At 46.8% G+C, this 517,371-nt stretch overlaps 155 protein-coding genes and 6 non-coding genes across 161 annotated transcripts; 78 read left to right on the top strand and 83 right to left on the bottom strand.

Annotated features, from left to right (window-relative positions):
• The first annotated feature begins 38,248 nt into the window (after window positions 1-38,248).
• On the top strand, window positions 38,249-41,703 carry B0J16DRAFT_308958 (fungal-specific transcription factor domain-containing protein). Its single transcript, XM_046124892.1, has 3 exons — window positions 38,249-38,645; window positions 38,703-39,571; window positions 39,628-41,703. Exons 1-3 carry the CDS (start codon window positions 38,395-38,397, stop codon window positions 41,373-41,375), a joined length of 2,868 nt encoding a protein of 955 aa, XP_045980346.1. The 5' UTR covers window positions 38,249-38,394; the 3' UTR covers window positions 41,376-41,703.
• Window positions 41,704-43,138: 1,435 nt separating this feature from the next.
• On the bottom strand, window positions 43,139-43,474 carry B0J16DRAFT_323242 (uncharacterized protein; the record flags this gene model as incomplete). Its single annotated transcript, XM_046125766.1, has 1 exon — window positions 43,139-43,474. The coding sequence occupies one exon, from the start codon at window positions 43,472-43,474 to the stop codon at window positions 43,139-43,141; it is 336 nt and encodes a 111-aa protein (XP_045980345.1).
• Window positions 43,475-45,429: 1,955 nt separating this feature from the next.
• Window positions 45,430-45,540, bottom strand: B0J16DRAFT_t244. Its single transcript has one exon. It is a non-coding gene; the product is annotated as a tRNA-Leu (tRNA).
• Window positions 45,541-45,625: 85 nt separating this feature from the next.
• Window positions 45,626-45,736, bottom strand: B0J16DRAFT_t243. Its single transcript has one exon. It is a non-coding gene; the product is annotated as a tRNA-Leu (tRNA).
• A 2,175-nt stretch (window positions 45,737-47,911) lies between these two features.
• Window positions 47,912-48,248, bottom strand: B0J16DRAFT_387592 (uncharacterized protein; the record flags this gene model as incomplete). Its single annotated transcript, XM_046131692.1, has 2 exons — window positions 47,912-47,981; window positions 48,049-48,248. The coding sequence occupies 2 exons, from the start codon at window positions 48,246-48,248 to the stop codon at window positions 47,912-47,914; spliced, it is 270 nt and encodes an 89-aa protein (XP_045980344.1).
• An 804-nt stretch (window positions 48,249-49,052) lies between these two features.
• Window positions 49,053-51,511, top strand: B0J16DRAFT_347646 (transmembrane amino acid transporter protein-domain-containing protein). The gene has a single exon (XM_046128595.1). It carries the CDS (start codon window positions 49,353-49,355, stop codon window positions 51,156-51,158), a length of 1,806 nt encoding a protein of 601 aa, XP_045980343.1. The 5' UTR covers window positions 49,053-49,352; the 3' UTR covers window positions 51,159-51,511.
• A 1,934-nt stretch (window positions 51,512-53,445) lies between these two features.
• B0J16DRAFT_347645 (WD40-repeat-containing domain protein) lies at window positions 53,446-55,273 on the bottom strand. Its single transcript, XM_046128594.1, has one exon. The coding sequence runs from the start codon at window positions 55,144-55,146 to the stop codon at window positions 53,560-53,562; it is 1,587 nt and encodes a 528-aa protein (XP_045980342.1). The 5' UTR covers window positions 55,147-55,273; the 3' UTR covers window positions 53,446-53,559.
• An 853-nt stretch (window positions 55,274-56,126) lies between these two features.
• B0J16DRAFT_387589 (cornichon) lies at window positions 56,127-56,752 on the bottom strand (the record flags this gene model as incomplete). The annotated part of the gene is made up of 4 exons (XM_046131691.1): window positions 56,127-56,219; window positions 56,269-56,335; window positions 56,384-56,539; window positions 56,649-56,752. The coding sequence occupies 4 exons, from the start codon at window positions 56,750-56,752 to the stop codon at window positions 56,127-56,129; spliced, it is 420 nt and encodes a 139-aa protein (XP_045980341.1).
• Window positions 56,753-57,555: 803 nt separating this feature from the next.
• B0J16DRAFT_347641 (peptidase M24, structural domain-containing protein) lies at window positions 57,556-59,449 on the bottom strand. The gene is made up of 4 exons (XM_046128593.1): window positions 59,052-59,449; window positions 58,598-58,996; window positions 57,977-58,523; window positions 57,556-57,924 (listed from the first exon to the last, which is right to left on the bottom strand). Exons 1-4 carry the CDS (start codon window positions 59,190-59,192, stop codon window positions 57,809-57,811), a joined length of 1,203 nt encoding a protein of 400 aa, XP_045980340.1. The 5' UTR covers window positions 59,193-59,449; the 3' UTR covers window positions 57,556-57,808.
• Window positions 59,450-60,231: 782 nt separating this feature from the next.
• Window positions 60,232-62,276, top strand: B0J16DRAFT_347636 (uncharacterized protein). Its single transcript, XM_046128592.1, has 4 exons — window positions 60,232-60,442; window positions 60,593-60,810; window positions 60,874-61,296; window positions 61,350-62,276. The coding sequence occupies exons 1-4, from the start codon at window positions 60,331-60,333 to the stop codon at window positions 62,106-62,108; spliced, it is 1,512 nt and encodes a 503-aa protein (XP_045980339.1). The 5' UTR covers window positions 60,232-60,330; the 3' UTR covers window positions 62,109-62,276.
• Window positions 62,277-62,569: 293 nt separating this feature from the next.
• Window positions 62,570-63,612, top strand: B0J16DRAFT_176873 (ribosomal protein S8). Its single transcript, XM_046122516.1, has 2 exons — window positions 62,570-62,757; window positions 62,843-63,612. Exon 2 carries the CDS (start codon window positions 62,924-62,926, stop codon window positions 63,422-63,424), a length of 501 nt encoding a protein of 166 aa, XP_045980338.1. The 5' UTR covers window positions 62,570-62,757; window positions 62,843-62,923; the 3' UTR covers window positions 63,425-63,612.
• Window positions 63,613-63,799: 187 nt separating this feature from the next.
• Window positions 63,800-66,225, bottom strand: B0J16DRAFT_323235 (uncharacterized protein; the record flags this gene model as incomplete). The annotated part of the gene is made up of 2 exons (XM_046125765.1): window positions 63,800-65,856; window positions 66,126-66,225. The coding sequence occupies 2 exons, from the start codon at window positions 66,223-66,225 to the stop codon at window positions 63,800-63,802; spliced, it is 2,157 nt and encodes a 718-aa protein (XP_045980337.1).
• Window positions 66,226-68,111: 1,886 nt separating this feature from the next.
• B0J16DRAFT_291227 (uncharacterized protein) lies at window positions 68,112-69,503 on the top strand. The gene is made up of 2 exons (XM_046124278.1): window positions 68,112-68,242; window positions 68,309-69,503. The coding sequence occupies exons 1-2, from the start codon at window positions 68,218-68,220 to the stop codon at window positions 69,352-69,354; spliced, it is 1,071 nt and encodes a 356-aa protein (XP_045980336.1). The 5' UTR covers window positions 68,112-68,217; the 3' UTR covers window positions 69,355-69,503.
• B0J16DRAFT_291224 (P-loop containing nucleoside triphosphate hydrolase protein) lies at window positions 69,504-72,395 on the bottom strand. Its single transcript, XM_046124277.1, has 4 exons — window positions 72,106-72,395; window positions 71,936-72,047; window positions 69,856-71,882; window positions 69,504-69,805 (listed from the first exon to the last, which is right to left on the bottom strand). Exons 1-4 carry the CDS (start codon window positions 72,270-72,272, stop codon window positions 69,751-69,753), a joined length of 2,361 nt encoding a protein of 786 aa, XP_045980335.1. The 5' UTR covers window positions 72,273-72,395; the 3' UTR covers window positions 69,504-69,750.
• Window positions 72,396-72,560: 165 nt separating this feature from the next.
• Window positions 72,561-74,657, bottom strand: B0J16DRAFT_176859 (aspartic peptidase domain-containing protein). The gene is made up of 2 exons (XM_046122515.1): window positions 74,071-74,657; window positions 72,561-74,015 (listed from the first exon to the last, which is right to left on the bottom strand). The coding sequence occupies exons 1-2, from the start codon at window positions 74,378-74,380 to the stop codon at window positions 72,850-72,852; spliced, it is 1,476 nt and encodes a 491-aa protein (XP_045980334.1). The 5' UTR covers window positions 74,381-74,657; the 3' UTR covers window positions 72,561-72,849.
• Window positions 74,658-75,845: 1,188 nt separating this feature from the next.
• On the bottom strand, window positions 75,846-77,500 carry B0J16DRAFT_176821 (pyridoxal phosphate-dependent transferase). Its single transcript, XM_046122514.1, has 3 exons — window positions 77,000-77,500; window positions 76,761-76,929; window positions 75,846-76,710 (listed from the first exon to the last, which is right to left on the bottom strand). Exons 1-3 carry the CDS (start codon window positions 77,260-77,262, stop codon window positions 75,982-75,984), a joined length of 1,161 nt encoding a protein of 386 aa, XP_045980333.1. The 5' UTR covers window positions 77,263-77,500; the 3' UTR covers window positions 75,846-75,981.
• A 1,289-nt stretch (window positions 77,501-78,789) lies between these two features.
• On the top strand, window positions 78,790-82,567 carry B0J16DRAFT_176816 (uncharacterized protein). The gene is made up of 4 exons (XM_046122513.1): window positions 78,790-79,151; window positions 79,210-79,322; window positions 79,381-79,671; window positions 79,729-82,567. Exons 1-4 carry the CDS (start codon window positions 79,000-79,002, stop codon window positions 82,401-82,403), a joined length of 3,231 nt encoding a protein of 1,076 aa, XP_045980332.1. The 5' UTR covers window positions 78,790-78,999; the 3' UTR covers window positions 82,404-82,567.
• Window positions 82,568-82,627: 60 nt separating this feature from the next.
• Window positions 82,628-83,898, bottom strand: B0J16DRAFT_347625 (uncharacterized protein). Its single transcript, XM_046128591.1, has one exon. It carries the CDS (start codon window positions 83,638-83,640, stop codon window positions 82,732-82,734), a length of 909 nt encoding a protein of 302 aa, XP_045980331.1. The 5' UTR covers window positions 83,641-83,898; the 3' UTR covers window positions 82,628-82,731.
• Window positions 83,899-83,918: 20 nt separating this feature from the next.
• Window positions 83,919-86,733, top strand: B0J16DRAFT_347623 (NUC091 domain-containing protein). The gene is made up of 3 exons (XM_046128590.1): window positions 83,919-84,076; window positions 84,129-84,876; window positions 85,222-86,733. Exons 1-3 carry the CDS (start codon window positions 83,979-83,981, stop codon window positions 86,233-86,235), a joined length of 1,860 nt encoding a protein of 619 aa, XP_045980330.1. The 5' UTR covers window positions 83,919-83,978; the 3' UTR covers window positions 86,236-86,733.
• A 154-nt stretch (window positions 86,734-86,887) lies between these two features.
• Window positions 86,888-86,959, bottom strand: B0J16DRAFT_t242. Its single transcript has one exon. It is a non-coding gene; the product is annotated as a tRNA-Thr (tRNA).
• A 480-nt stretch (window positions 86,960-87,439) lies between these two features.
• Window positions 87,440-87,511, bottom strand: B0J16DRAFT_t241. The gene has a single exon. It is a non-coding gene; the product is annotated as a tRNA-Thr (tRNA).
• An 840-nt stretch (window positions 87,512-88,351) lies between these two features.
• On the top strand, window positions 88,352-89,804 carry B0J16DRAFT_176800 (uncharacterized protein). The gene has a single exon (XM_046122512.1). The coding sequence runs from the start codon at window positions 88,532-88,534 to the stop codon at window positions 89,513-89,515; it is 984 nt and encodes a 327-aa protein (XP_045980329.1). The 5' UTR covers window positions 88,352-88,531; the 3' UTR covers window positions 89,516-89,804.
• Window positions 89,805-89,905: 101 nt separating this feature from the next.
• B0J16DRAFT_176796 (uncharacterized protein) lies at window positions 89,906-90,775 on the top strand. The gene is made up of 2 exons (XM_046122511.1): window positions 89,906-90,156; window positions 90,213-90,775. Exons 1-2 carry the CDS (start codon window positions 90,000-90,002, stop codon window positions 90,623-90,625), a joined length of 570 nt encoding a protein of 189 aa, XP_045980328.1. The 5' UTR covers window positions 89,906-89,999; the 3' UTR covers window positions 90,626-90,775.
• On the bottom strand, window positions 90,776-92,171 carry B0J16DRAFT_403064 (uncharacterized protein; the record flags this gene model as incomplete). The annotated part of the gene is made up of 4 exons (XM_046132697.1): window positions 90,776-91,217; window positions 91,278-91,691; window positions 91,747-91,964; window positions 92,016-92,171. 4 exons carry the CDS (start codon window positions 92,169-92,171, stop codon window positions 90,926-90,928), a joined length of 1,080 nt encoding a protein of 359 aa, XP_045980327.1. The 3' UTR covers window positions 90,776-90,925.
• A 976-nt stretch (window positions 92,172-93,147) lies between these two features.
• Window positions 93,148-93,960, bottom strand: B0J16DRAFT_323225 (uncharacterized protein; the record flags this gene model as incomplete). Its single annotated transcript, XM_046125764.1, has 2 exons — window positions 93,148-93,214; window positions 93,251-93,960. The coding sequence occupies 2 exons, from the start codon at window positions 93,958-93,960 to the stop codon at window positions 93,148-93,150; spliced, it is 777 nt and encodes a 258-aa protein (XP_045980326.1).
• A 2,448-nt stretch (window positions 93,961-96,408) lies between these two features.
• B0J16DRAFT_347616 (uncharacterized protein) lies at window positions 96,409-98,003 on the top strand. The gene is made up of 2 exons (XM_046128589.1): window positions 96,409-96,696; window positions 96,752-98,003. The coding sequence occupies exons 1-2, from the start codon at window positions 96,616-96,618 to the stop codon at window positions 97,604-97,606; spliced, it is 936 nt and encodes a 311-aa protein (XP_045980325.1). The 5' UTR covers window positions 96,409-96,615; the 3' UTR covers window positions 97,607-98,003.
• A 97-nt stretch (window positions 98,004-98,100) lies between these two features.
• Window positions 98,101-99,479, top strand: B0J16DRAFT_403062 (uncharacterized protein). Its single transcript, XM_046132696.1, has 3 exons — window positions 98,101-98,355; window positions 98,408-98,666; window positions 98,867-99,479. Exons 1-3 carry the CDS (start codon window positions 98,108-98,110, stop codon window positions 99,164-99,166), a joined length of 807 nt encoding a protein of 268 aa, XP_045980324.1. The 5' UTR covers window positions 98,101-98,107; the 3' UTR covers window positions 99,167-99,479.
• A 30-nt stretch (window positions 99,480-99,509) lies between these two features.
• Window positions 99,510-100,778, bottom strand: B0J16DRAFT_347613 (flavoprotein-like protein). Its single transcript, XM_046128588.1, has 2 exons — window positions 100,554-100,778; window positions 99,510-100,331 (listed from the first exon to the last, which is right to left on the bottom strand). The coding sequence occupies exons 1-2, from the start codon at window positions 100,578-100,580 to the stop codon at window positions 99,744-99,746; spliced, it is 615 nt and encodes a 204-aa protein (XP_045980323.1). The 5' UTR covers window positions 100,581-100,778; the 3' UTR covers window positions 99,510-99,743.
• Window positions 100,779-101,961: 1,183 nt separating this feature from the next.
• On the bottom strand, window positions 101,962-103,656 carry B0J16DRAFT_176740 (uncharacterized protein). The gene is made up of 2 exons (XM_046122510.1): window positions 103,448-103,656; window positions 101,962-103,388 (listed from the first exon to the last, which is right to left on the bottom strand). Exons 1-2 carry the CDS (start codon window positions 103,547-103,549, stop codon window positions 102,108-102,110), a joined length of 1,383 nt encoding a protein of 460 aa, XP_045980322.1. The 5' UTR covers window positions 103,550-103,656; the 3' UTR covers window positions 101,962-102,107.
• A 1,776-nt stretch (window positions 103,657-105,432) lies between these two features.
• Window positions 105,433-107,152, bottom strand: B0J16DRAFT_176716 (uncharacterized protein). Its single transcript, XM_046122509.1, has 3 exons — window positions 106,964-107,152; window positions 106,725-106,891; window positions 105,433-106,663 (listed from the first exon to the last, which is right to left on the bottom strand). Exons 1-3 carry the CDS (start codon window positions 106,999-107,001, stop codon window positions 105,600-105,602), a joined length of 1,269 nt encoding a protein of 422 aa, XP_045980321.1. The 5' UTR covers window positions 107,002-107,152; the 3' UTR covers window positions 105,433-105,599.
• Window positions 107,153-107,465: 313 nt separating this feature from the next.
• Window positions 107,466-109,545, top strand: B0J16DRAFT_308924 (uncharacterized protein). Its single transcript, XM_046124891.1, has 2 exons — window positions 107,466-107,767; window positions 107,817-109,545. Exons 1-2 carry the CDS (start codon window positions 107,570-107,572, stop codon window positions 109,539-109,541), a joined length of 1,923 nt encoding a protein of 640 aa, XP_045980320.1. The 5' UTR covers window positions 107,466-107,569; the 3' UTR covers window positions 109,542-109,545.
• Window positions 109,546-112,429, bottom strand: B0J16DRAFT_347608 (cation transport protein-domain-containing protein). The gene is made up of 2 exons (XM_046128587.1): window positions 110,512-112,429; window positions 109,546-110,459 (listed from the first exon to the last, which is right to left on the bottom strand). The coding sequence occupies exons 1-2, from the start codon at window positions 112,037-112,039 to the stop codon at window positions 109,705-109,707; spliced, it is 2,283 nt and encodes a 760-aa protein (XP_045980319.1). The 5' UTR covers window positions 112,040-112,429; the 3' UTR covers window positions 109,546-109,704.
• A 2,262-nt stretch (window positions 112,430-114,691) lies between these two features.
• Window positions 114,692-115,685, bottom strand: B0J16DRAFT_176467 (FK506-binding protein 2). Its single transcript, XM_046122508.1, has 5 exons — window positions 115,359-115,685; window positions 115,237-115,294; window positions 115,135-115,176; window positions 115,002-115,075; window positions 114,692-114,939 (listed from the first exon to the last, which is right to left on the bottom strand). The coding sequence occupies exons 1-5, from the start codon at window positions 115,534-115,536 to the stop codon at window positions 114,704-114,706; spliced, it is 588 nt and encodes a 195-aa protein (XP_045980318.1). The 5' UTR covers window positions 115,537-115,685; the 3' UTR covers window positions 114,692-114,703.
• A 2,515-nt stretch (window positions 115,686-118,200) lies between these two features.
• Window positions 118,201-118,539, top strand: B0J16DRAFT_387567 (uncharacterized protein; the record flags this gene model as incomplete). Its single annotated transcript, XM_046131690.1, has 2 exons — window positions 118,201-118,351; window positions 118,421-118,539. The coding sequence occupies 2 exons, from the start codon at window positions 118,201-118,203 to the stop codon at window positions 118,537-118,539; spliced, it is 270 nt and encodes an 89-aa protein (XP_045980317.1).
• Window positions 118,540-119,714: 1,175 nt separating this feature from the next.
• On the bottom strand, window positions 119,715-120,202 carry B0J16DRAFT_387566 (uncharacterized protein; the record flags this gene model as incomplete). Its single annotated transcript, XM_046131689.1, has 3 exons — window positions 119,715-119,897; window positions 119,958-120,013; window positions 120,079-120,202. The coding sequence occupies 3 exons, from the start codon at window positions 120,200-120,202 to the stop codon at window positions 119,715-119,717; spliced, it is 363 nt and encodes a 120-aa protein (XP_045980316.1).
• Window positions 120,203-121,570: 1,368 nt separating this feature from the next.
• On the top strand, window positions 121,571-121,932 carry B0J16DRAFT_291207 (uncharacterized protein; the record flags this gene model as incomplete). Its single annotated transcript, XM_046124276.1, has 1 exon — window positions 121,571-121,932. A coding segment is annotated over one exon (226 nt), but the record flags the coding sequence as incomplete, so codon positions are not given.
• On the top strand, window positions 121,571-126,010 carry B0J16DRAFT_347600 (P-loop containing nucleoside triphosphate hydrolase protein). Its single transcript, XM_046128586.1, has 3 exons — window positions 121,571-121,905; window positions 121,968-125,283; window positions 125,339-126,010. Exons 1-3 carry the CDS (start codon window positions 121,903-121,905, stop codon window positions 125,668-125,670), a joined length of 3,651 nt encoding a protein of 1,216 aa, XP_045980314.1. The 5' UTR covers window positions 121,571-121,902; the 3' UTR covers window positions 125,671-126,010.
• B0J16DRAFT_347599 (Palmitoyltransferase PFA4) lies at window positions 126,011-127,447 on the bottom strand. The gene has a single exon (XM_046128585.1). The coding sequence runs from the start codon at window positions 127,347-127,349 to the stop codon at window positions 126,060-126,062; it is 1,290 nt and encodes a 429-aa protein (XP_045980313.1). The 5' UTR covers window positions 127,350-127,447; the 3' UTR covers window positions 126,011-126,059.
• A 175-nt stretch (window positions 127,448-127,622) lies between these two features.
• Window positions 127,623-131,120, top strand: B0J16DRAFT_176442 (uncharacterized protein). Its single transcript, XM_046122507.1, has 4 exons — window positions 127,623-127,869; window positions 127,934-127,989; window positions 128,055-128,344; window positions 128,401-131,120. Exons 1-4 carry the CDS (start codon window positions 127,832-127,834, stop codon window positions 130,963-130,965), a joined length of 2,949 nt encoding a protein of 982 aa, XP_045980312.1. The 5' UTR covers window positions 127,623-127,831; the 3' UTR covers window positions 130,966-131,120.
• Window positions 131,121-137,284: 6,164 nt separating this feature from the next.
• B0J16DRAFT_357513 (uncharacterized protein) lies at window positions 137,285-138,557 on the top strand (the record flags this gene model as incomplete). The annotated part of the gene is made up of 2 exons (XM_046129544.1): window positions 137,285-137,913; window positions 137,963-138,557. The coding sequence occupies 2 exons, from the start codon at window positions 137,285-137,287 to the stop codon at window positions 138,555-138,557; spliced, it is 1,224 nt and encodes a 407-aa protein (XP_045980311.1).
• Window positions 138,558-140,256: 1,699 nt separating this feature from the next.
• Window positions 140,257-143,078, top strand: B0J16DRAFT_417377 (uncharacterized protein). The gene is made up of 2 exons (XM_046133667.1): window positions 140,257-142,069; window positions 142,121-143,078. The coding sequence occupies exons 1-2, from the start codon at window positions 140,504-140,506 to the stop codon at window positions 142,793-142,795; spliced, it is 2,241 nt and encodes a 746-aa protein (XP_045980310.1). The 5' UTR covers window positions 140,257-140,503; the 3' UTR covers window positions 142,796-143,078.
• Window positions 143,079-143,200: 122 nt separating this feature from the next.
• Window positions 143,201-144,410, top strand: B0J16DRAFT_417376 (uncharacterized protein). The gene is made up of 3 exons (XM_046133666.1): window positions 143,201-143,883; window positions 143,943-144,035; window positions 144,094-144,410. Exons 1-3 carry the CDS (start codon window positions 143,436-143,438, stop codon window positions 144,291-144,293), a joined length of 741 nt encoding a protein of 246 aa, XP_045980309.1. The 5' UTR covers window positions 143,201-143,435; the 3' UTR covers window positions 144,294-144,410.
• Window positions 144,411-144,638: 228 nt separating this feature from the next.
• Window positions 144,639-146,009, bottom strand: B0J16DRAFT_347583 (uncharacterized protein). Its single transcript, XM_046128584.1, has 2 exons — window positions 145,598-146,009; window positions 144,639-145,541 (listed from the first exon to the last, which is right to left on the bottom strand). Exons 1-2 carry the CDS (start codon window positions 145,693-145,695, stop codon window positions 144,674-144,676), a joined length of 966 nt encoding a protein of 321 aa, XP_045980308.1. The 5' UTR covers window positions 145,696-146,009; the 3' UTR covers window positions 144,639-144,673.
• Window positions 146,010-146,675: 666 nt separating this feature from the next.
• B0J16DRAFT_364299 (bacterial low temperature requirement A protein-domain-containing protein) lies at window positions 146,676-148,366 on the bottom strand. Its single transcript, XM_046129931.1, has 2 exons — window positions 148,053-148,366; window positions 146,676-147,998 (listed from the first exon to the last, which is right to left on the bottom strand). Exons 1-2 carry the CDS (start codon window positions 148,204-148,206, stop codon window positions 146,818-146,820), a joined length of 1,335 nt encoding a protein of 444 aa, XP_045980307.1. The 5' UTR covers window positions 148,207-148,366; the 3' UTR covers window positions 146,676-146,817.
• Window positions 148,367-148,768: 402 nt separating this feature from the next.
• On the bottom strand, window positions 148,769-150,358 carry B0J16DRAFT_403048 (uncharacterized protein). Its single transcript, XM_046132695.1, has one exon. The coding sequence runs from the start codon at window positions 150,337-150,339 to the stop codon at window positions 148,837-148,839; it is 1,503 nt and encodes a 500-aa protein (XP_045980306.1). The 5' UTR covers window positions 150,340-150,358; the 3' UTR covers window positions 148,769-148,836.
• A 1,436-nt stretch (window positions 150,359-151,794) lies between these two features.
• B0J16DRAFT_176261 (Cys/Met metabolism PLP-dependent enzyme-domain-containing protein) lies at window positions 151,795-153,909 on the bottom strand. Its single transcript, XM_046122506.1, has 6 exons — window positions 153,508-153,909; window positions 153,317-153,371; window positions 153,178-153,261; window positions 152,762-153,121; window positions 152,047-152,706; window positions 151,795-151,997 (listed from the first exon to the last, which is right to left on the bottom strand). The coding sequence occupies exons 1-6, from the start codon at window positions 153,555-153,557 to the stop codon at window positions 151,842-151,844; spliced, it is 1,365 nt and encodes a 454-aa protein (XP_045980305.1). The 5' UTR covers window positions 153,558-153,909; the 3' UTR covers window positions 151,795-151,841.
• Window positions 153,910-154,804: 895 nt separating this feature from the next.
• B0J16DRAFT_176259 (uncharacterized protein) lies at window positions 154,805-155,743 on the bottom strand. The gene is made up of 2 exons (XM_046122505.1): window positions 155,497-155,743; window positions 154,805-155,436 (listed from the first exon to the last, which is right to left on the bottom strand). Exons 1-2 carry the CDS (start codon window positions 155,573-155,575, stop codon window positions 155,042-155,044), a joined length of 474 nt encoding a protein of 157 aa, XP_045980304.1. The 5' UTR covers window positions 155,576-155,743; the 3' UTR covers window positions 154,805-155,041.
• A 2,156-nt stretch (window positions 155,744-157,899) lies between these two features.
• Window positions 157,900-160,690, top strand: B0J16DRAFT_176247 (uncharacterized protein). Its single transcript, XM_046122504.1, has 3 exons — window positions 157,900-158,557; window positions 158,683-160,270; window positions 160,346-160,690. The coding sequence occupies exons 1-3, from the start codon at window positions 158,125-158,127 to the stop codon at window positions 160,449-160,451; spliced, it is 2,127 nt and encodes a 708-aa protein (XP_045980303.1). The 5' UTR covers window positions 157,900-158,124; the 3' UTR covers window positions 160,452-160,690.
• Window positions 160,691-161,134: 444 nt separating this feature from the next.
• B0J16DRAFT_347575 (uncharacterized protein) lies at window positions 161,135-164,668 on the top strand. Its single transcript, XM_046128583.1, has 4 exons — window positions 161,135-161,153; window positions 161,269-161,479; window positions 161,541-161,675; window positions 161,732-164,668. The coding sequence occupies exons 1-4, from the start codon at window positions 161,149-161,151 to the stop codon at window positions 164,519-164,521; spliced, it is 3,141 nt and encodes a 1,046-aa protein (XP_045980302.1). The 5' UTR covers window positions 161,135-161,148; the 3' UTR covers window positions 164,522-164,668.
• A 397-nt stretch (window positions 164,669-165,065) lies between these two features.
• B0J16DRAFT_176175 (mitochondrial carrier domain-containing protein) lies at window positions 165,066-166,807 on the bottom strand. Its single transcript, XM_046122503.1, has 4 exons — window positions 166,392-166,807; window positions 166,241-166,337; window positions 165,510-166,182; window positions 165,066-165,455 (listed from the first exon to the last, which is right to left on the bottom strand). The coding sequence occupies exons 1-4, from the start codon at window positions 166,518-166,520 to the stop codon at window positions 165,401-165,403; spliced, it is 954 nt and encodes a 317-aa protein (XP_045980301.1). The 5' UTR covers window positions 166,521-166,807; the 3' UTR covers window positions 165,066-165,400.
• A 1,535-nt stretch (window positions 166,808-168,342) lies between these two features.
• Window positions 168,343-170,632, bottom strand: B0J16DRAFT_176167 (citrate synthase-like protein). Its single transcript, XM_046122502.1, has 4 exons — window positions 170,199-170,632; window positions 169,989-170,053; window positions 169,669-169,862; window positions 168,343-169,612 (listed from the first exon to the last, which is right to left on the bottom strand). Exons 1-4 carry the CDS (start codon window positions 170,307-170,309, stop codon window positions 168,570-168,572), a joined length of 1,413 nt encoding a protein of 470 aa, XP_045980300.1. The 5' UTR covers window positions 170,310-170,632; the 3' UTR covers window positions 168,343-168,569.
• Window positions 170,633-174,114: 3,482 nt separating this feature from the next.
• On the top strand, window positions 174,115-176,534 carry B0J16DRAFT_387550 (uncharacterized protein; the record flags this gene model as incomplete). The annotated part of the gene is made up of 6 exons (XM_046131688.1): window positions 174,115-174,234; window positions 174,295-174,540; window positions 174,664-174,763; window positions 174,835-175,795; window positions 175,849-176,017; window positions 176,070-176,534. 6 exons carry the CDS (start codon window positions 174,115-174,117, stop codon window positions 176,532-176,534), a joined length of 2,061 nt encoding a protein of 686 aa, XP_045980299.1.
• Window positions 176,535-184,545: 8,011 nt separating this feature from the next.
• B0J16DRAFT_374727 (uncharacterized protein) lies at window positions 184,546-185,707 on the bottom strand (the record flags this gene model as incomplete). The annotated part of the gene is made up of 3 exons (XM_046130621.1): window positions 184,546-184,589; window positions 184,706-184,979; window positions 185,582-185,707. 3 exons carry the CDS (start codon window positions 185,705-185,707, stop codon window positions 184,546-184,548), a joined length of 444 nt encoding a protein of 147 aa, XP_045980298.1.
• Window positions 185,708-189,416: 3,709 nt separating this feature from the next.
• Window positions 189,417-193,276, top strand: B0J16DRAFT_347554 (plasma membrane ATPase). The gene is made up of 6 exons (XM_046128582.1): window positions 189,417-190,225; window positions 190,494-190,600; window positions 190,653-191,062; window positions 191,134-191,721; window positions 191,772-192,342; window positions 192,392-193,276. Exons 1-6 carry the CDS (start codon window positions 189,833-189,835, stop codon window positions 193,092-193,094), a joined length of 2,772 nt encoding a protein of 923 aa, XP_045980297.1. The 5' UTR covers window positions 189,417-189,832; the 3' UTR covers window positions 193,095-193,276.
• Window positions 193,277-193,431: 155 nt separating this feature from the next.
• Window positions 193,432-195,391, top strand: B0J16DRAFT_347553 (uncharacterized protein). Its single transcript, XM_046128581.1, has 5 exons — window positions 193,432-193,586; window positions 193,649-194,056; window positions 194,117-194,171; window positions 194,223-194,446; window positions 194,496-195,391. The coding sequence occupies exons 1-5, from the start codon at window positions 193,556-193,558 to the stop codon at window positions 195,233-195,235; spliced, it is 1,458 nt and encodes a 485-aa protein (XP_045980296.1). The 5' UTR covers window positions 193,432-193,555; the 3' UTR covers window positions 195,236-195,391.
• Window positions 195,392-196,239: 848 nt separating this feature from the next.
• Window positions 196,240-199,663, bottom strand: B0J16DRAFT_323195 (uncharacterized protein; the record flags this gene model as incomplete). The annotated part of the gene is made up of 5 exons (XM_046125763.1): window positions 196,240-196,726; window positions 196,806-197,554; window positions 197,614-197,768; window positions 197,839-199,158; window positions 199,219-199,663. The coding sequence occupies 5 exons, from the start codon at window positions 199,661-199,663 to the stop codon at window positions 196,240-196,242; spliced, it is 3,156 nt and encodes a 1,051-aa protein (XP_045980295.1).
• Window positions 199,664-202,831: 3,168 nt separating this feature from the next.
• On the bottom strand, window positions 202,832-205,071 carry B0J16DRAFT_403036 (uncharacterized protein; the record flags this gene model as incomplete). Its single annotated transcript, XM_046132694.1, has 3 exons — window positions 202,832-204,320; window positions 204,372-204,650; window positions 204,825-205,071. The coding sequence occupies 3 exons, from the start codon at window positions 205,069-205,071 to the stop codon at window positions 202,948-202,950; spliced, it is 1,899 nt and encodes a 632-aa protein (XP_045980294.1). The 3' UTR covers window positions 202,832-202,947.
• An 897-nt stretch (window positions 205,072-205,968) lies between these two features.
• Window positions 205,969-210,076, bottom strand: B0J16DRAFT_308891 (Nup93/Nic96-domain-containing protein). The gene is made up of 2 exons (XM_046124890.1): window positions 206,716-210,076; window positions 205,969-206,662 (listed from the first exon to the last, which is right to left on the bottom strand). Exons 1-2 carry the CDS (start codon window positions 209,917-209,919, stop codon window positions 206,342-206,344), a joined length of 3,525 nt encoding a protein of 1,174 aa, XP_045980293.1. The 5' UTR covers window positions 209,920-210,076; the 3' UTR covers window positions 205,969-206,341.
• Window positions 210,077-210,291: 215 nt separating this feature from the next.
• B0J16DRAFT_308889 (uncharacterized protein) lies at window positions 210,292-212,983 on the bottom strand. Its single transcript, XM_046124889.1, has 5 exons — window positions 212,577-212,983; window positions 212,486-212,501; window positions 212,266-212,391; window positions 211,644-212,213; window positions 210,292-211,564 (listed from the first exon to the last, which is right to left on the bottom strand). The coding sequence occupies exons 1-5, from the start codon at window positions 212,609-212,611 to the stop codon at window positions 210,467-210,469; spliced, it is 1,845 nt and encodes a 614-aa protein (XP_045980292.1). The 5' UTR covers window positions 212,612-212,983; the 3' UTR covers window positions 210,292-210,466.
• A 1,802-nt stretch (window positions 212,984-214,785) lies between these two features.
• B0J16DRAFT_175833 (uncharacterized protein) lies at window positions 214,786-218,014 on the bottom strand. The gene is made up of 5 exons (XM_046122501.1): window positions 217,653-218,014; window positions 216,284-217,445; window positions 216,048-216,229; window positions 215,058-215,992; window positions 214,786-215,002 (listed from the first exon to the last, which is right to left on the bottom strand). The coding sequence occupies exons 1-5, from the start codon at window positions 217,731-217,733 to the stop codon at window positions 214,915-214,917; spliced, it is 2,448 nt and encodes an 815-aa protein (XP_045980291.1). The 5' UTR covers window positions 217,734-218,014; the 3' UTR covers window positions 214,786-214,914.
• Window positions 218,015-218,515: 501 nt separating this feature from the next.
• On the bottom strand, window positions 218,516-221,526 carry B0J16DRAFT_347537 (VTC domain-containing protein). Its single transcript, XM_046128580.1, has 3 exons — window positions 220,476-221,526; window positions 218,837-220,413; window positions 218,516-218,784 (listed from the first exon to the last, which is right to left on the bottom strand). Exons 1-3 carry the CDS (start codon window positions 221,128-221,130, stop codon window positions 218,710-218,712), a joined length of 2,307 nt encoding a protein of 768 aa, XP_045980290.1. The 5' UTR covers window positions 221,131-221,526; the 3' UTR covers window positions 218,516-218,709.
• A 2,656-nt stretch (window positions 221,527-224,182) lies between these two features.
• Window positions 224,183-224,818, top strand: B0J16DRAFT_291173 (uncharacterized protein; the record flags this gene model as incomplete). Its single annotated transcript, XM_046124275.1, has 1 exon — window positions 224,183-224,818. A coding segment is annotated over one exon (635 nt), but the record flags the coding sequence as incomplete, so codon positions are not given.
• Window positions 224,819-225,480: 662 nt separating this feature from the next.
• B0J16DRAFT_387539 (uncharacterized protein) lies at window positions 225,481-231,940 on the bottom strand (the record flags this gene model as incomplete). Its single annotated transcript, XM_046131687.1, has 3 exons — window positions 225,481-225,616; window positions 225,674-231,700; window positions 231,762-231,940. 3 exons carry the CDS (start codon window positions 231,938-231,940, stop codon window positions 225,481-225,483), a joined length of 6,342 nt encoding a protein of 2,113 aa, XP_045980288.1.
• Window positions 231,941-240,103: 8,163 nt separating this feature from the next.
• Window positions 240,104-241,133, bottom strand: B0J16DRAFT_175729 (uncharacterized protein). The gene is made up of 3 exons (XM_046122499.1): window positions 240,779-241,133; window positions 240,378-240,684; window positions 240,104-240,318 (listed from the first exon to the last, which is right to left on the bottom strand). The coding sequence occupies exons 1-3, from the start codon at window positions 240,787-240,789 to the stop codon at window positions 240,112-240,114; spliced, it is 525 nt and encodes a 174-aa protein (XP_045980287.1). The 5' UTR covers window positions 240,790-241,133; the 3' UTR covers window positions 240,104-240,111.
• Window positions 241,134-241,195: 62 nt separating this feature from the next.
• B0J16DRAFT_347525 (uncharacterized protein) lies at window positions 241,196-242,173 on the bottom strand. The gene is made up of 3 exons (XM_046128579.1): window positions 241,877-242,173; window positions 241,803-241,815; window positions 241,196-241,744 (listed from the first exon to the last, which is right to left on the bottom strand). The coding sequence occupies exons 1-3, from the start codon at window positions 242,036-242,038 to the stop codon at window positions 241,569-241,571; spliced, it is 351 nt and encodes a 116-aa protein (XP_045980286.1). The 5' UTR covers window positions 242,039-242,173; the 3' UTR covers window positions 241,196-241,568.
• Window positions 242,174-242,955: 782 nt separating this feature from the next.
• B0J16DRAFT_387535 (uncharacterized protein) lies at window positions 242,956-243,584 on the bottom strand (the record flags this gene model as incomplete). Its single annotated transcript, XM_046131686.1, has 2 exons — window positions 242,956-243,013; window positions 243,073-243,584. 2 exons carry the CDS (start codon window positions 243,582-243,584, stop codon window positions 242,956-242,958), a joined length of 570 nt encoding a protein of 189 aa, XP_045980285.1.
• A 578-nt stretch (window positions 243,585-244,162) lies between these two features.
• On the bottom strand, window positions 244,163-245,284 carry B0J16DRAFT_323182 (cyclin-domain-containing protein; the record flags this gene model as incomplete). Its single annotated transcript, XM_046125762.1, has 2 exons — window positions 244,163-244,622; window positions 244,677-245,284. The coding sequence occupies 2 exons, from the start codon at window positions 245,282-245,284 to the stop codon at window positions 244,163-244,165; spliced, it is 1,068 nt and encodes a 355-aa protein (XP_045980284.1).
• Window positions 245,285-248,055: 2,771 nt separating this feature from the next.
• B0J16DRAFT_272793 (armadillo-type protein) lies at window positions 248,056-251,167 on the top strand (the record flags this gene model as incomplete). Its single annotated transcript, XM_046123612.1, has 3 exons — window positions 248,056-248,350; window positions 248,409-250,147; window positions 250,199-251,167. 3 exons carry the CDS (start codon window positions 248,056-248,058, stop codon window positions 251,165-251,167), a joined length of 3,003 nt encoding a protein of 1,000 aa, XP_045980283.1.
• Window positions 251,168-251,589: 422 nt separating this feature from the next.
• On the bottom strand, window positions 251,590-252,287 carry B0J16DRAFT_347519 (uncharacterized protein). The gene has a single exon (XM_046128578.1). The coding sequence runs from the start codon at window positions 251,936-251,938 to the stop codon at window positions 251,669-251,671; it is 270 nt and encodes an 89-aa protein (XP_045980282.1). The 5' UTR covers window positions 251,939-252,287; the 3' UTR covers window positions 251,590-251,668.
• On the top strand, window positions 252,288-252,741 carry B0J16DRAFT_347517 (uncharacterized protein; the record flags this gene model as incomplete). Its single annotated transcript, XM_046128577.1, has 1 exon — window positions 252,288-252,741. A coding segment is annotated over one exon (258 nt), but the record flags the coding sequence as incomplete, so codon positions are not given.
• Window positions 252,712-254,018, top strand: B0J16DRAFT_175602 (uncharacterized protein). Its single transcript, XM_046122496.1, has 3 exons — window positions 252,712-252,958; window positions 253,012-253,304; window positions 253,358-254,018. The coding sequence occupies exons 1-3, from the start codon at window positions 252,836-252,838 to the stop codon at window positions 253,827-253,829; spliced, it is 888 nt and encodes a 295-aa protein (XP_045980280.1). The 5' UTR covers window positions 252,712-252,835; the 3' UTR covers window positions 253,830-254,018.
• A 1,946-nt stretch (window positions 254,019-255,964) lies between these two features.
• On the top strand, window positions 255,965-258,039 carry B0J16DRAFT_175613 (velvet factor-domain-containing protein). The gene has a single exon (XM_046122498.1). The coding sequence runs from the start codon at window positions 256,430-256,432 to the stop codon at window positions 257,936-257,938; it is 1,509 nt and encodes a 502-aa protein (XP_045980279.1). The 5' UTR covers window positions 255,965-256,429; the 3' UTR covers window positions 257,939-258,039.
• B0J16DRAFT_175612 (uncharacterized protein) lies at window positions 258,040-258,484 on the top strand. The gene has a single exon (XM_046122497.1). The coding sequence runs from the start codon at window positions 258,142-258,144 to the stop codon at window positions 258,394-258,396; it is 255 nt and encodes an 84-aa protein (XP_045980278.1). The 5' UTR covers window positions 258,040-258,141; the 3' UTR covers window positions 258,397-258,484.
• Window positions 258,485-259,254: 770 nt separating this feature from the next.
• On the top strand, window positions 259,255-260,999 carry B0J16DRAFT_175587 (uncharacterized protein). The gene has a single exon (XM_046122495.1). The coding sequence runs from the start codon at window positions 259,430-259,432 to the stop codon at window positions 260,885-260,887; it is 1,458 nt and encodes a 485-aa protein (XP_045980277.1). The 5' UTR covers window positions 259,255-259,429; the 3' UTR covers window positions 260,888-260,999.
• Window positions 261,000-262,015: 1,016 nt separating this feature from the next.
• On the bottom strand, window positions 262,016-266,303 carry B0J16DRAFT_387529 (uncharacterized protein; the record flags this gene model as incomplete). The annotated part of the gene is made up of 3 exons (XM_046131685.1): window positions 262,016-262,186; window positions 262,242-265,625; window positions 265,683-266,303. 3 exons carry the CDS (start codon window positions 266,301-266,303, stop codon window positions 262,016-262,018), a joined length of 4,176 nt encoding a protein of 1,391 aa, XP_045980276.1.
• A 5,604-nt stretch (window positions 266,304-271,907) lies between these two features.
• Window positions 271,908-272,366, bottom strand: B0J16DRAFT_273092 (ribonuclease H-like domain-containing protein; the record flags this gene model as incomplete). Its single annotated transcript, XM_046123624.1, has 1 exon — window positions 271,908-272,366. The coding sequence occupies one exon, from the start codon at window positions 272,364-272,366 to the stop codon at window positions 271,908-271,910; it is 459 nt and encodes a 152-aa protein (XP_045980275.1).
• Window positions 272,367-273,969: 1,603 nt separating this feature from the next.
• B0J16DRAFT_175513 (cytidine deaminase-like protein) lies at window positions 273,970-275,754 on the bottom strand. Its single transcript, XM_046122494.1, has 2 exons — window positions 275,163-275,754; window positions 273,970-275,097 (listed from the first exon to the last, which is right to left on the bottom strand). The coding sequence occupies exons 1-2, from the start codon at window positions 275,411-275,413 to the stop codon at window positions 274,062-274,064; spliced, it is 1,287 nt and encodes a 428-aa protein (XP_045980274.1). The 5' UTR covers window positions 275,414-275,754; the 3' UTR covers window positions 273,970-274,061.
• Window positions 275,755-279,257: 3,503 nt separating this feature from the next.
• On the top strand, window positions 279,258-280,391 carry B0J16DRAFT_323174 (uncharacterized protein; the record flags this gene model as incomplete). Its single annotated transcript, XM_046125761.1, has 5 exons — window positions 279,258-279,432; window positions 279,466-279,595; window positions 279,797-279,824; window positions 280,018-280,153; window positions 280,237-280,391. The coding sequence occupies 5 exons, from the start codon at window positions 279,258-279,260 to the stop codon at window positions 280,389-280,391; spliced, it is 624 nt and encodes a 207-aa protein (XP_045980273.1).
• An 854-nt stretch (window positions 280,392-281,245) lies between these two features.
• On the top strand, window positions 281,246-284,056 carry B0J16DRAFT_175434 (6-phosphofructo-2-kinase 1). Its single transcript, XM_046122492.1, has 3 exons — window positions 281,246-281,890; window positions 282,019-282,853; window positions 282,905-284,056. Exons 1-3 carry the CDS (start codon window positions 281,562-281,564, stop codon window positions 283,775-283,777), a joined length of 2,037 nt encoding a protein of 678 aa, XP_045980272.1. The 5' UTR covers window positions 281,246-281,561; the 3' UTR covers window positions 283,778-284,056.
• Window positions 284,057-284,459: 403 nt separating this feature from the next.
• B0J16DRAFT_347500 (WD40-repeat-containing domain protein) lies at window positions 284,460-286,009 on the bottom strand. Its single transcript, XM_046128576.1, has one exon. It carries the CDS (start codon window positions 285,957-285,959, stop codon window positions 284,622-284,624), a length of 1,338 nt encoding a protein of 445 aa, XP_045980271.1. The 5' UTR covers window positions 285,960-286,009; the 3' UTR covers window positions 284,460-284,621.
• Window positions 286,010-286,164: 155 nt separating this feature from the next.
• On the top strand, window positions 286,165-287,625 carry B0J16DRAFT_291151 (DNA-directed RNA polymerase). Its single transcript, XM_046124274.1, has 3 exons — window positions 286,165-286,422; window positions 286,482-287,050; window positions 287,103-287,625. Exons 1-3 carry the CDS (start codon window positions 286,351-286,353, stop codon window positions 287,482-287,484), a joined length of 1,023 nt encoding a protein of 340 aa, XP_045980270.1. The 5' UTR covers window positions 286,165-286,350; the 3' UTR covers window positions 287,485-287,625.
• Window positions 287,623-289,191, bottom strand: B0J16DRAFT_347498 (mitochondrial carrier domain-containing protein). The gene is made up of 3 exons (XM_046128575.1): window positions 288,818-289,191; window positions 287,987-288,695; window positions 287,623-287,938 (listed from the first exon to the last, which is right to left on the bottom strand). Exons 1-3 carry the CDS (start codon window positions 288,969-288,971, stop codon window positions 287,857-287,859), a joined length of 945 nt encoding a protein of 314 aa, XP_045980269.1. The 5' UTR covers window positions 288,972-289,191; the 3' UTR covers window positions 287,623-287,856.
• Window positions 289,192-289,440: 249 nt separating this feature from the next.
• B0J16DRAFT_175383 (uncharacterized protein) lies at window positions 289,441-291,380 on the top strand. The gene is made up of 2 exons (XM_046122490.1): window positions 289,441-289,840; window positions 289,905-291,380. Exons 1-2 carry the CDS (start codon window positions 289,723-289,725, stop codon window positions 291,239-291,241), a joined length of 1,455 nt encoding a protein of 484 aa, XP_045980268.1. The 5' UTR covers window positions 289,441-289,722; the 3' UTR covers window positions 291,242-291,380.
• A 2,541-nt stretch (window positions 291,381-293,921) lies between these two features.
• B0J16DRAFT_347494 (Calcipressin-domain-containing protein) lies at window positions 293,922-295,313 on the top strand. Its single transcript, XM_046128574.1, has one exon. It carries the CDS (start codon window positions 294,216-294,218, stop codon window positions 294,981-294,983), a length of 768 nt encoding a protein of 255 aa, XP_045980267.1. The 5' UTR covers window positions 293,922-294,215; the 3' UTR covers window positions 294,984-295,313.
• B0J16DRAFT_403013 (uncharacterized protein) lies at window positions 295,181-296,991 on the bottom strand (the record flags this gene model as incomplete). Its single annotated transcript, XM_046132693.1, has 3 exons — window positions 295,181-295,702; window positions 295,810-296,568; window positions 296,620-296,991. The coding sequence occupies 3 exons, from the start codon at window positions 296,989-296,991 to the stop codon at window positions 295,379-295,381; spliced, it is 1,455 nt and encodes a 484-aa protein (XP_045980266.1). The 3' UTR covers window positions 295,181-295,378.
• Window positions 296,992-298,589: 1,598 nt separating this feature from the next.
• B0J16DRAFT_387519 (uncharacterized protein) lies at window positions 298,590-299,666 on the top strand (the record flags this gene model as incomplete). The annotated part of the gene is made up of 1 exon (XM_046131684.1): window positions 298,590-299,666. One exon carries the CDS (start codon window positions 298,590-298,592, stop codon window positions 299,664-299,666), a length of 1,077 nt encoding a protein of 358 aa, XP_045980265.1.
• Window positions 299,667-300,087: 421 nt separating this feature from the next.
• On the top strand, window positions 300,088-301,785 carry B0J16DRAFT_347490 (uncharacterized protein). The gene is made up of 2 exons (XM_046128573.1): window positions 300,088-300,698; window positions 300,751-301,785. Exons 1-2 carry the CDS (start codon window positions 300,228-300,230, stop codon window positions 301,339-301,341), a joined length of 1,062 nt encoding a protein of 353 aa, XP_045980264.1. The 5' UTR covers window positions 300,088-300,227; the 3' UTR covers window positions 301,342-301,785.
• A 1,570-nt stretch (window positions 301,786-303,355) lies between these two features.
• B0J16DRAFT_175341 (uncharacterized protein) lies at window positions 303,356-305,912 on the top strand. Its single transcript, XM_046122489.1, has one exon. The coding sequence runs from the start codon at window positions 303,705-303,707 to the stop codon at window positions 305,517-305,519; it is 1,815 nt and encodes a 604-aa protein (XP_045980263.1). The 5' UTR covers window positions 303,356-303,704; the 3' UTR covers window positions 305,520-305,912.
• Window positions 305,913-308,153: 2,241 nt separating this feature from the next.
• B0J16DRAFT_175203 (uncharacterized protein) lies at window positions 308,154-308,946 on the top strand. The gene is made up of 2 exons (XM_046122488.1): window positions 308,154-308,478; window positions 308,534-308,946. The coding sequence occupies exons 1-2, from the start codon at window positions 308,370-308,372 to the stop codon at window positions 308,878-308,880; spliced, it is 456 nt and encodes a 151-aa protein (XP_045980262.1). The 5' UTR covers window positions 308,154-308,369; the 3' UTR covers window positions 308,881-308,946.
• B0J16DRAFT_403010 (uncharacterized protein) lies at window positions 308,878-310,245 on the bottom strand (the record flags this gene model as incomplete). Its single annotated transcript, XM_046132692.1, has 4 exons — window positions 308,878-309,370; window positions 309,498-309,828; window positions 309,886-310,026; window positions 310,063-310,245. 4 exons carry the CDS (start codon window positions 310,243-310,245, stop codon window positions 309,321-309,323), a joined length of 705 nt encoding a protein of 234 aa, XP_045980261.1. The 3' UTR covers window positions 308,878-309,320.
• Window positions 310,246-312,283: 2,038 nt separating this feature from the next.
• Window positions 312,284-315,804, top strand: B0J16DRAFT_374691 (telomere repeat binding factor-domain-containing protein). Its single transcript, XM_046130620.1, has 5 exons — window positions 312,284-312,474; window positions 312,563-312,975; window positions 313,026-313,575; window positions 313,629-314,153; window positions 314,206-315,804. The coding sequence occupies exons 1-5, from the start codon at window positions 312,423-312,425 to the stop codon at window positions 315,411-315,413; spliced, it is 2,748 nt and encodes a 915-aa protein (XP_045980260.1). The 5' UTR covers window positions 312,284-312,422; the 3' UTR covers window positions 315,414-315,804.
• A 467-nt stretch (window positions 315,805-316,271) lies between these two features.
• B0J16DRAFT_323160 (uncharacterized protein) lies at window positions 316,272-317,021 on the top strand (the record flags this gene model as incomplete). The annotated part of the gene is made up of 3 exons (XM_046125760.1): window positions 316,272-316,445; window positions 316,498-316,590; window positions 316,641-317,021. The coding sequence occupies 3 exons, from the start codon at window positions 316,272-316,274 to the stop codon at window positions 317,019-317,021; spliced, it is 648 nt and encodes a 215-aa protein (XP_045980259.1).
• A 114-nt stretch (window positions 317,022-317,135) lies between these two features.
• On the top strand, window positions 317,136-317,771 carry B0J16DRAFT_387513 (uncharacterized protein; the record flags this gene model as incomplete). Its single annotated transcript, XM_046131683.1, has 2 exons — window positions 317,136-317,255; window positions 317,319-317,771. The coding sequence occupies 2 exons, from the start codon at window positions 317,136-317,138 to the stop codon at window positions 317,769-317,771; spliced, it is 573 nt and encodes a 190-aa protein (XP_045980258.1).
• A 1,662-nt stretch (window positions 317,772-319,433) lies between these two features.
• B0J16DRAFT_323158 (uncharacterized protein) lies at window positions 319,434-320,117 on the top strand (the record flags this gene model as incomplete). The annotated part of the gene is made up of 1 exon (XM_046125759.1): window positions 319,434-320,117. The coding sequence occupies one exon, from the start codon at window positions 319,434-319,436 to the stop codon at window positions 320,115-320,117; it is 684 nt and encodes a 227-aa protein (XP_045980257.1).
• Window positions 320,118-325,262: 5,145 nt separating this feature from the next.
• B0J16DRAFT_387511 (uncharacterized protein) lies at window positions 325,263-326,600 on the top strand (the record flags this gene model as incomplete). The annotated part of the gene is made up of 2 exons (XM_046131682.1): window positions 325,263-325,392; window positions 325,459-326,600. 2 exons carry the CDS (start codon window positions 325,263-325,265, stop codon window positions 326,598-326,600), a joined length of 1,272 nt encoding a protein of 423 aa, XP_045980256.1.
• Window positions 326,601-326,816: 216 nt separating this feature from the next.
• Window positions 326,817-328,220, top strand: B0J16DRAFT_175066 (uncharacterized protein). The gene is made up of 2 exons (XM_046122487.1): window positions 326,817-326,964; window positions 327,031-328,220. Exon 2 carries the CDS (start codon window positions 327,099-327,101, stop codon window positions 327,906-327,908), a length of 810 nt encoding a protein of 269 aa, XP_045980255.1. The 5' UTR covers window positions 326,817-326,964; window positions 327,031-327,098; the 3' UTR covers window positions 327,909-328,220.
• Window positions 328,221-328,925: 705 nt separating this feature from the next.
• On the bottom strand, window positions 328,926-331,095 carry B0J16DRAFT_323156 (Smg-4/UPF3 family-domain-containing protein; the record flags this gene model as incomplete). The annotated part of the gene is made up of 4 exons (XM_046125758.1): window positions 328,926-330,576; window positions 330,627-330,817; window positions 330,867-330,947; window positions 331,009-331,095. 4 exons carry the CDS (start codon window positions 331,093-331,095, stop codon window positions 328,926-328,928), a joined length of 2,010 nt encoding a protein of 669 aa, XP_045980254.1.
• A 276-nt stretch (window positions 331,096-331,371) lies between these two features.
• Window positions 331,372-333,277, top strand: B0J16DRAFT_347472 (Metallo-dependent phosphatase-like protein). Its single transcript, XM_046128572.1, has 4 exons — window positions 331,372-331,882; window positions 331,946-332,378; window positions 332,430-332,859; window positions 332,910-333,277. Exons 1-4 carry the CDS (start codon window positions 331,732-331,734, stop codon window positions 333,099-333,101), a joined length of 1,206 nt encoding a protein of 401 aa, XP_045980253.1. The 5' UTR covers window positions 331,372-331,731; the 3' UTR covers window positions 333,102-333,277.
• A 243-nt stretch (window positions 333,278-333,520) lies between these two features.
• Window positions 333,521-334,740, top strand: B0J16DRAFT_174971 (S-adenosyl-L-methionine-dependent methyltransferase). Its single transcript, XM_046122485.1, has one exon. The coding sequence runs from the start codon at window positions 333,525-333,527 to the stop codon at window positions 334,674-334,676; it is 1,152 nt and encodes a 383-aa protein (XP_045980252.1). The 5' UTR covers window positions 333,521-333,524; the 3' UTR covers window positions 334,677-334,740.
• On the bottom strand, window positions 334,741-335,553 carry B0J16DRAFT_174970 (uncharacterized protein). Its single transcript, XM_046122484.1, has 2 exons — window positions 335,344-335,553; window positions 334,741-335,287 (listed from the first exon to the last, which is right to left on the bottom strand). Exons 1-2 carry the CDS (start codon window positions 335,450-335,452, stop codon window positions 334,806-334,808), a joined length of 591 nt encoding a protein of 196 aa, XP_045980251.1. The 5' UTR covers window positions 335,453-335,553; the 3' UTR covers window positions 334,741-334,805.
• A 469-nt stretch (window positions 335,554-336,022) lies between these two features.
• On the top strand, window positions 336,023-337,390 carry B0J16DRAFT_174975 (origin recognition complex, subunit 6). Its single transcript, XM_046122486.1, has 2 exons — window positions 336,023-336,308; window positions 336,362-337,390. The coding sequence occupies exons 1-2, from the start codon at window positions 336,127-336,129 to the stop codon at window positions 337,326-337,328; spliced, it is 1,149 nt and encodes a 382-aa protein (XP_045980250.1). The 5' UTR covers window positions 336,023-336,126; the 3' UTR covers window positions 337,329-337,390.
• On the bottom strand, window positions 337,391-339,525 carry B0J16DRAFT_174967 (uncharacterized protein). The gene has a single exon (XM_046122483.1). It carries the CDS (start codon window positions 339,052-339,054, stop codon window positions 337,453-337,455), a length of 1,602 nt encoding a protein of 533 aa, XP_045980249.1. The 5' UTR covers window positions 339,055-339,525; the 3' UTR covers window positions 337,391-337,452.
• A 1,360-nt stretch (window positions 339,526-340,885) lies between these two features.
• Window positions 340,886-343,434, bottom strand: B0J16DRAFT_357490 (uncharacterized protein; the record flags this gene model as incomplete). The annotated part of the gene is made up of 7 exons (XM_046129543.1): window positions 340,886-341,342; window positions 341,400-341,730; window positions 341,828-341,897; window positions 342,388-342,554; window positions 342,590-342,668; window positions 342,715-342,979; window positions 343,061-343,434. 7 exons carry the CDS (start codon window positions 343,432-343,434, stop codon window positions 340,886-340,888), a joined length of 1,743 nt encoding a protein of 580 aa, XP_045980248.1.
• A 1,144-nt stretch (window positions 343,435-344,578) lies between these two features.
• Window positions 344,579-346,317, bottom strand: B0J16DRAFT_174923 (ZPR1 zinc-finger domain-containing protein). The gene is made up of 2 exons (XM_046122481.1): window positions 346,009-346,317; window positions 344,579-345,950 (listed from the first exon to the last, which is right to left on the bottom strand). Exons 1-2 carry the CDS (start codon window positions 346,168-346,170, stop codon window positions 344,670-344,672), a joined length of 1,443 nt encoding a protein of 480 aa, XP_045980247.1. The 5' UTR covers window positions 346,171-346,317; the 3' UTR covers window positions 344,579-344,669.
• Window positions 346,205-347,282, bottom strand: B0J16DRAFT_174937 (RNAse P Rpr2/Rpp21/SNM1 subunit domain-containing protein). Its single transcript, XM_046122482.1, has 2 exons — window positions 346,443-347,282; window positions 346,205-346,379 (listed from the first exon to the last, which is right to left on the bottom strand). The coding sequence occupies exon 1, from the start codon at window positions 347,093-347,095 to the stop codon at window positions 346,529-346,531; it is 567 nt and encodes a 188-aa protein (XP_045980246.1). The 5' UTR covers window positions 347,096-347,282; the 3' UTR covers window positions 346,205-346,379; window positions 346,443-346,528.
• A 28-nt stretch (window positions 347,283-347,310) lies between these two features.
• B0J16DRAFT_347460 (uncharacterized protein) lies at window positions 347,311-348,291 on the bottom strand. The gene is made up of 5 exons (XM_046128571.1): window positions 348,134-348,291; window positions 347,952-348,066; window positions 347,834-347,899; window positions 347,661-347,783; window positions 347,311-347,613 (listed from the first exon to the last, which is right to left on the bottom strand). The coding sequence occupies exons 1-5, from the start codon at window positions 348,166-348,168 to the stop codon at window positions 347,470-347,472; spliced, it is 483 nt and encodes a 160-aa protein (XP_045980245.1). The 5' UTR covers window positions 348,169-348,291; the 3' UTR covers window positions 347,311-347,469.
• A 26-nt stretch (window positions 348,292-348,317) lies between these two features.
• B0J16DRAFT_347457 (uncharacterized protein) lies at window positions 348,318-350,849 on the top strand. The gene has a single exon (XM_046128570.1). The coding sequence runs from the start codon at window positions 348,496-348,498 to the stop codon at window positions 350,665-350,667; it is 2,172 nt and encodes a 723-aa protein (XP_045980244.1). The 5' UTR covers window positions 348,318-348,495; the 3' UTR covers window positions 350,668-350,849.
• A 1,127-nt stretch (window positions 350,850-351,976) lies between these two features.
• B0J16DRAFT_174861 (Glycerophosphoryl diester phosphodiesterase family-domain-containing protein) lies at window positions 351,977-356,002 on the top strand. The gene is made up of 4 exons (XM_046122480.1): window positions 351,977-352,129; window positions 352,181-352,299; window positions 352,363-355,559; window positions 355,615-356,002. Exons 1-4 carry the CDS (start codon window positions 352,113-352,115, stop codon window positions 355,801-355,803), a joined length of 3,522 nt encoding a protein of 1,173 aa, XP_045980243.1. The 5' UTR covers window positions 351,977-352,112; the 3' UTR covers window positions 355,804-356,002.
• Window positions 356,003-369,266: 13,264 nt separating this feature from the next.
• On the top strand, window positions 369,267-371,087 carry B0J16DRAFT_174784 (uncharacterized protein). The gene is made up of 4 exons (XM_046122479.1): window positions 369,267-369,678; window positions 369,733-369,924; window positions 369,977-370,056; window positions 370,108-371,087. The coding sequence occupies exons 1-4, from the start codon at window positions 369,604-369,606 to the stop codon at window positions 371,009-371,011; spliced, it is 1,251 nt and encodes a 416-aa protein (XP_045980242.1). The 5' UTR covers window positions 369,267-369,603; the 3' UTR covers window positions 371,012-371,087.
• A 1,357-nt stretch (window positions 371,088-372,444) lies between these two features.
• B0J16DRAFT_272077 (P-loop containing nucleoside triphosphate hydrolase protein) lies at window positions 372,445-374,930 on the top strand (the record flags this gene model as incomplete). The annotated part of the gene is made up of 3 exons (XM_046123596.1): window positions 372,445-372,528; window positions 372,579-374,438; window positions 374,493-374,930. 3 exons carry the CDS (start codon window positions 372,445-372,447, stop codon window positions 374,928-374,930), a joined length of 2,382 nt encoding a protein of 793 aa, XP_045980241.1.
• Window positions 374,931-375,373: 443 nt separating this feature from the next.
• B0J16DRAFT_174758 (uncharacterized protein) lies at window positions 375,374-377,102 on the top strand. The gene is made up of 4 exons (XM_046122478.1): window positions 375,374-375,837; window positions 375,892-375,912; window positions 375,977-376,207; window positions 376,264-377,102. The coding sequence occupies exons 1-4, from the start codon at window positions 375,816-375,818 to the stop codon at window positions 377,016-377,018; spliced, it is 1,029 nt and encodes a 342-aa protein (XP_045980240.1). The 5' UTR covers window positions 375,374-375,815; the 3' UTR covers window positions 377,019-377,102.
• Window positions 377,103-377,222: 120 nt separating this feature from the next.
• B0J16DRAFT_417310 (uncharacterized protein) lies at window positions 377,223-378,638 on the bottom strand. The gene is made up of 3 exons (XM_046133665.1): window positions 378,370-378,638; window positions 378,278-378,311; window positions 377,223-378,228 (listed from the first exon to the last, which is right to left on the bottom strand). The coding sequence occupies exons 1-3, from the start codon at window positions 378,614-378,616 to the stop codon at window positions 377,238-377,240; spliced, it is 1,272 nt and encodes a 423-aa protein (XP_045980239.1). The 5' UTR covers window positions 378,617-378,638; the 3' UTR covers window positions 377,223-377,237.
• Window positions 378,639-380,713: 2,075 nt separating this feature from the next.
• B0J16DRAFT_t240 lies at window positions 380,714-380,795 on the bottom strand. Its single transcript has one exon. It is a non-coding gene; the product is annotated as a tRNA-His (tRNA).
• An 800-nt stretch (window positions 380,796-381,595) lies between these two features.
• On the bottom strand, window positions 381,596-385,079 carry B0J16DRAFT_271653 (uncharacterized protein; the record flags this gene model as incomplete). Its single annotated transcript, XM_046123585.1, has 2 exons — window positions 381,596-383,582; window positions 384,727-385,079. 2 exons carry the CDS (start codon window positions 385,077-385,079, stop codon window positions 381,596-381,598), a joined length of 2,340 nt encoding a protein of 779 aa, XP_045980238.1.
• Window positions 385,080-389,575: 4,496 nt separating this feature from the next.
• On the bottom strand, window positions 389,576-391,128 carry B0J16DRAFT_347426 (uncharacterized protein). Its single transcript, XM_046128569.1, has one exon. The coding sequence runs from the start codon at window positions 390,992-390,994 to the stop codon at window positions 389,636-389,638; it is 1,359 nt and encodes a 452-aa protein (XP_045980237.1). The 5' UTR covers window positions 390,995-391,128; the 3' UTR covers window positions 389,576-389,635.
• Window positions 391,129-391,234: 106 nt separating this feature from the next.
• B0J16DRAFT_t252 lies at window positions 391,235-391,332 on the top strand. Its single transcript has one exon. It is a non-coding gene; the product is annotated as a tRNA-Leu (tRNA).
• Window positions 391,333-391,906: 574 nt separating this feature from the next.
• On the bottom strand, window positions 391,907-393,468 carry B0J16DRAFT_174651 (uncharacterized protein). Its single transcript, XM_046122477.1, has 3 exons — window positions 393,220-393,468; window positions 392,247-393,131; window positions 391,907-392,199 (listed from the first exon to the last, which is right to left on the bottom strand). Exons 1-3 carry the CDS (start codon window positions 393,301-393,303, stop codon window positions 391,957-391,959), a joined length of 1,212 nt encoding a protein of 403 aa, XP_045980236.1. The 5' UTR covers window positions 393,304-393,468; the 3' UTR covers window positions 391,907-391,956.
• A 1,906-nt stretch (window positions 393,469-395,374) lies between these two features.
• Window positions 395,375-397,881, bottom strand: B0J16DRAFT_374666 (uncharacterized protein; the record flags this gene model as incomplete). The annotated part of the gene is made up of 2 exons (XM_046130619.1): window positions 396,824-397,881; window positions 395,375-396,773 (listed from the first exon to the last, which is right to left on the bottom strand). Exons 1-2 carry the CDS (start codon window positions 397,399-397,401, stop codon window positions 395,375-395,377), a joined length of 1,977 nt encoding a protein of 658 aa, XP_045980235.1. The 5' UTR covers window positions 397,402-397,881.
• A 133-nt stretch (window positions 397,882-398,014) lies between these two features.
• On the top strand, window positions 398,015-402,455 carry B0J16DRAFT_323135 (uncharacterized protein; the record flags this gene model as incomplete). Its single annotated transcript, XM_046125757.1, has 5 exons — window positions 398,015-398,120; window positions 398,173-398,409; window positions 398,457-398,585; window positions 398,640-401,831; window positions 401,881-402,455. 5 exons carry the CDS (start codon window positions 398,015-398,017, stop codon window positions 402,453-402,455), a joined length of 4,239 nt encoding a protein of 1,412 aa, XP_045980234.1.
• A 354-nt stretch (window positions 402,456-402,809) lies between these two features.
• Window positions 402,810-403,786, bottom strand: B0J16DRAFT_271676 (ribosomal protein S5, N-terminal domain-containing protein; the record flags this gene model as incomplete). Its single annotated transcript, XM_046123586.1, has 3 exons — window positions 402,810-403,067; window positions 403,136-403,393; window positions 403,529-403,786. 3 exons carry the CDS (start codon window positions 403,784-403,786, stop codon window positions 402,810-402,812), a joined length of 774 nt encoding a protein of 257 aa, XP_045980233.1.
• A 352-nt stretch (window positions 403,787-404,138) lies between these two features.
• Window positions 404,139-405,873, bottom strand: B0J16DRAFT_291106 (Rhodanese-like domain-containing protein). Its single transcript, XM_046124272.1, has 2 exons — window positions 404,542-405,873; window positions 404,139-404,486 (listed from the first exon to the last, which is right to left on the bottom strand). The coding sequence occupies exons 1-2, from the start codon at window positions 405,495-405,497 to the stop codon at window positions 404,426-404,428; spliced, it is 1,017 nt and encodes a 338-aa protein (XP_045980232.1). The 5' UTR covers window positions 405,498-405,873; the 3' UTR covers window positions 404,139-404,425.
• A 360-nt stretch (window positions 405,874-406,233) lies between these two features.
• Window positions 406,234-406,607, top strand: B0J16DRAFT_249338 (anaphase-promoting complex subunit 11; the record flags this gene model as incomplete). Its single annotated transcript, XM_046123088.1, has 3 exons — window positions 406,234-406,375; window positions 406,444-406,475; window positions 406,545-406,607. Coding segments are annotated over 3 exons (237 nt in total), but the record flags the coding sequence as incomplete, so codon positions are not given.
• An 874-nt stretch (window positions 406,608-407,481) lies between these two features.
• B0J16DRAFT_364269 (uncharacterized protein) lies at window positions 407,482-409,654 on the top strand. The gene is made up of 3 exons (XM_046129930.1): window positions 407,482-408,713; window positions 408,762-409,048; window positions 409,104-409,654. The coding sequence occupies exons 1-3, from the start codon at window positions 407,704-407,706 to the stop codon at window positions 409,493-409,495; spliced, it is 1,689 nt and encodes a 562-aa protein (XP_045980230.1). The 5' UTR covers window positions 407,482-407,703; the 3' UTR covers window positions 409,496-409,654.
• Window positions 409,655-409,669: 15 nt separating this feature from the next.
• Window positions 409,670-411,780, bottom strand: B0J16DRAFT_174553 (kinase-like domain-containing protein). Its single transcript, XM_046122476.1, has 3 exons — window positions 411,673-411,780; window positions 411,410-411,486; window positions 409,670-411,350 (listed from the first exon to the last, which is right to left on the bottom strand). Exons 1-3 carry the CDS (start codon window positions 411,673-411,675, stop codon window positions 409,844-409,846), a joined length of 1,587 nt encoding a protein of 528 aa, XP_045980229.1. The 5' UTR covers window positions 411,676-411,780; the 3' UTR covers window positions 409,670-409,843.
• A 137-nt stretch (window positions 411,781-411,917) lies between these two features.
• B0J16DRAFT_174513 (ubiquitin-conjugating enzyme/RWD-like protein) lies at window positions 411,918-413,286 on the top strand. The gene is made up of 3 exons (XM_046122475.1): window positions 411,918-412,514; window positions 412,569-412,901; window positions 412,954-413,286. Exons 1-3 carry the CDS (start codon window positions 412,408-412,410, stop codon window positions 413,054-413,056), a joined length of 543 nt encoding a protein of 180 aa, XP_045980228.1. The 5' UTR covers window positions 411,918-412,407; the 3' UTR covers window positions 413,057-413,286.
• Window positions 413,287-413,383: 97 nt separating this feature from the next.
• On the bottom strand, window positions 413,384-414,243 carry B0J16DRAFT_174490 (ribosomal protein L31e-domain-containing protein). Its single transcript, XM_046122473.1, has 3 exons — window positions 413,944-414,243; window positions 413,793-413,867; window positions 413,384-413,694 (listed from the first exon to the last, which is right to left on the bottom strand). Exons 1-3 carry the CDS (start codon window positions 414,034-414,036, stop codon window positions 413,491-413,493), a joined length of 372 nt encoding a protein of 123 aa, XP_045980227.1. The 5' UTR covers window positions 414,037-414,243; the 3' UTR covers window positions 413,384-413,490.
• A 170-nt stretch (window positions 414,244-414,413) lies between these two features.
• B0J16DRAFT_174473 (RGS domain-containing protein) lies at window positions 414,414-416,060 on the top strand. The gene is made up of 3 exons (XM_046122472.1): window positions 414,414-414,909; window positions 414,962-415,634; window positions 415,686-416,060. The coding sequence occupies exons 1-3, from the start codon at window positions 414,728-414,730 to the stop codon at window positions 415,920-415,922; spliced, it is 1,092 nt and encodes a 363-aa protein (XP_045980226.1). The 5' UTR covers window positions 414,414-414,727; the 3' UTR covers window positions 415,923-416,060.
• Window positions 416,061-416,323: 263 nt separating this feature from the next.
• B0J16DRAFT_374659 (uncharacterized protein) lies at window positions 416,324-417,537 on the bottom strand. The gene is made up of 2 exons (XM_046130618.1): window positions 417,269-417,537; window positions 416,324-417,216 (listed from the first exon to the last, which is right to left on the bottom strand). The coding sequence occupies exons 1-2, from the start codon at window positions 417,299-417,301 to the stop codon at window positions 416,416-416,418; spliced, it is 834 nt and encodes a 277-aa protein (XP_045980225.1). The 5' UTR covers window positions 417,302-417,537; the 3' UTR covers window positions 416,324-416,415.
• A 2,108-nt stretch (window positions 417,538-419,645) lies between these two features.
• B0J16DRAFT_174464 (uncharacterized protein) lies at window positions 419,646-423,566 on the top strand. The gene is made up of 2 exons (XM_046122471.1): window positions 419,646-419,913; window positions 420,061-423,566. Exons 1-2 carry the CDS (start codon window positions 419,792-419,794, stop codon window positions 423,434-423,436), a joined length of 3,498 nt encoding a protein of 1,165 aa, XP_045980224.1. The 5' UTR covers window positions 419,646-419,791; the 3' UTR covers window positions 423,437-423,566.
• A 3,232-nt stretch (window positions 423,567-426,798) lies between these two features.
• B0J16DRAFT_174440 (triose-phosphate transporter family-domain-containing protein) lies at window positions 426,799-428,499 on the top strand. The gene is made up of 3 exons (XM_046122469.1): window positions 426,799-427,273; window positions 427,338-427,736; window positions 427,788-428,499. Exons 1-3 carry the CDS (start codon window positions 427,037-427,039, stop codon window positions 428,259-428,261), a joined length of 1,110 nt encoding a protein of 369 aa, XP_045980223.1. The 5' UTR covers window positions 426,799-427,036; the 3' UTR covers window positions 428,262-428,499.
• A 111-nt stretch (window positions 428,500-428,610) lies between these two features.
• Window positions 428,611-431,127, bottom strand: B0J16DRAFT_174443 (uncharacterized protein). The gene is made up of 3 exons (XM_046122470.1): window positions 430,859-431,127; window positions 429,437-430,805; window positions 428,611-429,387 (listed from the first exon to the last, which is right to left on the bottom strand). Exons 1-3 carry the CDS (start codon window positions 430,886-430,888, stop codon window positions 428,903-428,905), a joined length of 1,884 nt encoding a protein of 627 aa, XP_045980222.1. The 5' UTR covers window positions 430,889-431,127; the 3' UTR covers window positions 428,611-428,902.
• Window positions 431,128-432,513: 1,386 nt separating this feature from the next.
• Window positions 432,514-437,863, top strand: B0J16DRAFT_387476 (uncharacterized protein; the record flags this gene model as incomplete). Its single annotated transcript, XM_046131681.1, has 2 exons — window positions 432,514-437,426; window positions 437,479-437,863. The coding sequence occupies 2 exons, from the start codon at window positions 432,514-432,516 to the stop codon at window positions 437,861-437,863; spliced, it is 5,298 nt and encodes a 1,765-aa protein (XP_045980221.1).
• A 5,000-nt stretch (window positions 437,864-442,863) lies between these two features.
• On the top strand, window positions 442,864-445,044 carry B0J16DRAFT_174417 (alkaline-phosphatase-like protein). The gene is made up of 2 exons (XM_046122467.1): window positions 442,864-444,606; window positions 444,712-445,044. The coding sequence occupies exons 1-2, from the start codon at window positions 443,054-443,056 to the stop codon at window positions 444,821-444,823; spliced, it is 1,665 nt and encodes a 554-aa protein (XP_045980220.1). The 5' UTR covers window positions 442,864-443,053; the 3' UTR covers window positions 444,824-445,044.
• Window positions 445,045-445,884: 840 nt separating this feature from the next.
• On the top strand, window positions 445,885-447,233 carry B0J16DRAFT_347386 (mediator of RNA polymerase II transcription complex subunit 8-domain-containing protein). The gene is made up of 2 exons (XM_046128568.1): window positions 445,885-446,176; window positions 446,237-447,233. The coding sequence occupies exons 1-2, from the start codon at window positions 446,046-446,048 to the stop codon at window positions 446,907-446,909; spliced, it is 804 nt and encodes a 267-aa protein (XP_045980219.1). The 5' UTR covers window positions 445,885-446,045; the 3' UTR covers window positions 446,910-447,233.
• Window positions 447,234-447,705: 472 nt separating this feature from the next.
• B0J16DRAFT_347385 (uncharacterized protein) lies at window positions 447,706-448,954 on the top strand. Its single transcript, XM_046128567.1, has one exon. It carries the CDS (start codon window positions 447,754-447,756, stop codon window positions 448,780-448,782), a length of 1,029 nt encoding a protein of 342 aa, XP_045980218.1. The 5' UTR covers window positions 447,706-447,753; the 3' UTR covers window positions 448,783-448,954.
• A 483-nt stretch (window positions 448,955-449,437) lies between these two features.
• On the top strand, window positions 449,438-450,723 carry B0J16DRAFT_174399 (Mss4-like protein). The gene is made up of 4 exons (XM_046122466.1): window positions 449,438-449,901; window positions 449,962-449,994; window positions 450,052-450,097; window positions 450,155-450,723. Exons 1-4 carry the CDS (start codon window positions 449,726-449,728, stop codon window positions 450,416-450,418), a joined length of 519 nt encoding a protein of 172 aa, XP_045980217.1. The 5' UTR covers window positions 449,438-449,725; the 3' UTR covers window positions 450,419-450,723.
• Window positions 450,724-451,903: 1,180 nt separating this feature from the next.
• Window positions 451,904-453,991, top strand: B0J16DRAFT_174379 (uncharacterized protein). The gene is made up of 6 exons (XM_046122464.1): window positions 451,904-452,362; window positions 452,422-452,507; window positions 452,567-452,834; window positions 452,888-452,989; window positions 453,043-453,114; window positions 453,166-453,991. The coding sequence occupies exons 1-6, from the start codon at window positions 452,321-452,323 to the stop codon at window positions 453,838-453,840; spliced, it is 1,245 nt and encodes a 414-aa protein (XP_045980216.1). The 5' UTR covers window positions 451,904-452,320; the 3' UTR covers window positions 453,841-453,991.
• A 1-nt stretch (window position 453,992) lies between these two features.
• On the bottom strand, window positions 453,993-455,187 carry B0J16DRAFT_174380 (RNase P subunit p30-domain-containing protein). The gene has a single exon (XM_046122465.1). It carries the CDS (start codon window positions 455,004-455,006, stop codon window positions 454,089-454,091), a length of 918 nt encoding a protein of 305 aa, XP_045980215.1. The 5' UTR covers window positions 455,007-455,187; the 3' UTR covers window positions 453,993-454,088.
• A 780-nt stretch (window positions 455,188-455,967) lies between these two features.
• On the top strand, window positions 455,968-456,348 carry B0J16DRAFT_387469 (uncharacterized protein; the record flags this gene model as incomplete). Its single annotated transcript, XM_046131680.1, has 2 exons — window positions 455,968-456,111; window positions 456,166-456,348. 2 exons carry the CDS (start codon window positions 455,968-455,970, stop codon window positions 456,346-456,348), a joined length of 327 nt encoding a protein of 108 aa, XP_045980214.1.
• A 1,151-nt stretch (window positions 456,349-457,499) lies between these two features.
• B0J16DRAFT_323115 (uncharacterized protein) lies at window positions 457,500-460,997 on the top strand (the record flags this gene model as incomplete). The annotated part of the gene is made up of 2 exons (XM_046125756.1): window positions 457,500-460,375; window positions 460,427-460,997. The coding sequence occupies 2 exons, from the start codon at window positions 457,500-457,502 to the stop codon at window positions 460,995-460,997; spliced, it is 3,447 nt and encodes a 1,148-aa protein (XP_045980213.1).
• Window positions 460,998-461,228: 231 nt separating this feature from the next.
• On the bottom strand, window positions 461,229-461,933 carry B0J16DRAFT_174350 (uncharacterized protein). The gene has a single exon (XM_046122463.1). It carries the CDS (start codon window positions 461,781-461,783, stop codon window positions 461,460-461,462), a length of 324 nt encoding a protein of 107 aa, XP_045980212.1. The 5' UTR covers window positions 461,784-461,933; the 3' UTR covers window positions 461,229-461,459.
• Window positions 461,934-462,357: 424 nt separating this feature from the next.
• Window positions 462,358-464,182, top strand: B0J16DRAFT_347376 (DAHP synthetase). The gene has a single exon (XM_046128566.1). The coding sequence runs from the start codon at window positions 462,575-462,577 to the stop codon at window positions 463,982-463,984; it is 1,410 nt and encodes a 469-aa protein (XP_045980211.1). The 5' UTR covers window positions 462,358-462,574; the 3' UTR covers window positions 463,985-464,182.
• Window positions 464,183-465,893, bottom strand: B0J16DRAFT_417284 (galactose mutarotase-like domain-containing protein). The gene is made up of 3 exons (XM_046133664.1): window positions 465,158-465,893; window positions 464,795-465,103; window positions 464,183-464,743 (listed from the first exon to the last, which is right to left on the bottom strand). The coding sequence occupies exons 1-3, from the start codon at window positions 465,413-465,415 to the stop codon at window positions 464,369-464,371; spliced, it is 942 nt and encodes a 313-aa protein (XP_045980210.1). The 5' UTR covers window positions 465,416-465,893; the 3' UTR covers window positions 464,183-464,368.
• Window positions 465,894-466,241: 348 nt separating this feature from the next.
• B0J16DRAFT_323111 (general substrate transporter) lies at window positions 466,242-468,024 on the bottom strand (the record flags this gene model as incomplete). Its single annotated transcript, XM_046125755.1, has 3 exons — window positions 466,242-467,021; window positions 467,075-467,850; window positions 467,934-468,024. The coding sequence occupies 3 exons, from the start codon at window positions 468,022-468,024 to the stop codon at window positions 466,242-466,244; spliced, it is 1,647 nt and encodes a 548-aa protein (XP_045980209.1).
• A 2,894-nt stretch (window positions 468,025-470,918) lies between these two features.
• On the bottom strand, window positions 470,919-476,640 carry B0J16DRAFT_174324 (Rap1-interacting factor 1 N terminal-domain-containing protein). Its single transcript, XM_046122462.1, has 2 exons — window positions 473,500-476,640; window positions 470,919-473,452 (listed from the first exon to the last, which is right to left on the bottom strand). The coding sequence occupies exons 1-2, from the start codon at window positions 476,542-476,544 to the stop codon at window positions 471,167-471,169; spliced, it is 5,331 nt and encodes a 1,776-aa protein (XP_045980208.1). The 5' UTR covers window positions 476,545-476,640; the 3' UTR covers window positions 470,919-471,166.
• A 470-nt stretch (window positions 476,641-477,110) lies between these two features.
• Window positions 477,111-479,144, top strand: B0J16DRAFT_374642 (guanine nucleotide exchange factor). The gene is made up of 4 exons (XM_046130617.1): window positions 477,111-477,514; window positions 477,563-477,639; window positions 477,710-478,806; window positions 478,860-479,144. The coding sequence occupies exons 1-4, from the start codon at window positions 477,400-477,402 to the stop codon at window positions 478,963-478,965; spliced, it is 1,395 nt and encodes a 464-aa protein (XP_045980207.1). The 5' UTR covers window positions 477,111-477,399; the 3' UTR covers window positions 478,966-479,144.
• Window positions 479,145-480,643: 1,499 nt separating this feature from the next.
• B0J16DRAFT_347369 (uncharacterized protein) lies at window positions 480,644-481,366 on the bottom strand. Its single transcript, XM_046128564.1, has 2 exons — window positions 481,207-481,366; window positions 480,644-481,154 (listed from the first exon to the last, which is right to left on the bottom strand). Exons 1-2 carry the CDS (start codon window positions 481,277-481,279, stop codon window positions 480,739-480,741), a joined length of 489 nt encoding a protein of 162 aa, XP_045980206.1. The 5' UTR covers window positions 481,280-481,366; the 3' UTR covers window positions 480,644-480,738.
• On the bottom strand, window positions 481,367-482,601 carry B0J16DRAFT_347368 (GNAT domain-containing protein). Its single transcript, XM_046128563.1, has one exon. It carries the CDS (start codon window positions 482,331-482,333, stop codon window positions 481,647-481,649), a length of 687 nt encoding a protein of 228 aa, XP_045980205.1. The 5' UTR covers window positions 482,334-482,601; the 3' UTR covers window positions 481,367-481,646.
• A 27-nt stretch (window positions 482,602-482,628) lies between these two features.
• Window positions 482,629-485,173, top strand: B0J16DRAFT_347367 (uncharacterized protein). Its single transcript, XM_046128562.1, has one exon. The coding sequence runs from the start codon at window positions 483,039-483,041 to the stop codon at window positions 485,157-485,159; it is 2,121 nt and encodes a 706-aa protein (XP_045980204.1). The 5' UTR covers window positions 482,629-483,038; the 3' UTR covers window positions 485,160-485,173.
• B0J16DRAFT_347365 (ribosomal L18ae/LX protein domain-containing protein) lies at window positions 485,174-486,477 on the bottom strand. The gene is made up of 3 exons (XM_046128561.1): window positions 485,805-486,477; window positions 485,569-485,745; window positions 485,174-485,506 (listed from the first exon to the last, which is right to left on the bottom strand). Exons 1-3 carry the CDS (start codon window positions 485,997-485,999, stop codon window positions 485,348-485,350), a joined length of 531 nt encoding a protein of 176 aa, XP_045980203.1. The 5' UTR covers window positions 486,000-486,477; the 3' UTR covers window positions 485,174-485,347.
• A 172-nt stretch (window positions 486,478-486,649) lies between these two features.
• Window positions 486,650-489,177, top strand: B0J16DRAFT_347361 (uncharacterized protein). The gene is made up of 7 exons (XM_046128560.1): window positions 486,650-487,171; window positions 487,219-487,511; window positions 487,562-487,793; window positions 487,842-487,903; window positions 487,953-488,364; window positions 488,608-489,022; window positions 489,084-489,177. Exons 1-6 carry the CDS (start codon window positions 486,887-486,889, stop codon window positions 488,689-488,691), a joined length of 1,368 nt encoding a protein of 455 aa, XP_045980202.1. The 5' UTR covers window positions 486,650-486,886; the 3' UTR covers window positions 488,692-489,022; window positions 489,084-489,177.
• Window positions 489,178-489,420: 243 nt separating this feature from the next.
• On the bottom strand, window positions 489,421-491,129 carry B0J16DRAFT_347359 (uncharacterized protein). The gene is made up of 4 exons (XM_046128559.1): window positions 490,676-491,129; window positions 490,211-490,623; window positions 489,927-490,158; window positions 489,421-489,875 (listed from the first exon to the last, which is right to left on the bottom strand). Exons 1-4 carry the CDS (start codon window positions 490,861-490,863, stop codon window positions 489,842-489,844), a joined length of 867 nt encoding a protein of 288 aa, XP_045980201.1. The 5' UTR covers window positions 490,864-491,129; the 3' UTR covers window positions 489,421-489,841.
• Window positions 491,130-492,128: 999 nt separating this feature from the next.
• Window positions 492,129-493,815, bottom strand: B0J16DRAFT_174233 (Alpha/Beta hydrolase protein). Its single transcript, XM_046122460.1, has 2 exons — window positions 493,103-493,815; window positions 492,129-493,049 (listed from the first exon to the last, which is right to left on the bottom strand). Exons 1-2 carry the CDS (start codon window positions 493,536-493,538, stop codon window positions 492,301-492,303), a joined length of 1,185 nt encoding a protein of 394 aa, XP_045980200.1. The 5' UTR covers window positions 493,539-493,815; the 3' UTR covers window positions 492,129-492,300.
• Window positions 493,816-494,058: 243 nt separating this feature from the next.
• B0J16DRAFT_174239 (uncharacterized protein) lies at window positions 494,059-495,749 on the top strand. Its single transcript, XM_046122461.1, has 3 exons — window positions 494,059-494,570; window positions 494,624-495,502; window positions 495,557-495,749. Exons 1-3 carry the CDS (start codon window positions 494,330-494,332, stop codon window positions 495,571-495,573), a joined length of 1,137 nt encoding a protein of 378 aa, XP_045980199.1. The 5' UTR covers window positions 494,059-494,329; the 3' UTR covers window positions 495,574-495,749.
• Window positions 495,750-495,824: 75 nt separating this feature from the next.
• Window positions 495,825-497,435, bottom strand: B0J16DRAFT_347354 (NADP-dependent oxidoreductase domain-containing protein). The gene is made up of 3 exons (XM_046128558.1): window positions 497,170-497,435; window positions 496,069-496,862; window positions 495,825-496,014 (listed from the first exon to the last, which is right to left on the bottom strand). Exons 1-3 carry the CDS (start codon window positions 497,312-497,314, stop codon window positions 495,979-495,981), a joined length of 975 nt encoding a protein of 324 aa, XP_045980198.1. The 5' UTR covers window positions 497,315-497,435; the 3' UTR covers window positions 495,825-495,978.
• A 2,041-nt stretch (window positions 497,436-499,476) lies between these two features.
• B0J16DRAFT_174206 (uncharacterized protein) lies at window positions 499,477-502,966 on the top strand. The gene is made up of 6 exons (XM_046122459.1): window positions 499,477-500,441; window positions 500,494-500,667; window positions 500,715-500,761; window positions 500,813-500,923; window positions 500,978-501,127; window positions 501,180-502,966. Exons 1-6 carry the CDS (start codon window positions 499,706-499,708, stop codon window positions 502,647-502,649), a joined length of 2,688 nt encoding a protein of 895 aa, XP_045980197.1. The 5' UTR covers window positions 499,477-499,705; the 3' UTR covers window positions 502,650-502,966.
• B0J16DRAFT_174181 (uncharacterized protein) lies at window positions 502,806-504,230 on the bottom strand. The gene is made up of 2 exons (XM_046122458.1): window positions 503,611-504,230; window positions 502,806-503,553 (listed from the first exon to the last, which is right to left on the bottom strand). The coding sequence occupies exons 1-2, from the start codon at window positions 504,054-504,056 to the stop codon at window positions 502,962-502,964; spliced, it is 1,038 nt and encodes a 345-aa protein (XP_045980196.1). The 5' UTR covers window positions 504,057-504,230; the 3' UTR covers window positions 502,806-502,961.
• Window positions 504,231-504,801: 571 nt separating this feature from the next.
• B0J16DRAFT_347346 (ABC transporter transmembrane region 2-domain-containing protein) lies at window positions 504,802-508,032 on the bottom strand. The gene is made up of 4 exons (XM_046128557.1): window positions 507,020-508,032; window positions 505,916-506,971; window positions 505,414-505,867; window positions 504,802-505,361 (listed from the first exon to the last, which is right to left on the bottom strand). The coding sequence occupies exons 1-4, from the start codon at window positions 507,647-507,649 to the stop codon at window positions 505,069-505,071; spliced, it is 2,433 nt and encodes an 810-aa protein (XP_045980195.1). The 5' UTR covers window positions 507,650-508,032; the 3' UTR covers window positions 504,802-505,068.
• Window positions 508,033-511,265: 3,233 nt separating this feature from the next.
• Window positions 511,266-513,176, top strand: B0J16DRAFT_174141 (HAD-like domain-containing protein). The gene is made up of 3 exons (XM_046122457.1): window positions 511,266-512,536; window positions 512,590-512,739; window positions 512,793-513,176. Exons 1-3 carry the CDS (start codon window positions 511,529-511,531, stop codon window positions 513,102-513,104), a joined length of 1,470 nt encoding a protein of 489 aa, XP_045980194.1. The 5' UTR covers window positions 511,266-511,528; the 3' UTR covers window positions 513,105-513,176.
• Window positions 513,177-514,230: 1,054 nt separating this feature from the next.
• B0J16DRAFT_347339 (Sec61beta family-domain-containing protein) lies at window positions 514,231-515,483 on the top strand. Its single transcript, XM_046128556.1, has 4 exons — window positions 514,231-514,393; window positions 514,535-514,742; window positions 514,800-514,895; window positions 514,954-515,483. Exons 1-4 carry the CDS (start codon window positions 514,391-514,393, stop codon window positions 514,986-514,988), a joined length of 342 nt encoding a protein of 113 aa, XP_045980193.1. The 5' UTR covers window positions 514,231-514,390; the 3' UTR covers window positions 514,989-515,483.
• Window positions 515,484-515,617: 134 nt separating this feature from the next.
• Window positions 515,618-516,917, bottom strand: B0J16DRAFT_374630 (uncharacterized protein; the record flags this gene model as incomplete). Its single annotated transcript, XM_046130616.1, has 6 exons — window positions 516,745-516,917; window positions 516,435-516,681; window positions 516,321-516,379; window positions 516,195-516,266; window positions 515,734-516,131; window positions 515,618-515,693 (listed from the first exon to the last, which is right to left on the bottom strand). Exons 1-6 carry the CDS (start codon window positions 516,784-516,786, stop codon window positions 515,618-515,620), a joined length of 894 nt encoding a protein of 297 aa, XP_045980192.1. The 5' UTR covers window positions 516,787-516,917.
• Between the last annotated feature and the right edge of the window lie 454 nt (window positions 516,918-517,371).

The following is a 517,371-nucleotide window of genomic DNA, read 5'->3' as shown; positions in this document are numbered from 1 at the left end:
TAGTTATTACTTAATAAAGTTATAAGCCTAATATATATTAATAGAAGGTATATTATAGTTAGTAAATAGGGAATTAGCTATTTCTTCTATAAAATATAGTTATAAGGGAAATTCTTATAAATCTAAGTTAAGGATAAATTAAACTATTATATTTTCTTTTTAATTAAATAGTTTTTATAAATTTAGTATTAAATTATATTTTAATTAAATATTATATTAATAGTAATATAGCTTTATTTACTTAATTTAATAGATTATTATAGTCTACTAGGTACTTAGTTTTAAATTACTTTTAATAGCTTAAAGGGTAAGAAGTATTCTAGCTTCTTCTAAAGGCTATAATATTTATAGTAGTTAAGATTTAATTAATCTAATAGTATTAATATAAGGTAAGGGATTTATATTATACTTGCTTATCTGTTATACTTGCTTATTAAATACGTTAGGCCTTTTTAGCTAATTTAGTAAAATATAAGTATAAATTATATTTTAATTTTAATTACTAAATTAATAATATTAAAAAAGCTAGCTAAAAAGTAACCTTTAAATAAAATATTTAATAAGTATAAAAAGAAATTCCTTAAAATAATTTACTTAAGCTATTAAATTAACTATTATATATAGTTTATTATACTAGGAAATTAAGTAAAGATAATAATTAACTATATAAATAATTAATAATAGATATTATAGTTTAAAACTATAAGAATATAATAAAATTAATATATAGTATTTTAAGGAAAATTAGTATTCTTAGGGATTAAAAATTTAAGTATTTAAGGTTTTTAGAAAAAGAATATATTTATATTCTATATATTAATAAAAGGTTAAAGTTAAGCTTACCTTAGCTATAGTCTTAATTAATCTAGCTATAAGACTAAAGTTATATAACCTTTTTAGCCTTAACTATAGCTATAGCTAGCATAAAGTAATATAGTATTTTAATAATAACTTAGTTTCTTATAAATAAAGTATATTATTACTAAAGCTTTTACTATTAATAATACTATTAATAATACTTAGTTATATATATTAGCTAAGGTAGTAGTAAAGGTTAAGAAAGGTAAATAACTTATTATATAACCTAGATTAAATAAACTACTAAAAAGCTAGTTATTATTTTTAACTTTAAGTAACCTTAACTTTAACTTTTACTAATAAATATAATATAAATAATATATAAATATATTCCCTTTTTAAAACCTTATATACTTAAATTTTTAATTTCCCTTAAAATACTATATACTACTAAATATTATAGCTATATTATATTAAGCTAAAGGGCTTTCTTAATACTAAAGTAATTAATTAAATAGTTTACTTACTAAGCTAAGTTAAAAAACTAGTAATTATAGTATTTATTATTAGCCTTATTAAGAAATTACTATTTAATACTATTTAAATTAATATTTAAGTTTAATTTTATAGTTAATTTATTTAATATTACTATTTTAATTAAGAAAGTTTATATTTCTATAATAAGGTAAATAAAAAGGAAAAGTAAGTAACTAAAAGCTACTAAGGTTACCTTTTTATTAGTATTTTTCCTTAAATCTTTTACTATTTAATACTTAAGGTATTTAAATAAATATAGTTTAAAAGCTACTTTAATACTTAGCTTATTAAGGTTTTTATTATTAAAAGTATAGTACTAAGTACTTATTAAGGTAATACTATAGTATTTATTTAGTATTACTATAAATTAAGTTAGTAATATAAAATTAAAGGAATTAAAGGTTAACTAACTTACTGCTTAAGTAGTAGTATAAAAGCTTTAGTTAAGAATCTAGCTTCTTTAACTTCTAAGTTAACCCCTTAGGTAGGTTAAATTGCAGGCTTAATCTAATTAGTATTACCTATAGCTACTAAACTCTAACTATTACTAATATATTAACCTATATATATATAAGGCTACTATACCTTATATAATAGCCTTTTCTCTTTTCCTTTTTCCTATAATAACCTTAGTCTACTAAGAGATAGTAAGTTAGCTAACCCCTATTACTTTATATTACTAACCTATTTTATAGCTATAGAAATCCTAGCTAAGTATTATAGTATTATACCTATAGAAAGCTATTACTATAATAATAATATATACCTAAAAACTATAAAGATTAAAATAACTTTAAAGCTATTAAACTAACCCTTAGATATATTATAGGTTACCTTAAACTTAGTTTTTAATTTTACTTTTAACTTCTTTATATATAAAATTAATTTAGCTACCTTTAGCTATAAGCTTCTTTAGTTAATTTAGTAAGATATAAATATAAACTATACTTTATTTTTAATTACTAAATTAATAATATTTAAAAAGTTAACTAAGAAAATAGCTATAAAAGAAAACCTTAATAAAAATAAAAATAAGTTCCTTAAGATAATTAACGTATATTATTAAATTAATTACTATATATAGTTTATTAAACTAAAAAAGTAAGTAAAAATAATAATTACCTATATAAATAAGCTATAATTAATATTATAGTCTAAGACTATAAGTATATAATAAAATTAAAGTATAGTATTCTAAGGGAACTAAAAATTTAAGTATTTAAGGTTTCTTAAAAAAAGATATATTTATATTCTATATATTAGCAAAAAGTTAAAGTTAAGCTTACCTTAGCTATAGTCTTAATTAATCTAGCTATAAGACTAAAGTTATATAACCTTCTTAGCCTTAACTATAGCTATAGCTAGTGTAAAGTAATATAGTGTTTTAATAATAAATAAAAGCTTTAGGTATAGGTATAGAAAGAAGAAAGGAAGCTAGGCTACTATACCTTATATAGTAGCCTTTTATATATATAAGTTAACGCTTTATTAGTAATAGTTAGAGTTTAGTTGATATAGGTAACTTTAATAGAAATAAGCCTATGCTTTAACCTACCCTAGATAGGTTAACCTTAAATTATTACTAAAGCTTTTATACTTTAGCTAATATTTTATTAATAGCTTCTTACTAATATAAGTATATTACTATACTTTTATAAATTAAATTTAAAGTATAGAAAGTACCTTATAGAAGATTAGCTTTATTCTTAGAAGTTAAAGCTTTTCTTATTTCCTTTTTATAGAAATAATAATATATACTTTTAGTTACTAAAGTAAGTAGTTTCTTTCTATAGTAATATATTATTAATCTATTACTAGATATATTTTACTTCTTATATAATAATTCTTAGCTATTTTAATTAGACTTTTTCTTACTTTAGCTTTTTCTTTACTCTTAGTAATAGCTTATACTAATATTAGTATATAAGGTTTATATTAAACTTAAAGTTTAAGGTAATAAAGCTTTTATATAGTACCTTTTATTTTATAAAAAACTATATAAGTAACTCTTTATAAAGCTATTATATCTCTATAAGCTAATTCCTTACTTATTTATCTTAAAGGATAAGGTTAATATATAGCCTTTTAATAAATATAATAAATTAATTCTATTTAAATATATTTAACTTTAATTTAGTTCTAAGGGCTTACTATTTTATTTAAAACTTAAAAGAAAACTTTAATATAGCTTACTAAATTTACTATTTACTTAAATAAGTTTTATATTTTTCTTTAGAATCTTATAGTTATAAATGTAAAGTTATTTATACTTCTTTTAGTAGTTTTATTTTAGTTAACTAAGAAATAAGGTATACCTTTCCTTTAAGTTTAAATTATTTTATTTACTATAAGGTATTCTTTATTAATAGTTAGCTATACCTTTTATTTAATTATTATTTATAAGTAGCTATTACTATTTTCTTAGGATTAGTATAAAGCTATTCTAGCTTAGGTTATTTATATTATATTAACTATCTTAATTATACTAACTTTTATAAGGTAAAAGTTAAAGAATTATAAGTAGTTAAGTATAATTAAGGTAATTTAAAATAATAGGTAAGTTGTAATTATTATTATTACTTTAACTTATTAAGTTTTCTAAGGGGCTTAACTAAGATTTCTAATCTAAGGGTTTAGCTAGATTAACTTTCCTCTAGTATATTGCTAGTTTAAGCCTAATATCCTTATATATTATAAGTAAACTATAGGTTTATTATAAGTAAATAACGTCTATTTTAGCTTATTATACTTAATAGTAATAGCTTAGTTTTTTATTACTTAGTAATAATATATTATATTATTTATATTATATTCTTATAGCTATACTTATACTTATTATTATAAATTATAAAAGCTACTATATATTAAATTGCTATTGCCTTTATACTATTAGGTACTATAAATAAGATCTTCTTTTTTCTTAGCTTTGTTTTTTTTCTTTCTTTCTTATATTAATATAAATCTTCTTTACTATAATATCTTTATTTCTTTTTATTTTCTTTAACTATCTTTTAGTTTTACCTTTTACCTTTAATTTATTTCTTTTTAATTACTATTATTATTATATTAAGTATAAATTAAAGTAGTAATTAAGGCTTTAGTAATAAAAGTAAGTAATAGGTTAATAAAATACTTAGTAACCTTATTTAATATTAGCTTTCTAAGCTTTTAACTGTATAATTAAAATATTATTTTTATATTAATTACCTTTATTATTTTTATAATACCTTTAATAATAGTTTTATTACTTTAACTAATAAAAACTATATAAATAACTTCAGCTTACTTTTATATACCTTTAGTAACTCTAGTATATCTTACTATAATTAATATACTTTTAATAAAAGTAACTTTTATTAGCTAATATATACTTTATAATTTAAGGTTAACTCCTTTAGGGTTAATTAAAGCATAGGCTTATTTTTATTAAAGTTATATATACTAACTAAGCTTTAACTTTAACTATTACTAATAAAGCAATATATATAAAAGGCTACTATAGTTAAGGTTATAAAAGGTATATAATTTTAGTTATATAACTTAGATTAATTAAAGTAGGCTAAGTTTTTTAACTTTAGGTAACTAAACTCTATTAATCTTTAATATAATAATAAAATATAAATATATCTTTCTTTTAGAAACCTTATTTATCTAAATTTTTAGTTACCTAAAATACTATATATTAATATTATTATAGACTTATAGCCTTAGGCTATAACTAGCTTAGTTTATCTAAGGCCTTTAGTTAACTTAGTTAAAGTACTTAAAGGTTAGCCTTTATTACTTTCTTAGCTTATTAAACTAAGGTAACTTTTCTATATTATTTATAAAGTTAATATTATTATTACCTATTTTAAGCTTCTTTAGAAATCCCTTTTTATTAGATATTTAATTCTTTATATTACTATTTAGCTTATAAGTAAGTTCCTTTAGTACCTTTAGCTTTATCTTTAATAATATTTTATATTTATCTTTTTAAAGTAATAAAAGGATTTTATAGTTAAAGGTAATAAGCTTAACCCTTTAGTAAGTATTAAATAGAAAACCTTACTTTAAAGTATTAGCTATTTATATAATATTTACATTTTATATTAATAGCTAAAGTACTAATTTAATATATTTAAGTTATAAATAGTTAAGGTATAAAATATTCTCTTAATAGTAGTTCTTAAGAGGTATAATACTATAGTAATTAAACTATATTACTATAAAATAGGTTAATAAGAGATATAGTATAATAAAACTAAGGGTTAATTAACTTACTAAGATATTTTATTAGTTAAGGTAGTTATAAAAGAAAGAAAGAGATAAAAGGCTACTATATCTTATATAGTAGCTTTATATATATATATATATATATATATAAGTTACTATATTACTATTAATAATAGTAAAGTTTAGTAGCTATAGTTAGTACAAATAAATTAAGCTATAAGTTAACCTACTAGATAGGCTATCTTAATATTACTAAATATATAAAATAAATAAAAGGCTACTATATAAGGTATAGTAGCCTAGCTTTCTTCCTTTCTTTTATATTTATACCTCTTATACTATTATAAAAATAATAAGTTAATTAATCTTTAATTTTTACCTTTAGTCTTATATTACTAACCTAATCTATAGTAATACTTAATAAATACTATAGTATTACCTTAATAAGTACTTAGTACTATACCTTTAATAGTAAAAACCTTAATTAGCTAAGTATTAAGGTAGCTCTTAAACTATATTTATTTAAGTACTTAAAGTACTAAGTAGTAAGAAATTAAAGAAATAATACTAATAAAAAGGTAACCTTAGTAGCCTTAAATTACTTACTTCTTTTTCTTATTTATCTTACTATAGAAATATAAGCCCTTTTAATTAAAATAATAGTATTAAATAAACTAGCTATAAAGCTAGACTTAAATATTATTTTAAAAAGTAATAAATAGTAGTTTCTTAATAAAGCTAATAATAGGTACTATAATTACTAGTTCCTTAACCTAGTTTAGTAAGTAAACTATATAATTAACTACTTTAGTATTAAAATAGCTCTTTAGCTTAATATAATATAGTAGCCTTATTATAGCCTAAGACTATAAGTTAATAACTATTAAGTATATAGTATTTTAAGGGAAATTAAAAATTTAAGTATATAAGGTTTTAAAAAGGGAATATATTTATATATTATTTATATTATATCTATTAGTAAAAGTTAAAGTTAAGGTTACCTAAAGTTAAAAATAATAACTAGCTTTTTAGTAGTTTAATTAATCTAGGTTATATAATAAGTTATATACCCTCCTTAATCTTTACTATTACCTTAGCTAATATATATAACTAAGTATTATTAATAGTACTATTAATAGTACTAAAAATACTATACCTAGGTAATAGTAAATATAAGTTATAGTATTTATTATTATCTTTAATTATTTTTAATTTATTTTATAATTATATTTTACTTTATTTACTATATATTAAGACTTACTTTACTAAGTAATATTATTTTTATTATTATATAAAAGATATTTCCCTTAGTTAGCTTTCTATATATAGTACCTTAAATTACTATTATATAGCTATTATAAAGGATATAATAAATAGGTTATAAGTTAGGTAGGTTTAATAAATATATTAGTATTAAAGCTTAAAGAGTTTAAAAAGAAAGTTATAGGTAATTTAAGGTAATATTCCTTACAAAGGCCCTATAAGCTAAGGTTTACTTAGATTAGCTAATAAAGCTAATAAAGCTAATAAAGCAATAAGGGTATTTATAGGTTATTTATAATAATTATCTTTTCCTTCTAAGGAAATTAATCTTAGCTTTATATATGTCTTTTTAACTATTAATCCTTTAACCTAAGACTTTATATAGATATTAACTATCATTCAATCTTATATTATTTATAGTTTATAGCTTATTATAAAATTATATACTTAAGTTATTTTCTTATTTCTTAATATTAACTTTATATATATTATAGCTAACTTAATTATTAATAATTAACTTAACATTTTATATAAGTACTTAGTTCTTAATTAGTATTATATTATTTATATTTTATAACCTTTAATAAAGTTATACTTACTTTACTTTTTATATTACCTTATAGTACTTTTATTATAGCTTTATAACTATAAATAAAATAACTTATACTAAGTATAATATTAATAACCTAAAGATATAAGCTAGAGTAAGTTATTTCTTTAATACTTTATAAATTATAGCTAACTTTCTTATATTTTTAAGCTTAATATATTAACTATCTTTATTTAACTTTCTTTTATTAATAGCTTATAAGATATTAAATGTTAACTTTATTTCTATTATTATAATTATTTTATTAACTTTTTATTTTTATTAAAATTATAATATTTAATATAAAGCTTAATACTTTACTTTTTAAGAATCTAGCTTCCTTAACTTCTAAGTTAATTACTTAGGTAAGTTAAATTATAGGCTTAATTTAATTAATATTATTTATAGCTACTAAACTCTAACTATTACTAATATACCTATAACCTATATATATATAAGGCTACTATACCTTATAAAATAGCTTTTCTTTTCTTCTTTTCTTTTCTTCTTTTCTTTTATAATAACCTTAATCTATTAAAAGATAATAAGTTAAGTAACCTTTAATTTCTATTACTTTATATTACTAACTTATTTTATAGCTATAGAAATTCTAACTAAGTATTATAGTATTATACCTATAAAAAGCTATTACTATAATAAGAATATATACTTAAGAACTATAGAGATTAAAGTAGTCCTAAAGTTACTATATTAAGCTTTAGATATATTATTAGTTACTTTAAATTTAGTTTATAATTTTACTTTTAATTTCTTTATATATAAAGTTTATTTAACTACCTTTAGCTATATACTTTTTTAGCTAACTTAATAAAATATAAATATAAATTATATTAAATTCTTAATTATTAAATTAATAATATTAAAAAAGCTAGTTAAAAAATAACTTTTAAGTAAAGATTTTAATAAATATAAAAAATAGTTTTTTAAAATAATTAACTTAAGCTATTAAACTACTATTATATATAGTTTATTATACTAGGAAATTAAGTAAAAATAATAATTAACTATATAAATAGGTAATAATAAAATTAATATATAGTATTTTAAAGAAATTTAATATTCTTAAGAACTAAAAACTTAAGTATTTAAGGTTTTTAAAAAGAAAATATATTTACATTCTATATATTAGTAAAAAGTTAAAGTTAAGCTTATCTTAGCTATAGGATTAATTAATCTAGCTATAAGACTAAAGCAATATAACTATCTTAGCTTTAACTATACCTATAGCTAGCACTATTGCACTACTAAGTTACACTATAGCAGTAGCTAGGTTATAAAGGCTATATAATTTTAGTTATATAACTTAGATTAATTAAGAGCTATAAGGTCTTTTAACTTTAGGTAATTAAACTCTACTAATCTCTAATATAATAGAATATAAATATATCTCTCTTCTAGAAATCTTATTAGTTAAAATTCTTTACCTAAAATACTATATACTAATATTACTAGGGCCTCTAGTTAACTTAGTTAAAGTATTTAAATATTATATTTACTTACTTCCTTAGCTCTTTAAACTAAAAGATATTATCCTTAATACTATTACCTATTTTAAGCTTTAGTAAAAATCCCTTCTTATTATAACTTAGGTTTTAATTTATAGCTAGCTTATAGGCTAAGTTCTTTAATACCTTTAGCTTTATATCTAGGTTTACCTACTACTCTTAGTTTTCCTAAAGTAATAGTAAAACCCTATAGCTAAAAGTAATTAGCTTAACCCTTTAATAGTTAATATTAAATTATAGATCTAGCCTTAGGGTATTAGGTACCTTTATAATATCTAAGTATCTTAGTAATAGTTAAAGGGTTAATTTAATATATTTAATCTATAAATAGTTAAAGTATAGATTATCCTTTTAGTAGTATACCTTAATAGGTATAATACTATAGTAATTAAACCTAGAAGGTATTACTATAAAATAGGTTAATAAGTAATATAGTGTAATAGGACTAGAGGTTAATTAACTTACTAGGATATCTTCTTAGTTAAAGTAGTTATAGGAAGAAGAAAGGGGGGAAAGGCTATTATATCTTATATAGTAGCTTTATATATATATAAGTTATAGCTATATTACTATTAATAATAGTAGAGTTTAGTAGCTATAGTTAGTACTAATACATTAAGCTATAAGTTAATCTGCTAGATAGGCTATCTTAATGTTAATAAATATATAAATAAAATACCTATAGCTAGTATAAAGTAATATAGTATTTTTATAATAAGTACTTTACTTTTAGCTACTGAGATATAATTAAAATAGCTTAATATACTAATTATATATCTTTTAATATTACTATTAAGATTATAATTAATAAATTTAATTGAAATTAATAATTTATTTTTAAGTAATAGCCTTTTATAGCTATTTTACCTTTAGGTAACCTTTACTAGTACTTTAACTTTACTATAAGTATTTATATTAATAATAATTAAGATATTAATATAACTTTAATATTAATAATAGTAATACTTTAAGTATTTTTTATTTTTCTATAAAGTATAATATCTTAGCTTCTTTTTACTTAGCTTTTATTTAAAGGCTTAATAATATTTCTATAACTTTTATATTTAAGCCTATAACCTTTATTACTATAAAGCCTAAAGCTTATACTCTTAAAATTTTAAAAGTTTATTTTACTTTTATATTTTCCTTAGTTTTCTTTACTTTTACTAAATTTAATACTTTATAAATTACTTTACTTATAGATTATAGTATTTTAGCTTTTATACTAAAGCTAAAGTAAAAGGGTATTTCTATTATAACTTATTAATAGCTTTTAGTTATATTTAAAAATACTATTTAATTATTTCTTATTATCTTTAGTAAAAGCTTTAATTTAAAAATAATTATTAAAAATAAGTTACCTATTAAGTACTATTTCTATTATACTTTACCTATTAAGTATTATTATCTTAAGCTTAAGTTTAGTAGCTTAAATAAACTTTAAGAATATAATAATAATAACTTTATTTATAAAGTAATAGTTTTTTTAACTTTTACTCTTAATAAAGCTATTATATTTAAGTTAAGTATTATAATAAAGTAAATAGTTTGTAAGGATAGGCTTTAAATAGCAATAGAGCCCTTAGTTAAGTTATTATTAAAACACTATATTACTTTACACTAGCTATAGCTATAGTTAAGGCTAAAAAGGTTATATAACTTTAGTCTTATAGCTAGATTAATTAAGATTATACCTAAGGTAAGCTTAACTTTAACCTTTTACAATTCAGGGTTAACCCCTCTAGGGTAGGTCAAAGCGTAGGCTTATTTCCATTGGAGTTGCCTACATTAATAAAACTCTAACTATTGCCAATAAAGCTTTAACCTACACGTAAAAAAAGGCTACTATGTAAGGTATAGTAGCCTAGCCCCCTTCCTTCCTCCTACACTTATACCTCCTATACTATTACAAAAGCAGTAAGTTAGTTAACCCCTAATCCCCTTAGTCCTATATTACTAACCTAATCTATAGTAATACTAAATAAATACTATAATATTACCTTAATAAGTACTTAGTACTATACTTTTAATAATAAAGACCTTAATAAGCTAAGTATTAAAGTAGCTCTTAAACTATACTTATTTAAATACTTAGAATACTAAGTAGTAAAAAATCTAAGGAAAAATATTAATAAAAAGGTAACCTTAGTAGCCTTTAGCTATATACTTTTTCTTTTTATTTACCTTACTATAGAAATATAAGCCCTTTTTATTAAGATAGTAATATTAAATAAACTAGCTATAAAGCTAAAGTTTAATACTAATTTAAATTATAATAAAGAGTAGTTTCTTAATAAGGCTAGTAATAAGTACTATAATTACTAGTTCTTTAATTTAGCCTAGTAAGTAAACTATATAATTAATTACTTTAGTACTTAGAAATACCTATAGCTTAATATAATATAACTATAATAGCCTTATTATAGTCTAAGACTATAACTTAATAACTATTAAGTATATAGTAATTTAGTAATATATAGTATTCTAAGGGAGAAAAAATTTAGGTATATAAGGTTTTAAAAAGGGATTATATTTATATATTATTTATACTATATCTATTAGTAAAAGTTAAAGTTAAGGTTACCTAAAGTTAAAAATAATAACTAGCTTATTAGTAGTTTAATTAATTCTAGTTATATAATAAGTTATATACTCTCTTTAACCTTTACTACTACCTTAGCTAATATATATAACTAAGTATTATTAATAGTATTATTAATAGTATTTAACCTTTTACTAATATAGCATAGAATATAAATATATTTTCTTTCTAGAAACCTTAAATACCTAAGTCTTTCCCTAAGAATACTAGTTTCCCTTAGAATACTATATACTAATTCTATTATATACTTATAGTCTTAAACTATAATACCTATTATTACCTATTTATATAGTTAATTATTATTTTTACTTAATTTCCTAATATAATAAACTATATATAGTAATTAGTTTAGTAGCTTAAGTTAATTATTTTAAGAAATCTCTTTTTATATTTATTAAGATTTTTACCTAAAGGTTACTTTTTAGCTAGCTTTTTTAATATTATTAATATAGCAATTAAAAATAAAATATAGTTTATATTTATATTTTACTAAATTAGCTTAAAAAGCCTATAACTAAAGGTAACTAAATTAAGTTTATATATAAAAAGGTTAAAAGTAAAATTAAAAATTAAGTTTAAGGTAACTTATAATATATCTAAGGCTTAATATAATAGCTTTAAAGCTACTTTATTTTCTATAATTTTTAAGTATATATTATTATTATAGTAATAGCCCTTTATAAATATAATACTATAATACTTAGTTAAGATTTCTATAGCTATAAAATAAGTTAGTAATATAAAGTAATAGGTAAAGATTAAGGGTTAGCTAACTTACTATCTTTTAGTAAACTAGGGTTATTATAAAAGAAAGAAGGAAAAGAAAGGCTACTATATAAGGTATAGTAGCCTTATATATATATAGGTATATTAGTAATAGTTAAAGTTTAGTAGCTATAAGTAATATTAATTAAATTAAGCCTATAGTTTAACTTACTTAAGGGGTTAACTTAGAAGTTAAGAAAGCTAGATTTTTAATAATAAAGTAAACTTATCTTTATATAGTAATAAACTTATTTATATAATTAATATTTTTATAAAAATAATTATTCTATTAACTATTTTAGCTAATTTATTAATCTTTAACTATATTATTTATAGCTAAAGAAGTCTTATCTTTATTAGCTTACTTATCTTTCTTATATTTATAACTTCTTTATTTTTTAAATATTTACTTTTTATTTTAGCTTTTTCCTAATCTTATATCTTTATAACTTTTAAGGTCTTTACTATACTTTTAGTAATAATCTATTAGTTATATTTTAATAGCTAACTTATTTATTTAACTAAGTAATAATATTTCTACTTAACTATCTATTTATCTTTAATATATTTAATATTCTATTTCTTTTCTTAATCTTTTAAGTTAAGTGTTAATAAAAGATTATTTATATCTTAGCTATAGCTTTTATATTCTTTAAGTAAGTGTATTAAAAATATATTATATAGTTAAGTATATTATTTAGGTAATAATAGCTAATAAGCTTATATATTAATCTTGTTTAAAACTAAAAATAAACTAATATATTTTCCCTTTTATTTCTTTTTTTATCCCCTTTAAGGTTTAGACTTTTTACTACTAATATTATAAGTTATTTCCTTATAAAGGTTTATTTTTTATAATTAATGTTATAGTACTTTATTTAGTAAGTATTTATAGTTTATTAATATTTAGCTATTGTTTGTTAAGTAACTTTAAGTTATAATACTTTTACTTATACCTTTAGTATTTCTTTCTTAAGGTTAATATCTTTTATATTTACTTAAAAGCTTAAGTAATACTCTATTAAAGTATATAATAAAGTTTTATTTATAATTATATCTAATATACTATTATATATATACTATGCTTTTTTTAATAAGCTTACCTATATTTTTTAGTTATCTTTAATAAAGTAATAACTTAGTATTTAGTTTATTCTCTTTATTTATTTATTTATTTAAAAATACTAAGCTATTAATAGCTTTTATTTTACTTATAATATATAATAAAGATTAACTTATACTATTAATAATACTATTAATAATACTTAGTTATATATATTAGCTAAGGTAGTAGTAAAGATTAAGGAAAGTATATAATTTATTATATAACCTAGATTAATTAAAATATTAAAAAGCTAGTTATTATTTTTAACTTTAAATAACCTTAACTTTAACTTTTATTAATATATAAATAATATATAAATATATTTTCTTTTTAAAACCTTATATACTTAAATATTTAGTTTTCCTTAAAATACTATATACTACTAAATATTATTAACTTATAATCTTAGGCTATAATAAAGCTATTATAGCTATATTATATTAAGCTAAGGGGCTTTCTTAATACTAAAGTAATTAATTATATAGTTTACTTACTAAGCTTAGTAAGCTAGGTTAAAGAACTAGTAGTTATAATACTTATTATTAGCCTTATTAAAGAACTACTATTTATTACTATTTAAATTAGTATTTAAATTAATATTTAAGTCTAGCTTTATAGTTAATCTATTTAATATTACTATATTAATTAAAAAAGCTTATATTTCTATAATAAGATAAATAAAAAGAAAAAGTAAGTAGCTAAAGGCTACTAAAGTTACCTTTTTATTAATACTTTCCCTTAGATTCTTTATTACTTAATACTTTAGGTACTTAAATAAGTATAGTTTAAGGGTTACCTTAATTCTTAGCTTATTAAGGTTTTTATTATTAAAAGTATAGTACTAAGTACTTATTAAGGTAATACTATAGTATTTATCTAGTATTACTATAGATTAGGTTAGTAATATAGAACTAAGGGTAAGGGTTAACTAACTTACTGCTTAAGTAGTAGTATAAGAGCTTTAGGTATAGGTATAGGAAGAAGGAAGAGGGCTAGGCTACTATGCCTTGTATAGTAGCCTTTTATATACCTTTGTTAGCAATAGTTAGCTAAAGTTTAGTTAATATAGGTAACTTTAATAGAAATAAGCCTATACTTTAACCTACCCTAGATAGGCTAACCCTAAATTATAAAGATTAACTTAAATGCTATTAGTAAATATACTTTATTTATTTATAATTATTTCCCTTAGTATATTAAAATCTATAAATATATTCTTATATAATACTTATATTAGCCTAAATACTATAATTAAGGTAAATATAAATATAAATTAATAGTATTTTATAAACTAATTTATAATAATAAAAATAGTATTAACTTCCTTTCCTTTTTAATATATAAATAATAGTTTAATAATAAAGTCTATAGATAATCTTTACTATAATTAGTTTAAAATTAGTAGGTTTTTAAGACTTTTATAGGGTTTATACTTTTTAATAACTATTTATTAGTAAATTTAATATATTAAAACTTAACCTATAATATTTTATTTTATTTTATCTTAATAAATATATCTTTCTATAAGTATTTAAGCTTTAAAGTACGTAAAATAATCTATTAGTTTATTATTATAAAAGTTTTATATAATTTCCTATTATAGCTTCTTATCTTATAAAATATAAAGCTTACTTTTAAAAAGTAAAAGGTTATTTTATACTTTCTATAAATAAGTATTTTATTTACCTTTAGTTTACTCTTATAATTTCTATCTTTATACTTTTTCCTTTTAGTACTCTACTTCTTTATTATTTTATTATACTTTTATAATTATATTATATAAACTTAAAAGTATTTCTATAATAATAAGATTTTAATTTTTAATATTCTTATATATTATTTATATATTTATTATATTAAGTAACTTTACGTAATCTTTTATTTATATCTTTAAATTTAATAGTAAATTTAATAAAATAATAAAATATCTAAATAGTATATATTAATTTAGTAGTATATTAAAAGTAATTATAAAGTATTACTTTTTAAATTAGATTTTATAATAAGATTTTAGTAAAGCTTAAAGTATAGTAAACTTATAGAATAATATTTAAGTTAATAAATCTTTATTAATATCTTATAGCTATACTATAAAGGAATTTATAGTTAAAAATATAATAACTTTAATTACTTTTATAAACTACTAGAACTTAGAAAGTTAAAATATAAACTTAGAAAAAGTATTTAATACTATATTAATTTAATATAAATATAATAGGCTTTATATCTCCTATATAATTAACTATAAAAATTAAACTTAATATAAATAATAAGTAAGCTATGTAAAGGAATATCTAATAAAAAGAAGATATAAAGTATATTATAATTAGTAAATCTTTTAAAATAAACTAAAAGCTTACTTATAATTAATAGAAATTAAAAGGTAGTAGCTATAAATAATTTAAAAGTAATAAAATAGTAATAAAGTTAATTTTTATAAAAGTTCTATTATTATTAAAATACTATATTACTCTACACTACCTATAGCTATAGTTAAAGCTAAGAAGGTTATATAACTTTAGTCTTATAGCTAGATTTATTAAGACTATAGCTAAGGTAAGCTTAACTTTAACTTTTTACTAATATATAAAATATAAATATATTTCCTTTTAAAAAACCTTAAATACTTAAATTTTTAGTTCCCTTAGAATACTATACTTTAATTTTATTATATACTTATAGTCTTAGACTATAATATTAATTATAGCTTATTTATATAGGTAATTATTATTTTTACTTACTTTTTTAGTTTAATAAACTATATATAGTAATTAATTTAGTAATATAAGTTAATTATCTTAAGGAATTTATCTTTATTTTTATTAAGGTTTTCTTTTATAATTATCTTTTTAATTAGCTTTTTTAATACTATTAATTTAGTAATTAAAAATAAAATATAATTTATATTTATATTTTATTAAATTAACTAAAAAAGCTTATAGCTAAAAGTAATTAAATTAATTTATTATATAAAGAAGTTAAAAGTAAAATTAAAGATTAAGTCTAAGGTAGCCTATAATATATCTAAGGCTTAGTTTAATAGCTTTAGAATTACTTTAATTTCTATAGTTTCTAAGTATATACTATTATTATAGTAATAGTTCTCTATAGGTATAATACTATAATACTTAGCTAGGATTTCTATAGCTATAAAATAGATTAGTAATATAGAGTAATAGGGGTTAGCTAACTTACTATCTCTTAGTAAACTAAGGTTATTATAGAAAGAAGGGAAAGAAAGAAAGCTACTGTATAAGGTATAGTAGCCTTATATATATATAGTAGGTATATTAGTAATAGTTAGAGTTTAGTAGCTATAGGTAATATTAATTAAATTAAGCCTATAATTTAACCTATCTAAGGGGTTAACTTAGAAGTTAAGGAAGCTAGATTCTTAATAAAAGTTCTATATATACCTTTTTTTATTAGAAATTTAATATTAACTTAAAATAATAAGAAAATAAATACTATACTTTCTTATAAAGTTAATATTAATATTTTAAAATAAAATTAATATATTAAATAATATTTTAAAAACTTAAAAAGTAATAGTATTTAAAGCTTAAATCTTTTATAATATTAATAAGTAAAACTATAAAAAGTATTCCTAAAATAATAGTAATTTACTAAATATAAAATATAATAAACTTACTATTAAATTTAGAAAATATTTAAAGAAATTAAGTAACTTATAGCTAAGTTAAAGTTTATTTATATTTATTAAAGAATAAAACCTTATTAATTTTAAAAAAAAGCTAGATTTAAGGTAAAAATAAGAAAATACTATAACTATAATAAAGTTAAGTATATTAGTAAAAACTATTTTAAAGTATAAAAAGAATATAAACTATAAGTAAATTAAATTAATTTTAAAATAAGTAATAGCTAAGAATAATACCTAATACTTAGGTAAATAGAAACTAAACTTAATAAAAGATATTATAAGGACTACTAAGTATTTATATAATAAAGCTATAATATAGGGTTAAAAGAATACTAAGGTATAAGTATATTTAAATATAAGGGCTAAAATAAAGGTAGTTTATAATATATTTAATATATAATATAGTTTAAAGAGGTAAAACCTAAAGAGTTTTAAAGTAAAATATATAAAGCTATAGCTAGTAATATAAAAGTTAAACTAAAAGGTTATACTAACTATAATATATAGTTAAAAGAAGTAATAAATCTTTACTTATATATTAGTTAATATAAATAAAGGAAAAAGGAAAAGAAAAAGTATTTATTACATTAAGTATAATACTACTAATAAACCTTTAGATTATAATTAATTACCTTATAAGATAATAGTAGTATAAGTATAATGTACTTAATAAGCAAGTAACCTAGATAAGCAAGTAACCTAAAAATCCCTTACCCTATAATATTTCTATTTAATTAAATACTTCTTAATAGCTAAGTATACCTTAATTATTAAATAAAGCTAGAATCCTTCTTACCCTTTAAGCCCTTTAAAATAACCTAAGATTAAGTACTTAATAGGTAGTAACTATCTATAATATTTACTATTATACTTTATAATACTATTATAATAGTATTTAATTATAATATAATTTTATCTTAAACTTATAAAAACTATTTAATCTAGAAGAGTAGATAATAGTTTATTGAGAATCTAGCTTCCTCGACTTCCAAGTTGACCCCTCGGGCAGGTCAAATCGCGGGCTCAATCCAATTGGTGTCGCCCACAGCCACTGAACTCTAAATATCGCCAACACACCTATGACCCACGCGCACATAAGGCTGCTGTGCCTTGCGCAGCAGCCTTCCCTCCCTCCCTTCCTCCTACAACGACCCCGGTCTGCCAAGAGACAGTAAGTCAGCCAACCCCTGATCCCTGTTTCGTAGCCATGGAAATCCCGGCCAAGCGTTGCAGCATTATGCCCATAGAGGACTACTACCGTGACGATGGTATACGCCTGGAAACCACAGAGATCGAAGCAGCCCTGGAGCCGCTGAACTGGGCCTCAGACATATCACAGGCCGCCTTGGACTTGGTCCTCAATCCCGCTTCTGACCTCCTCACACACAGGGTCAATCTAGCTGCCTTCGGCTGCAAGCTTCTTCGGCTGATCTGGCAAGACGCAGACGCAGACCGCGCCTTGTTCCTGATCACCGAATTGATGGCATTGGAAGAGCTAGCTAGGAAGATGGCCGCGAAAGAAGACCTCGATGAGAACGAGGACAAGTTCCTCGAGATGATCAACCCGCGCCGCTGGACTGACCGCCATATGTGGTTCGTCAAACTGGAAGAGCAGGTGAGGACGACGGTCGCCTACATGAACAGGCCATGAACGAACCCGGCGTCATGGTCTGAGACCACGAGTGTACGATGAAATCGGAGTACGGCGTTCTGGGGGGAAAAATTCGGGCGTTTAAGGTTTCTGGAAAGGAGACGTGTTCGCGTTCTGTGTGTTAGAGAAAAGTTAAAGTCAAGGTCGCCTCAGCCATAGTCTCAATTGATCCAGCCACAAGACCGAAGTCACATGACCTTCTCAGCCTCAACCACAGCCACAGCTGGCGTAAAGCAACGCAGTGTTTCAACAATGAGATAATAGTTTAATTTATCTTTAACTTAGATTTATAAGGATTTCCTTTATAACTATATTTTATTAAAGAAATAGCTAATTCTTTACTTATTAACTATAATATATAACCTATTAGTAAGTACTAAGCTTATAATTTTATTAAGTAATAACTAAAGTTAAAGATATATATCCTTTAAAGATATAACTATTAAAGAGCTAAATATAAAGATTTAAATATTATTTATAGCTAGTTTAAGCTTATATAGAATATAATTATAAAGTATAATATTAAATTAAATAATATCTAGAACTTTAATAAAACTAGCTTTATAATAGGCCTTATATAATCTAGGATATTAATTATAGGCTTAGAAAGGTAAGAAAGGTTAAAATTAGTATAGCTAGGAAAATATAAATAGATTACTATAATTCTAGTAATAAATACTAAAGGTTAATTAATCTTACTATTTATTATTAGTTTAAGCTAATATTATTTTATAAATTAATACTAAGAAAGTAACTTCCTTAGTAACTAGGCTATTATAATAAGCTAAAATAAATAGATAAATAATAAGCTAAGTCTTAAGCAGCTAAAATACTTTATTAAGAATCTAGCTTCCTTAACTTCTAAGTTAACCCCTTAGGTAGGTTAAATTGCAGGCTTAATCTAATTAGTATTACTTATAGCTACTAAACTCTAACTATTACTAATATACTAACCTATACATATATAAGGCTACTATAACTTATATAGTAGCCTTTCTTCTCTTTCTTCTTCCTATAACTACCTTAATTCCTATATATAGTAAGTTAATAAACCCTTAAACTCTATTAACTTATATTACTAACCTATTCTATAGATATAGAAATTCTAGCTAAGTATTATAGTATTATACCTATAGAGAATAACTATTACTACTATAATAATATATACCTAAAGTTTATAGAAATTAAGGTAGCCCTAAGGCTATTAAACTAAGAGATTAATATATTATAAGCTACTAAGGACTTAGTTATAAAACCTAATTTTAATTTTATTATATAGAAAGTTAAGCTAGCTACCTTTAGCTATAGGCTTCTTTATTTATTCTAGTAAAATATAAATTATACCTTATTTCTAGATAGTAAATTAATAGTATTAAAAAAGCTAGCTAGAAAGCTAGCTATAAAGGATAATTTATATTAAAATAAAAAGAAGTTCCTTAAGATAATTAACCTATAGTACTAGACTAACTATTATATATAGTTTATTAAACTAAAAGAGTAAGTAAAAATAATAGTTACCTATATAAATAGGCTATAACTAGTATTATAGTCTAAGACTATAAGTATATAATAAAATTAAAGTATAGTATTTTAAGGGGAGAAAAGTTTAGGTATTTAAGGTTTCTAGAAAGGAAATATAGTTATATTTTATATATTAGTAAAAGGTTAAAGTTAAGCTTCCCTTAGCTATAGTCTTAATTAACCTAGCTATAAGACTAAAGTTATATAGCCTTTTTAGCCTTAACTATAGCTATAGCTAGCGTAAAGAAATATAGTATTTTAATAATAAGTCTTATTATACTATATTACTTATTAACCTATTTTATAGTAATATAGTTCTATTACTATAGTATTATACTAATTAAGGTATACTACTAAAAAGATAATCTATACCTTAGCTATTTATAAGTTAAATATATTAAATTAGCTTTTTAGCTAATACTAAGTAACTTAAAGATTATAGCTATAGCTAATACCTTAAGGCTATATCTTTTAATTAATCTTAACTATAATAAAGTTAAGCTAATTACTTTTAGCTATAAGATCTTACTATTGCTTTAGGAAAATAAAAAGTAATAAAAAAACCTAAAAAGAAAGCTAAAAATATTAAAGATACTAGTTTATAGGCTAAATATAAAATAAAAACTAAGTTATAATAAAAATAAATTTCTAATAGTAATATAAATAAGCTACTTTATTAAAAATAATATCTTTTAGTGTAAAAAGCTAAAGAAATAACTATATATAATAATTAATTACTTTAAATTAACTAAGTAAGCTAAAAGCCCTAATAGGCTAATTATAGCTTAAGGCTATAAGGCTATAATAATATTAGTATATTATATTTTAAGTAAAAAATTTAAATAAATAAGATTTTTAAAAGAAAAATATATTTATATTTTATTACTACATTAAAGATTAGTAAAGTTTAGTTACCTAAAGTTAAAAAACTTTATAACTCTTAATTAATCTAAGCTATATTACTAAGTTTATATAGCCTTTATAACCTAGCTAATATAATATATATACTTAACTTATTGAGATTTAACTTTACTAGAAAAGGTTACTATTAATTATAATATTAAAGATAAACTTAACCTAGAACTTATAGATTAAAGAGAATAATAAATAAACTAAGTATATTTTATTATAATTAATATACTTTTAGTAAAAGTAAATGAATTTACTTTTTATATATTATTTTTTATAATACTTTACTAACTTTTTACTATCTTAACTTTTAGTATTTTAAGTTTTATAGAAAGTAACTTTTATAAGCTAATATATACTTTTTACTTAGTAATTAAGGTTATTAATTCCTTAAACTTAGTAAATAATAATATCTTTACTTTATTATTTTAAGTTTATAAAGAACTTAGCTTTACTTTATATTACCTTATAAATATATTTATTACTATTAATATTATATATTAGTTTAATTATTATTTAAATAAAAAGAAATTAAATACTTTTATTAGTCTTAGCTTTATTAGTTACTTTTTACTAAGCTAATATTACCTTAGGTTTAGTAAACTTACTATAACTTACTTATTACTTAGTATATAGCTTATATTACTTAAGTATTTTTCTTTTTCTTATATAAATCTATAAGTATATATTTTTCCTTATAAGTATTATTTCTTAATAAGATTTATAATAATAAAAGAAATAAAGTTAATTAATTAAGTATATCTTATATATATTATAGTATTAAAAATATAGGTAATATAGCTTAGTTAATTATAATTTTATTTTTATTAAATCTATTAAAAAGGTTATTATTTATAATAATAATGTAAAGAAAAAGCTTTTTAACTTAATTAATACTTTATTTAATTATTTTATAGTTTTATATTTTTTCTTTATATCTTTTACTATTAACTTTTCCTTTGAATTTCTTTTTAATTAAAGTTAATAAGATTAATTAGGTTAAAGTATTAGTAACTTATGTAATTTTAATTTATTTATCTTTTAAATACTTAGTAATTAAAGCTATAATTATAGTTATTTACTTAGTTTTAATTATAAAACTTAAATCTTACTTTAATTATAGTTTTTAATTTAAGGTAATAATAATAGTTAATTAATAATTAATTAAACTTTTTAATATATATATAGATTATTATCTTAATTATATAAAGAGTTATAAAAGTAAATAATAAATCTATTTACTCTATAGTATAATAATATATAATTAATATATAAAGTTAGTAATAAGGCTATAAGGTAAGTAAAACTTTAAATTATTAAAAATAAAAAGCTTATTAAAAATAGCTTATATTATCCCTATTTTATCTATTTAATTAAAAGCAATATTTAAGCTATTAATTAAAACTAACTTATAAGTAAGTATATTTTATACCTAATAAATAATATATTAAGCTAACTTAATTATAAATAAAATATTAATAACCTACTAACTAAGCTTATAAGCATATACTAAAAGCCTTAAGTTTAAAGATAAAAAGATTAATATTATACTAAACTAAAGTATAACCTAATATAAAAAGGTTTAAGCTTTAATTCTCAGTAATTAAAGCTAAAAGAGATTAAAGTATTTCTAGCTTAAAGATATATACTAAATAAACTAAGTTTATATTAAAGTAGCTATATTTAGCTATATAAGCTTATACCTTATTACCTTTAATAAGTAAATCTTAAAGATAAAAGCTAAGTAATAACTTCTTAAGGCTTTATTATTTAAGCTTAACTAAGATATATTTAATTATATAATAAAGAAAAATATATTCTTTAATAAAGTAGCTAAAGATAAAGAATATAAAATTTAGTATATAAAGGTAAAATTAACTATTAAATAAGTTAAAAACTATATTATAGTATAATAAGCTTTTATAACTTTTATTTCCTATAGCTTAATAAATTAAGCTATTAAGAATCTAGCTTCCTTAACTTCTAAGTTAACCCCTTAGGTAGGTTAAATTATAGGCTTAATTTAATTAGTATTACCTATAGCTACTAAACTTTAACTATTGCTAATATACCTATATATATATAAGGCTACTATACCTTACGCAGTAGCCTTCTCTCTTTCCCTTCCTTCTATAATAACCTTAATCTACTAAGAGATAGTAAGTTAGCTAACCCCTAATTCCTAGTACTTTATATTACTAACCTATTTTATAGCTATAAAAATCCTAGCTAAGTATTATAGTATTATACTTATAGAGGATTACTACTATAATAATAGTATATACTTAGAAACTATAGAAATTAAAGTAACTCTAAAGCTACTAAACTAGGCCTTAGATATATTATAAACTACCTTAGACTTAGTCTTTAATTTTACTATTAACCTTTTTATATATAAGGTTAATTTAACTACCTTTAGCTATAAGCTTCTTTAGTTAATTTAGTAAGATATAGATATAAACTATACTTTATTTTTAATTACTAAATTAATAGTATTAAAAGAGCTAGCTAAAAAGATAGCTATAAAAGAAAACCTTAATAAAAATAAAGATAAGTTCCTTAAAATAATTAACTTATACTACTAAACTAACTACTATATATAGTTTATTAAACTAAAAGAGTAAGTAAAAATAATAGTTACTTATATAAATAGGCTATAATAAAATTAAAGTATAGTATTTTAAGGGAACTAAAAACTTAGGTATTTAAGGTTTCTTAAAAGGAAATATATTTATACTTTATATATTAGTAAAAAGTTAAAGTTAAGCTTACTTTAGCTATAGTTTTAATTAATCTAGCTATAAGATTAAAGTTATATAACTTTTTTAGCCTTAACTATAGCTATAGCTAGCATAAAGTAATATAGTATTTTAATAATAATAAATTAAGCTATAGTATTTTAATAATAAAGAAACTTTATTAAAAAAGTTAAAAAGTAAAAGTTACTTATATAATTATATAGGGTTTTCTTAGTTAATAATTACTATTAATTAATAAGGTTATATAACTAATTCCCTATACCTATAATTATATCTATAAGTAACTAATAATAGAATTAATAATACTTTAATAAAAGTTAAATATTTTAATAGTTATATTTATAGTTAATAAACTTTTACTTAGCTTACTTTTTTTCTTAAAGTTTTATTACTTTATTACTTAATATACTTTTCTATTAGCTTACTATTTTATTTATTTGATTAAATAGTAAAGTTATTTTTTTATTACTCTTTTAGCTTTAATATATTTTACTTTTTATTTATTTTCTTAGTTTTTTAAGTTTAGTATTAATAAAGGTTTATTTCTATTTTAATATTTACCTTTATATTTTTCTAAGAAGTTAATAGGAAGTATATTATATAATTATTTATATTATTTTAATAACCTTAATTAATAAGCTTATATATTTACTTTTTCTAAGATTTAAAAAGGTTTAATATATTTAGCTTTTAATTTCTTTTTTCTTTTACCTTTAAGGTTTAAACGTTTTATTAAAAGTATTATAAGTTAGCTTTAAGTATATTTCTTTTCTTTAATATTACACTATAGGGTAAATAGATATATTATCTACTCTTGCTACTCTTTATATAATTAAGATAATAACCTATATATATATATATATATATATCTTTTTATTATATTTAGTATTATAGTAATACTCTTATTACTTATTTATAGCCTTTAAATACTTTAGTATTCCTTTTTATATATTATAAAGTTATTAAATTCTTGTATATACTTTAAGTATATATCTTTAGTAGTTTACTATCTTAGTATCAATTAATATTATTAAGTAATAGCCTATTAGTATAAAGAATAGGCTTTTATTTATAGTTATATTTAGTATATTATTATATATATACTAAATATTATAAAGTAAATTAAACTATATTCTTAATTACTTATAAGTTTAAGAGTAATAAGTAATAAAATACTATTATTTTACTTTTAAAATATAGTAAACCTTAGCTTAAAATCTACTTATAAATATACTTCTTTAATTTATTATTATTCCTTTTAGTACTTTAAAGTCTAAAAAGATATATTTATATAAAATCTTAGCTGGTTTTACTGTAATAATTATAAATAATACTAAGATAAATTAGCTATACTTTATAAATCTATTAATTATAATTAAAATTATATTTACTTTCTTATTCTTATACTATACTAAGGGTAATTTAGTTATAAAGTTTATAAAGATTTCTTATTAAGGTTACTTTAATATTAAGAGATTTTTTAGCTTTTTATATAGCTTATATCTTTTTAATATTATTATTTAGTAAATCTAGTTATTACTTATTTACTTTTTAATATTCTATTACTTATATTCTTAGTAAGATTTTCTTTAAATTTATATTTATACTTATAAATATTTAATATATTTTTTTAACCTATTATTATTACTATTTTATTTATATATTTATTAATATTAAGATAGCCTATCTAGTAAGTTAACTTATAGCTTAATTTATTAGTACTAACTATAGCTACTAAACTTTACTATTATTAATAGTAATATAGCTATAACTTATATATATATAAAGCTACTATATAAGATATAGTAGCTTTTCTTCCCTTTCTTCTTCCTATAATTACCTTACCTAATAAAATATCCTAGTAAGTTAATTAACCCCTAATCCCTTTATACTATATTACTTATTAACCTATTTTATAGTAATATAATTCTATTACTATAGTATTATATTAATTAAGGTATACTACTAAAAAGATAATTTATACCTTAACTATTTATAAATTAAATATATTAAATTAAATTCTTAGCTATTACTAAGAGATTTAAAGATTATAACTATAGCTAATACCTTAGGGCTAGATTCTTTAATTAATATTAACTATAATAAGATTAAGTTAATTACTTTAAGTTATAGAATTTTATTATTACTTTAAGAAAATAAAAAGTAATAAGAAAACCTAAAGATAAAGCTAAATATATTAAAGAACTAAGCTTATAAGCTAGCTATAAATTAAAACCTAAGTTATAATAAAAAAAGATTTTTACTAAAGCTTAAAATAGAAAATATTATTAAAAATAATATCTTTTAATTTAAAAAGCTAAGAAAGTAAATAAATATAATATTTAAATACTTTAACTAAGTTAACTATAAGCTTTAAATAAACTAAGCTAATTCTAGCTTAAGGCTATAAATTTATAATAATATTAATATATAGTATTTTAAGAAACTTAAAATTTAAATAAATAAAGTTTTTAAAAGAAAAATATACTTATATTTTATTACTATATCAAAGATTAATAAAGTTTAATTACTTAAAGTTAAAAGTTCTTATAGCTCTTAATTAATCTAAGTTATATAATAAAATTATATAGCCTTTATAACCTAGCTATTACTATAGTATAACTTAGTTATTAGTAAAAGCTTTACTTAGCTTTATAGGGTTATAAAAAAACTTATTATAGTAAGTATAAGCTATAGAGCTAAGGTTATTTAAATATAAAATTAAATCAAAGAAGATAATTAATAGTAATATTATATTTATATTTTAAGTTAACTTAAAATATTAAATTTTAAGTATAAAATATACTTACTTATAAGTTAATTACTATTATTACTATAATAATTTACTTTTTTATATATATTAAAGAAAAACTATAAAGACTATATAACCTTTTATTATAAACTTTTTATTTTAGTATAAGGTTTTTAATTTTATTTATTATTCTCTTTAAACTATAAGTCTTAGGTTAAATCTATCTTTAATATTATAATTAATAGTAACCTCTTTTAGTAAAGTTAAATCTTAATAAGTTAGGTATATATATTATATTAGCTACTAAACTCTAATAACAGTAAATATATATTTTACAATAGCTACTAAGCTATATATAAGGTAATAGAAAGTTAATATTAATAAAAGAAATATATATTTAAAAGTTAAATATAATAGTTAGGTTTTCTAAGGGATAAACTAATCTATTCTAAGTTTATATTAGTAAAGTTATAGGGTATTATACTAAGTAATTAGCAAAGTATTATATTTCTTAATAGTAAATAAAGTAAGTTAAGTATATTTAAGTAAAGATATCTTATTAATAGCTATTAAGCTAAGTATACTAACTAATACTAAATAATATATATATACTAAGAGTAATTATACTATAGTATTAGAACTACTTAGTAATTTTAATAGTTACTAGTAATTCTAGAGAATTACTAGTAATTATTTTTCCTTAGTAGTAATCTAATTTTAATATTTATTAGTTAAATTATATAGTATATAAGGATTCTATTTAATTAGTAAAAAATATAAGGAGTATATAAGGTAATAACTAGAATTATAATATAATCTTTCTTTTCTTTAGGTCTTATCCTTAAGGCCTTATTTATTTACTATTATTAGTTTTTATTATATATATATACTAACTTAAACCTATAATTATTCTACTATACTAACTATATCCTTTATAGTTTTCTAATATTATACTACTAAAGCTAAAATTATTACTTTTAAAGATTATAAAATTATACCTTATACTATTTATACTAAAAATTATCTTTAATATATAATAAAAGAAAAATAGAAAAATTATATAAAGTATACTTATTATAGTTATACTTATAATAGTAATAGTATTTCCTTATTTAAAGGTAGGTATTTCTTAAATATTTTCTTTAGTAATTTCTTTACTAACTTATATAGTAAATTATTTAATTTAAGTAAAAAATTATATTAAGGCTAATAAAGAGGTTACTAAGGAAAAGCTTATTTAGTTATAGTATTAATTAAATAACTATTTATTAAAATTAATATATCTTTATTATTAAAAATAATAGATTTAAAATAAAAGTCTAAGGTTATTAGATAAAGATATTATATAAATAACTAAGTAAAATAAAGTAAATAACTTTATTTCTCCTAAGTTTAATATAATAATAGAGTTTATTAAGGTAAGTATAGTAAACTTAATTAACTAAAATTCTATTTTTATTAGTACTTCTTTTAAGTAAGTTAATTTTATTATTAGTAAAAGTTCTTTAGAAGTTATTAGGTATTAATAAGGTATTTTAGTAATTCCTATATATTTTCCTTTTCTAAATATCCTTTCTATTTTACTAAATATATTATTTACCTATTAGTCTTTTATATATCTTTAATTTCTTTTACTTTATAAAGTTTAGGTTTATTAATTTCTTTAGGTTTATTACTTATTTTAACTTATATTATATTAATAGCTAACTTAAGGTATAAAATATAGTAAACTAGGTATAATTTAATCTTAAGTAATAGATTTAATTTATAAATATTTTTCTTACTTTAATTTTTAATTTTATATAGTTTAATATACTTATAGTTAAGCTTATATAATAGTTATTTTATTTTAATATTTCTTATAGATAAGTAAACTATATCTTTTTCTCTAAAGATTAATCTCTTAATTATTCTCTTATTATAGTATTAATATATTTTATTTTTTATTTCCTTAAGTTCTTTTTTTATTTCTTTATATAGGTTCTTAAGGTTATTTAACTTAAGTATAGTAGTAAGGTTAATACTTTATAGTTCTTATTTATTATAGTAAATATTAAAGGTAAATTTAAAATTAGTATAAACTAAGGTTATTTTTATACTTTTATTATATACTATATTATAAGTAAACTAAGTAATAGGTAACTTTTTAACTTAGTTATTTTATTTATAGTTAATATAATAGTATAAGTATTATTTTAAGACTTAATTTATCCTTTTAGTTTATTTATTTATTTAAGGTTAAAATACTATTAATAGTTAGTAGTTTAGTTTAATAAGTACTATAAATACTTATTAAAATTTACTAGTAAATATAGGTTTTCTATTTATAAAGATTTCTATTAGTATTTTATAGTCTTAGAATATTCTATTATAGAGAATATAAGCTATTTAATTTATATTAGTTACTTTCTAATAAGGGATATAATAGTAAAATCTAATTAATTAATTAACTATAACTAATATACTATTATAAAAGATTTTAATTAAAGGTTCTTTAAATAGTAGTAGTTTAGTAATAAAATCTATTATAATTAAATCCTAAGGTTATTAGGCTATTAGTAATAGCTATAGTTCTTTATAAGGCTTATATTATTATACCTTAGTTTTTATATATATATTATATTTCTTAATTACTTTTTCTATAGTCTTTTTACTTCTTTCTTAATTAAAGTATTCTATAATTTATTTTTAGATTTTTATAATATTTTAATAGCTATATAGGGAATATTTATATATATCTTATACTAAGTTATATCTATTATTTATATAACATTAGTTATAAGTTTTCTATTAAATAAGGGAATAGAATAGTTATATAACCTTATTAATTAACTATAGGCTAACTATGTTTAAACCTTATACTACCTTCTCTTTATTTACATAAGTAACCTTCTACCTAGAACTTTAATACTAATAAATAAGATTTTTCTCTATACTTTAAAATATAATTACCTATTTATTTAGGTAATATTACTAAATATCCTAGGAAATATATTAGTTATTATAATAAATCCTATAAGTAGTAATTATATAAACTATTACTTATAGGTATATTAACTATTTACTATACTTATTCTATAAAACTCTAAAGAACTATTTCTTACTTAAGAAAAGGTTTTCCTTTTTTTTCTTTTTCTCTTCTTTATTATCCTTTAACTTATAAAATAAGTCCTAAAGCTTTTACTCTTTTATTTATATCTATTAATAATTATAGTTAAACTATAGCTTAAGAAGATATAAGACTATATAGCTAAATAAGGCTAACTTTACTAATTCCTTTTAACCTATAGGCCTATAGCTTAGTTACTTATTATTTAATTCCTAGTCTTTTATAAACTATTATAGCTACTTAGCTATAGCTTAATTATTAGTAAGGGTTTTACTTAGCTTTATAGGGTTATAGAGAGGCTTATTATAGTAAGTATAAGCTATAAGGCTAAGGTTATTTAGATATAGGGTTAAATAAAAGAAAATAATTAATAGTAATATTATATTTATATTTTAAGTTAACTTAAAATATTAAATATTAAGTATAAAATATACTTACTTATAAGTTAATTACTATTATTACTATAATAGTTTTTTTTATATATTAAAGAAAAACTATAAAAACTATATAATTTCTTATTATAAACCTTTTATTTTAGTATCAGGTTTTTAGTTCTATTAATAGGCTAGTCTTATAGCCTTACTAAAACTTAAATATTATTTATTTTACTATTCTTTTACTAGTTCTTTTACTTATAATTACCTCTTATAGACTTACCTTTATAGTAATATAATTAGTATAATATATACTAAGTTATATTATTTATCCTTTAGTATATATATTTTTCTATTATATCTTTTTATTTTAGTTTTATAGCTAATTAAGTCCTATAAGCTATATTTAATTATATTATCTTAGATATTTTTTCTTTATTTTTTACTTTAATTTATTTTCTTCTTTTATTACTTTATAATAAGTTTTAGTACTTAGGCTTATTATATAAGCTTAAAATATCTTTTATTATTTATTTTAAAAAGTTATTCTTTTACTTTAATTATTTCTATATTAAAGTTTAGTTATTAATTAATTATATTAGCTCTTTTATTATTAAATCTTTTATAATAAATAATAATAAAATTAAACTTATATAAATACTTTAATATATTTAGTTTATCTTTAATTAAGTTTATATATAGTAATAAAATAAATAATATTCTTATAGTTTATATATACCTTAACCTAATATTTACTTTCTATAAGGTAATATTTAAATTTCTTAAAGTAATTAAAAATTACTAAGAACTCCTTATTATATATAAGGTAATTAAGTTTTACTTTATATAACTTATATAAGTAAAATATAATAAAATATAACTTTCTATTATTATTTTATTATTTAATTTATTCTTTTAATATAAAGTTAAATATATTAATTTTTAATTTAATTTCTTATTTTAAATTAAATATTACTAATACTAGTTTACTAAAAATAGATTTTTTAATTTATTTAAAAGCTTCTTAAGCCTTATTATTTTAATTAAAAGGTTAATTCTTTTTAGTTAACTCTATAAGTAAGTTAATAATCTTACTAAAGTTTTTAATAAATTATTAATAGTAGTTAATAAAACCTAAAAAGGCTTATATTTCCTTATTATTATTAAAAGTCTTTTATTTTACTATTAAAGAAACTTTATTCTTTTATATATAGATTTTTCCTAATATAATTATATATCTTAAAAAGTTTACTTTTATAATATAAAAGTAATATTTCTTTAGTTTTACTAATAGCTTAGTATTTTATAGTATTTATAAAATCTTATAAATATATTCCTTATATTTTTTTTATTATCTAAGAAAATTAAAATATTATTAAAATAATATATTATAAAGATATTTAAGTATTATTAAAGTATATTATTAATGATTTATTAAAATATTATTAGTATATTTATAAAACTAAAAGATATTACTATATTTATTTAAATAATTTAAATTTAATTTAAAATACTATTTTTTATTTATTTCTTTCTTTAATATATATTAAGTTATATACTCCTTTTAAATTTAATACTATAAAGATCTTTTTTCCTTATAATTAATTCTTAAGTTCTATTATAAGTAAAAGTAAAGTTTAGTTTTTTATTATATATATATTTAGTAGTTAATAATTAATAACTAGCTTATCTTTTTTATTCTTTTTAAGTATAAAGAATATAAATAAAGCTACTACTAAGTTAAATTCTTTAATATATTTTCTCTTAAGTATCTTTTTAATATATTCTTTCTATACTTATAGTTTTCTTTAATTTAGTAAATAAAGTTTTTATATAAGTAGGTTTTTATTTATTAAATTAATTTTATAATTCTATTAATTATATTTTAAGATTTCTATTTTAAGTTTTTTTTAAAAAGTTTATTATATTTTTAGTATTCTTTTAAGATATTCTTAAGTTAATTTTAGCTTAACTCTTTATTAGTCTTTTTTTTTAACTAATATTATTTACTAAAAATACCTAAGACTTATATTTTAGTTTTTATACCTTTCTTATACTTATATTATATTCCTTTTAAAGATAGTAAATATTTCTTTCTATATATACTTATATTATTCTTTTTAATTAAAGTTAAAGATCTTTTATTATTTATTATAATTATTTATATATAACTATCTAAGTTATATAGTAATATAACTTAGCTATTTATTTAGTTTATATATAGGTTTATTTTTTTAAGCTATAATATCTTTAAGATAATATTTACTAATTTTCCTAATAGAATAATATTAAAATATTCCCTTTAGATCTTTCCTTAGGTATATATATAAAGATAATTAGTTTTTTAATTTACTATTTTATTATTATATTTAAAAAGGTATTTTTCTATATTAATAAGTAAATATAATAGATATTTCTTTTTCTATAGTAATATTAGCTTTATAACTATTTTTAAATCTATAAAGTTTTATTTTACTTTACTATTAACCTATATATTTAGCTATTTCCCTTTAATTTAAACTTATAGTACTAAGTAATTAAGCTTACTATCTTATATAGCTTTTAAAGTATTTAGTAGTTTATATTATTAACCTTATATATTACTTATCTATAGCTCTATTATAAATAGTATTTATCTTCTTTTAATTCTTTATTATTATAAATATTAGCTAAGTAAAGTTTATTTACTTTTTATATATATTTTAGTTTATTAATATCTTTTAATTCTTTAGGTATATTATTTCTTTTTATTAAGTATTTATATTTTCCCTATATAAGTTCTTTAAACTCTTAATTAACTTCTTTAATTATTTTTAATTACTACTAAATATTTTTTAAAGTCTTTTATTATTTAATTTCTTATTAGTAGTAAGCTAAATTAAATTATAGTTTTATTACTTTAAGGTTATTATACTAAGTATATATTAAGTACTTTATTATTTCTTTAAGTATATAAGGTTTATTATTTAGTATTTTTAAAATTATTACTAAGAAATAGTTATTTTTTTTCTTAGCTTTTAAATAATCCTTATACTAGTAATATTTATATAATACCTATAAGATTTTATTATATCCTTTATTTATAGGTAATATTTAAATATTATCCTTAGTATTAAACTTTAGTTTTTAATATAAAAGGTTTATTACTTTAGCTATATAATATATTTAAATATATAATCTTTTTATTATTAAGGTATTATAGTATTTTCTTAAGGATTAAATATATATATCCTTTAAGCTATAATAATTTAGGGTTAACCCCTCTAGGGTAGGTTAAAGTATAGGCTTATTTCTATTAGAGTTACCTATATTAATAAAACTCTAACTATTGCTAATAAAGCTATACGTAAAAAAGGCTACTATGTAAGATATAATAGCCTAGCCTTCTTTCTTCCTCCTATACCTATACCTCCTATACTATTACAAAAGTAGTAAGTTAGTTAACCCTTACCCTTAGTCCTATATTACTAACCTAATCTATAGTAATACTAAATAAATACTATAGTATTACCTTAATAAGTACTTAGTACTATACTTTTAATAATAAAGACCTTAATAAGCTAAGTATTAAAGTAGCCTTTAAACTATACCTATTTAAGTACTTAGAATACTAAGTAGTAAAAAACCTAAGAAAAGATATTAATAAAAAGGTAATCTTAGTAGCCTTTAGCTATATATTTTTCCTTTTTATTTACCTTACTATAGAAATATAGGCTTTTTCTATTAAGATAATAGTATTAAATAAACTAGCTATAAAGCTAAAGTCTAATACTAATTTAGATTATAATAAAAAGTTATTTCTTAATAAGGCTAGTAATAAATACTATAATTACTAATTTCTTAATTTAGCTTAGTAAGTAAACTATATAATTAATTACTTTAGTACTTAGAAATACCTATAGCTTAATATAATATAACTATAATAGCCTTATTATAGCCTAAGACTATAACTTAATAACTATTAAGTATATAGTAATTTAGTAGTATAGTATTTTAAGGAAGAACTAAAAATTTAAGTATATAAGGTTTTAAAAAGGAATTATATTTATATATTATTTATACTATATTATTAGTAAAAGTTAAAGTTAAAGTTACCTAAAGTTAAAAATAATAACTAACTTATTAGTAGTTTAATTAATCCTAGTTATATAATAAGTTATATACTCTTTTTAACCTTTATTACTACCTTAGCTAATATATATAACTAAGTATTATTAATAGTATTATTAATAGTAATCCTTTAAGCTATAATATATTTTTAATCTTTATTTATTATAAGTAAGTTAGTAAGATTTCTTTTATTTATTTTTAGTTACTTTATTTTATTTATAGAGATTTCTTACTATTACTTATATAGCTTTTCCTTTATATTCTATACCTTAGATATACTATTATTACTAAAGTTAACTTTAGTATACTATATTTTATTTTACTAATATTAATTTTTTCTTTTATTATAGCTTAGTTTATATAGAAATATTATTAATCTCTTATATAGCTTTTATAATTACTATTAATAATACTATTAATAATACTTAGTTATATATATTAGCTAAAGTAGTAGTAAAGGTTAAGGAAAGTATATAACTTATTATATAACTAGGATTAATTAAACTACTAATAAGCTAGTTATTATTTTTAACTTTAGGTAACTTTAACTTTAACTTTTACTAATATATAAATAATATATAAATATAATCTCTTTTTAAAACCTTATATACCTAAATATTTCCCCCCTTAAAATACTATACTATTAAATTATTATTAAGTTATAGTCTTAGGCTATAATAAGGCTATTATAGTTATATTATATTAAGCTATAGGTATTTCTAAGTACTAAAGTAATTAATTATATAGTTTACTTACTAAGCTAAATTAAAAAACTGGTAATTATAATACCTATTATTAGCCTTATTAAGAAACTACTTTTTATTATAATTTAAATTAATATTAGATTTTAACTTTATAGTTAGTTTATTTAATATTACTATTTTAATAAAGAAAGCTTATATTTCTATAGTAAGGTAAATAAAAAGAAAAAGTATATAGCTAAAGGCTATTAAAGTTACTTTTTTATTAGTATTTTTCCTTAGATTCTTTATTACTTAGTATTCTAAGTACTTAAATAAATATAGTTAAAGGGCTATCTTAATACTTAGCTTATTAAGGTCTTTATTATTAAAAGTATAATACTAAGTACTTATTAAGGTAATATTATAGTATTTATTTAGTATTACTATAGATTAAGTTAGTAATATAAAACTAAGGGAATTAAGGGTTAATTAACTTATTACTTTTGTAATAGTATAAGAGGTATAGGTATAAGAGAAAGGAAAAAGGCTAGGCTACTATACCTTATATAGTAGCCTTTTTTATATATAGAAGCTTTATTAGTAATAGTTAGAGTTTTATTAATATAGGTAACTTTAATAGAAATAAGCCTACGCTTTAACCTACCCTAGAGGGGTTAACCCTAAATTATAGCTTTTATAATAGATTTTTATACTAATAGTTATAGTAGTTAAATAGGGGCTTTTAATAAAAGTTATTCTATAGTTATATTATATTTCCTTAATATCTCTTTATAAATAATAACTCTTTATTTCTCTTTATTTTCAAGGTTTTCTTTTAAATTATAGTATTTATTATAAATTAATATTAGTTTTATATCTATAGGGGTTTTAAGTATTTATATTATACTTAATATTTAAGGTTCCCTAAGCTTTTTATTTTTTATTTAATATTTAACTTTTTTATTTTTTCTTTATAATATTTCCTTACTATATTTAATATTCTTATATTTCTTATAATATTTTTACTAATACTTTTATTTTTCTTTATTTATAAAAGGTTCTTTTTCTTAAGTATAGTATTTAAGGATTTCTTTTCTTAACTTAAATAGGTTATTTAATTACTTATAAAAGCTTACTAAGTATATAGGCTATATTATCTTAAGTTTCTTTTCTATTAGTATAATCTTATTAGCTATATTATATCTATTATAATATATTCCTAATACCTAGGTATATTTTACTAGGTAAAGGCTAAATCTATTAGTAATTTTAAGTATTTAAAGCTTACTATAATTTAGGTCTTATAGCTTCCTTAGCTATAGGTATTACCTTACTATATATTTAAATTAGTTATAATTATAGTACTTATATTTAAATATATCTCTTAGCTTTTAGTTTATAAATATATAGTTATTAGATATTAATCTTAGTTAATTTATTTTAGGTTAAGTAACTTCTAGTACTATAGGTTTTAATTAAGTTTTATATAAAGTATTATTTTATAGTTCTTATTATTACTATAGTTATTATAAAAAGCTATTATATTAGTTACTATAATTATTATTATTATAGTAATATTAATTAAAGTAATATAAATTAAACTAGCTTTTCTTTTTAATAGTATTTTCTTTTTCTTTTTTATATTTATATTATTATTTATTAATCTTAATAGCTATAGTAATATATTTTATAAAGTTTTTAAGTTTATTTATCTTAAAGAGTTTATCTTTAACTTTTTCTTTTAAGCTTTAGTAGTATAGTTCTATAAGTATATTATTATTTTATTAAATATTAGCTATAAGCTATTAAAACTTAGTTAAGTATACTATATAAAATTTAGTTTATTTTAAGAATAGGATTTTTAATATTACTTATTATTCTTTATTAATAATTCTAAAATTATCTTTAAGTAATACCTTAAAATTTATTTAATTTAAGAATATATTCTAGGTTTTTTAATCTTAAATATTTTCTTTATTTTCTAAGTAATCCTTTTAAATAGATTTAAACTAATCTTTAATATTTCCTTAGATAAAAGGTATTATAGTTAATATTTTCTTTTTTACTATATTTAGTTTATTAGAAAATAAGTAAAAGTATTTTTTTATTTAAGTTAAAAATAGTAAGATATTTATAAATTACTTATAAAAGGGTATAAATAAAGGTAACTTAATAACTTTACTAAGGTTATAGTAATTATTAGTAAGTTTAACTATAGCTATAAGTATTATAGGTTATTTATTTATTTATTCTTATAAGGTATATATAGTACTTTTAAGCTACTAAAGCTTAGCTATTATTTTAGCTATACTAAGTAATACTTTAATATAAGAAAGTATAAGTTTATTATTAGTAGTATTATTAATTATCTTAATAGTATATTATTACTTAGTTATAATATAGTATAGTTTAAATAAAAGCTATTAATATATAATAGTTAGATTTTCTAAAGAATAAACTAATTTATTTTAAGTTTATATTAGTAAAGTTATAAGGTATTATACTAAGTAATTAATAAAGTATTATATTTCTTAATAGTAAATAAAGTAAGTTAAGTATATTTAAGTAAAGATATTTTATTAATAGCTATTAAGCTAAGTATATTAACTAATACTAAATAAATATATATATACTAAGAGTAATTATACTATAGTATTAGGATTACTTAGTAATTTTAATAGTTACTAGTAATTTTAAAGAATTACTAGTAATTATTCTTCCTTAGTAGTAATCTAATCTTAATATTTATTAGTTAAATTATATAGTATATAAGGATTCTATTTAATTAGTAAAAAATATAGGGGGTATATAAGGTAATAACTAGGATTATAATATTAGAGTTAAGGTAGGCTAAAGTTAAAGGCTTTAGCTAGTACGTTAATTAAATAAGATTATATAACCTCTTAATTGTACCTATAGTAATATAACCTAATAATATTATTAATAAGTTTTTAATTTTATTAATAAGCTAATTTTATAGCTTTACTAAAACTTAAATATTATTTATTTTACTATTTCTTTACTAGTTCTCTTACTTATAATTACCTCTTATAGACTTACCTTTATAATAATATAATTAGTATAATATAAATTAATATATTACTAATAAATATTAAGTAATTAAAAGTTTTAAGTAAATTATACTATAGAGTTAAAGTATTATTTATAAGTTATCTTTATGTAATCTATAGTTCTTAGACCCTTCCTTTACTAGCTTTATACTAGTAATGTGGGGGAAGGTCCAAGCTCCCTCGCGTACCAGGTCGAGACGCAGGCAGGGACAGACAGCTCCCAATTTGCATCTCCGCTTCCTCCTGGGGCTAAAATCTTCCCCTTTAATCAATCACTTGCCCAGATTGTTGCGCCGCCAAATCCGGTTATCCGAGACCCATATCCCTCGTGAAACGTGAGCCGTCGCTGGGAGGGACCAACTCCCCTCACTTTTGTGCCGCCTGTCTCGCCATGGCTCTTTCGGCCAATTCGAAAGATGCCCCAAGCCTGGAAGCGAGTGAGAAGGACGTCTCACCTAAACCAAAAGCTCAGTCAGCCCGCCAGACAAGCAAGCAGCAAGTGCGGCATCGTGCTTCCGTTGCTTGCGCATCATGTCGCGATCGAAGAATTCGATGTGTTGTTCCTAAGAATCAAAATGAATGTATTGCTTGTGCAAAGTCCGGCGCAGAATGCATCATAAAGAATGACGATGAGCGCAGAAGGTATGCGCCCTGGTTTCCCCTTGTCCACGTCGTTCCAGTCTGATAGAATCATCTCAGACCTATTTCTAAAGCATATATGTCGTCATTGTCAGATCGAATCTCCCTGCTTGAAGGTCTCCTCTTAGAAAAAGGCGTCGTACCACCACCCGCAACTCATCCTCCAAAAACAAGACACGATTTTCAAGATGGCGTAGCTGCTGGATCGAGCAATCCGGATCCATCACCACAGTCTGATTCAAAGTCCCCTGGAAGCGAGGGCCGTTCGCCACCTGACTCGCACGTTGAAGATCTTGCGGCAAACGAGAATGAGAGCCAAAGTGAGAATCAACAAATGAATCCCACATCTGACGAAAGCTCGCCTTTTCGAATCTTTGATCCAAAGCAAGGGGATATCATTCATCGACTGCTTTCCACCAAAGGCAACCTGTCATTCGACCAGATCTCAGGGCACCTGCGGTTCTTTGGTCCCACCGCCAACAGCCATGTGTACGCCGAGTCGACCAGTTTATCGGATAATCATGAGCCTCCGGAACAAATTCGCAGAGCCGTGAAAACTATCCGATCCCTGAGTCAGGAAACTCACGACTATCTCATTGAAAGCTTTTTCCATTATTACAATTCTGTTATTCAAATTATCGACCGATCCGCTTTCGAGGCTGACCGGAGTTCCAATTCCTCCAAGTTTTACTCCCATTTTCTTCATGTATCAATCTTAGCCATGGGGTATCGTGTCGCAGATATGGACAGGGAGGATATGCGGAAGATCACACTTAACCCGCGAGAAAGCACGCTCCATCGAGAGGCCAAGCATATGCTAGATATCGAACTTGAACGCCCAGGTGGAATCCCTAGCGTTCAGGCTTTACTACTGCTTGGTGATCTTGAATGTGGTGTCGGTAGGGATAACACAGGGTGGATGTATTCTGGTGAGTTTTGAATTCCAAGATCCGTTTATAGTTGACGCCAAGTTAATCGGATTTAGGAATGGCCAATCGTCTTGCCTTTGATATTGGGCTACATCTCGACTGTGCCAGCACCGTATCCGAGCAGGATACCAAGATTCGAAATATGGTAATGCAAGCATGTGTTATTTATGACAGATACTGGGGGCTATTCTTGGGCCGCCCACTGGCTATCAAGAGCCAAGACGTCGATCTTCTCTCGAACAGGTTTTCACAACTGGCAGCTTTTGGATTTGATACCGTCAAAACAGATCTGACAACAGAAATTTACGAACAACTCATTGAGTTGATGGAATTAGCAGGTCGTATTGTCGAGATACGAGACCTGACAAGCTCTAACAAGGCTATGGAACAGTCTGGCACATTTGCCGCAGCAGAGTCCGAAGAAAACAGATATCTTCAGGTAATAAACCTTGACAGGCAGCTTCAAAACTGGTACAGGCGATTACCAGATCGGATGGCGTGGAAACCGAGCAACGTCAAAACTGCACCGTTCAGCTTTTTCCTGCTGCATCAGCAATACCACGTTACTATGATTTTATTACACCGGCCATGGGCGAAGTATGGTTCCATCACCGGTGACAATTCCAAGCCTGGATCTTCATCCGGTGTTGAAAACGAGGGAATGTCAAAACCCGAGACCATTGGGCAATCACTTGGCCACAACCCAGAAGGATCCTCGGTATCTACAGATGATCGTCAACGTGTAGTTCATGGCAGTCGTACATCTTTAGCACGCAGTATCTGCACGCAGCAGGCAATACGAGTCGCTCGGATCTTCTGGCAACACCGCCAACGGTTTGACGGCCGTAAGATCTTTATAACTGGGATTCAACATGCCGGTACTGCTTCCATAGCATTAATCGCCGCTCTTGCATATCAACGCAATGAGCCGAATCGCCAGACTTACACCGGCTACCTCGAGATCCTTTCCGATGCTGTGGGTGACATGAGTGCTACCTATCACCCGGCCATGAGGATGGATGATCTGCTCAAGGCTGTCCTCGATCAGATTAGGGGCACCATGACCGATGCACCACGGTCCCGCAGTGGCAGCACGGGTCATGTCGTTAACGTGGGTGTGGGCAATGCAAAAGGTGTTTTCACTTTTGAAGGCAATTCGTCGACTCCCATAGTTCCAGTCAGAAGAGAAGCGGACGCGGAGTTCAGCCAGCCTGTGAAGAAAAGACGACCTTCTGTTCACCGGCAAACGTCAGATTATGCTTCATCAAAACCATCCTTCATCGGAATGCCGACGCAACCTGCGCCTACGCTTACCGATAAAGCTTATACGTTGCCATACGGCGAGCATAGTCAGCCACCGCTCGACTCTATCATGTTCCCAATGAACGTGCATAGCCAGCCAGATCAGCTTGGCCTTAACCTAGCCGGTGGTAATGCCGTCAATGTTCATCACGCTGAGATTACTTCGGCACATATGGTTGGAGCGATGAGCACTCAGAACCTCCCTACTCCTCTGCCCGATAACTGGGGACTATCCAACATGCAGCCCCCTTACCCGCAGGGTCACTTTCATGGTGCTATTGACTGGACATCTGGAACTGCTGGCCTCAGTGCAAGCTCAGTTCTGAATCAGAGTGCTGCCATGTCAACTGGCATAATGTCGGGGATGACCACCTTCAACCCAACGAAAGAGCCGGAAAGTATTGATGCATATGGCCCTGGAGGAGGGAAGCCTATGCCTGGAAACAACGACAACGGCGGTGAACAGCGAACCTATCCGCTTGATTTCTTTCATTTTGCTTAGTTTGGCGCAAGTGGCTGGTTTTGTGTCTTGTGCAAGGTGTTCAAGGTTGCCCAGGCTTGTTCTGATTTATTTCTGCATTTTGAAATTGTTGGCTCGATCTGAACGTCTTTACTTTTCTGGATAGGAGAAGTGTGTAAAGCTACGAAGCTCTATACTGGAGAGCACAATCTATAATGTGGAATATGATATAAGCAGTATATGAGGCCATATGAAAATCAGTATTGAAGAATTGTGCTGCTTGTCGTTTCTTTCTCTTGGGCATCAGGTCCCAATGGCCCCTCTATGTTTTACTGCAAATGGTGAATATTACCGAGAAAAAGTATTTAACTCATGTTTACGTTTAATTACTTACCACTTGCTCAAGTTGATAATCGGTTGAATAACCTGTTTTGTAGATGGAATCTTGTTACTGGCGCTGCCTTGATCATGTATCGAACCAGTCATGCAACGCCACGATCTGACGCCAGAAGTCCATCATCATGAAATATCGGCTCCAAGTAGCTGCTACCAGATAGACCGCATTTCACAAACTGGAGGTACAGTTCCTAGTGGTTGGTCACAAAGGGTCTTACTACGTTCCATACTGATCACACCCGAATTTGGCTGTAGTCGAGACCAAATCAATAATACATACAACCCCAAGACTTATCCGCAGCTACTCGGGGACTGATGGTTCATATTAACGAAGCCAACTGTTGTCTCTAAAGATTCTCGGTCATGTCGATAAGTGTAAGCGGGTCTTGACCTTCTGGTGATACAAGCAAAGCTGATCAATTGGGCAAAGGCAATGCCTGTCTGTTGATCATTTGTCAGAGTGAGATCAGCGGTCCGATACCTATAAGAGACAAGCACAGAAACAGGTAAAGTAACTTCGAGTCCGTTTCGGCGCTGGCGCGAAGCGAAGTGCGGGGTGGTTCGGTTGACAAATCGCGGGGCTTGCCGGCACTGCGCCAGTGACCCACGAAGCCAGTCTGTGTCATTTTGGAGAGATGAGATGGGCCAGGCGCAAAGACGTCGGTGACGAGGACTGACTCGAGATGGTAAATAGTTCGGGCGCAGGGAGAGTATGTTTACAGCCAACTGTCTACTCCTTAGAATAGGCCGTGAGGAACAAACCTCCACTGATCCTGAATGCACACTTGCGATGACATTGATGGTCCAGTGATGCCAACAGCTGCCGGGTATCCGTACTAAGGGCTCAGTCTCCAGTTGTCAGTCTCCACAAAGCCTCCTAGGTTGAAGCTATCGAGCCAGGATGTGTCGCAGCCGGGGTTCCACTCATCACTACATCCCTTGAGCCTCAAGGATATTGTGTATCAAGACCCCAAGCCTAGTATGAGCCGTGGTGATAGGATGGTAGGGCATTTCTGCAGTAGGGCAGCTCGAGACCTGTTAAGTACGAAGATGTCAACTGAATGTCCGTAAGTAAGACCAGATGCTCGTAGAAGCACTCGGCCTCCAACACAAAGCACTGACTAGAGAGAGAAATAATAGGAATATTTCGTGCAAGACAAATTCACATCTAAGGGATAGTAATAAGATCAAGAGATAATGTGTTCAATTTAACATCATAAAGTTTGAGTGACGGAAGAGTAAAATTTAATTCATTTCATTCGTGTATGGGCCGATAAGAGCAATATGTCATCTATCCGTACCCGGGGTATGCTATGGTAAAATACAAAGAGAAGACGGCCGCCTAGCGGTAAGCTGCAGGCATGATCAAGGCCGAAACCAGAGTGTTATAGACAGAGAGAGAGATGTTCTTAGGGTTTGTTCTCGCCATTGAATCGAGCAATACCGCTTCGGATGCCCTTGTCAACGGACTTGGCCATCTTCTCCAAAGGAAGACGGTCCTCGACACGCTGGACCATCTTGGATACGGGAGGTTCGATGCGCTGGACGCCCTTCTCCATAGGAGGGATGAAGTAGCTGACATTTCTCTCCCATCGTGGAGCCCACTTGTTGGTCTGGTTGGAGAGACGTTCCTCGGCTCCTGGCATGACAAGGTACAGAGGTGTCAAGACGCCAACACCGGCCGCACCCATGCAGAAGATCTCTGAGGGCTTGGCAGCAGGAAGTCTGGGGACGCGAACGGGCATGATGATATGGGTATTGAGAAGTGGTAGTTGGTTCTGCAAGCGCAGAGATGTTAGCAGTGTGTGAAATAGGAAGAGACAGATGAAGCATCACTCACTGTTAATGATCTAGTCAGCGATATGACTAGAGTAGATCAAGGCAAATGTTGTTTATTGCAAGGGCTCTCTGTAGTTGGGAGGACGGAATTCGGTGTGTGGAAATGCGAGTTAGGTGAATTGGGATGGATGATTATGATTTGATTGGGATGAAAGAATAAGGAATCAATTCAGTAACGAAAGGGGCACCTCCTTCTGTTATATATGTGCAGCCACATCTGTATCCTTGGGCAAGATCGAGCGGGGTAAGAGCGTACGCAGCGCTTGGATGATCATCTTGGGCAAGAGCAGGAGGCAAAGGAGACGATGAGAATTGATTGGACTGAGCTGAAGAGGACCTCCTCTGCCAAAATGTTTGTGACTTTGTGTATACTTGAGCATGTAAGCGTGCATCAGCGCAAACAGCGGTACATAGTAAGGCGAATACTGTGTGGTCGACAAGGTTACACTTGAGCAGCGGATGGCTTGCAGTCTCCCCCCAACCTCAAACTCTCCCGCAGGCCGAGACAGGTGGTGATTCGCCGTTGGTTAGGTCAATGCCCTCCATTACGTCGAGTCTGGACCTCGTGACCTGATCGCTCACTGTTCGCGGTTGGTTAAAATCGTTCTGAAAACAGTGCATCACAGCATTCAAAGCATTAAAGGAGTGTGCCGTCCCATGTGGAGGTTGATGTGAAGGTTGCCACGTTAGCGACGCCTCAGAGTCATCATCGTCTGAGTAGGGTGAAAGCGAGGGAGAGACGCAGCCGACAAGAGTGCGTATCTTTGGGGCTGCTGTTTAGGAGATGCAGCTGCTCGAAGCGAAATGGTGGCGTAGGTTTGGCTTGCACAGTACGGTCTTGTTCCTGTTCCGGATACGATGAGGGTGGGCGAATGCTCACTGCAAATCATGAAACTAACTGAAATTCACTGTTGATATTACTCTCACAGCTGGATTGGATCATTGGTCTTGGTAAGAGCTTTAAATGCCTGTTATGTTGAATATTCGTTGCGTGCGCAGTAATGGGACATGATCAAATGAAATGCTGAGCAAGGGAGGAAATGCAGCAGACAAACTGTACAGCCTGTAGGTAATCTTAACCCCGCTTGTATATACAAGCAGTGACCTAGCAAATTAAGTAGCACCTAGCACCCTTACCTGGCTCTGATTTGATTAATCGTTCGATAACTTGACCGTTGTTTGAGGCGGATGAAACAGTAAAATGCAAGTGTCAGCCCAGCTTGAGGAGTCAATTGACGACAGGGCGACACTCTGATGTTGAACCCTTTTCGATTGTTGTGCGTGTAGCCAAATGTTGAAAAAAGTCTCTCAATCAAAGGTTATTTCAGCGGCTCACAGAGGGAACAACAGTGTGCGGCACAGGCCTGCTGAACCAGAAGTTACAGCGGAGGAGGAGGTGCAGGAAGGGCTGTGAGATCTGGGGCGGAAACGTGTTCCCAGTGGTACTCGCCTGCTTGCATCGACTTTGCAGTGACATTCCACCCAAGTACTTTTGTCAGAACCTGAAGAGCTCCGTGTCCTGCTACGACTCACAGCGTCTCACTGCCATTTTACAAGTCGCGTGCTGTCCAGATTTCACTGCCACTAGCATGCGGAGGGTCTTTAGGGCCCCTGGAGCGTATCCACTGAGTCCGCTAAAGGACCCGCTTACCCCAGATTCACGGCATTTAAAACGGCGGGTCCCAGTACTGGATTTATCCGTTCCCCGCTCTTAATGGCCACATGTTAATGGACAGGTCCTTACCCCATTTCTTCGGCGCTGAATTGTGTTTGTCTTTTCAGCTGCACACGAAGTACGAACAAAGCAGTAAGATTGATGACAGTGCACGTGGCACTACGAAGGAAGCAAAAAAAGAATGATTGTCAAGATTGGGATTCGAACCCAAGAATCTTTCGATACTGCAAGATACCCAGGTAACTAGGTAAGACCTTGTCTTGAGTGCAGCGCCTTAGACCACTCGGCCATCTTGACTATAAGAAATGGACGTTGATTGACTCCAGGATCTGGAATATACAATGTGCAAAAGGTTTATGCTGAAGTGCAAAGAAAAAAGTAATGTCAAGATTGGGATTCGAACCCAAGAATCTTTCGATACTGCAAAGCACCCAGGTAACCGGGCAAGATAAAATCTTGAGTGCAGCGCCTTAGACCACTCGGCCATCTTGACAATTTTCATCTGTTGAAAAAGGGCTTCACATTTGAAACTATGAATCTGAAGCTTCACCTCCATTAAACGATCAAGTCTCTTCAATTTATCAGTTTCCAAACAAAGTCCACCCCTGCTATGTAAGTGCTAATGCGCCGGCTATATTAATGGCAATGCCTACCTAGGTAGTATATGGCTGTGCAGATAAATGGTGGTACGACCGCAACCACTCTTCAATAAGCTCGCATCCATTTTTAGTTGCTTCAAAAGGTCTTTGCAACCAACAAGAACTTTACACAAGACTTAATCCTTGGCGTATATAGAACTAGAGTGTATTCTCTCAAAGATGGCCAACTCTGGTTGGTATAACTTATGCTAAGCAATGCATAGTCTTTTTCCTTGGCCTTCTAGCCGGTTTGAACCATAGATATAGTAGATGACATATAAAGCCACCATACTTCGAAGTAGAATAGACGATTAATTGTGATATACATCCCTTGGTCAGGAATAGGTTATTTCCTTATACACCACAAAACATGGTCCCTGATGTGATAGGTCTGTTCAACAAATGGCAGGGCTTTGCCTGAGAAGAGGTTTAGAAGGAAACAGGCAAGGGTAGAGCATTTGGGCCAAGAGCCAATCTCTCTTACAAGCGGATGTCCGTTTGCTCTTTATTCTCTGGACCTGCCCCTAAATAGTATCATGGATGTGTATCAGATCTTTCCGGTGAATGGGCCCTATAAAGAGCGTATTTCAACTTACATGGCTTCACCTGACACCCGGAATGAATGAATATCTACAATGTCCGCATCAGGCCCTCTGAATACTTGATCATAACCATGACCTAAAATGATCACATTCAGACTCTAGCCTTAATTAAACTTGTCTTACATGTATCAAAACTGGAGGTGCAATATCGTTAGGCTACTTGAATTTTATACCTGCCAAAGAAGTGGCCAGGATCGGCATATCGATTCACCGTGATCAGTGAATGCAAGGACGATACCGCAAAGGTTGTGGTGCGATTACTTAATAGTGCACAAATTTCAAGTGTTTTTATCTGTTTTGCAGCGGGCATTGCATATTCGTATCAAAGGTGTTCCGCTAGATTATATCTCAGTATGAATTTCTTGTCCGCAGAGTATGCTATCTAGATCTTTGACAATAGCACATCCCTAGACATTCGCAAAGACATACTCAACAAAATAACACTTTTGATACACGGCTACTGGCTTTGAGGCCTATGTTAACAAAGGTTCAGGCTAAATTTGTATCGTGAGTCATACGAAATTGACACAAGATTGATACCATGAACGCTGTTCTTCCTCCAGGCTGTTCCCAAAAGCATGCGTCTTGATGCTTCTCCCTTTACATTGGGAATTTGAAATTCCGTTGTATAGATGTCCAGGGTCCATCACGACATCCAATGCCGAAGAGCCTGGATGTCCGTAGTATGTTCTAAGGTTTTTTACGGCTTATCCCAGTTTAGACAACTTGAGATTTTATCAATGCTGTGATCGTGCCGCAGAAGATGCCACAAATATCGTTATTAGCACTTGCTGTTGGAGCATGCTCTTTACTAACCGATCCATTTACGATGTTGACTGGTAGGTCAGGGAGTTGCGAGTGAGGAGGTTTTCGTACCCAGTAGAAGCTCCATATCGAGATGGCTTCCTAGGCCAATTCGCTGCATCCGATGACACCTAGAGCTGCGAGCACTTGGATTTTGTGATTTTGAGTTTTACCAGTGATATGGCTCAAGTCTCTTATCAGTGTCAGCCCTCAGGACTAAATGTGCGCGAAAATCCAATTTGAGACGGACCTAGACTCTCAACCAAGAACAATAACACGAGGGCGAGGGCAAGTTGATGCGATCCAGAAATTGAAATAAGAATTAAACTCCAGCAGTCCTGCCTTTCTATTTGGCTGCTTGGGCCGTCCACCTGGAATTCATATCTAAATTTTGAACAAAGTCGACAAGTGCGGTGTTGCAGCAAAGCGTGCGTGTGTGCGTGAGTACATGAAATCAAATCAGCCTCAGGCGTAGTTTTGGTGGTGGTCGAAAAAAGCGGTGTCGCGTCAGGTCAGTGTCAAGACCCAGAGCCAGACCAGAATAAGTCTGCGTAATTTGAGAGCGCCGTATCCCCCTCTCTATCCTTCAGATCAGATTTTCTCATCCATAGCCGTCCTAGCAGATTAACCAGTCATGGCAGCATCCGCGTCGCTTCCTCCATCTGCTGCGCGCACCCACAGTACGTTATTGCATCTATCAAGCCAGCCCAGTTAGTATCAAATATCTTTGCTTGCATTGTGTGCTTGATGGGGGGTCATACCGGATCAATACTTGTCCCAAGGAGCCAGTGGGCTTATCGGCGATGTATTCCTCGGTGCCAGAAAGCTGAATGTTCATGTAGCTGTCGATGGAGACTAGAGTTCCCTTGTACTCGACCTCACCCCATTTTAGGCGAACAAGAACCTGCTTGCTGACGAGGTTCTCGAGCATAGGGCGAGGGTTGATTGGTGCGAAGCTCATCTTGATTGGTGTGATGAGATAAAGTGGGATGAGTGAGGTTGATGAGATGAGTGAGCTTTCTGATGGTGATGGCTGCGAAAGGACAGGCGCGTCAAACCAAACGTATTGGGTTTAGTTTCTCGCCGCGTGCCTGAGGAGAAAATTTGCCCAACCCAGACGGCTTTTCTCCGGCTAATCATTCGATCAGTGAAGAGTGGGGAAGAGTGTTTGCTCTCACCCGATTAAACCAAGAGGAACGAACATTTTTGTTGACCAGAACTTATTGTCTATTGGATTGTTACACTTTAAGTTGTTGCACGAATGCGCAATGTAGTCTATTAGTTCACCTGATTTCCAGTTGACACTGTAACGATGCTGCTTTTCCTGCTGTTGCAAGCTGGCGAGTACTCCAGTCAGCATGCGTTTGGTACTCTTTAAACGAAAATGGAAGGTCACAGTGGTATCATTTGATCTACTTGCATATGGTCCTGTTTGTTTCTCTAGAAGTTTCGATTTGATCAAATGAGGAAGGATGAATGCTGGTTGTGGTGTTCATCTGGTTGCATCACATCAACCTGTCCTGCACAGTTCATGGACTGGCGCTGTACCATTACCGAACCCAGAGTGAGCAGGTCAGTAGTGGGTACCTTGTTGACCCTCTTATATCCAGTCTTAACCGCCCGTCGTCTGAGGCTCATGAGGTATCGAGTACCTTCTATAGGTCTTGAGGTGCTGCACGTGGGCTCTAGTCTCCACTGTTCCAAACCTCAAAGCGTTAGCTTTCTCGACCGGGAGAGACATTCACCGACCCGGGCTTGTACAGTACAACAAGAGACCCAGACCCAAGCAAGCTTAGGATTTGCCGTTCGCAGGCCTTGGATGTTTACCTTTCTTTTCTTTTAAATCCATTGTTGCTCTTTTTCCTGCTGTCGCCAGATAGTAGTTGACGCTTGCAGTGACGGCTAACGCAGCTTATGACCACCCATTACCGACTTGTGATTCTAAGCATTGTTTAAACATCCATTCACTGTACTATTTCCTTGAGCTTCATTTCCATTCCACCGCCACTACTGAACTGCACACTACGTCACCGTCAAACTCTTCTGTGAACCCCCTCCCTCCGCAATGGCCGAATTTGCCAATTTCGACGGGACTCCCAGCAGTCTGGGCAGCGAGACGAGCAAGAGAAAAGCTGCAATCCTTGACAGACATCTTCCAGATGGATTCTCGGCCGAGCCTGATGTTGCTTTTGGGCCTGCCAACCCTTCAGCGTCGGCATCAGCTTCAGCCTCAGCTACAAACGTCAACGATGACTCCCAAGCAGAACCTGTCGAGTCTTCGCTCCTTCTACAAGGTGGTGACATGCACCGCGACATGTTCAAGATCAAGGCCCGCGCCAATTCCCTCCGTCGCGCCGCCACCTTCTCCCATCATTCCACTCCTCGCCTTGCAGCCGAAGACGAACTGAGTCACTCCGAGCAGCGCGAGCCGGGAGGCTTTCGACGATATCACATTCAGCGACGTGCCCGACAAAGACGCATGAGCGGCTATACAGTTGTGGCCAAGAACTTTGTCGATTTCCTTGACCTGTACGGAAGCTTTGCTGGTGAAGATCTCGAAGATGCCGACAGTGAGGACGAGTCTGCCATTGACGATCGGGAGGACGGCGACGTCGAGGAACCACCTGAGCTGCGACCTCTACTCGGACGGAGACGAAGCTCTAAGAGACTGCGAAAGACTGGCGACGCTACAACTACAAAGACTTTCTTCACTCTGATCAAAGCCTTCATTGGAACCGGAATCATGTTCCTGCCCAAGGCCTTTCGCAATGGTGGAATTTTGTTCTCCTCAATCACGCTGATTGTGCTTTCTTTGGTCAATTGCGGATGTTTCAGACTTCTATTGGACTGTCGCCAAATCTACGGAGGTGGTTACGGAGAGCTCGGTGAAGCAATCATTGGTCCGCGGTTCAGAAATCTGGTTCTTGCATCAATTGCAATCTCCCAGCTTGGATTCGTCTGTGCCGGTCTCATCTTCACGGCAGAGAACCTCTATGCCTTCCTTGATGCCGTGACCGCCAACCACCGCGAGTTGATGTTCAGTGTGCCCAGTCTGATCGCTCTCCAGTTGGTCGCCCTTGTTCCTCTTGCCCTGATCCGAAATATCTCCAAGCTTGGGCCCGCCGCTCTCCTCGCTGATGTCTTTATTCTGATTGGCATTGTTTATATCTGGTATTATGATATTGCAGCACTCTCCCAGCACGGCATGGACTCGACTGTGAAGCTGTTCAACCCCAAGGATTTCACCTTGACTGTCGGATCAGGCATCTTCACTTTTGAAGGCATAGGCCTCATCTTGCCCATTCAGTCAAGTATGAAGAAGCCTGAGCATTTTCCGGGCCTTCTCTACCTGGTTATGTTCATCATTACCATCATTTTCACATCAGTGGGAGCGCTCTGTTACGCGACGTTCGGTGAGGACACCAAGATCCAAGTCATTTCCAACTTTCCTCAGGACTCGCCTCTTGTCAACGCTGTCCAGTTTCTCTATTCCCTGGCGGTCCTTGCTGGAGATCCCGTCCAGCTGTTCCCAGCTGCCCGTATCATCGAGACATCAATCTTTGGAGAGCGAGCAACTGGAAAGAAGAGCAGCGCGATCAAGTGGAAGAAGAACGCTTTGAGAACTTTTATTGCGGGCGTGTGCGTAGGCGTCAGCATTCTCGGTGCTAGTGACTTGGACAAGTTTGTGGCATTGATCGGCAGCTTTGCTTGCGTTCCTCTGGTATACATCTACCCTGCGTTGCTGCATTATTACGGGGCAGCTCAAACCACCAGGGCCAAGATCATCGACCTCGTCGTTATGGTGGTTGGCTTCATCGCGATGGTATACACCACCCTTGTCACTGTTTACCAATGGATTGACAGTGCCTAAATACCTTCCTGCCGAGGTGGGTACAAGCTGTATTTGCGGTGGAAGCGATATACGAAGTAACAAGACTGGGAGAAAAGGCAACTTTTAAAAGGGGAGATGCTGGACTGGGGATTATGCCTGTGTCTAGGGCATATGTCGTAATTGTGTTGTGTTTGTGTTATCATTATGTTGTTGACTGTTGTTGGCGAAAAGCTCCGTTCAGGTTTTTTGCACAGCGATGCAGGTAACCAAGGCAAGCGAAGCAATCATAATCATGCGTAACGTTTACAGGTTTGGTAGAAGGCGTTGATGTATAGTATTCTAAGTATTATCAGATTGTTTCTAGTTTTGCCCCAATCCAACTGGATACTAAACACTTGTGAAGCTGAACTATCTGTGTCCCCTTAATGAATGGGCTGTCTCTCGTATGAACTACCCTGATAGAAGATATTCTGGCCAGGAAGAGATTCTAGTACTGGTAGCGTTTACTCATCTATTGGGTACAGCATTCTCTAACCAGTCAATGCAGCTAGCTTTCTTGGCCAAGCTCGCCGAACGTCTGTAAATACACCCGTCACAATGCTCAATGCCATGCTCATCAGGTAGCACCTTGGTACTACTATCAGCATGTACTGTACATACTGCAGCTGCTATGTTCTGCGTCATTGTACAGCTCCTGCCTGCAAAGTCAACCCGAAGTGCTGCAATGTGCAACGAATCTTAACTTCTCAGCAAGTTAAGCATTATGATGATAGGTACGTACGACAAGGTCAAGATCAATGCCAAAATCTTGCCGTCAGTTCGTGGAAGCGTTTAGGCAGAACAATCTCCTCTTGGCCTTTGAAGCTCGAGCACTTAAGATCCACCCTCTCTGAAGCTGGAAGGACAACACCCTTAAAAACACAAGGCGGGGTTGATTATGGCTGACGTCGATCATATCCTTAGCTTAAGCATGCATATGTAGTATGTAGGACCTGAGTTAACTCTTTCAGGAAACCTGCATGTCGTCTTGCAGCCGGATCCTAACTGGACTACTGTACTGCACCTGCAAGACTGCGGCACTGTTACTGTTGCCATAATGCATTGCACTGTCGTTAAATTGACCGGGTTCTACTGTGGTCAGTCTATTATATTCTCTTGCTTCGAATTACGTCCAGTGCATGTTGGATCCATGAGGGAGCTCAAGTTCACAACTGGCTCATGTAGATTTGCCATTATGCCATACAGAGAGACTTTGGGTCGCTGTTCTCCATAATACCACGGCGAACTGGCTTTGAATCTAAGATAGGATGTCAATTCAGAATGAAGTGTCAAGTGCGGTCCGTCACTTTTCCAATGAACAAAGTATCCGCCAGTATTTGGGGCGCTGATGTCCCGAACTTTCCCAAGATAATGGGTGCTTCCGGGGACGTTTGGATATATCATCGTATCCGAACATGCATTCCACCAAACTCATCTTGTTTGGTACAATATTGCTCCCAGCAAGCCTCGTCCTTTCGACGTGGTTCAGCCTCAAAACGTGGTCTATCAGGATACCAGGGGACCATGTCTATTCCGGATGATGTCCCTTCTCGAGCTGTTCTTCAGGAATAAACAAAGAAGGCACCAGTGATCTGACGGTCGAGTATCATTTTATTTACACTATAGAACGCCATGCCATCCAGATTGTCGACGCCGGCCCAAGAACCTCCCTGATTCAGACTCTCCAGGGTAGCGAAACGAAGACATTAAGCACTACCAGCACTTACACTCATAACCTGCAGCCCCTTCAACAAAGAAAGTCTGGGGATGAAAACAGGTGCGCCCTATTACACCCATGGGCTAATAGATGGTCTGTACGAAATCTGTGGTCGATCGCTATGATGGCGGATTCGTCCAAGTCAAAAGAGGGTGGTTTGGAAAACCATCTTTTAAGTCTGATGAGTGATTCAGAGCTTGGGACTCTAGTGCAAACTCGGAATGTACAAGGATTTAACAAGATACGAGAGGATATTAATATATTTTAAAAGCTTGAAAGGACAAAGTTTGTGGATCTCTGTCGGTCGTGACATCCATACTTGCTAAGACGATTCTCTATGAGGCATTCTTTAATTTCGAAGTATTCTGCAATCCGTCAAAAACGACGGTGAGTGGTAGGATGACACTTATTGGTGGTCAAATTCGTAGAAGACTAAGCCTGCTGGATTGCAGGATGGAGACAAGACGTACTCACGAAAATCAGGATCTGGCCGTCGAGGACAGGAGGCTTTCGCAGAGTGATATCAGCATGCCGCTTGTGAATGTCACCGGCATAGGCGGTAGAAAAATAGTCTCATGATAAGAGATACCATGTACCAAGTAACATGTTAGCATATTATATTTATTTCATCTAATATCCCAAACGCCGTGCCATGCAACCCACGTCCATTAATCCCAATATCTTCTAATCCCAATATCGAATTTCGCCGTCCATACCGGCCGTGACTACCTTGCTTGTCTCTTGAGGATGCCACTTGACGCTGGTGATGGCCTGGTTGCCAGCCTTGAGCTTGTGGTACATCTTGCACGTCTTCCAGTCCCAGAAGCACACATAACCGCCAGAGTCACCTGAAGCGAGGAACTGGCCGTCGGGACTGCAGTCGAGGTCGATACCCAGACCAGCGTTGTTGTGACCTCGGTAGCTCTTCTTTCTGTTCTGTCGGAATTTGTCGTTCGCGCCATACACCAGGATCTGGTTGTCGGAACTTTGGTATGCCACGTATTTACCGCTTGGGTGAGGCGCTGCCCGGGTCATCGGGTACATGTCTGGCTCAGCGATGTACTTGATTGGGACGGGGATGTTGTAGTCCCAAGCTCGGAGGGACTTGTCATCGGAAGTTGTCATAAAGCGTCGATTGTCATCGACAAAGGTGATGGTGTTGATAGCCGCCAAGTGGTGGTCGTATTCTTGTACAACTTCCTTGGTTCGGATATCGAACTGGACAATCTTCTTATCCGACATACCAGCCAGGAACTCATTCGCATGCTCGGGGTCAGGGTTGAACTTGATAACGTGAGGAGTTTTGCCAGTTGTGAATTTGTTGACACAGACACCTGTCTCCGTATCCCAAAGCTTGATCATGCGATCGTACGAGGAAGACAAGAATTGAGTGCCTGATGTGTTGAAGCAGATATCCGACAGAGCCTTGGAATGGCCGTGATACGATCGTAGTAATTCTCGGTCGTGATAAACGTCGAAGATCTTAACGGTTGAATCGGCACTTGCTGAAAGAAGCAAGTGACCTGAGGTAGGGAAGAAACGCAATGCAGTAATTGCCGCCTTAGAGTGCTTCCAGGAGCCGCACTGCTTCTTGGGAATGTAGTTGGTGACACTGCCAACTTCTTTCCGAAGGTCGATATTGAGATCCTGAGGAACATGCATATAAGTCCTTCCCTGGTAGTCGGTTTCGGAGGACCCATGAAATTCGGTTCTCTCCTCTCCCATCGTTTCGGCCTCCTTTCGTTGCTCGAGCGCCTTTGTCGGTGCCTTGAGAACTGTTCCACTCTCGACGACCTCTTCCTCCTCTTCCACAATCTCGTATTCTTCATCGCTCGCTAGCTCCTCATCTTCCGCCACAATCTCGTACTCGGGCTTCTTATATCGAGCCCAGGGTCCAACATAAGAGCCAGGACCTTCCGCAATAGTTGCGCTGCCCTTGTCTTCACGTCCGGCCCGTATCCTCGCGGCCTCTGCCTTTATTTCTGCGGTCGTCTGGTACTCTCGCTCAGGGCCTCCTCGTCGCTCGATAGCGCGGTGTTTGCTTCGGAATGTGTGTTCGCTCAAGTATGTCTCCTCGGCGTGTCCGGTCGGGACGCTCTTGCGCTTCAAAACGCTGCTCTCGTCCTTGAAAGGGTTCAGTGGGCCAGCCTTTGGACGCGACAAGTCTTCAGCTGTGTAAGGCACCACGGCATGGTCAGGCTCAGCTTGTTCTCGGACAATGAGCGCGTCCTGGGGCGCCATATTCGGCGGATACTCCCCAAAGTCTGCCATGATGAAATAGGTTTTGGTGTGTTTTTGATGAATGCGCAATGCGGAGCCAGAGCTTCATCTACGCGCGACAGACTCAACGTCGCCAAATTATTTCAAGGTCACGTGACTATGATCGCATCACGCATGAGCGACCTCGCAGGTTTGAGAGAGTACTGGGTAACAGAAGAATTGTCCTCCAAGGCTATAACTTTTATAGTCTGGTACAGCAGCCTTTTGTGCAAGTGAGTCACAGCTGTATTGGCGAGAGTTGGAGTTCAGTTGCTGTGGACGACTTCTCTTGCGATAAGCCCAAACTTTGACCTCCAGCTGCCTTGCCTGGAGAGGTCAACCTTAAAAAACACCGGGATCTCGTCTATGGATCTGCTATCGCAAAAGCTTAGATGACCGGTCTTTAATACTGATGACGCTAAAATAAAATAGCCCAAATGCTGGTCTAAGCCAGCACAAAGTGACCAAATTATTTCGTCTATTATCCTTTAAGCGGCTGATTCTTTTGAGGGCTTTCAGATGTCGAATAGTCAAATTTTATATCATCATGACTTCATAGCATGATTACACACCGTCTGCACGGCGGATTTATAGTACAAAATCTGGATGTTTTATTCGATCATTAATCAATTATACTGGCTGTATGCTGAGGGACGATGCATGAGATCACCGGATTACGATGCCTCATTCCCAGCATAACATGCCACGCACCGCCTTCATGAAGTAATCAACCAGAGCGCCAGCTGGCATGATACCAGGATATATACGCCAAGCCCGCCTCTTTAAAGCCCGTCATCAATCTATACCATCTTCCACTCGTTATGTGCTGCCGTGGCAGGTTCATATCTTCTCGTCGCGTAGCTGATCGACCCGGCCCTGGGTGTCAGCCGAGTTCGAACAGCTGGATGAATAATGCAATCCGTTCTATCTCACGTAGGTGTCTCCTAACGTCGTGGATATTCGGATCGCCGCTCATTCACAAGCGCAGCCATTTAGGAGGACTCGTCTCGGATAAGAGCAACGATCATGCTGTAGAGGTAGAAGAAGAACATGATCAAGTGGAAACCCAGCTTGAAGAAAGATTCCTACTCCGGGTTAATGATGTGTCTGCAGGACTGGAGCTCTGTTTCATACCTTCTTGTGGACATTAAGCTTGCGGAAGATCTCAGTCGCATCGAGGAGGTGAGTGTTGTCAACAATCCTATTCCTGATTAATTCTTGTCCCGATCTTCAAGCTTGGATAACTTACTTCTTGACGTTCCAGCCAAGTAGAGGCAAGTTGAGAATAAGAGGCACCCAGTATCCGTTGATGAGGAAGAGGAAGGTCAAGAAACCGTGCACAGCAGCCTCGGGGATGATGTAGGTGTTAAGTCGGTTGCAGAGATCAATGGGGTTAATGTAGTCACTGTGAATAGGCGATTAGCTTTCATCCCAGGTGGCATTTCAAATACGCGCTTCCGAGGCGCAAAGTTTGACACCCGAAGCAACGTGGAACAGGGCCGCGGCAAGCATACCATTCCAAATCACTGTACATGATAGTAAAGAAGACCTGTAGGAAGAGGTTGACGGCGTTGATAAGCACCGACAACAGGAACAACCAAGCTTCTCCGGACATCATTTTGGGCTAAAGTGTGCGGGCGACGTTGCGAGTGGTCGAAAGGTTGGGATGACGATGTTAATCGAGGACGAGGACGAGGACGAGGACAGCTAGCTATTTGTCAAGCAAGCTCTAGCACAAGCTGAGTCTGGCGAAGCGGCGGAGTGAAGAAGGGATGATAAGCCTTCGTGGGATGGTTAAGTCGCAAATGGACAGCTTAAACAAGTCAACAGTGCCTTGCAGAGAAGGGTTCAGATGTGCAGAACGTGAGGGGAATACTGTAGTAGACAGAAAGTAGTGAGGAGGAGAAATCTTGGTGGCGGGCAATGGATGGGGATTATGGTAGTGTAGTGGCAGCGGTGGTGACTTCTGGTGGAGATGGTGGAGGTGGAGAGGGACCTGGAGAGGTTAGGACGTTAGGTATTGTAGGCAAGTAGCCAGATTAAAGCTAGCGGCAATGATGGAAGCGGCGACAGGCTCACAGGGCACAAAAAAATCTCCAAATCCCCTGGAGATAAATCCTGGCAGGTCCGGCCCTACCTATCTGATCCCTTGCACTGGAAACGCCCAATGCATGGGTTGGACGGCGTATGGCGTGGCCGATGGACGCCCGCCTGCCTGCCTGCATGTGGCTGAGTGTCATCTATTCAACAGCGACTCAGGGCTCCCTCGAAACTCGAAACTTGACAGCGAGTCCGGGTGCCATTTGCGTCATTCTACGGATACAGCCCAACCCAATAATTTTACATCCGGGGGGGGGGGGGGGGTAGTTGGACCGTGACCTGAGATGATGTAACTGTGGTAGGTCTAGCAAACAAACAAGGCTGATCGATAGCAATATCCACATGAATGTCATGGCTTCACATGCTTTTAGCACGTGGAACTAATAATTCATATGCAACCTTGCGATGCATATATCAAACATATCAATTCTGATCTCATGTCTCACTGCTCGTCCTAACAATGCACCACTAACATTGTCATCACCATCAACCCGCTCATCACCCCCAAACTCCTGTAGCTATGTGATAATGTCAAAACTCATGTTCTTTCTTGTTACAACTTTTATATAGCAATCTAGGCTTTCGCATCGCCGTTCTCGGCACTGGGCATTGGTAGAGCGCCACCGGGAGAATTCTCCTGTCGCGCTGTCAGAATCTCGACACCATCCTCGGTAACCAGAAGAGTATGCTCTGCAATCCATGTTAGCGCGTGTCGCTGCAACACATCTAAAGCTCAACTTACCAAACTGAGCAGTCATCTTGCCGTCAATGGTGGTGCTTGTCCAGTTATCGGGCCAGGTGATATCTCGGTACTTTCCTAGAGCAATCATGGGCTCGATTGTAAATGTCATGCCAGGCTTGCACTCGCCGACGGTCTTGTTCTTAGCGTAGTGGGGGACGTTGGGAGGGCAGTGGAAAAGCTTGCCGACTCCATGGCCACAGTAAGTTCGAATGACACTGCAGTTGTGCTTCTTGGCGTGCTTCTCGATAATGTTACCGAATTCTCGGATCAAGGTGCCAGGCTTCACAGCCTTGATGGACTCGTCCAGGCATTGTCGCGCGGTCTCAACCACACGAACAGTATCAGGATCGGCCTTGGCCTTGTCACCAATGTAGTAGGTCTCGTTCAAGTCGGCGTGGTATCCCTCGTGATACAGGGAAACATCGATGTTGAGAATATCGCCGTCCAGCAGAACACGTTGATCAGGGATACCGTGGCAGATGACTTCGTTAACAGATGTACAGCAAGACTTGGGGAAGTTGTTGTAGTTCAGAGGAGAAGGGTAAGACTATTCCATGGTCAATATTTATGCGACGGCAATAGCAGCCCAGGCCATCTTCTCAGAGATCTCATAATACATACGTTTCGCTCAATGCAGGCCTTGTGGACGAGCTCGTCGATGTAATCGGTCGTAACACCAGGTTTGGCGGCGGCGGCGGCGATGTCGAGAACCTCTCGCGCCAGTCTGCAGCTCTTTCGCATGGCATCCTGGCCGGCCTTGTCGAGAATTTCGATCTTATTACGGTTGGTGAGAGAGCGGCTGTACCTGGGGTTGCCGTCTTGCCACCACACGGGGTGAGGAATCGACTGGGGGAGAGTTCGGTGCGGCGACAGAGGATAGACGGGTCGCAAGGAGCCAGAGTAGGGAAAGTTGGGGAACGGGTTGTAGTAACCGGTAGCTGGATCTGGTGAGATTGCTTTCGGGGCTTTCAAGTGGTGGAGGATATTACTTTGCGATTTGTGCATTGTCTTATGGATGCCCTACAATATTATTAGCTGACGTTACTGGTGCATACAGTTGAGCTGTACAACATACCCAGTTACGCTTGAAGCATTCCTGAGAACAGAAGAAGCTGTCCTTGATTCCAAGCTTCAGGCAAGTCGGGCACTGTAGCGATCCGGCATCGTTCGAGCAGTCGGCGCCCATGCACTGCTTGGCGGGGGCATCAGCAGCCATTGTGTTGGTGTTGATACTCGTGCGGAGGTATGTGGTGGGAAAATGGTGTATCGATCAAACAAAATGTGAACAAGAAAGCAGTTAATTATGCGATCACGAAACGCCAAGTAAAAAGTGCCTTAGGTGCAGTTTCGGAAGAGTCTCTCTCGAGGTGTAACTTTCAGAGGGGAGCAAAAGATCGACTCGGCCCCATTTGCGGCGACTTGATAAGCCTCGATAAGGGTCGTCACTATCTACAGTAACAGTGAACAAGCGACCCTGAGCGCCAGACGGAGCTCGTTTAACGGAGGAGGGACCGCAGTAATTTTATGCATTTTATGCGGGCGCAGCGCTAACAGTGGACACTAGTGAGGCTCTTCGAAACGGTACTGTTTTAGGAAAGTGGGGGATCGTGCCAAAACGGAGGTGAGCTCAGTTGACGGTGGACTAACAGAAGTCAATGCATAAATGTGAAGAGTACAAAATTCAGAGCCGACACTAAGCCCGGCCAGGGTGTGATATTACATGGATTCCATACCATAAATTTTATAGCACTTCTGGAAAGCTGGAACACGGGACAAATCTCTCGTTGACTATGATTGAACTCCGACAGATGTTACGCAAAGTACTAAATAAGGCACAAGCATAGCACATAAACAGAGTCATACAGCAAGACAAGGCGATGCAAAGCAGATAGTCTCCAATAATGAATGATTAATAATAGAGAGAAAGCAATAGTTGCCAAGTAATTACCTACTGCCATTGCATTATAGCACGTATTAGATATTGAGTTCCGTGAAATCCAAGTTGGAGGCTACAATTGTAGCAATTCCATTCGATAAAATTATAGACCTCTAGACCCTTCCTTCCTTCTGTCTCCAATGCTTGCGGCAATTACTCAGAACAACACCGAATGCCGGGGTTGGTAAGTGGTCTTGTGGGTTATTCTTGCCTCTTGGCTTTTCTCTCTGATGGATAAAGTGGACCCCCGCTTCCGGCCGGCCGCTATCGCTTTGATGCAACATGAGCAGCCGGTCCTATCGGGGCTTAAATCGGTTTCTAGGTACTGTATTAGTATGACGACCTCAATGTCTCGCCAGTTCGAGACTTGAACTTTTTTTCTCTTCTGTTTCCGTTCGTCCTTATCAACATCTCAAAGATGGAGAAGCCTCAGAAGATCGTTGTTGTTGGTGCCGGTCCCGTTGGCTCTCTGGCTGCTTTATATGCTGCTCAACGAGGACATGAGGTTGAAGTTTATGAGTTGCGACCTGGTAAGTGACATCGACTTGAATCAACTTCCGGACAGCCGAGACAACTTTTCAGAAATGATCTTTGTTTTGCGAATTTCTTCTTGGACCCTTTTTCGGCGACATCTTTCTCGTCCTATAAATTCTCGGAGGCGCATTCACTGACTGGTCTAGACCTCCGGGATCCCAGTACTATCCCGCTCAACTTCACCAAGTCCATTAACCTTGCCATCTCTGAGCGCGGAATCAATGCTATGCGCCATGCTGGTCAGCCAGGGCTCCTCGACAATGTCATGTCAACAACAATTCCCATGAAAGGGCGCATGATTCATGGGAGGAGCCCGACCGGATCTCTTTTCGAGCAATCCCAAGACTACGATGTCAAAGGAAGGGTATGCAAAATTGCCTCAATTTTTCTATGTGTTTGCATGTGAAAACTGACGCTTTAATGACAGGCGATCCATGCCATTGATCGAGCAGGCCTGAACAAGCGGCTGCTCGATACTCTGGATAACATGCCCAACGTCAAACTGTTCTTCAACCACAAGCTCACAGGTGCGGACTATCGCACTTGCAAAGCCTGGTTCGAGGTCACCGATGGAAAGTCTTCCAAAGAGTCTCGTTACAGAGAGATTGATATCTCATTCGATCTCATGATTGGCGCTGATGGCGCCCATTCTGCTGTCCGCTACCACCTTATGAAGTTTACCCGGATGAACTACCAACAAGAGTACATTGATACTCTGTGGTGCGAGTTCCATCTTAAGCCTGTTCAAACAGACAGCACAGCCGATCCAATGGCCAAGTTCCGGATATCGCCTAATCACTTGCATATTTGGCCTGGCAAGGATTTCATGTTTATTGCTATTCCCAGTGATGTACGTCTTTCTCGTTCTGTCCCTTTCTCCACATTTGATTAACACTCAGCTAGGACGGCTCTTTCACATGCACACTCTTCATGCCAAGCAAGGATTTCTCAGACCTCGAGAAGAATCCAGCCAGCGTGCCATCTTTTTTCGATAGCCACTTTCCCGGCGTCACAGATTTAATACCGGGCGATGAGCTGATTGAATCCTTCAACACAAACCCTCATCTACCGCTCATTAGTCTCAAGTGCAAGCCCTATCACTATGGTTCTTCTTGTGTCATCGTTGGCGACGCCGCTCACGCCATGGTGCCTTTCTATGGCCAGGGCATGAACGCTGGCATGGAGGATGTCCGGATTCTCTTTTCCATCTTGGACAAGCATAGCCATATTGACGAATCCAATGATCCTTCTAGCGACTCGTCCTCCGCATCAGGACCCGCCTTCCAGCGATCACTTGCATTAGCAGAATACTCAGCCGTCCGCCCACCTGATGCCCATGCCATCAACGATCTCGCTTTGCAGAACTATGTCGAGATGCGATCCTCTGTCCTATCTAAGCGCTATAGGTTGCGGAAGTATCTCGAGGAGTGGATGAGCGTGTACTTTCCTCGACTAGGTTGGCAGACGAAGTATTCCCGGGTGAGTTTCAGCAATGAGGGCTACTTGAATGTCATCAATAAGAGTGACACGCAAGGCAAGATATTAGTGCAAGGATTCTTGGGTTTGATTGCTAGCCCTTTCCTTGTTTCGACGGCATTGTTTTGCTACCGGTATCGACGGTCAATATCCGCCATGTTCAAGGCAATTCGGCAATTACCCTAGATCCGAGAAGCTGCGCCAATTTTAGTTACTCTCGGACCATCCCATTCACTTTGTTCATAGAAATTGTGTAGCTGTGCAGCAGTTGCAAAAAGATCTTGGCTGTCGAAAGCCAGGCTGTATTATATAGACAGAAATCGTAATCAACAGTACGTGAAGTGCTCTGCCATATTTAACTTTTAATCGGTCCCATCTATCAGTCAAAACTAGTCCAAATTTCGATCGTCCAAAGGGGTGTTCAAACTGCGTTCTCTTATGGTGTTGTGTTGGTTGGGAGTTGATAGTGGCCTGCTTAGCAGGGATCGCGAAACTCCAAGCAGTGCAATTCATAAGCATCAAAAAGGCCATCCTGGATAAAAAGGAATTCTACAATTCCATCGATGTGTTCATCGGGCTATTCACTGATGCCGACTGTTGCTTGATTATTGTCAATGCATAAACCGGAGTGTATGCACATAGCGAGTGTTTAGCTTAGTCATCGAGCGCATCTTCGAATTTTTGGTCCGATCTTGAACGTTAGGTACGGGACTTCAGGAAGAGGCCGATATACCGTCGCTTCAAGCACACGACTACCAGCGGCGAGAGCTTTGAGGAGTTGATCAATTGGTCTCCCTATTAAAAGTAGTTTGGTCTCGTCTGCGGTTGTGCAGAGGTGAGTTCAAAATGCTCCAACCCAGCAACCTCCGTGATAGGACCCCTCGAAGAACGACATGTTAACAAGGATCGTCCACAATTAGATTTAGAAGACCGAACCGACGACTGTCACCGAATCCATCCTCGATCGAATCACAGCCGCACATCCGGCCGGACCGCCCATCATGCCCTCCATCACCAACATCGCGAACATGTGTTCGCATCTCCAGAACGCCTCCAAAGCTCGTCTTGGAATAACATCCGTCAAGAACTGCAAATACAACCTGCAACTCGCCCTTGCTATGCACCGATCAGGTTTCTTCTCTACCGTCTACCGCGCTGGCCCTCATCCTCCTACACTGGAAGAGATGGTTACCAAGCAGCCCGAGCCTGTCACAAGTAAAAACGTCGCCACGATGCGCCTGTGGTTGGGTCTCAAGTACTGGGATGGTCAGCCTGTCCTCGGCAAAGCCAATGCCATCAGCACACCGAAGCGTCTTATGACGGCCAACATCCAGGAGCTCGCCAGACTTTCAAGAGGATTTCCAACAAAGGTATCTGGTGGTGTTGTGCCGGGTCTAAATCTTGGAGAATGTCTATTTGTGTCAACGTCTCAGGGTGTTTTGGAGGTTCGAGAGGCTCTTGCGAAGAAGCAAGGAGGTGTGTTGGTGTGCAGGGTGTCATGAGTGTGAGCGCTGAAAAGGGATCTGTTTGAGTGGTTGAAGAAGCCTACGTGCTTTCATGATACGATAAATAAGGAAGCCTCTATTGTACAACTAGATTAAATGTCCTAGCAAGGACGGTTTGTGTATCAAAAATCAATCTTAGTAAGGGCGACTGTTTGCCGCTTTACATGTATTTTGTTATTCCCCAGTCTTGTTTTTTTGTTGAGTATCTCCTTTACAGTATGCGGTAAAATCACCATTCGCCTTCGCTTAAAACAGGTATCTATACAGCAACTCAAAAATACAAAGTCTTCTCCTCAATGGCTAAATCAGCAATCTTGTATCCTCCGCCATCCATGTCTGGGCTTGGTTCGCTTCCGCGACACGTTCCGGTTCTTATTTCTTCTCTTCCTCGGTCTGCTCTCCAGTGGTATCCTTCTCTTCGGCGGCAGTAATGGTGTTGACATTAACCTTTACATTACTCTGGGTGGTAACTTCGGTCTCAGCGTCTTGCTTCTCGATAGTCTCTGACTCAGGGGCAGGCTCGGGGTCCTTCTCCATTAGAGGTAACACCTCTTGGTCGATCTCTGGCTCTGACTTATTGGGTGAAGTCTCATTCGTCTCCTCTACAACAACGGGGGGTTGAGAAGAGCTCTCCTCTACTAAGGGAACAATATCAGCATTCTCAGTAGGTTTCTCAGAGTTGACATCAGAAGCTTCGGGCTCATCGAGGAGAGACTCCTGGTGCGAAGGATCCTTTTGTTCGGATGCAGTAGTCTCAGGAACTTCGACAGGCTTCTGCTCGTTGGTAGGCTCCGGGGTGGCAGGTTGGATCGCCTCCTGCTCTTCATCCTCGGTTGGTTTCGCTGGAATATCTTGGTCTTGGCTTTCTTGCTGGGCGGGCTCCACGGCTTCCTTAGAAGCGCCCTCGATAGCGATAGGCTCTGGTTCGGACTTGTTCGAGTCCTGAGGTGCGTCTTTTGCCTTGGTCTCCTGGATGCTGGAAGGCGCCTCAGTGCTCTCTGTCTTGGTAGGCTCAGATGTCTGCTCTACCGAGGCGATCTCGATTGATGGGGTATCTGAAGTTACTGAGCCAGCGGAGCGCTTCGGTTCAGCCGCCTTTCTGACTGGTTTCCTAGCACTTCCTGGGGTCTTAAGGGTGTGTTCACGACGCGTGGGGTCGGTTCCTGCGGACGAAGGTCGTTTCGCAGTCTTCTTTGGTGGTGTGGTGGGCACCTTCTCAGCGGTTTTTGACGAGGAAGCCTGTGTTGGTCGCATCATACGAGCCAGAAAGCTCTCATCAACAGGGGCTTCCTTCTTGACTTGAGCTGGATCCGAGGGCTTCTTAGGAGGAGGGCCCAGGCTTGGTCGCGGGCGACCAACGTTTGAGGGCTGACGCTTGACAGTCTTGCCGGTGCTGTTGCTGGTTCCTGTCGCGCTGGCCCGGCTAGCGGGGCGGGCAGGAACACTAAGATTCTGTGAGCTTGCTGAAGGCCGAGCCTGACGGCCGGTCTTGGCTCCAGATGCTGCCGTTGGTGCCATTAGAGACGCGGGGAGATGCACAGGCTTCGTGGGGGATTTTGGCTTAGGCTTCACGAAGCTGGTATCGCTGGTAGTGGGCTTCAACGGCTGGGGCTTCTTGGCTGCCGTGGTCGTGGTAGGCCGAGTCGCTGTGGAGGCGGCTGTTGGAGCTTGTCTGGGTTCCTTCTTCGCCGCAGGTGCAGTCTTCGCTGTCGGCTTGGGCTCGGACTTGTGAGTGGTGCTAGTAGGAGGCTTTGCAGTAGATGGAGATTTCGCTGGAGGCTTGGTATTGGAAACCTTGGTCGAGACAGCACTGGGTCGAGTCGTGGTGGCCTTCTTTGGAGCTGCAGCCTTTACAATAGCTGCAGGAGCTAGTTCCTTAGCAGCGCTGGTCTTGGGCTTGCCATTGGCAACTGTGGAAGCTGCTTCGGGCGTCTTTTCCTTGTTCTCCTTCTTTGGCGACGCGGAAGCTGGTTCTAGTGAAGCTGGTTCTGCAACCGGTTCTGCAGCTGGCTCTGCAACTGGCTCTGCCATTGCGGGTTCTTCTACAGCAGGTTCTGCTGGCAGCAATGAAGGCGATGGTTCTTCCTTGTCAACTTGCTTGTCTGGGTTGACACTGGGCTCATCGGTAACAGCTCCAATTTGCTCCGTGGGTGTCTTTGGGGGGTCAATTGGGTGACGAGGCGATTCGGGAATATCCTCCTGAAAGAAAGGCTTGTTTCCTCTTGGTGCATCTTCCAGAGATGCAGAGGGTCTGTCGGGAACGGTCGAAACGGATTCTGCGTCGGAGCCCATGCTTAGTCGACGGCGGGAAACACTGGATTCGTGACTGGGATCTCTTCGGAGGCCTATCCTTCCGTCTTTCTCAATGGCAACAAAGTTGGTTCTCACTTTGGAGAGTGGTCGAGGCGATTCAGAAACGACACTGGTGCCTGTAGAGAAAGAAAACAAGTTTTGGTTAGCAAGGGGTCGAAGGGAGAGAAGGAAAGAATGGAAGGACACGGTAGGTAAGAATGACGCTGGGAGCTAGTGTGTACAATTCCAGGGCAGGTAGAACCAAGGGCAGGTACAAGTAGAGCAAGCTTAAGCTGTTTAACTTTAAAAGCGGCGCGGCGCAGCAGCTCTAAATGTTTATTCTGCAGCGAGGATATACCCTCCATACACGCTCATTATGCACCACGCGCGTGGGTATAGGTCGTACCTTGGACGGGAGTAGAGGCGCCTGACGATCGGCCTCTGTCGGGAGGGCTCGTGTCGCCTTTGTTCTCAAACATGGCGCGGAGGTTCTTAACCTGACTCATGATTGCAGAGGACTCTCAAAGCGAGAGAAGACGAGTGCGGTTCTGGTCGAGAGACCTCGAGGTCTTTTGGGATGGGAGATTCGAGCTGTTCGGCAGGTTGTAGTTGGACGTGTGCAGGTTGCGATAGGGAAACGAAGGACTAGATTAGATGGGATGAGATGAGGTGTCGTCGGGCTGGTTATGAACGGCGTCGCACAAGGAGACAGGGTACCTTGGGTTGCTCCCTGAGGTACATCAGACAGACGGACTCGTTCAGGCCAGGCACAGGCCGTTAGTGGATTGAGGGGCGAGCCGTCAAACAGGCCCCAAGCCAGGGGTACCTACTGGAGCTGGCTTAGTGAGGTACTGCAGGAGGCGTTTCAGCGCTCGCTGGATACTCGCCTGGCAGTGGAGTACCTTAGTGGAGGGCTCTGAATGCGCACCTTATTAGAGCCCGCGTCAGGTCAGGTCGGTTCTAATGGGCTGGAGTGTTGCAGATAATAGGGGCAAGATCACAGGATGGTCATGATCATTGAGAAGAATGAATGACTAGAGTACATATGCATGCATGCATACAAAATCGATGACAGAAGCGATATTAGGTACTGACTGACTTGTGTTACCAGGCAACCTAACCTAACTCGATAAGCTCAGCAACCATCCGATGCATTCCACGTGAGTAACGAGGATGATGGCTCGGCAACAAGACGTTGATGATCTCGAGTACGAGGACCCATGAGACAGACGCTTTCGTCCAACAATGGATGTCTACGTTGGCCTAATAAAAGTTCTAGCTATTGAGTTGCTAGGTGACTTGGGATTGGGCCAGTGAGTGGAAATTTAATGAATGGTATGGGATGGAGTCTGGACAAGGATCCAGTCGAAATGAGGCATCGAATGGATCTCGTTCTATTCAGGCTTAGCCAGGGACCAAGTAAATTACCATCATAAAGGAAGGTTTCCAATTCCCACCCATCACGGTTCAGAGTAGCCAGCCGCTTTGACAATTGAACTTGAAACAAAAAGGAGCTACGGTACGACTTTGACTGGTTTTTATTAGTTTCTTTCCCGAGACTGACACGTTTTGAGTGCGATTGAGAAATTGTTGTGCGGCATTGATTCAACTAAGAGAGTGACTGTTAATAGAGAAGAAGAGATGGGAGTGTGATACGACAATTCAATAAAATGACACAAGATCGACCTCGACATGGGACGGGTATTATTACTTAGCAGTCCAAGTCCAGACTCCAGACTCCAGATTCATACTACGAATACGTATCCGGATAATTACCCCTATTCCATCCAATATCTCCCAAGACGAGAGCTTCGGCGTGTTCCTGGGTACCTCGGCTCTGTAACTTACTGCACGGCATTGTTTGCCCAAGGCAGGGCAGGGCAGGGCAGCTTAAACATTGTTCCATTCAAACGTCTAGAAGCTTTCCTATGAATTCTGAGCTTTGATTTTGACGTGGGATCGCATGAGCTTGTGTGGGGATATCTCCGTCCGTCTCATATTGCTCTCCCCACATCCAGCGATCAAGCTCTCGTCCCAGATTGATTGTCATCGGTGGACCATTCGCATCCAAGGACTTTATTTTGGAATCATTTATGCCGCTAATGTAGACAAAGTTTTACCGTGTTGCTCAAGTATTTTACTAATAGACTCCTGTCCAATATGAGCCTGCATCAAGAGGGCCGATGATCGGCTTAAAATGGTTGATATATCAAGAGCTTCACTAACGACAGAGCATTGAAATGCCTCGTCCAATATATCCAATTGCTTATTATGTTAGTTTAGAACCATAGTTTACTACACCAGAATCATTCTGGCTATGGGTATCACTGGAGCGTTGAAGTGATCAACTCAAACCTTGTCCCCTCTTGGCGCCGTTCGGCAGCCAGACAGACCACTTTTTACCCGATACTGCAAATCCAACGATTGATTTTCTTTGCCCTCTCCGGTCGTCGGACGACAAGAACTTGACTTTGTTCTCAACTCCAATTGCGCCCATCATGTCTTTCCGCACTCTCAGAATCGGTACGACATAACATCCCTGACTAAATACAATCCTCCCCAGGTAGCTAATTGTCTCCTCGATTGCAGGTCTCATTCCTGGTGACGGTATCGGCAAGGAAGTCATCCCTGCTGGTCGCCGCATCCTCGAAGCCCTGCCCTCCTCTCTCGGCCTCAAGTTCGACTTTGTCGACCTCAAGGCCGGCTTCGAGACCTTTGAGCAGACCGGCGCTGCCCTCCCCGACAAGACTGTCGAGGTCCTCAAGAATGAGTGCGATGGTGCTCTCTTTGGAGCTGTGAGCTCTCCTACCCAGGCCGTCAAGGGCTACTCGTCACCTATCGTCGCTCTGCGCAAGAAGCTCGACCTCTACGCCAACGTTCGACCTGTCAAGACCGTCATGACTGCTGCTAAGCCCATTGACATGGTCATTGTTCGTGAGAACACCGAGGATCTCTATGTCAAGCAGGAGCAGACCCACGATACCCCCGAGGGCAAGGTCGCCGAGGCTATTAAGCGCATTTCCGAGAAGGCTTCCTTCCGAATTGCTGCCATGGCTGGTGACATTGCTCTGCGCCGACAGAAGATCCGCGATGCTGGTGCCTCCAGCATTCACAAGTCTCCCCTTGTGACCATCACCCACAAGTCCAACGTCTTGTCCCAGACCGATGGCCTTTTCCGTGCTACATCCAAGAAGGCTCTTGCCGACCCCAAGTTCTCCTCCATCGCCATTGAGGAGCAGATCGTCGACTCCATGGTCTACAAGCTCTTCCGTCAGCCCGAGGACTACGACGTCATCGTCGCCCCTAACCTGTACGGTGACATTCTTTCCGACGGTGCTGCTGCTCTTGTCGGTAGCTTGGGTCTCGTCCCTAGCGCCAACGTTGGTGAGGGCTTCGCCATTGGTGAGCCCTGCCACGGCAGCGCTCCTGATATTCAGGGCCAGAACATCGCTAACCCCATTGCTACTCTCCGATCTACCGCACTGATGCTCGAGTTCCTTAACGAGGAGGAGGCTGCTGCCAAGATCTACGCTGCTGTTGATGGCAACCTTGAGGATGGCAAGCTGCTCAGCCCTGATCTGGGTGGTAAGGCCACCACTGAGGAGGTTGTTGCTGACATCCTCCGACGTCTGTAAGAAAATGAGAGCAAAGGAGACCCCCTCAAAAATCGGTAGATAGCCCAGATATTTTGTGCTAGACAAACGTGCAACTATGTGGCCAGGGTTTGGAAAAAGCCCCAAGTTTCACATTAAAATAAACAAACATGCGAAGATCTAGAGAGGATTGTATATTTCATCCGTTTTGTTTATCCATCTTTCCCATACCTTCTATGACCAAGGTACTCTTTCCAACTTCTACTACTCATCTATCTGTCGTAGACTTCTAAACTCCTTGTGAGAAGTTGTCATGTTATGACATTATATTACAAGATCATAGACCCATTCGGTTGTGTTATACATTGGCACATTGACCGTGCCTGGGCCAAAACATCACTGATGTATGGCCACTTCCCTTCAAGCCCGGGGGATCGTTTATTTGGTTCGCTTAGCCTCAAGCTCAGCCTGGTGCTTGGCGACCAATTCCTTCCTATAAAGCTGTTAGTGATTATAACTCGTTGTGTTGGGGGTTCAACATACTGGAGATGAGGAGGAGCAGGGGCGTAATGGCTGAATTCCATGCTGAACTCGCCCTTGCCCTGAGTAGCAGCACGGAGCTGAGAGCTGAAGCCAAACATAGCGTTCAAACTGCAGTCGCAGATGAGAGTGAAATCCTCACTGCCAATATCGGTATCGTGGATGGTGGCGTTGCGCTTGTTCATGAGCATAAGAATGTTACCCTGGAACTCGTTGGGAGCGGTGATAGTGGTCTTCATGAGAGGCTCAAGAACCTGACCACCAGCTTCGGGGAAAGACTTCTTGAAGGCCATCTGCGTAGCCAAGTTGAAAGCGTGATCGGAAGAATCAGTAACGTGAGTGGCACCATCGTTAACAACCATCTTTGCGCCAATAACCTTGTGGCCCAGGAGAGGACCCTTTTCGCAAACAGCCTCGAAACCCTTGGCACAAGCAGACAGGAACTTGTCGGGAATGTTGCCACCGACGACCTGGCTCTCATAGTGGTTCTCATCGGGCTTATCATTGGGCTCGATCCATCCAGCAACACGGGCAAAGTCACCAGGACCACCACTCTGTCGCTTGAAGAGGAAATCATAATCGGCTCGGCGGGCAATAGTCTCACGGTAGGCAACACGAGGCTGGCCAGTGACACAGTCGGTCTTGTACTCACGTCGGAGACGCTCGACGTAGACTTCAAGATGCAATTCACCCATGCCAGAGATGATGGTCTCCTCACTCTCAGGGTCGACGTGGACACGGAAAGTAGGATCCTCACGCTGGAATCGGTTCATAGCCTTACTGAAGTTGTCGGCATCGCCAGTTCGCTTGGGCTTGATAGACAGAGACATGACAGCATCGGGGACGAACATGGAAGACATGGTGTAGGGGAGACCACCGTCAGTGAAGGTGTCACCAGAAGCACAGTCGACACCAAAGACGGCGCAGATCTCACCGGCACCAACCTCAGAGACGTCCTCCATCTCGTTGGAGTGCATGCGGACAATTCGGGGAATTCGAACCTTCTTATCAGTTCGGGAGTTGAAGAGGTAGGTACCCTTGCTCAGCTTGCCCTGGTAGACTCGAATGTAGGTGAGCTGGCCATAGTTGTTCTCCTCGAGCTTGAAAGCAAGGCCAACAAAGGGAAGAGAGTCGTAGGGAACCAGCTTGACAGTCTTCTCATCCTGGGATTTGTCCAGACCAGTGTTTTCAATCTCAGAGGGGTTAGGCAGGTAATCACAGACGGCATCGAGCATGGGCTGAACACCCTTGTCGGCAAGAGCAGATCCCATCATGACAGGAGTGAAGGCTCGGGCAATGGTGGCACGGCGGATAGCAGCCTTGATCTGAGCGTTGGAAGGCTCCTGCTCTTCAAGGAACAATTCGGCAATTTCGTCGTCGACGTCGGCGAGCTTCTCGACCAGAGCCTGTCGCTTCTCCTTGGCAAATTCCTGGAGAGGACCGGGAATCTGATCGGTGACGCGAACCTTGGTACCACGAGGACCCTCAAAGTACATAGCCTGCATGTTGATCAAGTCGACAACGCCAAGGAACTCGTCCTCAGCACCAATAGGAATCTGAATAGCGGCGGCGGGAATCTTAAGCTTAGTGTTGATCTGTTCGACGGCCTTCCAGGGGTTGGCGCCCATTCGATCCATCTTGTTGACGAAAGAGAGACGGGGAACATTGTAACGCTTCATTTGACGGTCGACGGTGATAGTCTGAGACTGTACGCCAGAAACAGCGCATAGAATCATGACAGCACCGTCGAGGACTCGTAGAGCTCGCTCGACTTCGATGGTGAAATCAATGTGACCGGGTGTATCAATCAGGTTGAAGTGGTAGGTTTCCTCTTTGCCGTTTTCCGTTTTCTTCCAATCAGCGAACGTAGCCGCAGACTGGATGGTGATGCCTTTTTCCCTTTCGAGTTCCATAGAGTCCATCTTAGCGCCGACGGAGTCTTTGCCTCGAACCTCGTGGATCGAGTTGATTCGGCCGGTGTAGAACAGGACTCGTTCACTGACGGTTGTCTTTCCACTGTCGATATGCGCCTGTCGATCTTGTTAGCGAACAGGGAGACTTGACGGTGGTGTCATGATCATACAGCAATACCAATGTTACGGACTCGAGACAAGCGCTTGGCCTCCTCGGCGGACATATTTGCGGCGACATATTCAGGTGTTAGACTAGCAGCGTCCTCTTGAGCTTTCTTGAGACTGTTTTACTGTATGAGCAAGGTCTCTGGGATCGTAATGGGGTATCAATTGAACTCACGCTTCTTGCGCAACATTGCAGACACGCTTGGTCTGGCTAAAAGCTCGTCGACTCTCCCATACAGGAGCAGCAGCGGATATAGTAAAAGAATGGCTGCCGCAGCTTGACTGCTGGGCGCCCAGTAGCAGATGGCTATTAAGCCATCTGGCAGCCCTTGTTGCCCTCATTGTGCAATCTTGGACTTCAGTGAAGAAGTTGAGGAGAGGGTTGCCAATGATCGACGGACCATTGGATAGGAAACTTTTTTTCTTGACGTCGGGATTAGCAGGATGGAGGCGTTGCGCCTCATGAATCCACGTCTCTGATTCGTTCAGCGCTCAAGTGCTGCCCGAAACAGTCCTGCACCTCCCTGTAAGTTAAGTGAGACTGGGGCCTCTCAAGTCTCAACTGAAACTACAATAATTAACAGTTGTGGGTGGTTGTAAACTCCATGACGACCCGACAGGATTCAACATTTCCAGAAACTAGGGTTCTTCATTACAATTCACCTTATGGTGAATTTCGTCTAGGCTCATTTACGCCACTCTTATACTGGTATCATTTGTGGTATCCATCCCATCGCCCGTTGCGCCCTTTTATCTTCATAACCTGCGGCTCCATCCGGCCGTAAAAAACGCCAAAATCAGCTCATGTCCACGTTAACAAAACCTTTAGAACGCCAGCATCATGAATCCGTGGCCTCCAAAAGTAGACAGCTCTATGCTATGCAAATGCAATGCAGCCAAAACTCCCCAGACGTTGTCATCAAAAACTGTGCAAGATCCCTCCACCTAAAAGTACAAACCCCATTGTGGCAACAGTCATCGCCAACGGCGCTCTAGAGGGTGTCAGGGGTGAGGCTGCGTTGTCCTCGTCGTCCTTATCCCAATCTGACTTTTGAAATCCATCCGCGGCAGAATAGTTATGGCCCACAACGTCAGGATTCTCCGTCGCTTTGTGTTGGTTGGCCACTGCCGTCGCAGACGGGATGCTGGCTCCGTAGCTCTTGAACGCAACTCGTTTGGTCGCAGTAGAATTGAAGTCGGTGGCAGCAATTCCAACCTCGTTGTTTACCAGGTCGTAGACGACATAAGCAGATCGAAGAAAGGTGTTTCCAAGTAGGTACAGTTCACTGGTGTCGTTCTGTATGCCGAAGGAGCACATCGTCTGACCTTTGTACGGGCCTGATTCAAAAACAGGCATGCTGTCCCTATCGCTGGTCATGGTGAGAACAAGCTCATCCATGCCTACACTGATGCTAGGGCCATCTGGGCCAGCAAAACCAAAGGTGAAATTGCCTTCATTTTCGCCGAAAGCGCAGGGAAGAACTGCAACTCCATAGTAAGATGACCAGATGGCACCGACCTCCTTCCAAATCTCGGTCGTTAGGTTGTGGGGCAAATAGCTAAGTGTCGTTCCAGAGTCGAGAACTGTCTTGATTGGGAAGCCATCCGATGTAAGGACATCGCTGCCGCTTGAGCTAGTAGCGACGAGCGAAGTCAGTACAACGATGAAGTGGTAGTAATGACCATCCAGCTGTTGGATGTCGATTCGATGCATGTCACCGACATATTTCGATGTGTCTACACCCCCGAAGAGAACGGTGCCGGCTTTGGCGTCCAAATCGTTGAGCCAGACGCTGTAAGCAATTGTGTTGACATAGCCTGATTCATACATGGCGACAGGAAGGTTTGGATAGATAACATCTGTAGTGCTGCTTGAAGCCTCATTCTTGGCGTATCCAACACCAATGAGTCCATAGGAGATGTTTGTTTTGATAGCTAGGCCCATGGTCAAGTTGTTGATGACTGCGCCGTCCAATTCAAAGTGATCTTCAAAATAATCGCCCTTGACGTAGCTGTCATCCACAAAGGTGAGGCCGAACATGCCGGGTGCAACATGTTTGAATGACTTGGACTTGTCTGGATCAACTGGTGCAGATTATCAGTAACAGAACGAGTTTATGCTAGCAGTGGGTGATCTTACAGCTTCCTAGAGGGCATCCTTTCTTGTCGTCATCCTCTGTGCATACGTCTGCACAATTCCAAGGGACCCAGACATCGCTACTCCCTGTATCAAGCTGAAGGGTGATCTTTTGGGGCGGGTTTCCAATTGTGACTTCCGTAAAGTAGCCTCCCTCGGTTCTGTCGTTACGGATGACTTCCTCATATGTTGTTTTGCTGCGACGAGCCAAATGTGGTTGAGGATGGCGGCCTTCAATGTTCCACTGGATAGTTTGAGCGTACACGAGGCCCCATGAAGAAACCAGCGAAGCACCCCAGAGCCACGACTTCATTGCAGCCACCACGGAAGAGCTGTTGAGGGCCGGAGAGAAATGAGTTCATGAATGGCGTCGAAACGGGGTAACGCCACCCTCCTCCATAGGGTGAATGGGCGCGAGGCCAACCAGCCAGCCGGTAGCGATATGCAATAGAAACAATGACTTGTCCTGATGCTTTTGAGTAAGATAGATAGAATGTATCAGGATAAATGAGAAAAGAAAAATAAGAATTGTAGGGTAATAGGTTGAGCGACGTGTGGTGCAGTTAAGTGAGTTGCACTAAAGTCTATGAACCTCAAAGAGGCGTCTGCTGCAGACTAGAGGCGAGGCAGAGGCAGGGTACTAAAGAGGTACAGTACCAAAGATAGGATTGGGACGGGGGATGTGGAGTATTTGACAATTGCAATGAGGGGAATTCTGGAGAATATGAAAGGACAAGGATGAGAAATGGAACGAAAGACGAATCAGGATGAGGAACTGATTGATTAGAAGGTATCGATTGACAGGAGAAGACAGAAAATGAATGGTTGAAGTGGAAGAAACGGCAGTGGCACGGGGGGGGCCACGCAATCAACCAAGCAAGCTGTGAGAGTCGAGAGTCGGGACTTTCCTTGTTGAACGAAAGACTATTACCAACTCGTACCCGATTAGACTAGCAAGTAAGGTACTGGTACTGTAAACGTACCTGACCTAACCTCCTAATAACGCCAAGATGGATGTCTTGTTGACCCTTGCCTTGGCGACTTGGTTGGTTTTGCCCTGCACTAAAAAGACCTAGAGAGGGAGAGAGAAAGAGAGAGATTCGTCACCCAAACAGAGTACGGATACGTAAGGTAAGTACGGATACCTATGGACAAAACATTATAGCCGGGCCGACAGGTACTGACAGCCGTTTATGTCTCGTGCTTTCTGTCAGTCAATCCATTTAATTTAGTAGGTAGGTCCTAAGGAGGTAAGGTAGGTGCTGTACCAGGTAGGACCAAGGTAAGATGGGTGGGTACTGCAGATGGGTTTAGTCTGGTCGGGTCGTTTGAGGCTTACGAAGCCCGGTGCTAACGCTAACTGTTTCGTCTGGGCCGAGTCCAGAAACACGATCGGAAGTTAAGAGTAAAGGGAACTCCGTGAGTGCCGACAATCAGTTGCTTTTTTGTTGAGATGTTTAGTTTGGTTAAAGAGACAAATATCTAGACTATACTATTTCTTGGGATTGATCTTATCTCAGTTTCTTATTCTGCAATCCAGAATACGAGACACTGTACTGTATCTATACAGTACATTACAGTGAGTGGTGCTGTAAAGTGGTTCGTAAACTCTGATGAGACCGCCAAGAATTGATCATCAGCGCCATCGAATTAAAGCGCAGCCCTAAACACGGTACCTGGCAGATCAATTGAGTTTCCCAAAACAAATGGATGATCCAACAGTAACTCGAAAGCATTGCATTCGACCCTTGTCTCTTCCGTCATGTTGTGTAGCAATTAATTGGCACTTGCATTCTGTTCTCCCACTTTCCGTGCAGCCGTGCGAGCGTTGGATATTAACAGCTGACGACGACACCTTAAGCCAAGTCCAGCTGCAATGCCGTTGTTCCGTGCAGCGCTTGGAACTGGACTACACTACAACAAGTTTGACTCGATACAAGCCCCCAATCGCTTTAGTCCCTCCACCAGAACCTCTGTCTCGCAGACATAACCCATTCTCACATAGCCTTTGAAGTCCTCGTCGCTACCAAAACATTTTGAACCCGCCACCAGCAACACGTTGTGCTTGCGCAACAGATCCAAGCAAAAGTCGACGTCGTTGACAGGCTTACCATCTTTACTGAACCGAACAAACGCGGTTGTACCGGCTGTAGGCTCCACCCATGAGCATACCGACTTGTAGCGAGCGATAAACTCCTTGACCAGACACGAATTGGTTCTTGCCAAGTTCAAGTTACGATCGACAAGAAATGGCAGCACTGCTGGTGACAGCGCATATCTCGCGACTTGGTCGTCTATCTGTGAGACGCTGATGGTGGTATAGTCTCGTGCCGCCATCACCGCCGAGATAATCGATTTATCCTTGCTGGCAATCCATCCAACTCGGATGCCAGCCAGAGCATATCCTTTTGACATGGATCCTTTTGACATGGATCCTGTCACAATGGACTTGTTGTAGCCCAAGGTCGTTGCTGGTTGCGGTACTTCCATCTCACCAGAAGCTCCCCCGTGGAATAGCGGCCGGTAAACCTCATCTGAGAAGAGGATTATGTCTTTTTCCTGTGCGATTTGGGCAATGCGTTTTAGCACACTGTTCGGGATAGGTACTCCCGTGGGGTTGTTGGGGTTGTTGATTATGATCATCTAGCACACCATGTGAGTCGCAGTTTTCTCAACAATTCCTTCATCCTCACCTTTGTATTATTCTGGATCATGCCTGCCAGGTCGTCTGTGTTGGGCACGAAGTTTTCTTCTTCTTTCAGCTTCCACAACGTGACTTCTGCGCCAATGCTGCGAGGAACGTCATATAGTTGTTGATATGTTGGATATACGCAGACAACATGGTCCCTAGGTCCCAGGAGGCTAGATAGACATCAGAAGGGTGTTCAAGGTACAGTACAGGTGGTTGGAGTATGTTTTCTTGCCTACCTACCTATATAGAGCCAAGAAATTGGCACCAATTGCACCTTGGGTAACGACAACATCCTCAGCGGCAAACCGAGTGCCTTTGTTGCTGCAATTGGCAGCAATTCGTTCTCGCAAAAGAGGCGAGCCGGGAATAGCACCATAAGTGAGTTTGATGTTTGTATCAATAGGACCTGGCGTCTTTGTGTCTGTACACATGCCCACCAAGTCGTCTATGGAAATCGAAGCAGCGCATGTCTCTGCAACGTTGTCTCGTACTCGTCCATCCATTGTTCGACAGCGAAAGGGACAATCCGGACCATGTTTTCGCTTGCCAAGGTTTGTTGTTCTGTGTGTAGAAACTTTCGATTTGCAGCTGAATACTCCTAAGATGAGCGGGCGTCTGTAACAGCTTTATAAGTTTGTCCATAACCATGAAACTTCTATACTGAGGCACGTAGGCACGAAAGAGGTGGGCCAGCCCGACCCACCCTTCACGCCCTTCTTAACACCTTCGAACGCCCTCTACTAGACGATGAAGGAGGGGACAATCTAATGTGTTATCTGCTGAGACGGGATTAGATGTCTGGTTGCCCTGAATGCATTGGGGTTACCATAAGAGCTTAATTATCGGAAGTCAGTAACTAACTGTCCTACCATATCTTGACTCTACTCTGATGGATGAATGATTTGTTTGAGCTTCCCCACAAAGCTTGATCGAATTAGCTAGGCCGATTGACAGGGGTAAAATCTGGGGGAGAAGACACCTAGCCAGCGGCTGTCGTCCATTCCATCGACAATCGATGCTGGAAGTATGGACACCGAGAGCTTGATTGAACATTGGTTATTGGTATCATGACACCTGCCATTTCTAGGTTGCAAATCTGGCAAGCACTCTTGGTACTACTCAGGTGATCTTCAGATTTGACAGCATGTAGCACATGCAACTCAGTCTTAGTAATAGGACAATCCAAATCCATTAGTTAATTGAGACCTGGACCTCTGTAAGTGGCAGCTCATGTTGCCTTCATAACTGCAACCAAGCTACTTTGCATCATGAGCGGTATAGATATTGCATAATCTGGTTCTCATACCATAGCCTGACCACTAGCGCTCTCTCTGCGATCAACACTGAATAGTCCAGAAAGAACCACGACACGAGACGGGTAGAATCCAGCGCTACATATGGAAAAGCAGTTATGCTCTAAAGCGTCCTATAAACTGTACTCACAGCCTAAGTGAAAGGCGAAGAGAGGGGAAAAGTAAGTATCATATGAGCCAAGTTTAGGGTAGTGTTGCTAGAGGCAAATAAACGAGAAACTAGGACTGATTGAGTTTGCCGAAACGATGATAGCTCTAGAATCGGGATGGCGATAACATTTGCATGCGTGATTTTAATGTGGCCATTCGTAGTGAATCATGAAATGCTGAGTGTCGTGGTCATGATAAGTCCCTCTGCAAGATAAAGACCATGTGAAGTTATCTGATCCATAAAAGACGGGGAAAACGCGCCGAGGTTAATGACGTCAGTCCTCTATGAAACATGATCGCGTGTCAGCGCGCATGTTCTCCTTGTAACAAAGGCATTGTCTGATTAACAGAAGATACTCGCCATCAACTCAAGATGATTTGATACGTGGGTAAACGGCGGTTATCATTGGCCTGTGCAGGCTTTAGAGGTGAAGCTGTCATAGTTTCATGGTGCTGGTTGCGAAGTATGAAGCATACGCTGGTCCAGATCGAGTCATGGGACCCATAGTTAGCGGCTGTGCCAACCAACCATAACTTAGCTTTCGGCCATCCCCAGCTACAATGCACCTTCCGTACCTGCCTCCGGTGCCTAAATGGAACGCGGGGCGCCACTCCTCGGCCAAACAGCTTATCCCGGGCGGTCGCGCTGATACCGTACAGTGCAGTACCTAGGTCGCTTAGCCGCTCATCGCTCAACGACCGACCAGGTTTCACCACCTGCCATCAACATCCAATTGTTCCATCACCAAACTGCATCATATTCGTATTGCTGCAGTTATGGCTCCTGCGTTGAGGAGCCTCTTGTTAGGTGCTGTGGCCTTCTGGCCTAGCATCGTGATGGCCTCACAGAACGCAACCTATTCGCAGGCTGATCAACTACGCGCACAGTTAGCTTTGATGGGTGACCGCCCAGATGGTTGTCCTCCATGGTACGTCGATACTGACTGCTATCAACACAAGCGCATTACTTTGCTGACTCACATACAGCTTCAACTGTCTCCTCCCAGCTCACACATGTGCTCAATACGCCGGCTGTAACGAGTTTAATGGAAAATGCGACTGTCCTGAGGGATTTGGCGGTGACGACTGCCTCGAACCACGTGCGACCGCTCCCCATTACCTCGACGTACATCGAATATAGACTAACAATCTTGCTAGTTTGCGGTTCACTTCCTAAGGGAAAGGATCGCCCAATGCGCTCGGGTTCGACATGCAAATGCGACGAGGGTTGGACGGGCATTAACTGCAATGTCTGTACAGACAACAAAGCCTGCAATGCTCTAATGGAGAAGGGAGAAGGTGGTGTGTGTTATCAGAACGGAGAAGTCGTGAATCATAACTATCAGATCTGCGATGTTACAAACCAGAAGATCACATCTCTGCTTGGCAAGCAGCGCCCAGAGGTGACCTTTACATGCACGCAAGAGGACCAGACTTGCGACTTTCAATGTCAGTTAACAACTGCGCTTTGCTTCTTCCGCATGAATTGCTAACACAGTTCTATAGTTTGGGTCGATGCTGTCGAGTCTTTCTACTGTCACCTTTCCGAGTGCGATTCGACCGCCGATTGGCAGGAGACTAAGAACACCACTTCCTACAAATGTAACAAGATCAGTTGCAGCTGCATTCCTGATAGGATGCTCTGTGGCAAGGATGGATCTATTGACCTTACGGATTTCCTTGACCAATCGATTCAAGGCCCTGGACGATTTGAGTGTACCCAGAAGCACGGCGGCACTCACGACTGCGCTTTCAAGGAACCTGAAATGGATGCATTGATTCTTGCATTGATTGGTGATTCAAGCATCTTCCTCGACTGTCACGCCGGCGAATGTCTTTACGAGACAGAGGTACCGGGTTGGAAGCGACCTGTGAAGAAGATAAACACGCCTCTTATCGCAAGCGTCATTGCAGGTTGCTCACTGTTTCTGGTTGCCGTTATCATCTTGACATGGTATTTGTCGAGGCGGAAGCTGAACTATGGCGCTATCCGCCTGGAGGATTCTGACGATGAGAGCACCAAATTAATGGCTGATCATAAGCCTGCATCTCTCTACTTCGATGACGTTGCTTATAGTCTGAACGGAAAACAAATCCTTACAGGAATTCGTGGTATTTGCAAGCCGGGAGAAGTCACTGCCATCATGGGTGCTTCTGGAGCAGGAAAGACGACCTTCCTTGATATACTCGCCCGGAAGAACAAGCGCGGCCAAGTCAATGGCAGCTTCTATGTCAACGGCGAAAAGGTTAACGACAACGACTACAAAAATGTCGTCGGATTTGTGGATCAAGAGGATACTATGCTCCCTACTCTCACCGTTCATGAGACGATTCTTACCAGTGCTCTCCTTCGACTCCCACGCGACATGGGTCGTGCGGCTAAGGAGCAACGAGTTTTGGAAGTTGAGAAGGAACTCGGTATTCATCATATTCGTGATTCCTTGATCGGTTCTGAAGAAGGCAAGGGGCGTGGCATCTCAGGTGGTGAGAAGCGACGTGTTGGAATCGCCTGCGAACTGGTCACCAGCCCCTCGATCCTGTTTCTCGACGAACCCACCAGTGGTCTCGATGCATACAATGCATACAATGTTATTGAGTGCCTCGTAACTCTTGCGAAGACATACAAGCGAACCGTCATCTTCACAATCCACCAACCTCGCTCTAATATTGTGGCTCTTTTCGACAGGCTGGTGCTGCTGGCGCAGGGAAGGACCGTCTATTCCGGCCCTTTCAACCAGTGCCAAAGCTACTTCGACGAAATTGGTTACGAATGCCCCCCTGGATTCAATATCGCGGACTACCTTGTTGATCTCACTATGCACGCCGGCAGTACTCAGTCGATTGATGATGGAACTGTTGGTCTCGACAATAGCAGTGTTGGTCCTAGCAGCACTCGTGCGATTAAGTCTGTTGCGAGCATCTCGGGTACCACTTCTGGGGACGATGATGCCGGCTCAAGCAGACCTAAGAACCATCGTAGAGACTCTGTTAAAATTCGCCAAGATCGTCAGTTGTTCACGCGCAGAAAGGCAGTTGATACCGCGGCCTCCTCGGATGCTGGAGGCGAGGACAATGGGGCTTACCGACTTCACCAGAACCCTGTGGACACTCTCACCACCCCTCTTCTGGAGGACCCTCACGACTTGCCTCCATCAGCGGCCACCGGAACCGATCTCGATATAATGACGCAGTCATTTATTCATTCAGAGATCGCCCGCTCGACCTACGATGAAATCCAACAAGCCATAAACACTGCAGAGAACGCCAACGGCACCAATTCAAACGGATACACCGCCGATGGACCGAATATCCATGTCAGTGCTGTTGGAAAAGGATATGCTCGCGTTGGATACCTGCGCCAATTCGTCATTCTATCGCAGAGGACATGGAAGAACCTGTACAGAAACCCGATGCTCATGCTCACCCACTACGCTATTGCTATTGTCCTGGCTGTTTTCTCGGGTTATCTCTTTTATGGCCTCACCGACGACATCCCCGGCTTCCAAAACCGACTTGGCCTCTTCTTCTTCCTTCTCGCACTCTTTGGCTTCAGCACCCTTACAAGTCTCAACGTTTTCGCTACCGAACGTCTCCTTTTCGTTCGAGAGCGTGCCAACGGTTACTACGCACCTGCTACATACTTTGCGGCCAAGGTGCTTTTCGACATCATTCCGTTGAGAATCATCCCCCCGATCCTCATGGGCTCCATCATTTATCCCATGACTGGACTGGTAGCTGATTCGACACATTTCTTCAACTTCATCTTGGTGCTCGTGCTATTCAATATGGCTGCAGCCGCTGTGTGCTTGTTTATTGGAATTGTTTGCAAGGACGGTAGCGTGGCAAACCTGATCGGCAGTCTAGTCATGCTTTTCAGTCTTCTGTTTGCTGGTTTCCTCCTTAACCACAAAGCGACTCCAAAGGGGGCGCTTTGGCTTCAGACACTGTCCATCTTCCACTACGGTTTCGAATCGCTGATTGTAAACGAGGTTCTTCAACTTACCCTTGTGGATAGCAAGTACGGCCTCGACATCACCGTTCCCGGTGCAGCAATCCTCAGTTCATTCGGGTTTAACAATGACGCCATGTGGCCTGATATCAGGAACCTGGGCATCTTCGCTGCGGTGTTCATTGTCTTATCTTATGCTGCTATGCACATTCTGCTTGTTGAGAGGCGATAGACCGATATAAATTGGGTTTGGAATGGCATGGAGGATATTAGATCTGAAGGGGAAAGGGGTAGCAGTGTCAAATATGATGATAGCGCCGATGGGGAAATATTGAGTTGGACATTCTTGGCGTTGGAACTGGTTCTTTCTTTCTTTATGGCCAGGTAATTAATTGTCGTATCGATTTTCATTTTGGATAGCCCAAACGCGCAGAAGCAAATACATAGTTTTACAGACTTGGCATTCATTCATATCGTGGGGTTCGCTTTCAAGATGCGAGGTCTGGCATAGTTACAGTAATACATGAAATACAGAATATTGTACAAGCCAATAGAATAGCTTACTCCATCTTTCCACCGGTAAACTCCTCAGCAATTCTCTTCTGTCGCTTCACAGAGCGATCGTACTCAGTCTCATAAAAGTCCATGATCTTTGTAGAGACTCCAGTTGTGCTCTCCAACATGTCGCTGATAGATGTTGGCTTGCCCCAAACGTCCCAGGTGTTCTCGGCTGCGCCATATTTACCGGCATCGAATCCTTGCTTGTGGAAAAAGTCCTCGGCGAAAATAGTGTCAATCTCAGCTTTCAGTTCATTTTCGCTGACAATGAAGTTGGATGCATTGATATATAGTTCCATCAATGCATCTCGGCGAGACTCGCGCTTTTTTGATATCATTCCTTGGTTTTTGGCACGTCTCATCTTTGCTTCATGAAAGCGATTGCCATAAGGATATGTCTTGGTGTCGAAAACATTTGACATTATGGTGCTCCTGGTGACCCAATCATCCGCTCGCTCGGGTGCCTTGACGGCCTGGTGGTGTTCCTTGAACTTGCGGCTCACACGCTCATTCTGAGCGGCATCGCGACGGTTTCGTCGCACCCAAAGCTCCTTTAGACCCGTCTCGAGATTCTGTCGGCGGGAATCGGCCATCTTTTGCTTCCATACTTGACTTTCGTTCTTGGGACTTTGCTTGTGGGCTGGCTTAGGAACAGTCTGTTTGATGTAGTCGGCTTTGACCTTGCGGTTGCCCTCGGGGCGGGGAAAGATTTCTCGAGGCACAGGAAGGTGACCTCTTACACGAGGGAGCTTCTTTTCGTCGGACTGGGGTGGTGTAGGTAGACGGATATAGGATGGAGACTCTGGAGGGACTTGCTCCAGAGTAGCAGCCGAAGTCGAAAACGCTCTCGAGGTTGCGAGGAGCTGGCGGGCAGCCATCCTCGAGCAGGAAGTCGTGAGGCTGAAAGACATTTTGGGGAGAGCCAGCGCCTAGTGCAGCACTGAATTGCTCAATTTGAAATCACAATTGAGGTCGTAACCCTGTCGTCGAAACCGCTTCTCGACTCACTCAACGACCAACAAGAGAAAATCGAAGTGCAGTGCATTCGGATCAATTTTTCCGGATTATCTCGATCCGATGCAAGAGACCCCTGACAATGCGCCCCGCCGCCAACCACCGCGGGAAGTTAGTGGGGCTCATTTTCTGCTGCTAAGAAAAAAAGTTCTGGAGGAATAAATTTCTCGATCGCCCATCTTTTCTTTTCATTTGCCTACCTTTGTCGCCAGTATCCTCGACCATTTTTTTCACCATGGGTACTGGAAAGAAGGAGGCCACCCGGCGCGATCGTCAGGGTAAAGGTGGTGATGGTCTCAACAATGTTCGCACCAAGGGCGAAAACTTCTATCGGTAAGTCATTGGATTGCGGTCGCTGGCCAAGCAAGGCTAACCACTATCATAGCGATGCGAAGAAGGTCAAGCACCTTAACATGTACAAGGAGGGCAAGGCGCAAAGAAACGCCGAAGGCAAGATCACCAAGGCTGCCTCGTTCCAGTCGCGCGACGTTCCCAACGCTCGTATTGAGCCGAACCGCAAGTGGTTTACCAACACTCGAGTCGTCTCCCAGGATACCCTCAACGCCTTCCGTGAGGCCATGGATGAGAAGGCTCGTGACCCATACCAGGTTCTGCTCAAGTCAAACAAACTTCCTATGAGCCTGATTCGGGATGGGAAAGAGAAAGACACTGAGAATGGGATCAAGCAGCACAAGGCCAAGATGACTGTCGAGACGTCGCCCTTTTCTGAAGTCTTCGGCCCCAAGGCGCAACGCAAGCGAGTCAAGCTTGGTGTCAGCAGTCTCGACGATCTGGTCGGCGACACTGAGAAGAGCATGGACACATACCGTGACCGTCTGGAACAGCAGAAGCTTCTCAGTGGTGCCTCCGGTGATCCTGAGACTCTTGGCGACGCCGATAAGCCACTCACCATGTCGATCGAGCCTGTATTCGATAAGGGTCAATCCAAGCGTATCTGGAACGAACTGTACAAGGTCATCGATTCATCAGATGTCGTTATCCACGTTCTGGATGCTCGAGATCCTGTTGGAACCCGCTGCCTGAGTGTCGAAAAGTATCTGAAGGAGGAGGCGCCTCACAAGCACTTGATCTTTGTCCTGAACAAGTGTGACTTAGTTCCTACCAGTGTAGCAGTAAGTTTACATTCTCTCTTACCTCCCTTTACAACTACCCCTTTTATACCCCAATGTTCTTTGTCAGGATTTGTTCCCTTATGTACCATGGAACCTGTCTGTTATAACGTTGGGAGATTAACCGCCAGTCTCGACTGTCGTCAACGTTTTGTTGTTCGGCTGATGTGTGCCGTTTTGGTTACCATCATGAGACAGGCCAAGTGTCCGATTGAGTTGAAGTCTGCCTATGCCATTAACCAATTACGGGGCATTGATTGCATACTTCTTAGTGATGACACAAACATATCATACTTCTGAATACTTGTTTTTACATATATCACGAGTTCAAAAGCTAATTCGACATAGGCTGGCTGGGTCCGTAGTCTCTCCAAAGAGTATCCTACTCTTGCTTTCCACGCTTCCATCAACCACTCATTCGGAAAGGGTTCACTCATCCAACTACTCCGACAATTCTCCTCCCTACACGCTGATAGAAAACAAATCTCTGTCGGACTGATTGGTGGTCCCAACACCGGAAAGTCCTCTATCATCAACACCCTCCTCAAGAAGAAGGTCTGCAATGTCGCACCTATCCCTGGCGAGACCAAAGTATGGCAATACGTCAGTTTGATGAAGCGCATTTACTTGATTGATTGTCCTGGAATTGTTCCACCATCATCCAGCGACTCCCCAACTGACCTGGTCTTGCGTGGAGTCGTTCGTGTTGAGAAGGTTGAGCATCCCGAGCAGTACATCCAGCCCCTCCTCAACCGGGTAAAGCAACATCACATGGAAAAGACCTATGAGCTGAAGGGATGGACAAACTCCACAGAGCTCTTGGAGCTTCTCGCCCGAAAGGCTGGTCGTCTTCTCCGTGGAGGCGAGCCTGATTTGGACGGTGTGGCCAAGATGATCCTCAACGATTTCATGCGAGGCAAGATCCCTTGGTTCACTCCCGCGCCAAAGGCTGAAGGTGAAGCTGAAGGCAAGGTTGGAAACCGTGAGGGCAGACTCGGAGAGATGCCTCGGAAGCGAAAGCCAGAAGAGCCAGTAGATGATGAAGACGCTGAAGCCGAGGCACAGCTTCAACAAGAAGCCGAAGCTGCTCTTGAGAAGGCCGATGGTGCCGATGAAGAGTCAGAATTCGAGGGGTTCGGTAGCGATACAGAGGAAGCGCGATCAAGAAAGCCGTCCTTTGGAGCCACGTTAGATGCTGAGAGTGAGGGCGAGAGTGCTGAGGATGAAGTGATATCCATAGGCGGCTCTGACGAGGTAGAAGAGGAAGAGGAGGTGGAGGAAGAACAAGCGCCTGCACCTGCGGCTAAAAGTAAAGGAAAGAAGACGAAGGGCGGTCCGCCTAGCAAAAAAAGGAGGACATAATTGGCCTGGAGTCGGCAAATCTCTATATTCATTCGAGGCAACTGCTTGCGCATCCTCAACAACTTAATGATACCCACGTTAATGCTTCCACCATCTTGAACCTGTCTCTTGGCGTAATATCACCCCCTCGGTCCTGATATGATGAGTGCCGCTATCATAAGAATTCGCTCGTCTGTCTTGAGATTCAGGCTGATGAAGTGTGAGCAAGACACCACACCAATGCATATAGGGTAGGATAGTCTTGAATTATCTTCGGGCTGCACATCGGTTGGAAACTGGAAGTTGCTGGTTGAACTAGAATTGCATTTAGTTGGCAAGTGTTCGCTGGCAGCTGTATTTATTTCTAAATGTTCTAAGATGTCAATGCAAATGTCAAGGCAGGTATTCTAGTTGTGATGAGGATACAGAGAGCGGTCTCAATTGTGTTATATAGCATGCCTATCCTAGGAACGATTATAACAGCTTAGACTAGTTGCATATTCTGTTCTACTCCTAGGTATGTAGATACTAGTTAAATGTTAGCTAATTGGTCCGATAACAACGCGTTGCAACCAATACTCAGTCACTTTATAAAGCAAAAAGGATCGTAGACCTAATGAATGCGCAAGCCAAAAAGGTTAAGACAACTGCAATTAGAGCAAAAGAAAAGGAATGCCTCCACACTGGATTGAACAATGGACCTTTGCATTACAAGTGCAACGCTCTACCACTGAGCTATAAAGGCATTTTATTGGAAGATACTTCTGAAAATTAAATATATATACCATTTAGCTTATGCACAACTAGCTGCCAACACACTAGAGGTTGAATAACCTCACCCCTTCCAGGCAGCCTAGGTTTCTCGCTATTGCCCCTTTCGTATCTAAATAAGTTAAGAATTCTAGTTGCTTATCAATTGTAACCAGAAGATACCTCTATAATACTTTATAATAGTACGCTATTTTCTTCCTCTCTTGTCAATCCGTACCAATAACCAATGCTTGACCTTTATGGCGATGTCTTTTTATATGTACTCTTATGTGGGATATCCATTGAATGGGCTACTCTGTAAGGATAAAGCTAGGGAAAGACATGTATGTGACTCATGCATATACTAGACATCATATCAACTTATACCTCCTCGATTGAGTGATGCAGTATAGGAGAGGGAAAAAAGAAAAGCAAATGCTGAACGTTATGCAAATGCCAAAAAGTTAAGCTGTAATGCCCCCGCACTGGATTGAACAATGGACCTTTGCATTACAAGTGCAACGCTCTACCACTGAGCTACAAGGGCGCTTGTTGATAAGAGCCACTTCATTTACGTCTATATACCCCGCACCTCAATATCAGTACTACGCCTCTTGTCATTAAGACGCAAATGCTTCATGCTTCCAATACTAAGGAGTTTAGCCAACACGTTACGTTGTTTTAATTTCCCGGGCATTCAAGAATTATAGATACGCTGATCCTCTTCTACCTATCCATTAGAAATTTGAACAACAGAGCTAAGTAGGACAGACCATGCCTCAAACCTCTCTTGCTTAAACACAATGTCAGTCGACAACTAGTAAAGCAAAAACTTGCATGCTTTTGTAAAGTGAGCCCTGTTTTGTCTGTGGTATGATAAAAAGACCTTGAAGCGATCATTCATGTTATTTCCAGTTGCTAGCTACCTACCTATGTGAAGATGCAACCGAGTGCTCTTATTTCTCGGCAAGGCAATAGCGAAGGTAACTTCGTCCCTGTCACTGCCACTGCCACTGCCAACTGCTGCTTCCATTTCACCTTCAATAATCTCCAGCGCTACTTCCTAAAAGTAGGTAGGCAGGTGCCCATCGCCTGCAGGTGTCTTCCCCGGCTCGAACCAGTCTCTTTCATCCTTGTTTGTTCATCGCTTTATGCTGAAGATAACCTCAACATCCACATCGCCATCAGTATTAAGCTTCGGTATTAACTCTCCAATATACATTTACGTGGAAATTATTACCTCGGGCTCTGAAGCCAAAAAAGAGTTTCAAAAATGACTGCTACCGCTGCAATCCAAGAAGAGCTGCTTCTGCACTCCAAGTCAACGCCCCGAGTCAGAATCAGAGCGAGTATCCCAGGCCGATCAGCCAACGAATCCCCCGATCCCCTTTGCGAAGATATCAACGAGCCCTTGACTATCAACAGCGGCGGCAAAGCTCCTTAGGGTATGTGTGACTCTGTCTCTGAGGAGACTGAAGACTGATTTGAGCTCGCAGGAGGAGTATCCAACCGCACGCCCCCGGAAGAGACCAAGGACTGTATTGAGGTTGCCGGAAACTGCACACCTATGGCTTCTCGTAAGCGCGCACCGGTCCACTGGAGTCCAAATCCAGACCAAACCGCGGATACCATCACAGTAAATCCCCAAAGCCTCGCCGCACCGCAGACTCTTGCTGCACCTCAACCCCTTACTGTACAGCAACTCCATGCTGCATCACAGCGAGATGCCGATAGTCCCATCTATGACCTTATGGCACTCCCCCAGCCAGCTCATTTTCCGGTCGGCGCACAGCCGTCTAGCAGACCACCCTATGATCTCTCACCTAACGCACTGGCTAGTAACCAGAATCGTTCGGGTCGACGCCAAAACTCCAAGCAGAATAAACAAAATGCGTCGAAGGCTCCAAAGGTTGCCCGGGTGTCCAAGAAGTCTACCGCTCAACTGAAGCCGGCTAGGAATCATGCTCGCAATGGTACAAACAACAAAAACTCTACCGAACATCGCCTCTTCACCACCAAGAATGCAAGCCAGCCGATCCCCCCATTCGATCCGCAATCTATCACCCAACGCCCTCCATCAATAAGCCCACTTCAAATGTCGGACCCAGACATGTACCTCAACTACCAGATCAACATGAGTCGGTATTTGGCATATAATGGCGTATCCGGACCATATCCGGTCGGCGACTTCCTCTGCGACCTCCACCTTCCAAACACACAGTTTATTAAGCTCGCTGTTCGTGAGGTTGATCCTCAGGGCGAAGCATACTGGCGACACCTAATCACAGGAGCTCGTCTAGAGCCTGAAGATGGATCAAAGATTGCAGGGAAGCCTGTGGCACTGAGCAATGGATCGTTCCAGTGGCTCGAGGACGAACGTGGTCGAATAGTCAACCCCAAATGGAGTTTCATACAGCCTCGGAAAAGCGAGAAAGCCGAAGCCCACAAAACTCCCCAGATTCTTAGGATCAGGGACCGGGGTCAGCAGCAGCAAGTCGACGAAGTCCATCCTGGACTCAGGCGTGGTTGTAATCCTCGGTGGTCTTTATAGACCAGGACATCCCACATGAGATGGGATTAGATTGGTCGAATGTGTTCACAAAAAGATACCCAAGTATCCCTTGATGAGATATGTTGAAAACATTAATGCTTGGAAAGAGCCTCATCTGACCTGTGTTATCTTGATTATCCAGTGCTGTAGTTATCAATAGACTTGATTGTGAGAGTATGTGCCCTGGGCATTCGCAGAAGACTCGAGACTTGAATTGATGATATAACAATAATCAATTGCCTGCATACTGTAATTATATTAGGTGACCGAGGTTAAGTGTGTGATTTTGTTTTTTGACAGTTGATATGATTGATGATTGATTACGGAAGAATTGCGCACCGATATCGATAACATCATCATCGAAAAGGTCCGCCACTTCCTGCTCAAGACCTTAGCTTGAGCCTCGTTGATATCCCCATTCCGTGCATTTATTCTTTATTACTGGCTTCAAGTTTGTAGAGCCCCTCTTCTACAGTCAGTCATAATGGGTTCTTCTTCATCCAAAGTCGCCAAAGGCGCAGCGCGAAAGTATCCAGCTCGAGCTCCGGGAGCTGCAGTCCCCCAAGCAGTCGCACGCCAACCAAGGGCAGAGGCACCCAAACCCCAGCCCAAGACTCTAGGGAACAGTGCAAAAGATGAAGGTAAGTAAACCTGAATATGACGTGGCTCTTGGTTCCCCACTGACTCTTGTTCATAGCCATCCGAGCTGATGCTCAAGACCCCGATTTCCCTACTGGCGATTTTTCGCGACGCCTGCACCAGATGGGCATTGCCGATTCGAATCCTACCTACTCGCCCTCGTCTACTGCTGCAACACCGCTCGGATCATCGGCGGTCCCAGGCCCTCACTTTGCACCGACTCGAAGCAACCCGACCTTAGTTGCGCTTGGAGCTCGAGACAGACTACAGGATGAGGCGGAGGAAGATTTCGCAAATATGGGACGTGGTGGCCGACGGTTCCTCGACATGAGGACGTTGGTCGATGCCATGAAGTTTCGCGATCGAGGGATACCCGAGAAGGACATTGAAGCGAGACTGAGGATACAACCTGGACTATTAAGCAAGCTTGGTCGAGAGAAGACCTTCTCGCATGTGTCCAGTCCCAATTGAAGGATTCTCGACGGGAACATAAAGTATCCAAATTGTCAGAACGCTCAGAGGGAACGAGTGCTATGACAAATGTATAAAACTGTACAAGACGATTGTAACGCAATAGAAGATACCCAACAGCATACTACCTAGGCCCAGGCTAACTTGCGACTCTACTGGCTGTGCTCAGAAGAATTGGCCGCCGAGAGCATAAGAGACGGAATAATCTGGTCACCTTATAGTAGCTTAAACTACCTAGCACTTGGGCTACTTTATTTTGGTACCCTAGGCCTCAAAGGTCAATTCTTCCGTTACCCATTACTACCACTGACTCTTTTCCCTCTCTGCCAATTCCTCATCCGACAGTCCAGGGCATCCTCCGCAGCTGCACTTGAAGCCATAACGATCATACAGACCCAGGGGGCTTAGCGAGTCGTACGAGATGGTGAGTTCGTCGCCGACTTTGACTACATCAGCCTGGACTATCATCTCGAGAGTTTGGTCGTCATCATTGTAGTGCCAGTCGACAGTCTGCATAGGCTTGCAGGCATGATTGAATCGAGATGCAATTGGAAAGAGGCCTGCTTCTGAATCCTCATAGTCTGTTGAGAAGCTAAAAGATGTATCAGCTTAAAGGCACTGAAAATTGCCCAATTCCCAGCCCTCAACTCACGCATTTGTCTTCCATATGAGCGTCTCAATCGGCACAGTCTTGATCCTCTCCAGGTTGCCGTTCGCATGGAGGCTGTATGCAATATCGCGCAGTGGCTTGCTCAAGTTGGCGAAGCCATCGAAAAGGGTGTGGTTGGTAGCTCTAAAGAGAGGCTTCTCAACGAGGATCTTGTCCCCCTTTTCAAGTGAGCGAACAGTGAAAGCACCCCATCCCGCAAGCTGCGATCGCCTCACTTGGAAATAACTGTTTTCGAAGATAACTTCAGTATTTTCTGATGGAATCAGGGGCAACGACGCTGGCTCCACGTTGCATTCAGAGGGATCGATGGCTTCCATGTCGCCAGTTTCAAGGCTGTGAGAATCAAAAACATCCTTTAGAGCAGGATCACGATGGGCTGCGACGGTGCGGACGAACCTAATGGACTTGAGTTAGTAGTTATTCCTTATTCAATCTGAGCAGGATGGTATACTCGTCGGTCGCCTGATCCTCAGAGTCCTCATCGTCTGAATAGGAGTCCATATCGGAGCCAGAGCCAAGGTCAGAGTCTGAAGTTCCGCTGTACTCAATCGCCACAGCTTCAAGCGACTCAGATAGTTCAGTTTCGAGCATATTGGTTTGGTGATCATGTAGGCCTTGGTGTGAAGCAAGCGAGACATCAGTTTCGATCTCATGTTGATTGTTGGTGGACTAGGAGAGTTTGTTAATTGTTGTTGGAGTCAATCAAAAGGTAGTTTGCACCTCTGTCTCTTGTTTGTTACTGGTAGTAATGCGACTGTAATTCTCTTTGGGTTGGTGTACTAGCTGAGGGTCCAGAGTTGAGATGTCATCGACGGCTAATGTCGCCAGGGTTGGCGTAAGAACCTGATCGGGGGGTGTTCCATTGTGATCGCTCATCTTGTTTCAACTTGAGATGAGTGGCGATGAAAGCAACACGAGTAATGCCTCGAGGCTTGACGGGTTTGGTTCACGAGGCTGTTGTAGTCTTGGCTGAGATGGTGATGGAAGATGAAAGAGGATTAATCGCCGGAGCAAGGACTTCACCAGCCTTTATAGATATGCGAAGGTGACTGTGATTCACAGCCACTCGGATTGTTTTGTAATTGTTGAACCAACTGGAGCAACAGTCAACACCGAATATGCCATGAAGCTAGCCACCACTCCATATAGTGAGTGAATCATGATAGACAAAGATTTGAGAGTAACAACAAACCTAAACACCGAAGCAAACTAACGAAAGATATCTCAGCGGTGGTGAAAACATTATAGCAATTTCATTCCACTGCTTCTGACACAATGCCATTGTCTAGCACAATGCTACAAAGCCATCGACAAGAGACACCAAACCCACTACCTGACTATCACTACTGGTGAACCATTTCCTCTTTCACTACACCCATACGATAATTCCGGCTGCCTTGTTTAAGCACAGAACATAAAGAGAATGAATTGAGGCTTGAACTACATGATTGAGGTCTCTAAGCGCGTGAGGTCAGGGTGACAATCTACGACTTGCACTGCCAGTATTCCACACTTGGTCTATCTAAGTTGAAGAAACAGATAGTAATGTATTCCCGACTTTCAAAGTAACGTAAGCTCACAGTAAACACTGACGTGACAACCAATTTTGCAACACGGCATTGGTTCGAAATGTGATACCAATATTCAATTACTCTCCAGGCCTTCATGACACCATATTGTCATGCGTCGCCATCTCTTTATAGTCTCTATATAGTGAAATGAAAACAAGACTAAACAAACAGAATCAATCAAACAGTGCCTCGCTTTTATCGTTGCCAATGAAAATATCGCCTTTCGTCTACCCCAGATCAAACGGGCGTCCATGCTCCTGCTACCAATTGCAGTATTCGCCTCATGCATGGTCGGTGTCTCCATAAGCGTGCATAATCGCTTCGCCAATATCCTCGCCACTAGATGCCCTAATGCAACAGAGCAAATACAGATCCTAAGCTCACCAAGTAGACTGTACAAGTTGACACCACTTCTTCTTTGGTCGTAATGGGCATGTTGAAGAACAGTCTGGGCAACGCAAGCAACCAGGTTTCTCCCAAACCCTTAGACATTCGCAGACCCAAAGACTCTGGCCTGTTTTTGTTTCCAGGCAGTCAGATGGTCTGTGAAATCCTGCCTTGATCCCGCAGTCGATACAGAATCGACGTAGCTCTACAACCTTGTCCTCAGGCCCGGGTGGCCGATCCGATACGACACGGCCTTGTGGGTCAAAATACGCTGTTGTATCTTGAAGGACGTCAAAGTGCCCGGGACCTCTGACCCGGAAGCAGTAATAGCATTCAGAATTGCCGGGCTGGTGTCTCTTTCTTGTCTCGCTGGATCGATGTTGTGGGAAATCCTTTGCTGCTCTCATAACAAACGAGAACTTGTCCAACGGACTTGCTATTTGCTGAGGAATCACCGAACGGTGAAAGTGCCGGTTCGTCATGGAAAGGAAGATGAGAGACTGATAGTCCAAATGTGAGAAGATGATATTCCTGACTTCGGCAGGGAGACGTTCTATCGTCGACACCCTGACAGCCTGAGGAGGTGTAAGTTGCCAAATTGGCCGACTCACGGAGCGCTTTCGAGTAGGAGGATATTGAGGACGGTCAAGTTCAAGACCAAAGGCTGGACCATTAAGTCCAGCGTGATGTCTGGGCAATAAAAGCATGGTGGAGAAAGAAGTTGTGATGGGAGAGTGGACAATCCCGATAACCTTCTGTGGGAGCGATACGACCTCTATAAGTGAAGGTCGAGCCAAGAACAAAGAAGAGAAAAGGGAAGGGAAGGGATGTATACAATCCTTCCATTTCCACACCAACCTGCTTCATGCATGATTACAAGAGCAAACAAACTGCTGCATCGTCTGTAATGTATTCTCACGGCCGACGTGAGTCGAGGGGCAAGGGTAATCTAGAATGCCCTTAACCCGGTCAGTATCATTTCATGTACTGAGCTGTTGGTTCTCCTCCGCAGGCTGAGACAGGCAGTTCGTTGGGCGCAAGTAAATTTCCCTTCGCTTCCGTGATTATTGCCTCCCAACACAGCTGATTGACATTTGCGGTTGACCTTTAGCCAGTACGGAAGGATTGTCAAGTATTGCTCCGGCCAAAGCTGTTCCAGCATGAACTGAGATGACGGCAACACCCCCTTGTTTGCTTGTCTCAAATGCGTGGGCTGAGGCAAGCCACATCCTGCAGAAAAACTAGAGATGCTTTTCTTCAAACGGCTGCAGCGAAAGTGCGTGATGTGCAGGGCCCAACATATTCGAGACAATATCCCACCTGAGCTTGACCAAGACTATTTAGTCAAGACGGGCTTTTGTACTGTATATTCCCGTGGTCTTATTGAAGAGATCGATTTGACCCTAGTCAGAGTCGTATAGGCGAAGCAACAAGCGAGACCAACCGACAAAGACAAAGGAAGGACGGCTGAGGTACTGTAGGATTGAGAGAACGGTTGGGCTGGGCTGGGTGGGCGGCCGCATCCTGTCTACAGTCAGTCTTCGATTGACAAGTTTTACCCACATAGTTGCAGCGGAACAAGTCCCCGTTTGAAGCCTCTCTGTCATGTGAATGGAGCTCATGTGGGCAACGCAGCCTCTATCACCACCGTACCAAACTGTCGGGTTAAGCTAGTACCTTTGAGGCCTTGTTCACCTGCGGGTGTGTCCAACACACGGTGAGAGTCACCTTTCTCCCCTGCAAGTCGCAATTTTGGGTAACTCGCCTACAATCCTTCGGTCGCTTGTTGTCTTTCTCGAGTCCTGGACCATGATGATTGCCCCCAAAAGCCCGCAGATCACTTCCTTCGCACCGCACATCCGTCAGCAGCTTTCTTTTGACGTGACAGTTGAATGTAGGTTGCATACTGGGATCAGGCATCGACTTTGCTTGTTCGATAGATCACTTTATGTCAGCCACGAATATGCTCTGGCTTGGCCTGGCCCGAGCTGCATTCTCGACTTCCCGTTGAAGAGAGCTGAAAATAACGGTTGGCACATTTGCGATAAGCTGTTTTCTCTACTCGGAGAGTGGGATACGAAACCAAAAGGAAGGGGGGTTGCCATTGTGTGCCATAGACTACGCCGCCTGGCACCTCGACTGGTTTGGTCTACGAAGCAGGCGTGTTACTTCGCATTTCTTTTTGTGTTGCTTCGCATGAGACAATTCTTGCAAGATCGTCGTCTCTTCTCGCACTACCTACTTCCCGCCTCAGCTGCAGTACGTAGCCCTGGAAAGTAAACTGTAAGGAGCCTGTAGCGAATGCCTTTGTTGCAGGCTCTAAATGCTGTCACGGACTGGGAAACAACAAAGACATTCCGTTTTACTATGCGAAAAGGTAGCTGTGCCGCTGGTCTCGCTTGTGAGCAAATGAAAACATGTACAACAGGGATAAGACGTTTTCAAACAGTTGTCCCGTTTTGTAACTGCTTGTCAGAGTCGAATGTCCACTGCTCCTGTAAATGTGCTGTATATCAATCGTTTTTATGGTCGGCGCTTTCTGTGAAGTACTTGTAGTGAGTCTGTGTTCGAAACTCCGCCTAACTCTCGACTTGACTGGTCCGTTTTCTGGTTTCCAAGTTTGGCTGATGTGATGAGAGTATGCGAGTTCTGAATGCACACAATGACTCTTGATCTATTAAGGATTCCGGACAACGTTGTATGCAGATGGGCTGGCAGAATAATAAAGATAAAGGCGTAACTTTGGTTAGTAACATTAGAACAAAGCGGACGATGATCGTCAATTGTTTCATTTTCCTAGCGCCACTATAACAAACCAAGTCTGTCCCATGCGGGGCCAAGGAAATTGAGCGTGACTTTCGATCTGAGATTTTTGCTCATCTTGGTATTGTACTTTAGAATGGCCTGGTGTGATTGCAACTGTGTTTGGGAAAACCAACAAAGACGATTGCTTTGGGGGCCGGATGACGAGGATGCTTGTAGGATGGTGATGGCTTAAGAACAAAGCTGCGTGGCAACTAAGCATCACCAAACTATACAGGCATCCATGCTCTTTCAAACATAAAGATGACATCCGGTTATTATGCGCTGGCAGTATTTAGGCCAAACATCTTCAACACAGCCTCAGTGCCAACTTGTAATGCCATCCAGTGACTCCGCAATCTCGTTCGTAGATCCTGACAAAGACCCTGTTTCAGAAATCCGACCGACCAGGGGTTCCGCGCTTAAACGTCATAACAATTCCTTTGCGCCCCAGTCACTCTTTGAACCCTTGATTTGACTTCTTCTGCCTTTTGGTGATGCCTTCCGTCTTTTCTCTGCGTATAACAGACGTTCATTGAATCTGCTTATTGATTTTCACCATGGCGTTATTCGAAGAGGCCAACTGCAGTGGAAATGCGACCGCCCCCACATCCAGCGACGCAGGCGTCGCAGGCGCTGGTGTAAGCTTTGATTTGAAATTCAAGGGAGGCGCAAGCAGCTAACAGAGCTCGACAGATCCTGTTGTCCTTCATGATCACGGCGTTGCTCGCCATCGTCTTATCGAGTAGTGTAATTTTCGCCGAAATGCGAGGCAAGGACTCTGTCATCCGACGGAAGCTGCTCAACGGCTACAGCGACTCTCAAATCATGCAAGGAATTGGTATCCAGAGTGTTGGGCTTGCTAAGATGAACAGTCTCGTGCCGTATCACTTTTTCCTCATCTGGATGCTGTCGCTTCTTTCCATGGCCACTCACAACACGACGCTGCTGGCCCTCAAGCAAGATTATCGCCGCGATTGGGTAATTCGATGGTTGCGACAGTTCCTCATGTTCGTCAACCTGGCGCTGTCCTGCGTCTCTGGTATCTTTGTTCTCGAAGGTGTTTCGAAAGGCTTGGACGACAAGACTTTACCTATCGCTTGCGTGTGGAAAGTTGACGGCAACGGGGCTGCGTCCATGGCTGGACTGTCCTATGTTGGAACTATCGTCGTTATCGCTGGCAACTGCATTGTCTTCGGTCTGGCTACTTGGTACCTTCACAGCAAGCAGCAGAGATTCTATAAGGTCATCCAGATTGTCGGGCTGGTTTTGATGACGGCCATAGCGGTCGGTGCCGCAGTTCGGATTATTATCTTGTCCCAAGCATTTGGTAAGCCATCGATCGAGCTGAAAGATCAGGGTGAAACCGTTTGGAGCTTCGGGCAGCTTCTGTCCTTGCTCCTTCTTATCCTTCCGCTTGTGAATGTGATCGAGATCTATCGAGGAGAAATCGAAGTGGCAAAGCCTTTCCGAGATGAGCGAGCAAAAGTCTACGACGGAGAATTGCAGGACAATCCACAGGGATCGCGAACGAATTTATTCCAAAAATAGGGGAGAAGAACAAGAACCGAGGCTTGGGTTTTGCTTGGGGATAGTGCGCTTCTAAAACGATACCATCGGGGTGGGATTTTGAGATTAGTCTACGTTGCATGGAATATACCCTTTGTTCTTTCCTTATCAACTTATCAATTTACTGTATTCGGAAACCAAAACCCCTTCATACCAATGTCCCATTACATGGAAAGAACCATCTTTTTGCCATTCCGCTATGCCCTAGGTAGGTAGGTACCTAGGTAGGCAGGCACTGTTAAACCAAGGTATCTGGGCAGGTGGCTTGGGAGGTAGAAGCAACTGCGTTCTTACATTGGAAGCTGTTGCACCTTCCAGTACACAGGTAGCATTAGTATGTGTCTATACTTATCCCGTCACTGCTGGTAATCTATCCATCTTTCTTCATCCATCATCGCATAGCTTCACACTGCATCGTTTCATCGTATCCATCATCATCACACCACGTTTATTGCTTACTACAGCATAAGCAGTATCGACATCATGTTTGAAGCTCAACGAAGGTGGCTTTTCCAAATGCGTGACCACATCATCTTTGAGGCTCAAAGAAGGGGGGTTTTCCAATGGGTTGACCACATGTTCAGGTTTAGTTCACTGTTGGTATTGTTTGCCTGCTCTGTGTTTGTTCTCTATTATTCGAGGCAAATTACTGCTGTGAGCTGGGAGATCATGACGAGCGCATACAAGGCAGGCTACCAAGAATTGGAAGACTTCCACACCTTCAGCTTCGAGTAAGTTTCCATCTTATCGTTCTGCCTGCATACTTGACTAAAGGCTATGCAGCAAACGGACAGCTGCAATAGCAAGCATGAACACAATTCCGGCTACAATAGCAACCATGAGCACAATGGTGGTCACTATGGCAAGCATAAATATCCCGGTGGGCTCGTCTCCTATATGCCCCGACTTTGCAAGTGTTGCGCGCAGTCACGGAGTCGATCAAGCCATTGTTGGAGAATATGTATTTCTGGTTGAAGGATACATCAAGTCATGCTATGACAAACCTGTCAGAATGCTTGAACTTGGAATGGGCTGCCGCCGGGTAAGTATCTCGTCCCCTTACACACAGGTGGATATCAGAAGAATTATCCTCTACCTTAAGGCCTAGGCTACAGAAATAAAGTAGCCTAAATGCTGGCCTAAGCTAGCATAAGGTGACCAAATCATTTCGTCTCTTATGCTCTAGGCGGCTAATTCTTCTAATACTCTGATGATATAACGCAGGCTAACAAGTAATGGCAGACCCAGGCAATCAAAGACTTATATACAACATGGCAAGACTATCTGCCTGAAAACTTTGACTTGATCGCGGTTGAGACACAACCGGTTTGTACGCACTTGGTGACAGACGACCAGCTCAAAAGTAACACGACAGACTATGTCTACTTTTGGGAGGCGAGAGCTGCTTCTTATCTTCTCCCCCCAAGAAACGGCTCCTACTTTCGCGTCGATGCAGTCCAGTTGTCAGGACAGTTCGACGTCATCATGGACAGCGGCTTCCACACGCTGCAAAAACAACTCCAAGCCTTTGAAAAGTTCTAGAGGAATGTGGCGCCAGGAGGTATCTACGTCTTTGTAGACCCTCGAATGAACTCTCCAACCGAGACAAAACCAATCGAACGCACTACTTCAACATATCTAGACACTCTTTTCATCGGCATGATAGGGTGTTCAGGAAAGCATATTATCAACAACTATGAGCTGCAAGGTATCAATTGCAAAGGAGTCATATGTGTTCTGAGGAAGAAATGAGCGCACGAGCGCATGAGTGGACAGGATGGAATTGATGTGTAGTGCTTTGGCACGATTTTGGCAGGATTGACTAGTTGTTGGGTTTCAGACACATAATTATGTAGTCAGCGTATACAATCAGCGTTCTTTAGGCAGTGGGCATAAACATGTTTTTGTATTGATTCTAAGCATCGCATTGCATTATCGTTTAACTCGTCTATTGAACAACACACTTTGCGGGTAGTCCACAGGGACCTTCCTTGACCTCCTTGAGTTCTTGTGGTCCCTTGTTCTCGTCCTGCTTTGGTGCAGTGTTCTTTTCAGCCTCGGCAGGCTTGGTGTTCTCAGTCACCGCGGGCGCAGCCTTGGCTTGGCTGCTGCCATGCAGTCAACCAGTGTACTTGGCAACGGTCTGGTAGAAGTGCTCTCCCTGGACCTGAGCGAGCTCAAGCTCCTTGGCCGAGGGCTGGCGGGAGCCGTCAGCGCCAGCGAAGGTACCGGCACCCCAGGCGCTGCCACCACGAACCTCAGAGAGGTCAGTCAAGGTACCGAAAGCCTTGGCGTAACCGAAGGGGACGTAGATGATGCCGTGGTGGGTGAGGGTAGAGATGGCGTTCTGAGCAGTGGTCTCCTGACCACCACCCTGGGAGGCGGTAGAGACGAAGATACCGGCCATCTTGCCCCAGAAACCACCGGAAGCCCACTGCTTGCCGGTGTGGTCCCAGAAAGCCTTCCACTGGGCGGGGAAGTTTCCGTAACGGGTGGGGATACCAAGGAGGAAGGCATCGTAGCTCTCAAGGACGGTGGGGTCGTCGAGGGTAGGGATATCGGTGGGCTTGGGAGGAGCGTGCATCTTGGCAAGGACGTCCTCGGGGAGGGTCTCAGGGACCTGGAAGAGGTCGGCAGTACCGCCAGCCTTCTCAATACCGGCCTTCTCGGCCTCGGCCATCTGCCTGATGTGGCCGTACATGGAGTACTAGGGAGGAGTTAGTGAATGATCCATGATAACCATGATGGAGGTTTGTGGTTGAAAGGGAATAGATGATGCATTGAACAGTGAGACTTTGAACAAGCTCGCTGCAGTGTATGGCAAAGTTCAACGTCTCACATGAGTAACAGAGGTTATCATGGGGAGACAATGATGGCGGGGTTGGGAGCAACAGCAACAGCAACAAGGGATGTGGAGGGGTAGACATACGTAGACGATAGCGATCTTGGGAGCCATTGTGACTGATTTGAGGGTATCTGAGGGTATCAAGTAAAGAAGCAAAGACAAGTAGTGGTTTGATGGAGATGGAAGAGAGAGTCGGGAACACAAGAAGAGGGGACCTCGTCTTATAGCTAAAGGGACCTTGGGACGGGACCTGGGGATGATGGAAGCTTCTACATTGAGGGTCCCCGTCCTTGTGTCCCGCCTAGTCTTTCATGATATCATTGGTGCAACTCTACAGTACTACCAGTTCCGGAAAGTACCTACCTACCTACTCTACTGTAGTCTGCATACAGATCGAACTGTATGCAAGAGCTTGGGTGGATAAACCATAAAAGTGGAGGTGAAGCTCGGGATGTATCATGTCACTGAATCATGACACGGGTGCTGCAAGAGAGAGGAATTGTCTTGTCTATACACTTCGACAGAGTCAATCACTATCACGATTACAACCACTACCAAACATCAGATTTCTGCAATAGCATAGAATAGTAAGATATTCTCATTTCATTATCATTCTTGCTTTTTCTAAACTTAATCGTCGTCAGATCGTCACCAGAAAGAAAAAAAAAACAGCCAAGGTGGTCGTCAAATGCCCCACCTCGATCATCCCGGATACAAGAATACAAGTGACAAGCCGGGTGCACCCACCTTTTTTTGCTGAGTAAAGGCTGATGAGTGCTTAGCAGACGACGCTTAGCCTCTATTACAAGAGCCTGACAAAACATCATATCAATCAATTATTGCGGGGACCTTGTCTTTGACTGTCTTGCCGATTGCGCGCGCGGGTATTGTAAATCCATCCCTCCGAGTATTATTTCAACTTACCCAACGCTTTCATAAGCTGATCGTCTCAAATTCCTGTTCTAAACTGTTTACAGTGTTTTCTGCTTCGGCGGTTCCTGCATTCATCGTCCCAACTTGATCCCGTATATCCGTGTGCGGCTGCAGCCTTAACCTCATCGCTGTCCTATTCTGCTTTCATCCCTCATCATTTCATTGTCTCACCGACATCACTAAACTCGTGCATAAATCATTGTAACTGCTGTGGATCTCCCAGCAATTGTCCCCATTCTCAGCTACCTTCATTGAATCTCGGCTGTTCCTACCGCCCATGTTTATCCACCCTCTCGTTATCATGGAACGACTTCTCGTACAAATCTCATACCGATCAACTGTGAAGCTGACATGGCTCTGAAACCTGTCTCGAGACTCACGCAGATTTACAAGGGCTGAGTAGAAACACTTCATCACATCACAAATTCAAAGACGTGTAGCAGGCTGTAGCTTTCCTGTCGCTGCAAGGGTTGACATTTTCTGTTTACCAGATCTTCCCTTCCAATATCGATACTAAATATCCGCCGAAAGAAACGCCACAATGTAATGGATACCTATGCAAAGTACCAGTATCTGACTTATACTGAGGCTTGAACTCATTCGAGGCTGATAAACCAAAGATGCCCCGCATATAAAGACCCAAGCCCAAACCAAACTCCATGCTCAAATAATGACAAAAAATATCTAAAGAAAAGGCTTCATATATCATCGGTGTGGTGATCGTCCGTCATCTCGTGGGTTTGCACTTGATGGTTCAATAACAATTTCAGGCAGCTGTGGTATACTCAAGCTCGGCAGTTGCGGAGCTGAGCTGTTACCTCGACCGTTGTGAGAACTGTTGCTGTTATGACCGTCAACGGCTGGTGCGTCAGCAATCTGCCAATCCGACCCTAGATCTCGCTCGGTAGTTTGCTGTGTTCTTCGCGATGCAGATCGTTCAGGGCCAGAATAGTCAGGCGGGGGTCCGTGACTTGAAGATCGATCATCGCCAAGCGGTATATCCTCGTATTCCGGAGGAGGCATCACCTCTTCACCAAGGTCTGCTTCTACCAGCTCAGGACTCGACCCGGCTCTGCCATCTACACTGCCTGATCGGATAGAAGCTCCCCGCGAGCGTGCAGGGGCGAGGCTCGAAAAATCGTCATCGTGGCTGGCCGCGGAGCTATAGCTTCGTCCACGTTGATGTCCCGATTGCATGCTCGCAGCATCAGATAGCAAACCAACACGTTCGCTCTCGCTACTGTTGGCTCTGATTCTCGTTCCATCGTGACGTGCAACGCCTACGTCGGCGTATGACACACTCGATACCGATCTCTGTCTGTTGTCCTTAAGCTGATCCACGGTCGTTCGCAATTCGGAAATGGTGTTGTCCTCGTTCGCAGCTCGGGTTTCCGCTCTAATGGCCTCGAGCTCGCGGTAGTCGTTGCGCAGTCGTGCCTCTCGGCGTCGCTCTCTTCGCTCCTCTCGCTCCGCAATGGCCTGTCTTCTAGCCAATCTTATCTGGTACATCGTCTCCATTTCCTCATTTCTCGCTTCCTCTTCGGCTTCTGCAGTTGGCAAGTCGATAATAACGTCGACACCATCTCGCTCGCCCTCTCTTCCCAGAACTTGCTCGTTATTGTTGGCACTCGGGCGGTAGGCGGGTAAAGTAAGCACAGAGCGAACGGAAGTATTTCGATCAACGGTTGCACCGGCAGTATGAGTGTTGATGTTACTATTGATGTTGCTGTTGCGGGCGCTGTTGCGATTTTGTCGGTTGTTTGACGACGTAGAGTTGGAATCGAGTTGATGGGATTGTCTTCCGCTCTCCCCGCCATCCTCGCTTGGTGTCTGTGAATAACGTCCTTTCTTCCTCTGAAACCACTTCAGAAAACCTCCCTTATCCGTCTCTTGTATACCCTTCAGATTCTTCTTGTCTTTCCGGGATTTTCTTATGCAAATAACCACAGTCACTGCCAAGACGATAGCAGCAATAGAACCGATGATCTGCAAATTGAAATGATGGTTAGGGCTATGCCAAGCCAGTGTCGCTCGATTAAACTCACAATAAAGACCATGTTCTGGCCAGGTCCTGAGCCTTGTCGGCGTTGCAGTAAGCTCCTAGGCTCCCGCTTCCAACCACGCGGTATTGAAACGTTTAAATGCATTTTGAACCGAATTGTATGTACCGTCTAGCACAGGCCGAAGTTTGCTTACACCAGAAAAAATCGGGTTGAAGAGCGAGACGTGACCGGAGAGGGCGGAAAGAATAGAACCACGAAAAAGCACGCCAAAATTGGAAATGTAATCTGTAGGCTATAAACCGATACGAGGTGGTGGTACAAACAGAGTTTCGTATACAAGCTTGAGTAACAATACAAGATGAAGATGGTTCTGAATTGGAACAAAAATGTTGATAAGCGATGGTTAGATGCGAGAAGAAGAATTAAATTGCAGCGTCAGAATGGAAGGATGGAAAGCCTTGTCTCCAATTCCAAGCGTAGCACAGCGCAGCTCAGCACAGCCGCGATATGTCGGGTGCTCCTGCTTCTGTTCGTGAGGAGGCGCGAGGTTGGTTGGAGCTGGAGGTATCCGTTGGACGGATTGGATGGATCGGACCCAATCCAATACAGTTGGTCCCGTCCCGTTAACTTGGCCCCAGGGCTGAGTCTGAGTTGGTACCAGCAGGGATCTTTCGGGGTCCTTTTCCCTTCAGGGCTCTGTTATAGGCGCTTGTGTGTTTCACAGGTATGGAGGTACTGTAAGAGGGTAGGTTTACAGATAGGTACCCAAGTAATAATAATAAGGATGAACGAGATGAATTATTTGTTACATGTACAACTTGAAATAGAGAATATTGTCAAATTCAAAATCAGCAGATGACGAAGACCAATTTCTCTTGTGAGGTCAGATCAAGAATTGTCTACTCTCAGACCATCATGACCTGTCAAGCCGTTGAATGGTGACATCAGCCAACAACTTGAGCGGCTACTGTACTGTACTGTACTGTAGGTTCCCTCCATTAGGGCCAAGCTCTGACCCTGTATGCCTGTATGGTCTTTGCTTACCGCCCCATCCAATCCATATCAAAGACATTTTACGGGTATCTAGCAAATCTGAATCAAATGACCTCTTCAAGACAAGACGATCATTGATCTATAGCAAGGCATTGTGGCTGGTGTATGGTCGCTACATAACTCCCAAAACTGGTAGGGTAGCACCCTTCTCGACAACAGCTACATCACCAACAACACCTGCGGATAAGCATCGAGTATCTAACGGGGATCCCGGCTCATAACTTACGCAATCACTTGGATATGCGGGGGCATGCAATCCGTCATCTCAATCACGAGGCACAATGGACTGTCAATCATTGAACATGTCCATTTCTTTTTCACTTGGTTGCGACCCATCCCATGATGCTGCCGCGTAAAACCTGCAACTACTAAACCCAAGATCCACTCAATACCAACGGCTTCTCCAGCCTCTAAAACCCAACTAGACAAAACGATCAACAGAAACCGCTACGTTCCTGAAGCTGACATTTCAAGGTTGTGGCGTGGCTGGTGGCTTGGCTGAGGTGATCTCTAACTTAACATGTCTAGCCCCCGCCTTAACTCAGCCTCCCCGCACCTTTACACTCTGTCGCAATCATGATGGTCCTTTTCCTTGTTCTTCTCTGTTCTTATCCGAAGTATTGTGAACTGGCTGCCCATGCGAAAAATTTGAATCCATTGATGAAAACTCAGCAGTATTGTGTCATTTGTTGGTCCAGTGGAGGTCTAGATCTGGGAGCTATGGCCAGAATGTGTCAATGTCCTTCCCTGACCTGTGATTCTTGGATGTTTATTTTGGAGGCTCTAGGTTTGCAGGGGTTATCATAAGTCAATTACTCTTGTTGGTCGTTTCGTAGCCATCATTCCTCATACGTAGCAATGTTTTTCAGCCTCACATTGAGCCGTGCGTTGAAATGATCCTTCAATTAAGATCTTTGTTCTTTGACCTGAAAGTAATTTATACTTGACTAGGTATGCTCTTGTATGAAAGGTCACCCTGGCTAACTAAGTAGTATGGATGTTTGTACGGTACGAACGTTCTTTAATTTTGAGGCCGTTGGTTACAAAACATGTGAAGAATGAAGAGTTCAACGAAAGTTAAGTATGATAATTAAAATTAAATGCAACCAGATAAACTCCCGCTTGCGCAGCCATATGACATTTATCCAAACTTCTTCTCAAACTTCCTCAACATGCCCGTCATGCCACGTTCCAAACGTCCCGCATTCTCCTCTAGTTTACCTCGTGGCTCCGAAGTCTTTTGATGAAAGTTTTGTATGTCTGAATTTGCCAATTCTGTCTCCGTCGGGCGATAGAGTTGCTGGTGGACGCTATACTCTGACCCTGCCCGGGCCGGTCCCTGCTGCTGACTAGATGTGTACTGCGTAAAGCCTCCTGGTGGAGGAGGAGGCAGACCCGGCGTCGACGCAGGAGGTGTTGGTTGCGCGTGAGGCTGGGTTTGTGCCGGAGGTTGAGTTTGCGGAGGAGGTGGTGGAGATACAAATCCAGGTGAGCCTGGGAAGGCTGCACCATGTGGACTTCCCAGTGCCTGGACAGGCATTGTCGCGGCTCTTTGCAGTCCAGGGTGCTGTCCAAACTGTGGTGGAGGCAATCCGGGACTTGTTACGCCTCCAGGAGGGAATTGAGATGGTGGTGGCATGCCCGGCGTGAAAGGCTGCTTGTGATAATCATATGCGACGGCCACTGCAAGCGGGTTGAGGGGGTCCTCGTCCGGAGGTGGAGTCTTTTCTCGGTGCTGGACTGTCTCCGGGGCTGCTGGGGCTGCCGGATTATAAGCCATCGGGACAAAACTGGTGGGTGCCGCCGGAGCCTCGGTCGATGGGGCCGGAGCCGGAGCGGGGGCACTGGGAGGAGGCGCGAAACTTGGGGCGGCAGAACCATATTGAGGATCTGAGATGGCGACGTTCTCCAGTTGCTGAACCACAGAACTCATGGGCGCGGGCTGAGGAGGCGGGCCAGGCTCGTCCAAGACTTCGATAAGTGACGGAGGAACAACTCTCCTGACACCATTGACAAACTGAAGCGCGTCTTGCTGTGTCCAAAAGTATATATCAAGCGAGTGGAGCTGATAGTGATATTTGTTCTGATTGTGAGGATCATATGTCGGTAGGTGCCATTCGTTCTGGTCAGCAACAGCTTGGGGACCAGTCAAGGTGACGGTACACTGTTGCTTGTAGGAATATCGAACGTGCGTTTGATCGAGGTCTGCAAAGAAACGCTGTCAGAACACTTTACCCCCGGCCGTCTCTGCCAAGCGAAGTCTTACATCCTTCAAAAGCGTCCTGATCTTCAGTTCCAGGCTGGTTGGCAATCTCAATACGACACCGGCGCTCGTTCGCATTCTCAAACAGGTAGACATATGAGCCTTTGTCAAATCTGTGGTGTCTGGGCTTCACATGTTCCGGGCCATAGAAGTAGTGAATGTCTGCGAAGCTTCATTTGGGGCGCATGTCAGCAATTGCAAGCTCGGCAAGATTCGGTTTCTGTCTATTCGGCGCAACTTACAGTGTCGCAACATTCTCCTCTCCTTGTCGCGCTGCCATTTTGACGAATTGATTGGCCTCTTTTTAAAACCCCTGATCGTCCAGAAGTAATCGGCCAAAAAAGAAATCAAGACACTCGTTTTGAAAAGAAAGAAAAGGGTGCCAAATGCTCCCGAACTTGCGGGCTCATTAGGCTTTTGTACCCTCCCTTCCTCATGCTGGGCACCATTTAACTCGCCAGCTATAGAGCGACTGATCAGCTTCTGTGTTTCCAAGAGACGACATAATGCATGTAAGTTGTCAATGTCGGCGCTTAAACGCCTGTTCTTGGGGAGGGGAAGCACATCTGTTGGCCAATCGAGATGGGAGGACCCTTGGTGTCGTTGAAGCTGTCCCACCTCCAAAATAGCGCCCCCCACTACCTAAACAAGATAGCTCCTGCCTGCATCGAGTCAAAGCCAGTCACATGATCTCGTGTGCAATTCGAACGCGTCCTGGTTTTTTGAGGGGCACTCGTCACGTCACTCTCTAGCCTTCAACTCGCAGACGCGACGACACTCAGGAGGCTTCATGATGCCTTCGATAGTCCCTGTTCATGATATAAAGGCACCACTACTAATTCCTTGAGATGAGCTCGACTGATATGCCGGAGGAACAGCCTCCATTACAACCTAAAACGGAATCTCCAGTGGCTGACAAAGAAACCGAAGATGTCAGCGAAGATGTTTCTCAAGCTCTCGAAGATGATACCTTTAAAACCCTCAAGTATTCCCTTCTTGGGCCATCTCTGTTGAAAGCAGGTCAAGATAAAGTAGATCAAACTAAGGTGCACACTATCCCCTTTGATTCATGAACTATAACTAAGCCCATTGTAGGTTTCTGAGATTATATACAATGCATCCAAGGGCTCCAAGTTCTTCAACCGGGAAGAAGAACGAGACAAGACCCTTACCCAAAAGATAGAGCAAATCATCGCTCGCAAGACCCAGCTGGAGAAGAAAGACCTCACCCGCGACCTGCGCAATGCGGATCGTCTTATCGCCGAGCTTGAACTCACTCGCGACTTAACTCAGCATATAGTACACGTGGATTGCGACGCTTTCTATGCAGCGGTTGAACAGCTTGATCGCCCTGAGATAAAGGATCTTCCTTTTGCTGTTGGCGGTGGTGTCTTGACTACATGCAATTATGTCGCCCGCAAGTTTGGTTGTCGGTCAGGCATGGCTGGCTTCGTAGCCAAGAAGCTGTGTCCGAGCTTAATCCTTCTCAAACCCAATTTCCAGAAATATAACGCCAAGGCACATGAAGTCCGGGAAGTTCTTGTCAATTACGACTCGCGGTTCGAGAGCGCTTCAATCGACGAGGCGTACCTTAATATCACAGAGTATTGCCAGGAACACCAGATGGATCCAGCAGAAGTTGTTGAGCAGATGAGGCGAGAAGTTCACCAAAGGACAAACATTACCATCTCCGCCGGTATTGCAGTCAATGCAAAACTTGCAAAAATTTGCTCAAACATGAACAAGCCTAATGGGCAATACGTTTTACCCAGCGATCGACCTACGATTATGGCCTTTATGCGCGACCTGCCAACACGGAAAGTCAATGGCATAGGTCGAGTTCTCGAAAGAGAACTTTTGGAAATAGGCATCAAGACCTGCGGCGATCTTTACGAGCATCGACAGTACCTAAATCCACTCTTTGGCGAGAAAACTTCCGAGTTCTTGTTCACATGCTATCTAGGACTCGGCCGGACCAAGATTCAACCAGCGGAAGAATACGAACGCAAAAGTGTTGGTACCGAGAGCACATTCCGTGATATGTCTGATCCAACTCAACTCCGAGAGAAACTTCGGGCAACAGCTGAAGACTTAGAACAAGACATGAAGCGCGCTGAATGCAAAGGTCGAACCCTATGCCTCAAAGTAAAATTACATACTTACGAAGTCTTCACCCGTCAGGCCGTCCTCCCGAGGGCCATCTGGCTTGCAGACGACCTATACAACCATGCTCTCCCTATCCTCACCAAACTGGAGCACGATATGCCAGGCATGAAACTGCGCCTAATGGGTCTGCGGTGCACACATCTTGTCAGAACGAAGAAGCCAGACACAATGGCTTTCTTCGGTTTCAAGCCTCGACGCACAGATTCAGAAGACCGTAAATCAGAGGGGAGTCTCAAAAGGAAAGCAAGTAACGATGATGAAGAATGGGAACAATGGCCAGAAGTCGACTTCCAACTTGACGACGCTGATGGTCTTCTTGAGGGTTCATCCAGCAATCAGGATACCCCTGAACAATCTCCAGGTCGCAAACATGGCAAAGAAATTGCCCCTAACCCTACCAAAGCGGATGCTGCTGAAGAGCAATGGTGGGATTGCCCCATTTGCAGCAGACCACAGGCTGCCGACGAACGCCAGTTCAATGAACATATAGACCTTTGCTTGTCGAGGCAGACGATCCGCGAGACTGTTCAGGCCGATGGTCCGTCAGTAAGACGCGAATCGACTCCAGAGAATAAAAAGCCACGGACGGTGGATAAGAAGAGGGGGAGACCAAAGGTGCCCGATCCTAAACAACGGCAGCTGTTCTTTGGATAGAAGAGATGAATTCGATGATTGAACGATGTAAATAAATCTACGCTGTACCATTATCTGGATGCCCAGTACAATTTTGGCTTCTAATTCCGTTGACTAATCCAGGTCAACTGTAATTCCAAATCCTTCAACGCCTTTCTCATGCATCTTCTATATGTGAACCTATTTATATGGCCCTAGATTCTCGGCTGGCCATCCTGAACATAGTGTTTGTTCTTCTGATCTTGGAGTCTTCTTCCTCTTCGCGAGCCAGCTTCTCCCCGGGCAATCGCACGGCCTTGTCCAATGCAACTGGAAGACCACGGTGTCGACCTCGGAGTATTACCAAACATAGAACGAATTTGCTCCCCCGGTGCATCCCTCCGGCCAGACTGTAGTTTTGACCTGGTGCTCCTACAGATAGTCCAACGCATCCGTAGGCAGAAACCACCTCGAACAGCACATTGAAGACGCTATAGGCAAGAGGCTGCTCCAGAAAGTGGTCGGTCTCGATGATCATGATGATAATGACAGGAAGAATGAGCCACCACATATCGTGTGCGAGCTGTCCACGTATCTGCTGTCCGATGAAAGAGATGCGAGAGTTATCGTCGGGTCCCTTGGGCGGGGGACGCACGCCAACACCGTGAAAGGTCATAGATTTCTTGACGGTTTTCTGAGCCGCGGCCGTAACTCTTCGTCGCAGCGCCGGTTTCTCAGGTGCTTCTGAGATCGGGGGCAGATGGCCAGTTCCATTCTCTGCCTCCAAAACCTGCGGGTCGTCCTCGTAGATACCAAGGGATCGCTCTTCGTAGACATTGGAGTGACGCATCGTGATCGAAACGGGATACACGGAGATGTACATCATGATCATATATAGCAACTGAACAGCTGGGTAGAGACCTGAGATAGAAACCACAGCGAAGCCGGCAGCACGAACAGCTTGATGTGTTTATTAGCGTGATATCTGGTTATGTAAGGGGTTTTTGCTTACCAATTGCTTGAAACCATCCAGCAATAATGCGATCAGATACGGGCATACTCTCCACGACAGGATTGCCGATGTTCAGTACTTCGAACGCAACCCAATCGATCGTGTTGATGACGAAGATTACAAGAAACAACCACCACGTTGCGCCAGAAGGGAAAAGAGTCGTATATACACGACGGGGGTATTTGAGGATGAACTCGATTGTCTCCTTCCACGGCCCAAGTGTCTTGGGTTGAGTCGTCAATTGTAATACTCGGAGACTGCACCAGAGAGAGAATCTCAAAAGCAAAGGGTAGGCTGTATTACCGGCCAGAACAAGAAGACCAACGACGATCAATACAAAGTAGCCGTTCTGGAAAGCAGCCATGCCTGCGTCATTCAGCGACATGCCCGCGTTGTTAAAGGCTGAAGCTGAAAGGAAGAAGCCGCACCACCAAGGGTTCACATCATTCACGGTCGCTGCAGATGGTCGGTTGTTGTTTATCCAAGCACCCAGTGCAATGCCGCATATGGCCTGCCAGGCAAATCCATAAAGGGGGACAGTGACAGACATGACCTTGAGTGCACGGTACTCACAACCACCGAGGGCTTCACGCTCGTCGGATGAAAGATCGTAGAACTGTCCTCTCTTGCTCGTGTTGTGACTACCAAGAATCTTCTTCCAGTGTAGAAGGAAGTCTTCGGATTCATCGCTGCCAGCTACAGATGTTTCTGAAGGTCGTCGTTCGTGTTCTATGTCTTCATTGCGCTGATATATAGAGACACTGTCTCTGCCAGCACTTCGCGGCGATAGATTGTCGGCAAACTGTATATGATCGCCAGAACTGGTAGTAAGAGGAGGAATTCTCGATGAAGCTGCCACGTGAGTTCTGTTACTATCGTTGTCATCAGAGTCTGATGAAGCAGCGTCATGAGGTGCAGTTACTGCTCGTCGTATGGGTCTAGTCGTAGTGAATAGATCGTTGTTATTGGTGTCATTTTTCTCAGTCATGTCTTTTTGTTTAGTGCCTAGACCTGGTAGAGTAGTAGAGGCTCCCGTAGATGCAGGTGTCGTTTTTGACTTGTCGAACGTAAGGAACCTTCCAAGGGGTTTGGAGCGCCTCAGCGCAGCGCGTCGTTTCCTCGCCTCTCGCTCTGTCCTCACTATATCCTCGAAACGTTTCTCAAAGGCATGCTTTCGGGCCATGACAGTCCAGAACGAAACCCAAAGGGCGCTTCCGATGACGAATAGAATGTATAGCAGAACCTGCTGCCATGTTGTGAGTTCGGAAAGATTGACGGTATTTAATCCCGTGTCGCAAAAGGCGGATACAACTAGAAATAGACAATCGATATAGGGGATGCTTTGAGTTGGTTGGCTCGACCCCCAGAAGATGGCGGAGAATATGAGTGAGCCGAAGATGAAGTAGGCGTAATGGATGGTGATGAAGTTGATGGGCGGAACCAGCATCCAGACCTTTGAGGCGACCGCATCGAGACGCGGATGCTCCTCGCGAAGCTCCTGCCAGCGATTCCTGATGAAGTCGAACATCAAGTCAATTGTTGGATGATTGTATGTATGTACTGTAGGTAATAGAAGTCAGACGCCAAGGTTGACAACCCGGTTGGCTGGGTCAGCTCAGCTCCCAAGCAATAGGCGAAGAGCCTCAAGAAAGCTTGTGAGTTTAATTTGACGATGTTATTGAAAGAGATATGACATTGCGATAGCCAAGCGAAATTGTTTGTTAGAAGGAAACGCGGTGGTACTTTGAAGGAAACAAGTTTTAAGGTAAAACAAAGAAAAGGAGTGAGGGCAAAGAAACAACAAAGAACGACAACTGTCGGTGCATCAATTGGATTAAAGGTTCAAGGGAATGGGACGGGACGGGACGGGAGGCAACTTGAGAGACTTCCTTGATGGGAGGTTACGTCTACGTCTGCCCCTTGAATACGGTGACAGTGCAGTGCAAGGGACTGAGAGGCCTAGAACAGCGGAAGGAAGCACAGCCATTTCCATTGGATTAGAGCCTGTCAGCGGACGCTAAGAGCTTACCGCGTCCCAATTGAAACGACTCAGTGAGCATAATTTCGATATGATCCCAGCAGCAGATACAACGTTTTGCAAGGTTAATCATCATGCAGTGGAATAGATATTATAAAGGGGATACCAGATGGGGTGAGTTTATGTATGGTTTTCCTTGTATGTGAGAATCACTTAGCTGTAGCTATAGATGACACACGGATATTTGTCGATATAGTAGCTAGAGCTCTATTCCAAGGTCAATGTAGGTTGGGTTTGACTATCCGTAGCGGCCGTCCCTCCCATGCAGCGGGAAAGCTTCTATTGAATTGGCTCCCGAGGCCCTGGGGCTACTGACTCCACTAGAACTGGGTTCCGCCAGCGGGACGGGTTTTATTGGTTCCACCGTACCGTAACCAAACCTCCGCCCACTAATTATCGCCCGCTGAGGTGCTTCATCATTCAAGGTCGTTTATACATTGGTTGGATGTCTCTTATCTTGGCGACTATCCTGTCTCAAGACTGCAAGACCCTGCTAGACACTACCTTAGAGTGATCTCACTGGAAGAGCGACACATTATCACGTTACTCCCGTATTCTTTGACATGAATATACGATGTATCTTGACGCTTAATTTAACGGTCCCCTTTCATGGATTCATCCTTGTTTGTATAAATGTGGCTCAACAGGTACGGAGGACGAGAAACCCACCATGTCTCTTCCGACAAGCGTAGCATTGTGTGGCTGTTTCTATAGCCAAGACGTGTCATGTCTTGAATTGCTGGACGCCAACAGCATTGGTCCCCGAGACATGGATGTGTTGTAAAAAACATGTGCTGTAAGAATGTTTTGGAGAAGATTTCCATCCCCAGAGGGCAGTCCCTAGACACATTATTGGGCATCAACACAAAGCTGTTGAACGACATGTGTCGTTTGTGAGTACCAGTCTGCAGTGAAGAGTCCCATCATTCAGTACAGTACATGCTTGTGGCGACGATTCTGACATTTGTTACATTGTAGCTGATCTGATTGATCTTCCTGTCCTACCCTGACACATACCCTCAGTCGATCTGGAAATACCCAAAGACCTGCAGTGCTCATATAGTGTTACATTTTTCTTTGCCTCCTCGTGTAATCATGTTGATCAACCCAAGTAGGTTCAAGTCAGGTAGCACTTGCCCGCCCACATACCCTGTACTTCCGCACAAAAACTGGTGACAACTTCACAACCACGATGACTATCGATGAACTTTAGATTATTCTTCTGCAAATCGACACTCGTGGCAAAAGGTGTGATTACATAAACAGCAACTGCACATGTAGATCAAAAAGACTGGTTACTGTCACCAGTTTCTAGCAATGCAGCAAGACGTTTTGTCGTAAAGTACCATGACTCTTTTCTGATATAGACACTCTCAGCCCTAAAGATCAACGGCACGCTTCAAATCGCTCATAGAAACATTACTCAGTTCTTTATGAACAATATGATACTCAGTCATGACGCTTCAACAGCCACTGCAAACCTTCACCGCTGACGACGAAACGGATCTCATCACCCCACTATCCCTGGGACAAAGTGACCAAACAGAGTGATCTCATGGCTTGTACAATGGGCCTGGGAGCAGGATTCTGTAGCAAAAGATCATATGGTTCAATACTCCACCAGGGTAGAACGGTTCCTTCGTGAACTTCACATCGTGCATCGAGATTTACTGCTCAGTAGCGAACAGTTTGATAGGTTCAAGACATACCGTCAGATAGGCATGACTCGAGCAGCACCTGTGTCCTCCACTGACTGACCCAGAGATCACATAGGTGCGGGGTGTAAAAGGATTCTGACAGAAACCCATCATGACAACTGACTGGTAGACTTCCGACCACCCAAAGCGAGGTTATTCGCAGAAATCAGAGAGGCAATAAAAGGGTATCGGTCATGACGTCGAGATCTACAGAACGAATCCTTATACCACACTCCAGGTAGATGGCAAACACTTCCCACATCTGCAATTATGTATTTGCAGGCAACAGGTCACTTGAGGGCAGCGTGGAGCTCTGCTCCCGGTTGAATGCACACAAGGTCGACAACGACGGTTTTTGTTCTCCAGCCTTCCACTATTATGTATGTCTAGTGGGATATGATATAATATTGTATGTTTCAGTATGCAAAGCGTAGATCGTTATACATCATGTCTTTCTTTACAGCTCCTCGTGCTCGGGAGCGTCCTCAGTATCGGCGACGATGGTCTTGGCAACCTTAGCAGCGTCGACAATAGCCTCAGCAACCTTGCCGGCAATCTTCTGGGTGGCTGAAGCAACAGACTCAGTAGCCTCGCTGATGGCTTCGGCGGCAGACTCGGCACCTTCGACAACCTTGGTCTCAATCTTCTCGGGTGTGGGGACGCCTTCAATTCCGACGAGCTCTGTCTCGAAGACTGTAGATTCAAAGTGTTAGGCGGTGAAAGTAAGGCGAAAAGGAGAGCTGGAAATAACGTACCCAGGGTTGAGCCCGCGGGGATGGGGCCCATGGCTCGCTGGCCGTAGCCGTACTCAGGGGGAATGGTCAGGACTCTAAGCCAAGGGTTAGCGATGTGATGTCCGAAATGTAGCTGTATGTATTCTTGACGTACCGCTTCTCACCAATACACATGTCGAGAAGACCCTCGTCCCATCTGTTGTAATTGTCAGCTTTGGGCCCGAATGCATCGCATTACAATGAGAATGCTACATACCCCTTGATGACCTGGCCAGCACCGACTGCGAAGGAAAGGGGAGTACCACGATCGTAGCCTTGTCTCAATTAGCATATGACTTGCTGCAATATTGTTTGCAGATGCAGGGCGGCGTGACTTACTAGCATCGAACTGCTTGCCCGAGTCCTTGAGGGTACCACGGTAGTGCATTTGAACCCTGTCTCCCTTCTGTGTCTTGCGCTCGCAGACAACAGGAAGAGTCACATCGATCTTGAGCTCCTCGGCAACAACGCCAACGGCGGCTGAAGCGAGGGCAGAGAGGAAGAGAGCGGCCTTCATGGTGGCGGTTGGTGCGGGGATAGACAATTGGAGTGTACTGCAGGTATTGTTGAATTGGAGGTCACAACAACTTGAAAGTCGTTGGGAAGCCTGTAATTCTGGAGTTGTGACGTCGATGAGTGAGGCAGTGTGATGGATGCGAGGTTGTCGATGGAGTGTCCCTTGGGCTTGGGGTTGGAGCTCTGGGGCTGGCTGCTAACTGCAGACGGCGACGTGGCCGTTGAGTAATAGCAGTAGGGGCAGCGCGTCATAATTCGGAGGATCTAGAGGGTCCAGCCACACGGCATGTAATTGGTCAATGGAAGGCGGCCCGTCCAATGACTCCTTCCGTCTTGATCTGACACTGGGTTGTCACGTCTTGCATCTCCATTTGGAAACTGGGGAGGCTGCAATGCTAGATTTGGATGAGCAGCATCGGCTCAACAGGGTCCATCCATGGAGACGGAATTATTACTTACCAGACAATAACCCCGGCCTTGTGGTCACGTTGTCCCTTCAACTGCGGATAATCTATGGACTGTACGTAAATAGGTATGGAGATTCTGTATGGATAATACCAGCTCATTACTAAACAAATTCGTCGTTGCTGTCTGCCAGGGCGAAATCTCACCATGTGACTCATGACGAGATTGCATTGCAGAACGCTTCAATATCAGCTGAAATAAGCTTCAACCAAGCAAGACGCGTCAAAGTGAAACATCCCTTATCGGTCCCTGATTTATCCAAGCAAGGCTGCTATCAAAACAGGGTACCACCTCAGCACAACGTCACTGGATGGTCATGTTTCGCATCGCAGAATCATGGACGAATGTGACAAACAATCAACCATTACCGGGTTCACCCGCCCGCCCATCCATATGTTATGTATGTACACCCATGCCTATTCAGGAGACCACAATATGAGTCGCCTTCTGCAGCGGCTTGGGCGCCCATTTGCTCGCGCGTGACAGCTCCCAGGCATAAGATGGTGTAGAGCTTTAGCAATCGACATGTTCACAACCGAATAGACGCACCAGTTCCTGCAGCGGAGATGCAGAGATGCAACCCAGATGGAGACTCTACCTAGCCTGCAGGTGTCAGATCCACCGCACCGAGGAGCCCCGGGCCAAACGCTGTAGACGCTAATGCGCTTCACGATCGCTATCGCCTGCTGCCATGATGGTCTTTCTTTAGAAAGAGCGACATGATGATCCCCTTTCAACCCCTTTTCGTCATGGTGGGGGATATCGGAAGCTTCGTTTGCTTCGATAGGCTGAGATGCAATGCTCAGAGACTTGTGTCCGGATATCGACAGTTATCTGGATCATTCTGTCTGTCGTGCAAGGGCGATGCTGGTCGTGACAAGTCGAACGCAGTTCAAAGGGGGTCCAAGACGAGAAAAACTGTCTGAGACAAAGACAGGAATGTGCAAAAGACGAAGCGAGGCCTCAGTCTCGTTTCCCCAGCCAAGACTAACTTGGGATATTTTTATCTGATCACTAATTTGGCTCCACGATCCCAAGGCAGTGGTACGTGTTACTGGCGCTGATGCCTGCGGTGCCTGGGCTCTAGCTTCTAGCAGGACAGCTACTGCGAGTGTTTCATGCATTCACTCAAAGGCTGTTGCATCGTGAAAGATGCCCCTGGCTAGTATTCAATTTGGTCCAAGTCGACTCATGCTGTGCTCTGGATTTCGATAATACAGCACAGGGCGAATAAGCGATTCGTGGCCCCCATTCGCAGGCAACAACAGGCACTTTTTCCGTCTTTGTCTCGTTTCGTCTATTTTCAATCGAGTGAGTCTCCTTGCTCTGGAGACTACGTACCATTTGCGTCTCCATTGAATCTGGCCTTGTTCCCTCGCTCACACCGTGGGGCTTGGTTTTTGCCCTGCCCTTCCCTGCAACATGGATGCTCATTCGCCCTGTATCGCTACGGCTCCGCCCTACCCGGGGCAGCGTCACCATAGCATGGGAGCTTCACTTGGACGACCTTTTTGCCACCGAGGCCCAGCCAAGTGCGGTGCTGTCATTTCGTGGCCTCGTGCCCAGTCCAATATGATGCTCTGCAATCGCAATTGCGAAGCCAAACCGGGATGTTTTCTTTAGAGTCTAGTCTGGTCCCTTGTTCCCCTATTGCTCTTGGCCACTCGATGCCCAATGATTTGGCTACGCCCCATCAAACTATGGCGCACCCCGTGTTGCCAATCCGTTTACGACCCAGCACACACCATCGCTAGTCCTCCCGTGTCGTGCCTTAGATGGCCCGTCTGCCGTGCCGGGCCCGGGGATCCAATGCGCGTGCTCGGTTCTTCGTCTGGTCTCTCTTCTTGACTCACTCCCCTGAAGTTGATGGAATTCCTACAGCCCCCCATATCGAAGGCTAGCTAGTGCACGAGATGCCTTGTACTGGGGCAGGGCAATCCTGGTTCTCTAGGCAGTCAAGCCTTGGGTTAATCCACTTACAATTATAGAGTACGTACTATCGTTTCGCATCACCAAGCTTCGAATACATATAGACCCCCTTCGTCGCTCGATGCCATTCTCCTTTTCACTCTCACCAAACACTCTCATACAAAACAAAGATTTGACAACTCAGACAACTCTGTTCTATTCAACCAACAAACATCTCAACAACTTTCCACACTTCAACTCTTACAAACAACAACTACTCTTAACCGCAACCATGAGCTCCCCTTATACCGTCCAGATCCACCAGAGCACCAAGGAGCCCTCAATCTCCAGCTCGTACAGCTACTCTTCTGGTTCGTACAGCTCTTCAACCAGCACAACACCTCGATCTCTTTCTCCAGGCGAATACCGCGAGTACGGTGCTGGTAAGTTACCTGCCACCGAGTCTCCGGGCTCTTCACTTTGTTCAAGACCCACTCTAACTGTCGATGCAGACAAGCACACTACACAAGTCGCCAAATCTGGTCGCAACTTGGTCATCAACCACAACAAAGTCTCGTACGAAAAGGACTCGCCAGCACCAACATATGCAGGCGCATACACACGAACATGAGCGACTCTTGATCGCGAACCTTTTTATATCTCCTATGTCTCGTCGAATTTGAACAGCGATATGTAACGGATACTGGCTAGAACATGGGACTGGCGTTTTCTTTCAAGATTATGAAGCAGATTTATTATGCCCAGCGTGGCGATGTATGATGGACAATTAGAGAGCGTGGAATTTCACAGCGACTAAGATTGATAGAGATGGATATTGCGATGGGCTGGACGGGGGATTGATTTCTTTTTCTTCCCTTTTCGTTGGGTCTTACTATCTGTTGTACTTTTATTACTCCCATGAGCGCCGGACACTTTGTGGCCCGGGCTGGCTTTTTAGAAGGGCCAAATCTCCCGTCTTGACCTCTTACAAGACAAAACGGCTGGATGAGATTTGGGACGGCCCGTCGGACTGGTCCGACTATTATTATTATTATTATTATTACTATTAGTGAATCCATTTCACCTACGTGCTGGAATAATTTTTCCAACGCACACACACACATACCTGTTCTAAACTGTTTCATCTCGTTCCCCTGACTTAATTTAATGTGCTTTGTCCTTTTCCTTGATTATTGGAAACTAAGAAGAAAAAAGAAGGGTCCAGATACTTGATGGTGTGACGGGTTGGGCTCATAGGTGTTGTACAAGTTGAATTGGATTGGGGCTTTGGCTTGGGTTCCCTCCCGTTCGGTACCTGCAGCCCAACCCGTTGCAGGGGTCGTTTAGAGCTTCTTGTATGCAGTTGTCCTCCACTTTGTACAGCTTGAAGAGAATCTCCACGTTAGAAGATGCTGTCAAAAAGGCTTAGACTGTAAAAGCTGAAGTAGAATTCCACTTTGAATGGATCAACCCCATGGTTACTGCCCAACTGGTGTGTCATAGTGTATCCTCACACCCCCAGCTGCGTGTTAGTCGAGACGTGGAAGGAGTTTGCAGTAAAGCATTTCAATATTCCCATTGTTGACGTAGATACGACGGCCTGATACAAGGCCTAATAGTGCCCATCTGTTCGTTGTCTGTTATCAACGTATACCTCCAGCACAGCTAAACTACTATCAATAGTTGATTCATTTCACATATTCCAAAAAAAGAAAACTCCACATTTGGCATCATGAGTACGGTTTCTGTACCGAGGCTCCCGTGACCCTGGGCTGTTCTGTTATGCCCTGGCGCATGACATCATGTTCAGGCGCCACCCTCACGCTTGGCATACTCGTCCTCGATGGCCTCGTCGTACTTCTTCGCAGCTTCGTCCTGAGTCACGCTGCGCGGGTCATCGTGGAGAACGCCCTCCTTGATGAGGGCCTCGGGGTCTGGGCGATGCGAGATCTTGTCGTTGAGCTTGTCCTCGAGCATGTGCTTCTCGAGCTGTGAGGGAATGTCAGCGAGTGTGGCTTTATTGCATCCGTCCCAGTTGGGTCAACTCACCTCCTTCTGGTGGGCTTGGAGGCCTGGCGCAGCGGTAGAGGCTGGTAGAATGTTTTCTGTTTTGGGGGCAGGATGGTAAGCAATGTGCGCGCAGTGATTAAAGTGAGGGGGAGCTGCTCACTCTCGACGAGCTCAGCGCGATCTGGACGGTGCTTGAGGTGAGCTTCCAGCGAGTTTCGTCGTTCGACAGGAGAGACGGGAGACTCGTCAACAAGCTTGGGTTGCTGCTCAGTAGTGTCGGCCATTGCGATGATGGATAAGAAGGTTTATGGATATGATGGTTTGATGTATGGATTGGTTGATTGATTGATGTAAGTGGTTCTTGGTTTGCGACAAGGTTTAAAAGTTATAGAGAAGGTCTCAGAAACGAATGCGGCGGTGTTTAGGTTTATATCTACTCCAGCCATCTAGCTCTACCTAGTCTATCCCAGACCAAGGTCCCAGAAATGGGCCGTTGATGCGGCAGCGCAAGACCATGTTTATCATGCGCGGTCATCGCATTGCATGTTTCGACCGGCCCAGGCTTGGTCTGGTTGGCTTGTTCCGTGAGTATGAGCATGCCATAGGTAGCCATGCCCCTTGGAGAGCTGCTACCCCGCAACCGAGAAGCTGACCTGCGTCAGAAGACAGGGTATTGGTCGATCAGTTCAGTTAAGAGCATAGCTTTTGTTATTGTGCCTGGACGGATATGGAGGCATTATTGTTCCGATGGTGATGGACATATAGATGATCGTCTGGGAGCCTGTTTGGCGGGGACGGGACGAGATGAGATGCAGGCCAAGATTGATACTGTTCAGTGATCATTGATCACTATTGTAGGGAACAGTTCCTCAAGGTGGGTCACTCTATCTGGTTCCTGGTGATCAATTGCATTGCTGCATGAGTTGGATTGTTTCCAATCCATGATCCTTCTCATGCTTCAGACTACCTACGCCAGCGTCCGAGCTTGTTTAAGGGACTATGAACTATATATAAACCAACCTAAAACAGCGTCTTCCTGGATAGGGGCCAGTAAACCCACCCGGAATCAACGTTTATAGATAATTCAATTCTTGGGTTCAACTGTTATCAACGGTTCACTTCAGACTCTATCAATCAGCACCAATCCTAGCGTTGTTCCTCAACATCCTTGCACACCAAGTCCAACAGAGAAGTCAATCCCTCTCCTCCTTAACAACGGCTAGAACCTGAATGGATGAGTTACAGTAGGATATCAGTAGGTCCTTGTTCAAGGCAAGGGTATCAAGTTGAGATGATTCTTATTCCTGGAATAGCTCAACTATCTCACGCACAATGACGACACACTGGTTTGGGCGAGTCAAAACCAAGGCGCCATTCTTTATGGCAGGGATTATGTATGGCAGTCTGTAGACTACAGTGAATCGGGATGGATATTCTTGGAAACACATCTTGAGAATGCAGAAAATAGTTGACTAGAGTTCTGGAAGGGCCATCTTCCTCATGATAATAATGAGGAATTGTGCTGCCTAGAGTAGACTTTTTGAAGCCGCGCGTTTTCATACAATAACTAGACATTTGTAGTTGCTCCCCGCCACTTTATTGCGTAAGGCTGGCAGTAATCACCCAGTAATCCAGGGGGGCTGTGCCAGGCGGAAAATTGTCGGCGTTTCGTCACTCCCGCTCTCTCACTCTCTCACTCTCCGTCAGGCACCACTAGATAGATGGTTAGTTCTACTGACCTCAATTCCAGCCACACCACACCATACCCAAAGCTTCCAGAGTTTCCTTTGGATTAAAACATCGCAATTTTTTTTCTTTCTCTTCTCCGAGTCGTTATACCGGAGTATTACAATCCATTCCTTCGTTCCCACGGGCTAGATCTCAGCATTGATCTTTACATGCTCGTTTAAATACACCCATATCTATCTAACTATCCACCTCTCGTTTCCCCTCCCCCCCTCTTCATCCCCATCAGTCGCACATCATGGTACTGTATCAACTTCCCTGTGTCGGCGTCTCCTTCGCTGACAAGTATCGCTCGGATTGTAGGGAATATCAAGACGCCCTAAGAATAAGGGCGCCGGTGCAGCCGCCGACGGCGCAAGCGGAGGCGCGAAGCCCAAGAAGGCCACCTTTGAGACAACCAAGAAGAAGGAGATTGGTGTTTCCGACCTGACTCTCCTGAGCAAAGTATCCAACGAAGCCATCAACGAAAACTTGAAGAAGCGGTTCGAAGGGCGCGAGATCTATACCTATATCGGCCATGTGTTGGTTTCTGTTAACCCCTTCCGAGACTTGGGTATCTACACCGACGAAGTTCTCCAGAGCTATATGGGCAAGAACCGACTAGAGATGCCCCCCCACGTCTTTGCCATTGCCGAGGCCGCATACTACAACATGAAGGCATACAGCGACAACCAGTGTGTCATTATTTCAGGAGAGTCCGGTGCCGGCAAGACCGAGGCGGCGAAGCGCATTATGCAGTACATTGCTAGTGTATCTGGTGGAGAATCGGGAGACATCAAGCAGATCAAGGACATGGTGCTGGCAACCAACCCTCTACTCGAATCGTTCGGAAACGCGAAGACACTACGAAACAACAACTCGTCACGGTTCGGAAAGTACTTGCAAATCTACTTCAACACCCAGGGCGAGCCTGTGGGTGCCGATATCACAAACTACCTCCTCGAGAAGTCACGAGTGGTGGGCCAGATCACAAACGAGCGAAACTTCCATATCTTTTATCAATTCGCCAAGGGTGCGTCGCAACAATACCGTGAGACATTTGGTGTTCAGAAACCCGAGACATATGTCTACACTAGCCGGTCAAAATGCTTAGACGTCGACGGCATCGACGATCTTGCTGAGTTTGAAGATACGCTCAATGCCATGAAGGTTATTGGCCTTAATCAGGCTGAGCAAGATCAAATCTTCCGAATGCTATCAGCCATCCTATGGATCGGAAATATCCAGTTCCAGGAGGACCAGGGTGGCTACGCTGAGGTCACAGACAGATCCGTAGTCGATTTCGCTGCTTATCTGATGGAGGTCACTCCTGACCAGCTCATCAAGGGTATCACAATCCGAATTCTGACACCTCGAAACGGCGAGGTCATCGAATCGCCTGCCAACCCCTCCCAAGCACAGGCTACTCGAGACGCCCTGGCTATGGCCATCTACAGCAACCTTTTCGACTGGATCGTAGAGCGCATCAACACGTCTCTCAAGGCACGACAACCAACAACCAACACAATCGGTATCCTAGATATCTACGGCTTCGAGATTTTCGAAAAGAACAGTTTCGAACAACTGTGCATTAACTACGTCAATGAGAAGCTGCAGCAAATCTTCATTCAGCTCACTCTCAAGGCAGAGCAGGAGGAGTATGCCAGGGAGCAGATTCAATGGACACCTATCAAGTATTTTGATAACAAGGTTGTTTGTGATCTTATCGAACAGATCCGGCCAGTCGGTATTTTCTCTGCCATGAAGGACGCCACCAAGACTGCTCACGCCGACCCCGCTGCTTGCGACCGCACATTCATGCAGAGTATCAACGGCATGCAGCACGCCCATCTTACCCCACGACAAGGAAATTTCATTATCAAGCATTATGCTGGTGATGTCACCTACACTGTTGAGGGCATTACGGACAAGAACAAGGATCAGCTTCTAAAGGGTCTACTGGCCCTCTTCCAGCACAGTGGAAACCAGTTTGTGCATACCTTGTTCCCTCGCCCCGTCGACACAGATAACCGAAAGCAACCCCCTTCTGCAGGCGACCGTATCCGAGCGTCCGCCAATGCCCTTGTTGATACTCTGATGAAGTGCCAGCCTTCTTACATTCGTACCATCAAGCCCAACGAGAACAAGTCGCCGACAGAATACAACGGTCCCAATGTCCTTCATCAGATCAAGTATCTTGGTCTTCAAGAAAACGTCCGCATTAGACGAGCAGGTTTCGCATACCGTCAAGACTTTGACAAGTTTGTTGACCGATTCTTCCTTCTTTCGCCTGCTACTTCCTATGCCGGTGAATTCACTTGGGAAGGAACCACAGAGGCTGCCGTGAAACAAATTTTAAAGGATACTAGCATTCCGAAGGAAGAATGGCAGATGGGTGTGACGAAGGCGTTCATTAAGGCCCCAGAGACACTGTTTGCTTTGGAGCACATGCGAGACAGGTATTGGCACAACATGGCTACTCGAATCCAGCGCATGTGGAGGGCTTACCTGGCCTACCGAGCCGAGTCTGCTACGCGAATTCAACGATTCTGGCGCAAGAAGCGAACTGGAGCTGAGTATCTCCAGCTCCGTGATCATGGTCACCAAGTCCTCGGAGGTCGTAAGGAGAGACGCCGTATGAGTCTGTTGGGCTCTCGACGATTCCTCGGCGACTACCTGGGCATTAACGCTACCACTGGCCCTGGTGCCCAGATCCGAAATTCCGCAGGCATCGGTTCAAACGAGAAGGCAGTCTTCTCATGCCGTGGTGAGATCCTGGAGGCCAAATTTGGTCGTTCTAGTAAAGCCAGCCCTCGTATCATTGTTGTCACCAACAGCAAGTTTTATGTCATCGCTCAGATGCTTGTTAACGGCCAGCCTCAAATCCAAGTAGAGAAATCCGTCCCCTTGGGAGCTATCAAGTTTATTGGTGTCTCATCGGCTCGCGACGATTGGTTCTCTCTTGGAATAGGATCGCCACAGGAGGCCGACCCCCTGATGAACTGTATCTTCAAGACCGAAATGTTTACCCACATGCAACGAGTGATGCCAGGTGGCTTCAACCTCAAGATTGCTGAGACGATCGAGTATGCCAAGAAGCCTGGCAAGCTGCAGCAAGTCAAGGTGCTCAAGGACTCCCAAGTTCCTGTTGATTACTACAAGAGTGGTGCGGTGCACACTCAGCCTGGCGAACCACCAAGCTCAGTCTCGAAGCCCACTCCTAAGGGCAAGCCTGTGCCACCTCGTCCTATCACCCGAGGCAAGCTGATCAAGCCTGGAGGGCCCAACGGTCGACCTTCTCGTATCCAAGCCAAGCCCCGTCCAGGAGGTGGTGCACGAGCTGTCCCTCCGCCACCAGCTGCTGTTACCGCGGCTGCTTCTATCCCAGCTGCTGCTGCTCAAAGCACACCACGTGCCGCCCCAGCCCCAGCTCCTGCTACACACAACGCTCTCCCGAACCGAGCTGCCAGCGGCGCCGGACGAGCACCACCGCCTCCCCCTCCTCCTGCTGCTCCAGCACGACCACCAAGCCCACCCAAGGTGATGGCCAAGGTCCTGTACGACTTTGCCGGCCAACGGGAGAACGAGCTCTCTATTGCTGCGGGTCAAATTGTTGAGATTGTGCAGAAGGAGAGTAATGGTAAGTACATTCCCTTGGTCCAAATCTACTAGCGTAACTAACATGGCTTTCCCAGGATGGTGGCTGGCTAAGAACCCTCAAACTGCACAGCAAGCTTGGGTTCCGGCGGCATACGTCGAGGAACAGGCCCCTCCAGCGCCTCGGGCTCCTCCTGCTCCTCCACGATCTAAGCCTACACCACCTGCGCCTCCCGCCAAGCGTCCCGCTGCTGGTCGCAAGCCTGCCGAGCTCCAGCAGCGTGACTCCGGCATGAGCCTGAACACACCAAACGGATCAGATAGCCGCAGCAGCACTCCCACGCCTAGTCTAGGTGGCAGTTTGGCTGATGCTCTGCTGGCCAGGAAGAACGCTATGCAAAAGGAGAAGGAAGATGACGACGACTGGTAGTCGACATCACGAGTTTATGCTTCACGATATCACTGAGGAGTCGAAAAACGGAATGTGATACTGGCAATTGTTTTGCAACTGCACGCATGATATAAATAAACAGTGCGCTGGAGGAAGCGTAAGAGGAGGAGAGATATGATCCATTTTTCTGTTGTATACAAACAAGACTGAACTGGGCAACCGAGTTGTAAAAGCCGCCAGAAATTCACGGCCGAGTTTGGTTTTTTATTTTCATTCTTGATGCTTTAGGGCAAGCGTATGTAAAGCGTCGTTCTGAATGACTGCAGGACGGGGACATTCATATCTATAGCCAGAACATTACAGATTTTTAGAAGGGATAAATGTTTTTTTATTTAACCAAAAACTTCACACGCTATATGGTTTTATCTCTAATCTTCTGAGCCGTCCTTTTTTAGCACCTTTCTTCGTCGTATCAGCTCGGCTAATGGCACATCGTCATCTGCTTCTTCAGCTGCCGACTCCTCTTCATCAACGCCGTAGTCTCGTAGTCGATCGCCATCCGAGTTCACCCATCCGAGTCCTTCGTTAAAATCGCGATCATACTCTTCGTCATCATACATGTCGAAATCGTCAACTTCTTCCAGCTCCGCCATAAGATGTTTCTTGCGCTTCTCATCATCGGCCTGGCGCTTGAGAAACTCGGCCTTGTACTCGCTGGAGCTCATGTTTGCTTGACGCAATTCCTCAGCATAGTTGCGGTTTCCAGCAGGCCAGCCCCGCGCAGCTCTACGGAGCTTGTCTGGGTCCGGCGGTGGCCAAAGACCTTCGATGCGGTTGAAGCCGTTCTCTTCCCACGTCCAGCCCGAGCCTGCGCCGTCCTTGGCGATGGTAGGGTTCCCAGCAAAGGGGAAGAACCACCAGAGGACGTTGTGGGTGCCCATCGCTTGAGCCATGTTGGAAAAGAAACCGATATCATAAGGAAACTCAAGTCTCTCAAATCGGACTTTCTCGCCGTCAGGACCCATTATATCCCACCACTCCTTGGGGCCCTTGTCCATCAGAGCCTCATGACGCTCTTGTTCCCAGCCTTCGATCATAGTTTGGTTGAAGATCCATGATCTAACAGTGTTAATGAGCATGATACCCAAAGCGACAGTAGTAACGAAGTTGACGATAGCAATGAGAGACAGGCAGATCAGTCCAGAAAGACTGGGACCCAAATAGGCGGGCAGACGACGGTGTTCCCAGATTTTAGCGAAGCGCTGCCATAGGAAGTAACTCAGCATCCACAACGACATGTTCGTGTAGACCAAGAAGCGCATGAAATGCGGAAACGTGGTCATAGACACGCAGTTCCTCGTCCAGGGACAGTGATGGTCCATCTTGGGCACGCATCTCGCACAATGGCGACAATGATGCGCCCTGGGAGGCTTGGGAGCCGCACATTTGTTGCACCAGCGCTGACCATCGGCCTCAATAACACGGTCTTTGAAGATATAACGGCCCGGATCGGTGATAACGGCGCGGTAGTAGGTTATCCATAAGATAAGGAGGAGGCTGTTGAAGGTGATAGTTTCGCGACGTGAGGGAGGGCCGGGTTCGAGAGTGGTCGAGTAATGAAAGAGGAATTGGGAGAAGTAGGCGAGAAAAATAATAAGAGCACAAACAGAGGGCACGGCAAGGCCCTTGATGAAGGGCACGTCGTTGATGCCGGCCATGCTGTTAGTGAGGCGTTCAAAGTGTTACAATGGATCCATCACATTGGATGGAAGTTTATTGTGACAGTTAGTGGAAGTTAAATCGTTATCGAGGGAGGGGACCCTTAAGAGATAGTGGACCGTTTTGTTTTAAGGCGCTGTAAATAGAAGGACCAGCGAATAAACGTCAGCTTAGGTAATTTTCAGGGGTGGAAGGAAAGAGTCGTCATCCTGTCCCCTAATATCAATCAAAAATCGAGCAGGGGGGGTTTTCTAATTCCAATTCCAGCTTTAAGCTTCTTTTTCTTTATCATGACTTCGATGAAGACGAGGACGACATGAGCTGGCCTTTGAAGTTAATATCGACTTGACGCTTATTCTGTACCTCGTTTCAAAAACACTTCTATTATTGCGATGTCATGAGTAATTTGGAGGCTTCCTTTACCTTTTATATCCATTGTTTCACTCTATCTTGGCCTTGAGAGCCACTATCAACCCTCATCATGGCTGGCGATGCGGTGGTTCAATTATTTGCGCTATGGTACGCTTTTCATCCTCTACTCATCAATTAACTCCAGAGTCCTGAACATTAACACAATTGATAGTGCCGTCTCTTCATTCTTTTATATATCTCAAACCTTTGAGCGTCATTCTCTAACTGGTTAGTTCAACCTACTTACTCTTTGTTAAGCATGTCCCCAGGAACTAATACGAGGTTACGTCCAGAGAGCCCGAGACTTTCCTCATTTCTCGTATTTCTTCTATCTGGTCTAGTTTGCTACGGAGTCAGTTGCATCACCAAGTGGTTTCCCGGCGCAGATGGACGTTTCACGGCGCATCGTCGTCAAGGTTCCCTACTTGACGGTGTATCTGATGCTGCCAAAAGCGAGAACACTCATTTACCAGGAAGGCCACGAAGACTATCACTTCCTGTCCTTATTCTATGTATCGTCCTGAGGCTCGAGGTCTTTCACCGTGTAAACTATCAGCAACAGTGCGCAACTCCCGGTCTTGAGGTGAGTCTAACCATTCAAAACATAGCATGAGCCTCTAAAAGCTAACAATTATTGAGTCGTTTCTCTGTGTCCTGTTCTTCGCATATGAAATCTTCACAGCTCGAAGAAAATGGGGAGTTCCGCCTCCTGAGGATCCAGATGATCCGTGGCGTTCATGCTTTGACGACTTGGTAGACTGGTTCAGTGGACCGAGAGTTATGCTTACTCTGGCAGTATCCAGCCTCATGATTTTCTCTACAGGTACCTACTACGCCATCAGTCGGATCACACGGTCTACTTATTATTGTTTCGAACTTGCCGAGAGCAAGCGAACAACTCTGGCTCTGCAGTGTACTGGACTTATGCTCGATGTCATCATCGTGGTCCTCCTCTGGCGTTTGCTGGCCTGGTCTCGAACAGCTAAGCTCCGTCTACGAACTCTGGGGACAGTTCTGACCCTTTCATCACTGTCAATGGGCCTTGTGTGGATCGGCAGCCGAATTTCTCGAGGCTCTTCCGTGTTACATGCTGGTTTTGGCTTCTTGTATGGCTTCGACATCATTGTCGACAGTGTCGCATTTGCGGCTCTTATGATATCAGCCTCTTTCTGGGTATGCGAGACAGCGCCGCTCATACCAGCCAGTACTATCACATTTCTCGTGGGAACTGCGAAGGCCTGTCAGAACATCTTCCAGTATGGAGACTACCTCCATCCCAAGCGACTCCCTGAGATTACGCCGCTCTACATGATTGCATTTGGTATGATCGTCTTTACCTACACGCACGGCATACGCTCCGTCGTGTTCATCCGACGCTTCGTGCTCCTGGCTCTCCTTGTTGGTCTTGTCATGGGCACTACTGTGTTCATTGCCAAAACAGAACCTCAGACTTTTGTGCGCCACCCTATCAATGACTTCATATATAGAGCGAACATTAGGCAGTCTCGCTGGATGCAAGAGGCAACTACAAGCAACAGTCTTTCTATTGCGCACAAGATATATAAAGAGCGTCACGATGGTCGAGACCCTCCTCCGGCTTTTGCAGACTGGTATGAACTTGCCAAGAACACCGTGGTGATTGACCGATTTGATCAAATTGACCGAGATCTGGCTCCATTCAAAGCCATCCCGCCACAAAAGTTGCGGCAACGCACGTCACTGGTATCCCAAATGCCTGGCGTTCATGTCATTGGCATCAAAGATGGCAACGCATCGAGACTACCCGAAGTTACCGGACATGATGCAGAGTTGTTGGACGGTTTGGTGGCCTCCATAAGCAAATTTTCGAAGTTCCTGCCCGATATGCTTTTCCCAGTCAATCTGGGTAGTACACCGCGGATTCTCCCAACATGGGAAACTGCCAATGGGCAGAACCGAGCTGATCTGACCCCTATTGTCAATCTCATTTCGAAGAGGTCGATTGAGGGAGATGGCGCCGATAAAGGCAGTGAAGCGAGACCAGCAGAGACCCCTGTCCTGAAGCCACTGCCTGCCTTGCCCAAATCTCCTCAGACGGACCAACCTTCCATGATATCCCCCGCCAACTATCGCCAGATGCAGGTTGAAGCATGCCCTCCTGGCTCGCGGACACGAACTAACCCTCATTGGAACATTGGCGAGTTTTGTGCCGACTGCGTGCGAAGACACTCGAAAGCGCAGATAATGGTTAACTGGGAGAGATCTATGGAATATTGCGCTCAGCCTGATCTCAAGTACCTTCATGGAGTATCCCTTTCCAGTCCTCACGCAGAGCCCATTCGGGATCTGCTGCCCCTATTTGGGCCATCAAAGTCCGAGCCCTTTCAGGATATCTTGATTCCTCTCCCACAGCCAGATGACGATAAAACTGACATTAGTTGGAACTTTGACCGTCGATATGATTCAATGTTCTGGCGAGGTCAAACTGGCAACGAATACATGTCAGACCAAGCTCTGCGCGGTAATCACAAGTTCCGACTCCTTCATATGTTGGGTAACCGAAACCCAAAAGACAAAATTGCGATGATTCTCCCATCAGCCAATGACCCGAACGCATATCGACATGAAAAGGTCCCCATCGCTGAAGCAAATCTTGTTGTGCCTACAAGTGTTGGCATGAACGACTACACGGGCTGCCAAGGCCCCAACTGCGAGCTCCTCCGTCAAACATATCCCGTTGTCGACGAATCCAAGGATCAAGAGCCTCTCGAGTACCGTTACATCCTTCTCTTGGACCAGGACAACGGACCCTCGCCCGACCTCCTTCGCGTACTCCGCTCAAAGAGTGTGCCTTTCATCTCCACCCTCTTCCGGACGTGGTATAGCGATCGCCTGATTCCCTGGCTACACTTTGTACCCATCGACACACGTTATCAGGGTTTACACACCACCTTGACGTACTTTACCGGCACGCACAAGAAAGCGTACGTCAACGGGCGCGATACAGACATGAAAGGGCAGACGAAGGATGGAGCATGGATCGCTCAGCAGGGTGCTAAATGGGCGAAGGAAGCGCTTGGCGAGAATGATAGGGAAGTATATCTCTTCAGGCTGATGCTCGAATGGGCAAGATTGGTTGACGACCAACGTGACGAGATTGGAACAATTCGAGATAACAAAGGCGAGTTTCAAAGCTCGCCCTGGACAAAGGGTCAGAAGTGGTGATTGTGTTTATCTAATATGTATCAAAATCCTCGTATTATTGTCAGGTTATTGTCCTCTCTGGTTTTGGTGTTGGTTATCATAGTCGTGCATGGATAGTGGAGTATCGGGATATGAACAAGAAATGCCCATATTGAAACATATGAACGTTCGTCCAAATCAATTACTTTCTCAGATATGCTATGCTGCTATATTGCACTTTCCAGGAAATGTGCAACTGTAGAAGACCAAGTTTGTAGGGGTTGAGCAGGCTCAGGAAAGGAAGAGTAGCTAAGATCACATGAGCGGCATGTTGTAAAATGGCCGGTTGACTTATACCACACCACAATGCCGATGTGGACTGTAGGTTGCCATTTGAGTAAAGGATGCTGCTTTCAAGATTGTATTCTGAGATATGTCTGCATAGACTGAAAAGTTCGTTAGATCTACAGTAGGTACGCGGTTTGTCAGAGCAAACACACCGCCATCAAGCTTACCATGGACCCTCCAGAAAACGGCAGCAGGACCGTCTTCTCGGCCCACGGTAGCCCGATAAACCCCCAAAAATGGTCCAATCCCGTATGGGTCTTGGCCCCAGTACGGCAAGTCTTTCTCGATGATCGGGGGCCGTTGCCGGAGACAAGTCCGGAGCCAGGAACCGATATGCTCGGGTTCACCAAGTGTGGTCTACGGTATTGGTTCAAGGTGTGAGAGGTCTGCAGCTTGTTATGCAGATTGTTTTGTAAACGATACGCGCTCTTTGGGTTCAATCGAGTAAGCCTTGGAGGAGCAGGAACACAGCAGGCCCGGTCTGTCATTCTATCTCCGTCGGCTCAAGACGCCTTGTGTCGGTGAAAAGTCCAACTTCATCGGTGGAGATTGAAGCACTGATTGGCCGATGGAGATGATGGTACGTACCGAACTGAAAGTTACGTCGACTCGAATGTCAAAGATGTACATGGTGTAGATGAATCAAAGTTGTTGAGCTTGGGCCAACAGAGAGAACCACAGGGTGGATCAGATCTGGTGATGTCTCACGAAGGGATCTCGGTGAAGACCCGGCACCAGGCTTGACTGGGGTCATGGAAAATTTGGTGTGTACATTGTACCACAACACCGTCCTGCCATGCCACACTGCTGTACAGTACACAGGAATGCTGAGGCAGCAATGCTTGAGATTCTTGCAAAAGTATGAATTGTTACACCACAACCAGCAACCATGTGGAAATACAGTATACATCTCCACAACTATGCTTGATTGTTACTCCCATTATAATGACAGGTGCTAGCTTATTGAATCTCTGGTGATTGGTATCTGAGTTGACCTCGGTGAATCTGTTGTAGCATGCCTCCGAATTGGTCCGGCTGATTAGCTTCAGCATGAAAGAAGAAGCAGAATGAGCAGAGAACTTTCCCTGATCTGGCCAGTGAGGACCCCTGATCTTAATGGTGGAACTCTTGGCATGTAGGTCCCTAGCTGCCGATGCTTTCTTCCTTTGGCAAATCCTGGGGTGAGGATGAGCTGAGCTGATTGAGTGTCATGACTTGTGAAGCCGAAAGCTTGAAGTCTGTACGGTTCATACGAGCGGAATTCAACCGCCGTCGTTTTAGAGCAACTGGACATCTTGCTCGAGATAGCGTCACTGATTCATGCTTCGAATACGCAACAGCTATGTTGTGCATACTTCACGATGTTTATGCTGTATAAAGAATTAGACCACCATAATCTAGGTACCGGCAAGGTTTGTTTCTTTTCTCTTCCCGAGGTCAGAGCCGAACGGGCTCGTGGTACGGAGCCGTACATCCTTCTCACCGAGCTATGATGGGGTTTGGTGGTAGGGTGGAGAACGAACGACAACGCCCAATTTTGAGCGGTTTTTGTTTCTTCCTAAATTGTTGTACGTACGTTATTCCAGGCGCGCCTATGGAACAAGAAGCACACTGTCAACCCTTGACGTATGGGGACGATCGGAGAAAGCCAACTTTGATGGCGCAACCGCAGGATGGTGGTAAGTGCGTTAAGCTGGTCTCTGATATCAGTGCTTTATTGTAGCTGCGTCAATTCGTGATGCCACTCTACTTTTTGTCCAAAGCTCTTGTTGAGAGATTGAAGCACATGCCACACTAGCAACTCTCGGTTGTTCTGCCTTCCATATTTGGGTAGTGAAAGGACACTCAATGAATCAATTGTCTTCTTGGCTCTGCAATGCTGACGAGACTGACCTGGTCGAGATGTACCAATATTGTGGTACCATCAAGAATGATTGCAGTCTTCAAATCGAGCAAATTATTGGCATTCAAGATACTCGGGATGCAACCAGTAACTTGTGGCGGTTACTGGTCGACTGTGCCAAAGGTGCCACCTTCACGAACAGTATCGGACAAGGCGAACGATCATGCCGGCTAGAAAAGCCAACATATGATGTCCTTCATAGAAGAGTCTTTGGAATGCATATCCAATATCAGTTACCGTGGCCAATCCGGGCTGCAGCTGCCAATGAGCTGGCTGCAGGGTACAACCACCGGCCGACGACAAGTCCTGGTCACAAACACACATGAGGAAGCGTACGTTGCAGGTGAGCTCGTAGAGTCAGAAACGACTGTGGGATCCAACAGATCGATGAGAACGATGTGGACCGCGACCCTTGAGAGAGAATAGAGAAGAGGTATTAGCTCTTTGCATGTAGTAAAGTGATGTAGTCATAAAAACGTGACGGACAACCCACATCCAGAAAACTTGTGACGTTGGAGTGTATCTGTGCTCGGTGTTGCACTTCCGGTCAAACATCGAGCAGGAAAATATTGGACGGGTCCTCGCACGGATTCTTTCACAGGGTATCATGGGCCGTAAGCATGGCATGCCATGCGACGAACAGGGTTAAGACATCTATCAGCCCGTAGTCCTGGTTGTACATAGGCTGTGCAACCTTGGACCTGTAGTCCACTGCTTCAACAGTTTGTTTGCTTCTCAGATGTAGACTTGTGTGTCTGACCAAGGCTGCCTTGGTCAACGATGAATGATGCGTTAGTACTCATGCTAAAAAATCCGTGTTTATTCTCAACGAAGAAGTGATACAGGAGCAATGACCAGCACATCTGGCAGATAAACTTCACTGTAGCCGATCAAGATGATCTGAAGGGTTTGGTGACCGAAAGGGAGTTCGCAACTGGCTGGGGAAACCCGCAACCGTACGAGATCTGATTCCTGGATATCCCGATATCGCCCTCATTCGACTTCTCTCGTGAACTGAAAAGCAGTGGATTGATTATATACAGTTGGAATCGACATATTTCAGATGGATCACTTCAGAAAAAGGATCCAGTCGGTTGGAAGAAGATTGAATCCGAAGTGGAGAGATGGGGATAAAGTTGCGTGTGTAATGGCACTCCATACTTTCAAAGAAGCAAGCAATGCCGAGGAAAGTCCTTACCAGTTCATGGATGCTAGACCTAACGGCAGGAACAAGGGACTCAGTTGTCACATTATAGACAGAATTAACATCCATGGAAGGTGCAGACAGTTCTGCACAGCACAGACAAGCAAGGGCCAACACCTGCCGCCGGAGCCGCGCTTCATGAACGGGACATCTAACGTTCCTTTTGGCATCACCTTGATTAGAGACTAGCGAGATGTAGAGTTGATTAATTGGATCATCCATGGTTCTGGCGATTGGGTCCAGACTCAAGTTTTTCTTTTGTCATAACGCGCAGCCGGTAATGACAGTACAAGGTGCTGCGACTTTGGGGGCACCCGAACCGACGGCTGCCGTGGGTGAAAGACAAAGGCCAAGGAAGGTACGGTCCACGGTCCACCTTGGTCGGGATTGCAATTGAGTCTAGCCGAATTCGTCTCACCTTGTCTTGCTCCATGAACTTCATCCCACGGCAGACTTGCTATTACCAGTATGAGTTCAGTGATGCGGTTGAATGTTTCAAACCTCTCAATCAAGAGAATCGTCATTTCTGACACAGTTTATCAAGCTCCCAACAATCTCATTTTACTACGTTGAGAATCGTGGGATAGGTATCCAATTTCCTGTTCATGTTCGGTATCGCCCACCAAGCTGCTGTCCACTTCAACTGACCTTGAATTCAGGTCCCAGATCGAGACTTGACCTGGGCTGCCAATGAGTACTGAGGTACCTACTGCAATCACACAGCAAGTCATGCCATTTTACCCCATTTCATGTCCCTAAAGTACGATTCCCGGGCCGGTCCCTGATTTTGGACTCAGGTACCATTTCTATGGAATTGCCGCACAAAGTTACCTGCGCAGTACTAGACGGTACCCGACCTTACCTTACAGGCTTACCTGACCTGGGCTTCCGGGGAAAATCCACTTCCCCTCTGGCGGGCATTTTCAATTTCACCAACAGCGCTCCTCTCCGCCGTGCAGGACCCAAGGATTGCTCCCGCTCACGCCCCTCCCTTCCCACTCTCACGCTGTGAGACTCACCGAAATACGCTTTGATTGGTTGCAAACTTACGACACTTTTTGCTCACGCCCTTCTTCGACGATTCCTCCCCACGCCACTCCGTTCACCTCAGGTCGGTCTTCGCGACGACGGAACACTCTCGGTCTCTTTCCATGGCATAAACTTGACCTTTCTTTTCACTCTTGTATCTTTTCTCTCAATCAATTCGTATCTCCATGGTCAAGACCTTGATTTGCTCTCATTGTCTTTACCGTTCTTCTACTCACCTTGCAGACCATACCCAAATCTAAAACCATCTTGTGGTCGCGCCTACATCATAGGCCGGCTCTTCGTATATACGACTTCCGTCTCGTCCTCCATAGCCCTTGATCCGATCAGGCCTTCTTCAGCTACCACAAACTGGGAACTGAAACTACGCGTTTCTAGGTCGCAAGAAACCAACTTGCTCTTCGCCAGTACTCATCCACCGCAATACCAGCTCAGCTGTTCTTTTGATTCAAGCTCCAATTGTTAAGCTGCTGTCGGCTTTAACCTCATTGGACCATTGCTATTGCCGTTCCGTATCCCCATACTCTCTACTCGTTGCTTAGTTGCATCACTCACTGGACTCGGCTACAATCAATTGAATTGTCTGCTGTTCCTATTTATTCGTTCTTGCCTCCCTCGATTCGCCCCAGGGCGTATCATTCCGCCTTATCGATCCAGAAACATACTGTTGAGAAGGCCCTCTTTGGACACCCATCTCTCACTACATTCTCGGCATACAGCTTGTACTTCAAACCCTGCTCAGAAACCCCCAAAGCCGGTTCAGTGTGTGGCTGCAAAGCTGCAGCAATAACCCGCTCTGCATTCAACTCTAATCCTTGGAATTATAAGAACCTCGTGGTGGATCAACGCCGCTATATATCCAGTACACCCACGCGCGCAGTACATCAATAAACCCATCGCATTCGCAGCCTGTCTGCCGTATACTTGCGCTTGCGCCTACACGATTGATATTTGGGCACGATAGTCTAGCAACGACAACCTATCACATATTCTGCTGTTGAGCATTTGGACTTTTGGCAAGCTATTCTGACACCTGCAAATTGCGTTGCTCCCTTCAACACCTTTTTTGAGATAATGGGCGTTTGATTCCTCTCCAGCGCCGATTGCAGTTCTCTTAACAACATGAATTCCGTCGCCCAGAGCATGGCCGAGGCTTCTCCAACTACCACAACTTCATCCATCAACCAACACCAGCAACCACAACCTCCGCCCTCTCCATCACCTTCGCAGCCGACTTCCGCATCCGAAACCGCCCCGACGCCCTCTTTACCTTCGATTTCTTCGCCCTCTGCTCAGTCCGCATCGTTGCCCGCGGTTCTAGCAGCTGCAACAGCTGTCGCATCTGTCCCCGCCCATTCGCTTCCACAAAATCCAGATGAGCTTCCCCCGCTTCGACAGCCATCGCCCACCTCGCCGGCGCACTATACATTCGAGCAGCATCAACAGCAACAGCAACAAAATCACCACCACCATATTCACCACCACATCCATCCTGTTACGCCGCCCTTGAGAAAGGACACATGTTCTTCAATCTCAACTCAGGCGACTACCGCCACCTTGGCCTCTACAGAGACCAATAACACATCGTACAGTGCCGATACCTCTCCTAACTTACACCAGTCCATTTTCTCTATAAAGGATGGCTCCGACGTCTCTAACAACCGCCGCACGAGCAGGAGACGGACCGGGCCCCTTTCCCAACAGTCCAGAGAGCGTGCTGCACTCATCCGAAAGCTCGGTGCATGCATTGACTGCAGAAGGCGAAGAGTTGCTGTAAGTCATGTCACACCTCAATTCCTCACCAACAAACTCATATACCAACACTTTCATTGCTGCAGTGCCATCCCAGTCATCACAACATGACTTGGGAGGATGTCGTTTCCAAATTCCATCGATCGCACAGCCCAACCATTCAGGATATTGCACCTTCGCTCGCCGCTGCTGGGCGACCACTGAGCCCTGCTGCTATCACTAACGTACAGTCCTTGTTCACGCACGATACACAGGAGATGGAAATCGATTCTGGTACTCCTGGGTCCAATCAGCCTGGCCGACCTCCATTAAGCGACGCTCGAATCCGAACCCCATTGCCCTCGGGCCCCCGTCTCGAGAAGTCTTTGTCATTACCTGGCATCGAGAGTTTTAAGAATGATCTTCAGACCAACGTCGGACGTATGCTTTCCACACCTAGTCGAGATCGATATAGCGCCGTGCAAGTTCTCTTCCTGTTTTGGCAAGACGACGAGGAGGTTCCTACGATCCAGTCCGCTGTTCGGGAACTTGCCGAAGTGTTTGATAAATACTATCGTTACAACTTTCAAGTTCAAGCCATTCCGTCCTCGTCAGATGGCTGCAAGAGCTCGTGGCGGTGGCTTTCAAGACAGTTGAACGAATTTGTTGAGGATCGTGATGAGCGTGATGTATTGAAAATAGTATACTACGCCGGACACACGTACCTTGATAGCAACCGTGAGATGGCTTTGGCTAGGTAAGCGTTTCAACTCTGTTCCCGTCACAGCATTTTGCTGACTTGCTAGTTCTCGGGATCCCGAACAAGCTTCGACGATTCGATGGGGCGGTATCCAACAAACTTTGGAAGAAGCTTGTGCAGATACCCTGATCATTATGGATGCAGCCTATTACCCGTCAACCAGGATGATCCGCCAGCAGGGCGTCTTGGAGCTTCTCGCGGCATCAGTATCGGAAGATCACTTCTATGACCTTGATCGCTGCGCGTTTACACGCGCACTGGCTGAGCAACTGCGAGTTAGAGCGACACGCTTGAGTCCTCTGTCAGCTGCTGAGCTACATGCAAATCTGTTTTCCCACTACTCTAAGATGGTACAGGATAGGTTTCCAGAGAAGGAAATTTTGACCAGTTTCCCATCTCCACTGCATATGATGATGTCTGGAAACTCAAGGCTTCCCTCCATCTTTCTCTCGCCTATATATGAAAACAGCCCAATGCGGAGTAGTTTCTCGTCGTACGAGAATAGCCCGCAGCTGCATCTATCGATCCGACTTGACGACGACAACGTTGACCTCGAAAGTTGGAATGAATGGTTACGGCTAATGCCTGAAGGCATTAAGGACATCAAGATCGAGGGTCCATTCCGCGCTACTTTTAGATGAGCAACAGCGTTCTCAGGAAGGATTATCCTGCATATGCCGAACGATAACAACCACAAGTCTGCTACATGCGCACCTTCAGAAATGGAGACCGCACGCCGCATAGAAGAAAAGGTGGAATACTTTCAGGTTTTCCCTGAGAACGGGAACCTTCGGCAACCTCGATCCTGAACGCTGTTGTCAGGTTTAGACACTACTCTTTGTTGGGTGGTCAAAAGATTCCCATTGCGACCTTCCCACACAACTGCACGACTCACACTCTCCTCTCATGATGGCAATGGCATTGCTTGACTGTACTATATATATTTTTGATGTAACATGGCACATAAGTTGACGTGCCTGTGGTAGATAATGCATGGAGTCTTGGGCGGAGCCAAAAGCATTTGGAGGCCCCAGCTTGATTAGCATAAACCGGGGTCACTTGACGGTGAAGCCGATGACCAACAGCTGGCGCTGAGACTTAAAAAGAATAGGGACGGGAACGGGAATAGGAAAAGGAACATGATGGACTGCATTGGAACGGAAGGGCAAAAGGGCAAAAAGTGAGTCAGAACTTAATGGGAGCGAGCATGAGACATGGTATATATAGCCATATACATGAACAGCATAGCAAGCTGCAGGCAATGTTTCAGTAAAGCCGTTGAACATCTGTCTCAATTTTCGTTATTTTTCTGTTTCAGTTGCATCGACATGCAGGCATGTGAAAGAACCACAGGGTCCTGGCAATGCAAGTGATAATGACGACAACAGTACAGGATCTGTAGGTAAACAATAAACATCCGTGCAATCTGCTGTATGTATGCATGCATGAAAGAAAGAGGTCGGGGCTCACGAGTCGGGCAATACATAGATAAGTTAGCGCAGGTGTAATGGGTTATTAGGTGTAGATTGGGCGGGGACCATGAGCATGACCATGAGCATCCATGCTGAGGACGGACCATCCATATTCCATGCTCATGAGGGGTTGGGTCTTGATTTGACATGGGAGAGATGAGGGGAGAGGAGGGGAAAGAATTGGGCTTCAAGAAAAATAGTCAGTCAGTCATACAGTCAGTACCTACAGTAGTGGCATGCCAGCGATGCAAAAGAAAACAATGCGAGATTTGTTATAAAAATGATAGGCGGTAAAGCATGCCACATCATGACCGCGTCCAGTCCACCCACCATGACCACATTCAAGAGGGATGTCGTTGGAAATTTTGAGCTTTGTACGGATACTGACTGGACTAGACCGGGGTGATATGTCGTTCATAAACCACCCCACCAAACTACAAAAAAGCTGCTTTGATATTGGACGACAGCGACGATTCAGACCCGAAAGATCCCATGCTAAAGTGCGGTAAGGCCGTCAATTGTAGTGTACCTTGGCATCTTTATGTAGCAGGTACTTTAATTCTCTTAGCATCCATCTGCGTGAAATTGAAGAACGGATCAGAGATGGCCGGAGCATAGCATAGCATAGCATAGCATGGCATAGTCTAGTAGTGCGGGCAGTGATCAAACGGCCCAGCCATTCATTTTATCACCGAGGTGACGGCCTGAATAACGAACGGGAGGGACGGTTGTCTACTGTGCCTACACCTAAAAAAGTTGGTTGGTTAGATTGGGTCAAGTTCTGATTTTGGTAGGTATGGACGGTATCGCGTGGGTCTGGGGCCTGATACGATTTTTTTTTTGTCTCCATCCTCGTCTCCGTAGCCGCTGCCGCTACTGCACATGCACCTGCACCTGCTCGTGCTCTTGCTCTGACTTGCTCCTCCAAGCTCAATTTCATACTTGAACAACGGCATCTGCAACCTGGACCCGGTCTCAACCAACCTCTTGCCTCTTTTTTCCCTAAAAAATTTGTGATTCCTTCAAACCATCGACTACTTTCCTTTCTCTCTTCCCCTCTATCAACCTCAATTCCCCTCCCTCCAACACCCCACATACCCCATTACTGATTCGATATGGGCGGCGTTGTCTCTGCATTCTCTAGTACTAGCGGTGAAGACCCCATCGCAGCGCGACAAGCTCTTGAGAAGCAACTTGCCGATAGAGAAGAAACCATCGCCGTCCTCGAAGAAGACCTCTCCAAGAAGGAGAAGGAGTGCACAACAGTTTCCCAGGATGCTGAGGACCTGAGAGAAAAGATCAAGGAGCTCGAGAAACAAAATTCTCTCGCTCTCGACGAGACCCACGCCCGAATCGCCATCTTGCAGGATGAGCTGAAGAAGGGTGGTGACTCGAGCTCCGAGCAGCTTCGTTCCACCAAGGAGTCCGCTGAGAAGAACGCCCAGGAGCTCGAGGATGCCAAGTCGTCTCTGACTGCCACCGAAGAGAAGCTCAAGGGTCTCGAGCAGGAGAGGCAATCCATTGCCGATGAGCTCGCCGGCCTTAAGGCTGAGCTTGCGGAGGCCAAGGAGGCCCGCGAGGCCCTTGAGGCTGCTCTGACCAAGGAGATTGCCACCCTCAAGACCCAGATCTCTGAGGCTGAGGCGAAGCACCAGACTCTTACCAAGGCTCACAGTACACTTGAGGAAGAGCTCGCTGCCGCTTCCAGCGCCGCCGAGCAGGGCAAGCAGGCTCTGACCGGAACCGAGGACAAGTTCACGACTCTACAATCCAGCCACGACAAGCTCGAGACAGACCTCAAGGCCGCTGTCACTGCCCTCGACGAGCAGAAGCAGGCTTTGGCCGGAGCCGAGGAGAAGTACGCCACCCTCCAAGAGACTCTCGACAACCTCAAGGAGCAGTCCGACTCCCAGATCGCCACTGCGAAGAAGGACCTCGCCGAGGCCGAGGAGAAGCACAACACCCTCCAAGAAACACACAATAAGCACAAGGCCGACTCTGAGAACGAGTTGTCTGAGCTCAAGAAGCAGCTGGCTGAACTGTCTGATCTCCAGACCAAGTACGCCACTCTTGAGGAGACCAACAAGTCTCTTGAGCAGGAGCTTGCTGAGCTCAAGGAGAAGTTTGCCGAACTCGAGAAGACCAACGAGTCTCTCAAGAGCGACTCCTCCTCCGAGCTCGTCGCCGCCCAGAAGGATGCTGCCGAGTGGAAGGAGAAGCATGGCTCTCTCCAGAGCACCCATGATGATCTGACCAAGGACCTCGAGGCTGCTAAGAAGGATCTTACTGCCTCAGAGGAGGCCCAGAAGAAGCTTGCTGAGGAGCACACCACTGCCTTGACCAAGGCTCAAGGTGACTCATCTGCTGAGCTGGAGAAGGTCAAGCAGGAAGCCGCCGACCTTGAGGCTAAGCTCAAGTCTGCTACTGACGAGCACGAGACTCTCAAGAAGGAGCGTGACGAGCAGGCCGAGAAGCTCAAGACCGTCACTGGTGACCACGAGACATCCCAGAAGAAGCAGGAGGAGACCGAGGCTAAGCTCGAGGCCGCCACTGAGGAGCGCGAGTCCATCGAGAAGGAGCTTAACGAGAAGTCAACAAAGCTTGCCGAGCTCGAGAAGCAAATTGAAGATGCTCAATCCAAGGCCTCCAAGGCTGAGGAGGACCTTAACGCTTCGCAAACGGTAAGCAAATAACACAACTCTCTTTTTAACAACGTACTAACATTTGCGCAGGAGAAGAAGGAACTCGAGTCCAAGATCGCTGATCTTGAATCCAGCGCCAAGAACTCCCAGGAGTCTGAGTCTTCACTCAAGACTAAGGCTGAGGAGGCCGAGGCTAAGGTTGCCGCCCTTGAAGCTGATGCCAAGAAGGCTCAGGATGCTGAGGCCGAGCTGAAGACCAAGGTCGAGGAAGCTGAGGCCAAGGTTGAGAGCCTTGAGGCTGAGGCTGCTAAGGCTAAGGAGGCCGAGGCCAAGGTTGCCACTCTTGAGGCTGACGCAAAGAAGGCCCAGGACTCCGAGGCTGAACTGAAGAAGCAGCTTGAGGACGCTCAGGCCGCCGTCGAAGCCGAGAAGAAGGAGTCCGCCGACAAGACGAAGTCTCTGGAGGATGAGCTTAAGGAGCTTAAGGAGAAGTTCGCCAAGGCTGAGGAGGCTGCCCAGAAGGTTGAGTCCTTGGAGGCCGAGAAGAAGGCCGCTGAGGAGAAGGCTGCTACTCTGGAGAAGGAGAAGACCACAGCCGAGGAGAAGACCCAGACAGCACAGTCTGCCTTCAGCAATGCTCTCGAGAAGGTCAAGACCATCCAGAGTGAGAAGAAGGAGGCCCTTGAGAAGGTCAAGACTCTCGAGGCTGAGGTCAAGGAGCTCAAGGAGAAGAGCGCTGCCACCAACGGCACTGCCGAGGCTTAAGCGAAGGATTTGAACTGGGATAATGCTGCTGATGAAACCAAAAAAGTGTTTGTTATACGATCTGTGACGCCGGATGAACTGAAATGTCTGATTCATATCACGGGAAACGAAGGAGTGGACTCATGCGTCTTTGATGAACTCGATACCCAAATAAATAGTTTTTAGAAGAGCGTAATTTAGATGAGCGTCTATGCCACTCTTTTTCATGCCATTTTTGAGCCTCTGTTTTGGGTGACTCCTTGAATTGTCTCACAAATACTGTCTTGGATCTTGGACAAGACACGTTACGATAGCCGAAACAGGACAGCCTACCAGAAATAGCTGCCGTTGCTTTCGATAAAGCTCTAAACAGGTTATGTCATTCTCTTGAACTAAACGTATTATAGTAACCATTAGAAACATTTAATTACTACTAATGTAGCAGGTATACAGAACCATGATATCAAAATGGTTGATTGACTGTGGCTGCATCATCTCCAAGCCACACCCGAAGCTGAAGCACTTCTGATTGGCCGGCCCACTTGGTCTCTACACTTCAACACCAGAAACGTCACAACTTGCCAATATCAACCTCCATCATCGCCGTTGTCCACTTCCTCCTCCCCCTCAGCCTATACCGCCTCAACGCTATTTCTCCAAGATGCGCTTCACAACTTTCGATACAAGCGCTCTGTTCGCCGCGCTCCTTGCTCTTCCCACCGCTCTCGCCTCCGACTCTCTAACGCTCTACCTCCCCGCAAAGCCCAACCCCTTCACCCTCCCCGCCTCGACGCATGCTACGCTCTCCTCGGCAGGCGTACATGTCTCGGCTCCTCTGTCTGCAGCCAACACTTTCGTCTTCCACAATGTCACGCCCGGATCGTACCTCGCCGACGTGCACTGTCCGACGGACGCGTTCCATCCGCTGAGGATCGATGTGCAGCTTGAGGAGGGTGGCGAGGAAGGTATCGTGCGCGCATGGGAGACGTACCGGGGCAATGATTGGAACAACAAGGGCGAGGTTGTGTCTGTGAAGGAGGGCAGTAAGGGACGTGGGTTTGAGGTTCGGGCCATTGGAGGGAAGAACTACTTTATGGAGAGACCTCAATGTGAGTCTGCTTTGCGACAAGACAAACAATCTTTTGAACGGCGATACTGACAAGTCTAGTTTCCGTCTTTTCTATTCTCAAGAACCCCATGATTCTCATGGCTGTTGTCAGTCTGGGTCTCATGGTCGGCATGCCCAAGCTCATGGACAGCAGTATGTTTTATCTTCTTTCCCGTTCTCACCGGCAGATTATACTAACAAGAGCCCGTAGTGGATCCCGAGATGCGTGCCGAGTTCGAGGAGCAGCGAAAGAACAGCGCTTTGAGCAGTGTCATGAGCGGCCAGGCCTCAGCTGAAAACCCCCTCAGCAATTTTGATATGGCTGCGTACCTTGCTGGTTCCAAGCCCAAGGAAAGTGGCAACGCACCTAACAATGGCGGAAACCCTAAGAACCAGGGTGTGACACGATAAGTCTACATTGTCAGAAGAGTATATAATAGTGGTAAAAGGCAGAGTCTTGTACGGCACGTTGGCGGCATAGAGAAGCAATATCACAAGACACGGCATCTTATGCTTTGAGCAATGGATATTATTATTTGATTTATTTCCTGAACTCAAACCTGAGATTCTAGTCGAAACCTGAGATAGCTCAACGTGGTGACACGTCTGTTCATCCGATACCCAGTCCCTTATCATTGCAAAAGTCATAAAGCGTAACCAAGCCTGATTTCAATCTAGTATCAACCCGAGTACCCTTCTCGGACAAACACCCTGGGCGTAACCTGGTGTTTAATCGTCACCACCACCGTCGTCACCACCATCAAAATCGGCACCGTCCTCTGCGTAGATAGTTAGCGCACCTTGATCTCACAAGGGGTTTGGTTCGAAAACTTACGGAAACCGTCCTGGTAAGCGTCTTGCTCATCATTATCGAATGAGTTCGCCAGCATAGCACCACCAAGCAGACCGGCACCGGCACCGAGGGCGGCGCCTCCAGCCATGCCCATACCTCCTCCACCTCCCGGTCTGCGGCCACCTCCCATGCCACCACCAAAGCCGCCTCCTGGAGGACCGTAACCGGGACCACCTCCGTAGCCGCCATATCCACCCGGTCCGCCGTAACCACCACCATAATGAGGTTGAGCACCGTAGCCCATAGGGGGACCGTGACCGGGGTAGCCACCTTGGGATTGCTGCGGGTAGTACTGCTGCTGAGGATAGCCACCACCCATACCCATACCACCACCACCATGAGCTCCGCCATAACCTCCCTGTTGTTGCTGACGCTTATCGGCCATTTGCTTGCCCTTGCCGATCAGTTTCCCTAGGAAACCACCACCGCCACTACTCTTAGCACCCCGGTCCCTTGGGGGAAGCTCTGAGGGGTAATTGCTGCCCCCTTGCTGCTGTTGTTGAGGATACGGGCTACTTGAGCCACCATATCCTGCGGGGACGTCAGGGCCACCAGGGCCACTGCGCGCGCGCGCATCTTCTTCGGCTTGAAGTCGAGCAGCCAGCTTGGCGTCTTCATCCTGAGATGATCCTCCATGGCCAGCTGTAACGTCCTCATAGGGGTTTTTCTTGGTGTCGGTAACTACAGGCGCATTGCCTTGTTCGTATCCGGGGGGAGCGCCGGGGGGTGCGCCGTCATCATTTGGAAAGACGGGGGCAGTGGGCTTTTCCCATTGGGATTGCTTTGTGTAGATGTTGACATAGAACCTGGGGCGCAGATGTTAGCGACGAGCATGCGCTGGCGGGTGAAAGTGACTTCTTACCATTCCTTGTACTGTTCGTTCCATCTCGCGGCCCATCCGGCAGGGACATCGGGGGCCTTGGGAGGAGGCGGACCAGCTGGGGGAGCGAAATCGTCCATCGAAGTGAGTTTTTAGATATATGCGATCTAGAAAATAGTTGTATTTAGAGTGTGACGATACTGTCGTGCGAAACGTTTGTGGTAGGTCGAAGGATCAAAAGTTGGTAGTCGATGATGTAGCAGGTGGGTATAAATAGGTAAGTACTTGTATAAGCAGTTACTTGGAAGTCAAAGAGGGGAAATGCGATTTGCGATTCGAGATTCAAGAGTTAAGGTTAGGTAATTAAGGCTAAGTAAGAGGGGTATAAGGTGCTATTTAAGTGCCTTGATGTTTCTTCTCTTGGCATTGGGACATGCCACTTGTGACCTTGAGTGTTTCGCAGCTTCCCTTCTTTTCCGGACCGTCCACGCCACCCGCGGACGTGACGACTTGAAGGCATGACATTGGGCCTGGAGCTGCCCGGAGCTGGAGGGGCAAGTACTTACCCGAAACCCTGGTTGCCCCTCCCCCGAATGCGAAGCGCAGGTGACGCCATTGGTGCAGTTGCAGCAGCTGTCATTGTAAATAGCACAGCCACTTTGTTTTAGTACCTTGCATTCTACAGAAGTTATTGCATGTCCTGTTTATCTTTCACCGATCTTTGGTTCTTTTTGAACAAAACTGATTCCTTGCAGTTGACTAGAAGCATCCAAAGACCCGACTTCCTTCTCTTAGCTGCAGAACGAATCATGGAGAAAGTGAGTGACATGCGCCAAGATTGTCCGGGGTTGGTTGGGCGAGGCCAGTGCTGCAGGTCAAGGCTCGGAGCTGCTTGCGCCTGCACTGCTGATCCAGGACTAGCTCACTACAAACTACAGACTACAGCACTTTGGGTGTAATTTAGAAGCGGCGCAAAGAGGAGCGTTTATCCGTCGGCTGCCTCCCATATTATTCATTTGGTTCAAATTACATATTGTCATAATGGAAGCTAAGAACGGAGGCCGTGGAAAGCGATAGCATGCGCCACATGTGACGCGCATCTGTGGCGATTGGGTCATGTGGCGGTGCTACAAACTCAATCGATGTCCTGCAGTAGGTCCACTATCAATTTACCAATGGTTCAACACCATTAACACTAACACTAACACAACGCCTAACGAGTTAAGAAATACACCAAACATCTTGGCAGGCGATTTCAATTACTAGCCAGCTAAGCCTTCTCTGTCATCCTCCTCTGGTGGCGGATGTCTATCTGTCCAAGGCTCAAAGAGCTTCGACGTCTTAGACAAACCACCCAAAGTCTCCCATATCAAGAGAAACGCAAACAGAGCCATGACAACAAACATAAAGTCTTCGGCGTTGAGGTGATTATGCGACTCGGGTATCACGATGAGGATGATGGCGATAACCAGCCTCATGCTGATCCGTAGAGTCTGGCCCATGAACAGCGTACACTCACCTTCTACTCGGTACAGCATCCCATATACCCAGAGACAGAACATGCCGACTCCAAGACCACCGCCGAGAAGCCAGCGCTGTCCGTCTTCGAATTCTTCTATTGCTGTACTAGCTGCTGCAACGTGACCTCCGATCAAAAACGACGCTGCCAGCGGGAGATGGAGAAGAAAGAAGCCAAAGGCTGTCCAAGCAGATCGCCGAATAGGATGTGTTGCTTGGATACTGCCATCGCCGCTCGAGTAGATCCAGTTGAGCACAAACGCTATGACCAATGTGCAGACGGCTTTGGCATAGCCAGACGTCAGACCGATGCCTGTCTTGTTACCAACAATGATGCTATACACGAATTCGCCGAGGATGATGATAAAGAATGCGCCCATGCGGTCAATCTCGTGCGCAATATCAACCGCCGTACTGTACGTAAGGTTCAGCTTGCCCTTGATCCAGGGGCTCAGAGTAAGCGCCCAGGTTGCTTCCTGGTAAAATATGGCCACAGCGACAATGGCTGCCTTTGCCTGGATACTGATACCTTCGACAAACAGAGGGATGGTGATGAGCAGACCAATAAACATGAAGCCGGCCATTATTCGTGCTTGAGTTCGATGCTGATATGCTGCGAATGAGGTGATGAGGAAGACAGCGAGAGTGGTAAAGCGAGCGACAAGATACGCTCCAACAGTTGTGCGCATCGCTGAGAGGTCCTCATCCGCGTCATTGGCGTTGTTGGCATAGAGTACAAGGAGCGCCATGACCCATAGAATGACCAAACGCTGCAGAAGATCATCGGTGTAGTACGAGTTCATGATCTCGCGAAGATCAGCCCAGATGTGCCATGCTGGTGCAAAGATGAGTATGTACTTTGCAAGATGAGCGCCATCAGGATGCTCAGCGAGTTCGTCACTGAAGTTTGCGACAATTGCAACATCTAAGAACAGAGTCAGCGCCAATTGACTTGGTATGGAGTGTGAGGTTTACTTACAGAGAAGGTCAAGGAAGAGCTCAAAGCGGCCTGCTTGGCGCTCTTCTTCCTTTTCCTTTTGAAGTTGGCCTTTGTAGAACCATTGTAGTGCTCTTGGTTTCTTGACAAGGAAGCAATCCGCCCTGGCGTGTTCCTGAAGCTCGTTGCAATTCATCCTCTGCTTCGGCTTGAGTTGTTGAGGAGTTGGAAATGAGGGTGAGGAGGAGGAGGAGGAAGAGAAGGAGGAAGAGGAGGAGGTTTAGCTCCTGTAGTGTCTTTGACCTTTTTGCTTCAGCTACGGTTCGAAGAGCTAAGCTGACTGGACTATTACCAAGCCAGCCATCCGATGCATATGCACATGCAGCTATCTATCTTGTGGTGGTTGGCTAAAGCTTGAGTGGTAAGCTATACTCTTTTGGTCAGGGATATTGGAAGCTATCGTATTCTTATACAACGATGAATGATATTCCATAAGCAAAAAAGTCTTCCACCTCTTTTCTTCATGATTCCTCAGTCAGGAATGCTCTTATATTTGTTCTCGTAACTTCTATTTGTGGCTTCAAGCTTGTGACACTAACATCCAGGGTCGGCCGACTTTATGTTGATCCCCGCCTTCATGTGTTCCACCAACCACCATCAATATTCGCTTACATCCATCTTTAAAGAACAACCAAATACGTATTTCTGTCTTAGATGCTGAGATAATAGAGCAGAACTGGAATCCTACCCTACAGCTCTGGGAATTGAGTTCTGAACCATGCTCTATAATCTACCCTGTACTACAAATCGATTTCCCAGATTATCATCAAAACGTTACACTCTTTGAGTTCTCGTTAACACGACTCATAAGCTCCTTTAGCCTCTTGTCGTCCTCTCCTCCGATAACCAATTCCGCCAGGCTATTACCCGTCTCTGGATCTTCATACCAACTCACGATACACATCCGTCCTTCATAAACCTCATTCCTGAACATGTCCAGAAACTCTGCACGCCCCTGCTGCACATCGATAGAAAACGCAGAAGCCAGATAAAGTCCTCTAGTTGTAAAGTGTGTTCGAAGTAAGGGTAGACAGCATGACCCTGTTGTGCGCACATTGAGATCAACCACGTGGAATCCTTCTGCATCTTCGAGGATGTCTGCGCCTATAGGACCGATGTAGCCGTATGACTGAAGCCAGTCTGATATTCGGTTCAAGAGTGCTTCGAATTTGTGTTCAAGTTGCGTTTGTTGTTGGCAATCGATGATACTTCCGACCCATGCTGTACCGCCTTCTATCATCTGTTTCGAAACACCCAAGAACGTTGGCCTTCTCCCCTTTTCATTGACAAAGAAGGTAACTCCGTAGTCACCGATAGGATCCTGTATCAACTCTGATAGCAGCATCGTCGCAGGCTCGAGGTGAGAGTTACGCGCGTTCACAGCTGATAGAAGACGACTCAAGAACCCATTTCCCATGTCATCGATTACGTTCTGTCGCTCCTGTTCCGTTTTTATGATGAAGGTCCCCGCGCCGCCAAAAGTAGCTTGGTTCTTCAGAACGAATGGCAGGGGGTGAGATTTGAGAGCTTCGTATAACCGCAGACTTTGCTCTTTGAGCCAAGTGCCTCTGGCACCCGCGCACTCATCAGGAATGACAAAGCCGTCGAGGCCACTGCCTATACAGATAGCGCAGCATGATTGAGCATCTGTGGGAAAACCATCGACTGTTACGGCCACGCATTTCGGTGTGGGAAGACCAGAGTCTGCCAGGGCGCGTTTGGAGTTGAGAAACCAGTGTGTCTCTAGGGGCACGACATTGTTGTACTTTTCCAAGTCGTCGCCGATGACTTTGACGGCAAGAAGATCGATCCTTGATTCTTCTGTAGGGATGGAATCGGGTCCGTCACAGAAGATAGGCTGTGGGCGTTGGTGGTCTGCCAACGTAGCTAGGGTCTTCATAACCTGTTTTCGATCATGGTCTCTCTTCCGTGAGGAAGTGTCCATGTGAAAGAATACGACCGGCGCATCACCACAGATAAATGCGTCACGTTGGTTAATGAGAGAGAGGTACTTTATAGCTGTTGTCGTATCTTCGCTCTTGGTGCGCGGTTCGCAGCTGTTGCTCGTAAAGGGGCTATCCTGATAGATGTACTTACGGTTGCAAGAGATTTTGTCACTCAGCGGTACGAGAGCGCTGAAACCGCTGAGGACTTGACCAATTCGTTTATCTTTGTAGGCTGCTCCCGCTTGGCGGTAGAGGTCTGCGATGGTCGTATCAAGGACAACCGTGGGATGCTTTATAGCTGGGGAGCTATCCGTGACTGTCATTTTGAGAGCGATATATTGGTGAGAGAACTAACCACAACTAACAGTTGAATGAGGTCTTACGACGATATATATACTCGAGAGACTGAGGTCGTACAGTGATGTATGGCGCACTCAACGCAATCCAATACGTCGTCTGGTCTCCCCTTCTCGAGTGGACCCCCTGAAGATCATCGAATAGCTTGTTTGATGGATCTTATCATGACGTCGCATTGCTTCAGATCCGATCTAGGTACAGTAGATTAATTACACCGTGGCTTCTAGCACGGAATGTTAGTAGCTCACCTACAAAGCAAAGCTCTGGACTACGTGACGTCACAATTTCGCACAAGTGATTATCTATGGACATCACTTTGCCCTTGAATAGATCCCAGTCGGTGTTTACAACCCTTAGGTCACTACATTAAGCTTAGGGGGTATCTATAGGTAGGCAGGCGGCAGATAAGAGTTTGGGTCTCACATGAATCTTGATAAGAGATAAAGGTTCCTTGCTCGGATGTGAAACAGACAAGGTTTGTGGGTTTGTGACGAATTTGTCTCTTCTTCTTCCTTGGTCGAGTTTTATAGGATTGAACATAAACTTGGGCGTGTTGGCACTTGTCTACGAGATGATAGAGTTACGCCTATCATAGCCTTCAAGTCTCTAGACTAGAGACAGTTCAACCGAGTACCATAGTGGCTGCTCAAGCATATACAGTGACGCAAACATCACCACGAAGATTCATACTTTATCTGTAACTCTTCTGTTCCGACCTTGTGCTACGTATGACGTACGGAAAAGTGTTCAGGTCCCTTTCTATGAGTGACTCCTCAAGGCGACGACGAATACTATAGCCATTGATTTCTGTATTGACATGCATTCCCAACGAAGCGTCCTATCATCGAAGGTCTAGAAACTTAAAATAGCTATAGCTTGCCTTTGAAAACACCATGAGTGAATTCCTTCCATAAGCAGTGTCATCATCCACGATAAACTCCCTGGTTAAGTGTAACTCTGACTCATGATACTCAGTCGCTCTCATGTGTATGTCCAAGTCACAAGAAAACCAGTCAAGAGTGGTTGGAAAGACAATGCCAAAGTCTTCTCCGAACAAGTATAAATCACGGCCTCCCACCAGGTTCCTCCCTCCTCCTCATGTCGCTATTATTCTACCATCAAATATAAGTGATACTACTTTGTAACTCGCACAAAGTAGGTCTGTCCGTCGGCGAGGTTGATGTTTTACCTGTACTACGTGCTTCATCTGCATTCGTTTCCTGCTATTGCCATGTGTACCCAGTTAGCTCTCCTGAGTCACTATCAGAAACCTGATATAACAAACTACCTCGTCATTCTTACACAAGAAACAGCTACCCATTTTCCGTCAAAGATCTCAACATATGGGACACGAACGGGTGTACATGGAGAATAATCACGCTGTCTTATTTCTTTCAAGTCCTAATGGGGTATTTTGTCAAAGTCATTCTCAACCACTCTTCCTTCTACATTTCATTTATGTCAAGGCTCAAGGAGCAAGAGGAGCCTCGGCCTCTTTATCGCCGACAGGGATCTCCTTCTTCTCACCCTTGGTGGTAGCGTCCGAAGCGGCCTTGAACGACTGCTCGAAGTCGGCAATAATATCATCGATGTGCTCGATACCGACGGAGATTCGAATGAGATCCTGTTCAATGTTAGATGAATACATACGGATGAGGTACAGGGTAACATACCTCGGTGACACCAGAGCTACGCTTCTCCTCGTCAGAGAGCTGCTCGTGGGTAGTGCTCCAGGGGTGAATGGCCAATGTCTTAGCATCGCCGACATTGGCAAGGTTAGAAATGAGCTTGAAGCCGTCAACGACCTCACTACCAGCGCCACCGCCCTTGACGCCAAAGCTCAGGACACCACCGAATCCTCTCTTCAGGTATCTCTTAGCTGTCTCGTGGTAAGGATGGCTCTCGAGACCAGGGTAGGAAACCCAGCTGACATAAGGGCTCTTCTCGAGATACTGTGCTAGAGCCAGGGCGTTCTGGGCATGTCGCTCAGCACGTAGACTGAGAGTCTCGAGACCGAGGAGCAATTGCTGAGCGGCAAAGGGGTTGAGGGTCGAGCCGAGATCACGGAGAATTTCGACACGAGCGCGGATAATGAAGGTGATGTTGCCAAAGGTCTCATAGAACTTGAGACCGTGGTAACCCTCAGAGGGCTCGTGGAACTGAGGGAAGCGAGCGGCGTGCTTACCCCAGTCGAACTTGCCAGAGTCTACGACGACACCTCCGATGGTAGTACCGTGACCACCGATCCATTTGGTGGCAGAGTGGACGACGATATCAGCGCCATGGTCGATGGGTCGGATAAAGTAACCTCCAGCACCAAAGGTGTTGTCGACCTAACATCGTATCAGAATTTGTTAAGCACGTCGAAATTTCTGTTGAGTGACTTACAATGACAGGAACACCCTTCTCGTGAGCAGCCTTGGAGATAGCCTCAAGATCAGGAATGTTGTACTTGGGGTTGCCGATGCTTTCAACGTAAACAGCCTTTGTCTTCTCATCAATAGCAGCAGCAATATCCTCGGGCTTGTCACCGTCGACAAACTTGGTGTTGATGCCCAGACGAGGGAAGAAGACCTTGAACTGGTTGTAAGTGCCACCGTAGAGGTTAGAGGTAGAGACAATGTTGTCGCCAGCGTGGGCGAGGGTGCTGATGGCGAGGAACTGGGCTGCTTGACCTGAGGAGGCAGCGAGGGCAGCGACACCTCCTTCGAGAGCGGCTATTCTCTTCTCGAAGACATCGACTGTTGGCTGGAGGGGCTTTAGCTTGAGGTTACTCGGAGAATAATCCGGGTATGTTAACTGACGTTCATGATACGGCTGTAAATGTTGCCAAACTCCTTGAGACCAAAGAGTCTGGCGCCTTGGGCAGAGTCATTGAAGACATAGCTCTAAAAACATTGTTAGTAAATAATACATGGCTCAAAATATTGCATGGAAACATACAGTCGTGGCGTAGATTGGTACACCTCGAGAACGAGTAGTGGGATCAATCTCGGCACTAGAACAGTTCAGTCAGTTTTATTGTCATTCTCGCAATAAATGATCAGCCGTTATATTGCAGTCAATTGCAGCTGTTCTGGAGATAGCTGCAAAGACGAGCAATACGCCGGTCATCGGAGTCGAGGCAAACATACCCCGCATGGAGTTGCAGTGTCTCAAAGTTCTTGCTAAGTTCCTCTGACATGATGAAGGCAATGAAAGGGAAGGCGATAAAAAGACAATGAATTACTATTGAGAGAACCCAGGTCTATAGATTCAGGAAAGAGGAAGGAAGAAGGCTGCCTATAGGCATTGCAGATCGAGCCTTCCTCTTTATACTTTGCCAACCCTCCTCCTCTTCCTTCCCTCTTAGCTCATAGCTGTCAGTCTGTACCGCAATGACAGATGATCCCATCCCATTCTATACCGAGGAAGGTACATATTACTAGCAACCCTCATCTTCTTCGACTGTTACTTAGACATCCCAAACCTCTTTGGGCATGGACCAAGAACCCCCGCGCAGCACGCCATTTGCACTTCCCCACGCTGTTGAGCTGTCATGGCCTTGACTACTTTGCAACGTCCCAGACTGGAGCGTCGTCTTTTCTTGACAGCTGCATTTGTATTGGAGCTTTGATACTGTGTTATAGCCGAGAACCGCCGATTGCCGTATATTTTGTCTTTGCGACGCCCATCTCGGTCGGAATTCCTTTTATTTGTGTTAGACAAAACGCCGTTGTTACTTGAGGCGGGCATCATGAATGGATGTTTTTGATATGCGGGGCTGACCAGGAACAAAGATATAAAATATGACAGGAGACGCGATTGGCCTTTTGACAAATGTCTATCTTATAATATGATGGCCGCTTACAACCTACATAATTAAAAAACTACTGTCTTACATAAGACCATGATTTGCATTTATTTATTTGACTATCCTCTAAACACTCCAATTATACGAGCAACTATTCTAAGACTTGTACACCCATCTTCATCTCGTCTCCACCATGACCCAAAGCCTGGGTCTAATGGTGCAATTGCCGTACCACAAGAAGGACCTAAACAGATACCGAGAGACATGACAAGTTGGAAGCCACCGACCGGCCCGTTCATCCGGTGCCGAGTACCTCAGATCGAGGCCCCATCTGTTTGCTCTGGTCCTCACCTGGCATGTCCTCGTACGACATTTACACTTCCTCTTCCGATGTTACTATAACACCAGATCTCGAGTCTCGCCGGTCCCTCGGCTCTACTATCACACTGCACTCTCGTCTACACAGAACAAATGGAGAAAAGCAAGCATAATGTCGAATGAAGCAGAAGCCAGTCCCGCCCAGCTTCTGGTCGCTTTCAAGTATATCGATCAAGCTATAATGAAAGCTGACTATTAAACGATAGAGCAGAAAACGCCAGTCTTTCCAATTACCCCCAAATGTATAAATACGCTCCCATCTCAGACAGGAGGTCGGGTATCCACGCCAATATACTCATTTGACAGCATGGCCAGGCCATTCGACCGATAACGGCACTGCCAGTGTGCTTTCCCTGAAAGATATATGCCCAAACGCCTGTCGTAAAAGTCCCTTCCTCTATTCCCTTCCATTCCTATACCCGGGATCTAATTCATCATTGAGAGACACGAGTCCTTTATATGTTTTGTGATTTTCATGTGGGTACTGTCATGCCCGTTCATGCCTGTCCCATTTCCCGGCCTTCGATATCCTTCTTGGGCTCCTGGAAAGTCTTTTGGAACAGTTCCTTTGCTGTAAAGGCCGTCGTCGTGATCCACGCTGTGAACTGACCAGCAGCAACAACGGCATCGGCGCGAGCGCACGAGCAGACGGTTCCCTCACACATGATAAGCGACCCGATGAAGACGGCAATGGCGATGAAACCGGCGAAATAGAGAGCGGCGTTGACAGCCTCGACAACGACTCCAGCATATTGGTGGTAGATACGAGGGATGTAAAGGGGAGCGACGGTGAGGTAGACGACGGAGATGATCGAGACGATGGACGAGGTCATGAGGTAGGAAAACGGCGAGGGCGCTGAGCCTCGACTTCTCTGGTCGTAATCGTGGACAACTTCGGACAATGTTAGCCTCTCTTCAACCCGTTCAGTTGAGACCATGACGGGAAACGTACCATATGCGCTCAAACCGATACTAGCGACAGACAAGACCAGCTGCAAAAATCGCAGAGACAAGAAAGCGACGCGACCCATAGTGGCAATAGTGTAGGAGAAATAGCAAGGGAATGTAAGTTAGAGTTAGATACTCATGCGGTAAATGGCGAATATGCAAAAGTTGAATCTACAAAAGAACAGAGGAAAACGATAATTAGAAGAAAGAGAAACAAGAGGTCTTCGTGAGAAATAGGCCCGATGGGCAAAGCGTGGGAAACTGCCTGTAGACATATAAATCAGAAGGCCTTGTGGGGGGGCGTGGACGATCCAAAGGGAGATGCCCCCGAGAGAGAGACCGTGGACCCGGTCGTTGAGAGAAGGGGCCACTAAGAGCAGTAGTAGTAGCAGTAGCAGGACCCCGAGAGTCTTTTTTTAGATGATTCAAAACTCAAGATTCAGAGACACAATCAATCAATCAATCATCTTGTTCAGAGGGAAACCCCCTTCTGTGAGTGACCTGGAGGCTAAAATAGGTTACTCTTGCGTTGCATCAGGTAACGTTTGGGCCATCTCTTATGGGGGGCCTGAGACAAGGCACGTTCAAATGTGAAACGGTCATTGCTTCTTAAAACCAAATCCAATTAAGAAATCAGGGGCATGCTCCTCTTTTTTCTTAATGCGTAGTACCTAAAAAGCTACTACTACCTAACAAATGAAACGTTGAAACGTATAGTAACATTCTGGTAGTTGAATATAAGGTGAGTTATGCGAAGATGTGCCGCATAAAGGAGACTATTTGTCACTTGTATCCATGTATATAAAACAATTGCAATTTCAAAATAGAAAAAGAGATTCTTGTTTTGACTACCGGAGGCCCATGACACACCGTATGTAGATCTCGGTAGATCATTTTATGCCTAAATACTCACCTTAGGAGGTTAATCCTTGGTTCTTGATGGAAGACCAAAAAAACGTTATAAATACCGGAACGTTGGAAAGTTTATCGGAGACACTTTTGTTTGATTCGACTGGCGAATAAGACACAGAGAGCGACTCGTTCTATCAACAATTGATGTCGTATCTCCGAAATGAGTGTTGATTGTGACGCTTGATATGCATCATTGGCGGTTTAGTGACTTCTTTTAACGACGGTAAGTGATGGTGATCAGCGTAGCTCAGGCGGGTTTTCTTTTCTGTAAGCGCTGAACTTTGCGCGCACGTGTTTTGTAGGTGGCTTCGAGTTTACTGGTTGAAGAGTTCAAGATTCGGTCGGGTACGGAACCATGGGGTATCCGTATATCCGTTCATTGCCGGTGGAGTACTCTGTAGAGATTCTGGGGAAACCATCAAGCATTAAAACACTGAAGACGATACTCTCTGTATTGTATATACCTACCGAATAGCCAGTCAAACCAATCATGTTAAAAACTCTCAAGAACAGGTCAGCAGACAGACATCACTTTTTATGTCGGTTGATGCGAATTCACATGTAACCGAAAAAAGGACATGACCCGAGCATACCGGACTTGACTCTAAAAGGGGGGTCAAGACGTGTTCTGTTTGGACAGACAGACCCTAAAAGAAAAGAAGGATCTCCAGGCCTTCGGGAAGAGCTTCTTAGCGTCTGTGTCTGTGGCCAGTTATCAGGGATGGGTTTGGGTTTGGGCGAACAAGGTGCTGACGGGTTTAACGGATGATGGCAAGTGTCACTGCATGTGCCGTACGGTATTACCACGCGGTCGTACCCTTTGTAGTTTGCTTGGGTCATGATGTAGTTGTTGAAAAATATCAACTTTTGCGCATGTGAGTCTTGAGCTTTGGGGTCAAAAGCTGACAAGTTGGAGAGAATGAATCGCATTTCTCTCCCTTTTTCTTCTCCCCGCATCAAGTAGGTACAGGTACAGTACGGAGTAACAAATTACCTGACAATGGTTACTTACTGTACAGGGATAATCCAACGAACTGCAGACGGACAGCTGCATTTCTCCATATCAATCAAACATCCTCGGCTCACTTGGCTGAATAAAGTCCATGTCCCGCGACCAACCACTGCAAAAAAAGACTAAAACGTAAAAGTACACAACATATCGCGGGGGATACAAGTTCCCCAGACAAGCTCCCAGGTGACGCTACTCCCTATTCTGTTAGCTGGGGACCATGAAATCTGGGGCTGCCGAGGCACAGGCTCTTGTACGTGACGCGCCTCGGTCCCCCATCATCCACTGTCAGTGGACTCTTCCAAGCCGATGGCGTCGACTTGGCCAACCTAGGCATCTCTACCTTAGACATTGTCGCTTCCTCAAAACCTAATCTGTTCCTCTGTAATTCATCATCCTTTTCTCCCTCTTCTTTTTACTTTTTGCGCCTTGTGATATCCATCCACCTCTACGGAGTACCTGCAAGAGACTCGCTCATCCTCACTTTTGTGCTTTGTGTTCCTCCGAATACCTGCATTCCACCTCCCCCCTTCTTCGTCTCTTGCCCTCTCGCCTGGGTAACCGTTTCAATCATCTTCCCCGCCTCTCCAATCGACTCAGGATCCTTCTTGTGCCCCCGGTCTCTCTGTCTTGTCTTGCCTCGCTTCACAAGACTGTGACCCCTCCAATTCCAAATCTCCCCATTAACAAGGAAACCCGACATCCTCAACAATGGCGCTCCAAACACAAAAGGATTACGACATCCTGTACAAAAAACTCACTACAAATCCTCCTCCAGGTCGACCCTACGGCGTGCCAGTCGCTGGAACCGAGAAGCCCAACCGCACCGCCGCCTACCGACACTGGGCAGTCGGCGATGGCCCTCTCGTCACTGCCCTCGAGCCTGGCATCAATTCGACACACGACATCTTGAACAGGAGTGCGCGCAAGTGGCCCAATTCCAAATGTCTCGGAACTCGCCATTGGAACCAGGCGACTCAGCAGTGGGAGGACAAGTACGACTGGATCACCTACGCCGATTTCGACATCCGAAGAAAGAACTTTGGCGCTGGTATTGTTGAGATTCACAAGGCTATTAACTATGCACCCGAAAAGTACGGTGTTGGTTTGTGGTCGCAGAACAGAGCTGAGTGGCAGATCGCTGGTAAGGCTGTCCCCTGCCCCTCTTGGTCACGGCGTCGCATCATGGATCTAGGATGTTGCGCCGTGAACCTGCATACATGTTAATCGTGAATGAGGTTGCAATTGCTAACACAAGCCCCGATATAGATTTCGGTATTGCTTCTCAGTCACTATATACTGTCTCGCTCTACGAAACTCTTGGTCCCGATACAACAGAATACATCATCAACCATGCCGAGGTCACTTGCGTTGTCTGCTCTCTTCCTCACATCCCTGTTCTTCTCAAGATGTCGCCTCGACTTCCCGGTCTGAAGCTCATCGTATCTCTCGATCCTCTTGACCAGGGCGAACTGGCTTCTCACACCAAGGCCTCTGTCTTGAACGAAATCGCTTCTCACCATGGAATCCAGATTTTCTCCATGGCTCAGGTTGAGGAGATTGGTGCCAAGTCTGGACGTGCGCCTCAACCTCCCACTCGCGACGATCTCTGCACCATCAATTACACCTCAGGAACCACTGGCAACCCCAAAGGTGTTGTCATTACCCACGGAAACGCGGTCTCTGCCATCGCAGGTGGTCGAACTAACGGCAATGTGAGCCCCAAGGACACTCACATGTCATATCTGCCTCTTGCCCACATTTATGGTCGTCTCATTGATCAGATCGCAGTCGCCGAAGGTGCTGCTATTGGTTTCTTCCGAGGTGATATTCTGGGTTTGGTCGATGATATGAAGATTCTCAAGCCTACAGGCTTCATCTCCGTCCCCCGACTGTTCAACCGCTTCAACTCAGCTATCCGCACCGCCACTATTGAGGCCGAGGGTGTCCGAGGCGCTCTCTCTCGACGTGTTATCGAGACTAAGAAGGCAAACATGCGACTACCACCCGGACAGGCCTCCAACACGCACTTCCTGTACGACCGAATCTGGACTCCCAAGGTCAAGGCTGCTGTGGGCATGGACAAGGTTCACAGCATGGTCAGCGGTAGCGCTCAGCTTGATCCCGACGTTCAGCAATTCCTGCGCGCCGCTTTCGCTAACCACTTCGCTCAGGGTTTTGGCATGACCGAGACATACGCTGTCGGTTCCATCCAAGCCCGAGGCGATTTCACCACCGGAAACATCGGCGGCCCCATGTGCTGTGTGGAACTTTGCCTCGAGTCTGTACCCGAATTCGATTACACTGTGGATGACAAGCCCAACCCTCGTGGTGAGCTTCTCCTCCGCGGTCCCGTCGTTTTCCGCGAGTATTACAAGAATGATGAGGAGACCCGCAAGACTCTGGATGCCGACGGTTGGTTCCACAGTGGTGATATCTGTGAGATCGATAAGATGGGTCGCTTCAAGATCATCGACCGCAAGAAGAACGTCCTCAAGCTCGCACAGGGCGAGTACATCTCCCCAGAGCGTATCGAGAACGTCTACCTGGGTAGCAGCAACCTTGTTAATGCGGCTTATGTCCATGGTGACGGTACGCAGTCCTCATTGGTCGCAGTTTTCGGCATCGACGTTGAGAACTTTGCGCCATTTGCCAGCAAGATCTTGCAGGAGACCATCACTCCTAACCAGGTCGCGGATCTGCGCATTGCAGCCAATAACCCCAAGGTGAAGGCCAAGTTCATCAAGGTCCTTGATACCATTGGCAGCAAGCACAAATTCAACAGCTTTGAGAAAGTACGCAATGTCCACCTTGACGTCGACCCCTTTACTATCGATAACGGACTATTCACCCCTACGTAAGTTCCCCTGAACCGTTTTGGACTCTTTTTCTAGGGTAAAGAACTTATTAGCTGACGTTATGACTCTTCTAGACTTAAGCTTAAGCGTCCCCAGGCCGCCAAGGCCTTCCGAGAGCATATCGACCGCATGTACGAGGAGCTTGCGGCCCAGGAGCCAATTGGAAAGAACAAGCTGTAAAACACTGTGGCATTTTCAGTTCTAATATGTGATTTTGGCGTTAAATCTGCATTGGCGATTTTGCGTATATGCTGAAGGGCTTGTTAAGCGGCTTGAACTTGTAGAGTTATCATAGTATACTAGCAATGCATGTAGCAAACTATTATTTGCAACTATCCCTTTACAAATGCTTCTATTTGAAGGGGCATTCTTTTCTTCCAAGATCCTAGATGTTTTATACTATTGAATGGAAATTGCAAGGTCTTATAAACAGCACTCTGCTGAGCTCTTGTTTACAGCAAAGCAACAGCATCAATGAATGCATGTCTTAACTTTACAATTGCAGTTAACTTCTTGTAACGATTGTAATTTCAATTTCTAAATCTACAGATTGATTTCTATTATAGCTATTCTTAAAGGACTTATATAACTACTTTATATAAGTAGTACTAAGGTCTATTTTTATCCTTTAAATAGTTACTACTATAGTTTAATATATATTTTCCTTATAATATAGCTTTATATGTGAATATATACTATTTAAGCTATTTTAGCTTATAAAGACTTTAAAAGAAGGTAGAACTTATAATTTTAGTAATCTTTTTACCCCTAAGCTTAGATAGCACTCTGGATTATCTATTTTCCATCTCTTAGGCCCGCTAACCCTCTTCTAATGCTTCTTTATCACCTTATCACCTCAACAACGCCAAATGGGGCCATGGGGTAAGTGATTCAACCGTCACGCTCCTTTACGCGCCGGACGTCATTCTAATTGATTTTACCCTTCACTTGGGCGCATTTCTCTCATGGCTTATGGGCTAACGACGACGGTCTCTAGGTCTATTGACAACCGTGGCAGAGTGCCTACAGCACCCATACCATTGCTACATAGCCTTGCCCGGACGGGCAACGAACCTCCTCATAAACGTCGGCGCGTCGAGAAACGCAGCGTGAAGGAATGCCTCCAGCAGCAGATCCGCCCGCTGGTCAGCTCGGCGGTTGAGAGGCTTTCGCGCGAAGTTTATCACATTAACGCTCTCGCGATCAAGGTAGTAAACAAGATGGTTCTCGTCGCGAAGTGCTTGATTAGCTAACCAACGGCTATTCAAGACAGTTACGGAACTCTGTATAAGCAAGTTCTTCCGGCGAAGATGGGACGAGACATGTGGTTATCTTAGCCAGACAGATTTGAGTATCCTCTCTACTCAGGCGTGCGATGTCGTTAAGAGGCTTTCAGAGGGCTCGGTGAGGATCTGGTTACACGAGCCTGGGATTGTCTATTTGCTAACGTATATTGCAAGGAGTTTCGCGTGGCGCCTTTAGCCTCCCCGACACCTCCAGCAAGACAACTCCACCGAGCGACTCGTGTGGCCACTCCACCACGAGAGCAAACAGAGGAGTCATATTCTTCAGAGTCGGGCGAATTCGACGTGGAAGGAAAAGACAGACCAAAAGGAGAGTCGGAACCAGAATCGGACGAATTAAGGGGACCGGAAGAAGTGGAAGAGCCCAGGTCTACGCTACAACAACCGACAAGGCCACGAGAATCGAAACCCCCAACATTTTTCTTTGCGCCTGAGCTACCGAAGGCTCCAGAAACGGAGATCTCTCAGCATGTCCAACGGCGACCATACAAGCCTCGCGAGCGCCGCGAACCTAATCCCCAAAATCGATTCTACCAACTCACCAAAAAGCCATATATTACCGCAGAGTATCGTAATGCTATCAAGGCGGGTACAAGACAACCCGTGAACATCAACAGCACTGAGTTGCCGCTGCAACCAGTTGTATATCATGTCGACTTCTCACCTGACGAGATCGCCCAGATTACGGAACAGCTTTCGCAATATAAGAATGAACGTTTAGCGCCTACTCTCGAAACCCTGACGCGATGTGTCAGGCTGGGGACTTTACCTGCATCCAGCGGGCGGTCTCATCGCGATATGAACGCTTTTGCAGCGGATCTATGGGCTGGACAAGTGGCCGAAGTTCCGCGTGTGTTGTCGTTTACTGGCGAACCCGTGAGCGAACAAACCAAGAAGCGCGAGGGTCAACTGAGAAGGGCGAGCAGGTTCTCATCTCTACTACTTGCGCGAGAAATGTCAGGAAATCAAGTATTTCAGCGCACTCGGCAATATTTGAATTTTCGGGAAGAATTCAAGACACTCCGCGAGGACGATCTGGAGGTAGTAGCTGAATTCACTAATTGCGCTGGTGATATCACAACAGGGGCTTGGGTCTCCAACGAAAGCTTCATCTGTGGCACGACTACTCACTCCGACACTCACAACCAACAATACAATAAACCAGGAAATTTGCTTCTTTGCTCGACAGCCAAGGGCACGCTGCGTGCATTTCCCGACCATAGAATACCACGCCCACGAGTCGAAAAAGGAGAGAATTCGACAGAGGCTATGAGGCAGAGTCAAGATCCTTGGCTTTACTCTTCAGTTGTATCGTCTGACTATAATGAGCAAGACGATTTGGCTTATACCTCAGGTTTCGATAAAACAGTCAAAGTTTGGAAAGTCGATTCGAAGGGGCCGCACATGGAAGCCATTACTACATGGCAACACACCGGCAACGTCAACTTCGTCGCTGCTGCAAAGGATAGATCCGGCAGAGTAGCGACAGCGGCAGACTCGCCGACGGATGCTGTGCGGATCTACACTATTGAAAGGGGCAATGAGGCAAACAGTACATATCAGACCTTTTCTTGCTCGAGAAAGGACGCTGAAGGATCCGACAAGTGGGCTTACTTCCCGGCAACGATGCAGTGGGGAAGGGCCCCGGGTTGCCAGCATCTACTTTTGGTCGGCTACTCGCCTCGAAGTTTGACAGGTGATGATCAGGATATTCCTGAAGACAAAAAGACTTCCGGAGAAATCATATTATGGAACGCAGAGGAGAACAAGCAGATCCCTGTGTTCACAGCATCAACAGCCAACGTCTTCGAAGTCGCCTGGCACCCAACACTACAACGCTTCATTGTTGCAACAACACCAACTGGCTTGAGTGTCAATATCCACAAGATCAGGACCCAGGTTCACATTTTCCAGCGCGATAAGGAGCGCTTGGGTGGTACCGGGTTTGCCCAGTTTCAGGCGCTTGACTGCTGCGCCTCCGACATCAACGAGCTTACATTTGTTCCCAACTCGCCCGGGCACGCCTATGTGAGCGCCGCGTGTACTGACGGCAAGGTTTATGTCTGGGATACAGCTCGGGGTGATAAGCCCATCCACACGCTCCGTCATGGAAAACCTATCGAAGAATATTGTGGAGACCGCGAGAAGGAAGATACAGGCATCAAGTTCACTGCCTGGAACACGAGTCTGGACCGTTTCTACACGGGATCGAGTGACGGAGTAGTCAAAGTGTGGAATATACGCAGGTCTAACGAACCTTTCGTGCGGGACATCCTTACAGCACCGGGACCCATCGCCTGGGGTGGTTTTTCCCCTAATAACTCGAAACTGGCAATAGGCGACGCCACTGGTCGATGCTTTATCCTTTCAATAGATGCGCGTGATGCGCCCGAATCTCATTTTATGACTCTGCCCGGCACTACCCGGCGACTCCGCCGTCCACAGCCGCTACTTCTCCATCCGGAGCCGGCCCCACCCGGCGCGGACGAGGATGGCATGGATACCGACACGGAGCTGGATGATGCATCCTACGCTCGTCGGACATATCTTGATACGCGATGCTTGCGACTTTCTCATAATCCCGTCATTGGCGCCGTCCAAGGCCCTGAGTATGCATCAAGTAACCTCTTCCGCCTTGACGCCCACCTTAACGAAGACCCCACCGCTCCTCTCCTCGCCGACTTCGAGAGACTCCAGAAGGACAGCGAGGCCGCTAGCATTGGCCGACGACGACGTTCCGTGCGTCGGGTGAAGATCCCTCCGCCACCAGACGAGCGTCTGAAGGCTGTTCATAGTGAGAATAAGAAGCAGGACTTTGATTCGGAACAGCTAGACAGAGGCGAGATGAATGATCTTGTGAAAGCCGGTGCATTACTAAATATTGAAGAGGACTGGGGTTTCATATATGAAGAGACTATGAGCTTAGACGACGCTGACACTTACTGAAGAAGTAGTATGAGCAGAGAAGTATGCCGTACTATGAAAATAATTACAGCGCTATAGATAATACTATTCAAGTTAATATTAGCTTGCTACTCCCTTTAGAAGCTTTACTTAAGCACTAAGTTATAAGTATAAATAGAATAAGTAAATGAGATTTAAAAAGATTTAAAATATAAATATAAATATAAAACTCTTCTGTAATAAGTATTAGAAGAATTAGCTTCCGAAAGCATAATAGATGAAATAATTCAGTCACTTTATGCCAGCTTAGGCTAGCACTTAGGCCACTTTATTATGATAGATAGTCTAAGCTTTAGAGGACAATTCTTCTGTTACCCATCTGCCTATACACCCACGGATCTGAGTTCAATTCCACGCCGACCCCCTTACTCAACGATGCTGAAGGGAACTTAGTATCTAGAAGAATAAATGATATTAACTTTAATGTTATAAATTCACATTGGACCTGACAGCCTAAACCACATTAGACACAGTGGAAGATCCACTCATCAAAGCTACTCACAAGCTAAAAAAAACACCAAGCCAGCGCGACTACTGTTATGTATGTATGTCTACGTTAGAAGCAACTTTAACTTGCAAACCCTGCCGATCATCACGACTCGGGCGCTAGTGGTCTAACGTTCCGATCACCAAATAGAAACCGCACATGATGGATTGCGTAATTATTCTGGTCTATTTCAAATCAAAGCACAGAGCGAGCAGCTATCATTCAACCGATTGATCGTCTCGAAGGTCATAGGTAATGCGCGTACATAGAACTCACGCATATGTCATCATATCAAAGATTTCTGAGCATTAGATATTCCGTACGTCAAGCTCACCACGAGCAATATTTTGAAACCAAATTTCCCCAAACGCCTTCTAATGCTTAGCGGTGACGGTCTCGCCAGTCACCTTCTCAACATAAGCCTTGGCCCTATAAAGAGCGCGGTTAGTATCGGTCAGGCTAAACGATGTGGGCGGCACTTACATATCGCCAAATGCAACCATGCAGACAGTCTGCCAAATTCCCAGAGAGATACGGGGAGCAATACCACGGTAAAGACCCTTGACACCGTTGGTCTCGTAAATGTACTTGAAGGTGTTGCCAACTGTCATTTTCTTAGGACGGTTGGGGTCCTCCTTCTTGCTCTGCATCTCAACACGGATAACCTCAATGGGTTGGTTCCAAGCACTGAGACCACCACCAAGAGCACTGGCGATGATCTTCTCTCCAGCTGAGAGCTTCTCGCCCTCCTTTTTACCAGTCGCGGACTTAATCCAGCCCTCAGCGAGGCGCGACAATCCGAAGCGGCTACCCCAGTTGGTCATCTGGCGGATAGCAACGGCGTTAACACCCTTGTTGATACCACGAATACCCTCCTTGCGGTAGATCTCGGCGAAAGTCTGGAAGGTAGACTGGGGCTTGACACCAGCAGCAGCGAGCTTGTGCTTGGTGATCTCGACTGTCTTCATGCAGGTGCAGAAGCCCATAGTGGCATATGCCTGAGCAACACCACCAGTGACACCACCAAGGATACCACCACCAAACTCGGAAGCACCAGCGGAACGGGCGTAGTATTCGGCTTCGGAAGCGACGAAAAGGAGAACGGCACCCTTGGTGGAGGCTTCAATCCAAGCCCAGGGAATGAGACCTTGGAAGACTGCAGATTATGGGTTAGCAAAACATTGGGACGTGTTGAATTGGTGATTATCACTTACAGCCCAGAGGACCACCACGAGCCCAGACGCGTCCCAAGGCCGTAGCCATGCTGTCGCCGCGGTTCGCTGCCATTGTGGTCTTTACTACCTCGAGGGGCTCGGATTAGTTAGTTATGTTGATTCCACGTACCAGAGGTGGCTATTCACTTACCTGACCGAGGGTGGTAACCTCGAAAAGGTTGAGACCAGCGCCCAGAAGCAAGTTCGAGAACTTGACGGGCTTCTTCTCCAGCTTCTTCTCCCCGATGGGGCCTGGAAGATCGGTACGAATAGCAGCCATGACTTTGGGAGTGTCGTAGAATAAGGGGCCCTGACCAAGGGATTAGGGTGCTTCTTCGCTGAGGGGAAGGTTGAGAGGTTGATGGAAGGTTTGCGAGAGGTTGTGGAAAAGAAGAAAGAGAGAAAGAAAAGGAATCGGAGCAGGGAAAAGAGAAAGGGATAAAGCTAGAGGCGTGCGCTGGGAAGGCTTGGGAGGCTACGTGGGGGGGAAGGAGCCAGGACCCGGGAGAGCTAGGGACAGGTTGTAGGGATGAGGTGAGGTGAGGCAGGAAGGTACGTACTGTAGATTTGATGGATGCTGAGTCAGATCCAATGAAAACAGTTGAATTAGCTTTGGGGGAAAACGCTGAGCTTAGGTACCTCAGAAGCGAATAAGCAAAACAGAACAATAAGCTTGAGGAGGGGGAAGAAGCCGCCCGGGAAGGCACCCGATAAACGGAGGGGAAATATGTACCAAGAATGGGGATGAATTTGCGGAGGTCAATGGCCGAGGTTCAACTGGTTATGGACATGCGCATGCGCGAGAAGACCCGAATTGGTATTATTGAGCTCAGTCAGTCAGTCAGTCAGTCACTTTATTGTTTTGCATGTGTTTCGGCCTGTAATTGCTGATGAGGGGGAATGGAAGCTTCCTGGTAATGTTCGGCACGTTTTGTAAGGCTGACGACGCTATTCCAACCTAACACTGTTGTATTGTCTATTCTTAGGTAGAGGAGAGGAAAAGTGATTACTACCAACGACTGAAAAGCTGTGTATGTAATGCTGACCTTGGTCTCGCATACAGATTTCCAAACACCGATGACCCTATGCGGAACTTTTCGCCTGTTGTGCCTGTGCGACATGATTTCATTGGAAGCCGACAGCTCGTATGACCGAGATAAGATCGGGTTTGAGCTGAATCTCTCATGTGAAATCGAAATAGAAATCCGGGGGTGGATGTCCTGGGGTTCTGCCCGGCAGAAAGAAGACCGATGAGGGGGAGAAAATTGCTTGTGATTATGGATATATCTGACCTGGCTCGGGCATGTTTTCTTTTTATGATTCTATCACTCTCCCTCTCTTGTGAGACCTCCTTGCCGCTGCATGGATATCTCTCACTGCCCGCTGAAGCTTCCTGTGGCTGTTACAGGCTTGCAGTAAAGTTCATAATGCTTGCAGGCTGAGCTGAGCTGTCCAAGTTGAGGTCATGGGTACTCACTTACTACTCAAGCTCAAACACCTCCTCAACAGCTTTCAATCACCACCAAACCTCCAAGGAAATGCAAAACTATCCTTGAACTGAACCTCAAAAGATAGACATGCAGCCTCATCCACTTCTTTCTACTTCCCCATTCGGTAACACCATCAGCCACCCCCCGAAGATCGCAGCTCTCACCTCTATTTCCATCCAAGTCCCCCTGTGGCGCCAATTTAGAGGAGCTCTCAACGCCCCTCCTCCACTCAACTGTTGAGAGCTCGCGTCCACATGGGGATTTTGTCGGTGTAATCTCTCACCGAGACTACGAAGCTTGAACGTACCGAACTGAAAAGAATGCACCGGGCTCGATGCCTGTGGTTTCGGTGCTTTTCGCTACATTCTTTTCTTCTAGAGGGCATAACTTAACCCACCTATGAGAGAAGGCAGAGTTTATTAATTGGTATTGGTGATCACAACAGGATTTGCATTTGAATAAGAAACGAGGCCAGTAGGTACAGTCCCGAAAGCCCATCTTTTTTTAGTGCATGGGGTCAACGGACCCATTTTAAAAAAGCTTCAGAGCGCGAACATCGTGATTCTAAGAGCAATAACCAAGCAATTGTGATTGTGTCAATTGGTAACTACAGCACCATCAATACGCTGCAAGTAACAGGTTCACAAAATATATAGAAGTAACAGATTAACTGTCAAATCATTTCATTTCAATCGGCGCTCCAGCGACGACTTGCTCATTACTAAACTAAAACAGTCCCATTGTGTTGTACAAATGCCATTGACTCGGCAATCCATTCTGCCCATCTTCTGGACACAATTCTCCCATCACCTACTTTTTCCCTTTCGCTTTTAATTCCTTTACAGCTTCTTGACGATCTCAGCCCACTTGTCAGTGGAGAAGGACTTGGGTCGCTCGATGGGGGCACCGAGAGCGCGGTCAATGATGAGCTGGGGAAGGACACCAATGGCACGGGAGACACCGAAGAGGACGGTGTAGTAGCTAGCCTCAGTGAGACCGTAGTACTGGAGGAGGACACCGGAGTGGGCATCAACGTTGGGGTAGGGGTTCTTGGTCTTGCCGTGCTCGGTGAGGACACCGGGGGCGATCTTGTAGACCTGGGAGACGAGGTTGAACATGGGGTCGTTGGGCATCTTCTCCTGGGCGAAAGCGCGCTGAGCCATGTAACGGGGGTCAGTCTTTCGGAGGACGGCGTGACCGTAACCGGGGACGACACGGCCGGCGTTAAGGGTGGACCAGAGGTAGTCAGTGATGGCCTTGTCGCTAAGGTCATCGCCGACGGACTTCTTGAACTCGGTGAGCCAGTTGAGGACCTCCTGGTTAGCAAGACCGTGGAGGGGACCGGCAAGACCGTTAAGACCAGCGGCGAGAGAGAGGAAGGGAGAGCTGAGAGCACTGCCGACAAGGTGAGTGGTGTGGGCAGAGACGTTGCCACCCTCGTGGTCAGTGTGGATGGTCAGGTAGAGACGCATGAGCTCAACGAAGTCGGCGTTGTCGGCGAAGCCAAGCTGGTTGGCGAAGTTGAAGGAGTAATCCTTGTCCTTCTGGATGGGAGCAACCTTTCCGCCCTTGAAGACGTTCTGGTAGATGCGAGAAGCGATGTTGGGGAGCTTAGCAATGAGGTCCATGGAGTCCTCAAAGGTGTAGCCCCAGTACTCCTTCTTGTTGATACCCTTGGCGTAGGCCTTGGCGAAGCTGGAGGTGTGCTCGAGAGCGGTAACGGCCAGAGAGAACTGAGCCATGGGGTGGAGGTCGGTAGGGCAGTGGTCGATGAGCTCCTCGACGAACTTGGGGAGATCGGAGCGGGCAGCCCACTCGGCGGAGAGGTCGCGGACCTGCTGCTCGGTAGGGACCTCACCAGTCAGGAGAAGCCAGAAGAGACCTGTGAGATTTCTGTCAGCACCAAGAACATGCATTTCTGCGATAAATTGTACTCACCCTCAGGAAGGGGCTCCTTGCCACCGGGAGCCTTGGGGAGAAGCTCCTGGCACTCGGGGATGGTCTTGCCACGGAATCGGATACCCTCCTCAGAGTCGAGGACGGAACCCTCCCAAACGAGGGCCTTGATGCCACGGGCACCACCGTAGACCTGGTCAAGAGTGACCTTGTCAATGACCTTGGAACCATGCTCCCTATGAGGACGTTAGCTTGAATGTTCAATCGCTTGTAGGTTTGCCGTCGATTTTATGCAGGCATGAGGCTCGGGGTGGACCCAAGCTTCGGCAGACAATAAACCGAGGGGAGAGAATGCGACTGACTTTCGGAGGGCCTTGACCTGCTCAATCTTCTCGGGCAGCAGCTCGGCGAATCGCTCCTTCAGGGTCTATGACGATGACGATGGTTAGCATGTTGTTCTTGCATTGCGTATCGAGTCTTTTTTGTGCTCTCTAATGGATAGATCATGACATGACGTCCATGGATAGCAAGATTTTGGGACTCGACTTTATCCGAGGTTAAACAAAACATACCTGGGTCTTGGCGGAGTAGCATCGAACGGCGTTGAAGACAGAGCCATTGACGGGAGTAGAGCGGAGGGAAGCCCGGAGGGCAGCGTTGCTGAGACGAGTGACTGAAGCCATTGTGAAGGGAGGATGGATATGCAGACGAAGAGAGGACAAGAAACAGGCGGGTGTGCCGGAGGGAGGTCAGGTAGGTATATATGAGGGATGGAGGGGAGAAAAGTTATGGGGAGGAAGAAGTTCAGGTAAGGTAAGCCAAGCCAAGACGAGACGAGACGATAGGTAGAAAAAAGGCGCAGACAGTTTGATGAACAAAATTACCTTGGATACTGTGACATTGGTCCTCACCTTGGCTCTACCTTAGGCGTGAGTACCTTTACCTCTTTGCCTTTACCGTCCAGGCTTTAGGTCTCGCTCAGAACCTCGGGGACCGGGGGTACGGGGGGTACGGGGGGGCTCATGGATGGACATGAAGCATCAAGCGGAGCGGGACTTATGGGGCATACAGCCCGGTTTTCCCTCTACTTGACGGATTTACAGGGGGTCACCTAACACATTTTTTCTTTCCTGCACCTCTGCCTCACCTGGGCTGTCAGGGGTGTTGATGTCGTTTCTGGGGACAACCGTTGTTGTTTTCTTTTCTTTCTTTGGTTTCTGTCATGAAGATGATATTTTGGCAGCTAATAGCTTAGGTACTAAGGTACTACTCTGCGGGGCAAATTAGTACCATAGAGAGCTCTTCAGGGCATCATTTGTTGGAGAAGTGACTTTTTGGTTCAATCCAATCCAATCTAATCTGAGCGACGGTAGTCTCGATTACATTACATCACATCAGAGCTCGCTACTGCTCGCTTCACCAAAGCACAGCACCCTCTTTTTGACGTGCCCAGCTATGCATTCCGTCATCAAGTGCTTGATGGGTTGTATTTGCCAATACTCAAGACTGATAGAACATGAATCCAAGTCAATTGCAGTCATTATCAGAACTACAGTATTATTGGTGTATCTTTGAGTACCTCCAAGGTACATGGAGTACTGGATGGATCCATACCCATTGATTGCCATGCTGTCCTCTTTTCTGTATGAGGTTGCACAGGCCAAAAAAAAAATCATTACCTGGAAAAAAATAATTGAGCTACAGTACGCTACTTCACAAGAGGAGCATTTACCGCGGACCACCCCAACCTGCAAGCCCCAAAAGTTCGGACCAATCCTTGTCTCTCCTCTCCCGCCTCCTCTAATTCGACACTTCAACCAAATCGCCGAACAGAATGTAAAAAGGATGGGACCCCAACCAACCAAGCAGCCAACCAATCTAGATACAGGTCTAGGGGTTGTTGGTTATTTTTTATCTGAATCAAGACGAAAAGAGAGGGCTCACGGCTGCATCTCGGCACCAGATTCACTTGAATTGGTGCGTTCATTATGCAACGCCAATCTCTATGAAAAGAATATCTCTTCAACTTGTGACTACGCAAACCAATACGGAGATATGACCAAAGTATGAATTCAAGATCTGCCTGACAGGGTTCTGCTCACAGTGTTTACATTCATTTGACTGTCCACTTTTTTCATTGTAATAATAAATATAAAAGTCCAGGTCCAGGTCCAGGTTCATCATGACAACTTTCGGAACTATTGCGCTGCCGCAACTTACCCGCTTGTTCGCCGGTTATTCCATCCATGATAACGTACTCTGTCTTTAGTAGAAATATTGCTTGATCTCCACTGAACGAGCCCTTTTGAATGAACGAGTGGGGATGGTATCGCAAATGCCTTCCTTTCTTTGGCTCATGCTTCGGGGGACCTCGGTCATGCTGGCAGTTGTCAAAACTTGACGTCAGAGCCTAGGTGAACACTGACACTCGATACTAGAGCCAGATTCACCCTAGAGAGTGACAGAAAAGCTTCAGAGTGCAGGAATAAATAGATCGCGAACTGTTCTGATTCGCGACAAGTCTGGCTAACTAGTTGACTGACTACCTTAGTACTCGACCTGACCTTGACCGCTGATAAGAGCCAGAATTAGGTAAATAAAGACGCCCGAACCGAAACTACCGTGACCCATCGCCGGGCCTCCGAGTTGAACGCCGCAGAACTTCGGAGTGCCGAAGCTCCCCTTCCACCGGGTAAGCGATGTCCTTTACCGTAGTGATCATCCGGAAGTTTTTGTGCTGGCTGCGAGGACATTAACTTCCAGACATGAAACGTGAATTCTCATTCGTATCCTGTTTTTGTCAAACGTTCAACTCCAAGCCTCCAACTCGAATCAGTATTTCCGCACGCCCGGTCACCTCGGTTGCTTGGAAACCGCCAACATCGGTTATTCTTGTCTCTGATCTTGTTACATATACGTAGCAGCATCTTGGCATTTTTGTTTGCCGATTCATGTCATGTAGTTTAACAACCACGGCGCCTGTATCGTGGGTCTATTATCAATTAATATCTAGCCATGTGTTTCACGTACCGCTTCAAGGCCCTGGCGCTTGATACTAACTCTGGACAGAGACAGAGACTGCTTATTGCCGCCACGTCTAAGCCCAAAATTGTTTTCATTGAGTACTTGGCGTGTAAGCTTACGAACTTGAGATCGCGCTACTGCAGGACTGCTTTCTTTTTTAGAATGGTCTTTGTCAATGTTTGTTATATCGGTCAAGGCTCTATTACGCACTAGGTACCTTACTGTAACACAAAGTTCAGTACGGGTTCAAGACGGAGGTGTCGGGGAAGTCAGGCCGGTAACAGAAGAATTGTCCTCCAAGGCTTAGGCTGCTAAAATAAAGTAGCATAGGTGGTAATCTAATTTAGCATAAGATGACCTAAATTATTTCGTCTATTAAGCTCTTGCCTGCCAATTCTTCTGATACCTGACAGGGGTGTAGGTCAGACAAAGAGGTCCCTACGGAGAGCTAACTTAACACCTCGAGTACTTAAGTGCGTAGGGCTACTTATTGTTCAAAGAACCAACAAAGAAAAACTCGAGTCCGAGGCAGATGTCTTTGTAAGTAGGTAGTCAAACATAATTCTTCATTATATCGACTTTTCAAGAAGAGCATTGAAACTGGAAGGGTTTTTGGGTATCCACGTGATCTTGATAACACTTCTGGCACCGGATAAACTGACAGCGGAACGGGAAGATTTTTGACTGCCCAAGCAGGATATGGAGGAGTTAAAAAGGCTGCCCCACCTGTCACGCTCACTCGACTCAGCTTTCCTCCTCCCACTTCACATTTCCATCATCATCCTGCCGTCGCGCGACAATCTTCTTTACAACATTCATCACCCGCCTGTCGGAGGTTAATCCCCAAGAACGACAGCTCTCTTTTCTGCGCTGCTAGGCCAGATCGTCACTTCTTGTGCTTTCATCAACCATCTATATTTCTCGACTTTTTGTCTCTAGTACTGACAAATTCATCGACTCTGACAAACAGGACAGCATAGAATAAGGCAATCTCGCCTCTGCCTGTTTCTCCTGCCTTGGCTTAGCTCTTTCTAGCAGCCACTGCACACACAATCTTGTGACTCGTCGCGCTTCTGACGCAAAGCAAACAGTAGAAGAGCTTTTCTCGCAAGTCGTACCGTACCGTATCGTACTCCTGAGCTTCCTTCGCTTGTATTATTCTATTCTTGCGCCTAGGCCTTCAACTGATAACCTACCCACTACATTGTTGGGCTGCTCGTACTACTATTTCTTCGCCGGTCGCGACTGCGTAAAAATCTTCATCTGCCGAAAGCATAAGCGACGAAATAATTTGGTTACCTTAGGCAAGCTTAGGCTACTTTATTTTGGCAGTATAAGCCTTAGAGGAAGGGCCCGCTTTTTCGTACCTGATCATCGCGGCAAGGACTTTGGACTTTGCCCGGACAGGACATTTATTTGCTTTGCTTCTCTCGTGCACACATCGCCAAATCAAACCAAACTGTCATGGCTTCCGCAGTTGCGGATTTAGAGGCTGGCCTCCAGGCTATGCTCGGCCTGAAGCCACCAGGTGTATCTGGATCTCGCATTACCAGTTTGACTTCTCTTTGCGTTTCCAACATTCAGGTAAGAAAAACTCTGCCAAGCTCACATGTATATTTGCATCATACTAACTGCGTCGCGCAGTCCGAATCAGTTCTTATTCAGAAAATCTTCACACACTTCAAAAAGGCACCTGGAACACACAAGTTGGGGGTACTCTACGTCGTAGACTCTGTAACCCGAAAATGGCTCGAGCAAGCCAAGGCGCAGGCGCAGGCAATAGACAGCTCTGCCCCGGATGGAACATACGCCGCCGGCGTCAACCGAGTGACAGAACTCATGCCTGTTTTGATGAATGATATCCTGCAATCCGCCCCGGAAGAGCAAAAGGTACGCATATTTGACGATCGCATTACCCTTGTAGAGCATCGTGAAGCATCTTGCAAAGCGCCCGTGCTAGACCTCCATACTGCTTGCTATTTTGGATCGTAACTCACATAATCCACCGTATAGGAAAAGATTAAGAAACTCCTTGACATTTGGGAGAAGGGCCAGACATTCCCTACATCAATGCTCGAGTCTTTCAGAGAAAAGCTCAGCGCGCCACCACAAAGTACGTTTTTTCGGGCGTTCTGCGCTCTAGGTGACTTATCTTAAGCATGTAGTCTAACGTCGATGTTATAGATGAGTCAACAACCCCTCCCGGCAGCCCGCCCACGAATGCTCTCGGTTCGGTTCGAGGCAGCGCCTCTGCTACTCCTGCTCCTCCTGCCCCTACCGGCACATCTGTTCTTGAGGCTCTGGCCAACATCGCCCGTCAGAACACGAGTGCCCCAGCTAACCCACCCATGCCAGCTCCTGCAGCATCGTATAGTATGCCTTCTTCAGGCACACCGCAGCCGGTATCATCTGCCATGCCGCCTGTATCGTATCCTGCGACATCGCAGCCTGTGAGCATGCCTTCTATGCCCTACGGACTCCCTCATATGGCAGCCCAAAATGGATATGCAGGCTCTCCTCTAAACAACCCGAGTAACCCACCTCCTAACCCGCTCATCGGGGCCTTGTCTGGAGCCGCTGCTGCAGCCCCTGGTCTTGGACTTGATCCAAACACCCAGCAACAGATTATGTTGATTAAGGCGCTGGCCGACCAAGGTGTCCCATTTGATAAAATCCCAGCTCTGATCCAGAGCATGACTGGTGGTGCCGTAGCTGGTGCTGTTCCCCCGGCTCAGCAGCCTATGCCGTATGCACAAAACTCTCCCGTTCCTGCTCAGCCTGCGTGGGGTGCCCCTTCAGCCAAGCCAGATGATTCGCGCATGTCGGGCTATGGCCATACAAGATCACCTCCTAGATATAATGGACGCTCTCGCTCACGATCCCCTGATCGTGGCTGGGGTGCTCGTGGCTCGCCTCGGAATGGACGTGATCACCTAGACTATGGCCGTGACTCTCCCAACCGCGGCCGTCATGATGATCGCCGCGGAGGCGATTATCGCCAGCGTAGCCCTCATGGACACCGTGGTCGAAGTGAAACTCCTATTCACGATCAAGGTCCGGCCGAGAAATGGGTCGAGTACGATTCAAGCCTTCCATCAGGCCACATTAAAGTTTTCAGCCGAACACTCTTTGTTGGCGGCGTAACGTAGGTGTTTCTCGATTCCACAATATGTGAAGTATACTAACCATAAGAACTAGTTGCTCTGAGAGTGAACTGCGTGGCATCTTTGGCCGTTTTGGTACCGTACAAACATGTATCGTAAACAAGGACAAACGACATGCATTCGTTAAGATGCTCAGCCGACAGGATGCTGTCGCCGCTAAGCAGGGTACTGAGGATTCCCGTAACTTGGATGTACCTCTTCGTGTAAGTATTCTCGTTTTTCGTCTGCAGTTATGACATGAGCTAACGTTGGCAGACTCGTTGGGGTGTTGGTTTCGGTCCCCGAGACTGCAGCGACTATTCGACGGGTGTTAGCATTATTCCCATCCACAAATTGACAGAAGCTGATCGCAAGTGGATGTTGACCGCTCCGTTTGGTGGGAGCGGTGGACGACCCATTGAGACTGGTTTGTCGGTGGAGGAACCCGATATTGAGATAGGCGCTGGAGTATCTTCAAAGGCCATCAGCCGGCGCATGCAGACAGATAAGGGCGGTAGCAACGGGCCCAAGTCTACTCGTAACCGGGACGAGGACCTCTCCAGGTGGCGTCGAAGCCGTGACAATGGCAGCAACAACAGTCACCCTCGCCGAGACGATCACCGTGACCTTCCTCAAGAAGGACAGGGCTTAGCTTCCTCGTTCCCCTTCGGTATCGGCACGTTGCCAAACGGCATGCCCAACTTCCCCGCTGGTTTCTCATTTCCCGATCCAACCAACTAGAAATCCTTTTCGGGAGGGACGTGTGCAGTCACATAGATGATACCCAGGGCACGGAAATGGAAGGGCACTTTTCAGTTACATATTGGTTTCCCTATATGCTCTGGCTTGTGGAGATGGTGGCGTTGTTGGCAGTTTGGTACGGGTTCTTGCATTGCGTTGCCTTGAGCAGGCAATCAGCCGGGGTCGGCCGGTTTCATATAGGCGTAAGGCGTAGTGATGGCCAGACGTGTTTTTATTAATTAGTTAATGAGGGTCAGGAAGACCGCGTAGCTCTGTTGGCTACAAGTATGAAAAGTTATTTGCTGTTGAAATGTTCTTTTACTTGTGCCTCGTTCTCACCACTTGCTGCTTGAGCAAAGTTTGTGTATCCTGACAAACGCATGTATGATCATGCAACTACCCTCAGTTATTACACACTATTATCAGATGTTCTTGTTTTGTTCGTGTCTTTAAATTGATTGGAGTTTTGATGAGAGAGGTTTGTTATGAGCTTTTGCCATCAACTGTAGTCTTTTTGTTATGAAACTGGGATGCATCTGAGCAACGAGACCGCCTAGAAGCTTTGAGAGATGTCTTCTCCATGTCTAAGCTCATTAGGTATGATCTTGACCCTTTTCGACTATGCTGGGATAACTAGATAGCTCATTGTAAGTAAGTGTTGTGCTATTACAGTTTACCACAGGACTATCTGCAGGGTAAGCAATGTGACGTTTGGTCTTCAGGTCACTTCTGGATGTACAGATAGTGTCTTATTGTGAGTTTCTATATACTTGATTGAGACTATGTAACTGTTTGACGGATGCTGAGATGTAACAAAGCGACGCTGGATGTGTGTTGGTTTTTACAAACAAAGGCGGAGTGATGAAGTTTCTGTGACCGATCGGCTTATGTTGAGGATGAGAACAATCACCCAAAACTCATATTTCTCGAAGTCTTATACTCATGACAGAAGGCTTATACCATAAAGAGCTGTGATTGTTCATTGGAAGCATATAGGATTCCGATCTGTAAGATACGTCGTTCCGTTATCATGAAGACTGAGGGTCCGCAAGCAATACGTTCCCAGTAAAAGCATTCTCTAGCTCTCGATTGCTACTTCGGATACGCTCAGTAGAATCTTCATGTCTTTCCAGCAATGTCCTGTAAGCGTGTGCAGATGATACACTGCCGTAAGAAACTCGAGTTGAGGGCATGCCGCTGGGAGACGACTTCTGGGAACTCAATCACCACTGATACTGAGGAAGGCAGAGAGACTTCGTCTGGTGTTTTTATGTTAATTTCTATTCCCAAACATATGTTTCTTCTCATTTTGCGTCAACACTATGAGACTGTGGTTGCATCTCTATCTGTGTTTTGGTAAGACGGTATTGGGCATCTTCATACTCGACCGAATGATTACCTACTGCTTTATATGCCAGTAGTACGAATGACCTCCATCCATATTTGGAGAGTTCAGGAAGAAGGCCTTGTTCTTTTCTCTGGCAATCGTTGTTGACATAAATGAGTTTGACAGATTGGTGTGAGTTCAGGTCTCTGTTGTTGAAGGCAATGAACATCACCCAGTTGATTCCCTCCTTTACACTTGACAACTAGAATCCCCATACCTTGAGAGTTGAGAGTGTATCAAGGCGACTCAGAAATACTGGACTATGACTTGACCCTGCCATGAGCAGTCAACAACAGCATGCATTTCTCTCCCATCATTTCAATACGACCAGACTACCCTGTATTTAGCTAGCATCACAATTGCGCGACAATTTGAATCCTCACATTCATTGCATGACTCTCGCAAATTCTAATAAACTCTCATCTCCCTGCATTCCCAGTCTCAGCTGACACGGTCGACACGATCCAGATCGTCGCATCCCCTGAATAGCATTGACATGTACGGTGAATAACACCCAACCTTTCCTTATTGTCACTGAACCATGACCAACTAAGCGTGCCAAGACGACGCTTCACTCTTGAGTAAGTCCTTGAAACTGGCGATCAAAGAATGATTACTACCGTCGGTTGATACATCCTGTAGTTGGATGCTATATCATAGCACAGAGTCGTATAGAACCTGACTAGCAATTGACCGAGAGAGAGGTCCCAATACGTGCATAGATTAACCTATTGTCTATCGTGTTACGTATCTGAGGTTAGCTAATACTAATACAGTGAATGACCAGGTTATATCAAGTTCTCGAGCGCGCCCCATGGGGGTTGTTTGGGGTATAGTGCGAGACTTGTTGTTCCCCTGACTAGGCATGGATCATAATCGGTCAGGCTTTTGGACATAGTTTGAGAATTACGTATGGAGTTGTGTCTTTGCTATTACTGTTTGAGACATGGTATGTAAAAGTGACTCAAATGGACAGATAACAACTATCCTATCAATCCACCTTGTCTCGGCCCCAGCAGCACAAAAAAAGACAGGTAGCAAGCATACATAGTTACAATAATTATCTTTGACGCCCCAAAATTAGCATCAGAAATATCTGCCTGCCTTGTTCATGCTGCAGGTACCTTACATATCAGACTAACTTAGGTGGTATAAGTAAACCCTTTTGAGCACAAACTAATTATGATGCGGATCCCTTCATCCACAGTTTGGATCCAGCGCAATATCCCGCTGCATACCAATCAGAAGCCCATCAAAACGTATCAATTTACAGTAAAGACTCCGGGCTGAAACTAGAATAATATGCCGTCCTGCTATAGTCAGTCTAGAGGCCGCGGGTCAGGATGGAACACCCACGCCCAAAGCATGCGTTGTAATCTTACTCCATACCCGCCGATTTTCCTTCAATCGCAGCAGTCCATGTTCATATTGAGTCGAGTTGAGTTTAGTCGACTCAATTGAGTCCGAAATTAACGGAGCCACAATACAACGAGCCCCTTGATTGTGCATCCAAGTCATCCATACTGTACATACAGTACAGTACAGTAATTAATCAGTTCCATACCGCAAAAATGCAATCGCTGATAGAGAACAGAACTTGTCATACAACATCGGCAACTAATGGCAATCAATTCTTGGCTCTCGACTCTTGGCCTTCAACACCGGATGGCCAAGAGCCAAGAGCCAAGCAGCATCGCAACTTCTGAAGACTTGGCATCGGTAGTCACCGTCTTGGTTTTCTTGGTATATTGAATGATCCACGCTATCGTCTTGGAAGCATATCATAGGGCTATAGGAATGCGACTTCTTCATCATGGTTGATCCGAATCTAAGTTCTTTCAAAATGTTGATATGACGCGTCGTCAGCCATTGAGGCTTATGTAGTACTTGGAACACCTGTGTATCAGCGATACCAGGTCCATACGTAAGTAACGATGTTTTGTAGCCGGGAGTTTGTGCGACGGAACACAGCGTATAGATGAGGGAGAAGCCTGGTGCAATTGCGCATTTCTCGTAGTCGGGCGGGCCACGACGCACTATGCGTAATGATATGCGTGGCCGAGCATCTATCACGTACGTACGTATGTATAGTATTGTCTTGCGACGGTATATCATACATACTCAAGGCATATAACGACAGTCTCCGGTCGTACAGAAAATCGCCATGTGTATGGATGCATGCGCACGTCCATCTTGGCCGTGTCACGATGTTTGGACGCAGTAGAAACGAAACGCCTCGTTACATCGGATAATGCAACTGTTTGTTCAATGAGCGACACACAGTTGTTTCATTAATCGGTCAGCTCTCGCTTCATGAACCTTGGCATTCGCGGAGCGATGGAAGAAGGAATTGATCTGCTTTCCTGAGAGATGTTGAGACAAGAGAACAACATAAACAGACTCGCATTGACGTACAAGACAGCTCCACGGAGGTCGATGCTTCGGCTCCGTGTCTGATGCTGTCTGTCCCTTGTCGGTCGCGAGTCGCGCTTAAATAATCTTTGCGATAACCATATTTCTACTACGTACGGAGTACTGCGCTTGAATACGGATGTGACAGGGTGAACTCCGTAGAGGTAGTATCATATCTTGACTGTTTTGTACGTATCCGTAGCACCTAGGTACTCCAGGTACTGTGAGTGAGTTATGATTGATTGTATGAGTGAATTTGCTGTTAGGACGGCAGCGAGCCACGGGATGCAGGGTCTTCTGAAAAACTCGGATCCGTCAGGTCCGTCCATCCATCCACCTACAATTGAATCGCGTGCTCCAATTTTCTCGCTCTCGTTACAGTACGAGGCCGGCGAGAATGGATTCTTCTCCAACAAATCCCGCGCCAACGCTTAGAAAGTCGTGGGGCCTGGAGAAATCCTCTTTGAGATGGAGCCTCCTTCTGACAGCGGCGCAATACATATGCTGAAGAAGAAAGGTGCTGTCGGAAGCTGACCGCCGGGGCGCTGTCCATCGTCGATCACTCATCCTGGTCTGTCTCGTACCGTAACTGTAGACGTTATCGACCAACTTTGTTACGGTGTGAAGACAGGGCGCGCAAACATCCAAATCGCGGCAGTCTCAATACTACCTTTCTTCTGCGACCTGCACTGGCCCATTCCCAGGGAAGAGTCTGAGTAACAGCGTTATCCTTGAATCGAAGCCTGCCTGGCGGACACATAATTGTTGGATATCCGACGGGTTGGTTTCAGGCCAGAGGTAATGGCCGTGATGTGCTACGTTTAAGGCAGGGCATGGTAGCTAGCTAGGTAGCATACCAGCCACTCTGCCGCTATCGCTGAGCCGTTGAACAACTCCTCCAGTCCAATTTCCCTCAAGCCCCAGACTCAGAGCGACATTGACATCATATTCGAAACGCCTAGTGGATTCGCCGATTCGCGACTTTACAGGTGGACGTGCAATCCGGGAATGGCGGCACGGACAGATAGGATACCAATGTATACCGGAACAGTCGTGGGGACGACCATGGGGAACTGTAGAGCCTCATTTGCTCATGCAAGCCAACGACGAGGCAATTTGACACTGACAAGTGATAGCGGGTGGGTTGTCATCAGACACGTAAAAGAAACCAAGAAAAAGCCGCGTCTGGAGCCTCTATCCTCTAGCTTGGGGCGCTTAGTCTTTGTCTGCTTGGAGGAAAGTAATGTCCGACGGTGACAGGGTCTGTCCTTTCTGAGCACTTGACTTGACTCGGCTGGTACTCGGGACCTTGAGCTTGAAGACATGGTACTGCTGTACTGGACTGTCCGGCCAGCCGCGGCAAGTTGACGAGCTAAATTCTTAGTGGAAGGGGAAAAGAAGTGGGTATCAGGAACGAGGTGTCCATCCTACCATCGTGGTGGATTTGGGGTTCCAGAGCACCGTGCGTGTCGTTCTTCTGCCAAACCAACCCAAAGTTATCGGTCCTAAGCCCTAGCCACGTCGCCGCCTCCGGTGAGGCTTTGATAACAGCAGATACTATCGTCTGCTAGATACCTAGCATGTACCTGGTCCTCAGTACCATAGCCGCCACAGCTTCCTTGTGAATATGCCATGAAATCGGTTAGATTCTGATGCTGAACAGCACTGTACACTGTGGTCGCGCTGGGTCGTGCAGCTGCAGGTAGTGGTATTTTTCTCGAGGCTAACCAATGGTACAGCAGCAAGTTCATGAGTGCCGAAGGTCGCGTGCAAGCCAAATCGCTTGGATCGGTACGAGCGGGTCGTCTAATGCGGGCTACTGGAAATCCCTGCATTTCATTTTGTGTCGCCTTTGGGGTTATTGGGGTTCGGATTTGGAGAATAAGCAGTTCGACAACGCCAGACCAGGTTCAAGAGAAAGGCTGGTTGAGACATGCAGAGAAGTGACAGGCGCCATCATGGAAAGATTGACCGATGATTGTCGAGATATCTCCGTCTTCTCTGAGAATAGTCGGTCTTGTTGACAGTGACAGTGACGTATGTGTATCGTTCCAGATCTTCTCCACCATTATTTTTCGTTTTCGCTTTACCCATGGCTGGTTTGATAGACCGCTTCAGCCTCTTCAAGGAAGCTCTGCCAACTGATGGGAAATCAAAGTGGCATGACTTTGACCGTTACTGTCAATGCTCGAGACTCTTGTGATTTGATGATACGCCAGGCGTGACAAGGTTTGAGCAGCAGAATTGAGTCAAGGAAAGTCCATGTTTCGATATATTGCTACCCCAGACTATGGCGGAGAGTTTCGGTACATAACGCTATGGCTATGCGTAAATAAAGCTGGAGCGGAGGCTGGGACAATCTGATGTTGCACTGCAACCTCAACCGCCCCAAGTTCGTCTGGTCCCTGAATCGACTGAAGAGAAGGCCTGGTTGTTTAGGCTGTTCAGGGCAGCTTCTCTCCGCAATCGTGCACTGTTGCCAAGGGAAACTGGGGTGGAAGCTGGAGTAGTACGGATACTGTAATCGATCTTACTGTATGATAGGTAGGTATTGATAGTGCGGTGAGGTGTTATTCAAGACAGGGAATGTGTCAAGGAAAGTGAGGCGAGTGGGATGGAACCAGAGGTTGCGCTTATTTCCCACGGGGATGGAAGTTGGCTGTTGGTTGTGAAGCAAAGGGTACAGTAGCAGGTACGGACGGGTACGTGTTGATACCTTCCAAATTTGACATTAAGCTCCCGTCTTCACCTAAGGCAGGTAATATCCCGCACGCTACGGATACAGCGCCAACTCTGCTAGGCAATATCTAGTAGAAAGATCACTGGCTCTACTGCAAATGGCTCATTTCAATGCATCAATTGAGTAAGTAAACGACCAGAAAACTGTTCGGATGTAATGCACGACGGAAATAGCAACTGGATGAGCGATATTATCGCCTGTACTGCACTACGCCAGAGTCTGGGTCGAGTCCATTTGCTTGGGACCGTTTCAAGGTCGTCAATTCCCTCATCAGGGAGAACTGACCAATGGTCATGACCAACAAGTTGTTCTGTTTCTCGATTCAATTTTCAAGGTGTGTCCACCAAGTCCAACCTCGTACAGTAGTCCGAACGCCTCCCGGGCGACCCCGGATCCGCCCTGACCCGGGCAAAGATGGGGAAAATGCAGGAATATGCAGTCAAGAAATGCCTCGTTACTTGGCATCGTCCGTGAAAGGGGATTGGGTGAATTTCGATTCAATGTGACGGTCTGAGACAGGAATCATTCGCCCCGTGTCCTTCTGGAAGCCTATTTCGAGATGCGTGTAAGCAAGCAGTGAGTACGGACTGATACTGATACTGTATGACTGGCTTCATACCTAGATACGAAATTGTATCAAGACGTAGACGTATAGGGTACCTAGTAGTGCTTGTGTCAAATAAACAATGGCGGTAACACTCATGGAACAGCAGGGTACATTTGCGGTGGATTAATTCAACAATGATAGTGGCCCGGGATATGGGAACAGTTTACCGTGGTAGATAGAGCCTAGAATGGACCAAAGTCCATACTCTCAGCAACAACAGCAAAAAAGGGACAGCGCAGATGGTGCGGTGAAGCAAAGTCTCTGAAGATCAGACCCGCTATCAGCGACTCAGACAGAGTATCTATCTCCAACTTAACCAACTTCGTGACCAGAAAGGGACTTACCGAGCTCCCATCTTCGGTAGGTAGTCAATATCCCAGTTAGGCTTGACCGAGAGAGCGCGAGAGAGTGGCTGGTAACGAAGTACACCGCGAGTTATCCGTTGTCCGTGGAGACTTCAACAGTTGACACACCGAGGCAACGGCGCCAACAAACCCGAAGCCAGCCAATGACCGCTCATCTCTCACCTTAGTCCAGCAGCCTCACCTTAGACCGGAGATCGCGGTAGAAAAGCGCCGACATATTTCTCATTGTTACAATAACTGTCTACTGATGTAACGGGTATATTTCACGGTACTATGCATTGATGATAAGGTGGCGAGATTATGTAGCAGAGTACCTATTGTCTCTATATATCTTCAAGCGAAAGTATGTATAGTACCTGTCTGAATTCCAATGAGTAAAACCCTTGCTCCAGTAAATACAGCACGTCCCATCGGCTTTTCAAGCACTGAAGGGATGTCCCCCGGTTTAATCATGGTGGCCCCCACATCAAACCCGATAGAAGTGGATGTGACAGGGTGACCTAGAAGAAATGATTCCGCGCGAAAGAGCGAGGACCGACATATACTGTTAGACCGTATCTAGGGAAGCATGGAAATCGGACACACAGGTACGGCCATTGGCCACCGTCTGTCTCAGCTTATCTCGCTCTCGAGGCGTTTTCACTCCGATTGCCTACGTACAGCACCTTAGTGAACCTGATGGAAGGATTCCAATGACGTAGAGCGCTTGGATGAGTGTTTGTTGACTCTGACTGACTCTGGGGGCGCAAACTAGGGTGCCCTGAAGCTGATGGGGTTTTGCAGGGTCTTTTCTCTCTGTCTGTCTCTGTTTTCCTCTTTGCTTTGCAAGCTCGACAGCGACAGGGAAAACACGGGCCCCGAAACTTGGCTGCTTGGCAAAGAGGCGACAAGACTTCGCTCCCCGATCACTGGCAGCCCCAGCCGAGGCCAAGACCTGTAGAAGTCATTGGATCGGATTGGAGTGTACGGATACAGTACAAACATCAGCAGGTGAGGGAGGGTCTTGCATGGAGAGACCGGCTTCTAGAAAAATTCCTCCAAGTGCGGCTTCTGCACTTGGATCCATAAGTTTATGCACACCTGCATGAGAGGCTTCAACAGCTGTGAGGCTCTCAAATAATACCTCACATCTTGAGGCGACAGAAACATGCAAGCTTAACCCCGCACTGATTGGGGTTCGCTAACGTCGCGGTATTTGTGTCAAGCATTTTTGATGTGCGCATTTTTGGCACGCTAAGGCTTGGTAAGGCAAGAGGCTAGGCTGCCGTTTTGCATGGGGATCCATGATGGATTTGATGCTTCCCATCGATTGAATAAAATAAAGTAGGTACAGTCAGTACTGTACTGTATATCAGTAGCCCGGCTTGGTTAGTAGTTGTTTACAGTAGATGTGAACTGTCCTCCAATCCTAAACCCAAACAATCTCTAGTCGTCTCACCTCGCCTCGCCCGCGTTCACCCGCACGAGATAATTAGATGCAGATATTAGATCGAGAACGTTATGTATGTATTGTAATGCGCGCGCACTGCAACTTACAGGCGCTTCATGCGTGCCCAGGTGAACCTCATCACGGAGAAAGCCCACGGACGGGCCTAGGTCCCAGGCGCCCAGCAGCCAAGCCGATCCAGCCCAGGCGAGGCCCTGCCCGCCAAACCTCACCATGTCGTGAATCAACCTGACCTGTACTGTATCTCGCACCGTAACACAGACTGCCAAGGCTGGCAGAACTTCACCAGTTGCCGATAAGGCGATTGGACATGTCCGTGGGTGGCATCCATGGAGTCATTTAGCGGTCACAACCTGCGACCCTGGAACTGTTCCGTCATAACAGGCCATTGCGCGACGGGGGAGTGCAGCGCGCTCCTGCTCTTCTCTTGGCCTGCACGGGCAAAAAAGCTTGTCGCTGTGCGTGCAATACATACGTGCAAATCATCATGGACAACCACTCTCAATCGAAGCACGGCGATTCCGTTTCGGCCCTGCCTGTTTGTCTGGACAACTGAGAGGCTCTTACAATACCAGCGGAACGGCGTAATCTGGAATAACCTCATGCTGCCTCGTGTCCGGGTCAGCTAACCCGGTTGATTGACAGGTCAGATACGAAGTTTACATGAGGTACTCTGTACAGTAGAGCAAATCTAGATCGAGCACGTACTGTGCTGTACTGTAAAACAACCGACAAGCATAATCGTCATCGAGTGGGATCAATGAAGCTACAGTATCTAGCTTTGAGATTGTCAGACAAATTCCCAGTCTGGTCACTTCCGAGGCCGATCGCGTGGGGCATGTCGCAAATATGCTGCAGTTAGGGTAGCAGATCGTTAATATGTATGCACTTTATTGCAGACTTTTCGCTGAGAATGGATGGCTTTTAATGTCGTCTCCTCGGCGCGCTCTGTTATTTGTTACTACTTACTGCTTGTTTCAAAAAGTGGAAATTGAGAAATTGATTGACATGCTTCGTGCGCAAATCGCAACGTCGCACGCCATTTCAATGAGCCATTCTGCGCCGCTAATACAATGAAATACGTAGGGAGCTAGAAAGAGAAAGTAACAGCAATGCAATCATTTTTGCAAAGCAATTGCATTGGGAGGAAGGCGAGGTGGTTCTAAACGCTTACAACATCGAGTCATGGTACAGTAGCACGCATAATAATTGACAATGTTGAGTGCCGTACAGAGTACCATTGTAGATCTAGCTCCACGAGCCACCAGTGCTTCTCAATTCATCCAAAGGGTCTTCAGGTGAGCAACTTAATAAAACAAGGCTGATATACAGATACAGTAACGTATCTTTTACATAAAAGGTAATCCGGTATTTGGCCTATCGCTCCATCCAGCGGAGCACAGATTGCCATCCTTCTCCAGTATCTCGAGTCGCCATTTGCCTGACCGCCGCAGATGGGCAAGTCAGTGTCGTCATCCTTTCAAGCAGTATGTACTTAAGTACTGTAATTGTAGACCTACCGATTAGCCTAGATACGGTACAGTACTGAATTACAGTACACAACGAGTAATTCGGTAGCCTAGAACACATGGGTTTGGAAGGGGCGGAGGAAAATCCCTCAGCAGATTTGGGGTACAAGCCTGCCCGGCCAGTAACGACACAAGGTACCTGAGTACACACTTACAGTGAGATACCACCAGGGCTCCAGACACCGCAAAGCTTTGCACTTGGTAGACCTAGACACTTGTAAGTCCTTGTACTATCCAGTTAGCATGTACTCTATATTTTGAGGCAATATGAGATAGCAGAGTCGATAGACCGGGCATCCCGCATTGTCCAGATGGGGGTTATGTTTTGAATGAGAACCAGCGTATGGTACTCGTACGCCACACAGTGTTTTACTCTTTTCGTGAGGACGGACCATCATTGACCCCAAATCTTCATGGACCTCATGTAATTCAACGGTCAGGCTTTGCTGTTCATCATTGCCCATTTGCATCAAGATGGGGACCAATTGCCTTTTATTCTTGTACTATACATAGCTTAATTGATAGTATTTTCTTTTCTTCTTCTTGTTTTCCCTCAATTGTCGTCATTGTCAGCTATCAAGCTGTCAGCCACGAGCAGTTCGAGATATGTACATACAGAATAAGACAGATGAATGTGACCAATTAGAGTTCATTATTGGTCAGGATCTCAATTGACTTTTCTGTTTCTCATTTTATTTTCCCCCGTTTCCTCTATTGTTTACGTTTTGTATTATACTTTGTTATGCTTTCCCTTGTACTGTATCTCCAGGGTAATTTTACATTTCGACTCTCAATGTGAGTCTAGTCTGGCTGGAGTGCCTCTCAATCTCTTTCCCCCACATCTATTGTTGTTGCAATGCAATGCGCTGCAATGCTTCAACCCTTTTGCACCTCCACTGCTGAGATTATCGATTATCGTCTTGTTTCCATTCCCCACGCTCGCGCCGCCACACACTGTGCTCTTCACCTCTAGGCTGGACCGAGGAAAAAGCTCGACGAGCGAGAGGCTGTCTCTACTGGGCAAGGGTAAGAGCAGGGTCGATTTCGATGGGGCATCAGTGACCGACGTTTCATAATTACACACCCTAGCACACGGACTTTCCCAATTGGCACACCCTAGTAGGGAAAAAAGGTAGTTGTGACTGAGGAGAGAGAGAGAAAAACATCGATTCTGGGAGTGAGAGCGAGAAAAAAAATCGATCCAACCGACGCTACCGAGTAGAGCAAGGGTAGCTCCTACACTGGCGTGCTAGCTGGTGCAGACGCTACGGATTCTTTTGTCTCTAGCCTCGAAGTGGATGTTGATGCTACTGTATTGCGTTGTTTACTACACTGCTCTAGCAGGAGGTTGATTGTTGATCTGCAGTGTTGTTGTGCTTGTGCTTGTACTTGGGTTTGAATTGGTTGTTACGGGTTACGCTACCTGTTTCCCGCGGCTTGTCTCGCGCTTCAGTTTCACTCACTTTTGCACCATTTGTGATGATCTTTCTGTTGTTGGTGTCGATTTGCATAAGCCATACGAGTTAAAACAGGATAGACCTCAACCACATCATTAAGCTTAGGTCGTTCCATGTGCAATTGAGTCCGGTACGTCTACAGTACAGCTGATTTACAGCACAATCACGTCGCACTTTACTTTGCCAGGCCAATAACGTGAGAAGGCTAGGGTAGGTGATGGTGTAGCTAAACAGCAGGAGGGTGTGATGAAAATTTCCTTCCTTCCATCTGTCTACGTAAGGTACTGTAGCTGCTCTTTTCTGTACCGACTCGTGTCGCGCGGGCATTACAGTAGACTAATTGGCCACGGAGAAACAGAAAGAAACGAGGGCAAATTGAGCGCATAATGAGAAGGGAAAGTGGCACTGCAAGTGCATAATGATAACAGGAGCAAATCATTTAATTGCAGTGTCTACGAGGTACTGGACAGCTGGAGACTTTCTCTACACGGAAAGACTGAACTGGACTGGAGTGGACTGGACTGGGGGTAGGGTCGGAAGGGCCGTGAGAGGCTGGTACAATTCGTACAGTGGAGGAAAGAGCGTTTGTTTGTTGCTAGCTTGTATCTCGAGGGCCTTCCGGTCGTACCTGGAGATGGCATGGAGCTCATAACCTGGGGCATATTGGGATTCGCGAGGGACCATGCCAGGAACCTGAGCGAGACTCGTGGGAAGTGACTGATGGGCCCCATCCTAATCCACCCGTCCCGGCTTGGAAAGGCCCATTCAATTCTTTGCCTGGTGGATCCCTGCGTCGCCGTGGAACCCGTTTGATAGACCCCGGTCCTTTCTGTTCTGTCTTTTGCGAAGGGGGGGCCACAAAATGCAGAGCGCAGCGAGTAGGAAGCCCATGTGCATCAGAGTGAGAGACAATCAGTCTTGGAGAAATATGCAGGCATTGAGAGTGGGGCCCACATCAAGACCGGGTCTCCATCATTTGATCAGGGCCGAAGTCTGGTGGCAGGGGTTTGTGCGATTGTGGGCCGGCAAGCTCGCCGGGAAAGAACCAAAGCTCACGCATCTTTCTCTGGATTCAAAAAGAAGCTCTCTCCCGGCCTCAACCTTCTCTTTTTTCCTTTCCTCTTCACCCACGAATGCTTCATACATAAGCGTCCCTAACTTCGTGCGGTGCTTAGACACGTTCTTCCTTTTTTCCCCCTCCCCCTCGAACAAACCTTGTTCCTCTGTTTCTCTCACCAACAGAAAACAGCAGCACCAATTTCAGCTTTTATTCTCCCAAATACCTGCTGCCTGCCTACCTACAGCCGCGTCTTTTAATACCTAAGAATCGACATCTCTTTTCTCGTCACCCACAATGGCCGAAGAGAAGGCGGTCGGCGCTCCTGCGCTGGACACCAACATCGAGACTGGCGGCTTCGATGAGAAGCGAGGACAAGCTCCTCCCGCTACCCACAACCCCAAGGCTCCCGTCGCCGACGATGAAGAGCCCGATGAGGACATGGACGCCCTGATTGAGGACCTCGAGTCCGAGGACGGCCATGAGATCGACGACGAAGAGGAGACCACCCCCGGCGGTGGCCGTGTCGTCCCCGAGGATCAGCTCCAGACTGATTCTCGTGTCGGTTTGACTGAGGCTGAGGTTATCGCCCGTCGAAAGAAGTGGGGCTTGAACGCCATGAAAGAAGAGCGTGAGAACATGATTCTCAAGTTTCTGATGTTCTTCGTTGGTCCCATCCAATTTGTTATGGTACGTTTTCTTCTCCTTTCTCTTGCGCATCTTTTCAGCGATGTTTCGAATATTTGCGATTTCCCTCGATCTTCTACACTCATATGAAGCTCATTCGGGTGTCGTCTTGGGCAAATGTCGAAGCCATCGCAACTTACAAGATTTGTCCGCACGGGCCATGGTTCTAGCCCCGCTTTTACCCTCTACATTCCCCACTTTTCTGACTTCTCTCTCAACACCATCGTGTCTTCTCACCACTATCGTGACATCTCACTAACACCACATATAGGAAGCTGCCGCTGTTCTTGCTGCTGGTCTTGAGGACTGGATTGATTTCGGTGTTATCTGCGCTCTTCTCCTTCTTAACGCCTGTGTTGGATTCATCCAGGAGTACCAGTGCGTTCTACCTCCCGCCCCCTTACTTGTACATGGCTAACATATGATATAGAGCCGGTTCAATCGTCGATGAGCTAAAGAAGACTCTTGCTCTCAAGGCCGTCGTCCTCCGTGACGGTACCCTCAAGGAGATCGAAGCCCCTGAAGTTGTTCCCGGTGATATCCTCCAGGTTGAAGAGGGAACAATTATCCCCGCTGATGGTCGTTTCGTTACCGAAGGCTGCTTCTGTCAGGTTGATCAGTCTGCCATCACTGGCGAGTCTCTCGCTGTCGACAAGCACCATGGTGACAGCTGCTACGCTTCCTCTGCTGTCAAGCGTGGTGAGGCTTTTGTTATCGTTACTGCTACTGGTGACAACACCTTCGTCGGTCGTGCCGCTGCCCTTGTCTCCCAGTCTGCTGGTGGCTCTGGTCACTTCACTGAGGTCCTCAACGGCATTGGAACGATCCTTCTTGTTCTTGGTCAGTTGAACCACGAGTTTTCGCTCAGAAAACGTCCCGTTACCTCCTACAGTTCGCTAACATTCCTACAGTCGTTGCCACACTTTTGATCGTTTGGGTCAGCAGCTTCTACCGCTCCAATGGAATTGTTGATATCCTCCGTTTCACTCTTGCCATTACCATCGTTGGTGTCCCCGTCGGTCTTCCTGCTGTCGTTACCACCACCATGGCTGTCGGTGCCGCCTACCTCGCCAAGAAGCAGGCCATTGTCCAGAAGCTCTCCGCCATTGAGTCCCTTGCTGGTGTCGAGATTCTCTGCTCTGACAAGACTGGTACTCTGACCAAGAACAAGCTCTCTCTCGCTGAGCCTTTCTGTGTCGCCGGTGTTGAGCCTGATGACCTGATGCTTACTGCTTGCTTGGCTGCTTCCCGCAAGAAGAAGGGTATTGATGCTATCGACAAGGCTTTCCTCAAGGCTCTCAAGTACTACCCCCGCGCCAAGGGTGTTCTGTCCAAGTACAAGGTTCTTGACTTCCACCCCTTCGACCCCGTCTCCAAGAAGGTCCAGGCTGTTGTCGAATCCCCTCAAGGCGAGCGTATCATCTGTGTCAAGGGTGCCCCACTTTTCGTTCTCAAGACTGTCGAGGAGGACCACCCCATCCCCGAGGAGGTCGATACTGGTAAGTAGTATCCTATTATCATCAACAACATCATACTAATGCGTGGATAGCCTACAAGAACTGCGTGGCCGAATTCGCTACACGTGGCTTCCGATCTCTCGGTGTTGCTCGCAAGCGAGGTGAGGGTGCTTGGGAAATTCTCGGAATCATGCCTTGCTCTGACCCTCCTCGCCACGACACCGCCCGCACTATCAACGAGGCCAAGCGCCTTGGTCTTTCTATCAAGATGCTTACTGGTGACGCTGTCGGTATTGCCCGTGAGACTTCTCGTCAGCTCGGTCTCGGTACCAACGTCTACAACGCTGAGCGCCTTGGTCTTGGTGGCGGTGGTGACATGCCCGGTTCTGAGGTTTACGATTTCGTTGAGGCTGCCGATGGTTTTGCTGAGGTCTTCCCCCAGCACAAGTACAACGTCGTTGAGATTCTCCAGCAGCGTGGTTACCTGGTTGCCATGACTGGTGATGGTGTCAACGATGCTCCTTCTCTGAAGAAGGCCGATACTGGTATTGCCGTTGAGGGTGCTTCCGATGCTGCCCGATCTGCCTCTGATATCGTCTTCCTTGCCCCTGGCCTGGGTGCGATTATTGACGCTCTCAAAACTTCCCGTCAGATCTTCCACCGGTTAGTCTTCCCTTTCCTTCGACTTGAGCCTTGACTAACGAATTCACAGCATGTACGCCTACGTTGTCTACCGTATCGCTCTTTCCCTGCATATGGAGATCTTCCTCGGTCTCTGGATCGCCATCCTTAACCGATCTCTCAACATCGAGCTCGTCGTCTTCATTGCCATCTTCGCCGATATCGCTACCCTTGCCATCGCCTACGACAATGCTCCCTTCTCTCAGACTCCCGTCAAGTGGAACCTTCCCAAGCTCTGGGGTATGTCCGTTCTTCTCGGTGTTGTCCTGGCTGTCGGTACCTGGATCGCTCTTACCACCATGTACGCCAACTCTGAGGATGGTGGTATCGTCCAGAACTTCGGTAAGATCGACGAGGTCCTCTTCCTCGAGATCTCTCTTACTGAGAACTGGCTGATCTTCATCACCCGTGCCAACGGTCCTTTCTGGTCCTCCATCCCCTCTTGGCAGCTTTCTGGCGCCATCCTGGTCGTCGATATCCTTGCCACCCTCTTCTGTATCTTCGGTTGGTTCGTTGGTGGCCAGACCAGCATTGTCGCTGTTGTCCGTATCTGGATTTTCTCCTTCGGTGTCTTCTGTGTCATGGGTGGTCTTTACTACTTCATGCAGGGCAGCACTGGATTCGACAACCTCATGCACGGAAAGTCTCCCAAGCAGAACCAGAAGCAGCGATCCCTCGAGGACTTCGTTGTCTCTCTTCAGCGTGTTTCGACCCAGCACGAGAAGTCCCAGTAAATACAGATGGTATATACCCGGACCACCATCGACCGGACTTTTCACTTTCGCTATGTCCAAATTTGACCTGTAATACTCGCACACGAGTAGTGAGACTCCTGGAGCGGTTGAGGAAACTATCATACCCCTAGAACGTCTATTAGACACTTAATAATACAAGTAAAATAAATTATTTGCACCTACTTTCAGTGACCTTTCAACCCATCAATACTCTAACCTTGAACTTTCAATGACAACATTGCTCTTTCATCACGTGACGCAAAAAACTGGCTCTTTATCCATCCATCTTTCCCATGTATGTCGATTTTATTCATTCTCGAATGATATCATCCTGCAACCCGAATCATCTTATTCTTAGCGTTATATGCTTCTTGTTCTCATTCTTAAACTTGGTCATTTGATTGACAATCATATGGTAACGATTATATGCAGAGGAAAACTATGCTTCTACCACGACCATCATGAATCGTGAAATTCCTGGCTATTATTTCGGTGTGTTAATGTTTATTGACTATTCAGGAAGCTGGAAATTCAGGTCACTAATCCTGGAATAGACCAAGAGAAAAAGAAGTACTTCAAAATCGAAAAAACACAGACAGCGCCCTCGTCAGCGGCATGGTCTTCAGATGCTGTCAAAAGACGCAAGGTTGAGGACAAAGTTCAGAAGTCTGTCCAGCGGCGAGCATACCTGACGCGGAATCACATCAAACGTCACTTTCTTGCTAAAGATGCAGTTTGCTCTGCTCTTCTCACTCGAGAAATTGGTCTCTCATATGTTGCAGAGTGTGGTCGTGGCAGATTGGAAGATGGGGATCTTGGTGCTGCGGCGTGGGCAGACGGCTTGGTAGCCAAGGGTGATGTCCCTTTTGCACCGAGCTTTGCAAGGCAACGATATCCGAATATGCCGTGCTTTCACGTATCCGGTGAAGATGACAAGACGGGCTTAGGAGTTGCCTATGCTAGTAAGTCTTGGGACCGGATCCAACGTGTGGGCTGAATGAAGTTGCTAACTTGACGTGCAGCTTTGGACGAGGAAACTCTTGTAGGAAGCTATATCCCTACAGATAAGAATGACTCGTAAGTCCCGGATCCCCTGGACTGCATTGCTTGCTAACCCGATGCCTTCAGGATTCACTTCTCGAGGGAAGCCTCCAGTTCTTCTGGCAGGGCCTTAGCTTTTCGGACGGAGATGGTACGATGCCCTCAGATGTCGTCGATCAAGTACCACCGTCCCTCGCATAAAATATTGTTGACCTCTCGGGAGCCAGAGCATAGTTGTGGTCTATATCTATTTTCACCACTGTTGTCAGACCCTGAAGACGAGACTCGCCCGCATTGGCTTATTGGCGAGAGTGTGTTTCGACTCTGCCCGATGCGATGAACTTTACTGACATGAAATAGGAAATAATTATGAACGACTATCAGTCCGTCATGGCTTACACGATGAGTGGATGGTTCACAGCAGCACACCGGCTCCCCCCTCCTCAGACCTTGTCTGTGTACTTGGCACCAATAACGGATTGGTGCAAGCACGCTCGAACGAGACCCTCTCGGCCATTGCACCAAAAGTTACCTCGAAGGGCATGAAGCTTCCGCAAGATATATTCGCGCAAGATTTCCAAGAGGGGAATCACAATATTTTGCTAGCTGGTGGCAGACAACCCAGGCTTTGGATAACAGACCTTCGTGCTCCTGAGCCTCAGTGGTCGTTTTCCAAGCATGCGAGTTCCATCACACATATAAAGAGTGTCAATCCACATCAAGTTCTTGTGTCAGGACTACAGAGCTCAATGGCTCTCTACGATACACGATTCCTCTCAAGAAACCCCCGTGGAACCAAACCCCTTTTGTATTTCCCTGAACATCACAATGAGGCTCACGTCCACATTGGGTGGGACGTAGCCCCTGAGTTGAATGTTGTAGCTGCAGCGCAAGACAATGGGACTGTCAGGCTTTTCTCGTTAAGGTCAGGGCGGCACTTGCGGTGTCCAGCGGTGGAATCTGTCCATGTAAGTGCGCCTATCAAGGCACTGATGTTCCAAATAATGCCAAGGGAGAGGATGGCGAGTTTGTTTGTTGGCGAAGGGCCTTTGCTAAGGAAATTCTCGTTTGGAGTGAAGAGGTTGGAAGATGAGGTTTGACAGAGACCCGAATATTAGCATGATAGTCCACTCCACCAAACAATTGTTAATAGCTTGTCAGGTGTGTGTCAGAAGAATTGTCCTCTAAGGCTTAGGCTACAGAAATAAAGTAGCCTAAATGCTAGCCTAAGCTGGCCTAAGATGACCAAATTATTTCGTCTCTTATGCTCTCGGTAGCCAATTCTTCTGACACCCTAACGCTTGTTAACCAAGGCTTCGGTTCATATTTACTATGATTAGTTGAGCTCCTTCTCAAAGACCGGAGTAAGAGTTAGTAGCAAGAGCTGCATGGCAAAGCCATAAATGTCTAGAGCATGAATTATCGAGCAGCTGAGTGAGTGTCACCTGGTGATAAACAACTAACAAAAGCTGGCAAATTACGATGGCCAGCCTCGTTTCTTAAGCATCATAGACTTTCACAGATTCTTTTAGACTAATTATATCATGAGTCTAGGATTATACATGCAGCACTTCTTAATCGTAGACGGGGAATTTCCTAGATTAGAGAATGGCAATGGCACATACTTGCTGTTCTGCGCAGGTCTGTGTACCCTTCCTTCAGTGACTGACTAATACATTATGAGTATACCGAGAGGGAGCAGATATTGGCCGAGGAGCATTATACTTGCAAAATGTCGAGAACATCATGAGTATTGCTAGGGACATAGTTCTAGACGAGGTAGAATTCTCAGGTTCCAGTAGACAGTATGATTAAAACAAATTCAATAGCAAAACGTCTGACCTATCGAAAACAAATTCCTCACAAGCTTCCTTCATACGTCCCTCTTAAGACCAACCGAAGTTTTTCGTGGCAATTCAGAAATCATAGTTTCACTTCTTCCACCAAGCATTACAACTGTCGCCAACGCCGTCATTCGCGCACCGTTTGCAAGGCTCTGACACGCTTCTACCCTGCCGCTCGCAGGCTGCTCCCAACTCCTCACAGCGGGAGCATTTGCCCCTGCATCCTGTTTCGTGTTGTTGGAGCATGTGAGTTGCGTATTCTACCCCACATTTTTTGCAATTGCTCTTTGGGACATGGTCATCGTAGTCGTAATCCCCACACTCTTCGACGGTTGCACAAGATGTGCACTTGTTGCCATACCCTCGTCCTCGAACACAGGGTATACCGGCACTGACACAGCCTTTACATCGACCTTTGCAGGTTTTTTCATGTTTGCCATACACGTCATTGCGCCAGCAACGGGGGCAAGCGACTTTGCCTCTCTCTCGTACATCTTCCTCGTGCGTGTAGTCGCCGCATGGCAGCCCCTGTTCCTTGCAACGATCGCATTCTGCAGGCCATCTTGCAGAACGTATGCAGGGAACTCGGGCTTCGCGACAGAACTTGCACTGGCCCGGACAACCATACTTATGGGTTGGGGATGTTGTGGGCCCCAGACATTTTTCGCAAGTTCCTGGTGCAGCGGCAAGAACCAGGTGGTCGTGCGAGAACGACATGCACTGATCTGCATTCTCGCAAGTTTGACACTGTTGGTCATTGGAAGTGAGGCGAATGCAGGGCCGACCTTTTTCTACACAACTGCTGCATCGGCCTTGACAAGCTGACACATGTTCGACCAGATTGGACAATACGAAGGTCCCCCAGCATCTCGGGCAGTCGACTCTGGTTTGGTCTGGGTCGACGTTGCTTTCTTGAGAGACACCTGAACACTTCCTTCCCTTAGTTGAGCAAGGGAGGCATTGGAGAGGATCCTCAGCCCCTCGGATACAGGCCTCTGAGTCCTGATCGCACTCGAGACATCTGCCATAACATCGGGATGTGTGTTTCAGTAGATCATTGTGGTAAACACCACAACGATCGCAAATACCCGACTTCGATGTCGTCTGCTCAACTCCTGAGGTCTCCTCCTCAGACTCAGAGGATGTCCTGGTTCTAAGTGTGATTCCACGGCCATCCCCGAGATCAAAGGGCTCAGTTGTGCCTTCCAGTCCGGGCCCTGATCTTGGCCCTAGGCGATTTTCGGCGTTAGAGAATGGCTCGAATTCAGCTTGCTTGTGCTGAAGAAACGTCATACGCTCAATGATGTGTTTTGGTGTGTCTGAGAGGGCCGGTAGCAGCATGGGGTCTACTGCCTCAGCAATGACGGACTCAGGAAGATACTCAACATCAGGGCCTTGCGCACTGGTGAGTACCCACGATGGCTGAAGCACCTTTAGGTTTCCCCAGTCATTGGCTTCTTCTGGAGAGATTCCCTTTGAAGGTCTCTGTGGGCAAGTCTGACATGTTCTGAGACATAATCCAAGAACGCGATGTCCTCCCATGTTCCTTCGCGAACCTCCACGCGCTTGGAAAGGCTGAGGTCTTTCTTAAGTTGTTCCAGTACGCGTTCTCGGAGGGTTTCGAGTGAGCTTACGTGCTTTTCATCCGTTCTCACGACTGTCTCACCATGGTCAATGGAATTGTCGTGTTGCATCAGCATGTATTTGCAAATGTCTCGAATTCTGTTACGGATGGGCGATGGCAAATAATGTCTTGCTTTTGCATAAGCATACTTGGTGGGAACTCCATCTAAAATAATAAGTCAGTATGATAACTTCGCCAGAGGGTTCCGAAGACATTGATTCTTGACATGACTTACCTCGGAGTTTTCCCCATACCATCGGGAATACCACTTGCTGATTAAAGTAGGCGCTTTCACGGTCGCGGTATAATTCAAGACACTTAGTCCTTGAGAAGCTTTTGACCAAAGCATCAGGAGCGATGCTCCGGGCAACTCTAGACACTTCAACCCAATCCAAAGCGCTGGTTTCCAAGTGATATTTTCCATCTTGGAAACTGACGAGTCCCCCCTTCTCGGCGACCACGATGATCGAATGCCAAAGAACACAGCGCATGTACAAGAATTCCTGATACACGCTTTTGTATGCCAACTCATTCTCATTGAGGATGGTGGCATACATCCTTCGCACGATACGCACATTCTTTTCATCTGACGGTCGGTCGACACTTTTCAACATCTCTGCGCCTAGAGATCGGTCAAGTGACAGACTTCGTGTTTTCTTGAAGTGCTCGCGTAAGCGACTCATTAACTGTGGCAGTGAGGACTGTTGCTGGCCCTGTCGTAGCAGCCCCCAAACTGCCTTGGGCATCTGAAGGACTGGGATGACGCGATTCATTCCCTCCCACGGAGCCACGGGGCAGTCCTTCGGACGCAATCGCTTCATGAGCCTGTTTGTCTGGTCTATGAATACCATAGCGCGCCCTTTACGGGGAACAGGATCAGAGGAACGGGTGTCGAAAAGCACCATATTGATAATCTCTGCGAGGAGCACCAACGTTGCTGAGACCAGGTGGTCAGGGTGAGTGACGTCCACGGGAATCCTCACAGTTGGAAAAAACGAATAGTCGTGGTCTTCCATTTTCGATAAGAGCTCGTGGACCTTGAATACCCTGGTGTCGCCAACACGTCGTCGGCGGAGGACCTCTTCATGGCCCAACCCCAAGATCCTCGAATGTACTTTCATCCGGGATGTTTCACCGATGTCCTTCTGCGCTGCGTTTGTGTTCGTGGCGCTACCGGAATATGCGAAGCGTCTCCCTGACAGAAGGCCTATAATCATATAGGCTGTCACTGCGTCGCCGCAGGCGCTGGGGTCTGCGAGGTTGATCTTGGGGGCTGTGTCAAACATGTCCGGCCCCCAAGACTGCTGGCCGCTTGCGAATTGTATGCACGCCGGGTTGATAGAGGGGTTGGTGAGAGCTGCGATGATGCGTTCTCTACAGTTCTTTGTTGCGTTGGCCATCAGCAGTAAAAGCCACCCCTGGGTCTCAACAGGAACATTGTTGCGTGAACCGGCGGCCAGCATCAACTCGGTCAAGTTGCGCAGGATATCGCCTCCATGCTTTCTGTACCGTTCGATGGATTGTCGGATCTCGGGGTCATTTGCAATGGCATGTTCTACATTGATCCGTCAGCATTCCCAACCTAGCCAGAATGATTGACCTAAGAAGCACTTACCGACGTCGTGGTTTTTAGGTACATGTTTAAGGCCGCCTTCGATCCTCTTGGCACTCAGGAATAGAGAGTTCTCTTCGACTGACGACAGGTTACCATCGATAAGGTCCCTGATCGCTTTGTCATGATCAAGTTGGTTCATTTTATCGATTTCTTCCAGGCTGATCTCGTTCATCCTCTGGAAGATGAAGTCGAGGTTGAAACTTCCGCCGTCTGTCGTCGGAATATCCCCGTCATCTTCAGAATCTACTTCCAAAAACGCATCCCTATCGGCGTCACCGGCCTCATCATCGTCATTATACTTCTTGGCTACAACTGGGACAATCAGTTGTCGATTCTCATTGCTTTCACTGTGCCAGTGATAGGGACGCATGGGCTCTTTGCCCTTAGGGGAAGGGTACGAGTGATCTCCTGCATAATCGCAGTCTGGATCCGTGTCTTTTTGCATATTCACTTCTTTGTTAGAGTCCGATATGCATTGTTTTAAGAAAAGTAAGAAGAGAAAGGAGTCAAGGTGGGATTACCTTAGACCTTTGGTACGTAGTTGAATCTTAGCCATACAAGTGTCACTGTCAGTCAGTGCCAATGCCAGAGCCAGTGCTAGAAGTAATGTTGAATATGAATAAAGTGTACGGTAAGAATCCTGTCGTTGCAGTGCAGTATGTAAATCTTGTGGGATAGATGGGTGCAAAATGCAGAGAGCAGTTCAGAATAACTCGTAGGGCATCAAGTCAGGGGGGAGATATTAGATACCTAACTAATGCCCTTTGCTTGTATGTATCTGCTGATTGCCTTAGGCATATATGCAGGAAGCCTATAAAGCAGCTATGTGTAACCATAGGCAATCTTAGGCCTACCTTGCAAGGTAAATACCCGAGGACTACTAGAAGTAGTTCTCGTCCTTCTGTAGCCAGCCGAGACAAACCAAGCTCTTCCGTTTAACTTCCATGAGTAGTTCTCGTCCTTCTGTAGCCAGCTGAGATAAACCATGCTCTTCCTTTCCGTTCCTTTCCTTTCCTTTCGATATCTGGTTATGAGGCCAGTACGCATATCAAGTTACTTACAAGAGCGTAGATTAATAAGAAAAGACCTTATATTAGATAAGCAGGTATGTCAATAACTCGCAATAGTACAGTCGCAGTGCTGTTAGACTGCTATGTATCCAAGTAACCACCTTAGGTCCTAAGGTAGCTACTGCTTTTGGTGGTCCAACTAGTGCTATGGATAGAAACAGGTGCTTGGTTGGCAAGTGCCAAATACCATGGAAAGAGAAAAGGTAATGAGTTGTGAAGTAGATCTTAAAGATAAAGAGTGCGAAAACAGATATCTGGGACGAGACTTATGAATCGGCAATGGTAATGGCAGTGGCAGAATTTGTAACTTGAAATACGTTTACTGTAGCTTAATCAAGGCTGCTTGCCGTCACCCAAACAGCCCCGTTTGATATCTTGGCTTTTTGTCGCAAATCGTTCCCAAGGTAGGTATGTTAACAAAAGCTTCATTCACCGTAAAAGGGTTTGTTTGGTGTACCCAGCTTACTCAATACAGCCATTGATTTTGCTTTGCGTTTAGAGACGGCAGCGTTACTCACTTCAATTGATTTGCTCTGCTTCTCGCTGAGGGAAACTCTTAGATGGCAAACACTCCAATACCCGAAGAATGGCTTGTTCCAGCAAATAACATATATGTTGTATGCCTAGCCAATCTTGGCAAACAAACCCGACAAACCGCGCACATGACAAACTTCCTAGCCATTCAGGTATACCAAACGCTATATGGGCTGTGTGAAAAATTCCGGTCTGAGAGCTCACGTCGGAATCGTACGTAGAAAGGCTATGTTTTCATGGAATTGAACTGACAGTGTATGCCAAGAAGAGTTCGTACAGTCCAATAGCTTTACGAAATAGCAATCGTTGATCGAGCATCTCGGTAGGTGCTCGTACACACTCTCATACTAATGACGTGATAAAGCTTCATCCACGATATTTCAAAAATGAGCAGCAATGAATTGCCCAGCGGTAGAAGAAGAAAGGTTCTCAGCGTAGTCGCAGGAAGGGTTGAACAAGTTGGCAACACATCACAATCGATTTTCCTCACCCGGCACGCAGATACATTCCACCAACGATGCAGAGTCAACTACTGGGCTGAACCATTGGGCGTTCTGCTTGCCTTGATTTTGAGGGATATCTTGGACACCATAATCCTGCTCGTGCCGAATCAGATGGGTTACAGAAGAATTGTCCTCTAAGGCTTAGGCTACCATAACAAAGTAGCCTGAACTGACATAAAGTGGTCAAATTACTTGGTCTCTTATGCTAACGGGGTCAATTCTTCTGATACCCTGAGGCGGATGTAAGGCTTCATAGCTCCATCCCAAATGCAGGCACTCAATTCCAGGCCCATATATCCATTTATCCTTTGAAAAAGACGCATGTGCTTGATTAAGTATGATCGGCGGTTTAGATGGTACTCATGCACACAATTGTAACAACTTAGGTACCTTATGAAGTATGCTGTGGACAACTCGAGATTTCTTACTATGAAAGTCTTCATAGAGGGAGTTATCGTAGTAAGGCGCTATCGGCCTGATGTGCTTTGCTCGATAAGAACATACAGTAGAGCTAGCCTGAGGTTGTCTATTCAGGCAGGATCTTAGACAAAACCGCCAGCTCAATGAACTGGTACATAGAAGGTAGTCTAGGCAGAGAGACAAGAGTTTCCACCCTTGCATTAGTAACTGTGATAGGGAGAGTAAACGAGGATATCGAATCAAGATTGATGTGCATGTGAGAAGAGGCGACCTCACTTCTCTGCGCAGGTAGAAAGAACCAAGGCCACACATGACTACGCACAAGCAACACCAAAGGATGCATATAGCAGTCCGGCAATTTAAAGATGTATATTGTGCACACCGAGGACTATAAAGTGTCTTCCAAAAGGAAAGCTTAAGAATCGCCTTTAAAGTTTACCCAAGAACTTATAACAATTTACCCAACAATCCTCAGTCTACCAGAGAAAGCGAAGAAAGTTCAACAAGAACTGGAACAAAGAGAACCTAACAGCAGCACAGTCGATAAGTTGATAATTGCAAAACAGATAGAGGTGGGCAGCAAAGCACTCTTTGCCTTGCGGGCGATATTCTCTTAGCTCTCAAGGATGTTCACGATGACAGAGACTTCAAGGAGACCCACGAATGTCTAAGAGATGTAAGTATAGATAGACATAGAGACCCGGTTGCATGGTGACTTCTTTCCATTGCGTAATATAATACCAGGCTTACCACAGACCACCGAGACACCCCCATAATAGATAGCACAACTTTCTTATAGATAAGTACACAAGCAAGTAGATAAAGTAGAGCAGTCCCAATATTTAATCGTGTTGTATTCTAAATCGAGTGTGTGAGACGGTGGACTGCAATCAATCCACGGCATCTCGCTACTTGAGCATGAGGCCGTGTTTGCCGACAAGTGTGTATATATATACAAGCATACGTACATCCAATACTATTTAAACAAACAGCTCCAAAATGTCCAATGCACGTCGTATATCCTCTTCTTGTTGATAGCTGCGATGAGACCGATGCAGCGATTCTCTTTTCCGATTAACAAATGAAATCCGATGCTGTGACCTCCATGAACCGAACTAAACATATACAAGAAACGCCGTAAAAGCAGATAGATAATTTACAAAGTTGTTTTTTCAACCTGAAGTAACCCTCTAGACAGTCCGTCATCGGCTGCTCGATGACGATGGCCGTGGAGAAGCAGATTGTTTGCGGTTGAATGTTCCAGCCAGATTAGGAAACGCCTTAGCAAAGGCATCACCCAGCTTCCAGTTATCCAAATTCCGTAGATGGCGTTCAAACACAGGGTTGATCATCAGTTCTTCGCTCTCCGGATCCTGGAGCAACGTATCGGTCTCCTCGTATGGCCACGATAGTGAGAGGGTTGTGGTAAAGGGGACAAAGAAGTTATCGAAGGGATACAACGAGGGATTGTGATCTAGAATAAGGCGTTCACGCATTTTGGGGAAAGGAACATGGTCGAGCCAAGCAGCATGTGGGATACTGGTCTGACAGGGAAGTGGCATCATCCATTCTGGGAGGCGGTCATAATTCTCCTGTGTGGGTTCGATCTGCCAGCGCATGACGAGAAACATCATGTAAAGCACCGCAACGCGCTCAGGGAGAGTCGATATGTCAGGAAAAGTGGCGAGGATATCAGTGAAGACTTTAGATAGGGGGTGGCTGTATGCGCTGTTGGCGGGATTGAGGAGTGACGATACAGAAGGGTAGCGGGGACCAACAACGTCCTGAGCCGGAACACCGTCTGCAGCACACTGGCGACGCTCGCTCAAAAAGTCAAGCAACAAAGAGTCGAGAGGACATGTTGGGTGGCAGTTCTTTATTGGCGCTGTAGGGTCGATGGTACTGGGGTCGCTGCGAGGATGAACCGAACGGCCAGTGGTGCTCACAGCAGGACTGTACCCAGGACTATGGGTACTCTCAGGTGTGTGAGCGGCCGACAGGCTGTGCTGAATTTGAGCTTGATGCTGTCCTTGGTGTTGTTGTTCTTGTGTATGTGTAGGCTGGCTTGGCTTTCCTTGCGAGCCCCAACTTGCCGAGCGACTATGCAAAGCACGTTCCTGATTTACACCGGTCCAGTCGTGCTTCATTGGCATGTGGTGGAACTGAGGCGTGTCTTGGGCGCCGTTGACGCCATTTTGGATGCGATTGACCCGCTGTGAGGGCTCAAGTAGAAACTCCAGTCCAAGTCGTTCAGGGCCCATGTCGAGCCCATGTTGGAGACTACGGCGCTGTTGAGTTAACTGACTCGCGGCCTGTGATTCAGCGTTGGTTGCGCCGCCAGCGGATGAATGAGGAGGATGGTGATGAGGGTGATGTTGCGTTTGCGTTTGCTGCTGCTGTTGCTGTTGTAGTAGATGCCAGTGAGCTTGGCTAGGAGGGTCATGACTGGGAGGAGATGCAGCACTGCCAGGAGTAGAAGCGGCGTGTGTGTTGTTGTGTACGCTTAGAGTGGCAGGGTGTTGCACTGGGGGTGCATATGTTTGAGCCGGTGATACATAAGCCTGCTCGATAGCAGCTGTACATCTTTGTTAGTCCTGGATATATCATCACGAAGTAGTCAGCTTACCTTGGCCAATGATAGGCTGAAGCATGGCAACAATGCCAGCTAAGCGACGCTTGATGTCGGCATTTTCTTGCTCAACTGCCTCCTTGGCTCGAAGAACGCTCTGAAGTTCCTGGTACGGTTGTTGATTAGTGAGCTCCTGAATACGACGCTCAAGGGTATCGATCTGATTCTTCGTGCGCTCACGAATGGCTCGTTGAGCTTCACGATCTTGAAAAGTGTTAGTGAAGGTGTCTTTGATAGCACTTATCTTATCAGATGCGACCAGAGGAAGCAGGAAGTCTGAAGATAGAAGAAGATAGAGGGGAAGAGATCAACAGCTAATCAATAGCAGGGATAAGGCAAGGGGAGTGGAAATCGTTGTGCGTCAGCAGCTTAACTGAGTCAAAAACCTGATAGGTGGATGACATGCCACCAGAGAAGCCAAAGGCAACATCAAACTAATACTGCACTCACCATTCGCTCTCTTCTTAGCCAATTGCTCTGGTGTCAAATTGGCAACTCCTCTACTTCCAGGACCAGACTTTTTTCTTCTCTTGGCGCTCTCATCATTGCCAGCTGGAGACGACGGATTGATCGCGTCGGAGTCGCGCTTGAGAGAAATCGCATCATCGTCGGGGCCGAGACCAAGACCTTGACCGGCAGGACTTGCAACAGTCCCCGGTGTATCGGGGCCAGGGCCGGAACCTTGACCGGAGGCCATTGGAGCAGAGCAGAACTAGCCCCCGTCACGGGGTGGAGTGGGTTACTTCTCTGAGGAAAGGAAATGGAAGACGGGAAGGGTGAATGCGACGGATGGTTCCCGCGCCGTGCCTGAGAGTGTGGGGGTAGAGAAAAAAGAAAGACGGGGATGAGTTGCGAGTATCCACCTTCACCCAAAAGGAAAGTGAAAGGTACGGTAGGTACCTTTTGGTTGGGGAGTAGGCAGGAACGACAAGAGGAAAGTAGCAAAACTCTCTTTCCTTTTCTGACCCAAGGACCCTGTCCAAGTACCTGTAGGTAGAATATCGCACGCCTGTTCCTTCTCTGGCCTGCTCTGATAGACTTTGATCGATACGACTTGGCGAGTCAGGAACAAGCGAAGCAAAACAAAGCGAAGAGAAAAGAGAGAGAGGTTAAGGGGAATAATACGGGTATGAAGGATTTCCCACGCTCCTTCTTCGCCAATGAAGTGATTTGACTGTGGGGTTCTTTCCTTTCTCAATTTGCTTGCTCAACGCGGCAAAGACAAGGACAAGGGGAAGGGGATAAAGAGACCAGCCGAGGCGAGGCCAGACCAGATTAGATCAGATCAGATCTGCCTCTAGCCAAGGCTAAGAGAAGCTACAGTAAGATCGTGTCGTCGCGTCGCACAAAAGTGATCTACTTACTGTACGTGCGGATGTACTGTAGACTACCGGGTCTGTGGGAACAATTGTGACTGGAAAGACAGGTTGGGGTGTTCGAATGGGGGGAGCGTTGACTCATAAAGCCCGCTGCTGCAAAATGTGACCGAGTCATGGACCCCTGACCATCTGAAGGAAGGTGGCTTGGTGGGTGCACAGTCTTGGTCATGTGATACCGATCTGCAACTTCAAAGTTCATCAAGTTCAGGAATCATCGCACCGACGACTAATTCGCCAGATTTATGCTCACCAAATGCAACGAAACGTTCCATAAAGCTGAGATTGAAACTAAGCCTTCTGCATCATGGGCCAGTACTGTCACTCACCATCTTTCAGATAAGAAAGAATGCACAAGTCCAACGTGATGTTACAATTACTATAAAGCCGCAAACAAAAGGAGATGATCCTCTTTCTTCCCCCAAAACCGCTCTTACTCAATATTGGCCTCTACCGCGAGATGTCCCCAATCTTTGCCTCGTCCTTTTGTGATTGACCTCACATCCTAAAACCTATCCGTTTCTTCATACTAGCCATACAGCGTTGCCTATATTCAATGAACCCAATATATGATATCCGTGCGCCTGACTCTTATTCCGCCGATGCCCTGGCAAGAGCCTCGTGCAGGTGAGGTGGGAACCTGTATCGAAGCTGACTGGTGTATGTTGTCAGATCCAGGGTCATCTGCTTCAGTTGTTCCACCATCATGCGACGAGTTCCCTCGTTGCCGCTGAACTGGCCGCTTGTCAGCTGCTCGCGTTGGCGAACGCAGGAGATGATGGTCCACATCAAAAGGTTGGGAACGTTAATAGACACGGGCTGTGAGAGACCCGAGAACTTGGAGGCGTAGGCTCGGATAGTGCTGCCATCGCCTGCTGCGTCTAGAGGCAGGATCTCGAGGCTTCGGATTCTCTGTTTTCACGTTAGCATCATTCTTATACATGGCAGGTTTGCATTCAACTTACGTCAAGGCACTGTGCCCATTGTCCGGCTTCAACCAGTCCCTTGATACTGCTCATTTCCAGCAGCACACGGCAGGCCACCTTGTTCTGGTCCTGAATTCTCCTGTAGAACATGGCGTCTCGCTCGTACATGCTCATCATAGTCTTGGCCAACTCGACAGGGTCGTCGATGGCTGCCAGGCTGAGACTGCTGCCAGTATCGGCCTCTTGCCCACCGGCGCGGGGCTTGACGGGCATAAGACGCATAGGGTCCTCGCCAATCTCGAGAGACACGGCCTCACTCAGCGCGCGGCTAACAATAGCGACGACGGTGTCGTACTCGCCAGCGAGATGGTATAACAAGACAGAATCTGTAGTGCGACCGTTCTCGTCCGCGAAGCTGGCGGCCTGAAGAGTAACTGTGTTGACAAAGTCATCCTCAGCGTCAAGGCCAATAAGAGGGCCGCGCTCCTCGATGATACCACGAATTCTTCGGCCATCTGGTCGGATATCACCGATCAACTTGCTGAATTCGCGTGTCTCGAGTACCAACTCGCGAAGGGCCTCGTGGCACAGGCTTCCGTGTCGTTGGCCAGCCTCGCCCTCGAGGTCCTGGTTAAGACAGATAAGTGTCAAGTAGTCAACAGCAGACACGACATCCGCAGCTCTAAAGTCACGAGTGTAGTATCCAATCATGCGACCAAAGTTGATCTGAGGTAGGTTCTTGGTACTGTAGCTGCGGAGGTCGTTGGATGGCGACATGGCGTCACTTGGTCGAAGCAGACCGTAAAACTCGAGCGCCAGACCAAAGTGCACGGCGTCAACATATGAGAAGGGGTAGAGATAGGCGATGGCATCCTCGAACATACCCGACAAGATTTGCAGGTAGAAGAACATGCCAAAGCTTCCGTTGCTATCTTCCGAGTTGGCCTTGGGGAAGTGCTTCAGACCAATCTCTCGGATGCTGGATTGCAACTCGGCCAAGCCATATGACTCGCCAGCCATCTCAATTGTCTTATCGCCCTCTCGCGCCAGGTTGAACTGAAGCCAGATCCAATCATTGATATCTGTGTTAAGTCCGTCCAGGTTGCGGTTACCGAGCTCGATACGCCCAATGACCTTGTAACAAGCCATGCGGAATGGATCGATAGAGTTTTCGGGGGCATTGCGGGATCGCTGGATGTACTCATTTGTGCAACGATCGAGAAGCTTTCTGTTGGTAAGGCGTCGATCCTCACTGGCAGCGTAGTTGTTCAAGTATGTAGCAAAGGTTCTATCGATGCCTCGGAACTGGTTGGTGTTGTCGTTGACATACTTGGCAGCTTCACTCACGTGTCCAGAGCGGAGCAGGTAGAAGACAATGGCCCAAACATACTCGCCCTGAACTTGCTGAAGCTCAGTGTTGTCGGGGACCAAGTCTTTTCGTGCAGACCGTAGCCGGATATACGCCTTGACCTTGCTAACGATATCAGGTAGACCACCAAGCTTCGCCTCGTGAGGGTGCTTGGCAATAAGTGACTCGACTTCACGCAAGAACTGCTTCTCCAAGAAACTGTTTGCGCCAGTAAGAATGCGCTTTCGCATCTCAACTGACTTGGAGGAGTTGGGGTTATCGTTCAGATACATATCTGCAAATTCGCGCTCCTTGGCTGTCGCGTTGTTAAGGGTTGTCTCGGCATCAGGGTTCTCGCCCACGATCTCCATGACGGCCAGGTATGCTTCCACGACGTGGGGCGCATGAGGATCATGGGACTTTTGTTCGACAGCCGCGAGCTCAGAGAGGATGGGATAAGGTCGCTTGAGTAAACGAGCAGTGTTAAGGTTGCGAATCTTCTCCGAGAGACGCCCCTGTCGCTCACGAAGTACCCTGTCATCAGATGAGACACGTCCGTCAAGGCCTCCAGATTCTGAAGAACGATCGACATCCGAGAAATCTGTCTGATGGGCTCCAATTCGGCTGGGCGTTCCAATAACAGATTTCTGGAGTGTGGACCTGCCGAGAACACTGGCCCTGCCAGACTTGGCAGCTGGCGCCTGGCTCTTACGCCTGGAGCGACCGAAAGCACTCTGAGATTCGCGTCCGGAGGTAGCAACATCATCACGGGGAGTGATTCCAAAGTGCTGATAGATGCGCTTTCGTTGCGCCTCCCACTCCATTGTAACATTGTCTTCGAGGAAATTATCAAAGTCGCGAACTGATCGATCGATTCCGTCGGCAATCATGCTAAGAGTCGTCTTGGTCTGGAGGTTCGAGAGATATGTTTCGACATCGAGTTCGCTGGGGGCGTAGCCGTGGTTAGCTCGCTCAGTGCGGCCGGCCTGAATGTCGAGAAGACCGAGGTCCTTGGCAGCAACACCAGGGTCGACACCGGAGGCTGCGAGAAGGTAGTGAGCTTTGCCGCCGAGAGGTTTGTCACTAGGCTTGGACTGAAGTTTTCTCAATCGATGTCGCAGATCGCCCAAACCGAGCTCGAGACTAGGGAGATCCTCCATGTTGGCTTTGCCATCAGCTTTCTGGCTTTTAGCAAAGAGACTGTCGAAGTAGGCACCCGCTGGCTGTGATTGCGCTTGAGGTTGTCCATTGGGGGCCTGGCTAGCAAAAAGGCTTCCACCTAGTGTGCTTCCGCCGAAAGTGCTTCCACCCAGCATGGAAGGCGCGTTCTGTTGGGGTTGCTGCTGCTGCTGCTGCTGCTGTTGCTGCGGTTGGCCGAAGAGCGATGGCTTCGCAGCAGCCGTGGGTTGCGCTAGAGAGGAGCCAAACAGCGATGGTTTCTGCTGTTGCTGTTGCTGTTGCTGCTGCTGGTTGCCAAACAGACCGCCACCTGTAGTTCCAGTTTGCTGAGGTTGCGCCTGCTGTCCGAAGAGTCCAGTGCCTGTGGTCGTGCTTGGCTGCTGTGTTGTAGTCGACTGACCAAAGAGGCCACCGCCCGTAGTACCCGTCTGTGGTTGCTGCTGCTGCTGTTGTTGTTGCGGCTGCCCGAACAAACCACCGCCGGTCGTAGCGGGCTTATTTGCGCCAAGTCCTCCAAACAAGCCTCCTCCCGTCGTGCCAGTCTGTTGTTGCTGTTGGTTTTGCGCTGGTTGGCCGAACAAACCACCGCCAGTGGTTCCGCTCTGCTGGTTTTGTGTTGTTGACTGCCCAAACAGTCCTCCGCCTGTCGTGCCACCGGTATTGCCTCCAAACAGCGAGCTGCCGCCCGTGTTGGCAGACTGTCCAAAGAGAGACATGGTGCCTCGATTATCGAAAGGTCCTGGGGAAATTGAAGGATGGAGGTTCCTCAGGTCAATGGATGAGGCGATGGAGTATTGATGACAGACGAGCTGTCCTGATGCGTGGGTGAGGAAATATAAAAAAAAAGCCTGGTCAACAACAGACAAAGTCGGCGCGCGTTTGTTTCTACAAATTTAGGAGTGGGCCACGGTCAAGGATTCATGGATGCTGGAGGTGAAGCTTTGGCCAATCAGAGAGAGGATATGCTCCTAGGCAACGCTAGGTTAAACAAATCACAGCGTCAATGCCAACGAGAGCTTAACTGTAGCTTTGAACCAACAAGGAACTTTAAGCTTTAAGATACCGGATCACAGGAATCATCAAAGAAAGATTTCATTACTCTAGTTCGTTCGTTATTTTAGTAGTTACGTCGTGTCGGCCCATTCACACGCGTGTGATCAATCATTCATTACTGGCCTTTATACGAATTCCAACGCTAAATCCCTTAATCAAGCGCTCATCGACTACATACCCATTCACGTTTAATATAGATAAGCTCAACCTCTAAGCACCGTTGACAGCACCATTAACGGCACCGTTCATACGAGCCTTCTTGGAGGTAGCCTTATCAATCTTGCTTCGGTAGTCTTGCTGGGTCTTGCACATGTCCAAGAAGACCTCGTACTTGGCATCCAGAAGCGCCTTCTCATCCTCATCAGTGCTGGGGTCAACCAGTCGACCTCGCTTGCTCATGCGATCCATGATGCTCCAGAGAGACTCGGGCTCACTGCCGTCCTCCTTGCTGTGGCTGGCTGCCTTTGCGCCGAGCATGGCAGCGCCGTGAACGACAGCAGCGTTGACGTATCGTGGGATCAAGACAGGCATGCCACAAGCAGTGGCCAGGAGGTTCATGAGGACGGGGTTCTGGCATTGAGAACCAGACATGAAGATGGAAGAGATCTCATGGCCGGCGTTGTTCATCTGCTCGACGATCTGTCGTGTCTGCATGGCGATGAACTCCATCGTGGCATAGTACCACAGAGCCATGTTGTTGGTACTCTTGTCACTATCCAAGCCAATCATGCTACCCTTCATCTTGGGATCAGCGATGGGTGAGCGGTTGCCCCACAAGTCGCCATAGAAGAAGTGGTGGCGTCCCAAGTACGAGATTGAAGGAGCGCTGTGCTTCTCCTTCATGAGTTCAAGGTGAGCGTTGAGAAAGTCGTAGATGTGCTTGTCCTCGGCCTTGGCCAGGGCGCATGTCTCATTGTAGGCGGGGTGGATGTCAAGCATGTGTCGTAGAAGTTCTCCAGTTGCAGATTGACCACCCTCAGCCATCCAGAACTCGGGAAGGAGAACATCACGGTATGGACCCCAGACACCAGGAACGAAAACAGGTTCTCTGGACAGAGCCAAGTGGCATGTCGAGGTTCCGGCGACGGCAGCCAGGCGAGTGAAAGCTTGGGCGAGATCATTGTGTGGTACAGCAGCATTGAGCTCGTCGTCACCAAGGTCGACCTTAGCGCCTACGGTTCCAATCCAGCCTGCGTATGCGTCAATGACGCCGCTTCCCACGGGGATGCCCATAGGGAGGCCGAGTTGGTTGGCGGCTAGTCGACTCAGGGTGCCCACCGGCTCGCCCGCACTGACATATGTTCCGTTCTGTGAAAACCATGGTTAGCTTTGATGTACCAAAGAATGGCGCATTAGAACCAAAGGGAGAAAGTATGAAAAGGCTCACCACCCCGTTAACACCACCCATCTGCTTGAAATCATCCTTGGTCAAGTCACCTAGACCAATGTCATGGTAGAAGTCCTCTTGCCAACCCTTGACACTGCCGTCGACGCCAACAGGAACGTAACCCTGCTTGCAAACAACGCTGCAGTAGCTGCGAGTCTCATTGCCAGTAGCCAAGTGGGTGAGAGCATCTGCAAGGTCGTAAAACTTTGCCCGCTCGAACAGCTCTGGAGGCATATGGTTCTTGAGCCAAAGAACCTTGGGCATCTCCATCTCGATGCTCATCTTTCCACCAACGTACTTGAGGAGCTTGTGGTTGGTGTTATTGATCTTCTCGGTCTCTTCAACAGGTCGGTGGTCAAGCCACAAGATGACATTTCGATCGTTGCCATCGTTTGTGAAATCAGGACCGGTGACAGGGAGGGGCTCGTCGGTATCGTGAGTGAAGACAGCAAGAGAGCAGGTGGCATCGAAGCCAATTCCCTTGATGCTGGAGGGGTTGACAGTGGATTCGCTGACCACACGGCGGACACATTCGCAGATGCATTGCCAGATGTCTGTTGTAGATTGTTCCTGGGCGGGAGTTAGAGGGAATCGGATTTGGAGAACTGTAGGTACAACGTACGTAGTAGCCATTCTCAGGCTGCCATAACTTGATGTTCTCAGAAGCTAAAGCCTTGATATCTCCAGTCTCATCAATAATACAGGCTCGAGCAGAACCGGTACCGACATCGACACCGATGTAATGATCCTGTGCAAGAGAAGTTAGTAGAGTTCATGATGTTAACCTGCGGCTACCGCAGCCACCACCAACGGTTGGGAGCTGGAGCTTGATGGTTGCATACCAAGACTTGAGGAGGTCTATCCATTGTGAAAGAAGAACTAGTCAGACAAAATCCTGATATGATAGAAAGCTGAGAGGACGAGGGAACTCACTCCATGACTTTGATGGGTTTGTGATTGCTATACATAATAAAAGATCAAGTCTGGGCGCAAGAGTGACGGTTGTGCTTTATTGCCCCAAGGATAAGTAAGCTCAGGCTTGCGTCAAAAACAATCCCAAATGGGGAAGACGATGAGGGGAAAGAGGTCGGGTGTGAGGCGAGGCGAGGCAAGGCAATGATGAGGCGTCACCCCGCGTAAAAAAGAAAAAGCAATCCTAATGATAGAAATAGAGTCTGGAACTTTGAGGTGAGAGGGTGTGTGTGTGTGTGGGAAGAAGCCCAAGATAGTAATCGAGTGGTCAGCTAAGCGTTGAATGTCTTAGCTATTGGGGTGTAATGCTTTGTAACTTTGTTTTCAATGATGATTAACAAACAGGAAGATGAGGAGCTCGCTCGTATATACGTAGTATTTACAGTATATCTATTTATCTATCGTACTTATACCCAGCAATTGACATGTGGAACCTTTTAGAAATAAGCTCGTGGACACTTTTTATTATGGACTTTTCCCGATCGTGAGAGAGAATCAGTCGAGCTACGGCCAGTCATGATGAGAGAGAGGAAGCTCCATCATGGCAAACAATGGAGCTTTGACAATGATAATCCTGGGGATGAACTGGGGGACAAGGGGGACCCCCACTAACTGCAGTAAATATCCACTACAGGGTGGGGGAGGCGAAAGGAATATGGCACTTCCAAGAGCTCTAGAAGCTGAATAGACAAATGCAATGCAACTGTAGCTGCAGCTGCAGCTGCATCGATTCAGGTCTCCTCTTCTCTGCTGCAGTGGCGGTTCACCCATCCATGAATTCATACCTACTACCTACTGAGGTATCATACAGCAAGCAGTACAGTATCTCCATAAGACTAGACTAGACTCTTCCTCATGCTTCTCTCCACTAGAAACCACCGGAGCCCTGAAATAGTTACCCCAAATCAAACGACCTTTCCGTTTTCTGTCTCGTCTGATAGTAACAAAAAAAAAGGAAATGCTGTTGCCTGGGAGGGTGGAGAACCTCAAGTCAAGCCACCAGAAGCCAAAGCTAGTGGGAGAGATTCCATGATCTGCTTTTGAGAACTCATGATGAACAAGTCGAGGGGTGTATTTACGAAATAACTTGGCAGAACAACAATCGAGTGCTTCTGTCTGATGATCAATATATGGATTTTCTTCTGATGATGATGCAGTAGAGCTGCACTTGTAAGCTGGATAGGAAAATAATCTGCTAATCTCATGCCCCCGAATATCGGAATTCATCTTCCCCATCTTGACCTGTTGATGTTACTCAACTCAACAAATATCTCTTTCCTCATTCCTTAAACGACTGCCTAGCCATTGGTACCAAACTCAATTCAATTCAACTCTCTTCTAGCAGATAGACTATCGACTTCCCTTACAGCTCACCTTGATCGACATCTCTTCCCCACATCATCCCTCGTCTCGTCTCATCTCAAGCATCGAATCCAAACTCAACCACACACACCGCTGCCTACCTGGGTATTCACTGCATTCAATGATATGATGTGGCGTTATCTTCATCATCCCCTGCCTCTCGGCCGACAGCGGAGTCCCCTCAAGACTGCAACACAACACGAGAAACAAAGAAAAGTTTTAGTGTCCGATGACCTCTTCTCAATTCATCCCGAGGGGGGTCGGTTTATTGGAACAGAGCAGCCAACGTTGCAGCACAGCAGACAACCTTGCTCGGGATGCTGAAACTGTCCCAGACATCCGGGATTCCAGATCCGGCTCATCCGCGATGCCTGTCTCCTACATGTACAGTACAGTACATGCATACATGTGCATGGTATCCAATTGGCCAATCCCGAGCTGGATCAGCGTTCACCAAGATCTTGTGACTTGCTTGACCTCTTCTTCTGGTGCGGTGAATCATGAATGCCACTACATACATACAGTAAACTACAATCATGATACTGTATCCCACTGTAATGTGGTATGCCTCTCTCAATGCTATTATTATCTTACAGTACATACAACCCATGAGCTGATACCCATCCAACTAACATGCATATGCAGTGATAGATATCACATGAGACAGTATTCATCCTAGGTGTACGGAAACCTCTATGCCAAGCCCGAGCAGTACGCTCAGGAACCTTTTCTACAACCACCTTCAGCCCTCACTCAAGGTCTATCTATTATTTGCAGCACACCGCTCTCATCCAATTCCATCTGATTCCCTCACCGGCTGCTTTCCCTGGTCCAAAACACAAACTCCCTTGACCATGCCTGAATCACTTTCGCCAATCCATCCCACAGCCTATCGCTAGGCGTGGGACCAAGTAAATATACATAATTCATAAATTCATCACTCATTATTGGGATACTCCTGGCCCTTCACCAGGATCACCACTGTCAGCGTTGCCGCGTACGCTTCACGAATGGCACATGCCATGCTGTATCTCTCGTTAGCAACTGTCCCAATGTACTTCTGCCGCATAGTAAACTCACCATGTTCTTTCAACATCGGCCACCACGGCGCTGAGACCCCAGTGTGAGCACCAGGCTCGTGCCAAGATTTCGTTATCGCGTACACCGAACGCTTCCACCACGAGGACCTTCTCGTCGTCGTTTTCATCATCTTCCTCCTCAGGACCACCGGGCTGAAGGAATCCATTCAGAGGAGCGTGATGGTGGTTGAAGCTCTGACTGAACATGTCCTTGTATGGGCCTTGCATCATGCCTGGTCCGGGGCTTGATCGCACACTATGCAATTGCGGACCTCCATACAGATTTCCCCAGTCTCGCACTCCGGTGATATAATCAACACGAATTGATTTATAGACATAGTCGAAGAAGAGTGGATGTGGTCCTTCGGAACATGGCCACGCCGCCACGAATGAGACGTCGTACATGAGCTTGAGTGGCCATGATACTCCATTAATAGCGAATTGTACTGTTGCGTCAAACAGTTTCGAAACCTTTGTGGACGGAGGTGAATCTTCGGGTCGCTCCGCTGGCTTCAGACTCAACAACTCTACCCGTACTGTATCAGCAGCATCTTCGGGGCCGCTGCTCGGAGTAACTGGTTGATAATCGTCTACTGGATAAGTCTCAGCAGCAGGGCCAAGCGGATCAGAACGTTCTGCCATTGACTCAACATCCTCAGGGGTCATTCGTTGCTTTGGTTTTCGACTTCGGATCCGTGCGATCTGAGTTGGCTCAAGATCCGTTGTTGGCCGTGCTGGGCCGATCCAACCTCCAACAGCATGACATGTAGGTGCTAGGACCTTGCCTACAATCGAACTGGCTGACCAATACGTGTAGCTGTTTTTGTATTGAAAACCGCAGTGAGGATGCATATGTGAGAGAAGTGCAAGGTTATCAGTTGCACTGTCAGGGTCGAGGTCAAGAAGAGTATTCATTATCAGAAACGGGAACGATTGCTACACCCAGTCAGTCACAACATTCATCTCTATGTAATAGGATAGTCAAACTTACACCAGGCAACACAAGGCCGCTGAAGAAGGCAAAGGCATCAGAGCTGACCTCATCCAAGGCCAATTCCGAATCCTTCTGCTTCATATTATCGAGGGTCTCGGTTAGGTTGGGCCACCTCATCATTTGAGCAAAGCGCCTCAACATTCTGATTTGGCGCTTCTTCAATTTATACCGTAAAAGAACTAAACTAGTTGTTAGAATGACCGCATTGAACACAGAGCCAGAATGATACTCACTTTCTTCAGGCGTCTTGCCAACGTCGTCAACACGTACGAAATCCTGCCAGCGTCTGGCTAGAGCCAAATTCCACTGGATGGATGGTGGTATTTGTGAAGTCAACTTCTCCTTGGCCCAATCGCTATGCTGATATGATTGAATGCGCAACTCAAGCTCAAGACTGAGAAGAAGCTGATGGAAGAATTTATGGAACTGCTCCTGGTTCTCTGGACCCCTTTCAAAGATGAACCGGGTAGCAACTTGATTTCGCGGATTGCTAAAATCAATCCAGTCCGGTCGAGAAAGAACAAGAATTAGATCGGTGATCTGCTTGTCGAGAGTTCGATGAGGATTGAGGAACTTATCCGGGTCCCTCAGAATGCGCTTATATAGAATACGATAAAGTAAGGACTCGTCATCATCCTCAATGCCATGCCGTAGTTCCTGCAGGCGTTCGAAAATGCTCTCCAGACTCATCACCCGGGGCAGAACACCAGCGTCGCGGAGGGCTATGGGGGGTGGAAGAACGCTGGACATGGAGGCCCACTCATTGAGCGTGATGGTTCCTGGTAAATGGCCAAAGTGAACAGCATAGCTGGGCTGTTCGAGCGTCTCCCATGATTTTTCTGCATAACCGTGCCCCAGTAGGCGCAAAGTCATGAGCTGGGTCATAGAATCGTGCAGATTCGCAGCATCGGTGTGGTCAGAGGCCTTGCCATCAGCTCGGTTACCGCTCGACGTCGTATGAAGTGAGTAGAACTCATCGGGCTGATGCGCAACAGGCCGTCTGTGACCTTTGTGTGAAGGAGCACCGCGAGCAACAATCTCAAGTGCATGCTGCTGAGGTAATTCATCGTCGATAGAGATGCCATAAGGGGGCCATGTTACTGTTGGGGGTTCTCGAGGGCGAACTGGCCGGCCGTTGGTTATGCGAGCCTTATTCAAAAAACCTGAGGATTTGGACCTTATTGGGGAAGACCGGGGCTCGGGCTCGGGTTCGGGTTGCCCTCTTTTCTGCCTGCGGCGCATATTGGAAGACTCGTCTTCGGCGGTCATGGGGCGGTTATTATCGTATGTAAGATCGGGAGCCGAACCAATACTTTGGCGGTAGGGCGATTGGCCTGCGTCACCATTACTGGCACGGCGAGGACGGTGATACTCTCTAGGTTCGAGGTCCTTGGGCTAAAGTGGGCAAGGTAAGAGTTAGTAAGATGCCAAATATGTGAATGAGCGAAATCGGAGCTGTATCTGCAGCTATAGCTATAGCTCCATACGCGACGCAGCTAGACAGAGCTCAAGCTTTGTTGAACGGAGACGATTTCGTTGAGCTAACAGGACAGGCCGAGCTCCGAGAAGATGCAGACGCCACTGCAGTTGCTCTGTACGCACCGGAGGTTTGGATGAATGTCTCCTAGAACTAGCTCTTCGGAGCATGCTCCAGATACCCTTCTTTTCGCCCTGATCCGTCATGATGTCATCAGGCGCAGCGCGAGTCTAACGCGACGATCGATATTGACGGCAATAGTTGAATTGTCAGAAAAGACGCAGAAGCTAGAATGAGGGTCCTAAGGGAAGTTGAATCGCTTGGTGTCGCAAAGTCGTGTTCGCGACGGCCGGCTGGCGCGCGGACCGGGCTAGACTTTAAAGATAACAGGGACAGTCCAGCCTGACTGACTGACGATGGAGAAAATCGGCAAATGAGAATAAAGAATATGGACAAGGTTTATTGTTAGCAATCGAGTTGGACGTTGCACATGATTGAAGATGATTCCCCCACTCTTGGAACGCGAAACAAAGAGAGAAAAGGACGCAAGTAAGAGAAGAAAGAAGAAGGTCTTTGTGGAAAATGGGAAAATAGTTAGAACGCCCTCGTTTGAGGCAATGCGTTTGCGCAACAGGGGGACCCGACCCCACGCCCAAGTATTTCCCTTTATTTTTAGTGGCGCGACGAGAGCTGGACGGTAGATTTGCGAAGCTTGATACGTGGAGTACTGAGGAGGTTGGTCGAGACAAGCAGGGATGATATCAAGTATCAAGCTGTACAAGTAATACAAAGTCGATGGCTAGTAAAAGTCAATTGTTTGAGGGGAAGTTGGACAACAAAGTCGCTGTAGAAACTATCTATTGAAATTGACTTTAACGGAAGGTGTTTAATCAGATGCACAGCCGAGGGACGCGAAGACACACCACTACCTAGACAAGACAAGACAAGACATGCATGCAGTAAGCAAGGCACATTGCATTACATATATCACTTTATTCGTGCATATCTTCAACTAGTTCTTTTCGTAGACATTAACATAATGAAGAACAACGGCACGGGTATTCAAACTATTTAATAGCCAATCCTCTCTTGAACTAATTATGCAAAACACCAAAGGGTATGCATCATCTAACGCCCGTACTATACACTACACACCTCTTTTATTCAATCCTTCCTTCCAAATCACTTGAGTTCTTCCGACAGAAGCTCTCCCGCACCATGCTTACCATCATTGAATCGTCCATAAGCCTCTCGCCACTGCCAAACACCATTAGTTCAAGTTTGCCAAAACAGGACCAGAAAAACTTACCGCGAAGAAAAAGTTGAGAATAAGGACAACCATCAATGAGGCGCTAATAATTATAGGTCCGATCATGTTGTCGAAATCCTTGCCGCTTCGTTCCACAATCATGGTTCGTCGGATTCTCAGCATAGCATAGCCCCAACCGCCAGCGAATATAGCAATGAGAACAAACAGGAGCCCGATAATAGAAGCAATTGTGTTTTCTCCGGCAGCAGTGTACAGACCAACAGCCAGACCACCCTGAAGGATACAAATATGCTGCCACTTAAGGAACGTTCGCTCGTTGGCAAGCCAAACCTTGGGTTCGACCTTGAGCTCACCCATGTTCTTGATCCATTCGGTAGGCGCTACCACGCCTTCTGGGAGTGGCTGTTGAGAGGCTCGCTTAGCCCGGGAGTACTTGGATAACGAGAAGCCAGGGATGACAGAAGAGAGAGTGCCGTACGACCTTTCCTGCTCTTCCTGACGTTGGCCGCTACCCTCTCCAGTCTCTTCTCCGTTCGCAGGCCCGGATGCCTGCCTGTTAAGTGTTTGGGCGATCGAGTCCCTAGACATGCGGTCTGCCAGATACGACTTACTCACTGGCGAGCTCTGTGTAGGCTTGTAGGATCCTGACTTTGCTCCGGCTCCAATGAGACTGCCCACAGCCATGACGTCCTCATGTCGCTGGGCACGTCGCTGCTCCTCTTCCTCAAAAGTCTTCTGAGGGTCTTTTCGGATATCAGATTCAAGATCGCTGAGCCAGAAGGGCAAGCTGTTAACGTAGTCCTCGAAGAGAACCGCAATACCATGCACAAACTTGGAGAAGCGTGGTGTAGGGTGGACCAAGTGAGATGCCATCAAGTCCTCAATCCATGTAGGTCGCTTTCGCACGCCGTCCTCCTTCAACTTGATCTCAAGAAGGGCATATGGGAAACGGTTGACCTCACTCTGGTTGATGTTCTTGAAAGGATAGGTCATCGCGCTCTCGTCAATATCCAGGCGGTGCCACTCGTTCGGGTCACGGCAAGGGCGACTGCGATCAAGCGTATCTTCCCGGATGAATGCCACGTTGGTATCAATAGCAATACGAATTCGGTCATCAGCAGGCTTCTGGAAGGCCGTTCGGACGTAGTTGGCCCTGAGGACTGGGCTAAGGTTCTTCTCCTTGAGGTACTTCTGGATGGTGCTAACCGTCTGTTCGTACTCCTGGATCTTTTCGGGAGTAAAATTCTGTCGCTTCAGCTTTTGGACAGCCTTTTCAGTTTTGTATTCGCCATCAACAAACGACTTGACATATTTGTCTTTGATAGAGAACTTCAGGTCCTGACTGCCCTTATCGTCGACGGTCTTCTCCTCGACAAAAATCTCGGGTCGGGTGGCCAGCTGTCCGTACCAGCGAAGGCGCAACGAGGTTGCTTCAGACTTGCGGTCAACCTTTTCGCCGTAAAGCTCAAACTTCTTATTATCAAAGTAGAGAGAAGTGATGGAAGGCGAATCACTGCCATCAAGCTCCTTGGCAGATTGTTCGCTGTAGACGAGGGCCGGTAAATGTCGAAGAATAACTGTCTTGACCTCGAGTAAGTTGTCGGGGTGAACCCAGACTATAGTTGAGTTAGTAATTGGACCACCGAGACTGCGTATTATGTGACCTGAGTTTACTTACACTTGTGAGCTGTATAGCGCTCGCCGTTATGCGTCTCGCCTTGAGACTCCAGGTCCAGGGGTGGGAGCTGCTCTCCGTTCTCCTCCAATTGTTGCCGGATAGCAAAGTACATAATAGAAAGCTTGTTGAGCAGGGGAGAGTAGCCAGTCTCGGAGTTGAAAGGTCGCTGAGACAGGCTCAACTGCATCATGGGCCGGACCTTGTAGCGGTCTCCTCGCTTGCGATCGTGCTTCTTAATGATCTTGAGGAAGCCAGTGTAGTTGATTTGGCTGTACTTCTTGAGCTCACGGACCTCGTTAGTGATCTCGTCGAGTTCAGACTCGAGAGCGCGCAGGCGAGTAGCCGAGATGTCGCCTTTGGAAGGGCCGCCATCCTCCTCTGATGACTCGACGGGGGCCAATTCCTTGAGCTTATCAAAAGCAGACTCGACCCGCTCCTTGAGAGTATTAAAGCGCTGCTCTTGGAACTGAGCGACCTTTTCGAGTTGGTTGTTAAAGATCTCCTCGCAGAAACGAGTCTCGTCTTCCTCGGTCCATGGCTGGTTATCATCATCGGCCACATCCTCCCTCAGCAAGCTCTTAAGCTTTGCGTACTCGATGTACTTGTCCTTCCATGGCGGGTAGACAGACTCGCGAAGGGTTCGACCGAAGCGCATTGTGGGTGGAGAGTAATTGAAGGTTCGGGGCCAACTATTTCGAGGTAGGCGACCAGCCGAAGGCTGTGTAGTGTAAAAGAAACAGCCGATAGAACCGATCTGAAACAATCAAGCGCGATACGATGCGATGTGTGTTATCTATCGTATGACACAATAATGATGGAGTTTAGTCGGGAGGGAATTGGGCGGACAAGCCTGGAGACGCGGAACAGAGTCGAGGCGGGCCCGAGGGAGAGTGGATGAGGATCGATGATGGACTCGACGAGATGCGAGACACAACACGATGTGGAACAACGGATGACAATCGCCGTTGGCTGTAGTACAGAGTACAATGAATATAGTAACGTATAGTAGTTGGAGATAAACTGAGTTACATAGAGTTTCAAGAAGTTGAACGGGAAAAAGGCTGGGCTACCTTATGCATAGAACCTTGTACTACGAATACTGCATCGACTGGGCTGGACCTGCCCGGACCTGACCTGACGCGAAGACCCCACTAACGTCAAGCAAGGCAAGGAAGGTACCTGGCACCTCCCGGTCCAACTAACCCAAACAAAGGTCGTCAACCCACTGCGGTAGGTACCTTGTACGAACTGAGGTTCTCCAGCGGCTCTTCGGTGTCCAAAACAGCTGTTGAAACCAACCTTCAGTGGAAAAAAAGAGTCCACAACAGCACCGGGTCCCGCTGGAATCCGTTGCGCCTCGGGTTTCCATCGTCTTTTTTCTACCTCCAATTGCCCTATCAACGTCCGTGACTTACACACGTGTTGCTAGGGATAGATGCAGCTAAAATCTAGGTGCATGTCATTCCCGTTATTGTAGTTCTAATCCCTGTTGTTGCGTGCATTCATGTGTCTCGATCAACACACGTGAAGCAAGAGATATCAAATTTCTTCAGCTCTACTGTGCAAATGTGTAACTATCTCTGTTAGTCACAGTTGCCGACTTGTTTGATGCGAAACTCTTTGGAGACCGATCGTGTCAAGTTTTGCTATGACCTGTCACTTTCTTCAGACTGAGACTTGGCTTTTGGTGAAGGTTTTCAGCTAAACCAGAAACGAATATAGATCATCCCCCAAGCAACTTCATGGGCACGTGAGTGAACGTCGTTGCTCAAAGCTCTCGCCTCAATATATCAACAAGTCATGGAATGCTTGCTATCGAAAAGTTACGCTCTGACTTTCTTTATGTTGACTTGTTAGAAGCCTACGCAACTCATAACAGTTCTCTCCAGTTGGCCTGTGACCTTGTATAACAATTGCAACACAGTTACTAAAGCAGCCTCAAGGCATCAAAAAGAATTGCATGGCGATGGTAAGACTTAAGGTTAATAGAGCCTGACAATCTACAATACAATGGACATACTATTGAAGACCTATTTTTAACACCACAAGTTGAGATAGAGATGAAGCCTTTCAATCCCGTATAAGAAAAAGATTGCAACACCAAAAAAAAACATACAACAGCGGGGATTCGCTGGTCGTCACCGACCCAACTACTAATCCGCCCCTTACCAGCTTGACTATGGGAGAGCGGACGGGATCCCGTATTTTCTGATAGGTATGGTCGTATGTGAAAGAGAGACGAACAACTTGAACTTATAACCATAACAAATTGAGACTTGAGCTGCAGAGCGTCAAATAGACAGAACGCCAACGGCTTAGACACCTTCAACACCAGATGGTAACATAAGAATTGTCTCTAAGGCTTAGGGCGCCAAGATAAAGTAGCCTAAATGCTAGTCTAAACTCGCATAAGGTGACCAAATATTCTCGTCTCTTAGGTTGTAGGCGACCAATTCTTCTGGCCCCTTAACGAACACCAACATCGAAACAAGAACTATTTAGACAAGAGACATGGGGCAAGGTTGGAAAATCTATCAAATCAATTGACTAGACAAGTGAACGAGGTGCTACTCTATCAATTGTATCTAAGACGAAAGGGTTTCTGGACATCTACAGATATAAAGCTGTTAGGACAGGCTATCAGGGGAAAACGACGATAATGCATGTAGTTACTTCGCCCACATTCCACTTGATCTTTCAACTTCTTTCACTCTGCCTTGATTCGCCGGTCAATCCAGGAACTCAAGTTTGATCATGGGTATTAGCTTCAATATTATGCCTTGCAACGCCACGTCTATCAAAGAACCCCTAGCAAGAATGACTGCTCACAAAAACACAACTCTGGTTGAAACAATGCAAAGAAACATGGCTAACAAAGAGAATCAACAGAACTTGAAAGGACTGAGATGACCGCTACGTAGAACAGTGAAAAAGACTTTGGTCATTGAGCGAACGGGCATAGTTGACCCCTTTCCCAATGTCTCTCATATCAGCATGAAGCTTCAAAAGAGTCCATGGAAGAAGTCTGCACTTATGTTTCAATCTAGACAGGCTTTTATTCCATTTCCCAATGCAGTTCCTGGCCTTAGTGTTGATCAGTGAAGGAATAAACCCGCCACGGCATCTTCAAGTATGAAATCACTTGATTGTAGTATCAGAACGGTCCGTCGAAATCGTCGAGAAGTCTTTGAAGCAGACTGAATCTAATAACTAACATCTAACATCTAACAGGGCCTATGGCTCTTGACTTTGTCCTGAAGGTAAGATTCGCCAGATAGTCGCTACTAATTCCACCTCTTCTTTGATCCGTGTTTAACCCCAGTGAAGCTGGAACCATACTGAACCATGGCTGAATGAATTTTTCAACTCACCAGGTTTTTACCCTGGCCGTTCGTTGTATGATCCTTTGTACGTGGCAGTTTCTTTTCTCAAGTCATCCCTGTTTCGACAGCGTGCCTTTCACCCATGAGTTGAAAGCCCCGTTAGACGACATAGAGTCACTTACAATCAGATAGTTCTTGGTATCATATATGATAGACCTGAAGTATGATAGCTATATGTACCTAAGTCCTGCCTTTATTTTGCAACTGCGGCAACTTCGATCAGTTGTCTTATTCGTACTCGACATCACCCTTTACTACACTGAAAGTATCATCGTTCTTCATTGTCATTATTTGGCATATCAACATGCCGGTAGAAGAGAAGGTATGAGAGTTACACCCCTGGGAATAAGTCACCAGATACTAACTTGGGACAGGTCCGAAAGGGAGAAGATGGACGTTACCAATGTCCACGTTGCAACAAAAGAGTCGGTGATCTGAAGAGACATATACAAGGTGTTCATGAAGATCAGAGACCCTTCAAGTGCGACTTTCCTGGGTGCAAATCCAAACCATTCAAACAAAAGGACAACTTGCAATCACACATCAAGAGTGTCCATGAAGGCAAGAGACCCTTCAAATGCAACTTTCCGAAGTGTGAATGGGCTTTCCCACGGAAAGAAGGCTTGGAACGACATGCTAGGATTAAGCATGGACTGAACCCCCTTCTGTGCACCGACTGTGGAAAGAACTGCGCGTCACGACACGCTCTTAACCTGCACCGGAACATCAAGCATGCGAGCCCACCCGTAAACTTCCCGTGCAGGTTCTGCGGGAAAGTTCTGAAACATCCCACTGCCAGATGGGCACATGAACGCTTTCATACTCACTGCCGCTGCCCAATTCGATTCTGCAAAAAGTTCTTCAAGACTGCCGAGGAAGCTCTGGCGCATGTGAGGGGTCCAGACCATGGCCATGAAGACGATTTCACGGAAGGCGACCTCCAGAATCTCCATAACCCCGTTGATTCACAGCAGGATGCTTCAGTCTCAGTCAAGCGGAAGGGCAGCTGGACAGAGCAAAGCCTCGAAGGATGTCCAAAGCCCAAGCGTGCGAGGCTGTCGCCCAACCTGTGATTGTAACTGGAGAGATGCCTTCTCAGAAGCAGGCAAAATGTTTTTCTACAACTGGAGAGTGTCAGAGTCTTGGTAGTATGTTGGGAATGGTGGTCGAGTTTCTTTAGTTTTGTATTCTGCTTACTGGTTTTTCCTTTGCACGGTTGTTGATTTTCCTTGGTCGCGCGAAACATAGACAGGATTAGACGGGGCATGGCAAGGAGTTCATTTAAATTGATATTGAATTCTGTTGCGCAAGATCTGGTATGAGATGTCTAAGGGGTAGCAGAATGATTGTTATCTAAGGCTTGGGAGAGTCAAGAATAAATAACCTAAGATTTAGTAAAGATATGCATAGAATTCTCAAATCCTTTCGTCCCTTATGACATAGTCTACGCTCTCAATGGTCAGCTTGATAACAGCCAAGTCTCTCAAATTGGTATAAAAAGTAAACTATATCCTTAAACCACGCCTTCAACACAACCGAATGCACGATCATGGTATCATCCTGTATCCCTTTGCTCCAATCCTAAAAAGCAGAAAAACAGACTAAAACCATATAATTTATATCTAAGCCTCAACCTTAATCTGGCTGAAGATTTCCTGTGCATTACGCTTGATGATACCACCGGTAATGGGCAGGTTGGTGTACTTCTCGAGGTACAGATCAATCTCACGGGCAGCCTGGCGACCTTCATTGATACCCCTGCGATATTTGTTAGTATTTTATCTCTGAGAAAATTGTGATTAGGGATTAACTTACCAGACAATCAGAGATTGACCGCGGCGGGCGTCACCAGCAGCAAAGACGCCCTCAAGGTTGGTGCTGTACTTGCCAGGGGCAGTCTTGACGTTCTTGCGAGCATCCTTCTCGATCTCGTCACCGAGAACACGAGCCTCAGGTCCGAGGAAACCCATGGCAAGCAGGACGAGGTCAGCAGGGAAGAATTGCTGAGAGCCCTCGACCTTCTTCATGTCCCAACCACCGCTAGGAGACTTGGTCCACTCAACACGGATAGTGTTGATGCCCTTAACCTTGCCAGAGCCGTCGTCCATGAACTCCTCAGACATGATGCAGTACTCACGAGGATCCTTGCCGGTGTGTTGACGGACCTCAGTGTGACCGTAGTCAACACGGTAAATACGAGGCCACTGAGGCCAAGGGTTATCGTTGGCACGCTCAGGAGGAGGCTGAGGAAGAAGCTCGAAGTTGGTAACGGACTTGGCGCCGTGGCGGAGAGAGGTTCCGATACAATCATTACCAGTGTCACCACCACCAATGACAACGACGTGCTTATCCTTGGCAGTAATGTAAGCGTCGTCGCCAAGCTCGGAGTCGAGGAGAGACTTGGTGTTCTTGTGAAGGAACTCCATAGCGTAGTGGATACCATCGAGCTGACGACCCTTGATGGGGAGGTCACGAGCGACAGTAGCACCAGTTGCAATAACAACAACGGTGTGGCTGGCTCGAAGGTCGTTGAGAGATGGGTGACCCTCCTCACCAACGGCAACACCGGTCTTGAAGATAATACCCTCATCCGCCATGAAATCAGTACGTCGCTTGACAATACGCTTGTCGAGCTTCATGTTGGGAATACCGTACATGAGGAGACCACCCAGACGGTCAGCTCGCTCGTAGACGGTTACAAGGTGGCCGGCACGGTTGAGCTGATCAGCAGCAGCCAGACCAGCTGGACCGGATCCAATGATCGCGACAGTCTTGCCAGTGCGGACCTTGGGAGGCTTAGGAACCATCCAGCCCATCTCGAAACCTCGGTCGATGATGGCACACTCGATAGACTTGATACCAACGGGGTCTTCGTTAATTCCCAGAACACAAGCACCCTCACAAGGAGCAGGGCAGACACGTCCAGTGAACTCGGGGAAGTTGTTGGTCATCAGGAGACGGTTAAGAGCGTCTTTCCATTGGTTTTGAAATACTAACTCATTCCACTTGGGGATGATGTTAGAGATAGGGCATCCAGTCTCGGACTGGCAGAAGGGAACACCACAATCCATACACCTAGCCGATTGGTACTTGAGCTCATCCTCGTCAAGACGCGAGCTAAGCTCAGCCCAATCCTTGAGACGAGAGTTGACAGGGCGGTACTTCTCCTGACGACGCTTGTAAAGCTTGAATCCTCGAGTCTTGTCGAGAACAAGAGCACGCTTCTTCTCAGCAGCGTTATCGCCAACAGCCTCCTCGAGGTCCTGGAGCTTGGCGGCCTTTTCGGACTTCTTGTGCTGAACACCAGAAACGGCAGGAAGGTTGTACTCAGCACGCTTGGCCTCGGCAGCCTTGGCGGCTTCCTCTTCAAGAACACGCTTGTAGTCGACAGGAAGGACCTTGACAAAGCGAGGCAGGGCTCGGTTGAAGTCGACCAGGATGCGAGCGGCACGCTCAGAGCCGGTGAAATGATGATGGTCCTCAATGAGACCACGAACGAAAGCAATCTCAGCAGGGTCCTCGAGGCCGCTGGCTTCAACCATCTCGCCGTTGAGCTTGGAGTGGAAATCGCCGTGGACATCGAGGATGTAGGCAATACCACCAGACATACCGGCCGCGAAGTTACGGCCAGTAGATCCAAGAACAACAACGCGACCACCAGTCATGTACTCACAACCGTGGTCACCAACACCTTCGACGACGGCAGTGGCACCGGAGTTTCGGACGGCGAAACGCTCAGCAGCAACACCACGGAAGAAGCAAGTACCAGTAGTAGCACCGTACAAGCAAGTGTTACCAATAAGAATGTTCTCCTCAGACTTAAAGACAGCAGAGCGGGGAGGGTAGATGATCAATCGACCACCAGACAAGCCCTTGCCGACATAATCGTTGGCATCACCCTCAAGCTCGAGTGTGACACCAGGAGCGAGGAAAGCACCGAAAGACTGACCAGCGGAGCCCTTGATATTAACATGGACAGTGTCCATGGGCAGTCCAGCCTCACCATATCGCTTGGAGATGTGGTAAGAGAGGGAGGTACCCATCGCTCGGTCAGTGTTGACAATGTCACACTCGATTCTGGAGGGAAGACCCTTGTCGAGAGTCAACTCGGACTCGGAGATCAGCTTGTTGTCAAGTCGGACGTGAAGCTTGTGGTCCTGCTTTCGGACGTTGAAAGTGGCAACGCCAGGTCGGAGCTTGTGAGCAGGGGTCAGGAGAAGAGACAGGTCGATGTTGGCTGTCTTGTTGGTTCGAAGGTCATCGCGCATCTTGAGAACTTCGACATGTCCAACCATCTCGTTGATGGTACGGAAACCAAGCTGGGCCATAATGGCTCGAAGCTCGTTGGCAACATAGTAGAAGAAGTTGATGACATGCTCAGGAGTACCAGTGAACTTCTTTCGGAGCTCAGGGTCCTGCGTAGCGATACCAACAGGGCAGGTGTTCAAATGGCACTTGCGCATAAAGACACAACCCATGGCAATAAGAGGAGCAGTGGCAAAGCCCCATTCCTCAGCACCAAGCAGACAAGCAAGGGCAACATCACGACCAGTCTTGAGCTGTCCATCAGTCTGGACAACGACACGACCACGAAGATCGTTAAGGACCAGAGTCTGGTGAGTCTCAGCCAGACCCAGCTCCCAAGGAAGACCAGCGTACTTGATACCGGTCCATCGAGAAGCACCAGTACCACCATCGTGACCAGAGATCAGGATGTGATCGGCCTTGGCCTTGGCGACACCAGAGGCGACAATACCGACACCAACCTCAGAGACAAGCTTGACAGAGACTCGAGATCGAGGGCTGGAGCACTTCAGATCGTAGATCAGCTGCTTAAGATCCTCAATGGAGTAAATATCGTGGTGAGGAGGAGGCGAGATAAGACCAACACCAGGGGTAGAGTGACGGGTGCGAGCAATAGACTTGGACACCTTGTGGCCAGGAAGCTCACCACCCTCACCGGGCTTGGCACCCTGGGCCATCTTGATCTGAAGCTCATCGGAGTCGGCAAGGTAGGCAGAAGTGACACCGAAACGACCAGAAGCAACCTGCTTGATGGCAGAACGCATGGTATCGCCGTTGGGCATGCGCTGAGATCGCTCAGGGTCCTCACCACCCTCGCCAGTGTTGGACTTTCCACCAAGTCGGTTCATGGCAACAGCAAGGGTAGAGTGAGACTCCATGGAGATGGAACCGTAAGACATGGCACCGGTACAGAATCGGCGGACGATGTCAGTCCAAGGCTCAACCTGGTCAATGGGGACAGGAGTGCAGTCCTCAAACTTGAAGTCAAGGAGACCACGAAGAGTACAGTTCTTGATCTGCTCATACTCTGATCGTGAGTAGGCCTCGTAAGACTTGTCGTTCTTGGTGCGGACGGCGTCCTGGATATTGGCAATCGAGGTAGGATCGTTGACGTGAGGCTCACCACCGTCTCGCCAGTGGTACTCGCCAGACTCGGGGAGGCCAGGAGGTGCGACACTTTCTCTGGAGGGGTAACCGCGCTCGTGGAATCGGAAAGCTTCCTCAGCGATGAGCTCGAAGGTCATACCCTGGATACGAGAAGCAGTACCCCTGAAACATCGTTCGACGACGGTCTCATCGAGACCAAGAATCTCAAAGATCTGGGCACCCTTGTAAGAGGCAAGAGTGGAGATACCCATCTTACTCATTACCTTGAGAATACCACCATCGCAAGAGTGCTTGTAGTTACGGATCAGAGTCTCGTCAGTGGCCTTCTTCTTGATAAGACCCTCGCGGTTCAACTTGAGAATGCACTCCATGGCAAGGTAGGGGTTGATGGCGTCAGCACCGTAACCAAGGAGAACACACATATGGTGGACCTCACGAGCCTCAGCAGTCTCGACAACGAGAGCAGCCATAGATCGCCACTTGTTGCTGACAAGGTGATGGTGGACCATAGCAGAAGCGAGAACAGCAGAGACGGGCACGCGGTCAGCGGAAGTGTTGCGGTCAGACAGCACAATGACACGGTCCCGGGCCTCAATGGCGGCAGAAGCCTCGTTGCAAATCTCATCGAGATGTCTGATGTAGCCCTGGACTCCCTGCTTCTTGGGGAAGGTCAAATCAATAGTCTTGACGGTCCACTCAGAGTACTTCTGGGACATGTTTTTGACAGCGTTGAACTCCTCAATAGAGAGGATAGGGCTAGGAAGCAGAAGACGACCGCACTGGGATGCGTCCATCTCGAGCAGGTTACCCTGAGGACCAACGTAACACTCGAGAGACATGACAATAGACTCTCGGATGGGGTCGATAGGCGGGTTAGTGACCTGGGCGAACAGCTGTCGGAAGTAGTCGTAAAGAAGACGAGGAGCCGTGGTCAAGCATGCCAATGGGGCATCGTTACCCATGGAACCCAAAGCCTCCTTCTCATCAGCAGCCATGGGCGCAAGCAGCAAGCTGACCTGCTCGTGAGTGTAACCATAAGAGTGCAGTAGAGGATCAGACTGGATAGTCTTGTCGTCAAGTTTGGGGGCAAGATCCAGAGCCTGCTCCATGATCTCGACAACCTTGGGCAGGGTGATCAACTCGCTGTCGAGCCAAGCTCGGAAATCGAATCGGCTTGAAACAGCCTCCTTCAATTCCTTGTCATCAATGATGCGACCAGCCTGTGTATCGACCAACAGCATGCGACCGGGCTGGAGACGACCCTTCTGGATGACAGTCTCGGGCTCGACAGGAATGGTTCCAACCTCGGAAGCACAGATGATACGGTCATCATCCATAACGTAGAAACGGCAAGGTCGGAGACCGTTTCGGTCGAGGTTGGCACCACAGTATCGTCCATCGGCGAATGTGAACAGAGCAGGGCCATCCCAAGGCTCCATCTGGCAAGCAGCCCACTCGTAGAATGCAGCCTTCTTGGGGTCCATGTGCTGGTTACCCTGCCAAGCCTCAGGAACCATGAGCATAACAGCCTCGGGAAGAGAGAGAACACCGTTGATAGTCAGGAGCTCAAGGACGTTGTCGAAAGCAGCTGAATCGGAGCCACCATCCTCAACAACGGGGTACATCTGCTCAAGCTCCTCCTTGAAGACATCAGACTGCATGACACCCTCACGAGCACGCATCCAGTTCTTGTTACCTCGGAGAGTGTTGATTTCACCGTTGTGAGCAGCCCATCGCAGGGGCTGAGCACGATCCCAGGATGGGAAGGTGTTTGTAGAGAAACGAGAGTGCACCAGAGCAAAGTGCGCCTCGTAGTCGGCGTTGACGAGATCGTGGTAGTAGGAGTAAACCTGAACAGGAGCAAGCTGACCCTTGTAGACAATGTTCTTGTTTGAAAGGGAGCAGAGGTAGAACCAGTTGTGTAGACCAATGCTCTGAGTAGCACGCTTTCGCAGAATGTACAGCTGTCGCTCGAACAGACGCTCATCGAACTTCTCAGGGTCGGTCATCTCGGGAGCATTGCCGGTACCATAGGCAGAGGCAAGGACGACAAAAGGCTGAGCAATGATGGGCTCACGCGATTTGGCGGCAGGTCCAAGAAGTGTCGAGTCGACGGGAGGCCTTCGCCATCCCAGGACTCGGAGGCCCAGCGACTCGGCAACATCTTCCAGCTGCCTCTTGGACTCCTGAAGAGTCTCCTCGTCGGGCTTAAAAAACAGGTTTCCCACGGCGTACTGGCCCAGGGGAGGCAGCTTAATGTCCTCCTCCTTCTCAAAGTTCTTGATGAAGAACCGGTGGGGGATGGATGTCATGACACCAGCACCATCACCATCTCGTGCATCAGAGCCCACGGCACCACGGTGGGTCATGTTACAGAGGAGGTTACGGGCATCACTAACAATCTTGTGGCTAGGCTTACCCTTGATGTGGCTGCGAGCATAGCATGTTAGTTAACCGTTGTAGAAGTCAATTGACCAGAGATCAAACTTACCAAGCAAAACCGACACCACAAGCATCCTTCTCATAAGAAGGGTCATAGAGACCCTGCTTCACCGGCAAGGCACCAGCCCACGAGTCATTGTTCTCAGTCTGATACTCATAAGGTATGTATGGTTGTTGCTCGGCTTCGGTTTGGATCTGTCGGTCGTCGAAGTCCTCGTTTAGGCCCATGCTAGGCAAGGATTCGATCGAACTGGGGTGGGGTTGTGGGGGAGTTCGGTGGGTGGGGGATGTAGGATGGATCGCGGGGCGCGTTGGCTTGGTAAAAAGCAGCGGAGATCTGTGATTTAGTGTCATGTTAGCACGGGTAAATGGAAGAACATATGATGTATATGCAATGCGCTGAGTATAATAGGCTGAAGATTGTAGTTTTTGGCGATCTTGGAAAGGGTTCCGAAGGGTGGCCGAGTATGTCCGAGGCTGCTAAGAGGTGGTATTGAGGGGGTCGACCAAAAAATGATTGTGGCTCCGGCATCGGGCAAAGATAAGGAAATCAATCTGACGATAAACTCAAAGTCATGACAGATGATGCCCCGCCAATATTGCGCCCGCAGCTGCCACTACGGCTGTACATTGATTTCTCTTTTTTCTCGCAATTGGCTTTGACATAACATTTTTGAGTAGATCATAGGCGTCATGGCGGATTTGCTGCAGTATCCAGCTCACAGCACCCACTTCCAAGACGACGCAGAGAGGCAGGTCGAAGCAGGCTCTCAACCAAGCTTCTGAGCTGTCTTATTCGGGCCAGCACCCAACCCAACCCATCGACCCACCAGATATTCTCGGTGGTCTACCGGGCGGGTCCCTTGACCTTGTCCTAGTCCTCGGCTGCATGGAGTGGGATGTTTTAGAGCACCGGAGCCAATAATGGACTGCGCAATGCTAACCAGCCATGGATGCAGCCATGCGGCTAAGACAAGGGGGGCCGAAGAGGCACCTGGGGATGGACGTCACTGCAGCGATGCCACCAACTGTCGCACATGCAACGCAATGCAATCTCACAGCCAGAGCACCGCGACCGGACAAGTTTCTGTGCTTTGCTGTACCGTCAAGTAGAGCTAATGCACCAGAAACGTTGCTGGCCGTGTTCGAGTTGTTTGTGAGACATGTGAATCTCGGTGTGTCGCCAGTTCAAGTCGTGTCATCTGCGGTGAGAAGCAGCGATGACCCGAATGTCATCCCTCGGGCCTTTCCAAGTGTCGAGAAGCTGTGGCCATTGTCGTATATGTCGTAGAAATCGTGGCCGAGGAATACAGGTATACAATTGTTGTTTGCGAACAGAAATACTCAATACAACTTACCAAGTGGTGGTCCTCTTCACCAAGAGGATGGTTATTCGTTAAAGCGAAAGGGTATCAAAAGGCGACTGGCTTGCAGTGGCTAATAGGATGGATGGCACGTTAGATTCTAAGGAGAGGCGAACGCGAGAGGACAGAGCAGTGGCAGTAGGAGGAAGAGATCAAGAGGGAAGAAAGTTTTGAGGGGAGGAGGGTAACGGCTCTGCTTTTATGAATGAGAGGGAGGGGAGGAGGATATGGGGACGGGAGAAAGGGAATTGATGTCCGGAGTTGTCTAAGGGTACAACACAGTACAGCACAGCCAGTCCGTATCGGAAGCTCTCGAGTCGCTTCTCTTTACTTGACTTGGTTGAGAGTCAATCCACTGGGTCCAGCTCCAGCTCCGGAGCAAGCAGCTTGCTTCGAGCCAAGCCCCACGAAAGAAGATGAGCAACCGAACAAAAAAAAAATCCAATGGAGCGGCTACGGCGTGCGTGGAGGGGAGAGGGAGGGGGAGGGTTGAAGCAGGGGGGAGGCGTGTAGATGAGGGGAAGCTAGTAGTGGGAGGGGCGTATATCTGGAGTAGGTAGGGCTTTGCGGTTTGTTACTGTAGATTGTAGAGCAGAGAAGCAAAGTAGAGCAAAGCAATAGAAGCGAAATATGAATATGGGGGGTTATGCATAGCAATCCATGTCATCCATACCTTGTCTACGTATTGGAGTTGGTAGAGAGTGGGGGGTTTAAAGATGATGTTGATGATCCTATGTTGCTTCTTTTCGAGGTTTGGTACAATAGATAGGTAGACTCTTACCCATTCATAGAGGGTCAAAAAGATGGCATTTCACATGAAAATCTGATAGTGATGTAGGTAGACTATATCTACGTACAATCCCAAACCATCTATTTAGTTCAGTCTAGCTACTGACTCTCAGCCTCCTCTTTCATCTGAACCTTGTTTCCTCCATGACAATTCCTTTATGATGCCAACGTAGATGATGGAAAAGACGTCCAATTATTCTCAGTGCATCTGCTCTTACCAGTTACACCTACGTCTTCGGCGTGCTGGCTCCGAACCCGAAGTGGGTTGCACGCAGCACATGTAGGTCGTAGGTATGGACCCTGCCGTGGCCCCATTCACTAGGTACCGTTTCCCTTCTCCATGCAGCCAAAAGTCTAGCCAAGGGATTCATTAATTGGAGGAGCGGAAAGGAAAGAAGACGAGCGCACATGTCAGGAAGCAACCGCAAGCAAATGAGGATGCAGACATTTACCATCATTCTATTGACATGCCACTCTCTGGGGAAGATCACGTTTATAGGATCAGAAAGAGGAAGCTCAATAATACTTAAGAACTCATGTCTTCGCTCTCGGCGTCATACCCTGCACCGGTCAGGACTCTTTACAGGCATCTGAACGAGGCTTGGGGAAACCTGGCAATAGGCTCTCCAGGTATAAATCACGTTGTTTAACGGATTTACCATATTAAATATGTCTTAATAAACTCTACAATTCGTTCAAATATCCTCAGTCTCTGCATCAAAGCGCACTTATCCATGCTAACATCCCCAAGATCATCCCACAACCTTCTAAATCTCACCCTTCGGAATTTCCTCCGAAATCAAAAACTGAAGCCTCACCGTCCGCTGCTCCGCCCCGATCCATCTCATCTCTCAAGGGTAGGACTATTCCGTTCACCCTCCTCCGTAGATCGGCACCTCCCAGGGCTTCCTTCTTCATCGGCATATTCCTCCTTGGAGGCGAAAGCGCGCATCTGTGATTATCACTTTTTGCTAGTAAGCGGAAGTAGACGAGTCAAATGCGTTGTTGCAGCCATTTCCTCCATGTATCTTAGATCTACGTTCTTGGAGGGTTGAGATCTACCGATGGCTACGTATTTGAATAAAGAAGGCAATGTGCTTTTTTGATCGAATAGTGGCGATGTATCTATTTCAAAATGAATTCCCGGTGTTGTATATAGCAGGGTCCTCCATAAATCCCCATGTATCCCCTCACAATACTAACGTTAGGCTGGCTCCCCACGATGGGTGAATGTCAATCAACCCACTCGATATTGATCTGATCTGACTTGACGACACGTGTGTTTCATTTGCAACCCTCATTAATAGGTATAGAAAGCGGTCAATGTATTCGATGAACCTGTCTACAGCCAGCCAATTGACTGAAATAGGCATTACCACATAGTGCATACATACATAACATCCACGAATGGCCTCATTTGCTGTTCCCTCTCCGACCTTGCCGCTCTTATTTCCCACTGGAATCGATTCCTCCCCTCTCCGCTCTCTCACTATGTTCTGCTCCGCTCTCCGCATTCATCTCAAGCCTAATTTGTTTTAACCGACGTGGAGAGAGTAAAGACAGTGAGACCTGAGCCTCGAGAGCCATCCAATCAATTTCAGGCAGGCAATTGATATCTATCGCCAAGCTGTCAATCTGTGAATAGGTTTGCAACATGGTTTCGTGTAAGAGAAATTGTGGTCGAGGGATGGATTGCTTTGCCGCTAGCCATGAGCCAACCACTTACGACCGCACTTTGACTCCCGTAGAGACAGGGATGGGACAGTTAATGGGGGCCCAGGGTCTGGTTAAAGATTCAATGGCGCCGAATGGCTGGAAGATGGGAAGACGCTGCCAATCCGTGCGACGCCGTCTGGAACGTTAAACCTTCCTCCATACAGGGATTATTTCGACTTCTCAACTTGCGACGCCAATCATGGCCTGTTCTTTTCAAAGCCGATGTCGCGCCCACGTTGTTCTCTTGCCTCTCTTGAGGAAACAGTACGGCAAGGCGAGGCAATGGAGGGTCTTTGACGTACAGAAACAGAGTACGGGGGAGGTTAATGCGGGTCTGATTCGTCTAAATGGAACCCCCATCCTTCATTACAGGCTAGACCATTGTACTGTACTGTATCCTCCGAGGAGTTGGATGTTGCATCCAATCTATTCCGTTGTGATGTACGAGATTTGAGATGTGATTCCGCTTGAGGCACAGCCCGGATGACTTTGAGATGCCCTCCGCGTCCCTACGTACAGTTCTGTTTATGCAAATGCAAAGGCAAGATTGCTACGACATTATGCTTATGTGTTGTCATCTGGTGTGACAGGCAAACTAGAACCATGACTTTATAACGGGCCTATACAAACTATCCAGGTTTGGTGTTTAGGTACTGTAGCCTGGCCTTTGATCTTCAAGATTGTCTCTGCTATGTATGCCACGTCGACACAAGCATGAGACACTTTTCTTCCCTGTCTGTTTTATTTGCCTCAACAAAGGCAAGTATTGCCAGATGTAATACCCAAATATCCCTCTTTTAACACTGGCGTGAGAAGACTATACTGCATATGTAGTGGAGGATTTCGGGGTGTTTTCTCGAGAGTCGCCGAGCGCATCTCAGAGCCAGGACCAGGCAGCCGAGGTCCTAAACCCCATCTCCAGACTCCAGCCAGGCTTCGGTTCAATTACCAGAGCGACATTTCAGAGCCTTGAATCATAGATGCAGTTTAGACGTGTGATATTCATCGCCGTCACCCCATTATCTCACACTTCATAGTCAAAAGATGGACAACATAAAATTAAAAGAAGTAACCAATCATGTTCCCTCGACTCATGCATCTTCCTTATCTCGAACCAACCACCGTTTCCCTATCTCTGGCTGAGCACTAAAACGGAACAAGCAGAGGTCGTGTCGTGCCGTGCGCACACACCACACGGCATCCATTAGTGCGTGCCAAGACAGAACAAGATCGTCTAGGAACTGGTAGCGCCGTCTTTTAGTCGACGCCATCGCGCAGATGTAACTCTCTCTGCCTCTGTCTTCTGTCTCACCATGCTTCGGGAGTCCCTGCGGGGACCCTGGCTTGCTCCCAGTTGTTAATGTTGCAGTTGGGCTTGCATTAAAGACGTCACTTCGTTTGGCAACCCGAACCGGTATAGGACAAGCAGCCAATGGCAGAGAGATAGCCTCCGTTAGTGGTGAAGAAGCACATGTCTGGGGAAAAGACAGGCGACACCTCACAATTAGACATCTGGCACAGTCTTGGAAATGTTGTTTATGTTCCTGATGCATGGTAAGCAACGGCAATTATCATCCGTCGATTACATCTGCACAACAGCTCAGCCATTGAAAACTCTAGTCTTTGGCTGGACCACAGGCGAAAGACTTCGACTCGGTCGCATTTCCAAGCAACACGGCCAGATCTGTTGCTGTACGCCGTATTTCCTAGCGTGGGAGCCACATTGCTTATCTCTCGGCGTTAATACTATAATAATAGGTACGTACTACTAGACCAGCGGTCGAATGGATACCGACAACAGCTCAAATCAAGAGTCGAGAGATTATAAGTATCAAAGCAAGCAGCGCAGTTGGTCGAGTTCTTCTGTGCGGAGCTTCTATGTGGACCATAGCGAGTTCGGCGAAAGCGAGCTGCTGTAGCCTACCTGCCTGGGGCTCTACTGTACGAGCTGCTCTCTGCAGTGAGTGCATTGGATCTTACGGGCTTGCGGAGCCGTCAATCCGAGCCTCATTCAGCCTATGAAGTATGAACCAGAGGCCAAATGCCCAGACTTCAAGTTCCCGATCGCCGAGCTACCGCCCCCAAAGGAATAACAGCAAGAAAAAGACCTCAATTGCTAGTCAACGGAGAGACACCGACGGTCTTTGCAGCCAAATTCCGGAGTTGCTTTCTTACTCTATGTTTGCCTCACATAGTCATTCCGACTTCTTCCGATATCCATCCAGCTCCAAAGTGCTCATGCTGTAGCTCCTCTGCTGTCCGTACCTAACAAGGTACGAATTAGTTAGCTTGTTAACCAGGCATCATTCTTTGCATGAAGCAGGACAAGGGTTCTAGCGCAAAAAAACGCAAGCAACGCTGCAGGAGTTTGTCGAGATGCCATCCATGTAAAGCCAGGCACACCAAACATCGGTGATTCAGTTACCTCACGAAATGAATAACCCATCAAACCGTCCTGCAAGTTCTTTGGCGATCTGATGATAAAAGACTGAATGGACGTCGTACATATAGCAAGTTTGGCTTGGCTTCAGCAGGCGGTGAGTTGCAGTATAATTTTAGATCGACAGAGTTGCAGTTGTTCTTTGGGGGTTTCATTTCCCAAAGACATTAAGTTACATGAGTCTAGAACCAAAGAATGTCTGCTGTAAACCACTCATCCCAAGCCGACATAGCCGCTGAGAAATATTATGTTGTAGACACGACAGTCTGACCGGTTCACATCTGACCACCCTCCTTGTAACTAGTATCTCATCAATCCGTCCAAATAACTGCCGAATTCCCGTTCAATTGAATGTCATTGAAGCTCTTTTAACGTTGCATTGTTCTGACAGCGGGTTTCCACCCATGGCGGCTACTAAGCGCGTCGTCGCGTCTATGGCGTGAGCTGCCCCGCCATTATTGATAGGTACCTAACTTTAGGTTGGCCTGGAAATCCAATGCAAATACAACTACACGAATAGCAACAGCTACAGCCCAAGCTTGACGCGAGCGCGTCCTGCAATCACCTTTCATGTTCACCACACTGCCGGACTTTACACCGCGAGATGTAAGAACCGTCTCAATCAAATTCGATCTCATATGCTAACAATTGTTAGTCGCATTCTCTATGGTACAGATCTTCTCGCAGTCCCTATATCCCACCAGGGCCTCTCGACGACTTTAATGAAGGATCGCATAATCAACAACATGGCGTAAATCAAGCGCGGCAACGCACCAAAATTATCGAGCGATCAGCTCTCGCCCGGCTTGCTGCAGACGAGCAGTATATGAACCGGAGAAGATTAAATGTTCAGAATTACGGAAGCGGCTGGCTGAAGCCCCCAGGTGTCCCCAAGACACTGCATCAGATGCGCGAAGAGAAGCGCGAGCAGGAAGAGCATCAAGAAGCAATGCGTCGAGAACAGCTGGCACAGGAGCTGGCTGAGGCCGAAGCTGAGGGTGCGCCTGGTGATGGAACGATGGATGATGTACAGCTTGACGGAGCTCAAGACCTAGACGACGAGATTCCGGATGCTGATGAGGGTTATGGCTTTGGCGATGATGACGAGGACGAAGATGAAGAGGAAGAAGAGGATGATGATGAAGAAGAGGAAGAGGAAGACGGCGAGGAGACGGACGACGATGAAGCCGTAAGAGCTGAGCGTCAGAACGATCTTATGGCTGCACGCATGAGAATGGGCGACGACGCTTTCCGCGAAGCACTTGTCCGTGGCGAACCGGATGCGAACGACATGTACGGTGACACGGAAGAGTACGAAGAGGAAGAGACCAATGGCCAACTTCTTGACGAAGATGACTTTGCTCAGGACGACGACCTCGGCATGGATATGGATGCGGATCTTGACGAAGAGATTCCCGAGGCAGAGAGTCAGGGCTACGAGCACACTGACTCTGAAGCCGAAATCTCAAGCAGCGAACAGCAATCCAGCAGCGAGGATGAGGAAGAGGCAGACGATTTCGACACCAGCTTCCAACCTCGCTCTACTACTCTCCCACCGCCACTTTCACCTACATTCCACGGCGGCCGTTCAACCATGTCACACCCTCGCGCCAGCATGGATCTGAGCAATCTTCTCTCACAAGACGGCAGTAGCTTCATGCATAGCAGTCCTGCCGGGCGCCGTGCCCGTCAATAATACAATTACGACTAATGCGACACGACCACAATCAGATAGATAGGAATAGTTCAGGCAGCATTGTTATATACCCATTCATTGTTCATTATCAAAAACATAGTTAAAGAATTTGAGCGCTCTCTGCTTTGCCGCAGTGTGCTTGCCACAGGCTTGCCCAGAAGTGATTACAACGTTTGTAAAGGAGCAACTTTGGTCGTTGCGTGATGTGATGCTTCTCCTGTACCTGCCCAAGATTCCGGATCATCATGCAGTACTTGTAAATGTCAAAACGCCCAGCCAAACGCCATTTCGGAATGCAAATCATACAGCTTTTTTCCTACTTTCTTTTTCGCAGTCAAACGGTAGTTCGTCCAAGCCATCCGAGTATGGAGAATCGTGACTAGGTCGTGCGTGATCAAAATAGCCATACGTAGATAAAGAGCATGATAACGGCGGCAAAGAAGATCAGCCAGACCTTCCATCCCACTCCAGTGCGCTGAGCCATAACAAGCATGCGGTTCATAGTGCCCCTGAGACGCAGGCGTGTCGAGTCGAAAGTGTCGTTCATCTTCTCCGCCAGTGCCGAGGACTCGCGGATCTCGTCTCCGATAGCGACAGTCATCTAGAAACCAACTGTCAGTCTTCCAGCCATTACGCAGTCTAGATATAGAGGAAACTCACATCCTTGAGCACCTTGACCTTGCCCAGAATACCCTCTACCTGCGCATCGTTCTGGCTCTCCAGCTCGTTAAGCACCGCATCGCTATACTGGCCCCTCTTATTCGGCGTCGCGGAGCGAAACGAAGCAGGCCTCGAGACATCGTAGCCACTCTGTCCTAAGGGAGAGGGCGAGGGGGCGCCGTATCCGCCATAACCATATCCTCGACTTGGGCTTGCGCTGACGGGTCGTCGTGAGGCTGCGTCGCCAGTGTATCCCTCGAAAAGAGCGCTGCGCGAATCACGCTGGTGAAGCGACGAAGCGCCGAATCTAGCGATGCGCAGTCAGTTAATTGTCCTTTGAATTCAACCATCATGAGGTTGTAGTCATGCGGGTTTGCCACATGTGCTTGAGGATGTCGTACCGTTGCGCCATGGCTATTCAGTCGATACCAGACAGCTGGCGAAGCAAAGCCAAGAGGCGGATTGTGAATTTAGGGGATGAAGTTTCAAAAAATTATCGAGGGGTTCGCGAATCTTGGGTTCTGCCCCCTACGATACCCTGGTTGTTTTTCTTAGGTGTTCTCTCGGCCGATCCGATGACAGCGGTCTGACTCTGGCTCATTGGGGGAGTACGGAAGATACGTACCGAGGGGCTGTCCAATCCCGTGTCATGGTCTATTTTCTTCCAAGGAGTCTGGATTTGAGGACAGAGTATTTATTGATCTGACATGTTATTAAACTACTAAAGTATTGAGTTCGCTTAAGCTACAAAGCTTATGTTATTGCTTTGAGTAATTGGCATGTGTGAGTTACAATCAAGCATATGAGGTGAGCATGCTGCACGCATAACACTTGGGAGCTTAAGCGTAGCTACGACATCCACTGTACTAAAGCTAGTGAGAAACATCGCAACCTCCTCACTTTGACACCGAGTTTTTGACTGTATTAATGCCATTTCTTATTGCTCTAATTGCATGCGACTGTAAGTGTACAGTATATATGCAATGCAGGTAAATGCTAAAGGCGGCCGATGCTATCCACGACTCCATGCCGCCTAGACCCCCAAGTTATGTGTCTGGGGGTCATGGGTAAACAGGTATAATCAACCACGCCCTATCCCTTTTGTTTATTGCTCAGTCCCAAAATCATAACATCGTGCCCATATCCGCCCTGTAAAGATTCGTTCGTCAGAGGAAAAGTCGTGACGTGCATCTAATCGGACATCTTGGTGTCCTTGTCCTCAGCGGGCTGGAAGTCCTCGTCGTCTTCCTCATCCTCGTCCTCGGCAGGGTGTTGCTCAGCGGCCTTGGCGAAGTCGATCTGGGCACCTCGGGTTCGGCGACCCTCGACAATGTTGTTGAGATCGATCTCTTCCATGCCATCCTCATCTACACGCGTTGGTTAGCTTAATTCACGGTCCTCAGTGATGCAGATGGGCGCAATTACCAGCTTCGGCGACCTGTTGAAGTCATGTTAGCATTGATTCAAAAAGTAAACAACAGATGGTTGATAGAACATACCTCTTCCTCTTCATCGCTGTCGTCATCATCGTCGTCCTCATCCATGGCAGTGTCCTCGGTGACCTGCTCAGCAGGAGCCTTGCCCTTTCCCTTGTTCTCGGCCAGGGTCTCGTTCTGAACCTGGGTAGGGTCCTGGGGGATGGTGGCGCTGTTGTCAGACATTTTTGCGGTAGAGAGAGTTATTGAAAGTGTAGATGAATTGGACGTGTTGTGATTTTTTGGTAGCGGTGTGAATCGAAGTTGAAGAAGATGGGTTGGAGGGTTGAAATGCGGCGTAGGAGCTCTGGGTGGATTGGGTCTGTCCGTTGCGACAAGCAGTTTTAAAGCAAGCAGCCAGGTACCGTGCTGCTATCCAACCAAAGGCACCAGCCTAGCAACCAGATGATGCTAGTTCAAATATGGAATAGTCTGAGCAGCTCAGCTCTCACCCCTACCTCCAGCAAACAATGGGAATTAGGATTATCATTTGTTGGCGGAATAACGAATTGGTTATTGAATGGCATTGTCGTATTTGGAGAGCGATTGATGAAGATTTATTGAAGAATTCGAAGGGTCATCAATTTTTCATTATCATCCAGGGTTCACCAAGTTCAAGAAGTGCATACTGAGACGAGAGTGGAAGTTGACTGAACACCCACATGTTGATCTTCTACAAAAGGGACGCGAGCAGAAGATGTGAATTGACCTCTGGAGCAAACTTCGATGATCTAGCTTGAGGGAATGCTTCATAGGCTTTCTCTTATGCTGTGATTGGAAGCTGAAAAATTGCCCTTTTGCCTGAAGCTCACTGTTTAGTTACCAAGTAGCTCAGACTAGGCTTCCTGCCGCTGTCATTATAACAGTGACGAATGTCTGGCTCGAAAAGCTTATAGAATGTGACGTGGAGGCATGACTTCATTGTTCTATTTTCCACATCGCTGCAAATCTCGGCCTCGGGTCCAATGTTCTACGTGCACAACAGGCTCGCAGTATGAGCTCATACTACATCGTCAGTGAGACTCAATATCCAGAGTTTCTGTGACAAGTATGGGATAAGAACATGTAGTGATGGCAATGAGTCCTTTATTATATATGTATCTTTATTTCTCGCCTCCAGCCAGAGACATGACCACCACAATGGCAATAAGCCACCAGTACCTGATCGAATGTTAGCATCTAACCCCGTTGCGATTTTTTACTCTGCGAAGATGACTTACTTTTGCAAGAATGACTTGGGCTCCTCCTCTTCAGCCTTTCTTCCGTTAGGCGACAGCACAACAGGCTTGTTAAGCTCCGGCTGGCTACCCTTCTTATCCGCGATCACAATCGCTTTGGGCCCAAAGTCCCTCGTCTGCCCAGCATCGACTCTAACGCCCTTCAGCGCCACGCTGCGCACATCACCGCTCTGATCCACGGAGAGCAATATCGTAGGGGCGTAACCGCGGTCGAAGTTCTCGGTTGAAGCGGCGGTGGTTCCAGCAATCCATTTCTCAGACTTGGGATCGTAGATGCCGACGCGGACAAGCGAAGCTGTCTCGGGCAGCTCAGGGGCCTCGTAAGAGACAACCTCGGTGGAGATGAGCGAGGCAGCGTCGTAGGCGATCTCAGCTAGGGGTTGAGGAAGTGATGGTGAGGATTGGATAGGCTGGACGTAGATTTGGGCGGTGCGCTGCTCGGCCACGACCAGCGCCGCGGCGTAGATAGTCGATAGGAAGGTTGCGATTCTCATTGTGAGCGGCAATTCAGGATCCGCCTTGATGTTCGGGAGGATGGAGGTGATGGGTAGTGGCCAGTCTCCATAGCTGTTGGAGCTTGGAAACGACACCTGGGTAGCTTCACTCCCCGCGGTTGATTGTCGGCTAATCAGAATGTCAGCAAACTGCAACTCAATCTCATCGAAGCCGTTGCAATAATGGGACACAATAGATAGATATATCAAGTAATTCTTTCAATTGCATCAAAATGATTTGTGTCGCCTCGTACAGTCCAGTAAACTTTTACAATATTTGAATAGAGCATGGCTTTCGCCGCTTAAAGTATTTACAGAAACCATCCATCCATTCATTGCCTTTCCTTCCCTAGAACCATTGTAATGCAATCGAATAAATCGCCTTGATCCAGAACGCCTGTAAATGTCGTGCTATGCATAACCTCCCTTGATCTTCTCATCATGCTCATGCCCCCATTTGTAATGTGATCCTCACCACTGAAGTACAGGTGACTTGTTGTTCCCCTGGTCAATACGTGGGGATGGAGACGAATCGTCCTTGTCTCTGTTTCGTACGAGAACCAGTCCTTCACACAACTCTAGCTGTCCGAAGCAGCGTTCTCTCCATCTTCGATTTCCTCGTCCTCGTCCTCATCTTCTTCATCCTCTTCGTCTGAATCATCTGACTCCAAGACATACCCGGGTGTCCGTTCCACAAGGCCCTTGTAATATGCAACGAGAACTTCGGGATTTGGAACGATTTTCCAGTCCACGCGATAAAGGAATTCCAACTCTAGTAATTTGAGTTCTGCAACTCGAACTCCCCCAACTCTAGCGTAAGTGGTATTATTCCAGAAAGAGTCTGATAACCCTTTAGCCGCAACTGTGGCTGCTGTGATGAGGAACCGATGTACGGTCAACGTATTAATGGTAAATTCTTGATACATGGCGCATAGCCGATCAATGTAGTAAACCATCGCCAAGAGAAGCGGTGGTGTCAACGTCGCATGCCGAGCCAAACGATGCAGATAATCACGGACCGAGATCCCTGGTGGGGTTCTATATAATTGTTAGTTGTTGGTCAGAACTCGTTGATCAAGGAGTCATTTTTACCTAGAGTGAAAGCGTGTCAAGCCGCCATTCGATATCCGGATGGCGTCATTTGTAGCGATCAGCTCTGCCAACATGTGCGCAACCAACTCTACCATGTCCTCGACAGCGCATAGCTCATAGCGATCCGGCAGCACTTTTGGTGGCGGCGTATCTGGTTTTGCACGTTTAGTCGTCTGTGGTGATGAGTTTGCGGCAGCGGCGGCTTCATGATCAATCGGAGCGGGTGAACTTCGACGTTTAGTTGGTGAAACCCCGCTTAGAGATTGGCCTGGTTGCACGGATTGGTCCTGGGAGGATTGTGAGGAGGCAGCAGGATGAGGCGATTGGGAAGGATGCGCAGAAGCCTTCTGAGAAAGTGAGGACGGTGGCCGTTGGGCTACGTTAGGGGATCCGTGTACGCCTGGATCATTTGCGACGTATTGTCTCGGACGTTGTATCGGAGAGGACTTCATGGCGTCGGCGGAAGACGAAGTGTTGGAGCGGGTAGAAGGCCGTCGCCGGAGAGCTGGCGAAGGCTTAGAGGAGTGCTGGGGAGACAAGGTCGCATATCGAAAAGCAGTAGGTGAGGCATTGGCGGAAGCGGACAGAGCTGGAGACGTCTTCAGCATGATTTGCGGCGCATCGTCGAGCTGTCGGTTCGTCGGGGTCGTTTGCAGGATCGAGGGGTTTTGCAGTGCCAGTTGAAATGTGCGATTGGTCCTGGCTAGGCAGGCCGTCTTTGGTAGGGCTGAAAAGAAAAGAAGAAACCGATGTTGAAAGTCGGTAAAGCGAGGACAAGGGTTTGGTTTGCAAAATGCTTGGATGGCAAGCGGCAACGAAGGGGACGAATGAGTAGAAAGAAGTCACTGTCGAGGGTTCAAGCCGGAGATAAGTTAAGCTGGAGACGAATCGCGAATTAGATCATGGCGTTGGATCGATTCCTCCATGTGGGCGCGGCGCTGGCGCTGGCGCAATCTGAAAGTCAGGCACTGCGCTATGTACCAGAACGTTCACCGAGGGAGACCGGACTAAAAGACTAGCCAAAGATCCCAAAATGGCCTGGCCTGACGATATGGATGTTGGCACGGTGTAGTGTAGTGCAGTATTCGTATGGGACTGTAGATAATGGGAAGGTACTGTATGTGGCTGTTTGGTCAGACAAGCGCACAAAGAGTTTGGTTCTGAATGACGAAGGGGACCCGGCGGGTGGGCTCCAATACAGTACATTGGGTGAGTATGAGTGGGTGTGGATAACCAACTTGCTGAAAAAAGAAGGCTACGGACAAGCCCGGAGCCGGGGTGCCGGGGGCTCAATTCTTTTCTTTCTAGGGGACTCGGGGCCTGGGCTGCCCTGGGATTGGGTCCAATGCATGGCGGACCGCCGCGCTGCAAAAGTGAGGTGACAGCACAGGTGCAGAATTTCTCTTTCAGTGGAGACCCGGTGAGAAGTCACTCTCTCTTCGCTTGACGAGGTCCATCTTGGCAGCCTGACCTTGGCACAATGACTCGGGTACAGCAACAAATCCTACTGTACTGTACGTACGTATTTGCGTCCGCAAGCCCTAACATTGGAATTCAGATGAGTTTTCCCTAAAAAGAAGGAAATATTTCCTTACCAGGGTCCAGACAATGGCGGTAAAAGAACTCTTTCTTCTTCCTAAGTTACGATTGGATAATAGGTTCGATGTATTGTTTGGCAAGTTGGAGATGGTGTAAAGATGGCGTCAGTGTGTGTTTGAACAAGGCACGCCTGGACTTTTGGTGTGTATTATGACTGGTCATTCGCTGACTGAACTGGCGATGGCTTCTTGAACGAATTTGTCGAGATGCACTGTCTAGTCAGTCTAATTGTGAGAATTGGACTATCCTGTGTGCTCAAGCCTATTCATGGTCAGCAACACAATGGATACGCGGGAATGAAATGAGGATACTCCGTACTGTTCCAACACTAGATCCCTTAGTTGCTCAGTCAAGACCCTTGGCGCTGGACGCTTAGGTTACCCCAGACGGGATGCACCTTCATTCCCCAGAAAGAGCCTCGTACATGTTGGCCCTCTATGCGACGTTCGTGAGCCACTCGATGCGCAACGTGGATGGAAAGACAAGCCGCAAGAGGTCAGAAGACGAACTGACGCACTGGGGCACCTTGAGAGTCATTCTCATTTGCCGGTGCGGATCATTCTAAGCCTGGAGCTCGGTGAAGGATTAGAGTATCGTGGAGGAGATTGTAGTTGCGGAGCGGTGTTGTTGAAACAGTCGGCTCGAGCTCTAAGTCCAGTAAACTCCACAAAGCTAGGTGAGATAGATGGAAGAGGAAGGTTCCTAGCATTGTCTCCGATGCGCCTCCGGTGTGGACTGTCACTTATCGCATCACTAAATGGTCTTTTATCAACGAATTGATAACATAATATCTGCCTATTCAACACCCAACTGGATTACTCCCAGCATCTCTTATCATGACTTGAGGCCACGAGGTTTGGAGAGTCGTGTAAGCTGCATTCACTTCCTCTGCTTCACTGGTGTTACCTTGATTATTCTGGAATAGGCATCAAGCAAATAAACGAAGAAAAAAAGTATCCCCGCATTATCGTACAAGACATCATGCAAAAGCCATCAGAGGCAGGGGAATAACAGCCGAGACAGGATATCATGTATTTTGGTAATCTTTGCATTGAGCTTCTTCTAGCTGATATTGTTGCTTTGTTCTCCTTGCCCATCAGTCATGATTCTCGCCGGAAGACCAGGAACTCGCCAACTTCCGATGCCTCGACTGCTTTACAGTTACACAAGTCACTCCGCGCCTAATCAGAGTTACCGACTGAACAAGAAAGATTAAGATTCATGGTAGCGACAGCTATCACCTTTCATATCATGATGCTTTCAGCATTAAAAGTGACACATTTATTCACCAGCAAGAGGCTGGTGAAGAGCAACGCCACAGACAATGATCTTATCAGTCCCGATAAGGTAACAGCACGTGCCGCAGACCGGAATCCGCTTTCCTCTGCTTGACGTGATCGACGACGCCATGTTTCCCCGGACTGGTTCTGGCTCTGGTTTTGAGAACAAACTCGCGTGTTGAATGGTTTTGAAATTGGATTACAGCAACAAAAGAAACCGTATCACGGCTGTACCCTTTTGAATCAGTTCTTGCATAGTTCTTTTCTTATTCATTCTTCTTTTCATCACACTTGTGTCAGGAGTTATCAGAGCATCAGTCTTCATTGGATAGGAAGGCGCCAACCAGCATCATTCGCAGTGTCCTTGACTTCTTGGAAACTTACTTTCATAGCACGACCACATTCCCATCCATCGACATACGACACCGAGCATTTTCTAATATCAACCCCTTACGATTACTATCATCGAAAATTCTTACTATAATACATAAACCGACCAAATGGCTCCAGCGCAAAGCCATCCGATACTGGCTCAGTTGCAGGATGCTAGAAGCTTGACTGAGCGCACCAATGCTCTACGTGCCCTCAAGAACGAGATAGTCGGCCATGTACAAAGAAAAGAGCAATGGATTGGATTGGGTGTACTTGACCCTATTGTCACGACATTAGTCGATGCTACACCATCTTCCAAGCCAACTGGCAAGGACTCTCGATCCCCTCAGACGCAACGACCCCTATCAGAAGATGAAGGCATGCGGCTACAGGCAATACAATTGATAGCCTGCTTTGCGAATGGTATGCCTCCAAGAAATTTGTCTATATAGATGTGGCAGTTGCTGATGGATGTCAACAGGAGGTCCTGCTTTTCTTGCGCCTCTCGATTCCGCGCAGGCGATCCCTGCTCTCATGGCCAACATATGTCCTTTTACCAACGCACCGCAACTCGTTGTAGCGGCGCTTAGAGCGCTGACTGATATTGCAAATGCTTGTATGTTGGTTGCGCCATCTTCGAGTCTCAACATTGAGATACTTGCCGATACCGTTCTTTCCACCCAATACCTCGACGCTTTTGGGGCAATGCTATCCATTACCTCTCCGGACCATATCCTCCAGTCCCAAGTTACACTTGCGGCAGGCTTGATATCTAAGCTTTGTCACCAAGAGCATCACCAGCAAGCTCTGGCGACTTCTGGAATTCTAGATGCATTAGCAACACGGTTGGCCAGTGTTGCTGTCCTTCGTGGAGAGGTTATCCCTGGGGCCGATTCTCTGGCGCGTGATGATGGTCTCTTCGAGGCTTTCCCCGAACCTGCACCCAGGAATTTGAAGCTCAGTTCGATACTCGAAGCCATCACTGCTATATTGGGAGATTCAAAATACCGAGCAAACAGATTAGCCCACTCGCCGTCCATCCTTGCTGTATTCCCTCCGATCAAATTTGAACCTTCCAAGGTCTCAGATACGGAACAGCCAGGACCTGACGGTGGTCGTCAGCAACCGCTGACTGCCATGGAGTATATGCTTCCTGTCAATCTGCCTCGTAACCCCTCTGGATCACCGTATAGCTCAGCGCCTAGTGCCTCATCAGACTCGCAATCATCCAGTAGATCATCTTTGGGCAAGTTTAGCTCATCGGCTATGTGGGAGGCTACACGCTACTCGTCAGCGGCACCAAATGGAGGGGTTAATGGAGAGATCGAGAGTCCCTTTATTCCATGGTTGGTCCGTTTGGTGAGGCGCTCGGAAGAATACGAACGTCTCCTCGCTGCCTCCGTTCTCGCCGCTCTTATTAAGGGTGGAGTGACAAGCAAGGGTTCTAGAGAAGCAAGTCTGGGGCTACTTGTGGTTCCTTTACTTGTTGGATTAATATCAAAGGAGGACAAATGGATTTCGGCCGTTGATGAGACCGATGACCCTACTAATCGTATCATCCTTGAGCGCGCACCAGTGGTTCTGGCTCGCATGATTACAGATAGCGAGTATCTTCAAAAAGCAGCCTTCGACTGCCAGGCTGTCTATATTTTAAGTCAACTTCTCAAGCATGCTTATACGCCCGTCAAAGAGAGCGAGCAGCCTCAACATTGGTCTCCACAAGCAGACGTTGAAATGGACGTTGAGAATAATTCTCCAGTTGCCCAGCTTGGAAAGGGGGGCCAAAACGAACTCTTGGTTCACCGGCTCAAATTGCGAGAGAGCAGTCTGAAAGCCATCGCCGCCCTCGCAGGGGGCAAGGAAGACTACAGAAAGGCGTTCGTGACTAGTGATGTGGTCCCATACGTCGTTGAGTCACTTTCGGAATATCCGAGGAGACCGCAGTCGGCGAAGGAGCGAACTTCAGAGAAAGCAGGTACTGATCCTACCAGGAACGAGGAAACACCAGGATATGGCTCCAATCCTGCCTCTGTAATTGCCGCCGGATGTCATGTTGCTAGGATGCTTTCTCGTTCGGTGAGCATCCTACGAACATCCTTGGTCGATCACGGAGTTGCCATCCCTATCTTACATCTCATGAAACACTCGGATGTTAGCGTCCAAATGGCGGCTACTTCTGCTATCTGTAACTTGGTTTTGGAAGTCAGTCCAGTGCGCGAGGTGAGTCTGAGAGCTTATTTACTTGTAAGAGCGAGCCACTAATTCTTGCAGCTTCTTGAGGAAAATGGTGTTGTACCTGTTCTTTGCGACCACGCCCATTCGCAAAACCCGACTCTTCGTCTCAATGGGTTATGGGCGCTCAAGCATTTTGTGGATGCTGTTGATCCCAACTTAAAGAAGGCGTGTCTGGCAAAGCTTGGTTCTCAGTGGCTTTTGCAGCTCATTCGCGACGATACAGAAGATATTGCTTTACATGAAGCGCGAGATGACGTGGATATGCAAACGTTGGACGAGCGACATAGGTGGATATACGGCTCCAACGGGGTGCTCCGAGAACTTAACGCGGCCAACTCTTCAAGACTTCGCCAGGTGGAGGACAAGCTCGCAGCGGTGCGAGAGTCCGAGTTGAATCCGGTTAAGAAAGCACGAAATGATGATTTGGCGATTCAGGAACAGGGCCTGGACATGATCAGAAACTTGATTGGAAGGCCAAGGAGTGGCCTGTCACCAGAGCCGTCAAACGAAACATCGGAGATGATCGATTACCTACTGCACGAATTCGATTCTGCCGAATTCTTCAATATCCTAACGTCAAAATTACGGGCCAAGGTGTACCGGCCCTTCAACAACAACCATCGACCTTCGCTGACGGGTCGAGATACCAAGGTCTTCCACCCCCAGGCTAAGCTTGTTGTTGCTGTATTATACATTCTATCGCATATCGCGGCGAGCATTCCACGTCATCAACAAATGATCATCGCACAAACCGACCTGATGAAATTACTGGCGCAGCAAGCTAACAGCAAAGATCGCGAAGTCAGGGTTGCTCTATGTCACGTGATTATCAATCTCACATATAAGGATGACGACAGTGAGGCTCAGGCCTGTGGTCTGCGAGCGTTGGAGCTACGGAAGCTCGGCTTCTCAACGAAAATGGAGGCTCTTACGAAGGGCGAAGATTTGGATGTACGAGAACGTGCTAAAACGGCAGTTTACCAAATGGAGCAAGCTAGTCACTAGTTGTGTGTGATTCACGGGCTGGATAGTATCGTGGAACAATAGGGTCCCGACTTTGTACTGTACTGCACTGCAGGTAGTGATGATGTTAACGAATCCTGCGCTTTTCTCAATAGCACATACATACTGTACATTGATGGCGCATCCTGATGTCTTCTGTATCGTCACAAATGAGCTGCAGTAGCTACTGAGGCCCAAGCTTTGCCAGACACGCCTTCATTAAGGTAAGCTTAGGGTCGCAAAGAAATGCATGCAATTGCAATCACGAATTATGGATGGCCAGTCCGCAGGGTGTCCGAGAAATTGGCCGCCATGAGCATAAGCGACGAAATAATTTGATCATCCTATGATAGCCTAGACTAGCACTTAGGCTACTTTATTTTGATGGCCTAAGCCTTAGAGGATAATTCTTCTATTACCCACCTGCCAGTGAAGTGAAGGGAAGGGAAGTGAAGTGAGGTGATATCGTGGAATTAACGGCAGACAAGGGCCCATCTGCCGGGGCTAAACATGCAGGGAGTCTAATGGAGGGTAGGAATTGCTTGTGACAAAAGACAGGTTACAAGGGTCCTCGAATGGACCAGAAGCAAGTTCATGACGAAAGGTCAGTATGCAATGAGACGTGGAATGACACGGTGAAAAGAGAATGACGGAAATATTAACAGTATTAATATCATCATTGATAAGAGACAAATCTCGATAGCATCCTAGGCCCAAGACCTGAGATGAGATGAGATATGCTGAATATAAGCCAAGCCAAGTCGAGCCATACATATTGATAACACATTAGACTAATTGATTTTGAGCGCGTGATGTACAAATAAAGATTGAGATAACCTTGAACGTTGGTCGTTTCTAGGCATGCAGTCACTTTGACGTCAAGACTGTGTGGTGCACGGAAAGATGCTCCGGATAGGCATGGAGACAAGACAATGCATATTAAAATGCCCTTGTCATAAGAGATCGACCGTAGGGTTTCGTTCTAATCATAACCACATGACACTCCCGGAAGCTACGGCATCATATCCAATGCGACGAGTGGCATGACATCTCTTTGGTGTTGAGAATGTATGTATTTGTTACTGATACTTTGGACTAGAGAGTATCATTAACTGATGTTCGAAGCTATCAAGTCTGACGTGTAGTGTAGTTGTAACAAATATGCAATTGCTTTTTTGATATGCTTGTTTTCATGCAAATCGCCCTGCCACGTCAATACTATATCATTCAAGCTAGACAAGCAAAAAAAGGAAATGCTTGGCTTACAAACTCTCCGTGTCATGGGCCATCGCCAAGGAAGTCTCTTCGCATACCCCAGCAACAGAGTCTGTTCCTGTATGTATGTATCCGATACTCACCACGACTCCTTCACGTCATTCCAACGAGTGCAACTTCTCTTGGTTTCATGACCAATGGGATGTAGTGGAAGTGTACCTGGATTGGGTGAGACTTTCTAGAGAGTTCTCATTGGGAATGGATGTTGTTTGCTTGCAGACGAGATGGTGTGTGTGTGATTTTGTATATAATAGTGTCGTCTTCCCCGTTCTCGACTGTACCTATATTCTCGTCAAGGCAGATTATTGTATAGAATCTTGATATCAGAGTATCTTTGCTCTTACACACTCACCAACACTACCCACTATCTATACTGGACACCAATAATACTCCAACATGCCCGTCCTCTTTGAACGAAACGATTCTCTCAGGGTTAATCCCCAAGGAGGTGACGCCCGTCTCTCCAATGCTGGTTCAAACTGGCTCTGGGCTGTAACTGCCGTCTTCCTCGTCAGCTTCGTACGTGTACTCTCTACTATCCTCGCATACAACATGTACTAACGCTACCCCAGCTCACCTACTTTGCCCTGAGCTTCAAGCCTCGCAACAATGAGAGAATATTCCACTACCTCTTCACCATTGCTCTCTTCGTCGGCACAATCTGCTACTTCTCCATGGCATCTGGTATCTCATACTCGATCGTTGCTACGCAGCTGAACATCGGCCGAGCTGTTTCTTACCAGATCTACTTTGCAAAGTATATCAACTGGGTTGTTTCATTCCCTATTGTTCTGCTTGCTTTGGGTCTCATGAGTGGTGTGAGCTGGGCTACTATTCTGTTCAACATCTTCCTTGCCTGGATCTGGTGAGCCGCTCTTCCTCATATCCTTTCAGATACAGTGATACTAATGTTTATAGGATCATCTCGTACCTCTGCTCCGCATACACCGTCACCTCCTACAAATGGGGCTTCTACGGCTTCGGCACCTTCGCCTGGCTCATGCTCGCCTACCAAACCCTCCACCCAGGCCGCTCCTCAGCCTCTCGTCTCGGTCTATCACGCGACTACCTCATGCTAGCAGGCTGGTTGAACCTTCTCTGGCTCTTCTACCCGATCGCCTTTGGTCTTTCTGACGGCGGCAACAAGATCGGTGTTACTCAGATGGCCATCTTCTTCGGCATCTTGGACTTGCTCATGATTCCTGGACTTGCTTTTGCGTTCATGATCTTGTCTAAGCGCTGGGACTATGGTGCTTTGAACTTGCACTTTACTCAGTACGGTCGTGTTCATGCTGGACATGGTGGTGTCTTCCCTGAGAAGAGGGCTCCTGGTGCTGGAACTGCCGTTCCTGGAACCACAGCTCCTACGACTAATGCGCCTGCTGTTTAAGTCATGAGTTAGCTATGCATGGCTAAGCCGGAGATGGATTTATCCGTCTGGCAGTCAACAGATTGACCTGTATGAGAACGCTCCTTGAGTAATGGTGGAAGTAATGGTGAGATGGCTAGGAGTAGTCTGTGCTGGATTGGACTTCGAGATACCCTCATTGAACGGGGGTTGGATACCCATCGGATATTGGATATTGCTGTTAGCTTATTCAGTCAATGCCTAATGATTGTCGTTTTGATCATGCCATTCTCTAACTCTGCTGTCATGTTATCCTTAACTGATATCAACACTCAACACTGATTAACAATACCACACTTGTGCGCTTGACAAATACAAACACCAGAGAAAGCATCTCTATACAAACCGACTATGTATCTATGATATCAGTAACAACAACTGCTTTAGTCATGATCAATTTGTTCAACTTGGAGTTAAACTTACCCTGTACCCTAAAGCCATCTCTGACCGATGTCTTACAAAGGAAACTCCTCACACGAGTAATACACATCCTCAGTGCAGCTTGTCCTCATCATCTCAATCAAACTGAGACAAGTCTCTCCCTGCGCAGCGGAATCAAAGTCACACTCTGAGCCGCTACTTTCCTCGCTTTTCGCGCTTTCGCTACAGTAAACGATCTATCTTCAACACCTGCCTTCTCTAGATAGCGTTGGAAGTTGACAATAAACGCCGCGGATGCACTAAATTAGCTCTTGTATTGTTCAGGAGCCTTGAGTTAAAGCTGATTAAAAGTTGCGCTGTTACATCGGTCGACATGCTGTGGCTTGCGCTACAGCAGCGAGGGACGCAGCTTTTGTCTCTGAGACATTGGCTCCGAGGAAAAGGAAACTCGTCATGTCAAGTCCACGTGGGAATAGGAACACTAAAAACCGAAACTAATTACCAGGGACTGAAGGTTGAAGCTGGAAGCTGTGACTTCATTACCTAACTAGTGAGTTTCTCTTCGCGAGACGAGCTGAGGCCGAAGGCACATCGCATGTTTGAAAACTAAACGTCATTCTAAGAAATCACTCGTCAAGAGCAATTGGTAGCTGATCGCTCACAAGTTACAGAATCACAGCAAACAAGACTGGAAGTTGCTTGTAGGAGTGACACTCAAGGCTAGTATCACCTGTCAGTGACGTCTCCCAGCAACTCCCACAGATAGACGCAGCACAAGTACCGTCCTCATCGGCCCATTCTCATGTCTCACTCTCACAGTGTGCAACATGCCATATGCGAGTCCAATGTTTCTCTCCCAACCAGTGGAACCTGAAAGAGAAAATGGCTTGGTTGTTGAACATGGTCTTGCAGATGGGCAAACATGTAGCGATCCGTAGTCAAGCAATCACAAGCATTCCTTTTCGACATGGACACGACAGGAGAGAAGAGAGCAGATAAATGCGTGCTAGAAACAAGCATAGCATACCGACCACGAGGAGTCTTGCATTAGACTGTTTCAGCCCGAATCCTTAAATCGCTAGGGCAGGCCTGGTTTGTTCTGGTCGGAAGAAGCAAATACAATTTGGATGAGCTCTCAATGCGATACGAGACTCTTCTCTAAACACTCCATCGAGATTGCCTTGTAACCGAGGGCCAAGAAACGACGCCAGGGGCTTGGATGGCGTTCTGACACTGACATGTCATCGGTATGCGTAGGAGATAGAGTTGTTTCGCTACTGGACAAATAACGCGGAGAACTTGTCCGGGGGAAGCACGTGGCGTATCGATGTAAACCAAGCCAAATCCGAAGCTCAAGCCACTCATTCATGACATGCATCCTCACAGTACAGAGTATGCGAGGAGTTGCAAATCTGCGGGCTGAGAGTTGTCAACGGCCGCATAACACAGCCGTTCGAACGTGGGTTGAATTGACTCCTCTCTTGTCTCCCTTGGGAATCTACTCAATGACAGGCGAGACATTACCCAAGAAAGCCCAAGTTTAACGTGACACAGTAGAAGCAAGAGCCGCTTGGTGTCTCTCACAAGAGGGGTAAAGGACAGCAGTGCTGTACTGTGCTGCGAAGCAAGTCTCACAGAATTGGACTGTGGCGTGTAATGGGAAGTCGTAGACGAGCTTGCGTACATGTTGTCAGTTACATAACAAGAACAGGAGTAAGAGGCAGACGTAAAGACAAGAGTTGGCCTGTGTGCATCCTCTACAGCAGACAGTGCATTTGGCTTGGGACCGATTGGTCAACATTTTCTTAATTAATAACGTCTCATATTGAGGGTGAGTTGCTAAACCTAAACCTTTTGATATCTCAATCCCTCTCTACCGTTGGTACTCGATACCAACGAACTGGATTTCTGCTTCTCATGCACGACCGTTGCTGACAACGCTTTTCTTAAAGGCTTCACTTAACTTCATTTCTTGACCGTTTCTTTACGTCGGCGCGCGCTGTTACGCGCCTAATTAATATTCAAGATGGCGACTCCTTCCGCAATCCCCACGAACGCTACTCGCGAGACTATCGCCAAGCTTCACCGAGTCACCAGAGGAAACCGAAGCCTCTGGTACATGATGACTGTCCTGCAACAACCAGAGCGAGCTCGAGCCTGTGGTTCTGGTATGAAGGGTAAGTCGATTGATATCATGCAAGATGCGATGCGCATGGCATCAAGATTCTTGCACTCTTCTTATCGGTACTGACTTTTCTGCAGCCAACAGCGACCGTCGACCCGTTGATCCTCCGCCAGTTGTCGAGCTCCGAATTATCGAAGGCCCCACTATCGAAGAAGGCAAAGACGTCACATTTGACTACAACGCCAATTTCTTTCTTTATGCCAGTTTGGAGCATGCTCGTCCGCTTGCACATGGCCGTGTCTCGACTCCTGCGGCCAACAACCCGCCTATCCTCACCGGTGTACCCGCCTCCGGCATGGCCTACCTCGATCGCCCAGCGGAAGCCGGCTACTTCATTTTCCCCGATCTTTCCGTTCGCCATGAGGGCTTGTATCGCTTGACCTTCAGCTTGTTCGAGACCACAAAGGAGGAGCAGGACTTCGACATTCAGCCTGCCGATGGCGATCTTCCACCAGGCGTTGACTTCCGCATGGAGATTAAGACTAACCCCTTCATGGTTTTCAGTGCTAAGAAGTTCCCCGGTCTCATGGAGAGCACACAGCTTAGCAAGACCGTTGCTGATCAGGGCTGCCGAGTTCGAATTCGTCGTGATGTTCGTATGAGGAAGCGTGACTCCAAGCCCGCTGGCAACAATAACAACAACAGCAATAATAATAATAACAACAACAACGCTGGTAACAATGGGTTTGAGCGTCGGGAGGAAGATTTTGGTCGCAGAAGGACTGTTACACCCGCCGCGGAAGTTCCCCATGGAATTCGCAACCGATCCCAGAGCAACTCGAGCGAACACCGAGCTCCCTACGCCGATGCTTCTCGTCGACCTTCGATGGTGGACTCATACCCGCCTCCACCTCCACCCTCTTACGACCCGGCTCCTTCAGCCCAGCGTCACCTTTCTTTCGGTGATCCATCAGCTTCCAAGTACCAGGCGCCTCGACAATATGCTCATCAGCCTGGTCTGCAAATAACCCCTGTTTCTGCCAATGGCTCTTACCCTCCCACCGCCCAATCGCCATACACCAAGAACGACGCTGCGTACGGCTACGTCAGCCGTCATATTCCACCATCATGCCCTTCGCCTGCTCCGTCCGTCAACCGCGATTTGTATGACCGCAGACAATCCACCAGCACCTACGTTCCTCCGTCCCCGTCCGTCTACTCCACCGAAGGCCACTACCGTCGAGACTCGCAACCATCGTATCCCTCTACGCCTGCTGCTGCTCCTCTTCCCCGATTGATGAACACCGAGTCATCGCGTGGATCCTTGAAGATTTCTGCTCTGGTTGAACCGATGCCGATTATCGAGCCTCAGGTTGACCCTCTCCCTGAACTCCCCCCTGTGAACGTCGGCGGCAAGCGCAAGCACGAGAACGTTTTCTCCCAGAGCACTAGACCACTTTACAACGGTCAACGACAAATGGACCCTCACTACAGCCGAACTCATCGCGGCTACAGCCCTGAACACGGCTCTTACTCCCGAGCCGATGGCCGGATCGATGTTATCGAGTTCAACAAATTCTCTTAGAAAGGATGATAATGGTGGATTTGCTCTTTATCCAATTCAACAAATATGAGTATTAAAATATCAACATTCATACTACTTGACTAGAAAGGCACACCGGCGTTCTAGTGTTGTGTATTCCTATCTACAGGAGGACGGTGGGATGATGGAAGATGCATGAGCGACAATGCTTAGGAGTTCAGGCGCAATTGATGTGAGATCAAGTCATGGAAATGAAGAATCGACTTGGCACCGGACTTGGATTGTCTTGGACATCAAAGATTATTTTGCATCGTCATTTGTATTGGATCAAGGAAAATCTTTGGGCTCCCATGATCACAACAATGACAATCACATACTACGATATCATTTTCTTTATTCAGTTTCTGTTGGCCTACTTTCATTTTGAAGAATTCATTCCATTGATGCTTTTATTCATGTTGATCTTGTCGTGCTTGTATCCGCCTTCTCGTCATCATTAAACTACTCTATGTTAGCTTGGAACAGCGGACTTTGTGTGATGATGCTTGGCAATGATGGCCTCGATACAGGTCTTTGTATGGAAACAAGGGCGAAACCGTGATAGAGTTTCTGACACTCAGGTTCTTATGGGTGCTGAAGCTGTCGAGCTTTCTTCAAAGTCTGACAATGGGTTTTGTTATTTAGCTATGGGCGTTATGAACACAAATTCACAATGTTTTGAATGATAAGATGAGACAACTAAGTGAAACTGGAGACTGCAATTTGATATAAAAAACAAATACCTGGATCGTCTCAAATCCTCGACCAGATATCCATGTCGATGATGAGAATCGCTGGATCGACCAAACTTGTGCAAGATCCACTCATAAACATTTTCATATAGCATTGACCACAATGAGAGATAGAGGTTCAGGTACATAGAGATATATTGACGGGAGTGGGGAGGCATCCTGACGGGAATAAGAAGTGAATATAGTTATTCTAGCTTGATGCTTAAAACTTATGCCAATTAATCCACAGCCAATTCACGACTGGAATCGACGATTGATTGTTCTGTCTAAAACTAAAGGGAATTTAATCTCCGTTTTAGTACTCTTTACTTCGATTTTATTTCCACTTTTGGGAGTTGGCGATTCGAGTATCCCTGCGTTCCTTCCCATTCCAAGGCCAATGCCTCACTAACGCTGCAGGTACGTTGCATCCCCCGCTCCTTCCTCGTTGCCGTGGTGAAATCACGTGGGCGATCCAGATTCAATATCAACAAACCACGTCCACCTCCAGGTCCATGGTCCTACCGCCGCTATCACTTTTGCAGATGCATTCAAACTGCACCCAACCGTTCTGTTTACTATAATCAGCCACATTCTTCCCTATCCCCTCAAAGCCGTTATGCCGTGTTGACTTTCAGCCCATCATTCAACGCTTCCGTCAACGTAATCGTGCTGCTTTAGGCTCTTACATTACACTCAACTTATACGCAATCATACAATCGCATTCATACATACACATACGTATACAACCAAACCCTTCTTTATGGGTCGGCCGAAGCCTCGCCGCGCGTTAAGCGCGAGTCGGTTTCAAGAAGGCTCTATGAACGACAGGACTTCTGCTGCACCGCCGGTTCAATTTCTGGGTCCCGAAGAGCTCGCCGCCCTTGAGCGACCTGCTCTTACACATATCAAATCCAACACCGCTCGGCCGATGAGCGATGACTTCTCCGACAAACAGGTCAAGAAGGGAAGGCTCCTAGGCCAAGTTTGGGATGAAGTTCGAGGCCGATTGGGCTTTAGAAGGGACAACGAAGATGATAAAGGGTCCAGGAAGAGGTCGCGGAGTCGCAAGCGTGATCAGGATGACCAGCGCGGGAGAGAGAGGGAAAGAGAAGATGTCCAGATGACGGATATGCCAGATATGAAGACTGCCATTGACCCCCCGAGGGACGACATGCCTAGTCGAGAAGAGATATTGGCTAATTATCACCATCTGATGGCGTCCGGCTTTTTCTCTTCTCACGCTATCCAGTCTACTCGCCAACCACCACCTGGCTCTGTTCAGCAAGCAGCCCAGCAATGCGCCGCTCCTCCGGCCAACCTCATGGATGCCCTGTCTCGAGCTCCCACGCCTGGAGGTTCAGTTCCTCCAGTACCTACTCACAAACCACCCACGCCACCTGGAGAGCCCAAGTCGCCCTCAAAGGCCAGGTTCCCTCTCAAACTGCAGTCACCACCAGGCAACCCGGGCGCTGCCACCTATGATGAGCTAGTTGCATCTGGGTTCTTTACTCCTCCACTATCGGCAGGCACCTCACCGCCGCCAACTCCCTTCGGTGCTGCCCCTGCTCCAGCAGTACCTACTGGCATAATGTCACGGGATTATCTCCAGCCACCTCGGCAGACGAGAGGCTCAAGAACGGGTACTCCTTCGACTTCCTGCGCAGCCTCTCCTATTCAGTCGCCAGCGAGTGTCTCATCTAGGGGAACTAAGCGAGCTGCAGCGGACTCCAACTCGGACGACGAAGCAGAGGGCGGGGTTCGCGGTCCCCCAACTCCTAAGAAGAAGCTACGCAAGTCTTCTTCTCGAGACATTGGCTTGCCAAGCTTGCGAAACGTTGCGTCTCGTCGTAGCCTGCTTTCCTCTCGACGTAGTGTATCGGGACCTCATGGAGCTGGCGCTGGCAAAGACTATAACAACCTTGCCCGCCGCGTCCTTGGGCGTCTGCCTAGGGCTGGCGGTCGGAGCTCTTTCGACTCTGAACGTGGGCCAGCTTCACGACCTGGTTCTGCTGCTAGAAACAGCACTGATGAGTCCAGATCCCCGTTGCAGGAGGTTCAATACTCCCGAGTCCTGCGTTCGCGCAAGATCTCTGTAGAAGAGCCTCACGTTGTATCGGGTGTTCACAAGGGTATCCCGATGGTGCCCGATATTCCCGAGAAGTTTGTTTTGCACAACAACGCCGAAAACATGGCCCCGGCATTGCGTTCTCGCTATTAATTAACGACGACGGACAACCTTTTGCTCTTTCAGCATTGATGATTGACATTTAACAGAACGCAGGATACCTACGACAGCACAGCGGATAACGGCAGTGGTGAGATGGAAAAGCATGATATCACGCTTTTAATCTCTGCAAGCGACGGGCGTACGGACGACTCTTGAATGACGCGGCCACGACCTTGTTTTTTGTTTCTGGTTCTTCTTTCATGGTGGAATTGTTGTTAGATATCCATGATGACATGCGACATGACTGAACTTTTTTTCTGACGTCTCCTATCGTCCGTCTCTAACGGTTGGATAGGGTGGGCTTTTTCATGCTTTGGGATTATGTATTTGAATGAGCAAGGGGGAGAGATAGTCTTCGAGGGGGGATGGTGATGGAAAACGTTCATTGTCTTTGCGCGATTGCGACGAAAGGTCTACATTGGGAATGGGGGCGTTCAGGGTTTTGTTTGATATGATGGATGGTATTGATGATTATTTCCCCCTCCATGAATGTGCTCTGCAGATATAAGTGAAAGGTGTTGGTGGTAACTTGGTTAGTCTATATTAATCATATATAAAGTTAATATGAGTTGATTGGGTTGGGTACCCGTGAAGCCTTGTTGATATAGAGAATATATTATGTGAAGAGCGATTCACAAGATAAAGACCAACAAGATACTGTCAAGACTGTTGATTCATCTCGTCTTTATAACTATATACACAACTTCCGTTAACCCATTCATACCCATTCCCTGCCTATCTGTATCCCATCACCAGGAAAAGCACAAACACATCGTATTCCCTGATCGGCTTTACAAGAAACTTCAGGTTAACTGCTTACAAGAAAAAAGTCAATCCCAGACATATCCTCTATCGCCCATTCGTGTTTACCCCAGGAAACTCCGTCCCAACACGACTTGTCCGCATATCAAGTCTTCTCCCAGAAACGCTCTATATGCGCTCAGCCTCGATCCGACGAGGTTCAAGCGAGTAAGAGCATGTAAAACAAACAATAAATATCGGTCGTCAAAAATCAAAACATGTAATAATAGACGCCGAATCCGTAAATGTAGAAGAGTAAAACAAGGTACGCCAGGGATTTATGCAAAAAGTGTCGAGAAACAACGTCATAAAATCGTGTCAGACTTCGACGACTCTTTCAACATGGTCCGGAAGGTTGTGTTGAATAAGCTGCTGAGTCTTGCTTAGTCCGCTGTGGTATAGTGATCGAGCAAATGCCCAGGCGAATGTGAAAAGCCAAGGGAAATAGCTGTACAGCATTGCGCAAATCATCACGAGTAGGAGGGGAATCTGCAAAGTTGGTCAGTTTAAGGTTGTGCTTAAGGTTGCGTGCAATGTGACTTACCCAGATGAAGAAAAGATTGTGGTCACTGCTAAGTCTCTTCATCTTTACTTCATGTGCTCGGCGGAATTGCTCCTGCTGCTCCTTGGTGATGGCGTTCTTGCGGCCAATCTTGAGAACTTCCGGTTCTCCTGTCTTGAACTCAGAGATCTCAGTGACCTCGGAGACCTCAGTAACTTCAATTGGCCCAGACCCGATCTCTGTGATTGCAGGCTGGTCGAACAGAGCCGCGCATTTCTGGTCAGCCTCGGCCTCCACAGCAGCTCGAGCGGCAGACGCTTGCTTTCGGTCAAGATCCTCGCGAGGGTAGATCTCGTCGTAGGCCGGAGGCGCTGACGCAGTTGCCTTGATTGCTGAGTCCCACCAACGTTGAGGCTGCTCGCCTTCCGGTCGAGGCGCTGCCATTCCTGGCATGAACTGCTGGACCCGTCGCATAAACGGTGCTTGGTAGTCGGGCATATTAGGCAATGTGGGCATCTGAGGGAAGTGCGGCAGGTTCTGGAACTGGACAGCAATGGACTGTTGGAACTGGTGAAGTTGTTGTTGGAAGTGATCCTTCAATGCAGCCGATGCAGCAGCCATGGCTGTTGCAGGAGGAGCCAGTTCTTCATCCAGTTCACCAGTCTTTCGGCGGCGAAGGTTGGGCCGTTCGCGGTCTTGCCTAAAGCCGCTAGGTCTTCTCATGATCAGATGATCATTTTCATCCGGGTCTTCATCCTCGAAATCGCCAGATGTGTACTCGGGGCTTTCTTCGCTTGAGTCTGGTGAAATAGGTTCGTCATAAGTATGGACCTTGGTCATAGGTTCCCAGAATGATCGCAGAGATGTGGCACTGCTAGCTCGGCTATGCAGCGATCCACCACTGCTGCGAGAGCGAATGTGACGTTCAGAGCGGCGGATAGTGCGCAAGACACCACGCGACTGGGCTATATCGGCAGCAGTAAGACCAGATACGCTTCTAATCGTTGGGTCAGCACCGTGTAGCATCAATCTCCGCACAATCTCGGCATGGTTGTGAATCGCAGCGATGTGCAAAGGAGTGAAGCCACCCTTGTCCTGAGTATCAGGGCTGGCACTTCTGGCCAGCAAAGCGGCGACGAAACGATGGTAGCCTAGTGAGCAAGCATGATGAAGCATGGTGTGGCCAGTCGTTCCTTGGAGATCCAGACGGGCTTTGTGCTGGCTATCATCTAGATCAATAAGATCCAAGCACTTGAGAAGCTGTGATTCGAGATGAGCATAGGGAGCATGGCTAAACATCTGTCCGCCGGAAGAGGTGCCCATGGAAGAACCAGCAGACCAAGCTGATGAGGTGTCGCCCAAGATCCTGCGAGCCAGATCCGCAGCATCCATCATATTACCAGAAATCTTATTTCCAAGTACAGAAAAGGCCAGCCTAACAAGAGCTTCCTCGTTGTCGTCGACATATTTGAAGTAGGGGGTCTGCTTGTTCATAGGCAAGGTTTGCGAGGCTTGGGCGTTCGCATGTTTGAAGGTGACAGGAACAGGTCCCGCCACAGGCGAAGGAGGCAACAAGCAAACTAATGAAGATTCACCCCAGAATGTTGTAGTTGTAGCCTTCTGATTACCGAACCAGACCTCGAGTCCCTGAACGAAAGCAGCACCAAGAACGGTAACTTCGACACCCCCAGTCTTCGGGCCCTCTTTGGGAATGATCTTATGGATAACAGGACGTGCGCGCGTCTGATTGTTCACGCCGACAGGAATAGTGAACAAGTTGGTGTTTAGATCTTGGGCAAATTGGTTCTGAGGATTAGCACCCACGCCATTTCGAAGTCCGTTCGGGCTAGGAGCTCGACTTGGGTGGCCTGAAGCAGGTGCCGAGTAAAGCGGTTGAGCCAATGCCAAGTTGTCCATGCTGGCGGAGCGGTTACTGTTGAAGAATCCCGGTTGGTCGTTATTGCTGGGTGTAGGAGGCCCGGTAGAAAAGACCATTGATTGTTGTCCGAACAATGGCTCTGCCTGAGAGAAGGCAGCGAGGTTGGGAGTAAAAGGAGATGTAGCAGCAGTGGGTAGCTGGGCTGCTTGAGAGCCTGGTGAGGGCGTTGTCTCCATGCGGGTCATAGTCAGTGCGTTGGGTACTCTAGACGCGCTCGATTTTCTCTTCTTCATCGGGCCACCACGAATGGGTGAAGCAGGACGTGAAAGGGCACGGCCACTGGCGCCATTCAGTGCCGTGTTGGACGACATAGACGATTGATATGATGCTTGGCTATTCCTGTGCATGTTGGAGGGGTCCCCGTTGGTCGGTGACATGCTAAATGTCCCGTTGGGAGTGGGTGGTAGAAGAGCACTGGCATCAACCGGGACTTGAGAGACGGGTCCAGGTACAGGCGCTTCGGGTATGCTCATCTGTTGTTGAGCGACAGGCGGCTGTGCGGGTGGGTGAGTTTTGTGGTCATCAGTAATCATGATAGCGTCTGACATTGCTTGGGCAATAACTCGGTCCTCGCAATCTTTGATAGTAAAGATAACATTGAACCCGACCTTTTCGCCATGGTGCCGACAGTAGCAAGCAATGCGCATTGGAGCATCGACTTGCATAATACCAGGAGGCGCTGATACCTCCATACTGTTCATAGGTTGGACAGGTTGCCAGTCTTTTACTTCCTGCGTATTGAAGACAATTACCCGATGGTTCTCATCCTGTTGCCAAACCTCCTCTTCTTCAGGCTTCTTGACTTTCTTCCTGGCGGCACGCTTGCGCTCTCGAGTTATGCAACCTTGACAGATACGTACGTCGCCACCCTTTTGAGGAGTATTCTCGTCATCGTTGTCAGGCAGATAACGTTGAGGGTGAGAAGCAGCACGCTTGAGTGCGGCCTCTTTCCTGCCAGGTGTCATGGCACTCGTGCATACCAAGGACACAAATAATTCGAGCATCTCTGGAGACTTTTTGGGTGCTGGTTTTGCCAATAGCTTGGGCTTCGAGATTGTGTGGGGTGGCAGGTGCAGCTTTGTAACGCCGGGGGGCATTGGAGATAGAACCATATGTATCGGAATTTGAGTCTCGACCCGCGACTTGAGCGGCGTAGGAAGAATCTTCAAATTGTATTGCCCAGTAAAATTGTATGGCGCGGGCATGGGTAAATGATGTGGCATAGGCATAGGCTGGCTCATTTGACCGACAAACTGCATGGGCAAGCCATCAGGTGTAGGATGTGTCACCACGTCGTTTCTGCTTGGCCATCCCGGTGCAGCTCCAGCCATAACCCTCGAGAAATCCATGGAGTTGTGAGGTGAGGGCGAGTTGAAAATGGCTGCCGGGGAATGATCTTGGCTCATGACCATGGTATTAGACATGGGCGAGACTTCACGCGATGTAGTTGTTTTTAACGCATTCATTGCGGAAGAGACAGAGTATTGCTTCGGATTTGTTAGTGGGCGATTCATGTTTGCTGATCTTTAAATGCATGAACATACTGATGAAGCTTTTTGGTGACCTTGTGGTTTTTTCCTTTTTGGCGTTGCATCCTTACCGAAACTATGTGGATTGATCGTGGGCATCGGAGGTGATGTGACTGAGTTTTCGCCGTTGGGGCTGCTAGATGCAGTGTCGAAAGCATAAGGGGGGTCGAATAAAGCATCGCTATGATCGTTAATATTGTATAAGCTTTCCAGAGCTGTGTCATTGTATGCGTAGGTTGGTTCATCATCATATGTGGAATAACCAGGCTGATTCCACTCCATGTTGACATCGTCCTCATCCGCCATTATGTCGGCCGGGTTCATGGCCGCCTTGGATGATGTCCGACTAGTGGTGCGTTTGGAAGAAGCCGATTCCGACGAGGAATCTTGATACGAGGAGCCGTTTGGAGAGTCGGGAAAAGCTGTTGATGTTAAGTCGGAGGGCGCGAGAAATCCTTTGGTCTCTGAGCCGCCGAGCGACTCCATTGTTTGAAGAGTGTCTGGGCTATTAGAGTTGAAGTCGATGTCGATAAAATCAGCCAAATCCCCGTCGGAAGAAAAATTGTTGTAATCGCCGCCCGACATAGTATCACCTACGATGACAGGGCTGCGGCGGCCGGTAGGAGCGGGTGTCATGACCAGCGGATGAATGCTGGGTCGTCCCGTAGGCGCCGGAAGACGAAGGGGACGAAGTGGTGATCGGGCGGGTGCAATTGAAATTGGCGTCGCAAATCAGGTACTGTAGGTATCGCGGGGAAGGTCGTGAGGGACGTTCAAGGCATTGACACAAGCAGTTCCAATTGAAGTTTGTATGTGCACGGCGATGCTAGTCGTGGGCGGAAATCCGAGGGGTTGTTTTTTTGGTCGAGAAAAGATTGGTTGCTGGTGAATATGGGTTTCGAGTCGATATTGAGAAATGCGTAGTTGTTGGGGCGGGAGTTCAATATGGATGAGAACCCCTAGAGCACGCGAACACAAACGAAACGCAGCGGCGGACAGATGTCCAGTCAAGGACCCGGTCGGTCAGTGCAAAAACGAGACGGGACGGTCAGGGTCGTCTCGTTTGCTGTCAGATACCAGTACGTACCCCTGGTCGAGATGCGTGGTTCACAGGAGAAAAGGCGTTGTGTGGTAGATTGTCGTATGAGTAAGGGGATGATGATAATATTCGTATCGATTGTTGGAGAAGTTGGATAGGTAGAGACGGGATGGGGAGGGATTGAATAGAAACCAAACCAGGCCTTACGAGATGAGATGGATGAGAGGCAAGAGAGATGGTTAATGGATGCGCCAGACGGTCTGGGCTACAGTACTAGAGGCTTGTCTCTTGGGTAAGAGAAAGTGGATTGGCTACCTTAGCCTCCTTCATTGGAGGTTATGGGTTGTCGAGGTAGGTTGTGGGCCGTGGCCTAGTACAGTAGGATGGTTGGCACTGCAGATAGCGGTGCTTTCCTCTCTAGAGAGAGACAGAAGTGTTAGACTTGCTTCTTTTCCCTGTTCAGTCTGGTTCCAAGGCCTTTCCGAGATAAGATGAATCGATTGTGGGAAAGTGTGTGAGTGTGTGTGAGTGTACGTGCGTGTGCGTACGTGAACGTGGAGTCTTGGGTTGTATGGAAGGGATGGTGTGGTTTGGTTTAGTTAGGTGCTTGGAGATGCATTCTGTGGCGGGGGCTGGCTTGCTGCACTGTACCTAGGTAAGTACCTACAGGTGGTTTGGCCGGGCTAGATACAAGGGCCGTAATTTGGGTGGGGCAGTTGTCGGCGCGAGACAGTGCGGTTGAGTTGGACTTCGCACACGGCGGTTGGCTGCTTACCACATAGACTCCGTACAGTGACAGATCCGGTCGCGCACGTATCGGCCCTTATGCACATCCGCATCCCGTTTCTCGCAGACCGGTCCACGATCGCACAGTCCCAGCCCAGTCCCAGGACGTATAGTCTACCTAATGAATCTCCATCTGGAGATACTCGATTTTGATGCATACAGTTGTAGATCCAGTTTAGGGGTCCTGAACACACCGACACTGATTGACACAAGGCGGATGGAGATGTTGCAATTTTTTTGGAATTTGTGTATCAAAATGCCCTAAATTGTATTTGACTGGATTTAATATGCATGTCTCTCAAATTTACTTGACGTGCCTTAGCTTGCCTGCCTTACTTACTGACAAGATGAGATTTGTTAGCTGTTCTACAGACTACACTACAATACAGTGCTAAGGCTAGAAGCGGGGAATCGTGATGGGCACCTCAGTATGATCCCTGTTGGTATCGAGTCAACTCATTAAAAAGAGAACAGACATGTTCAACCCAGAGAGGCCTCGCGTATTACGCAAGCTGTGACTCTTATAATTACAGATGAACATGCTATCGTTGTGCCATATAATAAATTACTAGAAACTCATAGAAGGGCCAGCCTGGCTTCTTCCTCAGCTACGAATACGGACCAAGAGAATGATAACCGAGTCCGATCTTGATGACAACAATTAGGTTGAATGTGCCGTGCGCTTAGCACTCGAATTGATCCAATGATATGCGGCTTCCAGTAGGAATTAGCTGGTACCTTAAAGACGATGGTGTTCTTAGTGTACACTGACATGCCCTCACGGGGTTTTATCATGGGACGCCCGGGTGTCCATGCGCTTCTAGACGAGTGTTATCTCGTGCCCAGACAGTTGGATCTTGATTACAGATGGTCAATTGACGGAAACAAGACCAAGGAAGAAACTGTTTCTTGTGCAAAGTGGAGTTTAAGACATTGGGATAGAGGTACCTATGCTGGCTGGAGACAAGACAAGACAACCTCCACTGAGAAAAAAGACCCTGTAGATCCAATCCAATCCAATCCAATATGTTCAAGCCCCTTCCCATTCCCCTGAAGTCTCCGACCAAGTACAAGCGAATCACGATGACTCAAGCCTCAATTGCACAAGAGAGAAAAAAGAAAAGTTTCTCAGAATGAGGCTTACCTTACCCTCCCACTCGGAACGTACAGTATCTGCATTATGACAGTGGTGTTCTGGTCCTGATCTAATAACGTTTGTAGTAACTGCTGCAATGTAATACTGTACCAAGAAACCAGCAAAACTCCTCTGGCCCTCGTCCTTGTCCCGGCTTCCGCGGCCAGGCTTTCCCCAGGCTATTTTACGTGACAATCCCAAAGAGGAAATCCAAGCAAGTAACAAGTACTGTACCTTACTCAAGAACTCAACAAACTGCAAGTGCCCTGGTCATCTCTTATTTCCAGCTTGGCTACCTAGGTACCTATCCTGCCCTGCCTTGGCCAGCAGCAGAGCCATGATGACGATTGATGCGGGGAGCCTCCCTCGAGATAATTGACTTGTTGCCTCTATGGACTTATACGTTCAGTTTGTCTATCAAAAGGTTTCACTCATAGACGACAAAAGAAAAGAAAGAATGTCGGCCCAGACATGTTTGTGCTACCGTATTTTGGTTTTGCTTTTTCTCAACTTTCACAACTCTAGATATGGTATAGCCACGCTGCAAAGTCAAGCCAATGTCGTCCAACAATGAAAGGAGATAAGGATATGTTAGATGGCTGTTGGTGATAACTTCGATCTTCTTGTCTTGGACTTGCAGTCATCTTCATATTCTGGATTTCTTAGACCGCCACTTATACCATCTATGTTCCTCCTCCCTTACATATAACCTCATTGGACTTTGCATTGATGCAACAGCTTTTATAGTCTCTTGACAACTGTACCCAGCAGAAACATGCATCAACAGCCAACAGACTAATTATCTTTCTTCAATGTCTTACAAAACGTACAGAAACCAATCAGGCCTAAATCATAACTCCGGAAACCCCAGCCTCATAGTCACTCATCTCCAACCTTTATCCTGCCAACCTGTCATCCCACAACGTGCGGGCGTTGGCTTGCTGCGACACGGTACGACGCCCTTGCTTATGTTTCGTTTCTGCATCTTGATCGACTCCGGCGTCTCAATAAGTGGTTATTGTCTTAGGCGAGAAGAAGCCGTTACCTCGTGGCGTACAAAAGAGCCAGTACTCGGATCTGGAGAGCGCCCGAGGTAAGACAAGACCGTAGACCCTTTTGTCTTTTGTCAATGTCGAGGCCTAGTCGAGACTCGAGGACACGCGGCAAATGCCTTATGAAACAGGGGTTTATGGAAGAATAGAGTATGTCTAGTAGATGCTAGGTAGGTAGTTACACAGCATGCAACCGTTGATACCGTCTGATAACGCACTCGGTCAGTTCCCTGCCCTTGTCCAAGAACTCACGTATTCCAAGCCATTCCAGAGACTGACTACCCTTGAATTGGTTACTAAAGAAAATAACTTTACATGTTTTCTTAATAAAGGCATTATTATCTTCCGGTATGTTCCCGTACAGCAAAGTAACCTTTTTATTAGTTACCTACCTATGCAAGATTGCGGCTGCATCTCTACCGATTAGGACAACTTAGATACCACAACCAACCTTCAAGAGGCGAAAAAAAGTGAGAGATAATGTAGTTCTGACTACCAACCAACCACACCGGAATTCTTGTTGCATATCTACAGCGACGTTCGGCTACGAGGATGCGACATCGGCTTCCTTTGTATCCGTATGTAAGATACCTATGTGGTGATGCTGCGGCTCCTAATCATGATCTGAGCAACTCCTCAGTAAGACACTAGGAAGATCATACCGAATATCGATAATTGTAAGACCTCAGATGCCATTGCGGTCCACCTATGGCGAAAACTTGACAAGAGAAAACAACGCAACTATCATCCTTGTCTTTCTCAATTGATTCGATTCTGCTGCAACGAGGCATTTCTCGAAATCACTCTGACATCACTCAAAAGCATGCTACTAACAACAATGGCTCATTATCCTTGCCTCAATTCGTTACAGTTCTTGTTACCGGGGCTACCTCTCTTTGCCTTTACTGCCTTGAGCCATTCATACATTAACTACTAAATAAATGTCTCTCGGGGTCCCCATACCGAGTCGATCCCTAATTCTAAAGCACAGTAGATTCATCTCAACGGCCCGATCTAAGTTAAGTAAGTACTCGGGCCGCTTCTAGTTGGATCTGGCTAGCAGTACAAATGGGGAAGTGTATGTGTTTGATCACTATTCAATCCCCTCCAATAACTACTCTCTCATATAACTGTTGTAAAGAGATCTCCATGGGGAACAAAATATCTCACTCATTGTCGTTCCGACTACTCTGCTCGGCAAATCGCAACACCAACACCAGCACCAGAACCAGAACACCACACAGCCATCACCAAACTTAGTACCGAGTTTATTTCCCTCCCATCCATGCAAGCCTGCAGAGCTACGCTTTCTCCCGAATGCAGACGCAAGCCACCTGGTACGATTTCTCCAACCTCCATATCCATGCACCATCAATCAGCATTTTGGACGTCTTGGTCATGACAGCCACACTCCACCAAGGGAGGTACAGTGTATTTCTCATTCCAGCATCTCGCTGCTATACTTCATGTAGTAAAGTCAAAGGGAGGGGCTTATGCGTCTCTCATAACGGTTTCTCTTCCAAGCGCCCGTTGTCCACCTCCATCACAGTCAAAGAACCCTACGACCCCCACGTCAGGGCGCAATCTGAGATCTACAGTACAGACAGTGCCTTGTCTTAACTTACAGTAGTAGTGTAGCATGTTTCCCAGTGCGCCGATCATGAACCGCTCGCTAGGTCCCGGCTACTCTTCCCGATAGACAGTCTCATGTTGTGCAGGTGCAAACGTTCCTGGCACCCAGTATCATGTTTTCCAAAGTGATAGGTCATGAAAGTTACCAAGCAAGGGCGCATACTCTGATCTGCAGTATATATGCATTATACTGTCCAGCCAGTATCTCGTCTAAGAGCGCCTCACAAATGTGTTCTTATCAGTGACCTTGATAGCCAAGAATCACGCCATCTCAGCTCAATAGGTAGCCACAAGAGGCTCCTCTGTTCGCACACGAGCTATTGCTCCAGTAACACAAGACGTGCATATGTTGGATAAGGAAATGAAAAAGACAGACAAAACACCATTCTAACAGGAGAAAGAAAAGGAGACCTAACATTCTCTCGACAACCCAAGCTATTTATGAATCCGTATTCTCCTTCCGACCCTTTGAACCTGCAAATCTCGAGTGCATTGAGCAGCATCGAGTACAAAAGTAATTTGCAAAGAAAGCCAAACCTCAACCTGTATCAACGCCTTGCTCGGAGAGCATCTGTCCGTGTATTCAATAACACAGCTTAATCAACTTTCGGCTTCTCAGCCCCTAGGTTAGCCAGCCGATCAGCTGCGATGTTACCTGGATCTGTGGCATGTCCCTTAACCCACTCGAACTCAGTTGCCGCTCCAGCAGCTTCCCTCTCTCTCTTTTTGGCCACTAAAGGGCGTATGATGTCTTGATTCATGACATCCTTCTTCGCGGCGTTTTTCCAGTTATTTTTCTCCCAATTTGCAACCCAATCTGTTGCACAGGCAATCGAATATTTGCTGTCGGTCAAGATCTTTATTCCTTGTGTCACAGGTACGAGCTCCATCGCCCGCAGCATCGCCAGTAGTTCAGCTCGTTGGTTCGTCTGGGGCGTGCCAGGGAGTCGCTCAGCGAGGTTACGCTCGTCGTCGGGACCAAAAAAGACACCAAGGCCGGCACGGGCGCCAGGCTTTCCGTTCCCCTGACTGCTGCCGTCGGTGTAGATTCTCATTAAGCTGTCGTTTGACTCGGTTGCAGATCGCGTGTGCTGAGGGCGCACAGTGTGTTCTGACTTGATCGGTGCCGCGACAGGTTCGATTGCGGCTCCTGTGTACTGCTTTGGCTGCTGCTGCATCTCTTGTTGTGCTGAACCGGACTTTAGCTTTGCGCTCTCTTTCTCAAGATGCTGGTGATAGAACGCGCCTGCCTGTTCCAACGTGTCAAAGCTCTCATACTTTGCCCCGGGAAAATCAACAATGGATGCCTGGGTCTCTGGCCATTTAAAGATGCCCTTCTTACGGCCCCTTGTCACAACGTGGTATTGCCCGGTATCGCCTTTGCCTTCCATGAAGTCCTGAGCCTCATCTTCCATATACTCCTTGGTGTCGTATCCCATGTAGTCGTTGGTTTGATATTCCATATAGCCATTGGCCTCATGTCCCCTATGAGCCCTGGGCCTACTCCTCTCATTACCCTGCTTCATAAAGTCCTTGGCATCTTGTTCATTTTTGAATGACTTGACTGCAGTGCATGTTAGTATTCCCTAGGCCACGTGTGTCTGTTCCTGTTTCTACTCACAAATTGGTTTCGAATACCCGTCTGTCTGTGCTTTGCAATCGTCCCAATTGTAGTAGATGCCAGGCTTTCTCCCTTCTCTGACTGCGTAGTACTTTCCATTCGACTTTGCCATTTTGGATGATGACCCCTCTCCAAACCCACCGCTGGGTGCGTTTCGTTTTCTGGCCATGTCGCTGGTTTCGTCGTCCAGCCAGTCTTCGTAATCGTCCGGATGAAAATCTTCGAATCGGTCACCTCTAAGAAAGTTGAAAATCAAGAGGTCAACAGGCTTTCTTTCATCGGTGCGCGGTAGCGAGGCGCTTATATGTCGACCGTGAAGGCTCAATGTATCAGTGGAGCTTGCGAACCTGCGAGCCGTCGCCGAAAATGTAGTAGTGAAAGCAGCAGGGCAGCAATGAGTGATAGAAAGAGTGTGTAAACGGCAGCGAGCTAGTCAAGCACTGCGCATCGTGAAAGGGAAGGCAAAGCAATAAGAGAGTCGCCCTTCAATAGCAAAACTGATGCTTGTTTGTCGAAGTTACTGGAAGCCCCACATCAACTGGCGCAATACGCAATACAAACAGAGGGCGGGAGTGAAGGGTCCAAGTTGACTAGGGGATCCAAAACTTAGTAATATCGAGTAGACCACTAAAGAGGGTCCAAATCCATTAAGCAGGGTCAGGGTCTGTTTCATTGCAACAATCAATCGATGTATCATTCATTCGGTAGAAACTAGTGTCAACAAGAAGGAATCAATTGATACAATATTATGTTTTTTCAACGCAGATAGGATGATACAATGGGTACCACGTCCAATTCCGTCCAATGCTATCTCGTCCATTCCCAAGTACCTCTTACAAGACCATGGCCAATGTCTGCGAATCGACTTCTCACCTGGGATATAAAGGACTATCTAAACCCTTTGATTGTTTTCCAGCCAACGAACCAGCTGCGAGTAAGTCCATAAAACGTACCGTAACAGGCAATTGTCGATAAAAATGTCGCCGGCCTCAATTAATGCTGTGCTTAGCCAGTGTTGTGTAGCGCATAATATTTTGTCATTGCTCTGTGGGAGCTTCGTTGTCGCTGCAGCTTCGCGTGTATAGCAACGGAGCCGATGAGTCTCACATCGACCTCGGGGGTGGTAATCCTAAACATGAGTGATGGGATCAAGAGGAGGCAAGTTGGGTACGCCGTCGCGTTCCCATTCCCAAGCCATCAAGCTCCAGTTGAGCTCTCGTCTCCAGAAGAGTCCCAATCCTCTTCCACCCCCATCTGGACGATCATCTGAGCTCAATCCTCCACTGCGAGGCATGTGCGTAGCAAAGACAGCCTTGCCCATTCGAGAATGGAGTATGCCCATAGAGCATGATACGCAGGGCTCATGGGTAACATAAAGCTCAAGCCCGTGGCAGAGATAGCCGTCCCTGTTCGGGTGCTCCTGTTCAAAGCATTTCTTCTCGATTTCAAGGAGTGGTTTATCCTGGAAGGCGTCATACTCGAGATTGGGTGGGTTGAAAGGGAGCCCAGCAGCTCGCCTTTCATGTCGGACTAGTTTCTGAGCCACCATGCTGATAGCACGGACAACGCAGTGTGTCATAGGGTTGCTGGTACCCTCCAACAGGCCGCACTCCTGGTGCCAGCGAGCGTCTCCTGCAACCCCGACAAGTTCGACTTTTCCGCCATCTCTCTGGACGATTACAGCTCCGATGGCTTCGCCGATCCCGGTTTCTTTAGCTTGTAAAGCAACACGATGGGCTAGTGCCATCCAGACGGAGCTGTCGTCCTTGATATCTTCAGTTCCCCGGGCTACTATACTAGGGTGCGGTCCCAAGGGGTTGTTCTTCCGATACACAGTAGGCCAAAACTGAGAAGACCACATAGCTGCTTGTACTTGGGATGTTGGCGCAAGCAGGGGGATGGGGATCTTTTCGATAAAGAGCTCATTCTCGTCGCACTCAATGATAGACAGAACCTCGGTGAGCTCCTCAAGTGTGAAGTCTTTGACTTCTCCGATGATGATGTAAATCCAAGTGGATTTTGCCGTATGGATTTGACGGCCCACAGCGCTATCGTTCATGAACTGAGTCTTGAGGTGGGCAGGCAGATCGCCAGGCTTAGAACATCTTCGCAGATGAGGTAGGGGATTAGCGCTATTATCATCTGGTCGCATGTTACGCAAAGCCCTATGCAGTTGTCAGTAAACAGCGATGCTTCAACGGACTGCAGTCATATTTTGGAGGTAGCGTACGTGATGACATCGTTAGCCTGCTTGGTAGGTGCCCGTGTGATGTATGCATGAGTGATCGTGTGGTCTTGCCGGACCTCTTGCGTTGTCTTTAGTGGTATCAGGACACCACGCCGAATATGCTTCTCCTTGAAATCATCGATCAAGGGGTTCGACACGATCTCAGAAGGACCGCGGTGCTCAGGCTTGGCTGGCAAAGCCGCCTCGACCGGATCAGGGGTGAGGGAAACCTCGGGAGGCAGTTCGTTAGACATTCCGTCTGGAGTACAGGCGATTATTAGCCTCGAATACGACCTACAGATGAAGGTCAGCCAGAGATGATAGCGTATCCTGAACTTCAGTAGGGCGTACTGGGTGCAATGCGTTTGCCTTTACGAGGATGGGAAGTAGCGCGCCAAGCTGATTTGATGCGGTGCCGTGGTAGAGGATAGCTGAATTTCCAAGATGAGTCGCCTTGTTGAGAAGAGAGAGTTGAGGATGGTGTGTTTGGATATGATGAAAACAAGACGACCGTTGCTATGGGAAGACTTAGGTCGAGAGGGGAAGAAACCGGAAGGTGCAGACTTGGGATGAATTTAGGCAAGAGCAGACCACGCTTCGGCTTGCTTTCAGTCCCTCTTTCTACCTTTGATGTCTCTGTTAACAATCGTTTTTTTATCATGGTGGTGGACTTTTTTTGAGGAATGCGCTTACTCTTTTTCTTAGGCCCCTTAGGAAAGAAGGCTTCAAGGATAAAAGATAAAGGGATCAATCAGGCACGGAAGGGAGTAAGAATAAAGGATTTGGCAATCGAAGAGAGTCTTAATAAATCCCTTTGTGAGGCTTTCGTGCTTTGAGGTGAATGATGCTGCAGTTTACTCCAGCAGTGCCAACTTCTGGCAAGGAGCTGTCAGTGGAAAACCTCTGCGATAGCGCCCAGCAGCAGGCGGTCTCTTCGATACTTTTTCTAATTTTCCGATCTCGGCCAGTGCACCGGCTCTGCCTTAACCTCAAGCTGTGAATGAATGAGCTTTTCGCTTCTACTTTCCAGATTGTTCAACTCTTCACTGCGTTGGCAGGATCTTCAAAAGGCCTGCTACAAACAGAGCCTTTTTGCGATCGCGAGCAGTTTTGATAGAGCTCTGACAGCTAAAAATTGGTTGAAATTACAGGATACATCAACATCGAGTTTTCTGCACCCGAATGTATTGTCCACTTGGATTTTGTCTTCTCAAAATCTTGTATTCCCTTCAAGTCGTTAGCAATGAAGTTGACGATAAGTTCTGCCAGCAGTGGATCAATCTGTGGCGGGGACCTGCATGTGTGGCTGTGCACTACTGAGCCACTGGACCTATAAGTTAGATACCCTATATGTGTATCGAGTTTTACCGCCATGGTGCAAGACACAATGAAAGCGCAACAACGCATATTGGGCATGAATGAATATCCAGTGACTTGCCTTTTGATATTGGGCACTGAATTCAAGGTTTTAGCAGCCAAGCCGTTCAGAAATCACGATAATCATCCCACAAGGGCTGCATGTTAAGTATAACATGACAATAATCATGAGCTTTGACATTCGACATTCGACATCTCTATAAGTTGTCAGCAATCATATGAATATCAGATACAATCTCAAAACCAAGTTCCAACCCTGTGGTACCAGGCAAACACGTCACTTTCCGATCCCTTTATCTCACACCCAAATGCTGTGCCATCACCAAGCAACTTGTCCGGTCTGGATGAAATCCTAGCCTAACAATCAAGTTGAACGTCGACTATTGTGGGGTAATAGTGGCTATTGTTTGGCATGTGAAGGGCTGCCGGCCGTCTCTACAGATAGGATTGGTAGTAATTGAAGGTAACCAAAAGAATATAGCAGCCGGTTGCTTGCATAACCTTGGTAGGCGGTGCCTGGATTGCTCACAACGTATGGAGTACAGATTACCGCTTCGTTGTGAGTGCCCTACAGCGCAACATGCTGTACGGATAGCAGAATAAGTGATTCGGGGGCAGCTGAAGAGATCAACTTGGTACTCTATGCCCTCAAGCGACATCACCTGAAGAATAAATCATGATCTTCATTCGTGGCACCATGTTCTTTGGCAATGCTGGGTAGGCCTCAAGAAGCAGCAAAGATACACGATCGTATCGTGAGCATGCCGTAGTCGCAAGAAGCAAGACATGGTTTCAAAAGCCGGAGAATATTGTCATTGTTGGGGTCAAGCATAAAGATACATATTTGCTATAGGGTATCGTGCAACGGTAGTTGTGTCCACGCATTGCTGACCATGGCTCACCGAGAAATGGGATATGAAAGCCACGCTTATGGGCTCACTATGGCTGACAGTAGACAGACAACTCAACTCAACAGGAGAAACATTAACAAACATCTGTGGCCTATCGGGACCATCCCCGCTTGGCCTGTGCTGTGCCCTCTTTCTTAGACAATCGATAAAGCTGGGGACAGGCAGGAGGTCTCATTGCTTCAGCTGTCATGGTCCAGGGCCGTGGTTTGAGGGAGATGAATCAATCAATACAACCAAGCAGAGGCAGCCATCAGAGCCACAATCGTGTAATGACCGTATGATTGATAAGAGTCACATATTGATTCGTGTCAAGCTAGGAGCGGACAGGTACCTGGAGATTGTTTATTTTCTATGATGAACAAGGCTTGCTCGGATGTTAACTCAAGGCCAGACAGCGCACGGGAACCCCATGGACGAATTCAAGGCGCTTGAGCGCCCACGGGGTAGGCCTGATTCGCGCTGGAGTGAAAAGGGATGGCATTGAATGCGAGATGACTGTCGCATTATCTGGTCTCACGGACGACGAGACGAGAGGACACGAGCAAGGAGGTAAAACTGTAACAGTAACAGTAAGGGTAAGTGTAAACGCAGCGCAAAAAGTAAGTCCAATAAGGGTGACAGTGACCTTTCTCAGCCGCCAATCTCACACCTGCACAGGGTAAAGCGAAGCGCCTCGTCTTGTGCCTCGTCTCTTCCACTGTAATTCTTACACATATCATGAGGGTAATTTCTGGTGTCTGTATCAACAACAGCCTGTGCAAGAGATAACGGTGGGGGTAAAAGCCAAGTCCCCCTCACTCTTATGCAATGCATCTGCAAGTGCAAGTGCGTTTTTCGATATTGCTCATCACTTGTTGGTAGTAGTTAATTACTGTAGTAGGTATTATTTCCCCGCGGCGAGATCGGAGAAAGCTAAGCGATGACTCCTTTTTTGGGGTTCGCGGTGAGAGGAGCAAGCATCCTTGCAGTCTTGTACCTTGTTTGAGAGCTTCCATTGCTGGAGAAGAAGGTCTTGGTGCACTTGTTAGCGCGATGTTTCTTTGAGGAGACCTCCAACTCCATAGAGCTTGACTCGATGTGGTGTTAAGGACGGCATAGACTAGACGACCGACCCTAGCATTGCTTGGCTGCGAACAGAACACCACCGGACTGAGCACAGTTTATTTTTTGGAGAGACAGAAATTTAAGCTTGAAAATCACAATCTCGCCATGCGAAGATAACTCAACAAAATCTGAGACATCTGCTTAGTTTATCACAATGTGAATATCAAGCTTATCAGATTTATCGTCAATGCGAAATTATAGATGGACAGAAATGGAGCAGCGAAAATAAGGAAACAGGCACTCTAGTGCCGTGTTGGCAATAAGACGAAACCATACAGTACCAGGTGGTGAGGGCGTCAAAATAAAGTAGCCTGAGTGCTCGTGTAAGCCAACATAAGATGACTAGAATTATTTCGTCTCTTATGCTTAGGTACAGCCAGCGGCACGTATCCCATCGCTGATTCCCAATGTCCATGTGTTCCACCAATACCAGTGAAGGGTTGTCATCCAAGAGGTCGGTTGACGCCTCATGTCATGTGTTGGAACTTTGTATGGTACACGTATTGTAATGCAAACAAAGGGCGATGAAGATCAATTCCCCAGCTCTTATCCCTTATGTTTCTCAACAGCCTCAGCGAAGACTTTCGGTGAGTTTAGGATTCACAATCTGACTTGGGTATTTTGAGCTTGGGGGACCCTAGTAAGGGACTTGGGCGCCACCGTTCCAGGTTACAACATAAGAGACTCTACCTATACAAAGCCAAAAATGCTTGGCAAAAGGGAATTTGGGGGCTTGCGGCAAAGCATCTTGACTGGAATCTTAGGCCAGAGTCAGACAGAGTCACAGTCAGCCACAGCACCCAAAAATGGTCACGGAGTAGCGAATCCGAACATGTTGAAACTCGGTTTCCAGGTTTTCCTCAAAGGGGAGAATCCGATGGGTGCGCTGTAAAGAGGATCTAACAATCATGCAGCATCTCCCGGACATGAAATACCGCCAGATGTCGTAGATTTGAGTAACATGGACGCGCAAGGCTATGACATTCATACCTCTGTGTGTAGATCAGAGGAAATGTCTAATGTAATCGGAGGCCCAGCTGAACGGTACATCTGGCCATGGATCCTCGGGACCCGGGACATTACATGTGCCATGAACCAGCCCATATTGTTGAGAATGAGACTATACTCATGGAACGTGCATTCATATGCCATCCATGGATGTCGCCTAAAAGGGGCATGATAGATACAGAGAACAAAGCAGCCCGAGTAAAGGAGTAGGTTCAGGCCTGCAGTACCTGAATGTAGGCACATGCACACTGTACTGTACAATGATGTAAGTATTGTAAGTCGGTGCAAACCAGGCCGAGAGCGAGGCAGCGCCACCTGAAGGGCGACGAGTCTCACGAGCCATTGATGATTGACCTTGGGGCCAGCAGACACACACCTGGATGTGTACAGTACCTTATCTGACCTTTCACCTTGCCGACAATACAGTTTGATACATAGTTAGTTATGCATTTCTGCAGCCTTCAAGGTTTCTGCGGCGGCCATTTACTCGGGGCTCCTGGGTTGTGTTTGTTAATAAACCGCCCGGACCCAGCGAACTGGGCTCACATCACCTCACATCGTCTTGTTACTCTCCTGATATCCAACGAACCCCCCGTCAGTTGTAGGAGCAACGATATATCGAGGCCACTGAACAAGCCAAGTATAATTGTCGCGCGCTCTCACTTTTCGATCTGCAGCAAGACCCTCTGATGAGCACAGCCTAACTCAGAGTGACGTATCGCAAGCAGACCAAAACCAGCGAAAAGACAGGAAAAAGAGGACTGCGCCAAGATTTTATGAAGCAACAAGCCTCAAGCTTAGATCAGAAGACGAGGCAGACAACGCAACATAACACAAAGACACGACAAGACAAGAGAAAAAGAAGCATTACAGTACAGTTCAGTAGGGCAAGGGCTTGGACAGATCACAGATCCTCTCACTCTCAACAGATCCCCAAAAAAGGAAAGATCTTTATCAACCTAGACCTCAACTTCATTTCAACTTTTTACCAGGGCCTGGCCCAGGCTCTCGTCTCCTCTCTTTCTAACTTTTTTTTTCTCACTTACAAAAACATCCTCCAGCCCAGTCTAGTCATTTTCCCGCGGGAAGCTAAGAACTGTGTGCTGTGCAGACTGCAGAGTGCAGACAAACCTACGCCACTACCGCAGCTTTTTAGGGTCCTGCATCTACTCCACTCTGCCACCTACAGCGCTCGAGTACCAGTACTGTACCAGTACTGTACCAGTACTGTACCAGTGCTAGACGCGGCACGGCACCACCGAAGAGTCAAGAGTCTGCACTGGGATTGGTCTCTTCATTTTCAGTCGCTGGACGGACTCAACTCACCTCCGGTCAGGACGGGACCTGGACAGGACCTGGACGAACTCTGACAGAATAACGCCACCCATCCTTACCTCACCTCACCTTTCCATTCTGAAAGGGACCCCCTCCACTCCCTAAATCCAAAAGAAACGCACGCCAAAGCCCACTGAGGACCCCCCCTGTGGACCATTGCGCCGGGCCTTGTCAGGGCGACTTTTACTCTTCATTGGCTGTAAGAGTCAGAAAGTCCGATTTAGAGGAGCTTAGTCTCACTCTTTACTCGATGCCTTCAGCGATTGCGGTGACCCCTGCTGGTACGTACCGAGATTCCTTGTCCTTGATTCTTACAGCTCATGTCCATCCTTCCAACATTTACTACGTATTTGCCCTACCTTCCTTCTGTTTCTGTCCTGTTGGGTTCTTTATATTAGCCATTCAACTCCTTCCTTGTTGCTATTCTTTCTCCTCATCCAAAGTTTCAATCTCCAAAAGATCTTCAATATTTATTGCTACCTTGGCAAAGAAAGGCTCCTTCAATCAGAGTCAAACTTTGCTTCATACCTTTTCGTCTTATACTTGAGACAGACCCCTTGACCTACCTACTATATATACTCTGCGCGATAGCATCTACAACCTTACTCATACAAACAAAGACGCAGGTCGCCGACAATCAAAATCCACAGGACTTCTCAAATCTGTGATGCAGAACCTTCTCGGAGCCTCACCACCTTCTCCAGCGCTGCCAGCGCGAAACTCTGCAGCTCCAACATCCTCAAATTCTCTCCCACCTACATCGAATCCTAGCTCGAATCCGACACCAAACCCAACTTCAGACCCTTCTTCGCATCCGAACAATCCGAATAACTACGCAGTCCTTCCTCCTCCCCCAGACGGTGACCATGATCATCTTCCTCCACCAGCAAACGCACCTTCTTCTTTGGCTGTGGCCCTCCGATCGCTAAACGATTTGACCGAAACCCCCACCTATGCGCGAAGTGTCACCTCGACAGCGCCGAGCTCGCCACGCATGTAAGTGCCGTCATTTTTTTCACCACTCCTCCACAGTTGGGGTCGCGAACCACAAATCCGCCAAGTTCGGCCCTTTTAGCACTGGCGATCCCGCTTTTTGAGAATCCTCAATTGACGTATGGAAATAGTCCCCCATTGCGACAAAATTCGGGTGGTCACACACCAAGAGTACGACCTCATGCTACCACGCTCAACATCCCGGGCATGACCCGGTCAAGAGTCTCGCCCGATGGAAAGATTTCTTCTCGCGATGTCGCCGCTAAGCTTGTTATTGTCATGGTTGGTCTGCCAGCTCGTGGAAAGTCGTACATTACCAAGAAGCTTCAAAGATATCTTTCTTGGCAACAGCATGATTCTCGCATCTTCAATGTTGGAAACAGAAGACGTACAGCCGCTGGGCGCAGAGTTTCTGTTCACCCCAAGCTGCAAGCTGAGCAGGAGCACATGGACCCCCCGGTACATGCCGCCTCTATTCTACTAAATGGCAACCCTGCACCTTTCGGCCCCGATTCATCAGAGCCGGAGAAGCTTGATCTTAACGATGCTTCTCAGTCTGAGGTGGACCAGTCCGCCACATTCTTCGATCCCAAGAACCAAACTGCCGCTGCCATGCGAGAGCAGTGTGCCATGGACACTTTAGACGAACTACTGGATTATCTGCTTGACCAGGGAGGCGCTGTCGGCATTCTCGACGCCACAAACAGCACCATCGAGCGCAGAATGAACATTGCTAAGCGTGTTAAGCAAAGGGAGCCTAAGCTGGGTATTCTTTTCATCGAGAGTATCTGCCAAGATCCCAACCTTCTCGAAGCAAACATGCGCTTGAAGCTGTCCGGTCCCGACTATCGTGACAAGGATCCCCAGAAGTCATTGGAAGACTTCAAGAAGCGAGTCGCCGCCTACGAGAGCGCATATGTTCCTTTGGGCGAGTATGAGGAGAAGAATGACTTGCAATACATCCAGGTTTGTAGAATCCTCCTAATACTGACAAGACTTGTACTAATCAATGCGTAGATGGTTGACGTAGGACGAAAGCTTATCCAGCATCGACTGAAGGGCTTCCTTAGCAGCGGAATCAGCACTTACCTTGCCAGCTTCAACCTCGCCCCTCGACAGATTTGGATTACTCGACATGGCCAGAGTGTAGACAACGAGATTGGAAGACTGGGCGGAAACTCGGCTCTCACTGAGCGCGGTCATTGCTACGGCCAAGCTCTCCACAACTTCATCACTTACCAACGTAAGCAATGGTGTATGGAACAGAAGAGCAAGAAGGCTCAGGCCTCTTTCCCCCCTATTCCAGGCGACAACACACCTCCCTACCCTGAGCTGAACCGAGAAATCGAGGACAAGAACTTCTGTGTCTGGACTTCGATGCTTGACCGCAGCGTGGAGACAGCTGAGTACTTTGAGGCCGACGACGACTATGATGTCAAGAACTGGGAAATGCTCAACGAAATGAACTCAGGCCAGTTTGAGGGTTGGACTTATGCTGAGATTGCAAAGAAGGAGCCTGAGGAGTTTGCGAAGCGAGCGCACGACAAGCTCAACTACATCTATCCTGGAGTCGGTGGCGAAGGCTATCTCCAGGTTGTTAGCCGTCTGCGAGACATGGTTCGAGAAGTTGAGCGTATCGAGGATCATCTTCTCATCATTGGACATCGCTCTGTTTGTCGAGTCTTGATGGCTTATTTCATGGATTTGTCCCTGGCGGACATCACAGACATGGATATTCCTCTAGGCATGCTCTACTCCATTGAGCCCAAGCCTTATGGCCTTGATTTCCATGCCTACCGATATAACGAGGATCAGGGCTGGTTCGAGGAGTTGCCCAACTACAGGCCTCAAAAGACTGCTCGCAACAGTATCATCAAGCCTCAACATTAGGCATATTTACTCACTTGACGGCAACAATCAATATGTACAACATTTTACTCGGAGTTTGACGGCTCGGCATTTCTTCAAGATTTTATTTCCCACGGCGTTTAGCGGGGCATGGTATTTCACGATTCACGCGTATAAAGAGGGATTATTCGCATTATCAGTGGAACGGAATGGCATACATAAAGACGAAGGAAAGGAAGGCGTTTTCCGTTCGGTTGAAAATCGATATGCCTTCGATGGCGCGACACAATTCTTGGTATCGATTCTTTGTTTTTGGCGTTTCTCGGCGATCTTATTTTGATGATTGAGACTATGGATTTGAGCGGTTCTGGTGTCAGAGTACTGTACCTGCTTTTATCAGGAAGGCGGTGCACTCGATCAGTGGTGTTATGTGTTGTGTTTTATCCCTATTGTCTTTTTACCGCAGGCGATAAAGGAATGATCAGAGGATGTTAGATATGATTGGTGTGTGATGGATAGATACACAGCACAACGCTCACGCCAACGAAAGGATGCCAGTCATGAGCAGTTATAGTTTGAGTGATTATTCGAAGAGGATCTCAACTGTCTAGATTCATAGTTATAAGAAATTCACATTTCTTTATAATATTCACGAAGCGTTTTTTGTATCTGATACAGCGAAATAATATCACTATCGCCGTGCTGGTAAAACAATGAATAGAAATGGTAAATAATGAATCATAATGGTATATTCAAGATAGGTGGTCATCTAAATTACCTATTAATAGACGGACAACCTGAACGCCATGCAATGCCCTCCCATGCCTTTTGTATGTAACCTCAAGGAACTTTTCTCTTGCAACTGTGAAGATCATGTCGCGTACTCCTATTTCTCTGTTGCCAAAATCATCTTCTCTCTCTCACCCCGGCGTCTCTCAAACTGCTTCTTAGTATGGCGACGCTCATTCTCCTCACGACGTTTGATGCTCTTAAGCTCCTCAGCCTTGATCTCGCCAGCCTTCTTAAGCACCTTGGGCACATGACGGTGACGGTGAATGCGACGGACTTCAGGCATGTGCTGGTATCGCTCGATAAGAGCATTGTTGTACTCGAGAGCCTGGCGGTGACGAGCGGACTTGACACCCTCGCGACGTGAGGCGTTAGAACGCCATAGTCGCACGTTGCCGTCGTCGGAGCCCGAGAGAACGTAGCGGGCATCAGGGGTCCAGCGGGCAGCTGTAACACGCTGCATTCGCTTGGTATGGTAGACATCTCGAGAATGACCGCGGTCACGGTTCCAAAGACGGACGGTTCGATCCCAAGATGCAGATACAAGCTCTTCACCAGTGGGAGACCACTCAACATCCATGACGGCAGCGACGTGGTCCTTGAGAACGTTGAGGGCGCGGTCAAACTTGCGCATGTCGAAGAGGTAGATGTTGTGGTCCTCAGAGGCAGCGGCCAAGTTGAAGGCCTCCATAGGGGACCAAGAAAGACGGTTGCTGGCGAACTTGAGGACGGTCTTCGTGACGGGGGTGGAGGTGCGGAGGTCGTAAATCACAATAGAACGATCGTTGGAGGTAGATCCCAAGATTGATGTCTCGACCTGGTTGAAGGCAACATCGGTGATGGTGTCGACGGATGTAGGCCACTTGAGAACCTCGGGGGCGGCGGTGTGTCGCTCGAGATCGTAGATGTTAAGAACGCTTGAGGCAGCGGCAAACGAGTTCTTGGAACGGTGATGCGACAGACTGGTAAAAGCGCCAGATCCAAGCCATGAGCTGATAGGTGCCGAATCGCTAGGCGTGTTGTAAGGATCAAACAGCTTGACTGTTCTATCGGCGGCACAAGTCAAAAGCTTTTGATCACGAGTCCATGCGATTCCCTTGACGATGTTCTCATGCGCGGAGGCGTGCCATATCTCATCCCGGTCGGCGAGGTCCCAAACCTTGACAATACCATCACCACTGCCACTCGCGAAGTGCTCGAGAGAGTTGGGGTCCTTGGCGATAGAGTAAACACCGTCGACGTGACCGTTTCCTAGCTGGCCGACGAAAGGCTTCGCATGCATTCGCTCGAGCTTGACAGCATTGAGGGCTCGCTGATACTCTCGTGCGCGTTCGAAAGGGTGGAGAGCGGAATCGAGGTTGCGAGGTTGCTTGGTAACATCTGTGCCAGCAGCCTGTTGGGCTGAGACGGAGCGACTGAGGGCCTTGATCTTCATGTTGAGTAACCCAGTATAGTTGAGTCGAATTTTCCTTTCTCGAGGCTGGGATTTTGGCGGGGAGTGAAGCTATGGATATTTTTTTCTGTTATCGCTACAGTACCCTTGCACATGCAGGCCGATAAGACCGGGATTACTAATGATCCGCCACCGAGCTAGGTACAGTTCAGCAGATCGCATATGCAACTCTAAGGTCAGGGCTTCAGTTCGCATTGTTGCGAAAACTCACCCTCTTTGTTGACCTCACCCATTTATCTCACATTTTGCAGGATCGAACCCCAAAATAACACGCACATATCGATTCTAACTAATATCTCTACACTGCACTACGCCACTATCGTGCGGTCTTTACTCCTTTCAGATCCCTCGAGGCGCGCAGCTAACCAGCATTATGGACGGGATGGATTACGATCCTATGGTGATGGATGGGGAGCCCGAGCAGCCCCAAGTGAAGATCTCTGCGGTATGAGAAGACTCCTGAGCCAATTTGCTTTCGGGGGACGCTCAACTGATGCGACTCAGGCCGACCACACGCACGTCGATTTCGAGCTTTCTAAGACGAACCTCGCTTTCGCCAATGCGGTGCGACGAATCATCCAGGCAGAAGTGCCTACGATTGCCATCGACCTAGTCGAAATCGAGACCAACAGCTCCGTACTAGCTGACGAGTTCATCGCCCACCGCCTGGGTCTTATCCCCCTCGATTCAAAAGGAGTTGCCGAGCTCAATTACTCACGAGACTGCGATTGCGAGCAATACTGTGAACAATGCAGTGTCACCCTTACGCTACACGCCAAGTGCACGTCCGATGAGATTATGAAGGTGTATGCGCGCGATCTGGTGGTCGATGGCCGCCATGGAAACTCGGTGGGAAGCCCTGTAATTACAGACCCTGAGGGATACGGCTGCCTGATTGCGAAGCTCCGAAGAGACCAAGAACTCAAGATCAGCTGTATTGCAAAGAAGGGAATCGCAAAGGAGCACGCCAAATGGATGCCCACATCTGCTGTTGGTTTTGAGTACGATCCTCACAACAAGCTGAACCACATTGATTGGTGGTTTGAGAACGACACAGATCCTGCTGTGGAATGGTAGGCACACTAGCGAACTCTTGCATGACAATGAACTAACGCGATGTTTCAGGCCCAAGAGTAAATACGCTCAGTGGGAAGACCCTCCTCAGGAGGGCGAGCCTTTCGATTATGATGCAGTTCCCAACCGGTTCTACTTCGAGGTGGAAACATCAGGGAGCATGGAGCCTGATCAGATTGTGCGGGAGGGTATTCGAGTACTGCAGCAAAAGATTGGTGGTCTGCTTAAGGGCTTGGATCCCAGGAAGTACGGTGGTGATGAGGCCGACTTTGATGGTCCTCGAAGTCCAGACATGAACATGGACGGTGGAACTACACCTTGGCAGGACGGAGGCTACACTACACCATACGGCGGTGGTGGCCAGACGGCGTACGGAGGTGGCGGTATGACAGCTTACGGAACAACACCGTACGGAGGTTCTTCTTGGCAGTAGGGCGAGAGGCGTTTGATGGGTAAAGTTACTTCGTAATCAAAGATGGTTTGGCAGTCTAAAGATAAATCAGGTTTGCAACAGTCTCAAAAACAAGTCAGCATAGCACTATAGAATGGATTAATTTCAGGAACCAAGAATCTCATGACACATCCGTTCTAGTATTGTTATTCAGAAAATGCTTGCCTATCCGTTATGCCCACATTCTATATGATGAGTATGACATACAAAACAAATTCTCCTCAAAGAGATATCTGGCCAGGAACTTTTGAATGCGAAAGCAGGAACGCCAACAGCAGTCACCGCTCTTGCGTGACAAAATGACAAAAACACAACGCCAAATATGCCCTTCTTCTCCATGGTCTATAATGCCGTCTACAGGTTGTCGTCTAGGCCCTGTACCTTGCGGTACGCCTTGCGGTGCATCTCTAGGAAGACAAATGTACAGATAGTTTGCCTAACACAATGTTAGTTTGAGTTTGGGATTGTGAAAAGGTTAACATACGGTCCGAGTCTAAGGAAGCTGGGCACCCAGCCCTTGAACATCCACATAAGGCCGTCGGTTCGGTGAATGTCGCGCATCAACTGGACAACTCCGTGGTCATGCGCCGAGGACATGACACGGGTCTTGATAACGTCGATAGGACTTGTGATAGTAGCAGCAACCAGACCGGCAATGAACGAAGCGGTGAAGTGAGTCTTGAGGTTATCCTCCATGGGGGTATACTCGAGCAGCAGACTCTTGGCAACGTCATAACTAGCGAGCTGACCGGCGGTCATGAACATGGCACGACCACTGTTGGGCAACCAACCACGGAACATGCTCTTGGGACCTTCTTCACGCGCCATACGAACCATACCGTCAAAAGCGTGGCGATAGTTTCGACGCTCAGCCTGAGGAAGCGCTGCATCGTGCTGCATGCGCACATTGAGAACATCGGCAAAGTTTCCAGCAATACCGCCCACGAAACCAGAACCAGCGGCGAGGGCAACGAGAGTCGCAAAGGAGGGGGTTTCGCCGTTGTTACGGCGTGTAAGGCGTGTCTTGAGCTCTTCATAGACGCCGAATCGGGCGGTGGAATATGTCATCTGTCGCAGCAGCGAGGCTGAGATACCGCTGTAGAGACCGAGGGGGCCGTCATTGCGGAGGATGTGGACGAAGGTGCCGACCATGTTCTTGGGCGCATTGCCAGTGCGCATTTGGAGACGAACCTAGAAAGGATGTGAGGAGATGTTATATACTGAATAAGGGGTTGTGAAGCTTTACCTTGACTGTGAAGGACTCAATGTTAGCTCAACTTGGTCATCATGATACGACAGCACATTCAGAACATACCAAGATCCAAAGGATGGGTTACGCAGGCAGCCATACTACTGGCACTTCCTCCGAACCAAAAAGGATATCTTATCGTCGCCTTCTTCGCATCGGCCGTCGCCTTTGCAGGCTGTGCCTCTGTTGTCTTGCTCATGGTCTGTTGAGCGGTAGCCATGACGTGCAAGGACTGACTACTATACGTAAAGTAGTAGTTTCAGTAGCCAGGTCCGTTCTAAACTTGGTCTTGGTCTTGGAGGGGAAGGGGGGGGCAGTCGAGTTTTTAGCTCAGAGCCTAGGACTATCTAAAGTTAAGCTCTTGATTCAACGTCGATTCAATGCGGATGCCATAGCATGGATGTAGAGTATCCTGCAATTATGACAGAATGTGTGATGTGGGAACTAGATTTTAAATATTACAGTCAAGGATAAGACGGCAAGGGAAAAATAGTTCGGTTATTCTGACAATTCCTACCGAACCTAACGGCAAGGGTAGGTTAGGTACATTGTACTACTTGAAAACTCCGTGATCCTCAGCTATCTCTAGTTCATCAATCGCCTGTAAACTTATCAATTGACCCGGGGTTTAGCTTCTGTAGCCGGAGAATCGGAGCGGTGTCGGATGTCAAGTTACCGAAGCAGGGGAATCGTGGAGTAGGTTCTGATTTTGCGCTAGCAGCTGAGACTTTGGAGAAGTTGGAGTTGTTCCAATCAATTAAGGTAACTGTACTGTGAGTTTATATCCGGAGCAGTTGTAAGGCCGAGACCCGAACTTTTTTGCAGTTTTGGTGATACGCTGCGACACTCTCGTGGAACCATTTTCGGAACCCTGTCTTTCAGCTCCCACGATTTGTCCGACCAGCCATTGGCGTCTGTTACGTGGCTCGACCGGCCTGTAATGTAATTGTCGAGCTTCACAAGTCTTCAGAATGAGACTCTACGTCCAGGGCATGCGCTGCCTGAGGGCTTCTGCCCCGCGAGCCGTCCAGTTTCCCCGGAGCTCTGCACTGCTGCGAACAGCTTACGCTGTAAGAGCTTACTCGTCGGGTCGGTCTCGTTCCAGTCAATTAATTGCATGGACGTCTCGCTGACTGGCTTGACCGTGTTGCAGTACCCCCGAAGGGATCTTCAGGCTCTGTGACTATTCGTGGACAAACTATCAAGACTGACCCGGAGTGGTTCAATGTCCCCGAGAACGTCCTCGATGCTACTACAAGGAAGCTTCACTTACTTAAAGACCATCCTGTGTCTATCACCCGCCAGATCATCCAGTCCAACTTCCCTGAGCCAACCTTCAAGTACCACAACGAGTTTAGTCCCGTTGTGTCCACAAAGCAGAACTTCGACTCGTTAGGATTCCCTTTGAACCATCCTGGCCGCGCTCTGTCCGATACATATTACATCAACAGCGAGACGCTTTTGCGAACACATACGAGTGCCCACCAAGCCGATACCTTCCGAGCAAACGAAAGCGCCGGGTATCTTGTTTCAGCCGATGTGTACCGACGAGATGCCATTGACCGAAGCCATTATCCTGTGTTCCACCAGATGGAGGGCGCCATGTCTTGGGATCGTACTAAAGTTCCCAATGGTGATGTTGCTGCGGCTGTGTGGAAGGACTTCGAGAAGCTGCCCGTCCACGGAGTCAAGGTGGATGACCCTAACCCTGCCATGCACCCTGAGCGCAACCCTCTCCAAGATGCGCACCATACAGCTGCTGAGGCCGAGGCTATCGGCGCCCATCTGAAGAGGTCATTGGAAAATATGGTTGTCGACATCTTCACTCGAGCCAAGGCCACTGCGATCAAGGAGGACCCAAACTTCGTGGATGAACCCCTCCAAATGCGATGGGTTGAGGCTTACTTCCCCTTCACCAGCCCCTCTTGGGAGCTAGAAGTCTACTATGCTGGTGACTGGCTTGAAGTGTTGGGATGCGGTGTTGTCAAGCAGGATATCTATATCAATGCTGGTGTGCCAAACCAACTGGGTTGGGCCTTTGGTATTGGCATTGACCGCATTGCAATGCTTCTCTTCAAGATTCCAGATATTCGTCTATTTTGGTCTAAGGACAAGCGATTCCTGTCCCAGTTTGAAGGTGTCACCGATAATCTGGACAACCTCAAGCGCTTTGTCCCTTTTTCCAAGTACCCTCCCTGCCCCAAGGACGTGTCTTTCTGGCTTAGCTCCACGACAGCAGCGGGCGGCAACACCAAAGGAACATTCCACGAAAACGATGTGATGGAAATTGTCCGTAACGTGGCTGGTGATGTGGTCGAGGATGTGCGACTCATCGACGAGTTCACTCATCCCAAGACAGGACGAAAGAGCATGGCGTATCGTATCGTATACCGCAGTCTGGAGCGAACTCTGACCAACGACGAGGCTGTTGCTTTCCACGAGGACGTCCGTAAAGCTCTGGTCAAGGAGCTAGGCGTTGAGCTTCGATAGAGTAAGCTCGAAGCTAGTGTAGATCAGTCGGGCTGGTCATGACTTGTGGAGTAGCTGGAGCTCATGGTCAGCTTGGCATGGTAGCTTAGATTCAAACCCTTGACTAGACTTGAGGCTGTATAATATATTGATGTATATTAGTCGTATTACGTTTTCCCATAAGCCAGAAATTGCATGAAGAGCTTGTGCTTGTAGGCTGAGCTCCTGACGTAGCCAGATTGCGGATACATTGCTTCGATAGTAGCGTAGGGTCACAGCAAGCTATGATAGCCCGTGTATGAAAAAGCTGCTGCGCCATAGTCAAATGACAGCCTCAATTTTCACCGTCCATGAGACATCATCAATAGCCAAGCCACGGGTAGTGTTGAGGATCGGTAAAATTACAAGATGCGAGATCATTCAATGGCTTTGCGCGAGTGACGTTGTTTTCCATCTGAGCCACGTCGGGCCCTTGCATCGTGAGCTGCCTCCCAATGGGGCGGTATCGAGACAGACTAGGACAGGGCAGGCCAGCAGAACAGGGGTGAGACGGGTGGCTTGTGCGTTGTGGCGTTGACTTTGTAAGTGGCGTTGGTTTCGGAGGTTTATTGGGAGGCCGATTTATTGACTCGACATACAGAGGTTTGTTGTTGACTTGGTATTTGATGAGTTATGATTCAGATGATCAAATCTAACTTCACTCAGAGTTGACTCTGGTCATGCTTTATCAGGTGGCCTCAGTAGAAATATGGGTCATTTCATCACAATACTAACCGTTAAGTGGTCTACTCCGACGACTAAAGTCTCTCATTAATCTTGATATTGTAATATTCTCAGGACCAAGTTCTCCGTGCTGAAAATTAGTTTGATCAGTTCGGTAGCAAATACTGATATTTCGTCCAAGACTTTCTGAAGAGCCAAAGCTATTGGTTTCCGCATCAGGAAGGTATAGCAAGACAGTCTCGACTCTAGTTGGTGTTCCAAGTTGCATGTGCTGTATGTCCTTGCAAGGATTTCTTTTCTGTATGTCACTGCTAGACGTAGGGATAAATGCAAAGCTTGGCATGAGGTTGGAACTAGTATGCACGAGCAATTTTGGATAATATCAAGGCGAGCATTGCAATGCTTGGCTTAAGGCGAACAGCTGAGAGTCAAAGACAAAGCTTTGGGTATAGGGACGAGTCTCGTGGCTTGACATCAACACAGCTGCCTCTTTCGCTCGTATGGAGAGTAGAGGTGGACAACTGTAGAGTTGGCAATTGTGACGACATTGACGATAGTTACGAGCAATAGCCAAGGCTTCACTCAAGCCCCGCTCGGTTAAGAATGCTCCATATCCCGAAACTTAGTCTATCGATTTCGGGAAGACCCAATTCCCCAGCCTGGTCTAGTAACAGGGCGGAGGTCTGCCGCAATCTCGTTAACCAAGATACTGTATAGCCACTGAACATAAGCTGAAGATCTTGATACATCGCTGAGGGATTCAAGGCTCATACGGAGGTATGAAGGACGGATAAGCTTAGGACGCAGCAGGACAGGCTGTTCTGTTCGGGAGCCTCGGACGGAAGAGGATTAAGGTTGCTCGCAGGATGGGAATGTTTTTGTTGTTGTTTCCCGTCTTGTCTTGCACAGCCCCCTTGGATGTTTAGAGTGTGTCTATGAGCTGTGACTGGCTATGTCGGATTTACATTGTGGGGGATCCTTGCGGTTAGATAGGTAGGAATCCTGGAAATTTGTTTATTGAGCATAGAATGTATTCTCAGTAGAATTGAGTCATCTGTTTACACGGTTTGTCCAGCAGAAGTCGTATGATACCAAAGGATCTCCGACAATGAATAGCAGTAAAAGAGATGCCAAGGCTGGGTCTTCTCAGAGATACAGCAATCTCGTTGATAGCAAAAAGTCTGCAGAGGTTCAGGTTCTGGGATTAAAATGCAATACACTGCAGTAGTGCCATGCGGCTTCCCAGGGGGTGGGTGTGTCAAACTCCAATAAGGGATTGGTTCATGATCAACGATTCGTGAGCGGTAAAACAGTAGATGGCTTGAATCGGGTTTGAAGATGAGATTTCGAGACAAACGGTCAGACATTCCGATTACTTACTGTACTTGGTACCGCGGCTATGATACATTAACGTGACGAGTCAGAGATGACATTTTGCCAATTTCTTGGTCTTTCTCTACTTCTGTCTCTGATTGTCACTTGATAGAGTTACGGATCGATACTCAACATTAATCGAGACCCGATTACTGGTTAGTGGTATGAATGACAGACTATAGTCTATGGGGACAAATCATGAATCGAGAACAACATTGGCATTCTGAGCCCCTGACACTATCAACACAGCCTTCTCAAATCTTCTCAACAGAAAATCTAGTCCGACTGATCGTAAAACAGTGAAAGCAAAGGAAAAAAGCTTAACGTTCTGGCCCCGGACCTTGGATCCAAGGAATCGCCATCGCCATATCCGTGTCGGGATGTTTCTAATCAACAGATGACGTCTTATTGGTTAGAGAAACAAAAGAATGGGGACCCTGCAGATGCACTGCCCCGGGCCTCCAAAGAACAGTGGGGTAGACACCCTGTAGTCTAGGTACCGCTAGCCTTGTTTGGGCTGTTCTGCCCTGTACGTGGCCACTGGACGATAGTGCACGAGTAAAGTCCCCAGCCGCCGAGAGGCTTAGTAGTCGTCGTGTTGCGGCGCTTCTACCCGGGCCATGCATGGAGAACATGATGGAAGGCATCTAGTACATAATAGCCACCTGGTTCGCACATTTCGTTTCTATCATCTCAACTCACTCAGACACAAACAACAAGGAACAGACAATTCTACAGTTCTTCCACAGAACAATATCATACACAATCATCAAAGATCGACAGAATCACCCGGCCGATCTTACACTTCATCTACACAATTCTAGAGCCAGCCATTTCAACTGCTGCTCTACTCACCTCTCTCCTACCCTCACAAACTACAATCACAACCACAATCAAAATGGAGACCTCACCGCAACACTCGCGATCTGCCTCTTCCGCCTCGCGCCGGTCAAACCGTTCAAACCTCTCTCTCGACCTCTCCAGCCTTCCACCTATGACACCGCCCACGCCTCCCTCAAACACTCTACTCTTCACCAACCTCACCGACCAGGATATCTTCCTCCCCGAGAACCTCAATGTCATCCGCGACCTCATCACCCACACGGCTCCCATTCATGCTTTCGCACCGCTAAAGTCTTTCCGCCGCATCGTCGTCTCCTTCTTTGACGAGCAGGCCGCCATCGCCGTCCGCCAGATCTGGGATAACGAGGCTATCATGGGCCAGCAGTGCCGTGTCTACTTTGGCATGCCCACTCCAGTCGACAAGCGAGACGAGCATCTCGCTCTTCCTGACGCTGGCAAGCTATTCTTCATTTCGCCCCCACCTAGCCCTCCCCACGGCTGGGAGATGCGTCTTGAAGATGCGCCCAACAAGCTGGTCCACGCTGAGGATCTTGCTGATGCGCTCGCTAAACTGCACCACCGCCCCGGGCCTATGGACGAGGACGAGAACTCGCCGGTGACTCCTCTCGACTCCGCTCTCCCAGGCCGTACACGCTCTCGATCCTCTACTCTGATCTACAAGCCTGAGGAGAAGAGCAGCATGCCCGCTGTCATCGTCGATGACATGACAGATGAGCCTATCGAGTACAGCCCCGTGGAGCAGTCCAAGCCCATCCTGGCGCACACTGCCCGACCTCCCGTCGAGCTGATGCACGATGCTTAAGCTAGATGTTTTCAGTCCATTCATCAATCAACATGAATTTTGTGGCTTTTTCTTTGGCGTTTAAGGGTACAGATTACGGGAACTGAGGATTCGACGATGACATGGTTGAGCGGTCTGTCTTCCTGGGTCTATAACGGAGCATTTCATCCTATGAGCATGGATATACTACAGGAGTTGGTAAAATATGTCTTTTTTCGGTTTATTATTATGGAGATAAACGGCGGTAAATGTGCCATATCTAGATGGTATTCGCCCAGCTGGCGCAGTTGTACACTATAGCTAGTTGTTAATACTAGTTCTGAACACAGAATTAAACCATGACACATCCATTTGTTTACTCTTGTGCCTCGATTGGCTTTTCCCTTGGGCAAAATCCTTGTAACCAAAGTATGATACTAATCAGCCCAAACGAGGCTCTGCTGCGCCAAGACAGCTGACAACAGATGACGTGGTATACTCGATTCGCCCACGAATCTGACGAGGCTTACCGCCGCCATGGCTCCAGCAAGTGACCCGACTACAAGCACTGCCTTCTTTACAGCAATCGAAAGTTTCGAAGTATCGGCCGATGTCGATAGTTTTGACTCCTGTTCTGTGTCTATGCCTAGCTCTGTGAGCATACCGATACGTGGTAGATACTGGAACTCGAAAGTGCTTGATTTGTCGAGGCCGCCTGCTTTTGTGTTATTGATCATGAAGTTGGCGAAGTGTTTGAATTTCTAATTATTTTGTTAGTCACGTCTCAACGTCTTCGGATTGTAGCTTGGGATGAGGCTGAGTGAGTATGATGAGACGTAGGCTGACTGGCAAGGGAGGATATACGTACTCGCTCTCGCTCTTTTTGCATATCAGTCGGCAGCCAAGGATAAGTATAACTGAAAAAGAAGAGGAAGGCACATTGCAGCCATACAAGAGCACGAAAGCGCAAACTAGGCTTCTCAATACCGAGTGCGCCAGCTAACTCATCCCCATTGAGTCTATAGGCATGTGCGGCAAGTAACTCGCGAGGCATATAGAGTGGTGGAACTCGAGCTTCCGCTGTGAGGATGTTGTTTGCGAGGATTCTGGAGTTTGCTGAAGGAGCTACCTCAGATACTGCAATAGACTCCCATAGAACCTTTGCTCGTTCTGGTGAAGCCATCCAGTCTGTGGGTGTTCCCAGGAGATAACCAACATAACGCCACAAGGCGAAATAATCAGCTGTTTGCTGCTCACTGAGATAGATACCTTGTCTAGGAAGAGCAACGAATACAATGGCCACTGAATACACTGCAATAGTACCAATGGTGTGTAAGTCGTTGATCGGCACTCCCCATTTCTCCATGTCGAAGTATCCTGGTTTTTCTTGTTCGAGTTGCATGAGTCGTCTTCGAACTGAGGCGTGTAAGAGTCTCACTCGTATTGACGAGGTATTGCCCTTCCCGCCTGGCTTTATTGAATCGATGTCTTCGACGACTTCCATGAAATGTTGGAGAGTTTCCAAGAGACGACGTCTAGTGACGTTGACGCCAAAGCCTCCGGTTCGAGAGAGTGTTTCGACGACTCGATATGCGCCCATTCCACCCAGTAATGACTTGTACAAGAGCTTTTAGACTGTTAGTAGGATAGCCAATTCTGGTGAGGTGGTATGACTTACTCCAAAGAGAATCTGTCCGCTGAACTGATATACCACTTGTTGTCCACGCTCAATTTGCTCCCAGTCAACCCACTCGGGGACCGTAGAGGCTTCTTTCCATAGCTGACCTAGGACTTCATCTGAATCGGAGTATTGCTTCAGGAGTTGGTAAAGGTCCCTTTGCCCTGGACCTGAGCCATGGGGACACTTCCATCCTTTTGTGCTAGGTGGGGAGAAATAGTCCAACCGATCCAAGGCTTCTGTAGCTAACTTGTCATATGAATAGAGCAAGTGGTTTATTTCAGGACCAGTCTGATGCTGAGAAGTCCAGTTGAACTTATGACCCCAGACGTTCCTGGCGTCAACAAAATCGTGAGAATAGTAGTGATCCATTGTATAGATGAGTAGGAAGATATCTAACAAAACAAAGGACGTCCCCCGCATCGAGGAGCCGTCATCCTCTTAATAACGAGACCATTTTCTAAAAGGGCCCTTAGCAGACTTAATGACGAGCATGATCTGAATCATGACGATGAAGACTTGTTAGTAGTAAACATTCTGCACCTTCTTACCAACAGTGGCACAGTGCAGTGTCATGAACTACTCCCCTGTCACTTGCATTGGTATGCAGTTGGTCCAAGGGGAACCAAACAAAGAACCTGGAAGCTCAATGCATCCAAATATAAGATGCGAGTGGCGGACAATATCATTGACATGCATCATTTTATGGAAACGATCCTCGGCGAACAGGGGTATATATCGCTGAGATCCTCACGAAACATACATCATGACAAGTCGTGGGTCTCATTATACACTGTATTCCTTCTTAAATTGCCGGACAGTTGTCGACTACTACGGCGCATCATAGTGAAGCAGCCTCATCATCTTGGCAACGCCTGAATCTAACGATCGTGATACAAACCTGGTTCCTGGACATTGAACTCCTGAGAATGCCACCAGTCGGTCGCCTCTTCTGTCATCCCGTCTTTAGTGAGCCAGTAGAATCTTCTAAGCCAATGTCATGAATTAAGAGTCTGACATTGGGTTAACGTGCTCACTCGACCAGAAGATGTAGTAGCGCTATCGAGTAAAAGTATCTTTGACTTGTGCGAGACACATAACGCTGCTACCTAATGGATGTTGAATGACTTGTAGTCTGTAGTGGCGATACTTGTCTAATGGATAGACTAGAACACCAACAAAGCCGAATCAAGAAACGCTTGATGTTAGCGTGCCCGGAGTCAGTCTCCGAATTGTGTGGGATCGATGATCATGACATTGAAGTGGCATCTTTTACGAAGATCAGTCATGACAGATGAGACTTGTCAGAATGAGGAAATCCAATGGGTTTGTTGTGCTAACGTGGTTGAATGTGTTTTTCCATAAGATGACGAGTAGAATGGATAGTGAAGGTATAAATCGACATGATTAACAACCATGATGAGTACATAACGAGTAGCCTGGAGGTGAATACTTTGAACACATTACACAACTGATGTAAATTGGAGGAGAATGAGTCTGGGGGATAGCAACGAGTGTAGTTTGCTCAAGTCCTTGGCTTTTGAGTAAGTGTCAGGCATTGAAGGGTTATAGTCACGATGAAAGTCGAGCTCATGAGAGGTCAGTACACATAAAGAGACAGTCTGATGTTTCTCGTTGATAGTTGATGATATCACAATGAGCGTAAAACAAGCTTATAGTGTACAACAGAAAGGTCGTGTATTTGTCTCACTTAAAATCGCAAATGCACGAACTTGTCGACACATCAAGTCATGATATCTTGATGGGAGTATCGCACTTTGTAAGGTACCGGGTAACTGCAATCACCGGAACACGGCATAACACAAATCCGAATTTCCTCCGAATTGAATGGCCCCACCTTCGGATGCTGGTCTCCATCATGAAAGCCTCTTTTGCCGGTGGCTCAAATTTGGTTCAACTTTTCTAGTCACTCCCCTCCGGATCTGCAGTCGCTCGTCCAACTTGTCATGATGAGTTGCACATGTCGAGCCACGCCCTTGAAAATATTCGTGCAGGGATTGTCTCAAGTCCACAAACTTGAGGCTTCACCCTCATTTGTTCGCCTTCCGATCCGAACTCGACCGGCGCTGCAACAGAACCATTTTGCCTTTGCACGACAGGCTCGATCTTTACACTTATTGAGTAAACTTAGCCAAGACTCTTCCGAGGCTACTGCAAATGAAATCGAGGCGGTGATCGAGAATTCAACCGAGGGCAAAGATGAGACAACTCAAGTGAAAGAAGAATACTTCGCTCCAGTGGACGCCCCGGATACTTGGAAAGCCCAACCAAGCAACGACGAAAAATATAGCAAGCGAAAAGACAATACGCGAGACAAAAAAGGACGGACGACTTACAGCCGCGGAGAAAAAGAGCCCAATGCTTCAGGCGCATGGGATAAAGCGGCCGAGTTCAAGAAACCTCGTATCAAAGGCCCTTCCTCAAATCAACCGCAATCTGGTGCAGCCTATTGGAAAGCCCAAAAAGCAGCTCTGAAAGAAAAGTTCCCCGAAGGTTGGAGACCCAAAAAGCGGCTCTCTCCCGACGCTTTAGCCGGCATCCGAGCCCTCAATGCTCAATTTCCCGAAGTCTACACGACCCAGGCCCTTGCGGAGAAGTTCCAAATGGATCCAGAGGCTATTCGCCGAATCTTGAAGAGCAAGTGGGTGCCCAACGCTGTGGAGGAAGAGGACCGACAAGAGCGCTGGTTCCGTCGTGGAAAGAGTGTTTGGGAGACGCGGGCTGCGATGGGTATCAAGCCCCCGCAGAAGTGGCGACAAGAGGGTATCGCGAGAGATCCTAGTTATCATGATTGGAAGCAGGAGGCGGTTGAGAGGAACAGAACTCAGGCCGAGAAGGACGATTGGGAGATTGAGCGTTCTTATAGGCCCCGGCCTAAGCGCAACTCTGATTCTGAACGCCCTTCTCAGCGTCCTTCTAAACCGTGGATACAACGAGGAGGGCACCAGGGCACGCGACCCAAGCCCAACTATGGTCCTAGACCCAAGGATTCTCCTGGACCTCAATCTGGAAGTGGGGATTCATGAAATGGTGATTGTACGATGAGCACGATGACGAATTATTGCATATAGACCGGCTTGGATAGACTGTACTATAGTTGTAAACTTACTCTACTATTGAATGTAACATGATGGGTTTGAGCCAAGCTTTTAGGGGAATCCCTATTATATACGCCAAGTGCATGGGTTGAGCTTCAGACGATACCATGGGTCTTATAAACAAATATGAAACGACTCAGTTAGTCCAAAATCACATTGGAGGCGTTTTCACCAATAACCTGGTTCATCACCTGCTGTCGAAATTGCCCCTTGGCAATGGAGGCTCTCGACTTGACGTGGGTTCATGGTGGTAAAATATGACAGGGATTGGTTTGGAGGGGGGCGCTTAGAGACGCATATGGTTTCACTGCCACATGCTAAGTAGCTAACGTAGAATTCAACTCTCACCACTCTGGCCTTTTATTTTTTCTTAGATAAAAACCTCGAGTTCGACTTTGACACTCTTTCAATTGACACACAGACACTAAACTCACTCACTTATCTAATTTGTGTCTGTACAACCACACAACGCTCTTCTAATATCTCATCATGCCGGCTCAATACCCGCGGCCTCCGCAGCGCGAATCATGGTTTGCGCCGCTATCTATCGACTTATTCCTCAAGGTCCTCAACACGACTATTCTGCACCCTTTTGTCTGCTGGATCATTCCATTATGCTTTCGCGCGCAGACAGTGAAATGGGAGGCCCCGCCTATGATAGCCGCTATTGCTTGGGCTACTATAATCACGCTTTTCTGGATGGCCAATGTGATCAACCAGCGCATCGCTCATGGCATCCCACGTGAGGTGGACCTGAGTGAGGAGGTTATCGTCATTACTGGAGGTGCTAGCGGGCTGGGTCTGCTCATTGCTGAGGTGTATGGTATGCGCGGCGCTACAGTGGCGGTGCTGGATGTGAATGAGATGGAGAACACGGAGGCAAGAGGTGTTACGTACTACAAGTGTGATGTTGGTAACAAGGAAGAGGTTGCTAAGGTTGCGCTCGAGATCGAGAAGGATGTAAGTTTTGAGTACCATGAAGACGCTAGAATTGTTGCTAATCGTACCTCAGCTTGGTACACCGACTGTACTCATCAACAACGCTGCTATTGTCATTGGCAAGAGCCTCTTGGATCTCTCTATGGATGAAATCGACAAAAGCCTCACAACTAACCTTCTGGGACCATTCTACTGCCTCAAGACTTTCCTACCTGCTATCATTCGCAGTGGAAACGGCGGTACTATCGTCAACATCTCTTCAGTCATTGGAACCGTTGGCGCTGCCCAACTGACCGACTACGCTGCCGCAAAGGCCGGCCTTACAGCTCTGCACCGCTCTCTTACAGCCGAACTGCGCGAAAGCCACCCCGAGATCAGGACAGTGCTCGTTACCCCCGGTCAAGTGAGCACGCCGCTATTCTATGGGGTCCAAACGCCCAACTCCTTCATTGCGCCTGTCGTTGAGCCCGTGGACGTGACGAAAGAGATCGTCGCGGCTATAGATAGCGGAAAGGGTGCTACTGTTGCGATGCCTTTGTATGCTCGATGGGTGGATTGGTTCAACGTGCTGCCTGTTGGAGTACAGACCATGGCGCGCTGGGCAGCGGGCGTAGATCGAGGTATGAGGACGTTTGTTGGAAGACAGGGACAGAAGTTGGAGTGAACTTAACGCAGGCGTCAAGTTGAGAGTGATGAGGGGAGAATTGAAATGGAATGGAAATGGTAATGTGATATTAGACGGTGTATGTTTATTGGAGCATTAATACAATGCCAGCACAAGGGGTAGCTGGCTACGAACAAAGATTACCAGAGTTTACTCGTATGTAACATGGGACAATGACTCGACTCCCTGACAGGAAAAGAAACCTGGTCCGTCAGACATGGGATTCATACGAGAACATTGACCGTATTTCTGTCCCAGGATGTTCAAATTCGCAACCATGGATTCTAGCTGAGTGAGATTCATGGGGCCTATAGATCATGGCATGATGCGGAAAGACATCACGCAGAAGTGTCTCATTGGAGCATAAATGCCCAATGCAGCTGTTGAGTTGTCCTACATGAACAATCCCACCTCAAGTCACATATGCACACAATGGGCTGAGAACTGACGAACCCTGACCGTTCGGAACTCGCATATGTTTATATCCGACTGGACAGAATCGGTGGCCGGGAATAGGAAACCACCAAGGGCTAGAAGGATGGATGGAAAAGGATATGTGCAGCCCTGCGGGCGCTATCTAACAGTTTGCAGGGACGTTGACCACATGGTTTGTCGCTTGGCGTGTTCGGTATGGATAGAAATGCTTCACGAGACCTGAAGGGATTGGTTACACCAGGCCCAATAGACCTGTCACTTAACTTGAGTAGTAAATAAGATGAGGGTATACAGTAGTAAGTATGTGGTATAGTATCTCAATGGTATGGCGTTACATGAGGAATTTGTCTCAGAGTCTGGGGATTCTTGCCACAGTCAGCTGAAAGTGTTGACTTTACTTTACGCCCGTTACTCAGTGGAGAGAGTGGAAACTTCGGTGAGTTGTCAAGCTGCGAGGTTTCATGGAATGACCCGAGAGACTGGAAAGTTTAGCTGGTTCCATTCCTTCTAGTCGCCTAAATCTGCTCTTTCTGTTTCTGATGAGAGTAGAGTCGTCCAGGAGGCTGGTAGTTGGTTGGGAAGGTGCTGTGCGATGGGGAAGGTGGGGTTCTGGACCCCTTGCTTGGCGGGGGAAACAGCGACCCGACGGACCTCAAAACGTCATGTCACTCGCCGTTTGTCGAGGTTCCTACGCCCGCTGAGCTGCAATGAGTGACTGAATTAATGTAATGAATCCGCCAACAGCCAACATCCACATCCTAATCCATTGACCGAAGACACGCTTTTAAGCGAACCTGAGTACTTGATCACCAAAAAGTGAGCTTACAGTGTCAACAATTCAACCGGTAGCATATTCTGAGACTGTTGCTAACTTGTTGCAACAGAAGAATTCAAAACCATTGGATCAATGCAACATGAGCACGCGACAATTAAACATAAGCGACCCTGTTCTTCCACTGCACGATTAATTATAAATCGAGGCCGGCATCGGTACCGACGACCCGTTGCAATCCATTCATACGCCCGCTGATGCCGTTACGCCCGCTATTGTGCCGACTGTAATACCAACGGATCAGAGTCTAGAGTGTTTACGAACTGCTTGATAATTCATCATCGATCGAACCAACTCGAACCAACTCGAACCACGCACAGAGAAAGACATGCACGACACAGCCATGAACAGTCTCGTTCCTGCGACGCTCAAAACCAGGTCCATTGCTTCAATAATCATCTTAAACTCGGTCCTGGCCAGAGAGTTACCTAGCGGCAGGCCTTATCTGCGCCCGTCCTTTTAAGACCCCTCCCCACCAATCACGCTGCCATCACATCCTGCACCAGCCCGCAGCCACGAGCCGACAATCCCACATTGCTACATAGATAAGCGTTCTTGGGTTTCCCACGCCCTTTTTACTGCTACTCTACTTCGTTCACTGCATTGAAACGGCATTTCATTGCAACTCTACCTCTACTTTCATCCTCAGCCCTGCTTCCTTTACCTCCTTCAATCCTGTCAGTTTTGTTCTGGACCTAGCCTAGCCATGCCATGCCACGAATCATGAAGCGAGCCCTGATCCTTGAACATCCATCATCTTTCCCACATACGCTACATTGAACTCAACTCAATTATATGAAACTACTCATGTTCCCTGTTCCCGAGCTGTCAACTGCCTCGCTAAACCTTCTGACTTGTTCCGTGGACATTGCAACCTAAGACTAGAAAGTCACATCAACCTCAGCTCAGTTGTACTTGAGTGTTGGTTACTGAGACATCCGCCCCGTCTTGTCTTAGAGTAGCTTCGATCTCAACCACATATAATCCTGCGCCCAAGCTTTGTTTTCACCACTACAGATGCAGGCCTAAACTGCGAACATCGCACCGAAAGGGGCTTCTTCTCTTTACCTCTCGAATCGAGTGAACCGAATCGACAATGGGACAGTGGTGGGTTGATTCCCGCATCGAAGCCACCGTTACTCGGTCGTATGTCGTTAGCCAACTCCTCCCCGATGAGGTTGAGCGCTTGGATCGTCCCGTTGCCTTTGGTGGTGAGGATCTAACAGAGCGCACGTACTGGGAGAGCATTCGAAACGATGCGCCTCGCCTGTTCCTCATCCTTGTCGACCTTGGTGTACCAGATCAGATCTTTGGCGTTGTCGACGATGGTTGGGATGATGCCGAGCTTCCAATTGCCCTCGAAGATGTGGACCGACTCTTACTAACCGCCACCCGCGACGAGAGAGTCGAGAGGAAGTTCTATCAGCGCCAATTTCACTTCCTCTTGAAGCCCCTACAGCGTGGAAATCACGTAGCTTATAAAGACAATGAGGTGGTGCCGTTAGACATTGTCGAAAAGCCTTCGCTACCGACACACAAATCAAATGGGCACGACAAGGTCAAACTCCCTAATGTTCCAGGCGAAGTCTTTTCTCGACGGCGATATGTTCTTGGTAACGGGCCAGGGGCTATACCCACGCAAGACTTCCTTGATGCGGTTCAGGGGATCAAGGTTCTGCAAAACGAACATATGATTTCGTACTGGGCATCATATACGCAACACGGATATGGATACGTTCTCTTTACGCCAGCAAGCGACTTTACCCTCAAGTCGTTCTTGGCGACAACGCCTTCACAGTTCAAGAATCTTGCGAAAGCTCGCCGAAGAGAGCTCGTCATGAATTGGATACTTTGCCTCGTCGATACGCTCTGTGACTTCCATAGCAAGAACCAGTCACACGGATACATCAAACCTTCGACCATCTTCTTCACCAACCAAAATCACGTATTTTTCTCCGATTCGACTCGACTTACACCTGATAATGTGATACTTCACACTGACAAATCATCATTCGATCGCGAACGGTATGATTATGCGGCCCCGGAGCTGTGGTCTCGACCGACCGGGGCAACAAGTCCGTCAAACCGTTTCCCGTCTGCGGATGAGAGTCATTTTGGCATGATGCCGGCCTATGATCCGAACGGCTCGCCAAATGCCATGTTCATCGCCCCGAGTCCGCAACTCAGCGGCCAACAAGCCGACATCTTCTCGATAGGCTGCATCATATTGGAGCTGTTGTCATATTTAGTTAAGCGATCATCAAGCAAGTTTGCGAGTTTTCGATCAGCGAAACACAAGACGGCCGGCCGAGGTGGTGCAGTACTGGACACGTCCTTTCACAAGAACCTTGGGCAAGTTGAGCTGTGGATGTCAGGTCTTGCGAAAGACGCGACTCGAAAGTCAACATCAAATAAGGACGGCGCGAATATGCTGAAGGGTGTTCACCCTCTGCTGCATGTCGTTACGGGCATGCTGGCAATGAACCCATACGATCGGCCACCTGCTATCGAAGTACAACAGCGTGTTTACCAGATCTTGACTGAAGTTTGCGACATTTCGGAGCCACACTGCGTACACCAGTATTCGCAGGATCTCGAAGCCTCGTTTGGCGGACTGCAAATTCATCCTATTGGCGATGGCATAGTAGGAAGTCTGCCGAGCGGGTCCAATACTACGTACGGAACACCACGGACATACCAACACAGCCGAAACGGTAGCAGCGGAGGATATTCACAAGTGAGTCGCACGACAAGTAGCAGCGAAGCCGACGTGGACGCAATACACCAAGTAGGATCAGTTGGGCTGCACCAAGTACGAACGCAAAGCTCATGGCCGCGCAATGTGGCATATTCGCAATACCCAAGAGTGTCGCAATACTCGGCAGGTCAATGGGATACTCACACTGCATAACGGAGGCTGCTTCTTTTCCGAACGGCAATTATGATAAGCGAGTGGGGCTGCATTTTCTTTTATTAGGATCGGACGTGAAACGGGGTGGCTTATTCGGACTTTCTGTTGATGGTCACATACTGCATTTACGCATAAGCAGTAAGCATGTTGCCGTTTATCTTTTTGAGGCAGGGGCACTTATTTGACAGGTAAACACGCGTGGCTGCGGCCAACATTCTTATACGAATAGTTTCATTTGCCGGAGCAGGGGCAGGATATTAAAAGCAATTGTGGGTTAAAACAAGCTTCGGATAGCTTTTGCTTCTGCGGCTGCCGGCAGAAGATATGGATTTATGTACGATTTACGATTGAATGAAACCTCAATTTTGATTTCAATTCCGATTACAATATTACTGGAATGCAAAAGTGCAGGGTCCCCTCAAGTAAATGCTCCTGTCTACCTCGCGTAGGACGTAGGTTGGAAGAGTGTTTGAGACATTAGCGAGCGGGAAGATATGAAACATGGGAAGAACAATTCGAGACCTTGATGAGGCTGCAATGATTTGACTAATAGGAAATAACAGCTAATTAGCAACGCGACGTTGTTGGGGATCGCATCCCCCTATATAGGATCGCGCATAATACTCTGATAATTACGATACTACCCATACGTTGAATACATTGGCTAGGTCGTATACTGCGAGGCAAATTGGTTTCGGGCCCTACCGAGTTAAGGGATCATGCAAGGCCGTTTCATAACATGGATAAGACCCTGAGGAGTCGGAGAAAGAAAAGCAACTGGCGTTGATGGACGCCAAGACAGATGATGCAAGTTGCGCACTGCACTTTCTAGCAGATTACCAGATCCAGGTGAAGATCAACAACTCACGACTCCACGTTTTTCTTCCTTGTTGTTCCTCTGGTTTTTTCCCCCCGATGTATCGGTGGACTGAAGCAGCGCAGAAAAGATCCCTGAATATCCTCGACGAATCGGCGCAATAGTGGAACCAGTGTTGGTCTCAGCGAAGTTTTTCGACGAAGCGTACGTCATGGGTACCCAGGGAATGTGGGGGAGAGACCGCGGTCCAGATGGAAGAGGAGAAGGAGAAAAAAAGTGCCTGCTACAGTTGAGGAGAAGAGGAAGAAATCTTGGACAGAGGGACAAGACAATGAGCGGTTATCGCGGAGATGGGAATCCACTGGGGGAACCAAGAAGACGATGAGGGGTTTTGTTTTCTTGTTGGCTCCATCTTTTGGTTTCTTGATATTGGATAACCTAACGGCTTTTACTGGACAGCCCTGACAGCCGGGACAATTTAGATGTCGGTCCGTAGAACTGGTGGTTCAGGGGCATTGTGGCAAGATCGAAGCTGTGCTGTAGATCTGGCTGACTGTCTTAGCTTGAGTCAACAGAAGTCAACAGTCTCGAGGCTTAGAACTAGAAGCTGCCTTCTAGGCTACCGTGGCTTGGATTTCGCGATAAAGACCAAGATGAAGACGTAAGACAGATGGAGAAATGCCCGAACATTGAATGTGTCGTCAATACGTATGCAATGCAACTCAGTGTTACATTGGAATAATCCCGACCATGCTTTGAGCCCCTGTACTTACATATGTAAGCCTTTTTCAGTCATACCCCATGCAAGGCTACCCGCAGAAACACAACAAGATGCAGAATCTCAAGGCAAGAAGATATGGAGAAAGAGGGGAAAAGGAAAGGAAAGGAAAGGAACTACCTAAGTAGACTAAGAAAGCTCTTCTCTTCTGCTAAACCACTCGGAAAGACCTAGTCTAATCAGGGGGTGGCAAGATGGAAAAGTTTCTCCCTCTGACCAACTAAAGCAGTATTTGGGGGGCAATGGCCAATCGGTTGGAGCTGATTTATCGGGAGCTGGGCTGGAGGCAGAAGTGAAAGAGGAACTTGCCTTGTGCAGCAAGAGCAAGAGCCTGGGTAGCTTCTCCACTTGAGCTAAAGCTGCTGCAATGCAGCGGATGCAGCACACTTTAGTGGATGCAGATTGCAGTACGTATCGCTATTCCTCCCCCGAATCAAGGAATTGGCTCCATCGAGGGAAGAAAAAAATGGTACCAGGGATCGACCCGCAGGGGGGGTTCGATAATGAGCTTAAGGGAAGGAAAGGGTCAGAGCAAGACATGGAAGACACCCGACAGAGCAGAGACATGGTCAAGGTTATTAGGGAGAAGCAATAAAGCTTTGAGCTTTGTCTTCTAATAAACAAGCTAACGACCCCCCCGTCAATCGAAATACATCTTCATCTCATTGATTTGATCTGATCTTCCCTTTTTCTCATCAACATCAACATCAATCAACCTGCTTCTAGTTCTTCTCTTATCAGCTTCAAAGAAAGTAACTAGAACCCCCACGATTGGGTTCACACAGACACACACGCATTCAGCTTTAGCACACCACAAACGCATACACTGACGCGTGGCCGACCGGGCCGCTACTGCAAACTTACACACCAATCCAATCGTCGACCTTTTACGGCTTTTGCCCTTTTCTCTCTCGCTCTTCAGAGGGGGCGGGTAAACGAAACGAGGCTGCCTCTTGACTTGGGTCTCCCCGAGCCTAAAAGACGACAAGAACAAAAACAACAGGAGTCGCTTAAGCTTAACTACAACTCTACAACCCTCTTTTTTCTCTCATCCAAATATAATCCAGTCGCTACTTTCGAATCAGCTTTGGGAGGAATAAAAAAGAAGGTTAATTACTTTGTCGATCGATCGTTTGCGACAAGGCTTTTGAACTGGAAAGCGAAGAACTCTCCTATTGGACCTACTTTATACAACGAACGCCGCCGGTCACTTTTCTAGAAAGGAAATAAGCGATTGAGTTTACTCTCCATCACAATGCGCTCCCCACTACTCTTCTTGCTCTGCGCATTCATGTCTTTGGCATTCGCTGCTGAAGTACATATGTCGGGAAACAGAGCGCCTACCTCTCAATTCGCAACACATGGTAAGTCCTTCACTTAACCCACTTCTACAGTCGTTCAAATACTTACATTTTCTAGGTGTCGCATCTCAATTACCTTGTCGCGACCAGGCCATTTACGTTCAAGATCGCGTTCGCTCACGACAAGCCGCCCTATCACAAATGCTCGGCCACAGCGCAAAGGTCTCTCTCGTCGAAACCGCTTCCGTAAATGTCAAGGCGTTCGCGCATGGCGGAATGAGTTTCCTTTTCGGCTTGGCTTCTTCTTCAAACGACGTTCTCGACTACATCAACAACGGCACCACATCTGTGTTCTCGCGGAGCGTTGCTAGCGAAGAAGGCAGCGCGGCTTCAGGGCGCAAGCACGTTGCTTACACCAGCATCGCGCTCGTCCTCGTCATGCTATTCTTCGCTGTGTGGATGTAGAAAAAAAAAACGAATTGAGGCTAGGAACTCTTCGGTGAAACGGCTCTACGATACGATCTTTACTACTCTTTCTCGCGCGCAACATTTTATGATACCCCTACCGGATTTGGCGTTTTATCTGGGTCGGACTTTTATTTGCTTTTTTTTCCCGCATCGGTACATACATCTTCTTCTTTCCAGGATGCTGGTTCATGGTTTTTGGAGAAAACCGTTACTTGGTGGGGGAGAGGATCTCGCAGCAGCGCTGCATCGGCATTGGACAGCAATTGACCGGATGAACGATTACGGTTTGATAAATAATGATGGCTACGTAATGACGTGCTGGGAATATGGGATGGGATGGGACAAACGGTGCATTGCATCAATCAATGGTTGATATGTTCAAGGAATATACATACTGATAGACATGGATAAGGTACAAATCAAGTAAGGAGTCGCACTCAGTTCTTGGCTTTCTTGGACAATAGAGTTCCAAGGCTGAGGTCAATTCCTATTGCAGACAGCATCGATAAATTCAATCTGAAATGATACGATCCATCCAATTCAGCTCATGATAACAACAACTGCAGGCATGATAAACAAGCCCTGTCTAAGGTATGCATGACACGCACACACACTTGCACTTGTACTTGACTTGACCACCCCAACTTCTCCAAACTTGATCCCTGTTTGGACCGCCTCGGGCTTATCTCCATGAAACAACCCATCGATCGTCGCTCTTGGCATAGAGTGCTTGCGCAATGATGTCTGCAAACTGAGACAGCCTTCTCGCGCACAAATCGTGCCATCCGGACAACAGCCTCCACCGACGTCGTGACCGTACTGCGTGCTGTTCACCGCTGCGGGGTGCTTCTCGGCGACGATGCATTCGTCACTCTGAGCACAGCCCGACGACGAGAAACGCGTCTGGTTCTGCTGGCAGGCTTTTAGCGGCCGACGAGTATCGTTCTAAGCTAGTCAGCTCTAGCCTCGAAGCTTGCGTTTGAGGATGAGGATGAAACTTACCGGCTGACAAAAAGCTTGGCAATCTTGAATCTTAGCATGAAAGGGCGGGTGGTAAAGTTCTTCTTTGTCGTCAGTCGTCTCTACCAAAACCTGCTGGTGCGAAGACGCAAGGTTCGGTAGGGCGTTTTCGGACGAGTGCTCCTAATGTCCGTTTGTAGTCTCGAAAACGACTATTACCGCGACTATGGTGACGACGATGAAGACGATGGAGAGGGCACCCATGAAGGCATATCGGATCCTGTGGTTGATGCGGTGTTCCGATGTGCCCCAGGGAGTTCGGGTGTGTGTTTGGCATTGATCTCTGTCGATCATTAGGAGCGTTGGATAGAGAGACTCAGGGAGACGGTTTGTAGGGTGCATCGGGTAGGATATTGATTAGAATAGACGACAAGGGAAGATATGACGGTGGTGGAGTTGTATAAGTGAATCATCGGCTTCCTCTTATCTAGACATCGGCGCAGAAGACTCCTTCCTTAAACATGCGAAAAGTCTCGCGAGCACTTTTGTAACTTATACCTTAGCCTAGTGAAATTTGGTTAATAAACAATAAGCGCTGAGGTTTAAAATAAATTATCATACCCTTCAAAGAGGAAACACTTGTGTAAGAGGTCGCTTGAGATTGACGCCTCAAGAGTTGTGGTGGTTCACTGACTGGTATAAGCCAGCAACGCCTTGCTATACTATCATATCAGTCAAACGCATGCGAAATATATGAGATCAAAGCTATCTAGTATAGGTAGCTTTATCAATATCTAACTTGGTCTGTCTATATGCGGTTGTAGGATCGATATCGGCCAAAGGTTACCAACTATATCCTCTTGAGCGATGACTCAGTCTATGATTGACACCGTCGCAACTTTCGACCAATAGTTTGTCATATGACTTCTGAACGTTGCATCCCGGGTTGCGGAACAAGCTAGAAGCCGCCATAGGATTAAATTTAGAGACAGGTTCAGGTTGCTCAGGATGGTCACAGGAGGGATGTTGATTGCATGGACTCCTACACAAGTATCTTATCTCGTTACCTTATATATCTTAAATTCCGGGTAATGGGGGCTTATAGCTCTGAGCTCGAAGAGTAGTAGCTCAGCCTTTGAATGGTATATCTAAAGAAGTTGACTTTTCCCACGAGCAAGTGGCCCCTCTTTGCTGCGCTCACTCGTTGGCGCCTTGTCATGCCTGCAGGACTATATGACTGCCTTTCTTTTGTTATGTCTGTGTCAGGATCGAGGAAACCATGTAGTTATCATGCACGGAGATACTAAACGCTTTCGCGAAGGTGCTTGAATAAAACTCCCAGCAATGCGAAATGCAAGTAGTTTCCTAGCCGAGATGAGTCAAGACATAGATACTTTTCTTCACGGTCACCTAGGTAGTTTCCGGGCCGAATAGACTAGGTAGAGTGACGGAGGGTGCCAAATAGATATTTCATGAATATTAAGCATCTCATCTGCCCAGAGCTTAAGCTGTTGTTGTGGAGGCTGGGTGAGAGGCTTGTTGTGGAACTTCTGGTTTCCCCATTAACTCAACTATAACTACAAAGAGAGGAAAACTATTATCGCGAGTCACGAGGCTTAAGAGAAGAGAGTTTCTTTTTATTTCAAAACCTTGAGTGAACTCTTTATAGAACTCTTCATACTTCTAGGACTGGGAATGGGGAGAGCATCCTTCCTCTTGGGCGAAGACAACAGCTTATTCTCTTATCTGGTACAGGGCCCTTTCGGCAGAAGAAACAAGGCAACCTAAGCTCATGTAGAATCTGGTATAAAAGGATCATGCGTTTTTAATTCTTATGCTCAATAGGTAGTTTTATTTTCCCATTGTCAACGTCCATGTAGGTAGAAAAAGATGGGTATCATGGAAGATCTAGCAGGCGATATGCTTGCGGTTGTTTAATGGATCTAGAGTATTCGCCAATCATGGCTCAGCATGTAAATGCCAAGTTTTTCTTCGCTGAGAAAAAAGCAGCTGTGATTCGTTGGCAAAATTTGACAAAGCTTTTTTTCTTCCTCGAAGATACTAACTTCTCCACTCCTCTTTCTTCACCAATCAAAACATCAATTCGCATCCATCTGGCAGTCACCCAGCCATTGCATCAAGTCGGTCCAGATAATCACCGGTCCCCGCGATAAAGATAACGCCTTGAATTGAGGAAAGTACTATCCGGTCTTCAAGGGACCTGCCTCAGAACCAAAAAATATCGAAAAGTCCAAGGAAAGTAGACGAATAAGCTCGCAGTTGCTTCGCGAAACGGAAAATAAGCATCAAACCTCACACTGCCACATAAATTCGCTCTTTCGAACCTTGTTCTGTTTTGAAGAGACTTGGACTATTTCTTCTGACCCACTTTTCTTCTGTGTATCGATAGAAGAGGGCCATTTCTGAGGGCAAAATCTTTCCAAGATACAACCATCACCCGCCGCCTCACGACCACGCCGCCGCGCCGAACAGCACCACGCCACGAGCTGACGTGCTAGAGATACTGTTGAACTGCCTACAGGCTTTGCTCCCATTGCTTATGCTTTAATAAAGCCGTCATGATGGCTGAGCCTGCCCAGCCTGAGCTCAGCGCGGCTATGTCCCCGACGGGTGCGTAGAAAGCTCCCCGCCAAACCTTGGACGGGCCAATCTTTGCTTTGCCAAACCAAACATGTAATGCTGACTGCCGTGACCGTAGGGATCAAGCAAGAGCCCAGTCATGAGGCTGATATCCTCGAGGGTCTTGATCTTGACCTTGAATCCATCATGCAAGCCGCGACCAAGCGACCGTTTGAGGTCGAGGACCAATCTAACGAAGACGACCCGAACAAACGAGTAAAGACTGAAACCGAACCTGTCCAACAAAACACGCTCGAACTCGACCAAGGTGCCGAAGAGTCGTTAGAAGATGGCCTTGCAATGCTCGTGCAGAATGCGCTCAACAATGCCAACGACTTTATGTTTGACCCAGCCACCGATCAAATGGACATTGATGGTATAACCGATCATCCACTTCCACCGCCTCCTCCGCCATCTTCACCTTCGGTCACGTTCTTTTCCGACCCTCAAAAGTACTTGCGCAAAGTCAGCCGACATGCGCTGGGTAATATGGTAGGTGGCGCGACTGTAGAGACGCTGCAGCGCTTACATAGCTGGGATAGGCACTTTCCGTTCTCTTGTTATTCTCGCAATCCTTCGACGACTCGATCAAGCCAATTCAAGATGCCGATTCGCAACACGCCAAATCTTTCCGAGATCTTCAGTCATCTTTCGCGCAAATTAAGCAGATCTACTCTTCGGACCCCATTCTATCTGCAGACGAACCAGACCTTCAAGACCACGAATCCCGTACCATTCTCGATCTAGCGAACCTTGCTCAATTCTGCATTTGGCTATTGCAAACCACGCCGTCATATACCGAAGCTCATCAGCACTTTCACGCGATCTTCCGAGGCCAGGTATCTGATCTTGGATCTGACGCGCTCGATCTGTACCTCTCGCTCAAGACACAAGTCGCCATCGATGCGCTTGTTTCGAAAACAGCAGAGCAGTCGAACGAGCAAGTTTTGGAGGAGGCTTTGATCAATGGAATGGAAGACAAGCTTCGCGGCCTTCACAATGGGTTCGAACTTACACCTGCCGACTCCGAATTTATCACTTCAGTTCGGTCGAGAAAATCATCGCTTGAAGGAGAAACGTCGACTGAGTCAGGTGGGTATTATTTTTTTCTAGAAAGAGACTGTTCTCCTACTGACAAGTTACAGCGGTCCTGCGAGAAAAATACAAGGTCGATGATCTACTGCGACAGGTTTCGACATGTGTCAAGACTCGACTTGCATTGATGTCTGATCTCGGCTCAAGACTAGGCCATCCTATGCGATCGAGTGAGGAAACTGCAGTTGACCTCTTGGGTGACGCCGCTTGTGATGCAACCCTTGACATGGAAGATCTTTCTTCGTTCTTTGAAAAGACAACTTCAGGCCTTGTCCAAGACGCCCTGGCTGGCTTGACTGAAGATACCGCAACCACCACAAACCCCAACCCCGAGCCAAACCCTGAGCCAACGCCTGTTGTTACTGAAACTATTGAACCGACCCCAACAGCTGAGCCTACCAAGAGCCCTGAGAAAGAGGCCTCTTCTACGCCTCAGACGAATGGCAAGCCGGACATGATAACAGACTACAAAGAACTGGAGGCACTGGTAGCTGAGAGCACATCCAACTATGTGAAGACCACATTGCATGGGCTGTCGCCTGTTCCGTACCAACCTACAGTTCCCACAAGTACAAGTAAGCTTTTCGGCTAGAAGTTCTTAAAAACCAGAAACTCACCAAAACACAGCGCAATCGTATTTGAACCAACTCCAACAGCAACAGGCACACAACCCGTATTACACGTCATATACTCAGAGCGTACCCGAACCACTACCACCGCCGCCTGAACCGGGGCATAATCTGCCACCAAATCAGACCTGTTCCAGTGCGACACTGTATGACAAAGCTCGTCAAGCTGCTCTTTCTAAAAATTCGTCCCACACGCGGAGAGAAGGTCTCCATTCAACACGCCGACCTTGGACTCAAGATGAAGAGAAGGCACTCATGGCAGGCTTGGACATGGTCAAGGGACCCCATTGGAGTCAAATACTGACCTTGTTTGGCCAAAGTGGCACAATATCAGATATACTCAAGGATCGAACGCAAGTGCAGCTGAAAGACAAGGCCCGAAACCTGAAATTGTTCTTTCTTAAGACAAATTCGGAGATGCCATACTATCTCCAAGCAGTTACGGGTGAGCTCAAAACGCGAGCCCCTACACAGGCGGCTAGGAAAGAGGCCGAGGAGCGCGCGAGATTGAGCTCGGAAGAGCAGCGTGCAACGCTCAACGGGATCATGACTCTGGCTGGAGGTTTGCAGAACCCAGCACAGGGACAAGGAAGAGCTGCGGGAACCCCGGTCTCAGCTGTTGGCTCGGGAGTCATGACGCCTGCTCAAGCAGCGAGCGCTGCCCAGGCTGCGTCTTCGCAGCAAGGACAGGCGCATAATCAAGCAACTGCTCACTCGTATAACCCAGCTACCTCATCGGGATATCCACCATCGACGCTGCCGCAATCCAGGCCAAGCGTCATGTCCCCGCCTCAGCAGTCGCCTCACCAAGCAGCTCGTCCACAGTCTTCTCAAATGTCCATGTCTCCTCAAACACCACGGTCGCAGCTGCCCCAGCAACCCCATAGCGCCATGCACTCTCCCGTACACGCTCAGTCGGCTGCCCAAATGCGTTCCCATACATCGACGCCTGTCGGGCAGCTACATCACTCTCCACCGCAACAACACACACCAACTCCTCAACCCGCCGCTCAACACCATACTCAGCCTCACTACGCGCCCGCCCCCAACACTCAGCTCACTTACCCGTCGCCTACGCCTCCAAACGCCACACCGGACATGCATGGGCATGCTCACGTTCCAGTACCGGACGCGCAGATGGACCAACATATGCACGACAATGCCGAGGAGGCGGCTTTGTTGCAAGGCCTTCAGGCTGCGTTGTAATCGTGTTACGCAGAATGTTTGAAAGTCTGTCATGGGTGCTGCACCTATTTTGCAGGCAGTCTGGTCGAGCGATGTCTCTCTTCCTTCTCTTCCTGTTGTTCTTTTCTTTTCAAGCTTTGTTATGTCGAATTCGCGATGAATCAGTTTGCCCTATAGCGAGCCAGGGCAACTCATCAGGGTGCATCAAGGCGCAGTTGGCTATGTCATTTCTGCGCAAAAAAAAAGTTTTGTTCTTCTATAGATCCGAAACGCCTCGAAGGCTGATTTTAAAAGAGAGATGAGGGGGGTTGACAGAGAAAAACAAAGGGTGGATGGAGCTGTAAGTCTGGCTTGGAATGATACCACGAATCAGGAGCATGTTATGATGGGCATGGAAAGGAAATAGCTGGTGATAGATAATAAATCTTATGAACCTGCGACAATTGCATTTGTTGTCCTGTGATACTTGACTGCTTAGATCTTCTCCAATGGAGCCCAAACGGACAGGAAGTCCAGGTTACGATACTGGAACTATGTTCAATTGCTTATTTACGATCTCTCGTAGCTAGAGTACAGGTTCGTTCTCCTAGTGGCTCGTTACTCCATGCATCTCGCCGTTGTCCTGTAGCGAACGGTGTCACAATTTCAACCCAGATAACCCGTGATTTCGAGGTTGCACCTGTGAGACGTATCGTCAATGTTTCAACAACAGAGCCGCATGTACACTGAGATATAAACCGCTGCAATGATTGATCTTTAACATCTATCTTATAAGTTACTTGTCAATTGCACTAGCAAATGCTGTTCTTACTGAGCTTTCGACATAAAGTGAACCTTCAATAAACATGTATTACCCTCAATATCAACGACGACACGGCCATGAAACAACTTGCGCAGCAACGGGGACTATATGCCGTAACCCAACGACCATTCTCAAAATTGAAGACCAGGCAATTCCGTCCCTATACTGTCAGTTCCACGCATGCAGACAAATCGATGCAGACCGAGCATGCACAGTTGCAAAGCTTCCAAGAGCTGTGGTCTGCAGTCGACGTGGGTTAAGCACTACACCTTTGACCACGGGAAGTGACTAATGCTTGATAAGATGTTCGATGCCAGGCTGTGGACAATGGGATGCAATGTACCTTGGATGTTAGGGATGGTAATAGCACAGTGTACAGATACTGTTCACAGCTCCGTAAGTGATTCCGCAGGCACCATCAGCGCAGAGACTAACAATGTTCCTAGACCTTTGCAGATTTCCAGAATGCCAGAATCAGAGGTCCCAATGGAACGAGCAATACATTATGTTTTGTAACAATCACCGGTGCGAACACGACAACTGTCGTAACCCAAAGGATGTCGGAGTCTTTTGTCGGTCTCACACTTGCGACCACCAATACTGTATGGCCTTCGCTCCAGGCATTGACATGGAGGACCCCCGACGGTTCTGCGAGCGTCATCGTCAATGCCAAAGGCCTCAATGTCCACGCCTTTGCCACACCCGCGATGATGGGCAACCTTCGCCGTTCTGTGGCGCACATCACTGTCAAGAGCCTGATTGCGAAGATGGCCGTGACGGGGGACTGTTCTGCCCTGTACACACTTGTGCTAAACCAGGTTGCCTAAAGGGCAGGGAGACTCCCAAAACAGAATACTGCAAGAAACACAGATGCAAGACAAAACACTGCCGCTTAAGGAGGCTAGAAAGTGAGTATTGTCCTTATCATGAGTGTGTGTATGATGGCTGTGGAGCGGAAGTGGTGGAGGGTCGGTTTTGCGAGGGTCACCGACGGCGTATGGGGGCCAACTTTGGGAGAAGGCTATCGTCAAAAGGAGTGGGATATACCTTGTATGAGAATGGTGAGTTCTCAGAACCCGTTCTAAGCCAGCTTGGACTGTTGGTTCAATGCTAACAGGTGGTAGATCTCCCCGATGCATGTCCGGGCATTGGTGACAGAAGAGGATGTGGCCGAAGAGTCGAACAAGGCAGCCATTTCTGTCAACACCATCTTTGTCAAATCCACAGTTGCCAGGCTCCAAGGACTAGATCATCCGACTTCTGCATTGATCACGGGTGCCTTGCAACTGGATGCCACCAACCCAGGCAGACACAGCTCCATGGGATGCTTCGAGGTCTTGCTGAAGGCTTATTCTGTGAGGAGCATGCTTGTCGACATGTTGGATGTCACAACCAGGCTGTTGAAGATTCAGATCAATGTTTACGGCATGGAGGAGGCCGCAGGCCTAGTTTCAGACAAACAGTGGTGGACCGTGAAGATGAGATGCCATCTCGAGCTCGTCGAGCACATGCAAGAAACTCAGATGGTTATCAAGATAATAGTGGAGACGGACGTCGAGATGGTCAAAGACAACTAGGCTGGGCTGAAGCTAGGCATAGAGATCCCTGGGCAGCATGGGGCATGGCGATGTGATGCGAATCCGATAATGAGAAAGTGTAAAGGAGATGACTCAATTCAAACACAAACACTTTCGACCAAGCCACACTTGCGCCATATGGGGGCCGACTACTAACGTATTTGAGAGAACGGGATGGTGTGATTACCAGGCAGATCCGAAGCTATAAACTGAGGTTATTCCCAAAAGACTAGGTAGGTAGGTGGGGGGGACGTCATGTTGAGTGTGGCTTGGAAGGCGGACTTGGGGTCGAGCCGAGAATAAAGATAAAGAGCTTGCATTCGGGTTCTGCAAGGGCAACGGCAAGTGCAAGGGGTCCCGTGGTGACGATTCCTCTTTTTGAAGGTGATGGTGTTGAGGAAGGAGGGAGGGAGGCCGCTTGAGCAAGCCATGATGTACCTGTCATGCGGCTAGTGGGCAGTAAGCTCTATCATTAGCACTGTCTTTCCCCATACGTATACCGCATACTATACAGTGTGAATATTCTGCAAGCACAGCCTCAGGTCGTTTGACATGACCTAACCCACGCGATGTCCCGCTCCTGGCTCATCAGGGACGAACACCTGCCCATGCACGTCACTCAGCTAAACAAGCAAAGTAATGCACGACACATGGCAACTTCCCTCTTTAATAGGTGCCCTTCAATTAGTAAAGTAGCATCCCGTCACAAATCTAGTGGCCGTTCCCGCCAGGGTCTTTTTATCTTTCGCTGATCTTTTCTGAGGCGCTTGAATTGTTTGTTTGTACCTGCAGATAATTTGCTGGCCTATCATTATGAGCTTGATCAACAACAAAGAATTGTACAAAAAGCATCAACCGCGTAACAACCATAGCATCATCTATCTATTCTATTATTATAACTCTGTTATATCTTTTCCCCCCTTTCTTCCATGCATCATCTTTTGCTCTTTTCTTTGTCTGCCTGCTTCTCTAGTAAATGACCACCATCATCAATGAGACACAAACCCATACATCATGGCCACGCGCCACTTCGAGGACTCAACTATACTATGGTTATTTTCAAACCACACTAAACTACACTCCAAAGTACCATATTTCGATTGCTCTCCTTCCCATTCTGTAGTTACCCTGCCACAACCTCTCAACTTCCAACCCAAGTCCTACAACCTAGACATAGACCTAAACCGAGACACTCACTTACACTTCTCCCCATCATCTGCTCCTATAAGCCACGATAGTCATAGCATGATGCTATCCCATTCTATTTCCGACCCCGCGTGCTGTCAAAGTGGAACATTTCGAGTCCCAGCCTTGGAGAGTGCTCATAAAAGAAGACTTGGCTATGCTGCTTGGACATAATTCCCTTGTTCAAACACTTCTGACCTTCTTTGATCACCTGCATTAGCCAAACAGTCTCTTTCAAACAGTCATTCTTTATCCGTGAGACCTATTTTCAAGACAATACTCGAGGTCATTCACTGAAACTCGACGCTGTCTCCAAGTCCCAAGTCCTAGACACTTCCTTTATATCTATCGTCGCCTGCCCTTCTCTCCTGTTTAAACCCGAATCACCTATCCGCTAACACTGCCGCAATTCCCGACCTTGCCGATCATAAGAAGCAACTTATACGAAACTAAACAGGAACTCAAGATCAACTCAACATGTCTCGACGCTGCATCGTTGAGACTAGCCCTGATGGCCGCCCACAGCTCGTAACCATCAAGCGCTCACGATCCTATCATCACACTCACCGACATCAATGCGACTACTATAAAGTCAGTCGTGAGGAATGGAGAACTCTTGTCCGTCAGAACGAACTCCTCGACGAGGCGAATCAGGCCTACGCAACACAAAATGAAACGCTTCGATCCAGACTCCATGCCTCCGAAGCCGAGACTCATCGTCTCTGCCACGTCGTCATACCTTCTCTTAACGACCAAGTCGCCAAGCTTTCACGCGAGATTGAATGCCTTCGTCGCGCCGCAGAAAAGTCTTGCGACCCTCCCGTTCACACGCTTCCCATACCAACTCACCATCATCATGAGCTGGAGCGTCTGCGCAGCAAGGTGTGCAAGCTTGAGAAGGAGAACAAGACTCTCAGAGACGACAACGGTGATCTTCGCTTCAGACTACGTGAGCTGTCTAAGCAAATCGACCAAAGCCTTAGTCGTCGGGTCGCAGACTTGACTAAGCAGATTGAATACTGGACCTGCCAATCTGGGTTCTGGAAAAAGAAGTACGATGAACTACGGGAGCGCCATTTGGGTCTGATCACAATTGTCGAGTCTAAGACGGAGAAGACAGAGTACTACGATGATGTACTAAAGCGACGGCGCGTCTGTTAATTTTCCAGCTTGATCTTTTTGTTAGCGTTTGAGCTTTTGTTGAGCTGGGTAGCGCATGATATTCTGGATAGAACAATGAACAAGGCTTAGGCGAAATTCTTTCTCTGCCTTTGTTGATACAGCCACCATCTGGCATTATTCCTTTACACCAGTCTTTTATTTTAGAATAAATCTCCTATTTGTCTTCAAGGTGAGAAGCATCTGCCTAAAACGTTCTACAACGGGTCACTAACGAATCATAGTTTGTGATACCCTTCAATGCGTCAAGGTCGCAACCCAAGTGCCACCTGAGGTATCGCGATATACTCTATGCTGCTATATTACTGTCTTATGCGAGTCAAGGCGCGACAATATGCTGGGGAGACTTACTAGCACGTATTGGTATTCGATGTGGTCGAGCAGAATGATCCTCCCACTTACCCATGGCCCTCTCGATAGATGTATCAAGAAAATGTTAGAAAACAATAGTCTGGCCTGCAGCTCCGTGCCAATAGCAAAAGTGTATCGACTATCGTGTGACGTATGAGTTCTTATCGCAACCACCAGGAACAAAAGGTCATGTGTAAGTATATGATTGACATCGAAGTGGTATTCAAAGGTAAGATGTCTTGAAATACGATGGCGACCACTTTGAACACCATACAACGCAGCCAGTGCAAACAACCTTTTTTTTTTTTTTAAAAGAAAAATTGAGAATTTACAGCCAACTTGTGATCTCGTTTCGACCTTTGGAACTTGGAGGAACGATATGGATCCTGCTTATCTGAACGCTGGCATGCAAAGTGGCATGATGGCAGTGCACTTGAGCCGCAGTTATCTCATGCTTTGTAATTAGTCCTGTCCAAGTCTGCATATGCATACTGGTGCCTTGCGGTTCCCAGGCGAACCATCACAAAGCCCATAAGTTATTGACATGAGCGGAGTTTACGCGATGCAACGCGATGTCCCGTGGTATCGCGCATCTTTACCCGAAACTCGTGGGGTATAGGTATTCAAGATAACGACGCCGTGAGAAGGAGGGGCAACGAGGCATCCAAGGAGGAGGGACACTGACCGAATGACCAATGGAGGCGGCCTCGAAACTGGAAAAGGGCGCAAGGCCTTGAGTGAAAAGGTCCTATTCTAGGCAGAAGGGGACTTTGGAGCAATAAGGATTGGTCGCCTAGTTTAAGTGGGCAAAGACGACAAGGGTGTAGACCTTGGGGGCCAGCGATGAATGTGTGGAACTGGTGGAGGAGTCATGTTTGAGAACACGAATGCAGATGTGCTTTGATCCGTGAGGGAACCATCAGAGGCATGAGGGTGTGGAAGCAAAGGTAGAATGGCAGACTACCGACCGAGCTAAGGTCAGTGTTTGAGGGACCTTTTAAGGGTGTGGAGTAGACGGGAGGGAGCCGTAGTGGTGGTATCGTGACGGAAGTGGATGAGAATGGATATGGCATAAAAGCTGCCAAGAGGTGAGAGTCTGGAAGCGGGTGACCGTTGCGAAGAGGTTGCAAGGCCCGGGGTCAAGGCTGCCTGGGATATTCAGTATTCTCACATGACCGTGCTAACAAGTATTGTCTTTTTGACTCACATGGAAGGCCTCAGAAAAGTTCAACGCGCTTATTGAAACAGGCTGTGTATGTAAATAGCAGTAGGTTGGTCAATGAAATGGAAGAAATGCCATTTCATCAGTCGAAGGTTGCGTGTCAAAAAGAACTATAATAAGATTTGATGCGTTTTGTCAAAGTATTGCCAGCGGGTAGATCCGCAGTTTAATTGGCACCACTGTTGTACCCGTAGCGAAGAAATAACGTTAACGTTTACTTTCCACGTTGGGAAATACCATAGAATGTTATCGGCCGTGATATTCCCGCGAGTAATTTAGCGACCGTTGGGGCCAACCGTGGAGGGTGGGTGGAGGCGGGAGCGTCCCGTTACCCATGGTGCCGGGATGGTACGTACTGGGTTGGGGTTGGGGCTCAAGACCTCTGGTGTCGGTACACACAAACTCCATTCTGAAATTGATCAATAACGAGTCAAAATCAGGGGGTGGCAGACCGAGACGCACGCAATAAAGTACGAGCTAGGGCTGGAAACGTGGTGACTGGGGCCATCTTGGCACGGAATGCGGGAATGCAAGGAGAACGATGATAATGACGGAGCTCATCTCTTCCTAACCCACAACAACTCAATCAATCAAGCATTGAAATGCCAGCAGAAACCCAGCTAGCCCGAGGCCACCTCATGAGCCGGTAAGGAAGGGGGGCAGTCGATGAGTCTAACGACCCAGCCCCAGTAGAACATCAAACACTCCATTCCGGCCGAGTCAGAATTTTCTAAAATGCCCCGATTTTGTTTGACAAGCGGGAAGGGAAGGAAGCCCAAGCGTTTAGGTTATAAAGCCCCAGAAGCGGGAGGCCCTCCCGGCGGATAACCCCCCGGGTCCGGGTCCAGGCGACCGGCGATGGGCGGGCTCATGGAGTGCTGGGGCATGGATCTTGACTTGAATTTGAGCTTTCTCTCCACAAAGAAACCCATTCCAACCAACTTGGGCGATGTCTTCCACGATTCTGGTCAAGCACGAATAGAATAGTTCAATAGATGGTGTTGCAATGACAATCGTTCACACCACCCACGAGGCGCATGATATCTATAAGATGCAGTAGCATACATCATAGGCGATCAACAGAAGCCATGCTGCTACTCATCTGCTCCCGTATGCAAGATAGACGAGCAGAAAGGTTGAAAAATCAGAGACAGCCAGTCAAAGGGTTTCACACACCAACAACAGAAGTCCTGATTAAGGACAGCACACAGCGGGCGGGTTGAAGGTGCATGCTCACACCTGCGCAGTTGCGCAACTGCGAAATAAAACATTCTAATGTGCCGAATAACTCGCATTGATGACAAGGGTGAAGGCGCAAAAGGAGCCAACGGTACGGCGAAACTCCCATAAACTGAATCCTTCTTCCCGCCAACCCGATGAGTCACTCTCCTAAAGCCTCCGTCCAAAACGGACTCTTCTAGGTGATTTGTGGGCGGCGGCGGCGCTTCAGGGGCGGCGTAAGAATTAACTTGGTCGCTCAGATGGCGGTGTCCGCACCGGTGACAATACTTAGCCACGAGGCGGCATGAAGCGGAGTCAGCCAGCAAACGGTCAACAACGCGCCTTTTTTTTCTGACTCTGAGATGAGCATTGGGGTTGGCGAACAGTTTGCGCAAAAGTCAAGGATATTGAATCACATTTCTCCTTCTTCTTTGAAGGAGGGTAGGTTGCGGGACAAAGTGCAACATGTTCGTGGATATCATGACAATCCACGGATCCAAACTGGCTGTTTGCCGAACCCCTGTCTGTCATCTGGGGTGTCTAGAAGGTGACTGGGGGTGGCTTTTATCGATGTTGAGGGTGTTAGCAACGCTTGTCCTAAGCCCTCTCGCATCTTTCGCATTGCTTTTCCTTTTGTAATTACCGTGTTTCCTTCTGCTTTGGCTAGGTTACGGCGTAGCACAGCCTTAGCATAGGCAATATCTTCCCCCTTTTGCGGAAGCTGAGGGATTCAGGAATTATCGCTCAGACAAAGGACCCGGGGTGTTGTGCGTAGTGAGAACAGAGCGCAAAAAGACCAGGAGCCGAACCGGCAAAGAAATATCAAGACCCCGGCTTTGACAGGGGTTTAACGTTTGGAGGTGTGGGCAAAGTGGGCATTGGGCTCTGGTCGACTCCCCTTGGGCACTGAACTTCAGTTTCGGTCCCTGATGTTGGCGTCACAACGCTTTTGGTCTTCGACTTTGCGCATACCGCACTGGCGGGTTTAATGTGCTTGAGAAGGGATTCAAGGATGCCGGAAAGCGCAAATGCGAGTCTGAGTGTGTGCGCACTGCATCAGGCCCAGTTTCCATTTTACCATGTCTCTAATGTTCCAATCACGAGGTTGCAAAAAAGAGTTCGGCTTCACTCCCTCACACCCTCAACTCCCTTTAATTCTGTCGGTTCGAGCAGGGGCTGATGCAGCTCTGCGCTGAAGTTTGTGGTGGAAGAGGAAGAGGCAGAGACAGAGGCAGAGGACCTTTCTCTTTTCAGACTTGGGGTGTGCGTGCGAAAGTGTGTGTACAGTATCCGTAGGCAGGTAGGGAAGCTGCTTCCTGTGCATCCGTCTCTCTCCGCGTTTGTGTGCACCATAATGTACCGACTCTGCATTAACGTACCTACAGAATCGTGTTATTCTGTATAGGACAGGTCGCGAGCGGATAACTTTCCATCTGCATTTTGTCGTCATTTGTCCGTCTTGAGCGTAAAGCAGAGAAGACTGCGTGTGTAAGACGGTAGTGGAGGTTGGAATAGTACAGCCTCGAGGCAGGTACGAGGCATATTCCTATTTCCTACGTACACGTACTGTACGTAGCAGTCATCCATCGTGTCTTTTGGAAGGAGCACCTCGTTCAACTCAACTTCCTTCCATAACTATCCCCTGCCTACGGACGTTTACCTGCCTTGCTTTGTTTTAGGCCTGGCCCTTTCCTTCCATTATTGCGCCCCCCTTCTCAATAGCCCACCCCCCATTCCAGACACCTCAGACATGGCATGGGCTGGAGTGTAGGCAGACAGGCCTTTCTTTTTTATTAATTTTCCCTCCCACACCGAGTTTGACAAAACCCATATCAACCCGAATATTCTACTTTTTCCCTCGTCTGCCTACACCTGAACTTACCTCCCTTTTTATCACACACACAGGTTTCTTTCGACCTGAATCCTCGGATACTTTTATCGTGCTCTGCTCTGTTCTGTATTGCCTTGTTTTACTCGTTTGTAAAGCAATACTTAACAACTGTCTAATTTTGAGTTTATCATAAACTCACCGTCAACTTTCTAACCGACGTCACCTTTTTTTTGCCTTTGTGGCCCCTCAGCTTTCCGCTCCCGCTCCCGCTACAACCCTCCAGTAGAGTGCTCTCCGCCAAAACCGCCCGCGCTCTTCTATCCGCCTGCCAGACCATTTACACCGCTGGTCGTTGGGCAGAGCTGCACCGCAGCAAAACTAAGTTAACACCGAAAAATCACCAAGAAACACAGCATCGAGACGACTTCGGCGTCGTTTTCTTCCTCTTCTCCATTTTCTCTTTTTGTTGTGTAGGCGATCGTGAATAATCTAAACCGACGCCATGCCTCTGCACCAGCGCACCTCTGCTAGCCCTACCAAGAGGAGCAGCTCCTCGGTCAGGAGCTCATCCTCAGCCAGAAGCACTACCTCTTCATCCTCCTCTACTACTAATAAGTCAAGGGCCTTGACTGGTACGTTCAATGGCCGTCACTTGATTCACTCGTTCCCGTTGACTAACGTGAAACTTCCTTGTATAGTTCAAGACCATGACTACGAATATGAATTCGATATGGAATCCGAGCTGCGCGACGATCTCCAGAAGGCAAACACAGAACTCAACAAGGCCAACGCCGAAAACGATAAGCTCAGCTCCCAGAACGATAAGCTCAAGGCCACCATCGAGCAGCTTACCCGCAAATTGAATGAGTCAAAGACATCTCTCGAAGAAACCACCCGCAAGCTGAATGAGTCCACCGTTTCATGCCGTGAGCTCAAAGCTCAAGTTGAGGGCGCCCGATCCGAGGCCGATGTCCTCCGAGAGGACAACCGTCGTCTCAACACCGACTTCGAGGAGCTCAAGGGTGACAAGCGCCGCCTTAACAGCGAATGTGACGAGCTCAGGGAGGAGAAGGAGTCTCTTGAAAAGGAGAATGAGCGTGTCAAGTTTGAGCACCATGACCTCGAGCAGCGCTTCATTGGCCTCCAGGCTAAGCATGAGAACCTCACCATGCGCCACAACGCTGTGAGTAGCCAGGCTGGCTCATCTGCCATGACAAGCCCCATGACCAGCCCTATGCCCAGCCCTCTTCCTGCTCCCCTTCCAGAAGCTCGCAAGAACCCTTCTCGCCCTTCTAGCAAGGCCTCAAGCAAGGCCTCTAGCAAGGTTTCCACCAAGTCTGTAAGCAAGCGGGAACCTCGCGAGGACCGCCACCGTGAACAGGAGGACCGCCACCAGTCCGAACGGGAGGAGAACACTCGCGACGAACACACTCGTGAGCGTCGACCCCGTGAGGATCGCGAGCGTCGCAACCACGATCGCGAGGATCGAGGACGCCAGCGTAGCGAAAAGCCCAAGGACAAGGACAGATTTGAGGCCAAGGAGCGCTTGTCGAAGCGGTTTGATGAGCGACCATCTGCGGCGCCTCGTCAGACCAGCTTCATCGAGCCATGGGGTCCCGGAGGTTGGTCTCCTCGCTATGAAGCCCCCCCAAGCGACTTTGACGCTTACGGCCATTTGGCAACAGGACGCAAGGCCGCCAGTGTTGTGTCTAGCGGGGCGTACTCCAACGTCCCACGCACGACCAGCATTGTCAATGGTCACTTCAGCAGCGACAGCAGCGCATATGACGATGAGCGGTATGAGGATGGTTCTTACCATGCCTACCCCATCCCTAACTAATTATTCTGATCTTGTTTGATCTGCCGCCCTGAGAGTATGCCAGTTCTTTGGGCTCGGCGATACTCAAAAGGACGGAGCACAGGTCAAAGCAAGATGCTCATGGGGACCTCGTTTTGGTTCACATGAACACACACACTTCCTCCTTGAGACACACTTAAGGAGTAAGATTTCAGTAGGTAGGGCTTTGCATGAAGCTCCACCTCGTATCTCTACCATCTGTTCCCGATGATCGACTCGGGCCAGGCCACCTTCCTATTATGACTCAATCCAAGTGAGGTATCGCTTTCAGGCTTAGTCTAACTATCACCATTCCCCCGCATGGATTGGTTTACCGACACCGGCCGAGATATTTAAACCCTACAGGGTCCGCAATCTCACTCGCAGCATTCCAACCTAGACTTACTTTTTTTTTTCTTGTTGGTTTTTGCAGCTATACTCAGACCCCAATCAAGTTGATTGGGACCTCTGCTTTTCATATCATACGTTTACATCATCGCCATGAAGCTCTACCCTTCCATTTCCGAGGACCTGGCCGCCTGGGTCCAGCAACAGCCTGTCTTCTTTACAGGCTCAGCTCCTACCCATGGCTCTCATATCAACGTCTCCCCCAAAGGCCTTACGGATTCGCACTTTGCCATACTAGGCCCCAACCAATGTGCCTACATCGACCGCACTGGTTCCGGATGTGAGACTATTGCCCATTCATACGATAACGGCCGCCTTTGTTTGATGTTTATGAGTTTCGGTCCCGCACCTCGGATTGTACGTTTCTTCTGTCGGTCTAAGATTATCGAGTGGGATGACCCAGCCTTCCCCGATTTGGTCCGACGTATCTCCAAGGGAAAGCGATCTATATTTGACGGCGCAAGAGCCGTCATTGTGGCAGATGTGTTTGAAGCCCAGACAAGCTGCGGCTTTGGTGTTCCCCGGGTGAAGAGGGGTATCTATGCACCTGACGAGACTTCGAAGGACTTGTCCCTCAATCAAGTCCTTCAAGAGGGTGTGGATGGTAAAGTGAATGAACTGTCTGTGTTTGAGGAGCGGCCCACCATGGACATGTGGGTGGGAAAGCGAGTTGAAAATAATACGTTGTTGGATTATCATAAGGAAACCAACGTGCTGAGCATGGACGGTTTGCCTGGACTCAGGGCCGCTCGTCGGAGCGTGGGAGAGACGTTGTGGATTACAGACGCAAAAGCACATGCCAGGAAGGTTTTTGCTCAAAGCGAAGCGATTGCAGTTGGATTTGTTCTAGCATTGTTGTTGTACGTTGTCATGGTTTTTATGGGAGCGATTTCAGCGGCATAGCCAAAATTCTGGCTTGAAGGATTATAGGGACGGCGCAATCTTGGGTTTTGGATACCAAAAAGTACAGTGTTGTTTGGATTTCAAAAGGATGTCCCTTCAAAGGGGATTGGATTTCTTTTTTATTGTTACCATCTCTTCTCTTATCATTTCTTTTCTTGTTACGATACACATTTTTGTTTTGCAGATAGATATGTACCACGTTTACTACGGGATGCAGGTCCAACAGCCTGCGTAGGAACGATACCCCCATGTTAGGATAGCCTTTAGTATTAGCAGCGATAAAGTTTTTGTTTTGAATATTATGTTAAGATACTTATCAACTCCCTTCATTGTCTCTAGTGCAGTTTCCGTCCTTGACTTGGTTGACTCGCGGGCGACTCATCCCTAAACAACATTCGTCTTCGGAACTTCACGCTACAACTACCGTGCATACGTGTACTACACATGCTGAACTTCATGCAGTGTATCCTGGATAACTAGACTAGCACTCGAATAAAATGCCAGCCGAGAAAAACAGGCAGTGGTTCCTAACAGTTATCCGTATTCGTTCTTCTGCCACAAGACCTACAAAATAAACACTGTCAATCAGCAAATTCAGTCGCACTGCATGGGGACGGCAAGATCATGTTGCAATGTCTCGATTCTAATCCTAGCATAATCTTGGCAGAATCATCTCTCCTTATGGCCAGATTCACTATCGCTTCCTCAATCGCTTTCATCCAACAGAGCTATTGTCTACAAAAGATCGACTCTGTTGGATTCCTGGTAGAGATGTTCGCTGTCAAGTACGCTGCTGTGGCAAAGGCATAAAGACCATAGCTCGGTCGTGCTCTTATCTGCCTTCGACATGGTCGCTCTTTAGAATTTCACTTCCTGGCCGCGACTTGCCCATCAAGTGTCATGAGCTAGACCTGTAGAGCAGCTGAGTTAGACGTTGGGGTAGCGGCGCAACCGGCATGCCAGGCTGCTTGCTAGAGTAGCGGGATGTTCGAGGACAATCCTCAACATACATTGCCCTCAGCCGCCGCCGTTCGCTGTTGTGGGAGTGGAAGTGGTGGCGGCGGTAGCGCCCTGGTTATTGGCACCAGAGTCCTTTGACTTGTTGCCTCCACCTCGTCCACGTCTACCTCTACCAGGAGGCTTCTCCGGCGCAGAAGGCCCAGCAGTTGGTGCTGTCGTGAGCGCAGCCGAGTTCGCGTTTGCAGGCTTTTTATCCTTGCGCTCTAGAACTTGAACAGTGCCCTGTGCAACAGTAATAGGGCTTGCTGTAACAGCCTTAACAAGACCGTCATGCTCAGCAAAATCAACATAGGCAAATCCCTTACGTTTGTCGATCTCAACAAATGTAATCGTTCCGAATGTCGACAGTGTTTGCTTGAGCAGTGCTTCAGTAACTCCCTGGGAAGGATTGGCATGCTTGACAAAGCCACGAGTAGCATCAGGAGAGACAGTAGGAGGCTTCTTTTGCGCGTTAGCTCCCTTGTTAGAAACGCCTTTAGAACTACCAGCTGCATTGTCAGTCTTCGATCTGCCTCCTTGTGTGGGCGTCGGCTGAGGCGTGCTGCTTGCTGGTTTCGTTGACGGACCAGACTCGGCTTCATTACCCTTCTTCTTAAGGAGAACAATCGGAGGATTGGGGGCCGATTGGTTTTGGCCTGAAGCTCCCCCCCTGTTCTTCTCCTTGTCCCTAGTGTTCTCTTTCTCCGCCTCCTTCTCCTTGTTCTTATCTGCGTTCTTGCCACCACGCGTTCTACGGTTTGATTGTTGCTGTTGTTTTGAGTTTCCGGCGGCGCCTCTGCCCTTTGCAACTGGAGCCTCACTCTCAATCGCTTTGGCTGGTGAAGCTGGGCGTTCTGAAGTACTAGCTTTGGCATCTGCGGGGCCTGCATTGTCCTTGTCTGGTGTCGTCTTCGCATCCGCATCTGCTTTCGCGGCGTCTTGGCGTGCTTTCCTGTGCGCACTTCCGGGACTAAGGCCAAGATCTCGTTGAAAGATCCTAGCGGCAGCCATAATTCCAGCACGTCGACTTTTAGGTGCCGCCTCCTGAGCGCTGGCATCGCTGGCCTGACTTTTAGGGTTGGCTCTAGACCCCTCTGCGTTCTGTTCGGCAGCAGCTTTCTTGGTGAGAATCTTGACAGTCTCCTTGGGTGTTTTATCTGCCTTCTCTGCTTTGGAGTCTCGGCCCTTCTTTTTACCTGAGTCATCCTCCTTGGATGAGTTCTTGCCCTTCCCACTTCTCGAATCCCCTTGTCCATGCTTTGAGCTCTTAGAGGATGGACCGTCCTTGGCCTTGTTTGCTTTCTTCTCCTTAAGAAACTCGATAAGTGGCGTGGTCGTGACTTTAGCTTCTGTCTTTCCGAGGTCATCGCCCTCTTCCCCTTCAAAGGTTTCTTTTGGTGGCGCTGGATTTGTCTGTTCCTCCAAAAATGCCATAAACTCGGGGTCCTGATCGATTGTTCCTTGACGTGCGTCGGTCCGTTTTTTATTACTTGGAACCTTTTTGTAAATGGCAAACTCGACAGCGGGTGGGCCGATCAGAGATGGGTTGTTGAAGGACGCTTTTGCGTCTTCCCAAATGGCATTTCGGACTGCCTCACTCAAGGGCAAAATATCATCCTTTCTCAACACATGAACGTATGCGCGACCTGGTCGCGAAGGTTTTGAGGGGCTTTTCGATGTGTTAGCACCAGGTTTTGTACAAGACTATGGGCAACATACTCGGTGGAAATCTTTCCTTGGGCGAACTCGAACCAGTCAACCTTTCCCTTGCCCAACTCCCACTCACTACCAAGAATGGATACAAATTCTGCCTCTGTCATTCCAGGAGGCAAACGACGTATCACCAGTTTCTCGCCCTCGTTATGAGCTTTAGTCTTGGTGGGTTTCGGAGTCTCGCCTTCATTCGCGGGCTTTGTTTATGGTCAGTCAGAGTCTCATCATTTCTTGTAGTGATGTCACCTTGCTCGCCTCTGTAGATCTCGCATTAGAACCTCTACCTCTGGCCTTTCCATGAGAACTGTTCTCTTGCGGTCCCTTCCCCTGAGAGAGGTTAGATATGACCAGTTCACTTATTCATTGACTGTCAAGGATAACAACATACCTTTGATAATTCCGAATTCTGATTAGCTGACGCTTGGGATCCCCCATTTGCCCGCCGAGACAGGACTTGCGGTGTTTGAGATGCCATTTTGCATACCGCAAATACCTAATCAACGTTCGTATCGTAGGGTGAGTTGATACCCCGAAAAGGCGAGTGAGTGAGTAATAGTAAGTGTACTGTGCTGTGAGGCTCGATGAGTCGCGGCCTTAGTGCCCCGCCAGTATCTGTGGGGCGGTGCCCTTGTCCTTGTTCCTGTTCTTATAAAGATGAGATATGCGATTATCCACCAGGAAAAAGCTTCTTCAGATGATGGGCCTATTGGACAAGCTCAAGTTGATAACCTTTAAGCAAGTTCGGGTTTGAAGAAAATCATGTTCATCTAGAAATACTAGTTCCTAAATTGGCACAAAGAACCAGAATCAGAATCAGAATCAGTGATTAAATTGATACCTCCTTCTCTAACCGTCAGGGCCGAAGAATTCCCGGACAGTGTTTCACTATCGCACCCCTCCATCCTGCCATCCAAGAAGGCCCAAATTCAAGCCCCACCCCCATTCGCCGCATAGGTACTGTACCAGTACTGACCAGTACCACTACTACCTGCCTACCAACCTCTACCACTTGACCTACCATCATTTCGCAATACAGCCAGCGCTGGGCTGATAGATCCTTCCCCCCCGCTGTCATCACCTTCCTTCGTCTTTCGACTGGGCATGCTTGATCATGACTTCAAGCGTACCTCGACCGGGCCCTGCCAACTTGGGGCCCAATGCTGGTCTTGATGAGTGGCTCGAGGAGGCCAAGCAGTGCCACTACCTGCCCGAGCGGGTTATGAAGGAATTGTGCGAGAAGGTGAAGGAGATATTGATGGAAGGTGAAGAACGCCAGACTCGAGCTCGCGGCTGACCTGCAGCTTTTGCTGACTTGGTATTTCCAGAATCCAATATCCAGCCAGTCTGTACCCCCGTTACTGTCTGCGGCGATATCCACGGCCAATTCTACGATCTTCTCGAGCTCTTCCGGGTATCTGGCGGTATGCCGGGCGAGTCCAACGTGCAGGCGCCGAAGACCTCAACCACCGTCATTACCTCGGACGATATCGAGCCACCAACAGAGATTACAAACCCCAAGTTGAGGAAGAAGATAAAATCTTCTGGCGAGAATGCAACGTCGAGTGGCGCGGAGGAGACCGAGGCGGGCGACGCTGACGAGGATCCCGATGCGACAATGGCCGATCGTCTAGACTCTGGCGTCACGGTTAACTCGTCAAGTCAAAGTGCCGATACTCGATATATTTTCCTGGGAGATTTCGTGGATCGAGGATACTTCAGTCTGGAAACTTTCACATTACTAATGTGCCTGAAAGCGAAGTAAGCGCTCCTTGGTGCCATTCGCGTTCCATAGCTAACCACAGTCCACAGGTACCCTGACAGAATAGTGCTCGTTCGAGGTAACCACGAATCCCGGCAGATCACCCAGGTGTACGGATTCTATGAAGAGTGCCAGATGAAGTATGGTAATGCCTCGGTCTGGAAGGCCTGTTGTCATGTATTTGATTTCCTGGTCCTTGCCGCCATCATCGATGGCGAGATTCTTTGTGTACACGGAGGCTTGAGTCCAGAGATCAGAACGATCGATCAGATCCGAGTTGTTGCCCGTGCGCAAGAAATTCCCCACGAAGGTGCATTCTGCGATTTGGTGTGGTCGGATCCAGAAGACGTCGAAACATGGGCTATCAGTCCTCGTGGAGCTGGATGGTTGTTTGGAGACAAGGTTGCAACTGAGTTCAACCATGTAAACGGGTTGAAGTTGATCGCTCGAGCTCATCAGCTCGTCAACGAGGGTTACAAGGTACTTAGCGACTCCTCTGACTTGACAAGGGTTACACTAACGATCACCAGTATCATTTCCCCGAGAACTCGGTAGTGACTGTTTGGTCGGCACCCAACTACTGCTACCGTTGCGGTAATGTCGCTTCTATCATGGCTGTAGACAAGGACTTGAACCCCAAGTTCAGTATCTTTTCTGCTGTTCCTGATGATCAGAGACATGTCCCAGCACTCAAGAGGGGTCCCGGTGACTACTTCTTGTGATGAAGGATGGTAAGCGCATAACGGACTTAATGGCATAAGTTGCATGTAGAATAGCATAGGGCCAAAATACCCATGGTCTTGAGGTGAATTTAGTGGGAATTGGAATGGATACTTACGGTTTCGGTAGAGTTGTTATAACAATTACGATCAATATGAATGCTGGTTTCAATGTATGCACATGTCTACGGATACCAGAGGCTGTGATCCTTGTGTTCTGCCGTGACGAAGCCCTCAAACTCGAAAACCAAAATGCAATTGCCTGCGTAGAATTGAGAATAAGTGCACTATTGTGCTGACTTTTGCCTCTTATACCACTCATGGCTGAGTTTTGCTCTCAGGTATCTCAGCCTTCGTATTATCCTGCCCATTTTCACCAAACTTCTCGACTCTGTGGATTAGTTGAAAACTCCACCTGCCATCGCCATGCCAAAACCAAAATCCCCCAAAGCAAATCCCATCCGCAATGCCATCAGTGAGTGGTTTGGGTCAATCACAACTGAGATTGCAGAGCCTGATCCGACATGGAGGACCGACCTTTTGAACAGCGCGCCGAAGCGCTTCACGGTCTATGAGCCTATGGCCCTTTTACCCACAGGAAGCTTCACATCTTTACCATGGACAACCTTCTTACACAATGTTGGCGAAAACGCATGCCAGCAACTTTGGTCCGGAATATTGAAACAGATTTCATCGCAGGGGAAAGAAACTCTGACTCATCTTGCCGTGAATGAGGGGATTCCTTTGCACAAAGCGGGAGAAGGGGCAGATGAAAACGTACGAAGAAGCCCAAGTGGGTTACGCACTTTGTATGGAGATTTCGGCCCTCAAGACGCTTCAGCAGAAGAACCTTCGCAGGATAGTTTTGATAAGACACTCTGGGTTTCGACAAAGCAAAACGGAATCTTCCAAACTTGGGCACCAAGATGGACCATGTTCAGCCGGGGAAATGTCAAAGAGAAAGCAAGACTGCTAAACATGGGAGATAAAGCGCTCCAAGGCATGTGGTCAGTTGATCTCTACGCAGGCATTGGATATTTCGTCTTCTCGTATGCTCGCCTCGGTATGAGAGTGCTAGGTTGGGAGATCAACCCATGGAGTGTGGAAGGGTTACGGCGCGGCGCTGTGGCAAATCGATGGAGCGTACGGATTGTCCAGGGCGAAGACTTGACTCTACCAACAGAGGATATTGTTAGAGGAGGGGAGCAAATCATCGTGTTTCTTGAAAGCAACGAAGAGGCTATCAGAAGACTCCAGTCATTGCAGGACAGTGGTATTGCGCAAGATATACGACACATCAATTGCGGCTTTCTTCCCACAAGCGAACCAACTTGGAGAGATACGTGGGATATTTCTGCTCCCGCGGGCGAAACATGGCTGCACCTCCACGAAAACGTCGGAGCCAACGACACAGAAACAAGGCGCGAGGAGATCCAGGGCAGATTCGATGACTGGAGTCAAGGGACAGATCGAGCAGCCAAAGTCGAGCATATTGAACAGGTCAAGACATTTGCGCCAGGCGTTTGGCACTGCGTCTTTGACGTTCATGTTTACAAAAATCAGACATATCATGCCTAACATCCCAATATTAAACTTGAATACATATATTTTCATCCATCATGATGTCATATAGCATTATCGCACCCGAGTTCCTGCCCCAGTCATGGTATTCTATGTAAAATACAGTCCAGCTTCATCATATATCGTCTATTGTCGTCGGAACTTTTGAGGAATGTTGGCCTCGACAATGGAGAGCTTCTGCATAGCCTCGAGGCGGTCTTGGGCATCCTCCATCTCGTCATGCTTCTTAAAGTGCTCAATGTCCTCAGGATGTGTCAGGTCCTCGAGCTTGGTGTTGTCGTCGTGGTACTTCTCCCAATGATGGATTTCGTACTCGTACTCATCGTCGCCGTGATGTCCAGGGCCAGTGTTCAAGTCGGGGAGTGTCTTGCCTGTGCTGATGAAATCCATCCATTCCTTGCGACTGACCGAGGAGTCGGAATCCTTGTCGAGGAGGCCCAGCAAGATATCGCGAACCTCATCCTTTCGCTTTTCGGACATGCCCTTGTTTGACTCGTCGAAGAGGCCGTATGTTCGCATGACCTCGGCAGCTTGCCACCAGCCGTCGCCGTTGTAGTCGTGGAGGGTGAAGAAGGAGTCGGCATCCCAACCCTGCACATGGTGCTCCTCTGCAAGTAATTGGGTTAGCATACGGAGGCATCAGGAAGGGAAAAGAACAACATACCGGCCATGTGTTTGGTCATCCAGTCGGCATTGGGGTCGACAATGGGTTTCTGGGAGTGGGCAAACACTGTGGTCGCAAAAGCGACGCTGAGGAAGAGACCGGTGCGCATTATGTTGAATACCTAGAGCGAGTAATCTGAAAGAAGAGCAGAAACTTTGAGCTTGCGCGATGCAGGTCTCAAAAGACAATTCGAAGTTGGACAAGTCGGGCTTGATAAAGGAGTGAGGTTCAATGGACACCTCCAGGTGAACGTGGCCGGGCAGCTCTGGATTTGGAGGCTGTCAGGGGTCTCGAGCCGCTAGAACAGAACCGCTAAAGATTGACAGGGCCACCTAAACCAGTATTGTTAGGTGGTTCTGTCGCAGCCCGTCCGTCGGATCTTTCCATCCATGGCTGGCCATCATTACTACCTATGTTACCGTTGACGGTACATATGCCGGTAAACTTGAAAAAAAAAAAAAAAACTTCCACAACAAGCCTCGAACAGGGAGACTTCTCTTTACAGTAAAATAGCAGGATCCTACTATACGCTTCATCTTGTGATTTTCTCCAAATTCCCACAGACTCACCTCCATTCCCTGTCTTACCAAGGCGATCGACAGTAGTATCAATTGGCGGGGTGATCATTTAAGCTACTATATTCAACGTCTCGTGACCAGGCGTTACAGTTCGTTGCTACGTAACGCGTCGACCACTTGACCGCGTTCTCAACTTCCAAATATTGGTTCAACCATTCACAGGCTACTTCAAATCTCACCGCAATAAGAGACCAATTTTATCATTATGAGTCGCCAAATTGAACAGGCGTTGCTCTCGTTAATGCCAACATATGGCTCTGATTTACCGCCATCCCTTGTAGAACTTGCAGGTTCTTTGCTCGCTCAGTCTCGGCATCGAGCAAGTACTCTCAAGACAGAAGAAGAGATCGCCAGGACATATGCATGCGCAAACATTGCATGCGATCGGTGTGTTGTCACTATGGTATATCTGAATTTTTCAAGCTTACAATAATACCTAGTCTAAAAATTACCCTTGACCTTCCACCTATCGAACCCCGACCGCCAATTCCACCCCGTATTTACAACCGTCTCTACACTCATCTTGATAATATTCTACCAAATGGTGCCTCAACCCCCGGTAGAACTGCCACAGGAAGAAGGACACCAGGCTCGAGGTTCCGCGACGCTATTAACTCACCTGCCGATGGATCACGACCACTGCCTTCAAGAGGAACACCCACAAAGGAACAAAGCCTCGCACCATTTAGAACGCCTTCAAAAGGGGCAAACGGAACACCGACCAAATCCACAGCTAAGAAACAAGCCTTTAAAGGTGACAATCTTCATCCATGGATTCAACCCGTGACGAGATGGCTGTGTGAAGCAACGGACCACAAGAAACTCGCTCCTACGATTCTGGCAGGTATGGAAAGTATAGTCACGCCAGGAGATCGTAGAACAGAAGACGAATGGGTGTTACAAAACACAACGGCATTGTACGCCGCAATCTATTTCTACGTAACTATGCGTGTCAAAGCTGTTGTATCAGGAGAAGGCATTGATCGAGAGGGATATGTTCCTCTCCGAAAAGAGATCCTTGCTTTGCTTTCCAGAGCAAGACAGGAAGTCACCGTCCGGAACCTGTCAGAGGAGGATGCTTGGGAAGGTTGGGCAACTATCAAGTCAAAGGACTTTGATGACGCAGTTGCCAAAGTCACTCAACAGCAATGGCTCACGAGTGATTGGTACCAAGGGATCGCTGACGTTGTCAGACTTGCTCAAAAGGGCCACCTTGAGGATGTTATGATGCACGACGAAGAGACGATGCCAAAAGTACAAGTCAAAAAGGCAGACACCATGTTTCAGGACAAGTACGATTTTCTCAGCGATGCCAAACGAGCAGAGTACATGCACTGGGAGAAGGATGTATACGCCAAAATTGCTCTATCAACGACGGGCGCTGCTATGGAGGTAGATACACAATGAAGGGCCGAAAAGACCTGCTTTATACCCCAAAAAGATATGTGGGAATACGAACGTGCCGTGTTTTTCTTTTACAATTCTTCAACATAGGAGATCCATCATCGCTGTCTAGTTGTACATGAAGCTCTTAGGAAGAGCGACGAACGCGTCTTTCAAAGCCGCTGTTCTTACTCTGGCTGCCGAAGCCCTTGCCAGGGCCAGCAACGAAAGTGGGAATGTCGGAACCACTCTGGCTGGCCTGTCCAGGTAGGAGACCACCGAGGCCACCGCCGGGAGCCTGAGGAGCATCGTTGCCGCCGCCGAAACCGTTGCCAGGAGTCTGAGGAGCGTTGGAGTCGCCGTTACCATTGCCGCCACCGAAGCCGCTGCCGGGCGCAGCAACGAAAGTAGGGATGGCACCGCCGGGCTGAGTTCCGCTACCAGGGGTTTGGGGAGCGTCATTAGAGTCGTCGTTTCCATTGCCGTTGCCGTTACCGCCACCAGGGGTCTGGGGATCGTTGTTGTCGTTGTCGTTACCATTACCGTTACCGCCATCGTTACCACCACCGAAGCCATTACCAGGACCGGCGACGAAAGTAGGGATAGCACCACTGGGCGCGGCCAAGTCACCAGTAGGCAGAGTTCCGCTGCCGCTGCCAGGCGTTTGAGTAGGGGCCTCAGGGGCTTCAGAAGAGTTGTCGTTGCCGTTGCCTGCGCCGGATCCAGGTGTTTGAATGGGGGTCTCGGGGACGCTAGAAGAGCTATCGGTACCGTTACCTGCGCCGGATCCGGGTGTGGTAGGGGTGTTGCCACCCTCTCCAAAGCCATTGCCGGGTCCAGCAACAAAGGTGGGAATAGGACCACTGGGCGCGGCCAAGTCACCAGTAGGCTGGGTTCCGCTGCCGCTACCGGGTGTTTGTATGGGAGTCTCAGGGGCGTCGGAAGAGTTGTTGTTACCGTTGCCTGCGCCTGTTCCAGGTGTGGGAGTGTTGTTGTTGTCGTTGCCGTTGCTTGCGCCGCTTCCGGGTGTGGGAGTGTTGCCATTTCCGAAGCCTTGGCCGGGTCCAGCAACAAAAGTAGGAATAACAGCACCAGGGGCAGTGCCAGGGCCGTCAAGACCACTACCAGGAGAAGGGACGAGAGTAGGAGCATCACTTCCTCCATTACCAAAGTCGGGAAGACCACCAGAGTTGTTGTTACCAGCACCATCGGTCGCTGCAGGAGCATCGGAGTTGCTACCCTCTCCAAAGCCCTGTCCAGGTCCGGCAACGAAAGTAGGAATACCGCCGCCAGCGTTGTTGTTTCGGCCTGGGGTCAGAAGAGGAGATGTATTGCCTCTAGCAGCACCGCTGCTTGGGGTACTGGCAGGAGGAGTAACGGCAGTGTTTTCGCCAGCTCCAGGCAAGGCGCCAGCTGGGGCGTCAGTTGGGGCAGCACCGGGAGCGTTGCTGTTTGCACCACCTCCCAAAAGCTCGGGCAGCATGCTGAGGAGTTTGCCGATCGTATCGATTAGAGCGTCGTTACCAGCACCGGGGGCAGCAGTTGGGGCAGCACTAGGAATAATACCGCCCAGACCACCACCGGGAGCCTCAGTAGCGGAAGGGGGACCAGCGATGGCAGTAGGGATGAGACCGCCCAAACCAGCACCAGGCGTTTCTGTGCTAGGTCCGTTGTCGAGCTGAGGACGGGGCATAGCCATGGCCGGCGAAGAAAGGGCCAGAGCCACTGTGACAAAAGATAGGACAGTCATTTTGATACTAGACTATATATAATAGGAAAGAAAATGAATAGTTATAGACTAGAGAATGACGATAGAAAAGAAAAGACTGACCACAGATGCCTGCAACTGGTAGTCTTTGAGAGTTGAAAGAAAAGAAAAAGAAAAAGAGCAAAGGAAAAATTGGCGATGGAGAGACTCAAGGGGAAGTCTGACAAAACTTCAGAGGCGAGCCGGGGATTTATATCATAAAGAGTGAGTATGTCCGTCCCTCAAACTAAAACATGGGATGGACGTTGCCTGTCATCTCTCATCCCCCATAACCATGACCATGGCCCCATCAGTCTAGCGAGCATCGGGACTCAAGCTTCGTCGACGTTACATGTAGGCGCCAGTAAATCCCACCTCTAATGGGCATGCTGAGGGTTTCACATTGCAAAGTCTCCGACAATCGTGGACAGGGAATTGATTAACACTGCTACTGTATGACTACATATGTCCATGTCACCATGAGGACGACCCCTGGCGATCATTACGAGGCTTTAAGCGAAAGATCTAGCTGGACTAGCTGACTAGTGAGTGGATTGATTGATGCGTAAAAGGAGCCAATGCACGTAATTGATCTTATTGGAGTTTCGAGTCTTGGGTCTTTGACCACTCAGAATGAGAATATTTAATGAGAAGATACTATAATAGTGATAGACTATATGGTATACAGCAAGAACTTATGGACAACTATGTTTTGTTTTGGAGATGACGCGGCTTCACGATCATCAAGACTCCTTTTGGCAATGTTTCCTTACTATTACATGGTTATGGAGACTTTGCTCTGGGGTCAATACCTTGGTCTCCGTCGTTGGGCGTTTCAGAAGATTTTTAAGGGGTTGAGGGTTCCTTCGAGTCAGGCTTGGTTTTGGTTTTGGTTTTGGTTGGCGTTTCGAGCTACGAGCCTCTAGTTGAGACTCTGAGGCTCCACTGCTTATTCCTCCTTCTCTACTGGTTACCTTGCATTACATATATCAACGTCTCACAATATATTCTAGACTGATCTTCAACTGCCGTTCTTGGTATTCAGATGGTGTGATGATGGCAAGTTCCTTTACAGTAAATACGATTTTCTCCTGGATCATCCATTTGAATGAGTAAGGCTACGGACAGACAGAACCGCATGTTTGGCACGGTAGTTCTGATCGGCAGCTATGATCGATTCATGATCAATGGTACCTATTGATCGTCTCATCTTACAGCAGCACTGATACAGTACTGTAGACTACATACCACAATTTTGACTCTATAGACCACACAGACACAGACTCTAACATTTCTCTTTCTTCATCCGTGGAAAGCAATGCCACAAAGGGTTTGTAACCAAACACGTAGAGTAAGAGCTACCAAGACGATGCTCTAGAAACGAAGATGCGATTGGAGATGCACAATTCAAAACGTGCGACGGTAAGATCATAACAGAACTTTGTTTCGTCATATCAGATCGTGAATTTCTCTTGGCTATCGTTTGTCAATGCGATTGGCGGGGAGGAACATGTTTCCGAGTTTCTTCTGAGAGTTTGGTTTCTGGTTTTTGATACTCTGTGAGTTCCGGGATGGGAATATCGGGGCTAACATCTTGAAACGAAGAAGCTGAGTCGTTCGGAAGAGCACGGATAAGCTGACGATTGAAGCTGAGACTTGGTCCTCTTCCTGGTCGGGGCTTTGTGGGTTTGCTTTAATAAAGAAATTGAACAAGTTGATTGACTTTGCAATATCGCTAATAACATTGTGAGGTATATGACACGATATATCATAACGGTTCCGCGCTATAGCCGTTTCCATAATATAGCCTAGTGTGGTGTCACAATCGCAAGAACTAACCGAGCTTTCCTGGAACGAAGGGGTGACCAGCGCTTAGTCCTCCATCAACAGCCCAAGCCTGTCCATTGACATAACTTGCCTCATCACTACCCAAGAACAAAGCAACGCGAGCGATCTCATCAGCACGGCCACCTCTCTTCATAGGGTTCAGTTGACCAATCTTCTTCTCACTACCCCGAGCCCTGGCAGCCTCATACACGGGTGCAGTCATGCCCGTCTCGATGAGACCGGGGCAAATAGCGTTGACACGCACGCCAGTACCGGCAAGCTGATACGATATCGTCTGTGCGAGCGACACAACCGCAGCCTTGGAGGCCGAGTACGGCGTGGAACCGGCGTTGGAGCGAATACCGGCTACAGAGGCAGTGCCGATAATGCTGCCGCTTGAATGAGGCTTATCTGCAGAGGTTTTCATCATAGCTGGTGCTGCGTATTTTGCTGCTAGGAAGACGCTGGGAGATTGTTATTTAGATGATACAGACCGGGTGGAGTGGAGAGGCTGTGCATACCTTGAAGTATTGGTATTCAATATCGACATGAACTCATCTTTGCTGAAATCGGAGAATAAGGTAGTTCGTCCAACAATACCTGCGTTGGCAAAGAAGACATCCAATCGGCCATAGCGCTGGATAGCATCATCGACTACTTCCTTAACCTTATCCTCATCCGCGGCGTCAAATTGTCTTGTATGAATCTCTATCTTTGGAAATGCGGCGTTGATCTCTTTCTTGTGAGATTCAAGATGAGTATCGTCGAAGTCACAGAGATACAGAGCTCTTGCGCCGCTCTCGGCGTACTGATGCGCTGTAGCACGACCAATACCCAGTGGTGAGTTTGTACCTAGAGAGGTGTAAGATAGAGGTAAAGTAGACTAGATGCTTGAGAGTGAATCAAATACCTGTTATGATGACGACTTTGCCCTCGACGCGAAGCTTGCTTGATCCTGGAGCTACTTTGTTAATTGGTGGAAGAAGCTGATTGCCAATGGCGTTGATACGATCTTTTGCCTTGTCAGACATGGTGTTGATATCCAATATATCAGACAGAGTGAAAACGTAACAGAATACGATACGAGAGATGAGATGAGATGATGTGAGATGTCGATTATGAAGTTGTCTCTTTTATTTCAATGCCGAGGCCTGTCCTGTTGTACAACTAGAGCTAGACCAAGGTAGGGAGCTCATCTGGGGAAGTCCCCTTGTTGCTAAGGAGCTTCCCCCGGTTAAAGTGGGGCCATGAGGGGAGTCCACCGGAGCCGAGGCACGGGGAAGGAGAGGAACAGGGACAGTAGCTTCCGAACGACAGCATCACGTGGCTACCCGGTACTTTAACTTTTAAACTCACCAGTATTAGAAACATCAACAATGACCACGAATGATGTCTAGGAGCAGCAATGCAGACGACAGAATAAATACACTATTTTGGTATTGATACAGATATGAGAATGGTTACAAGTTAGCATACAAAATTACAAACACGTTCGTGACCCTACTCAACCTCGACAACATCATAAATTGGAATCATCTCCAACAATGTCGCATCCAGCATATCCCTCTGCTCCTGTATAAATACCCATACAGCCTCAGGATCAAACTTGATACCAGAAGCTTGCTTCATACGAAGTTGTCTTGCATGCTCACAAAACCTAGACTCAAGAATATCAGCTCGGTAGGTACAATAATCATACAAAAGCTCAGACTGAATGAGATTCTTTCTTTGCCGATGGCTTTCAGAGCGGCATGCTTGATGTAGCGGCCCTGGAGAACAACCGCGGTTCCCTTACTCGAGTTGGTCAGTTACTTGATAAGTAGTGAAGGAACTCACCATTATAGGACCGCGGACTTTCAGGATTTCGCCGTCGCCTTTGAGGATGGCTGTCTCACCACCTTTCATGTCTGAGCAGTCAGATAACATGGTGACGCAAACAAACGGAAAACTATCGTAATGCCAAGAGAACCCAAGGTCGTTTTTGGCGTCTTTATCATCTTCACCATCGCTGAAGAATAGATTCATATGCCCGATCTCGTACTCAAAAGCGTGAACCAAGTCAATACCAGCAACTGCAGAAACAGCATTCTGGACTTCAGGGCTCTTCCAAAGAGCATGAGAAAAGGGGGCTTGTCTGTTATCGTTTTAGTGGAATGCACTGTTGTTGATTGGTGGGACTTACTTCTGCGTATACCCCCGAATCTGATTCTTGGTAAAAGTCGAAGTATACTGACATGTCTTTAGAACATCATCACTAAGAAGCTCACGTCGAACCTGTTTTGCAGCAGCCTCGGTGAAGAGGGGAAAGGGGCCTGAGCCTGCAATGTGCGAGATGCCCTGGTTCTCATATCCCCAATCTTGCATGGTGTAAGTCCTCTTGGGGAACTCAAAGTTGACATGCTTCTTGACGTCAAACTCCTCGGCGATTGTTGTTTGAGCAGCTTCGATGACATGACGAGGTATCTTGTTGGTTGGACGAAGAGGAGTTGTGTTAGTCGGACCGACCACAAAAGGAGCTGGTTTATGGGCTGGGATGTTGTTGATCACAGAGGGCATGTTGATACAGCTTGATCGAGTGTTTGAAAACTAACAAGAAATTGTTATAAGAATGGTTATGAGATTCAGACTTATGCTGGGAATTATAGACAAAAGAACGTAGGCATCTACTGGGTATTTTATACCCATCGAGGCTCTACGAAGCTGAGCTACACCACAACACATCTTCCAGTAGACAAATATACTCCCTATTCCCAAAGCGTTACATATTCGACCTGTCGTGCATAGAATGTGCAGTTTAAGGTCCGACGGTGCACACTGAGGCTCACCATTCTTTACCAACTGATCATCCTGAGCGCATGTAAAATTCCGATAAAGAGGCAAAGACCTCTCAGACGCGATGGGAAACCATGCCCAGAAAAGGCAATTGTCTTGAGTTAGTTAGGTCGACCGCGAAATGATCTCCGGCTGATGTTAACACGAAGTGGTGTACAGGCCAGCTTTAGTGTCCGTCAAATATTGACTTTTGCATTTCCTGCAAGGATCCAGCTGAAGATGAAGAAACGATAGCGTTATTGATCTTTACCGGACCATGGAATCCTGTGATGTAAAAGGGTGGCGCTTTGTCGAGTGGTAGGTATAGAATTCATATCTATCCTCAAGGGGGGAAACATCCCCGATCCATACCAGGACTAGAGGGTGACCATACACCGGTGTGTCGAAGCCGTGATCTGAAGTCGAAACGCCATGGTCCATCACGCAGCTTCCTGGTCATGAATTCGTAATGACTATAGAGGAATCTTATGCTGGCTCGAGATCTCTTGAATCTTATGCAAGCTTTGCAAAAAGCTTTCCTGGGCGGGAATAGGCGACTGACATAGTCTCGTGATGATAAATCAAAGGATGTCTAAAAAGCTGAAGCCGTCATTGGGGACTTCGAACCTTTATACAGTAACTCTTGGCCCCGAAAATGAACATATCGGCTTCCATACCGATCGGCTTTGAAGCCGAAAGGGCTGCGTGGCTGTTTAAGCTTTACGATAGATATATGAGGTTGTCTCATGGAGGTGATGATAGTGTTATGTGGTATCTCGGGTGCCATTGCCGACAACATCGCATGTAAGCGGATGGAGTATTGTCGAGAGAATCGAGTTCGTTCAAGCTCCTGAAAGTAAGAAGAGAACAACAGGCTGTGTCAACAGTCAAGGACATTGTCGATCGTAAACTTTATAATCATTGCTCATCTATAGGCTTAACTTTTAAACGGAAAAACAGAAATATTCAAATATTCACTGCTATGATTCAGCAGCAGCCTCAGTCTTCTCCTCGCCGTCCTTCTCCTCTTCGTCCTCTCCATAATTCTCTAACTTCATATCCTTAAGGCCAAGCTCCTCCTCTTCCTCATCTGTACGGGTATAGCTCTCACGCTGAATCTTGGGGTCAGGAGCAGGAGGGTCAACAAGAGGCTGAACATAACTGCTCGCGAAAGGATCGGTAAGGATGACTGTGAAAGGCTTGTCACCTTGGATAGCGGCATCGAGACCCTCGAAGAATGCATCCCATTGGCTCTTCTCATCAGTGGCAAGAGAGTCACCACCTTGGCCAGGGCCATTGGCCTCGAAGATCTGAGAGTGAAGATCACCACGGACCTGGGTTAGAAGACCCTCAACAGTGGTGAAGCGACCACCGAGAGTACCGGGGTTGACCTGAAGCTTGAGCTCAGGGCACTCCAGGCCACAAGTCTCGCTCTTGAGAATATCACGGGCCAAGTCGGTGCTGTCCTCGACTTTGAGGGTGATCTTCTCACCCAGCTCAGGAATCTCACCACCAGTCTTGACATCGTTGGAGCGGTAGCCACAGTCGTCACAGACAGTAGACATGAGGACGACCTGCTTAAAGTGAGGAATATCGACCATCTTCATGTGGGTGGTGCAGGGACGCATGCAGCCAGGGCATGTAGCAGGGAAGCTGTAGACCTCATTAGGGATGATCTCTCCCTCAGCAGTCAATCCGGGGTTCTGCGCTTGCTGAGCGTTGGCGTCGGTGTCGGAGATACCAAGAGCGGCGTTTTGCTCAGCAGTTCGGGCATACTCGTGCTTCTCCCACTTGCCAACACCGTCCTTGAGATCAGGAGCGATGAATGAGTTTCCAGCAGGGTCGTCAACCCAGACACGGAAGGGGAAAGAATCACCTATCAACATGGCGCGACCCTTGGCGATGATCTCGGCAATCTTGACATAGACCTCCGGAGCCTGCTCCTTTCGTGCCTCCTGTCCCATCTCAAGATCATCAATGACAGTAGTCAAAAGACCCTCAACATTTGTCAACTGGCCGCGACCAGCAGGAATCTCAAGGTCAAGCTCAATAAACTTGACGGTGGAGGTATCGGACTTGACAACCTGTCGCGAAAAGTCGGCGAGGTTTGTCAGGCGCAGCTCGTAGTGGGTTCCCTTGGGCTGAACGGTTCCGGCCGCCTGGATCTCGTTGTTCTGAACGTTGCAGTGCTCGCAGGAGAAGGACATGATAACGACCTCGCGGAAGTAGGGGATCGCAGTAAGAAGAAGTCGGGTGACACCCTTGAAGTTTCTGTCAGATATTTTGGCATGCGCTTTTTGAGGCGATAATTAAACTCACGTTCTCGCCGCAGTTCATGCAAAGAGACTCGATCTCTTCAACAGCGCGCTCATCGTCGTCATTCTGGGCTTCAGCAGCAGCAGGCGCAAGGTTCTTGACCTTGTCGCCGATGCTCTGGAAGAACTCCTCGGGAGTTTGCTTGTTGACGTCTTCAGTAGCCATTTTTACGTCTGCTGTGATTGAATCGTGAAAATGGTCGGATCGTTTTTGGTGGTGGTTGAGTCCGATCTAATGGAGGGGTCATGAAATTTTTGGAGGGGCAACTGAACTAAGCCCGGTTATGTCATGGGGTCCAGGGTGCAGAATTTGGTTGGCGGCAGGCGCTAGAATGTTCGGGACGCAACCTGAGGAAAAAGTGACTCGATGGCGGCCTGAGATGACTCAGTCTCAGTCTCTTTCCAAGAACATGAGTTGGGGCCGAGATTTCATCTAACCAATTAGACTCAAGTTAACGTTATCTCAACTTCAATACTGAAGAAAGGCAAAGATGGCTAGCTATAAGTCTTGCAACAAATCTGCCTCATTTCATGAAATGAGAGAGACTAAGAGGATTCGCAGCTTGCTGCTTTTGTCCTGAAAGCAAAGCTTGAAGACCAGCCTTTCGATTCTTGGCACGTTTCTTGCTGCTGGCATTTGTACTTGGCTTTGCTGGTTCAACTGGCGCAGGCGCAGAGGTCTTGTTAACTTTGGTCTGAGCTGTCTTGCGTCTCACAGCAGGTCCCGGAGCTGGAAGAGGGATCCTTGTATCTCGTTGACAGTTGTCGCAGTGAAGAATCTTGCATGGTCCTTTGGGCTCCTGGTTGGTCCTGGGGGTTGAATAGGTGCCAGACTTTGCACCCTTTGTTTTCTTTTGAATACTTTTTCGGGCGTCCAACTTCAGCGTGGCTCCTTGGCCTGGTATCATTATGAGCCCACAGCCTCCGCACACATGTTGTCGTTGAATATCAGACACTGATACTCCATGCTGTGAAAGAAGGTTACCGCGTTGGCTCATGAGATAAGCTGAAGATTCGGGGGCTGTGGTGCGCAGGAGGTGTGCTGCATCGGTGAGAAAGTCGACCGTTCCTGGAAGCTCCGATAAGGCCATCTTGGTAGAGCTGAAAGAAGAATGATGTCTCTTGATTTGTGATAGTTGACTTTGAAGTTGAGTCCCAAAGATGCGATGCTCGAGCTTGAGGTTAGAACCTTGACGGACAGCAAAGTAAACAGTGGGTCTGATTAGATATAGGCTGACGCACGATTGGCCAGTCGAACTCTCAACTGGCAAGCTTCCAATTTACAAGCCTCACGTAACAACTTGCATCTTTCATATATGAATATCAGTTTGCACGCGGACTTTCATTGATAAAGGTTTTTATTTTTATTCTTGTGTCCTGTTTCTAGTCATGATGTCAAGGTCTCCTTCCCGCTTCCTCACCAAAAACATCCGGACGCCATTGAAACATCGAACTTTGGAGAGCTCTACGAGCGACGGACTTCCCACTTGACCTCGTTGATGCTCACTTCCTCGTTGGACTTCTCATCATACTCAAACCATTCGCCCTCTTCCAGCTCAATGCCAGTGAACTTGGTGTTGGTCTCGATACCCTCAGCAAGCCACTCGCCCTAGCATCATGTCAGCATTTGCACTGTATTATGAGTGGTTTCCGTACCTCTGCCTTGAATTCAACAAACTCAAGACCTCGGCAGTCGAATTCAATAATTTTCTGAGCCTTGGCTGGCTCTGCCTGCTCGTAAGCTGCAGGGCCGGACTTGACAGATGCCGACGACTCTCGCTTGACATCATATTAGCAGAGTGCAGCCAATACAATTTGGAGACTCTCACCTTGCAGTTCTTGCACTTCCAAACGAAGTTGGCCTCTCCTCGGCTTCCGCTCATCTCGTTGGTCTCCTAAGCAAGCCTATCAGCCTATGCCCAATCACACAGATTCGGTAATGCGTACAAAACGGTTGACTCCGACATAGTTTGGGTGCGTCTCTCGGCAAGAGGTACACTGAACCTTGAACATGTACCAGAAAGGGTTATCTTCAGTATCAACAGGGCGCAGGTTGGTGACCCTGTTATATTGAGATTGCCCCTCACGTCAGTGAAGCTCTAGAAAGCAAAAACTTGTTAAGGACATACCCTTGCAAGTCAGCTGTCAGATATAAAGCAAACATGGTGATTGTATGAGGGATAAAAGAAGGAAGGTTTCTGTAGAAAGGTAAGGACAAAATATCCGCAAATTATTGTAAACTTGAAGGCAGTCTACTGTTGGCTCAGAGCTACTATCGAAGAGCTTCTGGTCGTGGATGGTGGGGTGTGAGAATAGCGCCTAACCACCGTCACAACGTAATGCCCACGTGACTTCAATAATCGAACCATCTGTGACTGGCCAATTTCATAGTTGTAATGGCTCCATGAAACACCTCAATTGAGTGATTGCCGTCAACGTCAGCCCCCAATCGCCCTAGAGCTATGTCCTGAACGCTTGGTTACCACCTAAAATGCAGGCTTTGTGGTCGAGAGCCGGCCAGGCTCATCGCTGCGGTTGCCGCGCTTGCGAAACAGTCGTGAGCACTCTCGGCCGCCGAGTAACGACCGCGGCTCGACCACGCAAAGTCACCTTCGCCGACATCTTCACAGCATGCTACAGCTCCATGTTTGCGACTGCCGCCATTGTCGATGCCGTGCGAAAGGAAGACCGACGACAGGAACTAGACCGACAATTGGAGGAGACAAGGAGGGAACTGGCACAATTAAAACTCCGAAACCTCGAAGCGAGTCAAAGGACGACCGGCAACGATTCAGCTCACGATGACATCTCCCTTGGCCAAATGAATCACTTATGGGAGTCTATCAAGGAGATATACACGAACCGACCGTTCATGAAGGAGATCGATAAGCCTGCCACCATCCGGATCGACGAGTTCCTGAACCGAGTCCATACCGAACAATATGAATGCCCCGACCAGGAAACAATGGATGCTTACCGGCGTACGGACTATCAGCGTCTCGAGCAGGCCATTGTTCGCGAGGAAACGGACGACAGCATCCCTCACAGGAGGCCAATGAACTCGAAGCAGCTCCACAATGCTGGGCGCACGCTCAACCACCTCATCCAGCAACTACTCAAACGAGCCAATGCTCACGACAAATCTGGCTCACCGTGTCCCAGCTTTGACGAGGCTGTCGAACTTGCAAACAAGAGCCCTTCTGGCAAGTATCTTGTGGAGTCAAATATCGAGATGATGAAGAAGAACCGCGTCAACTTGAACCAGGGTCTCCGGGAGGTTGTTGGCTCAACAACATTGAGTCTCAAGGAGAAAGTTGGCAGGGTTTGTTACAATCTGCTTGTTTCTGCCTACCCGGCTGATATGCACACATACAACACATTAATAGTGGCTTTCGACAAGCACGGTTACAAATATTTATCAGAATCAGTAGTCAATTCTTTCTACTATTACAGAAGACTCAGGCCGACGCCATCAACATTTGTGGCCATCTTAAACCATTACAAAAACTCGGGCAATCACGGTCAATTCTTGCGTAGCCTGGCATGCGTTGCTGGACTCGATGGCGAGACAGGGGCCAAGTTGAGACGCAGGTTGGCAGACAGTTACGAACCGTCAAGAGACGGTCGCAACAAGGTCCAGACATGGACACAAACGGGTGACTATTTCTGGGAGCATGCGCCACTTGACAAGCCCCTTGTCGAGGCTACTATTCAAGGTCTTCTCCACTTCAAGCTTTTCGACCAAGCTGCCTCGTTCTTTGTATCGTGCATGAGGGCCAGGGTTACCCTCAGTACACAGGTCATCAAGCAGTTGTTCGATGAGTGCATTGTCGCTCTCGATTGGAGGTCTGCAGTGCGTCTGATTCAAGGATTTGCAGAATGCGTGAAGACATGGCCTTCCATGTTGCTCGGCAGGGATCAAGATACAGCCTATCTTATTAGCCGGGTACATGTTCTGCTCGATATTGCCGGCTTGCGAGGTTCGAGTGGTGAAGTATCCAAGTCGGCTCTTGACAATCTGTCAATATCCAATCCCGGATTCCGACGGTTCCTCAGCGACCTAGCAGCAGCAAGCTCAACATCCCAGCTGGAGACACAAGATTCAACAGCCAGCATTACCAAGTCTTCAGAGAGAAGGTTACTTCAGATTGAGGCTCTATGGAAGGAACAAGATTTGGTTGCAAAGACGACACGCTCTATCGAAAGCAAACTGCTATATCCCGAGTTTTCTCAGGGTTTCCGCGAGTCAATGGCCTCCCATATTGGAAGCACTGCAGCGAACAACGTGGTAGAGCTGAACGAAGAGATCATGGACCTTCTCTCACGACTGCCACGCTCAGACCGGGCTGAGCAAGCCATTGCAGAGTGCAAGATCTTCGAAGACACCTCTCATCTTCGTTTTGGTAGTACCCTTGTTGAAAGTGGTAGCAGCGTAGTTGAAAAGATGCAAATGTCGAGACGGACAATGACAAACGAGCAGGTTGGAGAGACTTCGGTGTTATTACAAGAGGATGGGCCAGGCATGCTCTCACAGCGAAAGAAGATAGCGGTTAAGCGGGGAAATGCTGCAGAACGTAAGCTGCGGGCGACACCAACGAGGTTGACTGCATGGCCAGTGACAGATCAGCATGCAGGATATTTGGAGAGGGCAAGTTTCGGCTAGCTCTGGAAAGCAATGAGCCGCATGTAAATATAAATGTTTCACTTACATACATCCTTTCACGTTGATTTTTACTACTTGTATTGTACCTATATATATACCTAGGTAGGATGGATAGATTTTAGCATTTGTATAGCACAAGAGACATGAATGAAGTTTTGTACACGTAGCTTAAGAGTAATTTCTTAAGCTTTGAGCATAATTCTTGTACACGTTATCATAAGCATTACTTATCATTGGGATCCCTTATCATAAGCATTTCATCCCTCCATCATAGGTATTCAAGGTGTTGTACTGTACCTCGGCCTGAACAGGTTTGACAAGGCGCGTGCAGCTAAAAAGCGCCGCCAGCGCCGCCACTAAGCGTTTCCGTTCGTCATCGTGGGTTATCCCCTGGTCATGAATAGATTGTTGGTGTTGATCGCACAGTATGTTAGCACTCTTGACGATGGCATCCAATATGGCGGTCAAAAGTCGTTCGTATAGTAAGCCCGCCTTTCAGCTTGCACTGTATCCAAACGCAGCACCATGTTCTGACAGGTTCCAGGGTCACGATGCGACTTCTCGAATGGGTGCGACCTGAATCGTACGGGCCAGTCACGAGGTCGCACACGGTCCACGGGGCCAATTGGATTGGCAGGCTCGACTCCAGTAAGACTACAGTAAGGGTCCTTCTTTCCAAGAAAACGGTAAGGTACAGTATCGAGTAGTCTAGTCTATGTACCTGAGGAATTGGAAGGAACAGCCCGGTACTTTGAGCTACCCCAAAATACAAGCAGGTGCGCAGGTACTGTACATCCCTGTAGAGGAATTCTCTCCACAGGATTGGACCTCATTGATCACATCAAGTTCGTCTCAGTGGAGGGCTCCATCCATCACCCATTGAATCCAACGAATGTTGTTTCAACAAGGAAAGGACCTTGTTCTTTTTTTGTTTACTGGGCTTGTTTAGCAAAATCCGTTTCCGAGCGGGATCCATTGCCATTACATATACATATCTCCAGCAGCGGCGTCATTGCTTCTCTCTTTCTTCTCTCCTCCAACACCATCTTTGTGGTGACCGACTTTGTGAGAGTCAGATTCTCTTCTCTTGTCTTGTCTTATTGACTTGTGAATTCATGAGCTCTACTTCACCCGCTCTATCGCCGCTTGGTCAAGACAACGCATACTCTTAAGTTGTTTGCGCAAACTTGATTTGACGTCACTAGATCGCGATCGACCATTGTGTCGCATTACACTGCATCCTGCGAAACATTATTGAAAACTCTCTTTTTCTGCAGTTGATCGGGTTGCGATTGTGCGCCGAAGCTAGTTCTGTTCAACAACTATAAATTGTCCGAGTGGTATAAACGCGGTGTGCTTCTCCAATCTATCTTTACCGCGCTACGGTCATACCGTCCACCGATACTTCTTCCTTCTTTGTTCTCTTATCGAAAGATCTGCACAACATGAAATTCGGAAGAAAGTGAGTACTCACGGAACTTAAATTAATCAACAGTCGACTTACTTCTGTTAGTCTACCGCGCAACCAGGTCCCTGAATGGGCGGCCTCGTACATCAACTACAAGGGCCTCAAGAAACTTGTGAAAGCAGCAGCAGAGAAAGCAAAGAATGGAGAAAAGGTGGATCCAGCAGGTGGGCGGCTTTGAACGACTCTTGGTGTCGCACACTGAGCCTCTCCCCTAACTACCGATGCAGAATTCTTTTTCGCTCTTGATCGAAACCTCGAGGATGTCGACTTTTTCTACAACAAGAAACTCGCCGAGTTCTGCCGCCGGTTGAACCTCCTCCAAAATCGATATGGACGGACCCCCGACGTTGTCGCTACCCTGGACCAGGATGAAGTCGAAGAAGTCATGGGCGCTCTACTTGAGCTGAGAAGTCAATTCCGAAATTTGCAATGGTTTGGTGAGATTAACCGCAGGGGCTTTGTCAAGATCACAAAGAAACTCGATAAGAAAGTTCCAGATCTTGTTACTCAGCGTCCCTACATTACAACAAAGGTCGATGTCAAGCCTTTTGCCAAAGAAGCAAATACGGCGAGACTTCTTAATGAGATCAACAGGTGGATGTCAGTGCTTTCAGAGGCTCAGACATTCAATGATACTATGTCTGAACACTCGACCCGTTCGCTGGGTCGAGCTTCAGCCAAGGGTATGTTAAGTTTGCCTCAAGCTCAGCTCGATGCGCTTGACCAGGCCGTGAGAAATGACGACGTCTCTACTCTGGAGGAGGGTCTTAAGGAGTGTAATGCCATCGAAGAAGGTGCTCAGCCACTTCTGCTGGGCCTGCTGCAGCGGTCGATCTCTGCACGCTCCAGGACATGCATCTCTTCCCTTCTTTTAAATCTCAAGACTCTTGAAGAGCCAGATGATATCAACAGTCGCAACTGTATTCATCGTCTAGTTATCCATATCGGACGCACAAAAGCTACCAATGGGGAGCAAGACTCAAAGTCTCACCCTGTGCCTGCAGGCTCGCAGTTCAGTAACAAGCATCTTGAACCAGGCTTGACCACCTCAAAGGCTACCAAGTCGTTGAATCAAAACGAGTCTCTTCTCCTGAACAAGGACGATGAGGCCGTGCAGCTATTCATCTTCTTACTCGACCAACTGCGCCCGGAGCAAAGGATTGCGCTCAAGAGCCGTGATTCCTTCGGGCGTATGCCACTTCACTACGCAGCTCAGTTTGGCATTGTAGTAGTGTGTCAGATAATAATGTCCAAGATGCAAGAATGGGACCAATTCCATGTCAAGGATGGTATTGACACACCTGAGTGGCAGGACAACGATGGCTATGCGCCCCTTCACCTTAGTGTCGTGGGAGGCCACCCTCTGACCACCCAGGCACTCTTGCAGGGCGAGAACTGGGAAGGAAGCAGTAAAGGCAAGGCTGATATTCGAAAGTCTATCGCCAAATCTGGAGCCGTGCTGGCTATCGCCACAAAGTCCAACTATAGTGTTATCGTGCAGCTCCTGATAGAAGCTGGCGTTGACATCAACTGGAAGGACAAGACTGGTGAGACTGCGCTTCATGTCGCGGCTCGATTCGGGCACGTCGAGTGTGCTCAGATTATTCTGAAAGGAACACCAGAACAAAAGGCAGACCTGGAAGTCACCGAGGGTACCTATTCTTGGACCCCCCTTCACGTTGCTGCTGTGGATGGCAAATTCAGTGTAGCCGAGCTTCTAGTTGAAGCTGGGGCAGACATCACACGTCTTGACTCATCAGGATGGACTGCAAGGGAGCATGCTGCGCTACGCGGCCATATGGATATCGCACGACTGCTTGAAACCGATACGGAGGAAGCTGAATCTCCCCCAGTCAGACCCGTCGACACATTGCAGCCCACCCCCTCGGATATGTCATCTATCGACGAGCGTCGTTCGAATGGCAACAGTGCGAACAACGCACCACGCTCTCCTGACGCTATCAAAAGTTTTGGACATCGATATCTAACCAACGAGAGTCTCGTCCTTGTTAGTCTTGGGTCCATGGATATGCGGAAGAATGTAGAGCCAGTCAGCTTGGACCGTGTTCCTCTTACTGAGGCTCACAACACGCAACTTGACACTGCGCTTTCTATTGTGGTGTCTGCTACTGGTGCCCATGGCGAGCCTACCACCATCGATCTTCCGGTGCATGACAGCATCTCAACTGAGCCCATCGTTTTCATGACATCAGATGCGGCCAAGGTGAAGCTTCTTTTTGACATTGTTCCGACGTACTCGGGCAACGATAAGAACAAGGTTGGACGTGCTGTTGCACTCCTTTCTTCCGTGAAGCCAACTCTGGGTTCTCGCCGTATGAACCTGCAGGGAGACGTTTGTGTTCCTATCATGTCAAGTAATTTTGATGTCATTGGCACCGTCAACTTCAACTTCTTGGTCATCACGCCTTTCCATCATCCCAATATGGAAATCACCTCTAGGCAGACATATTGGAAGAAGCTGGAATCCACCATGCTGATCGGCCACCGAGGACTCGGCAAGAATCTGACAAGCAACAAGTCTCTCCAGCTGGGAGAGAACACTTTGCCATCTTTCATTGCAGCGGCCAATCTCGGAGCCCATTACGTCGAGTTCGATGTACAACTGACCAAAGATCATGTCCCAGTCATCTATCACGACTTCCTCGTCAGTGAAACGGGTATTGATGCCCCTGTCCATACTTTAACATTGGAACAATTTTTGCACATCAACTCGGACAAGAGCCGAGATTCAAAACAGCAATCAAAGAAGAAACCTCTTCACTCTGGGGAACCTGGTGATTTCCGAGCGCGTAGTAACAGCGTGGGACCGCAACGCTCGCAGTCTATGGGATATGCTGGTAGCGGACTCGACGACTTGGACGAACGCATGAAGCACACAAAAGATTTTAAAGAGCAGGGCTTCAAGGGTAACACGAGAGGAAACTTCATTCAAGCACCCTTTGCCACCCTAGAGGACCTCTTCCGAGAACTGCCCGAGCACGTTGGCTTCAACATTGAGATGAAATATCCCATGCTACACGAGAGCGAGGAGCACGAGATGGATACGTACGCAGTTGAGCTCAACTCCTTCTGTGATACTGTGCTTTCCAAGGTCTACGATCTTGCCGGGGAACGTCACATTATTTTCAGCTCTTTCAACCCCGACATCTGTTTGTGTCTAAGCTATAAGCAGCCTTCTATTCCTATTCTCTTCCTAACGGATGCGGGCTGTTGTGATGTTTGTGATATCCGCGCTTCGTCCCTTCAGGAGGCTATTCGTTTCGCTAGTCGCTGGAACCTGCTGGGTATCGTTGCCGCTGCGGAGCCTTTCATCAACAGCCCCCGTCTGATCAAGATTGTTAAGGAGAACGGAATCGTATGCTTCAGTTACGGTTTACTAAACAACGATCCTATCATGGTTCAGGTAAGCCTCGCTAAACATAACAGAAATGATTCAAATTTACTGATATATGTTACAGCGTCAGGTCAAGCAGGGTATCGACGCCGTCATTGTTGACAGCGTCCTCGCCATCCGAAAGGGACTGACAAACGGAGAGACACCTGCTGAGTTTGCCAACGGAGAGGCTGAAACAAACGGCACACTCAAAACGACCCACGAGCTCAAGGAGAAGTTGGACGAATTGACAGTCAACGGTGCGGGCCCTTGAGCATAACAGGCTCGAAGTTGTAATGTACCAGATAGAGTGAAGTGAGCAGGAATCTGACCTTGAACCCTTGCCTCACGCAATAGATTTGCTCCAACCTGTGGTAATAAGAATAGAATCAATAGACAACATCTATGATGAGGCCATGACACGGGGATTACCAGTACCAGGGTCATCAATTGTATTTGACGCTCTCAATTCGTCGAGTGAGAATAGCACCATGCCGATGATCACGTTTATGTGACTTTAAGCAATCATCATACAGCATCTCCCCATGCAGTGTGGGTAGTATTTTGTGATGAAAACGGTTCAAACACCATCACCGCACCTGAGATAAGGATTCGTATAACTGACGGGCCTTCCTGTCGTACGATTCTGCAGTTCCATAAGCCATGTCTCACAATGAGCCTATCTCGAGCTACAGGAAAAACAAGATCTACAGCTGTGCCGCATCGTTGGGAAATGCTACAAGGACCAGGGCATAAGCCGAGATATGTACGGGTACTTGCCGTGTTGATCTTCAAGGTTTCTCTACTGGGGCTGTGCATGTTTCGAAGGCAAGGAGTACGGAGCGGAAACAGTCAGCCGGTGGCCCCAAGCCATAGAAGGAGGCTCATGTGTTTGTGCGAGACTCGGATGAACCAGGTCGCCGAGGGCAGTGTCCGGAAACGGAAACGGGATTCTTCTCTAGAACGGATATGTTTCAACCGTCTTCCCGACACCGTTTATGAACCAGAATTGTCGTTTATGTCTCGGCGGTATAGACATACAAGAGACAATGTCTCAGTAGTCACTGAACTAAGTTAGGTAGGCGTTGGCTTTGTCCCCGTCCAAAGACTAAAGAGTGTGATGACGGCTGGGCATGTTGCATAGCAGGGTGAGGAGAAACATGACTTGCTCGCTTCACTTGATTCACTAACTGCATCAGTGATAGTATGTCTAACACACCTGCCCCAGATTCAGAAGGCCATCGAGATATGTCTCTTAAGCTCTCGTTTTGGTGGTCCTTGGTCCATTTTTGACAGGAGAAAAGAAAGTCCTTATTCGTGGAAGCTTTAGTCCGAGTAAAGTGAAGCTGAAGATCTCTTGAATTAAAGACACTTTCTTGCCCTAGGGTAATCCGTCAGATTGGCTACGCAACTGCCGATAGTCTGGGAGAGAAAAGAAAGTAAGGCTAACGGAAAACCGGGAAAGCTGTATCCAAGATGGCTGACAAGTCAAACTGTCAAATGCGGAAGATTGTGACATGATCGACCTTTGGTGGGGTTAGATGAACTAATTGGCAGCTGAACCAAGAACTAGAGCTCACGATGTAACTTTAGAAAGACCACTTTTTGGTATGATATCTGTCATAACCGACAGCTCAAGTATTGGTTTCCCACGCTGCTTGATTCAGATTTGTACCACTCGGTGGTGAGAATAACTCTCATGATTGACCCAGGCAAGCAAGAGCATCGGTCGCACCGATTGGTCTTTCTTCATTGTCCCCTTAACAATTGAGGAGTAGGTTGCGAAAGACTGCCCATCAAGGACAATATCGTATCGTATTGCGGGTCGGGCATGAACTATTGAATAACACGCTGTGCCTGATTGACAAGGGACCTAGGGCTGTCAAGCAATAATACCAACTTTGATATAAGCAAGGTACAGCAGGCACCGTACAATAGAATCGGTGAGGCGGAAGACTTCTCGTACAATGGGAAAGTGGTTATACACGATAGACACCGACATCATGGTCAACACGGGGGCTAACTAACCACAAGTTGCCTAATACGCGCACCACGCGATGCAACACAAGAGGATGGCGCCTACCAACTGAGCGATCCGCGGCCAGGATGTGATGCATATTGATAGAATTGCAACCTTCAGGGTGCTGTATGGCGGGCGTGTTGTGGAGGGCGGGAAATGACGCCTCATGGTAAGGAATTAAATCCACTGAAGCAAAAGCAGATATTTTTCGATTTTTCTTTTTTCCTTTCTTCTCGCCCCAATTGCTTATTCCCAACGTGTCTGAAGTTCTCGTATTAGGATACCCTTGCAATGTTAGCATTATGTGGTAGACTGTTAAGATCTGGGGGAGCAGGCTAAGCGAAATTCTGTCATATATCATATTCTTATGGGGTAAGGGAGAGAGACAAAGCCGAGAAGCCACAATTTAACTGCGGAATACGTCGAAGGCGGTGCAGTTGGTTTATTGAGTCATGCCAGTAATGTGAATCGGAAGTATACAGCCAAGTTTGAGGTATAGCCATCAATCAGCGAGCGGCAGAGGGAAACAGAATTGAGGCTCACCAGATGACTAGGATTATTGTTACAGTATATTCGGAAACCATGCCTATCTCATCGTGTGGAGTTTAAGGCTACCACGACATGACAAGGTTCCAAGATGCTGAAAAGACATCCAAGCCTTTTGGGCAGCGATAATTGCCAAAGTCGATATCAAGTTGCCCCCTTCCTGGCGACCGCGTTCCGTATAGGACGACCCTGATGGCAAGTGATCTCACAGCCACGGCTCAGAGCATGTTGGAAGATTGTTTCACCCCAAAGCACCATAATCTTTTCGTCGTTCGAAGTTCTGAGTAATATTTCGTCAAGAAACGTGCGCTACGTGCTTCTATCCGTGTAGTTGTTGGCTAATTGTTGGCTAATCACGTATGGAGAACCTTTCGATACTCATAGTTTGTACCGCAATATTTGCTTTGTCGCATCTTGACAGGGAGGTAAATGACGTGACTGAGAGTTTATCGTGGTACAGTACCCCTTAAGCTCCGAGGAAACGGATATCCGGTTGTGTATTCGCTTGGACATCGGCACGTCTGTGTGAGTTTACTGTAGAATGTCAGCCTCATGTGCGAACAGTAGGCTTGTCATATCACTATACCGTTGGCACTACTGCGGTGCCGTTTCCGTTGCCAAACTCAATGATATTCCCTTCGCCCGATATCCTCCCTGAGAGTTTGCAGATCATCAACAGCGTATAGGGCGTTCGTTCGTGATTGTAACATGTCCAAACCACCCCACGCCTTCAAGGAACCCATCTGAGTACAGACTTGGTCGTAGTGCAAGGGAAAGCCTCAGTGGGGTTCTATCAGCTGGTCTTGAACAAGAAAAAACCATCCCAGTCATCCCAATCACACAATGACTCGTTACGCCAAGAATCAGCACGAGTTGCAAGGGTAGAGCGTAACGTTTTCCGCCCCAAATGCCAGGGGCACTCGGCCGATTGCTTCTCTCATCACATCAGAACAAAGACCCCGTTTGGAGTCGAGGTGAAGCATTCAATGGTCTGTCACAGGCAATCCTTTAGCAAAGTCTATCATCCTGGTTTGGAAAGCTCCCAGCATATACCGGGGCTCTGTTTCGTAACTCGCCCCAATGCTTGCCCTTAACGCAGCCTCGTGATGAATATTGAATCCACAACAATATTTAAAGTGGCCTCGAGGGTTAGTGAATAGCAAGTGATAGTTAGGTTGACAACGTGGATCCAGCAGCGGAACCGATTTACTGATCAACGCCAGCATGATATTGAGATACCGCCCTGGCCGCCGTGCCTGCTTAGGTCCTACGTCAGCGGAATGCAGCTGCCGGCGATGCCGTAAGGGCCATACGTAGAGAGCTCTGCAAAAATATTGAAGTCAATCTAGTGCTTTACATGTTGCAGCTATGGTAATGCCCTAGATGTCCTCTAACAGGAGTATTAAACCTGTCACAACACCATTCGGTCGGCGACCGTTCTGACGGTTCGTTCCGATGCTTCGAATTGTTTCATCGTTGAACAATCTGCAGTACTGGCGCCGGCCGCTTTGAACTTGCCACGTTTTTCGACGTTCCTAAGCTCAACGTAGTGTAAATGGTGTATAACGGCCCCAGTCATTAGGTTTAGTCACTTTAGTGTGTTTTCAGGTGATCCATGACTCGAGCTGCCTTGTGCCGCGCGCCGTCGAAACATCTGGGATATTTTGTAGCGTGTAGTAACGAAACGATAGCAACTCTAGTTTTGCCTCGTTCCTCGTTCCGAGGTTGTCAATTAGGCTCCTCACGAGTCTGGGACACCACGTGTGGTGTGGTGTATCAACGGTAAGACTCAAAAGAATACCCACACGGTAAGTGCCGCCAACATTGGCCTCTTACACAAGTGCATCCGTCATTCAACGGCAGTTGTAGCTTGCTCTTGCGCGAGATCTGCTCCGGTTGTGCACTAGCAACGGCATATGAGAACCCGTATGAAAGACGGACCACCGAGCCCGTCGAATGCCAAGCGGACAATAGTACTGCTCAACATGGATGCAATCTTACTGTATCATTGAACTCCCCGCGGCAGAAAGACCCTGTATGCATGGCGAACTGCTTAACAGATTGGCTAACAATATCCTTCGTCAACGTGCCCAGTCAAGTCTGAGACTGTAACGTTGTAAAGTCATCACTTCCAGCCTGGCAGGGGCGATACTGCAGCCTGGGGGTACAAGCCGGCAGTCATAGATAAAGATTTCGACAAGGGCCTGAAACCTTTGTCGATCGCAAGCAATATGTGCCCCTGTATAGGTGCAGGCAGTTGCTCTGATTGGTTTATATCCGAAAGAGACCTAGTTTGCGAGCTTGAGTTACATTGGGGAGTGTATTGGACTTCTGGGCATGAATGGATGCAAGTGGAAGATCATCCGAATCACCAGGAGGCCCTGCTGGGAAGAGCCGAAACCCAGAAAGTCGCCCCGCCTGTCAGTTCGGTTAGGACCGCTAGTTCGTCCGCATCCCTGCCGCTACATGGGATATCCCGTCAAGCGACTGCGGTTCAGGCTTCTGATAACTAAGAACATGGTTAATACTTGGTATTGCGGCGATCCAGCGCTACGTGAGAGCGAAATTCGGTTCAGCCTGGTTCGAGGCCCAGATAGTACAAAGTACTCATATAACATAAACGGCAGTTGTTGTTAGTGGCGGTGCAGTAATTTGTGGGAGGTGTAGTTGGTTCTTCGCTTTGTGTTATTGTCAACCGTGGTTAAGCACAGAGAAAACAACGATTGAATACCACAGCTTAGTTTATGGTATAGCAATTCTTGCACCAAGTGTTTTAGTTAAGTTTCCAAATTGTGGTGGTTGTTTGTAGATTTGTCTCCGCGCGCTTTTGAATAAAAAAATAAATAAAAAAGCTGTAGCTCGTAATGACAAATCGTTTGTTGCTGAAGCGAAGAAGCCACAATTGCTTGGCTGAAGTTAGCCCGTCGAAATAGGTTCCTATGACTTAGTAGAGACAGGGGCAATAGCCTATATGATACGATCCGTGTCGGTGCTTCTAGCCCCAGAAAGACGAGTCATGTCGGGACAATTCCATGGTTATTCCGCGTTTACTGACGGATAAACATCGAGATCGAGATCGTTGCAGAAACATAGTCAATGCTTCTTTTAGTGTTGTTCAGGGGCAATTGGCCCAAGCTGGTAGCTCAACACCGATCCTCCAACTGAGCACGGTGGCCCGCGATAGCTTTGACATCCATCGTGGTTTCGGTAACCTGAGACGATAGAATGGTCCGTGCCACTCTGGGCGTTGTTTGTGGCTGTCTAACGGTAGGTAAATTAGTGAGCGAGCGTTAAAACATAAGAATAAGATCGTTTACTGTACCATCTTACTCCGTACAGGTATGACAAATGAACCCTGGGAGCATGAGATTTGCGTGGACATTTCCCCATTCAGCCACCGCCAAGACAAGGGAAAGTGAGTCTCCGAGGCTAACAGTTGTCTAAGCCGCAACAAGTGTGTATCACCAGCAGTCGAGTTGATGAATTTAGAAACTGTCTTGTCGTTGTTCCTTAGCTGATAATAGTTTGGGGAGCGTGTACCGTAATTACTGCAACGTCTGAAAGTGATCCGACCAACCACTCCCAAAATTTCCTGATTGGTGACCAGACACACGGCACGTGGCATTCGACACTAAATCGACCGTTGTTTTGAGATAGTCTCAGCCTCTCAGATCAGTTCATCGCCCGGAGTCTGGAGCTTGCAGGACTAGACGCATATCGTGACGGAACTTGGACTTGTTCCTGGATTGAGGAACCCGTTCGGATACCGCCGGGCAAGCGACCTCTGTGCGTTTCACGGAATGCACAGAAAACAGATCGACACGAGATGCGAGATGCACGTTCGGTCTGTGCCAGCTGGGCGTGTTGGACGCGGGTGGTTGAGGTGTATCAGTATCTTATCCGCTGTTTGACGCAGGCACGTAGAATGATGGAGGCGAGATTGCTTCTGCTGGTGATGGGGCTTGAGGTACCTTAGATAGTAGGTATGGGGAAAGAAACTAGGTAGGTATCGATCTGCTTGCATAGAGACCAGATAGCACCTGCCTACCGAATGAACCCAGATAATAACAGTGTGACATGAGTTGGTGCTGCAGTATAGGTACGTTTGGCAACATAGCATTGGCACCTAGGACTGACTGTCCCTCCTTCCAGTCAATTCCTTCCTCGTACATGAAGAATGCTGATTGGGCTGCTTTCTAAGGGCAGGTGCGTTCAAAAAGTCACATTTGGAGAGATACATCGGGCATGTAGTACCTATTTTCCGGGGAGGTGGCTACTTCCTCCGATGCTGCAAAGCTTATGTCCGTCTGCTCTGTCCCGCAAATGTACGGTACATGACTCCCCGTCCCTTCATCGGCAGCATCTACCAATGCTTCTCGGTACAGATGGATGTCAATGAAATGACTCTGCGCAAAGGCAAAAAAGCACCTCACGGACGATCAGCACCGCACCATGCATTGCAAATCAACTCAACGTCTGTCAAAGCGTCCCGTTCATCTCGCGCTTATCGGAAAGAAAGAGATCTCAGGAATACACATGTCAATGCCGTGCGTTAGTGGAGGGTGAGTCTGAGCATGTCAGGGTTGAGATGGTGATGGTTGACTATAACTCTCATCAGCATCCTGTTAGCAAAACAACTTACAGTAAGTACCTAGTATAGCATCTAAGCTACTTTAAAATCAGCTCACTTTCTACGCCCATAGTGAACAAGCGCCCAAAATAAAATGAAATGTCTAAAGTTAGCTTACACTATGTGTAAGTCTGTGGCCGCTAAACGGGTCCATGGACGCGCCGTCTATTGGGCTCAAAGTAGAATCTGTTTCCGCTGTGTTTCCGACGTCTCGGGTTATCATCATCCATCCGTACGGATGGATATGCTTCTCAGAGTAAAAGAAACATGGGCTTTGAATTCTCGTATACAAAAATTAATCAAGAAAAAACTAGTCTAGAATGCCTCATTAAATCGCCTGGCTAATTTCGTCTATTGTGATATCATTAACGATCAAGGCTTTTTGATACCTTGTGAGCTTCATTCTTCACCTTGTGTTGGAGGGTCCCCGGACTAGCGTAGTGTAGCGAATTGGCGTTGGTTCATTCCCGCAACACCACAGGCCAGGCCAGGCCAGCATCAAGTCCAAGACAACCTAAAGCAAGGCGCTGCTATGTCTCGGATTGTGCAGGATCGTAAGCATTGCTGCAGGTTCCCAGGACAGGACGTTGCCTTGCCTTGCCTTACCTTGCTTGGAGGCGGTGAGTCGTACATCATCATGGGGCTTGCTTGACGGAGTAAGCGATACAGGGTGTTTTATTGTATTTCCTTATTTTTTTCTCTTGTCCGTCGCAACCGTTACATTGGATGATCAACCAGTCAGGGTTATGCCTCGCAAATCTGGCAGGGAGATGCTTGTTCAGTGTGATCTTCGCGGGCATCCATGAGACCCCCACTCTTTTGTTTCGAGTGCAACGCAGCACAGAAGTTCCCAGGCGGAAACAATCTCGGCCGAAGCAGCGCACAAACAGGAGACAGGCTGCCAGGCCAGGCCAGGGTTTCCGGGTGCGACTCTGCGAGCCTCACAGTGCCGTGCGGATGATCAGCGCATTGCGTCTTCTGGGTTGGCCCTGGAACAACCAGGGAACCAATTCCGTCTTGGTTCTGTTGAACTCTACGTCCGTAAGACAAGCCGACTGGCCTGACAAGACGAGTGTGTGGGGAACAGAGATATGCAACACCCTTCCCCCAATTCTAAACTCTAATTGAGTGTAAATGGCTGCATGGCATGGCCTAAACGGGCATCCAACTTGATCTCTTTGTGGTGTAGCTTCAAAAGGCCTTGTCAGCCATCATCCAGCGTCGTGGTACCTTGGGTAGACACCTAGATACAGAATGGGGTAATTTATGCATTCTCGAGACTATGAACTCACTAGCACACTACTTCGAATTTGTTTTATGCGCTGCTTCATTCGAAAGATGACATAACTCCTGATACAAGCCAGAGAGAGCCCATGTGTTTCGTTCTAGACCCTCATGCTGCCGTTGGAGCAGGGTTCGGTTACAGAAGTGGCGCATTTATATGAAATAGTCATTATTCAGATGGTGATTATTAGTTTCTGGTCTGATGACTTGATTCAAAACGACTGTCCCATACCGGGCCCAGTTGTTTGCTACCAGGGGCGAGCCAAGAGCACCCCGAAGCTCTTTATCGATGCTCTCCGGAAACGCTCGTACGTCGTCGTCTCGCTACAGTGTTGCAGGAGAAGCTCCGGTGTGTTAACCTATACCACAGCCTTGGCGTCAGGGGATTCACCAAGCTCTGTGCGTTCCTCTCTAGCTGATCCTTCCGAGACTGGGTCTTGACACCTATGGTTGATAAAAGCTGATAGGATATAGATACGGGCCTGTCGATGGCTAGTTATTTGATGATGTGCTTGCGAGGATGAAGGGTTACATTGGTGATTTTCCATCAACAGCCGCTTCAGCCCTGGATAAGAAAAGAACCAGGTCAGCTGTCCGAACCCTGCTGCGTGTCAGTGGGATGCGATGGGTACAACAACATTCTGTCAAATCTTAGTCTAGCCCCTCAGAGGGATCGACATTCTTGTTTAATCTCCAGTTGTTGACTGAGCGATGTGGAGAAGCCGGTTGAAACGTCGGGGTCTCGTGTTGATTCTGCAAATCAACGTCAACATCAACGCCCACTCTTAACTCGAGCCCCAGAACGGCACCGCATCTAATTTTATTGCCGATCGGACATTGGGGGATATTGAAGGACTGGCGGCAGGTTAAGAAAAAGATGTGATGAGATGGCGCTGGTAGTAAAAGTGGTGTGAGAATTGTGCATTAGTAGTGATACTGTATCAAACAAACAACTGGTAGAGGCTGTTGGGTTTGGCCTACTGGGAAGGCGTCCAACCTTGGAAGCATATCTCCCATGCTCCTCCGGCTTGTTCTGACCGGCGTGGGGACAATTCATGGAAACCTGGAAGGCTGCAAAGAGTCAAAGCCCAATAGAGGCCCCTGCTGTTTTTTTTTTCTTCTTCTTTTTTTTAAATTTTTTTTAACCCTGAATCCCGGAGCATCTGTACACAGGGCAGGGACTAATAATTACTTAGATGGATAATGTAGAGTAGACTAGACTATGACCTAGGGTTGATGGCTGGACTAAGCAGTCACCGTAAGTCCGAAAGAGCAATCAAGTCAGGCACGACGTGGGCATTCGGCCGGGATCGACAAGGGTTCTAACTGTGGGTGGTGGAGTAGAGATCTTGGTAGAGGCCGACTGCTGTAATGCAGAATACAGGTACCTACTACCAGGTAAGTTAGTGCGGCCTAGCCATCATTCCAGGAAACAAGGGACGTCTTCAGCACGTCATGGTTCCTCATCAATTTAATGCGACGCCAATAGTTCACTGAGGAGACCTCCGAAAGGTGCCTCCTTTTCAATGCCACAGACGTAGGTAATTAAATCGAGTAGATTATGTAGACCCATACATAGTCTGTGTGTGCCTCAAGATACGTGCAATTATCTCCGGATGAGAGGGTCTCGATTTCCTCTTCGGGGTTCTACTCAGACTCATGATGAGCCAAAATCGGACGTGAGACGACCGCTGAGGTTCGGCACGAGCCTTAGGCCCGTGTTGGTGAAGTGCTGGTGCTGGTGCTGGTGTTGGTGTTGGTTCGCGGGCAGTGACCTAACAATCCCGTCCCTAGGTAAGGTATCCCATCCTATGATCCCATAGCGTGAACCCCACCAGCTTGTGTGTTTAGTCGAACTCCCGTCCTTTATTCAACGTTCGATGTGCCACCAAGGATGAGTTAAATTGCCGCGCCGACAGCTGTCAAAATCGGATATTTGACTCACAATGCTGCTACAACCATTGTCTGGATACCTATGTACTGCGTATGAGCTACCATGTAAACCCTGACAGAATGCTACTGTACTGTATGTTCAATTCCTCGGCCTTCAACCCGTCGTCATGATTTACAGACGCTAGATACATTACTGGTGAAGCTTGAGGAGAATTCGTGGCGGGGGAAGTTCGATGTAACAGAACCCCTGGTCTCTTTGCGACACCTGGCACAGAAATCCCTGGTCTCATATCAGATACTTAGTTTTGGGGTACTGTAGGAGTGTTGAGAATGCTGCAAAGCAACCCAAGTTGGCTGTATTGTCTTTCTCTCTCCAAAAGTTATGTAAATTGCATAAACTACGCTCGGTAGCAAGCCTTCCGAGTTATGAAAGCCCCACCCCAAAGTGTCTGTGATCGACATGTAGACTGCTAAGGTAGAGAGACTAGAGGCAGGTACTGCCCGCAGTGCCCTGCCCGTAATACAGGTTGTGGCCGGAGGGCAGGTACGGTAGGTAGGTACGGGATAGACATCATTGCTGGAGGACCCACCTTGCTGCAGTCATGCCGCCCCAGTAAGCTGGTCCCCATCCCGTCTCTTATGTCTATCATCCAAAGAAGAAATGGCAGCTCAAGGGCTTTACACATACGACATGCATTGACTGGTACGATGCTTTAACTTATTTGATCGTATAACTGGAGAGACTTATCCTGACAAGACCTAGGTTCAGGGCCCAGCATCAACAGCACCTCCATCATCATCATCAACAACAACCACCTCCACTGGAGTCTAGGGGCCCATCGGGCTGAATCAGACCCCAGCCGCGGCGCTGTCCAAAGCCAAGCCAACGCCAACGCCCTGAGCCCCCAGTCTCTCTCAGTCTCACTCTCTCAACAGTGGTGGAGATGCAGACACAGGTTTAGGTGAGCCTGTCCTGTGAGGTGCCTAGGAGCGAGCCAGGAGCCAGGAGACTTGGCCTGGCCCACTTTGGATCTCCAAAGGCAATTCATCCATCCATCCACGGAACCCACGATGCCAGGCCAGTTGACCAGGGTGCCCACATTTTCTCTCAGACAATACCTCATCTGGCACTTAAGATGTAACAATAAAAATAGCTGTTACAGATTGAACAGCCCTCGGCTCTTACCGGAGATACCGCGATTTGCTATCGCTATCTAGGATAGTCTGGAGTTTTGATGTTGGTTACCTCTCAAGTCAAGTCAAGCCCATCCCAGCCCAAGCTGGGTTATCCAGGTCTTTGGACGCCGCCCATGGAGATGCGGTGGTTGTGGCTGTCCCCTCTTTCTCCGCTAACCTAACGTCTCCCAAGCCGCTGGCTCTACCAAACCACCGACCATCTGGACATTGCATCCAGTATCGTCTGTTTTTTCTATGAACCCTGATCCTGATGGGTTCTTGAGAGAAACAAGCCTGCTAGCGTTGGGCCACTTCATGCGGCTAGTCAGTCAATTAATGGCTGTCTTGTATCAACAGTCAGCCTTCTGTTTGTGTATGTATGTACATTTGGAGGGATCTGCCATCCAAATCCATCATCCCTTGCTTTGGCGCACCAGAATTCGACGCCATCAATTGGATTAGCCCCCCGAGAGTGAGTGATTAGAGTCGTCGGCTTATGTGCCCCCTGTCTCCGTCGCGGCTGGCTCAACGTCCTGGAATATGCAGAGTGCCCTCTAGTGTGTACCAGAATTTATTTCTCTCCCTCCAAAAATTCTTTCTAACCTCGACTGGGCTAATCTGGATAATTCCCTAGGAAGATCATCCAATCGTTGTATTAGAGCGGCCTTGGAATATGGGTCCGCAATTATACCTACCGACGGCAAGTCTCTCTACGTTAGTAGGTGATGATGAATGTTATGGCAGCACAGCACAGCAAAATTATGAAGCCATGCGATGGAGAGGCTTTAGCTTGCCTGGCAATTGCCTAAGTAAGGTACCTTTTGTATTTTCTATCTACGCTAGCCATGTATCGCGGTCCATACTACACTAACTTGGATCATAATTCTCCTGCGCTTGGTCAATGCCTTTCCAGAGTCTACAATAGATAGCCTCCTGTCGAGTCCTGACGCACTACGTTAATCGCAGCTCTCTCTACCCACTTCACACAGGCTGCGCAGCTCGCTAGCTACTGCATGCCGCCATCAACATAACCCCAAGGTGGTCTAGCTGGGGAGATGGAGACGTTGTATTCGGTATACCACCCGAGCTCGACTCGTCTCAGTCTGTTGTTAGTGGCAGCCCTCTTCTCCATCTTGCCTTTGCCTTGCCCTGCTTTGCCAGTCCGTCGTCCCCTGACCTGACAGACTGACCCTTGATGCGACTCTTCATCTCCCTCCTCATAGCCTCCCTCCGTTTCTCTTGCTCTTCACCTGCCGTGCCGTCACGTTCTTTCACCCTCCACCGAGTCCCCATTCCCCATCCCATTCCCCATCCTATCTCTTGCTCAGTCCCTCTTCCGGTATTCGTACCCCCCCATCACTCGTTGCCGGACGAGACCCACTGAAGCCCGCTGTTGCAGGGCAGGGATCCCTTGACTCCTCTGATCTCCTGCGTGGTTCATTGTTAGCCCCGGCGTATGGATATGGATGTAGGTATACGGATACCATACCATGCTCGCCGTACACCTATGAACTAAGTCAGATTTGCGACGGCCCATCTTTCCAACTTGAGGTGGCTGCTGTCTTCATTCTGGTATTTAGCATCTGCATGGCCCTAGGTACTGCACTGATACGGTACTCGATTCTGCACTACTTTACCTTGCCATCAAACACTTTTGCCCTGAACCCCACTGCCCTCACCTAGCGGGACCAGACCAACCCAGAACCTGGTTGCTGTTCATTGATATCTGTCGTCGAACCCCCAGTATTGTCTTGTATGGAGCTTTGTTGTACCTGACTCGAAGCAACTCAACTAGACGCTGGGTAGCCTGTTCTAACGACTCAATCCTCGGTGCCAACTTGATAAACTGAGTTACGTTACGTTAGTCATATTGGTGCTTCGGAGCAATTCAGTTATAGCCCCGATATTCCCTTGTCCTTCCTTCTGGATCTTTTCCATTTCTCTCAAAAACAAACCGTCAGTAGCGGCTTTCCTACTTTCAGGTGTACAACTCTCCCCGGCCCAGCCAAATTTCTTCTTTCCGATCCACTAGCCAATCGTGGGTACTGTCTGCATTAACACGAGACGTTTAAGCACTCAGCTCCCACACTACTTGAGCCCTCAGCTTCACTCATCTTTTATATCCCACCTTCAACCACTCCTTCTTCAACATTGTCAACATTATATATATATCCATCACCATACGGCTCCAAGTCTTCTATCCTATAGACTCCTCTTGATTGTCAGATCCGAGTTTGTTCACGCCATCTTATGATCGCTGCTTTATCTACGATTTGATCCCACCGCCGCCTATTATACCCTTAATTACAAGCAAAGCCTAATCATCTACCCATCGATCTTTCCCAGCACCAATAGACCGCCTCTACTGTCTTGGGCCTGCAACTGTCAACAAGCGAGCATCTGGAAACACTATGCTGTAGCCAGTCATCGATATATCTAACTGTTATTTACTATTTACTACTTAAATCTTGCACCATCTTGCACGCATCGCCTCCAAGGCACATCGATATTTCGCAACCACAATCATGGAACTTATGGAATTGGTCGAGAACGAGCCGACTGCCCGTCCCTTTCAGTGCGACTGGCAGTCATGCACAAAGGTTGGTTGTCCAGGAGCTCGCAATGCCTACACTTCTCACTAACCTCTGACGCAGAGCTTTAATCGAAAGTCTGATTTGCAAAGACATTATCGTATACATACTAATGAGAGGCCTTATGCTTGCTCCATTCCAGGATGTGGGAAGAGCTTTATCCAACGAAGCGCCTTGACCGTTCATATTCGCACACATACTGGGGAGAAGCCCCATCAATGCCAGCACATTGGTTGTGGCAAGCGATTCTCTGATGTGAGTGTAGAAAGCCCCCAGCAGCCATCACGGAATCAACTAACAAACAAAGTCATCGAGTCTTGCTCGACATCGACGTATACACACTGGAAAACGTCCCTATAAATGTGCTCATGATGGCTGCTCCAAGAGGTAAGTTACATCAAGCCCATCAAGTAAATCACTTGCTAACACGGAACTCAGTTTTTGCAGAAAAACCACCATGGTCAAGCATCAACGGAGGTCACACCAGCAAGGGATGAACCCCAACGATATCGACGATTGCTCCTCGGACTCTGACGATGACGAGTCTCCTTCTACTCCTCAGCACTCGTCCATGACTTGGTCACCTCACGATATGGTTGCTATGGGCCAACCTGTTCCAAACGGCTCACTCCATCGTGCATCTTCTTACGCCGACTTCGAGTCCCAGGTCCATGGTCGCCATATTCCACCCCATTATGGTCACCGACACGGAGTTCCCGCCCACGAGTACCATGGCCCTCCTGTCCCCGACCAGCAGCACGCTCACGTTCAGCTTGTTCACCGAACCTCGGCCATGCCACGCCAGGCATACTACGTAACTGAGCAAGGGAACCCTGGTGTTGCTACAATGACAAGTTCTTTGCCGGCCCATTACCACATATCACAGCAAGTCGAGCGACCTGCCATGGAGATGTATTCGACTTCTGGAGTTCCGACATCGATCCAGAGCAGCCCCAGCACCTTTTCTGCTACTTCAGTTCCGAGCCCGATGGTTCAGGACGGCTTTTATGCACACCAACCTGCAGCCCAGCCCTCATACTCAGCAGCAGAAAGCCAACCGGGTATGGTTCAGTATCATCAACCCATTCAACATCATATGGCACACCCTCAGCAGCCAGTTGTATCGCAATCACAGCATATGCCTGCTACGACCGAACACTATCCCCCACCATCAGCACACCCACAGCAAGAACAGTGGTCCCATTACGACCCTCCGATCGAGGTCACAACCATTGGACAACTACCCGCATACGGGAGTGCAGTATACGATATATATGCGCCAAAGCTGGAGTTCGAAGATCCTTCACTGCAACTCCCCAGCAGCAGATTGGCGAGCATGTGATCAACCTGATCTCTAATGCCGCTCTATATTTTACGAATATTATCTTAGCACACGACAAGATATTAACTCGTTTCTTCACGATAGTCACTTGTAACATTACGATCATACCACGGCTGGACCACGCAACGATCTCCATTTCATGAACTTCGTTTTACTCTTGAAGAGGATATACCCATCGGGACGTTATTGGAAGGAAGCACGATGCAGCATTAATATAAACCATCAATCTTTCTCTGCGCTTATGAAAGATGTCACGCACGATTTGAAACGCAGCCACTGCGCGTTTTCTGTTGGATCTAGTGCAATTCGAGTTCAGAAAGAGTTTATTCATTTTTCTTTTTGCAAACTGTTTCTACCACAGCATATGCGACTTGGGATCACTGGCGTTGCAACGGCTCATCCCTGTCATTCGAGATCTGGCTTAGATCTTCCAATGCAGCCCCATTGTCTTTGAGCATTTCCCCTAATACAGTCATTTGTTTTATTGTATTTCAGCATTGAATAGCACCAATACCCTCTATGTAAGGTTTCCATGTCAAGATTGGGTCAGGCAGGATGTTTTGCCAGGAGTAGGAAGTGGACGGATTGCAGGAAGGGCGCCTGCAAGGACGACGCAATGAGGAGGGCTTGTCAAAGTATACGGATTATCCCAGCATTAAACACCTAAAGATTTGGGAATAGAGGTTTATATTCATACTTAATAAACACATAGCATCCAAATAATAGAAGCTCTCTTTCAATGTTCTCTTCAACTTTCAGATTGACTACGCACTATGCCTATACCAGAGAAGTCTGCATAACCTATAAATACACTTTCAGAGAGGAGATCCCAGTGCAAAAGGTCTTGTGAAATGAAAGGAAACCCGTCAATAATAGGGACTGATCGCAACTTCGAGGTGCCGTAGTCGGGAGACGGAAGATCTGGCGGCCGAGTACGGATGACTCAGCAATTTCCCAAATGGGAAAGGCCATCATCTGTGATGTGATGCCGAATTGCGGACCAGAGTGGCAAGCAGTCCGAACTCCCCCCCCATCGATTACATACCGATGATGCCTGCGCGCGATTCACTATGAGTGCATCCCGGTAGACAATCATTTCGTCTCTTTGAGTAGACTTACCGTACAACGTTCTTGGTCCACGACAAACGGCCCCGTTCCTGAGAAACTTTAGACGTGGCGGGAGGCGTAGACCAAGCCACCTACTTGCACGTCATTGAAACCCTTTATCATCATCTTTTCTTCCATCATCAGCTTAGGTATCATCACTACGAAGGCACTTCTGGTGCAATCTCACTTCCAGCATGGCTTTTAACGCCATGATGCTGCCGGTAAGTTACTTCGGAGATCAGGAATCTAGCTGAACAGCGCTGACGAGGCTTCAGAATATGGCAGCAACAACTACGGAGTTATGGCCTTCGCTTGCGAATACTGTCATGGCTCCTTGGAAACACACGACTTCACTTCCGGCTCGTCGATCGGTTCCTTCGAAGGACAACAAAGCGGCTGAATCTCAACAAGTGAGTAGTAGCTCGGTGGTGTTGGGGCACCATACTGACTTGACTCGCAGGCACCCGAACTTCGAATTCCCGACTTTCTACAAAAAGTTGACTTTTCATCTCTCTCTCGTTCACGATTTGCTTCCATGACACCGATGACTGCGCAGACTACCATCTCCAGCATGGGCCGTGTTGGCCTTCAGGCGGCCAACCCCGTCTTGCGACATCCCTACTTTCAACCCCGCGCATCATCCCCGTCGTCCTTCATGCGATCATTTTCGTCATCTTCTGGTATTCTGTCATCTTCTCGTGGTATCTCAACGCTCGGCCCATTTTCTGTCCAGCGCAGAGCATTCGGCAGCTCCAATGGTATTTCCCGTAATCAGCTCGCGACGTTGGAGGAATCCGCCAACCGAAACCCTGGTAATGCGAACGCGCAGAATGCTTTTTACCAGCTTCTTCTCCGAGCCAACATGCCTGCTATTCTTGTGGAACGATATCAATCTGGACGCTTCGCTACCAATCCTGCAACCAACGACGCCTATCAGCGAGCCCTCACCATGCTTGGTGCTAGTGTCAATCAAGCTGCGAACGCGCCTGGAGCTTTGAATGGAAACTTTGGACGTACCCAGTGGCCTACTTATGAACAAGGTATTGCCAACGCTGCCGTGGCTGGTTCTGCAAATGCTGGCAACCCTATGGGCCATAAGGGAGAACCCATCCATGTCGTTGTTCAAGAATCAACTCGGTCTATTATCTTCCGCTGGGTCAAATTCCTGGCCATATTCGTCGTCACTACATATCTATGCTTTGCTCTCGTTACTATTGCTATCGAAGCTTTCAGCACTTTCCGCCAGAGAGGTCCCAACAGTAAGCAGGACTCTGAGGTCAAGGCCGAGAAGCAAAACACGAAGTTTAACGACGTTCATGGTTGCGACGAAGCCAAGGAAGAACTCCAGGAAGTCGTCGAGTTTCTGAAGAATCCTGAGAAGTTCAGCGATCTCGGTGCTAAGCTTCCCAAGGGTGTCCTCTTGGTTGGTCCTCCTGGTACCGGTAAAACACTTCTTGCTCGAGCCGTTGCCGGCGAAGCTGGCGTTCCTTTCTTCTATATGTCCGGTAGTGAGTTCGACGAGATCTTTGTTGGTGTCGGCGCCAAGCGAGTACGCGAGCTCTTCACTGCCGCCAAGAACAAGTCCCCTGCCATTATCTTTATCGATGAACTCGACGCCATAGGAGGCAAGCGCAACCCCAGGGATCAGGCACATGCGAAACAGACATTGAACCAGCTGCTCACTGAATTGGACGGATTTGATCAGGAAAGCAAGATCATCATTATCGGAGCCACCAACTTGCCTAAGATGTTGGATAAGGCCCTCACTCGCCCCGGACGCTTCGATCGACACGTCAACGTTGACCTGCCTGATGTTAGAGGCCGAATTGCTATTCTCAAACACCACGCCAAGAAGATCAAGATTTCTCCTGATGTCGACCTCGAGGCTATCGCTACCCGATGCCCTGGTCACTCAGGTGCCGAACTGGAGAACATGCTCAATGTCGCTGCTCTTCGAGCCAGTCGAGCCAAAGCCAGCTTTGTTTCGAAGCAGGACATGGAATGGGCTTACGACCGAGTTACTATGGGTTCTGAGCGCAAGTCAATGGTTATTACCGAAAAAGAGAAGGAAATGACGGCTTACCATGAGGCTGGTCACGCGCTTGTCCAGCTTTTCGACAAGGAGAGCTCAAACACGCTGTACAAGGTTACAATTCTGCCCAAGGGTCCCTCGCTGGGCCACACTGCTCAACTTCCCCAGATGGACAAGTATTCCTACACGGCTGCTGAGTATATGTCGAATATTCGTGTGGCGCTCGGAGGCAAGATGGCCGAGGAGCTGCGATACGGCGGTGATAAAGTGACCTCGGGTGTTTCATCGGTGAGTATTATTATATCTTACTAGGCTTTTTGAACTATATGCTAACTTCTTTAGGACCTTGAGAAGGCGACTGACCTAGGATTCATGATGGTCACCCTTTTCGGCATGTCCAGCGTGTTAGGACCTGTTGAATATGGCCGAAGATACGAGAATCTCAGTTCTGAAACCAAGGCAGCAATCGAAGGCGAAGTCCAAAAAACGATAAGAAAGTCATATGAGGATGTGCGAACGCTGTTGACCGACAAGCGAAGAGAACTGGACTTGCTCGCCAAGGCTCTCGTGCAGTATGAGACCTTGGACAAGTCTGAAGTGGAGAAGGTAATTCGAGGCGAGAGTCTCCCCGGACGCATCATCGTACCCAAGGGACCTATGAAGTTGCCTATGCCTCAACAATCTCCTACGCCACCTGGTCTCGGTGGCGTTCCCCAGCCTCATCCCCCGGAGAGCCCTGCGCCACCAGCTGCAGCAGACACATCTAGAACTGAGGGTTGAGGTTGAAGGGCTTCAAAAGCCAGTGTCACGCCAGGGCCAAAGACGAGGGGAGGAGGAGGCCCGGCGTGGAGTATGCCGCGTACGTGGTATGTGGTGCATGGGAAAAGCGGGTGAAGACCCAAATCGAACGCATATTTCTACAATGAGCATTGCGTGGAATTGGATGAGTTGCCCGTGCGAGACATGAAAGAGAGGAGGATTTGAGCGAGGACGACTGGCCTGTGCCTAGGCTTAGCGATTTATGTCCATATGGGCTTCTATATTGTTACAGCGACAGCGGCGTTATACAGGAAGTCAGGTTGAGCAAAAGGGCCCAAGAGGAGCCACCCATGTCAACCAGGATAGGATGATGTGGTGCAGCGAATCTCTGGCGTAAGCCTACACCAAGCGTGTATATGGATCATCCCTCTCAATCAGTCTCGATTGTAATAAGCTATTTTGTATGTGTACATTACCTATTATATTATGAGTTGTTGTGAAGCTGTTTTGTTGTGACTTGAATACCTAGTGGTATAAGTAACATTAGTCAGCTTATTTATTAATGCAGCTTGAGCAAAGTGATAGTGTCCGGTAACGGAAGGATGCCCCTTGAGTGGGAAAGTGTCGAAAAGGTTGCAACGAAAGAGGAGGAAGGCGTGGGGGAGGGGAACTGCATCTGCATCTGCAACTGCAACTTGTCGAATCCCCCAACTTTGAATGACGAATGCGGGTCCAGTTTATCATAGACCCCCCAACCTGCATCCGAGCTATAAAGAGGCCATTGACGTCAAACAATGAGCCATTGGCTTTGTGGATAGCTTCTAAACTCATCATCGTTCATCTGAGAAACATCACAGCTGGTCTATATACTCTTTGAACGCCTGACGCTCCTATACTGCGCTCATCATGACAAAGGTTCTCCTCACTGGTAAGTTTGTATACATGACGCACATCTGATTAGATATCTAACACGTTATCTCAGGTGGTTCAGGCTTCATTGCCGGTATGTATAGATGCTATAGACGGCTCTTATATAATATGACAGGCACAGTCTAACAACGTTCCAGCTCATACCCTCGAACAGCTTCTCGAGAAGAACTACACACTTGTCACAACCGTCCGCTCCGAGGATAAGGCTCAGAAAATCCGCAATGCATTCCCTGACGAGGTCAAGGATGGCAAGCTAGAGATTATCATCGTACCAGATATCGCAAAACCTGACGCTTTTGACGAAGTGGCCAAGACTCCTGGTCTCGAGGCTGTGGTCCACGTTGCAAGCCCATTCCACTTCAATATTAGTAAGTCCCAAAGGATCATAATGCAGTTGGCAATGAATAACAGAGAACTTGCGTAGCCGATCCTAAAAAGGACCTCATAGACCCGGCTGTCATCGGCACAACAGGCATCCTCAAGGCCCTTCACGCCTCGGCACCCAACGTCAAGCGAGTTGTTATCACCTCATCCTTCGCCGCCGTCCTTGACGAGGCCAAGTTCACAGACGGATCCCACGTCTTTTCGGAAAAGACATGGAACCCCGTCACCATCGACGACATCAACCGCTCAGACGCAACTGCTTACCGTGCTTCAAAGACCCTCGCCGAACGTGCAGCATGGGACTTTGTCGCTGAGAAGAAGCCCTCTTTCGATCTTGTTACAGTCTGTCCACCTTTGGTTCTGGGCCCTGTGTCAAAGCACCTCGCTACTTTGGAGAGCATCAACACATCCAACGAGCGTGTCGTGAAGATGTTGCGCGGTGGGTGGAAGGATGAGATTCCTCCTTGTACACCTGTTCCTCTCTGGATTGACGTGCGAGATGCTGCACGAGCACACGTTCGAGGTCTGGAGGAGTCCAGCGCCGGAGGAAAGCGACTCTTTGCCACAGCAGGATTGTTCTCACACCGCCAGTTTGTCGATATTGTTGCTGAGAAGTTCCCCGAGTTTAAGGATAAACTTCCTGGACCTGGAGTTAAGGGTGGAGAGCTCCCTCCTAAGGACCAGATGTTTGGTTATAATAAGGAGGAGACGGACAAGATTATCAAGATCGACTGGATTAGTGTTGAGAAGAGTATGACGGATCTTGTTGAGTCACTCAAGGAGATTGGTATCTAAGGGATCAATGATAAGAAATAGTATTACAAACATTAAACTTATTCTACAGTTAAAGAAAAGAAAGTGTAATGTGCTAAGGCTGGGATTAAAACATGTTTTTGTATCGTGTAATTCATTGTAACCCTCCTTGATGCGTAATCATACATATACATGCGACGTGTACATGAATTGGTAGCCTTTTGACCTTTTTTAATATCCTTTTTGGGATGCACCATGGTCTTATGTCTCTCCACGCGATGCAGTGCCCTTTCGAGACGGACTTGTAGGAGTAGAAGGTCTGATAGGAGGCGTCGATGGAAGAGCTCTTGTTGGTGGTGGTCCCGGACTAGCAAGCATTTGGAAAGAAGCATCACGCGAGCGCGGAGGTCGAGGAGGAGAAGTATTTCCGTTAGACCCAAATGGTGTCATGAGAGCAGAAGCCGGAGGAGTGATGATGCCATCGCTGAAACTTGGTGAGGGATCATTATTCATCTTGCCACCATCTGGTGCCGTCATGACTATCATAGGAACCTGATTCGCGCTGTAGATTCTAGGCGTCCTTTCATGTCTCGGCGAGAGTTTCCTCCCCGTAGGTGAAAAGAGAGGAGAAGTAGGAAAGCCATCGGTGGGAAGATATCTGCGTTCACGAAGTCGCGCAGGCGGTGTAAGCGGAACACTCTCAGCATCAACGTGAGAAGCAGAAAGAGTTGGAGAGACGAGAGGAGTTGGCGAATCTGCTGCTAGAGGAGGCGATGTTGGATGCTTGATTAGTCTTCGGATGTCCTTCTTGCGGGAACGTCTCCTTCGGAAGACGCAGAATATTAGAGCGAGGATGAGAAGGAGGCCGACGACGGAGATTATGGCGATGGTTACTTTGACGCCCGTAGATAATCCTTTGTTACTGTGGCTTTGGTCGCTGTTTGATGGGTCAGGGGTGGCGTGAGTTGCAGGTTCGCTGCTTGTAGAGGAATCTGTTGGTTGTATGGAGCTTTGTATAGATAGAGAAGTTGATGTGTCTGTGTCTGTGGCTGATGTTTTCGTCAATCTTGTTATTGTTATCTCGGCTGTAATTGTCGACGTCGTTGTTGAAGTAATTCGAGAGAGCACATGTCCGGTTCTGTCTACAGAGTTGGATTCTTGACAGTCTTTGTTGTTTCCGTGGATGGGCTCGGAGTCGCAGATGTGATATGGTTGAGGAGGACCTGGGTCTATTACAGAGTGATATCCGATACTGCCAGCATCTTAGAATTTAGTCTTTCCAGGGTAGAGAGTTTCCTTACTCTTGACAAGCATTAATAAGCCAGTTGACATTTGCTATTAGTCGTTAGCATTCACAGGTAGTCATCTTGAGTATATCTGATATATCACTTACGATCTCTTCCACGCTCACCAAGATTATCCACGCCACAAGCCTGAGCATCACAGCAGTACAAAGCCCGGAAAGGCTGCTCTTTCTCCATGTATTCACTGTCTTGAAGAGCCTCGCACACCTTCTCAAATGTCTCATCCTCTGGCACAAGCTCCTTGAGGAATCTCTCCCTACACAAGGCAATACACTGTGGCGGATCTTGCACGTCCGGCGCAACGAAGCCCCAGAAGTGCCCAGTGCAGCCCGTCATTTCAGAAGAGGATTAGAGTGAGATGAAGGGGTTGTTTTCGTCAGGCATTGCTTGAGATGAGAGAAAATGGAAGGTTTCAGCTGGAGGATCAAAAGGCAACTCGAAACGAAGAAAGAAGCGAAAGCGAACGGGAACGGGAATGAGATAAGATAATAACGGGAGTGAGAGGACGAAAAGGAGCGAAGAGGGGAGGTATGGTCACTATAACGGGGTATAATAGTTTGCCATTCACTTAGTACCTATGTCATTCAGTCTTGCACTTTGTCTTCTACTAGGACTTGTTCAGTGAGCATATCTCTGGAAGCACAAACCCGTGATGGTCCAGGACCGGCAGCATGGACAAGATCAGGCTGGGCGTGTGTCCGTCAGCCTCCAAAGGTCAAGTTTGTTCACAAGTTACACGACTTATGCTGTGCTGCAGTCACCCGCGTCCGACGAGAATAGCCTCGTATGCCACCTCCAGAGTCCCTCTCCCTTCTAGTGGGATTCCAAGCGATGCGAAGACCCGAGAGGCTTGCATGAATGGGCGGAGCGGAGAATTATCCTAGAGAAGCTCATCTTTCGAGGCCTTCTTGTTTGTTTTCTTCAACGGAAACTACAGTTTAGGTGTGGCTGCCACGATATAAGGTCTAGTCTATAAGCCAAGTAACTAAATACAGGCAAGCTGAGCCGGGAGACAAAAACAGAGACAGAGACATGTTCAGCTGTGTTGCATGCAGTACAATACAGTAACTCACAGCAACGAACGGTCACTGTTTGGCAGACCAAGCGAGTAATTTGGCCAGGGTCTCGCATTCTGGTAACCAATTATATCCATTGTTTCGCGAATACTTCTGCTACATGCCTATCTATATATGTATATATGTATGGGATGGTTCTAGATGTCGGCAATACTTGTCATTCAGAATCAGCGACATGCAGAGTTTATGCAGACATTCCGTTTCTGTATTTATCCTATCCTTCACTTCAACTGTTTGCGAAAGACTAGACTTCCGTGACTCTTCTCTGCGTTTGCTGTGGTTACACAGAAGCACCTTGCCATGCTTTGCCCCGCTAGCCATTGCATTGCATACATTACCGTTCAAACTACTCTCCATCACAGTTCCTGAATTAAATATTAAATACGCGCGTCATGCGCTGTAGATTTCCTGTAAGTGTTTGTCAGTCATATCATAAGACGGTATCTTGCAGCCTCCCATCTCTAGTTTTCACACTTACACAGCTCAATTGGCTCAATCAGAGACATAAGTCCAACTTGCATAACGAATTGTTCCAAAATATGCACCTCGATTTTGCGGTGAAGACAAGACATGATCAGTTATTCACTAGACAGGCTCTAAGCTGAGCTGAGGCTCGGCACAACGCATTGTCTTCTCTTCTCTCTACCTGTGCAACAAAACCTCTGCAATCAAGGGCACGAACGCCATCGACATCCCACCGCAGAAACGACGAGGGCACGTGGGAAAGGTATGTCGAGTCTGAGCCTGAGCCTGATACAGACTCTCTAAATAGAACATGTCTGCCTACTTTGAGGTGATTGACAGAGTACACGATTGGCCGAGGATGGACTGCTTGCACCACCTCGTATTGAGATTGCCTCTCCTGAAGAGCTGATAGAAACCCCTGTATACGCCAGCGAACCATTGATCTTGGTTTATAAAGAGCAGGCATGAGAACTCCAGGTCAACCATTCCCACGGGCCTCGTCGACATCACGAGTCGAGCCTATGTCCCCGGCTGTATCATGTTCCGTATATGCCATCATTTCCTCGTTCAGGTCATCACATCACATTACACAAGTTGAGATTACTCCGAGCCCATATCCTATGGTCTCTCCCGTTTCCTCCTTGGTGACTGCAGCTTCCCCGGGAGACCGGATTACACACTCGAGTATATTTCCGCAACAGGAGTCATCTCCTTGAAGACGTGTGACATAGTGGTCAAAGGACCGATAGCTATACAAGTATTGTGTTGGCAGTTTGGTCCTTGGTGGTGTTGGTTGGATAGACAACCCCCTCCAAAAAGATGGATTTCAAGTCTTATCTGCAACTAAGATAAATGAATGATACTCGCAAAAAATAACAAAAGATTAATGATTTGCCGTCAGCAAGACTCGAACTTGCGTTTTCAGTGCTTCGAAGAGCCACAAACTGATGTACTGACCCCTATACGATGACGGCTTATCGGGTTTTTGATGGAGACATGACTCCAAATTTTAGCCTATATACTCTAATTAGCAGAGCCCCACTAAATAAACCACTATCGAACATCAGTCTCAACACAACAACCAAGTTCAGCTCTCCGAAAGACGGCAGCCAATGGTGCCTTTCGTATGTATCTACCCTTTAACAGATCTCATCAGTCTGTCCCATCGTGTCACTATTACATGTTTATAAATTTCACGGCTCGCAAGTCGCCAAGGAATACAAGTGCAGTTGCTTCCAGAGCATTAGGATTAACTAATGAGAAAGAAAAACGCTGTCTAGCTGCTGAGAAAACACTAAATTACAGACTGCCTATACCGGGTATAATCAGATACCATTCCCGATCCGAAACTCCGTCCCCTTTCCGCGAGGTCCAGTCTTTACTAGATCGGTCCATTCCATCCTAAGCCTTTACTCTCAACCCAAGCATGGCCAAGAAGGACAAAGGAACAGACAGCAGAGAAAAAAAGCAAAGAAGATGAGAACCATTCTAGTGTATGTGGAAGTGGCCCTTTTCCTGTCTAACACAAAAGTGCCGTGTCGCTGAAATATCGTCTGCCAAAACGGCCTTCCTTCCTGCGCCTATAATGCAGGAACTCTGTACCTCGCAATTAGGCTCAGTAAACTGCGCAATCATATAGCAAACGGTGGTTCTATGAAGCATATTGTCGTGAGGGTTCAACGCAAGACTTTGTCCCTTGGATGTTTCGATCAAACGACGTTCGTCAAGTCAGTCACACTATACGGCAGGATCCATTGAATACGATGTGTTGACGTTAGAAGAATGATGGCTTCGTCAGAACGCGGTACTCGACGTAGTCCTCGCCATCGATGTTGATGATGGTTCCTTGAGATACCAGCTTCCCAACAAAAGGACCATTGGCCTTGCGCTCGTATTTAATCCCGCCATGCATCTTTGCGTCGTCGTTGCTTGCCCTCGAGTATCGCATACTCTCCTGGCTAGCCCATACCTTGTTGAGGCGCTGCATTTCAAGGCTTTCGTGAAACTGTGGACGACCGTTGGAGGCTAGACTGGGAATCTGAGCAGCGGCTTGGGCGGCTGCTTGGGCGGCGGCTGCTGCTGCTCGCTCACGGTTGATGGCCTGGGTGTGAGCACGCTCCTGGGCTTGTTCCACTCGCGCGATCTCGCGCTCAGCCAGAGCTGATGTTCGTTCTAGAGCATTGGTGCTCTGCTGTGTCCTGCCCGTGATCGGACGAGTCGGTTGGGGCTGTTGAATAGCATCAATCTCGATAGGTGCCTGACGAGTTGAACGGCCTTCAGCTCTAGCTGCTTCTACACGACGACTTTGGCGGGGGTGTTGGCGGGTTTCATCACCGGACCAGCTTAGTTTTGGTGGTTGTTCTGCTTCCTCGCCAAACTCTCCAGGAAGACGAGGTAGAGCGGGTGCAATTGACAAAGGGGCGGGAGTTTTGTAGTTGGTGCCTGCAGCTCTAGACTGTGCCTCGGATACCGCCTTGATCTCGTTTGTTGTTCGTTCCTCGGCTGTTTCTCCGCGATCGAGCTGCCATTGGCGCACGCGACAATACTCTTTTATCTCATTTCTCGCAAGATGCTCCAGATGCTCCTCGAAGTCCACTTCTTCGTATGAGATCCACAGAGCACCAGCCCCTGGAGGAAAGTTGCTGTCAACAAATCGTCCGTCGGGTGTTTCTCGTACTAGTTTCACTCGGAACATATCGTTTTGGCCCAAAATACCATATACCGCGTGGCGATCTTTGACAGGGTTCTCTGCAGACTTTTTCCATGTACCAAGAAGAATTCGTGTCGGTCTAGTGCCGGGGAGCGGGTCAATAACGTTTCGTACAGGCTGTGGTCCGCCAGGTGCTGGTTGGATGGGAGTATGTTCAACTACAGGACCATTTGATGGAACAGTATTGGCAGGAGCGAAACCTCCGCTGGTCCTCCGTCGCTTCGCGTCGCGATTCGTCTGCAAATGCTTAGGAAGTTCGACGCCATAAGCAATTTGGGGTGGGTTTGAGTTGTTGTCGGTGACCGGATTCGATTTGACACGACGAATGGCTTCCTTGACTGCATCCAGCTCTGCAGCCGTCCGCTGGGCCTCGGTCTGTTCAATACCTATACTGCTGGTGCGAAGTTTGACATACTCTTTAACTTGCAGGTGGTCCAAACCGACAAGGTGTGGGGAAAACACAATCCTCTCAAACGTCACCCAGCTTCCACCAGGTCCCGGAGGCAGTGGATATTCTTCTGACATAACATCTCCAGATCTCGTGAAACCCTGTATACGAGTACGGAGACGTTCGCGAACGTCTATGAAGCCAATAACAGCATGTTTGAGCTCTTCAGTGGGAGCGTCCGAATCTCTCCAGTAGCCCACGGTAACACCTTTGACGTTTCCTGTGCTTGAACGAGCCGGTTTCGTCTTTGTGGTAGGTGCAGAACCCTGGCGGTCGTCCGCAATAATTTTTCTTTCACTCAAATCGTGGAAAATCGAGGTTCGCTTCCGCTTGGGGTAGTGTGAAGTAACAGGCTCATCGTCAGCATCAACCATCGTCTCATCTTCGGCATCAGATGCAGGCCGAAGAGGTGACGACTTTCGTGTACCATTGGTACGTGCTCCTACTATGATTTCGTCCTCAAGTTCATTGAAGTCGACACCAGACGGCGAGTGTACGGTGCTTGCTGGATCACTAAGCTCGCTTTCAACCTCAGCATCGCCAATCGAGGCCTTACGGCCATTGATGGGTCTGCAAAGACACGTTAGTTGTGATCTTTTTGAGCTAGCAATGTAACTAAGCAACAGAGTAAACGGAAGCATGCATTAAAGGGAATGGCAGTTGCTAGGTTCAAGTAAGGAGTAAAACATCCAGCCAGTTGATCAGTGTGAAGTGAAAGCCGAGAAAGAAGGACATAACCCAAACAAGTCGTGTAATCGAGAGTCGTTCTGGTGAAGGCCTGACGTGGCTGCAGGGGATAGATAATCGCCAATACAAGTGTGGTAAAGATGACGAATCTGCAGGACAGGGACTAGGATGCGGCACTAAACGGGAAATGGGAAGGGAAGTTGGGGTACCTAAGAACTCTTGTAGATGCCATTGTGTGGCAGCCTGGGCAGTGGTGTATTGAGTGAAGTTGTCATCAAAGTTCTTTCTTCAGGTTTAGGAGAGATAAAAGAAACCATCCGAGAGTAGATGCTCAGGTTAGGTTTTGGGCTGTATGAAACAAAGCATATGAAGAGAGTAGAGAAATCAAGAAAATTATCCAGAAAGGAGATCAAAGCATTGTCAAGAAAAGAAGGTGGAGTTGGGATGAAAGAGGAAGGAAGGCATAGTGATCGCGACTGCCTATTGTCATTGAATGAATAGAGAGGGAGACAATCGTAGTGCAGTTGCAGTAACACTGACAACTGCGATTCAGCCCTTTCAACCAATAGAGTGCAACATTTTGACTTGACATGTCTTCCATGCGCAGATTAACATCAAGTCGATTGTTCCTCAATTTGCAGGCGCTGATTGAGAGTCTCGGTCTCGCTGAAGGAATCATGATGAGATCCATCCAATACGGACACAGTCAGGCCAGATGCAGTCAACAACAACACAACACAACATGACATACGGATACAACCCTTGGTATTGACAAATTGGGCAATGCCAGCTAACTTTAGGCCGTAACCCTTGCCAGAGCCACGCCACTCATTCGTTTACTCGCACAATCACTTGACTGGCCGAGAACGCGAGTACATCATGGCGAAGTAACTGAAAACAACAATATCATGGTGGTGAAATAAAACAAGAGTATTGAGTAGGGAAATCAGAAAATGAATAGTTAATAAAAAATGACTTTACTTGCCTTGGAGACGGGCTTTTAGCAGTGGCGGCAGCGACAGCAGGAGTACTTGCAGCAGCAACTATTGGCGATTTCGACTTGCCATTAACAGTACTTGTCGGTGGAACAGACGGTGAAGGTGCGCGGTCCTTGGCAACTGAAGCTAAAATCGATCCTGACGGCAATGGTGATCGCGACATAGTTGGCGTTGCAGCTTTGGGCTCAGAAGTCGAGGGAGGAGCTGGAGGAGCATTTGCGATCGCGCTACCAGGAGCTGGACTCTTACTCTTGACAGCTATAGCGCGGGTAGAAGGAGAGTCCGGTGTAGGGACATGAGTTGGAGATGCAGTTCTCGAAGCGGCGGCTTTGGGAACAGCTGTCGATGAGAGCGCAGGCGATATGGGCCCAGGTGGCGCAACCGGCCTGGGCTTGTCGTTGTCGACGTTGTCCATGACGCGACTTGAAGAATACCTGATCTACCGATGCTGGAACGCGAAATAAGTCTTGTCAAGCTAGTCAACTTTGGTAGTGTTGAAGGGGAAAATAGGTAGAGATAGACTCTGGAGTTTGGGGTTGTAAAATAAAAGGCAAAAAAAATATGTATGGCGCGTTGCCGATTAGGTAGGTAGTCAAGGTAAGAAGGATAAGTAGGTAGGGGAAAAGTAAAAGGAAGGAGCTGCGCGTAGGTAGGTTTGTCGGTCGCAAGTTGCCAGTTGATGAAATATAATCCAGTCGCCTTTAGTAAAGTGGTTAGTGCTACTGTGCAGCACTGCACTGCAACTAGTCAAGTCGAGTCGAGTCGAGGACTAATAATTAAGTATGGCCACCTTTTAGTTAACTTAGTCCCGATGGTTAAGGCAATAAGGTAATAAATAGGCAAAGTCCCCGTCAGGTCAGGTCAGGCCAGGTCAGGTCAGGTAATAAGTTCAAGAGTGGATGGCCGGCCGGTGCAAAAGCAGGAATGGAGAGTCAAGACCGACACCCTGGTTGGTTGGTTGGTTGAATATCTGGTTTCTGGAATCTTAAGCCGGGGGGGAGAAGGGCTAAAAACAATAAGCGCAGTTCAAATCAACTTGGCAGATAAACAGAACATACATAGGGTTGATAGAAAGAAGAGGGGATAAATAGAGAGTTAAACACGTAACTGTAGTGGTTGCGTGGTTATCTATCGGGGTTGATTTCAAATGCCTCAACCAAGTAAAGTGTAAGTTGAAGATTTTAATCCTAAATAAATTGGGAAAGTTTAAAGTAAATGATGGATAGGTAGGTAGTCTGAAGAGGGCAATAGAAAAGGAAAGGGATAAGGTCAGTTAATTCGGAGGAGAATAGAATGGGATGGGGCCTGTCCTGTGCCTGTGGGGCATGTGTAGGCTAAGGCGAGAGTCAACTACGTAGTAATTGCAATTGCCAGGGAAGAGTGAAGACACAACAAGAGATTGGATTATGTGCTGTACAAGTCAGAAGAGGAAATCGTTTTAGAGGGATGTCCTAAATTAGATATAAGAGTTAGAGTGAGAAATGCAATGAGGAACAGTCCTCCTGATATACCTACATATATCGGTGTTAATTGACACCAGCATTGACAGAGATTTGACCAGGCAGTGTTTTGGTGTTTTAGTCACCAAGGGAGGTCAATCAATCACTGAGAGATTGGCTTATTTGACCCCCTCTTTCAATCGCTGCTGTGAATCGTCTTCAACATAAACTCCCATTCTCCTCCATTGGGCGTTGTATTTGCAGTATCAACCTGGCCGATCCCAATTGGTTCATGCCACTCTCCAGCCTTGATTCAACATCACGCTTAATTGCCCAATACTGGCAATGATAGCAATTACATCAAAACAAGGCGATACTTCATCATTGCGCTTAGCGGATAGAGATGCAACTGTATGGTTGGGAAAGAGTGTGTGACAAACAGTAAAGGCCAAATGTGCTTAGCCATAAGATATGGACGCACAATCAGTCGCCCTCGTCAACTGCAACTCCTCCCAATCCCGCACTCTTTCAATGATATGTCTATGCCTTTCCTGACAACTATTCTCCTCAACTCTCCTTTCCTGCTGCTGTCAATGTTAGTAATGTTCAGTCATGAAACATCCGGATCATAGGTGGATTCTTTTAACCAGCTCATGCAATACTACACTCACTCCTTTCCACTTAGAAACACCCCTATAGGTTCATTGTCCCTCATAATGGGAAACCTCAGATAAGGTGTTGTCGAGGTCCGGACTCGATGCAACTCGATGTGCCGATACAACTCTAAACAGCAAATCCTTGCCCTCCTGTCAAACTCTGCTCTGTCGCGTCCCCTCACAGCTCAAATGAGTCTTTGCCTTTTCTCTCTCACTCTAGACTTCCCCTCACACTTGATCGAATTTATGTATGTATGCAGTTAGTTGTCAACTCGACACCGCCTACACAACTCAATCACAAGTGATCAACAAAGGTGAGAAAGGCGGGACAAGGCTTTGTTAGACTTGGTAAATGCCAAGGATACGAGATTCCAAATTAAGCAGTGATACAATACCTCGTTCTCCTACCACTCAATACTCCTAACTTGATTCACCATCTTGTGACTGATCGCCTCAGCCATTCTGCAGTGCAGCACATCGCAACACCGCCTCTTAGCAGCAGCGCCAAGAACGGATTGGGCTTTGATAGCGACCATGATGCCACTGTGGACGGATTGAATCAATAGTCACAAGCCTCGATTTGGGTAATCAATTGATGCTTGGTATAAAGGCATCGACCTTTCTCCTCACTCGATCTTCCGATTCCTACCACAGAAATTACTCTTAGTTCGGCATTGATTAAACTGAAACCTTGAGTTGTGGCTACACTTAAAAGTCAAAGCATTGAATCAACAACTCTGAAGCCGCTCTGTTACAATGCCGGAAAAGTATACACGCCAGTACGGATACAATAGAATACATTACATATGATTATGATGACATATTCCTTCCTTTCTAACCAATCAGATAGCATTGTTTGGTCGCAGGTAACTGCAGTAACCAATCAAAGCTGTTTATGTTTCTGAGGGAAAACTGCAATCTCGCTCGCAACTTCATGGTTCAATTACCATCCGCGCTTATACGCACGCCCTATCTAGAGGATACACGCCCTTGATTCTAATTGCTCCCCTTCTTCGTCAACAACTGAAGTTCTTTCAGGCTCAATTTCTTGCTGAAGCCTTCAACTCACATACCTCCGATTATTCGTTCCTTATGTCTAGCTTAAAGGCTTGACACAAACCCTTCTCTCATGGAGGACTATCCCTGAACTCCTAACCTCAATGACCGTGCTGCTGTCAACTTCAATGACAACTCAGAGAATGAAGACAGCCAACATCCGTGTTAACCTCATTTCACCGCGAAACTGCCGAGTGAAACTAAAAAAAGGTATCGACCGTGAAAACCCATACATCAACAGCACAGCTCGGTTCAGTGCTGCACCGCACTGCACATACATAATAGTCAGGGCTAAACCGGATAAATAAATCCATGCCGCTACAACGCCCGCTCTTGTCTTTAACTCACGAGATTATGCCAGGTCGACCGACGGAGTAACTTCTCGTCAGCGTCTCTCTATCAGGAGGTCGCCGAAACAGTCATTCAATCGAGATATTGTCTATTCACAAGTGCTTACGGAAGAAATTGAATAACATGAGGCCCTTGTCAGACTGGCTCTTTACCAATGGCGTAAGAGCACATAGCCTGTATACCATCCTCTCTTCGAGGACATACTCGCATTAATCAGGTCTCAATCAGAATTAACCCAATCATTCACAGCAACACTCCTGAAAAGACTCACCAAATCCAAGGTTACTACATGACTCGGTAGTCATCAGATTCAGTCGTCAAAATTTCCTTGTCCAGCCTGGGACATTAAACCTGACGCCAACCAACTTTGGGTCTCCACGATCGACCCATTTCTTTTTTTCCTTTCGCCCACCCAAGTCAAGTCCCGACAGTTCAATAATCCCTGTCCAAATTATAATTAAAGAAATTTTCTGGGCAACTTTCTTTCCTTCTCCTGCTTTGAGAGCAGCCGACGTAACCCGCTGTGACGTTGGTGTATCTCGTTGGCTCCTTGACGCGGTACTAATGTATTTGTAGTTGCTGTGCCTCTTCTAGTTATGCAAGTCTCAACCTGTGAAGTCGTATTGTCGCGAGTGGTTTAGTCTTGATAACTCATAGTTACGCCAATTACTGGCTTGCGTTGCTGTTTATTATTATGCCTGTCTGGGTTTCGGTGTGCTCGTACGGTGTGTTGTGAGATGTTCCCCTCCGATAAATCATAACTGAGTTCCCTGGAGTTGTGAGCCAATCCTCAAACGTGTCTCGGAATAATCGTCTGCGATTCGCCTACTATCAGAACAAACACGCATTCCTTTCGGTCTCTGGCACAATTCCACACGGTCTTTGCCCATTGAAGTAGTTCTAACCCGAAGCTTTGAAGTTGATCCGGCTGAGATGTGTTGTTTGTGGAACAGCTCCCGGGTAGCACCAAGTTGCGACTGGTCGAACTCGAAACATGTGAATCATTCAATGCTCACAGGTGACAGTTACCTCATTGGCGCAGGAAGTACTATGGAGGACTAGTCTCAGACTGTATGTTCAGGATGTGCGTTCTGTGATAATAGCTTATGGTGATGGACTACTGCTCAGCAGGAACTCATCATATGGCAAAGAACAACTCGAGGTTGGACCTCGACAACTTTCGAACAAGTACAGGACGGATTCTTCATAATGCTTACAAACGGACTGACTTTTTGGTCCCTATACAAAACCCAACTATATCTTGCTAGTTGCTCAGTTTGCCAACGCAGCAGAAGTTGTAAGCCAACCAGATCATTCCGACTATCACTCCAACCAACATCAAACACAACACACGTCAGCTCGACTACATCATCCAACACGGTAAACAAAAGCGTAATGTACTTAGAAATCTGACGTCAATTCATCATTCATGTTATGGTATTGATGCCCTCATTCTTTGACCCGGCACTTTATCGTCCTCGTCCTCTTCCACGACCTCTACCCCTACCACGTCCCCTACCACCACCACGGCCCGTCTTCTTGCCGCCTCTCTGTCCGCCCCTGTTGTCAAATCTTTCAAACAGTCTCTCCTCTCCAAACGCTCCCTCTCCAAATCTCATAAAGTTGACAAGGCCGCGATCCACAATCGCAACCAAGACGTTGCGATGTCCGTGCTTTAATCGCTGATGCATTCGTCCAGGGCCCTGCCAGCTCTCATTGGGTGGATCGTAAGGTGTGGATTCCATGAGAGCCTCAATTTCCTCCAGTGTCGGGACACATGTGTCGCCGGCATCAACTACCGCGATGCGGAAGTTGGGTGTTGGGGGGTTCTTCTTTGAGAATGGGGGACCGCCTGATTTCCATACGTGCCAAAAGACTCGGTATGGGTCTTGTGGAGGATGAACCACGGGAGGTGTAGGTAGTGGCTTGTGGCGGGGAAGGATGGCAAGTTGGTCGTAGATAGGTCTATACGCGCGGTATAGACCTGGCTGAACAAGAGGTCCAGATGGGTTTCGTATTGTCTGTGTTTCTGAGCCGAAGAATGAAAACATCCATTGCCATAGAGTCTTGGACTGGGGTGCTGTCGTAGGTGCTTCATAAGGAGGAGCGCGAAGGACATAAAAGCCTGCGCGCTTCAGGTGTGAGTAGACCTGATATTGAGGTAACGTGAGTCTGCCTCTTTCGCCCTCGTTGCCGATAAGAAGTGAGTATGCTGCCTCAAGACTCAAAGGAAGGCCGGCATCGTAGTCATCAGGCCCCATACCGGCTTTCATTTTACCATCGGCATTAGGAAGAATCTCCTCCAGTTGTCGATTGGGCCACCAGAGATCCATAGTCCCTCTCTCTACCAGGTAGAGAGCCTCCTCGGGCAAAAGCCAAAGTCGTCCTGTGCCCAAACGCTCAACCTTGCCCGGTATCGCTCTTCCAATGTCCTTCTGCCAGGTTCCGCGCTCATGCTCGATCATGACAACTCTGTCACGCAACCAAAGCCCCTCTTGCTCGCCAGCCTGCTCTATCTCAGCCCACCAGTCCGGAAAACACCATCCTCGAACCCAAGCATCTTCGCGATGTATCCTTGTGTAGCCAAGCACATTATCCATGACCTTACGGCTCGCCTCGAGAAGACCATCCTGTGCACGAGTGCCATGTGACTCAAAATCCTTCTCACCCTTTCGAATAGCTTTGCTCGAGACACCATGTTTGTCGAACATGGAAAGAAAAAGCTTGTAGTCGGGCGCGTCCTCGTCGGCATCTTCTGCTGCAGCTCCGTTGGTGCCTGCAACAGGCTGTGCTAAGGCATGGGGGTTATCGTCGTCGTCAAAAGCCATGACTGGAAATGAGAGAGCAAGGACTTTGTATGGTTCAAGTTGGATATAAACCGGCCTGGATTATTGTGTATAGCGGCTGAGAATCCTGGTAAAAACTTTGGGGCGATTGGCGAGCTTTGATGTTGAAAGATAATTTTCTACATCGATGAAGCATTAAGCTTGATATTTCTTACCCCACCATCTGATACAGTGGTACATTATTTTTAATTACAGACGTATCTTCAACAACGAATCATCATCGCTAACTTGGCCGAGTGGTTAAGGCGCTGTGTTTAGGTTCTTATCAGAAACCAAACCCGCAGTGGGAAACCGCGGAGGTTCGAACCCTCCAGTTAGCATATAGCGATTCAATTGATCTTTTTGATTTTCTTTTTGCTGTCTTTCTTTTGTAAATGCCACCCACACGCAGGGGGAATGTCTTTTCCATGTATCTAGTCACGTAGGTACCTGTTGAATTCCACTTGCCTCTTTTAAATCTGGTCACTCTGCAGTCACTTCGGTGGCTGCTATTGAGCTAGAATAAAATTATTCAATGTCTCGTCAATATATTTCATTCATCTCAATACTACATGTTGAACATATCGATCGTGCACTTGCCCACTGCCTGTGCGTGTTCCTTTACCTGAGCCCTCCGGAACGCCATGAACTATGCCCGTTATTACAAGAGTCCCATCCCATCTTCGCCATCTCACATCCCAAAATGCAAACACCCCTGGGTATACTTCAACTACAGGGCAACCTCGAGCCACTTAGTTCCGTCTTCTTCAGGCCTCGTGTTCATAATGACGTGACCGAACCCTATTCCGGAATACCCTCACGCTCAATCCTGATATGGGAGTTTCTCCCGACGCGGCCTCGGTAGCGGTACTTTGACGCTGAGAGCATCTTATCGTCGTCGGATGAGCGTGGCGCAATGGCAAAAGAAAAGTTGCTTGAAAACAATCCCTCAATCCTTCTGCCTATCACTCGATGAACGGCTTCTTCTGTCCTCCCACCATGCAAAGCCCCAATGCGCGTAATGAATCGCGGTCGTTTGCGAGGATAACAGTCGGCGCGGGGAGCATCGGGTTGTTGGGGTCGACGTGGGAGGCATCCTTTGCGGCTTGTTCAATGGCATCCATTTCCTCCTTACAGGCTTGTTGGTCGAGTGGGCAGATAACAATCGGTTGTCGTATCGTGACATCTCGAGCACCACTAAGATTAACCTGGAATTGTTAGCACAAACGAGACACGGAAACTAATTGGGCCGTACCTTGATAACCAAGTAGAATTCTATCTTGTAGAGCGTTGAAGTTGTGGTAAAGGACGTAACCTCGTAAAGAGGAAATTGAGGTTTGCCTCGTTTGACAACACCGTCCGGGTCTCGTAAGTCCTTGGAAGGAAACACCAATCCAACGTTGGTAGCGTATCCGGCCTCTGGCATTTTCGTCTTGACCACTTGTACTTGTCTTGAGATTTTGTTGATCTTCTTTGAAGGCTCGTCACCCTCAGGATTATATGTGATTTCCTCCTCGACTGTCAATGTAATCTTGTCAATCGTCACGCGCTTCGCCTTACTTAGCCAGTCGAGGTTGGGCGATAGTTTGATATATACTGTAATGGGATCGCTAGGCCCGTAGCTCCACCGCGGTAGATTGATGCCGAGGTGTACGATATTGTCGTTGGTAACTAGCTTTGATTCAGGCTTGTTGTACATGCCGAAGGTTGATAGCGTATCGTAGCGTTGTAACGGTATCGGGAAAGTGTATTTGTATTGGTTACTGTGGCCTTGTTGAACCGTTACGACGAGCTCGTAGTATGTTTCGGCGGTTCGACTCGGTAGCTGAAGTGACGCAGGAGGAATTCGTCGATTTGACTCCTCCCCACCACGCCCATAAGGGATGAAGAGGACAAAAGGCAAATCCATGGCAATGATCTTCTCAGCTTCTTTTCCAGACGAGCAGCGAAAGAGAAGCTGCTCTTTGCCGACCAGGTCCGTCGTTTCGCGGCGAGGGGCGCCTAGGTGTCGTTTCGCAAGGCTGTCGGCATCAGGGTGTATCGTTTCTCGACGTTGTAGACATATTCGAACAAGGGAGACGGGCACAGGCATCGAAAAGCCCTGGCCAGGACGAATCTCGACTTTTCCTTCGATGCGCGGCTATAGAAACCCGTAATGTCAGCATAATGGAGTTTGGCGCACTGAAGATGGGTAAAGCGTAAGCAAAGTAGAGTTGAAATTGACATACCAACGTCGCCGAGATGCCAGGATAGCCCACGAGAAAGCTACTGTTCGGAGGGCCCGAGACCCTCACGCTCGCAGGAGCCGCCATGATTGTACTTTTGCTGATGCAGCGTAATGTCTTGGAGGTACTGTCGAGCCGAGCGTCCTGGCTGAGGTACAGTACCTAGAGGTATCGAGTGGGGGAAGATGACGGCGACGAAGTGGGAGCGGCAACGGAGGGAGTGGCTGGCTGAGCCCCGAAGGCGACGAAAGCGTCGGGCTACGCCAGAGCCGGGGTTCGCAGAGCGTTGTGATGCCAAATTAGAACGTAAATATCGAGGAATGGGCGAGGTAGTGGTGTTCATGAATCAAAGCGTTGTTGAGAGTGGTGTAGCGCAGCCCAGGTAGTTTAGGTGCCTGGTTATGATGGGGGAAAGCTTATGGAGACAAGCCCAGGGCAGCCCAGAACTGCGAAGTACGGCGGAGGGTGTTCGTCTTGGGCCCTGTCCCAGGCTCCAACTCCCACTAAAGCACGGTTAAACCGTATTACTCTTAGTAGGTCGTCCTGCAGGAAGGTACACTATTCCCAGCGAACGGATTGTTTTTGGAGCAGTGCGTCGACGTTGCCAAGACAGTGGGGGTAGGTGACAGTGTTTTGGTCAATAATTCGAGGCACAAGTATGGATGGATGCGTTGGAAAGTCAGGATTCAAAGACGTTATGCTGTCGAGAAGGGCGAAAACATTCCCATGATGACGTTCAGGACAAGAGAGGGGTTGTGCTAGACGCAAGATGAGTCTGACCAAGCAGCCGGAAGAAGCAGGTCGGCTAAGTAAAAGTGCTAAGGATTCGTATGTAGCTGAAAGAATGGATTGATGAGGAGCTGGTCCAAAAGAATACAGAAGATGGGGGCTGAGAATAAGATGGGATGGGATGGGATGGAGGCTCACTCTAACGTGGAGTGCAGAGTGGAGTCTAGGTACTGTATGCAGGTAATGGAAGGGAAGGGAAGGGAACCTGGAATAGACCTAGGAAACTGGAGCTGAAGCTGTGGAGAGTTGCAGTGCTCATTTAGATAGGTACCTAGGTAAGTAGGTAGACACCTAGACAGCCTCACTAAAGCACAGGCAAAACAAAATAAGTTAATGGATTACATGACAAGAGACATTCGAGGTCCCATTCCATGACAACAATACCATTGACGCCCATCTTTAATTAAGCCCTAACATTTTTCTCAGCATAATCACTAGCCAACTAGGGTCAGGGTCCTGTCAGCATCCAAATGCGCTTCTACCAAATCAGAAGATTTTTGAATCCTTTCTCACGTGTCGCAAGGCAGCCTTGAGAGCCTTAAGGCTGACTGCATTTGATAGTGCAAGGGCCAAGAAATATCGGTGTTGGGAAGTAGATGCGCATGTAAATATTTCCATATATGTATCAAATATTAGTAGTGTTTCTCTCATAAGAATTCACTACCTAGATACCTATTTCTTGGTATGATTGATAAGGTTAATCGTGGCTAATCCAATATCGGCTGCTATTCCCCTTGGGTTGACCTGCACTGCACAGTGGTTGCTGTGGCACCACATATGCTGTCATTGAATGTCATTGGATCTTCATATCCATGTGATCGTTCATTACCTTGGGTGTAACCAACAAGCCCTGTTGTCGCTATGGACGTCTTGCAAAACTTCATCTGCATTTTACCGAGATTTGTAACATACTAAGCTATCTCACAAGTCACAACTTTCTGGGTTTTTCTTGCCAAATATTGATTTAAATATGACAATGTTTCAGAGAAGCTACTCCCATTCCTGCCAAGCATTGACTTTCTTTTAATATCGTTGCGTCGGGTGGCTACCGGGAATTAAACCCAGTTATCCCCGCTGTTGTAGATCCAGATCGTCGGGCAGGAAGGTAGCCACTGTGGCTTGACACTCCCGTCCCTGCCTCCTGCCTTACAACTCCATAATCTAGGACTTCTATTTCAATTTCATGTTGTTTCATTGAACCTGCTTGAAACATCCAATGCCAATCAAGATGCAAAAACTCACAACATGATATCTCCTTGAACTGTCAAGTCGATCAGTTCTCATCTTGTTTACCTAGGTATATCAACGACTATCCAAGAAAAAGAAGAAGAGAAAGAAATAAAGAATCCCAATGCAATCTTCCTTATGGTCAACACTTCTGTCTTTTCTTTCGAGTTCCTGAATTTGCAGTCGGGGAAACTGCTTCAACCTTTCTTTTACTTTTTGGAGCCTTCATGACAACCAATTTCCCCGGTTTGTTGCTGACTTTCATAGTCATTTGCCTTGTCCTCACTCCGTCTTCAATGGTCAATAAGCTGGTACTCGAGTCTTCCCTGGAATCCGCGTCGAGAAGCTTAAAATCTCTCCCTTTGTGTTCGAAAATGACGGTCGGGCGATCTAGATGTTCAACTTCTTCCGGACGTTTAGCACCTTTGGCCGGCAAGTGCAACTCCCACCGTCGTTGGCCTGGCATGCGATCTGCCCCAAGAATGTCTCGTCGGTCTTCACCAAACCAGAAACCCGATTTTCCTGGAGCTCCTGCAAAGTAACACACTTGGAATGGAATCATACCCGATAGACGTGATTCAACGCCGCCTTTGCTCCGTTTCGCCATCGCTTCCTCCGAGACGTCTTCGCCATTCTTCAGGGCCTTTTCGTACCATTCAGACAACGGCTCGCTCTCATCATCTGTATATTGGACCAGTACCATTACTGGTGCGATGCCACCCAGCTGTCGACGTTCATTGGGGAAAACTGGATCATCCCCTACAAGCGATTCCCCGTTGTGTCGGCAGACATCAATGCGCATCTCATAAACCCTAGCGACTGCAGATGAACTGTCGGCGGTAGAGATAGAAATATGCGTCTGGGCTGGGTACGTCTTTTTATCAATACCAAGATACTGCAGATCGGTGCCGTGTAGAGAGGGATGAGTGGCTCCGCTGTCAAGCAACATCTTGAAACACACACGGGGAGCTCCTGTCTCGTCGTCTTCATCATCCTCGACAAAACATCTGTCTGTCTCGTCCCGACCAAACTCCCTGAGCTTTGTTGGATACAGCAAAACTTTTCCATTCTTCTTATGTCCGGGTTTGTGCAAGCTTCGAGTCTCGCGACTGTGAAACCCCATTACCCGCTGGAAGCCCATGGATATATTCCAAGAAAAAGGCCTGTGTTCTGTTAATGGCCCACTTTCAGCAGAAGGCTGTGCCCAAGTGGCTGCCATGAGCTGCTCGGTCTGATTGCTTCCTCTCGGAGCGAGAGGAGGTTCATACCAGAGCCATCCTTCACCATACTGACTATAATACCGGTCGAGTCTCTCTTCTCTATCGTGCGTGAAGGATTCATACGAGGGGCAGGAATCTGCCAAATGACCCGCATAGAGAAGCGTCCACTTGTCCCAACACCTGATTTGTTCAGTCCTATAAGCGTTTATTGCAGCACGAATGTTTGTATCGCCAGTTGGGCACTCATTTCGCTCAAGTGATGCTGTGAGTAGATTGATCCGCTTCTGGATACGCTGACGCTTGGTAGATTCAAGTTCATCACTGAGAAATCAGCTTATGTCACTGTCATCACATCAACTGAGTTAACTTACACAGGTATCAAGTTCTCATCAGACTCTTCCATCTGTTCAAATTCCTGTCTAGCCTTGTCGCGCTCCTTTTCAAGGCCTGACAGATCTGCCCTCGGCTGTGTTCTACGAGTGTTCGCGATGATAGCTTCCCACTGGAGTACTGATCGTTCTGCTATTTCCATACGGCTCAAGTTCTCTCCAAGTGATGCACCGATGATCAATGGTGGTTCCCAGTCAGGCGGGACTGGTCGCTGGACTCTGGCCGAGGGCGCATGTGCACCAGAGGACGTCTGGGAAACCACTCCGGACGAGCTGGATGTAGATGCTTGTTGTTCATCTGGTCGATGAACTTTGTTATCCGTCGAAGCGTTCCCATATGACAGTTCTGCTGTACAAGTCGATTCTTGAAAAGATTCCTCTTCATTTCTTGCTCGAATCCTCTGGCTTCGTCTTACTCCGAGGTTGATTTCTATGTTGGCTGGATCACGCCCTGGACGCCATCCGGGCTCGAGGGTACGAGTGACATTTCCTGTGGTGTCTCGCTGCGGATTCTGGTTCTCGGGATCCTTTTTGGTGCTTGTCTTGCGTCCACCTGCCATACTTGCGATGAGCCTGCGCTGTCTGCAGATGAGTGCCAAATGAGCAGATAACAGTTGATTCTCTGTTTAATCTATTCGAACTTTTACCCCAAAACTAAGTCGTGAGCCAACGACCTTCTTTCTTCCCTTCTTTGTCCCCTTGGTTGGTAGGCAAGGCCACCACGTTTAGATGTGGCGTTTTGTTGGTGAACAAAGAAACATCGGATTGGCAGCCCATCCCTTCATTGAGATCCCGAACGCGATTGTATCCTGGTTTCTTTCACCTTCTCATAAGTGTATTTTTGGTGCATTCCAACGAGAGCTCTGTGCTCAAGGTGGAACGGGCTCGCCGACCTCTTTGTCGCCAATGAGGTCCTAGAATACGCCCATGCTCTATACCGGTACCTGAATGAACCTCTTTGTCCATTCTGGACAGCAAGATGGCCCCTTTGAGTCTATACAAACTTAGGTATCCAAACTTTTAACTTGATTCATCATTCCGTCCCTTCTATTCATTCTTCTTTTTCTTTAACTTCTACGAACATTGTCCCATCTATTCCTAATCTTTTCCACATGCGCACTTATACTCTCTGCTAATACACAGAGCTCACTTGACACCCACAAAGATTACATGATGACCGAGTCTGATCCAGGTCGCAGCGCCTCTCCTGATGTTGCGCCAGCCGCTTTTGAAGGGACACGGCTTGGCTACCGTTCTGACAGAGTTCGGAAGCACTTAGGTGAGCTAATACACTCAGTGAGCCATTGAAATAATATGCTTATCCCTTCAAGAAACCATTCTCATGTCTTTCCGCTTCGGGTTCGAGAGTCTCCCATCCGAAGCTCAACAAGCCTATACAAACTTCCAGCAAAACAACGATTTCCCAGCGTTCGGCTCTGCCCTCCGACAGTTGCTTTTAGATGAAAATCTGGAAGACTTCATCAGAGAATCGCCTGCTTTCTTGCATGCTGCAACCAAGCTGTTTGACAGCAGATATCCCCTTTTGGGCCTTAAAGCACGTCTTAACGGTATGATCACTCTTTTCTGTGCAGGCTATATACTGATGGTACTCAAGATTTGACGGGTCGTAGAGGGAAAAGCTCTTCAAAAGCCCAGTCTCGCCGCTCACCCGGGTCACGACGCGGCTCAAAGAGGGAGGCTCGGCGTAACACAGAATCAAGACATAGTGGTGATGATTCAAGTGGTGCGTTTTCTTGATATATGCCATGATCAAGCGAGATACTGATACCTATAGTAGCCCCTGCATCTGCCAGAGTAACAAGAACCCTTACGTTGGACTCGCGAACTCGCCAAAAGAAAAGCCAGAAAGGCCAATCAGTAAAACATATTCGATTCGAGGCAGGCCTTCCCTCTGGTGTGACCAAAATTCCCATTATAAATATTGAGCCGGCTGGGGCCACAAGCAATATAGGTGATCAGCCTACGCCTGCCAATACGCCGGTGATACCGGGTTTTGTGATGAGTACTCGGACCAGCCCCAAAGAACAAGAGACACCTAAATCCAAGAATGAAGAACTGCGAAAGAGACTGACCGAGCTCAACTCTCAGCTGAATAAGCTGACCGAGGCTCGTGGGGGATATTCTCTCGACTTCAACCTTTACCCTTACAAAGGATGGAAGGTTGAACAACCCAGGGTTCTCCTCCATCGAGCCAGGAACTTCCTCGCCGATGAAGATATCGACAGGACCTTGAATTGGAGTCAGAAGTTTGCGGAGCTGACCGAGTATCTCTCATACCTCACTCATAACTACCGAGGCGAGGCATGGGGCGCTGATCTACGTGAGGTCATTGAGATGCTTCACGCACATTCGGTATTCCAGAAGTATCATTATGGAAATCCCAAGTTGAACCTCAAATTTGATACCGCGTGGCCAAAGGGCAGTAAAAGACTACCGCCTCTTCCGGGCACAGAACACTCCATCGAGAAGTCGGACAAAGTGAAGGAAGACAACTTGGGTGAAAGGAAGCTGCTCCTCAACAAGATCCGTCCAGCGATTGATGTTCACTACAAAGTACCTTCAAAAGTACTTTCCAAGTACATCGAATGTTACACCTCAGAGGCCCGTGACTTCTGGGGATTTACACCTGCCTCTGCACATCCTCGTCTAGGACTGATGAGCATTGAGAACGACACCTACGAAGAATGTCTATCCTCGAATATATCGACCACATGCAAGAATATTGAAGCAGCTGAAGCCAAGTTTAAGGCAGAGTCTGATAAGAAACATTTCAGTCCAAACGCACTTAGAGCATTTGCCACGCTCCGAGGCACTCGGCGGGCAGCTGTTCAGCAATCCTTAAGCCACCTGAACAATGCTGAGAACCTTGCCGTCTGCAATGTCTTCCGTACCCTCATACTGCCCAAACCCAAGATTCCTGAGAAGCCAGACGCGGGCATTGTCATTCCTACCATGCAAGTTACCGAGGTCCCTGAAAAAGAGTCTCGAGATCCTTTCGGCTTCACCCTTGCGCATAAATGGTATACAAGGGCAGACCGCCACTGGGGAGATTGGGAATACAAGCACGCTGTCAAAGAATGTCATGGTCACAGGCTGTGGGAAAATCGCAAAGAGCCTATCATGGATCTTCCTAAGAACTTTAAGGGGCCTTACGCTCACGACTGTTTGGATCATGAAATGAAAAAGATCCGGTTGCTCTTAAAGAGGTGCGAAGCCCTGTACGACCGGATACTATTGGAGAAAGAACGAACGCCACGGAAGTTCATGACAAATGTTTCCCAAAGCCTGCTTGACGGATTGGAAGGAAAGAATTGGGAAATGACCGACTTGAAGTTCTATAAGGACGACCTCGTACCTGACTCTCGAGATCTGATACATGTTAGGCCTAAAGAGGAAGACTTCTTGCGATTACTGGGTGAACATTCGACCAACAAGAAGATGGTGACCTACAAAACCAAAGATGTCAAAAGCGGTTCTCGTTTCGACATTTTTGAGCAAAGAGTCAAGAAAATGTTCTACGGGGAGGGCACAACAATCGTTCACTGTTATACCTTTGAGGAATTCATGCAAGAGCTCAATCGGGATTGTGACGGTCCAGTGAAACGCTGGAGGTTCTCTGAAAACGAGACTTGGGAAAACGCTCTCAACCTCCAGAATGAGACAGGGCTAATCACAATATACGGAACCGAGGGAGGTGGATATATACTTTATCGTGCTGAGGCCAACCTTCACCCCGAGCAGCTCATAAGGTGGCTCGATGTAGACAAAGACCTTGATGCATTTGTGCAAGGCGTGGACCTTGCCAATATCAGGGAAGGCGAAGAGAATGCCGAAGTCGGTCACGAAAGGGACGAGATCGACACAATCTCAACAAAGATCAGTGTTCAAGAGTCAGAGGACCTTGGAGATTATATGTTCGGACTCCCCAAAATCGAAAACCTCCGTAGTTGGGAAGAGCTTGCGGAGGATGCTTCCGATGTTGAGAGCAGCAAGTTGCAGCAAGATATGCGAAAGACAAAAGACTTTTACCGATGCCTTTGCTTTCGGCTTGGAAAGACCATTCACGACCTCCAAGCAAAGCAGGAGACAATCAGACGTCAGCTCACTCCCAGGCAGCAAGAGCTGAACCGCGACTTTGTCGACTTGGTTACCAGAGTGTGGGATTCTGATGCTAGAGAGCGACCAGACAAGAAGGACAAGAACCCAAAGAAAGGCGGCCTCAAGCGTGTTACACCCTCGTATCAAGATATCATCAGGATGATGAAGCCTGAGATTTACGACCCGACTTGGGAGATGCGTCCTGTCACCGAAGGGTTTCCAGGAGACACCTTGATCCGTGAAACAATCAGGAAGGGAATTATTCGCGAGGCATATGAGAACAAAAGTATGATTTTCCCAAGCCGCATTGATCGGTACACCAACCAAGACGGCTTCACGGTTGAATTACCACGTCGACATGAGCCAGTGTGGTCTTTTGCACACCCTGAACGAAAAACCAAGGCGCCACGATACTGGGACATGAACCGTTGGCCATTACATCTGCAGAGTGAAACGACGGCTGAGAGAATCAGGTCTGGAGCTTTCTCTGGGGGTGTTTCAAGAAAGCCAGCAGCTCCTTCACCTATCGCCACACCTCCATTGTCACCCACTCGACCCATTAAATGGGAGACAAGTAGGGAAACGACGAGGTTGAGACGGCAGGGGGAGGAATATACTGCTGAAGATATTGCCGAAGGCACTGCAGCACCTTTAATTCCGACTGAAGACATGGCAACATCTCCAGGTCCAGTCGAAGACACAGGCACATCCGAGCAACATGATCAAATCATCCCAGGACTTGGGGAAGATTTTGTTGTGACTTTCGCAGACTTGGCAAACTCCCGTCGTACTTTCACGCCCGGTCCGCCACGCTACTTCCTCGGTGACACTCCTCTGCAGAAGAAGTATATCGAGGACTATATCAAGAGAGGTAAGTCCCAGGTTACGGGACATTGATGCCCTTTGCTAACGTATGCTAGGAATTGTGCCAACAGAGCAGCCGCCAACCTGGCGTCACCGTCTTGGGGCTCTCATGGGTCGTAGACAAGTGGAAGATGACCCAACAGCTCTGCCGGAGGTTCACCCCCGTGACGTCCCTAAGAGCAGACCTCGACTTGAGTCTTCCGAATATTTGGACTACGAGAGCTCTGCAGAGATGCTTGACGTTATGGACAACGACGATATCGACGTTGAGATGGAGGAATTGGTAACACGGCGGCCTTATGATGAAGAGCTCCCCTCGCCAATGATGCTATCATTGCCCCATTCTTCCTCTGTCGAGCATGCGCCCCCAGTCGAGGATGACTTTGCAACAGAACCAATTCCTGAGGTCCCTGAGGAATTTGGCATCGCATATGGACAAGCTGACCTTTCCTTGACTGAACAAGGTGAGCAACTAGTCCAAATGTCACTGTCACAGCGATCACGATCCCGCCACCTTATGTCTGACCGGCTCAATTTAACGATAGAAGAACCAGAGTCTCCAACAACTGTTGAATACACAGACGAAGAGACGTCAGCATCGGTGCGCAAAGCTCTGAGCGAGTCGGACTAATGGATTGGGGTTGTAAGATTCACTACTTTACTGCGTATTATATACTAGATATCGGCGTTCTTTGTATTAGTTCGAGGGGCATTTGTGTCAAGCTTTGAGTTGCTTTGCAATTGATTGTTTTCACCATAGCTTTTATCACATGCAGACAGATAACAAGGAACCATTATTTTAAATCGTTAAAACGCAACGTGAAAGATGAAATTTCTTTTTCATTTCAAACCGTTAAGCCATCATTCACCATAGCCTAACGATCTGAAGTGTCCTAACCGGCCAACCTATGCAATGAAACACAATGGATTCGTGACTCCGCGGCACCAGTTTCCAGCTCCCATCAGGTCATAAAACATTCCCAGTCTAGTATCGCTTACCCTCGCGGAGAGTATCGGCGAACTCGTCCAGGGGACTTCGGATGAGCTTGGTCTCCTTCCAGAGGTTGGGGGTGAGGAAACCGTAGGTGTTGGAGACGGCAACGAAGGTAGCCTTAAGGGTGTTCTCGAGGGTCTTGGTGGAACCGGCGGAAGAGGTGTAAGCATCCTCGACACCAGCAAGCTGGAGGAATCGCTTGACAGCGGGAGAGGCAACGAGGCCAGTACCACGGGGAGCGGGGATGAGCTATATATGTTGTCAGTTTTCTTCAATTCTTTCATATCGGGTCGCATCTTTGATCGGATTATACGTACACGGACGGTGACGGAACCACACTTGCCGGACTCCTTGCAGGGCAGGGAGTGAGGCTGACCAAGGTTGGTACCCCAGTAACCTCTTCGGACGGGGATGACGCTGAGCTTAGCGATGATGATAGCGGCGCGGATAGCGGTAGCAACCTCCTTGGAGGTCTTGATACCGAGACCGACGTGGCCCTCGGAGTCACCAATGATGACAATGGCCTTGAATCGGGTTCGCTGACCGGCACGGGTCTGCTTCTGGACGGGCTTGATCTGCAAGTTGAGAAAAACACATGTTAGCAAAGCCGTTTCTTCTCGTCCGCGATTCCTTTCCCGTCGCATCGTTCGGATTCGTCCTCCTCTTTGAGGCTATTCGCAAAATCGTCATGGGGCTCTGTTGTTCCGTACCTTCATGACCTCATCCTTGAGCTTAGGCAGGAAGTTGTCGACGATCTGATACTCCTTGATGGGCAGAGAGTGCAGGTAGATCTCCTCCATGCTGTTGATCTTGCCGGCCTTGACGAGACGACCGAGCTTGGTGACGGGCTGCCACTCCTTCTCCTCGTTCTTGCCGCGACCACGGCCACGACCACGACCACGTCCTCGGCCGCGATCACCGCCTCGGGATCCGAAACCACCGCCACGAGAAGTTCCTCGGTCAGCCATTGTGTCTGATTGTGTTGATTGCGCTGGGGTGGGAAGGAAAAGTTAGGTGCTGCGCAAGAGCAAAGTGCTGGTGTTGGCGTTCAATGCTGGTAACTTTTTCGCCAGCGGGGTCTAGCACACAATTTGGAATGTGCACTTAGCGAGCCCTAATTCATTAGGTGCCTGACAGATTAGGCCAGAATCTGAAAGTCCAGCAAGGTAAAATAGTGGGGGTGGATTTTCACCTTGATCTCACCGAGAATGACAGGGGTCTTTATCTCGGTCAGTCGAACCACCCCGCCCGTCATGACTGATCGGCAAACTTGGAACCCTGGTCCGTCCAGTAGATGGATATATCACTGAAATCATGTTGCACAAACCCACGTTAAAAGTTCCATCAACCAATCGTTTCGTGTATATAAACTATACTCAGAAACTATGCAGAGAGGCGGGATACAGAGTGACAACCAGAAACCATTTTTCACTTCCATTGCAGAAACCATAAGTCATTGCACAGCAGACTGACTTCAACCAGAGGGGAATGGGGTATGCATGTTCTTCGTACACGCCTGGCAACTCCAGGCCATCATTAATGGGGGTATCGCAGCTCAACTACCACGTACTCCGACTCCTTGTAGACATTTGAACCACCAGCCTTCATTACTCCTTCGCTGTCTTGATGATCAGGTTTTCTGAAGGTTGCACTCGCTGAGCCCACTCACTATCATATTTGTCAGCGCAATTCACATCATGAACTTTCCGAGTGAGGTACTTACGTCCAACTACCGTCGTAGACTTTCCTAGACTCAGGCGATCCTACGCCAGCCTCCTCCAGAGCAGTCTCGATCACGCAAGCGGTCACGCCAGTACCACAACTTGAGACAATAGGATGTTCTGAATCGACGCCCTTCTCAGCAAATAGCTTCTTGAGTTCGTCCTTGGGGAGGAAAGCCTTGGTTTTAGGGTCCAGCACTGAACTAAAAGGGATGTTGATAGACCCGGGCATGTGACCAGAGGAGAGACCCTCGCGAGGCTCAGGAGCTTCACCAGTGAAACGGTTGTTAGGTCGGGCATCAATAACTTGAACACCCTCAGCGCCCTCCTTGTTGTGGTCCTGAGCAATCTCCTTCATCTGCTCGAAGCTTGCAACGCGGTTCTCATCCATGGCTGGAATCTGATAAGGCCGGCACTCGACAGTATAGATCTCTCCTGACTCTGTCGGTAGACCCTGTTCCACCCAGAGCTTGAAGTTGTTTAGCACATGGACCTTGTGGTGACCGAAAACCTTTAATGTCCAGCCCACGCGGGGAGCGCTGAAGATGCCAAGCTCCTTGCTGTCGTATACCACGACAGTATCCTCCTTTCGAATTCCAAGGCCGCTCATGGCAGCGGCGAAAGTCTTAGCATTGGGAAGCATATGAGGGTAGGGACTGCGCTTGTCAATGTGCTTGTCGAGGTCGAAGAATCGAGCCTTGGGGATTCTCTGTTCGCGAAACGTCTCGATTCCGGATCGCCCGTCGTTGGGAAGAAACCATGATGCGCAGAGAGGAATGACTCGAGGATCGGTACTAATCGATGACGGAGGGTTCTTCTTGAGGGCTTCGTGAAGCTCTTGCGGCGAAACAAGGTATGATGAGAGGTTTCGGCGGGTGAGGAGGGTAGGTCGGAAAACCTTAGAGCTCCATTGAGGAATGCCTGCTCTTGTCGAGCGGCTGAATGCGACGGACGCCATTATGGATATGACGTGTGTCGAGTTGTGAGGAGGAAGATGGTGTTGCGGAGGCTCAGTTTACCTGACGTAGGGCAAGTTCAGGAAGTGGATGATAAGAGTCAGAGTCAGAGTCAGCCGGGTGGACTTTACTAGCGAGCCAGACGTCCAGAACAAAAAGAAAAGACAGTTAGCAAAAGGCTTAACTGTCCGTTTACGTCCGCATCAGTCAGTGGGAACAGAAACCCAAAGAAAGTGTAAAGTTGAAGTGAGGTAAAGTTGATGACGAGAGGTTAACGACCAATCGAGTCAACTTTGATACCTTTAGCTAGTGCGGTTAAAGATGCAGCGCAGCAGGCGCGGACGAGGTTGGCGATTGTAGTCCATGATTGGAGCTTGGACCACCTCCATCAGTCATTTCGATGGTGGGTTATGACGGCGGACGGGTTGGCGGCGGGGGGGTTCTACAGCGGGTTACAGTTTGTTCAGTGGGTGGTTTTCAGGCAGATGAGGTCACTGAAGCCTTGGTCGAAGGCGCCCACCCACCATCACAGCCCTGGAGAATGGAATCCACTCTGGCTGCCCGTTTCACCTCAGCTCATGTGCCTCCCCGCGACTGCGTTAGTGCTTCAAACCTTGACCTTTCCTCACTCTCCAGGCTGCACGGGCATTTTGCTTCGGCGCTCGACCTTTTTTTTCTTCTATATTCTAGAAACTCAATTTTGGCCTTTGTCCTTCACAGATATTGAGCCAAAACATCATGAAAGTCACCATCAAGAAGTGGAATTCAGTGGCCACATGGCGCTGGGACTTGCCAGAAGACGATGTTTGTGGTATCTGCCAGGTCCACTTTGACGGGACGTGTCCGACTTGTAAATACCCAGGCGACGACTGCAGCTTGTGTAAGTAAACATCAGCCCATGTTGGGGAAACCAAACGAACTCTAGGAATTGACTGACGCAATTTTCAGTATCGGGGAAATGCGGTCACAACTTTCACATGGTTCGAGCTCAACCCTATCTCTTTTGTTATCGTATATATCGCTGACTGGGGTTGTGTTGTGTTATTCAGCACTGTATCATGGAATGGATCAAGCAAGATTCATCAAGGGGGCAATGCCCAATGTGTCGTCAACGTATGACCCCCAAAACCAAAAGAACCCCCGGTGCTTGTAGCCATCAAGCTGACACGATACACAGGTTTTGAGTGGAATGAGCAAGTGAATGAAACGGTCTCGCAGGTCGAGTAAAAGATCTCTGTCGGTAACGTTATGCAAGGTGTCAGGCGTTTTCCAGGGCGTTCAAAGAAGTCGGTTTCAGACATACCCATTAGGAAGATGTGCAAATCATTTTAAGCCTCCTACTGGCTTGTGTACCCATCCTCTGTGACTCGTGCTCTTACGTGCCATCTAGTATTGTTGATGAGCCATGTATGTATGCATGCACAACTCAGCGGGCAGTGCCCGTAAGGCAGAACTCAGCCTCACTGGATTGAGCTGACTGCATCAGTCAAGTTTTGAGCCTCAACCTGATTTTATTCCCAGAGCATTTTCCTAATTAACGAAATCTGAATAGGCAATAAGTCTGAGATATTAACGATTTCGTTTCTCGTCTCATGCTCAAGTTATGTATGCTTAGATTAGTGGTTTTGTCAAGTTCTGTAGAGAATGTTCAGTCACGATTGGTCAATTACCTTTCCTCTACGAGTCGCTTGAGTCATGTGCCCAGTCTCTCATCTTGTGTTTGAAAAGGATGATCTGCCAAGCATGCAGCATACGGAACTTGTGTTCAACCCTGGTTAAGTCAGAGTTGAAATGGTCTCGTAAAATGCAACTCTTGGGACCGCTGAGTTGCACTTTCGGGGGCGGTCGACCGCCTTATATCGGATCCAGCTCAGCTGTCTGGTTCGCAACCAAAAAGGCAACGCGCAGGTGCGCAGAGCAGGAACAGGCCTCCGGCATAAAATGTAAGCCTGGCCCCCATGGCTCTCACTTTTGCCTTCACTCCAATTCCCGGCTTCTTTGTGCAATATCTTATTCACATCTATTATTTCTTGAACCTAGTTTCAACTATACTCGAGACACTTCGTGCTCTTTATAAGTAGCCACAGTCAGTCATTGTGCAGAACAAATAGCAATAAAGAAGACATTCCCAGCTGAGGCAACCAACCAATAGTAAAGCTGCGCCACAGATCAACTTCGGCGACTTCCTTATACCAACACAACGTTGCAATGTTTTATCCTTCGCCTGCACCCGACATTGACATTAACAACCAACTCCAACCTCAAGGCGCTCCTTACAACAAGCCGGTGGCCAATTTTGCCTGGGCTGTGCCTGGAGGTCTCAGCGCCATCAACACCAACCTCAACACCCTTCCACAGGATGGATACACTTCAGAATCTCCATTGGTCATGAGTGCCTTGTCCAACGGGTATCACAGTGCAGACTTGGCGCTTCTCAGTCGACCTAACTTCAACACACAAAACAACTTCTCGGCGGCGACTGAGTGGCAATGGCCGACTACGCAATTTGGTACATCTTCACAATCACTCGTCCCACCGGGTAACTCTCAGAACAGGGAGGTTGTCAGTAACAAGTTGCGAACCTTGGTTCGAATGTTACTCGGTACCAGATTCGTGCTGCGGACCGTTCGCCAAAAGAACCGGCGCCATAGTGCTTCAGACTGCCATCCATGGTCTACTAGTTGTAGGAAATTTCCTGGTCCTGGTCCAAGCCAGAGTTCATCTGGTTCAGGCGACGCAGTCTTTAGCAATCTATCGAATGAGTACCAGTCCCACACATTCAATTTCCCAGACTACACCACCAATACATGGCCGGATAATACTCTGGGCATATGGGGTACTGGCGAGAATTCGCAATTTCCATCACAAGAATACGCACCTGGGAAGATAACCGAACTATCTGATGAAGAGGTGATCTCTGGCATGGAGCGGGAGCTTCCGGGTCTGCTGGATGGACCAACTACAGCTGGAAATGTTGCAAACCGAACCCAGCGAAAAGTAGCCACTTTGAACCAGTCGAAGAAACGTCCTATTGATTGTGTGAATGTCGAGGAATCTTCGGACGACGATACTGATGATGGCTCAAGGAGTACAAAAAGGTCCAAAAAGGCTTCGACATCACAACGTTTTGCATGCCCCTTCTACAAGCACAACCCAGCACAATATGAAAACTCAAGAAGCTGCGTTGGTCCTGGGTGGAAGACAGTCCACAGAGTCAAGTAAAACACCTTTTCCGAAGTATATGAAAACCGACTAACATCAATCAGGGAACATATCTTTCGAAGTCACAAGCTTCCCGAACATCAATGCCCTCGTTGTTTCGAGACGTTCAAATCAGCTGGCGCTCTCTCTAAGCATTCGAGGGCAGCTGTTCTCTGCCAGATCCAGAACCGCGCTACTCAGGAAGAGGGCATCGACGCCGGCCAGGAAAGGCAACTAAAAATCAGGGCAAGGAAAACCAATGCTGGGCCACATCAGAAAAAGGTCGAGGAAGACAGATGGAACGAAATGTACCAAATCGTCTTTCCAAATGAGGAACAACCATCCTCACCATGTAAGTACTGAAATTTTGAACCACTGACACCGGAACCATGCTAATAGTCAACCAGACTACAACCGCGTCCACACCAGCGCCCTTTCAAGGATCGATGACTTTGAGAGAAATATCATGGATGATTTCGGTCAACGTGTGTCAGCTAGGCTAGGATGTCTAGGCATGCAACAGTCTCTTTTGACTAACATCCTCACAATCACTCGAAGTGCACTACAAGAGAGTGTACAGTCTTGTCGAAAAGGCGATGCAGATCTCGACAGTCAACTTTCTCAGTTGACCGCTTCACAAACTCCAATACCCCAATCAAATTTGGGCATGGGATCACAGCTACCAGGAGTTGAGAATACTTTTTTTGGTGGAGGGTTTGATGACCAGTTAGTGGCACAGATACTATCTGATTCTAGTCTTGGATTCAGCTCTTCTGGTTCCTGGAATACTTTATCGTAATGCCGATAGGGAGGCGATACCAATTTGCTTTTGGGTGAGAATTATTTATCGTTATGCAGGTCATGTCAGGCAAGTCGCTAGATGGATGAAGCCGGCGTTTGGGTTTGAGATTATTCTACTCAATATCACTCAAAGCTTCCAATGCACCAATAGAGCAAGAAGTTTAATATCCTATCGTGTGGGTATATCTACGACTGACTAATCTGCTGGCATGTACACAACAACGACAACATCAATACCATTACGTATATAATCATTTCCCATGCATATCCTTCATAATCCAAAAGCCAAAGCGCCACGGCGCTTCAAGGGCCTCACCTTTACTTGACAAGGCAGTCCCTCTCCTCTCTAAGACTCTGGGACGTAGACTCCGTCCTTGCACAAAACAACCACCTTTTTGAAGAACCGTCGCCATTCGAGAGGATCTCCCTTGACCTTGACGAACCGAATATCAAGAAGCTCAGTGCCATCGTGCAAAGGCTGTCGGTCGATCTGGATCTCGCCATGGAGATTCTGTTGGCGGCCATCCAGAGCCTTGACTTTCATATGGGCAACTGGGTTACCATAAGGGTTTGGCAAAACAGGGGCTGATGGAATGTTGAGGTGATGAAGTGCATCGCTGAGCATTTGGATAATGTGTGCTGGTGGAACAGCAGAGAAGAAGCGAGTAAGAGATTCTGGTGGGCAGATATCGCGGAACCGACGGGCTTGTTGTGTCAAAGTCATCGAGGGACCGGGGGTTTGCGAGAATTGAGACATTGTGGGCTCATCAGCGAGTGTATCAATCATAGCTCGACGAGAATGTGGTAGTGACGATGCCGGTGAAGCGACGGATTTTAGTGGTGGACGTTCCCAATCCCATTCCTTGTCGGCAATGGGTGTCTCGGGTTGGGTAGAGGAAAACTTTCCAGCATTTAGACCGGTATCGAGGTCCATGTGGTCACTGGAAGAAGGCTGCGATGTTGGCTGGTGAGTAAAATCGATGCGGAGATTCTCCAGCATTTGCGTCGCCAAGTTAATGGGATCTGTGACTCGGCCGTCCGCACTGAGAAGGGCATTATGTCTCGTGTACCAAGGATGCTGGCGTACTTGAGTGAAGTTGAATCGTTTTGAAGAGTCGATGCTCATCATTCCTCGGAGTAACGATAGGGCTTCAACGGGTATCCTGCTCCAGAGAGCATCGGTGCTGCGGCCAGATGTGCGCACATATTCTTGGAACTCCCAGCTGCCCGGCGAGGGCTCATCCCAAGGTGTATTGCCGATGAGTAGGACGAACAGGATTACACCACAAGACCATACGTCAACAAGGTCTGGGGAGTACTTGGCAGCGTCTGGTGCCTTCTTGTCCGCCGCACGCCCACAAGCAAGAATCTCAGGGGCAATATAGGGGGGACTGCCGCATAGTGTTGAACTTTGTTTTCGTTGACCCTTGTACTCAAACATGGTAGCCATGCCAAAGTCAGCAAGTTTCAGGGATCCGTCTGAGGAGAGTAGAATATTCTCTGGCTTGAGATCACGATGTGCCACACCCTTGGAGTGCATGAAGCTCACGCCGCCGATGAGTTGGACAAAGTAGACTTGAGCGATATCTTCTCGCACGCCAACATCAGCCTCAATCTTGTCAAACAGGTCACCACCCTCTGCGTACTCCATGGCAATCCATCGCCATATATCGTCTTCTCCTGAAGCAAACCACTCGATGATGTTGGGGTGCTGGCCGATATGTGAGTGAAGAGACACCTCCATGGCGAGCTGTTTAGTGGATATGCGGCCATGCTTGACAGCGTAACCCTTGTGAATCAGTTTGACAGCAAATATTGGCGTTGGTGCATCGAGTGGGATGGCTTTTTTGATGCTGTAAGTGAAGTCAGTCCGAGCTCAACCGTAGATCTGGTGGAACATGGGGTAACTAACGAGGCATATGCTCCTCGACCCACGGTCTTGGAAACAATCCGGAAGGGAAGATCGTTGGGTAAAGGATCTAATTGCGACTATCCATGGATGTCAATGTTAGTTAATGAGGTTTCTCATTAGATTATATATGTCATATGTAGCATGCAGAGTACAGTACGTGAATTACTGATTCACGCTCTGTCCTCATGACTTGGTAGAAACTGCCGCAGTAGAAGAACATGACATATGATTCATCAAAACCAAGTAATGATAGCCAGACGTACCATGATGAAACTCCGATGTATACTACCTAGACAGATAGCGGTGCTGTTGGTCCCTATTCACAATACTGTATCTATCCAATGGATTGGATTAGGGTATGTTAATGATAGAGACCCAGGATGAACGCGTTATTTCGAGTCGCGTATCCGTTCACCGCGTAAAGTGCTTTTTGTTGCTGTGAGACCCTAAGTCCCCTAAACCCAGCGGCACTTGGCGCCCTGTGCAGCCTCTCACAGCGTGTCGTCCCCTACGGTTTCAGCGATGATCCCCTCTGTATGCTTCTATTGGCTGTGAGTCTCTCTTTGCCTGGATTCAATGGATGATAGACCATTGCTTGGACCCTAGTCGCGCCGGTTGCTGCGGTAAACAATTGGAGCCTGGACTGGATCTAGAGAAATCATTCATCTTCATACAATTCTGTCGCAATCCAAAACAATCAATCAAGCAGTCAAGTCTTGTCTTGCACTTAAAGCCATTTCAGTCCAAGACCCTTCTTTCCGCTCCAGTTCATATTTCGATCTTCACCGCCATACGCTACCGCCAGCCAGTCTTTGTTTCCCCAATCGCCCCTGCATCCGTCCAACTTCACCTCTTTCCAGTTGCGGAATTGTTGTCTGCACCTGTACATAAACAATTTCCTACTCTCCTCCCTAATCATACGACCGCATCTCTCTTCTGGTTCTCTTGGTGGCCAACATCTGTTCATACTCGAGTAAGATCAGCATCAGCATCTCACAATGGAATACAACATGGAAGACAGCCAGAACTCTGCTCCCGGCAGTGTCCAAGCCGCCAAGCTCAATTCTGGTTCCAAGGGTCCTGATTCCCAGAGCACCACCAAGAGGTGAATACTTGACCCGAGACATGGAGGGTCACTTGACATACTAACTTGACCCAGACTTCAGACTGAGTTGATGCAACTCATGACATCGCCCGCTCCTGGTGTTTCTGCCTTCCCCTCAGCAGACGGCAACCTCCTGTCATGGACTGCCACCATCGAGGGTCCTGAAGATACCCCTTACTCTGGCTTGACTTTCAAGCTCAGCTTCGCTTTCCCTTCCAACTACCCCTACGCCGCACCTACAGTGCTCTTCAAGACACCCATCTACCACCCCAACGTCGACTTCTCCGGCCGTATTTGCTTGGACATTCTCAAGGACAAGTGGACCGCCGCTTACAACATCCAGACTGTTCTGCTGAGTCTGCAGAGCTTGCTGGGTGAGCCCAACAAGTACGTATAAACGTCAGACCATCTGATATAACAAATCACTAACGTCTTATAGTGCCTCTCCCCTGAACGGTGAAGCTGCCGAACTATGGGATAAGGATACCGAGGAGTTCCAGAAGAAGGTGCTGGCACGTCACGTTGATGTCGAAGACGAGTAAATAGTTCTTACTGGGGTTTCGGTGCTTTGATACTTGAGTAACGGGATAGGAGTACCAGGTGTTGGAATTTGGTTGAATGACTTGTTAGGATTACAGGATTGCATGACATTTCTACAGCTGGACAAACAGCAATGGGAGGGGGTATTGATAGGGTCAGAAATAAATAGACCATTGTCGATAGCAGACCCTCTAATCGACAGTTCATAACATCCAGTTTTCATCACGTCGGAACGTAAATGATTTTTTTCGCCCTCATAAACAAGCCTTGACCAAAGACCACTTCACGCCGAGGCACCGATTGTCGTTTGGAATGACTTCAAGCTTTGATCACATTTTTCCCTTTGTGTATTTTCAGCGTCAAAAGCCAGAATGCCGAATGCAACTCCAAATGCCATGCCACCCTAGAACCTTGTCCCAAGAGAAACTTTTTGTATTTATTCCTCAACAACAACCGTGGGGAGGCCCTTGGGGTCCTTGACGTTCACAGCCTGAACGTAGCTGTAAAGCTTCTCCTTGGCACCCTCCTCGTCGTTTCGCTTTCGGGAAATTCGCACGCGGATTCGGTAGTCGACACCCTTGATACCCTGCTCCCAGACCTTCTTGTTGAGCTGGGGGTCGATGCGGACATCGGTGGTACCCTGTAATGAAGGTTAGCACATGTGATCTTGGAAATGACAACTCTGCCTCTGCGGGTGTTTCGCTTTCGGTAGCAGGCTGTTGATATGGGCGGTCGTACCATGGACTTGGTGGCGAAGGCCTTGATCTCCTTGATGGCCTTGGGAGCCCTCTTCTTGAAGGTGACACCATGGAGCTTTAAAATCCATTAGTATTCAATCCTGACAAACAAAGCTCCGGTATTCGAGCTATTCTCTGGCGTAGCAACATACTCGCTTGTGCATGTGGATGGTGTACTCGCGGGCGACGACATCCGCAATGGCGGAGCGCTGAGTCTTGCCGGAGGGCTTCTTGGTCGACGACATGGCTGAAATTGGGATGTTAGTACCTCGGGTCGACGAAAGTGTAAAAGTCGAAGCGCTCGTAGTAGTAGGACTGCGAGGGAGGAGAAGTTGTCGGGGTCTTTCGTACCTGCGGCTCGTCTCTTCAAGGTCGGATCGTTTGAGAGGTGTTTGTGATGGTCAATCAATGGGCAATTCCCAAAATTTCTGTGCGTAGGGCAGCCCTCGAAATTCATCGGTGGGGGTAAAGCGAGCCAATCGCCCGCAGCCCTGATGACCCATCAATTACTCACGTGATTGAACTCTTTGATCCACTGCTGGTGGTTTCGGTTTAACGCAAATTGGCCTAGAGCATTTCGAGAGGTCCACGTCGTCTGCGGGTGTTTATCGCGAGGCATTGCATCCAATCTTGGCCGTTACTGCATAACGACTTCATCATTCCACTTCCGGGCTAATTGATTTGAAGGCACCGCACATCTCGCTATTCTTTGCGCTCCAGCCTCTCTCTCTCATTCTTTTAGGAGTCGCTTTGCGAAGGAAATAGCTGCGGTTGCTTTTACGAAATCCAGCGGCCTGTCGTCGGCATAATCAGGGGGATTTCGCGTATTGGTCCCTTCCAAAAAGCTTCCTAGCAGTCCCTCCGCGCCAAACCGGACGCCTCTTTCACTTCACCATTTCCTTTTAGTCTCGGTACAAACATAAGACGTCGCCCAACATGGCCGAACACGAACCCGTCAACCCGATGGCATCGCCGTCGCCTCAACCCGACATGACGAGAAACCGACTACCTACGCTCTTTGAGGTTTTGAGTCGTCGCACTCTCCCTCCTGTTGACCTTTTCTCATTCTATATCTACATGCGCGACCAACAGCGATCTGTGGACTACCTCGATTTTTGGTAGGTTAATCCGGAGCTTCAGTCTTATGTGGATTTTGTCTGACATCACCAGGCTCGATGTCGCCCAGCACATGTCGCTATGCCGACACTATGTTCGCGAACTTCGACGATCCGTGCTTATTGGCACTCCTGAGGCGCAGTCCAAACGATCTTCAGCTATCCTAGAAAACATAGGCGACTTGGAACCTAGAGCTCCCGGCCCCTCTATGTATGCAACTGAGAAGGAGAAGAATCAGGATGCACAGATGTCAGCTTTCCTTAGAGAGGATCAGAGCCACGACTCACCTCAGAGTGCTACCGCACCTATGCGGCCTAGCCCCCAGTTCAGCAACTCTCACGATATCACTACCGAGTCCAACTCGCCCGCTCATACCGTTGCGCGACAGGATATCCGAGCCTCCGCGGAGAAGATTCTCTACACTTTCCTTCTACCTGGCGCTGAGCGAGAAATCACCCTTCCCGGTTCTATCACCCAAGAAGTCACCACTGCAATCGAAGAGTATGGCCGTGACGACCCTGAGGTGTTCGATGTTGCCAAGGATTATGTTTTCCAGGCCATGGAGCGAGATGCTTTCCCAGGTTTCCTCCGAATGAAGGCTCTTGGCAATCTCATCCCACCTACTCTCATCATGAGACTCATCCTTGGACTCATCGCCATGTTTGCCGCTCTCTGGGCTTCATTTGTTCTTATTTTCCTTGACTATTCCCGGACTACCAGATGCTGGGTATGTATTAAAATCTCATTATGCTTTTGAAAATATACTAATTCAAGATAGCTCATCCTGCCCTTCACCGTCGGTGTCTATTTCCTTGCGTCTTACCAATACTCACTGGACCCTATCATGGCCCTGGTTGGTTACAGCGAGTACACGCCCTTCAACTTCTCTCGCATCCGTGAACCCTACGTTCGCAAACTCATCGCTAAGCGTGCTATCATGGTCCTCGCGGTGACTGTTCTCATCGATGCTGCTCTTTGTGTTCTTTTCATTCTCGTTCCCGGAAAGCGTCTCTAAGCATATTCTTTTCACCGAAAATCGCGGTCACTAATGCCGGCCATTACTGGCCATTCGAATTTTTCACTATCAAAAGATATCATTTCCGCAAGGTCTAATTTGGACATCATCAATATTCACGACTGTAATGATTAGGGAGCCTTTGATTAGGCAGCGATATAAGTCCAGTCTCTCGATTGAGCGCGGGCGTTGCTTTCTGGAGGATTGGCGTACGGAAATCTACTGTTTATTCACCAAGGCTTATTTGTAGTTTAGCTATTCCTGGTCTAGACCTCGATGTTCGGTTTCGTTTCTAGCCATGCGTTTTTCTTTCTAATTTCTGGCCATATTAGGCCAACACAATCGCTAAAAGGCTCGGGGCCTATAGCATTCTTTAGGGATTCAAAGGGGGTAATAAAAGGTGTCGTTTCATCTATTATGTCATGGTTCTTCGTGATAGATATTTTATGGGTTCCGGTACTTAAATCATAGGCTTGAACGATGCACAGGGTGCTCACAGCTTGCGCTTGCTTGCCCGTTTCTTCTCCTCCTCTGACTCATCCACGTCCATACTGTCGTTGTCGACCAAGTTGCCCACATCCATAACAGACCGCTTGTTGAATCCTCTTCTAGCCATCATATCGCGGCTCATGCTTGGCAATTCGTACTTGCGTCCGCCGCCGCCCTCTTGATGCTCGCTCATCAACTGCTGCAGCTTCTCATCTGCGCTGCGCTGTTCACGCTGTCTAGCAGCTGCTGCTGTTCGGATCTCCTCGATTTGAAGTTCGACGCCGCTGAGGGTGGTGGTACAGCGGTCAGACCATGTCTTGAGGGCGGTGGTCATGTCAGGTATCGCTCCGGGTGCAAGATCACGCAGGGGTGCAACACTTGAGACTTGTACGGTAGCGCGAGCTGGGTCGAGCGTTGCATGGAGCAGACCAGCGTAGACCGCCGAGATTACCAGGTTCTCAACCTCACGAGAGCCTTGAAGATCCAATGAATCCTGTAGCGCGGCATACGAAAGGTTCTGTCGGTCTCTGGCGAGCGAAAGTAGTGAAAGCTGGCGCAACTTGGTAGCTTGGGCTTCTGCGAGATCCGGCAAGCCCGATGTGCTTTTGTAGGAAGAGTATGTCCCGTAGGCGAATGTTTGTAGGAGGGTAAGGTGTGAAGCAAACTCAGAGTCGGCGAGGTTTTGGATGGCGGGTGTTTGGAGGAGTTCGCTGAATAGGAATGTGTTCGGTGCTGATGTAGCTCGAGTGACAAGATCGGCGGCAGCGCGAGGAGAAGTAGCTGACTTGGATAGAGCTAGAAATGGCTGGCAATGATTGTCAGTTTGACCTATGACCTATACTTCCTTTTGGACTTACCTCTAGTGCATTGAGAGCCTTTGTCTGCTCCATGATGAGTTCTGTTTGAGGCTACAGCCTCGTGGGGTGGTTTGACGGATGTAAGAAGCTAAGTACGTCACGATGCAAAGCAGACTTGACGAAAATGCCAGTATATTCGCCCGCGCTGTCTTGAACGTTGCAGCTCTCTCTCTCTCCCCGGCTCTACTCTGTAGAAATTTATGCGGGATTGGTAATTATAAGGTGCCGAAGTAAGGTGTAGATGAAGTTCGAGATGGGGTATGTTGGAGTGCAGTTCAATGTGAGGCTGGAGCAGGCAGCATGTGGCGGGCGTGGGGCTCTGGACTCTTGATGGCATTGGATGTGGGGTCAGACTCTGTGGAGAGATCTCAATGAACAGACCTACCCTATAGATTTACATGACAGTATCGTCGGCATTACAAATTGTATATTCACTTTACTTGTTGATGGGTCCTCGCTCTTTGGTTTATTCCGTGTAGAGCTTGGTGCTTTCTTTGTCTTTTGTGCCAGGTCTGATGGTCGTTTTGCTGTTCTCATCATTGGATTGAAGCAATGCATTGGTTGAACAAGTAACATCTCGGCAAGCGGTTTGAATTAACATGTTAGAATGACATAGAACGATTATCGTAGCTGAGCATCTACGTCAATGGGACATTGATTGGAATACAAGAAACAAAAAAAATATGATACATATCAAGAACAGTATGATCAAAGTCTTGTTTGCCCAGACGAAGTCCCAACAGTTCAGCCACTGAAGAAAGCAGACGCAATGGCGTAAGATCTATCGTTAGCGACGCATCTAAGTTTAGCCACAGAACCCGCTGACGGTGTCTGGGAGTGACGGGCTGTGAGGAAAGGCATGCTGACTGTATACTGTACAACATTCGAGCTTTGCTCGCGACACGTCTTAGTTGAACCACCAAAAGCAGTGGTACCTCCTTGAGACCTAAGGTGATAACTTCAGTATATGGCAGTCTAACAGTCTTTGGTCACTCTAGGAGGCCAGTGAAGCCCGAGTTGTGCATTTCACAATGAATCGCGTCTTAGGACAGTAAGATGGCTGGCTACCTGGGTATGCAAATGGCTGATGATTGTATCAGGAAGTTAGATGAAAATTATGAAAAAGATGCAATCGGCGACTCGAAGAAACAGCAAGCGACATTGTATCAAGTTCCTGGACAAGCTGAAGTCGTTGAATCTCCTAGTCTTAAGATTGGGTTCTCAAGACGAAAGCTGGTTGGACAGTCTAGTGTTGGATGGTTGCGTTCCTAAAGGGATCGACACTTGCACCTTTAAGAACACGAGAGGCGCTATTAGAAGGGCCAGCTGAGCTGATCAGGCTTTTGACCCGTGTAAGATGAGATGAGAAAGAAGATGAGGAACAGAATAAAGATTTGAGTGTATCCGTAAGCCTCAACAAGGCTGTGTTTGCATGGATCTCACTCGATGATCCATGAATGGATTCTTTCAAGTGACAATTGGGTTCCGTTCCTTTGAGAGCGGAGCGTTGTCTGCCCCTAGTCCTGCCAGTGTCTCAGGTTTTAGCACTTTTGGCCCCAAGCTCCCGTCCCTATTCATCTTGTCGGGGACCCTTCTCTGGTGAAACATCCCTGCAAGCAAGAATTTCTGGTGCTTGATCAGTCGCAGCTTTGAGAAAATCCCACCAACGAGAGTTGCTATTGGCGACTTGGGTGCTTCCGGAAACCGACCCCAAACTGGAATCTGACCGTTGCAGCCGCTGAGCCAAGAAGTGTTCCGGATGTTCTGTTCTTTGGTTTTGCGCAAGTTTTCAAGGTGTTTCCTCTCGCTAACTAATAGCAGACTGAGTGTTTCCATATCTTCCCCTGAATCTGTGAGCGAATCCTTGAATCCTTGAAAGATAGATAAATCACCGAGACTCCGTCGTTGTGGAATTCTTACTCATGTCATGTCCTTTTGATCTGGCACTGGTGTCTTTTTTATTATTATCTTCTCGTACCCAAGTGGTAGTTCATTTCCATTTCCATTCTCTCGTCTGACTAACATCGGAATACGAAAGACCAAGCAAGCAATCCACCTACTTTATCTTCATTGATTGAAGCCGGTCTTCTTGGTTTTCTTGGTCTTAGTGGCGCATTTACTATCAACCAGCATCCATCAGCTGCTACTGTCACCTTCCGGTCCTGTTGCCTCCGATTTCCTTTTTCAGCTTTTAACAGTATCCTTATCTCTTCTTCTTCGTTTCGTTTCATTCTGTCGAGCTGCCGCTCGCTTTATTTTACAACTCTCAATATTATACGAACTTGAGAGATGGTTGTGGCTGGTCGATCCAACTAGAGAACCGTACGGATACCGTTCATTCCATTATTAGCAACCGAACCAACCACCAGACCAGTCTAACCGCGAGAGTGAGACCAAGACCCAAGTGCCGTGCTTCCCGCCCTCTACTGCGGTTTACAACCTTCAACAAACATCAGCTTCTGGATTGGCTCACGAAATATTCACGATCCTCGAGACGAGGCTCACGAGCCATAGCCAGTCGCCATGGCTCCCGCCTATATTAAAGTCCCTCCCAAGGACACCGACAATGTCGCACTCTCCGTCCCCAGAAGCCCAGGCGCCGGCGCCCATTTTGCTACAACGACACTTCGCGTGGATGGCATGACGTGAGTATACATGAAGCCCTATCTTGAACTCATTCCGGGCAAACCGAGACCCAGTTATGCGGTCTTGCTCGGCTTCTGCAGCCCTAATTTACAAGATGCGTACGGACCATGAACAAGGATATAATACTGACTCTCGTTCCTCTACAGTTGCGGCGCATGTACTTCTGCTGTTGAAGCTGGCTTCAAGGGTGTTGATGGTGTTGGAAACGTCTCAGTCAGTTTGGTTATGGAACGCGCAGTCATCATGCACGACCCCCAAGTAATCTCAGCCGACGACATTAAAGAAATCATTGAAGACCGAGGATTCGACGCCGAGGTGCTCACCACCGACCTCCCCAGCCCTGTGGGCAAGCGTTTCAACGAGACTCTTTACGACGACGAAAATGATTTTGTTACGACCACTGTTGCCATCGAGGGCATGACATGTGGCGCCTGCACATCGGCTGTTGAGGGTGGATTCAAGGACGTTCCCGGCATCAAGACCTTCAGCATTTCCTTGCTCTCCGAAAGAGCCGTTATTGAGCACGATCCCGATCTCCTTACAGCTGAGCAGATTGCCGAAATCATCGAGGACCGTGGTTTCGATGCTACAATTGTTGATTCTGGCAAGGTGGCAGCCGACAAGTCTGGGAAGGACGCTGGAAGCGTTGGAAACGTCGCTGTAACGACCGTTGCTATCGAGGGCATGACATGTGGTGCTTGTACCTCAGCCGTCGAGGGTGGGTTCAAGGGCGTAGATGGCGTCCTGAAATTCAACATCAGCCTACTCGCGGAAAGAGCCGTTATTACACACGACGTCACCAAGCTCTCCCCCGAACAAATAGCAGAAATAATCGACGACCGTGGATTCGATGCCGAAGTTCTCTCTACTCAGGCCGCAATCGTTCACCAAAGCGCATCATCGTCTACAGCACAATTCAAAGTCTATGGCGTGCCCGATGCGTCCGCAGCAGAGAATCTGGAGTCTGCGTTGGCTGCCATGCATGGCGTCGATTCAGTTTCGTTAAGCCTTGCTTCTTCACGCCTTACCGTCACTCATCAGTCCAATGTCATCGGTCTGCGTGCCATTGTTGAGGCCGTCGAGGCCCAGGGTTACAATGCGCTCGTCGCCGACAGCCAGGACAACAATGCCCAGCTCGAATCACTCGCGAAGACGAGAGAGATTGGCGAATGGCGAACGGCCTTCCGAACTTCATTGGCTTTCGCCATCCCCGTTTTTATTCTCGGCATGATTTTACCCATGTGCGCACCGTCTCTTGATTTCGGAAAGCTTGAGTTGATTCCTGGACTGTTTCTTGGTGATGTTATCTGTTTGGTCCTCACGATACCCGTTCAATTTGGCATTGGAAAGCGATTTTACATTTCGGCATGGAAGTCACTTAAGCACCGTTCCCCGACCATGGATGTTCTTGTTACCCTTGGTACATCTTGCGCCTTCTTTTTCAGCGTTCTGACAATGCTGGTCTCATTAATAATGCCCCCTCACAGTAGGCCCAGCACTATCTTCGATACCAGTACTATGCTTCTCACCTTCGTCACCCTGGGTCGCTACCTCGAAAGCAATGCCAAGGGTCAGACCTCCAAGGCCCTTTCACGTCTGATGTCTCTTGCACCTTCTATGGCTACCATCTATGTTGACCCAATCGCTGCCGAGAAGGCCGCCGAAGCATGGGACAAGGATCCCAGTACCCCCAAAACCCCTAGACTTGGGGGCTCAGCGCAAGAGGAGAAGTCTATTCCTACCGAGCTTCTACAGCTAGGCGATATTGTCATTCTTCGACCTGGTGATAAGCTCCCCTCCGACGGTGTTCTGGTTCGAGGTGAGACCTTTGTCGATGAGAGTATGGTTACTGGCGAGGCGATGCCTGTCCTGAAGCGAGTAGGCGACAATGTCATTGGTGGAACAGTCAATGGAGATGGTCGGGTAGACTTTCGAGTCACCCGGGCTGGTCGTGATACTCAGCTCAGTCAAATTGTCAAGCTTGTTCAGGACGCGCAGACTACACGCGCGCCTATCCAGCGACTTGCTGACACTCTCGCTGGTTACTTTGTCCCCATGATTCTTATTCTCGGCCTCTCCACGTTTCTTTGCTGGATGGTGCTCAGCCACGTGCTTCCGAACCCACCCAAGATCTTCCTCCAAGATTCTAGTGGCGGCAAGATCATGGTTTGTGTTAAGCTTTGCATCTCTGTCATTGTTTTTGCCTGCCCTTGCGCCCTGGGTCTTGCCACACCCACCGCCGTTATGGTCGGTACCGGTATTGGCGCTGAAAATGGTATTCTGATCAAGGGTGGTGCTGCTCTCGAGAGAACCACAAAGGTGACACAGATTGTCCTCGACAAGACCGGTACTATTACCCACGGCAAGATGAGTGTTGTTCAGTCAGTCCTGGAGGCTGAATGGTCTGGCAATGAGATGCGTCGTCGACTGTGGTGGGCCATTGTTGGTCTTTCCGAGATGGGCAGTGAGCACCCTGTAGGCAAGGCTATTCTCGCTGGAGCCCGACAAGAGCTTGATGTCGAGGTCGACGGTGTCGTCGAAGGAAGTGTTGGCGAGTTCAAGGTCACCGTTGGTAAGGGTATCAACGCTCTTGTTGAGCCTGCCTCAGCCGTTGACCGTAGCCGCTATCGTGCGCTTATCGGTAACGTTGCCTTCCTGCAGAACAACGGGATTGATGTCCCCGAGGATGCCATCGAGGCATCTGAACGTGTTGACTCTGATGCAAACAAGCCTGGCAAGGGGCCTGCAACTGGCACCTCTCACATCTTTGTTGCGATCGATGGCAAATACAGCGGCCATATCGCTCTGGCCGACTCCATCAAGGAGGGTGCAGCTGCTGCCATCTCTGTTATCCACAAGATGGGTGTCAAGACCGCCATTGTCACAGGTGATCAGCGTTCTACTGCCCTCAGCGTCGCTGCCGCCGTCGGAATTCCACCCGAAAATGTGTACGCTGGCGTAAGTCCCGACCAAAAGCAGGAAATCATCAAGCAGATCCAATCACAAGGCGAGGTCGTTGCCATGGTTGGTGACGGTATCAATGACTCTCCTGCGCTTGCCACTGCAGATGTCGGTATCGCCATGGCCAGTGGCACAGACGTTGCTATGGAAGCTGCCGATATGGTTCTCATGCGCCCAACAGATCTGATGGACATCCCATCAGCGCTCGACCTTACCCGTTGTATCTTCCGCCGCATCAAGTTGAACCTGGCTTGGGCGTGCATGTACAACGTTGTTGGTCTGCCTATCGCCATGGGCTTCTTCCTCCCCATTGGTTTCCATATGCATCCCATGATGGCTGGTTTCGCCATGGCATGCAGTAGTGTCAGTGTCGTTGTGAGCAGTCTTCTGCTCAAGTTATGGAAGCGACCTCGCTGGATGGATGAGGCCGCTGCAGAGCAACGCGGTGGTCTTCAATGGAAGAGCGGTAGAGGCATCATGGGCTGGATGCGAGAGATGTTTGGCAAGAGGCGGGTCAAGAAGGATGAGGGATACGTGCCCTTACAAAACCTGGATTCATAAGTGTATTTCTTTTTATTTGTTAAGCGGCGTAGTTATGATGTTGTAGTATATAGGTTCGACTGGTTGTATATCAATGATATCCTAGAGTGACAATAAGAGCATATAAGCATGCTTCTGTTTAGCATTTTGGACTAGTGAGCGATCTTAACATTTCCAAGGGACAATGAGTCCTTTTATATCGACTTTGCGACATCCAATTCTGCGGCGTGCTCGGCGTTTTCTCCTGGCCATCAGGTGTTGGTCGTATGTTTGTACCTCTCGGGATAACGCAATGCTTTTGCTCTGTGAGTTGCGACATGCCCAAGGACACGCGGCATTACCATCTCATTGCTGAGATAGTCTCCGGTGGTGAAGCACAATAGGCTTTCACAAATCACTCGATTCGAGAAAGTCGAGATGTATCTAAACATGTTGGTGATCGGGTGCATGTTCGTGGCTACCTGAAAGGCACCGACCTGCATGAGCCTCCCTTTGACTACATATTGAGTGGAAGACTCAAGGGAGAGAAGAGAATGGAATGTGAAGGGCTTACAAAAAGGATGGACCACTTAGAAGACAAGAGTAGAGACCTTAAAGAATGGAGTTTCAATACGTAGATGTTAAGCGTCAGGGTCTTGTAGTGCCGCATATCTGGACAAGATGAGCATCGGCAGTTCTCAGACTAGACGAGATTGGCGTTGCAATAGAGTTGACAATAAGGCTGTAGGATCGTCGTATTCTATTATCTTCGCCAGTCACATTTCAAGATCGGTAGTTAGGTACACGTAATATGCTTCTTCTAAAATACCACAGTATCCTGTGTAACTGTACGGCTATTGACAGCATTTGCGCCACAAAGCCTGCCAGCCCTGCCACAGGAATTCCATTAGTTGTCAACGTTGCATAGCCAAGCAAGGGTTTTTAGTCTTCTGTAAGGGTACAACTCAGCTCCTCAAAGAGGCTGAGACGTCTCCAAGACCCTTGCATCCACAGAGTCTCTCTGTCTTGTGAACAGACACGGATGGCTTCGTGTCCGACTTGATGTGACAGACTGACAGACGCTCAGGGGTTCAGTCTCGTTTCGCTGGAATTCTGATACGCCAAGACGAGATTATCGACTATGTAGTGGGCTCGCAACTTGTCTATTTGAGCCGCTAAACGTTGCTGGTGAATGGAGCTTGTAGGATATGAAAAATGGATAACGGCGCGGATCATTCCAGTGACTTTAGCAATTCATTCGCCAAGACGGTTCAGGGCTGTTGGAAGGCGTTTTGGTTTGAAACGATGCGCTATATTGATCATTTGCTTCACTAAACGTGCAAGCAACCGCCCTTCTGTCCCCTTTATTGAGGGTAAAGTAGGGAAACTCCCGTACTATAGTGATACTGCGGATGACCGCATGACAGTAACCAACCTTTGTAGGGTTGCATGTGTGCGTGCTTGCTTAACATGTTTCCTGATTAGGTCCCCAATACGATAATTGTCAGAGCAATACGGCACCACATTCGCTCAGACAACTCATGTCAGATGCGTAAGCTCGTGTTCTATAAACAGTTTTCTATAGAAAAAAGACTTTACAAAAGTGTTGAAGAAGTGTGTATCCGTAGTTTCGACCCATTTTACACTTGGCCTACGTAACTACGGATAAAGTATCTGTCTGTGTATTGCGTGTTCTGTGATAGGTGATGGATTACCTGGTTCTTGGCTCGTTTCACGACAACGCGGCTCAACACGTACAATATCTGCCGTACAGTGTCCGTACCTTACCTATGTGCGGATTTAGAACCATGCTTAACTTCCATGGTAGATAAAATGACGTGCCGTTTTCTCGCTTGTGTTTCCTCCAGAGATTGAGTTGAGTCCACATGAGATCCGTGCTGTGGGTGTCAAGAATAGGTAATTTACATACAGTAAACTATCTGGACCAGTACTTATGCAATAACACACGCAGAGCCTTGGTAAAGTTGAATCATGCTGGAGTCTGGATATCCACTTGCATCCGGGTCTTCCATATTAATATTGAAAGCTATAGAATCAATAACCTCTTTGACTAGGTCTAGGTCCTGCTGCAACTGAAATCGGGATGATTTGATTCATTTCTTTACGCCTCATTCGTTAGTCTAGATACTCTGCCCTATTGTCATCCAATCCAGAGAGTTGCTAGAATTGTCAACACGAGCTGACATGATTGGCTCGCCATGTAGTATTTCTTATTTCTAGCGTTGTTGGCTGTCCAGATGGAGGGATACCCCCGCCCCCTTTTTGATTGCAGTGCAAGTTGAGGACATTCAGCTTTGAGAACCCCTGGACTTGACTTGACTGGGTTGGATTGACTGAGATTCGAGTCAAAGGGACTTTAGGATCGCGTTCCAGAGGACTTTGGAGGAGTGCAAATGGTACAATGATAGCCCTAGATGGCTAGACCTCAGCCCCTTTTGAGAATGTTGTTGTAGTCAACTGAATTAAGTTTGGAATACGTTGGTTCTCGAGGGAACAGCCCAAGATTGATCGATCTACAACGGTTGAATAGTGGCTACCAATACCTTGTCTAGGTATTTAGAGTGTTGTGTAGGCACTTTAACGGCCATGAGTAAGTTGAGCGTTGTATTAAGATAGTGGTAGTATTGAACCTTGTTTGGTTGTCATTTTATTAATTTCCCCTCTTGAAAGCAACTTTTATAAAGGACACCAATAATGAAGTTATTCGCTGCTGAATCCGCTGGCAGGTTCTGCCAATGCTGACAGTTGTTCACTAAATCTTGACACACCCGCCACAGGTACTTTAGTACCGTGTATCTTCGGGTAACTCCCACCTAACGGATGCCCCCACCTCCACTTCCCAGGCCCAGGACCCCCCGCCATTGAACCACTGAAGCCCGAAAGTGCCCGTAATGATGATGGATTGCTTCCCATGAGGAAGGAAGGTACCGACGATGCAAGTACAGTAAGCCTACAATCCTTTTCGGATTGGCTTCCATCCCGTCCTTGCCTAATAAAATATTCCTCCCTTTTTATCTCTCTCCTGATAATAAATTCCGTCTGTTACCTGTGACCCTTTTCTCCCTCCTTTTTATTGAATACCTTCCAAAACCTTCCTCCTCCTTCTTAGTATCTTTTCTTCTTGTTCTTAGTTGCACTTTCTCAGTTACCAGTGCTTTTACAGTACAAGCCAGGTACCATTTTGTCTGTGCCTTGTTTGGTCATTCCCGTCTGGTCTCCATCTTCATCTCCCTGTCTGGGTCCAATCGCTCGCTTTGATCCAATCCATACCTTACCCATCACTAAACTTATTACGCGCGCCTCCGCCTCCTTCTCCCTTCGGTTGGCCCCTGTATTTTCTTCGCTTCTCATTCTCCGTGTTGCATTTCCACTTTGCAACTACTACAATTACCACCTCAACCACGACTCGGCCGCAACCTTTTATCTGCATCGCATCTCGTCGGTAATCGACTGTGCTCGCAGAATATCTAGTCGACTTGTCATCACATATATCGACTCGACTCTTGGTTATGCTTGAGACTCGACGATAGTATCCATTACGACATCCTCATTATTCGATCCACTAAGCCAACAATCGCATCCCCGCGAAGACGAAAACCGGCGCATACTGCAACACCAACCATGTCTTCCCGTCCGCACAACGAGGAGCCTCTCCCACTCCTCTCCGCTGAGGAGAGAGATCGTGATATGAAGGGCGAACTCGATGTCGAGAGCGACGCCGGTCGCGCCGAGCCTCCCAAGAACAACAACCTCGAGCACGAGTACTCCATTCCCAGCACCGTCAAGTTCGCATGGCTTGGAACCTACTTCTTCTTCTCCCTGCTCTTGACTCTCTACAACAAGCTGGTTCTCGGAATGGTGAGTTATTGATCTGAACACAAGATACTGCTGTAGAGCCTATGCTGACATGCGATTCCTTCAGTTCCACTTCCCATGGCTTCTGACTTTCCTCCACGCCTCTTTCGCCAGTGGCGGTACCTATGTCATGATGCAGATGGGTTACTTCAAGCTCTCCCGACTGGGGCGCCGCGAGAACCTCGCTCTTGTTGCTTTCAGTGCTCTGTTCACTGCCAACATTGCCGTCTCCAACTTGTCTCTGGCCATGGTCTCCGTTCCCTTCTACCAGACCATGCGCATGCTGTGCCCGATCTTCACCATTCTCATCTACCGCGTCTACTACGGCCGTACCTACAGCAGCATGACCTACCTCTCTCTTCTGCCCCTCATTATCGGTGCTGCCATGACTACCCTTGGTGAGATGAGCTTCACTGATGCCGGTTTCCTTCTCACTATTCTCGGAGTCGTTCTCGCTGCTCTCAAGGTACGTCCCTATTTATACAAATGCAATCAATTAATACTGACCGTAATGCAGACCGTCGTCACCAACCGATTCATGACTGGTTCTCTCGCCCTTCCCCCGATTGAGTTCCTCCTCCGCATGTCCCCTCTCGCCGCCCTCCAGGCTCTGGCTTGCGCCACTGCTACCGGTGAAGTCAGCGGCTTCCACAAGCTCATCACCTCCGGAGACGTCTCTCTGCCTCCCGCTTTCGCTTCGCTCTTCGGCAACGGTTTCCTCGCTCTGCTCCTCAACATCTCGTCTTTCAACACCAACAAGCTTGCTGGTGCTTTGACCATGACTGTTTGCGGCAACCTCAAGCAGTGCTTGACCGTTGCCCTCGGTATCTTCCTCTTCGATGTGACCGTCGACTTGCTTAACGGTGCGGGTATGGCCGTCACAATGCTCGGTGCTGCTATCTACAGCAAGGCTGAGCTCGACAACAAGAACCGAAAGAGCCAACAAGCTGCTGCCGCCGCCTACAAGCCCGTCGAGCAGCAGTCTCGGTAAATGGTGCACAAAGAATGATGCGCTTTTGAGAATTCGATGTTCTCGTTTTTCATCCATGAACTTTTATAGACGACCGGGCGAGTTGAGACAGGCAAAGGCGAACTTCTTTTATTTGGCGTCTTGCTTTGCTTCTTAGGGTAGCATGGATCAATATCTGCGAAGTTGTGCTTGCTATGCACCGGTTTCATAGATTCGCTCATCGTAGCAAGAAGAGGGGAGGATTGGAGACCGAGAGATGTTATTACTATCATGATCATGGGCTATGGGTTTTTCGAAAATATGCAGGCTCAGGTTCGCCGCGGCCTTTTCTATACAACTTTTGTTGTTTCAATTTTCTTGAATAGGGTTTGCATTTCAGAGTAAGAATAGATGCTCTACACTAATGCCTGCGTTACTGTGTCTGTACTTAAATCGTGTACTATATGTAACAAAGTTGAAGAAGATATTTCATCTGTTTTAAAATTTGCTTTTCGCCTGCGAACGGCAGTGAGCCCATGTGGATAGATGTCCAGTCTAAAGATAACCACCACCCTATGAGTTTTATGATATAATTAACACTCTTGGGACAAGTACCACCAAAAAACATAACCCATATAACGCCGTGCTATGCTAGTAGATTTGAAAACTGGATATCTCTGATTTTAGATGTCCTCGTGCACGACCGAAGCGTCGGGCAATTCCTTCCTCTGTAGTTCCCAAATGCTCTTGTGAACATCCTCAAAAGATGCGTTGGCTTGCAGTCCAAGCGTTTCTGCAAGGATCTCGAGATCACTCGGTGGCAGTACGGTCTGCTCCATGCCCGCACCGAGAACTGGTCCTGTGATGATGCGGTTGACGCCGGTACCTTTGGCTTTGCTGAGCATGCCGAAACGAATGCCTACTTCAGTGGTGGTGACCAAGATACTCATGATGATCAGGACAATGATGATCCATGTAATGTAGCTCATCTTGGCGTGGGCAACAGAGTCAGATAGAATCTCAGCAAGATCCAGGAAGACACGGCAGCGTTCATTAAGGACCTTGATGCGTGGATCGATCTCGAGATATTCGCGAATGGCGGCATACAAGGGATGGAGAGTTGGTTCAGACTCCCAGAAGAAATTAGGGACGTCAAGAATATTGGAGGCTGCGCAGGTGTTAGAACTGCACAAGATCATTTGACGGAAGAGACTTACATAGGTTGATGTCGACACGGCTTCTGAAGAGCTTACCCAGCATACGCACAATTTCAGTTCGAGTCATCTTAAGCTCTCCTGTCAAAGCGAGCATCTTGGGCACATGCTGTGCATCCAGCATAGTCTCACTCATGCGTTCCTCAAAGAAACACAAGCGCGTACTCTGCGCAATAGCATGACTAATGGTGAGCTTGATCATATGGTCAGACCTTGGTAACAGAGTGATCATATCGTTGAAGATGCGCGGACGCTTTATGTCCGCGCTATATTCAAAGTGGAACTCCTCTGTCTCATAGTCGTCCTGGTCAAGAGGCCGAACGAGAAGACTGGTGCCGCCGTTCTCTACGGCGTCGGCATCTGCAAAGGTCAAGTCGGCGAGGATGTCCTTTTCTTGGTGTTCGGTAAAGTTCCAAAAGACGACCACGCCGTAAGAGTAGACGAACATTTCCGCGAAGTTCTTTGCGTCAGGAGCGAGCCGGTTCATTGATGAAACGTCGTCGTCGTGACGGAAAGGGTTGCTACGCTCAGGAGTCGATGGGCGGTTGGTGAAATGAGAAGGAATCTCATGGCCGCGCTCTGGGCTGGGATGTTCGTATGCGTCGTCCTCGAAGTAACCCTCATGATGATCTCGCTGCTCGCTGCGCTCAATCTCCAAATCGAGTACCGTCTTGCCAGTTCCGGGGGTCTTCAAAATAGGTCGGCTTCGAACACGGGTGCCGTCGGTGCCGTTCAGGAGTGGCAGAGCATAGATGACGTACAGACAGTCGTCGTAAATCTTGGTCTTGGCCTCATGCTGCTTGCGCAGGAATTCGGCAGTAGGCTTGATCTTGTACGCTTGCGCAGTGCAGTAGGCTGTCAATCTGCTGACCTTATCCGTTCTTTGCATCTTGGACAGCCTCTCAGCAAAACTCTTACCACGAATTCCACCTCGCTTCTTAAGCACATCCAGCTCCTCATCCTTCAATGGGCGGTTCTCATCATCCTGGACACGGCGCGCAAGGACCGACTCGCTCTCAATTTCCTCATCGACGTCATCGTCATTATCCTCTGCTTCTGGAAGCAGGACCAATTTTTCGCTGATCTTCGTTGTTCTCGATGGCATCTGCTGACCGGTACGTGACTGAGCATTTGGTAGACCGCCTGATGAGACCCGGCGACTAAGGGCGCTGCCCGACGGGCCCGGATGCCGTCCTGGAGGTACGGGCGCTGGAGGGCCTCGCGGTTGGCCTGATGGGATCTGTGAATTGTACTGAAGAACATTGTCGACGGTCATAAATCGCATCGGTGCTTGGGACCCAGGAGCGCCTGAACCGGTATCTTGTCGCTGAAGGACCCTTCTTTGAGATTGTCTCTGTCTCGCATCCGTGACCTAGACGGTATTAGCATGATTGAACGACGCGCAGATATGACGATAGTAAGTACCAGGACGGATGGGCGCTGTTTGGAGCTCATGATGTCTACTACTGGACCAAAGTCCTCACGCGACTGAGTAGGATATCACACAGCGAGGTAGATGAGTAAAAACAATTGAGCCCAATGGTTAGTCGCGGTCGAGAATTGACGAAATAAGTCAAAGTCGGTTTACAAGGGTCGAAGCCTCAAAAAGATTCGAATGATTCTGGGCCGATGGGGTCAGTTCCAGTCGCAGCTCGGGCCAGTTGCTTTGGGTCTGGGACTGGCTTTGGCTTTGGCTTTTGCGCTGATGACCTCATAAAGCCCCACTGGATCACTATGGCGTATTAAAGCTTCGTCCATTCTGTCGTACTACAAACTATCGCTAGATTTGGGTTTCCTTATCGATTGTGTCTTTTTTTAGTTTTAGAGCATGTTAATTTACTACTGAAAATACGAGACGCAAACATCTTTGTTTACTATTAGAGTTTAAGTTTAGCGACTTGTAGTGCAAGGCAGTGCTATTGTTGGTAAGGGGAGCTGTCTAGATACAGTAGCTCTTTGGTAGCAGGAGGCTGCTGTAAACCGTTCCATTGGTACACAAAGAAACGTCGCCGTTTTTTGTGTTTTTGTATCTTTGTATTTCCTTATTGCCTCTGACGTTGCAAGCCGGGCATGATCTACCAGACATTCAGCTTTCACCCGAACCTGGTCTTTATGAAAATAACTACTGGCCAAGGTACGGAGAATGGACATAGCAAATTGAAGCCAAGAGTGGATTCATGCTGTTCAGATCTAGCGTTAAACGACGATTAGCCTCATGACGAGCTCAAAAAGGCATCCACAATGCTGTGTGTTTTGATTGCCGACGATAATCTGGAGAGCTTTTCGGTTGGAGATCTGCAGGGAGAAAATGTATCTTTTGTATCTGACGGTAAATAAACAACATGCCTGTATACTCAGATCTACCTTTATAAGCGCTTGTTGTTTTCAATTGCACGCAAACAGACGAATCAAATGACAAAAACACCTCATAGCGCATCGATAATTACAAAATTCTTGCTTCTTGCCCGCATAAATCTAACGATATTGAACACATGAGAGATGGACTTGACAAGGACGAGGTAGACATAAAAGTGGACCATGAGCCTCAAGTCGCCAATCGGGACTAGACACGGGAAGCGGTTGCTGGGCGGTTGCCAGTTGTTTTGTTTACTACGGGCCCCGCCATGGATCGGACGCCTTGCTACTTACCTTAACTGTACTATGGGACGTTCGTTTTCTTGGGCATAAACTTGAATGATTTACATACTGTGATATTGATTGACGGCATTTGCACTGCAACGGCACAGCACAGCACAGCACTTCATCTTATTGCTTTGACATCTTTTTGTCCTTTGACAACGCACTTGACTGTCGTGTTTGTCTGCAATTCACATACCTAATTTCTCCTCCGCCTTTTTATTATTGTCTTGTCTTGCCTTGGGTCATAAAGATTCCAAGCGCCACCTCATTCTTGGTCAAGTCACTTCCTTTCGACGAAACCGAGCAACGCTCGAAACAATGCGTTAACGTCGCCGACAAAAGGTGGATTTTACTACGTTCCTAAGCAGAGACAAAAAAAGAGCAAGACATAGACAAGAGCTCGCGGCTTGGCCAGCGACTCCCCTCTTAAAGAGTTCACAATGTCGTCCCGTACTCATTACTTCCAAACTCAACACCAAACTCAGAGCCAAGCGCCATCGCAACCGCTTCCTCACCAGCACCTGCGATCTCATCGCCAGTCACACACCATCGACTTCGCCTCTAATTCCAACATCTCGCCCGCCCTCGTCAACCGCTTCCCTTCGACAACATCATCATCCGCTTCATCAGGCTACTCCCACGCTTCGGATCATAGTCTCAACAGCCAATATACCTCTGCTTCTAGTTCCGCTGGCTACGGTGCGACAGTGCATGGCCACAAGCGAGCCCAGAGCGATGTCAGGGCAAGAGCGAATATCTTCGAGACTGGGGAAAATATGACCTCAAAGAAAGCTCCAGACAATATCTACAGCTCAGCTCGACATTCTCTCCGCCCACTTCCGCAAGCTCCCGCAGGCACGCGGCCCGAGACACCACCACATGCAGCACTTCGCCATGATCGCACTAAAAGTGTCGACATTGGCAAGCTGTCAATGTCCCATATAGATGTTCAAACCTCACCGACAAAAGGCTCGCCGACTAAGATGTCGACGTCGACTTCGCCAGTGAAAACATCATCACCTTCTCGCCCTCTACCGATGCGACCAAACTCTATGCTTCTCACTCGATCCGACTCGTTTCTACCACAAGAGGCCACACTATCTCCTTCGTCACCCCATCATCATGTGCATAGCACCCACATTGCTCGGGATGAGCTAGAAGGCCTGGGCAAGTCCTCAACAAGTCAATTAAGGACACTCTCGCGCCTCGTTTCATCTGATTCTCCAGAAGACTTCACCATCACTTCGCCTACGCAGGAAGTTGTTGGGTTGCGCGGTCGACGCAGATTACAACGAGCCGACAGGAGCAACACCGGTCAAAGCCAAAAGAACACTGGCTATAGCTGGGAAGGTCGCAATTGGATGGACAAGCAACGCCAATTCCTCCAAGCCTACGAGTACCTTTGTCATATCGGTGAAGCAAAAGAATGGATAGAAGATGTCATCCACAAAACGATACCACCTATTGTTGAGCTCGAGGAAGCACTCCGCGACGGTGTCACGCTCGCAGAAGTGGTTGAGTCACTCAACCCCGACAGGCGATACCGAATCTTTCAACATCCCAAGCTCCAGTACAGGCACTCTGACAATATCGCAATCTTCTTCCGTTACTTGGACGAAGTAGAACTGCCTGACCTATTCCGCTTTGAGCTGATCGACCTATACGAGAAAAAGAACATTCCCAAAGTCATCTATTGTATTCATGCTCTGAGTTGGCTTCTTTTCCGCAAGGGAATAGTCGACTTCCGCATAGGCAACCTCGTCGGTCAGCTTGAGTTCGAGCACCATGAGCTGGAAGCTATGCAGAAGGGTCTTGATAAACTCGGCGTAACAATGCCTAGCTTCGGCAACATGAGTGCTGACTTCGGTGTTCCTGAACCCGAGCCCGAGCCAGAGGAGACTGAGGAAGAAAGGATAGACAGGGAATTGAAAGAGAACGAAGATTCCATCATCGATATGCAAGCACAAATCCGAGGTGCTCTACTTCGCGTCAAGCTTGGTGACACCATGCAGCAGCTTTGGGATGATGAGGAGTGGTTGATCGACCTTCAATCTCGCATTCGAGGTGACTTTACTCGACAAATTATGGACTATCGACTACAGATGAAGCGTTTTGCTATACAACTGCAGAGCTCAGCACGTGGATTCTTGGTTAGAAGGAGACTGGATCGCCGTGACCAGATCTTGGAGGCTCTTGAGCCTGATATTTTGGAGTTGCAAACCATGATTCGGGCCAACAAGGTCCGAAACCAGGTACGAGACATGACTGCTCAGCTTGCGAAGTGTAGAGGACCTGTTCGGGGGATTCAGGCAATCTCCAGGGGCTTTTTGGCCCGCAAGAGTCATGTTGCGCAGTATAAAGAGACGAAAGAGTCGTCTGGTGTGGTCGAGAAGCTGCAAGCAGCAGTCCGTGGCGCTATGCTACGAGGCAAAGTCGAACAGGACCTCGAGGATCTGGAAATGCAAACCCCTGCGATCGTTGACCTGCAGGCGGCGGCAAGGGCACTGCTGACTAGAAATCAGGTTAACAGCGAGCTGCACCATCTAAAGTCCTCTGGACCCGGTTGGGAGAAGCTCCAGGCGTTCGCTCGTGGTTTCCGCGCTCGCCAGGACGACATGGCTCTGCGATCTGAGCTCAACAAGCACATTCCTGACATCGAACAACTCCAGGCTCTCGCCCGTGGACTAGCCACTCGCCAGAATGACCAGGCGCTGCGAGCTGAACTCAGCGAGCATGCTCCTGCTGTAGAGCGACTCCAAGCTTTCGCCCGAGGACTCCGTGCCCGACAAGAAGACAAGGCCTTGAGATCGGAGCTTGATAAGCACACAACGGATGTAGAGCAACTCCAAGCTGTCGCTCGCGCCGCAGCAGTGAGACGAGATGTTGCCGATACCATTGATGCTCTGAAAGAGAACGAACCCGCTGTGGTTGACCTTCAGGCCCTCATTCGGGCTATGATTGAACGACAGCGAGTTGGAGCTATCCTGGAGCAACTTGAAGAGCAAGAGCCGCAAGTCACAACTCTGCAAAGTAACATCCGAGGATTCTTGCACCGCCAGCAACACCAGGCCTTCCTCGAGGAGCTTGAATCCCACACTCCCCAGATCATTGAACTCCAAAGCATTCTCCGAGCCATGATGGAACGTGCCAGAGTTGAGGATATCATGGCCGAGCTGGAGCAAGAGGAGGAATCCATCGTCGCTTTCCAAGCTGCAGCCCACGGCTTCATGGTCAGGGCCCGATTCGAAGAGAAGAAGCGCTTCTACAACGAGAACATGCAGAAGGTCATCAAGATCCAGAGTTTTGTTCGCGCAAAGGTTCAAGGAGAGGCTTACAAGAGCTTGACCACCGGCAAGAACCCTCCTGTGAATGCCGTCAAGAACTTTGTCCACCTTCTCAATGACAGCGACTTCGACTTCAATGAGGAAATCGAGTTTGAGCGTATCCGCAAGACTGTCGTCCAGCAAGTTCGACAAAACGAGATGCTCGAGAACTACATAGACCAACTTGATATCAAGATCGCCCTTTTGGTCAAGAACAAGATCACCCTGGACGAAGTCGTGAGACATCAACACAACTATGGAGGCAACTCCATGCACTTCATCGCCAACAGCTCTATGTCCTCCGCCAACCAGTTCGATCTCAAGGCGCTCAACAAGAGCTCGCGCAAGAAGCTCGAATCCTACCAGCAGCTCTTCTTCAATTTGCAGACACAGCCACAATACCTCGCCCGCCTCTTCAAGCGCATCCGCGAGCAAGGAACCGCTGAGAAGGAGTGCAAGCGTATCGAGCTATTGATGATGAGTCTCTTTGGATATGCCCAAAAGCGCCGAGAGGAGTACTATCTGCTCAAGTTGATTGCCCGGTCCGTTCGCGAGGAGATCTCCTGCGCACGAGATGTCCAAGACTTTATTCGCGGCAACTTCTTCTGGTCCAAGCTACTCAACAACTACACTCGTTCCCCCCGAGACCGCAAGTACCTTCGAGATCTGTTGGGCCCTCTGATCCGAGACAACATCGTCGAGGATCCCGCTCTCGATCTTGAGAGTGACCCCATGCAGATCTACCGATCAGCCATCAACAACACCGAGTTGGCCACCGGTCGACCTGACCAAAGACCACTTGATGTTCCTCGCGAAGTTGCTATCCGCGATCCCGAGACTCGACGCCTATTCATTGATCACTTGCGTGACCTTCGAGAAATTTGCGACCAGTTCTTCCTCGCTCTTGAGGACTTCTTACACAAGATGCCATATGGTCTCCGATTTATCTGTAACCAGATTTTCGAGAACCTCCGACAACAATTCAAGCGAGAGCCTCCAGAGAACTTGCTGCAAGTAGTTGCCAACTGGCTTTGGCGATTCTACTTGCAACCAGCAGTTATTGCTCCTGAGAACGTCGGTGTGATCGAGAAGTCTCTTAGCCCTCTTCAAAAGCGAAACCTCAGCGAGGTTGCCAAGGTCATTAGTCAAATTGCTTCTGGGCGACCATTCGGAGGTGAGAACGTATACTTGCAGCCCTTGAATGCCTTTGTTGCCGAGTCCGTCGAGCGTCTCCTTCAAATCACTGGCGACCTGATTGCGGTGCCCGATGCTGAAAGAACATTCGACATTGACGAGTTCAACGACCTCTACGCCAAGAACAAGCCAACTCTGTACATCAAGATGACAGATGTCTTCTCCATTCACAACCTGGTTGCCGCTGAGCTTCAGACAATGTGCCCTAACCGTGACGATGTCCTGCGGGAAATCATGCACGATCTTGGAAGTGCTAAGAGCAACGAGAACGAGATGAACGCTGCCGGCTCTTCAGATATTCACATGTTCTTGACGCCCAAACTCCACGAGACCGATGATCCTGAGGCCGATGTCAAGGCGCTCTTCATGGAGACAAAGCGTTGCGTGCTGTACATTATCCGTGTACAGACCGGTGCCAATCTTCTAGAAATTCTTGTCAAGCCCATCTCTCCAGAAGATGACCACAAGTGGCGTATGCTTCTTCATGACGAGTTCTCTGTTGGAAGCAACACTCGCGGTGCTTACTCCGATGCTAATATGATCGACGTAACACGCATGTCGTACCAGGAACTCAAGCGTACAGCCCTGGAGAACATCATGCGTCTTGAGAAGCTGGGTCGTATCACTAAGCACAACTACTACCAGGATGTGCTGAATGCCATTGCCCTTGATATTCGCACCAAGAGCCGCAGAAGGGTTCAGCGACAGCGAGAATTGGATGGTGTTCGAATGACATTGAGTAACTTGCACGAGAAGGCCAAGTATCTTGAGCAACAACGCAAGAGCTACGATGACTACATTGAGTCAGCGATGGCAACCCTGCAGAACAAGAAGGGGTAAGTTATATTTCCACACCCACAGTATTACAACGACTAACCGTTTCAACAGCCGCAAGAAGTTCTTACTCCCCTTCACCAAGCAATACAACCACCAGCGTGAATTGGAGCGCAGTGGTCGTGTCCCTAAATTCGGCAGCTACAAGTACAGCGCTCGTGCTCTTTCAGAGAAGGGTGTGCTTGTCTCATGGAGTGGCATCAATGACTTTGAGAAGATCAACATGACTATCTCATGTGATGAAGTTGGTGTTTTCAGCCTTGAGGGCTCGCGAGGACACATCCAGATCCCTGGAGCTAGTGCTTTGGTGCCTATTGAGGACCTTCTGCAGGCACAGTTCGAGGCTCACCAATTCATGACTTTGTTCGAGGGCAACCTCAAGCTCAATGTTAATCTGCTGCTGCATCTCCTTTACAAGAAGTTCTACCGAACTCAGTAAAAGGCGGGGCCGCAATGTATACTTCGACGGGCTGACCCCTGGAGGGAAGGTCTAAAACCACTTTCGAAAAGGAGATATATGACAGGTGATACCTATGTTCCAAGGAAGAAGGGGGAATACTGGATGAGCATTGCAAACGGCGCGATTGGGAAAGGGGTGTTTCGTGTGACAATAGGTGTTTTTAAGGCTGCTTTGTGTTGGGAGACTCGTTGCAAGGCACAGGGTGCACTATTCAACGACGGTAAAATATGGCAATTCATGACGGAATACTAGGGCATTGGGAGTGAAAGTAAGGAAAGGGGGGTTGCTATTTTTGCATTGTGCTTTTACTGCGGCTTCATGAACGTTGTTGAGCGAGCAGATGAGCTTGGTGCGATGACTGAATTGTTAGGATATCAGTTTGATTGGCATAACGTTATGAAATGTCATTGAAGTTTAAGTTTTATAACATCTATGTATTGTAATACCCGGAAATAGTATATGACGAGTTCCAACGAGTTTCAGATCAAACGTATTGGTGTTCGCTTCAAGTCCTTGTGATCCTAGAGTTGTCAACACATAATAAGAGAGTTGTGTCCTCGAGAGAAGAGGTTGTCGGTAATCGGTTATCGGGGAGGCTAAGCCATGATTGGTCGGCTAACATTAGTTCCACGAATACTTGCGCAAAAGACCGGCCAGAGGCTGGTGGAGAAGCGTGCAGACTAACAGGGAGGGTCTGCTTGAGTCGAGGCCAACGAAATTTGAAGCCAATATGATAGGCAGAGTATTCGGAATTCGACTTATTAGGCAGCAGATAAACCTACTAGGGGATAGATGAATGAGGCGAAGGTGAGAAGGATCCGGCGTTGCATCAGGGTCCAGACACAGTATGGCCACGCGAAGTGGACAGAACACCAAGAATGAAATTGGCTTGTTAGTGGTGGTCGCGTGAGCTCTGGTCGTAATTGCCGAAAAGTGACCTCGACCCAGGGATACTCATGAGCGGTAAGGGTTGAGTCCAGTTGGCGGCCGATTAGTCAAAGCAAAGAAAGATAAGCATGACTTCGGTCAAGGTTTTAGGACAAGCACAACTGATAAGTTGGCAAGGATACGAGTACTACAGTCATGACCGCCGGTAGTGAGAGACATTGATCAATGTCAAACTCTTGGCACAATAATGAATTGGACAGACCAGATCTAACCTTCGGTCGAGCGCATTGCGAGGAACGTGTAACAAGGCATTAAGCGAAGAACTCAGTTTGTCCTTGCTTAAGTCTGGTATTCGTCCGTAGGCTTGTTCTCCCGGGACCCGGTTGAAAGCGTGGGCGAGCTGAGTACGACGCTTTGGCGTGGTTCATCAGGCAGTTAGTCACTTTGACTGACTAGCAATCAATGCGACCGAATAGAAACGTGACCAAGTGTTAAGCTCGCATGCATGGCAGACAGATAATGAGTTGTTCTGGCGTTGTGCGACACGGCATATTTCGTCTTCGGATTATTGATGGTGTGTTGATGGGCTGTGAGCTGTGTCCAACCGCAACACGGTACGTAAGGTGATGATCAGCAATCTTGTGAACCTCAACTTTCTCTGAAAAGTTGCAATTTTGACCCAGCCCACATCATAGAGATCGAGAAAAATACATTGTTAGAGCCGGTTCAAAAGGAAAATGTAAACAAACCCGATTGATCCGAGGTGTCATTTAAGGATTGCAAACAATTGGGGCGACAGGCGATGGCTCCGTATTTCAATGTCGACATCGATAGTGTAAAAGAGGTGATTGTCTGCTCACTCGGCCATTCCAATCAATTGACTTCAGAGGGGCCGAAAGTCGTAGGACTTGGTCTTGTTGTCGCCGAATTGCAGAAAAGGTTTGGCGACCCCAGATTGCACCATTGCAAGCTGACAAGGCGTTATGACACTAAAGGCGAGACGTTTGGTGTGTACCAAGTAGGCGCTTACGCTGGCCTCGGTGCATATTCATACAACCTCGAGAAAAACAGTCGAGTGGTCATGGAAAATTGTGCTTGGGGTAACTGATGGCTCGAAATTTCTTTATTGCTTCATATGTTGTGTTTTTTGCGCTTCTTGCTTCCTCTCATCGACCTGGCAAGAAATGTGTGATTGGATGGATAGCTTCGGAAGTTGAAGGGAGAAGAGAATACGAAGTGCGTGTCAGAACAAGAGCGGACAGTTCGGATGCGTACAGTCGCAGGACGTGGCGGACGACGGAATGGCGACCTGATGAATGCAACAGGAGGGGATTGTCATCTTGTGGATCGCGTGAGGATTGTGAATCTTACCTATACAGTAGTTTGACACGGTGTGTTGAGGGTGAGGGTTGGTAGAAGATACAGTGCCGTGTAGGATATCCATGCACCGTATAGACAATTCTTGGAGGTTGGATCTTTCAAGGCTTCAGAGGTGAGAAGAAGTGCAGATAAAGGATGCAGGGACCGGCTAATGGCGTAAGAAGGTCCGTGCGTCGTCAAAACCCGAAGATGGTGCTGCTTTGTTCAACAATCTTGACACCTACCAAAGCCAAGCCTGATTGCTCAAAGATGGTGGTGGGATGGACAAGAAGGGAGGACGTGCCAGCCGCTTGCATGTCGCATGTTGCATCGTGCATCGTCAGGTTTGCACGAAACGGGGGACGACAGCATAAAAACTTCGAAAGACGCATGTGGGGGAAGAGAACGAGAGACCGGTATGCGTGTTGAAGCTGATGCATCGCGACGAGGTTTATAAATCGAAACGCCAAGATGGTGGCCAACGGAAATCGCGATCCATGTGATGCCTTGAGATGCGTGGCCACTGTTGTGGTTGTCGATAGATGGCAACGTAGCATTTGTTCATGACTGACGAGTCGCACTCGGAAGCATCGTCTTGGGAGATTTTGGTTTTTTGAGGTTGGTAATCCGGTAGACCTTCTATTTGCTGAATCACTACATTAGTTTTAAGAGTCAAATCTCGTACTTTCTCCTGGCTGGATAAGGTCAAGACAGGTCGACAATTGTCCAAACATCCATCTTCAAATACATGGTATTCTCAAACTGAGGTCATGGTCATGGTTTCGGCGGGGAAGAATGATGCATGATGATGATGATAATGCGTCTCGTTTATGGTGGAGCAGACTTGACTTCAGGTATTGAATTTGCTTGTGCTGTGAATAATGAATGATACAAATCCGACCTACGACGGGAGAGACTCGGCCGGGGTAAATCTAGAGCTGTCAATCTTTGAGGGCTTGACCAGGGAAGGTTGGACACAGAAGTCATGGACCAATGGTGGTTGGCTCCTGACCAAATCGAGTAGTCGCTTGGAACCCCTGCGCAACCAAGAAGGTGAAGGCGCAACCCACGGCGCCTTCCTTGTACTTGCATAAAGGAACTTAGTAGGCAGGTGTAAGTGCCAGTGCAGGACTGCGGGCAGGTGCAGACGCAGACGCAAGTTTAGGAAGGAATCCTCCTTAGAAGCTTGTGTTTGAGCTACTGGCCCAGGCAGGCTGATAGTTTACAGACTAACAAACACCTTATCTCTGAGATAAAAGTCATTTGATTCGATTTCCTACAACGTCAGAAGAGATTATCTGGTAATTAACTGCTAAACTATTAATGTGGAACGTGATTCTCGGAGCTGCATGACTCTGATTCTGGGCTGGGTGTTGCGGAAATATGCACTATCTGTGCCGGTCTCTTAGTGGGATTGGTCAAAGAGGTCTCTGAAGACGGATATCTACATACCGCCGTATTTTAAAGGCAAGGCAATTGGAAACGAGAAGAAGAAGTAAGGGTCGTAGAAGATGACGGGCTGGGTGGTAAGAGTGAGCATGTGATGATGATTGTCATTTCGAGAATGCCTCCTTGGTTTACGAGCTATGAATAAAAAGATGGTGGTGTATTAGCCAGACATTTACTGATTGTTCTTCTACGGAGAGACACAGTTCAGATTTCACAAGAAAAAGAGCCATCACAAAAAAGGTTATCTAACAGCAATGTGTGCGTTGCGTGTGTTGATCTTAGCCCTCGTGACTTAATTCCTCCTTAGAAGTCTAACGTGAGTTTCGTCTCTTGCTCGAGGTTGGCCTCAAGAATGAGGACAAGATCGGTTTGTTGCATACATACTGTACTACCCAGGTAGCTTAGTTGCTAGTGTATTCGTAAGTGTTAGCGTCTCTGTTAGCGGCTGGCTGGGGTTTCCCCATGTTCTCGAACAAGTCAAGATACACGCCCCTCCCTGAAGACAAGATCCTCGGGTCAAGGCATCTTTGACATGGCTTATTGGAATAACCCCTGGCTACTACCGCAGAGACAGGCTACGCACCCCTACTAGCATCTAGGCTAAGCTCCTGTGGACCTGCGGCCAAGCCTAAGCCCAAAGCTCACCTCACCATGGAAAGAAGGGTTTAGAGACACCCCAACTAGACACTGAATTGTTCATCTTTTTACTTCTGTTCGCCTCCATCTAAGGAGAGAGATATTACATACAGAAGATGACAAGCCATTGTACGGATATCCACGTCACCGTTAATTGCAAAAATTGTGGCGTTTATCACCTCACCGGTTGCTTTCCCTCTTTTGGCCCTCCTAGTCGGAGAATTCGCTGATTAACTTGCCTCAGCTTCATATTTCTTACCGACTCGCCCTCGTGCAGATCAACTTATTCTCCATCTTCATCCACTTTGATCCTTGCCTTGATTGTTTCTCTTGGCACCAAGAGCCCCTGCTTGAGTCTATCTATCTGTTCTGTCTGTGTGTCGTTATGCTTATACCCAACTACTGCGTGCACCATCCATACGTACATACATACGCCCATTACCGCTGCATCAATCATTCGGATCGTCAAATCTGAATCACAACCCTAACAGGGATCCCACGAGACAAGGCGGGACAACAAACTAAACTCCGCATCACGAGACGTTGGGTTGTGGTTCGCTCAGAGCAGTGACTCGGCTTCCATATCCCAAGCCTCTGCAGGCCCCTCCGTTCCCACTTGACCTGGCAACAGAAGTATTTATATAAGCCACCTGCCCTTCTACTTGTTCTCGACCAAAATCTGCCTTCACTAAACATTCTTCTTTCTCAAACACTTCTCTAGATACCCATCTCAGTGTTTGAATTTGTCTATTATAACTGCCTAAGCAAAGCAGTAGATCTCATCCATACTATACATAACCTTTACCTATCTTAAATCTTTTACTTGAACAAGTCACAATGGCTCCTGATCTCAACTCTCTCCCACCCTCCCACGGGGAGACCTCTACCACTCCTGCTCCTCAGCTCACTTCAGAGACAGACAGGCCCAACATTCTCTTCATCATGGCTGATCAATTGGCTGCTCCTCAACTCAAGATGTACAACCCTAAGTCCCAGATCAAAACACCAAACCTCGACCGTCTTGCTTCCACTGCAGTCCAGTTCGACTCAGCCTACTGCCCTTCACCCCTATGTGCCCCTTCACGTATGAGTCTGATCAGTGGCCAACTGCCCATGAAGATCGGTGCTTACGACAATGCTGCCCAAATTGGCTCCGATGTGCCAACCTATGCCCATTACCTACGCTCCAGGGGCTACCACACATCCCTTGCTGGCAAGATGCACTTCATTGGTGATCAACTGCATGGCTACGAGCAACGACTTACGAGCGACATCTACCCTGGCGATTTTGGCTGGGCTGTTAACTGGGATGAGCCTGACACCCGCCTTGAGTGGTACCACAACGCCAGCTCTATTCTCCAGGCCGGCCCTTGTGGACGAAGCAACCAGTTGGACTACGATGAGGAGGTCATGTTCAAGAGCACTCAGTACCTTTGGGACCATGTTCGAGAGGGCCCCAACAAGCGACCCTTTGCCTTGACCGTCTCACTCACTCACCCCCACGACCCTTACACCATCACCAAGAAGTACTGGAACTTGTACGAGGATGTGGACATCGACCTGCCCGAGGTCAAGATGAACAAGGAAGACCTTGACGCCCATAGCCAACGCCTTCTGAAGGTCTGTGATCTTTGGGACCAGGACTTTACTGAGGAACAGATCAAGCGAGCCAAGCGAGCGTACTATGGCTCAGTCAGCTATGTTGATGACTGCATTGGCCGTCTTCTCGAGACACTGGAGGATGCTGGCCTGGCCGAGAACACCATTGTCATCTTCAGCGGCGATCACGGCGACATGTTGGGCGAGCGAGGACTCTGGTACAAGATGAGCTACTTCGAGTCATCTGTCCGTGTCCCTATGTTGATCAACTACCCCAAGCGATTCACTCCTCACCGCGTCACTCAAAACGTCTCGACTCTTGATCTTTTACCTACCATCTGCGACTTGGTTGGTACCAAGCCATCACCTTACCTTCCGATGGACGGTATCAGCATGCTGCCTCACCTTGAAGGCCGTGAGGGTCACGACACTGTTATCGCTGAATACACCGGTGAGGGTACTGTTCGCCCAATGATGATGATTCGACGAGGCGACTGGAAGTATATCACATGCCCAGCCGATGAGCCTCAGCTTTACAACCTCGCCCGCGATCCTAAGGAACTGGACAACCTTGCCCGATTCAGAAAGATTGCACCTCAGACTCCTGAGGAGGAAGAGGCTAAGGAGACTTTCCATAAGTTCGAGGCTGAAGCACATGAGCGATGGGACTTTGATGCCATCACCGAGAAGGTCTTCCTTTCTCAGCGCACACGCCGAGTTGTCTGGGATGCCCTGAAGGAGGGCGAGTTCACAAGCTGGGACCACAACCCCGATGACGATGGCAGAAAGAAGTAAGTGGATATCTCCCCTCAGTCGTTGAGCGTTTTTGTTATGCTCGACCAGCCACCACAGCACGTCATTATAAAGTTCAAGATATACTAACGCCATTGACTCAGGTACATCCGCTCGTATATGGATCTCGACGATCTTGAGCGCCGAGCTCGCTACCCAGCCGTCGATGCCCACGGATACGAGAGCAAAGCTGTATCGCACGTCCGCGGTGGCTAGTAGTATGCTTGTTGAAAGCTTTATGAGACATGATAGAAAGACTTGTTTTATTGGTTGATGGTTTTGCTTTAGCGGTTGTCCTTGATGTGCAATTGCACTTCGCACTCAACATTGAATTTTGACATTTTCCTTTACGCATCAAGCATAGCCAGCTGGGTATGGGGTTTTATTATTTGATAGGAAAAGCTTTAAAGTTTTTATCAGTCAGTCGAAATTGAGACAAATACAATAAATTGTAATACATCTTTCGAGAGTAAAGTGAGCCTGTACATCTATGACTTACAGTGAAGACCGCCTTAATGACAGCCACACTTTTACTTCCCATAATACAGCATCTGAAACATGTGTTAATTTAGTGCTGATCTGCTCGTTGGATTCTCTATTACTGCGTTCTGTTCCCGAAACTCCCGGTCTCACCGTAGCAATCACGGTCAGCCACAACCCATCAATATCAAAAATTCCAATGTCGATTCCCATCATCAACAACACAAATTGCGCCATCTCGGGATTGTCACCCTCCGGGCCCGAAGCGGTCGATCGCCCTTTTTTTGCAGGACCGTCGGTGCGGCGTGTAAGATCTTCTTACGCAAGCGCAGATTGTGTGATTTTGGCGTTGATGTCGCTATAAGACCCATGACGTTTGAGACCAAGAATCTGGGGTGAGTGGAGAGAAAAAGAGGCCCGCTCAGGGTCTAGGGAAGTTAACTACAGTAGGCGTGTTCTAGAGGGTGTTGATAGAAGGGAGGATCTATGCCTGGCTTGTGTTGATATTCTTGTAGCAGGTGTTGAGGTGGGAAGCTATCATATGCACATGCGATTACCTCTATATCAACACTGTTCCAATTAACTTTGTTAACGATTTAATAGATAGTTTCTATTGAGCAGCTTTATCAATTGACACTTTATGTATACTATAGATGTCAATTCTTAGAGACTTTAAAATGTAATGCTTTTGGCTGACGTTGACCTGTACCTACCCGACACCAGTCTCGGTATTGCACGCGGTGACGCGCTTTAATTTGAAGCTCTAAAATGCCCCGCGCTACAGCCAAATTTCCCCCATCCAAACAATTAATCAACGGGCGCTCAAAGAAACTTGTATCCTCTACACAAGAAATATTCTTTGGTGCATTTTATTGCATCAGTATCACATAACCGAAGAAGCCCAATTGTTACCAGGCCCGACGATCGGCACTGCGCTCCCTATCCCAAAACTATCATCATGGCCACTCTCAATCTGGAAGACGACGAGCTCAAGGCTCTTGAACAGACGTTGAGCAAGGTAGCGCAACTATCTAGTAGCATACAGAGCTTGAGACAGGATCTCCTCAAGAGCAATCTCCTACCACCACCGTACGTCGTCCCTCACCGCATATGCGCCATCAAGTTGCGGTAGCTAACACCATCCGCCAGAAAATCAATCCAAGCATCTGCAAAAATTCTACAAAAGAACCTTAGATCGCTTCTTGAAAGCACAACCGAAAATGCAGACCTTTTCAACCGCATGGCCATCCATCCCTCGACAAATTATCCCGGCCGCGTCCAAGAAAACGTCCTCCTTCAGCTCCTCCGTAAGAAGCTCGAACCCGATGTCGAAGAGCTCGTCAGCCAAGGTCTCGAAACCGCCCGTCTCGCTACCCCAGCTGGTCTGGAATCATTAGAAAACATATGGAAGGAGCTGCGATCCTGGCTCACGGATCGCGTGGGTCACTTCGCTGCCAATGAGAACAACGATCCTTACACGGCAGAGGAGCGCGCGAACGGAACCGAGAACGTGCGCACGGGTCTACGGAAGGGAATCGAGGACGGTGACGACGACGATGAAGAAGACGAGGAGGAGGACGACGAAGACGAGGAAGAGCAGGAGCCCACCACGGCCCCGGTGCAAGTGAGAGGACCGGAGCCAGAGACATTGCTTTGGTTTGCGGCAAGAGGAGACTTTGAGGTCCCGCGTAATGTCGAGTACGAGCGCAAGGAGGAACCGTACAAGGGAATATATGTCTACAAAGGTCTTCAGGGCGTTGGTGTACCGCCTACTGCCCAGGTGGCGCCACCGCAGGCTCAGCAGGACTTTGCTCCCTCATAGGAGCAGTCTGTTCACGACAACATAGAGCGTTTGATGCGTTATTATGCTAATGCTAGGCTGTTTGGGACAATGGCGTTTTGGAAAAGATGGCAGTGAGTGGTTCGGTATCGATACCCAGATGGTTGTGAGGTAAGCTGACAACTGGTTAGTGTCTGCGATGGCATAAGCAGTAATTTAGTTTTAGTCGAAGAATTGATATGACTCATGATGTCTGTCGAGTTTGTTGATCAGAAGTGATAGATTCAATTCGTCTGTTCGGGTATTCCTTGCATCAGTTTATATCCGACTTATATAAAATGGAATGAGCCCATCATGATATAACTGCATCGCAAAATTGGGTAGCAAGAGAGACATCAATTGGCATTCTCAGCTTACAAGATCTTCTCTTCTCGTCGATCTCTTTTAGCTTCTTTGTCTCTGCCAAGGCCGATAAGCTGACCGGAGTCTGGAGATCGGTCGCGGCCGCTTCGTGCCGCCATCTCGAAGACGATTCGTCGTCATTACTCTTCTAATGTCGTCACTCAAGCGTCCATGGCGCGCCAAAGGCTCCTCATTCCCCGCGTTTTGACAGCACATGCCATGATATTAACCTAGCGCTCACGAGACAAGACAAGACAAGACGGGACGGGACAGGGCATGCGGGGGGTTGCAGAAAATAACGCGACAGGGGAAGCTGGTGATGCTGCGCCGGCTATTCTGGCGGTATCTAAGACAGGATACATGACAGGTTACTACTTATACAACCTTGGAACTGGAGCTTGTTTCTGAGCTTGGTATTTTTCTTTCTCTTTCATCATACAAACTCATCCAATTCTTCACTGTTTATTCAGTGAGTAAGTGATTCATGATGATATCTTCATATCATTTGTGCTGCCATGGCGCCGGCATGCAACCAACTGCATACAATCACATCTCACAATCTCAATCCTTGGCGCCACATATCGACATTCTACCCAACGATGAAGCGATCCCACGCACGATGCCAGACTCGATGCTCGTGAAACCCGATAATAAAGTCAATCTTGTGACGTTGCCCCTCGAGATTCGACTTCATATATATCATTGGCTTCATCTCATGTGCCCAGTTCGCCACGCGCAGCTTGCACCATGGTATCCGACTCCAGTTCACTGTCAATACATCCTTAAGCCAGTTGAGCCAGAGGCTTCATCCGAGAACGCCACATCGAAACAAGCAGACCAAGGACTACTGTCATCGCATCGTCCTCTTTCAGGTCTTCCTACATATCTTCTACAAACCTGCCACCAAATCTACCGCGAAGCTCGTCTCGTGCCCTTTGAACAGAATGAGTTCGTCTTTGTGAACTGGTTCGCTTCAGGGCTATGGGCAGCTCGCGCATTCACTCGGTCTCTCACCCCATGGCAGCGCGCTGCTCTACGCTACGTAAGACTCGAAGTTCTTGCACGAGATGTGGTAGTTGGAGGCGCAGGTCGCGAAGAGTGGCGCACATTGTGCAGAGAATGGTCATCGGGTGTCCGAGGATTGCGAATGAAGATGGTTCTCGGGGCTAGCACCTCCGTAGTTACGGGGCCGGCTTACGGAGGCGGAGTGGAGCGCAGAGCGGAGGCGGCGCGGCAATGGGTCGGCGAAGGACTCGTTTTTATGACGAGACTTGAGAGAATTGAGATGGAAGTTGTGGCGAGGGAGATGAGCGATTGGGATAAAGTTACGTGGTGCGAGACGCTACAGAAAGAGTTGAGAGAGGGAGGGTTGGACAGAGTTGTGGTTGTTTGCACTGAGAAGGTGCAGGAGAAGATGGAGTGGATTAAGACTGATATTGGGTGGAAGAATCGTGAGATCGAAGCAGAGGCTACTACGGATAATTCTGCAGTAGTACCTACGAAGCAGAGATGAAGATTCTGTGTATTACGAAGGCATGATATGAGTTTCTCTTCTTGCAAGCATAGGTTAAGGTTGATATTTTGCTTGAGCGTTTACATGACACGGTATGTTATGGGCGTTTGCGTATACTATGAGATCGGATACACAGAATAACCGAATGTTTCAACAATGATCTCAGCAAGAGACGAAATCTCACTAAAGCTGTCTTTACTGAAATCTTGTTACTTGGTGACACCATTTGTTGAAATATTTGGTTATTCTGTGTATCCTCTGAAGAAGAACAGAATAGCTAGCATATCATGATGGGATTGGACGGATTATGATAGCATGGACAATTGGTTTCTGTCCAATTCGGGATGGTATCTTCCAATGGCCGTCTTGCTTGGTGTTGATATCTCACCTAAATTAATTCACATGGTTACTGATCAACCATACATGTAACAGCAAGGCTATTGAAGGCATATTCATGCATTATAGCCGAGGATACCCATACCCTGAACAATAGTAAACTGACGACCAATTCGAATAGGTAATGATGTCCTATGATAAGAAAATGACTGAACTTATATCTCAGATAGATATCAACGTATGTAAGCATCGGGATAATAAAACGCCATGTGACTTCGCGCGACTCTCGCCAAGCTGTGCCGCATGAGTCACGTAGTACGCGGAGTCAAGTCAATTTAGCCTCTTTTTATCTTTCTCTCTAGCGATAACGGGAGCGCGTTAGTAATACTTGATATTACTTTTCGTATAAGAGTCAAATTTCGCAGCCTGATTGCCTTGTCGTTGTTGAACAGTAACAGTGTGGTTACGAATACTCAATTGGTGATTATTCAACCCCACCTCCACAAACAACCTCCACCTGGGGTTGAAGGCTGAATTGATAAAATACTCGGCCTACAAATAACGACAACTTCAAGACAACAACTGGTTTGAGTCTCTATTTGCAATCATGGAGGCCAGATGTCAATGCGGTTCTGTGACTTTCAAAACTCCCCTGCCCCAGCCTCTTGCTCTCTACATCTGTCACTGCGATGCTTGTAGACGACAAACAGGCTCGGCGTTTGGTACTTCTGCCATCTTTCCGAGGTTCGAGCTGCCTGATTCGGACCTTCTGAGTGTCTATAGGTAAGAGAATGAGCTTCTAGAACAACGGGATAGCTAAACACTGACATGTGATGGTGGTAGTCGACCTACAGCGTCAGGGCATCAACTATACTGGTATGGGTCCTTACTCAATGTTTCAATTTGAATCGGCGCTTACTGTTACCCAAATAGTTACTTCTGTCGCAAATGCGGAACTCGTCTCATCCATTCAACTCCTGTAGGTGACACTCGTACCCTCTTACACTTGAACGAAACTGTACTCATCATCTCCCAGTCCAAAAACGTCATATCCGTCAAGGGAGGCTGTCTCGACGGTCTGGACTGGAAACGTGCGGTGCACATCTGGACAAAGACCGCAATGGTTCCTATCCCCGAGGGTTCTGAAACTCACTCGGAGGAATCAGGATATACGGACTACGGGTCTACTCAGGAGGAGCTGGATCAGCCTGGAGATTTGGTAGGAAGCGCTGGATGCAACGTGCCTCCTAGTCAAAGGCCTTCTGCAAGTTCTGTTGAAGTGAATGGGGATGTGAACTAGGAGGGAGTTTATTAGTTTCTGGAGTTGATGCATGAGTTAGTTGTTTTGGAACAGGGTAATGTCTGCATCTGAGGAGTTATATCACGGGGAATTAGGCGCAATATACGACCAGGTACTAACTGCAGAATGAAAATGACTGATGGATTGTGTTGTTTTTTTTGAAACAATTTCCCAGAATTGTGACAGATGAGTGGATTTTTTTGGGGATTGAAACTGTTGTTTCTATGTTTCTTGAAGTTTTGACCTGACCTATATTCTGGGACAGATAGTAGTCATAAGATCATATTCGCAATTGCGATCAGACTGTGATAGCTACTAGTAGCTTTGACCCGAATGCTTTGACACTTTGTAACGGTTAATGACGTGCTGAATCTAGATAACATAACACCCCTGTAATCTGTACATCTGGCTACTGTTAGATTATGTGTATAGGTATCCGTAGTTAATGTCAAGTCCAAGTGCCTTCTAGACTCAGCCTTATTCTTCAAATCATTAAACTATCATCAACTCGAAACAGTGACATTTATTAGCCCTGTCACTAACAAAGTGTTCGCCTACAATAAAATGAGCATTACCAGGAGAGTCTTTCTTTGTTCTTGGCGCCTCGGCCGAGACACTCAAAGGAGCGGAGTCGGCCCCTCCCGAAACCTCGGATGAACAAGGGGTGCTTCAGATACGTCTCGCTATTGACGGAGAATTCTGGGCGTCTTTTAACCCTGTTAACTCGGTGGTCTTTTTTTCTTTCGATTTTAATGCCATCATTTAACGGAATAGGCCGATTGTGATTGTGTCTCTGGTCGCCAAGATGGCCTTGTGGTCCTGTGATTTATGTGCTGTGATATTAACAAAAGCGCTTACCAAAACTTGACAGTGAGTTCTGCCGAGTCCTGTCAAACGGTGGTGGCCATATTAGCTTTTCTAGTCAGACCCATCATGACAGGCACAGACACAGGTACAGGCACAGACTCTGGCAAAGCTCAGGCACCGCCAAGCTCAAGCCTCAAGGATGAGAGTATATCGAGACTGAAGTGAATCTGCCAAGTTGCTGATTGCTGACCGGAAAGCTTCTTATATATATTCCCGATCAATAAAGTTATTCACTAGCAAGGCTTCTTGTCGATCACAAACCCAGTCAGTAACTGTTGAAGATGCAGATACTACAGGATGTTCATTCGGAATCTCTCTCAGGAACCCAAGTTCAACCCTTGAACCCTGTCTCCTGAGCTAAGTTCCTAGCTTCCTAGTTCATCCCCAAACTTGGGACCCCTAGCACATCCTAACCTCAATCGTCGCAGTCTCGGTTTGAGCCTCAGATTCTGGAATCGGAGTGCCACCAAAACAAGCCCCTGCCATGTCCAAACGGCTGTGCCTTGCATTACCTTGCCTGCCATGCCATGCCATGCCATGCTATACCATGTCAACGGTGAGGGCGGCGGCGCGGCATTGTTAGAGTCTCTATAACGAAGAAACTAAACTAATTAGTATTATCATCCCATTCTCCTCCCCCTCTTCTCGTCCCTTCTCCTCTGATCTGATTCTGTTTCTATTGTGCGTTGTGTTTTTTGTTGTTTCTTTCTCGTTGTGACATCCAGTCAAGTCAAGTCATCAATCGCTCGCTCTTTCATTGATTGACTCTATTGTCACGGCTTCAATTCTTGTTCTGCCCCGGGCAACCATTCATTACCAACTTGACCAATTCTTGGTTTGGGCGCCTTTATTAATACCATCTCGGTACATAATCACCAACCGGATTATATATAATCTGTCGCTCATTCTTTACGAAATTGGAAAATAAAACTACTCACCAACGGCTGGACTGTTGTGTTGCATCGCTCTTTTTTACACCCGACTCGCGAATCAGAAATCGATATATTGGAGGAGAGAGAGGTTCGATAAAGCATCATGAAGTTCCTGCTTTGGCTTACCGCCGCCCATGTTGCGCAGGTGGGTTGACTAGAATGATACGAATAAACGATGAACGGCCAGTGTTAACTGGGAAATAGGCCGCGGGAAGACATGGGCGAATGAAGAAGAGACAAGCGATTGAGGCTGAGGTTGATGGAGCTGTCAATGCTGCCAAGTTCGAAGGGCAAGTCCATGGAATCCACAGAACAGAGAGGGAGTTGTCAGTTGCTAACATGTCTCCAGACTGAGGCTGTCTTATATCACCGAGACCACCACCGAAAGAGTGACCGAGACACAGATCAGGACCATCTTGCAGACTCCTGCGGCCGTGGCCCCAGCTGCTGCTGAAGTTGTCACCGTTACCATCAACGCCGAGCCTGTGACTGTCACCGAGACCAAGACTGAAGTTGTCAACCAAGTCGATACCCAATATGTCACTCAAGTCCAGGTCGAGACTCAATTCGTTACCCAGGTCGATGTTCAGATTGTTACCGAGGTGGCGCCACCACTTGTGAGTTTATTTGGCTTCAGAGTAGCCAACTTTGTGTACTGACTGGTCTTTAGCCCGCTGTTACAATCAAGGAGCCTATTACTGTCATCGAGGTCGAGCCCCTCACTATTCACAGTGTGATCACCGAGACGGTGAACATTCCTGGAGAAGCACCAGTAAGTCCTCAGTCTTTCCCCCGAAGCTGAACTCCAATGCTAACTCATCAAAGCTTCCCGTCACTGTTACTGTTCCTGGCGAGGCACCCGCCGCCGTTACCGTGACCGTTCCTGGCGGAGGACCTGTAAGTCATCAATCCCTGAAGAAAGAAAAACCAAATACTGACTCAGAGAAGGATGCCATCACTATTATCCACACCGTGGAGGCTCCCCAAGCACCCAGCGCTCCTGTTGGACAAGCCCCTGGACCTGGCGTCACTACAATCCCGATTCCCGAGAGCGCCCTGCCCAAGACGACACTCGCATCGGACCCTTATGCTGTTACTGGGCCCATCAGGACCGAGAGCATCACTCCTAAGCTCCCTACCAGTGCCCTCGAAGCGCCTATTGCTGGGCCTTCCACCAGTCCCGCCGACCAACCCGTCGTACAGCCCGCTCCGGCACCCCCGACCAGCGCTGCCGAAGAGCCTGTAGCCCAGCCTTCCACCACTGCCATCGAGCAGCCCGTGGTACAGCCTTCTACCACGGCTGTCGAGCAGCCTGCTGCTGAGCCTACTTCCAGCCAAGCAGAGCCTTCCGCCGAACCAACCCCTACCCAGGAAGAACCCCAAGAGGACAAACCTACTATGTCTCCTTCGATGGAACTCGGCAACATGGGACCCGACACCACAGGGGCTATCGCAGCACCTATCCTTGATGGAAACAGTCCCACGACAACAGGAAAGGCACCTTCTCAGACACGAACTCCCGTCGATCTCTCCGATCCCTCGAAACTGAGCAGTGTTCTTGACTTGGGTAACTTGGGTGGAGGATCAGGACCGCTCAAGGCTCGTGCCACGGGTTCTCCATGAAGAAAGGTGAAGTGCGATTGAATTTGGTGGTGATATAGTAGAAGATGATGTTTAGACACAGACTCTGGGTTTCTTTCGAAGAGAAGAGCACTTGTGCTCGTAATATTGTAGCTAGTCTTATAATACATGTGAGCAAGTCTCCAGAGCATATCAATGTTGTATTTTGCATCTGTCTATTGTATGGGTATCATGATGCCATGCTCTTGCACGTGAATAAGTCCGCATTCCGAACGCGAATCTTCAATTTCTCATTTCTTCTCAGCTGCTGCGTTTCTTTGAGCCAGCTTCATCTTCTTGGCTTGTCGGTTGCTGATCTGTTGAGCATTCTCCTCGCCGTTCTTGCGCTTTTGATTCTGGTTCTGATTTTGACCCTTGTTTTTGTTCTTCTTTCCCGTCTCATTTCCTGTGTTCTTCCCATCCGCATTATAGTTTGATCCCTTTTCTTGCTCGGCGACTTCGACGATGTTGATAACACCCCTGAAGCCGTTCCTCTTGATGCCCTCGTTCATCACAATGGAGCGTGGTATCTCACCAATACCTTGCATGCCCTTCTCGTTGCCCAATCCCCATACGCTCAGCAGATTCACCACATCCGCAGGTGCCCTTAGTGAAAGCGCATCCTTGGCTTCACTGCTGAGCATTATCCCTCTACCACGTGTTGCCCTGATGAGACTTTTGACGTTTGAGATGAAGTTTGCGCGCCCTCGGGTATCGGCCACCAGGGCTTGGCTGTAACAGACCTCAAAGCGAGTGCCCCGCGAAACAGCGGCCATGCACGGTTTCGGTTTGAAGTGGAAATCCAAGTGCTGGGTGAGGTCCACGGATATTATGGGTACGTCAAGCGTGAGGCAGGCGTTTTGAAAAGCCGTGGCCGTAAGCGGACGGACGGCGATGATGTCGTATATGGAATTGAGGAATGGGATTCGGTAGTTATTGGAAGGATCTGAGAGGGGGAGAGTCGCGCGGTGGAGGACATTTGGTAGTTTTGAGGTTGGCGATGATGGGATTGACGGGAATGGCACGGTGAGGTTGTTCGGGAACGGCGGCGTGAGCGTATGGTTGAGAGCGACGGTGGAGTATCCGAGAGAGGATGAGAGCGTGAGGGTCTGTAGAAGCTTCTCCTCGGTTGTGGAGGGCGACCAGGCTATGTTGAGGTCGTAGAGCATGGCTGGTGATGTGGTTTGAGATTTGCTGAAATGTTTGCGCTGTGGGCTAACAGGACATTATATGCTCGATATTAGGCGAGTCGAAGATGGGTGGTTCAGGCTTGAGAGATTGTGATAGGTACGAGGCCAATAGCGTCACTGCGCAGGTCTTGTGGTTGGTGTTGTGGTCGATGCGAAAAATGAAGCTGCGATGCTAAGTTGGAGCTGACTTTTTTTTCTGCCTGCTAAAGTTTCCCCCACGAACCACCATGACGCATAACTTTAAGCGCTACAAGCCTCAGCGTAATACTATTCAATAGTTACATGGTGGGATTTCATAGAAAGTGTTAGAAATACTACCATTTAGAAGTCAATTTAATTTAGTTTAGACAGTATTTTTTTGTACATCATCGGGACTCGACAGAATGAGATCTGAGTTCTTGCATTGAATCTTGGGATCAACACATCTCAGGGCAGCTTGACAGCGGCATTGGCTCAGTCGTAAGAAGCTGTGGTCCGTGCGCCAGGAGCCTTTCACTAACAAAGTGCCCCTGCTGTTGGTCATCACTTTACTTTACTTTGTTCTGTTCTGCTCGTGTACCTGACAACATCAATCCAATATCAAACTCATTTCGTTTGTAGCTTTTTACGGGAATTTAATTCTCTTTCTCAGTATTTATCAGCAACATAGGTACTTAGTTCATCTCTTGACGCACGAAGACATAGATACAACTCGAATGTACTCACCTACAAACTGCGCCAACACCTGACCTGTGACCTCAACTTAAAGGTCGCCAAGAGCTGCGCCGCCTAATTAACGACGACGACGACGACGCGCCACTTCAACTCCCAACTCAACTCCCGGACCAGTGACGATCAAACTTGACTTCAACACACAACATCGCACGCCAAGGAGATACCCGCGAACAACATATACATCGCATACATTACTCACCGTCTATAACCGTCTTAAGCAGCAACAATGTTCTTCTTCTTCGTGTGCGGTGAGCACACTTTCCGCAAGGAAGTACCGGGCTATGAGGGCATGGTATGCCAATGTCACCACTGCGGTAACATGGCCGCGCATGTCCAGAAGAGTAATCCTTGGTTCACATTCTGCTGGATTGTACGACTAGGCTCCTCTGATTCCTTTTTCGCAGTCGGCTAACAACTATCGCAGCCACTCATTCCTTTGTCCATCTCTGGCTACACCGATGTCGCATGTCGAATCTGCAACTTCCACCAACCGCTAGAGAACCGCCCCGATGTAAAGGCTATGGCGAACGGCGGAGGACGACCGCAACAGCAATGGGGACCTCCTCAAGGCCCGCCCCAAGGGCAACAGCCTATGCGATACGGCTAAGACGAGCCTGACTCGTCTGAGTTCTACAATCGAGTAGTCCTTTGCGAGCGCGTGGCAAACTTGCCCGCCATCGATACATTTGATATTTTGACGCTGCGTATTTTCTTTTGGTTCTGTTTTCAATGTTATTCGCAGGAGGCAGTTAGGCAATACAGCCTGGTGTTAAGGCGAAATTGGGATACCACAGTGGGGATCGTGACTGGGTTGACTCTGGTTCCGACGGGCAATTTATTTCCGTGCCACTTGTGCCGAGCCTGTCAAATCGCGGTTGCCTCGGCCTGACAATAATTAGGGTTGAAAAATGTATACAAATTCTGAAGACCAATGGGTCTGATTGGGAAGTGTAGTCTTTTACTGGTGATGTACAAGTTTGATAGAACTGTAAGCCTCACTTAGTGGACGGCTGCATTCTAAAGAAACTTGGGCAGTTAGGGGGAAGCAAGATTTGCACTCAAGACCTGTTACAAGTAAGGACAAAATAGAGAATTTGGGTTAAACTACATGCAGTGAATGAATTATTGCTATGATGCCAGATACAGTGTTTCTGCTGTCTCAAAGGACACCTCTAAAAGATGTGATTGAGTTTGAACGACTTGAGCCATACCGTTTTTGAGTCTCGTTGATTGGTGTCCACCACTCACCGTTTTCATAATTGCTAAGTTAACCATTCTCCAAGGCAACGTATAAGAGGCTGAGGTGCAATTGGAGAAGCTTCCTATTGTCCTGCTTCGTCGGCGAACTTAGGACAACCAGTTTGCCCGTCTTTGAGGTAGAATTCGAGAAACACTAGATTGGACAGAAACACTGCAGCCAAGTGAAACATTTTCCTGCTGCTGCTGCACGTCAAAAGTATTCCATGTTATCGTCTGGAAGCACGCTACCCTGCAAATAATCCTTAGCACGCGTTATTGACAAGGGATGAAAGTCCCGGTTGCGGGGCGCGCATTCACGGTTGGCAGCTACGATCTGCACCCTTGCCCGTGAAGGCGGGTCGTTGCCCAGCAACGTCGCCAAACACGGCCAAAGAAATAAGACCTTCGACCAGAACAGAGACCTGAAATAAACAGATTCATCCATCGTGCATGATGCTCCTGAAATAAATCCATTCCTTCTTCTTTATACTAACCATACAACACCACAGCGAACCCATCATGGATTCACCACCCAAGAGAATGACACGGGCCAGAGCCGCCGCTAAGGCCGGCGACTCCTCCGTGAAAACCACCAAAATTGTCACAGCTGCTGCACGGGCAAAGAGCAGTGCGACTGCTAGCACAAAAAGCACTGCTGCTAAGAGAAAAACAAGAGCTGATGAGAATGATGAAGAGGAGGAGCAACGCGAAGTTGCTGTCAGAAGAACGCGCGGTCGACCACGAAAAGTTGAGGAACAAGAAGCTGAAGCTGAAGCACCTGCGAAGCCTACACGGGGTCGTATAGTGAAGAAGACAGCTACTGAAGCTCCCAAAACAACAACAACTGCTGCTGCTACAGCTGCCAAGCCTACACGAGGAAGGCCCAGGAAGGTAGTGGCTGCAGCTCCTGCCGAGGAGACTGCGCCAGCCCCTGTTAAGAAGACTACTACAACACGCACTCGCACCACAGCATCAACGACCACGACAAAACCCACAACAGCGGCTAGGGCTGCCCCCAAGAAGTCCGTCAAGTTTCAAGAGCCTGATAAGGAGAACATCGAGCCTGCGGTCGAGGCGAGGGAGCCTGCGCGGCCAGGAATCAGAGGCCGGCCAGCCAAGCGTGGGGGAGCAACTGGAAGTCGAACAACCAGAGCGGCGGTAAGATCCGCTGAGCCGACAGACAATAAACCATTAAGTCCTAAGAAGATTACCCAGATACCTGTCTCGAAGGACGACGAATCCGAGGATGAACTTGCCGGTGATAACCCGCCTGTTAAACCCATGATGAAGAGCCCGATTAAGCCCCCTTCCAACACTATCAAGCCCCAGCCAGAGCATATCGAAGAACCTGCCGAGTCAACAGATGCTGCTGAAAGTATCATCAATCCTCCAAGCCTTGGTGCACCCGTGTTGAGGTCCCCCGCCAAGAGACAACCTGCTTCGCCGAACAAAGACAGCCTAAGATCACCAGCTCGTCGTATTGGTGCTGTCCCCCTGCCTGGATCAACTATGAAGAAGACTCAGGAAAGCGATGTTCAGACTGGAGACGGACATTCTTTCAAGAACTCCCTACTTTTGTCTGCAGCTAAGCGACCACAGTCACCCATCAAGGGATTGAACTTCGCGGCATCTCTGCAGCCACAGCAATCCCAATCGGCAATGAAGGCTTCTTTGCTCCTTTCACCACCCAAGCGAGCTATGCCTGGGCTGAAGCCCGTCACAGAGCCTCGATCTAGGGATGTCGCTGCTCTCGGGGAGCCACCGATTATGAAACCTCTGGTTCTCGGTACCCCTTCTCGTGCGCCTTCCACACGACCTTCTGATAAACTCATGTCGGAGGAACAAGCCGAGCTGGATCTTGACGATGCTGAGGAGGACGTCTTCAACGAGCCTATCGAGAATCTGGAGTTCCCCGGTCGCCTGTCTGCTGTCCTTCCTCGTCACGCCGACCCTGCCTGGAAGAAGGACATGGGTATCGTTGACGAGGCTGGTGAGGAGATTACTACCTTAGAGGAGCCCCAAGCGGAGGAGGAGATCGTCGAAGATGTTGAGGAGGCCCAGGAAGAAGCTGCTGTTGTCGAGCCCGAGCCAATTACAGAAGCGGCCGACCTTACCGAAGAGGAGGACAGTATGGTTGTCGACGAGGAGGATGTCGATGAAGAAATTGCCGAGGAGAAGGCTGTCGAGGCGGATGTTGCTCCCCAGGAGACCGAAACTGAAAGCTCAATCTCGGCTCAGTCTCCCGTACAGGAACAGAACCCTATGTTTCAGCTAAGGGAGAAGGACCTGGAACCTCAGGACATGGACTCGGAATCAGATGACGAGAACGATGCTCCCGCCAAAGCAGCACCCGTGACTCCAACCCCATTTGTTCGCAAGACACCCAAGACCTCTCGAGCCTCTATGGGTGGCTTCAGTGCTCTTGCAGATCGTTTGGACTCTTGGAAGGCCAGCACCCCCATCAAAATGGCCCCTCTTACTTCTGGGAAGAACAAGACCAGTGCACTCCCCGAGCGTGTTGCTACTCCTCAATCCGAGGCCTCGCCAGCTTCAACTCATTTCTTTGACGACGAGATGACTGTGCGAGCAGGCATGGAAGATTTGCAAGCGGACAAGACTGCAGAGATTGTGGAGCCCGACTTCGACGACATGGATGTTACGGAGGAGGATGTTGAGCTGGCGCAGGAGGCTAATGAGATGTCCCTAATGGAGCCTGATGTCCTTGGGGAGGTTGTCAACACCGAGGCTTTTGATGATACCCTCTCCGAAGCTAGCCAAGAGTATGGTGATGAGAATGAGGCACCCGTCACCCCTGTTCGACCCGTCATGAAGACTTTCAACACTACCACCAAGGTGCCTCTGAAGCCGGCCGACGATTCCTCGCCGACCCCTCTTAAGAAGCGTAGCTTCAGTGCCTCACGAGTGGCGCCTAAGAGGCCCTCTGGTCCATCAAGGAGTGCTACTGTCATCTCATATTCCCCTGCCAAGGGAAGGAAGAGCATGCCGGCTACCATCCCTGAGAGCCCCTCCACCCCATCGACTCCCGCTCCAGTCACTCCCTCAAAGTCTGACCTATGGTCTTCGCTGGGCACGCCTGCCCGAACACCTCGACGCGACCTGAACCCCTCAATCCTTCGTGGTGCCGTCGTCTTTGTCGATGTTTACACTAGTGAAGGCGCTGATGCTAGCAGCATCTTTGTGGAGCTGCTCACTCAGATGGGCGCCAGGTGCATGAAGTCTTGGAACTGGAACCCTAGTGCTTCTGGGAACGAAGTGACTTCTAGCAAGGTTGGAATCACTCATGTTGTTTTCAAGGATGGCAGCAAGCGCACACTGGAGAAGGTCCGTGAGAGCAACGGAATTGTCCAGTGTGTCGGAGTCAGCTGGGTACTTGAGTAAGTTTAACAAATTCTGTGTTTCCAACGATTGAAGCTAACCGGTGATAGTTGTGAGCGTCTGAACGACTGGGTTGAGGAAAGCCCCTACAAGACTGACATCAGCAACGTCCCCCGCGGCGGAGCTCGTCGCCGAAAGAGCATGGAGCCCAAGGCTCTGGCCAACATGAACGGCACTCTTGTTACCAGCCCTGTCAAGAATAGTTCTCGCACTGCCCCTTCCACCCCCACCAACCGCCGCCAGAGCACACAGTGGATGTACACTCCCTCAAATCAAGATGAAGATGAGGAGATGGAGGATCTCGAGTGGTCAGAAGCTATCTTGACTCCTGTCCCCAAGACTCCTGCTCCTGAGGCTATCGCTCGATACGCCGCTGAACTTGAGCCCGAGACGCCTTCCGCTGAGGACGACGATGATGATCTGGATGAGTCCCCCACAAAGGATGCTCTCTTTACGCGCACATGTCCCCCCAAGAAGTCTAATAACTTCCGCGACATGGGCTCCGGTATCATCAGCCAGACCAAGGATGATGGCGTTCTCATGCGACTCATGGCTGCACGACGCAAGAGTCTGCAGTTTGCTCCCAAGATTGGAAGCCCTCTCGCCAGGACCTGGCAGTGATAGATAGTTGAGATGTGAATGGTTGAGGCGGATTAATTGTACATGGACGGGTTTTGGACCGGAGTTTATGGTTTCATATTAGATTTTGCCGACACACGGCATGGCATGGCTGGCATAGAATCACTCGTTTTGCCATCGGAGGGGATACCACGGGAACAGACAGGACCTCTGATTAGGCGTTTGGCGGAATGGCATTGACTGATTACTTTTCACACATTTGTGTATTTTTGACATATTGATGACACATGGTGATTGATCTGTAATAGCCCCGGCTCGTGTTTGCGTGACTGAAAGCTCCAAATGGGTGGATTTGAAGATTGGTCGTGTCTCATATATCGGCATGTCTTTGCTATGTGGTCGCTAAACGCCAGATTTGTGAATGTCTACTTCCCACTCTCACGCCGTTTCCCATCAGTTCTTGGTAGAAACAAAAGAGCCTCAACGCCTTATTGATATCGTCTTCTAAGCCTTGACAAACGCCCTCATAGCCTTGACAGCATCGCCCTCGTTGGCCTTGAGCAGCTCAGTAGCCTTTTGCTTGGGCATATCGAGCTCCTCAACCAGAAGGGTAACATCGGCAGCGTCGACCTTGACGTTCTTGTTGGAGGCGGCAGCGGCTGAGGCTTTGCTAGCGCCGCCGAGGCTCTTGATGGCTTTGTTGGCCGCATCGGCGTCGACATTTTGTGGTGTCGCAGGAGAGTCGGCGGCGTCGAGGTTCTCAAGCGCTGAGGCGGCCTTGCGGTCCTCAGCGGACTTGGCGGTCTGAGAAGGGGTTTCGTCGGTCATTGTGGTTTTAGATGGTGTAGTTTATTTGGAGATCAAGGTGAAGTAAAAGGTCAAGATGGATGAAGCTTGGTAGTTGGAGTTATAGTGGAGGATAGAGCTCTGGTGGGGTTTGGAGGGGCAGCTCGAAGTGGGGGATTTCTTGACTCTGAATGATGGAAGTTTGAATATGAAGCCCGTGGTCTGTGGCATGATTAAAATAAAGTCATATTTCACTTCAATTAAAATATATCTCCTCGCTCTATCTTACAATATTGGACAGACGGGGCTACAGTCCACAAACACATATGTACGATAAGATACTTAAACTTGGACCTTTGTTATGACCTAATGGCCGCTCCTACTCTTCGTCAATGAGATATTGAAGATCGTTAAAGTAACATGATTGAAATAGTCGAGAATAGCCTGTAATCTACTTGCTATTTAGGTATTCTATTGAGACTTGTCTATCTAATTGTTGACGCCACATGAAGCCACGGTGTGCGGAAGGAAAAGAATGGGCTTGGTCTCTATTGGGCTACGCCACATTTCTTTGTCAATTGACTTTGATGATCCAGCTTCATTTTTTGGGTCCAGGGTCTCTGCGTCTGCGTCTGTCGGCAGTACTCGACACTTCGTTGTCCACTGTGACTCATTTCCCCTACAACAAACCCAATTCCTCCACCACTTTTTCAACAGTCTCAGAAACATCACAAGAGGACTTGCATAGACTCAGTCTCATTACCTGAGGCGATCACCTTTGTGCTGTTTCCCCGCTAAGTTTGAGTCACTCATCCCACCTCTTACACTTCAGTATGGCTTCATCTTCGTCTCCCGCCTGGGACCCTTCCTCTTGGCGCTCAAAGCCCATCAAGCAGTCGCCAAACTACCCCGACCCAGAGCCTGTCGCCAAAGCAGTCCAGGAGCTTGCCGAACTTCCTCCTCTGGTGCACCCTCATGAGATCATTGCTCTGAAGGCCCATCTTCGCGATGTTGCGCAGGGTAACGCCTTTCTCCTCCAGGGCGGCGATTGCGCTGAGCTCTTTGACTACTGTCGTCAGGGTCCCATTGAGAGCAAAATCAAGCTTCTGCTGCAAATGAGTGTCGTTCTCATCTGGGGAACTAACAAGCGAGTTGTGCGCATTGGTCGTATGGCTGGACAGTATGCGAAGCCGCGATCGAGTCCTACTGAGATGGTCGATGGAAAGGAAGTCCCCAGCTTCAAGGGTGACATCATTAATGGTTTCCGTCTTGAGGATCGTGCGATTGATCCTAACCGTCTCGTCAAGGCTTACCACCACTCTGCTGCGACTCTCAACTACATCCGTGCCGCTCTCGCCTCTGGTATCGCTGATCTTCACCGGCCTCTTGACTGGGGTCTGGGCCATGTCCGGGACCCCGAGCTCAAGGAGAAGTACTCGGCCATTGCTTCAAGCATTCAACAGACATTGCGCTTCCTCCAGGTTATCAACGCTCGACCTGGCGAGCTGGACTCTGTTGAGCTTTTCACTAGCCACGAGGGTCTCCTACTTGACTATGAGCAGCCTTTGACTCGTCTGCTTGAAAAGCCTACGGCCCGAACCTCAAGCCCCACTCCTCCAGGCGACGACAGTGAGAAGAAGGAGTACTACGATACCTCTGCACACTTCATCTGGATCGGTGATCGTACACGCCAGATCGACCACGCCCATGTCGAGTTCTTCCGTGGCATTGCTAACCCCATTGGTATTAAAGTCGGTCCTACAACACCAGCCTCGGACCTCCTGTCTCTCCTTCGCACCCTCAACCCTTCTTGTGAGCCTGGCAAGATCACTCTCATCACACGTTACGGCGCCGGCAAAGTGCGCGAGCTTCTCCCCACACACATCCGCGCTGTCGAGGACTCAGAGTACCGCCGCACGGTTGTCTGGCAATGTGACCCCATGCACGGCAATACACTGTCCACGCCTACAGGCATCAAGACCCGCCGTTTCGGCGATATCTACCGTGAGCTTCAGGAGACGCTAGCCATTCACAAGGAGGAGGGTAGCAACCTTGGTGGTATGCACCTCGAGCTCACGGGTGACGCCGTTACAGAGTGCTTGGGTGGCAGCGAAGACTTGGGCGAGGATGATCTGTCGACCAACTACACTAGTTTCTGCGACCCTAGGCTCAACGAGAAGCAGGCTCTTGAGCTGGCTTTCTTAGTGGCGGATCACTTCTCAAGAGAACACAAGAGGGTTTGAGATGGGATTAAATGATTTTTGTAAAAGTGCGAACGATGAAAACGATGAAAACGGCTATGGGACATAAGAGAAACCACAAAAACGTATATATGGTGTTAAAGGATTTCCAAAAAAGAACCATGATGCAAATTCAAACGTGGTACGAGTGAAGCTATATTCAGTACTGAGCATACGATACTGACGTTGCTGGATTTATCCAATGTATTGATTGCTTCTTTCTAAGCTCTAAGCATAGGTAGGGACTCGACCTTCAGTACTATTGTACTCTTATCGAATTGTCAAAAGATGTCAACTGATATCATGTCCATCTGAAATTATTGTGCTGCCGTTACATAAAATTTGTCATATCTTGTATTTGATCGCTCCCCCGAGACTATGATCCCGTCAAACCAGTGAGATAGTCTGCGCCGCCTCAAAAGCGTCACCCTTCTCAAGCTTCTGCCAGCCCTTGACGGCACCGGGCTCAACGCACAGCATGTTCTTCCAGCCGTCCTTGGGAGAGAAGTCCTTGATGCCGGCGGACTTGTCGACCCAGGGGTTCCAGACAACGACCTGGTCGAGGTTGTCGCGGACGATGCGGTAGCGGGGGCTTCCAGACTCGGAAATGACGACGGGGTGCTCGGGGCCCTTGGCGGGTGTGTAAACGGAGTCGGTCTCGCCAGAGAAGGTGATGGCGCCGGACTGGGTGGCCTCTGAGCCGGAAACCTTGGATAGGTAGACGGAGTCCTCAAGACCGGTGACCTCTGTAGAGGCAATATCCTGGATGATTGTTAGCTTTTACTCTTTACATATGTACGATATTTAACATACGCTGATCTTGAAGTAGGTGTGGAGAAGAGTCTGGAAGTCAAACGCAGTATCGCCGTCGTTGGTGACAACGATTGTGGTGTTGAGGCTTTCAGGGTCGAGCGACACACTGTAGATGAGGGCAAACTTGTAGGGCCAGAGAGCCTTGAAGTCGTCACTGATGCTCTCAGAGGACAGGCCAAAGTCGAGCTTGACGCTGGAGCTGGAGCCCTCGCTGGTGGACTTTCCGAGGAACTCCCATCGTGAGTTACGGGCGAATCCGTGCTGGGGGAGCTTGGCTACGGGTTCGTGGTCGGGGGCGGTGCCAAAGACCTGCAAAGATTCGAATTAGAAGAGCATTGGGAGTGCGTTGGTGGGAGATCGTACAGGGAAGACAATGGGAATACCTCCTCGAACAGGAGCACTGCCATCAAGAGCGGCACCCTCGCTAACCCAGAGCTTCTCAGCACCTGAAGCGTCCTTCCAGCTGATCACGGTAGCTCCATGGAGGAGGACCTCAACGCTCTCGCCTGAAGGGAGAACGGCCTTGACACGGGAGTTGTCGTGGGTGATATCGACAGTAGGTTGAGGAGGAGCGGCGGGAGTTGAGGCGAGAGCCGAGGGCTTATTAGGACGGTCGACCATTGTGAATGTTTTGTTTTTATGTGTGAGCTTTGAAGAAGTCGAAAGTTGGAAGAGTTGGAGCTGGTAGAAGTTGTGAGGTACGTCGTGGCGGGAGTTGAAGTGGGGTTAAAAGGGTCCGAGTGGAGGGGGAGGAAGAAGATAAAGATGCAAGAGCACTAGATACTACCTAAGTACTTTAGTAAGAAGTAGTAAAAAGAGGTTAGATAGCGTCTTATGAATCTTATATCAGCCTTTTGTCCCCTGTAAACTTGTCCGGGCAGTGCTCTCTGATACCCAACGCTGTGTCTCTAAGACCCGTAGGTTGCTTCAAGTTTGGGAGGAGGTGACAACCCTTGTAAAGAATGGCGGGGTAGCTCAGAGAAGCCAATCGAGAGAACTCATCAAGCTGTTTAGTGGATACCTGTTGCTAATTAGAGCTGTCACCGGTCATATCCAGAGCTGAAACACGTCTCAGATATTAACTTGTGATACATGAAGCATTCGCCAACTCGCTCTTACCGTACCTACCTAGTTATAGTAGATACTATTTAGGCAAAGACTATTTCTAAAGTCTGTTGAAACATCTAAGTAATTCCATCAAATTTATTCATAGCGAGCATAATACTTCCCAAAACGAGTTTCACCATGCAAGGCTGCCGAAGCATACAGAGTTACACGGCAATGATATTGACGAATCAAAATCTTAGTCTTATTGAAACGGGTATCTATAGTGTATGTGCATCAAGCATAATGCCTGCTCTAAACTAACATTCATCGTGATTTCTCATCACCTCTAGCGTATGACAGCTTATCGAAAAGAAGGCCGTCATCAGCCAATAGCATCCTCTCATGTCTCGCGACGCTGATTCTCCTCGTCGTTCGAGGTGAACATGGCGGCATTGTTATGCTCGCCGCTGTGTCCACTTGAGCTTCCACTTCGGTGCTCAACACGGGGTTTGTCGTCAACCTCCTCCATAGCGATCAGAAGGTTTCCGTTGTTATCGTATCGCCGGGGCTCAATCTTAGCCTGTTTGACGACGCCGAGAGCACCCTTCAAACCATGTTCCACCTTTTGGAAAATTGTATCCATTTCCTCCAATGATCGGTATGCTGTCTCGGGGAAGAAGAAATAAACCGAAGGAACCATGATGGCGTTGATGACGGCGAAAATGATATATGTGTTGGATCCAATGTTTTCGAAAGCTGGAGGGGTAATCATAACCACCAGCCAGTTAAAGATCCAGTTACTCGAAGTCGATAGAGCATTGGCTGGGGCACGAATTCGTAGAGGTGTAATTTCAGCTGGGTATAGCCAGGTCATTCCGAGCCAACCAACAGCGAAGAACGAGTTGAAGACAAACAAGAAGACAATACCCACAATCTGGCATGCTCTCGCATCGCTAGAGCCTACACCAGCTAGGATAGCCATGGAAGCACATTGTCCAGCTGCACCAAAAAGCATGAGCTTTCGGCGACCAACACGCTCAACGAGCCAGATCGCAGGAAGAGAAGCCAGGAAATATTCGGTGCCGTTCAGAGCGGCCATCAGAAGAGGCATATGCCCCGTCATGCCGAGTCCAGAATAGATGGTAGCAGCATAATAGGTGATCAGGTTAATGCCAGAGATCTGTAGTTACGATATTAGTATGCTTTTACTCGGAAGCAAGGAGCCTGCCTTACCTGTTGGAACATTTGGTTGACGAAAGCAAGAATAGTACGGTGAAAGTTCTTGTTGTGGTTGCGAGAGAACAAATCCGAGAATGCTCCCTTGCTCATCTCTGTTGCGGTATCCTTCATGGCTTTGAACTCATTCTCAACATACTTGCTTTGCACATCCTGGTCAGCGATCGCAGCAATTACTTCCTTTGCGTCATCATCACGGCCCTTAAGCACAAGCCAGCGGGGAGATTCGGGCAAGTACATAACAAAGGCCATGATGATGAGACAGAAGACGATTTGGAAAGCCATTGGAAAACGCCAGCAAGCAGAAGTGTCCTGCGCAAAGTACATGCCATAGTCGACCCAGTAAGAAATAGTGATGCCAAGGGTGATTAGAGCACCTTCAATCATGACAAGTTTACCACGCTTATGGGCAGAGCAGGTTTCGGACTGCCACATGGGAACAGTAGAAGTGTTGCCGCCATTTCCCAGTCCAGTGATGATTCGTCCGATGATGAAGTGTTCCAGAGAGTATGCTGAGGCCTGAAGAGCGGCACCAATAACCATGATAGTGGTTCCAAGCATGATCATCTTCCTGCGACCGAGCTTGTTTCCAAGGAAGATAGTGATTAGTGCTCCAAAGAAGCAGCCCAAGTTGTAAGAAGATACAGCGATGCCTTGGTAGTTTGAACGATTCTTTCGAACAGCTGCAGATACACTCATGTCGTCGGAGTTCATATCAGGAAATTGCGCCATGAAAGGAGCCATAGTCAAGATGCCACCCATAACTCCTTGATCTGTGATGATTGTTAGTTTGGTCTTTATGATCGAGCCTCAGCTAAGTTATTTCGTCGGCTGGGAAGACAGTGGTGAGCTTTACCATAACCAAAGAGCAGGAAATCAGTTCCTGCAATGGTACTGATGGCATAATTGAGCTTCTGGCCTCGAAGGCCCAGGTACTTCTTGAACATGGCTAGGGTAGATCAAAGCAGAAAGCTGACGCCCGAACTTTGAACCAAAAGACAAATCGAGAGGAAGTTGATGTTGAGAGCATCGAAACGGCGAAGGAGGACCCGGTTGGGGTTATAAAGAGACCAGAGCCCAAGGGCTTTTGCGTCTTGTACGGCAGAGCCATGTAGAGTAGGAATTGCTACTGGGTCCACGGTCTCGTAATATCCACACCTAGATCAGACGCCGAAGCTGGTCTCCCAGACGGACCTTGGCTACAGATCCATGACAGTCCTTGCTTGGCCATCGATTGACCCATCGGCCAATCGCAGAATGTACTGTGCGTGCAGTAATGAATATACTGACTCTTTATGGTCCGCACTTGTCTGCAGCCATGACTAGCATGGCTATGACCCCTGTATCATGGTAAAGTTTCTCGGGATTGTTAAGAGCAAATGAGTGACGTCGGGGTCCTAAGGGCTTCAGCAGATCTATGCAAGTATTAGATGTGTGCACAAATTACTCTTCTCAGCGAATGACTACTCTCTAGAACCAACATGATTATCTCCTTCGGCACTTACAATGAATATCGATCGTGGAGAAGCCCATAAATTCTCCTGACACCCAGAATCTGCGGAGAGTTGGGGAAGTAAACTACTGTACATAAGCATGGGGGACTGGAGAAAGGCTGGAGCGTGGGGAATGCGACGTCATAGCACCCGATGTCTTCAAAATGGGGCCGTACCTAGGGTATTAGAAGAATTGGCCCCAAAAGCATAAGAGATGAAATAATTTGGTCACTTTATGTTAGCTTAGACTAGCACTTAGGCTACTTTATTATAGTAGCCTAAGGTTTAGAAGACAATTCTTCTGTCACCCACCTGTGGGGGCCTTTCGTGATATGAGAATTGGGTCCTTGGAAGCGTCAGGTTTCTCTTTAGCCGTCTCATCATCGTTCTTTCCGCTGTCTTTGGGCTTCTTTTGAGTCTTTTTAGGGAAGTCCTGATTTCGCACGTGACATCGAAACACTCCAGGTCATGGAAGGTGCTGTTGAACCAGCTCTCCATTCCTTCCCGTCATGCCAATTTCTTGGTAGAATACTAATATCGCCCAGTCATGAGATGAGGCTCTGCTTTGATAATTCTTGGCTGCTAACAACAACAAGTAATAGAGTTGAGCAATGTTAAAAGAAATTTCTATTTGATTGTCCTCTCTTAATCAGGAACGCATCGCGACTTTTGTTCCTTCTACATAGTACCTACACAGTACGATACAGTACACCGTTAAATCGACTCTACAGTCAAAAACGTGCCATTGCCGCGCTTCAGTTCCTGTCGCAGTTGACGCCAAGATCCTACGTGCATTGAGTATCCGCTTCACTATCAATCATCCAATCAACTATTTAAACGCATTGTCAGAAGATGAACCATCCAGCCGTCAGACCGTCTTTGCAAAAGACCCTCTCCACCGTTTCAATTCCTTTGTGGTCCAGCATTATATGCCGCTTACTCTGAACCCCAGGTTTCCATTAAACCATATCAGTTGACGTCATGCGGTTTTAGGCGGACCGAATAAATTAAAAAACCATCCCGATGGAAGTCGATTTGATACATGGTCTATAGGCAGATTCGCACGATCGTTCGGGTTGCCTACACGGGTTAAGAAACATTTGGATGCACCTATTCTCTCTTTTACGAGGGAACTCATCTTGACGTCTTTCATTGATCGATTGAACTGTTAAACAAACGGGAATCCCTCGGTTATAAGCGACTTGTGACACTACCACTTTAACAACCATTGAGCAGTCTGGTTTCTGGGGAACGAGCCCGCCAATAAGCTCAGTTGAACATGACGATATTCTATCTTGAATTTCTTCTTTCCTTTTTCGAGGAAACTTTGATACATATGTTGCTGATTCTTCTTAACTGGTCAACGGTTGTCAAATCGGACAATTTCATAGTGGCTCTAACTGTTTCGTGGGAGCACCTTCAACAAAGAGTTGTCACCGACTTACACCAGGTTCCCGCTATTCCTCTTTAAGCACAGTAACTGACGTCGACTCTTCAAGGGAACTCACAAACAGCTTCATATCAACACCAGATCTTGCTTTGAAGGATCCCTGCATGTCGTAACACAATCGCTTCATGCAAAGAAAAACGTCTTTACCGACAAAGTAACCGTTGAAGATCGAAGCAACCATCGCCCAACTCTAACAATCTTGCTAATCCCCATGTCGCCCCGTTGACGAACACGTAGATCTTGACCTATTTGTGTTCCGCCGTGGGAACAGCTCGCCGGACGTAGACATCACGCCAGACAGTTTCCTTGATGTCTGGCTTTCTAGGTAGGAATGAAAAATGGAGACTCGTGGGGAAGACTCGTTTGTCTTGCAGAACAGTAACCACTCAGAGACAACAAAATACTCACTGCTTTGCTAGTCATGACCCAAGACCTGGATCAACCATGAACCTAGTAACAAAATCAGGCAGCAGCAAATCGGCCATGATGGAGAAATTCGTGCTAAGAGTCTTGATCGGTCATGAGGCTTCACGATCAAGACTTCACGACCCGAACTCTAAAGTTAAATTTTCACATAGGTCCACCTTGTTACGATACTATCAGTTTCAACAGCAGTGGAAATCTCCGGTTTGCTGGTGGCCTGGCAATTAACTCTCAGAAAGAACATCTCGAGACATTAAATCTCGGTGCCCTCGTGTCTTACAACCGACTCCGTTCCCCGGTAATTGGGAATGAAATCGTACCGCGGTTCGATTCGGATTACTTATTCAGGCAACCCGAGACTCTCCCCAGTTCTTCACTTCGACGATCCTCCACAATATCGTCTTCCCCATGATGTATCGTTGTTGGTCAAACACATACGGGATGTGGATTACCGATTCGTGAGTCGAGCTGTTTATTTATGGGCTGAGACCTCGGGTGTTCGACGAGATTATTGGCATGTCTTTTTCATGTGATCATTTCCTTGATTGATCCCTATCTATGTAATGATATCTATGTCTTATGCATCGCTAAGAGACGTTATGCGATGACATCCATCCAGTCAGATAACTCTGTACAGGGAGGTATTTATTATAGTACAAACAATCCCCAAAAATATTTCTCCAAAGGCGCCGCAAACAATGCTTTCAGTCGCTAAGTCATGTTTTAAAGTCTTCCTCGTCGTTCCGCTTCGAAGAGCTCTCTCTTCATATCCATCAACATATCTTCCAATCGGTATACTTCATCGCGAGATAATGCTGCTCCCTGTAGCTGCTTCAATCCACCGCGTAGGGTCTCCATGATAGAGTCTGACTTGACAGCGACGGTTTCCTCCTCTGCTTCCGCCTTCTCAGTTTCAGCCACTGCGTCCTGAGCCTCTTCCACAGGGTCCTGCAGTTCAACTGCGGGCTCTTCTATGGCTGCTTCTTCGTCGACTGACATATCTTCCATTGAGTCTGGAACAAGTGCGTCAGGAATTTCAACCTCAAGCTCTGGCTCTTGACTCTGCGATGCTGCAATAGATTCTGTAACCAATTGTGACATTAACTCCTCATCTGTATCACCACCATCATGCACATCAGTCGATTTCGATCTTGTCTGCGGCGCTTGAGACATAGATGATCGCTTTGCTTTCTTGGATGGCGACGCTTGAGATTCTTGATTCTGGGGTTCCTTGCTCGTCTGTCCCGATTTTCGTCTTGAAGATCGTCGTACAGTTGATACAGGCGACTTTGGTTCTTGAGACGTTGACTGACTGTCTCCAGATTGCTCTTGTGCTGGTGTGTGAGCCGATCGCCTCCTTTTGCTGCGGGTCTCGGTGGACAAGGAACCTCGCTTCCTCTTCCTCCTACTTCCTCGAGTGCTTGTAGGCTGAACCTCGGAGGTCTCTGAGCCTGCATCTATAGGCGTCGAGGGAACAACATCTGCCAGCGAGGTTTGCGTTTTAGCCTCAGGTTCATCCTCGGCCGAAGTATCACCTTGGACCTCAATGCACTTTTCAGGAGACACACGTTTCGTCTTCTCGGGAGAAACTGAGACAGACTCGAACTTCTCATGACGATTTGGCCTCGATTCAATCTCGACTACGAATCGCATGAAGCTGCTTTCATCTCCTTCGCTGAGCGCAAAAGAAGATTCGTGGTTCTGGCTGGGTGCCGGTTTCTGGGCAACTGAATGCGCTGCGTTGTCTGCGGCCGCGACAGGGCTTGTCCGGGCATCCACAAATTCATCATCGCCGGACTTTGGTGTTTCTTGAAGTTGCTCCGCTGGCTGAGGGCTACCCATTTGGTCGTGGTTGGGTAGTTCGCTCTTCTCTTGTTCCGCCTCTTCCATATCCTGTGTCTGGGGGACATCCGGCAACACGCTCACCTCTTCCGCCGCCTCCTGGCTCGAAACATTGGAGGAGTTAGCTTGGTTCTTCTTGGAAGGTCCTGACTTTCTTCCGCGTCGCTTAGAGCGCTTGATCTTAGCCGATGAGCTACTCTTGGTCGGGGTTTGTGCTTCTGGTTGAGCTTCTGCGGCCTGCAGGTCAATGGAGGGTGTTCCAGGTGGAGACGAGAATTGCCAGCTCTCCATCGAGTCCCTAGCTTTCGATCGAGTTTGGATCTCAGACAAGAGGGGATTGCGTCTCGGCTCCGGGGGCGACGAGGGCGGGTCATTGATGCCCTCAAGGTGCAGAGCCAGACCCCGTCGAGGAGTTGGGGTTGAAGTAATAAACTCTTCGTATGACGCGGGTCGCTCAGGAGTAGTTTCGACGTTCCTAGGTTTCGAATCTTTGGTTTTCTCCTCAGTAGCAGCTTGCGACCTTGTCCGAGGACTGGATTGAATACCAGGATACAGGCCAACATTCTCCTCCTGTCGTTGACGAACTTCTTTTTGTCTCTCTGTGAGGTGTTGAGACTCCCCAACCAGTGGCGATGAGACAATTGGAGCAAATTGAATCTGAGAGTTGTCATGGCGGAGACGAGGGGTGGTGGTTCGTTTGGCCGATTTCGTCTTCACTGAGTCGGGAGTCGCATCCCTACGGCGCTTCCGCGTCAGTGGACCTTTCGCGCTCAATGGTGTCATTGACGGTGCTGGTGGAAGGGTTGGTTCAATATCTGGGCCTGTCGACTTGGCCGATGAGAGTGCTACGAAACTCAAGTCATCTTGCGACTCCACGAATGACTGAACTTGAGCGCCAAAATCACCGCTTGACTCTTCCATGCCAGGATATAAGACATCAACCGTTGGACGAAGAGAGGCTATGATTGATTTGAGGCTTTCGGAACAATCCAAACTCTCCTCATCCTTTACCAGAACGTTCCACGTCTCCGCCATCTTGTTTACAACATGACGGTGTTTGCTTCTGAACCCGGCAGCGAAGAGTGGCTCGATGGCGTCAAGATCCTTCTTATCCAATCGGCCAAGTGCCAAAAGCTGTGCGCAAATATTATCCCAGAGGGATCGCGTCTATGAATGGTTAGTATCTGGAAAGTTGTAGCACGGGGAAGACCTACTGGTCCGGAAACAGGAGAGTCGCTTCGCAGGCATTTATGCGTCTTCTCATCCTGTATCCAAGGAGCAAGACCGACTTGCAGCTTTGATAGAGTTTTGATGCCATTTTTTGAACAGGCTGCGACAATGAAGGCGTCCACAGCCTTGATATAAGCCACCATCTTCTCCTCAGCACACTCGGTTTCGTTCTCATACAAGAAATTCATGCTTTGGTTTTGAAGCTGGTAAAGATACTGGTACGGGTCGAATGAGGACGATCGTGATGCAGTTGGAGGTGCACCCCAAAGTCGTCTTCTGGCAGCCTCGACAGCCTGACGGTCACGAGGCAGTTTTGCAACATTGAATAGTGCAGATGCTATGGACAAGGCCGTTCCATTGGATCTGTCGGAACCTTCAAAGAAGTTGTCGGTAACAATCTTCGCCAATGGCTCCACAAGACCAAGTGCTCGGCCAGCATCCCCACACTCGTTAACAATGTGATCCGACAGAAGATTAAACAGAGAGAACCAGCGTTCTTCTGGAAGACTGGGGTGTGAAAGGAGTCCTCGTTCGAGAAGAGAGACGATTTCGCGGTACTCGGGTCCGAGTAATTTGTCGCTGCTGGGTGGGTGTGAACTAGATGGAGCTATGTTCCGGTTCAAAAGAGACTGCATGTTATCGGCAGCGAGGATCCATGGACCGAAAGGTGAAAGAGTATCCCGTGGTAGAAGTCGAAGCATTTCGCGTGAAAGTTCAACGCGAGTTTTATTAGGCTTGTCATGAAAGAACGGCTCAAAGATCGACAGGAAACACTCAGCGAGGCTGTCGTCATCAGCGACGCCTGCAGGCTTGGAGCTGAGCATCGAGAAGAGGTGCAACAGTGGACTTTGAACGGTACCGCTCGACTTAGAATCAAGCCGGTTTGAGGGCGTCGAGGCAGGCTCGAACGTATTGGCAAGAGACATAGACAGTTTCTTCTCCGTAAATGAAAGTAGGCCAAGATTACGAACGAGGACTTCGACATAGTGCTGGACACTTGACAGAAATTTTGTGCTAGAGACCTCAGCCTCTTCGGGGACTCCCTTGGCCCATATGTTCGATAGCACATCAAAAGATTGAGCTATAAAACGTGCGGTCTCATCAGCCACCTTGATATCCTTTGCCGAGGCGACGGCAATGGACCCCACGAATGTTTGCCAGAGCCTGTAAGTCAAGCTTTCAGTGTTGGCTAAATCAGTGAATTTCCTTTCCAAGATAGGGCCAACGAGGCTAAAGACCTTCTCAGAATTTCGACGAGTCCACCTAGAATCGATTGGGGGCAGCTCCTCGGGGCTTATCAGTGCCGTGTCCCTGATTCGATCCTCTTTCCAACTTCTTGGAGTAGAGACATCCAAGAGTCCTGTGACGATGCGCGACGCTTGTGTTACCGAGTCCGCGGCCAGCTCATTCTTTTCATCGGGATTCAGGAGTTGTCCCATGAGAGGTTGAAGAACAAGATCCCAAGCTGAGTCAGTCCACTGCATATCGTTATTAGGTCGGAAGGCATAGTAGTATAGGTTGCAGACACCACCCATGACTGTTCTTCGGAGCCTCAGCGCCTCCTCCGTATGTTTCGAGTTGATCCTGCGGCGCAATTGGCTTGCAAGCGGCTGTCCGAGGGCACCCAAGGATTTAGGCACCATCTTGTTGCTAGTAATGGATAGATAGACGTATCTGTTCCAGGCAAAGTTGGTCTCTAGCTTGGTTTGTAAATCGTTCGCATTGAAAGAATCCTGTACGATCCTGAACCACCTGGCAAAGTGCGCCCACCGACTGATAGGACATTGCAGATAGAGCGTCACTACAGCCCATATTTGAGGGACTACAGACAGGTCTTCTTTCTTTCCGATCATCTCCTCGAGTTTTCGCATGTAAAATTGGATGTAGATCATGGAGTTCGATTTGTTTTCTTTGTTTTCCGGGGTTTGTAAAATCTCGGTCACCTTACGCAGCACATTCTTCTCGTTTCGAAGTGCGAAGCCTGCTTCTGTGCCTAAGCTGATGGCTTGAGCTCTGATGTCTCGGACCGTACTAAGCATATCCGTAAACATATCCTTCAGCCAGTCTGTATAAACAGCCATGTGCATTCTAGATTGTTTGATGAGTCGCTTGTATATCTGAATGCGACCCATGATGATGCTCTTCCCGGTCAGATTGTTCTCGATGTTGTGCAAGGATGTGATTAACCGGCCAACTCGATCAGAAGCCATTACTTTGGGTGAGAAGGACTGGAAAGCAACCACTTGCATAAGATGACGTGCCAGATCCTTAGGGAGTGCTGGGTCGAAGAAACATCGAATGCAATGGTCGATTATGAAGATGCCGAAGTCGGATGTGAGAGTCGAGGCGATGGCGGGAAAATGCAAAAAGGTCGTTAAGAGGTTGAGGGCGTGGTTGACGAGAGAAGAGTCAGGAGTTCCTTTCTCATTCTTGGCTTTAACGTCGCGCTCAATAAATGACATGAACAGGCTCATCTTTCCTTGCAAGGCAACTCTATCGGGCAAGTTATTGGAGGCCTTGAGAGCCCGAGAGAGCATCATGTAAGCGTCGAGTCGCAACTCCCGGTCGGAACCAGCGAGCTGTTTGATGGTCGAGTCCAACATTTCGGCGATATTGGCTTGGTTCGAGAGGCCGTTGGACTGGCCATTGAGAGAGGATGCTAGAGGATTCGGAGATGGTGACGGCTTGAGGATACCCTTGATGGGTCTAGAGGAGGCGGAAGGTGTAGTGATAGGCGAGGATCTGAAGAACTTTGACGCTTCGAGGTCAGGAGGGTCTTTGTATTCGGTATGGCTCGACCATTCGACTTTCTTCCTTGACCGTCTCGAAGTCGAACCCGAGTTGGTTGCCCCGGTCGACGTAGGGGTATTAGCACTCGGCGGTGTCTGAAGGCTCAATCTCGGGTCGAATGCACGATTAACGGAGGCCTTCATGGGGTCTGTTTTCTCCGGGAGAGATTCTCGAGGAGGAGTTGGAGGTCGAGCTGGGAGTTCGTCGAGGTTGGTGGAGGCCTGGGCTGAAGATGTCATGGCTGCTAGGCAGCGTCGGCGATCTAGACAGCAGAAGTTTGGCCGGGAAACTGCGGACAACGCATACGGCTATTAATTACGGACAGAAAAAACAAACGAAAAAGCGGTAAATAAAGACTCGATCGATAATCGCGATCGGTTAGAGAAGCGGGTATAAAAAAGAGAACGTGTATGGTTTTATGTTAGCTGGTGGTTATACGCAGCTATGAAGTCTGAGTAACCAAGATCCATCCATATTGCGACAGATTGGATGTCGAGTAAGTAAATGCTTGACAGGTCCGCGCTCGTTCTCCGGGCCAACGCGCGAGACGAACGCGATTTGGGATGGTGAAAGCGCGATTCAATTAAAAAATGCAGGGTCCGTGCCTGGGGACGCCCCAAAATTAAGGTGTTATTTGGAGATTTTAGGTAAGCGAGGCACGCTGAAGTACCCGCTACAGATTCAGTACGGGGGCTATCGTAGCGATCATAGGTACCTGGAACTCATCAGCTCCGAATTCAGAGACTGCCCGGAGAAAACGGAATACCGCAGACTGCACCAAGACTAATTCAATAACACATATTGCGCCTTGATTGAGTTTGGGCAGTGGAAAGGGAAGGAATGCAGGTGTATACAGACCCCCAGAGTACTTGATTTCAAGTACTGCATCTTTATTGATCGCAGTTGCCTACCTATACTTAACGATCCTAAGTCTGCGGCTAGCGATACGTTTTGTTAGTGGCTCAAATCCAATTTATATCATCTTCTCCCCGCTCATCTTAAACCACACCTGGACAACAACCATCCTACCACGTATACGCATACTAACTATCCTATAACGTAACTCCAGACAGCGTATTTGCACATCATTCATCATGGCCACTCTACCGCCTGTTGGCCTGCCCACAGGGACCGAGAAGCACAAATACATCCAGGAACTCGTGAATGACCTTACCGAAGATCTCAAAGAAGAGCTCTATCTCCCAGATGGTATGTACTCTAAAGGTGTGTAAGAGATCTCGCTAATTTCAAGGACAGACCGCGCTGCAGCTTTGGACCAACTGAAGGTTCTCACTAGAGATCCTACTAATGCCGATCCCCTCTACACAGAAGAGGTCCGTAACCCCCTGTCTTCCCCGCGGAGGGCCAAATGTGGTCTGGCTGTATCGCTGACCATTATCAAAGGCCATCTCTGTGCTTCTTCGACACGCCTATGACAAGCCATCTACCAAGAGTGCTGATGCCGCTCGACGAGTGTTGGCCAATGCCATGGTCTTGAAGCCTATCACTCGGGAGATATTCGCCAATAAGGGCTTTGCACCAAATGCCTGTCAAGGGCTCAATGGTGGAAGTTTTGACGACGAGTTTCTCAACTCCCGCATTTTGTTCTTATCAACCTACGGTACCAAGATTGACCTTAAGAAGCTCATCGATGATGAGAAATTGGCGGATCGCATCTCTGAGAACCTGGCTCGACATGCCAAGGGGTCAGACTCCGGCAAGGCTAAGAGTGACCCAATGCAAGATATGGCGCTTGTTGAAACCGCAAAACTCTTGTTCAATGTCACACATTTCTGTCCCGACAAAGCGTCTTCCTTCAACACAGCGATACCGCATCTGATAACTCTGCTTCTCAAGCAAGATATTTCACAAACGAAACCGCTTGATCCACCAGTTGGATTCATTGTCAACGCACTTGCCAACCTTGAAGTCGGATCGTCAGATTGCCGGACATCCATCCACCCTGAGGACGACCCAGAAAAGATAGTGTCTCGACTGGTCAATATCCTAGATAGTGCGTTGAAGAGTGTTGCGGACAACCAATTGGATGCTACTGTAACACCACTCGTTGGTGTCATAAAGACCATATACGAGCATGCGCCTGACTCCAGTAAGAAATATATCCGCGAAAAGCTTTTGCCTACTGAGAAGGACCGAAGCGAAGTGCTGGGTAAGGGAGATACATTGTCTGCCAAGCTGCTTCAAAACTTCAACAATCCTTTGGCCCCATCCATTGGAACGGTCATCCAGCACCTCCTTTACGACCTCTCGGACAATGACCCCAACAAATTTGTTGAAAATGTTGGCTACGGTTTTGCATCGGGCTTCCTCTTCCAGAACAATATCCCAGTTCCTCCTTCAGCTTCGGAACCTGGTACACAGAAGCCGGTCAACCCCGTTACTGGTCAGCACGTTGATGCCGAGAAGCCCGTTGATGAGCCTGAAATGACGGAGGAAGAGAAGGAACGAGAGGCTGAAAGACTCTTTGTGTTGTTTGAACGGTATGAGTACTCCTGAACTGTCGTCCCCTTGCAAAAAGCTAACTGAGTTGCAGATTGAAACAGACAGGCGTTGTTGATATTCAGAATCCGGTGGAGGCAGCCATGAGAGAAGGCCGTTACAGGGAGCTCAAAGACGATGAAGTGGAAGAAATTGAATGAATTCTCGATATGTCATCTTCGTCCTTTCACCATGGTCTGGTGAGGCTTGCTAGGTAGTTTATTTTGCTCAGGGGTTCATGGTAAATAAAATAACGGAACCCGGTGAAGCGATAAGAACAAAGGCAAGCGCTTTTGTTTAACAATTAGTATCAAAATACCAGCAACAAATGCTTTTCAACAGTCCCCGTTTGTTCTCAGCCACAAATGACTCGTGATCAGGCAGGCAAATGCCCTCTGCTGCCTTTACATGATAAATATCCTGAACCACCTCCACCTCCATCCATCTCCTTCATCACACAAATTTCTTCTTCAACACAAGCAGCAGGTCTACTTGTGATTCTCTCTACCTTTTAAACTTTCATCGACTACCTAAAAAGTTCATCGCTTTTTATAAGCGGTTTCCTGCTTTCAGAATATTTTGCGCTGCCTTTGTATTTACTTAGCAGCTGCCGTCTTCCCAACGCTTCATTTCCTTCTTTCATCATCCACCAACACTCGGCGAGCCCTTAACTTTCAAAGCATCATAAGACTTGCCACAATTTCTAGCCTCACTTCTTAGAACATTGCTAGAATATCGCGTCTCTTTTATTCTCGGCGATTATCACTTTTCAACATCTTCAAGCTCAGACTCGATCCTTTCGGTTCGCGTACCAAGATCCAAAGACAGGATCCGTCGTCAGTATAGACTACATTTATTCCTCGGATTCAAGAATAACATTTATTAAGGATAAGAGTTTGCTTCGCCATCTTCGTAACGACGTTTTTGTTTGTTTCAGCCAGCGCATCTCCGAATCGCAGCCAACTACAAACAAACCTCCTTGTTTAGTAAATTCCTTCATCAGCAAGATGCCTCAAGTCAAGCGCACACCTACTGTATTCCTCGCTCGCGATAAAGCACCTTTTGACGAGTGTGATAAGTGAGTTCCCTTGGCTCTTTCCTCTCGAGTGCCCCTGCTAATTTTGATTAAACTACCTAGTCTGCGTCAAAGCATCGAAGATGATGAGCCTCTCGTGAAGATTGTCTCTGACGTTATGGACGTCGAGAGAAACAGCGAGGATTCTGTGACTCCTCCATTGGATGATCGGGCAAAGATCACTTTCGGCGCGAAACGACCCCTCTCACCAGATGAGGAAGTCACTGAGGAAGCTCCCAAGAAGAAGCCCGGTCGCCCCGCTAAGCGTCAGCGCCGCACTGAGGTCAAGGAAGCTGTTACGCCTCGGCGCTCAGCACGACTCTGCTCTGTAGCTTCTTCAGCCAACGAGGAGAAGCGCACACCAACACCAGCTCCCACCAAGCGAGGCCGTGGACGCCCTCCCACCAAGAAAAGGGGAACAGTAGTCGTCCAAGTTCCTGAGGTCAGCCCTTCTACTAAACGAAGCTCCGCACGTCTTCTTGCCAAGAGCAAGAAGAGTGACGAGAGTGACACGGAACCTGAGACTGAATGGGAGGTCGAGAAGATCGTGGATTCAGGCATCGACGGTCCCACTGGCGTACACCTTTACTTGGTCAAGTGGAAGGGGTTTTCGATGAAGGAGTGCACCTGGGAACCGAAGAAGAATCTGGGCAACTGCCACAAGCTCATTCGCGAGTTTGAGGGGAGACATTAAGAGGATCAAGTTAGCTGGTATGAGGGAGCGGTTTCTTTTAAGGGTACTGTGAACCGGGACACCGACACGAGTTGATAACTTGTACTATTGAGCTAGTAGTTTTCTGAAAGGCACCTTGCTAGATCATTTACATTCTTTCTTCCTGTTTTCTTGCATTGTGCATGCTCATTGAGACTCAATCAAAGTTGAAAAGCCAGCAACGGCTCCAGCCAGAGGAAGCAAGCTTCGCACCAAATTTAAGACTCCCCATCTTCCAATCAACTTGGCCACATCTTCCTGTGAAGCTTCCAACGTACTAGCAGTCGCCTTCATCAAAAGATCATTTGTGGGGCCCATGAAGATGATAGTAAATGGCACAATAGAGACAGTCAAGGCTGAAGCGACCGCTAAGCCCTTCCAACTACGGCCTTCTTGCCTTGCTGCATATATGGCGTATAGGTAGGCTACTGATGTTGTTATGGCGAACTTGGGCATAAGGGTGAAGCCACGGTTAAAGAGTTCCTGCCATACAGTTGCGCTGGAGGGTGCTTGGAGTTGAAGAGCGGCTGGGACACCGGCGAGAGATAGAGAAATGATGAAGCCTGTTGATAATTGTGAATATTTTTACATGGATAAGATTGTCATTGGTCTTACCTGAAGCCCAAGCTGAGCCGGTGATGCCAGTGGCCGTAGCCAGAAGAGATGGAAGGGGCATTGCGATAGGCATTATGATATTCAAGTCTTCTGACGATTGATGGAACTTTGTACTAGTCCTTTGATGGAGTAACTGATTTGAAGCTGGAGAAGTGTCACAATAGTAGATGATTTAAGCTCAATATAATGACGACTATATATACTTTGTGTAAGAGTGTAAGGCTGACAGAATATAACCACATGATGCTTATAAGTATAGGCTCGCTATCGTCTGACTTATTGTTTCATCATGGCCGGCCAAAAAGTGGAACTCATCCGGACTGGAAACTATCACGGACTTCTGAAATGTCCGGTCACGGCCGATCAACATATCAAATGCACCGCTCGGAACAGGCCGATTGGTTAATATGGACGTTATATAGCCCTTTTCGGCCATCAGCTCATGGCTGAGTACCGACCGTTGCCTTGTGCGCGAAAAATCCATGCAGGGTGATTTCGTCAAGGATGCCCCGAGCATCAGGCTCTTTCCACGATGATGCAAACTCCATCCCACACTTCTTGAGGACATTTTGGCTTACAACGTGGTCACTTAGTGTGATGGCTGTGATGCACTCGTCTTTGACTTCACCGTCGCCTCGCACCGAGTTTTTATCCACCGAGAGCTCAACCTCGGTCCTTGGCAACGACCACCACTGGTTGAGATAGCCTTTGACGAACTCGGAGGCATATCCCTTGCCCCAATGCGCCTTGATGAACTGGTATCCTAGAGCTGGCCAGCCAAGTTCAGCTGACCACACGCAGGAACCCCCTAACCCGATGAACTCGCCAGTCTCGGTGAGGGCAATGAGCCAATCGTATCCTTTGATATCGTTTGGAGGTAGTCGGCGATCGAGGCTCTTTTGCGTCTCTTCCATCTCTATATCAGGACGACCTTGGGTCGCCCAGATCATACCGTCAGGTTCTGTTCGAACAGCCCGGACATGGACAAAGTCGTCCTGGGTCATCGGCCTCATTGTTAGACGTTCTGTCTGCCATGGCTTTCGCTCACTATTAGGAGGAAGAGGATAGACGGGAAGTGTTGTCTTGACTGTGACAAAGTCGAGAGGTGGCTTTGGGATTGGATCCATTGTTGTAGGGTAAGGATGATGCGAAAATGCGAGAAAGCAAGTACAAGTTTTCGTTAAGATTGTTGGTGAGTAAAAGAAGACGATGCTGCGAACCTCTTTTCTTCTTATACTATCTTGTCTCCGACTTCGTCTATACAACGATAAGAAGGTGAGTCACAAACCATCTTTATCGTGGCTCTATGAGTCGAATGGATCCTTGGTCGTTAATTAAGTACTTATCTGGAAAGTTATCGTATTACAAAAGTTCCGGCCACTATCCATACCCTACAGCACCAATTTTCGGAAAAAGAAGTATCAGTCAGCCAACTAGACTATGGCACAGTTAAGACCCTTGAATAAAGTGGTTCAATGGGGTTAGCTTCAGCCCTGGCAGTGAACCCTTCACGCCAGAGAGAACAGATACAACCCGAGTTGGAGCGATTTGGGCGCAAAGTCGTTACCCCCAAAAATCGAGACGTCACTACCTAAAGTGACAAGAGGTGGGGCCGTTCCCGGCACTTCTTTTCGTTGAAGAACAAGTCAGTCTTTGGTAATAAACTCAACGAAGCCTCTCAAACGCCAAGATCATCTCACATCTCATCCAGAGGATCTGCCTTTTTCTGCAGCCGTTTTAACGTTAGAAAACCTAGTTATTGGCTTTTATCGCCCACTCACTTTTCTTTTTCTCAACGGGGATATATTTATCTATCTAAAATCTTACTCAGAATGAGTTCCCGCGAAGGCCGTCCAGCCAAAGTGCTCAGTTGCTCCAACTGTCGCACACGCAAAATTAAATGCGACAAGATTCAACCGTTCTGCGGTCAATGTTCTCGATTCGGGCTCGACTGTGTATTTCCTTCAAGAAAACCAACCAGGCGCGCTCCGAGACCTCGTCAGAGTGAACTGCTTGATAGGATCAGTCGTCTTGAAAACATCGTCAATCAAGCTGACCCCGCCAAATTGAAGCAGTTGGATGAGGAGAATATTCAGTCTCCACCAGGGACAACTTCTTTGTCCGCCACTTTGGATGATCACTGTGATGAGTCCCAGGCTGTAGCTACTCAAGCTGCTAATGTAGAGACTGGAGAGCAGTATCTCAGCTCAGGCTTCTGGGGGAACTTGTGTGCTGAGGTTGAGGGCATTCGACAAGCGTTGAATCAACCATCTGAGGAGAGTGACGATGATGACGAGGGTGAAAGCCCAGAGTCTCTGGACACTCCCTCCACGGGTCCGTCTGGATATTTGCTTGGAAATTCCGATTACAGCTCGCGGCAACCATTGATACACCCTCACCCGAATATGATGATACGACTCTGGACCATCTATTCACGCAATGTCGATCCTCTCATGAAGATTCTACACCGTCCTACCATGGGCAAGCATTTCCAAGCTTACATCGAGTCACCATCAACACACCGATTTACTCCAGAAATCAACGCTGTTATGTTTGCTATATACTTTTGCGCAGCTGCTTGTCTGACACCAGAGTCTTGTTTCAAGCAGCTGGGAGAGAGTAAAGAGGTTCTTACAAGACGATACCGCGTGTCTGTGGAACGAGCGCTTGCCGAGGCAGACTATCTCAGTACTACCAAGCTCGAAACTCTACAAGCACTCACGCTTTACACCAGCATGATCCGGGTGCATCTACATGACCGGACGTGTTGGGTTCTCACATCACTGGTTGTCCGTATCGCCCAAGGTCAAAACCTTCATCGAGACGGTGACGGCCACCGTTTCACACCGTTTGTCGCTGAGATGAGAAGACGCCTATGGCACTTCATCGTTGTTCTTGATATCCGTGGCTCCGAAGATAGAGGCTCAGGCTCAACACTTGTCCAATCTAGTTGGGATACCATAGACCCTACACCGATTGATGATGTTGACTTTGGCCCTGATTCGCATGGGCCTCTGATCCCCAAATCAACACCTGCCGACAATGTTGTTTGTCTGTGTACAGCTATGTGCTCGAGTATCTTTGGCTTTCTTTCTCATCCACGATACAGTTCAAAAGGCGAACCCGAGCATTTCCTGTACACAGAAGATCAGCTTATATCTCACATTCGCCAACTGGAAAACTCCTTCATCCATACTGCCAGAGCCTCTCATCTTCCTTCCGTCTACGCTGCTGAGATCGCCCGTATTGTTATTCTCAAGCTCTGGCTCAACATCCAGTATCCCTTCAATGGTGGGCCGGCCCCCGACAGGCCTCGTGTGTCCAAGGAGACTATGCTACGTACTGCAATCTCTATTATCGAGCTGCGAGAGCGAATGACGAAGAACCAATGGGAAGACCGATTCGCTTGGTGGACAGACACCTACGTGCAATGGCATCCTTTGGCAGTTGCGTTAGCTGAGCTTTGCGTGCAAACCGAGGGAGAGTTGGTGGAAAAGGCATGGGTTGTTGTCGAGAGAACGTTCCCTTCATCACGAGAGCACATCGCAGACACAGCCAAAGGTTCGCTTTGGAGACCTATCAAAAAGCTTTTGAAGAAGGCGAGAGCTGCAAGAACAGAAGCGCTGCTGAAGCAGATGGACCTCAACGGCAGCTTGGATCTGGACCCTGCAGTGTCTTTCATGCCTCCGAACATGAATATGCCTCAACCGTTGCAGTTTAATCCAGCTCAACAAATGACAAACATCCCGGTGTCGGGGCCAGGCATGACGCAGCAGTACGACACGAGCAGTATGAACCCTTCAATACTGTTCGATCCGCCAGAAGTTTTGAACCTCGACTTTGGAATGGGGTTGGAGCAAGGCGTGCCTATGGAGTGGTCATATTGGACAGAGTTTTTCAACGATACACAGATGGAGACATCTCCAGGAAGCGGGTCAGGCGAATCTTTGTAACAGTTCACAATCGGTAGTCATTGCTAGTTTATAAACCCAATCAATTGTGCATCACACCGGCCAGCATCTCGCATGCTCAGAATTTTTTGGTTCATTCATTGCCCATTTTATTGAGCAAACTCAGTTGATATTTCCATGATCCCGTGTAACACCCGCAGAGCCTAACCATCCTCTAAACCGAAATCATTCTAAGCGAAAGTGGAAGGTCGCTTCGCGCTGAACACCTTCTTGGAGCTCTCCTTGGTGATACGGTGGGGGAGGGGGAAGCTCAGGTTCTTCTGGGTGAGCTGGCGGATGTAAGGTCGCTTGATGTCCTCGGTCTTCTCGAGCTCGACGACGCGGAGGACCTGAAGTATGTTATTAGTAGCTGCAATGCGGGATCTGTGGTTGAGAGGTAAGTTCGACGTACGTGGATGGACCTGAAGCGGGCACGGTGGCGGGCAGCCATGTCGGAGTAGAGAGACTCGATGGCATCTGTTCGGGACAGCTCACGGTACTCCTTGTACATGTTGTGCGTGCCGGAACGAGAGTCGTATCGGATCCAGACACCGAAGTTCTTGACCTTGAGGGGGTGCTTCTCGTGGAGCTGAAATTTCCGAGTTAGCCTCCATTGGTTCCTTCAGGGTTGAAATTTGTTAAACGTACAGTCTTGACGCTGACGATCTCACCAGTGGCCTTCTTGACCTTCTTGAGACCGCGCAAGAAGTACCAGTATCGGGACTTGGCGACCGTCTCGTTGGGGGCGAAGATGGTCATGCGGTAGAGGGCGGGTGTAGGGTCAGCCTCGGTGGGCAAGTGGCGCCCGATGACCTCGTATTCCTGAAGACGGCCTGAATGCATTGTCAGTATGAGATTTTCCAGATGCTAATTGATCTGATGCGATGCCGCGAGCCGGAGGAGAAATGTCGAATTTCGAAACAGTGCTGTGTGGGTAGGTCGAATCTTTATGCCGAATTTCGAAACTGGGTTTCCGTGCCAGAAAATTTGCTGGACCCCGCTTCGAAAGGCATTCGAAAGTTGTGCAAACGAATAGCGAGGTTGTTGTAGTCCCAGAGGGCCTTGATCCTTCGTCCTCGCTCTCCTCCTAGTCGAGTTGAAGAATATCGAAATTGGGTTTTTTTTTCGTCGTCCATTATCCTCCGGCAGGCGACATCGCTATGATCGAGCGCATAAAACAGAAAAATTGCTTACCCATCTGTAATACTGGTTAGTTATTTCCCTTGTGTATGTCTGTATCGTCGACTTACTGTGACGTTGGTCAATTCCGACTGCGAAGGTTAGTGAAGATGACCGAAGTTTGAAAGATCCCAAATTTTTGTGCGAAGGTGAGAGGGCAAGAGACTGGGTCGTAGCTTCTGGAGGGCTTGGGCCCCAACAGCGATTGGTCAACAGAGACCCACTTCAACCGAACATCACGTGCACGCTCGATGCAGATGGCTGCCAAGGTTGGTGGGTCTGATGGCCAATCAGATACGATGACAAGAGCTCAAAGAAGTTGTGAGCGAAGGAGCGAAGAGTGAAGGTGACTTCAACGATAGAGTGAGGCTGGTATCGACCTTGAGTAACTCCAACTTTGGTATTCTGCCAAAACATCTCAGAATCTGACACCGCACTGAGCTACTGTAACGATTACACGCTATTACTTCTTGGAATTTCTATTGATGCTTAAGATTAATTGCCACTAAAGATCTTACTCAAAGACACAGCGCGTGTCTAATACCATCACCATGAACACTACATTCGAACAGTTTGCGGAGGCTCACTCACAACGGAATGGTTATAAACTTGCGCAGACACTCTCACCTGTTCCTCCAGCAGATGACCCTCACCGCTTGATGGCTGTATGGCGTAGCACGAATTCTCACAGTGTTAAAGGCGACATCAAACACTTTATCAAGTCCAACACAGCTCATCGGCGGAAAATCGATCACGATGAGACAACGGGCTGGGTTGAGGTCTACACCTCATACTGGAAAGCTGTTGCTGAGATCTTGGCGGGGGAGAGCGGCAAGGTAAGAAAATGAGTCAGCTGTTGGACTCATGCTAACTCACGATGCAGTCTACATGGACAAAAGTGTACGAGGCATGGAAAGAACTGACCTCAGTACTTATTCGTGGTTATAACTCACACGGATTCGAAGCATGGACAATCCCATCCCTGTATATGGTGGGAAAGTACCTTCGGTTATTTGCGATTAAGTCCGACGAGGAGCGTCGGGCCAAAGCCTTTGATACTGGTCCTGGAGCTTCCTTGATATCAGATGATTTTGATCCCGAAACAGACAAACAACTTCAATTAAGAGACTGCGAGGGACATCTCAAGCGTATCTTCTCACTGTGTTTGAACGACAGGTATGTTTGCTTTTGCTCTGGGCACATGGACTATGGCTGATTGCAATCAGAGCACCACTTGAAGAATCAAGGAAATGGGGAATCTACTTTATTATCAACCTCCTCTTCAAGACTTACTTCAAGTTGAACTCTGCTTCATTGTCGAGAACGATTCTCAAGACGCTGGCTGTATACAATGACAAAGGAGACATGCCACCACTGGAGTCGTTCCCCAAATCTCAGCGAGTGACTTTCAAGTTCTACGAAGGTGTCTTGCTCTTCCTTGAGGAAAACTACCTGAAGGTGGGTACATCTTGCTCAGTCAACGGGATCATCTAACATTCCATCTAGGCTGAGTCTCACCTCAACGAAGCATGGCAACTGTGCCATAAAGACGCTTACGCGCAATCAGAGTGAGTACAAGCCATTGCAGTTCGAACATGTTTGTTGACTTAATGACAGACGAATCCTAACCTACCTCATTCCTTGCCGTCTCCTTACTAGCCACGTCCTCCCTACCAAGGCCCTCCTTGAGAATTACCCGCGACTACAGGACCTCTTCCTCCCTCTCGCTACTTGCATCAAATCCGGCAACCTTCAGGCCTTTGACCAAGCTCTACAGCATGGCGAAGCTGAATTTGTCAAACGACGTATTTATCTTACCCTTGAAAGAGGTCGAGATATCGCCTTGCGTAACCTCCTTCGTAAGGTCTTCCTCGCTGGTGGATTTGATGAGCCAAAAGATGGTGACGCCGCCCCGGTTCGTCGTACAAGAGTTCCCGTTGCCGAGTTTCAGGCTGCTATCAGTATGGGCAGCGGTCACTTGGTCGATCCAGATGAGGTTGAGTGTATGCTGGCCAATATGATTTACAAGGTAAGTTATCAGACCTTTTCCCTTGCCGAGCTGTTGGCTGCCTCGTGGAACTGCTGTCTTTTCCTTGGTCGAAATTGGCGAAAGTAGTCGTCGGCATCCACGTGGCGGTCATTTGATTATATACTCGTCACCAAATTGTTGCCTCATTTGGATGCCTGCCTAGGGCATTCTCGATATCTATCTACACTCCCCTCCATCTCAGCCTTACAAACACCTGAGTCACTAACACATATGCTTTTTTAGGATCTTATGAAAGGCTATATCGCAAGAGAACGAGGTATCGTGGTACTGTCCAAAAAGGGAGCTTTCCCCGGCACAGGACTGTGAGGTGAGGCTGTCGAAGGAAGTTATTGGGCGAGACATGGTCTGATAGACAAGAGGAGCGTGAGAGTTCAGCGATGCTTCCCTTATTGATACTATTCTATGAAAAAACTAGTGCACAAAGCGGATAGATACCGCAGCCGTCAGGATGACGCCTGCGTCAACAAATCACAAAGCAGTTTTCACGATGGCCATACTCTGTTCTACATTTGCTTTTCAATTCGAGGCTCACAATGGAGTTGGCTTGACCTCCCCACTGATCGAGGTTGTCTTTACGCCATATTCACGGTCAACCACCGCAGCGTGCACCACGCTTGCATCTCCCTGCTTTGCATCTGTGCCTCGTCCTTGTCAGCCCCCAACTGTTGAAGCCTTAGACATAATGGCCATACCTACAGATATTTGTTTACTTTTGTTGGCGTCCTGAGACCCTAGTTTGACTTTTTGTCGAATCCGAAGCGGCGTTGAAATCCCCGCAGTGCACTCTTGCAGTTTGCATGGTTCGCTTCCTTTCCACTCGCATGTTTTAGATCGCACTCTATCCCCCAGCGTGACTCACATCCGGGGATCTATTCCGTTATAAGCGACACCTGTTTCACGACGTGATTGGACACGCTTACCAAACCTTGTTGAACGTTGAGTTTTGGTGTTTGTGCTAGGAACTTTTGGTTCTCACTCCAAGTTACAATAACGGGCAAGGTTTGATTTAAGATATGAAGTTTATTTGAAAGCTCGCTCTTTTCGAAATAGCTCGTCCAAAAGAGCGTCATGAATAATAATAGTACAGTTTTTTCGTCAATCCATCGTAGATGACAGTCTTGGTATCCTTGGTACAAAACCATCGTGAACAAGCAAATCCCAACCAGCTCGCTCTGAGCAGAGCCATAAATCCAAACCCCTTGCTTCAAGATAAGTAATCCACTAGGGGCTATTAAGAAGAGTAGTAGTACAAAAGAAAATAAGATTCAGCGCCAGATTCAACCGTTGAAACGCCTTGAAAAGCATGTAGCGCCCCAAACTCCTATCGCAGGTATTCTCTTTAGTTTTATGGTATTGGTCAATACTGTGAAGTCGGCGCCTTGTATCAAAAAAAGAAGAAGGGGAATCGTGTTTCATTAAAGTCAATAAGAGAGCCACGTGTGAAGAGGATGGGTTATTAAGAGAAGTGGCGGTTTGAGCGAGGAGTGTTTCTGCCGTGCGTTAGTTGAAGAACATCGTGCAATATCAAGGTTAAGGCTTACGATGCAGTCGAGATGTCGTCGACATGGTTGCAAAGAGCGACAAATAGATCAAAGAAAAGTTGAGTGCCGCCGTTGTACATCTCAAGTTGCATGGTGCCACTTCGCTTGAAAGTGCTGCGTGAGCGAATGATGAGAGCGAGATAGTGAGCTCGTAGTTTGGAGTCTGTGTCGGGAGTGTTGGCGTAGGCGTATCTGGCTGAAGCAAGAATGGTGCTGCACTGGATTCCAGATTCTGTGAACACTTATGAGTAAAGGTATATCGACATAGGGAGAAGGAAACATACGAAGTCCTTGTTTGCGCAGCGATAGCTTCTTGAGCTCGTCAAGGCCATACTTCTCCGCGGCACAGTAGATGACGGTGTCCTTGAGAAGATCACCATCAACACTGCGGTGATAAACAGTGCTCTCAACAGCAGAGCGCTGTTCTTCGGTAGCGGCTTCTAACTCATATGAGTTTCGGCGCTTGTTGTGCACGAGACGAGGAGTGTAGTCGCCCTTGTACAAGAACTCAAGAACAGAGCTAAAGATCTCAGGCTCTTCGTCGGGAAGTGAGATCCGTTTGCTGGCGACATCCATGTATCCGTTTCGTAGAGCATTGTTGAAGAAGGGACTGTTGGAAAGAACGTCTTCGTGGGCAGCAAAGAGACGTTGTTCGCTGCCAACGACGAGAGTGACGATGGGTGAAGCCCCAGTGCTCCTGGAGTCTGTAAGAAACAAGTCATGAGGATAGACGGCAGATATAGACTTACTCTCCCATCATAACATCACCACTGGCGCTAGTCATGGAAGTCATAGTTGGTCGACGATGGTGACGAGACTCATGTTTTCGCTTAGTGATGCCACTATCTTTGCTAAAAGAAGCACTAGACTTGCTAGCTTTGTGGCCTTTTGAGAAGCTCTTGCTTGAGCTCTCGTGTCGTCTGGATGAGGAGAACATGTTGATTGATTGTGTGAATGATCTCGAGTGAAATTCAAGACGTTGTATTATTAGAACTGGTGGGCCGTTGGTCGGTTTTATACTCGTTGGCCGATAACGTGGTGGGTGGCAGAGTAGGCAGAGACAGAACGAGGCAACAATAAAAAGAAGGAGGCAGACGATGATAACAAAAACGCCGGAAGAAGATCGTCTCGGATAAAATTGAAACCTACCTCAGGTTCAAATAGTGACTTACTGAAAAAGCGATCACTCTTCTGATTCGACTCAGGATACGGGGAAAAGGTCTACGAAATGGGAGACACGACAGCATCTTTATAACATACGAGGCTTGCCCCGTGCGAATGGGCTGCCTGATGTAGCGGCACCCCCGCTGGAAGATCATCCCCAATCATCCTACGCATGAAGGCGAGTCAGCCCTTATTTGGCTTGGTGATAAGTCGTAGCCCGACGCGTGTCCGAGCCTGGGTGTCCGCGTAGAGAGGGGCGCGATATTGCCGCGGGCGCACGTGATTCAGAACAGGGCAGTTTAATTGACTCCAGGCGTCTGTCGTTGGAATTTTACAGGGGGTGTCCAGGGATCTGACGAAAGATGGGAGTCACAAAGAAAAGGGGGCTGGGAAAAAGGAAACACAACATGGACTGAAAGAGTAAGGGGGGCTTGTTAGCGGGTTTGACTTATGCCTCTTTTAATTGAAGCTCCAACTGGAGGCTTCTGTAACAATGGAGATTACAGCGTGGTGGTTCGCCTCTGCAATTAGGATTAGTGGAGCTCTGCGTGCTGAATGGGGACCCTCTCAAGGCAGAAGTCTCCAAGCTCATGGGACTGCATGATAGGGCATGTTCGATGATGGAGCTGCAAGGCTTTGAAATACTGGTCAAACCTCGTCATTTCTTGCATCATTCGAGTCTTAAGTTTCTGGAGATTCAATTGACTTCAATTGAGACTCATACCAAGATGATTAAACCCGCTATTGCTGCTGAAGCTTCCCATCGTCTATCTAATCCTCACGACTGCACATCATGGCTTCTCGCCTCCGAGCACACTCAACCGCAAACAACTTTTTCCTTTTTTTTTAACCCCATGCTGCTTTAATTGATAGTGGATCGTTTAGCCTTGTTACATGGTCCGTGGGTATGATTTAGCAAGGGGCACCAAGGTAAGGTACCTGGCATAGCTTGCATATTCCTTCCAACACCTCCACACTCAATACAGTCTGTTGGGTTTTAGTGACCCTTTAGTTCAAGGCTCGGATGAAACTTGAGGGCATCGACGGTGACATTACCCGTTATACAGGATCGGTCACTTGAGCGTGACGGCATTTGGCAGTCACACACTCTGACGATCCCTGTACACCACAGCTGCAGATGACCGACATGTCCCGAATTCACGCCAGAAGAACTTGAGACGTCGTTATTTGCCCCTCTATCTGACCAGTTTCAAGTTATCTGGTTCCTTGCATTGTTCAAGACTTCCCCTTTTCTTAACATCTTAGGTCCTTGCGCCTGCATAACAGCCGTGGCGATGGAGTGTGCAAGTGCTTGCTTGCCCGCTGCTCTCACCATGGCTTCATTGTGCAGTGCCCCGCGTACCTTTTGTCGCTCCACCGGGAGTCCAACCCGTTGACATCGCTCAAGCAGCTCCTCGCCGTGATTGGCAGGCACAAGCTCATCTTTGCCCGCTTCCACGATAAATATTCCGGGCGGCGACTCCGGAAACCTCTTGGCTATCATGCCGAGGTTGGTCCAGCTATCTAGATGGTTTCGGAGAAATGGCCAGAGATATTGGTATGGAAGCCACTTCTGTGGATACAATGCTTGGAGCATAGCTCGAACGTTTGTGAATGGCGTTTCGAGAATGAGACCATCTATTGTTAGATCAGGAGGGAACTGGCCTTTGGCAGCCAGGTTGGTTGCAAAGCCACACCCAATGCTTTGTCCCCAGAGGAGTACTGTTGGCTTTGTTCCGTCACCTTTCTTCGACTTGCTTTCATGCAATTGATATATCCATTGTAACGCTGCTTGTGAATCGAGATCTATTCCTGGTTCTGATGGCCGATCATGAGATGTCCAATAGCCGCGATAACTCAAACATACTATTGTGTAATGGATTGAGGGCTCATTCTCGTGAGCTCGACGTATTATCCAGGAAAGGTCTGGCAGCCTAGGTGGCAGAGACGATGCATTACCTAGGGCTTTAAGTAAGCTACTGTAAGATACGAGATTGATGAGATTGGCGAACCTTGAAAGTAGAGGACATAAGCGTGAGCGGCCTTGGCAGTACTCGGTTCGGGTACTGAGGGCACATCTGCTACGCACAACGCAATCTCTGTGCCATCCTTCGACTTTATCCTCTCTTCCCTCCATTTTATCCGCCCACAATCTCGGGACACCTCATCAATGGTCATGCTGCGCGCATTGGGAGGCAGAAATGGATTATAGATAATGGCATTCTGGAACAAGACCATCATTGCACACTTCCAACACCATAATGCCACGAATAACCCACTAAACAGCAACGGCGGCATGAGAAAAGGCGCAACATGCAATGGTCTCATGCAGCCTGGCGAGGGCCTCAAGGATGCAAGTCTCTCTCTGTTGGAGCGGATATGCGGTCTCGATCCCACGCAAGCAGCTCGAAAGCGCGGGAATGGGACGGCGACAGCGCGAAATGCCATTTCTCACATTTGTAGCCGACGATCAAAGAAACATCTGACAGGGGAGGAAGAGACGTGGGATGCTGTAGTTAGGCACAAGGGGCACGGGGGGTTATGACATGTTCGTTTGTCACTGGATTTGAAGAGGATGCAAGTGTGCGGATTGGGGATGTGATGGGCAGCCGAGGAAAATTGATGGAGGGACGGGTAGTATTGAGGTAGATCTGACTGGACTTGACAATTTTTGAGGCATATGTACTTGAGAATCATAACTATAAGATAACCAGATCTTCTCTATAGTTTACTGTGGAATTAATTGAAATCTTATCAATCTCTTACAATCCCAAGCAAACATTGAGAATTGTATCATCAATTATCTCATGTGCTTCGTGGTGTGATTGCTGATATCATACCTAGCGACATACAGTGGTATTTGCCCCACCAAACTCTCTTGTTTCAGCCACCTCAGGAACCAACTCGAACCAAAACGGTAGAGGAAAGGAACAGCGTTAACTTTCTATTGCCGTGGTCTACCTACATTTCAAAAGAGCACCCGACAATTTCTCAGCTTTTAATCAGCACTTTCCACCTCCTCCAACCCAACCTTTTCTTTCTACATTTCGCCTAACGTTAACGCATTCCGACGTCTTTCCCCCACTAAGGTCGTTAGGTGCAAAAGTCCCATCGCTTACAAACTTGCATCTGCCCCGCCATTTACCGACAGATCCAATATCTAACTTAGGCTTGATACCTACATCATCGTCTTTGTTTTGACAGAACCCCACCAAGACGAAATCACAATCACCATCACCATGCCTGCTTCCGATAAAGAAAACGACGGCCATGCGCACATCGAACTCCCCGGGGGTGATGATGCGCCGTCTCCGCGCGTCGATGGCGAGTCCAGCCCTGGCCTCAGGAATAGCAAGGGCTGGGATGGCAAGCTTCGCATGCCAAAGTCGGCGTCTATGGCAAATCCAGAGGCTTTGACTGACTCTGATTACTCGGACGAAGAGAACGTTATGAAGGGAGAGAAGATTGACGCTGATGAGGGTATGTTCACCATTTCACGGACCGTGGTAGAAGCCCGCTAACACATCGTGCAGACCTTCTCGACGACGAAGACCCCGAGACCGACGAAATTATGTGTTCCCACTCTCGCATCGGATCGATCTCCTCGCTACGCCTCGAGCGCTTCAAGAACGTCTCCCGAATTTGTCTCCGTCAGAACAGTATCGAGCAAATCGATGGCCTTTCTGCCCTTGCCGAGACCCTTGAAGACTTAGACCTCTACGACAACCTCATCTCCCACATTCGTGGCCTGGACGAGTTGACAAACCTCACAAGCCTCGATCTAAGTTTCAACAAGATCAAACATATTAAGCATGTCAACCATTTGACAAAACTCAAGGAACTGTACTTCGTCGCCAACAAGATCAGTAAAATCGAGGGGTTGGAGGGACTCGATAAGTTGACGTCTCTCGAGCTTGGATCGAACCGTATTCGCGAAATCAAGAACCTCGATTCTCTGAAGGCGATCGAGGAGCTTTGGCTGGCAAAGAACAAGATTACTGAGCTCACAGGTCTTGGTGGTATGCCCAACCTGCGCCTCCTCAGTATTCAGTCCAACCGTATAAGCGATTTGTCACCACTCAAGGATGTTCCCACACTCGAGGAGCTCTACATTTCTCATAATATGCTGGAGTCTTTGGAGGGTCTGGAACACAATCCCAAGCTACACGTACTGGACATTTCAAATAACAAGATCACCAGCATTAAGGGTCTTGAGTCACTTTCTGAGTTGGAGGAGTTATGGGCCAGTTACAACCTTATCAGCGATTACAAGGAGGTTGCCAAGTACCTTGCCGACAAGAAGAGCTTGACAACGGTGTACTTTGAAGGAAACCCACTGCAACTGCAGGAGCCGGTGGCATATAGGAACAGAATTCGGTTAACATTACCACAGGTCAAACAGATTGATGCCAGTAAGTTCATCCCTCAAAACCATACCCGAATACAGTCACTGACCAGTTTGGTAGCTTTTGTGAGAACATAAGAACTCAATTTTGGAAGGCATCAGCATAGAAAGCAAGGCGTTTGGGGAGGAGTTTTGTTTATCTATACTCAAGACGGTATCAATGGAGCATACAAATAAACGATGCCATGACAACCAATTGACGCGATTCACATGTCAGACGAGTTTCGTGATGATAAAGTCATTGGGAGCTACACGATGATGTTTTGCGATAAGTCCAGGCATATCACAGATCGAACCATTGACCAGCATTCACCTCGTGCAATTACACTATTGTTTGTGTGGAAGGGTTAACTGTCATTTGTAATCTATGAGAGCGGTTCTACAAAATGCAGCCCATCGTCATTTAACGCCTGATATCCCAAAACAGTCATGTTCCCATGCTTCTCTCTTTTTTACTCATATCATAAAATATCATATCATTATTTAACCGAAGATCCAGAGCTTCTCGGTGGGGAAGTACTGCAGAGTGTTAGCATTGACACTTGGCAATTCAGGAAACGAGTGAAAACTTACGTTAGTGGGCTTGTTGAACTTGAGGTTGAGGTTCATCTTGGAGATGCGCTTCATGTCCTCCTCGTCGATGTTCCAGTCGACACAGTCGAAGTTCTGCTCCATGTACTTGGGGGTGGTGCTCTTGGGGATGACAGCAAGACCCTGCTGAGTGGCCCATCGGAGAAGAACCTGGGCGGAGGTCTTGTTGTACTTGCTGCCGAGGCTGGTGAAGACCTCGTGCTGCATGAGAGGAGAGGCAGACTTGGCGATGTCCATGTCGAGCTCAATGAAGCCGGTAGGACCGAAAGAGGAGTAGGCAGTCAGAGCAATACCCTCAGCCTTGGCGAGGCTGACGAGCTCAGTCTGCTGGTGGTAGGGGTGAAGCTCGACCTGGAGGGTGGCAGGGCGGATCTTGGCGTACTTGAGCAGGTCGTAGATAGCCTGAGCCTGGAAGTTGGAGATACCAATGGACTTGGCGAGACCCTTCTCAACGAGGTTCTCCATGCCCTCCCAGGTCTCCTGGTTGGTGGCCTTGCTCCAGCGGATCTCGGTGCCGGCATCATCGTAGTGCCAGCCAGGGGGGTAGCGGACCGAGGGGTCGACGTACTCGAGGGCGACGGGGAAGTGGATGAGGAAGAGATCGAAGTAGTCGATCTGCCAGTCGGCGAGCTGCTTGCGGGTGATGGGCTCGACGTTCTCCTTGTCGTGGTATGTTTGCCAGAGCTTGGAGACAATGAAGAGGTCCTCTCGCTTCACGATGCCCTCCTTGATGGCGCGGGCAACACCCTCACCACAGGCCTTCTCGTTGCCGTAGTCTGCAGACGAACCATGTTAGTAAAAGTCTTGGCTGTTGGTTTGCCTTGTCCGGGTAAAATGAGAGCTTCATGAAGCTGCCACCCCACATTGTGAAGCTCTCCGCGTGGTGGAGGGGTCATTTTGCAGGGGTAATGTGGCTGTTTTCTCGGGCAATTGGCAGGGAAAATGAGGGGCAGAGAGCAGGGGTTTCAGCTGGGGAGGAGGGGCAGACGAATTGTCGTCTTGTAAGAGACAGATCTGTCCGTGACGTGATGTGACCAGAAGGGCAATTGTGATTGTGAATGCAGTTGTAGAGGAAAGACATACCGCAAGCACCATCGAACAGACGGTAACCGGCCTTGATGGCGTTGTAGACAACGTCGGAGCAGTTTTCATCGACCTTCCAGAGACCGAAGCCAATCTGGGGCATGTCATAGCCGCTGTTAAGCTTGATGGTGGGAACGTTGACCATTGTGACGGTATTTGATAAGATTGTGTATATGAGAGAAGACGGATGATACAATAGAAAAGGAAGAGAGAAGGGAAAGTAGGAATGGCAACACAGAGGAGGGGAGAGGCGTATTTATGGTAGCAGAGAAACGTATGTTGTCTGTCTGTTGTCCTAGACTAGAATGTATGATACTGTATCCGTACAGCGGCCCTCATGGCTGCGGGCATGACAGCAGCAATGACATGGTTTGCATTGATAGTTAGACGCCTTCTAAAAAATTCCGCAGTTACCAAAACTGCATTAGTTTCTAATCTATGTTTCTAGATGCTTGTGGTCATAGAATGTCACTCTGCATGGGTTGGTTATGTGGTTACTATAGTATCATGGGACTGTAAATGCAGCTTCCTCGGGGATTTGGGGGTGTGTAACCCCCAATGGCTAGACTAGAGGTGTGTGTCTTGTTGCATACAGGTATTGGATATAACGGCGGCAAATCTCCAAGCTCCATCATGCGACCGAAGAATTGTCTGCCTTGAGATAATGCCGCCTTTGGTGGGGCAAGAAGGGAATTCATCCGGCGGGTGGTGGGCGTAATCCCACCTGGGATCTTGTCACTCTTGTTGCGTCTGGCTACGGAATCCTTTTTTCTAGGCATTTGTTTGGAAAAGATATGGAGAAGTCTTTTGGTTAAAATGGATCTTGGTCGCTTATCGCTGTCGTAAAGCTGGATAAAATGCTCTCACCAGGGTACAAGAGGCTCAACTACGACAGCGCTATTGTTATCGACAACCAGAATTGGACATCAAGCCACATGTTTATAGACATCAGACGAAAAGGCTGCCAACAGGTGAAAGTGAAATCTAGATAATCTGGTTACACTCATGTACTGTACTGTACTGTACTGTAATGTATTCGCGGAATATCGGCTGAAGAACCAATCTTGTAAAGGGTAAATCACCCCGCAAAACCAAGCCACATACCAAGACCCTAGACTACCTCTAGAGGATGGACGATGAGGCAAGCAACGGGAAGAAGCAAAGTATCTGCATCTGCATCGGTTTCTGCAACCACGTAAGCAGTTCTCGCAAAGCAGTACCGTATTGTTTCATGACGATGCAGGTCCCTCCTTGTTGTCTCAGAGCTGATCGCGAATAACAATAACATCAATCTTCTATTCGTGCGTTTAACTGAACCCAGCTGAGGGGACCTGTCTCGTGCAGTGCCGCGGCTAGGCTAAGCAAAGATTGACAGCTTCGTTACTTGTCAAATCAGTTTAACTCGTGCGGATGTTTTTACGGTTGATGCAGCATAACTTGCCTGAATAGGTGATCATGGATGTCCTGTAAGTGATAGATAGACCTAGTCAACGACCAACGACCAACGCCTCAACTTCGGATGTCGCCTTCATCAAATGACCACTACAATCTTCCAGTGACGTGGTCAATTATCCCGGCTCGGCGTAATTCTGGGTTCCCCAGTCTATGAAACTCTTGATATTGTGGATTATACGCGGATGAATTCAAACAGATGTTGGTTAATTCATGTCATGATGGACCAAGAAAGAGCCTCTCTGAGGGTCCCTAGGTCTTTCCCTTCCGGTAGAAAGCAGCAGGAGCAATTTAGCCTGAAGTCGTCTGCCCCACGCCTTCCCTGCCTTAGCCTTAGTTAGCCGCCCATTAGCCTGTCCTTTCGTTCCACAGAAGCGGGTAAATCTCTCAGGCACATGGAGAAGGTCTCCACCAAAAAGATTCCTCTGTAAACACACCCTGGCCCTTGTTGATCAAGTCCCATGATGGATGGGAAAAGAAGGACGGACATGACATGGTCGAGATCAATGGCACCCAATTCATTGTCATCAGAAGATTCGACGGGTCCTGATCTTGTACAGCTTCACTTTCAATTCGACAAAGAATGCACCCCTATGTCCTTCCTTTTTTTTGGCTGCCATGATTGACTTCCACCAACAATAGACTCGACGAGTCTAATCATGACAACTCTCAAAGAACCCTTTCAAGCTACCGCACAGTTACTTTCGCGATCATGGCTTCGAGCGACCGAAATAGACCACCTTTGGGATCAAAGACATCACCAGGTTGACGAACAAAGAAATCTCTAAAACACCAGCACGGAAACACCGCACCTCTTTGTCCAAGAGTACCAAGTACCCAAATACAGATTCAGTTCTCTCACAATGCCGCCATCAAACACTCATTGGGGACTCGATCTTCTCCCTTGTTTGCAGTATGAACTATGGAGATAATCGCGGGCTGAGTAAAGTCCAGGCAGTCGTGCCTTTGGTCTTTGTTCTTTCTCACAAGCTTATTACCATCGAATCATCCACCTCCGCTGTCACATACTCCCTTCAAGTTTTCATTCTCGACAAAACCAACAACTCGATACACCTTGCCCAACATGAGAGGCCGTGATATCAAGATCAAGATGGTTCGAACGCCCGTAACACCCGGCCATCAAAAAGATCATTACCTAACTCGAGAGCGGAACTTATTCGCCATCAACTCAGCTCTTATTCGCGGCGATACTTCCGTTGTCCTTTACGATTGGGATCACATTCCCCAGAATGAAATACGCAGAATTCCGCTTGCCAATCAAGAAATCCGTAAAGATACCGAGTATTTTCCGGTACTCATAAATCCCTCTCCAAATCCAGACCCATCTGGCGATCTCCAAGCGGATGCTCGACGAAAAATTGAGTCAATGCAGTGGAAGGGATTGAAGTTCAAATTCGTCAAAGTGCTTGCCGAAGGAGGTCATGGTTATGTTTCACTATGGGATGTCACCTTCGATGACGGGTCAACCAGGAGAGTGGTGATCAAGAAAGGTAAAAAGGATTCTGATTCCTTTGATCACGCGAAAGAAGCAAGTTTCCACCTACGATACGATGGAGCGGAACACACGACCCAAGTCATCAAGCTAGACCACGAGTCTGCAGCGATACGAAAAGCGATGAAGAAGGAAAACCCAACGGCCGCCAATAACTTTACAGAAGACTGTTGTTGGGATGCTGCAAAGCTTAAATGTGTTGTGTTTGAGTATGCTCCATATGGTGATGTATCTGGCCTTATGAGGAACATGGCTACAACGAAGCAAAAATTCCCCAATTCAGTTCTTTGGGGGATACTGGAGTGCTGTGAGTTATCTTGTCCAAATCATTCTTCCCACTGACTTGCTTACTTTTGCAGATGCGCTGGGACTTGCTACTGTTGCGTATACACCAGTGTTGGACAGATCTATTACCTTTGAACATCGTTTCAGAGAGGCCGAACAAAACAATCAAGCAGATACATTTCTGGAAAAATTCGAGTCTAATCATAACCCAACGCATGACATTCATCTAGACATGGAATACCACAATAGTAAGCATGTCTACATTCGTAAAGTTCCACCACTAACTTCTATTTAGTACTTGTTGGCCAAGAACAGTCTCATAAAGACAGGCCCGCATTCAAGGTAATTATACTAGAAACACAATGACTACGCCAATATGCTGACTGGGCTTAGTTGCATGACCTGGGAGCGTTCAGCGAGATCATGAGTGAATATTGGGGTAAAATGACTGAAATCGGTCTTTGGAAATTACGATGGGTCCCCAAGCTTCAAGCTGCAACGCCGGTACGTATGTTTGGTGTCGAACTTGGTCGAAATTGCTAAAAATGATATGTATAGGAACAAATAAGCAGTGAGTGGGACGACCTTCCTTTAGGGATGACACCAGAAGAGGTGCAGAACGATTTTGGGGGCAAGGATTTTACAAAGGGACCTGCTTGTGCTGGGCGCTTTGGGACGTGGACCAATGTCTTTCTCATTGCCAAAGTGGTGAGTTTGAGTCAGTTTTGTTCAGGTTGAAGATTTGTCTAATTCTTTGCAGATGGAATCCATGATTACCGGAGTGTCTTACAGGCACCCCTTTGTGTGCGAACGCTATGAGAGTCTGGACGGAAAGACAGGATGCACATATGGTTGGGCGCTGAAGAACAAGGATTTTTCTTGGGTCGATATAGAGCTACGTGACATTGTCCGCAGATGCCTCTTTGAGAATCCTGTTGACAGACCCACCCCGATACAAATACTGAGGGTTATCCAGCAATGGAAGAACTCCGCGGGCTACGATCCTAGGGAAATTGCACGATGGTGGGCAGCGCTGCATGGCCCTCAACAAGTGCCGTCCCATACACCAAAGTCACCAGCCGCCAACGTCAATCCTGTTCAACAGGCCGTGATACATCAGCAGGGACTTTTCGCATTGCATCCGGGAGTGCGGGTAACTGACACCGGCAAGGGTCATCGAGCTCCGAACCAACCCACTCAACATGTTACTGGCCCGTCAAACCAACAACAGTCTCAAAGTACTGTGCAAAGCAATCAAGGAGGTGTCAGCCCTCGACAAACCCCTGGGCTGACGCAATCACCTGTTCAGGCCGTGCCTCCTCCAAGTGATTTACAGCCGCCTGGTTCTGGAAAGAACGCACCTGTCAACACCCCGTCACCGCCGCAGAAGCGTTCACGAGAGGAGTCGACTGAACCGACTGAAGACATGAGTCCTCTCAAAATACAAAAACTTGGCGGATCACGTATCCTTGCTCACAGGCCTCAAGGGGCTATCCAGGCTGTCTCAAGCTCGAGCTCTCCTCCTGCTTTCCTGGCCGCAGCCAATCTGAACGTTGCTAACAACACACGTCATTCAACACCTGCTCTATCCCCGACCTTTCCGGTGGTAGTCACGTCACACCACTCATCAAGATCCCCTCCTGCGTCCTTGTTGGCGGATCTAAACATTCAGAGCATTACACCACCGCCTCCGCCGTCTCCACCGAGTGCCTTGGCTACTTCTCCTCTCCTTTCAGACTCTTCGACAACTCGACCCGGTGCTGCCATTCAAGGCCAGTCAAACGGGATCGGTCCAGGGGAAGCTATGGACATCGATCGTGAGGAGTCGTTTTTCCAGTTCGATGATGATCGCAATCAAGTTGCTTCACCGTTAATACCTCCTGGCCAAGACCCAGACAACCTCCAGCGTCAGCCCCCTTCTACTGGCTGGAAGATGAGCATTAACCGTGCTACCCAACGTCCTGCAAAGTATGTCAAGTTCGACATACCTCCAAGTCCCACTAAAGAGCTTAAAGCTCCTGTGGAGATCCTGTCGCCAAAGATTCAGAGGGTGGTTCGTGGACCAAGTTCCAAGAAGCCCAAATACCTCAAGTCCAAGGCGATGCGCATATTTGTCCGGAAAGCATTGCCACATATGCCAGTCACTCTCCGCAACCTCATGTCCCGGACGAAGGAGCTCGAGTCCCAGCTCATGATTGGTACTGTTCCTATTTATGCTTATCTGAAGTGAGGGCAAGGTTTAGGGGAGTTTGGTATTTTCAACGTAGTGAGGTCGTTTAGTTTGGCGAAGGCTGGGGAGTTGATGGTAGACAAAATGTGCTTTCACAGGATTTGTCTTTTTATGTTTTACTTTGTGCTAAACTAGATTTACTGTTTGATATCATCTGCCATATTGTGTTGTTATTTTATATAGATTATAGAACTTGCTGTTCCTGGGTATCACTAACTCCTATCAGTTGGCCGTTTTCCTTTCTTGCTCAAGGTAGTCGGACTAAAACACAGCCCACAATATATCCAATTTCTTTGCAGAGGAAAAAAATGCTCAGTTAGCATAACGGCATTCACATGTACCGTTACTAGCCTTTATATCGCCCACGTTACTTCCCTGGCTATCCAGACACTCTGGTGATCCGCCCCTGAACATCTTGCGCTGTACAATCTCAACGTCACCAGGCCAGTCGGCAAACTTATCACCGCCAGATCCATCATCGCTACCATCGTTCCTCTGCGTCCAAAGCGTAGCTTCAAACAGCGTATTGTCAAACATGCACTTCGCCGCACGGTTACTCGATGACAGCATAGCATCCGGAACAACCGTCTTGGTCATTGAGAACGAGAACTGCAATCGTTCTTTGGAAGTGTTCTCATCGAGACGTTTGAGAGTCAGGTTTGAGAAAGATGGCGCGAAGGGGTTTGTGGTGGATGAGATGTTGTATGAGTTGTCGTCGTTGGTTGTGATGATCCAGAAGAAGGTTGCTGAGGATCCTTGAGTGTAGGGGTAGCAACGCCATGTTGAGGGGTTGGATGTGCAGTCCGTGGATATGTTTTGGAGATCTGCTCTGAAGGAATAGGAACCAGCGGGGAATTGAGGCGTTGGTTTTGGAGTTGAAGATTCTTGTGGTGTGTTCTTGCTTCTGTTGATGGTCAGTTAGTTGCATCTCTCATATCGGTACCTATGTTGTGTGACTTACGCATTGTCCAAACCTATCGCCAACCCAACACCCAAGGCAATTGCAACAATAGCAGCACCAACCATGAAAATTACCAACAAGCAACATCCTCTCCTCCTATCAACACCGCAAAACCTCCTCTCCCTATAACTCCCCGCGTCCGTCATATCAGTCTCTACAAACTTGCCCTTTGCTTCAGCATACCCATAGTCGTACCTCGGCGGGGAGTAATGCGCCATATGCGGAGCATAGTAGGGTCTTGCCCGAGGTATGTACGCTGGCGGTGGGATGCCATGGTTGCGAAGAGCACGGCGGGGAGACTTTCTGGGGATGCGAAGGGGAGCTGGGGGTGTAGATGGGCTGGGAGGGGAGGGCGTTAAAGCAATCTCGTTTTCGTCAATTGAGGGGAGATGGGGACGAGAGATTGAGGTGAAAGAGGATGTCCTGGGATTGTGACCTCTGATCATGGTTGAAGATTCACCTATAGCTGGGATTGAATATGTAGTAGTTGTTGTTGAAACCGATGACGCTGAAACTCAGTCGTAGCTCATAAGGACAGAGAAGAGGAGGAGGAGAATGCCGGGCTACCAAAAGTATAAAAGACTCAATAGTCAGGCTGCGAATATGCTTCCTCGGACCGGGATAGAGGCAACCTTGATATGTTCAGCTCAGTCTGGTGAAACAATCATGCATTCAAGCTCAGCCAAACCAATAGATACATCAGACTTTAAAGATGACATGCATTCAGCGAGAGGGGACTCGACCAGTTTTTCAATTCGCAGAGACAAAGAGAAGAAGTCAAGAAGAAAGCATCAATGACACCATCGTATCATCCCTCCTCCAGACCAAACTATCGATTCCCTCTACCCTGTTTTTTGCCTCCCCTCCTAGAACCCAACCTTAGGGACGAAAAGGCAACTAAAAACCGTTCAGAAATTCAATTAACAATTCAAGACCCGCCCGTTGCGGGATCATCGTTATCCGAAGGGCGGCGCGGGCGTTGTTTTACTTTAGCGTGCGCCGCTAAATACTTTGCCTCGCTACGGCCTCGTGATTGGGGATGTCCCTGGAAAGGTGGCGTTGGAGCTGCAAAGCTTGGCTTGGGAAATATTGGTTCTAACGTTAGCTAAGGGAAACAGGTAAAGCGGGAGGGGATTTGCATATTGGATCTGGAATTCCACTGCTGTCAGGGTCAGCCGATAATCGGGTTTGAGGCTGTTATGTATATGCAACTATCGTCTTATTGAACCCTTGATTTCTATCCCTCTACTGTATACTCTGTACCCTTCTAAACATCATATCGCTACTGTTCCCCCCTGCTGTGATAGATCGTCTATGTAGATCCCTAATATTCTCAAGTATACAACTGTCGCTGGCTGACTCAATGCAAAATAAACACTACCACCATCAGTTACTGTACGGGTATTGCTCTTCCACGTCATCTCACATCAACTAACCCTTCAGCTACCCTTCATCCAACTACTCCTGCCCCTCTGCTGCCTTCTCCGCATATGTTGGAGCCTCCAAAACTTCACCCTTATCCGTCCAGACAGCCGACAATTCTGTCTCAATCTCGTCCCGGCGCTTCTTCCATTCTTCCACTTGTGCGAGTCGCTCTCGTAGTTCCTGTAGCTCCTTCTCTACCTGCATCTTCTCGCGCTCAGTACCGATACGCTCAAATTCCCATTCATCTCCTCGGTCGCCCATACCAAGGACTAAGTTATATGAGTGGTACTTCTTGAGCGATGCTCGAGTTGAGATAGTGATAAGTGCTGTGTGCGTTAGTCAAATGATATCATAACCATAAACAGAGTTGGAACTTACTGATACCCCTCTCCTTGCATGTCTCGTACAGCAAACCCTCGACGTCACTCGAAACAGCGCTAGTGCCTTCATCGACAATGGCATACTGAGGCTCGTGATAGAGTAGGCGAGCGAAACCCATGCGCTGCTTCTCACCTCCGCTGAGAACATCCTTCCACTCTTTTCGAGTATCCCATCCACCTTCACGATCAGGCAGGTATCCCAATTTCGCGGCCTCCAGAGCATTCATAAGGTCATCCTCGGACTTGCGCTTCTCCTTCATGTCAACGTGGCCATCAGGGTAGATGACTTGGTCACGGAGAGTTCCTGGGCTCAAGTATGGTCGCTGAGGAAGGAACATGATTCCGTCTTGACCAACGTCCTTAGGACGACTGACCAATCCTCGGTATACTGGCCATAAGCCAGCAAGGATTCTTGAAATTGCGGTTTTACCCACGCCATTCGGTCCGGAGATCTAGATATTGTCAGTGCACGTACGGAATAATGGTCGGAATAAACTTACAAGTAGATGTTCGCCCCTTCGCACAATAATAGATAAGGACTCGAGCAACTCCTCACCTCCCTGAGGCCACAGACCAGGAGCGACAACTGGCACATGCTCGAAACGAACTCCGTCAAACCCCTTCTGGATGGTTCCTGAAACATCAGACAGAGAGTATAGTTCGCTCTGTCCAGCTCGAACCTGATAAGAATCGGCATGTACCCGATGTAATGTCGAGATAAGTGTATACACGCGGCTGGTATATCCTGCCAACTCTGACAGATCTTTGATTGAGTACATCATGCGACCACCTGCGTCTGCAAGTGAAAGCATAAGCCTCTTGTTCGTAATAAACTCCTTCATTCGGTTACGTTCTCGTCCTCCTCGTACTGCAGTCTCAACCATCTCAGCTCGGCCTCCAACACCACCCCACGCCGGAAGGAATACGGGGAGTGATGCCAGCAGGTAGCCGTAAGCACTCCAGCTGTATTTGAGAATAAAATCTTCCAAAATATTATAGCGGATCTTGAGCATGTAAATGCCTTCCATCCAAGATTTTAGCGACTTGAATTCACGGTTCAAAAACGTCTTTTCAGTCTCGGCGCCACCGTAGAAGGCGACCTCCTCCGCGTTGGCAATGAGGCGGGCATGTAAGCTTCGGAAGTCACCCTCTTTGCGACCTTCGACTGCCTTTAGTTTGCCGAAGGGTGGCGAAAGTCGTCGCAGGATACTGGCAGTCAAGAAGTAATTGCCCATTAGGCCGGTAATAGCCAGGGGACCCAAGGATCTGTAAAGCTGATAATTGAAGACACACAAGTCAACAAAAGGCTTGCCAAGCGATGAGTAGATGTTGGCTGCCGCTGCGCAGAACAGTGTCAGATCTTGAGTGATGAACTGATCGGCACTTTGGCCAACGCCCCCATCCAGATTTGAAAGCTTATAATAGCTCAGGTTGTCGTTAAGGTAGAGGTCATGGATATATCGTGTCAGTCGCGTACGGAAGGCGATAGAGACCTTAGATTCAAGGAACTTGATCATGGCGTTTGTGTAAGAGGCAAAGCCACCGATTCCGCACCACTAAGATACGTGAGTTTCTGGTATGATTTCATCAGGTTGGTTACTTACCTTCAAGATGCCCCATAAGAAAGCCCCACCGTTTCCAGCGACTAAATCGCGTACAATCTCTCCATCTAGGCGAGCGACAACCAGTGAGAGGTATGTTCTCAGCATCAGAAACACGCCGTGGCTAAGCAGTAAGCCGGCTTCTTTGCTAGACCATCGCGGGATCATAATGCTCATCAGGCTTAGGAACTGATGCAGGAAAGCGATATTAAGGCCAGGTTTCGTTTGCGCTGCTGGTACTGTGCCTTCTCGTAGACCAGATACGCGAGGAGGGTTCAGGAACAAACGTCGATGCGCATCAAAGGTGAGAGGCTTGGTTGTGTTGATAACCACTTTTGACGTTCCATCTTTATATGGGACATAGATAGTTCGCGATCCGTCCTTGTTGTGAAGCCATGAGTTTGTGCGCACCAGTTTGCGACCTTGTTCTCGCTCATGTCGTCGATTCTTCCACCATCGACGCCCTCCGACTCCACCAAGGATAATTGAGATCGCAAGGGCGAGTGTCGCGAGTAAACGAGTTGTGCGAGTTGTTCCGCGCAACCTTGTCTTGATCTTACCCGTCCATTTGTCAAGGAACGCGGCTAACTGCTCCTCGGCGGCAGTATGCCGCAGCGTTGATTGCCCGGCCATGAGAAAAGAGTGAATTGAGTACGAGCTTTGTGATGACGCTGGCTGGGTGCTTATACTGTGATAGTTGGAGTAGCTCCCCCACAACAACAATAAGGACCAAGTCTCTGAAGAGGCTCAGAGCGCTCTCTTTACGTGTCCATCAGCAAGAGCGTGTGTTATACGTGATGTCAAAGATTTGATGGTAGTATTAAAATGTGTGGTAGTTAGAAACCGTTTGGCTAAGGCAAAATGTGGTTGAGATTGACAAGTATCGAAGTAGTCATGAGCATGTGAAATACGGGTATCCGAGGCAAGTGGCACATGAGACGGCTTGCGCCTGCCTCCAACTGCGACCTGCCTCACCTAAGCTGCAGCCGACGGATGCGGCGAGCGGGAATGACGACACTGTGTCCAATCACATGATGAAAGAAAAGCTGGGGAAATATGGGGGAAGCATCTGAGCATCTGGACTTTCCTTAACCGATCGAGTTGACATCCCATTGGTTCGGTTAATCTTTGTAGTGGACTGAACTTTGGAGACAACCTACCCTGAAGAGACAACCACTAATCTACCTATGTACGACCATGATATCAACTCGGATCTCTTGACTACCTACCTAGGTATACATGTTTGCTTCTTGTTGTATAGCACTCAATCATTTTGTGTGTCTTCTCTTTGATCTGTTTGTATTTAGTACATATCACCATGACTATTCACGGCTGACGTGGGAGTCGTAGTAAGTTTTGCACGACTCCCTTTGACCTCGACTCTTGTCACTAAAATATACGAAAATTCAGACACAACAGAACTTGTGATACCGTCGTCTTACCCAAGTCTTACACCGTTCAAGGTAGGTACGAGAACTGAATATCGATCTGCAATTCAATATCGTCCAGATCATACACGTTTACAGACAGCCCAGGGCCAAGGTTAACACGACTCAGTTTCGATACGCTAGTTCAAGGGGCCAACTCACTACCACGAACTTGCCGTTCTTAAATCAACCGATGACACTTTTCCGTAAACCCACTCGTTCAAAGATCCAGCCTCACCTCGGGGAGCAAATCGATGGTGTGATCACTACAGAAACATGCCCAAGGAAGCCATGTCCGGGTAAGCTTATAGTTGACCTGAAATACATCACAGCAAACAAGATCGATATGATATCCTAGGCCAAGCAGAAACACCAGCTGCAGAGACTCTCTAACCGGACCACAGCGACAGCGGGTATGCAGGTCTCTTAAGTGGTCAAGGCCGACGGGCCCACGATGCATGGAGACATCACTGATCCGGGCGCCAACTCGGCCAATCATGGCAACTGACCCAGGATACTTGTCCCGGACCGACAGGGATAAGGGCTCTTTCCGTGTCTCAGTCTTGAAAGAGAAGATGGAATTGAGAACCTGGGTTGGAACTGAAGCTGGACCACAAGGGAATTCCGAAAGCGATATGCGTGAGTAGGAGCATTGGTTGGACGAAAGGGTCTTGCTTGGACTCGAATTCTGGGAATGCACGTGAAGAAGCTCGTATGTATGGAAGGTTTGGAAGCTAAGGATTCAACGACTCAAGCAAAGCTACGGATACGGCTACATGAATTAATGAGCATCGTTGAATGACATTGCATGGACCAGGTAGTAACTTTCGCTAGCATCAATGTCATCCCATGCAGACGCTCCCAGCAACCCTATTCAAGATATCACAACACACATAGGCACTGTATCCGTACCATTAACAAACACTTTAGGTTGCATGACACGAGGAAACATCGAAAGAGCGTGCATCTCGTCCCGTACGTCAGTGGTCATGTAGCAGTAGCACACGGATGTGAGTGACATGGTGGCAGCAGCCTCAGTCAGTCAGTTCAAAGCGAGATCCAAATCCAAGACCAAGACCAGACCGCAAGGAAGAAGCTTGAAAAGCTGGGGGAGAGCTTGGGCCCTTGGGGGGCAACGCAGTAAAAAAACAGAACGACCTGATTGACTGACAACAAATCTCATTTGTTTGTTTATATGTAAAGACCCGAAATTAAGCTCCTCTCTCATGCAGTACGGAACAGGACATGTTCATCAATGCTAAAAGGAGGGCCCCTCTCCTCAGCGCTGTGCTGCTGAAAAGATCATGGGCATGGTTTATTAGAGTGAAGAACGGATACCCATTAGCCATCCCTTGTTGGTGTGGGCATCAATCCAGTGTACAGTAGGTTACCAGCACCTGGTGATGGCAGCCCAGGCTAATGAGGTTAGTAGCTTTCACCCGATTAAACGGAGCTTTCCAGCAGACGATATGGTGAATTCGGTTGCATAGAATGCTTGCAGGACTCGAGACTCCACCATGACAGTATTAATTAAAATCTTTGCTTTTTATGTTCTGATAATTTGATTTCTCACGTACAGTACAGTAGAATTGATCAGGTCGACATCAAGTACGTAGTAAGAGAGGGTAATAAATGTAATGTAGGTACATGTGCAGAACCAGGACAGGGGTCCTTAGGCGCCGCACCGAGCCATGAGCGGGCCTAAACCAGCCATACGACAGGGTGGTTAAGATGAGCTTGCCGGACACCATTATTAGCGGAGATGAGTGACAAGGGACGGTCTATCAGCTATCAGGAGATACCAGATGTGAAGTAGTTGACACTGTCCTCAACACTTGGACTTATGCTGTAAACACAGTGCTAATGATACCAAAGTCTACAGTATACGATACTACCCTATCATGATGGATGGTCCCGGAGGGTTAATCTCGAGCCAAACTCCACTCACACCTCCCTCTACTACCCACCCCAGTCAAGCCCAGTCAAGCCCAGTCAAGCCCCATCCTCTTCGGCCTCTCTCATTCTATCCTCTGACCTCTCAGAGGTTCACAGTCTCCCACCGTCCCCAGTGACCCTGCTGCTCACTGTTTCTAGCGGATGCCCCCCGGACCAGGCTTCCCTTCCAGCACGTCGCCCACTGTCGCTGCACTTTGCACGCACTGCATCGCGTCCAGTCAATCCAATCCAATCCAATTCCAGCCTTTCCAAACCGAAATCCAACCTGGACTTGACTTTTGCCTTTCTCATCCTCGTCTGCAGTCTAAACAACTTCCAGGGAGAAAGAGTTTGATAGAGATACCCTGCGCGACCTAAGCTTGTTCTGCTCTGCTTTTCTCAATCTCTCCTAGCTGAGCCAAGACCAAGTTCACCTCTTAAAGGCAATCATCTCGCTTGTGCGCCAGGTCCTTTTCAGCCTCCGATCCTCTCTGCTCCCGTCTTCCGCTGGTCCTCCGTCTTTCTTCATTCTCACCGAGCTCCATCCCCGACCGACGCAATCCCCGATCAGGTTTTCTGTTGACGGATTCTGTCTCCAATATTGAGACAAGTCGTCCATTCATTCACTCATTTTTGCGACCCTTTTTGGTCCATCCTAAAGTTTCGCTTCTTCCTCCCCGATTCTTGGTCCAGGCCGATTTCTAGCCTCCCCTGCCTTGGCCCAAACGCGCCGTAATTTCCCACCGTCGCCCTTTTACTCCCAGAGCCGACGAAACCTATCAACTATTTTGTACTCGCCATACCGATTGACTTCGTTTCTTGTCGCACCTTGAGCCTCGATAGGCTGCATTTGAAGAGTCAGGGACCGATATATCAGACGGATTTGTTTGCGGTCAACGACGTGAGTACCTGTTACCTCTCACGCCTGCCCGGGATCTTGCGCGATTGCTTGGACAGTACGGTTTTCAAGATTGTACTCGCAAGCTTATAGCTCTCACTTGATGAAGTGAGGGTTTTGTGAGGCGCAGGAATCTGTTGTCAGCACTCTTGATGCATTGATATCCTGTGTCAGCCAACGTTCGCGATTGCTTCGTGCCTTACAAATCCCACAAAAACAGTAGCTGACCGGTTTCTAGGAGAGAAAGCAAACATGTCGAACCCAAACGACGAGATTCAACCTCAGGCAACCTCAGCCGATGCTGAAATGTCGAACAAGGGTCAGTTATCTCCAGAGGAGGGAACGAGCTCCAAAAAAGGTCGCGGTCTCCTTAAGGTTCCCTCGAGATCATCGTCACAGCGGAACCAATCGTCACCAACATCGACGGGGTTGAGTGGGGCTACAGTCAGCGATCCCCGGAACAGCATCGGAAGCCGATCGAAAGACTCCAAAGGAAGTCTCCGGGCGCGACGACGGAACGGAAGTACTTCAAGCAACAGGACTGGAGGCGAAACTGAACCCACAAACACCGCTGCAAACACACAGCCAAACTCTCCTGTTGCCCCCTCACAGAAGAAGAAGCGTGGCGGTCTATTGGCTTTTCTTGGATGCTGTGGTACGCCTGAAGGCCCGGCTGGCAACGAGGAAAACAACGAAAACGTACACAAGCTCGACGTCCTACCGCCTCGCCCGACATCCGCAAGGTCGCGAACCAATACTCCTCAGGAACAACCCAGGCCAGTTGCTGAGAGAGAGCCTCAAGTTACTGTCCCCGCACCGGAACCCAAGGACGAGGCTACCTCATCAGGCCACGCCAACGACGAAATCACAACGGCAGAGCGAGAAAACAGGGAATCGAAGCAATCGGTTCCCCCTTCAGTCACAGTGGAGCCCCCCAAGCCTACGCCCACAGAAGAAGAGCCTCAGGTGGCAGACAAGACGCCTAAGCCTAATAACGGTGACGTGGATATGCAAGATGCTCCTACTGAGGAGCTAGAAGAGGCACCTGAAGCCCCTGCAGTCGAAGCTCCAACCCAAAGAACGATACCGCCTCCCCCACCCCCAGGCCCTGCGGTCGTGGCACCCAGTCAATTTACAGATGCTGGCCCATCAGCACCCGAACCGCAGAAATGGTTGTTGCCCCCAATTGCACCAGAGCACAAGGGCAGAAAATGCCTGGTTCTCGACTTGGATGAGACTTTGGTTCACAGTTCCTTTAAGGTATGGTTATCAGCAATCTATTTGTCGTGGATATGCGCTAATTTCTGTCAAAGATCTTACATCAAGCCGACTTTACGATTCCTGTCGAGATTGAGGGTAACTACCACAATGTTTACGTGATCAAGCGACCCGGCGTCGACGAATTCATGAAGCGTGTTGGAGAGCTCTACGAGGTTGTAGTCTTTACAGCTTCCGTTTCTAAGGTGAGTCTTACCTCATTAGTTGACAGACCAGGAGATTTACTGACAATGCGTAGTATGGAGACCCGCTCTTGGACCAGCTGGACATTCACAAGGTTGTTCACCACAGACTCTTCCGTGAGAGCTGTTACAACCACCAAGGGAATTACGTCAAAGACTTGTCCCAAGTTGGCCGAGACCTGAAGGATACCATCATCATCGATAACTCGCCTACCTCCTACATCTTCCACCCACAGCACGCTGTACCCATCAGCAGTTGGTTCTCCGATGCCCACGACAATGAGCTACTAGACCTCATACCCGTCCTTGAGGATTTGGCAGGACCCAACGTCGCTGACGTCAGTCTTGTTCTCGATGTCACACTCTGAAGCATGACCGTTTCCTAACAACATTTTTACTTTGTCAAACATTTTTCCACGATTCGAACTACAACCGTTGATCTGCAGAGTTGCCATCATAGCGGAAGGCGTTTGGTTGAGAGCTTTCGTTTCCTGGTATAGATGTACTATTGTCTAATCATACATAATTGAGCGGTTGGGATGGAACGAAACGAAACGAACCTCGCCAACATGCTCAAACTTCCTTTTACAAAAGATACCTGGCGGTCTTTGGTCGCCACCAGCACGGTGGCCTTTTACAGCAGGCATTTCCATTACATCTCGCAGATCCAGAGCAAAAAGATGGATCAGCAACATGAGAGGCACGGGGACACATACAAGCTCTTGATCTCCGGATACGGAGCTCAGTGACAGGTGGGATGTCGTGTTCAATACATGCTGGGCTGAAGAAACAGAGAGAGGGCCTGTCGAGGAGGATTGAACACCTGTCATACCATCTCATGTCACAGGGATGAAAAAAAAGAGCTGGAGGAGAACTCGACAGGTGCATGGATGACGCGCCAGTGATGCGCGAATGTTTTTTTGTTGTCTTGATTCCCTTTGTCTTATGGTTCCTTCCTTGTCTTTGATACTGCTACCGCTGCTTCTTCTCTCTTCCTTCTTGTTGTCTTTGTTTCTTTTTGATTATACACCACCCTTGATACATTCATATCGAGTCTGCGAGCGGACTCGAAAGCGAGCACGAGAGCGTTTGTTGTTGATATCCAATCCGCCTGACGATAGGATCAACAGGTGTAGAGGCTACAGCCATCTCTCCCATACATAGTCTCACTAAATTGTAAAATTTCTTTTTACAGAATAATGGCCTTGAATGAAATAATCACTTTGTTTGTTGCAGTATCTTAATTTGGCTTGAAATGGTAAACTGTCGCATGTTGCTCAGCTTAATGAAGCTACTTGCAGTAAAGTGATCTGATGTGGAGCTCGTACCTACCTACCTATTGTGGAGAGCTGTAGTCCCTTGGAGTTGGAGAGCTCAATTCAGTTCAGTAGACGCCACCGGAAAATCATAGCCCCGCCTCCCTCCTTTCTGGTGAATGTGGCCTCAACTCCCTAAGTGGTCGGTCCCCCATTTTACGGGGGGAGTAGCACAACCACCCAAACCATTAATTTAGGACCCGTCTCTCGTCTTGATCCTTGGTTTCCATCAACGTTTTACTATCTATCCTCTCCTTTACTTTCCATTTTCGCGCCCTTCAGAAATCCTGCTGTGATTTCTCCGTCAACTCTCATTCTCCGGGTTTAATTCTTCAACAATGGTACGTTCTTAAGCTTCGAAGCGAGAGCAATTGGCGATGCAAGCTGCGGAGCTAGTGTCGCATTGCGACTGAGCTCTTCTCTCTAGATTCGAAGCTTGTTGTATGATCGACATTGATTCACTAACATGGTGTTTTCTACAGTCTTCCCCTCGTCCTTCTTCCCCCGTTAACGGCGGCGCTGCTGCCAGCGGTGCCAACATCGGCCGACCCTCATCCCCTGCTATCCCTGGTGGTCCCCGTACTGCCATCCGACGACGCGCTGCTGCCGACCAGAAGGAGAAGATTGCCAATGCTCGACCAAGCAGCACTCGCGCCGCTGGCGCCGGTGGTTCTAGCAGCACCATGCTGCGTACGTTACTTTGTCTGGACGACATTTAGTCACATTTATACTGATACCCTTTTGTAGGACTTTACACCGATGAGTCGCCCGGCCTCAAGGTCGACCCTGTCGTCGTCCTTGTTCTCTCTCTTGTCTTTATCTTCAGCGTTGTTGCTCTTCACAGTATGCTTTGCCCCCTCACAAGATGTGTCCAATACGTGTCCCCTAACTCAATCTCCAGTTATCGCCAAGATTACCCGAAAGTTCTCCAGCTAAACGGCTGCGACAAAAAACTCCAAATTTCACGACGAAACTCGAAGAGAAAGGGAGAGATGACGATATCTTGGGGACGGCTGCTATTTTTTGTTATAAACCATGATGCGGCGTATGGGCCTTTCTTACACACATGAAAGCTATGTGATGTGAAAAGATGCGCCATATTCAGCAATTGGGAGAGGATTAGGTTAATACGGCCACACCGGAAGTTTTGTTTGTTTGGTATTGCGGTTTATGAGGGGAGCCTTTGTATTATATCTCGGGAAAAAGGGTCCAAACCGACAATCTGGACTTTATATAGCAGTCTAACAACTTTGACTGTTTTGACGCACCAACATTGAACCTCTATCGACTACACATGTGATATGCAAGGGACATGTGCCGTTAAGTCTTTGAGACGCAGATGTGTTCCATTCCTCAATTGGGTCTATGCCGAGACACTGGGCTGGCTGCAGTAATAGGTGGGAAGCAAGTCAAATATCGTGTTTGAACGTCCAGCTGATCAACCTCACTTAACGAAAAGGCAGAGCACTGATATAAACCCCGTGGGAGAGAAGCGTATCACATAAGCCATTTCTTAAAACTAGTCTATTACCATCTCAACGTATAGACAGAAAAACCCAAGCCGTCTAATTTTCCCAATCACCGGACACTTGCTCATATGTGTCCTTGTATCCCTTGGGCAATTCTAGAAACGAGTTAGCACTAAGAACACTCTTGTTTCATGGGTTATGAGTGAACGTACTATGAGCTGCTGGCATGGCGCCAGCCGTCAAGTATCCGTCGGAATAGATGTTCGAGCAGTTTCATGCCAGCAATGATGGTATCAATGCCACTCTCCACGCTTTCTTGCAACAAGCGATATTGGGCATTTCGGAGTTCTTGAGCTAGCTGGGTGTCTCGAGCTAGGTCATCTAGAGCTTGCTTCAAATCTCGATCCTTTTCTTCCAGAGCTTTCTTAAAGGTTCGCTCTTTTTCTTCTAGAGCTTGCTTGAAATCTCGCTTGATGTCTTGACGGTGGCCATCTAGAGCTTCCTGAAACTTCTGCAATAATTGCATCGGTAGCTCAGACTGTTGCACAGGTAGTCCAGACTGTTGCATCACTTCCTCGAATAGAGCAGCGAGTTCAGGCCAGTTAGGGATCTTGTTTCAGCAAGTGGTAAGTAAAGACCAGATATCGAAGAGGCATGGTATAATGTGGCTTACATGCTGGCCATTGTTGATCCGAACAGCCGCTTCTTGCAGGCGGCGCCCAGGCCCAACGGCATGGGGAGGGAGCTATACAATAAGTCAGCGGTGTTGCATTTTGTAAGATGGGAGCCCCAAGCATACTGAGGAACAGCGCTGTCGGAGGTGAGCACATCTGCAACAAGATTTGACAACATTTGACGCTGTGTATCGACGTCAGCAAAAGCCCCCCCTCACTAACACGGAAGGTAAACGAACCATCCTGATGATGGCAAAGTGAGTCTGGTCCCTTGTCTGCCATCCTGATGGCACATTCCATGCAAGGTACTTCAGTTGGATCGCCCGAGGCAGGGGTGCGGCGGAGTTTCTCCTCAACAAGAGTCTTGTCTTCATCGGATTCATACTCGTAGTCGCTTTCAGCCGACTGGTCTCCATCGGATTCATACTCGGAGTCACTGTCATCCTGAACGAACTCGTTAGGCCCAGGCGGGAAGTAGCTGTCTTGCTGTGGAAGATATTTGGTTAGATTTGGTTAGATTTGGGGGGGTCTATCGGCGATATAACTAACGGATTCCTCTCTGCCAAACTCAAGACAATGATTGAGGTTCATCTTGAAGACAAAAGATTAACGATAAGTTCAAAAGAATGGTGACTTGCTCTTGTATTAGCAAAAAACTGTTAACAGATGGAAGGCAAAGAGGAAGAAGAGGGAGGTGATGGTAGGGAGAAGAAGGAAAGAAGGCAGCCTGTGGAGGAGCCAGAGAGAAGTAAAGGAAGCTCTTATAAACGGCGAAGAGCTAAGCGATTATAATTCACTGATCTCTTGGTCAGTGATTCAGTAGTGCTAGAGTATGAATCAGGTTATCTGGCTCCACCATAGGCACCCATTCTGAACTCTGCAACCTAGTGGTAGCTGTCAAGTGAGAGAAAGATTAACCAAAGAGGTAGGAGCACAGAATTAGCTAGAACTATAGACTGGATTATTACTGCCTAAACAATTAAATGCAATCTCAACGAGATGTGTCTAAGTTTGTACTTTGAGCAACACGCGAGGAGAGGTAGACGATGGTGTTGATATTGATATTGATATTGATGGAAGCTGAAAGGACTGTTAGGCTCAAGGCAAGAAGTGATATGTTATTCTAGATTCTCGCAGATCGATAGATGACCTGTGGTTCTAAACTAGAGAGAGTAT

Source organism: Fusarium flagelliforme, assembly GCF_020744385.1.
Source record: "Fusarium flagelliforme strain FIESC 12 MPI-CAGE-AA-0113 chromosome Unknown B0J16scaffold_6, whole genome shotgun sequence".
Taxonomy (NCBI): domain Eukaryota; kingdom Fungi; phylum Ascomycota; class Sordariomycetes; order Hypocreales; family Nectriaceae; genus Fusarium; species Fusarium flagelliforme.
Note: the sequence above shows the minus strand (reverse complement) of the source record. Positions and strands in the feature narration are given on the sequence as shown.

Bases quoted from the DNA above. Each gene is read 5' to 3' on its own strand.
- B0J16DRAFT_308958 (XM_046124892.1), top strand. From the start codon at position 38,395: ATGGCTCTTTCGGCCAATTCGAAAGATGCCCCAAGCCTGGAAGCGAGT. The intron at 38,646-38,702 runs GTATGCGCCCTG...GAATCATCTCAG, and splicing joins AATGACGATGAGCGCAGAAG to ACCTATTTCTAAAGCATATA. The intron at 39,572-39,627 runs GTGAGTTTTGAA...AATCGGATTTAG, and splicing joins CACAGGGTGGATGTATTCTG to GAATGGCCAATCGTCTTGCC.
- B0J16DRAFT_347646 (XM_046128595.1), top strand. From the start codon at position 49,353: ATGGCCGAATTTGCCAATTTCGACGGGACTCCCAGCAGTCTGGGCAGC.
- B0J16DRAFT_347645 (XM_046128594.1), bottom strand. From the start codon at position 55,146: ATGGCAGACTTTGGGGAGTATCCGCCGAATATGGCGCCCCAGGACGCG.
- B0J16DRAFT_347641 (XM_046128593.1), bottom strand. From the start codon at position 59,192: ATGGCTGCTGATGCCCCCGCCAAGCAGTGCATGGGCGCCGACTGCTCG. The intron at 58,524-58,597 runs GTATGTATTATG...ACCATGGAATAG, and splicing joins AGGCCTGCATTGAGCGAAAC to TCTTACCCTTCTCCTCTGAA. The intron at 57,925-57,976 runs GTAAGTTGAGCT...CATGGATTGCAG, and splicing joins CAAGATGACTGCTCAGTTTG to AGCATACTCTTCTGGTTACC.
- B0J16DRAFT_347636 (XM_046128592.1), top strand. From the start codon at position 60,331: ATGGAGAAGCCTCAGAAGATCGTTGTTGTTGGTGCCGGTCCCGTTGGC. The intron at 60,443-60,592 runs GTAAGTGACATC...TGACTGGTCTAG, and splicing joins AGTTTATGAGTTGCGACCTG to ACCTCCGGGATCCCAGTACT. The intron at 61,297-61,349 runs GTACGTCTTTCT...ACACTCAGCTAG, and splicing joins TTATTGCTATTCCCAGTGAT to GACGGCTCTTTCACATGCAC.
- B0J16DRAFT_176873 (XM_046122516.1), top strand. From the start codon at position 62,924: ATGCCCTCCATCACCAACATCGCGAACATGTGTTCGCATCTCCAGAAC.
- B0J16DRAFT_291227 (XM_046124278.1), top strand. From the start codon at position 68,218: ATGTCTTTCCGCACTCTCAGAATCG. The intron at 68,243-68,308 runs GTACGACATAAC...CCTCGATTGCAG, and splicing joins TTTCCGCACTCTCAGAATCG to GTCTCATTCCTGGTGACGGT.
- B0J16DRAFT_291224 (XM_046124277.1), bottom strand. From the start codon at position 72,272: ATGAGGGCAACAAGGGCTGCCAGATGGCTTAATAGCCATCTGCTACTG. The intron at 71,883-71,935 runs GTATGATCATGA...CAAGATCGACAG, and splicing joins TCCGTAACATTGGTATTGCT to GCGCATATCGACAGTGGAAA. The intron at 69,806-69,855 runs GTATGTTGAACC...ACAGCTTTATAG, and splicing joins CCTGCTCCTCCTCATCTCCA to GAAGGAATTGGTCGCCAAGC.
- B0J16DRAFT_176859 (XM_046122515.1), bottom strand. From the start codon at position 74,380: ATGAAGTCGTGGCTCTGGGGTGCTTCGCTGGTTTCTTCATGGGGCCTC. The intron at 74,016-74,070 runs GTAAGATCACCC...AATCTGCACCAG, and splicing joins AGGATGCCCTCTAGGAAGCT to TTGATCCAGACAAGTCCAAG.
- B0J16DRAFT_176821 (XM_046122514.1), bottom strand. From the start codon at position 77,262: ATGGATGGACGAGTACGAGACAACGTTGCAGAGACATGCGCTGCTTCG. The intron at 76,930-76,999 runs GTAGGTAGGCAA...ATGTCTATCTAG, and splicing joins AATTTCTTGGCTCTATATAG to CCTCCTGGGACCTAGGGACC. The intron at 76,711-76,760 runs GTGAGGATGAAG...ATGGTGTGCTAG, and splicing joins TGATCCAGAATAATACAAAG to ATGATCATAATCAACAACCC.
- B0J16DRAFT_176816 (XM_046122513.1), top strand. From the start codon at position 79,000: ATGGCTCCTGCGTTGAGGAGCCTCTTGTTAGGTGCTGTGGCCTTCTGG. The intron at 79,323-79,380 runs GTGCGACCGCTC...CAATCTTGCTAG, and splicing joins TGACGACTGCCTCGAACCAC to TTTGCGGTTCACTTCCTAAG. The intron at 79,672-79,728 runs GTCAGTTAACAA...ACAGTTCTATAG, and splicing joins CCAGACTTGCGACTTTCAAT to TTTGGGTCGATGCTGTCGAG.
- B0J16DRAFT_347625 (XM_046128591.1), bottom strand. From the start codon at position 83,640: ATGTCTTTCAGCCTCACGACTTCCTGCTCGAGGATGGCTGCCCGCCAG.
- B0J16DRAFT_347623 (XM_046128590.1), top strand. From the start codon at position 83,979: ATGGGTACTGGAAAGAAGGAGGCCACCCGGCGCGATCGTCAGGGTAAA. The intron at 84,077-84,128 runs GTAAGTCATTGG...CCACTATCATAG, and splicing joins AAGGGCGAAAACTTCTATCG to CGATGCGAAGAAGGTCAAGC. The intron at 84,877-85,221 runs GTAAGTTTACAT...AATTCGACATAG, and splicing joins TAGTTCCTACCAGTGTAGCA to GCTGGCTGGGTCCGTAGTCT.
- B0J16DRAFT_176800 (XM_046122512.1), top strand. From the start codon at position 88,532: ATGGCTTCTCGTAAGCGCGCACCGGTCCACTGGAGTCCAAATCCAGAC.
- B0J16DRAFT_176796 (XM_046122511.1), top strand. From the start codon at position 90,000: ATGGGTTCTTCTTCATCCAAAGTCGCCAAAGGCGCAGCGCGAAAGTAT. The intron at 90,157-90,212 runs GTAAGTAAACCT...TCTTGTTCATAG, and splicing joins GAACAGTGCAAAAGATGAAG to CCATCCGAGCTGATGCTCAA.
- B0J16DRAFT_347616 (XM_046128589.1), top strand. From the start codon at position 96,616: ATGGCGTTATTCGAAGAGGCCAACTGCAGTGGAAATGCGACCGCCCCC. The intron at 96,697-96,751 runs GTAAGCTTTGAT...AGAGCTCGACAG, and splicing joins CAGGCGTCGCAGGCGCTGGT to ATCCTGTTGTCCTTCATGAT.
- B0J16DRAFT_403062 (XM_046132696.1), top strand. From the start codon at position 98,108: ATGTTTGAAGCTCAACGAAGGTGGCTTTTCCAAATGCGTGACCACATC. The intron at 98,356-98,407 runs GTAAGTTTCCAT...AAGGCTATGCAG, and splicing joins TTCCACACCTTCAGCTTCGA to CAAACGGACAGCTGCAATAG. The intron at 98,667-98,866 runs GTAAGTATCTCG...AAGTAATGGCAG, and splicing joins TTGGAATGGGCTGCCGCCGG to ACCCAGGCAATCAAAGACTT.
- B0J16DRAFT_347613 (XM_046128588.1), bottom strand. From the start codon at position 100,580: ATGGCTCCCAAGATCGCTATCGTCTAC. The intron at 100,332-100,553 runs GTATGTCTACCC...ACTCCTCCCTAG, and splicing joins CCAAGATCGCTATCGTCTAC to TACTCCATGTACGGCCACAT.
- B0J16DRAFT_176740 (XM_046122510.1), bottom strand. From the start codon at position 103,549: ATGCATTTAAACGTTTCAATACCGCGTGGTTGGAAGCGGGAGCCTAGG. The intron at 103,389-103,447 runs GTGAGTTTAATC...TTCAATTTGCAG, and splicing joins GCCAGAACATGGTCTTTATT to ATCATCGGTTCTATTGCTGC.
- B0J16DRAFT_176716 (XM_046122509.1), bottom strand. From the start codon at position 107,001: ATGGCAGCGCGACAAGGAGAGGAGAATGTTGCGACACT. The intron at 106,892-106,963 runs GTAAGTTGCGCC...CCCCAAATGAAG, and splicing joins GAGGAGAATGTTGCGACACT to CTTCGCAGACATTCACTACT. The intron at 106,664-106,724 runs GTAAGACTTCGC...GTTTCTTTGCAG, and splicing joins TCAGGACGCTTTTGAAGGAT to ACCTCGATCAAACGCACGTT.
- B0J16DRAFT_308924 (XM_046124891.1), top strand. From the start codon at position 107,570: ATGAGCTCGACTGATATGCCGGAGGAACAGCCTCCATTACAACCTAAA. The intron at 107,768-107,816 runs GTGCACACTATC...AGCCCATTGTAG, and splicing joins ATAAAGTAGATCAAACTAAG to GTTTCTGAGATTATATACAA.
- B0J16DRAFT_347608 (XM_046128587.1), bottom strand. From the start codon at position 112,039: ATGTTCGACTTCATCAGGAATCGCTGGCAGGAGCTTCGCGAGGAGCAT. The intron at 110,460-110,511 runs GTAAGCAAAAAC...AAACACATCAAG, and splicing joins TGGATGGTTTCAAGCAATTG to CTGTTCGTGCTGCCGGCTTC.
- B0J16DRAFT_176467 (XM_046122508.1), bottom strand. From the start codon at position 115,536: ATGAAGGCCGCTCTCTTCCTCTCTGCCCTCGCTTCAGCCGCCGTTGGC. The intron at 115,295-115,358 runs GTAAGTCACGCC...AATTGAGACAAG, and splicing joins GGGCAAGCAGTTCGATGCTA to GCTACGATCGTGGTACTCCC. The intron at 115,177-115,236 runs GTATGTAGCATT...CAATTACAACAG, and splicing joins GCTGGCCAGGTCATCAAGGG to ATGGGACGAGGGTCTTCTCG.
- B0J16DRAFT_347600 (XM_046128586.1), top strand. The intron at 125,284-125,338 runs GTAAGTACATTC...TGGCTTTCCCAG, and splicing joins TGTGCAGAAGGAGAGTAATG to GATGGTGGCTGGCTAAGAAC.
- B0J16DRAFT_347599 (XM_046128585.1), bottom strand. From the start codon at position 127,349: ATGGCCGGCATCAACGACGTGCCCTTCATCAAGGGCCTTGCCGTGCCC.
- B0J16DRAFT_176442 (XM_046122507.1), top strand. From the start codon at position 127,832: ATGGCTGGCGATGCGGTGGTTCAATTATTTGCGCTATG. The intron at 127,990-128,054 runs GTTAGTTCAACC...GGTTACGTCCAG, and splicing joins TGAGCGTCATTCTCTAACTG to AGAGCCCGAGACTTTCCTCA. The intron at 128,345-128,400 runs GTGAGTCTAACC...ACAATTATTGAG, and splicing joins GCGCAACTCCCGGTCTTGAG to TCGTTTCTCTGTGTCCTGTT.
- B0J16DRAFT_417377 (XM_046133667.1), top strand. From the start codon at position 140,504: ATGGGCGGCGTTGTCTCTGCATTCTCTAGTACTAGCGGTGAAGACCCC. The intron at 142,070-142,120 runs GTAAGCAAATAA...ACATTTGCGCAG, and splicing joins ACCTTAACGCTTCGCAAACG to GAGAAGAAGGAACTCGAGTC.
- B0J16DRAFT_417376 (XM_046133666.1), top strand. From the start codon at position 143,436: ATGCGCTTCACAACTTTCGATACAAGCGCTCTGTTCGCCGCGCTCCTT. The intron at 143,884-143,942 runs GTGAGTCTGCTT...TGACAAGTCTAG, and splicing joins CTTTATGGAGAGACCTCAAT to TTTCCGTCTTTTCTATTCTC. The intron at 144,036-144,093 runs GTATGTTTTATC...AAGAGCCCGTAG, and splicing joins GCCCAAGCTCATGGACAGCA to TGGATCCCGAGATGCGTGCC.
- B0J16DRAFT_347583 (XM_046128584.1), bottom strand. From the start codon at position 145,695: ATGGACGATTTCGCTCCCCCAGCTGGTCCGCCTCCTCCCAAGGCCCCC. The intron at 145,542-145,597 runs GTAAGAAGTCAC...TCTGCGCCCCAG, and splicing joins AACGAACAGTACAAGGAATG to GTTCTATGTCAACATCTACA.
- B0J16DRAFT_364299 (XM_046129931.1), bottom strand. From the start codon at position 148,206: ATGAATTGCAACGAGCTTCAGGAACACGCCAGGGCGGATTGCTTCCTT. The intron at 147,999-148,052 runs GTAAGTAAACCT...CTCTGTTCTTAG, and splicing joins GCTCTTCCTTGACCTTCTCT to ATGTTGCAATTGTCGCAAAC.
- B0J16DRAFT_403048 (XM_046132695.1), bottom strand. From the start codon at position 150,339: ATGACAGTCACGGATAGCTCCCCAGCTATAAAGCATCCCACGGTTGTC.
- B0J16DRAFT_176261 (XM_046122506.1), bottom strand. From the start codon at position 153,557: ATGTCAGAGGAACTTAGCAAGAACTTTGAGACACTGCAACTCCATGCG. The intron at 153,122-153,177 runs GTCAGTTAACAT...AAGCCCCTCCAG, and splicing joins TTTACAGCCGTATCATGAAC to CCAACAGTCGATGTCTTCGA. The intron at 152,707-152,761 runs GTAAGTCACTCA...ATACGATGTTAG, and splicing joins AGAAGGGTGTTCCTGTCATT to GTCGACAACACCTTTGGTGC.
- B0J16DRAFT_176259 (XM_046122505.1), bottom strand. From the start codon at position 155,575: ATGGGTCGCGTCGCTTTCTTGTCTCTGCGATTTTTGCAGCTGGTCTTG. The intron at 155,437-155,496 runs GTACGTTTCCCG...CATTGTCCGAAG, and splicing joins TATCGGTTTGAGCGCATATG to TTGTCCACGATTACGACCAG.
- B0J16DRAFT_176247 (XM_046122504.1), top strand. From the start codon at position 158,125: ATGGCGCTCCAAACACAAAAGGATTACGACATCCTGTACAAAAAACTC. The intron at 158,558-158,682 runs GTAAGGCTGTCC...GCCCCGATATAG, and splicing joins AGCTGAGTGGCAGATCGCTG to ATTTCGGTATTGCTTCTCAG. The intron at 160,271-160,345 runs GTAAGTTCCCCT...TGACTCTTCTAG, and splicing joins AACGGACTATTCACCCCTAC to ACTTAAGCTTAAGCGTCCCC.
- B0J16DRAFT_347575 (XM_046128583.1), top strand. The intron at 161,480-161,540 runs GTAGTAAACAAG...CGGCTATTCAAG, and splicing joins TTAACGCTCTCGCGATCAAG to ACAGTTACGGAACTCTGTAT. The intron at 161,676-161,731 runs GTGAGGATCTGG...GTATATTGCAAG, and splicing joins AGAGGCTTTCAGAGGGCTCG to GAGTTTCGCGTGGCGCCTTT.
- B0J16DRAFT_176175 (XM_046122503.1), bottom strand. From the start codon at position 166,520: ATGGCTGCTATTCGTACCGATCTTCCAGGCCCCATCGGGGAGAAGAAG. The intron at 166,338-166,391 runs GTAAGTGAATAG...AACTAATCCGAG, and splicing joins AGGTTACCACCCTCGGTCAG to CCCCTCGAGGTAGTAAAGAC. The intron at 165,456-165,509 runs GTAAGTGCCGCC...CGCTCTTTATAG, and splicing joins ATGGTTGCATTTGGCGATAT to GGCCAAGGCTTATGTTGAGA.
- B0J16DRAFT_176167 (XM_046122502.1), bottom strand. From the start codon at position 170,309: ATGGCTTCAGTCACTCGTCTCAGCAACGCTGCCCTCCGGGCTTCCCTC. The intron at 169,863-169,988 runs GTCAGTCGCATT...ACGTCCTCATAG, and splicing joins CAGGTCAAGGCCCTCCGAAA to GGAGCATGGTTCCAAGGTCA. The intron at 169,613-169,668 runs GTGAGTACAATT...GAAATCTCACAG, and splicing joins CAAGGAGCCCCTTCCTGAGG to GTCTCTTCTGGCTTCTCCTG.
- B0J16DRAFT_347554 (XM_046128582.1), top strand. From the start codon at position 189,833: ATGGCCGAAGAGAAGGCGGTCGGCGCTCCTGCGCTGGACACCAACATC. The intron at 191,063-191,133 runs GTCAGTTGAACC...ACATTCCTACAG, and splicing joins AACGATCCTTCTTGTTCTTG to TCGTTGCCACACTTTTGATC. The intron at 191,722-191,771 runs GTAAGTAGTATC...ATGCGTGGATAG, and splicing joins CCCCGAGGAGGTCGATACTG to CCTACAAGAACTGCGTGGCC.
- B0J16DRAFT_347553 (XM_046128581.1), top strand. From the start codon at position 193,556: ATGAATCGTGAAATTCCTGGCTATTATTTCG. The intron at 194,057-194,116 runs GTAAGTCTTGGG...CTTGACGTGCAG, and splicing joins CTTAGGAGTTGCCTATGCTA to CTTTGGACGAGGAAACTCTT. The intron at 194,447-194,495 runs GTGTGTTTCGAC...GACATGAAATAG, and splicing joins GCATTGGCTTATTGGCGAGA to GAAATAATTATGAACGACTA.
- B0J16DRAFT_308891 (XM_046124890.1), bottom strand. From the start codon at position 209,919: ATGTCTCTCTTTGGACAGTCTGCCAACACGGGCGGCAGCTCGCTGTTT. The intron at 206,663-206,715 runs GTAAGTTGAATG...ACGTGAAAACAG, and splicing joins AATGGGCACAGTGCCTTGAC to AGAATCCGAAGCCTCGAGAT.
- B0J16DRAFT_308889 (XM_046124889.1), bottom strand. From the start codon at position 212,611: ATGTATAGCAATCACAAACCCATCAAAGTCATGGA. The intron at 212,214-212,265 runs GTACGTTGTACC...ACTCCCGCCCAG, and splicing joins AGCCTGAGAATGGCTACTAC to GAACAATCTACAACAGACAT. The intron at 211,565-211,643 runs GTGAGCCTTTTC...TGGTTTTCACAG, and splicing joins TGGGTGGTGTTAACGGGGTG to AACGGAACATATGTCAGTGC.
- B0J16DRAFT_175833 (XM_046122501.1), bottom strand. From the start codon at position 217,733: ATGACGGATCAGGGCGAAAAGAAGGGTATCTGGAGCATGCTCCGAAGA. The intron at 217,446-217,652 runs GTGCGTACAGAG...TGCCCACTTTAG, and splicing joins GACATTCATCCAAACCTCCG to CCCAAGGACCTCGAACCTAG. The intron at 216,230-216,283 runs GTGAGTATCATT...CAACTAGTTTAG, and splicing joins TGGCAAGACGCCTGAAGAAA to TTCTTTTACGGTATAAATTG.
- B0J16DRAFT_347537 (XM_046128580.1), bottom strand. From the start codon at position 221,130: ATGCGCTTCGGTCGAACCCTTCGCGAGTCTGTCTACCCGCCATGGAAG. The intron at 220,414-220,475 runs GTAAGTAAACTC...ACTCAACTATAG, and splicing joins GCGCTATACAGCTCACAAGT to TCTGGGTTCACCCCGACAAC. The intron at 218,785-218,836 runs GTAAGTTTTTCT...GGTGTTTGGCAG, and splicing joins TTCTCAACTTTTTCTTCGCG to TGGCGAGAGGCTTATGGACG.
- B0J16DRAFT_175729 (XM_046122499.1), bottom strand. The intron at 240,319-240,377 runs GTGAGTTTCCTC...GTTGGTTTCTAG, and splicing joins AGGTCAAGGTGCTCAAGGAT to ATGACTGTCGCTATCGGAGA.
- B0J16DRAFT_347525 (XM_046128579.1), bottom strand. From the start codon at position 242,038: ATGTCTGACAACAGCGCCACCATCCCCCAGGACCCTACCCAGGTTCAG.
- B0J16DRAFT_347519 (XM_046128578.1), bottom strand. From the start codon at position 251,938: ATGTATGGCTCGACTTGGCTTGGCTTATATTCAGCATATCTCATCTCA.
- B0J16DRAFT_175602 (XM_046122496.1), top strand. From the start codon at position 252,836: ATGCCCGTCCTCTTTGAACGAAACGATTCTCTCAGGGTTAATCCCCAA. The intron at 252,959-253,011 runs GTACGTGTACTC...ACGCTACCCCAG, and splicing joins CCGTCTTCCTCGTCAGCTTC to CTCACCTACTTTGCCCTGAG. The intron at 253,305-253,357 runs GTGAGCCGCTCT...TAATGTTTATAG, and splicing joins ATCTTCCTTGCCTGGATCTG to GATCATCTCGTACCTCTGCT.
- B0J16DRAFT_175613 (XM_046122498.1), top strand. From the start codon at position 256,430: ATGCGATGCGCATGGCATCAAGATTCTTGCACTCTTCTTATCGGTACT.
- B0J16DRAFT_175612 (XM_046122497.1), top strand. From the start codon at position 258,142: ATGGAAATGAAGAATCGACTTGGCACCGGACTTGGATTGTCTTGGACA.
- B0J16DRAFT_175587 (XM_046122495.1), top strand. From the start codon at position 259,430: ATGGGTCGGCCGAAGCCTCGCCGCGCGTTAAGCGCGAGTCGGTTTCAA.
- B0J16DRAFT_175513 (XM_046122494.1), bottom strand. From the start codon at position 275,413: ATGTCTAACGAACTGCCTCCCGAGGTTTCCCTCACCCCTGATCCGGTC. The intron at 275,098-275,162 runs GTACGCTACCTC...ACAACTGCATAG, and splicing joins CAGGCTAACGATGTCATCAC to GGCTTTGCGTAACATGCGAC.
- B0J16DRAFT_175434 (XM_046122492.1), top strand. From the start codon at position 281,562: ATGCAGAACCTTCTCGGAGCCTCACCACCTTCTCCAGCGCTGCCAGCG. The intron at 281,891-282,018 runs GTAAGTGCCGTC...GTATGGAAATAG, and splicing joins GCGCCGAGCTCGCCACGCAT to TCCCCCATTGCGACAAAATT. The intron at 282,854-282,904 runs GTTTGTAGAATC...ATCAATGCGTAG, and splicing joins ATGACTTGCAATACATCCAG to ATGGTTGACGTAGGACGAAA.
- B0J16DRAFT_347500 (XM_046128576.1), bottom strand. From the start codon at position 285,959: ATGAAGATCAAGGCCCTCAGTCGCTCCGTCTCAGCCCAACAGGCTGCT.
- B0J16DRAFT_291151 (XM_046124274.1), top strand. From the start codon at position 286,351: ATGGACGGGATGGATTACGATCCTATGGTGATGGATGGGGAGCCCGAG. The intron at 286,423-286,481 runs GTATGAGAAGAC...GATGCGACTCAG, and splicing joins CCCAAGTGAAGATCTCTGCG to GCCGACCACACGCACGTCGA. The intron at 287,051-287,102 runs GTAGGCACACTA...GCGATGTTTCAG, and splicing joins ACAGATCCTGCTGTGGAATG to GCCCAAGAGTAAATACGCTC.
- B0J16DRAFT_347498 (XM_046128575.1), bottom strand. From the start codon at position 288,971: ATGGCTACCGCTCAACAGACCATGAGCAAGACAACAGAGGCACAGCCT. The intron at 288,696-288,817 runs GTATGTTCTGAA...CACATCCTTTCT, and splicing joins AACCCATCCTTTGGATCTTG to AGGTTCGTCTCCAAATGCGC. The intron at 287,939-287,986 runs GTATGTTAACCT...ACATTGTGTTAG, and splicing joins AGCTTCCTTAGACTCGGACC to GCAAACTATCTGTACATTTG.
- B0J16DRAFT_175383 (XM_046122490.1), top strand. From the start codon at position 289,723: ATGAGACTCTACGTCCAGGGCATGCGCTGCCTGAGGGCTTCTGCCCCG. The intron at 289,841-289,904 runs GTCGGTCTCGTT...ACCGTGTTGCAG, and splicing joins TGTAAGAGCTTACTCGTCGG to TACCCCCGAAGGGATCTTCA.
- B0J16DRAFT_347494 (XM_046128574.1), top strand. From the start codon at position 294,216: ATGGAGACCTCACCGCAACACTCGCGATCTGCCTCTTCCGCCTCGCGC.
- B0J16DRAFT_347490 (XM_046128573.1), top strand. From the start codon at position 300,228: ATGCCGGCTCAATACCCGCGGCCTCCGCAGCGCGAATCATGGTTTGCG. The intron at 300,699-300,750 runs GTAAGTTTTGAG...ATCGTACCTCAG, and splicing joins CGCTCGAGATCGAGAAGGAT to CTTGGTACACCGACTGTACT.
- B0J16DRAFT_175341 (XM_046122489.1), top strand. From the start codon at position 303,705: ATGGGACAGTGGTGGGTTGATTCCCGCATCGAAGCCACCGTTACTCGG.
- B0J16DRAFT_175203 (XM_046122488.1), top strand. From the start codon at position 308,370: ATGCGCTCCCCACTACTCTTCTTGCTCTGCGCATTCATGTCTTTGGCA. The intron at 308,479-308,533 runs GTAAGTCCTTCA...TACATTTTCTAG, and splicing joins CTCTCAATTCGCAACACATG to GTGTCGCATCTCAATTACCT.
- B0J16DRAFT_374691 (XM_046130620.1), top strand. From the start codon at position 312,423: ATGATGGCTGAGCCTGCCCAGCCTGAGCTCAGCGCGGCTATGTCCCCG. The intron at 312,475-312,562 runs GTGCGTAGAAAG...CCGTGACCGTAG, and splicing joins CGCGGCTATGTCCCCGACGG to GGATCAAGCAAGAGCCCAGT. The intron at 313,576-313,628 runs GTGGGTATTATT...GACAAGTTACAG, and splicing joins AGAAACGTCGACTGAGTCAG to CGGTCCTGCGAGAAAAATAC.
- B0J16DRAFT_175066 (XM_046122487.1), top strand. From the start codon at position 327,099: ATGAAGCTCTACCCTTCCATTTCCGAGGACCTGGCCGCCTGGGTCCAG.
- B0J16DRAFT_347472 (XM_046128572.1), top strand. From the start codon at position 331,732: ATGACTTCAAGCGTACCTCGACCGGGCCCTGCCAACTTGGGGCCCAAT. The intron at 332,379-332,429 runs GTAAGCGCTCCT...CACAGTCCACAG, and splicing joins CTAATGTGCCTGAAAGCGAA to GTACCCTGACAGAATAGTGC. The intron at 332,860-332,909 runs GTACTTAGCGAC...AACGATCACCAG, and splicing joins TCGTCAACGAGGGTTACAAG to TATCATTTCCCCGAGAACTC.
- B0J16DRAFT_174971 (XM_046122485.1), top strand. From the start codon at position 333,525: ATGCCAAAACCAAAATCCCCCAAAGCAAATCCCATCCGCAATGCCATC.
- B0J16DRAFT_174970 (XM_046122484.1), bottom strand. From the start codon at position 335,452: ATGCGCACCGGTCTCTTCCTCAGCGTCGCTTTTGCGACCACAGTGTTT. The intron at 335,288-335,343 runs GTATGTTGTTCT...AATTACTTGCAG, and splicing joins GATGACCAAACACATGGCCG to AGGAGCACCATGTGCAGGGT.
- B0J16DRAFT_174975 (XM_046122486.1), top strand. From the start codon at position 336,127: ATGAGTCGCCAAATTGAACAGGCGTTGCTCTCGTTAATGCCAACATAT. The intron at 336,309-336,361 runs GTGTGTTGTCAC...AATAATACCTAG, and splicing joins GCAAACATTGCATGCGATCG to TCTAAAAATTACCCTTGACC.
- B0J16DRAFT_174967 (XM_046122483.1), bottom strand. From the start codon at position 339,054: ATGACTGTCCTATCTTTTGTCACAGTGGCTCTGGCCCTTTCTTCGCCG.
- B0J16DRAFT_174923 (XM_046122481.1), bottom strand. From the start codon at position 346,170: ATGGCTACTGAAGACGTCAACAAGCAAACTCCCGAGGAGTTCTTCCAG. The intron at 345,951-346,008 runs GTGAGTTTAATT...AGAAACTTCAAG, and splicing joins GCATGAACTGCGGCGAGAAC to GGTGTCACCCGACTTCTTCT.
- B0J16DRAFT_174937 (XM_046122482.1), bottom strand. From the start codon at position 347,095: ATGGCCTTATCGGAGCTTCCAGGAACGGTCGACTTTCTCACCGATGCA.
- B0J16DRAFT_347460 (XM_046128571.1), bottom strand. From the start codon at position 348,168: ATGTTTGCTTTATATCTGACAGCTGACTTGCAAGG. The intron at 348,067-348,133 runs GTATGTCCTTAA...TCAATATAACAG, and splicing joins CTGACAGCTGACTTGCAAGG to GGTCACCAACCTGCGCCCTG. The intron at 347,784-347,833 runs GTGAGAGTCTCC...TATGATGTCAAG, and splicing joins GGAAGTGCAAGAACTGCAAG to CGAGAGTCGTCGGCATCTGT.
- B0J16DRAFT_347457 (XM_046128570.1), top strand. From the start codon at position 348,496: ATGCAGGCTTTGTGGTCGAGAGCCGGCCAGGCTCATCGCTGCGGTTGC.
- B0J16DRAFT_174861 (XM_046122480.1), top strand. The intron at 352,300-352,362 runs GTGGGCGGCTTT...CTACCGATGCAG, and splicing joins AGAAAAGGTGGATCCAGCAG to AATTCTTTTTCGCTCTTGAT. The intron at 355,560-355,614 runs GTAAGCCTCGCT...TATATGTTACAG, and splicing joins ACGATCCTATCATGGTTCAG to CGTCAGGTCAAGCAGGGTAT.
- B0J16DRAFT_174784 (XM_046122479.1), top strand. From the start codon at position 369,604: ATGGAACTTATGGAATTGGTCGAGAACGAGCCGACTGCCCGTCCCTTT. The intron at 369,925-369,976 runs GTGAGTGTAGAA...TAACAAACAAAG, and splicing joins GTGGCAAGCGATTCTCTGAT to TCATCGAGTCTTGCTCGACA. The intron at 370,057-370,107 runs GTAAGTTACATC...CACGGAACTCAG, and splicing joins CATGATGGCTGCTCCAAGAG to TTTTTGCAGAAAAACCACCA.
- B0J16DRAFT_174758 (XM_046122478.1), top strand. From the start codon at position 375,816: ATGACAAAGGTTCTCCTCACTG. The intron at 375,913-375,976 runs GTATGTATAGAT...ACAACGTTCCAG, and splicing joins TGGTTCAGGCTTCATTGCCG to CTCATACCCTCGAACAGCTT. The intron at 376,208-376,263 runs GTAAGTCCCAAA...GAACTTGCGTAG, and splicing joins CCCATTCCACTTCAATATTA to CCGATCCTAAAAAGGACCTC.
- B0J16DRAFT_417310 (XM_046133665.1), bottom strand. From the start codon at position 378,616: ATGACGGGCTGCACTGGGCACTTCTGGGGCTTCGTTGCGCCGGACGTG. The intron at 378,312-378,369 runs GTAAGTGATATA...AACGACTAATAG, and splicing joins TGGTGAGCGTGGAAGAGATC to CAAATGTCAACTGGCTTATT. The intron at 378,229-378,277 runs GTAAGGAAACTC...AGATGCTGGCAG, and splicing joins CTTATTAATGCTTGTCAAGA to TATCGGATATCACTCTGTAA.
- B0J16DRAFT_347426 (XM_046128569.1), bottom strand. From the start codon at position 390,994: ATGGCTTTTGACGACGACGATAACCCCCATGCCTTAGCACAGCCTGTT.
- B0J16DRAFT_174651 (XM_046122477.1), bottom strand. From the start codon at position 393,303: ATGGCGGCTCCTGCGAGCGTGAGGGTCTCGGGCCCTCCGAACAGTAGC. The intron at 393,132-393,219 runs GTATGTCAATTT...GGGTTTCTATAG, and splicing joins CTGGCATCTCGGCGACGTTG to CCGCGCATCGAAGGAAAAGT. The intron at 392,200-392,246 runs GTACGGCCCAAT...TAACAATTCCAG, and splicing joins AATTCTACTTGGTTATCAAG to GTTAATCTTAGTGGTGCTCG.
- B0J16DRAFT_291106 (XM_046124272.1), bottom strand. From the start codon at position 405,497: ATGGCGTCCGTCGCATTCAGCCGCTCGACAAGAGCAGGCATTCCTCAA. The intron at 404,487-404,541 runs GTAAGTACCTCA...CAAATATGATAG, and splicing joins GTCTACGACGGTAGTTGGAC to TGAGTGGGCTCAGCGAGTGC.
- B0J16DRAFT_364269 (XM_046129930.1), top strand. From the start codon at position 407,704: ATGTTTTATCCTTCGCCTGCACCCGACATTGACATTAACAACCAACTC. The intron at 408,714-408,761 runs GTAAAACACCTT...AACATCAATCAG, and splicing joins AAGACAGTCCACAGAGTCAA to GGAACATATCTTTCGAAGTC. The intron at 409,049-409,103 runs GTAAGTACTGAA...ATAGTCAACCAG, and splicing joins GGAACAACCATCCTCACCAT to ACTACAACCGCGTCCACACC.
- B0J16DRAFT_174553 (XM_046122476.1), bottom strand. The intron at 411,351-411,409 runs GTTAGTTACCCC...CTTCACTTACAG, and splicing joins GGTCGAGGAGCATATGCCTC to CATCAAAAAAGCCATCCCAC.
- B0J16DRAFT_174513 (XM_046122475.1), top strand. From the start codon at position 412,408: ATGGAATACAACATGGAAGACAGCCAGAACTCTGCTCCCGGCAGTGTC. The intron at 412,515-412,568 runs GTGAATACTTGA...AACTTGACCCAG, and splicing joins TCCCAGAGCACCACCAAGAG to ACTTCAGACTGAGTTGATGC. The intron at 412,902-412,953 runs GTACGTATAAAC...AACGTCTTATAG, and splicing joins TTGCTGGGTGAGCCCAACAA to TGCCTCTCCCCTGAACGGTG.
- B0J16DRAFT_174490 (XM_046122473.1), bottom strand. From the start codon at position 414,036: ATGTCGTCGACCAAGAAGCCCTCCGGCAAGACTCAGCGCTCCGCCATT. The intron at 413,868-413,943 runs GTATGTTGCTAC...TGGATTTTAAAG, and splicing joins CCATCCACATGCACAAGCGA to CTCCATGGTGTCACCTTCAA. The intron at 413,695-413,792 runs GTACGACCGCCC...CCTTCATTACAG, and splicing joins CCTTCGCCACCAAGTCCATG to GGTACCACCGATGTCCGCAT.
- B0J16DRAFT_174473 (XM_046122472.1), top strand. From the start codon at position 414,728: ATGGCCGAACACGAACCCGTCAACCCGATGGCATCGCCGTCGCCTCAA. The intron at 414,910-414,961 runs GTAGGTTAATCC...TGACATCACCAG, and splicing joins GTGGACTACCTCGATTTTTG to GCTCGATGTCGCCCAGCACA. The intron at 415,635-415,685 runs GTATGTATTAAA...AATTCAAGATAG, and splicing joins CCCGGACTACCAGATGCTGG to CTCATCCTGCCCTTCACCGT.
- B0J16DRAFT_374659 (XM_046130618.1), bottom strand. From the start codon at position 417,301: ATGGAGCAGACAAAGGCTCTCAATGCACTAGAG. The intron at 417,217-417,268 runs GTAAGTCCAAAA...AATCATTGCCAG, and splicing joins AGGCTCTCAATGCACTAGAG to CCATTTCTAGCTCTATCCAA.
- B0J16DRAFT_174464 (XM_046122471.1), top strand. From the start codon at position 419,792: ATGGCTCCCGCCTATATTAAAGTCCCTCCCAAGGACACCGACAATGTC. The intron at 419,914-420,060 runs GTGAGTATACAT...GTTCCTCTACAG, and splicing joins CTTCGCGTGGATGGCATGAC to TTGCGGCGCATGTACTTCTG.
- B0J16DRAFT_174440 (XM_046122469.1), top strand. From the start codon at position 427,037: ATGTCTTCCCGTCCGCACAACGAGGAGCCTCTCCCACTCCTCTCCGCT. The intron at 427,274-427,337 runs GTGAGTTATTGA...CGATTCCTTCAG, and splicing joins ACAAGCTGGTTCTCGGAATG to TTCCACTTCCCATGGCTTCT. The intron at 427,737-427,787 runs GTACGTCCCTAT...ACCGTAATGCAG, and splicing joins TCGTTCTCGCTGCTCTCAAG to ACCGTCGTCACCAACCGATT.
- B0J16DRAFT_174443 (XM_046122470.1), bottom strand. From the start codon at position 430,888: ATGAGCTCCAAACAGCGCCCATCCGTCCTG. The intron at 430,806-430,858 runs GTACTTACTATC...AATACCGTCTAG, and splicing joins AACAGCGCCCATCCGTCCTG to GTCACGGATGCGAGACAGAG. The intron at 429,388-429,436 runs GTAAGTCTCTTC...ACACCTGCGCAG, and splicing joins CCGTGTCGACATCAACCTAT to CCTCCAATATTCTTGACGTC.
- B0J16DRAFT_174417 (XM_046122467.1), top strand. From the start codon at position 443,054: ATGGCTCCTGATCTCAACTCTCTCCCACCCTCCCACGGGGAGACCTCT. The intron at 444,607-444,711 runs GTAAGTGGATAT...CCATTGACTCAG, and splicing joins GATGACGATGGCAGAAAGAA to GTACATCCGCTCGTATATGG.
- B0J16DRAFT_347386 (XM_046128568.1), top strand. From the start codon at position 446,046: ATGGCCACTCTCAATCTGGAAGACGACGAGCTCAAGGCTCTTGAACAG. The intron at 446,177-446,236 runs GTACGTCGTCCC...ACCATCCGCCAG, and splicing joins AGCAATCTCCTACCACCACC to AAAATCAATCCAAGCATCTG.
- B0J16DRAFT_347385 (XM_046128567.1), top strand. From the start codon at position 447,754: ATGATGATATCTTCATATCATTTGTGCTGCCATGGCGCCGGCATGCAA.
- B0J16DRAFT_174399 (XM_046122466.1), top strand. From the start codon at position 449,726: ATGGAGGCCAGATGTCAATGCGGTTCTGTGACTTTCAAAACTCCCCTG. The intron at 449,902-449,961 runs GTAAGAGAATGA...TGATGGTGGTAG, and splicing joins GACCTTCTGAGTGTCTATAG to TCGACCTACAGCGTCAGGGC. The intron at 449,995-450,051 runs GTATGGGTCCTT...TTACCCAAATAG, and splicing joins TCAGGGCATCAACTATACTG to TTACTTCTGTCGCAAATGCG.
- B0J16DRAFT_174379 (XM_046122464.1), top strand. From the start codon at position 452,321: ATGAAGTTCCTGCTTTGGCTTACCGCCGCCCATGTTGCGCAG. The intron at 452,508-452,566 runs GCAAGTCCATGG...ACATGTCTCCAG, and splicing joins AATGCTGCCAAGTTCGAAGG to ACTGAGGCTGTCTTATATCA. The intron at 453,115-453,165 runs GTAAGTCATCAA...GACTCAGAGAAG, and splicing joins CCGTTCCTGGCGGAGGACCT to GATGCCATCACTATTATCCA.
- B0J16DRAFT_174380 (XM_046122465.1), bottom strand. From the start codon at position 455,006: ATGCTCTACGACCTCAACATAGCCTGGTCGCCCTCCACAACCGAGGAG.
- B0J16DRAFT_174350 (XM_046122463.1), bottom strand. From the start codon at position 461,783: ATGACCGACGAAACCCCTTCTCAGACCGCCAAGTCCGCTGAGGACCGC.
- B0J16DRAFT_347376 (XM_046128566.1), top strand. From the start codon at position 462,575: ATGGCTTCATCTTCGTCTCCCGCCTGGGACCCTTCCTCTTGGCGCTCA.
- B0J16DRAFT_417284 (XM_046133664.1), bottom strand. From the start codon at position 465,415: ATGGTCGACCGTCCTAATAAGCCCTCGGCTCTCGCCTCAACTCCCGCC. The intron at 465,104-465,157 runs GTACGATCTCCC...GAATCTTTGCAG, and splicing joins GTATTCCCATTGTCTTCCCT to GTCTTTGGCACCGCCCCCGA. The intron at 464,744-464,794 runs GTATGTTAAATA...ACAATCATCCAG, and splicing joins ACACCTACTTCAAGATCAGC to GATATTGCCTCTACAGAGGT.
- B0J16DRAFT_174324 (XM_046122462.1), bottom strand. From the start codon at position 476,544: ATGACATCTTCAGCCCAGGCCTCCACCAACCTCGACGAACTCCCAGCT. The intron at 473,453-473,499 runs GTAGGTCTTCCC...AACCATTCATAG, and splicing joins ACTCTCCTGTTTCCGGACCA to ACGCGATCCCTCTGGGATAA.
- B0J16DRAFT_374642 (XM_046130617.1), top strand. From the start codon at position 477,400: ATGGCCACTCTACCGCCTGTTGGCCTGCCCACAGGGACCGAGAAGCAC. The intron at 477,515-477,562 runs GTATGTACTCTA...TTTCAAGGACAG, and splicing joins AGAGCTCTATCTCCCAGATG to ACCGCGCTGCAGCTTTGGAC. The intron at 477,640-477,709 runs GTCCGTAACCCC...CCATTATCAAAG, and splicing joins ATCCCCTCTACACAGAAGAG to GCCATCTCTGTGCTTCTTCG.
- B0J16DRAFT_347369 (XM_046128564.1), bottom strand. From the start codon at position 481,279: ATGCCTATCGCAATGCCCCTTCCATCTCTTCTGGCTACGGCCACTGGC. The intron at 481,155-481,206 runs GTAAGACCAATG...AATTATCAACAG, and splicing joins CGGCTCAGCTTGGGCTTCAG to GCTTCATCATTTCTCTATCT.
- B0J16DRAFT_347368 (XM_046128563.1), bottom strand. From the start codon at position 482,333: ATGGATCCAATCCCAAAGCCACCTCTCGACTTTGTCACAGTCAAGACA.
- B0J16DRAFT_347367 (XM_046128562.1), top strand. From the start codon at position 483,039: ATGAGTTCCCGCGAAGGCCGTCCAGCCAAAGTGCTCAGTTGCTCCAAC.
- B0J16DRAFT_347365 (XM_046128561.1), bottom strand. From the start codon at position 485,999: ATGCATTCAGGCCGTCTTCAGGAATACGAGGTCATCGGGCGCCACTTG. The intron at 485,746-485,804 runs GTACGTTTAACA...CGGAAATTTCAG, and splicing joins AGATCGTCAGCGTCAAGACT to CTCCACGAGAAGCACCCCCT. The intron at 485,507-485,568 runs GTACGTCGAACT...AACATACTTCAG, and splicing joins CCCGCTTCAGGTCCATCCAC to GTCCTCCGCGTCGTCGAGCT.
- B0J16DRAFT_347361 (XM_046128560.1), top strand. From the start codon at position 486,887: ATGAACACTACATTCGAACAGTTTGCGGAGGCTCACTCACAACGGAAT. The intron at 487,512-487,561 runs GTATGTTTGCTT...GATTGCAATCAG, and splicing joins TCACTGTGTTTGAACGACAG to AGCACCACTTGAAGAATCAA. The intron at 488,365-488,607 runs GTAAGTTATCAG...ATGCTTTTTTAG, and splicing joins TGGCCAATATGATTTACAAG to GATCTTATGAAAGGCTATAT.
- B0J16DRAFT_347359 (XM_046128559.1), bottom strand. From the start codon at position 490,863: ATGTTCTCCTCATCCAGACGACACGAGAGCTCAAGCAAGAGCTTCTCA. The intron at 490,624-490,675 runs GTAAGTCTATAT...TACAGACTCCAG, and splicing joins GGTGATGTTATGATGGGAGA to GAGCACTGGGGCTTCACCCA. The intron at 489,876-489,926 runs GTAAGCCTTAAC...AACGCACGGCAG, and splicing joins GACGACATCTCGACTGCATC to AAACACTCCTCGCTCAAACC.
- B0J16DRAFT_174233 (XM_046122460.1), bottom strand. From the start codon at position 493,538: ATGGCATTTCGCGCTGTCGCCGTCCCATTCCCGCGCTTTCGAGCTGCT. The intron at 493,050-493,102 runs GTTCGCCAATCT...TTAAAGCCCTAG, and splicing joins TTATGTCCTCTACTTTCAAG to GTAATGCATCGTCTCTGCCA.
- B0J16DRAFT_174239 (XM_046122461.1), top strand. From the start codon at position 494,330: ATGCCTGCTTCCGATAAAGAAAACGACGGCCATGCGCACATCGAACTC. The intron at 494,571-494,623 runs GTATGTTCACCA...CACATCGTGCAG, and splicing joins GAAGATTGACGCTGATGAGG to ACCTTCTCGACGACGAAGAC.
- B0J16DRAFT_347354 (XM_046128558.1), bottom strand. From the start codon at position 497,314: ATGGTCAACGTTCCCACCATCAAGCTTAACAGCGGCTATGACATGCCC. The intron at 496,863-497,169 runs GTATGTCTTTCC...GTTCGTCTGCAG, and splicing joins TCTGTTCGATGGTGCTTGCG to ACTACGGCAACGAGAAGGCC. The intron at 496,015-496,068 runs GTAAGTTTTCAC...AACACTCTGCAG, and splicing joins AGTTCAACAAGCCCACTAAC to TACTTCCCCACCGAGAAGCT.
- B0J16DRAFT_174206 (XM_046122459.1), top strand. From the start codon at position 499,706: ATGAGAGGCCGTGATATCAAGATCAAGATGGTTCGAACGCCCGTAACA. The intron at 500,442-500,493 runs GTGAGTTATCTT...TTACTTTTGCAG, and splicing joins TTGGGGGATACTGGAGTGCT to ATGCGCTGGGACTTGCTACT. The intron at 500,762-500,812 runs GTAATTATACTA...GACTGGGCTTAG, and splicing joins AAGACAGGCCCGCATTCAAG to TTGCATGACCTGGGAGCGTT.
- B0J16DRAFT_174181 (XM_046122458.1), bottom strand. From the start codon at position 504,056: ATGATCAGAGGTCACAATCCCAGGACATCCTCTTTCACCTCAATCTCT. The intron at 503,554-503,610 runs GTAAGTCACACA...GACCATCAACAG, and splicing joins GCGATAGGTTTGGACAATGC to AAGCAAGAACACACCACAAG.
- B0J16DRAFT_347346 (XM_046128557.1), bottom strand. From the start codon at position 507,649: ATGGCCGGGCAATCAACGCTGCGGCATACTGCCGCCGAGGAGCAGTTA. The intron at 505,868-505,915 runs GTAAGTTTATTC...GACAATATCTAG, and splicing joins GAAGGGGCGAACATCTACTT to ATCTCCGGACCGAATGGCGT. The intron at 505,362-505,413 runs GTAAGTTCCAAC...TAACGCACACAG, and splicing joins ATGCAAGGAGAGGGGTATCA to CACTTATCACTATCTCAACT.
- B0J16DRAFT_174141 (XM_046122457.1), top strand. From the start codon at position 511,529: ATGTCGAACCCAAACGACGAGATTCAACCTCAGGCAACCTCAGCCGAT. The intron at 512,537-512,589 runs GTATGGTTATCA...TTTCTGTCAAAG, and splicing joins TGGTTCACAGTTCCTTTAAG to ATCTTACATCAAGCCGACTT. The intron at 512,740-512,792 runs GTGAGTCTTACC...GACAATGCGTAG, and splicing joins TTACAGCTTCCGTTTCTAAG to TATGGAGACCCGCTCTTGGA.
- B0J16DRAFT_347339 (XM_046128556.1), top strand. The intron at 514,743-514,799 runs GTACGTTACTTT...ACCCTTTTGTAG, and splicing joins TTCTAGCAGCACCATGCTGC to GACTTTACACCGATGAGTCG. The intron at 514,896-514,953 runs GTATGCTTTGCC...CTCAATCTCCAG, and splicing joins CAGCGTTGTTGCTCTTCACA to TTATCGCCAAGATTACCCGA.